The 576716-nt window shown below is 40.8% G+C and overlaps 2 protein-coding genes and 3 pseudogenes across 2 annotated transcripts; 4 read left to right on the forward strand and 1 right to left on the reverse strand.

The window, feature by feature from the left end:
• Nucleotides 1-94546: 94546 nt before the first annotated feature.
• TMEM232 (transmembrane protein 232) lies at nt 94547-343644 on the reverse strand. The gene is made up of 13 exons (XM_061149508.1): nt 343562-343644; nt 314770-314881; nt 306044-306149; nt 303986-304143; nt 299007-299106; nt 296616-296770; nt 287983-288116; nt 271692-271815; nt 270174-270426; nt 232600-232778; nt 206897-207141; nt 97073-97166; nt 94547-95068 (listed from the first exon to the last, which is right to left on the reverse strand). The coding sequence occupies exons 1-13, from the start codon at nt 343624-343626 to the stop codon at nt 94790-94792; spliced, it is 2004 nt and encodes a 667-aa protein (XP_061005491.1). The 5' UTR covers nt 343627-343644; the 3' UTR covers nt 94547-94789.
• Nucleotides 306386-310667, forward strand: LOC133061544 (solute carrier family 38 member 6-like; annotated as a pseudogene).
• A 32175-nt stretch (nt 343645-375819) lies between the features above and the next one.
• Nucleotides 375820-402192, forward strand: SLC25A46 (solute carrier family 25 member 46). Its single transcript, XM_061152131.1, has 8 exons — nt 375820-376189; nt 379192-379234; nt 380149-380206; nt 382379-382456; nt 382836-382936; nt 393028-393084; nt 394307-394364; nt 398268-402192. The coding sequence occupies exons 1-8, from the start codon at nt 375922-375924 to the stop codon at nt 398844-398846; spliced, it is 1242 nt and encodes a 413-aa protein (XP_061008114.1). The 5' UTR covers nt 375820-375921; the 3' UTR covers nt 398847-402192.
• A 128037-nt stretch (nt 402193-530229) lies between these two features.
• On the forward strand, nt 530230-532329 carry LOC133062731 (cyclin-Y-like protein 1; annotated as a pseudogene).
• Nucleotides 532330-540658: 8329 nt separating this feature from the next.
• On the forward strand, nt 540659-541558 carry LOC133062927 (probable ATP-dependent RNA helicase DDX4; annotated as a pseudogene).
• The last annotated feature ends 35158 nt before the right edge of the window (nt 541559-576716 follow it).

Raw genomic sequence — 576716 nt, forward strand, 5'->3', positions numbered from 1 at the left:
ATTTTTAGCCATAAAGTTCCTAATAAGAATTTATGTGCTTCAATGCATTATTAATAGAGATCACGCTTTATGTCACTAAATTATTTGCTATCTATTTAGAGTTCAAAGTTATCATAGCTTTTGAGTTTTACTTTTTTGCTGCACCATGCAAGTTGCAGGATCATAGTTCTCCGACCAGGGACCAAACCTGGGCTCTGGCATTGGAAATGAAGAATCCTCCCTCCTGGACCACCAGGGAATTCCCTCCAAGTTCTCACAGCTTTTCACCACCTCTTTCTTGTTTTTCTCTAAAAAAATTATTTGATCTTTAAGAGTTAAAATGTTAATGGTGCTTTCCTTTAAGGTAGTGAATGATTTTTATTTGCTTTTGTGTGCTCTTGTGTACTTTCTAAATATTATACAAAGAACCTCCATCACTGTAGTAATCAGAAAATGCTATTAAAGTCATAATGGGATTGCAAAAGAAAAGCTCACAATGCTTCCCGTGAGGCCATCTCTGGCTTTCTTCCATGAAAACATTCTCTCTCTGCGTGTGAGTCACCAGAAATGGCTCAGTGCTTTGTTGTCTTATTTCATCACATCTCTTCTCCATGGCCTCACCTCATCCATCACCTCTGCTTACTCTTAAAATAAGACAGTTCATGGAGGGACAGAGAAAGATGCTATTTGTCAGTGAAGAAGTACGAAATACGTCTTCCAACTTTGTGGCCTTGATTGCTACTCTAGACACTCTAATGCACTGTTTACCCTCCCCCATCTGCTCAATTAACATTTTGTGGCTGGGCCTGAGCTGAAAGAGGAGAGCCAGGTACCTTCCCATGTCCTCCCTGCCCCCACCGTCGTCTCTAGACTGGGTGTCAGTGATGCTGTTTCTTCCTCCCATCTCCAAAATACATCGGAAATGCTGCTTGAGCTACCATAGCAAGTTCGACCTGGCCTAGCCATTAGCTCATGGCAACCAGTTTCCTGTCTCTTATGTTTACTTCTTAACAATTTAGAAGACAGCAAAGATGCCTTTTCTCTCCTCCTTACCTTTTCTGTTTCCACTGCTGACTCAACATCTGGGCTATGAGTTGCTTGGGGAGTGTTGCTGGCCTAGTAAGCAACTTGTTTGCCTTCTCCACCCTTGAATCTCCCTTTGGGAATTGATCCTTGGCTTTACTGAACCTGGTCCCCCACTATATAGAGCATCTGGGTGTGGCTGGGGCTTCACCAGACCTAATTCTTCTCCCATCCTTTCTTCCTCTTCACCTTTTGGAAAGAGAACCTTGCGACATCCTTTCTCATTGAAGAACATTCACAGTGAGACTGCTGGAAAGAGATTTCACAGTCAGTCTCCTAGGAAGGATATGGACAACAGCTGCCCATTAAGACAGGGAAAAGTTATATGCATTAGAGACTCAGATATTCCACACCCCCAGCTTCTGGAAACCCCACTGAGAGAAAACTGTCCTGACTCTGTTTAATCACTGCCTTTTCCCCTATTAGACGTGGTGTGATCAATGAAGAGGCATCCAGAATTCTCTCTGCTGGAACACCTTCCCCTTGTACAACTACCTGGCTGGACTCTACCCATCCTTCAAGATCCAGTTCAAACACCTATCTTCTTGAGAATTACTTTTTCCTGCCTTAACTCCAGTAACTACTTTTCTCCATGGCCCACTCCTCTTTAGCTCCAAACATGTACAACACCTTCTTTGTCACAGTCCTCACTAGAATGTAAGCACATTCAGGAAAAGTGTTGTGTCTTCCTTGTCTTCTTATCCTTGATATCTAGCATGAGCTTGGAGCACCTAGCTGTTTACAGCAGTAGAATCAGCAAGTGTGGGATGGATGGAGAAAGTTTTCTGACTCTGCTCACTCTGTTGAAGTGTCAAAGACAGAACCCAGGACAGGGGAGAAGGCCACACCGTCTCACAAAAATTCCTCATTGTGATTCATGTTCCCAGTTACCCAGTTACATCTCTTCCTTACTGGACATATGAGCTGCCAACAGGAACAAGTTTTCCTGAAAATGAAGTCCCTGCCCAGGCTCGGCGCTCCAGAGTAAGGTCCTCATCCTGGAAAGGGCTGAACTGTGCCCTGTTCTTCATGCCGATGGTCAGCCCTGAGCCTTCTGATGCAACTTTCATTTTGGTCGCCGTTCTGATTCTCCTAGTCTTGGCAGGAGAAGAGTGGGTAAGAGAAAAGTCTCTCATGTTCCACGGCAGCTTGGCAGTCACTCCCAGCTCGGGGAATCCGGAGACCATCCCAGCTCTGTCTGTGCCGTGGCCTAGCTCCAAGTGTTTTAGTCTAAAAACTGAGCTCCGTCCCTGTGTGAGTCAAGCAGGCGCTTTGCACACACTCTCTTGCCGGCTTTGTTCCCAGAATAGGAACACCAGCTCTCTACGGGCTCCCTGAGAGCATCATTGTGTTTTTCAAAGGAAGAAGGTAACAGCCAGCAAAGGGCAGTGATTACCCAAGGACACACAGCATTTAGTAGTAAAAACGGGAGCAAAACAAGAGGCCAGCTCTCCTGACCCCCATCTAGTGCTTGATCTGAACATCCTGGGCTGAACGTTCTAGCCTGGAGGAGTATTCACGGCTGAGCATGGAGTGGGAAGGAAAAGAGCAAGCTTCCCCACTACCCAAATGGAGGTGGAGACAGGGAGAATTCCACAAACACCAGCATCTGACCTTAGGCAGCTATGGAGTCTCTCTGGACCTTAGTTTTCTTATCTTTCAAGTGCGGATGATAACAGCCACCCTACCGACTGTTTGGAAGGTGAGGTGACATCATGTCAAACAGTGCCTGACGCGGAGCCGGCTCGGGGCCGACGCTCAGTGAACAGGGCCTGCCATCATCAAGGGGCAGGCTGTCCAGCTCTGCTCCCCTTCCAGCTCCAGAGAGCTTCCCCCGGGGGCGATTGAGGCCGCAGCCCACAGGCTTCCAAGCAGCGGCTCAGGACACGTGTGTGAGGGTTGGAGAAAAATCCAGTGTGTGTGAAAACAGCCAAATTCCCTGGAAGCCCAATTGTTTGCGCTGTTTATTCATAGCCCTCTCCTCCTCCTCCCCCTCCCCCCGCCTCAGCAAAAAACTAGGATCTGACTTGAGGTATCGCCCTGGGCAGGCGGGGCCCTGCGTGTTTCAGCAGGGGGTGGCTCGTGCATAAAGCATCCTGGCCTCCAAAGGGGGCCTGGCCGGCTGCCCGCTCTCCGCTTCCCTCTGTATCTCCCATCATTATCCATAAAAGCCTTCATTATGGTTTGGGTCCCCTTTATTGCACCTATAAATAAAATCTGACAAAATTGTAAGTAAATCCTTTAGTGGTAAAAGCTGAGAGGAGCGGGCAAAAATTAATTTTATGCATGAAGAAGTTCATTAAGCAGCTTCACGGAAATAAAAGGAACGGGCATCGGAGACTGGCGGGGTGCGGGCTTCTCCAGAGCACGGGTCCCACGGCCTTGGCGGGGAGGTGCGGGGGGCGGGCGGGGTGGGGAGAGGGCAGCAACATGCTCCCGCAGCCCTGGTGGCACCAAGGATCACGCTTGGCACCAGAGACAGGCCTTCGGGAAAGGCGCTGGTTTGGGTTTCAGAGGCAGGCAAAGCCGAGCCCCAGGGCTCCGGAGAAAAGACGGCCGCGGCCAGCGCGCGCTCCTTGGAGCCTCTCTGGGCTGCCTCGTCGCTCAGTCGCTCAACGTGTGCAACTCCTTGCAACCCCAGGCTCTGCAGCACGCAGACTTCCCTGTCTTCACCATCTTCCGGAATGTCCCCAAACGCATGTGCGTTGAGTCAGTGATGCCATCCAACCACCTCATCCTTTGCCCAGGGCCAATCTTAACTCCTGTAGGATAAAGGATGGGGCGCAGGAGATCCAGAATTCATCTGCTAGGGATAAGAAATACACGGTAGGTTCCAGTGCTCTGCCGGTGAGGCCCAAGCATCACTGACTAATTCCAGATTCATTCTCAATTGAGGGATATTATGCATTTTTTTTCACTATGATATTTCTGATTTTGATGCATATAGTATGGAATCAATAATCCATTTAAAAGGGTCTGTTTCCCCTCCTGAAAAAGGAGCTGTTGACATAGAGGCAAAAGTAATGTCTTGAGTTCATCTCCTCCCACCAGCTTTCTGCTTTGAGCCATTGTATGTTCTAGTCTATGCCGTTCATCAACACACGATGAGTTTGCTTTCGATGGAAAATAACTCTGTCAGCTATTTGTGATTTCAGTGAATTAAGACCATTTCAGGCACAAGTTGCTTATCGCTGACAGTTTTGATTGGTTGACTATGTGTGTAAATACAATAGATTTTAACACATAATACAGCCTCAAAAACAAGCTGGAATCAAAACTGCCAGGAGAAATATCAATAACCTCAGATGTGCAGATGACACCCCTCTTATGGCAGAAAGTGAAGAGGAACTAAAGAACCTCTTGATGAAAGAGAAGAATTTAAAAAGTGGCTTAAAATTTTGTTAAGGATTTTTGCATCTATGTTCATCAGTAATATTGGCCTGTAGTTTTCTTTTTTTGTGGCATCCTTGTCTGGTTTTGGTATTAGGATGATGGTGGCCTCATAGAATGAGTTTGGAAGTTTGCCTTCTTCTGCAATTTTCTGGAAGAGTTTGAGTAAGATAGGTGTTAGCTCTTCTCTATATTTTTGCTAGAATTCAGCTGTGAAGCCATCTGGTCCTGGGCTTTTGTTTGCTGGAAGATTTCTGATTACAGTTTTGATTTCTGTGCTTGTGATGGGTCTGTTAAGATCTTCTATTTCTTCCTGGTTCAGTTTTGGAAAGTTATAAATTTCTAAGAATTTGTCCATTTCTTCCAAGTTGTCCATTTTATTGGCATAGAGCTGCTGGTAGTAGTCTCTTATGATCCTTTGTATTTCAGAGTTGTCTATTGTGATCTCTCCATTTTCATTTCTAATTTTGTTGATTTGGTTCTTCTCCCTTTGTTTCTTGATGAGTCTGGCTAACGGCTTGTCAATTTTATTTACCTTTTCAAAAAAACAACTTTTAGCTTTGTTGATTTTTGCTATGGTCTCTTTTGTTTCTTTTGCATTTATTTCTGCCCTAATTTTTAAGATTTCTTTCCCTCTACTAACCCTGGGGTTCTTCATTCCTTCCTTCTCTAGTTGCTTTAGGTGTAGAGTTAGGTTATTTATTTGACTTTTTTCTTGTTTCTTGAGGTAAGCCTATATTGCTATGAACCTTCCCCTTAGCACTGCTCTTACAGTGTCCCATAGGTTTTGGGTTGCTGTGTTTTCATTTTCATTTGTTTCTATGCATATTTTGATTTCTTTTTTGGTTTCTTCTATGATTTGTTGGTTATTCAGAAGCGTGTTATTTAGCCTCCATATGTTTGAATTTTTAATACTTTTTTTCCTGTAATTGAGATCTAATCTTACTGCATTGTGGTCAGAAAAGATGACTGGAATGATTTCAATTTTTTTGAATTTCCCAAGGCTAGATTTATGGCCCAGGATGTGATCTATTCTGGAGAAGGTTCCATGTGCACTTGAGAAAAAGGTGAAATCCCACTTCTGGGCATACACACTGAGGAAACCAGATCTGAAAGAGACACGTGTACCCCAGTGTTCATCGCAGCACTGTTTATAATAGCCAGGACATGGAAGCAACCTAGATGCCCATCAGCAGACGAATGGATAAGGAAGCTGTGGTACATATACACAATGGAATATTACTCAGCCATTAAAAAGAATTCATTTGAATCAGTTCTAATGAAATGGATGAAACTGGAGCCCATTATACAGAGTGAAGTAAGCCAGAAAGATAAACACCAATACAGTATACTAATGCATATATATGGGATTTAAAAAGATGGTAACAATAACCCAATATGCAAAACAGAAAAAGAGACACAGATGTACAGAACAGACTTTTGGACTCTGTGGGAGAAGGCGAGGGTGGGATGTTCTGAGAGAATAGCATTAAAACAAGTATACTATTAAGGGTGAAATAGACCACCAGCCCAGGTTGGATGCATGAGACAAGTGCTCAGGGCTGGTGCACTGGGAAGACCCAGAGGGATGGGATAGGGAGGGAGGCAGGAGGGGGGATTGGGATGGGGAACACATGTAAATCCATGGCTGATTCATGTCAATGTATGGCAAAATCCACTACAATATTGTAAAGTAATTAGCCTCCAACTAATAAAAATAAATTAAAAATAAATAAATAAATAAAAAGTGGCTTAACACTCAACATTCAAAAAATGAAGATCATGGCATCCGGTCCTATCACTTCATGTCAAATCGATGGGGAAACAGTGGAAACAGTGACAGACTTTATTTTCTTGGGTGCCAAAATCACTACAGATGGTGATTGCAGCCATGAAATTAAAAGATGCTTATTCTTTGGAAGAAAAGCTATGACCAACCTAGACAGCATATTAAAAAGCAGACACATTACTTTGCCGACAAAGGTCCTTCTAGTCTAGGCTATGGTTTTTCCAGTGGTCAAGTATCAGATCAGTTCAGCTCAGTCGTGTCAGACTCCCTGCAACCCCAAGGACTACAGCACGCCAGGCCTCCCTGTCGATCACCAACTCCCGGAGTTGACTCAAACTCATGTCCATAGAGTTGGTGATGCCATCCAACCATCTCATCCTCTGTTGTCCCCTTCACCCCGTCTTTAATCTTTCCCAGTATCAGGGTCTTTTCAAATGAGTCAACTCAGCGTGAGGTGGCCAAAGTATTGGAGTTTCAGTCACAACATCAGTCCTTTCAATGAACACTCAGGACTGACTTCCTTTAGGATGGACTGGTTGGATCTCCTTGCAGTCCAAGGGACTCTCAAGAGTCTTCCCCAATATCACAGTTCAAAAGCATCAATTTTTCAGTGCTCAGCTTTCTTCACAATCCAACACTCACATCCATACATGACTACTGTAAAATCCATTGCCTTGACTAGACAGACCTTTGTTGGCAAAGTAATGTCTCTGCTTTTTAATATGCTGTCTAGGTTGGCCATAACTTTCCTTCCAAGGAGTAAGCGTCTTTTAATTTCATGGCTGCAGTCACTATCTGCAGTGATGTTGGAGCCCAGAAAAATAAAGTCATCCACTGTTTCCATTGTTTCCTCATCTATTTGCCATGAAGTAATGGGACCAGATGCCATGATCTTAGTTTTCTGAATGTTGAGCTTTAAGCCAACTTTTTCACTCTCTTCTTTTACTTTCATCAAGAGACCCATTAGTTCTTTACTTTCTGCCATAAGGGTTGTGATGTCTGCATAGCTGAGGTTATTGATATTTCTCCCGGCAGTCTTGATTCCAGCTTGTGCTTCATCCAGCCCAACATTTCTCATGATGTACTCTGCATATAAGTTAAATAAGCAGGGTGACAATATACAGCCTTGACGTACTCATTTTCCTATTTGGAACCAGTCTGTTGTTCCATGTCCAGTTCTAACTCTTGCTTCCTGACCTGCATACAGGGTTCTCAAGAGGCATGTCAGGTGGTCTGATATTCCCATCTGTTTCAGAAATTTCCAGAATTTGTTGTGATCCACACAGTCAAAGGCTTTGGCATAGTCAATAAAGCAGAAAGAGATGCTTTTCTGGAACTCTCTTGCTTTTTTGATGATCCAGAAGATATTGGCAATTTGATCTCTGGTTCCTCTGCCTTTTCTAAAAATAGCTTGAACATCTTGAAGTTCCTGGTTCACGTATTGCTGAAGCCTGGCTTGGAGAATTTTGAGCATTACTTTACTAGCGTGTGAGATGAGTACAATTGTGCAATAGTTTGAGCATTCTTTGGCATTGCCTTTCTTTGGGACTGAAATGAAAACTGACTTTTCCAATCCTGTGGCCCCTGCTGAGTTTTCCAAATTTGCTGGCATATGGAATGCAGCCCTTTCACACATCATCTTTTAGGATCTGAAATATCTCAACTGTAATTCCATCACCTCCACTAGCTTTGTTCGTAGCGATGCTTTCTAAGGCCCACTTGACTTTAAGTATAGATGTGAGAATTGGACCATAAAGAAAGCTGAGCATGAAAGAATTGATGCTTTTGAACTGTGGTGTTGGAGAAGACTCTTGAGTGTCCCTTGGACTGCAAGGAGATCAAACCAGTCAATCCTAGAGGAAATCAACCTTGAATATCCATTCAAGGACTGATGTTGAGGCTGAAACCCCAATAGTTTGGCCACCTTATGTGAAGAGCCAACTCATTAGTAAAGACCCTGATGCTGGGAAAGACTGAAGGTGGGAGGAGAAGGGGACGACAGAGGATGAGATGGTTGGATGGCATCACCGACTCGATGGACATGAGTTTGAGCAGGCTCTGGGAGATGGTGAAGGACAGGGAAGCCTAGCGTGCTGCAGTCCACGGGGCTGCAAAGAGTCAGACATGACTGAGCGACTAAACAGCAACAGCCTGAAGAAAAGATCCGGTTTTAAGAAAATACTGTCTTTTATTTCCCAGCGTGGTGTTCATCTCATAAAGAGTAGGCAATCAGAAATAATGGGAGTTATATTGGGTATCAGAGAAAACAAGCAATAGCCACAATAATAAAGACAGAAGGAGAGAGCAGTCCTTCAACAACAGTCCTTATTGATGCTAAACTGTTTCAGAGAAATTCCATCTGTAAATATCTGAAACATACTAGGGAGACACTCAACATTCTGCCACTTGCCCCTCTGACTTCGACAGGACAGAAATAGTATTTGAATGATGTCAGTGGGGAATTGAATTCAGAAGCAGGAGGAAGTTCAGACTGAGTTCGATTCCCAGTTCCATCTCTTAGCCAGTCTGAGACCTTGTGTGAAACAGGTAATCTTTCTGGGCATCAGTCTCCCCCATGTTCCTTTGAGGATTGTGGAAAGCCAGGCAGCCTGTTCTACCAGAGGCTCTCCATAAATGACAGCTCTTCCGAGTCTTCAGGGAGCTGAGATTGGATGTGTAAGGTGAACCAGATTGTAATCTCTGGGTCTTTTCCAACCACTTGCATCTGACTACTCCTTCATCTCACTGCATATCTTCTGTTCCATATGTCATGCCTTCGCTTTCATGAAAGTACCACAGTGATCACAGTGATTAGAATAAAGAGCAAATACATTTTTGAAATGTCAGCCCCAGAGCATTGTTTGGATATGGCTTCCAAGTTCCTTTCCAGATTGTTTTCAAAGAATTCAATTTTCTTTCTTAACTATGCTTGCTGATCAAGGCACCAGCTTCATTGGTTGGGGATGCCTTTGGCTTTATAAAACTCTTTCTTCATCATAAGCCCCCACGTAATTACCTTGTTCTCCATTGCTGGGTTTGCCTTTTGTTTTGTCTGTGAGCAAAAAAAGGTATTATTTTAGCTATTAATACCTCATAAAATGAAAAAACAAACAAAATAAACCTTCTAAAATCTAACTAACTCTCATGCCTACAACTTATTAGAGAAATATCCATGACATTCTGTGTAAGTTGTTTGCTGCTTTTTATGCTTGAAAACAGACTTAACGCTTTGAAAAATGCTTTCTTCTTGGTCCTTTTTCATTCTTGTCTACCTCATTGAAACATTGCTTGACAAAGGTGAAAGAAACTTCAGGGTTTTCCGAACCAGCTGTACATCCTACCTTTTGTAGGGAGTTAGGGGAAAAAAACAGCATCTTGGAATTCACCCCCAAGCACCCAGTATAGCTTGGGAATTTCTTAAATTACCCATGTGCAACTGTTTCATGAATTTGTATTTGGAGAACATTGAGCTGGTCCAAACCCTACATTTCATAGTTAAGGGAATTAAGAGACAAAAGGGTGAAAACAACTGTCAAAGTGGCTCAGCTGGATAATGGCAGAACAGGCTTCTGACTCCCAGGGCCATTCTGAATCCCACTTACATACAGCTCCTTCAAACAATTGGTGTTGATACTCTTTGGGAATTTTAAAATGATTTCTTTAACATGTGACTGAAAATGTAGACTCTAATGCTTATTCTAAATCATAGAAAAGAACACTGCAATATCATAATGGCAAAAAAAAAAAAAAAAAGAAATACCCAGATCACTGGGTAATATGCTTCCAAAAGAACCCAAGAGATTCTCAAGAGAAAATGGACAAGACTGAGGAAATTCCTTGAATGCACCTCACTTATCTCACTGACTCAATGGGCCTTGAGATGACCAACCAAGCTATCTTTGCTCATTTAACCACCACTGGTCCACATACTGTGGAACCTGTGTAGTAAGTGGTCACCCTTTGACATGACTGGTTGAGCTGAGGTGGAACAAAGATGTCCTCTCACAAATCTTTAAGAAACCAGGTTATGGCAGCTGTGGAATCTGGCTGCTCCTTCCCCTTCATTTTCCATTTCTGCCTTCTCCTCTTCAGACTGGGCCTGGCAGAGCAGCTGGCCTTAGGGCCGATGGTGGCTCCTGAGTCTGTCCTCAGACTGTTCTCACGCTCTCTGGGTGGGCGGCAGCCCTCTCTGCTCCTCTCTGGCTTGGCTTTTTCATGACCGTTTCAGAAATTAATCCTTTTGTACATTTTTAAAGTTTGAATGTCTTGAGTTCCCCTGAAGAAATTTAATGTAAAGACAATTTATTTATAAGGCCTTATTAAATTCTCAGCCTCAACTTCCTCTTGGGCAAAATGGAGAACTTAACCATGAGCAAGGTATTTGGTCACCAATGCAAGTCAATAATAATAACCTGACAACTACTGAGGGCTCCATTTTATTCCTAATTATTAATAATATCTCCTAATTATATTAACAATTTTGATACAGAAGTGTTTTTCTTATGAAAGTTTCCAAATCCCTCTACCATATTAAAAAACAAATATGCTCAGCTTGCAGAATTTGCAGCTTTTTAATCTATGTTCCAAAAGAATCCCGTGTTGGGAAGTATATTTCTTCAGTGTGTTCATCACAATGTGTTGTAATTAGTTGTTTTTAGGTCCTTCTTTTTACCAGATTTTGAACTCCTCAAGGCCAAATGCCATGATATATTAATTTCTGCATCCTTGAGAGCCTAATGCAATGCCTGGCCCATGGTAGCTGTTCAGAAAATGCTTGTTGAATGAAAGAAGAAAAGGTCTCAGGCTTAAGAAGACAATGGTAGTCATGACAGCCCACACAAAACTCCCAGTTTAAAAATCATTATTCTGTCTTTGAGTTTCAGTTTTCCAAGTTACAAAGGAATGATAATCAGTTTTGTCCTCTTCCTGTCTGCCTTGTAACTCACACTGCTGTGGGTTATAAACCTTGGCAGGGATAAGGCAAGAAGCCATTCTGTCAAACTTGGCAACTTGCTATAAATTTGAAAAACAGGTCTATTCAGTTTAAAAAAAATTAAAAAATAAAAAAAGAGGCAATCTGGGCTTCCTCTTCTCTTCACTGGAGTCAGGGAGTTACAACATTTTTTTCAGGCTTCATCTTACTCCCCTCTGTTATCAGAGAATAGGGAAATCAGCTTCGATGGGGATTTATTTTAAGCTGGTGCTCTACAGCAGTGTGGCCATTTGCTGCAGAGGAAATTGTTTACCAAAAAAAAAAGAACCTCTGTAGAATTTAGACGCACTTCATGGACTTTTTGGTTTAATGGTGGCTCCTATGAAGGCACAAATGATCTACACATTCATCCAATAAATAATTGTTAAGGATCCAGTAAATGAAGCCAAGATTTTTCTTTACAGTTAGTTCTGGAGATAAAGCATGGGGTAAGCAGAAGAGACATCCTGGTCTTTGGAGCTTTAACAGATAGATATTTAATTCTCCTTTGCCATTGTAGAGTCAGCAGCTGTTGCAGATTAGCTCCTAGAAGCCCTCAGGGGTCTTGTCTTCAGGCCCTGGCAGGTAGGCGTGGGCCACCTCGAAGCTTCCTGGGGAGAAAAAGCAGAGGTCGCCTGCTGTACCTCACAAGCTCCACCCTAAATGCACTCCTGTTCATCTTGCTGACTGTGAAACTGAACTCAAATAGAGCCTGCCCTCTGTGATTTGCTCCTTTCTCTTAATGATTTCCAAAAGGTAACAGGAGAACAGAAAATAGAGGAACAAAAGAAGAAAAGAAGATACACCCTAAGTAGTTTTTAAACGATTCATCTGGAAAGCTTATGCACAGCTGCCTGTGTGTCTGAAGGCCATTACCAGTTCCTGGAAGGATAATATCCCCACTTCCTATTTGCTGCATTTATCTTCTCTGCTTGGCAGGAAAAAACCATTCTGCTTTGCCTTGCAGGAGATCAGGGACCAATTTTCATCTCACCTGCTTTCATTCGAGCTCATACCACCACCTAGTAGGGCGCTGGGCATGTAGGGCTCAGTAAATATTTATATACTTTACTCAGTGGTGCTATTTTCCTGGGTACCAATCAAAACAAGACAAAGTCGCTTGAGTCAGAGAGATCTGCAGGAGTGGTTAGGGGGATTCTAGGCATCTTTAGGGGAGCAGCACACCGTACCAGGTCAGAGTCACCTTTTCACAGTAAGTGTGACTCTTTCTAACCCAAATCAATACTCTCGCTCTAATGTTTACCATTCCCAGATGACTTCTTGTGGAGCTTTGTAAAGAGTAGAATGACTTACTGGGTTCTGTCCTGACACTGTGTGACCTCAGGAAAATTACTTAACTTGGTTGGACATTTATTTCTTTATCTGTGCAGCTTGGAACAGATCATCTCCAAGAGTAGAAAGGCTGAGGATTTCTCTTGGTACCAATACTGCTCCGTTGACAGGTCCTGCCTGGAGCACGGTACTTTTAAAAGTTGGGAGGCCACATTTTGGCTCAGAAAATGAATATGATGTCTATTGTCTGGGTGGAAGGATGAGTTTGCAAATTGAGGGTTGTGCATACACTGGTTGTGTTCTTACTAGGTGTGTGGCCATGGACAAATTACTAAATTGATTTTCTCATCTGTAAATGAGTGTAACAATATCTACTTTGCAAAGTTGACATGAGAATTAAATATGATGATCCATGTAAAGCACTTAGTGCAGTGACTGGATCATGGTGTACACCCAGTAAATGTTACCTACTGTTATTTTCGTTGTTGTTAACATCACATTTCAAGTATGTATACCTAAGATCTCTTTCTCAAGTAGCTCAGTGGTAAAGAGTCCACCTTCCAAGCAGAAGATGTGGGCTCGATCCCTGGGTTGGGAAGATCCTCTGCAGAAGGAAATGGCAAACAACTCCCATATTCTTGTCTGGGAAATCCCAAGGACAGAAGAGCCTGGTGGGCTATAGTCCATGTGTCGCAAAAGACATGACTGGACATGATTAGCAACTAAAACAAACAACAAACAAAAGACCTCTTTCAGCTCTGATATTTAATTACAATAAGCCAGTATTTGCACTTGATGAAAAGTAGTGGGTCAGCCTGGGCTTCGCTAGTGGTTAAGACTGTAAGGAATCCACCTGCAATGTATGAAACACAGGTTCAATCTCTGGGTTGGGAAAATCTCCTGGATAAAGGGATGGCTACCCATTCCTGTATTCTTACCTGGAGAATCCCATGGACAGAGGAGTCTAGTGGGCTACAGTCCATGGGGTCTCAAAGAGTTGAACATGACTGAAGTGACTTAGCACATGTTAGATCAGCCTAAGGGCATGCACTGAAATATTTGATTTTGGATAATCTGTTAAGTGTCATTAGTGATTTGACACTGGATGTCAGGAGCAATCATTCTGCATAGGAGGCTGCAAAGAAGTAAATGCTATTCCTATATCAAGTGGACTTCAAGTGCTAATGATTAATGCAGCTGGGATTCAGTCTTCTTTGTGCTCTTCATTTATTTATGAATTCTGTAGTTTGTCCATCCTAAAGGAGATCAGTCCTGAGTGTTCACTGGAAGGACTGATGTTGAAGATGAAACTCCAATACTTTGGCCACCTGATGCGAAGAACTGACTCATTTGAAAAGACCCTGATGCTGGGAAAGATTGAAGGCAGGAGGAGAAGGGTACAACAGAGGATGACATGGTTGGATGGCATCACCGACTCAATGGACATGAGTCTGAGTCAACTCCGGGAGTTGGTGATGGACAGGGAGGCCTGGCGTGCTGCAGTCCATGGGGTCAAGAGTCAGACACGAATGAGCGACTGAACTGAACTGATAGTGAATTACAGACACTGTTGTAGATGCTGGAGATGCAGTGATAATTGAAGTAGACAAGATTCCTGCTCTCAAACAGTTTAATTCTGGTAAGGGCAACAGGCAAAAAATAAGTAAACAAATAAAGGTCAGTCTCAGATCGTGATGCGCGCTGTGAAGACAGTTACACAGTCATGTGACCATGTGTACTAGACAGTGCGTGTTCAGCAAAGGCTTCTGCAAGAGCAAATACTTGAGCTGAATGCTGATTCATAAGTAGGAATCAGCTACTTGAGGATATGAGGAAAATTGTTTCTTGGGGACAGCGGGCCCTCATGTAGGAACTTGTTGTAATCAAGGAACAGATAGAAGCCCAGTGTGGTTGGGGTAGAGTTAGCTCAGAGAAGAATGATAAGGGCTGAGATGGAGAGTAATGTTGGGTCTGATGGTTTGGGGCATCAGAAGTCCTGATTAGAAGTCTAGATTTCATTCCAAATGTATTGAGAAGCCATTTGAATGCTGTCAGCAGGGAAGCGCTCTCTGGTTTCTTTGTGGCAAATGGATGCTAGTGGACAAAAGTGGAATCAGTTGAATTAGTTGCCACTAATCCAGCTAAAAGCTGAAGGGGGTTGGAAGGTAAAGAGAATGGATAGATCTGAGATATGTAGCAGACTGAAGTCGCTCAGTCATGTCCAACTCTTTGCAACTCCAAGGACTGTAGCCTACCAGGTTTCTCTGTCCCTTGGATTTCCCAGGCAAGAGTACTGGAGTCGGTTGCCATTTCCTTCTCCAGGAGATCTTCCCAACCCAGGGATTGAACCTAGGTCTCCCGCATTGTAGGCAGATGCTTTACCATCTGAGCCATGGTGGAGGTGAAAAGATCAGCTTTCAAAACTGCTTATTGTCTTATCTAGTGTGACATTTGCCCCATATCTGAAAACTTCTTTAAGGTCCCAAGTCCACTATTTCCACAAGTATTTTCCTTCATCTGTAACTATTCTGCTTGGTGTTCTGGAAGCCTGAATCAATCAGTACAGCTTTTCTGAGCATTTGTCTTGGAAAGAAGTTTCTCCCATGCAGCTCACATACTGAGAGACCAAATCAATGGGCAGCACCAAAATAAATGTCCATGCTTGCTCTCTTGGAGGTGTTAGTATGATTGTTGTTGTTCTTCTACAAGAAATTACTTCAAGTTCATAGCAAGGGATTGAATGCCCATTAAGACACTCACTTGTTAGCGAAGGAACATGAAGGAAGCTAGATTTTTAAGCCAAAGTGAAAGCAAAGTGAAACAAAGACGTCTCAAAACTTGCGACATCCCCCCTGCTTGACTGGCCCTGAGTGTGTGGGCTCCCTGCTTCCTACCTTCCTTTAGAGTGCTAGAGATTGCATTTGTCAATTTGCAGGGACTAACTTGCTCAGAAGAAACTTTAATCCTAATACTAATACATTGGTCTCTGCTACAATGCTTTTGAGATATCGGGTATTCCTGCCATTCTCCAGGAATGGTTGAGAGATCCAGTCCCTCCACATCTCATGGAGATGGATGGTGCAGCCCTCCTGTTACTGGCCTCCCTTATCTGTCACTGGCAGAACTATCTATGGACCTGCTTCTCCAGCCTAGTTTGACTTTCATCACGGGCAGTTTGGCTGTTTATTAGTATAGAATGTATAATTGGAATTTTCTAGAATTGGTGGAAATGTCATACAATGACTGTTTTATATCTAACTTCTTTTACTGAGCATAAATACTTCAGATTCATCCATTTGTGTATTAATAGGTCTTTCGATGGCTGAGTAGTAAGTAATTCAGTGTGTTTCTGTGTGTCTCTCTCTGTGTCTATGTATCACAATTCATCCATTCACCATTTTGTGGGCATTTGGATTGTTTCTAGTTTTAGGCTATTACCAATGAAGATATTATGAATATTTGTGTACAAGTTTTTATGTGCACACATGCTTTTATTTCTCTTGAATAAATACCCAGGAATGAAATGTCAGTGTCACATTGTAGGGATATGTTTCATTTTTTAAGAAACAAAAATATTTTCCAAAGAAGTTTTACCATTTATCATCAGCCATGCATAAAAGGTCCAGCTGCTCCATGTCATCCCAAACACTCGATGTGGCCAAAAACCAGTATAGTCAGGCCGCCCCAGCTCTGGTAACACACATTTACAGTTCATGATCCAGTGGAAAAGACAAATCAAACATCTCCTTTCTAATAGCATATATAAAACATTGGGAGATAATTCTATCATGTGCCAATCATCGTCCTGTGATATTCTTTACCAAGAGAGGAGAGATATAATCATGGGAATTTCCATCATGGCCACAGAAAATAGGGGAGAAAAAGTTCCCTAAAGCTTGGAAGGGTTATTACCAGTGTAAGAGAGAGAAGGGATCTAGACAAGCAGAACACTTGATGTTACAGTATTTCCTTGAGTCTAAGGAGTTTGAGGGAGAGAGTAGTAGCAATATCCAATAAAGTTCATGAGTGATCCACAACGTTGACAATATAAACCTGGCTTTCTCTGTCTGTAAAAACTAACATAAGAAGGGGAAGGGTGGTTCTCAAGTTGAAAGACTGAAGTAAGGACCCCGCGTGATCACCCAGAAGTGCTAAGTAGGCTGTAATAAATGTTCCCGGGAATAATTCTCTGAATAATTTTCTGAGCCAAGGGGTTAACCAAGACAGTGGCTTTTTAGTATGTCCTGAAAGCTTGAGAGTGCCTGCTGGGAATTCATGCTTTAACACTTAACTGATGACTTTTAGTTATGATTATAAGATTCTATCAGTGGATTATTTACATTCTGTTCAGTTCAGTTCAGTCGCTCAGTCGTGTCCAACTCTTCATGACCCCATGAGCCGCAGCATGCCAGGCCTTCCTGTCCATCACCAACTCCCGGAGTTTACTCAAACTCATGTCCACTGAGTTGGTGATGCCATCCAACCATCTCATCCTCTGTCGTCCCCTTCTCCTCCCACCTTCAATCTTTCCCAGCATCAGGGTCTTTTCAAATGAGTCAGTTCTCTGCATCAGGTGGTCAAAGAATTGGAGCTTCAGCTTCAACATCAGTCCTTCCAATGAACACTCAGGACTGATTTCCTTTAGGATGGACCGGTTGGATCTTCTTGCAGTCCAAGGGACTCTCAAGAGTCTTCTCCAACACCACAGTTCAGAAGCATCAATTCTTCAATGCTCAGCTTTCTTTATAGTTCAACTTTCACATCCATACATGACCACTGGAAAAACCATAGCCTTGACTAGACGGACCTTTGTTGGCAAAGTGATGCCTCTGCTTTTTAATATGCTGTCTAGGTTGGTCATAGCTTTTCTTCCAAGGAGTAAGTGTCTTTTAATTTCATTTAATTGTGTCACCAATTGCAGTGATGTTGGAGCCCCCCAAAATAAAGTCTGCCACTCTTTCCATTGTTTCCCCATCTATTTGCCATGAAGTAATGGGACCAGATGCCATGATCTTAGTTTTTTGAATGTTGAATTTTAAGCCAACTTTCTCACTCTTCTCTTTCACTTTCATCAAGAGTCTCTTTAGTTCCTCTTCACTTTCTGCCTTAAGGGTGGTGTCATCTGCATATCTGAGGTTATTGATATTTCTCCTGGCAATCTTGATTCCAGCTTGTGCTTCTTCCAGCCCAGCGTTTCTCACGATGTATTCTGCATATAAGTTAAATAAGCAGGGTGACAATATACAGCCTTGATGTACTCCTTTTCCTATTTAGAATCAGTCTGTTTTTCCATGTCCAGTTCTAACTGTTGCTTCCTGACCTGCATATAGGTTTCTCAAGAGGCAGGTCAGGTGGTCTGGTATTCCCATCTCTTTGAGAATTTTCCAGCTTATTATGATCCACACAGTCAAAGGCTTTGGCATAAATAGCATTTACATAGCATGGAAATTAATAAGTTCAAGAACTATTTCATTACCCTCCAATTGAAGCTAGCCCTAGCCCTGACATTCAGAGGGATTCTGTGTGTCATGTCTGTCTACGCCAATTTTTTTTTTTTTTTTTTTTTTTACTGTTTTTAAGTCTGAAGCTCCTTCAAGAATGTGCTCAGTTCATGATGATATATGAAATGTTTCATCTTCTCTGTACAGTTGATGACTACAGTGACTGAGTTAGTATGCAGATGGAAGTATGAATTGCTAGCCTGAGGTACTGATTTGTCTTCTGCTTCTATAAGCCTGATCTTTCTTTGTATTTTTGTCTTTAGTGTGAGATGACATTTTTAATGTTGATATTAATGATATTATACAATTACAGATCAGGGGCGCTTTACAGCAACAAAGAAATTGCATGATTGGTATGGGATATTGGTATCTCTCAGGTGTTTCTGAACTTAAACCAGTTACATTGTTTCCAACACTTATGAGATTTGAGTAATTATCTCATGAAACATATGAAATCATTACTGTTATTAGGGAGTATTTCAGTGAAAGATAATGCGGGTGTTTGAATTCTGAATCAAAAATAGGAAGATGACTTGAATTGCAGGGTTTCAAATGTGCTGCCTTGGCACCGAAGTGTTGACTCTTTAGCTATCCTTGACCCACCAGATTCCTCTCTCACTAAACTGCTGCACTAGACCTCCGAGCTGGGACAAGTTTCATCTGCGAATGTAGGTCGTTCTCCTAGCGCATCTTCCCTGCAAAGCCAGGGTCCTGGGCCTTGGCTTGCATTGCTTGTTCTTTCTTTTCAAAAAACTCCAAGCCCGGTTCTCTGTCACTTGACAGAAACACTCTTCAGTTCCAGGTGCCATGTTGTGTGGCTCTACCAAGACCACAGGGACCGTAAAGATGAAGGCATGTTATTTTACGTAGGCTGGCTTGCCTGAGTGATTCACTCACATCCATTCTTTCCCAAAGCAGAGTGGCTTCTTTGCTCTGAAGTTGAGGCTGCCCTGAATAAGAACAGCAAGTTAGTTCAGAAACAGAAGATGCTCTGCAAATGGATCTCTCCAACTGTGATTATCAGGAGACTTCTAGGGCTCTGAACAATACCTAATATCCCGCGGACTTGAATTTTCTCAGTGAACACCATCCAGTAGATCATGGCAACTTTCCATATAAAAATTGAAAATAGCTATTATACCTTTCAAACATTTCATGAACTCATTGAGGGTCCTTGCTATCTTTATAATACAATGACTCAGCTAAATCCTTGCTAAGGGTATTTGTGCTCAAAACTGTGGCTACAACTAGGGCAGTCTACAAAAGGTAGAAAAAGTCATTCCCTTATTTAGGAGTGAAAACCAGGACGAAAACAGTCAGAGATTAACGAGGAACAGTGATTGTACTGTGGGAGTGAGACCCTCAGACTGGGATTGCAGACACCGGGGTGGGTCTCCGGGCTGTGCTAGGCTTTGTGGGTGGTACCCGCCCCAGTGTTCTTTCCTAGAGAATCCCCATGGAGAAAGGGGCTGGCGGGCTGTAGTCCACGGGGCTGCAAAGAGTCAGACACGACTGAGCCATGAACATATCACTTTCACTTCTGGTAAATTATGTCCCTCTCTGGACTGCACATGCCTCATATACAAAATTAAAGTGTTATGCTAATACTGGGGCATTGGTTTCCAATGTAATCATGTTTCTGAAGACAGAGGTGATACAAAAGGAGGGTCTTCCTATTTCATTTCTTACCTGAATTACCGATAGCATCCCATACCCTGGGAGCTGGTCCTCGTCCAGTTAGCACCTCTTCTGACAGTCTCCAAGTGACAGAGGTGCTAGTCCGTGTCTATTGCCTGGGCTGACACATTCTGAATCTTCTGCTCCGTTTCCATCTTCATCATAGCCTGGGAAACCACATCCTCGTCCTCTGCCTCCTCTGTAGCCAGAGGTGGCTAAGTCACCCGAATCTGGTTAATGAAACGTAATGGAAAGTTTAGTGGACTAAGCTGGGGAAGTTTTCCTTTCCTTCTGTGCTTCTGTCCCCCCTTGTATTTCTCTTTTAAACATTCGCGTGGTGGGCTGGGAGCTGAGACAAGAGCCTCATCTGTTTTCATGCTGAGCCCCTGAACCTGCTAGCCATCCTCCTCCAGACTTCCTGTTGTATGAAACAAACCAACAAAAAAGGCCCATTTCATCTTACAGTGCTGAAAATTGGGTTTTATGTTACTTGTATTTTAAATTATTCCTAACGGGTACAGCACACTATGAAGTAATAAGTGCATATTAAACTTCTTCATTGTTTGAGGATAATTGGTGTGAAAAAGGCCACTTGATGTGAAACTATATATAGCATGGGCATCAACATCACAGTGAATAAGGACAAAATGTCTAATTGGGATTTAATCTTGGAAAATGCAACTAAAATTGATGAAAATAATTTAATTAATACTTAACATTTATGTTATAATTATAACTTCAGGCAATAAAACCATTGTGATTTTTTTAAACAGCTTCATAGAGGTAAAATTGGCATGTCACAGAATTTGCCCATTATGAATGTACACTTAGACAAATTCGAGTAAATTTACATAGCAGTATAATTATGAACGTAATCCTGTTTTAAAACATTTTTCTCACCTCAGAATTTCCCTCATGCATGTTTTTAGTCAATTTATGCTCATACCTTCAGCCCCAGACAATCGCTAGTCAACTTTCTATATCTATACTGTACTGTGAAAGTTGCTCAGTCATGTCTGACTCTTTGCGACTTCTTAGACTATAGCCCCCCCAGGCTCCTCTGTCCATGGGATTCTCCAGGCAAGAATACTGGAGTGGGTTGCCATGCCCTCCTGGAGGGGATCTTCCCAACCCAGGGATCAAACCCAGGTCTCCCACACTGCGGCAGATTCTTTACCTACTGAGCGACCAGGGCAGCCAAAAGGTGCTTGTCTGCCAAAACCCAGGACAATCTGCATCTATAGATTGGCCTTTAACAGGTATACGTAATCTTAAAATATTTGGTCTTCCTATTCTCTAACATGCTATGCCTCTCAATTTCTAGAAATCTTCAAAATTTTCCTTCAGAAATATTTTATAGCTTTCGATGCACAGGTTTTACACTTTTTTGTTAAAAATTTTCAGAAGCACTTAAATCCTTTTGATGTGATTTTGAACATAATTTTCTTAATTGAACATTTGGGTTTTTTTCTAGTATACAGAAATGTAATATCTGCTCATTTTGTACTCTGATATCTTCTTGAGTTTGGTTATGGACTCTAGTGGGTTTAGGGTGAATGCTTTAGAGTATTTTGCATACAGAATCACACAGTTTGTAAGTAAAGACAGTTTTATTTCTTCCCTTTCTAAATATATGCCTACAATGCATTGTATGATCTGACCTCTGAAAATTCCCCGCTGTCATCTCTGTCTACTCTGCTCTTCATTCATCTCTTCCTGAGTTACTGACCGTTCTTTCTGTAAAGCTCCTCTCCTCTCAGTTCTGTCTTAGGACATTTGCACATGTTATCTCTTTTTCCTGCAACACTCGTCACCCAAATATTTCGTGGCTGCCTCCTTCCACCATTTTCATCCTTCACATCTCAAATCAAAAACCATCACTTCAAAGTAAACTTCCCTTGCCATCCTGGGAAAGTCTGTCATCACTATAACTACTCTATATCTGTATAGATATATTCTGTAAACTATTTTATTCAGAACACTTACAACCGCAAAACAATCTTCTCTTTCTACTTATTTATATTGTTTCCCAGCTCTCAATTTGAGTGTAATTTCCTTCAAGGCAGTGGCCTTGTCTATGTTTTCCACCGCTCAATCCCAGTGCCTGCCTCATGTTAGGTGTATTTCTTTTTCTTTTTGCTGTGTGATTGACAGAAGAAAAAGAGAAAAATTAAAAGCATGCAAACAAAAACTATTAAAGAGAGTGACCTTCATACATTAGTTATTGCTGTAAAATGGACTGGAAATTATCACAGGGATTAACTATTCCAAAGGGAAGAAAGGGCATTAAGCAAAAGTAAGCTGACACATTTTGATTATGTGTTGGAGCTTTGAAACAGTACAGGATATAGTAATTTTGTGCACTCATGCATGGGCCTGGGACTGTGTGTTACACCTTGGAGTTTGAGGGAGGGCTCTTCAATTGCCTCTGTGCAGATTCTTTTTGTGAGGTAGAGAATTAAGAGTGCAAGCTCTCCATCTGGAAGTTTCTGTGATGCTCAGACCAGCTCGTGGCGTACGGGCCTGTGGCTGGACCTTCGTTTTTCCCCTCTTGCCCTGTCATCTCCTGTCTGCTCAGCCTAACCTTCGTGGGATGAGATGCTGCGGAGTTCGTGGTGCGGACTCAGCGCCGCGGGGCCCACTCTGGTGCAGGGCAGCGCTCACCGCTGGGCCAGATCGTTCACTGGTGTCTGCGGTGTCATTGTCTTGACAAGAAGCTCTGGGAATTCAACACATTTTTCCCCTTCAGCTAGATGCCGCCAGAGCATCTGACTCTCTGGATGTGTCAGGCAGGCTCTGTAATTAAATGGCTCAGCATTTCTGTTTGTCAGGGTGATATAAAATAAGGGGTAAAAATGTTTGCTTTGTGAAGCCCTGCCATAAAACCTTCAGGAAGGATTATACATCATCACAAAGGAAAATGCTCTGAAAGACAAAACATCTTTAAGTGTCAATTTTCAACTAGGAGAAAATTGAATGAAATGAAGTTTGACATATGGAACAGTTTTCATAAGTTGTTTCAAATATAAGTCACAAGAAAGGTCACTTTGAGGATATGGCAGAAGATCAGATGAGATGCTTCTAATAGCTTAAGTAGAGCCCAGAGCTGACTTACCTCTCTGGGCTGGTGGGCCATGCCGTGGACTATGCTCAGTCAAGGAAGAACTGGGCTCATTAATCATTCGTGATTGCAGAGGGCTTCTAGAGAAAGGGAGGCTAAAACTGACTTGGAAAACACAAAGGAAGACTGTCTCTACCTTCATTTACCGAAGCCCGTCACTTGAAAACAGTCCTGTCACCAAATCCTCCCTACCAGCAACTATCATACGGCTAACAGCATGATGAAATATGACCACAATTTCACTTCAAATCATATTAGAAATTCAGCCTATACAATTAACACTGCCATGCTATGATGAAACACAGATTCACACAAAGCCAAACACTGTAGGAGTATATTTCTCAGAAACTTTGGTCATATGTACATTTTTGGGTGTTGATAAATAAATATGATTAAGATACAATCTCATCAAGTAGTCATAATTAGCTAGTCTTGGTCCTAGATTCAGTACACAGCATGGGAAGTTCATTTCAGATTCATTCCTTTTTTTTTTTTTTCTTTTTCAGATTCATTCTTTAAAGGAGTTAGGATTTTCCAAGCCACAGTTTCCAAACTGTGTGCTTCTTTGTGCAGTTATAGATTAAACTAAATCACCTTCTTCCTCATCGCCTCCTCCGGGATTCATAATCTCCACCTTCCTGACACACACAATAATACGTATATTTGTTTCTGTTGTCTGACAGTTGATGGAACATTAAATACAAAGAGATGACAAAGTCAGAATAGTAGCTCTCACTCCTGACTCACAACCTCAGCAAAAGCAAAAAAAATGAGTAAATCAGTCTTCCCTTGGAGAGGGATGACTAGGAGCTAGAAAGGCAAAACTCCTCCCCGTATGCTGGACATAAGAAAATGAAAGGGAGCTTTCCATTTTCTATTCGTCAGCACGCGCCACCGTCCTCTCCCCTAGGCCTGACCCATTATAGTAGGTGCAGTAGTGACTGTGCTTCCTTTTGGACTGATAGCATGCCAAGCTGAGAGTCACCGAGGATAACTGGTCCTCCGGGTGAGAGCTCCTATCACCACGAGGAGCAGCAAGAAACGCCGACGGATTCAGAAGTGGACTGGACTCGTATCTGTGATCCCATTTCCTGGGGCTTTGCCTGTAGTACCTAGGTCACTCCTGCCTGGGAGATTCTTTGATAGCGTTTCCATCTCCCACGTGACCCAGATGCTCAACCTCCGTGGATTGAAAGCGCCAGGCCCTTTAGTACAAGTCACGCTGATCGATTCTAATCGAAAAAGAGAAAGTACACATTTTGCGCCACATGGCACGAGGCACATCCGTTAACAGCGCTGCTGGTGGGGAGGCCAGAGCAGTTCCCGCGTGTTTCTCTTCCAGGAAGCTTTCCCTCTGTTGGCGGAGTCTACACGCTGCGAGGAATTCGCATGGAGTGGAAAGGGAGGAGGCGGCCACTTGTCTGCTGGCCATCCTGGTGGCTAAGGCGGAGAGGACGTCACACCCACATCACACTGCCCGGTGCGCGCCTTGAGGGCAGTCAGGTTGTCGGACAGCAGCTCTCTTGCGTCTGTAAGGACTAAATGGCGGTTGTAGGACTTGAAGCCACGTTTGCTTAGCTTGACACAAGTGCACATGCCCGCTCCCACGCTTGGCTTAGTTCTAGCCGTGTAGGATGACTGCAGGGCTAGGATCCTCTTTCCCTTTGGACTTACTTTGAAGTCTCTGCAGGAAATTTAATCTACTCATATAGCTTCTCTCATTAAAAAAAAAAAAATGATCAGCTGCTAATTATTTATCTAGACAATTTCTTTCCAAATTCTCAGAGCTCTATCTCAACAATATTTTTCCTCTTATGAACTTGCCATGTTAAAAAATAAACCAATGAATTTAAAAAAAAATAACAGAAAAAACCCCATCTTAAATTTTGCCCAAGCTACGTCTTTTGTTTTTTATTTTTTAATAACTTTGTTGATATATTTTTAATATATATCTTTTTTATTTATTTTTTATAATAAATAAATTTTTTAATAATAACTTTGTTGATATATGAGTCACACACAATGAAGTCTCCCCTTTAAAACTGTACAGTTCAGTGGTTTTGAGTCTATTGACAGAGTCTATGCAGAGTGCAGCCATACCACTATCTAATTCCAAAACATCTTCTTCTCCCCCCAAAGAAATCCCATTAGCAGTCTCTCCCATTTGCCTTACCCTTGGTCCCTGACAACTGCTAATGTGCTTTCTGACTCAATCCTGCACATTTCATATAAGTCAAATCATAAAATATGTATATTTTGTGTCCAAATTCTTTCATGTACTGTGTTTCAAAGTTTATCCATATCATGGCAGATATCAGTACTTTATTCCTTTCATATAACCAAATAATATTCCCTATATCACATTTTGTTTACCTACTTATCAGTTGATAGACATGTAGGTTTTTATTTTTCTAATATTATGGATAACGGTTCTATTTACCATTTGTGTACACTTGTGTGCAGGCTTTTGCGTGGACATACATTTACAATTTTCTTAGGTAGATACCTAAAAATGGAATTCTTGGGTCATATAACTCTGTTTCAATTTGGTGGAAAATGACAAGCCATTTTACATTTCTACAAACAATGAATAGGGGTTTAATTTCTCCACTCCTCACCAACATACTTATTGTTCATCTTCTTAATTTTAGCCATACTATTGAGTTTGAAGAGGTGTCTCATTGTTGTTTTGATTTGCAGTTACCTAGTGACTAATGATTTGGGGATTATTTTATTGAGATACAGTTGGTGTACAGTATTATGTTTCAGATAATACATAATACATGTACATAGTGATTCATAATTTTTAAAAGTTATACTCCATTTATAGTTATAAAATGTTGGCTATATTCCTTGTGTTATACAGTATATCCTTGTAGCTTATTTATTTTATACAGTAGTTTATACATCTTAATCCTCTAGCACTATCTTTCCTGTCCTGCTTTCCCGCTCCCCACTAATAACCACTATTTAGTTCTTTGTATCTATGGGTGCCTTTTTTTTGTTGTATTCACTGATTTGTTTTAGTTTTAGATTCCACATATAAGTGGTATCATACAGTATTTGTCTTTCTCTGTCTGACTCATTTCACTTAGCATAATATCTTTTTTGCAAATGGCAAAATTTCATTATTTTTTATGGTTGAGTGGTATTCCTCTGTGTGTGTGTGTATCACATCTTCTTTATCCACTCAACTATTGATGGACAGTTAGATTGTTTCCATATCTTGACAATTGTTAATAATGCTGCCTTGAACATTGGTTGCAATTTTGAGCATCTTTTCATATGCTTATTGGACATTTGTACATAGTTTTGGAGAAATAGCTGTGAAATATTTTGCCCATTTTTAAGCAGAGTTTATTTATCTTCTTATTGGGGGTTGAAAAATTATTTATAAACTCTGAATAAAAGTTTATCAGATATACAATGAGCAAATATTTTCTCCCATTCTGTAGACTGTCTTTTCACTTTTTTGAAGATGTTCTTTAAAGCACAAAAGTTTCTTTTTTAAAAATTTTGATTAAGTCTAATTTATCTATTTTTAATTTTATTGTTTATGATGTTAGTGCTATATTTAAGAAATCAATTCTTAACCTGAAATCTCAAAGATTTACAATTTTGTTCCCTCCTAAAAGTTTTTATAGTTTTCATTCTCCCACATACATCTATGACCCGTGTTGAATAAATTTCTATATGTGGTAGGAAGACAATTTATTTTCTTTTCTTCTCTCCTTCCTCAATATAGCTATCTAGTAGATCGAGTATCACTTATTAGAAAGATCATTCTTTTAACCAAATTGTCTTGATATTCTTTGTCAAATATCATTTGGCCATAGGAATAAGGGCTTACTTCTGATATAAAACAATTTCTTGTCCCTTTATCTTCTGAAAATACCTTGATTATGGAGTATAAGTTCAAGTGTGTCTATCTTGAGAAACTCAAAACACATTCTCTGGACTAGAAATTATTTATCTCTGGTATTCAAGTCTTGTTTTAGGTTGTATTCTTCTAGAAGTAAATTCTAAGATCAGAACCCAAGTGTGCACTGCTTATTTAGGAATTGTAGGAAACATTGGTTAAGAGTGGAACAGAGACACACAGAAAGAAAACAGGACAGTAAAGATCAGGTGCTTCAAATCCAAAAAGATGATGCTGTGAAAGTGCTGCACTCAATATGCCAGCAAATTTGGAAAACTCAGCAGTGGCCACAGGACTGGAGAAGGTCAGTTTTCATTCCAATCCCAAATGCCAAAAAAATATTCAAACTACCGCACAATAGCACTCATCTGACAAACTAGCAAAGTAATGCTCAAAATTCTCCAAGCAAGCTTTCAACAGCATGTGAATTGTGAACTTTCACATGTTCATCTGGATTTAGAAAAGACAGGAACCAAATTGCCAACATACGCTGGACCATTAAAAAAGCACAAGAGTTCCAGAAAAACATTTACTTCTGCTTTATTGACGACGCCAAAGCCTATGACTGTGTAGATCACAATAAACTAGAAAATTCTTAAAGAGATGGGAATACCAGACCACCTGAGATGCCTCCTGAGAAATCTGTGTGCAGGTCAAGAAGCAACAGTTAGAACTGGACGTGTAACAACAGACTGGTTACAAACTGGGAAAGGACTATGTCAAGGTTATATATTGTCACCCTGCTTATTTAACTTATATGCAGAGTACATGATGCAAAATTCTGGGCTGGGTGAAGCACAAGCTGGAATCAAGATTGCTGGGAGAAATATCAATAACCTCAGATATGCAGATGATACCACCCTTATGGCAGAAAGTGAAGAAGAACTAAAGAGCCTCTTGATGAAAGTGAAAGAGGAGAGTGAAAAAGTTTGCATAAACTCAACATTCAGAAACCTAAGATCATGGCATCCAGTCCCGTTACTTCATGGCAAATAGATAGGGAAACAATAGAAACCATGACAGATTTCTTTGGCTCCAAAATCACTGCAGATGGTGACTGCAGCCATGAAATTAAAAGATGCTTGCTCCTTGGAAGAAAAGCTATGACCAACCTAGACAACATATTACAAAGCAGAGACATTACTTTGCCAAAAAGGGTCTGTCTAGTCAAAGCTATGGTTTTTCTAGTAGTCATGTATGTATGTGAGAGTTGGACTATAAAGAATGCTGAGCACCAAAGAATTGATGCTTTTGAACTGTGGTGTTGGAGAAGACTCTTGAAGCCCCTTGGACAGCAAGGTGATCAAACCAGTCCATCCTAAAGGAAATTAATCCTGAATGTTCACTGGAAGGACGGATGAAGCTGAAGCTCCAATACTTTGGTCACCTTTTGCGAAGAGCTGAGTCATTAGAAAAGACCCTGATGCTGGGAAAGATTGAAGGCAGGAGAGGGGGATAACAGAGGATGAGATGGCTGAATGGCATCACCAACTCAATGGACATGAGCTTAAGCAAGCTCCGGGAATTGGTGATGGACAGGGAAGCCTGGCTTGCTGCAGTCTATGGAGTCACAAAAAGTCAGACATGACTGAGCGACTGAACTGAACTGAACTGAACTGAAGTTTGGTTGCAAGTGGCAAAAACTAACTTCTTAAACAAAGGAGAACTGTACTGACTCATAGAACTGGACTGTGGAAAGAGGAGGGGGCAGCTGACCTTTGAAACAACTGAAATTGGGACCTCAGTTACAATTATGATTTTTTTCTCTACTTTGTGGCTTTTTTAATCTTCAGCTCATCTAAGCAGAAGGAACATAGTTTTCTGCTATTCTTGGCTCACTTTCTTTTAACTGCACATTTGGAAAGAAATGAGCACTTCTCTGGCAACTGCAATTTAAAACATTCCCAGGGAGCACCACAATTTGGCTTACTTTGATAACATATCCTAAGTTGACCATTCTCTCCTGAAGGATGTTGCTCTGACCTGGTTCATGGTCACTCCCTATTTCCAGAGGGTAGAGGCTGTTATCATATGAGAAGGAGTAATGCCTGGAAGGGGGACTTGCCAGGTGGTGCTAGTGGTAAAGAACCCACTTGCCAATGCAGGAGACAAGAGACACAGGTTCAATCCCTGGATGGGAAAATCACCCGGAGGAGAAAATAGCAGCCTACTCCAGTATTCTTGCCTGGAGAGTCCCAGGGACAGAGAGCCTGGTGGGCTACAGTCCATAGGGTCACACAGAGTTGAACACAACTTAGCACAATGATGGGAATAAGTAGAGAAGCATTTCCCCCACAGTCTCCCTCACAGTTTCCCCCACAGTCTCCCCCACAGTCTCCCCCACAGTCTCTCTCACAGTCTCCCCCACAGTCTCCCTCACAGTTTCCCCCACAGTCAATCTTTCCCATCAGGATGCTTCCATTTTATCCTTATCCTTCAGAGGGCAGACAGAATGAAAACCACAATCACAGAAAACTAATCAAATTGATCACATGGGCTACATCTTTGTCTAACTCAATGAAACTATGAGCCATGCCATATAGGGCCACCCAAGATGGGTCATGGTGGAGAGTTCTGACAAAACGTGGTCCACTGGAGAAGGGAATGACAAACCACTCAGTATTCTTGGCTTGAGAACCCCATGAACAGCATGAAAAGGCAAAAAGATATGACACAGAAAGAAGAACTCCCCGGGTCTGTAGATTCCTAATATGCTACTTGAGAAGAGTGGAGAAATAACTCCAGAAAGAATGAAGAGATGGTGCGAAAGCAAAAACAACACCCAGTTGTGGATGTGACTGGTGATGGAAGGAAAGTCCGATGCTGTAAAGAGCAATATTGCATAGGAACCTGGAATGTTGGGTCCATGAATCAAGGCAAATTGGAAGTGGCCAAACAGGAGATGGCAAGAGTGAACATCAACATTTTAGAAATCAGTGAACTAAAATGGACTGGAAAGGGTGAATTTAACTCAGATGCACATTATATCTACTACTGTGGGCAAGAATCCCTTAGAAGAAATGGAATAGCCATCATAGTCAACAAGAGTCTGAAATGCAGTACTTCGATGCAATCTCAAAAATGATAGAAAGATCTCTGTTTGTTTCCAAGGCAAGCCATTCAATGTCACAGTAATACAAGTCTGTGCTCCAACCACTAATGCTGAAGAAGCTGAAGTTGAGTGGTTCTATGAAGACCTACAAAATCTTCTAGAACTAACACCCAAAAAAGATGTCCTCCACTCTAGTATTCTTGCCTGAAGAATCCCACGGAGGGAGGAGCCTGGTAGGCTACAGTCCATGGGGTCACAAAGAGTCAGACACGACTGAGCAATTTCACTTTCATCATAGGAGACTGGAATGCAAAAGTAGGAAGTCAAAAGACACTTGGAGTAACAGGTAAATGTGACCTTGGAGTACAGAATGAAGCAGGGCAAAGGCTAACAGAGTTTTGCCATGAGAAAGCACTGGTCGTAAAAAACACCCTCTTCCAATAGCACAATAGATGATTCTATATATAGATATCACCAGACGGTCAATCCTGAAATCAGATTGATTATATTCTTTGGAGCTAAAGTTGGAGAACCTCTATACAGTCAGCAAAAACAAGACTGGGAATTGACTGTGGATCAGATCATGAATTCCTTATTGCCAAACTCAGACTGAAATTGAAGAAAGTAGGGAAAACCACTAGATAATTCAGGTATGACCTAAATCAAATCTCTTACAATTATATAGTGGAAGTGACAAATAGATTCAAAGGGTTAGATCTGATAGACAGAATGCCTGAATAACTATGGATGGAGGTTTGTGACACTGTACAGGAGGCAGTGATCAAGAAAATCCCTAAGAAAAAGAAATGCAAAAAGGCAAAATGGTTGTCTGAGGGCCTTACAAATAGCTGAGAAAAGAAGAAAAGCTAAAGGTGAAGGAGAAAAGGAAATGCAGAGTGCCAAATAATATCAAGGAGAGATTAGAAAGCCTTCCACAGTGATCAATGCAAAGAAATAGAGGAAAACAATAGAATGGGAAAGACTAGAGATCTCTTCAAGAAAATTAGAGATACCAAGGAAATATTTCATGCAAAAATGGGCATAATAAAGGACAGAAATGGTACGGACCTAACAGAAGTAGAAGATATTAAGAAGAGGTGGCAAGAACACAGAAGAACTATACAAAAAAAGATTTTCATCTCCCAGATAACCACAGATTGTGTGATCACTTGATTAGAGCTGGACATCCTGCAATGTAAAGTCAAGTGGGCCTCAGAAACATCACTATAAACAAAGGTATTGGAGATGATGGAATTCCAGTTGAGCTAGTTCAAATCCTAAAGGACAATGTTGTGCAAGTGCTGCACTCAATATGCCAGCAAATTTGGAAAACTCAGCAGTGCCCATGGGGCTGGAAAAGGTCATTTTCACTCCATTCCCAAAGAAAGGCAATGCCAAAGAACGCTCAAACTACTGTACAATTGCACTCATCTCACACGCTAGTAAAGTAATGCTCAAAATCCTCCAAGCCAGGCTTCAACAGTATGTGAACTGTGAAATTCCAGATGTTCAAGCTGGATTTACAAAAAGGAGAGGAACCAGAGATCAAATTGCCAACATCCATTGGGTCATTAAAAAGCAAGAGAGTTCCAGAAAAACATCTACTTCTGTTTTACTGACTATGTCAAAGCCTTTGACTGTGTTGATCACAGCAAACTGTGGAAAATTCTTAAAGAGATGGGAATACCAGACCACCTAACCTGCTTCCTGTGAAATCCATATGCAGGTTAAGAAGCAACAGTTAGAACCGGACATGGAACAACAGACTGGTTCCAAATAGGAAAAGGAGTACACCAAGGCTGTATATTGTCACCCTGCTTAGTTAACTTACATGCAGAGTACATCATGAGAAACGCTGGGCTGGATGAAGCACAAGCTGGAATCAAGATTGCTGGGAGAAATATCAATAACCTCAGATATGCAGATGATACCACATTAATGGCAGAAAGTGAAGAGGAACTAAAGAGCTTCTTGATGAACGTGAAAGAGGAGTGAAAAAGTTTGCATAAACTCAACATTCAGAAAACTAAGATCATGACATCCAGTCCCATCACTTAATGGCAAATAGAGGAGGAAACAGTGGAAATAGTGACAGACTTTATTTTGGGGGGCTCCAAAATCACTGCAGACAGTGACTGCAACCATGAAATTAAAAGACGCTTGCTTCTTGGAAGGAAAGCTATGACCAACCTAGACATCATATTAGAACGCAGAGACGTTACTTTGCCGACAGCAGTCTGTATAGTCACACCTGTGGTCTCCTCTGCAGTCATGCATGGTCGTGAGAGTTGGACCACAGGGAGAGCTGGGCGCTCCTTGCAGCAGGTGAGCTCAGGGCTCAGTCACAGAGTCTGTCGGCCCTAAGATTCCACACAGGAGACCCGAGGAGACAGGGGGGTCAGGCCCTGAGCCTTTGGACTCCAAGACCCTAGACTGCCAGAGAACTAACACTAGGGAGTATCAGATTGTGAGAACTCACACAAAGGAAACCACTTGAAGACCCAGCATCACCCAGTCACTAGTACAAACAAACCACCTCACTCAGTCTTGCCTGTCAGAGGAAAAACAAACAAACAAACAAACAAAAACTCAGCACAAATCTCACCCTGTATGAAGCTTACACAAACCACTGGATCTACCTTAGGAGGGCAGAAATCAAAAGGAAGAAAGAATTCAATCTTGAAGGCTGGGAAAAGGAGACCTCAAACACAATAAGTTAAAAAAAAATAATGAAAAGGCAGAGAAATACTACACAAATGAAGGAACAAATTAGAAACACAGAAGACCAAATAAATGAAGAGGAAATAGGCAAACTACATGAAAAAGAATTCAGAATAATGATAGTTCAGTTCAGTTCAGTCACTCAGTCCTGTCTGACTCTTTCTGATCCCATGAACCGCAGCATGCCAGGCCTCCCTGTCCATCACCAACTCCCAGAGTTCACCCAAACCCATGTCCATTGACTCGGTGATGCCATCCAGCCATCTCATCTTCTGTCATTCCCTTCTCCTCCTGCCCTCAATCTTCCCCAGCATCAGGGTCTTTTCCAATGAGTCAGCTCTTCGCATCAGGTGGCCAAAGTATTGGAGTTTCAGTTTCAACATCAGTCCTTCCAATGAACACCCAGGACTGATTTCCTTTAGGATGGACTGGTTGGATCTCCTTGCAGCCCAAGAGACTCTCAAGAGTCTTCTCCAACACCACAGTTCAAAAGCATCAATTCTTCAGCACTCAGCTTTCTTTATAGTCCAACTCTCACATCCATAATGATAGTAAAGATGATTAAAAAACCTTGAAAAAAAAATGGATAAAATGCAAGAATCAATTAACAAAGACCTAGAAGAATTAAATAATAAACACACAGAGACAAACAACACAATTACTGAATTTAAAAATACTCTGGAAAAAAAATAATCTGGAAGGAATCAATAGCAGAATATCTGAAGCAGAAGAACAAATCAGTGAGCTGGAAGATAAAATGGTGGAAATAACTTCTCAAGAGCAGGATAAATTAAAGAGTGAAAAGAACTGAGGATAGTCTCAGAGACTATCAAACACACCAATATTTGAATTATACGGGTCCCAGAAGAAGAAGAGAAAAAGAAAGGGTATGAGAAAATTTGTGAAGAGATTATAGTTCAAAATTTCTCCAACATGGAAAAGGAAATTGTCAATCAAGTCCAAGAGGCACAAACAGTTGCATACAGGATAAACCCAAGGAGAAACACAGCAAGACACATACTAATCAAGCTAACAAAGACTAAACACAAAGAAAAAACATAAAAAGCAGCAAGGGAGAAGCAACAAGTAACATACATGGGCAACCCCACTCACTTAACAGCTGATCTTTCAGTAGAAACTCTGCAGGTCAGAAGGGAATGGCAGGATATATTTAAGGTACTGAAAGGGAAAAATATACAACCAATTTTACTGTACCTGGCAAGGATCTCATTCAAAATTGATGGAGAAATAAAAAGCTTTTCATACAAGCAATAGTTAAGAGAATTCAGTACCACCAAACCAGCTTTACACAATCATTAAAGGGACTTATATCATCAAGAAATGCAAGAGAAGAAAAAAGATCTACAAAATCAACCCCCAAAAATTAAGAAAATGGCAATTGGAGCATATATATCAATGATGACTTTAAATGTAAATCGATTAAATGCTCCAACCAAAAGACACAGACTGGTTGAATGTATCCAAAAACAAGACCCATATAATATACTGTCTACAAGAAACCCACTTCAGACCTAAAGACACTTATAGACTGAAAGTGAGAGGATGGAAAAATATATTCCATGCAAGTGGGAAGCAAAAGAAAGCTGGAGTAGCAATCCTCATGTCAGATGAAAGAGACCTTAAAATAAAGAAGATTGCAAGAGATAAGGAAGGACACCTTATAATGATCAAGGGATCAATCCAAGAGGAAGACATAACAATTATAAATATTGATGCACCCAACATAGGAGCACCTCAATACATAAGACAAACACTAACAGACTTAAAAGGAGAAATTGACAGTAACACCGTAATAGTAGGAGACTTTAACACCCCACTCACACTAATGCACAGATCATCAAAACAGAAAATTAATAAGGAAACACAAGTCTTAAATGATATATTAGATGAGATGGATCTCATTGAAATCTTCAGGACATTCCATCTAAATGCAGAAGAATATACCTTCATTTCAAGTGCACACGAACATTCTCCAGGATAGACCACATCTTGGATCACACATCAAGCCTCAGTGAATTTAAAAAAATTGAAATCATATCAAGCATCTTCTCTGACTGCAACACTATGAGACTAGGTATCAGTTACAAGAGAAAAACTGTAAGAAACACAAATAATGGAGGTTAGACAATATGTTTCTAAATAACCTACAGGTTACTGAAGAAATCAAAAGGGAAGTCAAAAAATTTCTAGAAACAAGTGACAATGAAAACATAACTCAAAGCCTATGGGATGCAGCAAAAGCAGTTCTAAGAGGGAAGTTTATAGCAATATAATCCTACCTCAAGAAACAAGAAAAACACCAAATTGACAACCTAACTTTATACCTAAAACAACTGGAAAAGGAACAACAACAACAAAACCAAAATTGGTAGAAGGAAAGAAGTCATAAAGATCAGAGAAGAAATAAGTAAAAAAGAAATGAAAGGAACAATAGTAAAGATTAAAAAACTAAAAGCTGGTTCTTTGAGAAGATAAACAAAATTGACAAGCCTTTAGCCAGACTCACCAAGAAAAAAAGAGAGAAGAATCAAGACAACAGAATTAAAAATGAAATAGGAGACGTTACAACAGACAATGCAGAAATGCAGAGGATAATAAGAGACTATTATAAACAATTATATGGCAATAAAACCCTAACCCTAACCCTTTGACTGTGTGGATCACAATAAACTGTGGGAAATTCTGAAAGAGATGGGAATACCAGACCACCTAAGCTGCCTCTTGAGAAACCTGTATGCAGGTCAGGAAGCAACAGTTAGAACTGGACATGGAACAACAGACTGGTTCCATATAGGAAAAACAGAACATCAAGGCTGTGTAATGTCACCCTGCTTATTTAACGTATATGCAGAGTATATCATGAGAAACGTTGGGCTGGAGGAAGCACAAGCTGGAATCAAGATTGCCAGGAGAAATATCAATAACCTCAGATATGCAGATGACACCACCCTTATGGCAGAAAGTGAAGAGGAACTGAAAAGCCTCTTGATGCAAGTGAAAGAGGAGAGTGAAAAAGTTGGCTTAAAGCTCAACATTGAGAAAACTAAGATCATGGTCCCATCACTTCATGGCAAATAGATGGGCAAACAGTGGAAACAGTAGCTGACTTTATTTTTGGGGGCTCCAAAATCACTGCAAATGGTGATTGAGGCCATGAAATTAAAAGACGCTTACTCCTTTGAAGGAAAGTTATGACCAATCTAGATAGCATATTAAAAAGCAGAGACAATACTTTGCCAACAAAGGTCCATCTGGTCAAGGCTATAGTTTTTCCAGTGGTCATGTATGGATGTGAGAGTTGGACTCTAAAGAAAGCTGAACACCGAAGAATTGATGCTTTTGAACTGTGGTGTTGGAGAAGACTCTTGAGAGTCCCTTGGACTGCAAGGAGATCCAACCAGTCCATCCTAAAGGAAATCAGTCCTGGGTGTTCATTGGAAGGACTGATGCTGAAGCTGAAACTCCAATACTTTGGCCACCTGATGCAAAGAGCTGACTCATTGGAAAAGACCCTGATGCTGGGAAGGATTGGAGTTGGGAGGAGAAGGGGATGACAGAGGATGAGATGGTTGTATGGCATCACTGATGGCATGGAGTTTGGACGTGAGTTTGAGTAAACTCCGGGAGTTGGTGATGGACAGGGAGGCCTGGTGTGCTGCGGTTCATGGGGTTGCAAAGAGTCAGACACGACTGAGTGACTGAACTGAACGGAACTGAAAATGGACAGCCTGGAAGAAATTGACAGATTCTTAGACAAGTTCAATCTCCCATGACTGAATCAAGAAGAAATAGAAATCACGAACAACCCAAGTACAAGCACTGAAATTGAAGCTGTAATAAAAAATCCTATCCCCCCCCCCCCCAAAAAAAAGGTCCTGGATCACATAGCTTCACAGGAGAATTCTATCAAATATTTAGAGAAGAGCTAATGCCTATTCTTCTAAAACTCTTTTTAAAAACTTCAGAGGAAAGAACCCTTTCAAACTCATTCTATGAGGCCACCATCACCCTGATGCCAAAACCAGGCAGAGACAACACAAAAAAGGAAAACTACAGGCCAATATCACTGATGAACATAGATGCAAAATTCCTTAACAAAATTTTAGCAAACAGAACTAAGCAACGTATCAAAAAGGTCATACAGCATGATCAAGTTGGGTTTATTCCAGGGGTGCAAGGATTCTTCAATATATGCAAACCAATGTGATACACCATATTAACAAATTGAAAGATAAAAACCATATGATAATCTCAATAGATTCAACAAAGCCTTTGACAGAATTCAGCACCCATTTATGATTAAAACTCTTCAAAGAATGAGCATAGAAGGAATGTACCTCAACACAATAAAGGCCATATATGATAAGCCTACAGCAAACATTATTCTCAGTGGTGAAAAACTGAAAGCATTCCCCCTAAGATCAGGAACAAGACAAAGGTGTCCACTTTCCCTACTATTATTCAACATCATTCTGGAAGTCCTAGCTACTGCAATCAGAAAAGAAAAAGAAGTAAAAGGAATCCAGATCAGAAAAGAAGAAGTAAAGCTCTCACTGCTTGCAGATGACATGATACTGTACAAAGAAAACCCTAAAGATAGTATCAGAAAATTACTAGAGCTAATCAGTGAATTTAGCAAAGTTGCAGGATACAAAATCAATACAAAGAAATTGTTTGTGTTTCTATATACTAACAATGAAAAATCAGAAAGAGCAATTAAGAAATCAATGCCATTCACCACTGCAACAAAAAGAATAAAATATCTAGGAATAAACTTACCTAAGGAGACAAAAGAACTGTACACGAAAATTATAAGACACTAATGAAAGAAATCAAAGACGACATAAACAGATGGAGCAATATTCCATGTTCATGAGTAGGAAGAATCAATATTGTGAAAATGACTATACTACCAAAGGCAATCTACAGATTCAATGTGCGCCCTATCAAATTACCAATGGCATTTTTCACAGAACCAGAACAAAAAATTTCACAATTCATTTGGAAGCACAAAAGGCCCTGAATAGCAAAAGCAATCTTGAGAAAGAAGAATGGAGCTGGAGGAATCAACCTTCCTGACTTCAGGTTATACTATAAAGCTACAGTCATCAAGACAGTACAATACTGGCACAAAAAGAGAAATATAGACCAATGGAACAAGATAGAAAGCCCAGAAATAAACCCATGCACATATGGGTACCTTATTTTTGACAAAGGAGGAAAGAATATACAATGGGGCAAAGACAGCCTCCTCAATAAATGGTGCTGGGAAAACTGGACAGCTACATGTAAAAGAATGAAATTAGAACACTTTCTAACACCATCCACAAAGATAAACTCAAAATGGATTAAAGACCTAAATGTAAGACCAGAAACTATGAAACTCTTAGAGGACAATAGGCAGAACACTCAATGACATAAATCAAAGCAAGATCCTCTATTTCCTACCTCCTAGAGTAAGGGAAATAAAAACAAAAAGTAAACAAGTGGGACCTGTTTAAATTTCAAAGCTTTTGCACAGCAAAGGAAACTATAAGCAAAGTGAAAAGATGACCCTCAGAATGGGAGAAAATAATAGCAAATGAAACAACTGACAAAGGATTGATTTCCAAAATATGCAAGCAGCTTACATAACTCAATATCAGAAAAACAAACAACCCAATCAAAAAGTGGGAAAAAGACGTAAACAGACATTTCTCCAAAGAAGACATACAGATGGCTAATAACCACAGGAAAAGATGCTCAACATCGCTCATTATTAGAGAAATGCAAATCAAAACCATAATGAGATATCACCTCACACCTGTCAGAATGGCCATCATCAAAAAGTCTACAAACAATAACTGTTGGAGAGGGTATGGAGAAATGGGAAAGTTCCTGCACTGTTGGTGGAAATGTAAATTGATACAGCCACTATGGAAGATGGTATGGAGATTCCTTTAAAAACTAGGAATAAAACCACCATATGACCCAGCAATCCCACTCCTAAGCATATACCCTGAGGAAACCAAAATTGAAAAAGGCACATATATCCCATTGTTCATTGCAGCACTATTTACAATAGCTAGAACATGGAAGCAACCTACATGTCCATTGACAGATGAATGAATAAAGAAGTTGTGGTACATATACACAATGGAATACTAATCAGCCATAAAAAGGAACACCTTTGAGATAGTTCTGATGAGGTGGATGAACCTAGAACCTATTATACAGAGTGAAGTAAGTCAGAAAGAGAAAGATAAATATCGTATACTAATGCATATATACAGAATCTGGAAAAATGGTACTGAAGAATTTACTTACAGGCAGCAGTGGAGAAACAGACATAGAAAATAGACTTATGGACATGGGGAGAGGGGAGGAGAGGGTGAGATGTATGGAAAGAGTAGCATGGAAACTTATATTATTGTATGTAAAATAGATAGCCAAGGGGAATTTGCTATATGGCTCAAGAAACTCAAATAGGGGCTCTGTATCAACCTCCAGGGTGGGGAGGGAGATGAGAGGGAGAAAAGGGAGGGGTTATTAGGTATACCTATAGCTGATTTATGTTGAAGTTTACAGAAAACAACAAAATTCTGTAAAACAATTATTCTTCAATAAAAAAATAAATAAACTTAAAAATAAAAGAAAACAAACAAGCAACAACAAAAGAAGTTGAGTGCTAAAGAATTAATGCTTGTGAAATGTGGTGTTGAAGAAGACTCTTGAGAGTCCCTTGGACTGCAAGGAGATCAAACTAGTCAATCCTAAATGAAATCAATCCTGAATATTCATTGAAAGTACTGATGCTGAAGCTGAAACTCCAATACTTTGGCCACCTGATTTGAAGAACTGACTCATTTGAAAAGACCCTGATGCTGGGAAAGATTGAGGGCAGGAGGAGAAGGGGACGACAGAGGATGAGATGGTTGGATGGCATCACCAACTCGATGGACATGAGTTTCAGCAAGCTCTGGGAGTTGGTGATGGACAGGGAGGCCTGGCATGCTGCAGTCCATGGGGTTGCAAAGAGTCAGACACGACTGAGCAACTGAACTGAAAGAACTATTGATCTCTAGGTTCAGAGGTGGGTGTTGTGTGTGTCTGTGGAAGGTCAAGGCCAAACAAAAGCATACAAAGGAGACAAAAACTTCTTGTTCTCTGAGTCCTTTGCATAATTCAGTAATATCTCGGGAACTTTGACTCACCATGGGATTCTATTTCAAGAGCTTCTAGAGAAACCCCTGCTTCTCACAACTGTCATCTCCCCTTGGATATACCCTATCAAATCACAGTCCCCATGAGGTTACATCATGCTGTGGGATAGCTGATCCTTGTTTGTAATTGTAAGGGAGTCATAAAAAAATCTGAATCAGTCTTAACTATTTTTCTCTTTTTAAATCCTCAAATAATGATTCATTAGGATTTACCTCAGATTGGGACTTGAACCCATGTCCCAGGATTCAAACCCATGCAAAATCTAGTTTGGGACTCTAACATAGCTGGGACTCGAACCCAGCCAAAACCCACAGTACCTGGTTTATGGACCTAATGAAACTCAGCTTCTTGATGTCTTAATCACAGAAAGAATTCAGTGAGAGACAAATTGAAAGGTAAGAAGAGGATTTATTCAGATTCAGAGAGGAGCACCCTCCACAGACAGAGTGTGGGCCATTGCAGAGGACAAGTGGGGCTGTGAAATGTGGCGTGGTTAGCTTTTTTTTTTTTTTTTTGCTGTTTGTTGCCTTTTATTTTTTTAATATGTTTTTAAATAATTTATTTATTTTAATTGGAGGCTAATTACTTTACAATATTGTAGTGGTTTTTGCCATACATTGCCATGAATGTTGTTGTTGTTCATCAGTCACTCAGCTGTGTCTGACTCTCTGCAGCCCCATGGACTGCAGCACGTCAGGCTTCCCTGTTCTTCACCATCTCCCAGAGCTCACTCAAACTCATGTCCATTAAGTCAGTGCTGCCATCCAACCATCTTGTCCTCTGTTGTCTCCTTTCCCTCCTGCCTTCAATCTTTTGAAGTTTTTTTGGGTTGGGTAATTTTGTTGGCTAATGAGTGGAAGGGTTATTCCAACTATTTTGGGGAAGGGGTGCAGATTTCCAGGAATTGGGCCACTGCCTACTTTTTGGTCTTTTGACAGTGCCTCAGAACCGTCATGGCACCTCTGAGTGTTTCATTTAGCTTGCTGACTAAGGATCAAGGTCTAGTGAAATTGACTTGTCTGCCATCTTGGACCCATTTGATTCTAATTGGCTTATGTTGTGTCTTTGAGGTATGTCATTCTTTCAAAAGTTGTGTCCCGCCCACTTACCTGCTGTTTCAGAAAGAAGTTACAAATTTCAGTGGTGTCTAGATAGCAAGAAAGGAACCAGAGATCAAATTGCCAACATTTTTTGGATCATAGAGAAAGCAAGAGAATTCTAGAAAAAAAAAAGATATCTACTTCTGCTTCATACTGTTCATTGGGGTTCACTGGAGTGATCTGCCATTCCCTTTTCCAGGGGAGATTAAGAAGAGGTGGCTAGAATACACAGAAGAAGTATATAGAAAAGGTAGTAATGACCTGATAACCATGATGGTGTGGTCACTCACCTAGAGCCAGACATCCTGGAGTGGGAAGTCAAATGGGCCTTGGAAAGCATTAATATGAACAAAGCTAGTGGAGGTGATGGGATTCCAGATGAGCTATTTAAAACCTGAAAAGATGATCCTCTTAAAGTGCTTCATTCAATATGCCAGCAAATTTGGAAGATTCAACAGTGGCCACAGGACTGGAAAAGGTCAATTTCATTCCAATCCCAAAGAAGGGCAATACCAAAGAATGCTCAAATTCAGTTCAGTCGCTCAGTTATAGCTGACTCTCTGCAACCCCATGGACTATAGCACTTCAGGCTTCCCTGTCCATCACCAACTCCCAGAGCTTGCTGAAACTCATGGCCATTGAGTTGGTGATACCATCAAACCATCTCATCCTCTGTCCTGCCCTTTACCTCCTGCCTTCAATCTTTCCCAGCACTTCCGTACAGTTGTGCTAATTTCACAAGCTAACAAGTTCTTGCTCAAAATCCTTCAAGCTCCTTCAACAGTGTGTGAACCTAGAACTTCCAGATGTACCAGCTGGATTTAAAAAAGGCAGAGGAACCAGAGACCAAGTTGCCGATATCCATTGGATCATAGATAAAACAAGGAAATTCCAGAAAAACAGCTACTTCTGCTTCATTAACTATGTGAAAGCCTTTGACTGCATGGATCACAAAAAACTGGAAAATTCTTTGAGATGGGAATACCAGACTACCTTATCTGTCTCCTGAGAGACCTGTATGCAGATCAAGAAACAACAGTTAGAACTGGACATGGAACAACAGATTGGTTCAAAATTGGGAAAGGAGTACATCAAGGCTGTATATTGTCACCCTGCTTATTTAACTCATATGCAGAGTACATCATGAGAAACACTGGCCTGGAGGAAGCACAAGCTGGAATCAAGATTGCAGGGGAAAATATCAACAACATCAGATAAGCAGATGATACCACACTAATGGCAGAAAGCAAAGAGGAATTCAAGAGCTTCCTGATGAGGGTGATAGAGGAGAGTGAAAAAGCTGGCTTAAAACTCAACATTCAAAAAACTAAGATCATGGCTTGCTATCCCATCACTTCATGGCAAATAAAAGGGGAAATAGTAAAAACACTGGCAGATTTTCTTTTCTTGGGCTCCAAAATCACTGCAGATGGTGACTGCAGTCACAAAATTAAAGACACTTGCTCCTTAGAATGAAAGCTATGGCAAAACTAGATAGCATATTCAAAACAGAGACATCACTTTGCCAACAAAGATCTGTATAGTCAAAGCTATAGTTTTTCTAGTACTCATGTATGGATGTAAGAGTTGAATCATAAAGAAGGCTGAGTGTTGAAGAATTGATGCTTTCAAACTGTGGTGCTGGTGAAGACTCTTGAGAGTCCCTTGGACTGCAAGGAGATCAAATCAGTCCACCCGAAAGGAAATCAAACCTGAATATTCATTGGAAGGACTGATGCTGAAGCTGGAATACTTTAGCCACCTGATGTGAAGATCCAATTCATTTGAAAAGAACTTGGTAATGGGAAAGATTGAGGGCAGGATGAGAAGGGGGTGGAGAGGATGAGATGGTTGGATGGCATCACGGACTCAATGGATACGAGTTCAAGCAAACTCAGGGAGTTAGTGAAGGAGAGGGAAGCCCGGAGTGTTGCAGTCCATGGGGTCACAAAGGGCTGGACGTGACTTAGCAACTGAACAACAATAATAAAACTAGCAAGAGGCATACAGCTGTTTTAGAAATTAGTGGGTGACATCAAATTTCAAATAATCAGTCTTTAGCAAAGACTAGAATGAGAAAGAGTTTTAAAATGCTTGGGAAATTCTGAAGTGGTTTCTATATTGTTTCTAAATAGTTATCGCCATTTGTATGCCTCAGGAATCCTCCAGACTGCAACAAGATCCACTAGCCTTTTCTGGGAAGGGAGAGATGGGTTTGCTTGTGTGGGAGCAATCTCTTTAAGCAAGAAAAATAAGAGCAATGAAACTACTTTTACTAGTGATGCGACAAACATAGCAAGTAGTTACATGCTAATGCAAGCTATCACCTTTAATTAGGACTTGGGGAAGCTGAGTTCTGCTGTCTTCAGTCTTTGGAAATAAGCACTCATGATCAAAGAGCTACCTTCTTTAAATAATTTAGATAGATATACATTTTAATTAAAGTAGATGTGGAATATTGGATATGAAAATGACTGCTGCTTCTTTTTTTTCACTTTTAGATTAAGGTGACTGGCAAACAGAAGGAAAGGGCATCGGCTTAATGCCTCTTTAGGGCTGCAAATCAAGCACACAGCCGGCTGGAGGCCTTCTGTGATCCCAGCACTTCCCTGGGATGGAGCAGGTGGGAGGGAGCCTCTTCCAGCATCGCCTGGTGGGTTACCATACAGGTGTCAACAGCTGCCAGAGGACAAACCAATCTGGTTCTGCTTTTCAGAGAATGAGATATATGCCTCCCTGCCCCCAAACCAGAGTGGTTTGGAATGCAGCAAAGCATCTGAGGAATCATTAGACGTATCCTCAGGATGTCCTGAAAAGGTCCTGCTGAAAAGATACTCAGTCTATTCAGAGATCGGAAGGTAGCCCATGTACACCATCATAAGTTATAACGCTGCCCTGCTCTGCCTTTGGAGAGTGAGTAAGGATGCTCAAAAGAAAAGTCTTGCAAAGAGCCATTCGGTTGAAGATTTCAGCTGTCTCAGAATTCTTCAGTAGTTTCCTCTTTCTGCTTCATTTTCTCTTTTCTCTCAGCTGTCTCATACCTTTTCCTTTTCTCCTAGATCCCCATGCCAGTGGAATAGAGATGTCACCAGCAAATCAATGAACAATCGTGTTCAAAACAAAGAGAGAGACAGAAAAGAATCCTGAGAGACTGGATAGCTTAGAGCAACGTTCCTTTAACTATGCTTCTTGTTCCACATGCCTGTAGGATTCCTCCTAAGCCTGGGGGTGGGCGTGGGGGGCAAGGCAGGGAAAGCCATGCTCTTTTTCTTCGTCCTCCTCCTCCTTAAATATTTACAGATCCTGATTAAACTCACCAGTCCAAAGTGATTTCACTTGTCTCACATTCTATTAAAGTGGCAAGAGTAGGTTAAATGCCACCGCCCGTATTTTACAGATGGTCTTCATCAATCAAGGAAAATATCCATAAGAATTAGGCAGTCATCCTTCTATATGCTTATGAAAACCCTGCCGCACCCTGTGGCCCAGCCCGTCTGCTCATTCTCCTTGGCTTCCCATTTATTGGATCAGATTTTCAGCTTACCCCTTTTATACTCTGACTGCTCAGCATCTTCTTGGACCTATAGGTCAGATTCCCTTGCTCTGAAGGACTTTTGCCCCGCCCATCACAAATTTAACTTTTGGAACCCTGAGATGGGCTTTGACAATTGTCTTCTGGCTCCGTGCACTAAACACATGGGCAAGCGTCACTACATCTTTCGATCACGAGTTGCAAATCCAGGAAGCCTTCTTCACTTCCCTACTTGGCTTTTACTTCCATAGAAGGAGGACCGTACACAAAGTGGGGGAAGACCATGTACACCATAGTTTTGTTAAGAGAAAATGAAAACAAGAGCCAGGACTTCCAGGCAGTAGTAGTCGAAGTAGTGCGTGGAGAGTATGGATGGGGCAGGCAAAAGCAGAGGATGGCCTATGCAGTGAAGATGAGCAAGGGATTTAACGATGGCAGTGATTTGGGGTGGCTGTGGCCGGACTGAATGATACAAAGTATAGTGTGAGCTTAATTTTGATGGAGAGAACTGTAAAGGAGATGATGGGAAAAAAATCTCAAAGCAGAAAAGTGTTTAACATCAAAAACATTAAAAAAAAAAAAAAAGGTTTTCAAGACATGCAGGAGGTTGAGATCCAGTTTGATTAGTCATGTGTTTTTCTTAATACCAACAAAGACCAGACCAATATATGACTGAGCAAAGAACTCTTAGAGTCCCTGGTCGCAGGATAATGAATTTGAAAACACTCTCTTTGGAAACAAACTCAAGGCATTTGATAACTCTGGATGCAAAGTTTGTGCTGAAATAAAAGTGAAGTTTGTTTTAACAATGGCAGTGGATTCTGATATGAAGCTCAGCTGCCATAAAAAATTCAACATCAATTGCACACGAACATACTGCATGACCTTGCATTAAAATAAGTCTTTCAGAGGACTGGATGTACTATAAACTGGGCAAGAATCAGGCTCTTTTTGAAATGCTAATATCTGTCAGGGATCAAGATTACCCTGTTTCTCCTGGAGGTCAGGAAGAGTGACACTAGGAATGAATGGGCCATTGGCTGCCATTGCTGAAAAGTTCAGCTTCATCCTTTCCATTGCCACAGTGAAATTCATAATAAAATGCCAATAGGATAAAGAGCAGGTCAGGCCTGTCCAAATCAGTACGGAGTAAGTGTCTGCTAAGATGATCCTACCCCCAAAACCACTGACAACTCTGGTACATTTGTATATCTCTCAGAGAGAGATTCACCCTGTGAGAGAGGACTGATGTGCAGAATCTCATCTGCTGTCCTTGGGGAAACATTAAGAAATAAAAGATGATTGTTCTTCCCTGACTGTTCCCATAGACAATTGAGCTTTTTATGTCTTAAACTGCTTAGTCTCTTCCTTACTTTCCTGGCTACTTCCCACATTTCACGACCCTTGTATCTCTGTTAAACATTACTAGGTAAGAATGGAAAGTGTAGGGTTTAAATGATGTCATCCTTCTCCAGGAGAAACTGAAAGTGAAAGTTGCTCTGCTGCTGCTGCTGCTGCTAAGTCACTTCAGTCGTGTCTGACTCTGTGCGACCCCATAGACGGCAGCCCACCAGGCTCCCCCGTCCCTGGGACTCTCCAGACAAGAACACTGGAGTGGGCTGCCACTTCCTTCTCCAGTCGTGTTCAAATCTTTGCGATGCCATGGACTGCAGCCCACCAGGCTCCTCTGTCCATGGAATTCTTCAGGCAAGAGTGCTGGAGTGGATTGCTATTTCTGCAGGAGAGGACTGCCTAATAGAAGAAATGGTCGGTTTTTTGGCTAAAAGTGTTTTCTCTGAGCCCTGCTCTTGAGAAGGTTTGGAGGACATCATAGCCTGCCACCTCGTACGCTTTGCAGAGTGACCCTTCATTCCTGCTCTCTGGGGATGGGTCAGTCTTGACTTAGTGTTGCAGTCCTGCCCCAGATCAGGTATCTTGCACAGAGATCCTGAGCTGAATTCAACATGTCAGATGTTATCTCTCTTGCATTCTTTTTATACCCCAGCATGTCTTTGGTTTGGTTTTTTTTTGTTTTGTTTTGTTTTTTTGGCCTCTAAGGAAAATGTTGAAGTGGACAAGACCAAATAATTGGTAATAAGTAGCCCAGGAAGAATTGAGACCTTCCCTGTGAGTGCCTTGCCCCTACACCATGGGGCAGCCAAAGTGACTCTGTGGATACAAAAAGCTGGTTATGAGGAAACTTCCATCTAATCTGCTAGACCCTGAATTCCTCCTAAAGTCCAATGTTTTGATCTTGTGATATTTTAGGAATAATGTTCTTTGGTGATAATAATGTGATAGCACACAGGCCATGACCTTGACAAGAGCAGAGATTTTGAATACTGGCCATGCTCACCTTCAGGAAGATTCAGCAGTTATTTGCATGGTAGGAGTTTTAAAGAACTGGCCACAGTTCTGCCCAGCTGTGTCACTGCAACGCACACCGTGGGCATTCACTGCCTCTGACGTGAGTTAGAGCCGGTGGAATATCTTCAGGAGACTGCTGTCACAGTGATGCACAGAACTTTAGACTCTGGTTTGTTTATTAGCTTGTGTATATGTAGCACTAGATGCTTCTATTTTTTTATCCCTCTGTTTTGCCATAAATTATCATGGCAGGAATGGCTTTTTTTTTTCTTCTCCTTGCTGCATTGCTTGTAAGTATGTTATTGTTGCTCAGTCACTCTGTCATGTCTGACTCTGCAGCCTCATGGACTGCAGCACGCCAGGCTCCCTGTCTTTCACCATGTCCTGGAGTTTGCTCAGACTCACGTCCATCGAGTCGGTGATGTCATCCAACTATCTGTCCTCTGTTGTCCCCTTCTCCTCCTGCCTTCAGTCTTTCCAACGTCAGGGTCTTTTCAAATGAGTCAGTTCAAATCAGGTGACCAAAATATTGGAGCTTCAGCTTCAGCATCAGTCCTTCCAATGAATATTCAGGTCTGATTTCCTTTAGGATTCACTGGTTTGAACTCCTGGATGTCCAAGGGACTCTCAAGAGTCCTCTCCAACACCACAGTTCAAAAGCTTTCAAATATGCCTCAAACTAATAAGCATGGGCGTATCTGATGAATATGATGAGATAACCATGATAACTGCATCAAATCCTGCTAGAGAAAGCCTAGGGCATGTCTGTTAGCAAAGAAGTCTGAGATTCCCATATGATTAAGAGTGTGTGTGTGTGTGTGTGTGTGTGTGTGTGTGTGAAGAGAAACATCCGTGGGATGGATCCTGCATTCATTCATTCATGAAACCAATATTTACTGCACCAATGTGGGAATACTGAGAATTATACTGGGAATAATTGAGTATATTGAGATGCTGGGAATAAAATGAGAAGAAAAAATGTGACTATCCATGCCTTTATAGAGCTTATCATCCAACTGGAACAAAAGATATTACTCAGTAACAAATAAGTGATAGCATCAGTTGGAAAAAAGATGTGGTGTGCTGGAGAATGTTCAGATCTTAGGCTAAATAATAATAATGAAATGCTTTTGGTTAGAGGTTTTGGAAAAAAATTAAAACTATGTGCTCAAGCATATTTAAGAATATTGTACATATTGTATTTTCCTGGTAAAAGTAGAATCTATTGACTTGGTGGAATTAGAAGGAGTTGTTTTTTTCTGAGGAAGAACATGTCTTGATCAAGACATTTAAACATTAAGTCAAAATAAAAGTGTGCAAATGATACTGCACTTATCACAAAAGCATGGGAATTTTTGAGGTGGACTTTGCAGGACCTGGGCAGGGGCAGAGTAAGAAATCAAATGTTGAAGGGTTGGTGGATGGAGGAAAGAAACACGAGGAGCTGGCATGCTTAACACTCACTTGTTGATGGGCACTTAGGTTGCCTCCATGTCTTGCTGTTGTAAACAGTGCTGCAATGAACATTGGGGTGCATGTACGTTTTCAAGTTATCATTTTCTTCAGATAATATGCCCCAAAGTGGGATTGCTGGATCATATGATAGTTCTATTTTTAGTTTTTAAAGGAACCTCCATACCATTCTCCATTGTGGCTGTACCCATTTATATTCCCACAAACAGGGTAAGAGGGTTCCCTTTTCTCCACATCCTCTCAAGCAATTATTACTTGTAGACCTTTTGATGATGGCCTTTCTGACCAGTGAGAAGTGATCTCTCATTGTTCTGATTTGTATTTATTTGGTAAGTAGTGATGTTGAGCATCTCTCTATATGCCTTTTGGCCTGTATTTGGAGAAATGTCTGTTTACATCTTCTGCCCATTTTTTGACTGAGTAGTTTGGGGTTTTTTTTGACATAGAACTGCAAGAGCTGTTTGTATATTTTGGAGATTAATACCTTTTTTATCACTTTATTTGCAAATATTTTCTCCCGTACTGTGGCTTGTCTTTCCGTTTGCTTATGGTGGTGCACACATTAAGGAGCCACAATCTTGATAACTGAGCCAATGAGCAGGGAGAGCAAGACAAGCACCTTTTCCAAAGAATACACGTACATGATGAGATGGGCTGAATAAAACTGAAGGGGCTTTCTCTCCATCTCAGTCATATGAACTTCCATCTTGGTTAATGCAGGCTGCTTTAACAAAGTACCGTAGACCTGGGGGCTTAAACAACAGACATTTATTTCTCCCAGTTCTGGAGGCTGGGAAGTCCAAGAGTAAAGCACCAGCAGGCTCAGTTCTCAGTGAGAACCTGCTTCCTGACTTGCTGGCTTCCAACTGCCTTTTCTCAGTGACCTCATACAGTGGGGAGAGAGCTCAGGTCTTTCTCCCCCTTTTTTAAGCCCAGCCTGTGGGCCCCACACTCATGACCTCATCCAAACCCAGTTGCCTCCCAAAGACCCCATCTCCAAATTAGGTGACTTCAACATATGAATTTGTGAGACACAAATTCAGTCCATAACAATTGCATTAAATACTTTTATTTCAGTGATCTAACATGGAGTCACTCTGTCAATTACTGCGTTTCTATGACTATCTAGAAAAGGTTGTTTGTTGCCCCTGATATCACATTTTCTCTCTTTCAATGACAGTGGGATATCTAATATTCAAAGGTGAGTTGTTAAGTTTCCACATATCTTGTGATTTTCTGGATAGTTTTCTCATTGATTTCTAGTTAATTCTGTTTTGAAGTTAAGAACATACTTTGACTAATTTCACTTTTTAAAATTTGTTTGCAGTGCAGAACATGGTCTATTTTGAGGAATGTTCCATGTGTGCTTGCAGAAAAATGTGTATTCTGCTATAATTGGGTAGAATGCTCTAGAAATATCAGTTAGGTGAAGTTGGTTAGTAGTGTTCTTCAAATCTCCTATATCCTTACTGACTTCCTGTCTACTTGTTCTAGCAACTTCAAAAAGAAAAGTGCTGAAGTATTCAACTGTAGCCTTGGATTTGTCTTTTTCTCCTTTCAACTTCATCAGATTTTGCCTCATATATTTTGTAGCTTTGTTATTAGGCATATAAATATTCAGTTCTTCTTGAAGTATTAACCTCTTTGTCATTATATTATGTATCTCTTTGTTCTGGGTAATAGTTCTTTTTCAGCTGTTTTTAAAATTTTTAAAATATTCTTTATTTTTAAATTATGAAAAATTATAATTTTTAAAATATTCTTTATTTTTAAATTATGAAAATATTATAATTTTTCCAAGTCTCTTCCAAGGAGACTTGGAAAATACAGAACAAAGTTACATATAGTTCCACTATATATGGCAATTGTTTGTTTTAAGTAGATAAATTAAAATTTTTAGTTGGAGTTTCAATATCAAACTCTCAGAAATTAATAGAATGAGTGTACAGAGAAGTGGAAGAATATAGTAGATCTGAAAAGCATTATGAACTAATTGGACATGATTAAGATTTATACAATTTTCACACAACAGTAGGATACAAATTCCATTCAAGTTCCCATAGACTATAAGAGACACTAGGGCATCTCCAGAGACATAAGACCAGGTGCTTCTTCTGCTATTAATATAGCTACTCTAGCTTTCTTTTGATTAATTACATGGCAATATCTTTTCTCCATTTTTGCTTTTATTTTTAACCTATGTTTTTATAACTAAAATTTATTTACCATTGATGGCATATAATTGTAACTTGCTTTTTTAATCAGTTGTAATAATTTTTTAACTTTTAATTGGTGTTTTTAGACAGTTTACATTTAATGTAATTAGTGATATGTTTGGATTAAAAACTACTATTCATTTAGCTGTTTTTTGTTACATCTATTCTTTGTTCTTTTTCCTTCCTTTTCTGCCTTGCTTTAAATTTTTAAAATTTTCCTATTTTATCACCATAGTTAGCTAATTTTTATACCCCTTTTTAATATTTTGGTGGTTGCCCTAGAATTTGCAATATACATCAAATAATTTATCACCACTCCACAATATTAAAGAGCTTTTATAACAGTGTATTGTCAATCCCTTCCTTTCATTTTCTGTGCTGTTATTGTCACATATTTTACTTTTACATATGCTATAAACACACAATGCATTGTTATTATTTTTGCTTTAGACAGTCATTTCTCTGTTATGAGCAATTAAAAAATAAGACAAGGCAACCTTTGTCTTCTTGTGGAGGACAGTAGAGTCTGAGGTTAAAGAAATAGAAACGTTTAGGGCTGGAAACAGACATATCTCTTCTGCTAAGCTTCGTGTGGTGTGTGTCTATGTCTGTGTGGAAGGAGTGGTAGGGTCCTTATTGTTAGAATTTAACTGGGTTTTGGAGTGGTTGCTATGATCACTCGGTGTAAGATAGACTTGAAATCATCTAGTATTACTGTTTAGCATGTGGCCTGGTTTACCAGAAGGCTTTTCTTCCATGTCAGCTCCATCTTCAACCTTGTCTTCCCTCTCTGCTCCGTCTCATGAAGGATCTCTCTGCAGGTTCTGGCCCCTTGCAAGCAGTCAAGCGCTGTTGCTTGTTACTCGATGCTTATGGGAGAAGGGGTGACGTTTTCTGTTGTCCTCTGTATGTCTCCGTCTTGGTCACTGTGTTCCTGAGTCACGGGCATAGGTTTTTCTTGTTGATTCTACCCCACTCCCAGCTATAGATCTGGACTCAGTATTTCCATTCCTTATTTTGATGGAAAAGGTTTTGTTCCTTTCTCTCAGAATCAGTGAGTTTTCATCAGTGTACTAAGGGCATCAAAGTCTTCCTTGGTGGCTCAGAAGGTGAAGAATTTGCCTGCAATGTGGGAGACCTGAGTTTGATCCTCGAGTCAGGAAGATCCCCTGGAGAAGGGAATTGCAACCCACTGCAGTATTCTGGCCTGGAGAATCTCATGGACAGAGGAGCCTGGCGGGCTACAGTCCATGGGGTCGCAGAGAATCAGATAGGACTGAGTGACTAACACTTTCACTTTCAGGGCATCAGGTTTTGCTTCCCTCCCTCCAAGGATTTAAACCTTCTCTTTCACAGAAGACGAGGGGAGAATGGTTTACGCTCCCCTCCGGTGCCGCTGCTCCTCCAGGCCTGCAGCACAAGGAAGGCATTTTTAGGATTGTTGCTGATTTGTGTCAGTACCTGCTTCTTTGCAGATGAACCTGAGATGGCTGCAAGTTCTCCTGGTCTTGTGTCCCGGGGTTCACATGCTTTTGTCAGCCCAAAGCTGGTCTTCAGTGGTTTATTAAAATATTAAGTTGAATTCTTACCTGTGATAGCATCTCTCCCAGGAAAGCAAGTTCTCATGTCCTAACTCTTCTTAAATGTGCTTTTGTCAGGTTCTAGGCTAATGGGTATGGAGAAAGCAATGGCATCCCACTCCAGTCCTCTTGCTGGAGAGTCCAATGGACGGAGGCGCCTGATAGGCTGCAGTCCGTGGAGTCGCTACGAGTCAGACATGACTGAGTGACTTCACTTTCACTTTTCACTTTCACACATTGGAGAAGGAACTGGCAACCCACTCCAGTGTTCTTGCCTAGAGAATCCCAGGGACAGGGGATCCTGGTGGGCTGCCGTCTATGGGGTCACATGGGGTCGGACACGACTAAAGTGACTTAGCAGCAGCAGGCTAATGGGTAATGATCAGTTCTCTGCTGGGCTCAAGGAAAGTTACGGGTTTTTGGATTGTTTGGCATTTCTGCCATTGCTGCTGTTATTATTAAGTGCAGGAGTGATGCTGTTTATGACATTCTACTGCTACATCCTGAGCAGTACCAGAACACACAGTTGTTAGCTGGGCATGTCGGCAGTTGGAATCAAAGCTCCACTTTCTGGCCTCTCCTACGGCTAACCCTTCCAGCAAATATTTCTAAAGTGCGAGGAGGCCCGCCCTTCTGTATCCTGTTCCTTGTTCTGCTGACTCAGATACAGGCATGAAATCTGCAAGCTGATGCAACCACCTTGCACCATGAAGTGAATTTAGGAGAAGAGGCCACACACCTGGTAGCGAAGCAATAGAGGAGAGAACTCACACACGCACGGCAGCCCATACAGATGTGCGCCCGAGAGAGAAGCAATCAAACAAAATAACTTCAGATGTGTTTACTTTGCGGGATATCCTCTCTCACTGCTGAGACTAGTGCTAACTTGCAAATTTTACAAGCATTCACATCAATTTTGAATGAGTGGCTTCACGATGCGGCGAGTTTCAGGTGCCAGCCCGCCGATTACTGCGTCTGCTACCGTAGACTTTCTCCCTCTCGCCCCCTCAGCCTTTAGCACCCAGCTTGGGGGCTCACATGTGTATTCAATACGGCGCTCACCATATGCCCAAAAATGAAAAATGCAGGCATACCAACTGACTGTGACTTCTCCAGACTATGAATCTGCCTGCCTGTTTTTGTTATACCTTTTTATATAATCATGCCTTATAAGCACCTCTTTATTTGCACCACTGAACCCCACCTTCAATCTTCAGTCAGAGAAACGTAGTTAGCAGAATGAATTATTTTTCTTTCCTTCTGGCTTTTCCTCTCTTAGGAATGTGAGAAGGGCTGAAAAGGCAAGAACATGTCTACAGGGGAGAGGAAAAAGATAATCAGGGAACTGAAAAAGCTCATAACTGAAAAAGACGGCCTCTGACTTTGAAAATGTGGCTCCAGGTCATTGCTGGGGTAACTCTTTAGCTCTTTGCTCCTGTTTTTGTTGCATGTTGGGCCATAAAAGAGATCTTGGAAGAAATAGCTTCTTTTCTTTCTGAGAAGGTTACTATCTCCCAGTTATTTATATATCCCAGGCTGAAGAGGAAAGCAGTAAGACAGCTCTGCGTCTGTCACTGGACCACAGAGCGAATGCTCCGAGCTCTCCCATGTAACCAAATGTGGCCTGAGAGCACTGGTGCCGTCGTGGAGGAGCTCTAAGTTCCTTAAGACCAGAATCTACGCCATCTGCTGAAATCTCAAATGCCACACCATAAAGAACAGAATATGTAAGATATGTCTTACAGCTAAGCTGCTGTTACTGCAAAAATATCAGAAGCTAACAACTTGAGGGATTTCACTAGAGCCGAAGAAAACTGCACTGAGAAAAATGCCTCTCGTGTAAGAAGCAAAGACAAGACATGTTTCTCTTGTCTGTGCATTATTAGAATTTGTCTGCCCTCCTCAGTACATCGGCACTAATGACGCTGAAGTCCATGAAAGATAATTGCCTTGAGTCATTCTCTAGCCACAGAGAAGGTAAGATTAATAAAGAACATTTGTTATAATTTTGAAACCAATCTATGTAATGGAACTCATAATAAATAACCACATTTAACACAGGCATTCATCAAAGCCAATTTATACATCAGTTTGTTCACTATGTGTTAAACCAACCATTTATAAGAATAAGTTGGTTTTCCTTTTGTGTCCCCTTTTCTCTCTATTAAAGTAAAAATTATTGTTGGATATGGTGATTTTTTTTGCTTTTATAGAAGCAGCATTGATAGTGATATATGTTGACTTCTCAGCTGTTTCCACATGATATATAATTTTGCACAGCATGTTGCTTCTGTCTGAACTAAGAGGAAATTATTGTTTTAAAAATGTAAAACTATTATTGATAGTCTCTTCTCTTCTCAGTAACTTGCCACCTCAGGTAAACATAGTTCACCGTAGGAGAGGCTGGGGATTTCCACAGACTGTCAATTTTTTACAGAAAAGGGAACAGGTGCAGTCTAGTAAATGAAATTCACAAATTATCTCCAAGCATCTTATTAAAACCATTTTCAAGTTACCTTATTCCCAAGCTTCAGCTGACATCAGTACCTATTCCTGTATTTTTTTTTTAAGTGTAGTTGGTATACAATGTGGTTTTAGTTTCAGGTATATAACATAGTGATTCGGTTTTTTTTCAGGTTATATTCCATTATAGGATAAGATACTGGGTGTAATTCCTGTGCTGCACAATAAATCCTTGTTGCTTATCTGTTTATGTATGGATACAGATTCAACCGTAGATAGTTATTTCTGTTTTTCCCAAACCCTTAATGTGGCCCGCCTCCCCTCCCTCACCCTTTGGTAGCCACATGTTTGGGTTCTATCTCTGTGAGTCAGTTTCTCTTTTGTGTTAGGTTCATGTGTATTATTTTTAAGATTCTGTATGTCAGATCTTACAGTATTTGTCCTTCTCTGACTTATTTCACTAACCATGCTACTCTCTAGGTCCATCCACATTGCTGAAAATGGCTAGATAATATTCCATTGTGTGTATATATATACACACACAATCATATCTATATATACAGCCATATCTATATGTGTACATATATATACTACATCCATATTTTTGTATATGTATATACACACACACACACACACAACATCTACATATACATATATATACTACACATGTACATATGCATATACTACATCTCTATATATACTACATATACGTATATACACACACAGGTACATATATGTACACATCTACATATACATATATATATACTACATCTACATCTACACATGCATATGCACACCACGTCTACATATATGTACACATATACTACACATATACATATATATACTGCAACTATATATATACACTGTATCTATATATACATGTACATGTGTGAATACATACGTGCGCACACCACACCCACACCACACCTTCTTAAGCCAGTTGTCTGTCGACCGGCACCTGGATGGTTTCCACATTTTAGTTATTATAAATAATGCCACCATAAGCATTGGGGTGTGTGTATCTTTTTGAATTAGTGTTTTTGTATTTTCTGGATATATACCTAGAAGTAGAACTGCGGGATAATATGGTGATTCTTTTTAGTTTAGTAAGAAAACTCCATAGTGATTTCTGCAGTGATTGCATGAATTTACATTCCCACCAGCAATGCAGGAGGGGTCCCTTTTCCCCAGATCCTCCCCAGCATTTACTATTTGTAAACTTTTTGATATTCTGATATATGTATGAAGTGATACCTCATTGTGGTTTTGATTCACATTCTCTAGTAATTAGCAATATTGAGCATCTTTCTTGAGCCTGTTGGCCAATCTGTCTTGTGTGGAAAAAAGTTCAACTCTTCTGCCTGATTTTTGATTGAATAACTTGTTTTTTTAATATTGAGTTGTATGAACCATTTGTGAGTTTTGGATATCAACCACTTGTCAGTTACATCATTTGCAAATATTGTCTACTGTTCTGTAGTTTATCTTTTTGTTTTCTTGACAGTTTCCTTTGCTGTGGAAAGCTTTTAAGTTTAATTAGACCCCATTTCTTCATTTGCTTTTGTTTCACCTTTCCCTTTTTTCCTACCCATGACTACTGCTAGAATAGGGGCTTCGCAAGTGGCGCTCGTGGTAAAGAATCTGTGTACAGTGCAGCAGACGTAAGAGATGCAGGTTTGATCCCTGCTTTGGGATGATCCCCTGGGGTGGGAAATATCAATACTTCCCCAGTGTTCTTGTCTGGAAGACTCCATGGACAGAGAAGCCTGGCGGGCTACAGTCCATGGGGTTGCAAAGAGTTGGACACTACTTAGCAACTAAACAACTTAGGCTGACACTAAAAAACGAACATTAAAATTGTTACTAAGGTATGTAACAAACTTCTGTAAGAAAAAGACCCAGTTCATAAATGATTGGTGGTTCCCATTGTGGTAGGCTGAATACCACCCCCACCCCCCCCACCCCCCCCACCCCCCCTCCGCTTAAGATATCTATATTCTAATTCAGTGATTCTAACTCCTTGAGACTGATTTTGGTCCTCTGACTTCCAGAAGTGTAGCATAATAAATTTGTGTTGTTTCAAACCACTACATTTGTGTAATTGGTTATAGTAGCAGTAAGACACTAGAGTATCTGTGGAACCAGAATGAGCACTTATGAAAATGTCCTTTTAGAACAGAGAGACATCTCTTTAAGAAAATTGACAAAAATAGAAATAAAAAGACACTTAAATCAGTGGAAAGTTATTTGAAAATGCAAAGACTTTGCATAATCAAGAGGTCATGTCAGTTTTTCTTTAGTATAATTCATGTTCTTTACTAGACAAAATTTGCAACATGAATATAACACAAAAGAATGCCCATCTGCAAAAGCAACCATATTTATACCTACATTGCTCTTTTATGTCTTTGAACAAGGACCATGTATCTTTCTTTAGAGATACAAAACACTCCTATGATGTCAGTACATCAGGTAGAGACTTCTCACTTATAAATGATACTTGGGATCAAAGTCCCTGTTTGAAGAACATATTTGCTGAGGTTTCTGGGAGTTGCTGATGTCATTATGAAGGTGGCAGGCATAGTGAGGGTAACAAATGAGTGGTCTCTCTTTCCTTCTACCCCCCTTTTTTTCAACCTTGGAAATTTATTTGTATCATGAGTGTAATGCCTAAATATTCGACAAGTCTTCTCTGAATGACTCTGCTTTATGACCATGCTTTCCTAAGAGATAAAATGCTAGTCTTTGAGAAACTGAATGCAGTACATTGCAATCTGATTTCCAACCTAAATAATGTCAAGTTTTGCCTGTTGCTTATCACTCCGGCTCTCACAGTAATTGAACGACAATCACTTCTTCTTTGCTAAGATTTTCTTTTTTGTTAGTCTTATTTCCCTCCAAAGAGATAAAGTTCTTTAAAGATACAGACCATATGTTCTTAAGAAGTACTCTATAAATGTATAATCAGTTAAAAATAGACTCTGTTTTATTTGAACCAAAGTTATAACTGTGATTTGTTTGGGATAGGTCATTAATCGTTCATTTAGCCTAATGACATGGAGGTTAAGTGGCTGAAACAAGAAACACCTTCTGGGTTAAGTTTCATGACACTGTTTTTCTTCCGGATTTATGTTAATTATTTTGACTTTTATCCCTCAGGAAATGGATTTTACTGTAGTAAACAATAATGTGTTCTAAAAATAGGTCTTATTCTCCCTTGAAAAGGAATGGCTGTGTATTGTTCTCCTTAATCCTTATTTCAATGTTACTGTGACATAAAGCTGCTTTGCCGCCTTCTAACACGGTGACTTCTGACCATGAGTCACGGACTCCAGAAGGTCCGGGAAAGGTTGCCTGCAGGTCCCGTGGAGTCCACGGCCTCCCCGCTTCTCGCTCCAGACGAGACGGGACGGGTCACTTACATCCCTGAGCCCCGATGCCACATACCAGTTACCGTGGTTAAGTTTGGTTGTGAGCTGCATGCTTACTGAGGTTGTAAAAAATATAAGACATGACAGTCTCAGAATGTGTCCACATAATGGAAAGGCCATATCTATGTACCCACGTGGCTCTGTGGCCCATGAATAAATAAGTGTGCAAACGAATGATAAAAAACAGCAACAGAAGCTGTGTGATTCAGGTGTTGGCGGTCACAGTGGTGGCTTTGGTGTAGCAGAAGCAGCAGCATCTCTGTGTCCACCATGCAGTTTGGACCATAAAGAAAGCTGAGCTCCGTAGAATTGATGCTTTTGAACTGGAGTGTTGGGAAGACTCTTCAGCGTCCCTTGGGCTGTCAACCTTAAAGGAATTCAGTCCTGAATATTCATTGGAAGGACCGATGCTGAAGCTGAAACTCCAATCCTTTGACCACCTGATACGAAGAACTGACTCATTGGAAAAGACCTTCTTTTTAATTAACTGTATTTTTAAAAATTAACTAATTTCTTTTTAATTGAAGGCTAATTCCTTAATAGTGCTGTCTTGGTTTCTACAAACACCAGCATGACTCAGCCATAGGTGTATCCATGTCTCCCCCGACTGGAACCTCCCTCCCGCCTCCCTCCCTATCCCACCCGTCTAGGTTGTGACCGGGCCCCAGTTTGAGTTCCCTCAGTCATACGGCAAAGTCAACATGGGGTGTATTTCTGCAGACTCAGATGAAAGACTGTTTTTTCAGCCCTCCAAAAATTCTGTGAGCTACCTACATCCGTTTAATCAATCCCATTCTGCTTAATCTAGCAGCTTCTGTGGTCTGCCATGAAGAACCCTGAATAATACATCATTTAATCCAGAAAAGAAAAAAAAAAAGCTTACACAGCACAAAGAAAGGGAAGACAATTACTATAAGAATTAAACTTTTTTGACAGTTGATTTTCTTCTGAGCACAGCCATTAATTCTACTGTCAGCAGGAATAAAGATACTTCCTGAGGAAGGTGTGGAGCTGAACCCTTGTAAACTGAGCAGCGGCGACATGCAAATGAGAATAACCCTTCGGAGCACCTCACCTCCTGTTTGTTAACTTTGCTCCAAACTTGCTTCAAAACTTCAGTAAAATAAGCTTTTTTGTTTGTTTGCTTTTGAGTTACAGAAAACATCTTTAATCTTTTGGGGAGATAATGAGTTCACAGAAAATCCAAAATAGTTGTACTGATTGATTTAAACACTGTTTTGGGCGGGGTAGGATAAATTTTCTTAAGAAAATAATGGGGCATAAAGAAGACAAAAGGTTAAGTTCTTTCTGTCTCAGTCCCATTGACAACAATAGTAGTAGTTCAGTCGCTCAGTCGTGTCTGACTCTTTGTGACCCCATGGACCCCAGCACGCCAGGCCTCCCTGTCCATCACCAACTCCTGGAGCCCACCCAAACTCATGTCCATGGAGTCGGTGATGCCATCCAGCCATCTCATCCTCTGTGTCCCCTTCTCCTCTTGCCTTCAATCTTTCCCAGCATCAGGGTCTTTTCAAATGAGTTAAGTTCTTCTCGTCAGGTGGCCAAAGTATTGGAGTTTCAGTCACAGCATCAGTCCTTCCAATGAATATTCAGGACTGATTTCCTTTAGGATGGACTGGTTGGATCTCCTTGCAATCCAAGGGACTCTCAAGAGTCTTCTCCAACACCACAGTTCAAAAGCATCAATTCTTTGGCGCTCAGCTTTCTTTATAGTCCAACTCTCACATCCATACATGACTACTGGAAAAGCCATAGCTTTGACTAGACAGACCTTTGTTGGCAAAGTAATGTCTCTGCTTTTTAATATGCTGTCTAAGTTGGTCTAGCTTTTCTTCCAAATAGCAAGTGTCTTTTAATTTCATAGGTGAAGTCACCATCTGCAGTGATTTCAGAGTCCCGCAAAATAAAGTCTCTCACTGTTTCCATTGTTTCCCAATCTATTTGCCATGAAGTGATGGGACTGGATGCCATGATATTGGTTTTTTGAGTGTTGAGTTTTAAGCCAGCTTTTTTACTCTCCTCTTTCACTTTCATCAAGAAGCTCTTTAATTCTTCTTTGCTTTCTGCCATAAGGGTGATGTCATCTGTATATCTGAGATTATTGATATTTCTCCCAGCTATCTTGATTCCAGCTTGTGCTTCATCCAGCCTGGCATTTTGCATGATGTACTCTGGATAGAAGTTAAATAAGCAGGGTGACAATATTCAGCCTTGACTTAGTCCTTTCCCAAGTTGGAACCAGTCTGTTTTTCCATGGTTGGTTCTAACTATTACTTCCTGACTTGCATACAGATTTCTTATGAGGCAGATCAGGTGGTCTGGTATTTCCATGTCTTTAAGAATTTTCCAATTTGTTCTGATCTACACAGTCAAATGCTTTGACACAGCCAATAAAGCAAAAGTAGATGTTTGTCTGGAATTCTCTTGTCTTTCCGATGATCCAACAGATGTTGGCAATTTGATCTCTGGTTCCTCTGCCTTTTCTAAATCCAGGTTGAACATCTGAAAGTTCACGGTTCACTTACTGTTAAAGCCTGGCTTGGAGAATTTTAAGCATTTCTTTGCTAGCATGTGAAATGAGTGCAATTGTGTGGTAGTTTGAACATTCTTTGGCATTGCCTTTCTTTGGGACTGGAATGAAAACTGACCTTTTCCAGTCCTGTGACCACTGCTGAGTTTTCCAAATTTGCTGGCATATTGAGTGCAGCACTTTCACAGCATCATCTTTTAGGATTTGAAATAGCTCAGCTGGAATTCCATCACCTCCACTAGCTTTGTTCACAGTGATGCTTTCTAAGGCCCACTTGACTTCACATTCTAGGATGTCTGGCTCTAGGTGAGTGACAACACCATCGTGGTCATCTGGGTCCTGAAGATCTTTTTTGTACAGTTCTTCTGTGTATTCTTGCCACCTCTTCTTAAAATGCTCTGCTTCTTTTAGGTCCATACCATTTTTGTCCTTTATTGAGCCCATCTTTGCATGAAATGTTCCCTTGGTATCTCTAATTTTCTTGAAGATATCTCTAGTCTTTCCCATTCTAATGTTTTCCTCTATTTCTTTGCACTGATCACTGAGGAAGGCTTTCCTATCTCTCCTTGCTATTCTTTGGAACTCTGCATTCAAATGGGAATATCTTTGAAAAAGTAGGACCACACATTTCCCACAGGTACTGCTTTACCCACTCAGGACCAATGTATGCTTTGCCAAAATTCCCTTTAGCTGCATCTTGACCCCCGCACTTCTCAGATCTCTGTGCTGTGCAGGGCCGCCATCCATCTCTGTGAGAGTGCTTGTCAGACTCAGTAACCCAGGCCAGTTCCAGCGGCGTGATCCTCACTGCCCACCAACCACGGCTTCCTCTGCTTTCTCCTTCACCCCATCCCCAAAGGTAATAGCAGTGGTCTGTCCAGACCCCGTCATGCCTGTCATCTCCCTCACAATGTCCACTTTCCCCCTCTTCCAGCATCAGCCTGCACTCCCTCATGCTTATCTGAAAGCTGTCTGCACACTGCCGTGTCCACCCTGCCCCCTCACGCCCTGTACTTCTCCCATCGCTCTTCCTTCTCGGCCAGTAGGGAGGGATGATGGGCTCGGGACACGTGCGCCCTTCCTGATTCCCAGCAGCCCCTGTGTCAGTCCAGGTCAGTGTGTCAACCGTGTTCTTTCCAAGCAAGTGCAGGTTCGAAACAGATTCCTCTCTCTGACCAGAGGGCTACCCCGGACCTGTCTCTCTAGATACTCTAAAGCCACTGACGAATTATGTGTGCACTCCCAACCAAGTGTCAGCCTCTTCTTCCCACACTCCCACATCCAGCGACACTGATGTTTGATCGCTGCGTATTTACCAGACAGCCTTTTGTAAAAACCACTAAGTTGTGAACTGGTGGGAGTGGAAGCAGGAACACACACACACACTCACACACTAGCCCTGACCTCCGGTCCCTGGCATGCATCTCTACAAAGGAGAATTGCTTTATGTGCCTGTGACCTGCCTTCCTTAACCCTCTGCTGTGATCTATATTTAAATACTGACTACCTATTTAGAACTATTCTCCTCTCATCTGTCATCTCTGTCATTCTGCTTCAGGTCAGATATACAATTTGGAATCGGGCAGACTTAAGATCAAGTCTAGACTGTTCTACTTACAAAATGTGCAATATTGAGCCAATAATTTAATTTCTCAAATGCAAAAATAGAAGTAACATACCATGATTCAGCTGACATTTTGATGTGAGAATTAAAATTTAAATGAGACAGTGAGCATATTACTTGCCATATTACCATTATATGCTCACATATACAACATTATTTTTCTGTATTAATAAGAAATCAGATCTATTCTCCTAGAGCTGGTATATTTTACCTAAGTAATAGAAGCCTTCCCTGGTCACCTATTTACCTAGCAGTAAAGAATCCCTAAAATCACTGCAGATGGTGATTGCAGCCATGAAATTAAAAGATGCTTACTCCTTGGAAGGAAAGTTATGACCAACCCAGACAGCATATTAAAAAGCAGAGACATTACTTTATCAACAAAGGTCCATCTAGTCAAGGCTATGGTTTTTCCAGTGGTCATGTATGGATGTGAGAGTTGGACTATAAAGAAAGCTGAGCATTGAAGAATTGATGCTTTTGAACTGTGGTATTGGAGAAGACTCTTGAGTCCCTTGGACTGCAAGGAGATCCAACCAGTCCATCCTAAAGGAGATCAGTCCTGGGTGTTCATTGGAAGGACTGATGTTGAAGCTGAAACTCCAATACTTTGGCCAACTGATGCGAAGAACGGACTCATTGGAAAAGACCCTGATGCTGGGAAAGATTGAGGGCAGGAGGAGAAGGGGATGACAGAAGATGAGATGGTTGGATGGTATCACCGACTCGATGGATGTGGGTTTGGGTGAATTCTGGGAGTTGGTGATGGACAGGGAGGCCTGGCGTGCTGCGGTTCATGGGGTCACAGTCAGACACTGCTGGGCGACTGAACTGAACTGAAGGACTCCACCTGCAATGCAGGAGATGCAGGAGACGCAGGTTTGATCCCTCAGTCAGGAAGATCCCCTGGAATAAGAAAATGGCAACCTACCTCAGTATTCTTGCCTGGAAAATCCAAGTCCATGGAGTCACAAAAGAGTCAGCCAGAGCTGGGTGAATAACTAACAGTAGAAGCCTGAGAACTCAGGGTCAATCATGATGAGAAACAGACAAAATACACATACTGCCCAGTGCATCAGTGAGCAGAAAAGTCAAATTAGCAAATTCTTCCACTTTCAGTTTGCATATTTCTGAAATCCAAATCAATTAGGTTTATTTTAAATGTAGGCATGCAGGATGCCTGGGGTACAAGAAACGAACCACTTAAAACCAGTAAATACTGCAGTGGTATTTATCAGAATAAAAATTTCCAAGAATTAGCAGAATCTATTTTCGTAGACATACTTAAACCTATGTGATATATCTTTTGAGAAGGTCACTATGTATCATACTGGTTGATTTCCTGCTGTATTATTTTGTTTTCTCAGTTATTTTAATCTAGGGGCTAAGTAAAATTGGATTGCTTCTCTGTCCTTTATAATCATCAGGATACAGAAATCCACTCTGTCATTTCACTTCCCACTTACAATCCTTTCCCTCAAACCAGTGTATGTCAAAAACCATTTACTGTCTTAGCATCTGGGAGCCCCACGTCACAGTAGAAAAATATCTGCTGTCTCTTGCTGCTGTTGGGTGTAAATGAGGCTGATGTATTCTGGAAACTACCCGTCCAAAGCCACTGTAGTTTAGCTAACATCTGAACAGTGATGTTAATCTTATTCGCTCCTTTGAAGAGTCTCACTGGCAAAACTGTGGTTCATTTTTCTAGGCAACCCATGTAGTAAAATGCAGTCATCTAAAAGCAACTTGACATGGACACAACATCCTTTTTTAACTTTTGGAAATTTCAAGATTTGGGATGAGTAACTTCATAAATTTAGAGTGTCAATATATTTTTTTGGAGTTATTTCTAGGATATATAATGAGATGATCAAACTACATACTGATTCAGATATGGCTCACCAGCCTGGCCTCTAGAAAGGCATCAAAATGCGCCCCCAGAGCTGCCAGCAGAAAAATTTCCTCTCATCTTATTCGCCATCACTTGCTGGGCCCACAGGATCCTTCAGGACACCCACAAGGATGTATTCCATGACTGAGGTGGCTTGCTCTAGTTTATGAACTTAATTTCTCAAAATATTTTGTTCACTTAAGTATTGTGTTCAGTAAGTGTTTTGCTGTTGTTGTTTAGTCGCTAAGACATGTCCAGCTCTTTGCGACCCCGTGGACTGCAGTCCACCAGGTTCCTCTGTCCATAGGAATCCCCAGGCTAAGATACTGGTGTAGTAGCCATGTCCTTCCTCAGAGGATCTGCCCCCAACTCGGGGATAGAACCCAGGTCTCCTGCATTGGCAGGTGGATTCTTTACCACTGAGCCACCTGGGAAGCCCCAATTGGTGTTTTACTTGCCTTAAATCTATATGGATTACCGCAGCCCTAGTATAGCCCAGCGGAGAAGGAAATGGCAACCCACTGCAGTGTTCTTGCCTGGAGAACCCCAGGGACGGCGGAGCCTGGTGGGTGCCGTCTATGGGGTCGCACAGTCGGACAGGACTGAAGCGCCTTAGCAGCAGCAGCAGCAGGATAGCCAGGAATAGAATGCAGACTTGTCTTCCTGGCCTGACTCAATTTTTTTTTTTTAAATCAAGTTAGTTACCAATATATAATAAGCAGGTGATTGTACATTAAAGAAAAATACTGATAATTCTCCCTACTTAAAAAATCCAGGAATGCTGCCCCGTGTGAAGGGCGTATGTTCACCACTTCCTGAGTCTTTATGACCCTATTATTCCTCTGAGAAGGAAAGCGAGCTTCAGTTGCCATTCGTCACTACACTGGCATTGGTGTTCTCTTTAGAATGCAGCAGCACGTCTCTGGACACATGTCTGTATTCGAGGTGGAAACCAGAAAGAAAGACAGGAGAAGCCAAAGTAACACGGGCGAGATTGTGTGTTCCCGGAAGTGAGTGCATATAAGATGACTCATTTGCATCATTGCTCGTTCTCTATAGGTGTTTCAGCTGGTAATCCCTCATCTAAACCCTTCTGGATTTAAGAACACTGGACTTGCGTTAGTGATCCATCACTTTCTCCACATCTGTTACAGGTGCTTGAAATTGCTTCCTAAGTCTTTTAGATCTTGTTGCAGTGTTACAAAGAATCAGCTTCTACTTAAACAGCTCTTTCAGAGCTTAATAAAATAAAATAATGTTTGTACTCTTGGGAAAATGGAGGAATATTTGGGACAGCTAGCTTCCCTTAAAATCACCTACCACCTCACTAGCTTGTGTGAGTTGGTTTTCTTTGGTTGCAAACCATAAAAACAAAGTGAGCTTATTAGAAGGGTATGTGATGGGACTGTAATTATTAAGAGGACTGAAGAGAACCGAGTCTGGCAGGGTGGGAACAGTTTTACAGCTCAGGGGAGTTGGATGGCAGGAGTGAGTGACAGTTTTATCAACATTCTGCTGATGACAAGAAACATCTCTAAAAGACTGTGATTTTTATTCTTCTATCCATTAACTCAAGACTCAAAGTTCAGATGGCCAGATGGCCTGAAGTGAATGAAACGTGTGCCTGAGGGAGGTCAGGGTACCTTGATTGACAGTTGCACCACAATCACTAACAGTAGAGTAAAGATAATTTTGCAAAAGAAAATCCAAATGCCTGTGAGCAGAAGAAAAAGAGAATGGTTTCCCAAATATGGGGAAACACACTGTAGGCTCTGTTCACTGTAAGCTAGCAGGTAACTTGGAATGTCTTTAAAATTTGCAATGTTTTGCTGTAAAGAAAAAAAATTAGATGACTCACTTTAGGCTTTGACACATTCTGTACTTGATTTGTATTTCCAGTCTTATATTTTTCTTCATAAAAATCTCCCCAATTGAATAAGCTTTATGGCTCACATCCCTAGATCCCTCTTGAAAGAATTAAAACACTTCAGAGGGCAATTCTTTTAGATGAAGGAATCATTTAGACAGACACAAGGTCAATCCTACATGGAATCTGTATCAGACATGTTTTCTTACTCATCGCTCACCTTGTCTGCTCTCTTCCATTCCCCCTTTTTCACTCAAGAAAAAGAAACAGCGAGAAGGGGGAGAGATCATATAAAAAGCAGAGCAGAGTCAGAAAGCAAGGAAGTGTGTTGGGGGTAAAGATCTGGGGAGGATAGTAGAGAAAGAGAAACAATTGCGAGGTGTAAGTTAAGCCTCTAGCAGATGTAGATGTTGAAATTAAAGTCATCTATTACAGTTCGCTGTGTTCCTTGCTGGAAATTTAAAGATGGCAAGGTGGCAGAGGGGTGGGGAGGGAGGCAGCCCTCAGGGAGTGCCGGAGAGAGGCCTGGAGAGAGGAAGGTGAGGCTGGGGTGAAGGTGCAAAGCCAGATGGAGACTGGATTGAGAAGCGCTCTCCCCAGCCCACAGCCCGCAGCCCACTCACTGTTCCCTCTTGTAACTGAATCTTCCTTGCCCTCCTAGCTCCCAGGCAGAGGACTTGCTTAAAGGGATAGCCCTGGCCCCGATCAACACACTCCCCACCGCTCACACTTCTTTCCTTCACCACCACCCTGCCACACACACAATGGAAGTCTGTTTAGAGATCTCTTCAGCTCCTCCAAGCTGCTCATGGAGTATTTCCCACCCACCAGGGGATCTGTTCATTGCAATCTAGCAGATGACATCCACTGTCTTTAAATTCTGCAACCTTTTGATAAAGAAACATAAGATGACTCACCTTTTGCTTTTGACACTGTCTCCACAGACTGCCTTTGTGGATATAAAGACATGTACTGACTGCCTGACTTCTTACATAGGTTCTGAGACCCCCCGTGTGAATAGAAAAGGACCTGTCTCGGTATTTCAGTACCGGAGAACATTGTAAGTAATAAATCTCTTAGATTGTGAGCAGAATTAGAAAGCCTACTTAAACTACTGTAAGGTATAGAAATAAATCTAAGCGTTAAAATATTTTTGACAGTTTTGCCTCAATATGAATGGCCCTCTTTACCATAACCCTCAGCTAGATAAAACCTACTAATCTATGGTGGCCTTGGGACAGAACACTCATTTTCCCCACAGGATTTTCTGGGATAACTAGGATGCCCCACATTCTTGTTTTGATCGGTAGCTTCAGCTATCCACAGATTGTCAGAAGCTAAAACGATTGCTTGGCAGAGAGCTGCCAGGGACCATTCACAGCTCAGGAGATTTAAAACTGATATCAGAGGATATCTAAAGCTTGTGAGCTGCAGACTTGCTACAAAGACTTGTTAAAAGCAGAGGAATTATTTATGCCGCAGGGAAGAATTACAATAGGAACACATAGGGATTTGAGCTAATGAATTCAAAACTGAGCTGAATTTTGTATATTCTAGGAACCTCTATTTCTTAATATAATCCAAAAGCCTTTGAAAACAGTAAACTGGAAATATTCCAAGTGCAGCTTGGGCCTGTCAAGGGGAGCTGACAGGATCTCTAAACTGATTCTCAGTGGTGTGTGGAGCAGGAAGGGAGTGAGGGGTAGGTGGGGGGAGGGAGTGTGTGATCAGAATGGACCTTTACACAGGGCCTCAAGGATTCACCTTATGTCTGTCTTCCATGGGGTGTTAGTTCCCGAACCAGAGATCAAACCCACAGCCCCTGCTTTGGAAACGAGGAATCGAGACAAATGAAAGTATGAGGCAGAAAACATGTTTTATGGCCAAAAATTCAAAAAAATTAACAAAAAATATCCATCCATAGATCACAAAGTTTAACAAATGCCAAGTATCAGGCTCCAAGTAGAATAAAGAAAGTGATACCTAGGCATATCAGAGTCAAGTTGCTGAAAGCCTAAAAGAAAGAGACAATCTTAAATCAAGGGGAGAAAGATGCAGTCTATACCAAGGAGTAACCGTAAAAACGAAGGCTGCCTGCTCATCAAAAACGCTGCAGGGCAAACAACGGTGGTTGATTCATCCAAACATCGGTGAGGATATGTAGCAAATGGAGCCTTTATACACTACTGGGGTCTGTGTGAAATGACACACCAACTGTGAAAAACTTCAAGTTTCTCATACATAGTTCAACTTCTATTTATCTATGACCTAGACAATACCCTAGGGCTTCCCCGGTGGCTCTGTGGGTAAAGAACCCGCCTCCATTGCAGGAGACGCCAGAGATAGGGGTTCGATTCCTGGGTCGGGAAGACCCCCTGGAGGAGGACGTGGCAACCCACTCCAGGGTTCTTGCCTGGTGAATCCCACAGAGGAGGCTGGCGGGCTACAGTCAATGGGTTGCACAGAGCTGGATGCAACTGAAGCGGCTGAGCACAAAGATGATATACTACTAGTTACCTAGCTGGAGAAATGAAAATATTTGTCCATGAAATATCTTGTACGATAATGTCTATTGTCAAAACTAGAAGCAATGACCAATAGGGGAATGGATAAATAAACTCTTGTTATAATCTCATAACAAGTAGAGCAGAAACTTGAGAAACTGAGACATCTAAGTAAGTCCCTCCAGGCCAGCTGAACCCTAGATGACCTTCGGCTGCCAGCACATGACAAATGAGTTGTTTTAAACCACTGAGTTTTGAGAAGATGTCAAGCAACCTTATTGTTGCAGCAGCTAACCAATAAACTCACTAACAAAATGTTACCCTTGCTTCTACTCATGCAGAGCTTCCTGTTAAGATCTATAATTCACTTTGTTGTCACTTTGCAAACAAACACAAAGTTGTAGAGATTCCTCCAATAATGAGCATTTGTTTCCCTAACATCCAATTTACAGCCTGCTGTTCTGTTTCTATGTCTTCCTGCACACAGTGCTAACTTGTTCCAGTGCCCGATCAGAGTGGGATCTTTTTGAAGAGATTTTTTAACTAGCACTGAACGCCAGTTTACACAGAGCCGACAGCGCACACAGTGAACAGTCGGTGTGAGCAGCTATGACACGTGTGTGTGTGCACAGGCGTGGACGGCCGGGCCACGACTGCTGCTTGGCTGGTGGCCCCTGTGACGTGCCATTGGTGAGAGGAGACAGTCTGATTTCAGGATGCTAGAACGGAAGGTGTGCTCCTTAGGATCCCTGGCAGATGACACCTCTCCTGTCACGACACTCACAGTCTGAGGTGCTGATGCCGGAGTGAGGTTTCTTTTTCTGGAAGAGGTCCATTCTTCTCAAAGGGCCTGATTTTAAGAAAGGTTTGAGAGATAATCTTCTCTGTCACTTCTCATTCCTCTGTCTGTTGAATATCTTTCGACCCGTACTGTACACTTTCTCTTTCAGGCTTCTGCTCTCTGGTTGTAACCGAAGGATTTGGAATCAATTTCTGGTGCACGCTGCCATTTATAAATGAGGCAAGAAGGCCCCGCACTTTAGGCCGCACGAGAAAACGCTGCCATGGTCCTCAGGCCAAGGTCTTCTCTGCAGGGCAAGGAGTTGATTGGACTAAAGGGGTGTGGCCCCCTGGAGCCCAGACCCCTTCCCCAATTATATCATGCTTCAAGCCTGGGGTGGGTGGCCCGTGTCTGCAACTGTTGGCCTGAGCGGTAACCAAGGGGGGTCAGTTTGCAAGGGTGCATACACATGGAGCTTGATGATGTGAATGACAAAATGTATGTGCACTAGGCTTCTGGCAGCGCAAGTCAGTGCAAGTGCAAACCAAAAGAGCAAGAGAGTTCCAGAAAAATATCTGCTTCTGCTCTATTGACCATGCCAAAGGCTTTGACTATGTGGACCACCACAAACTCTGGAAAATTCTTAAAGTGATGGGAATACCAGACCACCTGACCTGCCTCTTCAGAAACCTGTATGCGGGCCAGGAAGCAACAGTTGGAACTGTCCATGGAACAACAGATTGGTTCCAAATAAGAAAAGGAATACGTCAAGATTGTATATTGTCACCCTGTTTATTTAACTTACATGCAGAGTACATCATGAGAAACGCTGGGCTGGATGAAGCACAAGCTAGAATCAAGATTACCGGGAGAAATATCGATAACCTCAGATATGCAGATGACACCACTCTTATGGCAGAAAGTGAAGAACTAACGAGCCTCTTGATGAAAATGAAAGAGGAGAGTGAAAAAGTTGGCTTAAAGCTCAACATTCAGAAAACTAAGATCATGGCATCTGGTCCCATCACTTCATGGGAAATAGATGGGGAGACAGTGGAAACAGTGACAGACTTATTTCATTGGGCTTCAAAATCATTGCAGATGGTGACTGAAGCCATGAAATTAAAAGACGCTTACTCCTTGGAAGGAAAGTTATGACCAACCTAGACAGCATATTAAATTAATATTACTTTGCCAAGAAAGGTCCATCTAGTCAAGGCTATGGTTTTTCCAGTAGTCATGTATGGATGTGAGAGCTGGACTATGAAGAAAGCTGAGTGCCAAAGAATGATGCTTTTGAACTGTGGTGTTGGAGAAGACTCTTGAGAGTCCCTTGGACTGCAAGGAGATCCAACCAGTCCATCCTAAAGGAGATCAGTCCTGGGTGTTCACTGGAAGGACTGATGTTGACACTGAAACTCCAATACTGTGGCCACCTGATGCGAAAAACTGACTCATTGGAAAAGACCCTGATGCTGGGCAAGATTGAGGGCAAGAGAAGAACGGATGAGAGGATGGGAAGAACTGACTCATCTGAAAAGACCCTGCTGCTGGGAGGGACTGGGGGCAGGAGGAGAAGGGGCCGACAGAGGATGAGATGGCTGGATGGCATCACCGACTCGATGGACATGGGTTTGGGTGGACTCCGGGAGTTGGTGATGGACAGGGAGGCCTGGCGTGCTGCGATTCATGGGGTCGCAAAGAGCCGGACACGACTGAGCGACTGATCTGCACTGAACGGGTGCAGGTCACAGACAGATGGGGAGGAGGAGGGCGGTGAGAGCGAGGAGCACAGCTTTCCCTGCCCTGCCTCCCACCCCACCCCAGGCTCTAGCACAGGGCTTTCTGCTAATTCTAAAGTCGAGCCTGTCCTTCCAGTTCACTGTAAAGGTTCAATGAACCTATTCATTGTGTTGGTTTCGAACCAAAGGTATAACAAATATTAAAAAATCTTTTAAGTTATTAGCTTTACTTGCATCATTTAGATATTTATGCAGGTGGCATATGGGCCTCTGGTTGTATCTTTCTTTCAAATCCCACAAATATTAGATGCAGGACTCAGACAAGGAACACTCGAGGCCTCTAAAAATGATGGAATCAAAAATTTATTCACACTACACTCAATGTACAAAAAAAATTAACTTTTTATTTTTTTTATAACTAATCTTGTTTTCCCTAGCCTATATTCACTTAGGTGGCAAAAGATGGAAGCTTTAGAATTTCCATGTGAAGGTGAGTGACTTAGTTTCTTTAGGCAGTTTTGACAAATACATGTTTGAGCCCTCTCTTCCCAATCCCTTTTCAATAGTAATAATCACTGACAAGTTTGAGGGCTGTGTGTCAAGTGCTGTGTTAGGATTTTCATGAGTTCAAAACCATGTAATCCTCAGTGTGAGGTGGGCATTATTATTGTTACAGCTTAAGAACAGAGCAGTTAATTAACTTGTTCAGATTTCCATAGCTAGAAAATAGAGAAACCAAAAGTAAAAACCAAGGTAGCCTGACTTCAGAATTCAGTCTTTCTTTATCCTGGTGCTGTTCTGCTTCTCAGGTGACATCTGCAGATATGGTTTCCTGGGACACCACGTTAGCATCCTTTCTGAAAGCCTCTCAGCCTATGGGAACCCTTCCACCCCTCGCCAGCCCCACACAGGAAAGAGGAAGGAGGTGTCCACCCAGCCCCTTCCTTGCAGAAGCTGCAATGGCATCCCTGGGCCATGCTGGATAAAGAGGATGAGGCATCTTCCTGAGGGCCTGCATCCTTCCTGTCCACCCCAGGGCAGCTCGCCCTGGTGCTCAGGGCGCTTTCCATTCTCCTCCTACACGTTCATGTCAGGACACAACCCCACAGAAGAAACAAGGACACCTGGACTGACCTCTTTTCATATCAATGCTTCTCCTTCTTTTCCAACTTATCCAGGGGTCGGTGATGTAATGTCTACTTTCTTCCTTTTTCTATCAATAAGAGGCATCCCCTTTCTTTCTCCTTCTTGATTTGCTATTCAGCACGTTGCATATAGTGGTAGAAATTTGGAATCCAGAGGGACTTCCTGGGTGGCTAAAAGAGTAAAGAATCTGCCTGCAATGCAGGAGACCTGGGTTTAATCCCTGGGTAGGGAAGATCCCCTGGAGAAGGAGATGGCAACCCACTCCAGTATTTTTGCCTGGAGAATCCCATGGACAGAGGAGCCTGGTGGGCTGCAGTCATTTATACATATAGCCCAGAATTTACCGTCTTCATCATTTTAAGCATACAGTACAGGAATGTTAAGTATATCCACACTGTTGTTCAACAAATCTCAGGGATTTTTTTCATCTTACAAAACGAAATCTCTGTAGACAGGAAACAACTCCCTATCTTTCCCTCCCCTCCGGCCTCGGCAAACACCATTCTGCTGTTTCTACGAATCTACCTGCATTTTTTTGGTCTCATATATGTGAGGTCATACAGCGTTTGTCTTCTGGGTCTGACTTACTCACTTAGCATAGCATCTTCAAGGTTCAGCCATGCTGTAGCATCTGACAGAATTCCTTTCCTTTTCAATCCTGAATGCTCTTCCTTCATGTGCATCAGCCTCAGTTATTCATTCATCATCAATAGACAGCTGGGCTGCTTTCACCTTTCGGCCGTTGTGAATAACGCTGGTATAAGCCAGAGCGTTCCCTCTTCTCTTTGAGCGCCACACTACTTAAATGATGACAAAGGAGCATGGTATGTAGGGGAGAATAAAATCCACAATCTCTATTAGTTGAAAACGCTCAAAATACTATTCTTGTTACATCTTGTGTCCCACCTCCTTAGTGCTTTGATCTCAGAGCTCTTCAGAGCTTTGATCTCAGAGACACAGAAAGAAGTTGTCAAAAACATACACTCAGTTTTCAAGGATATTCGTGCATACATGAGAAAGAATGGTATCTGTCAATTCCTCCCACAGAGGAATGTAATTTTAACATTAAAAACACAAGTCGATAGAAGAACTAATTGCATTTGATGCTGGAGACATTGTTTTGTACTTCTTTTTACAGTGGGAAATAATTGGGAATTCAACCCTGAACAATCCCATCTCTTGAAAATATTATAAGAGGAAAGCTGCTGCCAAATCTAATCAAACCTATTTTCCTTGCCATTGATACGGCAGCTACGAATGAATGGAAACTGCTGCAACACCTACATGGACACTCTGTAAAGGCTCCACTGGACCCTTATTTCAATTTCCACATCTCTGCTCGGGTGGAAGCAATCATGGCCATTGACATGTCGATGCTTTTTTATTGAGAAGAAAAAAAAAAATCAAGGCTGCTGTATCAGATTCAAAATAAAAATAAAGTGGCCAAACTTTTTTGTGAACAGAACAAAAGGAGCATCTTTCTGTAGCAGAAAGCTATGCATATTTTTATTTATAATGCACCCTTTTCTAACAAAATTTTAACACAGCTGAGTAAATTTTGATAAGTTTTTATTTTTTAAATTTTACTTTTAAGAAGTTAGTTTCATACTTTCGTGTATTCCTGAATGTTTCCAATGGAAAGATACTTAGATCCATTCTCATTTTATGTTATAAATTATTCAAAATATAAAGTTGAAATCCTTTCAGCTCCTCAATCTCAGTTCTATAATTTGTTAAGTTCTAATCAAAGCATATTAAACTTCTGGTACAAAGAGTATCAATTCAAAAGAAAGACATCATCACGTTTTTAACATAAGTTTCAAAGCATCACAGATTAGACTAAGAGTGTCTGCTTCTTTCATCACCCCCTGGTTTTCTATCACACCCATAAAAAGTCCAAATCTGGAACCTTAGCTCACGTACTTCTCCCTGATCTGGTCCCCATTCACCTAATTTTATCTCCTTATCCCTCTGGGATCCACTCTTTTCCAGCCCCATGGATGACTAAACTCACTTCCCTCACACCAGGACATGCTATTATTCTGTAGTAACAAATACCTCCAAGTCTCAAATTCTCAAAACCCAAAGGCTTTGTCTTCTTGGTTCCATCATTTTTATTGAGAAAATGGGAGACACTTTTATTGAGAGCAAGGGAGACAGAGGACTCGATAATTTTTTCTTTTTGTTTTTAAATTTTTGTTTATTTGTTTTAGGCTGAGGGCGTTCTTAAGGTTGGACTTTTCTTTATAGCTACCTTTTGATTTGGTCTTCCCAAAGGGACCAGTAAAACAGCTGTTTATAAAGGGAGTTCTCTAAAATTTGCCAGTTTGGTTCTTTCCAATTTAAAGGATCCCTCATTTGGCCGCTGATGACTAGCATCTTTTCTTCAAATTTTTATTTTATATTGAGGTATCATTGATTGAATTGTTGTATTCATTTATTCTATTCCAAATTCTTTTCCCATTTAGGTTATTAGCATATTGAGCAGAGTTCCCTGTTCTATACAGTAGGTCCCTGCTGGTTATCTACTAAAAAAAAATTATTCAAGTATAGTTGATAAGGCGAGGGTGGGATGTTTTGAGAGAACAGCATTGAAACATGTATATTATCAACAGTGAAACAGATCACCAGCCCAGGTTGGATGCATGAGACAAGTGCTCGGGCCTGGTGCACTGGGAAGACCCAGAGGAATCAGGTGGAGAGGGAGGTGGGAGGGGGATCAGGATGGGGAACACATGTAAATCCATGGCTGATTCATGTCAATGTATGACAAAAATCACTACAATATTGTAAAGTAATTAGCCTGCAACTAATAAAAATAAATGAAAAAAAAGTTGCTTTAATTTGGCTATTTACTTTAATTATAGTAGTGTATGCAGGTCAATCCCAAACTCCCAATTTATCCGTCACTCTACCTTTCCCTTCTGGTAACCATGATTTTGTTTTCTAAGCACGTAAGCCATTCTGTTTGTAAATAAGCTCATTTGTATAATTTGTTTAGATTCCTCTTATAAGTGATTTCACATTATATTTGTCTCTCTCTGTATTATATATATTTTCTTATAGACTGAGGTGCTCCTATGTTGGGTCCATAAACACTTACAAATGTCATGTCTTCTTGGATTGGCCCCTGGTCATTGTATGGCATCCTTCTGTGTCTTATGTAACAGTCTTTCCTTTAAAGTCTGTTTCCTCTAGCAGTGTTGCTACCCCAGCTTTCTTGTGATTTCCATTTGCATGAGACACTTTTTCCATCCTTTCACTTTAAGAGTGTATGTGTCCCTGGATCTGAAGGTGATCTCTTGCAGACGGCATGTATACGGGTCTTTTGTTTCTGTATCCATTCAGTCAGTATATATCTTTTGGTTGGAGCATTTAGTCCATTTACGTTTAACATAATTATTGATATGTATGTTCTTATTGACATCTTCTTAATTGTTTTGAATTTGTTTTTGTAGGCATTTTTATCTTCCCTTTTTCTTTTGTTCTCTTGTGGTTTGATGACTAAATTGACTGTTGTGTTTGGATTCCTTTTTCTCTTTGTGTGTATATCTATTGTAGATTTTCAGTTTGTGGTTCCCATGATGTTTTGGTTTCCCATGTGTTTCCCATGGGAAACACATATAAACAAGATTGTTTTAAGTTGCTGGTCTTTTCATTTCAAATGCATTTCCAATATCTTGCATTTGTCCTCATCTCTTTTTGGAGAGGACCCTGATGCTGAGGAAGATTGAAGGCAGGAGGAGAATGGGACGACAGAGGATGAGATAGTTGGATGGCATCACCGACTTGATGGACATGAGTTTGGGTAAGCTCCGGGAGTTGGTGATGGACAGGCAGGGCTGGCGTGCGGTGGTCCATGGGGTCGCAAAGAGTCGGACATGACGGAGCAAGCAACTGGACTGAATTGAACTTCTTATATTTGCTGGTTTCGATATCATATTTGTATGTGGATGGTTTCCTCTCATTTCTGCACATCTACCTTTACTGGTGAGTTTTTCCATTCATAATTTTCTTGTTTTGCCTGTGCTTAGTCGCTTCATTGTGTCTGACTCTCTGCAACCCCATGGACTGTAGCCTGCGAGGCTCCTCTGCCCATGGAATTCTCCAGGCCAGAATAGTGGAGCAGGTTGCCATTCCCTTTTCCAGGGGCTCTCCCCATCCCAGGGATCAAACCCAGGTCTCCCGCATTGCAGGCAGATTCTCTGTGGTCTGAGCCATGAGGGAAGACTTTTCCTTCGAGAACTCCTATAATATAGATGTTGGTTCATTGAATGTTTCCCCAGAGGTCTCTGAAACTGTCCTTATTTCTTTTCATCCTTTTTTCTTTATTCTGTTCCATGGCAGTGACCTCCGCCATTCTGTCTTCCAGCTCACTTATTCGTCCTTCCGCCTCCGTTATTCTATTATCGACGTTTTCCAGTGTATGTTTCATTTCAATTATTGTATTGTTCGTCCTTGTTTGTACTTCATTCCAATTTTGCTGAAATCCCTAGAAGGATCATCCCTATTAACTCTTCCTAAAACAGTCCTTTTCTCCTTACTCCTGCTTTATTTTTATCCTTCACTCACCCCTATCTGAAATTATATTTTGTTACTGATTTTATGCACACAGACACACATATTATTATTATTTTTTTAATGTGTAGAATGCTATATTTTCTGTCATGTTCATTGTTTCATTGATATATCCCCGGTGCCTAATAGAGTATCTGGAACTCAGCAGGAAGTCAATAAATGTTAGTTCAATGAGTGAATAAATGAAGGCATATATCAGAATGATGAAGAGCTATTTAGACTATCTCTCCATCAATATCTGTGTGTTGAAGTGTCTGTTTCATGTCAGTGCTGCAGGATATAAATTTTGTTTTATACAACATTTTAATTTAAAAGGTTAGTTTTTGAGGCTGTATAAATTCACTTGGATCTTCTTCATGAAGCCTCCTATACTGGTTATCTTGGGACAGGGCAAAGGAAAAGCTCGTGGTTGTTCAGTTGCTCAGTCATGTCCAACTCTTTGCGACCCCATGGACTGCAGTCTGTCAGGCCTCCCTGTCCATCACCAACTCCTGGAGCTTACCCAAACTCATGTCCATTGGGTCAATGACACCATCCAACCATCTCATCCTCTGCTGTCCCCTTCTCCTTCCACCTTCAGTCTTTCCCAGCATCAGGGTCTTTTCTAATGAGTCAGCTCTTTGCATGAGGTGGCCAAAGTATTGAAGCTTCAGCTTTAGCATCAGTCCTTCCAATGAACACCCAGGATTGATCTGGCTGGGTCTCCCTGAAGTCCAAGGGACTCTCAAGAGTCTCCTCCAACACCACAATTGTGTGTTAGTCTCTCAGTCATATCCGACTCTGTGTGACCCCATGGACTGTAGCCCGCCAGGCTTCTCTGTCCATAGAATTCTCCAGGCAAGAACACTAGAGTGGATTGCCATTCCCTTCTCCAGAGGAACTTTCCAACCCACGGATCAAACGCTGGTCTCCTGCCTTGCAGGCAGATTCTTTACAGTTTGAGCTACAGGGAAGTCTAGTTCAAAAGCATCAGTTCTTCGGTGCTCAGCCTTCTTTATGGTCCAATTCTCACATCCATACATGACAGATGGAGTGGTATTATTTGCATATCTGAGGTTGTTGATATTTCTCCCAGCAATCTTGATTAAAGCTTGTGAATCATTCAGGTCAGCACTTCACATGATGTACTCTGCATAGAAGTTAAATAAGCAGGGTGACAACGTACATCCTTGATATACTTCTTACCCAATTTTGAACCAGTCTGTTGTTTCATGTCTAATTCTAACTGTTGCTTCTTGACCTGCATACAGGTTTCTCAGGAGGCAGGTAAGGTGATCTGGTATTCCCATCTAAGAATTTTCCAGTTTGTTGTGATTCAAACAGTCAAAGGCTTTAGCATAGCCAATGATGCAGAATTAGATGTTTCTCTGGAATTATTTTTCTTTTTCTATGATCCAAGGAATGTTGGCAATTTGATCTCTGGTTTTACCACCTTTTCTAAATTCAGCTTGAACATCTGGAAGTTCTCAGTTCCTGTACTATTGAAGCCTATCTTAAAGGATTTTGAGCATTACCTTGCTAGAATGTAATGAGCTAGCAATTGTATGGTAATTTGAGCATTCTCTGGCACTGCCTTTCTTTGGGATTGGAATGAAAACTGACCTTTTCCAGTCCTGTGGCCACTGCTGAGTTTTCCTAATTTGCTGGCATATTGAGTGCAGCATTTTCACAGCATCATCTTTCAGGATTTGAAATAGCTCAACTGGAATTCCGTCACCTCCACTAGCTTTGTTTGTAGTGATGCTTCCTAAGGCCCACTTGACTTCATACTCTAGGATGTCTGGCTCTAGGTGAGTGACCACACCATCATCATTATCCAGGTCATTAAGACCTTTTTTGTACAGTTCTTCTGTGTATTCCTGCCACCTCTTCTTAATCTCTTCTGCTTCTGTTAGGTCCACACCATTTTGGTCCTTTATTGAACCCATCTTTGCACGAAATGTTCCCTTGGCACCTCTAATTTTCTTTGAAGAGATTTCTCAGTTCAGTTCAGTCGCTCAGTCGTGTCTGACTCTTTGCGACCCCATGAACTGCAGCACGCCAGGCCTCCCTGTCCATCACCAACTCCCGGAGTTTACTCAAACTCATGTCCATTGAGTCAGTGATGCCATCCAGCCATCTCATCCTCCGTTGTCCCCTTCTCCTCCTGCCCTCAATCTTTCCCAGCAACAGGGCCTTTTCCAGGGTCAGCTCTTTGCATCAGGGGGCCAGAGTTTGCATCTTCAGCTTCACCACGATCCTGCCTTATTGAAAAAGACCCTGATGCTGGGAAAGATTGAAGGCAGGAGGAGAATATAATGAATCTGATTTCACTATTGACCATCTGGTGATGTCCATGTGTAGTCATCTTTTGTGTTGTTGGTGTTTGCTATGACCAGTGAGTTCTCTTGGCAAAACTCTGTTAGCCTTTGCCATGCTTCCTTTTGTACTCCAAGGACACACTTGCCTCTTATCCCAGGTATTTCTTGACTTCCTACTTTATTTTAACTTAATTTAAAAATTCTCCAAATCTTGGAAATCAAAAGAGTATTAAATGTTAATTGGTTTCTTTTGGATAATTGCTCTGAATTGCAGTCTCTCCCATCTCCAATTCTCTTTTCCAAGATGCTATTTGATGTGGAGGATAGGGAGGTATGACCTATGTAAAGCCACACCCCTCAGTATAGGAGTGAGTGTATCAAGCACCCTTAACTTTGCCCCTTTTCACTCTCTTGGGAGCCAAACAGTCTCTGCCTGAAATAGGGCTGGGCCTTCTCTTTCTCGAGACCCTCCTTTCCTCTTCTCTAGGGATGCAAGTCTCAAGACCAAGGGATCATGTTGGAGTGTGTGATTAATATACATGTCTTCTAGACTTTGCTTTTGATTAGGAAGCTTTTGGCTGGAAAGTCAAATGACAAATGAGAACTAGAGATGGATGGGATTCAGTATATCTATATAATGCCCAAAATATGCCATTACTTATAATCCCTATAAAAATTCACTTTCTAAAGGTTTTAGTATGCTCACAAAGTAATTTACATGTAAAGAAAAAGCATAGCAGACTCTGTTAATGAAGCTGAAATCAGGTAACCTGTAAATTTCGTTATATTTTCTAGATAACCCAGATGATTCTTCTTTCTCATAACATTTTCCCCACCCCTGCCCTGACTCCAGTATTATAAATACTGACTTTTATGCCAGTTACAATGAGGCTAAAATACCTTTATTTTGCATATGTTATGTATGATGTCGAGTCTTTTGAACTCGTAGCAGCTATTAAAGCAGTGAGCAGATGGTAATCCCCATGAGAGTAGGCTCATCATTACAACCACAGCACAACAAAAGGAACACGCTCCTTTAAAACTGAGCTTTCTATTTTTATACAAATATCTTAAGTACTTTCTAAGGTCATTCATTCATCCGTTCATTCCATTATTTCAGAAACATAATACTGAGAACTTGCTATGGACTGGACACTGTTTTAAATTCTGAGCAATACATAATTGAGTAACACAAATTCTTTGCTCTTAGGAAGTTTATTCTGTTCATCATCCTTATGACTGTTAGCATTTTCAATCTTAACTAACCTACTGATATCATTGCATACTCACTGTAGTACAGTGCTTAGGAAGGCACGACTGGAAGTTAGATAAGGGAGCTTCAAAAAGGCCTCCTTACGAGCTGTTTAACTTGAACAAGTTCATTGGCCTCTCTAAGCACTGGCTCATCTGTACAGCCCATGGAATTCTCCAGGCCAGAACACTGGAGTGGGTAGCTGTTCTCTTCTCCAGGGGATCTTACCAACCCAGGGATCAAACCCAGGTCTCCCGCATTGCAGGATTCTTTACTAGCTGAGCCACAAGAGAGGTAAGGTGGTGTTAAAAATTATGAGTTATATTCATGTAGAATGGTTACAGACATGAGAGTAGGAGTTTGGAAAGATGAGTTGAAATCCTAGACTTGCCTTTTAAATCTGGAGGGCCTCATATCTAACTGCAACTGTTACCAAAACCCTTTTTAAAAACTGATTTTCTCCAAGGTTCAAATGCTGTCTAGTTGACAAATACAATGTGTCAATGACACAGACTCAAGGAACAGGGGAATAGCCCCCATTTGCCTGAACTGGATGACCCTGCAAGACACAGAAATGGCACAACCAAAACTTTTCTCCCTGGCTACACCTCTGCTTCCCAGGCATAATTTACTCTTACCAAGCCATCAGAATCCTCGCTGTGCAGTGGAATGAACAGAGAGGAGCATCTTATTATGTACTCCCGAATGATCAGTACAATCAATCATGATTTCACATTCCATGAATTGTCAGACTTGTTAAGAACTTTTCAATTCTTTTGAGTGCTCATCTAAAACTGCACTATCAATTCAACTTTATATACTGCCATTTTTACTTCTGTTTTGTTGAAAGTGAAAATGTTAAGTCGCTCAGTTGTGTCTGACTCTTTGTGGCCCCATGGACTGTCCATGGAATTCTCCAGGCCAGAATACTGGAGTGGGTAGCTGTCCCCTTCTCCAGGGGATCTTCCCAACCCAGGGATTGAACCCAGGTCTCCTGGAGTGCAGGTGGATTCTTTACCAGCTGAGCCACCAGGGAAGCCCCCTGTGTTCACAGTGTATGTTCATAAATGGCATTACGTGTTTGGACAGAGAGCGCCTCAGAATGGCATCATGGTATTGTTATCAGAATGCCAAGCCAGGGCCCTGAGTACCATTCCTGATTGCTACTATTTTGCCAAATCCCTGAGGGACTGTAGTGTGTGCTTGAGACCCACAGACCGGCATCATTTCCTTAAGTGACATTTTAACACATTGTGCATGCTCAGTTGCTTGATCACATCCTACTCTTTGCGACCCCGACCCCATGGACTGCAGCCCATCAGTCTCCTCTGCCCATGGGATTTTCCAGGCAAGAATAATGGAATGGGTTGCCATTTCCTACTCCAGGGGATCTGCTCAACCCAGGGATTGAATCCATGTCTCCTGCATTGGCAGGCGGATTCTTTACCACTGCACCACCTGGGTAGCCCTAGTTTACTTAGCTTCTAGAAGTCTCTATTTCCTCATGATTCAGCAGAAATAACTATGCCTAAGTCACAGTTTAGCTGTACTGAATAAACTAATGACTATTTCATGTTTAGCTTGGTGAATTGGAAGTGCTCAATTTTCTCATCTGTAAAATGAAAGCATCAGATGATTAATTCTAAGAACTCTTCTAGGACTGACATCTAAGGAGCTATTTTTTTCCTCTTGTCATCTCCCTTTTCTCATAAGAAAGGGCTCCCCAGGGGTTGTATTAAATGATTGGCTTTCAAGTTCTTCTTCAAGGGACTTCAAACATTTATTATTTGGTAATTAAGAAAAATTAGGTTTTAGTTTTCTTTTCACCCTCCTCCCACAGCCAGTTCGGGGGAATGATTGATAGTTGTTTAACTTAATTGAAAGACTATTTCTGAGAGCTGTATTCTTCTTTCTTTGACTTTTGACTGAAGTGAGTCTACCAGGAGCTATCTATGGTCAGTCTTCCTGAGAACTTAGCATTTATTCAAATTCAGTTTTCCAATGAAATAAAGTTATGAATGTCCTGAAAAAGAAACTTGAAAGTAGATAGTCGAAGTGTCACTGGATTTCTAATAGGATGACTGTATTTTAAAAGTTGCATTTGTGATTCTAAAATTTTTAGCATCTATCTTGTTCATTGATTCATAAAAGAGAATCTGCCTTTTCCAAAACAGAGTCAACTTGGGAAAATTCATTGGAAAGGTGGATACCACAATGATCTTCCAACTAAAAAATGCTTTGGAAATTCATTTCTTTTTGTTTATTTTTGCCTTTGCAAAGAAGCAGGAATTAAAAAAAAAAAAAAAATAACAAGGCACTAGGTATTATGTAAACAGCTCCCTTAGCTAGAATGATTGGAGGAAAAAGTGAGATTTTAAGTCAAATTATCCTTGAAATCTGTGTCACTGTGAAAAATGCATGTAGCTCAAAAGTAACCAAATCATCAACAAAATTCACAAAACTGTGTAAGTATATGGATTTATGTTATAGAAGATGATAATTCAAAATGAGTTTTACTTTAAGTTTCCAAATACATATGCATGTCAGAGAAAATGGCTAGAATTGGTGTAAGGAGCCTTACAAACACTTTAAGTCTCAAGTGGCCAGCCTAAGGCTGAAAATACAGTGTGGGTTGAATTTATTACTAGACATGTCTTTTCTACACAGGCACTGGTAGAGCAGATTTTCATAACTTCCTGTCATTGTTTATACTTAGCTCGCGGGGAAGATGGTAGATATCGTTGATTAATCACATAGAAAACAAACAGGGATGCTCTTTTCCATGTTGCCACTTCAGCAAATGGAGAAGTAAGGAGGGATAAAGAGGCTTCATGAGACCCATGGTGATTCTGAGAGTCACCGGCTGACCAAAAGCAAGGGCTCAATGTGTGAGGAGTGGGATGAAATCTGGAAGCAACCTGGAAACAGTCACTAAGAAATTAAGCTGGAAATAGGGAAGTCAAGCTTAATGAAAGGACAGAGCCTTCAGTCTCAACCAAGAGCAATGTTGCCCCTTGAGGCACTCTTGGTTGTCAAGACTCACAGTGGATGAGGGATGGGGCTGCTGTTGGTATCTAGAGCTTGCAGACCAGGGGTGCTACCAAACAGGTTTCAAACGCACAAAATGCCCCCATATTAAATAGTTCTCCAGCCCCCAGTATTAAAAGTCTGACTGTGGTAGAAACCCTGCTGTAGACCGTTGTGATGTGAACTCAGTGAGATGGAGACCATGGTATATGGGAAGAAGGGACTGTATTTACTAATTAAGGCATTTGAGCAATTCAAGAATTTATAGATGATACACTGTTACTTTCTCTGGACTTTTTTGAAGTATAATTGATTTACAATATTGTGTTAATTTCAGGTTCACATCCAAGTGTTTCAATTACATGTATATATATATGTGTATATGTGTGCGTATTTGTATATATATTTAATTATTTTTCATTATAGATTATTACTTTAAGATACTGACCACAGTTCCCTGTGCTAAACAGTAAATCCTTGTTGCTTATGTATTTTATATATAGTAGTTTCTGTCTGCTACACCCATATTCCTAATATATCCCTCCCCCGTCCCTTTCCCTTTTGGTGACCGTAAGTTTCTTTTCTATGTCTGTGAGTCTATTTCTGTTTTGTATATAGACACATTTGTATTTTTTTAAGTATAGTTCATTTGCAATGCTGGGTTAGTTTCAAGTGTACAGTGAAGTGAATCAGTTACACACACACATACATGCACTCGTTTTTAAGGCTCCTTTCCCAAATAGGTCAGTACAGAGTATCGAGTAACGTTCCTTGTTCCATACAGTAGGTCCTTATCCCTTGGCGGCACTCGTGGTAAAGAACCTGGCCACCAATGCAGGAGACACAAGAGACAGGGTTCCATCCCTGGCCTGGGAAGACCCCCTGGACCAGGGCATGGCAATCCACTCCAGTATTCTTGCCTGGAGAATCGGCAGGGTGGCGATATACAGCCTTGACGTACTTCTTTCACAGTTTGGAGCCAGTCCATTGTTCCATGTGCAGTTCTAAGTGCTGCTTCTTGATCTGCACACAGATTTCTCAAGAGGCAAGTCAGGTGGTCTGGTATTCCCATCTCTTGAAGAATTTTCCACAGTTTGTTGTGATCCATACAGTCAAAGGCTTTGGCAATAAAGCAGTCATAGATGTTTTTTTCTGGGATTCTCTTGCTTTTTCTATGATCCAACAGATGTTGGCAATTTGATCTTTGGTTCCTCTGCCTTTTCTAAATTCAGCTTGAACATCTGGAAGTTCTCAGTTCACATACTGTTGAAGCCTGGTTTGGAAAATTTTGAGCATTACTTTGCTAGCATGCGATATGAGTGCAATTGTGTGGTAGTTTGAACATTCTTTGGCATTTCCTTTCTTTGGGATTAGAATGAAAACTGATCTTTTCCAGTTCTGTGGCCACTGTTGAGTTTTCCAAATTTGCTGGCATATTCAGTGCAGCACTTTCACAGCATCATCTTTTAGGATTTGAAATAGCTCAACTGGAATTCCATCACCTCCACTAGCTTTGTTCATAGTGATGCTTCATTTCAGCATATAAGTTTTTTACCTCCTTGGTTAAGTTTATTCCTAGGTATTTTTTAAATGTGATTTTTAATGTGAGATTTTTTTTTTAAATTTATCTTTCTGACATTTCATTCCTAATATAAATAAATACAACAGATTTCTGTATATTGATCATGTCTCTTGATGCCTTACTGACATGATCTATTAGTTCTAATAACATCTGTGTGGAGACTTCAGGGTTCTCTCTATACAGTATCAGGTCATCTGCAGATAGGATAATTTTACCTCATTCCTTTTAATTTGGATGTTTTCTTCCCTATTTGTCTGGTTGCTGTGGCTGGGACTTCCAATGCTATGCTGAATAGACATGGTGAGAGTGGGCATCTTTGTATGGTTCCTGAACTTAGCAGGAAGGCTTTCAGCTTTTCACCTTTGAGTTACCATGTTGGCTGTGAGTTTGTCATAAATGGTTTTTGTTATGTTGAGATGTGTTCCTTCTATTCCCATTTTGGTGAGAGTTTTTATCATGAGTAGATACTGAATTTTGTCAAATGCTTTTTCTTCATCTTAAGATGACTATGCGGTTTTGGTCTTTTCTTTTGTTAATGTATTGCATGAATTGATTTGTGTACATAGAACCATCCTTGTGACCTTAGAATGGATTTAACTTAATCATGGTTAATGATGCGTTTTTATGAATTGTTGGATTCAGTTTGCTTATTTTTATTGAAAATTTTGCATCTTATATTCATCAAAGATATTGGCCTACAGTTTTCTTCTTTGTAGTATGTCTGGCTTTGGTATCAGGGCGATGGTGGCTTCAAAGAATGCCTTTGAGAGTGTTCCTTTTTCTTCAGTCTTTTGGAATAGTTGAGAAGATGAGGCATAAATTCTTCTTTGTATGTTTGGTAGAATTCTCTGGCAAAGCCATTCAGTACTGGATTTTGTTTGCAAAAAAAAAAAGATTTTTTACAGATTCTATTTCAATTCTCGTGATCAGTCTGTTCAAATTATCTATTTTTTTCTTCAATTTTGGCAGTCAGTATGTTTCTTGAAACTTGTCCATTTATTTTAGTTTTTCCAATATGTTGGTTGTAACTGTTCATAGTATTCTCTTAGGATTTAAAATTTTCTCTGATATTCGTTGTTATTTCTGCTCTTTCATTTCTTATTTTGTTTATTTGGATTCTCTCTTTCCTTCTTGGTGAACCTGGATAGTGCTCTGTATAATTATTCTGTATAAATTTATTTATAAAATAAATGCTTATATTTAATAATTAATAAATAAATTTATTTATATTATAAATCTATCTATATTATAATATATTTATATTTATTTATGTTATACTTTATATTATAAATTAATAAATATATTTTATAATTAATAAATAGAAATATTTAATTTATAAATAATAACATAATATACCATTTATTATTATATAAATATTATTTATATTAAATTTAATTTCTTTATTTTATAAATAAAGTATAAATTTTGTTTATACTTATAAAAATCAGCTCTTGGTTTTATTGATCTTTCTTATTGCTTTCTATCTCTATTTTATTTTCTTTCTAATCCTTATTATTTTCTTCTTTCTGCTGAATCTGAGTTTTGGTTGTTCTCATTCTTTTAGGTGATAGGTTAGATTGTTAATCTGAGATTTTTCTTTTTCTCTTTAAATTCATATTAAGCACTTATTTTTACTTGAACTATAGTTGATTTACAATGTTGTGTTAATTTCAGGTGTATAGCAAAGTGCTTATACATATATCTGATTATAGGTGTATATATATATATATATATTTTATTGTAGTTCTTCATGCTTATTCTTTTATTGTATCTATTAATTGTACTTGTAATTGCTTTTACAATTTTTGATGGTTTTTAAAGATTTTTATTTTTTTTTAAGTGATCTTCAATCCTTTTATATGTTTGCCTTTCCTATTCTGATTTTTCCTTTTCTATAGATTCTTGTTTCTTTTCTGTATAGAGAAGAACTTTATTTCTTTTAGGGTGGGATTAGTATTGCTGAATTACTTTGATTTTTGATGGGAAAATCCCTGTGTAGACAGTGTGAGTCCAGTATTTTTGGCTTTTTCTAATTAATTATTTATCCCTCATTCTATTCTAAATGGTAATCTTTCTGAGTAGTGTATCTTAGGTTGCAAGTTTTTCTCCTTCAAGAATTTTAATATATTTTGCCACTCCCTTCTGGCCTGCAAATTTTCTTTAGAGAAATCAGAAGATAGCTTTATGGAGGTTTGCTTATAAGTCTTTTTTTTCTTGCTGCATTTGTATCCCCCTTTTAACTTTTTCATTTTAATTATGGTATGTCTTGGTTTGGGTTCACCTTGTTTGGGATCCTCTGTGCTTCCTGTACCTAGATATCTGCTTCCATCTTTATGTTTCTGATACTTATAGCCATAATTTCTTTAAATATATTTTCAGTTCTCCTTTGTCTCTCTTCTCCTTCTGAAAATGCTGTTGTGTGTAGGTTGGCATGCTTTGTGTTACCCCATAGAACTCTTATGCTATCTTCCTTTTCATCTGTCTGTCTGCTGTTCTGATTGGGTAATTTCCATTACTCTGCTTCCAGATCACTTATCCTTCTGTGTCATTTATTCTGCTATCCATTGCTTCGGAATTGGTTTTTATCTCAACAACTGAACTACCTCATTTTGATTGGTTCCTTCACAGTTCTACTTCTGTTATAGTTATCTGCATTTCTATCAATAATCTTCCTTTATTCATTAAGTATTTTTAGTACCTTCATTTTGAACTAAGGATCTAATAGACTGATGAGGTAAGTTTCATTATTTGTTCTTTCAGGGGATTTCTCTTATTCTTTTCATCTGGCGTAGTTCCTCTGCTTTTTAATTTTACTTCAGTTCCTCTGCCTCTATCAATTAGGAGCAGCATTTATCTACTGTGGTCTTGAATGGAACATCCCTGTGGCGATTGTGTGAGCCCAGTATTTTTGGCTCAAGGGCTAGTTTTTTTTTTTTTTTTTTCATTTATTTTTATTAGTTGGAGGCTAATTACTTTACAATATTGTAGTGGGTTTTGTCACACAGACATGAATCAGCCATGGATTTACAGCTATTCCCCATCCCGATCCCACCTCCCACCTCCCTCTCTACCTAATCAAGGGCCAGTTTTTGTATGGATACCAGCAACATCTTTCCTCAGAGCGCCCTGGCCGCTATCTCCTTGCTAGGGGATGGGGTTGGGTGTCTAGATCTGACACCAGAAGCGGGGTACGGCTTCTACCCCGCGGCTGTTACTGCTCTGGTGCGGGGGCGTCTGCTCCCCAGCTGTTGAAGCAGAAGCTGAGGGTGGGGTTTGCTCAGGCTCTGTTGCGCATGAGAGCACGGCCTGCCCCACAGGAGGTGACCACTGAAGCCCGCGAGGCCCCCGTGCTCAGCGAATATCCGTGCCGCCCGTGTGGGGTCCCAGCAGACAGCCCGAGGCTGCATCTTCTCCGGCGTGCTCGTCCCGGACCTCGCGCTGGGCTGTGGCCACGGGAACCGCAGGGGCTGTGCGGCTGTCGGGAGCTGGACTGCGCTGGGGCGGACCTTCCCCAGCACCGGTCCATCCCCATCAGCGCGCAGCGCGCGGAGCTCCAGGGCTCCGACCCGGGAGTGAAATGCTGCACCCTCCTGCCCAGGGCGGGTCCGGCCGAGACTTGGCACGCAGAGGTTGTTTCTGTGGCACCCCGGGTGCTGACATTGTCTGCTGCAGCTGCCCGCCCCCGCCCCCCACGCCTGCTGCTGTGTGTACGCTGCAGTGGTCTCCACGCCTCCCCGAGGACCACGCCCCGCGCCCTCTGGGCTGGCCTCTCGCTCCTAGATTGGGTCCTCTTCCCGGGTCTACCTGCCCGAGACGCAGAGCTTAGCTGCTGCGTGTCCTTTTGACGCCACTGGTGTGCAGGCTGACAAGCCCACCCCGGTCACTCAGTCACTCCCCTGTGTGAGCTGACTACGGTCTCCAGGTCTGGCCAGGATCGTACTCACGGGTTCTGGTCTGTCTGCAAGTAGGCAGCTTCTCTGCCCTGATTCCGTGCCAAGCTGCAGTCTGGAGCAGGCGGGGCTGCATTTCCCAGTCCAAGGGTTTCACCTCTTGGAATCTGGGATATGTGTCAAGGCGCCAGTCTCCCTCTGCCCTGCGAGGGCACACTCCTAAGAACAGAGTCTAGGCGTCCCCAGCCCCTCCATCTGCCCAGCGGATGGCTCAGCAGGATAGGGTACGTCCCAGGTCGAGGGTCTGCCCACGTCGACCTTCTCTCCCTTACACATCCTTCCCAGAGGACACCAGTCCCATCCTGACCCTTTTTGATTTTTTATTTTCTGTTCTACCCGGATTCATGGAGACCCATCTTGCATTTTGGTTGTATAGGAGATCTTCTGCCAGTTTCTGGACAGTGTTCTGTGAGAACGCTTCCACCTGCAGATGCATATTTGACGCGCTTGTGGGGGGAGGTGAGCCCCACATCCTCCAAGTCCGTGGTCCTTCTGGACTCCGTCCCCTTTGAATTTTTTTATATGATAACTATTTCAATTAAGAAGGTCATTCAAAATCAACTAGTGGGCAAATACAGTCATATGTCCCAGAGAGGATTTTTTTCTGGTAAAAGCAGAAGAATCAATTACTTAAATTGTAATTGTAAACATACTACAGAGTTTCCCAAATTGTTGCTGTGAATTTCCTTTTACATTATTATTAAATTACCTCTACATACCACTCTCTCCCAAACAACCACTCACTAATGTCAAAATTAGTGACATTAGTGAAATTAGTGACATCAGTGAAATTGAGTATTTGTTCTGCATATTTTCTTCCTTAAACTTTTTGTCATGCCCTACAAGCCTTGTAAATCTTATTATTTTCCTTTTTTAAATGCACTAAAAGAAGTGCTTATTTTTATGTTTCTGTTACTGAGAATTTACTATTCCTCTTTTCTCTCTCCTCCCCAATATATGTCTTTTAATTTCACACACCCTGGTGAAACTAGCTAACATTCCTATAAATATTTCATTCTCTATAAGGTAAAAGGCCTATGAGGTAGTTTGTGTGATAAAGAAGTTGCTTTAGTAGTTGCTAACAGAAATCCTTTAGAGAATTTATAATAAATGAATGCAGGAAGACTTAAGTTTGTTGTTTCAAAATTAAAGTCTGCAAAGAGTATGGAGTAGCATAGAAAAGTGGCTAAGATGGAAATGCTGAGCTAAGATAGGTTAACACTTCCAGATAGTAGACTCAAAGATAAATGAGAGTTGTGAGAGATGTAAAGGGAAGTAGCCGTGGAGTACCTTTCTTGTTCTCCTCCTCTTTCTCCAAGTGGGAAGACTAGGAAAATGAACCAATAAGACCGAACAACACAAGAGGAGCCAGAATAATCCACCTGGTATACAGCCCATCCTGAAACTCACAGAGCCCGTTGTGAATGCTGAGGCAGAGTCAATATGGAGCAAACTACAAAGAGCCAGTTAAATTTGCTTAAATGAAGTACTTATTGAAAGAACTAAGGGTTTATAATGAAGACGATATTGTTCAGTCACTAAGTCATGTCTGATTCTTTGCCAAACCATGAGCTGCAGGATGCCAGGCTTCCCTGTCCTTCACTACCTCCCAGAGCCTGCTCAAACCCATGTCCATTGTGTCAATGATGCCATCCAACGATCGCATCCTCTGTCGCCCCCTTCTCCTTCTGCCCTCAGTCTTTCCCAGCACCAGGGTCTTTTGTAATGAGTTGGGTCTTTGCATCAGGTGGCCAAACTATTGGAGCTTCAGCTTCAGCATCAGTCCTTCCAATGAGTATTCAGGGTTGATTTCCTTTAGGATTGATTGGTTTGATCTCTTTGCAGTCCAAGGGACTCTTAAGAGTCTTCTCCAACACCACCATTCAAAAGCATCAATTCTTCAGTGCTCAACCTTCTTTACGGTGCAACTCTCACACCCATACATGACTACTGGAAAAAACCATAGCTTTGACTATATGGACCTTTGTTGGCAAAAAGATGTCTCTGCTTTTTAATATGCTATCTAGGTTTGTCATCAAGATTGCTGGGAGAAATGTCAATAACCTCAGATACGCAGATGACACCACCCTTATGGAAGAAAGTGAAGAAGAACTAAAGAGCTTCTTGATGAAAGTGAAAGAGGAGAGTGAAAAAGTTGGCTTAAAGCTCAACATTCAGAAAACTAAGATCATGGCATCTGGTCCCATCACTCCATGGCAAATAGATGGGGAAGCAATGGAAACAGTGAGAGACTTTTATTTTGTGGGGCTCCAAAATCACTGCAGATGGTGACCGCAGTCATGAAACTAAAAGACAGTTGCTCCTTGGAAGAAAAGTTATGACCAACCTAGACAGCATATTAAAAAGCAGAGACATTACTTTGCCAACAAAGGTCCGTCTAGTCAAAGCTATGGCTTTTCCAGTTGTCATATATGGATGTGCGAGTTGGACTGTAAAGAAAGCTGAGTGCTGAAGAATTGATGCTTTTGAACTGTGGTGTTGGAGAAGACTCTTGAGAGTCCCTTGGACTGCAAGGAGATCCAACCAGTCCATCCTAAAGGAGATTAGTCCTGGGTGTTCACTGGAAGGACTGATGCTGAAGCTGAAACTCCAATACTTTGGCCACCTGATGAGAAGAGCTGACTCATTTGAAAAGACCCTGATGCTGGGAAAGATTGAAGGTGGGAGGAGAAGGGGACGACAGGATGAGATGGTTGGATGGCATCACCAACTCAATAGACATGGGTTTGAGTAAACTCCGGGAGTGGGTGATGGACAGGGAGGCCTGGAGTGCTGCGGTTCATGGGGTCACAAAGAGTCAGACACAACTGGGCGACGAAGCACACAGCATCAGCAATCTGGTCAAGAATAAGTGTAGCAAAAGTTTCTTTTTAAGTAACTTACATTAACTTAAAAGGGAAAGCTAGAAGAGAAAAAAAAAAAAAAAACAAAAAAAACAAACAAATAGAAAAGAGGACCGAACATGCATAAGAAAAGCCAGGCATAATTTCACCGTGGGCCCAGCCGGCTCTCGGCGTTGGGTACACGCGTTCTCCCCGCCTCGCCCTTCCCCCGCTCTGTGATGCTGGAGACGGCGCTAGGGCAGAGCTCCAGGGAGGGGACGGGGGCTCACTCCCGCCCTGCTCCTCCCGGCGGCCCGGGTCAGCGGCCAGCAGTCAGTCCAGTGGCCTTTTCACCCCCTGTGCCCCGGGACTGCTTTCCTGTGCCCTCAGAGGGAGCGGCAAGAGAGGGCCGGGCTCTCCTCCGAGGGCTGAGCCCCGCCGTGTGGGCCCCACTCACGCTTCCAGAGCCGGTCATCCAGCCGTCTCCCCGATCCTCTGGCTCTAGAGCTGGTAGAAGTCTCCTATTTCGTTATCACGTTTATGTTGCCTTTTCACTTTCTTAGTTCTGTAACACCTTTTAAAACAACTCCTTACGTTAAATTCTGTTAAAAATGACTAACAGGTCTCTGTTTTCCTCATTAGCTTCTGCATGAATTAAGTTGTAGATTAATCTTTTTTATGAATAACTGATGCTCAACTAGGGTCAGTCATGTGGTAAGTGTTTCACAGCTGCCAGGAGGCGCAGCCCCGAAGGTGGAGCCAGAGCAACACGCCCGGACTCTCCTCACATTCCAGGAGCAGGAGGAAACCCATGAGAGGTGTGTGCTGCTGAATTTTAAAGAATAACAAGCATAAAAAACTTAGAGAATAATTTAAGAATAAAGGTATTTACCCATCTAGCTAGGTGATTAATCACCATCCTTATACCTTTATTTATATATGTATTCTTAAATGTATATATTCTTCATTTATTTATGTGAGTGTATATGTATATTCTTTTTAAGTTTCTTTCCAAATTTCCACCACCGTGATAGAAAAAGGATTTCCTTAAAAGATATGAGTCCAGGTAAAAAGCACGCTGGAACACTAAGAGAATCGTGGACACCAGAAAGCAGCAGAACCAGGGGGAAGAGATGAAGCAGAACAGGAAAGAAGCACCCAGGCCTGCAGATCAGAAGCCTGAAGGCAGGTTAGCCCTGGCCTCAGAGCGAAGAATGGCTCAGAAATTGCTGGCACTAGGCTTCTCAAAGGTGACTGTGATACGGCAGGATCTTATACAATTCTTACAAGTAGCCATCAGATCTCCAGAATCCTTTCCCCACAACTTCCAGCCCAGTGATTCCATCTCTACAACCCAGAAGAAGGCTATTACTTTAACCAGCACTGAGGGTTTGGTGACGCTGAGCATAGTGTGGAGGAAGGACGGTGGAAATCTGAGACCTTCATCCATAGCAGTGCACGACTTCACTGAGTGTGCATTCTTAGCCGCTCAGTCGTGTCCGAGTCTTTGCAACCCCGGGGGCTGTAGCCCGCCAGGCTCCTCTGTCCATGGGATTCTCCAGGCAAGAATGCTGGAGTGGGTTGCCATCTCCTCCAGGGGATCGTCCCGACCCAGGGACTGAACGTGTCTCAGGTACTGGCAGACAGACTTTATTTCCAGTGCCACCTGGGAAGCCTGAGAGACTTCTGGGGAGAGGGTAAACAATTGGTGGAGGAAGAGTTTCGATGGGACAGGATTCTGAGAAGAGGGCTGGCTGGCCTTCAGGGAAGGGACTGAAGAGACTTCTTCCTCACACGTGAGAAAAGCAAAGCTTGATGGAAGTATTTGGAAAGGTGCCTTGGGAGGTATTATTTCTGAGAACTTACATATTCTCTGTGTGAGGAGACAAGGATGAGGAGCAACATAAGTTTAAATCAACTTTGAAGGAAATCAAAAGAACACCCTTCCCTGCATCCATTTCTACTGCACGTTATTGTTACCTTAAAGAATGATTTTATAAATTCACGTAGTGCAGGTCACAGACTTATGGCCCACGTGTCAAATTTACCCCAAAAGGATGTGATTTTTTTTTTTAATTGGCTGCCAACATTTTGAAATTCAGTAACGTATTTTAAAAAAGACTGAGGGCATTTTTTTAAAGACTAGATGATCCTACAAAATGTTTCACAGTGGAGTGAGGTGGTGGCAAGTTTCTTAGATGGAGTAGATCTTCTATAGTCGATCACTAAATACGTGACCTTTCTGACCCAGAAGCCATTTGAGTTTGACATCCTGAAAACATCTGTCTTTTGAGCATGACTAAGTCACTTGTGCAAAACTGTGGTGGGGTTATTTATCATTTTTAGAAAAGTAGTGTAAAGTATCACAAGAGCTCCACTCTGTTACTCTACCCATAGACTGGGAGTGTCAGAAGAAGTGAAACAACATTTAAAAATGTCTCCTGACAGGATGAGTCCCTCCAGTTAGGGCTTCTAAGATCATGCAAGTCCATTCTCATAACCTCACCTGGCAAAGCAAAATCACCATCACACAGAAGGCTCCCATGGTATCTCTTAGAGATTACATCATCCTGAGAGGACTGTCCCGGCCAGGTTTGTCTGTATACAGCAGCTGATTGCATTCAAGCTTCCGAGGTGGCACTAGTGGTAAAGAACCTGCCTGCCAACGCAGGAGACATAAGATACGTGGGTTCGATCCCTGGGTCGGGAAGATCCCCTAGAGGAGGGCCTGGCAACCCACTCCGGTATTCTTGTCTGGAGGATCCCATAGACAGAGTGGGCTGGCGGGCTATGGTCCATAGGGTTGCAGAGTCTGACACAACTGAAGCGACTTAATATGCACATATGCAAGCTTCTGACATGCGGTTTGACTTGGCATAGACTGACTATGAAACACAAACCCAAGCAGGGGCCTTACATGTTTTATTAGTGTAACAGTTATTATAGGAATACTGATTGATGTCCATCCCATTTTAAGAAATAGTTCTTATTTGTGACTCATTAATAATTTGCATAATCATTATATGCAATATATGATTGTATGCAATAATCATGTCTATGTAACTCTTCAGTGAATTTCAACACTCTGAGAATCATTATGTGTATGATCACGAGATAAGAGTCACTCAGCTCTAGCCACATTCTTGAAAACATTTAACTAGTAGTACAGGTCACACAAATGTGATTAAGTGCTAACTGTTCTTTTAGGACTAAGCTATGACTATTAAAGAACCTGCACCAAGATAAACTCCTTTCTAAGAAATTACATTTAATTACGAATTTTTTCCTGACCTGTAGCTTTCCTGGCCTCTTTCATGTAACGAATTTCTGGCATATGGACCTCAGTTGTAGGGGTCATTTTCTTTTCTAAGGAAACTTCTTCAGCCCTAGGGGGAAGCTCATAAGGTTTGGTTTGCTTGTGTAGCTTCTCTTCTCTTCTCTTCATTATTTCTCTGAAGCGATTTTGCTCCTGTAACTCCTTATCTTTCCGTTCTTCAGCCTCACATATCGCGTCTTCCTTCTGCCGCATCTTTTGCTCTTCCTGCCACTGTTACAGAGAGAAGGTATCGTTTACATGTGATGTCCCATGAAAAAAGCCTATCGGTTCACTCAGGGCTTCAGTCATCACACTGCGGAGCAGCAGTGGTGTGCAAGGCACCTTGGCGTCTGTCAGCAGTTTGGTGTCTGCCCTGATCCTTGCACGTCAGGGACACGTGATAAAACTCAGCCGGCTTGGCAGGGCAGTTAACCCGGCAGCTGTGTGTTTGGCTTTACTGTCAATTCTACAGACTCCACCTTCCCTCCCCCATTCAGGTTTGTAATTTTAAGCCCAGAAATTGAGCAATTATGAAAGATCGACCAGAAAAGTAGATTTACAGTCCAGAGATCTGGATTTGTATGTAGACTCGGTCATTTACTATCTTTAAAACCTTGAACAATTAACTGAATCATAAAGCTACATTCTTCTTATTGGTATATGTTTTACAGACTTGTTGTAAGGATTAAATTAACCACTGTAAGAGCATTTGTAAAGTGTGCGATATTAGTACAAAGCACTATAGTTATAGTTATTTCAAAGGAAATGTATATAGATGAATACTTTTTAAAAATATGATATTCAGAGAAGCTTCGATAAACCTCTACAAGTTAGTACTACCAGACTACTCTTTGATTAGGCCAGCCATAGATCAAACAGTTTGGACCCTATCTGTTCTCAAACATATTTTCCAGAAAGGATGGCTTTGCCTGTCTATAGAAAGACTGATGGTAGTGAATGCTTGCTGCTGCTGCTGCTGCTAAGTCACTGCTTATACCCTTGGAAGGGAGAAAAGATGATGGCCCTTAGGAGGCATTTCCTAGCCTCCTCTCTATCACTCAAAGCAGTGTCCTCTGCCTCTTCAGGCCAATGTGTTTAATCACAGAGTGATTAAAGTCTTTTGACTCTTTCAAGGGTACAGAATGATAAGGCAAAAGATTTTTATTCTGTTACTAAAATGACACTATGTATGTGTGTATATATACACATTGGCAACTTGCTATCTTCTATAGTATAGTCCAGATAATTTAGTTGAAGTGAGTGGTAAAATTATAGTTGCTGCAACTTTTTGATAATGCTTGTACATGTGATATATTGGTTAAGCATAAATGTTGTTAGCGAATAAAATAGCAATACTATAGCTCTCATTTTGTAGTTCTAGGATATCATTAAGTTTCCAAACCACAATACTTGTGGCTATTGCTACAGTGGCTTAAGTATTGGCTGTGTGAATAAATAACTATTTAGTGGGATCAGTAAATGAAATAATCACTTATTCTTTCTCAAAATATCACTAATAAAAGGAAAGTAAAAAAATCAACCATGGGAATATAAACACAATCTGAGAAATAATACACAACTGGTGATAAAATTAATTTAAACACATTCTACATAGTATTGAATCCCTATTATATTAAAAGAAAAAACAAAATATAATGATTCTACTTATATAAGTAACTCTATATAAGTAACTTATAAGTATGTAAGTAACTCTACTCCTAAAAAGAAGCAGTCATAAATGATTTGGGAAGAAATCACTGATTATATGGAGCTCAGCAGATTAAAACCTGTTCAGTAGCCTTGTTACTGCTTGTTTAACTGACACCAAAAACAGAATATTAAAGTCGTTCTAATACTTCAGGGGCAAAGAGTGGTCACTGAAAAACTGAGTCAGAATATTTTTGTTCTTTTATTAAAAATACAGAAGAAATCAGTGTTCAGTGTCCGACATTAGATTCCTATCACACACTCACAAAAATTGGTACTAATTCAGGAAACAGAATAAGGCTAGTATTTTATAAATGAAAGAAAAGCCAAAATTTCTGTAACCCAATGAAGGCACTGAGGTATACAGATAGTACAGTGAGATATAATTCAATTTGGCAAATCTCAATGAAAACTCAATCTACTTTTGAGTTCCATGATTAGTGTTTCCATCTCAGAACTACACTTTCTGATTAAAAATGCCCTTACAGAGCAAGGCTTTTGCGGCTAGTTTAAGAAAATCAAACTTACGTGATGGTCGATGATTCTTGCCAACTCTCTGTCCGCCCTGGTGAAGAAATCTGGATATGGAAACAAAGGAGCCTCTGCCACAGAAGAATATTCCCTTCAAAAGAGCAAAGAACAGATCCAGTATCAGGTACAGATACTCCTCCCCAGGATACACAGATTTGCAAATCACCATTGTTAAGCATTTTGATTCTCTATTGCTAACATGGGAGACTTACTCTGTATAGAAAATTAAATATTAGTTTTTAGTTTCTATAAACCATTTGGGTTATTCAAACTGACAATTTTGAGGGTAAGGTATGGCATACAGAATGAGTACAAGAAGATAATAAAAAGGCAACCTCTCCTAGGAGATATAAATACTTTAGCTGGTTGGTAGTGAATGAGATGCTATGAAAGGCTTCAGGAAGTCTGAAATAGACTGTGCCCACTGGGGAGATGAACATGCCCATCTCCGTACACAGCCCCATGACCCTGAAAGCTCTGGTGGAATTCTAAGCCTAAGAATTTGATCTTAGATCTACCAAAAAAAATGCTATAACGTCAATATTTCTTTCAAGCCTTTGTATGACTAAGGGTGGAACTGTAGGAGACTTTAGCAACAGTTCAGTGGAAGTGCAGGCAGTACAAAGCTGGGCCCTCGACTGGTGGAGATTTAGCATTAAACATTCCACATCATAATTATATTATTGAATTTATTATCAAGAGACTATTGTGAGTGCAGAAATATGTTATGCAACAAAATGGTGGTGAGAATATGGTTTTGAAGGAGAGAAAGTAGGTTTAAAGGAGAAGCTCTTGGGAAAGTGTCTATGAAGAGATATAGCTGGTGAAAATTTCCATATTCAAAAAGCCTGATCAGTTTTTAAGACTATAATGTCTAGTAAGCACTTTTTCAAGTTGCTGCCTCTAACCTTTGTGGCATCCTTCTCTCCTATCACTGGGTTGCTTGATGCCACACTAGACATTTCTCAAATCCTTCCACTTATCTTCATCTCCACTATTATTTTCCTTATCTAAACAATTATCTCTTACCTGGACTAAGGCCTCCTTGTTTATAATCTCTGCATCCATCATGCCTTACTCTTTTTATTCTTGTCTTGATAGAGTAGCCAGAATTTTTTTTCAAAATACAAAATGGATCACGTCAATCCCTGGCTTCAAACTCTTCGGTAAATCCCCAGTAGCTTTAGAATGAAGATTACATCTCTTGGGACTTCCTGGTGGCCCAGTGGCTAAGACTCCATGCTCCCAATGCAGGGGACCTGGGTTCAATCCCTGGCTGGGGAACTAGATCCCACATGCTGCAACGAAAAATAAGATCCTGCATGCTGCAACTAAGACCTGGCACAGCCAAATAAATAAAACTAGTTATATATTTTTTTAAAGATTGTATTTCTTGTTGAAGAAGGCTGAAATAGACTGTGCATTTGTTGCATGGCTTCTCCAGACTTACTTCTCTCCCATATTGGCCAAGGCCCATGCATTTGTAACACACGGGCTTTCTTGCAGTCACTGTGATGTGTTCTGCTCCACGCTGCCTACTGTTGTTTATTTGTGCATGCTGTCGCCCCTTTCTGCAACGTCCTTTCCCTCCTCTTCCTCTCTGCTGCAGTGCTCAGTTCAGTTCAGTCGCTCAGTCGTGTCCGACTCTTTGTGACCCCATGAACCGCAGCACATCAGGCCTCCCCAGCCATCACCAACTCCCAGAGTCCACCCAAACTCATGTCCATCGAGTCGGTGATGCCATCCAACCATCTCATCCTCTGTCGTCCCCTTCTCCTCTCACCTTCAATCTTTCCCAGCATCAGGATCTTTTCCAATGAGTCAGCTCTTCACATCAGGTGGCCAAAGTATTGGAGTTTCAGCTTCAGCATCAGTCCTCCCAGTGAACACTCAGGACTGATTTCCTTTAGGATGGACTAGTTGGATCTCCTTGCAGTGCAAGAGACTCTCAAGAGTCTTTTCCAACACCACAGTTCAAAAGCATCAATTCTTCAACACTCAGCTTTCTTTATAGTCCAACTCTCACATCCATACATGACGACTGAAAAAACAAGTGCCTTGACTAGACGGATCTTTGTTGGCAAAGTAATGTCTCTGCTTTATAATATGCTGTCCAGGTTGGCCAAAATTTTCCTTCCAATGAATGAGCGTCTTTTAATTTCATGGCTGCAGTCACTATCTGCAGTGATTTTGGAGCCCAAGAAAATAAAGTCAGCCAATCTTTCCACTGTTTCCCCATCTATTTGCCATGAAGTGATGGGACCAGATGCCATGATCTTAGTTTTCTGAATGTTGAGCTTTAAGCCAACTTTTTCACTCTCCTCTTTCACTTTCATCAAGAGGCTCTTTAGTTCTTCTTCACTTTCTGCCATAAGGGTGGTGTCGTCTGCATATCTGAGGTTGTTGATATTTCTTCCAGCAATCTTGATTCCAGCTTGTGCTTCATCCAGCCCAACATTTCTCATGATGTACTCTGCATATAAGTTAAATAAGCAGGGTGACAATATACAGCCTTGATGTTCTCCTTTTCCTATTTGGAACCAGTCTGTTGTTCCATGTCCATTTCTAACTGTTGCTTCCTGACCTGCATACAGATTTCTTAGGAGGCAGGTCAGGTGGTCTGGTATTACCATCTCTTTCAGAATTTTCCACAGTATATTGTGATCCACACAGTCAAAGGCTTTGGCATAGTCAATAAAGTAGAAACAGATGTTTTTCTGGAACTCTCTTGCTTTTTCAATGATTCAGCGGATGTTGGCAATTTGATCTCTGGATCCTCTGCCTTTTCTAAAACCAGCTTAAACGCCTGGAAGTTCACGGTTGACATATTGCTGAAGCCTGGCTTGGAGAATTTTGAGCCTTACTTTGCTAGCATGTGAGATGAGTGCATTAACTATCTGCAGTGCTAGTTAATGCTCACTTATCCTTCCTCTTCTCAGTTCAAGCCCAGTAGCCACAGCTATCAACCCATCATGGCCTTTCCTTCATCAAACTTATCTCAGTTGTAACTTCACATTTATCTGTGTGCCTGTATGAGTTTTATTTTCTTGACTAAATATGAGCTGCGTGATTGTGGACACTGTTGTTTGCTAATCACTGTCTCCACAGTGCCCAACTCAGGCCATAAAGATGAGTCTACCACACAACGCTCTGTGTCAGCAGAGCGGTGCCCAGTACAGCGAGAAGACGGCAGTCTCAGGAGGTAAGTCATCAGGGTAGAGCTAATAACAGGGATTCATAGGAAAACAACTCATGTGACAGGTGAGCAGGGAAAATATATGCACATAGATGGTTTGGGAATATTTAATCCCATTCCATAGGTTGCCTTTTCATGTTTGTTTCTTTTGCTGTGTAGAAAGAAGCTTTTTAGTTTCTTGTACTCCTGCTTGTTGATTTTAGTGTCAACTTCATAAAATCATTGCTGAGACCAATGTGAAGATGTTTTCCCCTATGCTTTCCACTAGGAATTTTACAGTTTCAGTTCTTACATCTAAGACTTAAGTCCATTTCAGATTAGCTTTTGTGAGTGGTATGAGATAGGGGACAGATTGCATTTTTTTGCAAGTGAATATTCAGTTTTCCTAGCACCAGTTATTGAAGACACTGTCTTTTCCCCAGTGAGTATTCCTGGCCCCCTTGTCAAACATTAGTTACCCATATACCAGTGAATTTATCTCTGGGCTCTTCCTTCTGTTCCATTGGTCTCTGGGTCTGTTTACGCCAGCACCATACAGTTTTGATTCCTTTGATTACTGTGTGTTAGTCGCTCAGTCGTGTCTGACTCTTTCCAACCCAGCTGACTGTAGCCCACAAGGCTCTTCTATCCATGGAATTCTCCAAGTGAGAATACTTGAGTGGGTTGTCATTTCCTTCTCCAGGGGAACTTCCCAACCCAGGGATTGAACCCAGGTCTCCTACATTATAGGCAGATTCTTTACTATGTGAGCTACCAGGGAAGCTTGATTACTACAGCTTTATTATACATTTTGATATCGGGAAGTGTGAGGCCTCCAATTTCATTCTTTCTTGGGACTGCTTGAACTAATTGAGGTCTTTTGGGGTTTTATACAAATTTTGGAATTGTTTTTTCTATTTCTGTGAAAAATGTTATTGAAATTTTGATAGAGATTACACTGAATGTATAGATCATTTAGCTTGTAGGAACATTTTAACAATATTAAAATCTTCTGATTTATGAGCATAGGATATCTTTCAGTTTATGTCTTCAATTTCTTTCATCACTAAATTCAAGTGATGACAGCACAGAACTGTCATCTCCTTAGTTAAATTTATTCCTAAGTATTTTATTCTTTTTGACAGTATTATTGAAAGATTGCATTCTTTATTTCTTTTAAGTTACATCATTGTCAGTGTCTAGAAAAGCAGCTGATTTTTGTATGTTGATTTTTTTTTTTAATCCTACAACTGTACTGAATTCATTTAACAGTTTTAACTCGGTGGGCTCTTTTGGGTTCTCTATATGTAAAATCACATCATTTGCAAAACTATTAAATTCTTTCTACTACCTAACTGCTATCACTAGGAATTTCAGTACTGTTTTTAAGTATAAACAGTGAGGGGGGCATCTTTCTCTTATTTCTAATATCAAAGGGAAAACTTTCAGCTTTTCACCACTGAGTAAAATGTTAGCTGTGGGAATATTGTTTATGTCCTTTGTTATGTTGAAGCATGTCCCTTCCATACCTAATTTGTTGAGAGTTTCTAATCATGAAGATGTAATATAATCACATTTACTGAAATAATCGTATGGTTTTAATCTTTCATTCTATTAATGTGGTGTACCACATTTATTGATTTATGTGTTTTGAATCACTCTTGCATTCAAGGGGTAAATCCCACATGATCATGGTTTATGAGCCTTCTGAAGTGTCCATTTTTTGGAAAATTTGTATTTATTTTTAAATTAAAAAAAATCATTGATATATTTGATGCACAATATTATATAATAGGTTATAATAGATTTATAATTTTAAAGGTTATACTCCATTTATAAATACTGATAGTTCCTTTATTAGATAATATATCCTTGTTGCTTATTTTATACAAATTAGTTTATACCTCCTTATCCCCTATTCCTATCCTGCCCCGCCCCCTTCCCTCTTCCTATTGGTAACCACTAGTTGATCCTCTATATCTGTAAGTCTCTTTCTGTTTTGTTATATACACTAGTTTATTGTATTTTTTAGATTCCACATATAAGTGACATCATAAAGTATTTGTCCTCCTCCGTCTGACTTGTTTCACTTAGGATAAGCTCCTCCAAGTCAGTCCATGTCGCACATGGAAAAGCTTCATTCTTTTATGGCTGAGTAGTGTTCCACTGTGCATCTATACCACACTTCCTTCATCCCTTCCCCTGTTGATGGATGTTTAGGTCGCTTCCATATCTTGGCAATCGTCAATAACGCTGCAGTGAACATTGAGGTGATGCTTTTTATTAGTGTTTTCCCCGTTTGGATATGGACCTGTGGGTGGAACTGCTAGGGCACATGGCAGTTCCCTTTTTAGTTTTTTGAGAAATGCCCATACTGTTTTCCACAGTGGCCACGCCAGTGCACATTCTCAATAAAGGTGAAAACAGCGTCTGAGGGGCCCCCTTTCTCCACATCCCTGTTAACATTTGGTATCTGTGTTCTTTTTGGAGAAAGCCATTCTGGCAAGGGTGAGGTGATATCTCATTGTGATTTCAATCTGCATTTTCCATATGATTAGTGATGTTGAGCATCTTCTCATGTGCCTGTTGGCCATCTGTGTGTCCTCTTTGGGAAAAAAACAACAACAACAAGAACAACATCTATTCAGATCTTCTGCCCTTTTTAGAAACAGAGCTGTTTATTGTTTTTGATGTTGAGTTGTATGAGCTGTTTATAGATTCTGGGTGTTAACCCGTTATTGGTCATGCCATTTATATATATATATTTCCCCATTTAGCAGGGTTTTTTTGTTTTGTTTTGTTGATGGTTGCCTTTTTTTGTGCAAAAGCTATTAAATAGGTCACAGTTGTTTATTTCTTTTGCTATAGCAGAAAGATCCTCCCAAAATGTCAGAACAGGTCAGCCTATGTATTGCTCTAAGAATTTTTGGTCCTACATTTAGAACTTCAATTTTTACACTTAGGTGTTTAATCCATTTTGAGTTTATTTTTGTATATAGTGTTAGAGAATGTCCTACTTTCATTCTTTTACATGTAGCTATCCATCTATCCCAGCACTACTTTTTTAAAGATACTTTATCCTCCATTGTATATCCATAACAGTTTGTCATAGATTAATCTCCTATAAGTGTGTGAACATTTCTGGACTCTCTTCTGTTCCATTTATCTGTGTGTCTGTTTTTGGGCCAGTAACATACTGGTTTGCTTATGAGGCAAAACTTCTTCTTTTCTCAAGATTGTTTTACCTTTTTGGGGTCTTTCGTGTTTCTGCATACATTTTTAAATTATTCGTTCTAGTTATGTGAAAAATGCCCCTAGTATTTTGATAGGGATTGCCCTGAATCTGTGGACTGCCTTGGGTAATTTGGCCATTGTAACAAAATTAATTCTTACAATCCAAGAGCATGGTTTATCTTCCCATCTTTTTATGCTGTCTTCAATTTCTATCATCATTGCCTTAAACAGTTTTCTGGCTATAGGTCTTTTAACCTCCTTATGTAGGTTTCTGTCTTGGTATTTTATTACTCTGATGTGATAGTAAATGGGATGGTTTCCTTAATTTCTCTGATAGTTCACTGTTAGTGTATAGCAATGCATCACATTTCTGTGTATTAATTTTGTATTCTGCAATGTTTATTGAATTCATTGATGAGCTGTGGTGACTTTAGGATTTTCTATGTATAGTATCATGTCATCTGCAAACAATGATGGTTTTGCTTTCCAATGTGGATTCCTTTTATATCTTTTTTACTTCTGATTACTGTGGCTAGGGCTTATCTTTTGTGTATCTACTGTAGGTTTTTGTTTTGTGGTTACCATGGGACTTGTATAAAGTATATCATTATTATAATAATATAGGTTGATAACCTTATCTCAGTTGCTTACAAAAATTGGCTCTTAAAATTGGCTCCATTAATACTCCAGGAGCATTTTTCCCAATTCCATTTTAACCCATTCTTAGGAAGCATAAATCATTTTTTAGGAAACATGAATGTATCATATCCTCAGAGCCACACTTAAACATAATTTTCTTTTTTTAAAATTTTTTATTTTTTTTAAACATAATTTTCATACTCACAACCCAACTTAATCATATTAAATCTGTCATACATCTTTAAAGCAGGAGGTTTAAAAGTAATTTTCTTGGCACATGAATGAAAACTTTTTTAACTTAATGTTAATTTTTCATATTGGAAGAGTGATTGCTTCAAGTAGCAAATTGCATCTAAGTGTGCTTGGACCATTATTTTTATTTTTTTTCACCATAATTAGCTTGCCCAAATAACAGAGCCTCAAGATCACAGCTTCCTATAAGGGACAGGATTTAAAGCACAGATATTTACAAGAAAGTTTCCAAAATTAAAAGAAAAACAAAACAACTAACATCAAATAAATCTCCTTGGCTACTTTTAAAAAGTAGGTTACTAAAGAGAGAGTTTGTTCTCAACTTGACTATAACCATCACTTGGGCCCATGTTAAAAATATGTGGAACCTATTGAATTGCTATTGCTTTGTAGTTCCTGCATTTTTAAATACCCTGTGGATATTGTCTGCTAAGTGAGAGTTAAAAAATTGTTCTGCTCTCACCCATCCAACACCTTCATCCTGGGTAGTGATCCCATTTCTTCCAGGCATGAAGAACTGCCAGTCAAGGAAGGCTCCAGGGTCCTTAGGCTTCTGCCATTCCCAATGATGTCGTCTGTCTCAGACATCAGATTCTACCATTTCAGTCTCATTTTCCCTTGTCAGCCAGACTATCGATCTAGTAGTTCCCATACACACTGCATGCTGGAAAGTTTTAGGTGTCACTTTCACATTGAATAGAGCTTACAGTGCAACTAAGGAACTCAAAGCCATGGATTTTTAATTTCTTTTCAGTTCATTGAGTTAAAATGGACATGTTCACTAAAACAATTCTTCCTGCATTTCCAAATAAAATATTTTGCAGGATAGTGAGCCATGGATGGCCCTCTGCTACCCCAGCATTGTGGAATCATCTTCTATTTCAACTTGTCCACAATCTCCTAAATCAATTTAGTCACTAGAGTCTGGAGTCTTGCCATTAATCTAATTTTGGACACTTAATCTGTGTGATTATCACAACAGGACTGTGATGTGATTGACTGAAAGTTTCCAAAAGACAGCAAAACAAGATAAAAAATCTTTAAGGACAGCCTATAGAAACTTATGGAGATGATTTCACAAAGCAGGGGAAAACACAGCATGCCCCAAGGCAGAGAGAGATTCCAGAAAACCTTTAAAACCAATCTGGAAGGATGAGTATGAGTTAGTGTAGTGTGATTTAGAATAAAGTTTCCTAAAACTTAACTGAGTCTCAAAGAGCCCTTTCAGGGACATAGGTTGGATGGAGAATAGGTGATGACTTCAGTTCTGAACATGTTACATTTAAGTGTCTTCTTACACCAGCTGGAACCTGCTGGGCTCCCATCACAGTCATCCTGGGAATACTCCTGACCACTGTCCTCTGTCAGGGCCAGTGTTTTCTGAACTCACTGTTCTCTGTTTCTTACCCCTGATTGATCCCTTCATTTGGGAGGAGACTCTTAAGAAGGTGATGAATAGAAGGTAACTAATATGAAAATGCATTTATTCTACCCTTATATTTAATAACGTAACTTCATGGACTGTAGCCTGCCAGGCTCCTCTGTCCAGGAAATTCTTGCCAGAATACTGGAGTGGGTAGCCTTTCCCTCCTCCAGGGGATCTTCCCAACCCAGGGATTGAACCCAGGTCTCCCACATTGCAGGCAGACTCTTTACCGTCTGAGCCACCGGGGAAGCCCAAATATTTAATACATTGTGGCAGGGATAAATTCATATGTCATTTGTTATTTGAACTCTACCCAAACTAACTAATAGCATACAGTTTGATAAAGTTTTACATGAAATCTTATCTATTTCCAAACATTATAAACCAAATATATTTAAACATCAACAGATACTTCTTATCCCAGAGGAGGTATTCTGTCCCTCAGTGCACTGGGGAGCTGATCCACTGCCTTCTAGGCTCTGAGGCTGGCTTTTATGGCATCTGAGGCCATCCAGATTCCCAAGCATTTGTGTAGCCTGTTTATTCTTTCTGAAACTGTATGATTTATTTATTGCTAATTTTCTTAATAGACAAATGCTGAAATCACAATTAACAAATGTTTACTTCTTGCTTCCGTAAACTCTGATATAATTCATTAGGAGTCCTCCATCTGGTGATCCGGGAACTCAGGGTCTTTTCATCGTGTAATGCCACCATCTCAATATATAGCTTTCAAGTTCACTTTGACAGAGAAAGACTTGAGAGGAAAGAGGCTAGTTTTTAATTGCTTTGGCAATTAAATTGAATTGTGTCACTTCTGCTCATGGTACTTGGCAAAAAACAAGTGATTCAAACCCAGGGTTTCTAAATTTTGACCATACTGACATTCGGACTAGATACATTATTTTGCTGGGCTGGGGCGGGGGGGCGTGGCTGTCCTATACATTGTAGGATATTTAGCAACACGTCTGGCTTTGTCCACTAGATAGCACTGACACTCTCGACTTGTGACAAGTTGAGTGTTAACACTGCCAGGGTCTCCTGGGAGGCAAAATCACTCCTGGTTAAGAATCACTACTCATCTAACTGCAAGAAAGTCTTCTGGGAAAAATAAAGAAACACATGAAATGTTTTATGATTGCTAATGGTTCTCTCTTATCACAGGAAGTTTTAAGCTTCCTTTTTCCTTAGTTTTTCAATTTTCACAAAGAAGAGTGTGACAGATTTCAAAGGTCCCCAGTAGTCCCCGCCTCCTAGTACTCATGCCCCATGTGTCTCTCTCTTGAGTATGCGACTGACACAATGACTTGTTTCTAACCAACAGAATATGACAAAGGTAATGAGATATCACTCCTATGATTAGATGCGATTTTTGTCTTACTGGAAAATTCTCCTTTGCCTTCTTGGCATTTATGCTTTGGCAAATGATGTTGCCATATTGGAGAGGTCTACAAGACAAGAGCTAAGGATGGTCTGTGTCCAGAAGGCTGCAAGTTGTTGAGATGCTAATCTAGTAACCCACAAGGAACTAAATCCTGCCTAATTTGTGAGTAATCTTGGAAGTTGAGTCTTCCCTGCTTTGCCTGCAGATGAAACCCTAGTCTTGACCAACACTCTGATTGCAGCCTTGTGAGAGATTCTGAAACAGTAAACCCAGCTAAGTTATTAATATGTCTGGATTCCTGACCCAATGAAACTGTGAGATAATGTAGTTTTGTTTTGTTTTCTTCATAGTCATTTATTATAGAGCAATGATAACTAACGGGCTTCCCAGGTGGCACTAGTGGTAAGGAATCTCCCTGCCAATGCAGGGGACATAAGAGACACTGGTATGATCCCTGGGTCAGGAAGATCCCTTGGAGGAGGAAATGACAACCCACTCAGGTATTCTTGCTGGAAAACTCCATGAACAGAAGCCTGGGGGCTACAGTCCATGGGGTCACAGAGTCAGACACGACTGAGCATCTGAGCACCAATGATAACTAATATGGGCTTCCCAGCTGGCACTAGTGGTAAAGAACCCACCTGCCAATGCAGGACACATAAGAGGAGCAGGTTCTATCCCTGGGTCGGGAGGATCCCCTGGGAGGACATGACAATCCACACCACTGTTCTTGCCTGGAGAATCCCATGGATGGAGGAGCCTGGTGGGCTACACTGCATAGGGTTGCAAAGAGTTGGACATGACTGAAGCGACTTAGCAGACAAGCAATGATAACTAATACAAAATGCCTTATGGCAAGTCTTTGCAAATTTATTTTTTGAGCACTATTTGGGCCACTTAAATGTATAAATGTGGGTTTAATTTTTCAAATTTTATTGATAAATAAGTCCCCTGTGTCTTCTTTATATCTCCTCCATGCTCAAGACTCCCTTTATTCAAATGTTAGACCTCCAGAATTGTGTTTTTAATTTTATCTTTTTGTTCCCATTTTTCCTCTTTGTCTTTATTATACTTTCTAGAGATTCCATAAACTTTATCTTCCAAACCTTCTGTTGAATTTTAGCTTCCATTATTACATTTTTAATTTCTGAGAATAGTTTCTTTCTCATAGTGCTCTTTTTCTATAGCCTCCCTTTTTCATGGATGAAAACATTTTCATTTATTTCTCAGAAGATAATTATTATAGATTTCTAAAAAAATTTCCTTCTATCATTTTGCACTGTTTCAGTATTCTTTGAGTGACTTTACATTTTATTTATTTCAGTCCCTGTCTATTATACTGGAGTTTGTTTTTCAAATATTTGGGTTATCTTATATATCTATCATATTTTAACAGCTTTACTGAGGTAAAAATAGCAAATAATAAGGTGTGTGTGCTGTGTGTGTTCTAAGTCATTTCAGTTGTGTCTGACTTTTTGCAACCCCATGGACTCTAGCCCGCCAGGCTCCTCTGTCCACAGTAATTCTCTAGGAAAGAATACTGGGGTGGGTTGCCATTTCCTTCTCCAAAATAATTTGATACACTATGATATATATATATTATGCCCATGGAACCATCACTATTTTTGAGAAAATTAACCATCATTCCCCAAATATTCCTCATGCCCTTTCTCTCAATTATTCATGACAAAAGGCAAAATAGTAAAAAGGCAAGGGGAAGCTATGGATGGGTTGTTGAGGTTTATTAATTAATGGACCTCATCATGCAGGAATTGGGAAGTGATTATATTAATGATCTTTTACTGAATAACAAATTACCCCTAAATAAGCAGCTTAAAGCAACAAACACCCATCATTTCCGTTTTTCTAGGTCAGGGATTTGGGCCTGGCCTTTGGATCAGGGTCTCTCAACAGGTCGCTGATCAAGATGCTGGCAGAGGCTGCAGAAAGCTCCTGCAGGGGTAGGGTCCGCCTCCAAGCAGATTCCTAAGGGCTGGTGAGCCTCAGTCCTCAATGCTGCTGGCTTCTTGACACTTAAGAAGCTCGCTGGGTAACAGTTGACTAAGTTGACTATTTTTTTTTTTTTTTTTTTTTTTTTTATTAGTTGGAGGCTAATTACTTCACAACTTTTCAGTGGGTTTTGTCATACATTGATATGAATCAGCCATAGATTTACACGTATTCCCCATCCCGATCCCCCCTCCCACCTCCCTCTCCACCCGATTCCTCTGGGTCTTCCCAGTGCAACCAGGCCCGAGCACTTGTCTCATGCATCCCACCTGGGCTGGTGATCTGTTTCACCATAGATAATATATGCTGTTCTTTCGAAACATCCCACCCTCACCTTCTCCCACAGAGTTCAAAAGTCTGTTCTGTTCAAAAAAAAAAAAAAAAAGAAGCTCGCTGGGACGACATGGTAGTTCATTCCCCTCAGGGTTAGCGAGCGTGACATAGAGAGTCTCTAAGACAGAAGCCCCTGTCTTTTGTAACCTAATCTTGGACATGACATCTCCTTGCTTCTGCCGTACTCTGTTCATTGCAAATGAATCACCAAGTCCAGCCCATACTCTAGAAAAAAGAAGCACGCACACTCCCCGGCTCTGACGGCGGCCGCTGCGTCTGTGAGTGGGGTCTGGCCGCCACTGCGGCTAGGTGGGACTGCGCCATATGCTTCCGCCCCTCGGCCGGGCCGGAAGCCGAAGGTCAGTTTGCGACTTCCGGGCACGTGAACCGGAAGCCTCTGGAGGGCTGCTGTTCTGCCTGACGTGCTAGGTGACCCTGGATTAAAGTTATCATGAGGGAAAATAGTAGGAGGCAGGAGACAAGAAGCGTAGAAGGACTCGAGTGAACCTCCTCTCAGGAAAACGTCAACCTCACTACTAACTTCTGAGGAACCACTGACAAAGACTCAGAACTACCTAAAAAGGCATTCTGCGCCCAAGGAGAAGCCCTGATGAGTCAGAGATGCGTTCGCAGCCCCACATCAGGCCCCTCAGCCTGCCATCTGACGTCAGAAGGTGGAGGAGCCCCCCGAGCGTCTGGCTTTGAAGGCCTCGGGGCTCCAGTGGGAGCTCCAGGGACCGGGGGACAGACTCCGCCATAGGGGAGCACATAGATGTTACATACGCCGAGATAGATGCAGGGCGAAGCACTGGGACTCCTCAGGAGCCACGGCTGAACCGACCGCAGGGCTTGGGGGTTTCTCCAGGGTAGGCAGACGTCCGCGGTGGCTGACTGTGGAGGCAAGGAAAACAGTGACGGAGGCCCCCAGAACATTCATCTTCGTGAGCTCTCCTGAGGTCACCACTTGGGCCCCATCCAAAGCCTGCAAGCTCCACTGCTGGGATACCTCAGGCTGAACAACGAACAGGGTGAAACCACAGCCCCATCTATCAGGAGGCATGAAGCTGTCCTGATCCCATAGCCGTCTATAAACACACGGCTTGACATGACCCTGCCAACAAAGGAATGCTTTCGTGCCTCTGCACGTCCATCAGCCAGTGGACAGCCACTAGTCCCTCCTGCCAAGGAAGCCTGCACCAGCCTCTGGACCAGCTTCACACACCAGCGGGGCAGACACTGAAAACAAGAACTGCAGTTCTGCAGCCTGTGGAGCGGAGACCACAAACAAACAAAGTTAGACAAAAGGATGGCAGAAAAATATGTTCCAGATGAAGAGTGAAGATAAAACCCCCAAAGAACAGCTAAGTGAAGTGGAGATGGACAATCTACCTGAAGAAGAATTCAGAGTAATGATACTGAAGATGATCCAAGATCTTGGAAAAATAATAAAGGAACAGACTAAGAGTATATAAGAAATGTCAAAGTCTCTGGTTCAAGCCCAGGTTTCAGCAGCTATGTTTGACCATCCCTGGTGGCTCAGATAGTAAAGAAACTACCTGCAATGCAGGAGACCAGGGGATCTTCTGCAGATAGTAAAGAAACTACCTGCAATGCAGGATCCCTGGAGAAGGGAATGGCTACCCACTCCAGTATTCTTGGCTAGGCAGTCTCATGCATGGAGGAGCCTGGAGGGCTATAGTCTGTGGAGTCACAAAGAGTTGGACACGACTGAGTGACTAACACACACCAAAGCTTTAAAGAACAAACAGATAAACAATAACTGAAATGAAAAATACACTAGAAGAAATCAAAAGCAGAATAAATGAAGCAGAAGAACGAATAAGTGAGCTGAAAACAGATTGGTGGAAATCACTGCTGCAGGACAGAATGAAGAATGAAAAGCAATGAGGACAGACTAAGAGACCTCTGGGACAACATTAAACTCACCAACATCTGCATTATAAGGGTCCCAGAAAGAGGCAAGAGAGAGAGAGAGAACCTAAGAAAATATTTGAAGAGCTACTAGAGGAAAAGCTGGAGAAGGCAATGGCAACCCACTCCAGTACTCTTGCCTGGAAAATCCCATGGACGAAGGAGCCTGGTAGGCTGCAGTCCATGGGGTCATGAAGAGTCAGACATGACTGAGCGACTTCACTTTCACTTTTCACGTTCCTGCATTGGAGAGGAAATGGCAACCCACTCCAGTGTTCTTGCCTGGAGAATCCCAGAGACAGGGGAGCCTTGTGGGCTGCCTTCTATGAGGTCGCACAGAGTCGGACATGACTGAAGTGACTTAGCAGCAGCAGCAGCAAAGGAAAAGCTTCCTAACATGGGAAAGGAAACACATGCAAGTCTGGGATGCATGAGAGTTCCATACTGGATAAACCCAACACACCTGTTAATCAAACAGACACATGTTATCAAATTGACAAAAATTAAAAACAAAGACAAAGCATTAAGTAACTTAAAGGGAATCTCCATAAGGTTATCAACTGATTTTCAACAGGAACTCTGCAGGCCAGAAGGGAGTGGCACAATATATATTTCAGGTGATGAAAGGGGAAAACCTATAACCATGAATACACCTACCCAGCAAGGTTCTCATTCATATTTGATGGAGAAACCAAAAGCTTTACAGACAAGCAAAAGCTAAGAAAATTCAGCAGCACCCAACCAGCTCTATAAGAAATCTTAAAGGAACTTCTCTAGGTGGAAAAGAAAAGGCCACAACTAGAAACAAGAGAATTAAGAGTGATAAACAGAAAGTAAAGTTAGGAAATCATTCACAAACAAATATGATATCATATTTAGCATATGTGAAGTAAGACAGGGAAGAACAAATACATGGTATTACTTATATGTGGAATTAAAAAAATGACATGAACTTATTTACAAAACAGAAACAGACTTACAGGTTTCAAAAGCAACCTTATGGTCACGAAAGGGGAAAGATGGTGGAGAGGGAAAAATTAGGAGGTTGGGATTAACATAGACACATTACTATATAAAGTAGATAATCAACAAAGATCTACTGTATAGCTCAGGGAACTCTACATAATACTCTGTAATAACATAAATGGGAAAAGAATCTGAAAAAGAATGGATATGTATATATGCATAACAGAATCATTTTGCTGTACACAGAAAACTAACACAACAGTGTAAATCAACTACAACATAAAAATTAAATTTAAAAAAAAACAACAGTTAAAAAAGGGAGTATACAAGGGCATAAATATCAAGAAGCAGGGACCACTGGAGGCTTATTTTAGGCTCTGTCTAGCACAAGAGTAAAGTAATTTCCTTGGGGAACCCCCAGATATCTATAGGCCTTTTCCTTAATATCAGACAGGGACATAGCCCAAACTCCTACCTGAGGTGTCATTCTGGATCCTAGAGAGAGGAAAGAAATAATAGATGGGAAATAAGGGCTCTGAATTTCACCGTTCTGTGTGAAGACATTACCTTCATTCATTACAACATCCTTGCAGTCTTTGAAGGCTTTTAAGCAGTGAAATAGTATGATCAAAATTCTGTTTCAAAGGTATTACTCTGACAATTGTGCAGACTGAACAAGAAATACTTAATGATGTGGGACTATTTCAATAGGTATTGAAACAGAATAGTCAGAGAATAGAAAGACTGGAACAGGTGTCTTACCAGAGGAGCAATTGATTTCCATAGCAACATACAGATGTGGGGATGCGCTAATGGGGAAATATAAGATAACATATTTTTTCCCTCTGTTTTCTGCCTCTGAATGACTCAACCATTGCTGGTTAGAAAAGATAACAGGATAGGACTTTAGGCTTGATGCTAAACTATTGAGAATTCCTAAATATCAAGATTCCACCAGTGTTTTATTCTAGAAAAAGTGAAAGTGAAGTCACTCAGTTGTGTCTGAGGTTTTGTGACCCTATGGACTGTAGCCCACCAGGCTCATTCGTCCATGGGATTTTCCAGGCAAGAATACTGGAGTAGGTTGTCATTTCCTTCTCCAAGGGGATCTTCCTGACCCAGGGATCAAACAAGGGTCTCCTGCATTGCAGGCAGATGCTTTACCCTCTGAGCCACCAGGGAAGTCCTGTTTTATTCTAGAAGTTCTCAACTATGGTTTCTTAACAGGCTGGCATGTTTACATAATTGTGAGGTATATTACAAATAATTTGTTCTTCAGTCAATTCAGTTGCTGAGTCATGTCCAACACTTTGCAACCCCATGGACCACAGCATGCCATGCCTCCTTGTCCATCATCAACTCCCAGAGTTTACTCAAACTCATGTTCATTGAGTCTGTGATGCCATCCAACCATCTCATCCTCTGTCGTCCCCTTCTCCTCCCACCTTCAATCTTTCCCAGCATCAGGGTATTTTCAAGTGAGTCAGCTCGTCGAATCAGGTGGCCAAAGCATTGGTGTTTCAGCTTCAACATCACTCCTTCCAATGAATATTCAGGGCTGATTTCCTTTAGGGTGGACTGGTTGGGTCTCCTTGCTGTTCAAGGGACTCTCAAGTCTCCAACACCACAGTTCAAAAGCATTAATTATTTGGCATTCAGCTTTCTTTATAGTCCAACTCTCACATCCATAAATGACTACTGGAAAAACTATAGCCTTGACTAGATGGGCCCTTGTTGGCAAAATAATATCTCTGCTTTTTAATATGCTGTCTAGGTTGGTCATAACGTTTCTTCCAAGAAGTAAGTGTCTTTTAATTTCATGGTTGCAGTCACCATCTGCAGTGATTTTGGAGCCCAGAAAAATAAAGTCAGCAACCAGTTCCCCCTCTATTTGCAATGAAGTGAGGGGACCGGATGCCATGATCTTAGTTTTCTGAATGTTGAGTTTTAAGCCAACTTTTTCACTCTCCTCTTTCACTTTCATCAAGAGGCTCTTTAAGTCTTCTTTACTTTCTGCCATAAGGGTGGTGTCATCTGCATATCTGAGGTTGTTGATATTTCTCCTGGCAATCTTGATTCCTGCTTGTGGTTCATCCAGCCCAGTGTGTCTCATGATGTACTCTCCATACAAGTTAAATAAGCAGGGTGACAATATATAGCCTTGATGTTCTCCTTTTCATATTTGGAACCCATCTGTTGTTCCATGTCCAGTTCTAACTGTTGCTTCCTGACCTGCATACAGATTTCTCAAGAGGCAGGTAAGATGGTCTGGTATTCCCATCTCTTTCAGAATTTTGTACAGTTTATTGTGATCCACACAGTCAAAGGCTTTGGCATAGTCAATAAAACAGAAATAGATATTTTTCTGGAACTCTCTTGCTTTTTTGATGATCCAATGGATGTTGGCAATTTGATCTCTGGTTCCTCTGCCTTTTCTAAAACCAGCTTAAACATCTGGAAGTTCACAGTTCATGTATCATTGAAGCCTGGCTTGGAAAATTTTGAGCATTACTTTACTAGTGTGTGAGATGAGTGCAATTGTGTGGTAGTTTGAGCATTTTTTGGCCTTGCCTTTCTTTGGAATTTGTTATTAATGGTAGCTAAAAGGACCAAATTCTGGAAATGATTCACATCTTTAAAATACACTAATGCTAGGCTTGCAGTATCCCTAAGTATGAAAGAATTGATGCTTTCAAATTGTGATGCTGGTGAAGATTCTTGACAATACCTTAGACTTCAAGGAGACCAAGTCAGTCAAGAAATCAGCCCTAAACTTTCATTGGAAGGACTGATGCTAAAGCTCCAATTACTTTGGTCATCTGATGCAAAGAGTCAGCTCATTGGAAAAGACCCTGATGCTGGGAAAGGTTGAAAGCAGGAAGACAAGGGGAGGACAGAGAATGAGATGGTTGGAAGGCATCACCGACTCAATGGATGTTAGTTTGAGCAAACTTCAGGTGATAGTGAAGGACAGGGAAGCCTGGTGTGCTGCAATCATGGGGTCACAGAGTTGGACACGACTGATTGACTGAATAGCAACAGTCAAACTCTAATCAATTATAATATATTTTTGATTGGGATATGATTGGGGAGGATACAGAAAAGTGGAGCATAACCCAGAATCTATATTATTATGAGGCAAGCTTTGGTGACATACGAGTCATTGGAACTGGATTTCAAAATGGAAATGAGGACCCACCAGTACTCTTCAAATGGAAATAGAGGGAAATGCTCACATGGAAGTAGACAGTCCTCATTCTATAACGATTTGCTCCCAAGGTCTTTACCAGCCATCAATACAATTACTGATTTTTGCAGCACTTAGAGAAAGGCACTTTCCCTCTCCAATTATCATCTCTCCCATACATACAGTTAGCTCCTGGAGATCACAAAAAAATAATTTAAAAATTTATCGGCAGGATTATATCATATCCTACAAAGGTTACTTACCACAAATGAAATTCTAGTGGGGACAAGGGGAGAAGAATCTTGAAGATTTGGGAAGGACCCTGCTTCCCAAACAGACTGAGGATAATGTGACGCAAGCAGAAGTAATGCCATGGCAGGCAGCTTAGATTAGGAGCAAGCCTTCCTACTTCTGGGTGGTAAGATTATCAGGCCACCTGGATACAACCAATCAGCTTTCGCTTAAACACTGACCACTGTTTGCCAATTAGGAAATTAGGAATGGGGCGGAAGCCCCCAGGAAAGTCCCGCGTGTGTGAAAGTTTTGACTAATGAAATTGCTTTGCAAACTTGTAACCAATCCGTTTAAACCAACTACCAACAGCGTGTGCTCACCCTATAAATTTGTGTAACAGCTTGGGCTCGGGGCTCTCTGACCCGCACCACTGTGTTGGATGCGGCAGGAGCCCTGACTCGAGTCAGCAATAAACTTCCCTTTTTGTGAGTTGCATTGTCTTGGAAGCCTTCTCTCTTCCCGCTCGGGGATTCGGACATCGGGCATAACATTTGGGGGATCGTCTGGGATCCCTTGACTGGGGGAAGAGAACACTTCCAGGACAGAGGGGAAGGATAGATAATATCACCAGTGCTCAGGAAAACTCAGGGGGCCCGAAAGCCCAGTGCTGTGTTGTCAGCCGACGTTTGTCTGTCCGTGTGTTTGTCTTTGGCTCTCTGTGTTTGTGTGTGTGCCAGCATTGTCTCAGGCAGGACAGAAAAGTCCAGTGTAAATCCGAGGCCCTGCTGTGAAGCAGGAAGGTATCTGGCACAGGAGAAAGCTTTCTATAAAGGGGGGAGTGGATTAAACATTCCAGCCGGCATAAGGCCGAGGTCAGCGAGCACGCTGGAAGGCCGCCGGCTCTGCGGGAAGGAGAGTTCCTCTCCTGATCCTGAGTCTGGTGAGAAAACTCAGGGGGCCCGAAAACCCAGTGCTGTGTTGTCGGCCGACGTTTGTCTGTCCGTGTGTTTGTCTTCGGCTCTCCATGTTTGTGTGTGTGCCGGCATTGTTTCTGGTCTCGTTCTGACTTATTCTCCTTCTCCCCTTCTTCTCTGATCTGCCCTCAACTCCTACTCTCTTCAGGAGTTTCAGTGAACAGGCGAACGGTTGTGGGGGCAATTGATGAGTCCTGGCCAGGGCTACACTCTGGCGGACTCTGAAGGCCCTACAATAAGTGAGCCCCAGTAACTAGAGCCCGACCAGGTGAAACTCTCCTTTCACTCACAACCCCACCTGGGACGATTGTCAGCAGCTGTTGCAGGTGCTCTTCACCACAGAAGAACGGGAGCGAATTCTGGCAAAAGCACGGAAACGGGTCCCAGGGGCCGACGGGAGGCCAACTGCCCAGCCTCATCTCGTGGATGAGGGGTTTCCTCTGTTGCGACCTAACTGGGATTTTGAGCAAGTGGAAGGTAGGGAGCGTCTCCGAGTGTACCACCAGACTCTGATGGCAGGCCTGCGGGCTGCAGCAAGAAAGCCGACAAATCTGGCAAAGGTAAATTTAGTAAGGCAACAGCCCACTGAGAGCCCAGCAGCCTTCCTAGAGAGGCTGATGGAAGCTTTCAGGCAATATACACCTGTGGACCCCCAGGCTGAGGAGTCACGCGCTGCAGTCCTGTTAGCGTTTGTAAATCAGGCAGCCCCAGATATTAGGAAGAAATTACAAAAGATAGAGAGATTGGGAGAACAGACGATACAGGATTTACTGGAAGCAGCTGAAAAGGTATTTAATAATAGGGAGACCCCAGAAGAAAGGTAAGAACGAATTCGACGGGAGGAAAGGGAATTAGCTGAGAGGATCAGGAAGGAAGACAGAGAACATAGAGTGAGGGAAAACCGGAAGAACCAGAGGGAGCTAGCCCAGATTCTTTTTGCGGGGATAAAGGCCAGAACAGAATTGAGGGAACTTCGAGACCCCCGGACGAGAGAAAAAGAGAAACCAAAAAGGCAGGCCCTAAAGAAAGATCAGTGCGCCTACTGCAAAGAACAGGGGCACTGGAAAAACGAGTGCCCTAAGAGGGACCCGAGGAGAGGAACGACCCAGAGAGAGAAAATCTCCCCTAGAACTCGAGTTCTATATGCAGGGGAAAACAGTGACTAGGGGAGTCAAGACTCGGCACCCCTCCCCAAGTCCTGGGTAAGCATACATGTGGAGAGGAAACCCGTTGGCTTCATGGTAGATACTGGTGCCCAGCACTCTGTTTTAAATCAAAAACTGGGACCAATGTCTAAGAAAACCAGCTTGGTGCAAGGAGCCATGGGGACAAAAAGATATTATTGGACCACAGAACGAAAAGTAGATCTAGGGACCCACTAGGTGTCCCATTCGTTTTTTGGTGATACCAGAATGCCCAGCCCCTCTACTTGGAAGAGACTTGTTGTAATGAGGCTCTGAGTAAGGACCTCTACGAATATCAGACTTGCCACCCAGAGGTCATTCTGCTACAGTATGTAGACCTTATGCTGGCTGGAACCACCGAGGAGGCATGCAGCCATGCCACCAGGGACCTCTTACAGACCCTAGGCACCTTGGGGTATCACGCTAGCGCAAAGAAGGCGCAAATAGCCTGGCAAGAGGTCACCTATTTGGGTATAAGATCAGGCAGGGGCAAAGGTGGCTAACCCAGGCCATGAAGGAAACAATACTGCAGATACCAGAGCCCAAGACCCCCTGCCAGGTGACAGAGTTTCTGGGGACTGTTGGATATTGCAGACTGTGGATCATGGGATTTGCTGAGAAGGCCCGGCCCTTGTATGAGGGAAGTAAAGAGACCGCAAACTGGACTTGGACTGAGCCAATGAAACAGGCTTTCCAGACACTCAGACGGGCCCTACTAGAAGCCCCAGCCCTTGCCCTGCCTAAGCCATTCCAGCTGTTTGTAGATGAAAAGCAAGGAATAGGAAAGGGGGTCTTGACACAACAATGGGGACCGTGGAAGTGGCTGGAGGCATACCTTTCGAAGCGATTAGACCCGTCGGCTGCTGGGTGGCCCCCTTGCCTTTGCATCATCGCAGCCACTGCCCTCCTTGTCCAACAAGTTGACGTATGGACAGCAACTCTTGGTTTACACCCCCCACGCCATTGAAGGGGTTTTGAAGCAGCCACCGGGTAAGTGGATCTCCAATGCCCACTTGACACATTATCAGGCCTTGCTGCTCGAGGCCCCATGGGTGCGTTTTCAGACCCCTTGCTTCCTGAATCCGGCCACGCTCCTACCCAACCCAGAGAAAGACCGCCCTCTCCATGATTGCAGCGAGATACTGGCTGAGGCCCTGGTGGCACAAAAAGACTTAACTGATGTACCCCTAGACAACAATGAGCTAGTATGGTTCACCGATGGGAGCAGCTATGTAAAAGATGGGCAAAGGAAAGCGGGAGCCACCATAGTTGATGATTCAGGACAGACGATATGGGCTGAGACACTTCCCCCAAGCACTTCTGTGCAAAAAGCAGAACTGATTGCCCTAATACAGGCTCTGGAGCTAGCCAAAGGGAAGAGGGTTACCATTTTTACTGACAGCTGATCAAAAATTTGCCTGAGATTCGCAGGCTCCTGGAAGCTGTCCAGCTGCCCCAGGCAGTAGCAATAGTACATGTCCCCAGTCACCAGAAGGGAGAAGACCCTAAGGCGCGGGGCAATTGTGCTGCTGATGCGGCCGCTCGAGAAGCGGCTACCCGGGACTATGCTGCCCCCATATTAGCCCTGGGACTTCCACCTCCTGGTATGGGGGCCTTGCCACCAGTTCCTGAATATTCCCTCCCTGATCTCACCTGGATCAACGAGGATACCACCCTCCAGAAGGATGACAAAGATGGATGGTACCGAGATCAAAACAACAACCTGATATTGCCTGCCATCCTGGGTCATCACCTATGTGAACACCTGCACACAACTACACACTTGGGAGAGAAAAAGACCTAACACTTCTCCAGACGGCCTGCCTGAGGTTCCCTCAACAAAATGCAACTGGACGAGAGATAATCCAGGCTTGCAAAGCATGCCAGCTGATGAGGACAGGGAAAAAGCAGCACACAGGAACGATGTTTTGATGGGAAGAGCCAGGGCAACACTGGGAGATAGATTTCACTGAGGTAAGGCCAGGCAAGTACGGGTATCACTATCTGTTGGTTCCGGTAGATACCTTCTCGGGGTGGGTGGAAGCCTTCCCCGCTAAGGGAGAGACAGCAATAGCGGTTGCTAAAAAGATCTTAGAGGATATAGTGCCTAGGTACGGGCTGCCAGTGACTATGGGCTCTGATAACGGACCTGCCTTTGTGAACCAGATTGTACAAGGGCTGGCCCAAGCTCTGGGGACAAAATGGAAGTTACATTGTGAATATAATCCCCAGAGCTCAGGACAGGTTGAGAGGATGAATCGGACCCTCAAAGAAACTTTGACAAAGTTGGCAATAGAGACTGGCGGGGACTGGGTGACCCTCCTTCCCTTCGCACTCTTTTGGGCGCATAACACCCCTTATAAGCTGAATCTTATCCCTTTTGAGATTCTGTATGGAAGACCCCCTCCTGTGTGTCCTATTTTCGAAGGAAAATGCCTGCCACCCCTTCTGTGTCTTGGTTGCTGTAATGCCAAAAATCTTATACCACTCTGAAGAGGTTATATACTCACATTGGGACCGGGAAATGCTAAGACAAAAGAGAGAGCCAATCAGTGCAATCACCATAGCAACCTTGTTCAGTCTTGGGCTGGCAGGAGCAGGACTTTGGGACAATTCCAGCAAACTCTGATGGCATTAAGTAAGGTGCATAACCATGTTTGGAAATTGATTCGAAAGATACACGAGGGTCAAAATAAGGGGGCCATATATTGGCCCAGGTGATTGGGTTTGGGTAAAACGGCACCAATCTGAAGTATTAGAACCTAGATGGAAAGGCCCTTATGTTATTCTCAATCAGTCACTTAGAGAAGTCTTTGACTTCCTTGTCTGAGGTGGTCTTGCAGAATAAGAGAGGATTAGACTTGATTTTTCTCCAACAGGGTGGGGTCTGCGCGGCTCTGGGAAAAGAATGTTGTTTCTATGCAAACCATACAAGAGTGGTAAGAGAATCTATGGCAAAAGTGAGAGAGGGACTGGTGCAATGAAAGAGAGAACGGGAAGCCCAGCAGAGATGGTTTGAGTCTTGGTTTCAACGCTCCCCCTGGCTGACTACCTTAATTTCCACCCTCCTGGGTCCACTTAATCAGCCGGTGGCCCAAGATGGAGAAGAGGAAGATTCCTCTACTTGAACAACAGACAGGGGGGAATGTGAGGCAAGCAGAAGTAACGCCATGGCAGACAGCTTAGATTAGGAGCAAGCCTTCCTACTTCTGGGTGGTAAGATTATCAGGCCACCTGGATACAACCAATCAGCTTTCGCTTAAACACTGACCACTGTTTGCCAATTAGGAAATTAGGAACGGGGCGGAAACCCCCAGGAAAGTCCCGTGCGTGTGAAAGTTTTGACCAATGAAATTGCTTTGCAAACTTGTAACCAATCCGCTTAAACCAACTACCAACGGCATGTGCTCACCCTATAAATTTGTGTAACAGCTTGGGCTCGGGGCTCTCTGACCTGCACCACTGCGCTGGATGCGGCAGGAGCCCTGACTTGAGTCAGCAATAAACTTCCCTTTTTGTGAGTTGCATTGTCTTGGAAGCCTTCTCTCTTCCCGCTCGGAGATTTGGACATCGGGCATAACAGACAACAGCACTGTTTAGAGTTTAGAGATTTGAGATCCAGCTGGAATGGATAGGGAAATAAACTCCTCACATTGCAATACAGCCACGTTAGAAAAAAGCCTCTTGGAGAATGGAAACCATGCTGGCACTCTGGCTATTAGTGTGCCGCCAAGCTGTAGATCTCAGTCAGGGCTTCCACTAGCATGCAGATGTATAAAGAGGGACACCAGGATCATCTGTAAATCCGGTCTGTTGGGAAACACCAGTCGTATATAGAACTCTCTTTAATACATGGCAAGTGGAAGAGAACTTCCAAAAGAATCTCTAAACTATTGGGAGGAAAGAAGAATGATACATTATCCCATATATGCAGAAGAAACAAAAATTATTTACTGCAGGAATCTGAAAGAAGATACAGAAAACTGCATGACACTCAATGGGATATAAGATCGTGCTAGTGGTAAAGAAACCACCTGTCAATGCAGGAGATATAAGAGACACAGGTTTGATTCCTGGGTCAAGAAGATCCCCTGGAGGCAGGCATGGCAACCCTTCAAGTATTCTTGCCTGGAGAATCCCATGGACAGAGGAACCTGGCAGACTACAGTTCATGGGGTTGCACAGAGTTGGGCATGACTGAAGTGACTTAGCATGCACACACATCTATAAAATAGGAGTTGAAAGTCATAAAGGAGGTTAGAAAAAAATGTGAATGAGGAAGAGTGGTATGAAAACAAAGATGTAAAAGATTGGTAACCATTGTAAACCATTGTAAAAGATCAATACATAGTAAAAGCAGTTTAAAAAATGGAACATGTTATAAAAAAATTAAGTGTTATGTGATTAATATTAATTGTGCTGTGCTGTCCCTAGTCGCTCAGTCACGTCCCACTCTTTGGGACCCTGTGGACTGTAGCTCCTCTGTCCATGGGGATTCTACAAAGGACACTGGAATGTATAGCCATGCCCTACTCCAGAGGATCTTTCTGACCCAGGGATCTAATCCAGGTCTCTTAGATCATCCTGACCCAGGGACCGAACCCAGGTCTCCCACATTGTGGGTGGATTCTTTACGAGTTGAGCCATCAGGGAAGTCCAAGAATACTGGAGTAGGTAGCCTATCCCTTCTTCAGGGGAACTTCCCAACCCAGGAATGGAATGGGGCTCTCCTGCATTGCAGGCGGATTCTTGACCAGCTGAGCTATCCAGGAAGGCCAATCAGTTAATTGGTTATTATCAACTCAAGAAGATTTCCAAAGCTAAAAGGAAAAGATAAAGTGAAAATAAAGAGAGAAGAGATAACTAAAAAGGAATAAATAAAATGTCATTCAACCCAAGAATTATTAACTTAAAAAAAACACAGAAAACTATTATAAAGCTGATAAATGAATTAAGTATATGTACTGAAATAACTTTATAAAATATTAAAAAAAAAGAAAATGGAGACTCAAGAAAAAAAAAAATAAACTACAAGGATAAAAGCAGAATTCTACAAATGCTGAGACAGAAAAACAAGTAAACATAAGTAAAGCTAGTCTTAGATTTCAATATACAATTTCAGTATACAATATACAATATACAATTAGATTTACAATATAAAAATGATAAAAGAGTTAATTTTGCTTTCAAGAATTTTTAGATTTTTAAGAATAAATTCCTCCTTTATACAAGTAAACATAAGTAAAGCTAGTCTTAGATTTCAATATACAATTTCAATATACAATATACAATTAGATTTACAATATAAAAATGATAAAAGAATTAATTTTGCTTTCAAGAATTTTTAGATTTTTAAGAATAAATTCCTCCTTTATACTTTCTATACTAAGGACAAGTTACAATGGACACTACAGAAACACACAAAAAATCTCAAGATACCACTACAAGCAACTATATGCCAATAAAATGGACAATATAGCGGAAATGAACAAATCCTTAGATAGGTACAACCTTTCAAGACTGAATTAGGAAGAAATAAAAAATATGAATAGATAAATCACAAATACTGAAACAGATTTTAAAACTTCCAACAGATGAAAGAGCAGGACCAGACGGCTTCACAGGTGAGTTCTATCAAACATTTAGAATGAGTTAGCACCAACCTTTTGAACTCTTCCAAGCACCTGCAGAGGAAGGAACCCTCCCAAACTCATTCTACCAGGCTACCATCACCCTGATACCAAAACCAGACAAAGATATCACAAAAAAAGAAAATTATAGGCAAATATCACTGATGATGGAGTCCATCAAGGCTGTATATCATCACCCTGCTTATTTAACTTATATGCAGAGTACATCATGAGAAACGCTGGGCTGGAGGAACGACAAGCTGGAATCAAGATTACCAGGAGAAATATCAATAACACCACCCTTATGGCAGAAAGTGAAGAAGAACTAAAGAGCTTGTTGATGAAAGTGGAAGAGGAGAGTGAAAAAGCTGACTTAAAACAACAATCAGAAAACTAAGATCATGGCATCTGGTCCCATCACTTCATGGCAAATAGATGGGGAAACAATGGAAACAGTGACAAACTTTATTATTTTAGGCTCCAAAATCACTGCAGATGATGACTGCAGCTGTGAAATTAAAAGATGCTTACTCCTTGGAAGAAAAGTTATGACCAACCTAGACAGCATATTAAAAAGCAGAGACATTACTTTGCCAACAATGGTCCATCTAGTCAAAGCTATGGGTTTTCCAGTGATCATGTATGGATGTGAGAGTTGCACTATAAAGAAAGCTGAGTGCCAAAGAATTGATGCTTTTGAACTGTGGTGTTACAGAAGACTCTTGAGAGTCCCTTGGATTGCAAGGAGATCCAACCAGTCCATCCTAAAGGAAATCAGTCCTGAATATTCGTTGGAAGGACTGATGCTGAAGCTGAAACTTCAATCTTTTGGCCACCTGATGCAAAGAACTGACTCATTTGAAAAGACCCTGATGCTAGGAAAGATTGAAAGTGGGAGGAGAAGGGGACGAGAGAGGATGAGATGGTTGGATAGCATCACTGACTCAATGGACAAGAGTTTGAGTAAACTCTGGGAAGTTGGTGATGGACAGGGAGGCCTATTGTGCTGCAGTCCATGGAGTCATAAAAAGTCAGACACGACTGAGTGACTGAACTGACTGATCACTGATGAACATAGATGCAAAAAAATACTCAATAAAATACTACAAACCAAATCCAATAATACATTAAAAATCATATGATCAAGTGGGATTTATCTCAGGGATGCAATTATTCTTCGATATCCACAAATCAATCAGTGTGATAGGAAGTGTTAGCAAACTAAAGAATAAAAAAACATATGATCATCTGAACAGATCCATAAAATGCTTTTGATAAAATTCAAGAGCCATATTATAAAATAAACTCTCCAGAAAGTAGATTTAGAGGGAACATAACAAAATAAAGCTCATATATGACAAACCCACAGATAGCATCATTCTCAATGGTGAAAAGCTGAAAGCTTTCCCTCTAAGATCAGGAACAGACAAGGATGTCGACTCTTGTCACTTTTATGCAACATAATTTTGGAAGTTCCAGCCATGGCAATCAGAGAAGAAAAGGAAATAAAAGGAATTCAAACTGGAAAAGAAGTCAAACAGTCACTGTTTGCAGATGACATGATACTATACTTCCTTGGTGGCTCAGACGGTAAAGCGTCTGCCTACAATGCAGGAAACCTGGGTTTGATTCCTGGGTCAGGAGGATCTCCTGGAGAAGAAAATGGCAACCCACTCCAGTACTCTTGCCTGGAAAATCCCATAGACGGGGGACCCTGGGGATCCTGGGGATCCTACAGTCCATGGGGTTGCAAAGAGTTGGACACGACTGAGTGATATAATTTTTTTTTGATCCTATACATAGACGATTGTAAAGAAGCTACCAGAAAACTACTAGAGCTAATCCATGAATATGGTAAAATTACAGGGTATGAAATTTATACACAAAAATCTCTTGCATTCCTATACACGAATGATGAAAAATCAGAAAGAGAAATTAGAGAAACAATTCCATTCACCATTGCAACAAAAAGAATAAAATACCTAGGAATAAACCTACCTAAGGAGGCAGAAGACCTGTACTTTGAAAACTATAAGACACTGATGAAAGAAATCAAAGATGCCTCAAACTGATGGAGAGACACAGCATGATCATGGATCAAAAGAATCAATACTGTCAAAATGACTATACTTCCCAAGGCAATCTACACATTCAGTGCAATCCCTATCAGATTACCAATAGCATTTTTTAACAGAACTAGAACAAAATTTTTTTTTTTTAATTTGTATGGAAACACAAATGACCCCAAAGAGCTAAAGCAATCCTGATAATGAAAAGCAGAGCTGGAAGAATCTCACTCTCTGACTTCAAAAACTGGCACAACACTGTAAATCAACTATACGCATATAAATTTTTTCTTAAAGTTAAATAGGGACGTCTCTGGTGGTCCAGAGGTTAAAGATCTGCCTGGCAATGCAGGGAACACAGGTTCAGTCCCTAGCTGGGAATCCAGGATCCTGTGTGCTGAGTAGCAGCTGAGCCCGCCACCACCATCAGCATCTATGTGCTGTGGTGAGAGACCCCACGTGACACAACGCAGATCCCGTGTACCACAGCAAGGCCCACTGCAGCTAAACAAATGAATGCTAATTAGTTTTAAAAGTTGGATAAAATTAGAATGCTGCTTAAAGAGAAAATAGTAAATTTAAATAGTATTATGAAAGTGAGAGTTGCTCAGTTGTGTCCAAATCTTTGTGACCCCATGGACTATATGGTCCATGGAATCCTCCAGAATGCTGGAGTGGGTAGCTGTTCTCTTCTCCAGGGGATCTTCTGAACCCAGGGATCGAATCCAGATCTCCTGCATTGCAGGTGGATTCTTTACCAGCTGAGCCACCAGGGAAGTACCATATGGATCTCAAAATACACATTATAGTTTTAAAATGTGAGAAAGCTGGGTAAAAAGAAGTAAAAGTGTGTTACATTCTCCCTTTCATATAGAGTGGGGAAATGATCAAAAGGAAGATATGATGCAAAACATATATTTTATTATTGCCTTTGGTAACCTTTGACATGTAGCATTTCTTGAGAACTGTGAATATACTCATGAGAATAATTAAAGCTAGAATACATGCCTTCCTAATAATTGAGGCAAATCAAAAGAGAAATAACAAACTCTAACTAGTATATAAAACAAAAAGAAGACAAGACACCCAAACTGTAACAATAAAAGTAAAGGTCACTAGTTCTATAGAAGCCAAAGAAAAAATTAAATGTAGCTCACAAGAGACTATTGAAACAAAATATTAAAATTAAAAGGAATAAGAATGATTTTAGGAAAACCCAAACATTAAAATATCAGGAGTTTCAGTCCTATTTTCAGACAAAGTGGAATTTAAGGCAAAAATCATTACACAGCTTAACAAAGGTAATTTTATATTGCCAAACAGTGCATTTGACAACTGATGCATTTTCCATTGACTAGTTCCATATATTTAAAGTAACCTTAAGGAAATATGCCAAACTTAGCAGCATTTATTTCAAGGATATATGATCATAGACAATTTGTACTTTCATGATATATACTGTTTTATTTTCATGTCCCTAAAATTTCATAAAGAAAAAATGTAAAAGAAAACCATTTACAAAATCGTTAAAAATACAACCAGTTTTTAATATCTAATTGTGAAGTAAAATGATTATTTTTTGTTCTTAACAAGTCCATGTCACAGAATGTGCCTAACTAGCCCCTTTTAAAAATTCTTTATTTGGAGACTTTTTTTCCTCTGTTCTGAGACTTTTTTTTTTTCCTTTCCATTTTCCCTCTTCCATCTGTGTTGATGCTTTCTCTGAATTTTCTTTCCCTCTAACTATAGGGATTGTTCCCGAGTTTTCTCTGCTTGCTGTCACTCCGTTCACTGTAATCACGGAGATTTAATGATACTTCTTCCTAAGAGGATTTGCAACTAATAGGTGGACATCTCTACTTGCATATTTTAGTGACACCAAAAGCTCGGTATATCTAAAACTGAAGTAATTTTTAAAATTTGTCGTTAATTAAATGAATATTTCTGGAGCACTTACCAGGTACTCAGCTCTGTATCAGATTCTGGAACTAAAAAGCAGATTCTTGCTTTCGAGAGGCTAATGAGCCTTCTAAAATGTATCCCTTTTCCTTGTTCCCTATTTTCATAAAAGTGCCATCAACGTCTGAACCATCTAGACTCAGCATCCCTGGCTTGCTCTAGTTACTTTTCTCTGTCTCTCGCTCTTCACGTCCAAATAGCTTTCTGAAGCTGCGTTTCCAGTTTTTTGCTTGGTTTTCGTCTCTACTGTCTACGCTCTAATCACGTTTCACACACTCACCTGTACTTTTTATTACCGCCAAACCTCTGAACTTTTGGTCCATCTTATAACCTGTCGCTTGTTCAATCTCGCTAAAGTAGATCTCCCGGATTCACCCTCACGGTTTACCCTCACAAGTGCAGATGGAAACTAATCAAAAGATTTAACAACAATTTAACACGAGCCCTAGCCAATGAGAACAGGAGTCAGACAGGTTCTAACTGATGAGACGCACAACGCAACTCGACTCTACCAGGGCTCTCCCGCCTTCCCGGGGCTCCGCACCCCCGCCCCGAGCCAGGCTGGTTCTCCCGCAGAGGCTCCGCCGTGTCCAGCAGAGCTCTCTGCGTGTTCTCGGACAGACGGCCAGCCAGCCCACGGTCTCATCTGACTACGGGGTGTGGGAGCCGAGTCCTGAGACCCTGCCTCCCGGGACCACCACACCAGGACAGTGAGCTGCAGGGCCTGGGGCAGAGTGCATGCGCGGGTTCACACCACAGGTGGCTCTGATGGAACAGGAGAGAAAGGCCACTGATAATTCTAGACCTTCTTGTTTCTGGAGCTAAAAGTGTCCTCTGACATCATTTTCTCCTCTGCTTCCCTCCTACCCTGCTCTGTCAACCTTCATAGGCTTTGTATTTGCACATCGAAGGGCACGCCACTCCAGGGCTCTTGCCTGGAGAATCCCATGGACGGAGCAGCCTGGTAGGCTACGGTCCACCAGGTTGCAAAGAGTCAGACACGACTGAGTGACTTCACTTTCTTTTCTTTCTGTCTCTTCCTTTAAACTCAAAATCCCTTGAGAGCAAAGATACTCCCCTTTATCTCCAGAACATAGCATATTTTCCTGAAGCTAAGGACACCCTGAAAATATGCCTTTTAGATAACACTTTTATGGTTAAATCCTATTATTGTATGTGTTTCAATAGCCCTAAAACAAAGCCTCCTCATAGCTTAAAAAGCAAAGTTTGGGGTTGAGGTGATCCACAAGGGTCACCATTATCTGACCATAGCACTCCTGTTCTACCTCATCTTTCATTTTTTCCTCATGCAGTGAGTGCCTAAATTTTCTAGTCACTGTTTTCAAAAATTCCTGTAATCCTCTGCTTCAATGAATTTGTTTATACTGCTCTTTTTGCATATAAGTTTTTCCCATGTTCAAAATCCATTTCCTCCTTAAGCCCTAAGTTATGTGACTTACTATCAATTAAACACTTCCTAATTTCTTCCAGCATAAATTTTTCTTTCCCTTCTAGGAACTCAATCCCTTTACCTTGCTGACAGTATTACTATATTAATACTTAATATTATAAGCATTTATGAACAGCATTTACTACACATTTTGTATTTTAAAAACTCAATAACATAATATACTTCCAAGTATGAGATCTTTTTCTAGATACAATGAGAAATATACCTTTTTATAGTTCAGCAATTTACTTAAGGGAAAGTTTGTTTACAAGCAAGTGCTGAAATACTGAGAGAAGTTCCAACTGCTATTTTTGTTGAATCTGGCTAAATAGCACAGCATGTTCTAGCAAAGTAAACTACTATAAACCCCTATTCAATTTAGATTTATTTTTTTCACCTCTTACTTCTAAAGTAAAGCTGGCTACAGAATTTTGGCTCTAAGAAATCATCTGGTACAACCTTTACAACTCTAGTAGAATAACAACTGTCCCTCTTGCCACAGAAAGACAACATATACTTGAAAGAAATGTAATGTTACTTGATTTGATTTTTTGGCAATCACTGCAGATGGTAAAAAGTAATAATTAGACATTAGCTGGGGCAAAATGCATCTTGCATCTCAGACAACTGATGCAACTTTTGACCAGTTGGTGGGTTGAGCTCTTCCAGCTTCTTAGTTTCACCTCAGTGCTCCTCTCAATTTTGAACAGTACAATCCAGGGTACACTTTTGTTTGAAGAATCCATCCAGGATGCTTAAATTTCCTCGGGATTGATTTTGCAGAATCTGAGGCACAGGTAGTAGTCGGTTCTGTGTGCACACAGAAAAAAGTCTTGAATTGATTTAAAACAAACCAGGTCAGTGTAGATCAATTTAGGCCATGACAACCCATGAGGAGATGTAAATTAGGATTCTCCTACCGAGACGGAAAATAGATTCCATCAAATCTTCTCTGAGAAGATTCTGAAAATGTATCTTAAAAGGGACAGCTATAAAAATCTCAAGATTCATGTAGCATTTTGAATAAGAGGAAATGAAAGAAGGGGTAGGGGATAAAAAAACATTTCAACAACAGATTTCCCAATATGTAGCCTATTGTCTTCATTTTCTGTATTGATCTGTTTCGGAGGAAAAACAACATTGGAAGAGCAAATTTAAAAAGCAATGTACTAATGACTTTATGACAACTGCATTTGACAATCATAATTTCTCCTGCAAAAGTGATAAAGGACAATGTTCATTTCCAAAAAGAATGGAAAGCACTGTACTTGAATTCATGCATATACTCTTTTCGAGGTGTGACATGCTTAATAGACAGCTTGTGAGTCAAACCTGGAAAACCAAAAAGTAACAGCAAATCCATGAAGCCGGTGTGCCAAAGCCTGGAACTGACTTTGAGGGCCCCGCTGCTCCTGCAAAGTGACTGCTTCACTGATGTCATAAGAAATCCCTGTGCCTTGCCAACAATTTCATCTTAGAAAGGGAATGTGGACAATGACTTTACAGCTTCTTTTGATCCATTTCCTTGCAGCTCTGAGCTGTTCCCTATAATTTCTCTTAACAAACAAAAGTGAATTCCCCATTCTGAGGGCCTCAGGAATAAGCGACCTGACTTTATAATTCTACTGTGTAACTTTAGGACCATTAGATTGTAAGAAGCTCATTGAGGGCAGGTCCATTGGCAGACTGCTTTTCAGCTTGCGTGGAACTAGCCTGGCTCTGCCACTGACCAGCTGGGTGTCATACGGCCTCTCGGGCCTCAGTTTCCTCATCTCAGCCTCGCATTTGAGCCTCTGTTTCCTTGTCTGAACTCACGAAGCCCTGGTTTCCTTACCTGAATTATTCATCATAGTCAGCCTGCTCAGTTCTTTCACTGTTTCACTTCATAACAACCAAAGCTCAGTTTTAATTCCATAAGCCAAGAAATAAAGGCCAATGTTATAAAACACAAATACCTCAGGCAATGTGACATAGACTTCAGAACAAGGAATATTACCAGGGCTAAAAATAACATTACAAAATAATGGAAAAAATCAATTCACGAAGAATAAAAAACAATCCTAAATGTCTGTGGACCTAAAAGCTGTACTTGAGAATACATGAAGCAAAAAATAATGGAACTGAAAAGTGAAAAAAGATAAATCCATAATTTGGAGTTGAAGTATCCATAATACCTAGGCATTTCAGCAATTCTTTTTCAGTAATTATTATAACAAATAGACAGAAAATCAATAAGGATATCAGAGCCTGAAATAGCACTATCAACCAACTTTATATAATTAACACATTATTTGCAGATGATACCACTCTAATGGAAAGTAAACAGGAATTAAAGAGTCTCTTGATGAAGGTGAAAGAGAAGAGTGAAAAAGTTGGCTTAAAACTCAACATTCAAAACACTAAAATCATGGCATCCTATTCCATCACTTCATGACAAACAGATGGTGAAAAAGTGGAAACAGTGACAGATTTTATTTTCTTGGGCTCCAAAATCATTGCAGACAGTGACTGTAACCATGAAATTAAAAGACACTTGCTCCTTAGAAGAAAAGCTATGACCAACCTAGACAGCATATTAAAAAGCAGAGACATCACTTTGCCAAGAAAGGTCTGTATAGTCAAAGCTATAGTTTTTCCAGTAGCCATGTATGGATGTGAGAGCTAGTTCATAAAAAAGGCTGAGCACTGAAGAATTGATGCTTTTGAACTGTGGTGTTGGAGAAGACTCTTGAGCGTCCCTTGGGCTGCAAGGGGATCAAGCCAGTCAATCCTAAAGAAAATCAACCATGAACATTCATTGGAAGGACTGATGCTAAAGCTCAATACTTTGACCAAGTGATGCAAAGAACTGACTCATTTGAAAAGACCCTGATGCTGGGAAAGATTGAAGGCAGGAGGACAAGGAGGTGACTGAGGATGAGATGGTTGGATGGATGGTTCACGCAATGAACATGAGTTTGAGCAAACTTCCGGAGATAGTGTAGGGCAGGGAGGCCTGGAGCACTGCAATCCATGGAATTGCAAAGAATCAGACACGACAGTGACTGAACAAGAAGATCATAAAAATCATAAAAAGCTTATTTTAAGTTATATTGCTCAGTCGTGTCTGACTCTTTACATCCCCCATGGGTTGTAGCCTACCAGGATCCTCCATCTAAGACTACCAAAGTAACCCTTAAATTAGAAAGCAACAGCAAGGATATCTGAAAAATCTCCAAATACTTAGAATTAAACTATATACTTCTAAAGAACCCATAAGTCAAAAGAGGCAGTCACATGGGTAATTTCAACTGAAAACAAATAAAATGTGTAGAATGCAGTTAAAGCAGTGCTTAGAGGGAAATGTGTAACATTAAGTGCTTATAACAGAAAGCAAAATGTCTCAAATTGATGAGCTAAGCTTCCACTTTAAGAAACAGATAAAACAAAGGAAAAATTAAACCCTAACAGGTAAAAGAAAGTATAAGTATATGCACAATAACCAATGAAATTGAAAGTGGAAATAACATAAGAATAAATGGAAACCAAATGTCTTGTGTTCTTTGCAAAGATCAATAAAAATGATGAACCTCTAGCCAGACTCACTCAACAAAAATTAAAACAAAAAATGGAAGATACAAATTGGTAATATCAGAATGAAAATAGAAACATCACAAATTCTACAGCAATAAAAAGGTAACAATAAAGTATTACAAAAAAATTAAAGCTTATAAATTCAACAGCTTAGATGCAAAAGGCAAATTCCTTGAAGTCAAAAACCATAAATATCAAAGTTCATCCAAGAAGAAATGAGTATAATATGACTACTCAAATAAATGCAAAGGAATGGAATTTCATAGTTAAATTTCTTCCAAGAAAGGAAACACCCAATGAATTCATCAATTAATTCTCCCCAACCTTTAAGGAAGAAATAATGCCAGTGCTACAGAAATTCTTCATGAAATTATCACTTCCCCATTTATATTACAATGCTACAGCAGTGAGCCTGGATACGACGCCCCAGCTTATGTAGGCTGCTTTTATTCCTTGATATCCCCAGTGTAACTAAACCCATGGGAGTCTCTGCCATGCTGAGCTCCACTCACTTCTTTTCATTTCTTTTGTGGCTTTGATTTATGAGCATGCTTTCTTGTTTTTTTTTTTTTTTTTGGTATGAGTATAATTTTTTTTATTTTAAAAACTATTTTTATATCCTTCCTATGTGTTTGGAGCAGTTAGAAGAGATGACATGCTCTGGATCTCAAAACATGACCTTACTGTACTGGCTTGGTTAGAAGTCTTGTATATAAAGAACTCTAAATAAACATTTGCTAGACTGACTTGCATAAAGTCACATCTGATGTGAAACACTATAGTTATTCTACTGAGTTCTTTTTTCCCCACTTACTTTCAGCTTTATGTTTTGCATCGAATCAAAATGCATCTCTCTGTGAGAGTAATAATTTCGAGGCAGGATCTTCAGGCATCTTTGAGTAGACAAAATTTCATGGCATTTGTGGAAATTGATCTCGGCACATTTCTTTTCCAGTCTTGTTATTTTGTTTACATATGTCCCTGTATGTAATATTACATACAGATATTAAAGACCACAATTTATGCCATGGCCTTGTAAATATCAACTTTCTCCTGTTCTCAACTGGATCAGTTGCATTGTTTGCCTCCTGCTGCTAGGCAAGGTAAAACTCTCTTTAGACTACATGAGCCAACTCTTATTTGCACTAAATAAAGCTTTTATTCTCTGATCCTTTAGAAGGTTGATATCTTTTAAGGTCGAAAGGTGCAAAAAGCTTTGAAATACATAGCACTGAATTTGATCTTAAAAATATAAAATCAAAGTATTTTTAAATCTTAGGAATAAGTCCTACTTTTTATCTAATATTAGTAACTTAAAATATTACCAGCTCATGCCTCCTGGCCACTGATACTAAAAATAAGTAGTTATGAAGGAGGACTCCCAAACGTCTTTCAAAGTACTTGTCTTGATAAGACCCCATGAGTCCTTGATTTCTTAATGGTTTCTAAAGATAATTTTCCACTAAAAGAAGACAGGGTTCCTTGAATAAATAGTTAACTTCAGAAATGGGGCTGGAAAGATATAAGATGAGAGTATTTTGTTCCAGAAAGTATGGAAACACTTTTTAAGAATTGGGATGTATAAAAATGACATAGAAGCCTAACTGAAGGAGCTCCTGTTGGCAATACATGGGACTGGGTTACTAGTTACTAATTACTAGTTACATACATTACTAGTGAGGATATTATTAATAGATTAAAACTGAAAAAAAAAAACCTTAAGAGAAATTAGAATCAATGAAACCATAGTGATACAAATAAATGAATAAGTAAATCATTAAACAAGGGAAGGAAGAGTTTTTTTTGGAAGAATGCTGACTCATAAATATGGTAGAAATGATAGAGGTAGAAAATCACAATTTTGCAGCCAAGTAGCTAGGCAAATAATATCAATGGATACTTAAACTAGTGGGTAAAGTTTTAAAAGGGAACAAGACATTTGGATAGTATCAAAATGTTTTCCCATAACTTAAAGAATTGTTAACAGAATGTAGAGTAACTCTATGGTGGAGAAATCCATTAGACACTCCCTTCACCAGGAGATGAAAATTAAAATCACCAATAATGGAATAAACTAATATCATCCTTAACGTGACAGATTGAGAAGCACACATCATGTCTGTGCTCTTCTTGCTAAAGAATAAACAGCCTGAAGCTAATCATGAGGAAAAAGTGAACTCAAGTTGAGTTTGGTTTTTCCACAATGTAATTTCCTGGAGTCTGTAAAAATGTTAAGATAAAGAAACAAAGAATGGTTCCAGACTAAGTGAGACAGAAGAGTCTCACTCTTTAGACAGTCAAATGGAATGTGTGAACCTGGACTGGATCTTGGATCTAGGGGGAAAATAGCTATAAAATCAGGACAACTGGAGAAATTTGACTATGAATCGGGAATTATAAAATAGTATTGTATCACTTTCAACTTCCTGATTTTGATCATTGTTCTATGTTTATATAAGAGAATGTTCTTATTTGGGGAAATACACTGAAGTGTTTAGGGATAAAGGAGCATGATGTCTGAAGTGGTCTCTCAAATGGTTTAGTAAAAATATATATGTTTGGGTAACATACATACATCATATGAATGTTCATTTGTGTGAGTAGACAGATGGATGGATGGATGAATGGATAGATAATGGTAGGGACTGAATGATCTGTGATCTAGAAAAAGGATATATACTTTGTACTACCCTTGAAAATTTTCTTATATTTTATTTTATTTTTTTGAAAATTTTCTTATATTTTAAATTGTATGAAAACAAAAAGTTAACCCCCAAAGTACCTGCATTCGGAGGATAAACATTTATTCCAAAATAATACCAAAAAAATCATTACTTTTTCTCTAATCATTTTTTAAATATTTTAAAATTTTACCTTTAAGGTTATTTTTGCCATTTCTTATGCACACACAAATGCTACTCTGCATATCATAACTGAATGTTCAGTAGATACCTTAAATTTTGTATGTCTCAAGCATATAATTTTTGCCCATTTAGCTCCATCTTTTCCCTGATCTCATTCCAAACCAGTCTTATTTTGGTTAAATAACAGAATTCTTCCTGTTGCCGAGGTCAGACACGTGGGACTCATTCCTAAGACCTCTTTCCTCCTCCTATTCTGGGTCGCCGATTCATGGGTGGACACTGTCAGTCCTGCCTTCAGAACACGCCCCGCTGGTTCCTCCCGACTCCTGTTTCCTCCCGGCCTCTGTCGCGCTCCACCAGCCCCGCGGTTCCTTCCCTCCGCCCGCCTTGCCCGCATCTCCTCTTGCCTCGAGTTCTCCAGTCACCCAGCCTTCCTCACACGGGCCAGGCCGCCCAGGCCCCACTCAGGGCCTGGGCGCTTGCGCTCCGAAGCAGGCATCCTCCAGGCCTTAGCTGCAGTGTTACCTCTCCTGACCACGCTACATAATGAGGGAAGCCCCAGTCTGACTGATCTTCCAGGGCAGTATTTGAACTCTCTTCATGAAACTTAGGACTGCCCTGGTGGCTCAGACGGTTAAAGCGTCTGTTTGCAATGCCAGAGACCTGGGTTTGATCCCTGGGTTGGGAAGATGCTCTGGAGAAGGAAAAGGCAACCCACCCCAGTACTCTTGCCTGGAAAATCCCATGGACAGAAGGAGACTGGTAGGCTCCTATAGTCCATGGGGTCGCAAAAAGTCGGACATGACTGAGCGACTTCACTCATTCACTCATGGAAGTTAACTCAGTTCAGTTCAGTCGCTCAGTTGTGTCCGAATCTTTGCGACCCCATGAACCGCAGCACGCCAGGCCTACCTGTCCATCACCAACTCCCAGAGTTTACTCAAACTCATGTCCATAGAGTCGGTGATGCCATCCAACCATCTCATTCTCTGTCATCCCCTTCTCCTCCTGCCCCCAATCCCTCCCAGCATCAGGGTCTTTTCCAATGAGTCAGCTCTTCGCATCAGGTGGCCAAAGTATTGAAGTTTCAGCTTCAGCATCAGTTTCCAATGAACACCCAGGACTGATCTCCTTTAGGATGGACTGGTTGCTTCTCCTTGCAGTCCAAGGGACTCTCAAGAGTCTTTTCCAACACCACAGTTCAAAAGCATCAATTCTTCAGCACTCAGCTTTCTTTATAGTCCAACTCTCACATCCATATCTGACCACTGGAAAAACCATAGCCTTGACTAGATGGACCTTTGTTGGCAAAGTAATGTCTCTGCTTTGTAATATGCTATCTAGGTTGGTCATAACTTTTCTTCCAAGAAGTAAGTGTCTTTTAATTTCATGGCTGCAATCACCATATGCAGTGATTTTGGAGCCCGAAAATATAAAGTCTTTCACTGTTTCCACTGTTTCCCCATCTATTTACCATAAAGTGATGGGCCAGATGCCATGATCTTAGTTTTCTGAATGTTGAGCTTTAAGCCAATTTTTTCACTCTCCACTTTCACTTTCATCAAGAGGCTTTTTACTTCTTCACTTTCTGCCGTAAGTGTGGTGTCATCTGCATATCTGAGGTTATTGATATTTCTCCCATAAGGGTCATGTCATCTGCATATCTGAGGTTACTGATATTTCTCCCGGCAATCTTGATTCCAGCTTGTGCTTCTTCCAGCCCAGCGTTTCTCATGATGTACTCTGCATATAAGTTAAATAAGAAGGGTGACAATATACAGCCTTGATGTTCTCCTTTTCCTATTTGGAACCAACTACACATTGACCTATGATAATATAGATACTTTTATCCCCCCATTAAAAGAGCCATAGAGGAGACACTCACCTCTTTAATCCCTCTCAGCAGAGTACAGTGCCTGCGGAACTGTATATGCTCAGTAAGAATTTATTAAACAAGTGACAAATGAACAAAAACTACACCGGAAATACAGTCTTGTAATGTTTCTACTAAACAGTGCTATCTTACTTCTCAGTGCGTGTGATGACGTTGATGCTGACTGAACTGGGAAAGAGCCCGGGAGAGGAGTGCAAGGGAAAACCCGCAAGGCCAGGCGAGCCGTCAAGCGAGCAGACTGAGGCTGGGGTCCGGACTTCCCCTTCAGGTTTGCTCCCAGTGCCTTTCACCGATTGGCGGCTGCAAACGAAAGCCTGCGGCAAATGACTTTAAATGGATGCCTGGGGGTCCAGCCCTCCCAGCAGCCGGGATGACCCTTAAGCTCAGTGTATGCAGGGGCACCTCAAGCAGCAGTCAGGATATACAGGTCTCACATTTAGAGACATCATCTTTATACAAGAGAAATCATTTCATATGAAAATAATTGAACAAAAGAATTAACAGATCATATGAATCACCATAGCATTTCAAAACACCTGGGAGTTGAACCTGTGTATGACAGGAACTAACCAAATGTTATATACCATGAACCTACTCTAAAATCCCTTGCTTCCAAGATAACTAAACTGCAAGTGTTTGCCAAGGACCTTGGGATGATATAGCAAAAGCGGAGCCCGCTGGTGCCTGTCCGGGTAATGTTCACGCAGGAAGCCAGCAAAAGCCTGGGACTAGCTGACCCAAGTCAGTACATCCTTACAAACAGAGAGCTGCCCTGAAGAAAAGCGAGGCCATCTAACAGATCACACCAAGGAAAGCAGTACCAATGTAGATGCAGAGTGAAAAGCTGTCTATTTTTTCTGTGACTGCATTAGCACACTGTCAAATGAATATACTAATAGACAAAGACGGGGAAATCCAGGTCAAGAAGACTGGCCTGCCTGGGAAGCTGTCTTGATAAAATGCTATATCAGTGAGGCATCAAACTGGGAGTTCCTTGGAGCCGTGGTCTTGTCCAGCTTTCTGTTTGTCACTGGGACCTCCACCTGAGAGCTGTCCCATTCAGCTTCTTAAACCACTCGGTCAGTGTCGCCTGTGATGGGTGGTTAGTGTCATATGACGAAGCAGAGTCCATGAAAGGGCAGTCTGGGGCCCAGTCCCTTTACCAGCCCTGAAGTCAGCCTGCCACGCATTTTAGATGGGTCCAGTTTCATCTAAATGTACCAGAATGTACCAGAATATCATGTTCTAATCCTCCCTAGTACATTGTTTATTTAATGAAATAGAGGTGATGGTTGTGATTTAGTCGCTAAGTTGTGTCCGACTCTTGTGACCCCATGGACTGTAGCCTGCCAGGCTCCTCTGTCCATGGGATTTTCCAGGCAAGAATTTAATGAAGACTTCCATATTATTCATTTATTATTGACTAGCATCTCAGTATTCTGGCATATAAATAAACATATAAATAAACTTCTGCTTCAGCAGTCTGACAATTCCAAAAATTTAACACATATACACAACCATTAATTTAATAACTTGAACTAAATAAAAAAAAAAATGTGCCCAATCATGTATCTACAAGTTCATTCATTATTGCACTATTAATGAAAGTAAAACATTTGGAAATTAACTAATGACCAATGGTAGAGAATTAATTAAATGAGCCATGATTCCTATACGCTATATGATACTCAATACATTCATTTATTACAAAAAGAGTAGTTCACTTATTGACATATTTACCCAATATTTACTGCATCAGCTTTTGCTCTAGTAGCGCAATAAGCCAAAGAACAGAAAGAAAAATCCCTGCTCTCATGACGTTTTCATTCTAGAGGGGTTTGATAAGTTGGGAAAAAACTACATTATATAAATAACTGAAAAGAGAAGATCACAAAATATATATACAAAATAATCTCAGTTATGTAGAATAAAAATCTACTTAGTAAGTGAATACTGCTATTTGAATAGAAAGCATTTGTGGAGAGATTGGGTGTTCCCTGAGACAAGACAACAGTCCCTGACAGATCGCCACAATTTTGTTACCTCAAGGCTTCCCTCATAGCTCTGTTGGTAAAGAATCTGCCTGCAATGCAGGACACCCCCGTTTGATTCCTGGATCAGGAAGATCCACTGGAGAAGGGATAGGCTACCCACTGCAGTATTCTGGGGCTTCCCTGATTGCTCGGCTGGTAAAGAATCCGCCTGCAATGCAGGAGACCTGGTTTCGATCCCTGGGCTGGGAAGGTCCCCTGGAGACGGGAAAGGCTATCCACTCCAGTATTCTGGTCTGGAGAATTCCATGGACTGTAGAGTCCATGGAGTCGCAAAGAGTCTGACACAACTGAGCAACTTTCACTTTCACTTTCTTTCACTTTCAGTATGTCTGAGACACAGCAGGTCACATCTATGCAGGAAAGTTGTTCACTCTCTCATATAAACTCATACAAGCCAAATTTTTAAAAAATAGATGTACAGAACAGAGTGCCAAGATATTGATTTAAAAAGAAAACTAATTTAGCAACATAATCTCTCTTTTCTGGCAAATCCACACATAAAATCAGTTTTTTTAAGTGTGTACATCAGCAAAAGATCAGAGCAAAGGAAAATAGAAGACAGTTGATTTCTTTAGTGCTAATTTTTATCTACTTCCACTGATGATTGGCCTCCTAAATTTATCTTTTTTTTAGTTGAAGTATAGTTGATGTAAACAAGTGTACAATATAGTGATTCACAATTTTTAAATGTTATACTCCATTTATAGCTGTAAAATATGGGCTGTAATCCCATGTTGTATAATATATCCTTGTAGCTTATTTTATACCTAATAGTTTGTACCTCTCAGTTAGGGATAGGGGATTAAGAGGTACACATTTTTTCTTTGGATGAGTTTATTCAATCAGAATTAGATAACTTGATTGAATGACGATCTTTTGGTATGTTTAATGTCTCTCTGTATTCATTAAGGTATACTTATTTCTAGGCTTTGAAGCTTGTAGGACAATGGTGACATCTTAGTGTTGGTTAAGGTATGGTGTATGTGTCTCTACTGGATAAACTACCCCACCAAAAAAGTAGATCTGAAGGGAACATACTAAAGCAGTGATAATGATTGACGCTTTTGAACTGTAGTGTTGGAGAAGACTCTTGAGAGTCCCTTGGACTGCAAGGAGATCCAACCAGTTCATCCTAAAGGAAATCAGTCCTAGGTGTTCATTGGAAGGACTGATGTTGAAGCTGAAACTCCAATATTTTGGCCACCTGATGCAAAGAGCTGACTCATTTGAAAAGACCCTGATGCTGGGAAAGATTGAAGGCAGGAGGAGAAGGGGGCAACAGAGGATGAGATGGTTAGATGGCATCACCGACTCAATAGACATGAGTTTGGGTAAACTCTGGGAGTTGGTGATGGACAGGGAGGCCTGGCATGATGCGGTTCTTGGGGTCACAAAGAGTCAGACATGACTGAGTGACTGAACTGAAGGTTGATAGGAAAAGCAGTAATTGAGGGCATGCTTCTTTTTCCCAATTTCTATGAAAAATATATATTATGTTTATAACTAGGGTGACAGAACAATATTCTCAGCATGAAGGTGGGGAAAACAAGCTTAAATCATTCACCTAGTGCTGCTAAAACAATGAAGACTGGATAAGAAAGAATAGGACTATAGGGAGGTGGGCTTACACTATGTATATACTATTTTTCCAGGTAATTTGTCAATTCTGAGCACAGATGTAGAGACTAAAAATCTAGGTTTTGCCTGGGTAGAAGCCTACTGGTTGAGGGGAAGGGGTAGGCAGGGGCAGAAAAACAAGGAGAACTTTTGGTGGTCTTCTAAGACTGGAGAGAGAAAATAGAGTAACTGATGGGCTTCGAAATCCAGCCAGTGTTTCTCTAGAGGTATTGCTAAATCCCCGAGCTATGCAGCAGGCGAAGCTCATACACTAGCAGAAAGCCCAGAAAGTTGGAGCAGCATTTGCAGCCTGGTTTCAACTATGAAAGCCCTCAGTTCTACACCTCATGAAATATTTCAAAAAGCTTGCAAACAAAAAGTAAGGTAAATACAAAGAAATAATACACAGGCATATCATGTTAAAACTGGTAAAAAAAAAGATAAAAATCTTCAAATAAGATCTGCATTCATTTGCTGGGGTTGCTATAAAAACATCATTGCCTCTAAGTGGCTTGAACAATCTAAGTTTATCGTTGCATGGTTTGGGAGGTTGAAGACAAATCAAGTTGTCAGGGGGACTGTTTACTTCTGAGAGCCATGAGGGAGAAATGAGTTCCCTGATTCTTTCCAAGCTTCTAGTGGTGTTCTGGCCATCTTCGGCATTCCTTGGATTTGTCTGCATCACATGATAGCTGTCTTTATCTTCACATGGGATCCTCCCTGTGTGCATGTATGTGTCCAAATTATCCCTTTTTATAAAACCATTAGCTATACTGGATTACAAGCCCACTCTACTTCAGTATGAACTTATCCTAACTAATTCTGTCTGCAACATCCCCATTTTTAAATAAAATACTTAGTACTCACATTCTGAGCACCAAGGGATAGGGCTTTACCGTATTAATTTGGGGAGAAAGAAGTATGCTTGTACTTCACAGCTGGTACAAGTGGTAAAGAATCCATCTGCCAATGCAGGAACCGTAGAAGCATGAGAGACTTGGGTTCAATCCCTAGATTGGGAAGATTTCCCGGAAGAGGACACAGCAACCCATTTCAGTATCCTTGCCTGGAGAATCCCATGGACAGAGGAGTCTAGTGGGCTATAGAACTCATAACAAATAATGCCTTGAATAAATGTATATCTTTAAACATTAATGTAGGAAACAAAGACTAATAATAACAATATTCCTGATGAACAAGGATATAACAATGCTAGTGAAACATTAGCAAATCTATTTGAGTGATATGTAAGAACCAAAATATATCATGGTCATATGGGTATAATATCAGAAATATATAAGTTTGATTGATCAGAAGTCAAAAGTCAATTTAACATAATTTAATGGAAAAAAGAAAACTATGATTCTTTTGACACATGCATTACATGTTTGAGAAAGCCCAAGATCTTTTCATAATAAAAAAAGAAGCCATAATAAAAAAAGAAATTAGGAATAAGAGTTGCTTCTTAACTTGATAAAGATGATTTTCTAAAACCTGCAGCGAGTCCTATACTTAATGGTGATTTACTGAAACCTTTATCCATGGAACTGGGAAAGATTCAGGGAATGCATACTATCATCACTTCTATTCAACTATAAATTGGAGGTTCTAGCCAATGTAATGAGAAGAGACAGTGCATAAAAACCGTAAGAGCTGGGATGGAGGAAAGAAGAAAAGCAGTATTATCCTTAGTAACATTTTTTTTGGCTGCACCTCATGACTTGCTTAGTTGTCTGACCAGGGATTGAACCCAGGCCCACAGCAATGCAAGTACCAAGTCTAACTGAGAGAGTCAATTCCTAGGCAGGTTGATAAGGAGTCTATGGGTCCCCTGGAGAGAGCGGTTTGGAATTCTCAAGGAGGAAGAAAGGACAAACTTTTTCTCCCCCTCTACATTCCTTAGGATTATATAACAATAATGTATCCTGCTTGAGAACACCTTCTGGCTAATTCTGTTATCTCAAAATGTAAACCATGGGAGTAGGTCTGGTGAGGTTTCTAGATATTCTTTTGATTCACTGTAATAAATAGTTTGAGAGTAAAATATTCCACTAGCAAGGGGGGTACTCTTTCTACCCCCTTCTGATGTCTATGTCAGAAGCTTTCTCTATCTCCTTTATACTTTAGTAAAACTTTATTACACAAAAGCTCTGAGCGATCCAGCCTCGTCTCTGGCCCCAGATTGAATTCTTCTCCTCCAGAGGCCAAGAACCCTGGCGTCTTTGCGTGATTCAGCAACAACCTTTCATAACCACTGGACCCCCAGGGAACTCCCTCTCGGTGACTTTTATACAGGGAAGATAAAGATATCCACAGATAAGTTGTATACTTAATATCTATATTTAACTAGCCAGCTGTATACACAGCCCATGTATAAAAGCGTTGTCATTTATTTATAACAAATAAACAGCAAATGAAATTTTGAAAAGATAACATTTACAGATATAAAAAAATCAAATGTCTAGACATAATGCTAACAAAAAATATTTCAGACTTCTATACGGAATATTATCAGAAATTAGGGAACATCTCAATAAATTCAGGAACATACTATGCTCATTCTCTAGTTAATTCCTATATTCAGCATTCATAAACTGATGCTAAGACTTGTGCGGAAATTAAAAGGGCCTGAAGAGCGTTCAGGCAATCTTGAAGTAGAAGAATAAATCTTTTAATCAAGATGTATTATACAGTTACAGAAATTAAAAAGATATTAGTTAAAGATATTGAGGTAGGCCAATGGAATGAAACACAGCATAGAAGATGCCCACCTATCCACAGTTATTTGATTTAGGACAAAAGTGACCCCACAGGGCAATGAGGAAAGGCTTATCATTTTTCTCCTTTTTTCAATAAATGGTTGGATTCATTCACATACAAAGAAAAGTTTTGATACCTATGACACCATTCACAAAATTCCTCTCCTTATAGACTGTAGTTTTTAATAAGAATGACAGCTTCCAGGCAAGATGAAGTAATAGGCCTTTATACTCTTATCTAAAAATTAGTTTTTTAAAGCAGGAGAAAAGTATACCTACAGCTATAGGTAGATAGATATTTTAAAAACATGAACATCAAGCGATGCTGGCGAGTCATACCCAAAGACGGGAAGCAGATGAGGCCAAGTGATCTAACTTGCTTCCCAGCGAAAGTCAGCAACCGTGGTGTGGGAAAGGAGAATCCAGACGGGACTCGGCGGTTTGCCGAACTGAGGCGACGGAGCGGCGTGTTCCTGAAGACCAAACCTGTTCGAGGTGGCAGGGCGAGACAGCAGAGGGGAGAGAGCTACCAGCCAGAACCCTGGAGCCCTCCCGAGGACCCCCGGCGAGTGCTGGTCAGCACATGCCTCTGAGGCCACCATCAGGGGCTGGAAAAGAATTAGAGAAGGCAACCCTTGGTGCTCACACTGGATCCGAAATAGACAAAGACCCGAATTTCATGAGCTTCACATCATGTCCTTTTCCCTCAGTAGGGGGAAAAAATTAGCCCCAGTTTAAAAGCAGGTTACACGTCTTCCCTGACAAGGCTTAAACGGAGACACAAGAGCTTCCGGGGGGCTCAGCGGTCAAGACCCCGCCTGCCAGTGCGGGAGGCCCGCGTTCTCTGCCTGGCCGTGGGCGGCCGCACGCGCCGCGGAAGGGCCGAGCCGCGTCACAGCCGAGCCCGCGCCCTAGCGCCGGAGCCCGACCCGGAGGCCGCACGCCCCGGGCCGGCCCGCGACGAGGGAGCCGCCCCAGCGAGAAGTGCGTGCGCCAGGGCACGGACAGCCTCCACCGCCGCGCCTGGAGAGGAGTCTGTGCCCGAAGGCCCAGCCCCAGAGAAATAAAGTAAGTGAGAAAGAAAACAGGCTGAGACCCCAGAGGATCAAACTCCAGTAACTTAACTATGTACCAGAATAAAACCGAACAATAAGACAAAATTTACAATTTCAGGCAGCAAATAAAAAAGGATTATGAGGCATGTGAACAAGCAGGAAAATATATCCCTTTATAAGGAGAAAAATCAATCAAAACTGATCCAATAATGACATAGGTTGATGAATTAATAGACAAGGACATTAAACGTTATTGTAACTACATTCTATATATTCAAGCTGCTGTAGGAAAGAATGGACATACTACAAAGAAACCTGGAAGATAAAAAAAGACCGAAATCAAGCTTCTAGAAATAAAAAGTCAAGTGATTTGAAAAGCCATTTTCTGGGATTAATGGGACAATAAACACTCCAAAAGAGAAGATTTAGTAAATTTAAAGATTTATCAATAGGAACTTAACACAGAAACACAAAGGGGAAAAAAGACAAAATGAAAATAGCTTCATTTCAGTACACTGTGGAAAATTTTCAAATGGCTGAACATGGAGAAAAGGAGAAATAGAGGGGAAATAAAAATAAATAAAGAAGGGCCAGATTTTTCCCCAAATTGTTGAAAACTACTAATCCAGAAATCCAATAATCTCAAGAAATCCTAAGCAAGGAAATATAAAATTCACCAAGGCATAACAAAATTATGCTAAGACGTCACACCTTTGCAAATCACCTTGCAAATACGATACGCGCGACACGCAAATACGTAACGCATCTTGCGATATGCCTCGCAAGTCACCAAGGCGTAACAAAATCACTGAGAAGCAGTGATAAAGAGAAAGATATGAAAAGCAAAGAAAAAAGCATACAGTATGTACAGAGAAACAAAGATAATGACGACAGCGGGTTTTACCTATAGTTACAGAGCACTAAGCAAAACAGAAAATAATGGAAGACAGAAGTCAGTGGAACATTTTTAAAGTCCTGAAACAAAAAACCAAAACAAAACAAAGCCCTATCAGCAGAGACTTCTCTACCCACAGAAAATATCTTGCAAAGTTTAAGGCAAAATAAATACTTTTCCAAACTTAAGAAACTTTAAAGAATTCATCACCAGCAGGCTTGCCTAATTTGCATCACAAGAAATAAAAAAAGAAGTTCTTCAGGTAAAAAGAAAAGGATGCCAGACAGAACCCTGGATTTCACAAAGGAATTTAGAGCACCAGAAACTGCAGCAGCATGGGCAAATGCAAAATCTGGCTCTCCTGGGGGAGAAACCACGAGCTTGTGGCCGGCACCAGGATCATAAGGAATCCCAACATCTAGACAAAGGTCAGTGTGAGCAGGGCGCCAGGTGTGAGCGCATCACCCACGTTCTTCCTCTCCTCCTTTTCATTACTCCGCCTTCATGGTTGGAACTGCAGCAAGCAGTGATCGTGTTTTCATCTTTTGTTATAACCTACATTATATTTCGGCTATTGTGCAGAAAGAGTCTTCACCACTGATGGGGCAGGATGCTCAGAACCGAGGTTCAAGAGGCCACTGTCTCCACAGTAGCATCTAGTCTGGCCGCACCCAACCCACTCTATGTCAAACGATGATCCAAATATAACAAGACGCTGACATTTTACCAGGTTAGTACCTGTCTATAAACTATAACCTGCACTCTTTCAGGTAAAGAGCCTGCCTGCCAATGCAGGAGCCTCAGGAGACCCGGGTTCCATCCCTGGGTCAGTAAGATCCCCTGGAGGAGGAAATGGCAACCCACTCCAGTATTCTTGCCGGGAGAACAGAGGAGCCTGGCGGGCTACAGTCCCTGGGGCTGCAGATAGTTGAAGACAACTGAAGCTACTGCGCGTGCATGCAGGCAAGCATTCTTTCAACAGGCTTACCTGGGAGCAGAGAAAGAGGCTATCCTTACAGTTTTTGTTGTAATTAATTCCTTTATCTTGATGATTGTCAGAAGGCCTAGTTAGCACATCAAAGGATGCTTGAAAGCAAGTTTCTTAGTTAGGAGAAAGGTGCTTTTATTTAGAAAATACATTTCAGGACTTGACCTTTTATTTTCAAATAAGAGTTTGAAATTATTAAAATGAAATTGGCTCTTGAGATAAAGAATTATTTTTCTCTAGAAATGCTATTGAGTGTATAAATGCCTTAATGATAGGCACTATTTCATTAAACTCTTATGTGGAACACATATGGCAGACAGGATTATTCTGATTTCATATTAAGAAACTGAGGCTCTGAGGTAACAGATCCGCTGCTTAAACATACATAGCTAATAAGTGGTTGAACTAAAACTGGAACTAAAGTTGTTCAATAATAATTAAAGTAGCATTAATGCTATATTGCAGCTACTCCATGACATATATTGTTAATGAATTTAACCTGAACAATTGACCCTTATGTGAAAATCATTTTAAAAATTATAATCCCTTAAATTTAAAGGGGAATAACAGAGAAAAATGTTGGCTTATTTGGTATTGATTTTAATGTCAGAATCAGGGTCTCTATTCAACTATCAAACTATTTCAGTTTTCCAGACATGTTAACCTAATTGAGTTGCCATCCATTAAATTTAATCAAAAGCACTGGAGAAAACATTTTTCATTCTTGTAAAGACTGAAATCATGATTCAATGGCTCACTCTTTCAAACAAATTTGCTCCAGTATGATATGTCTCCTACTTTTTCAAAATAATATAAAGTACTTCAAGTTATAATTTCTTGTATCCTTAAAGGAATCATTTTTCCCAGGAGTCCCAATTTAGCCCTATTAATAAATAAATTAGAATGCTTGTTGAACATTTATTTCCAGAGTAATGCATAAAACATAGGAATAAAATATATTATCCTAGGTCTCAACAGACTGACAATCTAAAGTTGGATATAACACAAGGGGAAATGTTGGCTTAAATGGGTAAGGCGATAATAAAGAAAAATTAACTTTGAACAATAAGGAGTAATAATAAATAAAAGGTAATAAAATTATCAGCATACAAGCCATATTAAAACATTCTATGTCTAAACTATAGAACATGAACGGACATGAATTTGAGTAAACTCCTGGAGATCATGGAGGCCAGAGGAGGCTGGCATGCTGCAGTCCACGGGATCACAGAGTCGGAGACGACATAGCAACTGAACAATAACAACAAAACTGTAGAACTATAGTTAAAAGTAAGTGCTATAAGGTTTCTGAGTTGGGAAAGTTATGGGGGCTAGGATATCCAGCAACCATCATGAACTCCAGGAACTGCTACTGAAATGGACATTACCCGGGTGACAGATAAATTAGGGTTTTTTTAACCCTTGGATGGAGATATTCTTATTATCATTGTTAAGATTCATAATATGTCAAGATCCCCTCTACTTCTCTACTCAGGAAGAAAGGGTGTCCTCGCTGGTAAATCACTCATTCAGTGAGGTAAAATGTTAGTTTAACAGTAAAGCACAGTCTGGTTTGATTACCAAGATGAAAGATGATGATGACTTGGACTTGGGAATAAGAGTAGGGATGGACATATGTGGATATACACGAGTGTATTTTGTATAGAAGTCTGCTACTGAATTGAATATATTACTAAGGAGAAAACTGGAAGAGGAAAATCAACATATATTATTTAGCTGTATTGTTCATTTGAGTAATTCAAGTTTCATAGCTTCAAATAGCAAAGACCTTCCTTTGTATATTTCTTCATTTTTACCCTTCCGTTTGATTTATAAGTAAAGAAGACTGTTAATTAGTAGCAGTTTGGACCAGAGACAAAGTTTTAAATATCCCATAGTTAAGGAAGCTACAGAATACCAAAGTCAGGATTTGGAATATACTCAAAAAGAGGAGAATAAAAAAGGAGGAAAGACTTAGGATCAGCAATACATCAAATTCATAAAACCTAAAGTTAATTTTAAATAATTTTAAAGTACTTATTGGAGAAGGAAATGGCAATCCACTCTAGTATTCTTGCCTGGAAAATCCCCTGGACAGAGGAGCCTGGCAGGCTACAGTTCATGGGGTCGCAAGAGTTGGACACCACTTAGCGACTAAACCACCACCAAGGTACTTATAAAAATCAATATAGAAACGTTAAAGTAATTATTTCAGCTCAGTTCAGTCACTCAGTTGTGTCCGACTCTTTGTGACCCCATGGACTGTAGCACACAGGCCTCCCCATCCATCACCAACTCCTGGAGTTTACTCAAACTCATGTCCATTGAGTCAGTGATGCCATCCAATCATCTCATCCTCTGTGGCCCCCTTCTCCTCTTGCCCTCAATCTTTCCCAGCATCAGGGTAGTTTCAAATGAATCAGCTCTTTGCATCAGGTGGCCGAAGTATTGAAGTTTCAGCTTCAACATCCGTCCTTCCAATGAATATTCAGGACTGATTTCCTTTAGGATAGACTGGTTGTATCTCCCTGTGGTCCAAGGGACTCTCAAGAGTCTTCTCCAACACCACAGTTCAAAAACATCCATTCTTAGGTGTCCAGCTTTCTTAATAGTTCAACTCTCATATCCATACATGACTACTGGAAAAACCATAGCTTTTTCTAGACGGACCTTTGTTGGCCAAGTAATGTCTCTGCTTTGTAATATGCTGTCTAAGTTGGTCATAGCTTTTCTTCCAAGCAGCAAGCATCTTTTAATTTCATGACTGCTGTCACCATCTGCAGTGATTTTGAAGCCCAAGAAAAAAAAGTCTGTCGTCATTTCCATTGTTTCCCTATCTATTTGTCATGAAATGATAGAACTGGATGACATGATCTTAGTTTTCTCAATGTTGAGTTTTAAGCCAACTTTTTCACTCTCCAAGTGTTTCACTTTCAGCAAGAGTCTCTTTAGTTCTTCTTCGCTTTCTGCCATAAGTGTGGTGTCATCTGCATATCTGAGGTTATTCTAAAATAATTATTTAGAAAAACTAAAATTATGTGAAAATTATACAATCTCTGATAAAGTTTGCTGTGAATCTGAAACTTCTCTAAAAATGTATTATGAAAAAAATTAATAGCATGACCCAGAATCTACACAATCAGTTTACTCCTAACAAAAATATGGAAGGAGTGTTTGGAGAGGAAAAAAATTAAAATAATTTAATTTTTAAATTATATTAAGTTACAAATAGGATAGGTAATAAGTATTTAAAACAGCTATCATTTCTTGAGCATTTATTATATGGCAGGAACTATTTTAAATACTTAAACTTCTTAAGTAGTAACATGTTTTAAATGTTCTTCAAAAAATTAAAGAAAAAGGTTTTAAATACAATAAAACTAAAAAATCACTTAAACAATTTGGCTTTAAAAATTAAGAAAATAATAAGAAAAAGATCATATTTAATTCTCCTAAAGAAGAAAAAATATGCTGGTTACTAAGTTTTTCTGTCTCTCTCATGTGTAAATATTATTATATTTTTTGTGTTATTGTCTCCTATTAATCTGTCTCGTGTCATTTAATTCTTCAGTCAGACAGAAGAACCTGGAAAGGAAGAGGAAAATTTCTTTCTTTCTCCAACTTGGTGATGAGGATGGGGTCAAGTTTACTGGTTGGACACTACCCGCCCCCAAGCCTGCTGCTATTAAAAGATCCTGGGACATTTGACAAAAGCAGAAGGTGAGAATTCATGTCAAATCCATCTCCAGGATGTCTGCCTGCAGGCTATATTGGAAACAAGATGGTAAGAGTTCTTTTTCCCTTTTCTCAGTTTAGGTTGGCAAGAGAAAAGATTTGTAGGGCTAGCTCCTAGAGTAAGCAACTCTTGGGAAATTTGGTGGCGCACTCTTGGTCTGTTGCTCTTTTACTTCTCAGAAATGGTTCTTATTTTTCTTTGTCTCTGCCTATTGTATCATTTCAGTCCTGGGTGTTCATTGGAAGGACTGATGCTGAAGCTGAAACTCCAATACTTTGGCCACCTGATGTGAAGAGCTGACTCATTTGAAAAGACCCTAATGCTGGGAGGGATTGGGGGCAGGAGGAGAAGGGGACGACAGAGGATGAGATGGCTGGATGGCATCACCGACTCGATGGACATGGATTTGGGTGGACTCCGGGAGTTGGTGATGGACAGGGAGGCCTGGCGTGCTGCGATTCATGGGGTCGCAAAGAGTCGGACACGACTGAGCGACTGAACTGAACTGAACTGATTGTATCATTTGTCACAGAAGGAAATTCCACAGGGTAAGATGCAGGCACAGGTTTAAAAGCCTGTTGTCTGCACCAACCCCACAGACTGGTGAGTTTGTGGGGGTCAGCATACCAGTTTGCTGTGGTTAACATAGCATGAGGTAACAAGTTGTTCCTTAGGGATATGTTGGAAGCCACAGTTGCACAATTGGTGGGCACAGATGAAGGATTTAACAGTCACTGTAGCACTTGCCACCTTAAAAAGGCACCCATGAAAGGACAGAGTGGTCACAGAACATGTTAGATCATCCTAGGTCACTCACCAACCTCAGAATGTCCATGCAGTGAGGTACTCTATAAAGCAACACACAAGCTTCAAGCCCACAGCACAACCCTCTGAGGTATTCATTCAGCTGAGAGGGGCCCAGACTCAGGGTATTTTGTCATAAGGGAATAAATCCTCACGGGGACTTTTTTCTCTCAGTCTTCATTGCTTCTGCCCATTCAGTGATGGCCTTTCTTTCTCAGACTCACTGGGAGTGAACTTTCTGGATCTTGTGAGGGCTACAACCTTTGCCCTCTCTTGCAGGGATGCCTTTGGCATCTTATTCATTAGAGTGCTATTAAGGTCCTAGTTGTCGATACCCAGATGGTGGATCCTTTGAAGTGGAAAAACTTCTAACTTATTGAGGCAAATTTTGAGAGAACTCTCATCCTAAACAATTGTAACCACTTTAACTGGTAGACAGAAGCCCCAGACAGTTTTAAATTCCAAAACAGCTTCATTGAAGAATATGTCAGGAAAGCTCATGAAAAATTAAAAATATGAAATGCACCTAATACAACAACATAAGACTAATGTATCTCCTGTTGCTCTACTCTGTCCTCCTTCATTTGGGTGCTCATTCTAGTAACCTGTTTGGATTTCCTTTAAATTCTGAAGTGACAAACTATTGACTTTGGAAATGGGATCACCTGAGGTTATGTCCTATTTTCAAGCTGAAGGCCCAACCAAGGTGATAACCTAAAAATTTCCTGGATTTAGTTGGCCAGATGATGTAGTAGAAGGATGTGAGCTTACCTCTTCTTACAAAAACACCAATAACACACAACTGAAAGTGAAAGTCTTTCAGTCGTGTTCGACTCTTTGCAACCCCATGGGCAGTCCATGGAATTCTCCAGGCCAGAATACTGGAGTGGGTAGCCTTTCCCTTCTCCAGAGGATCTGCCCAACCCAGGGATTGAACCCAAGTCTCCTGCATTGCAGGTGGATTCTTTCCCAGCTGAGCCACCAGGGAAGCCCAAGAATACTGGCGTGGGTAGCCTGTCCCTTCTCCAGGGGATTTCCCAACCCAGGAATTGAATTGGGGTCTCCTGCATTGCAGGAGGATTCTTTACCAACTGAGCTATCAGGGAAGCCCTCCAAAAACACTACTTACTGCTAAACAACTATCAAGAGCAGGAGCAGAAACAAACCATGCCGGAACCCACCTGAAAGATACCCGACATCCAAAGACAAAGAAGCAGCCAAGTGAGGCAGTCAGAAGGGCATAATCATGGTAAGATCAAATCCCGTACATGCCGGGTGGGCAATGCACAGACTGGAAAACAATTACACCACAGAAGTCCTCCCAGTCTTGAGCCCCACATCAGGCTTCCCAGATCAGGGTTTGGAAACGGAGGAGGAGCCCCCAGAGAATGCGGCTTTAGAGACCAGCAGTGCGTGACTGCGGGAATTCCGCAGGACTGGGGGAGACTGAAGCTCTACCCGCTGGAGGGTGCACACAAGGTCTGTGCACACCAGAGCCCAGGGAAAAAGCAGGGACCTCATAGGAGCCTCGGGCGGCATCAGAGGGTCTCCTGTGGAGGCAACGCGCAGCCGGGCTCACTGCAGGAGCAGACTCTGACAGCAGCAGTTCTGGCGACTAGTCATTGGTGTGAGCCCTGCTGGAGATCGGTCTTTCCTCACCGAGACCTAGGCCCGTCCAACAGCCTGTAGGCTCCATGCTAGGACACCTCAGACGAAACATCCCACAGGGCAGGAACACAGCGCCCGCCATCAGCAGGCAGACTACGTAAAGTCCTCCTGAGCATGACCCTGCCCACAAGGGACAAGACCCACCGGTGGGCAGAAACGCACAGGCCTCTTAGATAGCCTCATCCACCAGACGGCAGAGAGCGGAAACAAGAACTACAACTTGGCAGCCTGTAGAATAGAAAACATGCTTTCAGGAAGTTAAGAGAAAATAAGATGGCAGAGGAGTATGTCTGAGATAGAGGAACAAGATAAAACCCCAGAAGAAAAACTAAGTGAAGTGGAGACTGGCAATCTACTGGAAAATGAGTTCAGAGTAATGATAGCAAAGGTGATCCTGAGTCTTGGAAAAGAGAGGCAAGGAACAAGAAGAGGCAAGAAATGTTTAACAAAGGACTGGAAGAAATAAAGAACAGAGATGAAAAATACAGTAACTGAAATGAAAAATACATCAGAAGGAATCAGTAGCATACTAACTGAGGCAGAAAAACAGATAAGTGAACCAGAAGACAGAACAGTGAAAAATCACTGCTGTCGAACAGAATAAAGAATAAAAAGAAATGAAGACAGTCTCAGAGACTTCTGGGAGAACATTAAGTATGCCAACATTCCAATAACAGGAGTCCTGGAAGAGAGAGAGAGAGAGAGAGAAGGACCTGAAAAAATGCTTGTAAAGGTAATAGCTAGAAACTTCCCTAACATGAGAAAGGACATGGTCACTCAGCTCCTGCAAGTGCTGGATATATCTAAGGCCAGCGAGGAACACATCCAAATACACAGGAACCAAACTGACGAAAATTAAAGACAAAGAACAATACTAAAAGCAACAAGGGAAAAGAAACAAATAATATACAAGGGAACCCCCATAAGGTTATCAGTTGATTTTTTCAGCATAAATTCTGCAGGCCAGAAGGGAGTGGCACAATATACTTCAAGTGATGAAAGGGAAGAACCTATAGCCAGCAATATTCTATCCAGCAAGATTCACATTGAAATTTGACAGAAAATCAAAAGCTAACAGAATTCAGCATCACCAGACCAGCTTTACAACAAATGCTAAAGGAACGTCTCTAGGCAGAAAAGACCACTACTAGGAACAAAAGAAAATTATGAGTGGAAAAGCTTACCTATAAAGACAAACATAAAGGAAAGGTAGGAAATCACCTGCATACAAATATGATATCAAAACCAGCAATTGTGAGGAAAGCACAAATGCAGGATATTGGAGATGCATTTGAAATTAAAGGGCCAGAAATTAAAACTATTATTTTATATAGACTAATACAGCACTTGTTCTTTAACTCAGGAAACCATCGGTCCAAAATGGCATCAAAAAATTAACATAATAGTGAGACTTTAAAAGAAATCTCCTTCTGCTTTTGAGAAAAAGGTAAGATCTCATTATCCTAACTTTTTTCCAAGATAACCTAGACATCCTAGCCTAGACATGGGTAAAGAAATAAGTATATATATAACATTGTTATTTACAGGTTATATGATGTATACCTAGACATAACAAGAGAATCCACAATCTATCAAGATTATTAAGAGAGTTTAAATATTTTTTGTGAAACAATATTAATACAGAGGGATCAATAGTTCAATGCAGTATCTAGCAATAGGTGCTTTAAGAAATTTATATAATTTCATTGAAGAATGAAAGATCTAAATAAAGTGGAGACTTATCATGGAGATCAAAAATATTCTTAATTGATTGACAAACCCATTACAAGTCAAATAAAATTTCCAACAGGACTATTTGTAACCTAAACAGATATTTCTCCAAAGAAGTCATACAGATACCCAACAAACACATAAAAAGATGCTCAACATCACTCAATATTAGAGAAATGCAAATCAAAACAACAATGAGGTATCATCTCACACTGGTCAGAATGGCCATCATCAAAAAGTTTACAAATAATAAATGCTGGAGAGGATGTGGAGAAAAGGGAACCCTCTTATACTGTTGGTGGAAACGTAAATTAACACAGCCACTATGGAGAACAATATGGAGTTTCCTTAAAAAACTAGGAATAAAACTACCATATGACCCAGCAATCCTACTACCAGACATATACCATAAGAAAGCCATAATTCAAAAAGACACATGTACCTCATTGTTCATTGCAGCACTATTTACAATAGCCAGGACATGGAAGCAACCTGAATGTCCATCAACAGATGAATGGATAAAGAAGATGTCATGTGTATATGCAATGGGATATCACTCAGCCATAAAAAGGAACAAATTTGAGTGACTTGAACTGAGGTGGGTGAACTAGAGCCTGTGATACAGAGTGAAGTAAGTCAGAAAGAGAAAAATAAATATTGCATATTAACACATATATATGGAATCTAGCAAAGTGCTGCTGATGAATGTATTTGCAGGGCAGAAATAGAGATGGAAGTACAGAGCACGGACCTGTAGACACAGTGGGGAAGGAGAAGGTAGGAGGAATGGAGAGAGTGGCGTCGACAAACCTACACTGCCATGTATAAAGCAGTAGCTAGTGGGAAGCTTCTCAATAGCACAGGGAGCCCAGCCTGACGCTCGGTGCTGACAGGAGGGGGTGGGGAGGGGCTGGGAGGGAGGCCCAGGAGGGAGGGGATGTATGCACACTTACGGCTGATCGTGCTTTTGTGCAGCAGAGACCAACACAATATTGTAAAGCAGTCATCCTCCCATTTAAAAATAGACTACTTGTAGGACTGGACAAATTGATCCTAAGATCCACAAAAGAAGTGAAGAATCAAGAAAAGATAAAATGTTCTACAAGAAAAACTAGAGAAGAGGATTTGTCCTATATACTCAAAGACTCATTACTAAGCTATTAATATGATCATTAAAGCCGTGAGTATTTTGGAAAGAAACAGAAAAACAAAGCACTAAATAGATAAACAAACTATATGTGTATGGTATATGACAGACACAAATCTGTTGCAAAAGAATAGACTATTCAATAAAATGAAGCCAAGACGATTTGCATTCCATAAGGAAAAATGATGAAAATAGATCCCTTATACTGTGCACAAAAATAAAATATTCCAGATGGGTTAAAGACCAAAATGTGAAAAACAAAACTGTGAAAATTTCTCAAGAAGATATGGGAGAATATTCTTAGGATATCAAGATAGGGATTTTTTGAATAAGATACAAAAATGCAGAATTATAAATTGAATTGAATTATAAATTATAAATTGAATACACTAAACTTAGAAAATTTAATACATGAAAAGATATTCTAAAAACATTACAAAAAAACGCATATTCTTATGAAATATCCAAGCAACATTTAAATTTAAATTTAAAAATTGCATTAATGAAAAAAATTCAAACAACAGGAGAAAATGGCACAGGCTATGGTCATGTTTTTCACTGAAGAGGATTCAAAGTAGCTAATCAAACTATGAAGGCATAGTGGGAGAATGCAAAGCAGAGCAACACTGGGCACCATTTACCACACTGGTAAAGAAATTTAAGTCTCTTTCACTTAAGTTTTGGCAAAAATTTGGATTAGCATGAATTCTTACACACCGTTCTGTAAATTATACAATCACTTTGGAGAATAATTTGGCAATAGCTGGTAAAGCCTAATAGAGCACACTTGTGAAAGTGTTGGTCGCTTGGTCATGCCCAACTCTTTGTGACCCCATGGACTGTAGCCCACCAGGCTACCGAATCCATGGAATTCTCCAGGCATGAATACGGGAGTGGGCAGCCATTCCCTTCTCCAGGGGACCTTCCCAACCCAGCGATCGAACCCCGGTCCCTTGCATTGCGGGCAGATTCTTTACCCTCTGAGCCACCAGGGAAGCTTCCTGACCCTGGTGGGCAGAGGACGAAGGAGGCTGGTGGGCTCTAGTCCACGGGGCCACAAAGAGTCAGACATGGCAGAAAAATGCACACTTGTATGACTCAACAATTCCTTTCCTACCTATGCTCTTACTCAGGGAAGCTCTGACTCATGTTCCCAAGAAAACATGAGCTAGAAAATTCATCCTAACATTAGTTGGAATTGAAAAATTAAAAAAGTTGGAATTACCTAAGTATTCATTTTTAACAGATGAGATGATCTAAGGTTTAGTCACACATTTGTATACTAGGCAGCAATTAAAATGAATGAACTAGATCTATGAACAACAACATAGGTAGTTCTAAAGTTTATAACATTAGGGGAAAAATTTCCCACGTTATTGAATTTCAAAAACACAATATTGAGTAAAAAAGCATATTGAAAATATAGACATATTAGAAAAATTTTTTAAAAATTTAAAACCCTACAGAAAGGAAGTAGATTGCTTATTGATATCTAGAATAAGTAATAGACACTTGGACATGAATAATGCCCTGAAATAGAATAATGATTAGTTCTGAAGAAAGAGGGAAGGTAAATAGATGGAGAATGTACTTGCAACTATAAATTTTTTGTTGTTAAAAGAAAGAGACAGAGAAATAAATAATATGAACAGGGAATAAAATACAGAAAGATCTCACTTGTCTTCAAGCTGGGTACATTCATGTGCATGTTTTAGTATCTTTGATACTTAGTTCATGTTTGGCAATTTTTTATACATAATATATTTTTTACTCTTTCAATAGGCTAGTTTATTTCATTAAATCAATTTTACTTTCCTTCTTTTAAACTGAAGTTGGTTTATAATGTCAATTTCTGTTATACAGCAAAATGATTCAGTTATACATATAAATACTTTTTAATATTCTTTTCCATTCTGGTTTATCTCAGGATATTGACTATAGTTCCCTGTGCTATACAGTAGGGCCTTGTTGCAATACTTTAATTACATTTAGATTTAATATTTAAATATATTAATAAATATAATCGTATGAAGGTCAAAAGAGCCTTCTAATTTTGATACCAAAGACAGAAAAAAACACAAGATAATGATGACTTGTTTGACTAGAAAAAATTGAAAATTAAATGTCTGTATGGCTAATACAACAAGAAAGTCATTTAAATATACAGTTGATCCTTGAACAACCCAGGTTTGAACTGCATGCATTCACTTGTACATAGATTTTTTTCAATAGTAAATACTACAATACTACATGGTGGCACAGTTAGTTGAATCCTTGAATGTGGAACCAGGCTTATGGAGAAACCACATACAGGGAAGGCTGACTATAAGCTACACAGAATTTTTGACTTCAAGGAAGGTCAGTGTTCCTACCCACCTCATTGTTCAAGGGCCAGATGTAAATGATTATCAGAGGAATATAGTATCAACATATGGGACAGTTTAAAATTTTTAACATATCAAAAGAATTGTGAATCAATTAGAAAAAGATACATAAATAGACTATCTTTTAAAAAAATGACCAAAAGACAGGAGGCCATGGCCAGTAGAATTAGAAAAAGAAAATATCATCATGCAAATCAATTAGCAAAAACTTGCAGCTCCATAGTAATCAGAAATACACAAATTTTAACAATCATTATGCCATACTTTGTACTTTAATTTTGGAAAATAAGCTAATAATGCTGTGCATTAAAAGTTAATAATGCAGAGAGTGTGGGGAATGGCATATGATTTACTACTGGTGGGAAGGACAAACTGGTTAAAGATTTCTGAATGGTGGTTTGGAAGTACTTAACAGCTATTAAAATACATGCCCCTCTGGGAACCCTCCTACACTGTTGGCGGGAATGTACACTGATGCAACTACTATGGAGGTTCCTTAAAAAAATAAAAATAGAGTTACCATATAATCCAGCAATCCCACTCCTGGGCATATATTGGAAAAAGACAAAAACTCTAGTTTGAAAAGATACATACACCCCAGTGTTCATAGCAGCACCGTCTGCAATAGCTGAGACATGAAAGCAACCTAAATGTCTATCGATGGATGAATGGATAAAAAGATTCGGCATATATATACAATCATACAATATGCATATGTTATCCAGACATAAGGTGGAAGGAAATAATGCCATTTGCAGCAACATGGATGGGCCTAGAGACTGTCATACTAAGTGAAGGAAGTCAGAGAAAGAGAGACAAATATCATATAATCTATATGTGGAATCTAAAATATGATACAAATGAACTTATTTACAAGACAGAGAAAGACTCACAGGCAGAGAAAACAAGATTATGGTTACCAAAGGAGAAAGGAGGGAGGAGGGAGAATTGGGAGCTTGACATGAACAGATGCACACCACTGATAAACAACAAGAATCTGACTCTACAGCACAGAGCTCTATATTCAGTATCTTGTAATAACCTGTGATGGGAAAGAATCTGAAAAAGAATATATATGAAATGTACTCACTTTGCAATAAACCTGAAACACTGTAAGTCAACTGTACTTCATTAAATTCTTCTTAACTGTGCATCTCTCTGACCACATGCTTATTACACTCTTGTTCTAATAAGGAAAGATGTTTGCTACTTATGCATTATAAGGATATTACCTTCAGCAAACACTAATTTAAACATGTGTGAATTTAACAAAATATAAATGGCCAGCAACAGGGAAATAGTTAAATGAAATGAGTAACCAATCAAGGGTTTTTTGAAGCAATTACAAATAATGCTGCAGAAAAAAGTACTTGAGTATGATAGTTTGATAAGTGAAAAATGCATATATACCTGCTCAGTCATGTCTGACTCTGTGACCCCATGGACTGTATGTAGCCCACCAGGCTCCTCTGCCCATGGTATTTTCCAGGCAAGAATACTGGAATAGGTTGCCACTTCCTACTCCAGGGGATCTTCCCCACTCAGGGGTTGAACCTGCATCTCTTGCATCTCCTTCACTGACAGGCTGAGTCTTTACCACTGCACGACCAATTAGGCAAGTTGTAAAACTCTGAAACATGTGTCAAATACAGCCCCATTTTACATATGCACAGACTTATGGTGAGTGTAATTCATTGTGTATATTTAATAGTGTGTTATATTTGGTTTGTGCGTGGGTATTTGTATACATAATGTTGAAAGAACAGAATTCTGCACCGTGTATAAAAAAGATAGCACTTTAATTCCCTCCAGGCTCTCCTTTCCAACTGGTTTTTAGTTGGCTCTAGATCTTTCCAATATCTTAGATGAAATCTCGGTCAGGCCAGATCCACTTCATTATGATCACTTTTCTTTAGTCACTTTATGAAACATTTCTTCAGTCACTTTAGTTTCAGCTTCAATTATTTAAATAGTCAAATGTAATGGGCAAACTCTGTTAGATTACTGTTGCTTAGCTTGGAAACAGTGCTAAGGATGGTGGACACAAATGACTTCTTTTCTCTCCAGAAGCCCTTCGCTTGCTGACCCTGGCTCCCTCCCAGGGTGGGCAGGAAGGAAGTAGCTGAAGTGGGGGGATGAGGGGAAGGTCAGAATGATTGCTGCTGCCCCTCACTACCCTGACGCGGCACAGCTGCCCTGGGAGCCTGTCCAATTCTTTGTGACCCCCGGGACTGTAGCCCACCAGGCTGCTCTGTCCACGGGATTCTCCAGGCAAGAACCCTGGAGTGGGTAGCCTTGCCCTCCTCCAGGGGATCTTCCTGGGCCAGGGATCGAACCCCGGTCTCCTGCGCTGCAGGCGGACGTCTTTACTGCCTGGGCCACCAGGGAAGCTCGCGCGGAGCCGGCCACAGGCCTTGAACGTGTTTCCTGGGGATCCTCAGAGGGCAGGGCCTCCATGTGAAGCATGGCTCCTCCAGCTCCCCTAGACCATCGCGGCGCCCCTCACCTGCTGCCTTCCTGCAGTCCTCCATGCTGAAAGCCTCAGTCCTGGACGCCCCTTCTCTTGACCCTGAAAAACACCACGTGCTCTTCCGGCCCTTCACAAAGTGCCCAGAACGCTAAATGAGCCGGCTCCCCTCCCCTCGCGGTGACAGCAGAGCCGACGGCGGACACAGACCGCTGCCTCCTCCAGAGGCGTCACGGCCCCCAAAGCCTTCAGGAGGAGCCTCAGTAACGCCTCAGTCACTGCGTCCCGTCCGACTCTGGGCGACCCGCGACTGCAGCCGACCGGCTCCTCTGTCCGTGGGATTTCGCAGGGAAGAACGCTGAGTGGGTTGCCATGCCCTCCTCCCGGGGACCTTCCAGACCCCCAGGCACTGCAGCGCGTCTCCTGCACTGACAGGCAGATTCTTCACCACTGAGCCCCCGGCGGGCCCCAGTGACTGTTGGCTGCGTGTGCTGTGCGCATGTCTGACTGGTCCTAACCCCACCGACTGTAGCCTGCCAGGCTCCTCTGTCCACGGGGATTCTCCAGGCAAAAATACTGGAGTGCGTTGCCATGCCCTCCCCCAGGGGATCTTGCAGACCCAGGAGCTGAACCAGGGTCTCCTGCACTGCAGGCAGATTCTTGACCAGCTGAGCTACCAGGGAAGTGCAGCTGTTGCCCAGGAGTAATCAGACCTTCCCTTTAGCTGCTTCTCAAGAAGTCCTGCAGAGTGGTTCATTTCAGCATGGACATCCTTGTGGAGCCTTGCTGAATCTGAGATAGACTTCAGTCAGTTCAGTCACTCAGTCGTGTCCGACTCTTTGCGATCCCATGAACCGCAGCACGCCAGGCCTCCCTGTCCATCACCAACTCCTGGAGTTGGCCCAAACCCATGTCCATTGAGTTGGTGATGCCATTCAACCATCTCATCCTCTGTCATCCCCTTCTCCTCCTGCCCTCAATCTTTCCCAGCATCAGGGTCTTTTCAAATGAGTCAGTTCTTTGAATCAGGTGGCCAAAGTACTGGAGTTTCAACTTCAACATCAGCCCTTCCAATGAACACCCAGGACTGGTTTCCTTTAGGATGGACTGGTCAGATCTCCTTGCAGGCCAAAGGACTCTAGAGTTCAGAAGTATCAATTCTTCAGCGCTCAGCTTTCTTTATAGTCCAACTCTCACTTACATTCACATTTATATGGATTTAATATACACACATATTTAAATATACCTACATGTTTGGAGGCTTATTTTACAAATGTTGTTGGCAGTTTTCACCAGGAAGCAAAATTATGACTGTTGCTTGGATATTTTAAATTTTTCTTGTTAAGCTGAAGATATAGGTATTTCTTGGTGATGGGTAAAACAATTGTAAAGACTGAGGACAGATTTACGTTCAGAGAACTATGGTGCAGAAAGTGAATAATATAAACACACCTCCTAGCTTGCACACCCAAACTACTGAGTATTTACAGTCTATTTGGAACTAAGTATACGTCAAATGTTCATAGCTCTTCGTTTGCCTCTGAAACTCAGAGAGGAAACAAGATAGATGTTTAATGAGAAAGAATGTACAAAACTCCACCTGGATTTCAAGACGGTATAATTTTATTTCCTTTCTATTTTCTGCTCAATGGTTTTGGCTGGTAGCCATGTAATAAAATCTTTCTTAAATCTGTTTGGCAGTCATATTTTAAGATCTAGTTTTATGTACACTAAAGAATAATATTTCTAAGGTGTCTCTTGTCATAATCGAGAGTATTTCTCATTAGCAATAATCTCAGGTATAAAATATCTAAATCACAGCTCTAAATGTACAAGTGAATTGCAAATTATTTCATCCGTCCATCCATCCAACTATCATTTCCTTAATAATTATCGAGTGCCTAGGCCCTGTGGTAGGTTTGAGGTATAATACAAACTTATATGAAACATGGCATCTTTTCTCAAGAAACTTATTCCTCGTAGGAAAGGTAAGAACTAGCATAGAAGGCATTTAATACACACAGAAATACTTTATCAATGTAATATTATACCACAATGATACACTTGGGGTTTTGGACAAAGCTTTAGAAGAATAAAAATGACAGAGTCCTTTCAAAACAAAATCTTGTTTTTTTTTCTATGCTTTTTAAAAGATAATATATTATCACAGCTTTTCTAGCTTCAGTTTTCTTTTTATGTGTAATACTAAAATTCAAAAGAAATCTTATTAGTATGTGTTATGAACCAAATTGTGTCCCCCACATTCATATACTGCAGCCCTAAGCCACAGCAACTCACAATGTGACTATATTTGGAGATAGAGCCTTGAAGAGGTAAATAAGATGAAAATGAGGTCACATAAAGTGAAAGCCACTCAGTCATGTCTGACTCTGCGACCCCACGGACTATACAGCCCATGGAATTCTCCAGGCCAGAATACTGGAGTGGGTAGCTTTTCCCTTCTCTAGGGAATCTTCCCAACCCAGGGCTCAAACCCAGGTCTTCTGCATTGTAGGCAGATTCTTTACCAGCTGAGCCACAAGGGAAGCACAAAAATACTGGAGTGGGTAGCCTATCCCTTCTCCAGTGGATCTGCCCGACCCAGGAATCAGAGCAGGGTCTCCTGCATTCCAGATGGATTCTTTATCAGCTGAGCTACCAGGGAAGCCCAAAGGTCACATGGGTGAGCCCTAATACAATCTGAAAGACTTCCAACACACTGAGAGACATCAGACACAGAAGCCCACGTGCAGTCATGGTGAGAAGGCAGCGCCTGCAAGCCGTGGAGAGGACGTGACTTGCTGACCTCTTCATCGTGGGCCTGCAGCCTCTGGAGCTGCCCCCGGCCTGTGGTCTTCTGTGATAGCAGCCCTGTGCAGCATGTGATCATGAAAAACAGACTTCATAATAAAACGACCATAAAAAAACGGACTTGTGATTAACATAGGAGAAATACGGTTGTAATGATTCCAGATCTTTTCACACAAAGAACTGATGGTGGGTGGCCTGTGATGCAGTGAACTGCCTCAAGACGAGGGTATGACAAGGGTCATGAAAGAGTATCTTGGGCTTCCCTGGGGCTCAGTGGGAAAGAAGCCGCCTGCCAACGCAGGAGACACAGGTTCGATCCCCGATCTGGGAAGATCCCGCAGGCCGCAGAGCAGCTAAGCCTGTGCGCACAACTGCTGAGCCGGGCTCCAGCGCCCAGGAGCTCAGCTACTGAAGCCCCCATGGCTGGAACCCGCGCTCTGCAAAACAGAAGCCACAAAGTGAGAGTAGTGAGCACCAGCTAGAGAGGAGCCCTGCTCACTGCAGCTGGAGAAAGCCCGCCCACAAAACTGAAGATCCGGGGCAACCAAATGTAAATAAGTAAATAAATGCATAAACATTTGAAATGCTAAAAAAAAGAGGCTATCTCAACTCCGCAAGCATTTTCCAGATGTTACTCTTACTGCACTTTGGCCATGTTGACATTTTTCCGTAATGGCCTTTCCTTCTATGGGCTAGATGATTTGCATTTTTATGACAAAGAATAGCTTTTAGCTTTTTAAGTTACCTTGCTTGCTGTATTTTGAAGATGAAGCGTTTAATTTCCAGCTTTGTGGGCCTTATAGCACCAAGAGACAGACAATGGTAACACAGATGGCCTTCAGTACAGTTTCAGTTCAGTCGCTCAGTCATGTCCGACTCATTGCAACCCCATGGACCATAGCACGCCAAGCCTCCTTATCCATCACCAACTCCCGGAGTTTACTCAAACTCATGTCCATCGAGTCAGTGATGCCATCTAACCATCTCATCCTCTGTTGTCCCCTTCTCCTCCCACCTTCAATCTTTCCCAGCATCAGGGTCTTTTCAAATGAGTCGGTTCTTCGCATCAGGTGGCCAAAGTATTGGAGTTTCAGCTTCAGCATCAGTCCTTCCAATGAATACCCAGGACTGATCTCCTTTAGGATGGACTGATTGGATCTCCTTGCAGTCCAAGGGACTCTCAAGAGTCTTCTCCAACACCACAGTTCAAAAGCATCAATTCTTCGACACTCAGCTTTCTTTATAGTCCAACTCTCACATCCATACATGACCACTGGAAAAGCCATAGCCTTGACTAGATGGGCCTTTGTTGGCAAAGTAATGTCTCTGCTTTATAATATGCTGTCTAGGTCTTTTCTTCTAAGAAGCAAGCGTCTGTTAATTTCATGGCTGCATTCATCATCTGCAGTGATTTTGGAGCCCAAAAAACTAAAGTCTCTCACACTGTTTCCCATCTTTTTGCCACAGTCCTGTCCAACTCTGTTCTACCCTAAGGACTGCAGTCTTGCCAGGCTCCTCTGTCCATTCTCCAGCCAAAAATACTAGAGTGGGTTGCCATGCCTTCCTCCACGGGCTCTTCCTGGCCCAGGGACTGAACCTGGGTCTCCTGCATGGCAGGCAGAGTCTTTACCACTGAACCACCAGCGAAGTCCCATAGATGGCCTTAGAAATGCAAAATGGACTTATTTCAAGATAGTCAATAAACAGTAAAAGATAAGTGAAATCAGATCTACCTTTGAGAATAGTAAATTAACTGCAGTGATTGGGATGGGATGCGGAGGGAAGTGGGAGGGGGGCTCAGGATGGGGAACACATGTAAGCCCATGGCTGCTTCATGTCAATGTAGGGCAAAAACCACTACAGTATTGTAAAGTAATTAGCCTCCAACTAATAAAAATAATTGGGAAAATAAACAAATAAATAAATAAAAATAAAATCCTCATAAACAAAAATAAAAAATTGGAAAAGGTTCTCAAAGCAAACTTGAGGCCTCTTTCAGATATAAGGAACAAGTATTTCTATATGGAATATAATATTCTAAACACAGTCAATGAAATATATCCAACTATTTTGTCATTATGTATTTTCAAAGAGAAGAAAACAAGAAATTAGTTTTCATTTTCCATTGGGAATAATGCTTGGTTTGGCTTAGATGGTTAAGCTTCCATAAGAACCTTTAACCTATCCTGCACAATGGGCCTTTGGGTATTATATAGCAGTACTTAGAAATATGGAATGGTGCTGTTATCTAAAGACGTCAGCTGTTTTGCAGTAATCATTATTCAAAGTAACAAAGCTAGTTTTGTAAATGACTTAGTAAAGCATTCTGAGAAGAAATTCAACTTTTGATGTGTCATTGTGATTTTTTTCTCAAATAATTATATTTAATTACTATGTTTTACTTGTCAGCAAATTGAAATGTGGAACTATACTATTAACATGACTATTACACAAACCTTTTTTGAGTATGTCAATCATACTGTCCCTCTTTTGTTATACTAACTATTACTTTTTCAGGAAAACCAATCTCCAGCTAGTCAGAAATTTCTATTACCCCTCAACCTGAAAGTTGTCTCCTAAAACATTTATATTTTCTTTGATAAATTGCCTTCAAGAATATAACAATTTCATAATGATGATAAACCACTGTCAATTTACTACATCAACATACATCAAGTGAATTGATTAAATCTACATGCTCATTTTATATAATAAAAATACAATCACTGCAATAAAACACTGTCATGGGATTAATGTCTTCTACTCCAAAAATGTAAGTCTTGCCTTTGGCTTGGTATTTTATGAAGCAGCAGGAGACCATTATCCTGTGACAACATTTTATTTCATTGACATCTCAAATATATTCTTAATATCCTTTATATTTATGTTCAGTTTAAAATGAGAGGATTAGACTAGGTATTATTATACTGGAAAGGCATTCATTATTATATTCTGAATAGTATTACCATGTGACAAGTCTCAGCCATAAGAATCTCTTGCAAGCATTGCAACTTTTATCCTTACGTATTCAAAGCAAAGCTGACTGTATTCCATGCTATGAATTTTTCCTATGTTAATCATCAGTATTGACCCACCTTTGCTGCTATATGGTACTCACATTATGGAAATCAATCTGATCACTAAAATGTTAAGTTCAGTCGCTCACTCACATTCAACTCCTTGCGACCCCATGGACTGCAGCACGCCAGGCCTCCCTGTACATCACCAACTACCAGAGTTTACTCAAAATTCATGCCCATTGAATTGGTGATGCCATTCAACCACCTCATCCTCTGTCATCCCCTTCTGCTCCCACCTTCAATCTTTCCCAGCATCAGGGTCTTTTCCAATGAGTCAGCTCTTCCCATCAGGTGGCCAAAGAATTGGAGTTTCAGCCTCAACATCAGTCCTTCCAATGAACACTCAGGACTGATTTCCTTTAGGGTGGACTGGTTGGACTCCTTGAAGTCCAAGGGACTCTCAAGAGTCTTCTCCAACCACAGTTCAAAAGCATCACTCTCAAGAGTCTTCTCCAACCACAGTTCAAAAGCATCAATTCTTTGGCGCTCAGCTTTCTTTATAGTCCAACTCTCACATCCATATATGACTTCTGGGTAAACCATAGCCTTGACTACGGACCTTTGTTGGCAAAGTAATGTCTCTGCTTTTTAATATGCTATCTAGGTTGGTCATAACGTTCCTTCCAAGGAGTAAGCGTCTTTTAATTTCATGGCTGCAGTCACCATCTGCAGTGATTCTGGAGCTCCCCAAAATAAAGTCTGTCACTGTTTCCATTGTTTCCTCATCTATTTGCCATGAAGTGATGGGACCAGATGCCATGATCTTAGTTTTCTGAATATTGAGTTTTAAGCCAACTTTTTCATTCTCCTCTTTCACTTTCATCAAGAGGCTCTTTAGTTCTTCTTCACTTTCTGCCATAAGGGTGGTGTCAACTGCATATCTGAGGTTATTGATATTTCTCCCAGCAATCTAGATTCCAGCTTGCGCTTCATCCAGCCTGGAATTTTGCACGATATACTCTGCAAATAAGTTAAATAAGCAAGGTGACAATATACAGCCTCAATGTACTCCTTTCCTGATTTGTAACCAGTCTGTTGTTCCATGCTGCTTCTTGACCTGCATACAGATTTATCAGGAAGCAGCTAAGGTGGTCTGGTATTCCCATCTCTAGAAGAATTTTCCAGTTTGTTGTGATCTACACAGTCAAAGGCTTTGGCATAGTCAGTAAAGCAGAAGTAAATATTTCTCTGGAACTCTCTTGCTTTTTCAATGATCCAATAGATGCTGGCAATTTGGTCTCTGGTTTCCTTGCCTTTTCTAAAACAAGCTTGGACATCTGGAAGTTCATGGTTCATGTATTGCTGAAGCCTGGCTTGGAGAATTTTGAGCATTACTTTACTAGCATGTGAGATGAGTGCAATTGTGCAGTAGTTTGAGCATTCTTTCGGATTGCCTTTCCTTGGGCTTAGAATGAAAACTGACCTTTTCCAGTCCTGTGACAACTGCTGAGTTTTCCAAATTTGCTGGCATATTGAGTGCAGCACTTTCACAGCATCATCTTTTAGGATTTGAAATAGCTCAACTGGAATTCCATCACCTCCACTATCTTTGTTCGTAGTGATGCTTCCTAAGGCCCACTTGACTTCACGTTCCAGGATGTCTGGCTCTAGGTGAGTGATCATACCATCGTGATTATCTGGGACATGAAGATCTTTTTTGTATAGTTCTGTGTATTCTTGCCACCTCTTCTTAATATCTTCTGCTTCTGTTAGGTCCGTACCATTTCTTTGCTTTATTGTGCCCATCTTTAGATGAAAAAAATCTGAGTTAAATTCACCCATTCCAGTCCATTTCAGTTTGCTGATTCTTAAAATGTCAACCTTGACTCTTGCCATCTCCTGTCTGAACACTTCCAATTTGCCTTGATTCATGGACCTAACATTCCAGGTTCCTATGCAGTATTGCTCCTTACAGCATTGGACCTTGCTTCCATCCCCAGTCACATCCACAACTGGGTGTTGTTTTGGCTTCGTCTCTTCATTCTTTCTGGAGTTATTTCTCCACTGATCTCCAGTAGCATATTGGGCACCTACTGATCTGGGGAGTTCATATTTCACTGTCCTATCTTTTTGCCTTTTCATACTGTTCATGGGGTTCTCAAGGCAAGAATACTGAAGTGGTTTGCCATTTCCTTCTCCATTGAACCATGTTTTGTCAGAACTCTCCACCATGAGCCGTCCGTCTTGGATTCCAAATAGGAAAAGGAGTATGTCATAGCTGTATATTGTCACCCTACTTATTTAACTTATATGCAGAGTACATCATGAGAAACACTGGGCTGGATGAAGCACAAGCTGGAATTGAGATTACTGGGAGAAATATCAATAACCTCACATATGCAGATGACACCACCCTTATGGCAGAAAGTGAAGAAGGACTAAAGAGCCTCTTGATGAAAGTGAAAGAGGAGAGTGAAGAAGTTGGCTTAAAACTCAACATTCAGAAAACTAAGATCATGACATCCAGTCCCATCACTTCATGGCAAATAGATGGGGAAACAGTGGAAACAGTGGCTGACTTTATTTTTTTGGGCTCCAAAATCACTGTAGATGGTGATTGCAGCCATGAAATTAAAAGACACTTACTCCTTGGAAGGAAAGTTATGATCAACCTAGACAGCATATTAAAAAGCAGAGACATTACTTTGCCAAAAAGATCCATCTAGTCAAGGCTATGGTTTTTCCAGTATTCATGTATGGATGTGAGAGTTGGACTATAAAGAAAGCTGAGTGCCAAAGAATTGATGCTTTTGAACTGTGGTGTTGGAGAAGACTCTTGAGAGTCCCTTGGACTGCAAGGAGATCCAATCAGTCCATCCTAAAGGACATCAGTCCTGAATGTTCACTGGAAGGACTGATGCTGAAGCTGAAACTCCAATACTTTGGCCACCTGATGCGGAAAGCTGACTCACTTGAAAAGACCCTGATGCTGGGAAAGATTGAAGGTGGGAGGAGAAGGGGATGACAGAGGATGAGATGGTTGGATGGCATCACCAACTCAATGGACGTGAGTTTGGGTGGACTCTGGGAGTTGTGAAGGACAGGTAGGCCTGGCGTACTGTAGTTCGTGGGATCACCAAGAGTTGGACACGACTGAGCAACTGAACTGAACTGAATTTAAATGAAATGTTCCCTTGGTATCACTAATTTTCTTGAAGAGATCTTTAGATCTCTAGATCACTAAAATGTTAATTAAATATTAAAAAGAGAAAGTTTTCTGACTTAAAGCCAAAATTATAACCATAAATTCAAATTCTTACTGTACTTTAAAATAGATTCCTTCCTTTCATTTTGAAATCACTGCCCTCAGCACTTTTCCACACTCTAAATTCAAAGGATTTGCCTATGCACATCAAATACAGAACTGTAATAATTACCCTAAAACTCAAACTAAGAGAAATACAACTTTATCTGAATTATTTAGGAACTGAGGCCACTAATTTGGTTTGGATTATGCAGAAAAATGACTTCAATTCTCTACCATGTTTTGCAAGTGTAAATAATTCAGTAATAATATTCAGAGCATTAAATGCAAAGTGCAAGACAGATAAGACCTGTTGAAAATTCATTTGGGGGCCTCAGTGTTGAAAGCCTGTATGCAGAACACAGCAAGTTAACACAATTTTCAAGATGTAAATATCACAAGACAATGTTTTGAATTTATTGAGCTTTAAAGGTGCCAAATTTGCCTTGTTTGTGTTAGACCACTCCTGTAACTATATTTCATCTAGCTAATGATATTCTAAACCCTGTTTTGTCCATGTATTTTATAGACATAGAAGTGTTTTGATTAAGAGAAGATGAAGACATTGATTTTGTTTTCTCTTCACAGTTTAAGAATAAGATAGTAAAAAGTCATAGATGATATCCTTAGTTCAGACTATAACTGCCAATAAGTCTATGATTAGGTCTATAAAGCTGTGCTAGAACTAGAAATTCTGAAAAATATTAACTGACTGTAATACACCATGGCCAATCTGCATGGCTCTGTAACTTCCCTTTTCCCCTAAAATATACAAGAATTCATGAGTCAAAGCAATTTCTTTAAAGCTTAAGGTATTAATTTAACTGATTTATTTTTAATTAAAAATTGTCATTTTCTTTAGTTCAACATTATTTTGCATGCAATAATATTCCTTTCATTTTTTCATTATATAACATTTGATTATTAATGACTATACCACAGCTTACTTGTCTGATATACTAGCAATGAGTATTTTGGATTTTTTATATTCAATTCTTATTGAAATAGTCTACCAGTATATTTTGTCATCCTTTATTTAGATCCAAATGCAAGCCTCTGAGCAACTCACCCTACTAGTGTGAATAATTTAGAGATATTTCTGCTCCAAAGAAAGTAGAGTGAGATAATGAAAATGAAAAGTTACAGAATTCATATTAAGCTACTGACCACACCTAAGTAGAAGATTTGAGCTATGTTTTGTTCACTTGTTTTTTAAGGGAGTACATGGGAAGCGCTTCTCCCAGTTCCCACATTTTCCTAAGGAGTATAATGCTTTTACGCAATGGGAGTTGTCTCTCACTCATTTGGTTTGGTATTTATGAACTCACCTTTAACTGGTTCTCTGGAGTCTGGTGCGACATGGAAAAAAAAAAAATCAACCTATTTCACAGTAGCATATGCACTGTGAGTGAAGAGAAAGTCACTCAGCCATGTCCTATTCTTTGAGATCCCCTGAACCGTAGCCCACCAGGCTCCTCTGTCCATGGAACTCTCCAGGCAAGAATACTGGAGAGGGTAGCCTTTCACTTCTGCAGCAGATCTTCCCAACCCAGGGAATGAACCCCGTCTCCCCCACTGCAAGTGGACTCTTCACCATCTGAGCCACCATGGAAGCCTCTGTACTTGCGGCAAAGTCCCTTCAGTCCAGTCTGACTCTGCAAGCCTGTGGGCTGCAGCCCGCCAGGCTCCTCTCTCCAGGGAATTCTGCAGGCAAGAACACTGGAATGGTTACCATGCCTTCCTCCAGGGGATCTTTTTCTGAGCAGGGATCAAACCCAGGTCTCTTAGGTCTCCAGCACTGGCAGGCAGGTTCTTTACCACTAGCACCACCTGGGAAGCCCAGCATATACACTAAGAAGTGTCTTTTCTCTAGCACTGAAGATTGGCCAGTATGGCAAGTTAATTAACAGCTTATTTTTCATTCAAATACCTGCTACTTTGATTTATACTTGTTTTATACTTGAAATTGAAAGGTTACTATATGTCATTTTGTCTTATGTAACTAATTAATATGTATTTGATAGCTGTTATCTTTTAATTACTAATAAATAACTCATAATTATTTGGTGAATACATACATCTGTTCTAAGTTGGCACATGGGACTTAATTAATAGTGAATCTTAGACCTTGTATTTGTATGCAAAATTATATCCTTCCTGTGATTTCAACTGTGGATTTAAAGTGTTTTTAGAAATTCATTAGAACTTCCTATTTTGCTTATAATATAAGCGTTCCAATGTTAAATTTCATCATTTTATATATGAATGGAAAAAAAAACCTTTTCAGATTATTGTTTCATTGGAAAGACCAATATATACCTGTGGGAAAGCAGCAGAAGTCAAGAAAGAATCCCCTGCAATGCAGGCGACTCAGGAGACACAGATTCAATCCCTGGGCCGGGAAGATCCCCTGGAGGAGGAAATGGCAACCCACTCCAGCATTCTCACCTGGAGAATTCCATGGATAGAGGAGCCTGGCCAGCTACAGTCCACAGGGTCGCAAAGAGACAGATAAGACTGATCATAGCACAGAACACAGAAGTCAGAAAAATCAAATTTCCATTCTTAGACCTTTTACCAAAAAGCTAAATATTCTTATATAAAAAACTTTTCTTTTAGCTATAGATTTTATGTTTATAATGAAGACATTGACCACTGGCTTATGGTGATAAGATAAGGTATAGTCTTTCTCCTCCCTCTTTCTTGCCAAATCCATGAAAATATGTAATACCCGCCCCCCCCCCACTACACACACATGTAGACAATCAATATGTAATTTTAAGACTCTGAAAACAAAACGGGATGCATTTTGATCAGTCTGTGAACTGTGAAAAGGAGACATTAACAGACTGAAGGAGAAAGCCAGCCGAAGGCCTACGTTACTGGAGTGAACCTTCTTCAGAAGATAGAAGTGGCACCTGGCGCTACTGCCTGTGAAGAGTGAGCTGAGGAGCGATCCTCTGAATATCACCTTCCTCTTCTTTACTCAGGAATGTGACAAGCAGCACAAAATGGAGGGAGAATGGAGCTACAGAAGAGCGGTTTTGTTTACTATTGAAAACAAGCTGCGAACTAAATGTGAACTGCAGTTTTGTAAGTTATGATATTAATTATAACCTCCATGGCAACCTTGGAGAAAATAATTTTAACAAAAAACTAAAAGAGATTCAAAGCAAATTAAAAGGTACAATAGAAAAATATCTACTTAACACAAAAGAAGACAGTAATAGATGAAATGAAGAATAAAAAACAAGACATATATAAAAAGTTTAAAAATGGCAGATAAAAGTCCTGCCTTATCATTAATTGTACTAAATATAAATGGATCAAACATTCCAGCCAAAGCAGAGATTGGACAAATACTTTTAAAAACATTTATCTGCTGTCCATAAGAAACACAATTTAGATGCAAAGTGTTATAAACATTTAAAGTAAAAAGATGAAAAAAATATATCATGCATACAGTAGTCAAAATATACTAATATGAAACTAATAGATTTCAAAGGTATTTTCAAAAATGCTACTAGAGGACAAAAGGATATTTAATAATCATAAAAAGGTCAATCCATCAAGAAATAATTACAAGTATGTGTACACCAAATATGAGACCCTAAAATAGATGAAGCAAAAACGGATAAAATTGAAGGGAATAATAGATGATTCAACAATAACAGAGGAGACTTCAATATCCCACTTTCCATAACGTATAAAACAGCTAGACAGGAATAGAAGACTTTGATAATATTACAAACCACATAGGCATAATAATGTCAAGACTACATGTTTACATGGAATGTTCTTCAAGATAAATCACATGCCTGGACATAAAACAGGTCTCAACACACTAAAAAGGGCTAAAATTGTACAAAACTTTTTAATACACAATGGAATGAAATGAGAAATCAGAAAGGAGAAAATCTGGAAAATTCACATGTATGTAGAATTAAACAATACATTCATAAATAAGCAACTGAGACATGAACAAATAACAAAGGAAATGGGGAAATATTTTGCAATTGATTAAAAATAAAATACAACATGCAAAAAGTTTTTTTAAAGAAGAAAAGTCTCAAATCAATAATCTAACCTCCACCTGATATGAAACTAAAAAACTAGCACAAACTAAACCTAAGGCCAGCAGAAAGAAGGAAACAAAATTAGAACAGAAATAAATGAAATATTTAGTAGAAAAACAATAGGGAAATTTAGCAGATCCAAAAGTTGATTCTTCGAAAGATCAACAAAAATGAAAAACTTTAGTTATACTGACTGAGCAAAAAGAAGATGCAAAGTTCCAAAATCAAGATGAAAGAGGAGACGTTGCTATGACCTTACAGAAATAAAAAAATTTACAAGGGAATGCTTTGAACAACTGCTTGCTGATGAAACAGATAACCTGGTTGAAATGTACCTAGAAACTACAAACTTCTGAAAATGTCTCAAGAAGGAAAAAAAAACCTGAATAGACCTCTATAACAAGATAAAAAGTAGAGCCTGAATTAGTAAAAGCAACACCAAAGTCTTACAAACAAAAGTCTGACATTAGATGGTTTTACTGTATTCTATGAAGTCTTTAAACAAGATTTAGCATTAGTATTTCATAAACTCTTCCAAAAAATAGAAGAGGACACTATTCTATGAGGTTGATATTATCATGATGCCAAAACCAGACAAAGAAATTATAAGAGAAGAACATGACAGAACAAGACCTCCAGATAACACAGACAAGAAAACCCCAAGCAGACCAAATTCAGCAAAACACACCTAAATTGAGTATGGATGCATTAGGAAAATAAAGCCTAATGACAAGTTTGGAGTTATCTCAGTAATGTTACTATCAACACCATTTAATATTATATAACAAATGAAAAGAGAAAAAAGATGACTTCTCAATACTGGAGAATAGAGCTTGATAAGATTAAATAATTATTCATGATAAGTCATAGTTAACTATGAATTAAAGATTTCTTTGTACTCTGATAAATCATGTTTAACAAAACCTACAGTAAATATCATTCTAATGGTGAAAGTTTCAAAACAATTCCATGCAACTTGGAAACAAAATGCTAATACTGCTTCTATTCAAAATTTAATGTAACACCAAAAAGTGCAGTGAGTCAAGAGAAACAAATTAAAGCTTTAAGAATCTGAAAGGAAAATTAAAAAACCTCATTATTCACAAATTTCATAGAAAACACTCTAGAGTTTTATTGAGAGATTTTAGAAAATTGGCTATGTATAAGATAATTACTGTAAAACATATTTACTCCTATACATTTATGACCATGAGATATACTTTTCCTTAAAATACTTTAAAGTCATTACTAATTAATTATAAATGAAATAATACAATGTTAGGATTTTGCCTCAAAATAGTCTGGGGTTGCTGGGAGAGAAGGGGAAGTAGGATACATAAAACAAAATTACCATAATTAACAGCCACTGAGGCTAGCGGTTGTGTAAAAGGGTATTAATTATGCTTTTCTCTCTACTTTTCTATATGTTTTAAATTTTTCATAATGAAAGTTTGTAAAAGAACACCCATAATATTAAAAAACAATAATTCTAGAATTAAATCCAACAAAAGAAGAAGTAATATTTATGATAACAACTTCAAAACTTTTTGAAAATTATTTTGAAATCCCTGATTAAATGAAAATCTATACTATATTCATAAAGGGTATACTTAGTATCATAAAGGAGTAAAATTCCCCAAACTGATTGATAGACAATACAGTTTAAAGCAAAATCCCCAGAAACTTTTCTAAGAAACTCACCAACCCAACTCTAAAATTTACACAGAAGACTACGAAAAAGCAAAAACACTGCTGAAGAAGAAAGTAGGAGGAATTGGCTCAAAAAATGTAAACACTGACTGAGTTTGTAGTAAATAACTAAAATGACACATTAACAAAGGAATAAATTCACAAATAGAATAGATCAAAAGGCCCACATAAATGTATTGTCTACATGGAAAACTGATATCTGTTTAACATACAGCAGAGCTGATAGTCTGAACAGAACAGAGTTTTTTATAAATGGTGTGTGAATATTGGCTCTCCAAATGGGAAAATAATCTCTAGATTCCTATCCCACACCATAACCACAAATTCTTTAATTACTTAAATACAAGACTTTTTAAACCTTTGGTAGAAATATAGCAGCATAATTTTTATGATATAGGTATGGGGAAGGATGCTTTATTATAAGGAATAAATTCAAACTCATTAAAAAAAGAAATTATGTTAATCACTAAATAACATAACAAGCATGAAATAGCAAACTACAATTCAGCCAACAAAATGTATACACCAAAAGAAAAATGGGCAAATGATAAGAACAGCCATTTCAGAAGTTACCCAATAGATAAATACACAAAAATGAGTTAAAATTAGACCCATTAAAAATGACTATAGTGAATTGTGTTCATCTATCGATGGTGGTGCTAGTTTAGTTGCTAAGTCGTGTTCAACTCGTGGACTGCAGCCCATCAGGCTCCTCTGTCCACAGGACTTCCCAGGCAAGAATAATGGAGTGGGTTGCCGTTTCCTTATCCAGGGGCTCTTCCAGATCCAGAGACTGAACCCAGGCCTCCTGCATTGCCGGCGGATTCTTTACCTACTGAGTCGCCAGGGAAGTTCATCTAGTAGACGGCCCAAAACAAAGAAGTCTGAGAGTAGTAAGTGCTGGGGAGGATGCAAAGCAGTGGGGAGTCTTACAACTGAGTTCAAATCGACACCACCACTGGGGAGCAGGGAGGGAAACAGCATTATCTTTAAAATTAGACATGCACATTGTCCCATGACCTACTCCTAGGCACATCCGAGAAAAACAGGCCCATGTGCACTCAGGGAGACAACACAAAAATGTTCATGGCAGCTTTGTTTGCAATAAGAAAAATAAAAAGAAGGAATCCTGAATGTCTGTTGACAGAGGCACTGAAAAATACACAGTCATATTCTATCATTCCATGAAATACACTTCTGTGAGCTCCAGGAAATCGGTACAGACACTGTTGAGCTACTCTGGGAACAAACAACATGAACATCATCCATTTACTGCCAGATTTGCAACCATTACATTTACTTTGTGGTTGTTCAGTCGCTCAGTCAGGTCCGACTCTTTCATGACCCCATGAACTGTAGCTCACCAGGCTCCTCTGTCTATGGGATTTCCCAAGCAAGAAATATTACAGTGGGTTGCCATTTCCTTCTCCAGGGGACCTTCCCGACCCAGGGATCAAACCCGCGTCTCCTGAATTGCAGGCAGATTCTTTACAATCCGAGCCACCAGGAAGCCCATCATATTTATTAGCACCAAAATAAAAGTGGGCTGGTCTTCTTGAAAGAGTGATGACTCTATTAGTGAGTATAAATTGAATGAAATAAATATTTTGTCGATTTTTTAAAAGGACAAACATATGTTCTCTTTGCTAGTAAAGAAACAGCGAATTATAATGCCAACAGAGATATGAAGGAATTAAACATTTCAAGCACAGAGGGAGCTATCCTTTTGGCATTATTTTTGAAGTTAGATATAATTATTTGCAATTTAATTCTGTGATTTCTTAATAATACTGCATTGAAAACACAAAGATACAACAAAATACTTTTATTTACCAATTGCTATTGGAAACTTGAGGGTTTTTTTTAAAAAAAAAAAAACATTTAATCACCTTGACAATTTTGTTTTGTAGTTCATTTTCACTCTTTTCTTTTTTCTGGCTGTGATATGTGGCTTGTGGGGGTCTCAGGTCCCCCACCAAGGGTCAAATCCAGGCCCCAGCAATGAGAGGGCAGAGTCCTAACCACTGGACAACCAGGGAATTCTCCAAGATTTTCATTTTTAATGTGCTAAAAATTAGGTGAATACATTTCATTTACTTGCAGTGTAAATACTTAAGGTCTCTGACCATTTAAATTGACAGTGAGTGTAGTTTTACTTCATAAAAACAATTGCTGCCTTTTTCATAACAGGTACTGAAGAAAGAAGGTACAAATAATTTTCCTGAATTGAAGCTTATCATAATGTAATTCATCTAGGTCTTTGGATTAGACAAGCTTAGGCTTTTATATATGCAAAGCCTTACATTTTTACTTCAGCACAGAGTCACAGAAATTGATTTAGGATGCCATCCTGTGGTATAATGACTATGTTCAAAAGGCAACCACATACTAGAGTGCAATATTTATCTATTATAGCATTGCTACAGGTTTCTTAATAAAATTCAATTCTGCTTAAGAATTTAAGACAGAACAGATAGCTCAGATTATAGGAAAATTCTGTTCTTCTACAACCAGGATACTTCCTTGTCTTTCAGGCTCATAAGGGGAAATCAAATCCTTATAAAATCGAAGCCTTGTAAACAACAGAGTTAAGCTGACTAATAATACTCCTCTTTTCCAAATTTAAGTAATTGGATGAGGCTATCAGATTCTCCCAATCTCAGGGGAAAGATATTTTTACCTCTTTTGGAGTTAAAGAATCTGATTCTATGTCACTCTGCCAGTCTAACAAGAAGAACATAGAGGAAGAAACAGAAAAAAAAAAAAAAGAAAATCCATCTTTGAGAGTGAATGCGAAAGTACCTTTTCCTAAATCTATTGAATGTAGTGTCTTTGGCGGAAAGAGAAATATACAGGTGGCTTAGACTCCTGAGACTTGTCCATGAGCTTACACACTCGATCACTTTTAACTAACTAAGCTTTAGTTTCCTCATCTGTCGACTAAAGGGCTTAGATTGAATATATCTATGATCTCCTCCAAATCAATATCCTCCTAAGTTTTACCTTCCCCCACAGGTTTTTTAAATGAATTTATTTATTTGGCCACAGGGCATGTGGGGTCTTAGTCCTCAACCAGGGATCAAACCCACGACCTGCTCCTATACTGGAAGCACAGAGTCCCAACCACTGGACAAACGGGGAAGTCCCGCCCTCACACTTTAAAAAATCCTATGGATCACTGTTAATCAACTATGAAAGTGAAAGTGTTAGTTACTCAGTCGTGTCTGACTCTTTGTGACCCCATGGACTGTAGCCCGCCAGGCTCCTCTGTCCATGGGATTCTCCAGGCAAGAATACTGGAGTGGGTTGCCATTCCCTTCTCCAGGGGATCTTCCTGACCCAGGGATCAAATCCAGGTCTCCTGTATTGGAAGCAGATTCTTTACCATCTGAGACACCAATCAACTATGCTATGCTATGTGCTATGCTTAGTCACTCAGTTGTGTCCAACTCTTTGCAACCCCGTGGACTATAGCCTGCCAGGCTCCTCTGTCCATGGGGATTCTCCAGGCAAAAAGAATACTGGAGTGGGTTGCTCTGCCTTCCTCCAGAGGATCTACCCAATCCAGGGATCAAACCCAGGTCTCCCGAATTGCAGGCAGATTCTTTACTGTTTGAGCTCCCAGGGAAGCCCAAGAATACTAGAGTTGGCAGCCTATCCCTTCTCCAGGGGATCTTCCCAACAGAGGAGTAGAACCAGGGTCTCCTGCATTGCAGGCAGATTCTTTACCAGCCGAGCTACCAGGGAAGCCCTGGTAAACTGGCATCAGGGAAGCCCAATAAACTATGAAGTGAAGTCACTCAGTCGTGTTCGACTCTTTGCGACCCCATGGACTGTAGCCGACCAGGCTCCTCAGTCCGTGGGATTTTCCAGGCATGAATACTGGAGTGGGTTGCCGTTTCCTTCTCCAGGGGATCTTCCCCACCCAGGGATCAAACCCGGGTCTCCCACATTGAAGGCAGACACTTTACCATCTGAGCTACCAGGGAAGCAGCCCCAATAAACTATACGCCAATATAAAATAAAAAGTTAAACAATGTCTAAGATCATCACCAAGATATGGAAATAACCTATATGTCCATCAACAGATGAATGGATAAAGATGTGGTTGTATAGTGTATAAATAATGGAATACTACTCAGCCATAAAAATAACAACATTTTGCTATTTTCAGCAACATGGATGGACTTGGAGGATATTATGCTAAGTGAAATAAGTCAGATAAAGAAAATTAATGTATGATATCGCTTGTATATGAAGTCTAAAAAATACAACAAATTTGTTAATATAACAAAAAAGAAGCAGACCCACAGATATAGAGAACAAACTTGTGGTTACCTGTGTGGAGGGGGCAATTTAGGGCTTGGGGAGTGGGAGATACAAACTGCTGGGTTTAAGATAGGTTCAGGATGTACTGTACCAACAGTGAATAGAGCCAATGTTTTGTAATGCCTATAAATGGAAGGTAACCTTTAAAAAGTGTACAAATAAAAAAAAAGAACAAGAGAAAAGCTTACACATCAATACCAACCATAAATTATAAAATTAAATTGAAACACTATGGGAGAAATAAAAGACATTGGGAATTGAAGCACAACTCCTAGGGTACAAAGACAGCAAAATTAAGTCATAAAATGTTTTCTAAGACTATAAATACATAGATTTCTCATTAGGGGAAGATGAACAACAAAGACTAGAAGACTCTCAGCAGCTTTACGAGGAGAGGAAACGTGAAGTGAGCATAGACGGACGGATCTGGGCAGGTGTGCCTGGGGCAGCATCCCGAGGGGGTGAGGGGGAACGTGCCAACGCAAGCAGAGCCAGCAGTGGCAACAAACGAGCAGGTGGGAGACACGGGCTCTGCGCCCCCACCGCTGTGAGCGGGATGTCTGCGCCCCCCAATCCACACGGGGCATCCCAGGGGGTACCATTCGGGGAGGGCACCTATGGGGGCCGTTAGGTCATAAGGCCAGAGCCCCCGTGAGTCGGATCTGTCCTCTTACAAGACGCCACACAGGGAACCTTGTCCTTTCTGCCACGTAAAGACACAACGAGGACCTCGCTGGCTATGAACCAGGAAGCAGGCCCTCCCTCGACTCTGAATTTGCCGGCATCTTGATCCTGGACATCTTAGCTTCCAGAATTACAAGAAATAAGTGTTTGTTTTTTCAGCCACTCAGTCTCTATGGCACTACTAGAGCAGTCCAAACTAAGACACCAATCAAACGTGTTTGATTTGACCTGACAGGTATATTAATAATCAGAAAGTTTCACACAGAAATTCATATTTACAGTTTCTCTTAAAAGTGGAAGTTCTGGCAATGCTGCTCCATAGACTTCCTACATCACCAAAGCTGGTAATCCTGACCTTAAAGATAATGCATACCTTCTCCAATTTGCCTCATTCTCTAGAATTCCCTAATGTTTCCCCATGTTGGCCTAATTTACACATCTATTTTATTTTTCTAGGCCTTCAGGCATTAATTTGTTGACAATGCAACTCCTGGATATAGAGTCCTATAAGCCACCATGGAGGGAAAAAGAACAAAGGATAATCAGGAAATAAGTGAAGAGTGGGTACTTTTGGTGTTTAATAACAATTTAAATGTAACTATTTTATGAAACCTAAGTTAAAGACTCTTGAAATGAGCATGGGAAATTATGTAGAGTAGATATAAAATAAGATATCCCCAAATCTGGAAGCTTTTAAACTCCCTAATCTTATAAAATAGATTTCATATTAAAGCAAGAAGAAAACAATCATGTCTGCTTTACCCAATAAGCTATGTCTCTATAGCCACCTCATTTGATTCAACATAAGAATAAGGAAGCTAAGGTGGAAGTAATTTAAAAAGACAGGCTGATCATCTCACTGCATAGAATTTGTGTATATCTAAATCATATGACTTGCCAAACTATGTGTGGCTCAGAATCTACCTGGACTGTTTTTATAAGGAAGCCAAAAAAGAATCACTTTTCCAATTCCAGTTCTGGGAATAATGGAGTAGTTTAATCTGAATTCCTCTCCCAAGATGACAATCATAATAAATTCTGGATAAAATTTAAAATCCTATTTAAAGCCCTAGAGACCAATCAAAAGTAGGCAACTGAAGGAGTTCAACTTTCAAAGGAAAGGGAATAAAACTGGATGATAGAAACACTATAAGACTTCTCTTGAGGGCACATTCCAGTTTTCCCAGAGTCAGAATGACTAACCCTCAAGCAGAAACCTTTACTAGCATTGCTGTGGGTGTCAGAGGATGGTGTCTGAGGCTCCAGAGTGGCTGGAAGGTAACAGAGGAAATCTCAGGAAGCAGGGGGCCATGAAGGACAAAGCCAGAAAAATCTGTGCACAGACCTCCCTGCACTCCTTGGGCTTCCCTGGCTCAACTGGTAAAGAATCCGCCTGCAATGCAGGAGACCTGGGTTCGATCCCCGGGTTGGGAGGGATTGATCCCTGGAGGAGGGAACGACTACCCACTTCAGTATTCTGGCCTGGAGAATTCCATGGACTGTATAATCCATGGGGTTGCAAAGAGTCGGACATGACTGAACGACTTCCACTTTCACTTTGGATGACCTGTATGCACGTGGAAGAGATTCTGTAGAACAAACAGGATGAGAAGCAGCAGCTGGAGAGCTAAGCAGAAAGGCATGCTGGTGAGCACTGCAGGAAAGAGAGTCTGGGATTTACATCCTGCTAAAGCTGAGGAACTTGGTGCAAAATGCTAAACGCCATTGAACTCCAAAAATCACACTTTAGAAGTGAAGAATACATCCCAGGACTAAAGAATTTTTCTTAAGACCAAGGTCAAAATGAAACAGTCCCTCCTAGTAGTAAAACCAAACCTTCTCAAGTTCAACGTGATCAGGCAACAACTAAATTGCTAACAATAACAAAAATAAAAACTCTTTGCAGCAAGTTTCCAGAATGCTCTTCCATTTTACACTAAGTGAAACAATACTAAGGAGATTTTGATATATTGAAAAAGCATATTAAAGTACCTTAAACAACCACCAAATCATATAAAATAAAACTGTGACCCCCAAAATGGCCAATAGATCATATAAAATGCAATAATAAAACACATTTCGCTAACCCAAAATAAGACAGGAAAGGGCAAACAGGGGGAGAACAGTATGCAACATGTGGAAAAAAAAAAAACAAATAGAAAATTAGTAGGTCTAAATGCAACAATAAAATTTTTACATTAAATTAAAGTGGATGAAAGATTTCAATTAAAAGACAAAGAATGCTGAACTAGAAGTTTTTAAATGATCTAACTATGTGCTATATGCAAAAGATATATTTAAATGAAAGAACAGGAAGATGAATAGAGTAGGAAAAATACAGAAATATATATATATGAAAAAGCATATTAGACAAAATTTACCAGACAAGGATGATTAACCAGAAGTAAAGAGGAATATTTCATAATATTAAAAGGGTCAATCCCTCAGGAAAACTTTAAAATGATAAATGTATGTGTGCTTAATGGGAGAAAGTCTATCAAAATAAAGCAAAATTTGGCAATGGAAAGGTGATACAGTCACACCTACAAGTATACTTGGAGACTTTTACACCCCTCTCTCACTATGGGTAGAAAAAAAAAAAAACCAGTGAAAAAAATTTGTAAGGATGAAAAAGATTTTAATTATATCAACTATGTTGAGCTAATTTTTCATTTACAGAACACAGCATTACAACTCCAGAATTCATACTATTTGCAAGTGCCCTGGAGTGTTTAATAATATAGACCAAGTCCTCAATCAAGTCTTAGTAATTTTTAAAAATTCAAAATTTAAATTACCTTCTGTAAAACAGACAGTCAGTGAGAACTTGCCGTAGGACACAGGGAGGTCAAACCCGGTGCTCTGTGACAACCTACAGGGGCAAAATGTGGTGGGAGACAGGAGGGAGGTTCAAGACCGGGGAGGCGGGCATATGTATGCCCATGGCTGGTTCATGCTGGTGTGTGGCAGAAACCAGAACAGCACTGTAAAGCAATTATCCTCCAGCTAAAAATATAATCGAAAAAATTTTGAAAAAAATCAAATTTTACAAAGTATGACCTCTGTTAATAGAGTTAAATTCTATAGGAATAAAATGATAGTTATAAATTCTCCCACATATTTGGAAATTAAAATCATAGTTCTACCTAACCATGATTCAAAGAAGAGATTACAAAAACAAGAAGAAAATATTCTATATTGAGTCGTAATAAAAACACAACTTGTCATCTCAATGCACTGTATAAAGGAAATTTGTAGTTTTTAAGACATATCTTGGAAAAGAAGAAGAGTTTTAAAATCAATGATTGAAGTTTCCACCTAAAAAAAGCTTTTAAAAAAGGAGACAAAGTAAATACAGAGAGAAAAAATAAAATAGACAATAATCTAAGAAAAACAAACCAAAAAACCCAACAGTAAAAGGATTATGACACCAAATCATCATAGTAAGTACTTTGAAAGATAAAGGACAGGCTAGAGTAGAATCTATATTTAATTTGAGCATAGCAGTTTCACTGCCCCATCCTGGTGCTGAAAAAGCCACTTGGGGAGTGGAAACCTCCAGATAAATGGTGTTGTAAAAATGCAAGGATTTCTAGACATAAAAGTAGTTCTTCCACTGTGCAAATAACTTTTGAACACTTTACTAAATCCTCATGAACTGGTCAAAACACAAGATATGGAGTGGTGTCGTTTATTTACAAATCTTCCTCACCTGTTTTATAGGAATATGCATTTTATTTCTGAAATAAATCTACTTATTATGCACAAATTGGTGTAATAAGTGATTCCAAACAGCTTTTACTTGGTTACTGTGGAACAGAAGAGAAAAATATCTGCCTTATGTTGTACTCTGCTGTCTCAAATTAAAATGCTAAGGAAGCACTAGAGCTAAAAATAAATCACAATCTAAAGCATTAAACTCTTTGAAGACAAAATATTGACATCTAATCTATTAATTAGCTTCTGTTTGTAAAGGCATTGTGAGACAAAAGTGGAATGTAAATACCAATTTGTCTTATAATTAATCATCATACTGCTTTATCCTTGTGATAATGTTACATAACCCTTAAGAGGGAATTATGATGACATTTGAAGGATATCAAGGATAAAAACTTCTGAGTGCCTACATTACAAAGTTATAGGATAACTTTTCATGAGAGAAATTTATTTCAGGCAGGTGTAGCCTTAGGATGGATGCAGCATAAGAGTTCTCATGGTGGGTGTAATTTAAGGAAAGAAAGACCTTCCAGATCCCAAGTAGCCCCACATGACTTGGCTACGTTCCTGGAATTTCCCCCATTAAAAATTCATTCTGTAGGGTCAATAGCTTTGGGGCCTAAAGGGACCTCCATGAAATTTTCAGCAACTCTTGGAAGAAAACCCCATAAGACATTGTAAACTAACACCTCAAAAATCGCTGGTTAGAACCAGCCAAGTATACAAGAGGTAGTTGTGAAAAATGAGCACCATTGGAAGTGGAGAAGAGCATGACCGATTTGTAGAGGTCTAATACGCACGGAGACTGCCGCAGGGAAGTTCTCTCTTTTGTTTCTAAAGGAGCTCAGCTGAGACTTAGAGAAAAAACTTGTGGTTGCCTGTACACGCTGATGTATTTAAAATGCATAACCAAAAAAAACAAAATGCATAACCAACATGGGCCTACCGCCCAGCACACGGAACTCCGCTCAGTGTTACGCGGCAGCCTGGACGGGAGGGGGCTTTGGGGAGAACGGATACAGGGATACAGGTATATGCGTGACTGAGTCCCTTTGCTATTCACCTGAAATGATCACAACACAGCTAACTGGGTACACCCTAACACAAAATTAAAAGTTAAAAAACCAAACAAAGAAAAGTAAACAACAGCAGCAAAAAAAAGCTGTACTGAATTATTCTACAGCCAGTAGAAGAATTTGAGAGCCTGAAGTGTAACAAGTATATGTAATATAAAGTGAAAGCTAGCACAGAAATCATTATCGAAATGGGAATTTTCCTTGCTTATTGCTTGAAACTTTGTTGTAATAGAAAAGATATGAGTACCATACAAATGCACAATGCTATCATCATTGTTGGGATGGCAACCATCATAGGTATAAACATATATGAGTGCCAGGATGTAAATTATTTCCTGTATTTTGTGTGTGTATGTGTCTTTTATTTTGTTTATGCTATAAACTCCCTATGGAGTGTGTACATGTGTGATTTTTAAACAAATTAAATACCTGCAAATATCTACATTAAAGCAATATACCTAAAATTAAGACCAATTTAAAGAGTCTGACCTTTTAGGATCATAATAATTCAAAAATATCAAATTGTTGCATAAATACTATTCTATTCTTACTGTTATGCCAGTCCCTCTGAATGAATTGTTCAAATGTTGCCCTCATCAGGCCAGAAACGGTTTACCAGTGAATTTCTACAATTGCCACGGGCTGAACTATGACCAAAGAATACAGTTGCAGATGCAAACTCAAATTCCAGTAAGTGATTGGGAAGGGTCAGTCCCAACAATGAAATTTTCAACAGGCATTGGGTATAAACCTACCTACCTATTATTTTCAAGACCAGTTTTAAATCTCGAAAAGGAGATAAAAGGAGTAGGAGAAATGTCAGTTCAACTCAGTTTTCACCTTCAGATCATATTTTGTTCTCTTTAAAAAGTAAATTGGCTTTATTATCCCTCTGGTTAAAACCTCCTGATGACTTCCTTTTCTGATAGAATAAAACCGGAATCCCGGATCAGGACATTGAGCCCAGCGAAGGCCGGCCTAAGAGACAGCTTCACCTCCTCTCAGTGTGCCCTAACAGCGCAGCCACACGGACCACCCTGAGTCACCGCACCGAGTCATTCCTTCCCCTGGTTTGTCTCCCTGTGGCCCCCACACACGCTCTCTCCAGGCAGGCTTCTTCCCCAGCAGGTCTCCACCCAAAGTCACTCCCTCAAAGGGATCCTTCCTGCCTATCTAAAGTGGAACCCTCCAATTCCTTTCCGTTTTATCACCCAGTTAATTTCACTCAGGGGATTAAAAGCAATCTGCAATTACCTCCTTCGTTCCTGATTTATCTATTCTCTATTTTGGATTTATCTGTTCTCTATGTTGGATGATACCGTCTATGAAGGTGAGCAGCATATTTGTCTGGTTCCCTACTAAGTCGCCAGGATTTAGCAGAGAGCTTGGCCTACAAAGAGATTTCACCTGTCTAGCTTCCTACTGTTTTCACCATTATTACAGAGCTTTACAAAAGCTGCTTCCATAGCTAGACTGTCCTTGCCCCTAAAGCCAATTTGTTTTCTTCTCTTTTGAATCAGGTGGAAACAGCAGTGAAAGATTTTGGAAATATTTTGAAGGTAAAGATGTTCTTGTCTTATAGACTAAGCATGGAATGTGAGTGAAATAGAGACAAAGATGATTTCAAGGTCTGATTCAATGGAAGGATGAATTTTCTATTTACTGAGAAAATAATGGAAAGGGTAGTTTGAGGTCAGAGATAGATTAGTTCAATTTTGGGTATGCTAAATTTGAGGTGATTTTGAGACTATCTAAATGAAAACACAATGGGGGTAGTTGTTTACTTGAGTACAGAATTCAAGGGAAAAATCAGGCTCCAAAGGGGCCAAGGGACATGGAACAATGGATTGGTTTCAAATTGGGAAAGGAGTAGGCCAAGACTGTATATTGCCATCCTGCTTATTTAACTTCTATGCAGAGTACATCATGTGAAATGTGGACTGGATGAAGCACAAGCTGGAATCAAGATTGCCGTGAGAAATATCAATAATCTCAGATATGAAGATGACACCACACTTACGGAAGAAAGTGAAGAGAAATTAAAGAGCCTCTTGATGAAGGTGAAATAGGAGACTCAAAAAAGCTGGCCTAAAACTCAACATTCAAAAAACTAAGATCATGGCATCTGGTCCCATCACTTTATGGCAAATAGATGGGGAAACAATAAAAACAGTGACAGACTTTATTTTCTTGGGCTCCAAAATCACTGTGGACATTGACTGCAGCCATGAACTTAAAAGACGTTGCTCCTTGGAAGAAAAGCAATGACAAACCTAGACAGTGTATTAAAAAGCAGAGACATTACTTTGCCAGTATAGTCAAAGCTATGGTTTTTCCAGTAGTCATGTATGGATGTGAGAGCAGGACAATAAAAAAGACTGAGTGCCAAAGAATTTATGCCTTTGAACTGTGGTGTTAGAGAAGACTCTTGAGAGTCCCGTGTAATGCAAGGAGATCAAACCAGTCAGTCCTAAAAGACATCAACCCTGAATATTCATTCTGGAGAAGGAAATGGCAACCCACTCCAGTATTCTTGCCTGAAGAATCCCATGGACAGAGGAGCCTGGCGGGCTACAGCCCATGGGGTCTCAAAGAGTCAGTCATGACTGAAGTGACTTAGCACTGAGTATTCACTGGAAGGACTGTCACTGAAGCTGAAACTCCAATCTTTTGTCCACCTGATGTGAAGAGCTGACTCATTTGAAAAGACCCTGATGCTGGGAAAGGTTGAAGGTGGGAGGAGAAGGGGATGACAGAGGATGAGATGGTTGGATGGCATCACCGACTCAATGGACATGAGTTTGGGTAAACTCCAGGAGTTGGTGATGGACAGGGAGGCCTGGTGTGCTGCAGTCCATGGGGTCACAGAGTTGGACACGACTGAGCGACTGAACAACAAAGGAACCAAGTCAGTCAGTTCAGTCGCTCAGTCTTGTCTGACTCTGCAACCCCATGAACTGCAGCACACCAGGCCACCATGTCCATCACCAACTCCTGGAGTTTACCCAAACGCATGTCCATTGAGTGGGTGATGCCAGCCAGCCATCTCATCCTCTGTTATCCCCTTCTCCTCCCACCCTCAATCTTTCCCAGCATTAGGGTCTTTTCAAATGAGTCAGTTCTTCTCATCAGGTGGCCAAAGTATTGGAGTTTCAGCTTCAACATCAGTCCCTCCAATCAACACTCAGGACTGATTTCCTTTAGGATGGACTGGTTGGATCTCCTTGCAGTCCAAGGGACTCTCAAGAGTCTTCTCTAACATCACAGTTCAAAAGTATCAAGGGACCAAGAGACCAACATAAAAATGGCTATAAGTTACAAACCTCACTAACAAATTAATTGTATGAGTTATTTCACTTTTCACCCAGCTGCTCCAGCTATATGCCTAAATTGCTCCAGTTTGCCTAGGTTGAAAATCTACAGGATAAATTCAGTCAAGACATTTGTTCTTTTCCATAAGCCCATTATTCTAGCCCTGCAATTCGAAACTACACAGCAGGACCCAATCTTTCCTGCTGAATGCACAGCAAATGTTTCTCTTTCACCTTATCTTCTGCTTTAAAAATACTAATCTTTGTAGCTGTCAAATTAAGTATTGAGTATTAAATGGAGCCATGCCACTTTTTAAAGAGGAAAATGATACTAAGATTTAAGGATTCAAGTATGCAAGGGATCAACTCTTAAATAAGAGTCATGTTCTTATACTCTTGTATAAGAACGTGGGATAATCAATCCTTTATGTGTGTCTATTTTTTCCTTCCTTCTCCCTATTTCTTATTTCCAAGTCATACACTGCATTCCTTAGACTATCTTGGCAGTTTATAAGCTTAAATCAATCAAGCAATTTGTAAGCATGAAACACGGTGCATGTATTCAGCTATAAATGAAAATAGCTATTTATCTATCTTTAGATATAATGGTTATTTTAGATAGGACCATTTCAATTATGTAGTGTAGATTTTTGCACTAGTTTTAATCTCATAATGTGGACATTTTATTGTCTGTGCTGTGCATGCTCAGTCCTGTCCGACTCTTTGCGATCCGACGGACCGTAGCCCACCAGGTTCCTCTGTCCGTGGGATTCTCCAGGAAAGGACACTAGCGTGCAATTCCATGCCCTTCTCCAGGGGATCCTCCCGACCCAGGGATCGAACCTGCATCTCTTGCATCTCCTACACTGGGAGGTGGGTTGTTCACCACTGTGCCACATGGAACATTTTACTATCCTCTATTAAAATTCTCCTTTGAGATGCAAAGCTATAGAAGACCAATCAGAAAAAATAAGTACAGAGGACACATTTTAATACAGCTTCTTGAGCAGAGGTAAGCAGTTACTTCTAAACTTAAAATGCTGGACTTTCAAAGAGAGATGCTGGTACTGGGGTAGGGGAAAGCCTAGCTGTACCATCACAGATCATTGAAAAATTGCCACATAAATATGATGAGGCATTTATTTTCATTCAAGAATTCCTAAAGATTTTAGTTCCGGAAATTTAACAAATTTTAGTCAAATCCTGTTCATGTACCCTTAAAAGAGTCTATTTCAACTATTAGAGTGTTGCCACCTCAACATGAAGGACTTTTCCCTAGTGGCTCAAAGGTAAAAGAACCCGCCTGCCAAGCAGGAGACGCGGGTTCCTTCCCTGGGTCGGCAAAGTTCCCTGGGGAAGGAAATGGAAACCCACTCCAGTATTCTTGCCTGGGAAATCCCATGGACAAAGGTGCCCGGTGGACTACAGTCCAGGGGGTCGCAAAAGAGTTGTACACAACTTAAGTGAATAACAACGACACAATTACCTCTCTATGAAAACTACGGGAGTTTTTCACGTATGGATGAAACAAGAGGCCTGCAATACCCCCAGAGGTTCTCAAACAGGTATTCTGAGATTCACATAATTACAGAAAATAAAACCATTCTCCTTTTGTTATTCTGTTCAAATGCCTACCAGAATTTAAGCAGGGGGACGGGAATGGTGAAGACTAAAGGAAATACGAGAGGCGGAGGGATCTGGTTGGTACGACGTTGCTACCTACTTGTGTGACCAAATCAGATTGAATTTCTTGATCATTAAAACATAGAAAACATTCATTTTTCTGGGCTAGTTTCACCCTCAATGACTGTTACTAACATAACTTGTTTTCTACCAAGGCAGTGCCAACCACAGTCATCTTTTGTGGTCCCAGCCACACAAAATGAGAAGCGCACCTTCTCTCACTCCTACAGGCTCCAGTTCCTGTTAAACTGACCTGCTTTCTCTACCAACCTTACCTTGTTGCTGTGGTGGTGATGAAGATCTTTTGTTTTCTGTTTGGTGCCTGCTTGCTTTTCCTGAGATTGTTGTCTAGTTATTTTGAAAATCTACTTGAACTTGAAAATAGTGATATGTTTTATCCTCAATTTTACCTCTCATCATTTTAGTCCCCACAGAATCTAAATGCAACTGGGCTGAGAAAAGTATTGGAGGTGGCTGCCCACACACTGGAGGGAAAAGAACCTACGATCCCATTGCTGTGAGTCACTGAGACAGCCCCATAGGATCATTCAGGTCCTAAAGGGAATTTCAAGGGTCTGAACTGCCACCTTCGAATGTCTACATCAATCAAGTGAACTGTCCACTTCCCATTCACGCGGTATGATAGAGCCACAATTGAAGTGGAACGGCTTTCTGACAGTGAGGCTTGCTCAGCAACACAGCATATGAGTGGGAATAATTTCCGTTTCTGATGACTGGAAATCCCACTGAGTCATGGTTAGATTAGATGCATCCCTGCCTATGCAAAGGGAAGAAAGAAAACGCCTTCTTGAGAACTCTCTTAGAGTTTCTGCTTCAGTATCTTCTTTCCCAGACTGTCCTGTCTGTAGATTCTCCCCACAAACGATTATATGCTTCTTTTTCATATCTTCTAGCCAAATCACCATGACTTGGGGCTTATCACTTTATCATACTCCTGAACGTATCTGAATGTATCTGACCTCGTGGCAACACAACTCTGAAATACAAGGCTAAAGTGACTGCTTCTTGAGCCAGGAGTGAAAAGAATTTATAGTAGTAGTACTTATTCACCAGTTGTATCTGGGACCATGTATAAAATTGATGGACTTTCTAACATCAAGAATTTAGAGATTTTCATACACTGGGACCACTAATAGAGTCGTACATAGACTGGAACAAGAGAAGCGGCAAAGGAAACTTGTGAATTGTTTTACCTGACATCTCCTGTTACATGCACGCACTTGTCACCTCCCCTGTCTCTGACATCAGGATGCTCACCGTGTGCGCGATTCTTGGCCAGCTGTGTTTAGAACTCTGTGCGACAGCGAAGTGCTCGACGATGACTGAGGACAGCCAGATGAACACAGGAACGTTGGCAGCTTTTCTGAACGAAGCAGAGGGTCTTGCTGATTTAAGAAGCCTGGGCCTGTCCAGTTGGTTTTGGTTTTACGCTGCTTGTGCCGCCACTTCTGCTGGCCCCTTGGCTCCTCCCCCACCACTGCTGTGACATGCTGATATGCCGGGGAAGACGCTAGAGACGCCCTTGGACTGCAAGGAGATCCAACCAGTCCATCCTAAAGGAGATCAGTCCTGGGTGTTCATTGGAAGGACTGATGCTGCAGCTGAAGCTCCAATACTTTGGCCACCTGATGGGAAGAGCTGACTCTTGGGAAAGACCCTGATGCTGGGAAAGACTGAGGGCAGGAGGAGAAGGGGACGACAGAGGATGAGTGATTGGATGGCATCACCAAGTCAATGGACATGGGTTTGGGTGGACTCCAGGTGTTGGTGAGGGACAGGGAGGCCTGGCGTGCTGCAGTTCATGGGGTTGCAAAGAGCTGGACACAACTGAGCGACTGAGCAATGGTAACAACTTGACTAAAACTCCTCAGAAGTCAACAGGCAGATGTTAACAGACAGGCGCTGCCCAGACCCCCAGCTAATGATCTGCCCAAGGCCATGGGCCGGGTCACTCCCCAGGCTCCTCTCCCAACCAGACACGGTTCTGTTGGGGAAGTTGTCTGAGTGCCAGGTGGAATTCACTGTTCGTTGTCCTTCTTCCTATATTTTATCCATGGACATAAGGTGAACATTACAGGAATAAAACCCATAGGTTTTTGGGAATTTGTGAGGATGAGTATGTCATTTTTTTTTTTAATTTAATGCTTGTCCTTTAGACAGGGACTCCTGAACAATCCTACTAGCTGTAACATATGCTATTTATAGCCCAGCAAGAAAAGACACTACAGAAAGCATTACATGTGGCTTTTTTTTTTTTTTTTTGCTATAATTCACTTATCACAAGGTTTCCCTGCTAGATATCAGTATGCTAATCGGTGATTGATTTGTCAGCCAGCTGTGCTTAGACCTCTGTGTGGCAGTGTTGGTTTGCTTGTATAAATGGTTTAGTAAAATTATAATTAAAGATAGGCATTTTCCTCTGAATAGCTTGATGCAGGAAAAGATAAAACAGAAAGGGGACCAATCGCCATTAGTTCTAACTTGACAAGACTCGGGCTAGTGAACTATTGTGAATAGCCAAGAATTTAGTGACATATCACTTCAGATATGATAGATGCTCAGCAATTACTGATCTTAGATTGCAGTGACAGAGCTGGCGTTGAAGTTGGAAGTTGTTCAGAATGATAAATGGATATGACAATTTATTAAAGACATAAAGCATGATTAGTATTGGATATAGATGCACTCTTTTAAGAAGGAGGCAGAAGATGAAAGAAAAAATAAATAAAGAGGAATTCACAATGTGAAAATTAAGTTTTGGTAAGAAAAACACATGCAGCATGCACCAAATGTATGAACAAATGCAGAAACTCTAGAAATGTGGCAGCACTGTAGTTTCGAGATAATGAAGACACACATGAAACAGATGTGTTACACACTTTTCATGCATCCGCAGCACTGTCCCTCACTCTCCTGACTGGTACCTTCCATCAGGTCCTCTTCCTAGTCCCTGCTCTCCCCACTGGGTTCCATGCTACAGAACGTCCAGGGCCTGTTTGGAGGACCTTCTGAATCTGCTCTGAGACCTCTGATTTCCCTGCAGTCCTTGGCATGAACTTCACCTAGTCTGTTTAACTCGTCTGGTCTGAGTTTTACTTCCCCAATTGAAAATGGAGAACCTGAAGTCCTGGACCTAAAAGCATGATAAGGAGAAATTAATCTCTTAAATATATCTCTTGGTCTTTGGTTGTTGGATAAACCGATAGAAGAGACACACTGCACCATTGCTCATGATATAAATATAGCATTAACGAATCTAATTTTTTTTTAAATGGAAAGAGTGGGAAAACGTTTAAAAGGCCTTATAAGCCCATGAAATAACTAGAAAGACCATTAAGATTTGTTTCTAAGTGATAATCTAACTTTGTTATTTCTTCGAATTTTGATACATGCAAGTATTTCTTTAGAGGTTAGAAATCCATTTCTGTCAAAGATATACATATATACAGTTGATGGTATTACTGCCCTCCCTGACCAACGGATCTTGTCTACAAACTTCAAAAGTTTCATGCGTTGGTTTGGCACTTAACTCTTTTCCTCATTAGGTGGATACTGCAAGGTCTTTGGAAATATGAGTCATCAGCTATTTGCAATTCTTTTGTCATCGACCTGGATTTATATTTTTTGTGTAGTGAGCAGAAAGCGATGCTCAGGAATACTCAGAGAGAGATTCTATTGCTGTCACGGTAGATTATTTTGAAAATTCTCCTCTATCTTTGAAATCAACATCTCCATACACTTAAATTATTAAAGCATTATTACATACTAATTGGGTTTCCCAGGTGGCTTAATGGTAAAGAATCCATCTGCCAATGCAGCAGCCACAGGAGACATGGATTCTGTCCCTAGATCGGGAAGATCCCCGGAGGAGGAAATGGCCACCCATTCCAGTATTCTTGCCAGGATAATCCCAAGGGCAGAGGAGCCTGGTGGGCTACAGTCCAAGGGTCACAAAGAACTGGACATGACTAAGTGACTGTGCACGCACACATATACTAGTTAGTTATCAGAACCTTCCATAAATTTTTCTCAAGTTGTTATAAATCACCCACCCTTTCTGGCTATACCTAAGGTTCGGTTTGCTCTGCATTTTGCTATCACCCTCTTCCTTTCAGATGTTAACTGGTGGCATTCCTCAAAATTCCACCCCAGGTCCTCCTCTCCCTTCATGATGCACTTTACCACGTGCATGGTCGCTTGTGCCCGTGACCTTAGTCTTCACCTTCACTCAATGACTCAGCCCAGACTTCGTCCCTGAATCACACACAGAACTGTGAGACTCACTGCCTGTGTGACTTCTCCACTTAAAGAAGTCAAAAGCATGGCTTCTACTTCAGTATCTTCCCTTACCCCCAAGCACAACTTTACCTTACCCATCGCTTCTCACTTCTTGAACCGCACCACTAGCAGACTTGGTGCTCAGGCTGGAAAAGACACTTTCCTCCCCACACCTCCTGCCACTCTTCTTTCTAATCATCATCAAATTCTAATGCTTTTTGTACCAAATCCCATGCAATCCATTTTCCTCCTTTCCATTTAATTGCCACCAACTTAGTGTGTTAGGTTAGTTAAGTCACTCATTCGTGTCCAACTTTGTGACCCCATGGCCTGTAGCCCACCAGGCTCCTCCGTCCATGGCCTTCTCCAGGCAAGAATACTGGAGTGGGTTGCCATTTCCTCCTCCAGGGGATCTTCCTGACCCAGGGACTGAACCCAGGTCTCCCGCATTGCAGGCAGACGCTTTAACCTCTGCCACCAGGGAAGACCTAGTGTGTGCTATATTGCAAAAGTGACATGTGCACTTTTCCAATGTAACAGAGCCAACAATGGAAACAGTGAAAATGGTTACAATACATGATCAAATTAATACACTTAGGGGCTTCCCTGGTGGCCCCGTGGGTAAGTGCATGCTCACAATGCAAGGGGCCCAGGTTAAACCCCGGGTCAGGAAACTAGATCCAGCATGCATGCCACAATTATCAATAAGAAGCCCTCCTGCTACTGTGAAGATCCCATGAGCTACAGCTAAGACTCAGCACAGGCAAAATAAATACTTTTGAAAAATTAATATATTGATCAATATATCAGCAAATTTGGTATATTTATAATTATGCCATTATATATTTATTAATATACTAATAATGAACATTTTGTGGTCAAGTACTATAGGAAACACTTTTAGTTGACTATCTCATTCATTTCTCATCAGCACCAACAAGAAAGGTGCTACAATTACCCTCATTTTCTAGACAAAGACACTCAGATTCAGAGAAGTCAAGCAACTTGCCCAGGGCACATCACACCTATGATCATGTCACAACCTCAAACACATGCGCGCACAAACTCCACCCCTCACTCCCTACTCTGCCACATAACACACATCCAGTGCCTTCTTGTGCCTCCTAAGCCAAAGCTGAAAACACTGAGCAGCTCTCCAGCTTCATCCCCCTCGGTCTCAGTGACCCAGCCGCACCACTGTTCAAGTTCCTCAAACGCTCCTTGATGTGTTTCACCCGTGGAGGCTCGGCACATGCTGTGCCCTTCTGCTGGCATTGGTTAGTCAATAATTATTTATTAAAGTCTAATATAAGTCAGGTATACTGAATTGTACTGAATAACTGAAGACACAGAAAATAGAAAACTGTGGGCGCAAAGTTCCACATGTCTTTATGGTGGAAATCCAATATGCTGGAAACACAGTCGTCATTCTGAACAGGAACCGTCAATTACACTTTTAAGCAGAGTTTGTCTCTGTCTTCCTAGGGCCTAACAGTGCCTGCACACAGAGATGCCCAGTTAATGCTCACTGAAGGAATATACCACCTGTGTTAGGAGCTCTGTATTCTCCCTACCATTTAAATTCATACCTAGAGACAGCCTAGGGAAAACTGGGCTAGTTGGGAGGAACATTTGCTCTGACAGGTGGTCAGAAAGCGCCTGTCCAGACTCATTACGCACATTCCCTCCTTCTCTCCTAAGGACAAGCCTGAGAAGAACGCACAGCTTTTACATTTTTAAAGATTAGCAGCCTCAGGCTCAAAGAAGTTAAGTAACTTACTCTAAATCAATCAGGGGGAGAAAAGGCTATAAGACAAACATACTTGATATTCTATAAAGGAGGCACAGGCATTTTTCCCCTGCATGAAGCAGAACTAGACAGATGTGTTTAAGGCATTTCATTTAAGAATCCTTTGGAGCTATCCTTTCTAAAATATCTCCCTCTCTTCAAATATATATATATATATTATATATTTATTTATATAATAATATATTTAATTATATTTATATAATATATAAACATATAAATCCATAAAATAAATTAATATATAAAATAAATTAACATGTATTTATTTAATAAAATAATATATAATATATTGATAATATATTTTATAATATATTTATATATATACTTTTTTCCTCCATTGGCTTTAGCCAAAAATCGTACTACTTAATAGAAAACGCCTCCTCTTTGACACAGATTTCCTAATATTAACCTAGAGAGATGCTGCTGCTTAGTCGCTTCAGTCGTGTCCGACTCTGTGCGACCCCGTAGACAGCAGCCCACCAGGCTCCCCGGTCCCTGGGATTCTGCAGGCAAGAACTCTGGAGTGGGTTGCCATTTCCTTTTCCAAAGCGGGAAAGTGAAAAGTGAAAGAAAGTGAGGTCGCTCAGTCGTGTCTGACTCGTAGGGACCCCATGGACTGCAGCCCACCAGACTGCCCCGTTCCTGGGATTCTCCGGGCAAGAGCACTGGAGTGGGGTGCCGTCGCCTTCTCCATAGAGAGATGCAGGACACAGGAAAAACAAATGTTCCTTAGGGCCTCCCCGGCGGCCCAGTGGTTAAGAATCTGCCTTGCCATGCAGGGCACACAGGTGTGATCCCTCATCTTGCAAAGCTCCACAAGTGGCAGGGCAGCGAAGCTCAGCACAGCTACTGAGCCAGCACACTGGAGCCGCCAGCCGCAGCTGCAGAAGCCCGCGGCCGCGAGCCGGCTCTGCAGCGGGAGAAGCCCCCGCAGAGAGGCGCGCGCACCCAGGAGGCGCGCACCCAGAGAGGAGCCCGCACCCGGAGAGGCGCGCGCACCCAGGAGGCGCACGCACCCGGAGAGGCGCGCGCACCCGGAGAGGAGCCCGCACCCAGAGAGGAGCCCGCACCCAGAGAGGAGCGCGCACCCAGAGAGGAGCCCGCACCCAGAGAGGCGCGCGCACCCAGAGAGGAGCGCGCACCCAGAGAGGAGCCCGCACCCAGAGAGGCGCGCGCCCCCAGAGAGGAGCGCGCACCCAGAGAGGAGCCCGCACCCAGAGAGGCGCGCGCACCCAGAGAGGCGCGCGCACCCAGAGAGGAGCCCTCACCCAGAGAGGAGCCCTCACCCAGAGAGGCGCGCGCACCCAGAGAGGAGCCCTCACCCAGAGAGGCGCGCGCACCCAGAGAGGAGCCCGCACCCAGAGAGGAGCCCGCACCCAGAGAGGCGCGCACCCAGAGAGGAGCCCGCACCCAGAGAGGAGCGCGCACCCAGAGAGGAGCCCGCACCCAGAGAGGAGCCCGCACCCAGAGAGGCGCGCACCCAGAGAGGAGCCCGCACCCAGAGAGGAGCCCGCACCCAGAGAGGAGCCCGCACCCAGAGAGGAGCCCGCACCCAGAGAGGCGCGCGCACCCAGAGAGGAGCGCGCACCCAGAGAGGAGCCCGCACCCAGAGAGGCGCGCGCACCCAGAGAGGAGCCCGCACCCAGAGAGGAGCCCGCACCCAGAGAGGAGCGCGCACCCAGAGAGGAGCCCGCACCCAGAGAGGAGCCCGCACCCAGAGAGGAGCCCGCACCCAGAGAGGAGCCCGCACCCAGAGAGGCGCGCGCACCCAGAGAGGAGCCCTCACCCAGAGAGGAGCCCGCACCCAGAGAGGAGCCCGCACCCAGAGAGGAGCCCGCACCCAGAGAGGCGCGCGCACCCAGAGAGGAGCCCGCACCCAGAGAGGCGCCCGCACCCAGAGAGGCGCGCGCACCCAGAGAGGAGCCCGCACCCAGAGAGGCGCGCGCACCCAGAGAGGAGCCCGCACCCAGAGAGGAGCCCGCACCCAGAGAGGAGCCCGCACCCAGAGAGGAGCCCGCACCCAGAGAGGCGCGCGCACCCAGAGAGGAGCCCGCACCCAGAGAGGCGCGCGCACCCAGAGAGGCGCGCGCACCCAGAGAGGAGCCCGCACCCAGAGAGGCGCGCGCACCCAGAGAGGAGCCCGCACCCAGAGAGGAGCCCGCACCCAGAGAGGCACGCGCCCCCAGAGAGGAGCCCGCACCCAGAGAGGAGCCCGCACCCAGAGAGGAGCCCGCACCCAGAGAGGAGCCCGCACCCAGAGAGGCGCGCGCACCCAGAGAGGAGCGCGCACCCAGAGAGGAGCCCGCACCCAGAGAGGCGCGCGCACCCAGAGAGGAGCCCGCACCCAGAGAGGAGCCCGCACCCAGAGAGGAGCCCGCACCCAGAGAGGCGCGCGCACCCAGAGAGGAGCCCGCACCCAGAGAGGCGCGCGCACCCAGAGAGGAGCCCGCACCCAGAGAGGAGCCCGCACCCAGAGAGGAGCCCGCACCCAGAGAGGCGCGCGCACCCAGAGAGGAGCCCGCACCCAGAGAGGCGCGCGCACCCAGAGAGGAGCCCGCACCCAGAGAGGAGCCCGCACCCAGAGAGGAGCCCGCACCCAGAGAGGCGCGCGCACCCAGAGAGGAGCCCGCACCCAGAGAGGCGCGCGCACCCAGAGAGGCGCCCGCACCCAGAGAGGAGCCCGCACCCAGAGAGGAGCCCGCACCCAGAGAGGCGCGCGCACCCAGAGAGGAGCCCGCACCCAGAGAGGCGCGCGCACCCAGAGAGGAGCCCGCACCCAGAGAGGAGCCCGCACCCAGAGAGGCGCGCGCACCCAGAGAGGAGCCCGCACCCAGAGAGGCGCGCGCACCCAGAGAGGAGCCCGCACCCAGAGAGGAGCCCGCACCCAGAGAGGAGCCCGCACCCAGAGAGGCGCGCGCCCCCAGAGAGGAGCCCGCACCCAGAGAGGAGCCCGCACCCAGAGAGGAGCCCGCACCCAGAGAGGCGCGCGCACCCAGAGAGGAGCGCGCACCCAGAGAGGAGCCCGCACCCAGAGAGGCGCGCGCCCCCAGAGAGGAGCCCGCACCCAGAGAGGAGCCCGCACCCAGAGAGGAGCCCGCACCCAGAGAGGCGCGCGCCCCCAGAGAGGAGCCCGCACCCAGAGAGGAGCCCGCACCCAGAGAGGAGCCCGCACCCAGAGAGGCGCGCGCACCCAGAGAGGAGCGCGCACCCAGAGAGGAGCCCGCACCCAGAGAGGCGTGCGCCCCCAGAGAGGAGCCCGCACCCAGAGAGGCGCGCGCCCCCAGAGAGGAGCCCGCACCCAGAGAGGCGCGCGCCCCCAGAGAGGAGCCCGCACCCAGAGAGGAGCCCGCACCCAGAGAGGAGCCCGCACCCAGAGAGGCGCGCGCACCCAGAGAGGAGCCCGCACCCAGAGAGGCGCGCGCACCCAGAGAGGCGCGCGCCCCCAGAGAGGAGCCCGCCCCCAGAGAGGCGCGCGCCCCCAGAGAGGAGCCCGCACCCAGAGAGGAGCCCGCACCCAGAGAGGAGCCCGCACCCAGAGAGGCGCGCGCCCCCAGAGAGGAGCCCGCACCCAGAGAGGCGCCCGCACCCAGAGAGGAGCCCGCACCCAGAGAGGAGCCCGCACCCAGAGAGGAGCCCGCACCCAGAGAGGCGCGCGCCCCCAGAGAGGAGCCCGCACCCAGAGAGGCGCCCGCACCCAGAGAGGAGCCCGCACCCAGAGAGGAGCCCGCACCCAGAGAGGAGCGCGCACCCAGAGAGGAGCCCGCACCCAGAGAGGCGCGCGCCCCCAGAGAGGAGCCCGCACCCAGAGAGGAGCCCGCACCCAGAGAGGAGCGCGCACCCAGAGAGGAGCCCGCACCCAGAGAGGAGCCCGCACCCAGAGAGGCGCGCGCCCCCAGAGAGGAGCCCGCACCCAGAGAGGCGCCCGCACCCAGAGAGGAGCCCGCCCCCAGAGAGGAGCCCGCACCCAGAGAGGCGCCCGCACCCAGAGAGGCGCGCGCCCCCAGAGAGGAGCCCGCACCCAGAGAGGCGCGCGCACCCAGAGAGGAGCCCGCACCCAGAGAGGCACGCGCACCCAGAGAGGAGCCCGCACCCAGAGAGGCGCGCGCACCCAGAGAGGAGCCCGCACCCAGAGAGGAGCCCGCACCCAGAGAGGAGCCCGCACCCAGAGAGGCGCGCGCCCCCAGAGAGGAGCCCGCACCCAGAGAGGAGCCCGCACCCAGAGAGGCGCCCACACCCAGAGAGGAGCCTGCACCCAGAGAGGCGCGCACCCAGAGAGGAGCCCGCACCCAGAGAGGAGCCCGCACCCAGAGAGGAGCCCGCACCCAGAGAGGCGCGCGCCCCCAGAGAGGAGCCCGCACCCAGAGAGGCGCGCGCACCCAGAGAGGAGCCCGCACCCAGAGAGGCACGCGCACCCAGAGAGGAGCCCGCACCCAGAGAGGAGCCCGCACCCAGAGAGGAGTGCGCACCCAGGAGGCGCACGCACCCGGAGAGGCGCGCGCACCCAGAGAGGAGCCCGCACCCAGAGAGGAGCCCGCACCCAGAGAGGCGCGAGCACCCAGAGAGGCGCGCGCACCCAGAGAGGAGCCAGCACCCAGAGAGGCACGCGCACCCAGGAGGCGCACGCACCCGGAGAGGCGCGCGCACCCAGAGAGGAGCCCGCACCCAGAGAGGAGCCCGCACCCAGAGAGGCGCGCGCACCCAGAGAGGCGCGCGCACCCAGAGAGGAGCCCGCACCCAGAGAGGCACGCGCACCCAGAGAGGAGCCCGCACCCAGAGAGGAGCCCGCACCCAGAGAGGCACGCGCACCCAGAGAGGCACGCGCACCCAGAGAGGAGCCCGCACCCAGAGAGGAGCCCGCACCCAGAGAGGAGCCCGCACCCAGAGAGGCGCGCACCCAGAGAGGAGCCCGCACCCAGAGAGGAGCCCGCACCCAGAGAGGCGCCCGCACCCAGAGAGGAGCCCGCACCCAGAGAGGCGCGCGCCCCCAGAGAGGAGCCCGCACCCAGAGAGGAGCCCGCACCCAGAGAGGCGCGCGCACCCAGAGAGGAGCCCGCACCCAGAGAGGCGCGCGCACCCAGAGAGGAGCCCGCACCCAGAGAGGAGCCCGCACCCAGAGAGGCGCGCGCACCCAGAGAGGAGCCCGCACCCAGAGAGGAGCCCGCACCCAGAGAGGAGCCCGCACCCAGAGAGGAGCCCGCACCCAGAGAGGAGCGCGCACCCAGAGAGGAGCCCGCACCCAGAGAGGAGCCCGCACCCAGAGAGGAGCCCGCACCCAGAGAGGAGCCCGCACCCAGAGAGGAGCCCGCACCCAGAGAGGCGCGCACCCAGAGAGGCGCGCACCCAGAGAGGAGCCCGCACCCAGAGAGGAGCCCGCACCCAGAGAGGAGCCCGCACCCAGAGAGGCGCGCGCCCCCAGAGAGGAGCCCGCACCCAGAGAGGAGCGCGCACCCAGAGAGGAGCCCGCACCCAGAGAGGAGCCCGCACCCAGAGAGGCGCGCGCCCCCAGAGAGGAGCCCGCACCCAGAGAGGAGCCCGCACCCAGAGAGGAGCGCGCACCCAGAGAGGCGCGCGCACCCAGAGAGGAGCCCGCACCCAGAGAGGCGCGCGCACCCAGAGAGGAGCCCGCACCCAGAGAGGAGCCCGCACCCAGAGAGGCGCGCGCCCCCAGAGAGGAGCCCGCACCCAGAGAGGAGCGCGCACCCAGAGAGGAGCCCGCACCCAGAGAGGAGCCCGCACCCAGAGAGGCGCGCGCCCCCAGAGAGGAGCCCGCACCCAGAGAGGAGCCCGCACCCAGAGAGGAGCGCGCACCCAGAGAGGCGCGCGCACCCAGAGAGGAGCCCGCACCCAGAGAGGAGCCCGCACCCAGAGAGGCGCGCGCCCCCAGAGAGGAGCGCGCACCCAGAGAGGAGCGCGCCCCGCCCGCCACCGCTGAGGACGGCCCAGTGCAGCAGTGACCCCACACAGCTAAGGAGATGATAATTTTAAAACGCTCCTCAATCAAAATCAAGTGCTGAAAACCAAGTACAGAAATTGCAAAAGCTATTTATAAGAAAGTCTTTTCTTATGACTTATGACTTTTCTTATGACTTACAAGTCTTTTCTCGTGACAAGATAAGTGTTTTGTTTGTTTCTGTTGCTGTTTTAACACCAGCTCAAGCATTTGCCATCAGATGACGTCCACACGAGGGGAAGAAATCCGCACAGTCGACTCAGAAGTCCGAATGCATTCGTTTAAGTTCAGACTTGAGCACTTAACAGTTACACGTGTGTGGGCAAATTCCTTAATCTCTCTGTATTCATGTCTCCAAAATGGAGATTTTAACGATATATAAAATGGATAAAATAATGTCTGCATCTAAGGGTAGTGCTTAGCATGGCGCCTTGTTTATAAAATGCACTCAGGTAGGGAGGCAAACAGAACTGCCTAACTTTCACACTGGAGATTCATCTTGAATACTCTGGCAACTTGTCTACTAGAACTAGGATTCTAAGAGTCTCCTACCTTGTACATCCAACTTCTGAGGAGCCAAATGGCCTCCTATCACAACCACTAAGAGCACTTCCCAAGGGCCCAAGTCCTGAGCATCTGACATTTCCAGCTGATGCCCATCTCAGGGGCTTCCCAGGCGATGCTAGTGGTAAAGACTCTGCCTGCCAGTCAGGTGATATAAGAGACCCAGGTTCAGTCCCTGAGTCAGGAAAATCCCCTGGAGGAGGGCATGGTAATCCACTCCAGTATTCTTGCCTGGAGAATCCCATGGACAGAGGAGCCTGGGGGGCTACAGTCCATGGGGTCACACAGATTCAAACACAACTGAAGTGACTTAGCATGCATGCCCACCTCAGATGACTTGGTAACCGAACCCAAATATTAATCTCTTCCATGAGAAGGCAATTTTCACTCATATTAAAAGGTAGAGTAGCATTCAGACAGTGTCTCTCCCCTCAAAATGCAAATCCAGTGGAACACCCAATTGCTTCCCCAGACTCAGCATCCCTCCCGGGGACAGTGAGAGGTGGGGACCGGTTGCCCCTTCACCGCTGGTCTCTCCAGTTCAGGCAAGTCCAGTTGCTCAGTCGTGTCCGACTCTTTGTGACCCCATGAACCGCAGCATGCCAGGCCTCCCTGCCCATCACCAGCTCCCGGAGTTTACTTAAACTCATGTCCATTGAGTTGGTGGTACCATCCAACCAGCTCATCCTCTGTCATCCCCTTCTCCTCCCACCTTCAATCTTTCCCAGCATCAGGGTCTTTTCAAATGAGTCAGTTCTTTCCGTCAGGTGGCCTAAGTATTGGGGTTTCAGCTTCAACATCAGTCCTTCCAATGAACACTCAGGACTGATCTCCTTTAGGATGGACTGGTTGGATCTCCTTGCAGTCCAAGGGACTCTCAAGACTCTTTACTGGTCTCTCCAGTAAAGCCTCCCCAATGCAACATTGCAGTAACCTTCTTTTCCCACCTTGTCTCCATTCAGTAAATGTTAGCTAATCTGAGTTCCTCTACCTTGGAACTGGCTCCTTTTATAAAGGAGGCTGCATAGGAAATGCAGTAGCCTTTGGAAGGACTGCTCTGTTCAGGAAGTCAGCTATGTCAAACGTCCTGCCTGTACACCTACGGATGTTCTCGGCCCATTCTTGTGAGTTTCATCTGGGCTCTCTTCCAGGTGCCGGTCTTACGAATGAAGTCTTGTGATATAAAATTGGTGAGCAAACTAAGCCTAATCAGAGATAAAGTTCTAAGTCAATATTCTCCTAGTCTTTACATGAGTGCAAATAACTACGTTTGTGAATTTTTAGGGATTCAAGGCATAAGCCTAGAAAACACACCTCCAATAAACCTCAGAAGCCAAAAAGTATAAATGTAGAGACTGGTTTTTGAAAATTTGATCTTCAGAGTTCTGAATTCTCAGCCTTAAGGTAGATTGAAGATAGTTTTACTGACAAAGAGGGAAAAGGAAAAAACAACAACTATGTTTTGAAGTGAAAGCATTCTATGTCTCGGTTTAGGGCTGCTGTTCCATAGTAAAGAAACAATGATTTTCTCATTTTTTAAAAAATGCTGAGGGGAAAACGAGCGTGCATCCAACAGCATGTACCATGAAAAGCAACGCCCCCCCCCCCCCAAATTTAATGTACAGAGCAAAACAATGAACCCCTAATAGACAGTAAAGACTGTTCAGCCAGGCCTGACTGAGCCTCGTCTTGAAGGCCCTGTTCCGCTCACATCCGCTGCACCCCGGGGTGAGTTCACCCCTAACTGGAGCTGGTAACACGCACAACTCCAGGGGGCGCTGTGCCCTGCTCTATGGCAAGAAGGGCGCGATGTGAGAGGCGCCCTGTGCCACGCTGAGGGGCCTCTGCCGGAGGGCAGCTCGGCTCTCGTTCGACTCAGAGACTCTGATTTTTAGAGGCTGTAATGAGCTGTGGAAAAGTAAAAATGCGTAAAGGAGATCGTTTTTTCACAGATGGGTGACGAATGAGTCCCCCTTATGCAACGAAGCGTGGGCCCTGAGAAGACACTGCCCCAAGCCTGCGGCGCCGCGGGCTCTGTGGTCCCGGCCCGGCCCGGGCTCTCGCTTCTCTCCGACCCGGCGGAGCCTCCTCCCGGTCCCAGGCCCCTCCCCAGGTCTATCCCCGCTGTGCTTTCCACCCTCAGCGCAGCTCGCCACTGCTTGTATCTTCTCCCCCTCCTTTCCACCTCTTTCACCTTCCTTCCTGCTCCTACTTTTCATTTCTCTGTTCTGCCCTTTAAAGCATTCCCGACCTGTGTCCTTGTCTCTCTCTAGCCCCTTACTTATGTGTCCCAGCAGGCGCATCTCCATCCTCCTTTTCACTGTCTCTTTACCTTTCCCCTCACTGTTCTTTACTATCCTTTAAAGTAATTGTAAAATTACTTTAGAACATAGAAAAAGAAAATAAATGGGCATTTCGTATTTGATAGACATTTAACATCAGCAAAAATGTTGACAGCAGATAGATTACTCAATAAACATTGTTGGAACATCGAATAATCACACAGATCAACATTTCACATCACATACCAAAAAAAAAAAAAAAAAAAATCCACATCATTAAAGTGTCCAAAACAAATCCTTAAAAGTACTAGAAGATTCCATACCCCACTCCTAAAATTGAGAGGAAGAAACTCCATGAGTTCAATTTCTATTAAAGTATTGAAAAGATATGCTATTTTAATATCATCTCTGCTACAAAACCACCACTTTGACTTACCTTCGCATCATTAAAACACGTCTGAAAATATAGAAAATATAGACCAGTGGAAGGAAACTAAAGCTGTTAATAAAAATGTGAGAGCCTAAATGAGGGAGTACAAACCATAATCCATGTTTAAATGTCAGAGCACTCTCAAACACCATTTGTAAGTGTAGCTTAACTGGAATTAATATCAAGACATCAATTTTCTTAAAATGATAACACTAGGAACTCCAGTGTCACACAAAGTGCCAACATCACCCAGTCCATTTTTACTCATATACCGATTTGTCAAAATAAGTCAGGGCCTCCTGCATTGTTTACACAAGCTTATCTGCAGTTGAAACCATGATTAGGACATGGTGACAACAAGGAACGTCACTTGAAATGTTAGAAAAAGGTTTTCTTAAAACAAAAATTTCTAACTAAAATTCAAATGCACCTTGAAAATAATTATTTTTAAGAATAATAACAAAATAGAAGAAAATTTTTGAGGCGATGAATAGACTTATGGCATAAGTGCTATAATGGTTTCCCAACTGCATACTTATCAGTTTGTAAGCATTAAATATGTACAGTTTTGCACATCAGTCGTACCTCAGTAAGGCAATTTTTAAAAAGGAAAAATAAACACTAGGAGAAATATGACAATATTTTAATCTCAAAATGAAAAGAATTTTCCTAAACAGACTTAAGAAATCCATAAACCACAATCAAAAATGGAGAGAAAATTTAAAATGTACTCATCATTTCTTATATTAATATTTTATAGACCTTGGAAGGATACACAGTGATTAATAATAGGGAGAAATAGGGGTGAACTAGGCAAATGTAGGTCACTATGGAAGAGAAGCTTTCACTTTAATAAAACAGTGATTTATATTACACAATAATACCTATTTTAAGCACGAGGAAACACTTTCTGAGAAAGGAATACTTGCTCATGATAAAATATCTAGATAAAATATCTAGAAGGTGATGAAGCCAAGATTTGAATCAAAAAAGGAAAACTGAGTTACATAAAGTGGCACATGATTATGGGTAATTCACAGGATTCCAAAATGCTATGTTAGAATAACAGAAATATTTTGAATAGTGCATCACCTTACCTTACAGTAAAACGTAGGACTGTCTTCTTCATGGAATCCTGCGTTTTGTTCATATCTTTCCTTTGATACCGTTTCAGTGGTTTTTTCAGAGGAAGAAGACAGGCATCCACAGAAGGGAAGAACAGTTTGGAAAGCACGCTGGCAATTCTCCAGCCTATATATTTGGAGAAACTTTCATCCCCTGTATTTGATGACACTTTTGTACTATAACTTGTGAAAGGATCAGTTGGGTCATTTATCTCCGCCTGTTTAAATAAAAAAAAAAAAAGTAAAAACATAGAATTAAATGAGAGAAAAATAATGCATTATTAAATAAAAGGTAAAATATATATTTATTTTCTTTGACTAGGAAAGAAATATTCTTCCTATTAAATAAAAATAAGCTTTAAAGGAGAAAAATGCATTTTCTCAAAAGATTTTAAAAATCATAGCAAGAATTTTCAACAACAACAAAAAACTATTAAGCATGACGGAAATTAGCCTTGAAATTTTTTAAATGTAATGATATAATTTCTATTTTAAATCTGTATACTTCCCATACAATAATTTCATAAGCATTTATAATACTAACTTAGTAAGAAAGTAAGCAATCAGTTGAAGCATTGATAATATAGATGTTTTATTAGGTCAGAATTTCATTTCTCTCTGTGTAATCTAAACTTTCCCTGAAGTCAACAGAAAATTTCTATAGCATGAAATCTGAGTTAAGTAAAAAACAAAAAGGGCTTTATAGTTAGCTTGTATTGGAAATGTTACAGGATTTAGATTTATATTGAATTATGTCCTAATACAGAAACACACACACACACACACACACAAAACCTTCACAATATCTAAGCAATTTTTATTCATGTAAGAGCAATTTTCTGAATTTTCTTATTTGTGTCCAATAATATCCATGACTGATTTTTAATTATATCTTCTTCTGTAACAGCTAAAGGTACATTTTCTTCAGCTGGAATCAGTAAAAATAAATGAAGATGTAAGTTTCACAATGTCATTTATTATGTTTTTTAGTGTTCACAATATGTTAATATTAAAAATTCTTTCTCATAACTAAGTTAGGTACTGCCTCCTTTTATTTGTTTTTACAGTTTTATTTAATATTATCCATCTTCAAGCAGCTCATTACTAGTCACTCAGGATTCATTTTAAATATCTGTAGATCCTACAGTAGAAAATGAAGAATGAAAAATGTTTTCTTCATATGAACATCTACCTAACCTCTTTAGGATTCCAAGATCAGGGCTAGCACAGTGAAATTACTATTTAAAGACTTAACTATTGCATTATCTCAGCTTCCTTGATGGCTCAGCGGGTAAAGAATCTGCCTGCAATGCAGGAGACACAGGAGACACAGGTTCAGTCCCTGGGTCAGGAAGATCCCCTGGAGGAGGAAGCGACAACCCACTCCAGTATTTCTTGCCTGAATAATCCCATGGACAGAGAAGCCGGGTGGGTTACAGTCCAAAGGGTCGCAAAGAGTCAGACATGACTGACTGAATGATTTCATTATCTAGACAAAATTACAGTGGAAAAAATGAAAACAATCTTAAGATTAAGACTGAACAAGTAAAGGTTTAAAGCAATAAGGAAAACAGAAAAAGGCAGAGTAAATAATGCAGAAGACTGAAAGGATAAGAAAGAATAACAGGCAAAACATATGTAAAAAGGATGTGGTGAAAATCATGCAAGTAGGTAAGCATCAAAATAATGAAATGAAGACTCAAAGTAGCCTCTAAGTGCTAGAAAATTAATACTGACCTTTAAAAAAAGAGGGCTATATTTTCACTATTTCAGAAAAAGAACATTATCACCAGCCTTTTTTGATATATACCTACTCTTAAATATCTTTGATTTCCATTATCTCTGGATATTGAAATCAGTATACAATTCCGTTTATACTATTCCCAGTGTGTATCTTGCTTATTAACCAGGTCAAGATCATGGAAAGAGCATTCAATTTGAAACAAGAAATTAAATGTGCCTAGGACACTCAGTAGCTGTGGTGATTTTTAGGACATTATTTAAGGTCTCAAAGTCTGCATGTCCCATTGATAAAATAGTTATCACAATACCTGGGCTATTTATTCTGCTCCATTTCTGTGGATTAACTTTTTCATAAGAAAAGGTAGTTCAAAATCAATAACACCATATAGTACAAATATATTACTAAGAGCTCTTCCATTGCTAAGAGAATATGAATGAATGAGTGTCTGAGTAAATGAATAAACCAACAAAAGTAGTGTCTTCTCATCACATAATTTCGGGTAACTACATCGTTTCCAGGAGAGCACTGCTGAGTATCACAGAATCTTCACGCCCTTCTCACTCCGTCTCACTTGGCTGCGCTTTGCCTTCTGCCCTCCTGGACGGGTTATAGACCCAGAGGCCAGCTCTCTCCCAGAGCAGCATGAAGACTGCCACAGCCTCCACCATGGTTCCCTACTTGAAATCTCAGGTTAGTTTTCCTCCCTCAGTGATTTCCAAGGCATTCAACTTATGGAAATGTAATTTCAAATACTGGTCAAATGCATATTGGCCTTATCTATAAAAGGTTTTGTTTGCTTTCCTGCAGGAAGAAGCCAGAAAAGAAGATGGACTTTGCCGTTAGAAAGATCTGAAATCAGGTCTAGCTATTCCACTTACTAATTAAGGATGCAACTTGCAGAATTTAGTTAATCTCTCCAAGTCTATGTTTTGGGTTCAGTTTGGTTCCACCGTGTTTTTCATTTGTGACGTAGAGATAATAATAACCACCCCTTAGAGTTTTGTGAGGGTTCACTTAGATAACAAAGGGTGATCTGTCTAGCCAACAGTGAGATGCTCAACAGGCATCATGCTTTCAGGGGTACCCCAAGATGGACACTGATGCTCTGCTTTTATGAGGTGCTCCCACCACTGACCTTGAGAAGCCTCATCCACCCTCTTCAGCCAAAGACAAGTTTATTACAGAGTCACTTTCATATTAGCAAATTTATCAAATAGGATTATAATTATACTTCCAGAGTAATCTCTATTCTAAAGAATCTTCTTTCTTCTTGAGCTATTATCCTGCTTTGTTTTTTTTTGTTTTTTTGTTTTTTTGTTTTTTTTTTACCACAATGCAAGGCATGTGGGATCTTAGTTCCCAGACCAGGGATTGAACACATAACCCTAGCATTGGAAGCACAGAGTCTTAACCACAGGGCCACCAGGGAAGACCTATTATTCTCATTTTAAAACTCAGAGACTATGAATTTATTTATGCCAATGATGAATAAGTATGAATCTATACATCTTAGAAGTTAAAGTCGCTCAGTTGTGTCCCACTCTTTGCGACCCTGTGGACTGTAGCCCACCGGGCTCCTCCGTCTATGGGATTCTCCAGGCAAGAATACTGGAATGGGTTGCCATTTCCTTCTCCAGGGGATCTTCACGACCCAGGGATCGAACCCAGGTCTCCTGCATTGCAGGCAGACACTTTAACCTCTGAGCCACCAGGGATACATCTTAGAAGTAAATTTACCCAAAATATTAATGACCACTTTTTAAGTAGACTCCAAAATCACGAAATTACTATTTAGTCTGCCAGTGAGTATTATCCCAAATTCCATCTTTATACATTAATATTCTTATCATGTGTCCCTATTTTTTAACAACGCCATGTAGGCTTTAAAATTCAGGATTCTTCTTATTGCATTGTTGAAACTTGATACTTTTTATTAAGAAACATGGCAATTTTTGATTACCTATGCTAATTTTACTGATTTAGTATTAAAATTGGGAAAGTGGTACTCCTGAAGAGTATTTCTCTCACACACAGATTGTAGCCACATGCAAGGTCAGATTTTTATCCTTCTGTCTTTATTTTGGGCATAATGATGGTAAAAATCATGATTCATTTAGGCTGGCAAGAAGATGGATAACTCAGAGCAGGTGAAATTACCCAAAGAATTGTGATGTAGTAGTAACACAAAAGAAAACAAAATCCTGTCCAGAGTTCTGCATTTCCATCAGTGTTTAGGGAACTGTACTAAACACACTAAAACTGTACTAATTCACACTGCCCTTGACATGAGAGAATAAAAGAGAAAGAAATAGGGTGTTAGGCACTGCAGCATAGTCTGCGTCAAATATTGTCTCCATCCCTGTGTCTCTGTTTTTGGTCTCCACTTGGCCTTAAGTAGACTCAGAGCTGAGAACATTTAATTTATTTGTGAAAATATATATAATTTTTCTTCAAAGTTCAAAATGTAAATGAAAGTGACTCACTGGTGGTCTCAAAAGATTATTGCCTCCAGGAGTTATAAAATCTCACAAAGGAGGACAGCAGTTACTAAAATTGTGGTCCTCAGACCATTATTATTGTCATCGCCTAGGGGCATGTTATAAATAGAGAATTTCAGGCCAAGCTCCTAAATGTATTAAAGTTTAAAAACCACCATTACAGTAGATTAAGAAAAGGACTAGATGGGAATATCCACTTTCCCACTTTAGAGATTGAGTGACCCTGCGCAAGTTACTTCACCTCTCTGAGCATGTTTCTTCGTTCCTAAAATGGGATGATAATACTACTCCCCTTCCTAGGCGCCTGTAAAAGTTAAACACAAGAATTGAATATATTTTCTAGCATAGTGTCTGACACACAAAAGTTCTTCAATAAATACTAGTTCCTTGTTTGTATCTAACTTTAGAGGCAGGATGACACGGAAACGGCAGAACCCTTGGGTTCAGCTCACTCATAGGTGCATCCACACTACTCACTTATTTTAACCTTGTTTGGACTCAGGCTCTCACCTGTATGAGTGGTGACGGTGGTGGAATTATGAGGTTTGGATGAGTTACCTTAGGTAATGTACTTAGTACAGCAGTTGGCGCATTGTAAAAATGCTACAAATATTTTTGTTTTCTTAAGACAATGTGTCTGTTATACTGAAATTCTATCGATAAGTATGTAAAGAAACTGTACACTTCCAAAAATGCATCTCCCTTTCCCCACTCAAGAGTTTCCATTTATGCCTGAAGAAGAACCATACGTGGGGGAAGGGAGAGAGATACTGAGAGAATAGAGACAAATACTGCTGTTGGTTCTGTTTTGCGCTTTACAGAGTGCATTAGGAGTATGGAAATGTCATTAAGAATAAAAACAAATTTTATTTTAAAGACCTCACCATGAAATGTTAACCACCAAGTGCTTACCTAATGAGTCAAAGGTACTCTGAATAAAGTCGCATATTCATTTTAGCTGTACATATTTCCTTTTGATATTTTAGGTCATGTAACAGATGGCAGAGAGCATTTATACATGATGACTTTTCCTAGACGTGCCAACATATGCTGCCGAATTGCCTATACAGTGGAGCCTTGCTCATTGCAAGTCTCCCTGGAAGTATTTCAAACAAAGCACATCAATTAACATTTGTTTATTATGCCACTGTGAGTATATGACAGTTTTTGATTTCTTTCCCAAAAACTCAGGCAACAGTTGGGTTTATATTGAATTTGTTAGATAAAGGGCTCATGTTTAGGGATCTATTTAGAAATGTTTTTCACTTCAAATATGCTATTAAATATCTCACTTCTCATCTAACCTCCATTAAGCATCAAATTTTGTGAACAGATATAAAAAGAATTATAGATGATGGAATGTTATTATGGATTTAAAAAAAAATACAAGACATAAAAGTACACAACACTGTAAAGGATTTACTAGTGATGTAGATAAACTCAGGTATTAAATGTAAACCTTAAATTATTAAATTCAGTAGATTATCATGTGAATTGCATATATATTTTTTTTTTCCTTATTTCTTTTTTTTTTATTATTATTATTTTTTTTTTCCAGTGGGTTTTGTCATACATTGATATGAATCAGCCATGGATTTACATGTATTCCCAATCCCGATCCCCCCTCCCACCTCCCTCTCCACCCGATTCCTCTGGGTCTTCCCAGTGCACCAGGCCGGAGCACTTGTCTCATGCATCCCACCTGGGCTGGTGATCTGTTTCACCATAGATAGTATACATGCTGTTCTTTTGAAATATCCCACCCTCACATTCTCCCACAAAGTTCAAAAGTCTGTTCTGTACTTCTGTGTCTCTTTTTCTGTTTTGCATATAGGGTTATCGTTACCATCTTTCTAAATTCCATATATATGTGTTAGTATGCTGTAATGTTCTTTATCTTTCTGGCTTACTTCACTCTGTATAATGGGCTCCAGCTTCATCCATCTCATTAGGACTGGTTCAAATGAATTCTTTTTAATGGCTGAGTAATATTCCATGGTGTATATGTACCACAGCTTCCTTATCCATTCGTCTGCTGATGGGCATCTAGGTTGCTTCCATGTCCTGACTATTATAAACAGTGCTGTGATGAACATTGGGGTGCACGTGTCTCTTTCAGATCTGGTTTCCTCAGTGTGTATGCCCAGAAGTGGGATTGCTGGGTCATATGGCAGTTCTATTTCCAGTTTCTTAAGAAATCTCCACACTGTTTTCCATAGCAGCTGTACTAGTTTGCATTCCCACCAACAGTGTAAGAGGGTTCCCTTTTCTCCACACCCTCTCCAGCATTTATTGCTTGTAGACTTTTGGATAGCAGCCATCCTGACTGGCGTGTAATGGTACCTCATTGTGGTTTTGATTTGCATTTCTCTAATAATGAGTGATGTTGAGCATCTTTTCATGTGTTTGTTAGCCATCTGTATGTCTTCTTTGGAGAAATGTCTGTTTAGTTCTTTGGCCCATTTTTTGATTGGGTCATTTATTTTTCTGGAATTGAGCTTCAGGAGTTGCTTGTATATTTTTGAGATTAATCCTTTGTCTGTTTCTTCATTTGCTATGATTTTCTCCCAATCTGAGGGCTGTCTTTTCACCTTACTTACAGTTTCCTTTGTAGTGCAAAAGCTTTTAAGTTTCATTAGGTCCCATTTGTTTAGTTTTGCTTTTATTTCCAATATTCTGGGAATATTGGTGGGTCATAGAGGATCTTGCTGTGATTTAAGTCAGAGAGTGTTTTGCCTATGTTCTCCTCTAGGAGTTTTATAGTTTCTGGTCTTACATTTAGATCTTTAATCCATTTTGAGTTTATTTTTGTGTATGGTGTTAGAAAGTGTTCTAGTTTCATTCTTTTACAAGTGGTTGACCAGTTTTCCCAGCACCACTTGTTAAAGAGGTTGTCTTTTTTCCATTGTATATCCTTGCCTCCTTTGTCAAAGATAAGGTGTCCATAGGTTCGTGGATTTATCTCTGGGCTTTCTATTCTGTTCCATTGATCTATATTTCTGTCTTTGTGCCAGTACCATACTGTCTTGATGACTGTGGCTTTGTAGTAGAGTCTGAAGTCAGGCAGGTTGATTCCTCCAGTTCCATTCTTCTTTCTCAAGATTACTTTGGCTATTCGAGGTTTTTTGTATTTCCATACAAATTGTGAAATTCTTTGGTCTAGTTCTGTGAAAAATACCGTTGGTAGCTTGATAGGGATTGCATTGAATCTATAGACTGCTTTGGGTAGAATAGCCATTTTGACAATATTGATTCTTCCAATCCATGAACACGGTATGTTTCTCCATCTGTTTGTGTCCTCTTTGATTTCTTTCATCAGTGTTTTATAGTTTTCTATGTATAGGTCCTTTGTTTCTTTAGGTAGATATACTCCTAAGTATTTTATTCTTTTTGTTGCAATGGTGAATGGTATTGTTTCCTTAATTTCTCTGTCTGTTTTTTCATTGTTAGTATATAGGAATGCAAGGGATTTCTGTGTGTTAATTTTATATCCTGCAACTTTACTATATTCATTGATTAGCTCTAGTAATTTTCTGGTAGAATCTTTAGGGTTTTCTATGTAGAGGATCATGTCATCTGCAAACAGTGAGAGTTTCACTTCTTCTTTTCCTATCTGGATTCATTTTACTTCTTTTTCTGCTCTGATTGCTGTGGCCAGAACTTCCAACACTATGTTGAATAGTAGTGGTGAGAGTGGGCACCCTTGTCTTGTTCCTGATTTCAGGGGAAATGCCTTCAATTTTTCACCATTGAGGGTGATGCTTGCTGTGGGTTTGTCATATAGCATATATATTTTTAAAGTATAAAAAGAGAAAATCTCTCTTAATTCCATAAATATACAAGTATCATCAATCCTTCTGAAATAAATCCTTCCCACTCTAATGTGGCCTATAATTAATGCTGTGATTCACCCTGTGTAGGTAATATGATGATTACCTTACATGAAGCAAGTATCTGGGAGTAAGGTATTAGGAAGGAAAGAATAAACAAAGGTTTTCTATAATCACACTTATTTGCATTAACTGAAATAAGAGTAGAATAAATATTGTAGATCAAAGTATCTGAGGCACAAAGCTTCACTGTATAGTTTTTTTTTTTTTTTTTAATATGCTCTCTGTTCACATTGAACAGTGAGGAAAGATCTGAAGACTAACAGAGGTTTTACCACTTGTATAAGTAAGTTTCTATTTTATGCTACAGCATTTGTTTCCCCAAAGAGATGTGAAGGTGAAGTGCAGGTGATAGTGTTAGTCACCCCGTCGTGTCCAGCACTTTGTGACCTGTGGACTGTCCACTCTTTGGGACCCCATGGACAGTAGCCCGCCAGGCTCCTCTGTCCACGGGAGTCTCCAGGCAAGGATACGGGAGTGAGGAGCCATTCCATTCTACGGGGGATCATCACGACCCAGAGATCGAACCAGGGTCTCCCTCATTACAGGCAGATTCTTCACTGTCTCATTCACCAGGGAGGCCCCAAGAATACTGGAGTGTGTAGCCATCCCTTTCCCAGGGATCAAACGGAGGTCTCCTACACTGCAGGCAGACACTTGACCATATGAGCTACCAGGGGAGCACCAGACAGTAGTGTAAGTGGTTCAGTGGGATGTGGGAATTAGTGGCTAATTTCTCAAAACTAAGGATATTTAGGAATAAGTAACCTTTTTATTTTATTACTGTAAATGTGTTGCCATTATAGGGCCAAAGAAAAGGAAAGAAAACCTTGATTATATCATGCTTATGTTCTACTGTAAAATTAAACCTATAAAGATAAATTGTATAGAAAGTATTCAGACAAGACAGTACAGTTTTAATAAATTCAAAATATTTGCTCTAACATATTATACCTATAGACCAAATGTGCTCATTCTTTTGAAATCATCTTGCTTTGTTTTATTCATATATGTGATTTCGTTGTTTAAGTTATTCCACAGTACCATTATTAATTCACTTAAGAATAGGCAGACTTAAAATATAAGATAAATGAGTATCATTTTCCCCAGGAAAATTAAGCATGAAAGGGAGCTTCCGCTGTAGAATTTAAGGAAGTCAGAAGATCACACGGGAATAATGTAAGAACAGAGTGTTGCCCACGGATGGCAGAGAGAAAACCTGAAAACTGCATAGATACTGATCACTTTGGGCTCCAAAATCACTACAGACGGTGACTGCAGCCATGGAATTAAAAGACGCCTGCTCCTTGGAAGAAAAGCAATGACCTAGACAGTGTATTAAAGAGCAGAGACATTACTTTGCCTGGAAAGGTCCGTCTATTCAAAGCTGTGGCTTTTCTAGTAGTCATGTAAGGATGTGAGAATTGGACAATAAAAAAGGCTGAGCACTGAAGAACTGATACTTTTGAACTGTGGTGTTGGAGAAGACTCTTGAGAGTCCCTTGGACTGCAAGGAGATCCAACCAGTCCATCCTAAAGGAAATCAACCCTGAATATTCACTGGAAGGACTGATGCTGAAACTGAAGCTCTAATACTTTGGCCACCTGATGTGAAGAGCTGGCTCGTTGGAAAGACCCTGATGCTGGGTCTTGAAGATTGAAGGGGATGGCAGAGGATGAGATGGTCGGATGGCATCACTGACTTGATGGACATGAGTTTGAGCAAACCCTGGGAGATGGTGAAAGATGGGGAAACGTGGGGTGCTACAGTCCATGGGGTCGCAAAGAGTCAGACATGACTGAGCAACTGAACTGAACAGCACTTTGACTTTTTGAATAATTAGCTTTGTAGAATTTAAAGGAGTTAGTTTAGACATTGTTAGTACTGAACCTAGTATAGACATGTTAATATGTAACTTGACATTAAAATTATATTACCTTGAGACTTCCCTAGTGGTTCAGTGGTTAAGGCTCCACACTTCTATTGCAGGGGGCCTGGGTACAATCCCTGGTCAGGGAACCAGATACCACATGCTGCAACTAAAGAGTCTGCATGCTGCTGCTGCTGCTGCTGCTGCTAAGTCACTTCAGTCGTGTCCGACCCTGTGTGACCCCACAGACAGCAGCCCACCAGGCTTCCCGGTCCCTGGGAATCTCCAGGCAAGAACACCGGAGTGGGTTGCCATTTCCTGAAACTAAAAAAAAAAAAAAAAAAAACTCACGTGCCACAATGAAGACTGAAGATCCCACATGTGGCATAGCCAAACAAATAAATATTTTTAAAATTTATGTATTAGCTAAAAATAAGTTGGAAAAATTTGATGAGTAAAGTCATAAAAATGATGCAAGGAAAAACATTATATAGGAAAAGAATAAACAGCAATTGATTAGACACTTTCTCCTATCCATACCAAAATAGAATTCTTGGCCAACAAACCTACCCTTTAGAATCAAATTGAATACAACCCTTCTGTCAGCAAAAACTGACAGAATTAGCCACCAGCCAATGCTCGTGAAAAGAATACGAAAGGATTTTCTTTGAGCAAAAGAAGAATAATCCCGTATAGAAGGCCAGCAATTCAAAAAGAAAAAGTAAGGAAAGAAACAAGTAAATATATCAGTAAAGCAAAAGTATATTGAGTGTATAAAACAACATTAATATGTTGGTATCTGTAAACACACACAGGTGCACATAGCATACACAAATAGAAACACATCCAGAGAAACACAATTTAAATGCTCAACAGGAAAAGTGTATAAAAGAAATAAAAGTTGTTAAAATAGTTTAAGACCATCTTATGGCCCAGGAAAACATAAATTCCCCTACATTAGAATGAAATAATGAAGGATTCATTTTGAAACATTGGAGTAACAAATAAAAGACTGCATGACTACATAATAAACAAGCAGAAAAGCTAAGATGAAATGGTATAATGAAAAATCTTCCTGAAAGGGCACAAAACTAATTTTAAAAAAGGATTAGAGGACAACCAGAAAATAAGTAACAAAATGGTAACAAGTACATAGCTATCAATAATCACTTTAAATGTCTGTTGATTAAATAGCTGATTGGATTAAAAAAAAACAAGTCCTATCTACATGTTGCCTACAAGAGACTCTACAGCTAAAGACAAATGCAGACTGAAAGTGGGGATAGAAAAATATGGTCCATGCAAACAGATGTGAAGAGAAAGCTAGGATAGCAATAATCATATCAGAAAAGTAAACTTTAAAGTCAAACTCTATAATAAAAGACTAAAAAGGACATTATATAATGACAAAGGGATCAATACAAGAGGATATAACAGTCGTAGCCATGCATGCACCTAATATAGGGGCTCCTAAATATATAAAGCAAATGTTTACAGACATAAAGGGAGAAATTAACAATAAAGTAGTAGTAAGAAACCTTGACATCCCACTTACATCAATGGACAGAGATCCAGAGAGAAAATCAGTAAGAAAACACTGGTCCTAAATGACATATTAGACCTGTTGATCTTAATATAGATATTTCAGGACATTTCATCCGAAAGAGTCAAATACATACTGGATTCAAGTGCATATGGAAAGTTCTCCCAGACAGATCATGTGCTAGGATATCTTTGTGTTTTGAACCAAGAAGTTTTTCAGTTGGTTTTGTTTATTCTGAATCCTAGGATATTTTTGGCACCTGTAAGCCCCTTGTTTCATGGCCTCCTAATTCCTGATGTGTGCGTATTTTACAAGCATGTGTGTTTTTTTAAATCGTGTGTGACCAAGTGGCAATAAAGCTGGGACTGTGAACTTGGAAAAAAAATAAATAAATAAAATAAAAACAAGTCTCAACAAATTTTAGGGGACAAAAGTTATATCAAGTATCACTGTTGATCATAACAATATGAAACTAGAAAACAATTATAAGAAGAAAAATGGGAAAAGTACAAACACATGGAGAGTGGGCCGCATTCTAAACGCTCACACAAAACAGTAACTCAACAAGAAATCAGAGACAGTCGGACTACACCTTCAGACAAATGAAAATCAAGACAGAACTTTCCTACATCTATAGGACATAGCAAAAGCACTTCTGAGAGAAATTTTTAGCAATAAGGCCTACTTCATGAAGCAACACAAACCTCAAATAATCTAAATGAGCATCTAAGCAGAATTAGAAAAAGAACAAAGCCCAAAGGAAGCAGAAGAAATAAAATAATAAAGGTAATAAGAAAATAAATAAAATATAGACCAATAAAACAATAGGAAAGATCAATGAAACCAAGAGTTGATTTTCTTTTGAAAAATAAACAAATTTGATAAGCCTGTAGCTAGGCTCATTAAAAAAAAAAAAAGACAGGATACAAATAAATAAGAAATGAAAGAGGAGAAATTACAAATAATATGAGAAAAAATCATAGGAGAATAGTATAAATAGTTAAATGTCAACAAATTGCATAACCAAGAACAAAGGGATAAACCTTTAGAAACATATAACCTATAATCTATCAAGATTAAATCAGGAGGAAATAGACAATCTGAACAGATTGATTACTATAAATTAAATTGAATCAAGAATCAAAAATCTTCCAAAAAATTCCAGGAACAGATGTATTCACAGGAGAATTCTACCAAATATAAAAAGGAGAGTTAATACGTATCCTCAAACTATTCCAAAAAACTAAAGTGGAAGGAACACTTCCAAATTCATTCAACAAGGCCACCATTACCTCATATCAAAACCAGACACTACAAAAAACAAAAGTACAGGTCACTGTCTTTGATGAATATGGATGTAAGAATCCACAACAAAATATTGGCAGACTTAATTCAACAAACATAAAAAAGACCATACACCGTGAACAAGTGAGATTTTATTCCAGGAAAGCAAGTATAGTTCAACTTAAGAAACTCAAATCAACTTGATTCCCCACAGTCACAAGATAAAGGATAAAAATCACGTGATCATCTCAGTAGACACAGGGAAAGCATCTGACACAATTCAATACTCATCCATGATAAACATTCTCAACAAAGTTTGTATAGAGGGAAAATATCTCAATAAAATAATGGCCATTTATGAAAACCCATACCTAACATCATCAGTTCAGTTCAGTTCAGTTGTTAAGTCGTGTCCGACTCTGCGACCCCATGGACTGCAGCATGCCAGGCCTCCCTGTCCATCACCAACTCCTGGAGTTTATCCAAAGCCATGTCCATTGAGTCAGTGATGCCATCCAGCCATCTTATCCTCTGTCATCCCCTTCTCCTCCTGCCCCCAATCTTTCCCAGCATCAGGGTCTTTTCCAATGAGTCAACCCTTTGCATCAGGTGGCCAAAGTATTGGGGTTTCAGCTTCAGCATCAGTTCCTCCAATGAACACCCAGGACTGAGCTCCTTTAGGATGGACAGGTTGGATCTCCTTGCACTCCAAGGGACTCTCAAGAGTCTTCTCCAGCACCACAGTTCAAAAGCATCAATTCTTCGGTGCTCAGCTTTCTTTATAGTCCAACTCTCACATCCATACATGACCACGGGAAAAACCATAGCCTTGACTAGACGGACCTTTGTTGGCAAAGTAATGTCTCTGCTTTTTAACATGCTGTCTATGTTGGTCATAACTTTCCTTCCAAGGAGTAAGGTCATACTCAATGGCTAAAAAAAGAAAGCCTTTCCTCTAATATCAGTATCAAGGATGCCCACTCTCACCATTTCTCTTTAACATAGAACTGGAAGTCTTAGCCAGAGCAATCAGACAAAATAAATAAAAGGCATCCACATTGGAAGGGAAGAAGTGAAACTGTCATTATTTTCAGGTGTTGTTTAGTTGCTTAGTTGTGTCTGACTCATTTGCAGGTGATACAATACTTTATATTGAAAAACCTAAAAGTACACATTCCAAAGACCCTGATGCTGGGAAAGACTAAGGGCAGGAGGAGAAGGGGACGACAGAGGATGAGATGATTGGATGGTATCACCAACTCGATGGACATGAGTTTGGGTAAATTCCAGGAACTGGTGATGGACAGGGAGGCCTGGTGTGCAGTGGTTCATGGGGTCGCAAAGAGTCGGACACGATGGAGCAACTGAGCTGAACTGAACTGAAAAGTACACACACACAATTAAAACTAATAATTAAATTCGGTAAAGTTGCAGGCTACAAGATTAATATGCACAAATCTGTTGCTTTTCTATAGACTAATAATGTACTATGTGAAAGAGAAATAAAAAAAATAATCCCACTGAAAACTACATCAAAAAGAATGAAATATACATGAATAAACTTAACCAAAGAGGTGAAAGAACTATACTCTAAAAACTATAAGACACTGGTGAAGGAACTTAAATTTGATATGAATACATGGAAAGATAGCCTGTGCTAATGGATTGGAAGAATACTGTGAAAATTTCCATCCTACCTACTCAAAGCAATCTACAAATTTAATCCAATACCTATCAAAATATCAGTGATATTTTTCATAGAATTAGAACAAATAATTCCAAAATTTGGATAGAACCATGGAAGACCCCAAATGGCCACAGCAATCTTAAGAAAAAGGGACAAACCTGGAGGTATCATGATTCCTGACTTCAGACTATACTACAAAAATGTTAGTCGCTCAGTCATGTCAGGTTCTGCGGCCCCATGGACTGTAGCCCACCAGGCTCCTCTGTCCATGGGATTTCCCAGGCAAGAATACTGGAGTGGGTTGCCATGCCTTTCTCCAGGAGATCTTCCTAACACAGGGATTGAACTGGGGTCAGTAATCAAAACAATATGGTAATGGAAAAAAAAAAAAAAACAAAACAGACATACTGATCAATAGCTAAGAATAGAGAGTCCAGAAGGAAACCTACACACAGATAGGTAATTAATTGATAACAAAGCAAGCAAAAACATGCAATGGAGAAAAGGCAATCTCTGAAAGAAGTGGTGTTGGAAAAACTGGACAGGTACATTAAATGAATGAAATTCAAACAGTTTCTTATACCTTATTCAAAATAAACTCAAAATGAACTCTAGACCTAAAATGTAAAGACTAGAAACCATAAATCTCCTATAAAAAATATAAGCAGTACACTCTTTGATGTAAATCTTGGCAATATTACTTTGGATCTGTCTCTTCAAACAAGAGAAACAAAAGCGAAATAAACAAACTGACCAAATTACACTTACATCCTTTGCAGAGTGAAGAAAGACAACAACAAAACAAAAAGACAACCTACTGAATGGGAGAAGATATCAGTAAGTGATGTGTCTGATAGGAGTTAATTTCCAAAATATGCGAAGGGTTCATGCCACTCAGTGTCAGAAAACAACTCAGGTAAAAATGGGGTGTTCTGAGAGAGCAGCATTGAAACATGTATACTATCAAGGGTGAAGCAGATCGCCAGCCCAGGTTGGATGCATGAGACAAGTGCTCGGGGCTGGTGCACTGGGAAGACCCAGAGGGATGGGATGGGGAGGGAGGCAGGAGGGGGGATCGGGATGGGGAACACATGTAAATCCATGGCTGATTCATGTCAATGTATGGCAAAAACCACTGCAATATTATAAAGTAATTAGCCTCCAACTAATAAAAATAAATGAAAAAAAAGGGCAATAGATCTCATTAGACATTTATCCAAAAAAAAATATATATATATATATATATATATATGTGTGTGTGTGTGTGTGTGTGTGTGTGTGTGTATACAGAGAGAAAGAGATGGCCAGTAGGCACACGAAAAGATGTTAAACATCACTAATCACTAGGAAAATGCAAACCGAGACCACAATGAGGTATACCTCACACAGGTCAGAATGCCTATCTTCAAAAACGCAACACATTATGAACATTGGTAAAGTTGTGGAAAAAAGGGAACCCAGTACACAGTTGGTAGGAATTTAAATTGATAGGCACTGTGGAAAACAGTATGAAGGTTCTTCAAAATATTAAAAGAACCACTACCTAGAGTCAAACAATTCCACTCTTAGGTATATATCCCAAGAAAACAAAAACACTCATTCAAAAAGATACAAGTATTCCAATGTTCATGGCAATATTATTTACAATAGATAAGAACTGGAAGCAACCTAAGTGTCCATCAACAGATGAATGGATAAAGATTGTATATATATTATATATATTTTTCAGAGTGAAGAAAGACAACAACAAAGCAAAAAGACAGCCTACTGAATGGGAGAAGATATCGGCAAATGATGTGCCTGATAGGAGTTAATGTCCAAAATATACAAAGAGTTCACACAACTCAGTATCAAGAAAACAACTCAATTAAATATATATATATATATATATTATATAATACATAGATATGTATATATGTATTACTTAGTTATAGAAAAGAATGAAATTTTGCCATTTGCCACAACATAGATGGACCTGAAGGGTATTATGCTTAGTGAAGTAAGTCAGAGAAAAACGAATGCTGTATATTTTCACTTACATATGAAATCTAAAAATTAAAACAAATGAATGCATATGAGAAAGCAAACAGACCCATAGAGGATAAATTAGTGATTACTAGTAAGCGGGAGGGTGGGGCAGAGGCAAGAGAGGGGAAGCTGCATAAGAGGTACAAACTACCAGGGATAAAATAAGACACAAGGATAAAATGCAAAGCACAAGGAATATGACCAATATTTCAAAATAACTTTAATGGAATATAATTTATAAAACTATCGATCTCTACGCTGCATACCTGAAGTTAATATAGCACTATAAATCAAATAAACTTCAATAAAAAAGAATGGAATTGAAAAGGGGGGAAAAAGGAGAGCCAGGAAGAGGAAGTAAAAATAGAATAGTAAATAACAAGATGTAGCAATAAACACAAATACATTCTAATGGCATTAAGTGCAAATAGAATAAGGGTTAAAATGCAAGGTCAATAATTTTCAGGTTAAAAAATACTGCTTCTCTAAAGATATATACATATAAGGATTCAAAGAGCTTGAAATTTAAAAAAAAGGAAATAGGTACTCCATGCAAATACTAACCAGAAGGACCCTAATAAAAAGAAAGGTACAGTGGTTATATTTATAATAGAAAATATACAGTTTTTATAAAGAATAACATTTCATTATGATGAGACTATTGTCCTTGAGCACATAATTAAACTGGAAATCAAAAATCATAAACATAACAACAAATCTCCACATATGTAGTCATTACAAAATCTTCAATAACCAATGGTTCAAAACAAAAGTAATAAGTATCAGTATCAAGAGAATCAAAACTTGTTTTTCATAAACTCTTGGCATAATAGACTAAAAGGAGAACAGCAGAGATAACATCGTGACAGGTTCTAAATATGCTAAACATCACAGAAGGATATCGTGAGGGATATTATAACGTATCTTTAAAATGGAGATGGCATAGATTAATTCTTAGGGAGGAAAACAACAACCAAAGCTGAAGCAAAGAAAAATAAAGTCTAGGAAGGCATACAACTGAAAGTTAATTCTACAAATTAAAACCTTTTCTATAAGTATTCATGATCAAATGTCCTCACTTGGAAATTCTACAAAATTATTAAGGAAGAAATCATGACAATAAGACAAAATTCTTCCGAAGAACAGAAAAAAATAAAAAGGATAACCACTTCCAAATACATTGTATTACTTCAGCATAACTTTGATATAAAACCTTATAAGAAAACATTATAAGAGAAACATTATGGGTGCAATATCTTGAGCAAAATAATATCAAAGCAGATACAGCCATATTAAAACATTACTACAGCATGAACAAGTGTTTTTCATGCAGGAATGCAGTGACTATTCAACATAAGAAAATCAAACAATGTAATCTGCACCAATATCCACAGTCAAATTACTTTACCTTTTAGGAACCTCAACTGTCCTTATTTAATATAACAATTTCCTCATCAGTAAATCAAGATTTATCTCAGTTCAGTCACTCAGACATGTCCAACTCTTTGCAACCCCATGGACTGCAGCGCACCAGACTTCCCTGTCCATCACTGTCTCCCAGAATTTGCTCAAACTCATGTCTATTGAGTCAATGATGCCATCCAACCATCTCATCCTCTGTTGTCCCCTTCTCCTCCCACCTTCAGTCTTTCCCAGCATCAGAGTCTTTTTCAGAGTCAGTTCTTCACATCAGGTGGCCTAATACTGGACTTTCAACGTCAGCATCAGTCCTTCCAATGGACACCCCGGAATGATCTCCTTTAGGATGGACTGGTTGGATCTCCTTGCAGTCCAAGGGACTCTCAAGAGTCTTCTCCAACACCACGTTTCAAAAGCATCAATTCTTCAGTGAAGGCTTTCTGTATGGTCTAACTCTTACATCCATACATGACCACTGGAAAAACCATAGCCTTGACTAGATGGACCTTTGTTGGCAAAGTAATGTCTCTGCTTTTTAATATGCTATCTAGGTTGGTCATAACTTTCCTTCCAAGGAGTAAGTGTCTTTTAATTTCATGGCTGCAATAACCATCTGCAGTGATTTTGGAGCCCAGAAAAATAAAGTCAGCCACTGTTTCCACTGGTTCCCCATCTCCTTACCATAAAGTGATGAGACCAGATACCATGATCTTTATTTTTTGAATGTTGAGTTTTAAGCCAGCTTTTTCACTCTCCTCTTTCACTTTCATCAGGAGGCTCTCCAGTTCTTCTTCACTTTCTGCCATAAGCATGGTGTCATCTGCATATCTGAGGTTATTGATATTTCTCCCAGCTATCTTGATTCCAGCTTGTGCCTCATCCAGCTCAGTCTTTCTCCATGATGTACTCTGCATATAAGTTAAATAAGCAGGGTGACAATACACAACCTTGATGTACTCCTTTCCTGATTTGGTACCAGTCTGTTGTTCCATCTCTGGTTCTAACTGTTGCTTCTTGACCTGCATACAGATTTCTCAGGAGGCAGGTCAGGTGGTCTGGTATTCTCATCTCTTGAAGAGTTTTCCAGTTTATTGTGATCCACACAGTCAAAGGCTTTGGTATTGTCAATAAAGAAGTTGATGTTTTTCTGGAACTCTCTTGCATTATCAATGATCCATCAGATGTTGGCAATTTTCTCTCTGGTTCCTCTGCCTTTTCTAAATCCAGTTGGAGCATCTGGAAGTTCTCATTTCATGTACTGTTGAAGCCTGGCTTGGATAACTTTGAGCATTACTTTGCTAGCGTGTGAGATGAGTGCAATTGTGTGGCAGTTTGAACAACCTTTGGGATTGCCTTTCTTTGGGATTGGAATGAAAACCGACCTTTTCCAGTCCTGTGGCCACTGCTGAGTTTTCCAAGTTTTCTGGCATGTTAAGTGCAGCACTTTCACAGCATCATTTTTCAGGATTTGAAATAGCTCAACTGGAATCCCATCACCTCCACTAGCTTTGTTTGTAGTGATGCTTCCTAAGGCCCACTTGACTTCACATTCCAGGATGTCTGGCTCTAGGGGAGTGATCACACCATTGTGATTATCTGGGTCATGAAGATCTTTTTTGTACAGTTCTTCTGTGTATTCTTGTCACCTCTTCTTAATATCTTCTGCTTCTGTTAGGTCCATACCATTTCTGTCCTTTATTGTGCTCATCTTTGCATGAAATGTTTCCTTGGTATCTCTAATTTTCTTGAAGAGATCGCTAGTCTTTCCCATTCTTTTGTTTTCCTCTATTTGTTTGCATTGATCACTGAAGAAGGCTTTCTTATCTCTCCTTGCTATTCTTTGGAACTCTGCATTCAGATGGTTATATCTTTCCTTTTCTCCTTTGCCTTTCACTTCTCTTTTTTTCTAATGAACTCCCCAGGTCTCCTTTTTTCTCATAAACCCCCCTTTTCCCCCACTTCTTTTCTCATTCTTTTCAAATCTGCTCTTTTCTCATGAACTTCTTTTATCATGAATTCCCCAGGTTGGTAGGTGCCCAATATGCTACTGGAGAAGAGTGGAGAAATAGCTCCAGAAAGAATGAAGAGGCTGAGTCAAAGTGAAAACAACACCCAGTTGTGGATGTGACTGGTGATGGAAGTAAAGTCTGATGATGTAAAGGGAACAATATTGCATAGCAACCTGGAACGTTAGGTCCATGAATCAAGGTAAATTGGAAGAGGTCAAACAGGAGATGGCAAGAGTGAATGTCGATATTTTAGGAATCAGTGAACTAAAATGGACTGGAAAGGGTGAATTGAACTCAGATGACCATTATATCTACTACTGTGGGCAAGAATCCCTTAGAAGAAGTGGAGTAGCCCTAATAGTCAACAAAAGAGTCTGAATTGCAGTACTTGGGTGCAATCTCAAAAATGACAGAATAATCTCTGTTTGTTTCCAAAGCAAACCATTCAATATCACAGTAATACAAGCCTATGCTCCAACCAGTAATGCTGAAGAACCTGAAGTTGAATGGTTCTATGATGACCTACAAGATCATCTAGAATTAACACCAAAAAAAGATGCCCTTTTCATTTTAGGGGACTGGAATGAAAAAGTAGGAAGTCAAGAAATACCTGGAGTAACAGGCAAATTTGGCCTTGGAGTACAGAATGAAGCAGGGCAAAGGCTAACAGAGTTTAGCCAAGAGAACACAGTGGTCATAGCAATCACCCTCTTCCAACAACACAAGAGAAGACTACACATGGACATCACCAAATGGTCAACACCAAAATCAGATTGATTATATTCTTTGCAGCTGAAGATAGAGAAGCTCTATATAGTCAGCAAAAAGAAGACTGGGAGCTGACTGTGGCTCAGATCATGAACTCCTTATTGCCAGATTCTAGACCACTCAGGTATGACCTAAATCAAATCCCTTATGATATACAGTGGAAGTGACGAATAGATTCAAGTAACTAGATCTGATAGACAGAGTGCCTGATGAACTATGGATGGAGGTTTGCAACTTTGTAATGCAGGTGCCTATCAGAAGCATCCCCAAGAAAATCAATATTATAACAACTTATACATCATATGAGGCTTTTTTGAGGATTAAATAATGAATGCATGTAAAGTGTTTAGCACATGGTACACAGTAAATGCCCAACAAATCTTAGTTATCACTACTAGTGTGTTTTCAGAAATAATTATGAAAGGAGAATTCCCTGGGGGTCCAATATCAAGAATCTGTCTGGCAATGCTGGGGAAGCAGGTTCCATCCCGGGTCGGGGAAATAAAATTCCATGTACTGTGGAACAACCAAGCCTCCATGTCACAACTACTGAGCTCACAAGTCCTGGAGCCCAAGCAAAACAACTAGAGAGTCTGGACGCTGCAATGACTGAACCTGCGTGCCACAGCCCGAGAGTCCGTGTGCTGCGGTGAAAGCGCCACTGAACACAATTAGATCCCGCATGCCCCAACTAAGACCCAGTGCAGCCAAATAAAACAATTAAAAACTAAAAAATAAGTATGAAAGAAATAACATTTTCACTGAACATTGTAGGAGATTAAAATCTCATTTATTTAGTGCTCAACTAGAAAACTCCTACAACATTAAAAAAAAAAAAAAAAAAAGAAACTCCAAAATTTAAAGGCTTAACGCAAACATTTGCTTAGCTCCATGGCGCCAAGGTCAACAATTAGAGCTGGGCATGGCAGAATGTGTCTTCTGCTCTCATTTATGTGTCTGTGATCCATTGTTAGATCAGGTTGTTGTTCAGTTGCTCAGTCGTGTCCAATTCTTTGCAACCCCATGGACAGCAGCATGTCAGGTTTCCCCTCATTCACCGTCTCCCAGAGTTTGCTCAAACTCATGTCCATTGAGTCTATGATGCCATCCAACCATCTCATGCTCTGTCATCCCCTTCTCCTCCCACCTTCGGTCTTTCCCAGCATCAGGGTCTTTTCCAATGAGTCAGTTCTTCACATCAGGTGGCCCAAAGGATTGGAGCTTCAGCTTTAGCATCAGTCTTTCCAATGAATACTCAGGACTGATTTCCTTTAGGATTCATTGGTTTGATCTCCTTGCAGTCCAAGTGACTCTTAAGCGTCTTCATCAACACCATAGTTTGAAAGCATCAATACTTTGGTGCTCAGTCTTCTTTATGGTCCAACTCTCACATCCATACATGACCACTGGAAAAATCAGCTGGCCAGGGACCAGCCAGTTTTGAGATGGGGACGTTGAAAAACTAGGATGGCTCATCTCTGCCACATTGTCTCTCATCCACCTGGTTAACTCTGACTTATTTACAGATCAGTTACAGGGTCCCAGAGAAGAAGAAAGGGCAAGCACCAATATATACGCATTTTCAAATCTGTACTTATTAGTATTGTTTAAGTTAGGTCACCTGGTCAAGCCAAGAATTTGAGTGTAGAAAGAAAAGATATGATATAGGGACCCTTGAATAAATTGGGGACAATTACTCTAACAGTGTACCACAAGTTCCAAAGCAAAATTACCAAACCATTAAAATCCAGTAAGAACAACCTATTTTCTCCTGAAACTGTTTTCTTAAGATCTCCAGTTTTATAAAATCATCCTTTAGTCCCTAAGACCTTACCTTGGTAACCCAAACATACCTTTCAAATTTAATGCCTAGTATTGCCCAATCCAAACTTTCTTCCTCAACTAGAGAAAGCAAACCAATGACTTTCTCTTAACAGGTCCTTATTTATTCTTGGCTCCTACCATTTCCTTATCTTAAAGATGTTCTTTGACCCTCCCCCTTTCGATCATTTCATGTAACTCATCATTTATGTTTCCAGCTCAAATACTGCTAAAACAATAATTCAGTTCAGTCAGTTCAGTCACTCAGTCGTGTCCGACTCTTTGCGACCCCATGGACTGCAGCACGCCAGGCCTCCCTATCCATCACCAACTCCCAGAGTTTACTCAAACTCATGCCCATCGAGTCAGTGATGCCATCCAGCCATCTCATCCTCTGTCGTCCCCTTCTCCTCCTGCCTTCAATCTTTCCCAGCATCAGGGTATTTTCCAATAAGTCAACTCTTTGCATGAGGTGGCCAAAGTATTGGAGTTTCAGCTTCAGCATCAGTCCTTCCAATGAACACCCAGGACTGCTCTCCTTTAGGATGGGCTGGTTGGATCTCCTTGCAGTCCAAGGGACTCTCAAGAGTCTTCTCCAACACCACAGTTCAGAAGCATCAATTCTTCGGTGCTCAGCTTTCTTCACAGTCCAACTCTCACATCCATACATGACTACTGGAAAAATGTTTGGTCTCTTTTTTCTTATATTAAAGAGGAAAAAAGAGACCAAACATTTATGTGAACTTCCATTTATGCCATGAACTTTAATGAAGCCAGTCACATATAGAATATTCTTTTCGTACTAATCCTTCTTTCTAAAAAATAGGTCTTCTGGATGAAACAGTAAAATGTACTGTGTAAAGGTTATTTACTGGACATCCTTGCTTCTTCCATAGAACTGAGTATGATAAAATAAATTTAGTAAGTACTCATATTTGCTTCATATTTTTTACTGTTCTTGGTGAGAACTTTTATATAATTTCTCACTTTATATACTCATATATCTCAATATTAAGTAAGAGAATCAAACTAAACTAAGTGATATTTAATCAACTAGATATTTTCTAATTTATCATTTATATCATTATTTATATTGCTTAGTAATTCAAATATGTCTAGCTCTCTCTAGTTAACCTATATATGAAACAGACCTATAGTAAATTATACCTTTTGTTAGTCTACCTAATACAAATTAAGTTTGCTTTATATTAAATATTTATTACACATAAATTGATATAACTGCTTTTACAAATTTCTAATCTAGATTTTTCTGTAAGGAAAACTTGCCTTCCTCACACACTGACTATTTAAAATGAATGAAAGCATCCTTTGGAAGTCTCACTAAGCACCAAAAACTAATTAGCACATCTAGTGGTTAAGCTTTTGTTTATTCCTTCATTCTCAGAACTGACTGCTTGAGTAATAAGGTCTTCACTTGGATCTAGCATCTAAAAAATATTTGCCATGTCTGATTAACTGACTTATGAATTTCAAATGTAATTATCTATAGAAATTTAGTAAAATTTTGAAGAAAGAAGCTATCTTACACCAAGTGATTGGCTTTGAAAACAGGCATATAAATAGAATTCTAATTACTGAAATGACAAATTTGAGTTAGCTTATTTATGTAGTTACAATATAAACCACTTGAGATATGAAGTGGCATATGAAAATAGGTACAAAACCAGATAATAACATAAATAATTGAAAGAATCATGGAAGCAGGAAAAAAAGAATATAATAAGACTGAATAAGATGAATTAATCATCCTCTATTTCTCTTAGAAAATGGCTAAAAATTTGACTATTTTTTTAAGCTTCAGCAAGTAGCTTATACGAAATCAATAATAAGGTTCAGAAAGCACACGGAGGATTTATTTCCTATAACCCAGTAAAGAGAATACTGGGTGATATAGTGGTCATGACTTTAATAGGCACAATAATTTTCTTTGTTTTTCTTCTCTTTTTTCTGTGTTCCTCACTCCAAAACCAAGGAAAAGCTGAAGCATACTGCATAAAAGCAAGTCCATGAAATCCAAAACAATGTAGTTTAAAAGGGCAGCAATTTGACGGTCTTTTTCTATGAAAAAAAGATACTAGAAATCTAGGGAAAAGAATTGACTACGTGTTTTCATATTGTCCTCCATAAAGATCATTACTCCAAATCAGATGTGTAATTCAAAAACAAAGAGTTTAAGGTTCTGTTTTCTGCTAAGGATCTGAAGTGTAAGTATTCCGTATAGCAATAATGGCCTACCCATACACTTGGACAATCAATTCAGCAGAGTGAATCATTATTTGCTCTTCTTGTTAACATCAACTCACACCCTCAATTATTAGAAAACAGGATATTAACAGTTTTAGGATAATTGCATCTGTGAAAGCTAGAAAAAACCAGAAACTTTCAGGGACAGAAAAACTGTATACTTTAGGATAACAAATTAACCTGTTTCAAAATAAGACATGAAGGGGGGAGAGAAATGGTGGAGTTTTGAAATATCATAGGTATCACATGGATAAAAGAAAAATCAATGGAAAATCATATTTGTATTTTATGAAGAATGGATAGCTAGTTTCAAAATGATTTTACATATATATTCAAACAGAATGGAAAAACCAAGAATTTGTAAAATGTATTTTTAACTTTAAAGAAAAAGACATTAGATGTAGTGAGTCCAAATTTGTGACTTATATTGTCTGATGCTGGAAAGGTAAACTTATAAATTAAGATAACTAAATAATTTATTATCCAAATTGAAACACTTTTAAGAATGAATTAATCCACTACTAATAAGAAAGCTGGAAAATTAGGCATAGACCCAGGCTAACCTCGACAAATTAGAATGTGCAGGAGCCTAGTTAGAGATGTGTTGTGAAGTCACAAGCCCAAAGCAGAACAATTACTCTTCCCCAAAATTAACTCCTTTCTTGAAGCTGCTTAATCAGAAGACTGCCAACTCTCTTCTTTAACTAAAATTAGGTCAGTGTTATATGTTAAAAATTGTGTTCTCAATTGTGAATCACTGATACACACTGATTATGGATATTCAGAGATAAAGGACAAATGCTTCCTGGTGATAAAATTTCCTATTGATTACCCAGAGTATTATCTTACCTGAGCAATATTAACTGCATTACAGATCCGCCTATCTTTCTCACGGTCCTTGGTTTTCTGTAACATTTGCCATATTTTGTTCCTAAGACCATCCTGCTCTTTATCTCCCTGGAGTTCCCACGACATTTTCACCAGGTTGTACACTAGGCCATAGCGTCCAGTCCATTTCACCTGATCATCTGTTTAAAAAGAAATATTTTGGGGGGAAGGCATTTTATTCATCTTACTAATGTATGTTATTGTGAAAAAGGAAGACACTTGACTTTATTAATATTTCAAAATTTTAAATTCTGAGCTTTGGATTTTTTTTTTACCTATGATTACTTTTACTCCTTTAATTTTAAAACATCTCCCAGATGATTTAAAAACTTCTAACCATATGAAAAGTTACTTACACCTAACTGATATTATACCTCATAAATTAAAAAGTTAAAAGATAAACTCTTAACTATGTACTGTAAACACACTTTTGAAATTCAAATAAAGAGGAATTTGTTTAAGGCAGTATAAACACAGACCACCACGGTGAATTTTCATAATAAATCAGAGAAATTGGAGAAAAATCCTGCCTGTTATAAAAATGATCAAACTCTATGAAATATGGCATCTGAACCAAGAAAAAAGCTTTAAAAATAATGTGAAAAGCACACAAAAACTACTGATATAATTATAAGCTGGGAGATTTTTTTAAATAATAGATACATAAATCAAATGAAATAGGGGAAGGGAGTAATTAATTCAGAAGAGGTTTTTTAAAAGTCTAATACACTTCTCCTTCTAAAAATTATATACCAATTAGCAATTTAAATAAGTTACCAAGTTCTACTTTTAAAATATTCATTTCTCTTACAGAAAAAAGGACAAAGTTTCTCTTTATCTTAATTATATCTTACCTAGATGATATATTGCTATGCAATACTATTCAAGAAAAGAAAACTCTAATTTAGACAGGGATGGGATAAATAAATTTAGAGAATAATGCATGTCTCAAATGGTATATGAGCTTAACTTAGCCAAAGAGCACCATGAGGATATTGACTATACGTGAAGCAAGAAAGAGGACTAAGAGGAAGAAAAGGTTCAGAAAGAGAGATGGAAGGTATTCTGGTGAGAGCTAGTCTGACTCTGAAAATCATCGATGCCCTTCTTGAATAAAGAGATAAACACACTCTGAAAAGTCATGATCTTCAACTTTTCCTAATTTAATCTGGATTTCATAGCCAGGTTAATAACAATTATTATTGTTATGATAAATAGAATACCTGGGAATATGTGTCCATATTCCAGTTACTCATTACAATTCTGTTATGAAGACTATATCATACTTAGAATAATAGAAGGGAATGTTAACATATGAGCCTCAACTTGGATAAAAATTCCTCTAGCATCACACACAGGGTGTATATTGTCACCCTGCTGACTTAACTTATACAGAGTACATCATATGAAATACTGGGCTGGATGAATCACAAGCTGGAATCAAGACTGATGGGAGAAATATCAATAACCTCAGATATGCAGATGACACCACCCTTATGGCAGAAAGTGAAGAGGAACTAAGGAGCCTTTTGATGAAAGTGAAAGAGGAGAGTGAAAAAACTTAAAACTCAACATTCAGAAAACTAAGATATGGCATCTGGTCCCATCATCTCGTGGCAAATAGATAGGGAAACAATGGAAACAGTGAGAGACTTTACTTTTGGGGGCTCCAAAATCACTGCAGATGGTGACTACAGTCATGAAATTAAAAGATGCTTGCTCCTTGAAGAAAAGCTATGACCAACCTAGACAACATATTAAAAGGCAGAGACATTATTTTGCCAACAAAGGTCCATCTAGTCAAAGATATGGTTTTTCCAGTGGTCATGTATGGATGTGAGAGTTGGACTATAAAGAAAGATGGACGCTGAAGAATTGATGCTTTTGAACTGTGGTGTTGGAGAAGACCCTTGAGAGTCCCTTGGACTGCAAGGAGATCCAACCAGTCCATTCTAAGGGAAATCAGCCTTAATATTCATTGGAAGGACTGAGCTGAGGCTGAAACTTCAATACTTTGGCCACCTGATGCGAAGAACTGACTCTGGAAAAGACCCTGATGCTAGGAAAGATTGAAGACAGGAGGAGAAGGGGACGGCAGCGGATGAGATGGTTGGATGGCATCACAGACTCAATGGACATGAGTTTGAGCAAGCTCTGGGGGTTGGTGATGGACAGGGAGGCCTGGCGTGCTGCAGTCCATGGGGTTGCAAAGAGTTGGACATGATTGAGTGACTGAACTGAAACATAACACCTCATTGAGCAGATACATTAGTCTTTTGCTCAAATATCTACCGTTTAATCTGACCTCATTTATCTTTCGTTATTTTACCTTACCCATTTCTCTTATGAACTCTCTATGGTAGCTCCATTTAAGGTCCTCTCTGTCCTCCTCTCTTTCTACAGCTGCCTCTCCGCTTGGGGTCAGCTGACTTGTTACTGGGGGACCTGACTGGGCCTGGTTCCTGCGGGTCCCTGAATGGGTGGGAGCATCTTCAGGATCGCGTGGAATAGAGCTGGAGCTGGTCATGGGACCATAGCTGGGTCCACAGGTCTCAGGCCTGTTATCTGGAGTAGGGATGGATTTAGCTCCTCTAGGTCTGTGTGCATGCTCCTGCTAGGTCCCTGGGTGGGTTACTGGGTGCACAGAACTGCTTCTGGACCATGGTAGAGTGAGGCTAGAACCAGGTCTCAGAGATGCTTCAGGATTCACAGGCAGGCCTCAGTCAGTGGGCCCGGGACTCAGGGCATGGCAAGCATGGGTCCTCCCAAGCCCTCTGGTGGGTTGGGCTAGCGGCAGGACTGCAGGCAAGCAAGGAGGAGCTGAGTTCACAGGAAGAGAGCAGAGATTCTAGGTCCACAGTTAGACCAGTGTTGACAGGCCAGCCACCTAAGTCCAGCCTGCCTTCTTGAAGAGGCTCTCCTGAGTCTTGGGTTGCATTTGTGTTTTACAACCTATTACTTGGGTTTCAAGGTCGTGCTAAAGGAGCTTTTGTTCACGGATGTTTGCCCAAGTTATTTTTGTCTGTGGGAGGATGAAGGCCAAGGGACTCCTGTTCCACCATCTTATAGACATGACTTCCCATATATAATTTCAACTATGGCAGTACACTGATTTTTAACTGGCAAAATTCTTATGAGGAGAAAAATCTATTTTCAGAAGAATTTGCTGCTTAACTTAGCCTCTTAATTGCAACTTACACTTTCTGTTCTCAAATATCAATTTTAGATAGAAGCCTTCCTCCTCTCATTTCTAAACTCATTTCTTTTCTGTGTTCTCTTACCTTCTACTCCACCTTCCTTTCCTGTGAATGGAATAGAAGGTGAGATTGTAAAGAAAAGTACTTTCCTGAATTGGAGAGGCCATGCTTTATGGAATAAGATTATTCCAGTCTCCACCTGGCTCTCATCAGCAGTGCGATGCGACTGTTCAGTTTACGTCACTTCTGACTCTTTGCAACCCCATGGACTGCAGCATGCCTAGGCTTCCCTGACCTTCACTGTCTCCCAGTTTGTGCAAACTCATGTCCATTGAGTTGATGGTGCCATCCAACCATCCAATCTTTTTCACTCTCCTCTTTTACTTTCATCAGAAGGCTCCTTAGTTCCTCTTCAGTTTCTATCATAAGGGCGGTGTCATCAGTATATCTGAGGTTATTGCTATTTCTCCCAGTAATCTTGACTCCAGCTTGTGCTTCCTCCAGCCCAGCATTTTGCATGATGTACTCTGCATATAAGTTAAATAAGCAGGGTGACAATAGACAGCCTTGATGTACTCCTTTCCCAATTGGAACCACTCTGTTGTTCCATGTCCAGTTCTAACTGTTGCTTCTTGACCTGCACGCAGATTTCTCAGTAGGCAGGTCAGGTGGTCTAGTATTCCCATCTCTTGAAGAATTTTCCACAGTTTGTTGTGATCCACACAGTCAAAGGCTTTGGCGTAGACAATAAAGCAGAAGTAGATGTTTTTCTGGAAATCTCTTGCTCTTTCAGTGATCCAATGGATGTTGGCAATTTTATCTCTGGTTCCTCTGCCTTTTCCAAAACCAGCTTGAACATCTGGAAGTTCATGGTTCACCTACTGTTGAAGCCTAGCATGGTGAATTTTGAGCATTACTTTACTAGCGTGTGAGATGGGTATAATTATGCAGTAGCTTGAACATTCTTTGGTGTTGCCTTTCTTTGGGATTGGAATGAAAACTGACCTTTTCCAGTCCTGTGGCCACTGCTGAGTTTTCCAAGTTTTCTGGCATATTGAGTGCAGCACTTTCACAGCATCATCTTTTAGGATTTGAAATAGCTCATCTGGAATTCCATCACCTCCACTAGCTTTGTTTATAGTGATGCTTCTTAAGGCCCACTTAACTTTGCATTCCAGGACATCTGACTCTAGGTGAATGATCACACCATCATGGTTATCTGGGTCATGAAGTTCTTTTTGGTATAGTTCTTCTGTGTATTCTTGCCACCTCTTCTTAATATCTTCTGCTTCTGTTAGGTCCATACCGTTTCGGTCCTTTATTTATTATACCAAAGAACTTCTCACACTGTTAAGAAATGTTATGTCTATTCAAGCAATAAACTGGGAAACCAATATGGGAGTTTAATGAGGTCATCTAGGGCTTTGCTGTCACGAGCAGTAGGAGACTGGAGAGTAAAGGGCAGAGCTAAGACGTCGTGGAATAGATCTCATCAGACTTCTATGCTACAGAGGAGAAGGACATGTAGATGTTCACACTCAGGAAGCAAACGATCATGAAACTACTTGCAGAAATTAGATTATAGAGAAAAGCCAGTTTGTAGAGAAAGGAGATAAATTAATGTGGCATGATGATGGGTGAGGGGAATCTGATATTCAGTGTTCTGTAGCTTGGTGTAAAAAGAGAGCTATAATTCAAGTAAAAGAACAGAACTGAAATTATGGATTTGTGAGTCATTAGCATAAAAATAAGGCCTGAACTCAATATAAGTAGAGAAACAATTATGTGCTTTTAATGAATAATTCTAGAAGTGTAAACCTCAGAAATAAAAAAGCAGTTTTTTTAGCAAGATGATAAAGTATACTGTAGATTTTAACCCATTTATAAATTTATTTCTAAACTCCTAGATTCTTTACATTAAGCACAATGATCAACAGAAACACATGCAGATTACCTTCCTTCATACATTTTAAATTATTATTTTTTGAGAAACAATGTTTTAGAACCTTAAAATCACTGAACTGAATATGGTGTGTTTCAACAGTGACAAACCATGAAATACATTCTGATAACTGTGTTCTCAAAACTCAATTTTCAAATGCCAGTGATGACTTTAAAAGTAAGCTGTTCACCTGTAGATTTAAACAACAGTGAAGTTTTGCTTATAGGTATTGGTCGGGAGAATCTGTGACATCCAACTGACAGTTAATGAAGAAAAAAGTTCTTATCAAGACAGATGGGATGTGCTACAGTGTTATGAAAAGCAGAATGCACTCTCACACGGACATTTAGACACTGGCTGAGAAGCACGCCTGCTCTGAAACTTCTCATCCAAGGACAAGACTGCAGCACAAAGCGCTTTTCTGTTCTGCTTTGAGTGGCCCTGTGGCAGCTATCAAAGATGTTACCTTAAATGTACTGAGAGAAAATGTGTCTCTGTCTGCAGCTAAGCAGACACTATGCTTGGAAACCAAACTGAAGCAAAACAAAATTCTTAATAAACCTTGAAAAACTGAGAAATTATACCATTTGAAAACCAATATTTTCTGAACCTTTCTTTGTAACAGTGCTTTATTTCAGTGTTTGAACTCTTTGGAAGCCTTTAACTGCAGTCTAGATATTTATATGTTACATATTCAATGAATATGAAATATGAATATTTCTACTCATATGAATGACTATAAAAGAATACAGCCTTTGAAGTTTTGACAAATATAACTTGGCACCACAGAATCAAATGTATCACTGTAGGGTAAACTGAATGCAAGATGTAGTTTAAAACATTGTCTTTATAAAATGCCACATAGCGTGGAAGGAGCTAGATCAATGCCAAGGAACAATGGAAGAACCAGTGAGTAAGCCAGCCATTTGTTTAATATGTATTTACTGAGTCAGTGCTATGTGTTAACACTGCTCTCTATACCAAAGATAAAGAGAATATTACTGCTCTAGGGACACTTAATTCTAATGGAGAAAGACAGATACTAGGAAAATAAACAGAACAATATTATTGTAAAAATAACAGATGCTAATGAGACCAACAATGACTAGGAAGAGAGAACTACTGCTGTCAGAGTGAGAGAAAGACCTCCACGAGGACACAATGTTCAAGCTAAAATGTGATGGAATAAATAAAGAAGAGCCATCCATCCAAGCAGCTGGGGGAAAGTGTTCCCAGCAGAAGAGACAGAAAGTGCAAAAGCTACAGACTTAGAACAGCATGGAAGTTTAGAGAAACAGGAGAAAGGACAGAATGGAGGAGGACGAAATACCAGAGGTTCCATCAGACAACACCAGGTCAGCGTGCCTTTGCAGAGGCACACTCTCAATGACCACGGACAATTTGTAAGCCATGGAAAGGAGCTTGCACTTAATTCTTAGTGTAAGAAAAAGCTAATAAAGAATTTAAGGGCAAAAAGGGAACTGACCCACTTTATGTTTTAAAAAATCTTTTTGACTTCTTGGTGAAAAGAAGGAGTATAAGGAAGGCAGGAAGATTTTTACCTTTTTGCAGTTAATCTATGGGCTTCCCTCATGGCTCAGTAGTAAAGAATTTGTCTGAAATGCAAGAGACCCAGGTTCGATCCCTGGGTAGGGATGATCCTCTGGAGAAGGAAATAGCAACCCATTCCAGTATTATTGCCTGGCAAATCCCACAGAGAGAGAAGCCTGGCATGTTATAGTCCATGGGGTCACAAGTGAGTCGAACGTGACTCAGAGACTAAACAACAACAAAGTTAATCTATAAGCAAAGTGACAACTGCACAGACTTGAGATTTGTAAAGTTGTACAATGATCTCTCCCCTTGGCTTCTGGGAGGTCACCTCTAATACCTTGGAATGTCCTGTCAGATAAGAACGTTAACCTGGGAGCTTTAGGCCATTGTTATCAACTTGGCCTTTGGAAGGGTCAGAGACTGAGAACAGCCAGGTGCATGTAACTGAGTTTCAATAAAAATTGTGGAAACCAAAGCTTGGTGACCTTCCACGGGTGACAATACTCTATGCACATGGTCATACACTGTTTCTAGGAGAAGTAAGTGCTATCCACACAACCCCCTGGGAAAGGACAATGGCTAGCTCTGTGCTTGGAACTCTCCTGAGCTCTGCCCTGCGCATCACTTCCCTAGCCGATTTTAATCCTTTCGCTATTTTAAACCATAACATAAGTAAAATGGCTGTGCTGAGTTCGGTGAGTTCTTCCACAAATCATGAAACCTGAGGGTTGTCTTGGGGACCTCCCAACTCTCTGGTAGTTTCAGAAGTGAGGGTAGTCTTGGCAACTCCTGAACTTCAAAGGAGTTAAAAATAGAGATAGAGATGAGGAGAAAATTTAAGATATATTTTGGATGTGTGGTAGAATAAATAGAAATTATAGGTTAACTCTTTCTTTTCAGGATGCTTTACTATAATAATAATGACAATGATGTGTCTATCACTTTAAACACACACGCACATTAAATATGCTTGTATGTGTGATCATAAGTGAGGACAGAGATAAGATGTTGCAGCAGAAGGATGTGAACTCATCTCTTCTTACAAAAACACCAAAATCACAACTAAATGCTGAACATCCATCAACAGCAACAACAAAAGCTGGAATAGCTGGAACCTACCAAAAAAGATATTCCAGATCCAAAGACAAAGAAACCATGAGATGGTTTTATAGCACAACTGCAATATAACCAAATCCCATACATGCCAGGTGGACAACCCACAAACTGGAAAATATTTATACCAGGAGAATTCTCCCACAGAAGTGAAAGTTCTGAGCCCCTGGGGGTCTGGCATGGGAGGAGAAGGAGATTCCAGAAATCTGGCTTTGAAGGCCAGCAGGGTTTAATCGCAGGAATTCCACAGGATTGGAGGAAACAGAAAATCCACACTTGGAGGGCATACAAAGGTCTCACAAGCATCTAGATGCAGGTAAAAAAGCAGTGACCTCCTAATAATCTGGGATAGACCTAACAGCTAACAACGGAGGGCTTCCCAAGGAGGCAGGGGCATCTGTGGCTCTCCATGAGGATGAAGACACTGGTAGCAGAAGTTCTTGGGAGTAAGCATGACAGTGAGTCCTTCTAGAGGCCACATTTTCTCATCAAGACCTGGCCCCACCCAATAACTGTAGGCTCCAGTGCTGGGATACCTCCGGCCAGACAACTGACAGGACAGGAACACAGCCCTACTCATCAGCAAACAGGCTGGTTAAAATCTTCCTGAGCACACAGCTGCCCAGTAAACACAACATTTGACATGGCCCTGCCCATCAGAGGGACAAGGACCAACTCCACTCACCAGTAGGCAGAAACCAGTCCCTCCTAAGTGGGCACAAGCCTCTTAGACAGCTTCATCCACCAGGGAGTAGACAGCAAAAGCAAGAAAAACTACAATCTTATAGCCTGCAGAATGGAAATCACAATCAAAGAAAATCAGACAAAAAGAGGCAGCAAAAAATATGTCCCAGATGAATGAACAAGATATAATGCTGGTAGAACAACTAAGTGAGATAGACAATCTACTTGAAAAAGAAATCAGAGTAATGATAGTGAAGATGACCCAGGATCTTGGGAAAAAAACAGTGGCAAGGATCAAAAACATGCAAGAAATGCATAACAAAGATCTAGAGGAAGTAAAGAGCAAACAAACAGAGATGAACAATACAATAACTGAAATGAAAAATACACTAGAAGGAATCAATAGCAGAATAATTGAGACAGAAATGTGGATATGAGAGCTGAAGACAGAATGGTGGAAACCACTGTTGCAGAACAGAAGGAAAAAAAGTAAAAGATATGAGGACAGCCTAAGAGACCACTGGAACATTAAATGAACCAACATTTGCATAATAAGGGTCCCAGAAGGAGAATAAAGAGAAAAATAACCTGAGAAAATATTTTAGGAGATACTAGTCAAAAACTTCCCTATTGTGGGAAAGGAGTGAGTGAGTGAGTGAGTGAAGTTGCTCAGTCATGTCCAACTCTTTGTGACCCCATGGACTATAGCCTACCATGCTCTTCCGTCCATGGGATTCTCCAGGCAAGAATACTGGAGTGGGTTGCCATTTCCTTCTCCAGAGGATCTTCCCGACCCAGGGATTGAACCCGGGGTCTCCCATATTGTAGGCAGACACTTTACTGTCTGAGCCACCAGGGAAGTAGGAAATGGTCGCCAAACTCCAGGAAGCAGAGTCCCAGGCAGGGTAAATCTAAAGGAGGAACACACCAAGCCTCAGTAATCAAACTGACAAAAATTAAAGACAAAGAAAAAATATTAAAAGCAACAAGAGAAAGGCAACAAATTACATACTAATGAATTCCAATAAGGTCACTATCAGGTTTCTCAACAGAAACTTTGCAGGTTAGAAGGGAGTGGCATGATATATTTAAAGTGATGAAAGAAAAAAAGCTACAACCAAGACAATTTACTTAGCAAGGCTCTCATTCAGATTCAGTGGAGAAGTCATAAGCTTTATGAACAAGCAAAAGCTGAGAAAATTCAGCACCACCAGATCAATTTTACAACAAATGCCACCAAAGGAATGCCCCCAACTCTGCAACAAAGGAATCTTTCTAGGTAGAAAAGAAAGGCCTCAACCTGAAACAAGCAAATTATGAATGGAAAAGTTCACTGGTAGAGTCAAACATAGCAAAGGTAGGAAATAATCCACACACAAATACATCATCAAAACCAGGAATGGGAGAAGAGCGTATAAATGCAGCATATTGGAAATGCAATGGAAATTAAGAGATCAGCAACTTAAAGCAATTTTGTTTATATACAGACTGCTATATCAAAACCCCAAGGGAACTAAAAATCTTCAATAGAAAATACACAAACAGAAAAGAAAAAGGAATATAAGCACTAAAGTTAAGTCATCAAATAAAAAGAGAACAAAAGAGTAAGGGAAGAAAAAAGGCCTTCAAAAGCAAATCCAGAACAATTAGCAAAATGGCAATGAGAGTATACATAGTGATAATTACCTTAAATGTAAATGGATTAAATTCTCCAACCAAAAGACACAGACTGGCTGAATGGAGACAAAAACAGGACCCATATACATGATGACTACAAGAGACCCACTTCACATCTAGGGACACATACAAATTGAAAGTGAGGGGATTAAAAAAAGGCATGCTTTACAAATGTAAATCAAAAGAAAGCTGGAGTAGCATACTCATATCAGACAAAATAGACTTTCAAATAAAGACTGTTACAAGAACCAAAGAGGACACTATGTCATGATTAATGGATCAATCCAGGAAGAGGATGTAACAACTGTAAATATATATGTACCCAACACAGGAGCACCTCAGTACATAAGGTAAATGCTAACAGCCATAGAAGGAGAAATATACAGCAACACAATAATAGTGAGGGACTTTAACATTCCACTTTCAACAATGGACAGATCTTCCAGACAGAAAATCAATAAGTAAACACAGGCTTTAAAGGACACCTCAGTGTTAGTGTACAGGAATGCAAGGGATTTCTGTGTGTTAATTTTATATCCTGCAACTTTACTATATTCGTTAATTAGCTCTAGTAATTTTCTGGTAGAGTCTTTAGGGTTTTCTATGTAGAGGATCATGTCATCTGCAAACAGCGAGAGTTTCACTTCTTCTTTTCCTATCTGGATTCCTTTTACTTCTTTTTCTGCTCTGATTGCTGTGGCCAAAACTTCCAAACTATGTTGAATAGTAGTGGTGAGAGTGGGCACACTTGTCTTGTTCCTAATTTTAGGGGAAATAACACACAGAAATCCCTTGCATTCCTATACACTAACAATGAGAAAACAGAAACAGAAATTAAGGAAACAATACCATTCACCACTGCAACAAAAAGAATAAAATACCTAGGAGTATATCTACCTAAAGAAACAAAAGACCTATACATAGAAAACTATAAAACACTGATGAAAGAAATCAAAGAGGACACAAACAGATGGAGAAACATACCGTGTTCATGGATTGGAAGAATCAATATTGTCAAAATGACTATACTACCCAAAGCAATCTATAGAGTCAATGCAACCCCTATTAAGCTACCAATGGTATTTTTCACAGAACTAGAACAAATAATTTCACAATTTGTATGGAAATACAAAAAACCTTGAATAGCCAAAGTAATCTTGAGAAAGAAGAATGGAACTGGAGGAATCAACCTGCCTGACTTCAGACTCTACTACAAAGCCACAGTGATCAAGACAGTATGGTACTGGCACAAAGACAGAAATATAGATCAATGGAACAGAATAGAAAGCCCAGAGATAAATCTATGAACCTATGGACACGTTATCCTTGACAAAGGAGGCAAGGATATACAATGGAAAAAAGACAACCTCTTTAACAAGTGGTGCTGAGAAAACTGGTCAACCACTTGTAAAAGAATGAAACTAGAACACTTTCTAACACCATACACAAAAATAAACTCAAAATGGATTAAAGATCTAAATGTAAGACCAGAAACTATATAACTCCTAGAGGAGAACATAGGCAAAACACTCTCCGACATAAATCACAGCAGGATCCTCTATGACCCACCTCCCAGAATAATGGAAATAAAAGCAAAAATAAACAAATGGGACCTAATGAAACTTAAAAGCTTTTGCACTACAAAGGAAACTATAAGCAAGGTGAAAATACAGCCTTCAGATTGGGAGAAAATAATAGCAAATGAAGCAACAGACAAAGGATTAATCTCAAAAATATACAAGCAACTCCTGCAGCTCAATTCCAGAAAAATAAATGACCCAATCAAAAAATGGGCCAAAGAACTAAACAGACATTTCTCCAAAGAAGACATACAGATGGCTAACAAACACATGAAAAGATGCTCAACATCACTCATTATCAGAGAAATGCAAATCAAAACCACAATGAGGTACCATTACACGCCAGTCAGGATGGCTGCTATCCAAAAGTCTACAAGCAATAAATGCTGGAGAGGGTGTGGAGAAAAGGGAACCCTCTTACACTCTTGGTGGCAATGCAAACTAGTACAGCTGCTATGGAGAACAGTGTGGAGACTTCTTTAAAAACTGGAAATAGAACTGCCATATGACCCAGCAATCCCACTCCTGGGCATACACACTGAGGAAACTAGATCTGAGAGAGACAAGTGCAACCCAATGTTCATCGCAGCACTGTTTATAATAGCCAGGACATGGAAGCAACCTAGATGCCCATCAGCAGACGAATGGATAAGGAAGCTGTGGTACATATACACCATGGAATATTACTCAGACATTAAAAAGAATTCATTTGAATCAGTTCTAATGAGATGGATGAAACTGGAGCCCATTACACAGAGTGAAGTAAGCCAGAAAGATAAAGAACATTACGGCATACTAACACATATATATGGAATTTAGAAAGATGGTAATGATAACCCTATATGCAAAACAAAAAGAGACACAGATGTACAGAACAGACTTTTGGACTCTGTGGGAGAAGGTGAGGGTGGGATGTTTCAAGAGAACAGCATCGAAACATGTATATTATCTAGGGTGAAACAGATCACCAGCCCTGGTTGGATGCATGAGACAAGTGCTTGGGCCTGGTGCACTGGGAAGACCCAGAGGGATCGGGTAGAGAGGGAGGTGAGAGGGGGGATCGGGATGGGGAATACATGTAAATCCATGGCTGATTCATGTCAATGTATGACAAAGACCACTACAATATTGTAAAGTAATTAGCCTCCAACTAATACAAATAAATGAAAGAAAAAAAAAAAAAGAATCTGATTACAAAAAAAATAAATAAATAAAGGACACCTCAGACCAGATGGATGTAATTGATATGTGTAGAGAATTTCAAAAAGGAGACGACACATTCTTCAAGCACATATAAACATTCTCCAGGACTGATCACATGCTTGGCCACAAAGCAAGCCTCAGTAAATTTAAGAAAATCTAAATCTTTTTCAACCACAACACTGTAAGATTAAAATCAACTACAAGGGCTTCCTTGGTGGCTCAGTGGTAAAAGAATCTGCCTGTAATGCAGGAGAAATCAACTACAAGAAAAAAACCTGTAAAAACCACAGACATAAGAAGGCTAAACACTACGGTATGAAACAACCAATGGGTCAGTGAAGAAATCAAAGAGGGAACAAAGGCACCTAGAAACAAGGGAAAACAAAAAATGTGATAATGCAAAATCGATGAATGCAGCATAAGCATTTCAAATAGGGAAGTTTAGAAAATACGATCTTACCTCAAGAAATAAAAATCTCAAATGAACAACCTAAACTTACACACAAAGCAACTAGAGAAAGAAGAACAAATAAAACCCAGTTAGTAGAAGGAAAGAAATCATAAAGTTCAGAGCAGAAATAGAGATGAAGAAAACAATAGAAAAAGCAAATGAACTAAAAGCTGATTTTTAAAAAAGAGACAAAATTGATAAACATTTAGCCAGACTCATCAAGAAAAGAAGGAGAGGACTCAAATCAATAAAATTAGCAATGAAGAAATCACAATGAACACTGCAGAAATACAAAGGATCATGAAAGACTACAAGCAACTATACGCCAATAAAATAGACAACATAGAAGAAATAAACAAATTCTTAGAAAAGTACACTCTGGATCAGGAAGAAACAGAAAACTTGAACAGACCAGTCATGAGCACTGAAATGGAAACTCTGACTAAAAGTTCAAAAAAAGAAAAAAAAAAATCTCCCAACAAAAAATAAAAGTCCAGGACCAGGTGGCTTCAAAGGCGAATTTTATCAAACATTTAGAGAAGAGTTAACCCTGATTCTTCTGAAACTATTCCAAAAAATTGCAGAGGAAGGAACAATCCGAAACTCATTCTATGAGGCCACCATTAACTTGATATCAAAGTCAGACAAAGATACCACAAAAAACAAAATTACTGGTCAATATCACAGATGAACATAAGACACAAAAATTCTCAACAAAATACAAGCAAACTGAATCCAAAATGAAAGTGAAAGACATTCAGTTGTGTCCAACTCTTTGCAAACTCATGGACTGTAGCCCAATAGACTCCTCTATACTTGGAATTCTCCAGGCAAGAACACTGCAGTGGGTAGCCTTTCCCTTCTCTAGGGAACCTTCCCAACCAAGGGATCAAACCCAGGTCTCCTGCACTGCAGACAGATTCTTTACCATCTGAGCCACAAGGGAAGAACTGAATCCAACAATACATTAAAACATGAAAAGGATCGCACATCATGCTCAAGCAGGATATATCCCAGGAATGCAAGGATTTTTTCAATAGTCACAAATCAATCAATGTGATACACCACATCAACAAATTGAATAATAAAAACCATATGATCATCTCAATAGATGCAGAAAAAGCTTCTGACAAAATTCAAACCCATTTATGATTAAAAAAAAAAAAAAAAAAAAACACCTCTCCAGAAAGTGGGCATAGAAGGAACCTACCTCAATATAATAAGGGCCATATATGACAAACCGACATCACAGTCAATGGGAAAAAGCTGAAAGCATTTCCTCTAAGATAAGGAACAAGACAGGCATGTCCCCTCTTTTTACATTAATTCAACATAGCTTTGGAAGTCCTAGTCATGGCAATCAGAGAAGAAAAAGAAATAAAAAGAATCCAACTTTTAATCCAACAGGTCAAACTGTCACTGTTTGCAGATGACATGATACTGTACATAGAAAATCCTAAAAATGCTCCCAGAAATCTACTAGAGCTCATCCATGAACTTGGTAAAATTACATGATACAAAATTAATACACAGAAATTTCTTGCATTCCTATACTCTAACAATGACAAATCAGAAAGAAAAATTCAAAAAATAATCCAACTTAACACTGCATCAAAAAGAATAAAATACCTAGGAATAAACCTGTCTAAATAGGCAGAAGACTTGTACTTCAAAAACTGTAAGAGTTGATAAAAGAAATCAAAGATGACACAGATAGATATATCACATTCTTGCATTAGAAGAATCAATATTCTCCAAATAACTATACGACCCAAGACAATCTACAGATTCAATACAATTCCTATTCAAATACCAATGGAATTTTTCATAGAAGTGGAACAAAATTTTTTTTTAATTTGTATGGAGACAGAAAAGATCCCAAAGAGCCAAAGCAATCTTGAGAAAAAAAAATGGAGCTGAAAAATCAGGCTCCTTGACTTCACACTGTACAGCAAAGCTATAGTCATCAAAACAGTATGATACTGGCACAAAAACAGAAATAATTAGATCAGCGGAACAGGACACAAAGCTCAGAAATAAACCCATATACCTATGGTCAATCAATCTATAGCAAAGGAGGCAAGACTATACGGTGGAGAAAAGACAGTCTCTTCAATAAATGGTGCTGGGAAAACTGGGCAGGTACATATGAAAGAATAAAATTTAAACATTCTTTAATATCATACACAAAAATAAACTCAAAATGGATTAAAGATCTAAATGTAAGACTAGATACTATAAAACTCTTAGAGGAAAATACAAGCAGAACACTCTGACATAAATGACTGCAAGATCTTTTTTGATTCATCTCCTACAGTAATAGAAATAAAAACCAAAAAAAAAAAAAAATGGCAATTAAACTCAAAAACTTTTGCACAAAGGAAACCATAAACTTAATGAGAAAACAATCCACAGAATGGGATAAAATATCTGCAAATGATGCAAGCAAGGGATTAATCTCCAAAATATAGAAACAGCTCATGTGACTCAACAACAACAAAAAACAACCTAATCCAAAAATGGGCAAAAGACCTATATAGACACTTCTCCAAAGAGATATAAAGATTACCAAAAGGCACGTGAAAAGGTACTCAACACTGTTAATTATTAGAGAAATGCAAATCAAAACTACAAAGAGATATCACCTCATACCAGTCAGAATGGCCATCATTAAAAAAGGCTATAAACAATAAATGCTGGAGAGGTTGTGGAGAAAAAGGAATCCTCCTACACTATTGATAGGAATATAAATTAGTACAGTCTTTATGGAGAACAGTATGGAAGTTCTTTAAAAAAAATACAATAGAATTACCATGCGATCTACTCCTGGGCATAAACCCAGACAAAACTATAATTAAAAAAAAAAAAATACATGCACCCCTAAGTTCACAATAGCTGAGATATGGAAACAATCTAAACACCCATCAACATTTGAATGTATAAAGATGTGCTACATATATACAATAGGATATCACTAAGCCATTAAAAGAAATGAAATAATGCCATTTTCAGTAATATGAATGGATCTAGAGATTACTTAGTGAAGTAATTCAGACAGACAAATATATGATACCACTTGTATCTGTAATCTAAAAAAATGATACAAATGAACTTATTTACAAAAGAGAAACAGACTTAGAGAATGCACTTATTGTCACCAGAGGGGAGAGGGACAGATTGGGAGTTTAGGATAGACACACACCCACTGATACATTTAAAATCAATAGCCAATTAGGACCTACTATGTAGCCCAGGGAACTCTACTCAACATATGGTAATAATCTACATAGGAAAAGAACTTGAAAAATAAATATATGTATAACTGAATCACTTTGTGCTACACCTTAAACTAACACAACATTTTTAATCAACTACACTCCAAAATAAAATATTTTTTTAAAAAGTATGTGACCTATAAGCACAGAGGCTAATACAAAATATAATAATAGAAACTTAGAATATATTTGATTATGCAAGTCCTTCAGCACATCTTCCACAAGTCCCTCCAGCAACAAATGGCGATCAGTTCAGTTCAGTCACTCAGTCGTGTCCAGCTCTCTGCGACCCCATGAACCGCCACACGCCAGGCCTCCCTGTCCATCACCAACTCCCAGAGTCCACCCAAACCCATGTCCATTGTGTCGGTGAGGCCATCCAACCAACGCATCCCTCAACAAATGGCAATACCAGTTTATAAATAAGGTAAATATTGGTGGTGGAGGTGGTTTAGTTGCTAAGTCGTGTCCAACTCTTATGTCCCCATGGACTGTAGCCCCCCAGGCTCCTCTGTCCATGGGATTTCCCAGACAAGAATACTGGAGTGGGTTGCCACTTCCTTATGCAGGAGACCTTCCCTACCCAGGGATGAAACCCACATCTCCTGCACTGCAAGCAGATTCTTTACTGCTGAGCCACCAGTTCAGTTCAGTTCAGTCATTCAGTCATGTCCGACTCATTGCGACCCCATGAATCGCAGCACGCCAGGCCTCCCTGTCCATCACCAACTCCCGGAGTTTACTCAAACTCATGCCCATCGAGACGGTGATGGCATCCAGCCATCTCATCTTCTGTCGTCCCCTTCTCCTCCTGCCCCCAATCCCTCCCAGCATCAGGGTCTTGTCCAATGAATCAACTCTTCCCATGAGGCGGCCAAAGTACTGGAGTTTCAGCTTCAGCAGCAGTCCTTCCAATGAACACCCAGGACTGATCTCCTTTAGGATGGACAGGTTGGATCTCCTTGCAGTCCAAGGGACTCTCAAGAGTCTTCTCCAGCACCACAGTTCAAAAGCATCAATTCTCCAATGCTCAGCTTTCTTCACAGTCCAACTCTCTCATCCATACACGACCACTGGAAAAACCATAGCCTTGACCAGACGGACCTTTGTTGGCAAAGTAATGTCTCTGCTTTTTAATGTGCTGTCTCGGATGGTCATAACTTTCCTTCCAAGGAGTAAGCGTCTTTTAATTTCATGGCTACAGTCACCATCCACAGTGATTTTGGAGCCCCAAAAAATAAAGTCTGTCAAAAAAATAAATAAATAAATAAAGTCTGTCACTGTTTCCACTGTCTCCCCATCTATTTCTCATGAGGTGATGGGACCAGATGCCATGATCTTAGTTTTCTGAATGTTAAGCTTTAAGCCAACTTTTCCACTCTCCTCTTTCACTTTCATCAAGAGGCTTTTTAGTTCCTCTTCACTTTCTGCCATAAGGGTGGTGTCATTTGCATATCTGAGGTTATTGATATTTCTCCCAGCAATCTTGATTCCAGCTTGTGCTTCCTCCAGCCCAGCGTTTCTCATGATGTACACCACATATAAGTTAAATAAGCAGGGTGACAATATACAGCCTTGATGTACTCCTTTTCCTATTTGGAACCAGTCTGTTGTTCCATGTCCAGTTCTAACTGTTGCTTCCTGACCTGCATACAGGTTTCTCAAGAGGCAGGTCAGGTGGTCTGGTATTCCCATCTCTTTCAGAATTTTCCACAGTTTATTGAGATCCACACAGTCAAAGGCTTTCATGTAGTCAATAAAGCAGAAATAGATGTTTTTTTGGAACTCTCTTGCTTTTTTGATGATCCAGAGGATATTGGCAATTTTCTCTCTGGTTCCTCTGCCTTTTCTAAAACCAGCTTGAACATCTGGAAGTTCTCGGTTCACGTATTGCTAAAGCCTGGTTTGGAGAATTTTGAGCATTACTTTACTAGCATGTGAGATGAGTGCAATTGTGCAGTAGTTTGAGCATTCTTTGGGATTGCCTTTCTTAGGGATTGGAATGAAAACTGACCTTTTCCAGTCCTGTGGCCACTGCTGAGTTTTCCAAATTTGCTGGCATATTGAGTGCAGCACTTTCACAGCATCATCTTTCAGGATTTGAAATAGCTCAACTGGAATTCCATCATATCCACGAGCTTTGTTCATAGTGATGCTTTCTAAGGCCCACTTGACTTCACATTCCAGGATGTCTGGCTCTAGGTGAATGATCACACCATTGTGATTATCTGGGTCGTGAAGATCTTTTTTGTACAGTTCTTCTGTGTATCCTTGCCACCTCTTCTTAATATCTTCTGCTTCTGTTAGGTCCATACCATGTCTGTCCTTTATCGAACCCATGTTTGCATGAAATGTTCCCTTGATATCTCTAATTTTCTTGAAGAGATCTCTAGTCTTTCCCAGGGAAGCCCAAATAAATTTAGATCAAAGAGTTATTTTATATCATTACACTTTTTAAGCAAGTATCCGACAGAATAAACCAAAGAGAAGCAGAGTATTACTAATATGCCCTCTTTTGTTGTAAGTATGATAAAAAGCACAAAGCAAAAGTTAGCTTTTGCTTTTATTAGCCTATGATAGTTAATTGAAATGTAATGACAAGTAGGATGCCAAAATGTTGACAAATATTTAAGGAACTGATTAGAACCTATCTTCCTTAAATTTCATGATCTCTTCCCACAGTCAATTATAGAAATTTTCATGAAAAATAACTATCTTCTGGAGTTACAATTGGGAACCAAAGAAGAAAGTAGTTCATTTGTTTATCAAGAACATTCATGATTCATATAATTAAAGAAGTATCAGACTTCTCATTCTTGGATTCATTTTCAATTGCATTCAATTAAATGGACTATCTCAATAGAAGGAATTAATCCTCATAGGTTTTTGTATCTGAAAGGCAACAACAATAAAAGAATGAAACAGCAAAGATCTTTTTTGGAAATTAAAAAAAAATTAATGACGATGTTTATGAGTATATTACATGCAAACATTCTTAATCTGTAATCTTAAGGAAACTAAGATTCTGAGAAATAAATCAAGGTACCTAATGTCATCTAGAACTTGACAGCTGAGCTGAGAGTAACCCCAAATATCTGACACCAAGTCCAGACCAGTGAACTTTTATTCACTGCAGCTGAACAGTTTTCATGCTGTTTTCTCTCATCTTCTAAATCTCTCACACTTCTCTCCACATGGGGACCTTTTATAATTCTTTCCAATAAGCAGCTACTTGAGATATCTTGAATGAAATAACTACTCACTCAAAACCTTTAAGAAATACCTGGATCTCATACAGAATTAATGTGTTAGATTAAATCAGGGATTTCTGTATCCTTGAACATACTACCAGGCTATTCTTGATAGATGGGAGAGCTGGGTGAAGAAGACAGTGACTCTAGAGTATTAGTATTTCTGGACAAGATTAAACGATAGAAAAAAATGTTCTGAAGCACTCTGGAAGAGCTTAATATAATTCTAACTGCTACAACCATGGAAGTTAAAAGTACCTAGTGGGTTTTTTTTTTTTTAATTTTCATTAAGGTATACACATTGCTTCCTAATTAAATTTGGATGGGGAGCCAAAATGTATCTTATTTTTTTGTCTTCTGCTAAGATATATTATTACAAAATTGATTTTTAAGATGGTACATTAGAGTATATTTTAGCACCATGAACATTTTTGAAAATATTGCATGATTTTTAGTTCACGGGCCTTTTGCTGTTATGTTCAGCTACAGATGGATCTTAAACCACTGGATCAAATGGATCGTCTTTGTATTTATGATTTAAAAACATGGGAGATATTTCCATGAGAGTCTCAGCACCTTTATTTGGATAGCTAACGATTTTTACATGGGCAAGGTTTTTGACTAAAAACTCCAGCTCATGTTTTAGCCTGTCCCAACCAAAAGAAACAGTAGCAACCATACTAGGGAATAAAGAGAATGAGACAGTAGGAATCTTTTAGTTACATGTACAAAACTAAATGAAGATACATTTGTAGAAATGAGAGCAAAACTTCCTGAGAAGAGCAATAACACTTTCAAAAATTACAATAACGCTTTATTATATTCAGGACTTCATGAAGATCCTCATGCAAATTTAGAGGAGGAGGTCTCACTTCCACAATGCATTATTTTCTACAGTCCCTACAGACTAAGCCTTGATTGCTAGAAGCAGTGTTGACAAGGAAGAAAATGGTTAGCTTTCTCCATTTTTATCGGGTATTATTTTAAATTACAAGGACTTCCCCGTGGCTCAGACGGTAAAGCGTCTGCCTACAATGCAGGAGGCCCCGGGTTCGATCCCTGGGTTGGGAAGATCCTCTGGCGAAGGAAATGGCAACCCACTCCAGTACTCTTGCCTGGAAAATCCCATGGACGGAGGAGCCTGTTGGGCTACAGTCCACGGGATCACAAAGAGTCGGACACGACTGAGCGACTTCAATAGCTCATATCTGAAGTTTGTGTTTGTTTGTGGAAACACAAGAGGAAGTACAAGCCTCAGAATACTGGATTACAGGGACCCTTCGTCTTGTACCTCAGACCTGAAATTTCCACTTCTCCCACGTTCCAAACAGAAGCCACCTGCTCCCCGGCAGCGGCTTGGCCGGAGGCAGCAGACGGAGGAGGCGGGACGCCACCGCGCTTCTCACCGCTCCGGGCGGATCTGGGGCTCCGTCTCAGCGCCAGGTCGGGGAACAAGTCCGCTGGTAGTCTGCTCATCCCCGCCTGGAAGCGCTAACGTGAGAAAATGGAAAACCTCCCGCTGCACGCGACAGCTCTGGTTTCACACTGGATGTGCAGACATTTCCTCTAAGAACATTTGTAGCTTTAGGAGACTGTGTTTGAAGTTCCAAACTATGGATTTACGTGATAATCACAAGGGAAGGCAGCCAGGGAAGAAATACAAGTTCAGACTTAGTCTTGGTCCAGTTGTGGCCATCTAACAAGTTCTGAAACCACTGAAAACTGAAGTTGGCAATAGCGATGACAAATGATATTTCTTTTTATTATTATCTCTATCTCATATGGGCTTCCCTGATGGCTTAGTGGTAAAGAATCCGCCTGCAATGCAGGAGACCTGGGTTCGATCCCTGGGTTGGGAAGATCCCCTGGAAAAGGGAATGGCAACCCACTCCAGTACACTTGCCTGGAGAATCCCATGGACAGAGGAGGCTGGTGGGCTGTACAAATATCATATATATATATATATGCATATTATATTATATAAGTATTATGGATTATATATTATATAAATATTATATAGTTTATGTAGTTATCTTCCTATCATGACTTTTATGATTTATGACTTCCGTGTTGTTCACAAAATGCTTTCCTGCTTGAAAGTTACAAAACGACTACACTGTATTTTCTTCCAGTTATTCTAAAGGCTTTAATTCCTGTGGAAATTACTTTTTGAACTTATGATGTGAGATTATGGTATGCAGTACTTAAACTTTTAAGAAGTGAAGTGTGTAAGTATTTATCAAAACATAATTTGTTGATAGTTCATTCCTAACCCACCTTACCACATGTCACCTAGTCACTGTACTTATACAAACACACACACACACACACACACATGTAAACACACACTTATACAAATGTATAACAAGTGCTTCTTTTTACATCAGAAACATCCTTGACATGAATCGGACACGGGAGCCGAAAGCCAGAGATGCTTAGCGACGATTTCATCTAAAGACGGGGCACAGCAACACACAGCGGCCCAGACTCTCACATCCTATTCACAGATTTAACAAAGATAATAAGAACTTAAACCACATAAGCAGAGGTAGAATTCGTGTTACTCCTCATAAATGTTTATATTTAGGTTTATCACTACTATTGCCCAAGGCTCAGAAGCATTGGGATCAAGTCTAACATTATAACATTCCCCAAAGAACACAGTTATTGAGCTTCTGAGTGATACTTCTTTTCTAAAAACCAACCAAGAAAATATGAACTTGGAGCAAATGAAAAAGCAAAACAATTTCATTGGTAAAATTGTAAAGTTATCATAAAAAGAGAAATTGAAAATATAGTATTAGACAAATAGAACTGAAGTTGTTCAGTATTCCAAAAAGGGACAACTCATGAGTTTTCAATAATAAGGACAGAAATTTTCAATTAATTTATAGGATCAACATAAAGAAAGGAGTTTCATATTTATTAAGAATATATGTACAACATATTTAGGTGAAAACAAAAATAGCACAAAATATACAAGCAAATGTAAAAGCAATATACTTTACAAGTTTTTTACTAATGTGACACAAACTAATTTTCAACTTCTATAAATATCAAACAAATACAAAGCCCTTCTGACATTGGATATGTAACCAAACAAGACAGTAAACTCAAAATAGTAGATACGATGACTATTCAAATTGCTAACACTATGACTATTAAAACTTACAGATGATAAAATAATAAGTTGTGTTGGTATGTTGTGCTGACTGCACAAACTTGCCATCTTTTCTACTTCCTAAGAAAGTCATTAGATAGTTGCCTGCCTCCATACGTGCTATACCTGGCAACACTTCCTTAAAAACAGAATCCTATTTTGTAGCCAGATCTTGGGAATGAATTCTCATGAGCCATTATAAGTGTCTCTCTCCCTACCAGACATTTACTTTTCCAACCTTCCTTGTAGCTAGTGGTGACAAGGGTGCCCAGGCCTGACAATTTCACACACGGGCTAGTCTTTTGATGTCCTTTTGGAAATCTTTCAGTTTATAATAAGATAGACGAACTCTAGAAGAAGTCAGCATCATTCCATTTCTTTCCTTTTGCTTTGCAATTCTCTGTAGATCTGTGATGTCTACAGCCCAAATGTTACCTTTTAATAATGAGGTAACAAGCATAGGAATGAAAATCCAACATCCTGAGCTGTCAGAATACAAAGATGTCAAGAGGCAGAATCTTGATGACATCTTTGAGCAATAAAAGCTTCCCTTTTCTTAATTAAGATAATAAATCCATAAAAATTTTACTTTTTTTTTTTTTTGCAGCACCATATGGGATCTTAAGCTCCCTGACCAAGGATCAAACCTGTGTGGCCTGCAGTGAAAGTGCAAAATCTTAAACACTAGACCACCAGGGAATTTCTAATAGTTTGCATCTTGATAAGTGATATCTGTTTACCCCAGTCTAATGCAAACATTGAATGAAAGAGAAAGGAATGAAATTACAGTTGTACAAGTAGTGCCCAAGTATTGGGCTATTAAAGAAACCTGGCTTCAAAACAGAAATTGTTGAGAAGAGAATTACTATGCACCAAACTAACCAGCAAATTTCTACCCTTAGATGTGTTGATCAATAATGCAATTAAAGGAGAGATGAGTGAGACAAATAAATGCTGTGAGAGTTGGACCATAAAGAAAGCCCAGCGCCAAAGAACTGATGCTTTTGAACTGTGGTGTTGGAGAAGATTCTTGAGAGTCACTTGGACTGCAAGGAGATCCAACCAGTCCATCCTAAAGGAGATCAGTCCTGGGTGTTCATTGGAAAGACTGATGCTGAAGCTGAAACTCCAATACTTTGGCCACCTGATGTGAAGAGCTGACTCATTGGAAAATACCCTGATGCTGAGAAAGATTGAGGGCAGGAGGAGAAGGGGACGACAGAGGATGAGATGGTTGGATGGCATCACCGACTTGATGGACATGGGTTTGAGTAAAGTCTGGGAGTTGGTGATGGACAGGGAGGCCTGGTGTGCTGCGGTTCATGGGGTCGCAGAGAGTCAGACATGACTGAGCAACTGAACTGAACTGATAAAGGAAGATACCTACAATGCTACTAAAATTAGAGTGTGTTAAATGTCACAGAGGGGAGTAAAACAAAATTGTGTTTTTTTTTAAACTGAATTGTTCTTAAATGGAATTGGAGATGCCCTTAATAGTAACATCCTCTTCATGGATCACAGCCTTATCATGGTGAGAAGGCTTGTGTAACTCAATGAAGCTTTGAGCTATGTCATTCAGGGCCACCCAGGATGGACGGGTCATAGTGAAGAGTGCTGACAAACCGTGCTCTGTCCACTGGAGGAGGGAATGGCAACCCACTCCAGTACTCGTGCCTGGAGACCCCCATGGACAGTGTGAAAAGGCAGAAAGATATGACACCCGGAAAATGAGCCCCCCGTTTTGGAAGGTGTCCAACATGCTACTAGGGAAGAACAGAGAGCGATTATTAACATAACTCCACAAACAATGTAGTGGCTGGGCCACAGGGGAAATCACGCTTCGTTATGAACGTGTCTGGTGGTGAAAGCAAAGTCCGATGCTGCAAAGAACAATACAGCATAGGAACCTGGGATGATAGGTCCATGAATCAAAGTAAATTGGATGTAGTCAAGCAGGAGATGGCAAGAGTAAACACCAACATCTTAGGAATCAGTGAACTAAAACACACAGGAATGGGCAAATTTGATTAAGATGACCATTATATCTACTACTGTGGGCAAGAGTCCCTTAGAAGAAATGGAGTAGCCATCATGGTTAACAAAAGAGCCTGAAATAAAGTACTTGGGTACAATCACAAAAAAGACAGAATGATCTCACTTGATTTCTAAGGCAAACCATTCAATATCACAGTAATCCAAGTCTCTGCCCCACCCACTGATGCTGAAGAAGCTGAGGCTGACCAGTTATATGAAGACCTATTAATACAACACCTTCTAGAACTAACATAAAAAAGGTGTCCTTTTCATCATAGGGGATTAGAATCCAAAAAAAAAAAAAAAAAAAAACAGAGAGAGAGAGATAACCAGAAAAACAAGCAAGTTTGGCCTTGGAGTACAAAATGAAACAGGGCAAAGGCTAACAGTTTTGTCAAGAAAACATGCTGCTTATAGACAACACCCTTTTCCAACCACACAAATGACACCTCTACACATGGACGTCACCAGATGGTCAATACCCAAATCAGATAGGTTATGTTCTTTGCAGCCAAAGATGTAGAAGCTCTATACAGTCAGCAAAAGCAAGCCTGGAGCTGACTGTGGTTCAGATCATGAACTCCTTATTGCCAAATTCAGGGTTAGAAATGGAGATTGTAGGGAAAACCACTAGGCCATTCAGGTATGATGTAAATCAAACCGCTTATGATTATACAGTGGAAGTGACAAATAGATTCAAGACATCAGATCTGGTAGAGAGAGTGCCTGAAGAACTATGGACGAAGGTTTGTAACATTGTATGGGAGGTGGTGACCAAAACCATCCCAAAGAAAATGAGATTAAAGGAGGCAAAGTGGTTGGCTGAGGAGGCCTTACAAATAGCTGAGAGAAGCAGAAAGGGAAAGATATACTTAACTGAATGCAGAGTTCCGGAGAACAGCAAGGAGAGATAAAAAGGCCTTCTTAAATGAACAATGCAAAGAAACAGAGGAAAATAATAGGCTTGGAAAGACTAGAGATCTCTTCAAGAAAACTGGAGCTATCAAGGGAACATTTCATGCAAGGACAGGCATGATAAAGGACAGAAATGGTAAGGACCTAACAGAAGCAGAAGAGATGAAGAAAACGTGGCAAGAATACACAGAAGAGCTGTACAAAAAAAAGGTCTTAATGACGGGTAATCACAATGGTGTGGTCACTCACCTAGAGTTGGACATTCTGGAGTGTGAAGTCATGTGGGCCTTAGGAAGCTTTAGTACTAAAAAAAAAAAAAAAAAAAAAAAAGCTAGTGGAAATTATAGAATTCCAGCTGAGCTATTTCAAATCCTAAAAGATTAAAGTGTTGCTAAAGTGCTGCACTTAATAGTCAGCAAATTTGGAAAACATAGGACTGGAAAAGGTCAGTTTTCATTCCAATCCCAAAGAAGGGCAAGGCCAAAGAATGTTCCAACTACCATACAAATATCCTCATTTCACATGCTACCAAGGATATGCTCAAAACCCTTCAAACTATATGATTCAGCAGTATGTGAACCAAGAACTTCCAGATATACAAGCTGGATTTAGGAAGGGGCAGAGGAACCAGAGATCAAATAGCCAATATTTGTTGCATCATGGAGAAAGCAAGGGAATTCTGGAAAAACTTCTATTTCTGCTTCATTGACTACATGAATGTCTTTGACTTTGAGGATCACAACAGACTATAGAAAATTCTTAAAGAGGTGGAAAAATTCTTATCTGTCTCCTGAGAAACCTGGATGCAAGAAACCTCAGGAACCAAGTGTTAGAACGGGACATGCAACAATGGACTGGTTCAATTTTGGAAAGGAGTACGCCACAGCTGCGTATTATCACCCTGCTTATTTAACTTATATGCAAAGTGCATCATGCAAAATGCTGAACGGGATTAATCTCAAGCTGGAATCAAGATTGCTGGGAGAAATAGCAACAATTTCAGCTATTCAGATGACAACACTCTCATTGCAAAGATGGAGAGGAACTAAAGAGGGTCTAGATGAGGGTGAGAGAGGAGAGTGACAAAGAGTCAAAGAGCTATGATCACGGCACCTAAACAGGCACAGCTAGAGAAGCCACGTGCCTCCGTGAAGAGCCCCGTGCCCCACAAGTAGTACCCAGTGCTGCCAAAAATACACAAAAACAGTCAAAGCTGAAGTCACAGTCGCAGGAAAACCCTGATCTGGTAATATATCTCTTCACTGAACAACTGAGCAAAGAATTCCAAAAAAAAGAAAAGAAAAATCTCCAGGAACAAATCTCAGTGAGACAGCACTATATGATTTACCTGACATAGACTGAAAATAACTTTCATAAAGGTGGATCACCATGAACAAAGGACTTCAACAGATATACAAATGGTCAATAGGTAAACAAACAAAAAAACAAAAGCTCAATATTAGGAGTCATCAGGGAAATGCAAATTAAAACCACAGTGAGATACCACCACACACATGTCAGGATGGCCATTATCCACAAAAAGCAAATACAACATGTGTTCACTCAAATGGGAAAAAAAATTATTGCTGGTGGGAATGCAACATGGTAACTCTTCAGTTCAGTTCAGTTGCTCAGTTCTGTCTGACTCTTTGGAACCCCATGGACCGCAGCACGCCAGGCCTCCCTGTCCATCACCAACTCCCGGAGTTTACCCAAACTCATGTCCATCGAGTTGGTGATGCCATCCAGCCATCTCATTCTCTGTCGTCCCCTTCTCCTCCTGCCCCCAATCTTTCCCAGCATCAGGATCTTTTCAAATGAGTCAGCTCTTTGCATCAGGTGGCCAAAGTATTGGGGTTTCAGCTTCAGCATCAGTCCTTCCAATGAACACCCAGGACTGCTCTCCTTTAGGATGGGCTGGTTGGATCTCCTTGCAGTCCAAGGGACTCTCAAGAGTCTTCTCCAACACCACAGTTCAAAACCATCAATTCTTTGGTGCTCAGCTTTCTTTATAGTCCAACTCTCACATCCATACATGACTACTGGAAAAACAATAGCCTTGACTAGACAGACCATTGTTGACAAAGTAATGTCTCTGCTTTTTAATATGCTGCAAGGTTGGTCATTGCTTTTCTTCCAAGGAGCAAGCATCTTTTAATTTCATGGCAACCCACTCCAGTATTCTTGCCTAGAGAATCCTGTGGATGGAGGAGCCTGGTGGGCTGCTGTCCATAGGATCACACAGTCAGACACAACTGAAGTGACTTAGCGGCGGCAGCAGTCACCATCTGCAGTGATTTGCCATAAAGTGATGGGACTGGATGTCATGATCTTTGTTTTCTGAATGTTGAGGTTTAAGCCAATTTTTTCACTCTCCTCTTTCACTTTCCTCAAGAGGCTCTTTAGTTCTTCTTCCCTTTCTGCCATAAGGGTGGTGTCATCTGCATATCTGAGGTTATTGATATTCCTCCCCACAATCTTGACTCCAGCTTGTGCTTCATCCAGCCCAGCATTTCTCATGATGTACTCTGCATATAAGTTAAATAAGCAGGGTGACAATATACAGCCTTGATGTACTCCTTTCCCTATTTGGAACCAGTCTGTTGTTCCATGTCCAGTTCTAATTGTTGCTTCTTGACCTGCATATAGATTTCTCCAGAGGCAGCTCAGGTGGTCTGGTATTCCCATCTCTTGAAGAATTTTATACAGTTTGTTGTGATCCACACAGTCAAAGGCTTTGGCATAGTCAATAAAGCAGAAGTAGATGTTTCTCTGGAACTCTCTTGCTTTTTTGATGATCCAGCAGATGTTGGCAATTTGATCTCTGGTTCCTCTGCCTTTTCTAAATCCAGCTTGAGAATCTGGAATTTCTTGGTTCATGTGCTGTTGAAGCCTGGCTTGGAGAATTTTGAGCATTACTTTATCAGCATGTGAGATGAGTGCAATTGTGCAGTAGTTTGAACATTCTTTGGCATTGCCTTTATTTAGAATTAGAATGAAAACTGACCTTTTCCAGTCCTGTGGCCACTGCTGAGTTTTCCAAATTTTCTGGCATACTGAGTGCAGCACTTTCACAGCATCGTCTTTTAGGATCTAAAATAGCTCAACTGGAATTCCATCACCACCACTAACTTTGTTCGTAGTGATGCTTCCTAAGGCCCACTTGATTTCCCATTCAAGGATGTATGGTTCTAGGTGAGTGATCACATCAGTAGTTATCTGGTCATGAGGATCTTTTTTGTATGGTTCTTCTGTGTATTCTTGCCACCTGTCCTTAATATCTTCTGCTTCTGTTAGGTCCATACCATTTCTTTCCTTTATTGTGCCCATCTTTTCATGAAATATACCCTTGCTACCTCTAACTTTCTTGAAGAAACATTGTAACAGGTGCTATGTAAAAGTTTGAATGTTCCTCAAAAAGATAAAGATAGAATTACCATGGGATCCAGCAATCCCACTTCCAGCTATATATCCAAAGGAAAGGATATATAGTTCTTATATTTAGTACAGAGATATTCACTCTTATCTTTAGTAAAGCACTGCTCACAATAACCAAGAGATAGGAACAACTTTAATGTCCATCAGGAAATGAGTGGACAAGGAAAGTGTGGTGCATTTCTGCAGTGGAATACTATCCAGCTTTAAAAATGAAGGAAGTTTTGCCATATGTAACAACACATATGAATCTTGGGGACATTATGTGAAACAAAGTAGGTCATTCACAGAAAGACAAAATACTGCATGATTTCATTTATAGGAGGAATATAAAATAGTCATATTCATAAAATCAAAGAGTGAAATTGTGGTTTCCAGGAGACAAGGGAAAGTAGAAACGAGGAGTTACTAACCAAGAGACATAGTTTCAGTCAAACAAAGTGAATAAGCTCTAGAGAACTGGTTTACCACACTCTACCTATAATCAACAATGACGCATTGTATATGTAAAATTCTAAGAAGGTAGGTATCATGTTAAGTGCTTTTCCCACAATAAAATAAAATTAAAAATTAAAAATACAAACGGATACATTTGTCTAACTGCCTTACATGTATATTAATATAACCAGTACTATAATTATCATTTTATATTTGTCTGAATTTGATGGCTAACCTGTATTTGGGTTATTAAAGGAGTTAAATACTTTCCATGTATAAAAACACAACCGTATTACTGAGTATTTTTGTGGATAACCTTCACCAAGGTAAGAGGTATATTGAAGATTTAATAGAGTATCATTAAAAGTTTCAATTGGTTCTAAGATTCCAATTAACTTTCATTTACTTTTTAAAAAGGAAATATTACTCTGTGCTAATGTTTTTCCCTAAGTTAAAATGAATCAAAATGAAGCATACAAGGTTATTTTACAACTGTGACATGTATTTCATTCACTATCATTACTGTAAAACCAGATTAAGAAAATAGTTCTCAACAAAGGAATGAAAGGCAAAAATGTCATATTTACTTTTCTCTGTTCTGAGACAACATAGAATGGAAAAATACTTGGGACCTACCCTTCTTCACCTCATACTTTAAACTAGGATAAATTACTACAAATTCAGACAAAATTAACAACACTACCACCTTCCAGCAAATGTATGTTAATTATAAACCATATTTAAAATATGCTTTTCATTCATTACAAAAAGTTGCCATAGGAACTTGGCAGTAAGCAAAGACATAGGATTTGATGAGAGCGTGGAGATGGAGAAAGAGAACCAAAGCAATTATCTTCAAATATCTGAAGGACTTGAATGTGAGAAATGAGGTAGACTATTTTTGGTTGCCTCTGGAAAGCAAAATTTAAGCAAAAGTTTGGAAAACATGGAAAGGTAGATTTCACTATAATATAAGGAAGAATCCTTCGCAGGGTTCAAAAGTGGAATGACCCATTTTGGGAGACAGGGGATTCAAACCTCAGCTGACTTCTGAGCAGAAGTTGGCCATACACTGTTTGCAAATGGTCCGGATGTGCCCTAGATGAGGACTGATGAGGCTTCTACTCCTCTGTGACACTTTTGATTCTATCACTCACTGTCTGTTTCTTCTATGAGACACACCAAACCCGGGTCTGCTGCCTGTTTCCCACCAGATAGATCATTTTCAAGTTTTACTTTCACAGAACAGATTTCAGATAATCAAGGCTTATTAAAAGCTATTCTTTTATCCGGAGAAGGCAATGGCACCCCACTCCAGTACTCTTGCCTGGAAAATCCCATGGACGGAGGAGCCTGGTAGGCTGCAGGATTCTTTTATCACTCTAAAAACCAAAGTAGGGACATAGAAGATGGCATATGTAGTGTAAACGCTAGACACCATATTCAAACACAGTGTATAACACAGAGCTGGGCTTCCCTCTGTGTATGTCGTATATAAAGCATCAGCTATAAGGACACACGGGCTGGATGCATAAAGGTCTGTAACAAGTAGGAAAAGTATTTTCCTCTGATGAGGACATTTTACCCCCTTGTCAAGGACCAACAGACTAGTTCCAAATAGGGAAAGGAGTACATCAAAGCTGTATATTGTCACCCTGCTTATTTAACTTCTATGCAGAGTACATCATGAGAAACGCTGGGCTGGATGAAGCACAAGCTGGAATCAAGATTGCCGGGAGAAATATCAATAATCTCAGACATGCAGATGACACCACCCTTATGGTAGAAAGTGAAGAACTAAAGAGCCTCTTGATGAAAGTGAAAGAGGGGAGTGAAAAAGTTGGCTTAAAGTTCAACATTCAGAACACTAAGATCATGGCATCTGGTCCCATCACTTCATGGGAAATAGATGGGGAAACAGTGGAAACAGTGTCAGACTTTATTTTTTGGGCTCCAAAATCACTGCAGATGGTGATTACGTCCTTGAAATTAAAAGACGCTTACTCCTTGGAAGGAAAGTTATGACCAACCTAGACAGCATATTAAAAAGCAGAGACATTACTTTGCCAACAAAGATCTGTTTAGTCAAGGCTATGGTTTTTCCAGTGGTCATGTATGGATGTGAGAGTTGGACTATAAAGAAAGCTGAGCATCAAAGAATTGATGGTTTTGAACTGTGGTGTTGGAGAAGACTCTTGAGAGTCCCTTGGACTGCAAGGAGATCCAACCAGTCTATTCTAAAGGAGATCAGTCCTGGGTGTTCATTGGAAGGACTGATGTTGAAGCTGAAACTCCAATACTTTGGCCACCTGATGGAAAGAGCGGACTCATTGGAAAAGACCCTGATGCTGGTAAAGATTGAAGTTGGGAGGAGAAGGGGACGACAGAGGATGAGATGGTTGGATGGCATCACCAGCTCAATGGACATGAGTCTGAGTAAACTCCAGGGGTTGGTGACGGATAGGGAGGCCTGGCGTGCTGCGATTCATGGGGTCGCAAAGAGTCAGACACGATTGAGCGACTGAACTGAACTGAACTTAGAGCAAAATACATAGGCTATGTTTTCTCAAAATACAGTGTCAGAAGTGGTTTAATAATACAGATTATTCCTGGATTCTACTTTTAGTATTTTCAATCCAAATTTCTGAAACAAGGTCCAGGAATTTATCTTGGCAATAAGGACTCACACAATAGAAAGTCTGAAAATGCTTTTATAAGCATTGTTGTAGGACAAGGACTGTCAGACAGAAGTTCTCAGTCATCTTTTTCATATTGGTCAACATGAAAATGGATTGTTTTTTTTTTTTTTCCACGTCATTCAAAAGGTCAAATAGCATAGTTAGCATAGCACAGTGGGGTAGTTATTAGCACAGGTTCTGAAGACAGACTGCCTAGATTAAGTCTCACATGTACCGTTTACTGACTAAATTTCCTTGGAAAAATAAACACTTAGTGCCTCAGTTTTCTAATCCACCAGAAGGGGATACTACGAATATCTACAATCCAGTCTTGTTATAATGGTTAATATGTTAGGTGATGCATGCTACATGCCTAGAACAATGCCTGACACATAGTAAGAGTTTTGCAAATATCCATTATGATTATTATTACTCTGTTACCCATTAGGACAAAGTGTTTTTCAAAGTCATAAATTCAGTAGGCAAAATTCTGTGTGTTTAAATAAATTAACATTTTTTAACTTCCCTCATAGCTTTCTAGTTCAAAACTGTCTTTTCTAGGTATATGCTACAAAACCTTTTTCCCAATAGTGACCTTCAAACTTGCCAGCAGCTGAACACCACTGGGAAGTGTACTAGTCTGCTTGGGCTGCCTTAACAAAGTGCCATAGACCAGAGGTCTTAAACAATAGAAGCTCATTTTCTCATGGTTTTGAAGGCTGAGATGTCTGAGATCAAGGTGCCGTCTGGCTGTGTTTACGGTGAGGGCCTTCTTCCTGGCTGGGGGACAGTTTGCTTTCTCACTGTGTCCGACCCAGTGGAGAGTGAGCACTCCGGTGTCTTCCCTATAAGGACACTGGTTCTATCACATCAGGGCCGCACCAGCATGACCTTATTTAGTTACCCCTTGTAGGCCCTATCTCCAAATACAGTCATGTTGCGGGTTATGATTTCAGCATATGAATTGTGAGGCTTGAGGAGCACAGTTCAGTCCATAGAAGAAGGTGTAGAGGATGGTCCTCCATGAAGGGAATCCTACAAGTCAGACACCTGGAGTTTCAACCAGATATTAAATTCAGAGGTGGTATTTATAACCATATATAGAAATTTCTATTCAACCCAAATCGTGAAAGCTCAGCACTTCTGTCACTGGCCAGAGACCTCAGTCTAGAATTAATAGATATCTGACTCTATGATAAGGGTGTCTGACATAAAACGTTAGAATAAAAAACGTACATGCTAAGTAGCCATCCATTCCTCCACATTTTTCAGGTTCTGCACCTGCTCCAGGTAAGATCGACAGGAAATTAACTTAATGGAAGTTGTTTCCTATAAGATCGTCTTCACAAAACCATGATCTGAAGAGTTTCTTTATATTAAGGGCTATACACAAAAATGGCCCATAAAAATATTGCCTGATTCATTCATAAAAAGGCATAATATTCTTAATGTTCATAATATTCTTAAATGTTTTCCAGTGTCATTTATATCTTTTAAGTAAATAAAACAGAATTCCCAGATAGAAAGTGTACAAAGGAGTAAGTATTAGGAAAAAACCCTTCCTCACTGACTTCTATCTTGTGATAATATCATTAAATACATTAGCAACTAAAAAACTTATTAATATCCATTGGACCTTTACTATCCATGAGTTACCATGCCAACTATGTATATGTTTCCATAGTTTTTTTCTTACAAAAAGTCTCATGATAACAATAGTATTTTTATCTTAATTATGGAGCAAAGAAATCCAATCAAAAGATTAGATAAGTTGACCTGGAATTTTGAGATAAAAGTGACAGAATTAAAATACAAATATGCATGACTCCAGAATTGATTCTTTACCTCTAAGCAAAAAATATACTTACTTGAAGGGAAAATTATGAGGAAAAAAAAAGGTTATTTTCAATTAAATAAAGAAGAGCTCCTTGCTCTCTGTGTCACTTTCCAAAAAGACAGTCTTATCCGCTCCAGTAATCATGTTGACAAGGTCTGCACAGATGACATTACTTTCGGAGGCACCTACTTTCAGTGGTCTGATAAAGTGGTGATCATTATCAACGATCATGCACACAGGACAAGCCAGACAGAATCATTTTCCCTCTGTGGGAAAATCAATCAGCGACACTGCAAAGAATCAAGTCATAATGAAACACATCAACAAAAATAGTAAGCCCTCTCCTTTGGTGATATATTTGACCATGCATGTGAACAGTCATGTAAAGCAATGACTTTTCACCATGCTGACTGATGCAGGAAGACCAGATATTCAGTACAAGCACAAGGAAGAGACCTAAACCTTACGTCCAGTAGAAGTGCATTCTCTGATTCTGATAGAGATGGAAAAAATTGCAGAATTTTCTGACACTCTTGAGACATCTTTAGCAAAACAATCATCATCAACTTATTTAAACACTCCCCACAAGAAACCACAAAGATGCTTTAAGTATTCATGATTTCAAAATACTCAGAATCGTTAATGAGGCAAACACCACTAGTATTATTTATGGCTTGTACAACTTTGAGGCCTAAGAAAATGTATTGAGTTTTGACTGCAGAGGAAGCAACTTTGGTATGTCTCTCCTCTTTACTGCAGATAGAATCTTTAAAGGTATTCCACAGCTCGAAACATCTGTTTTCCCACTTGGGTTGAGAAAATATTGATAAAATGTTGTTTAATGATTTCAATGCTAAGTTCAAGTATAAGCATAAGAAAAACATCAACGAAAGCAAAAGAGTCAACCACAGCCTCAGGGTACCACCTTCAGACCGCAGTTTGTTAGAAACTGCCTTCTCTCTCTCTATTTTATTGCCATTTAAGAATAAAATGCTGACACCATGTGATCTGTAGAGAAGGCTCCTTGATCCATAACACTATAGATGGATAGAACCACATTGTACATTATACCAACAGTGAAATTTACAAATTCCTACAGGAGTTATTCAGGACGCAATTAAAGTATATACCTTCATGAGACTATCAGTTACAGGACAAGTATCTAGGCAGCGATGTCACCTAGGGACACACATCAGAATCTGCTGTTTCTTGGATCTCATACTTTTCCACTGGTTTGAGTTCATACCAACCAGAAACAAGTGTGCTTATTCAGATTTATAAAGAAGAGAAAGCAATGACCAAGGATGACTGGATCTCAGCAAGTCCAAGCTCACAGATCGTTCTCTATAGGCACTGCTCAGAAGAGAAAAAGCACAAATAACTGCCAAAAAAAGTTCTCAATAGGTCTGCTCTCCGTAGAGAAACAATTATAGGGGACATGGCCAATATTTGAACTAGGAAGATTTGGGGTGTATTGCTCAGGGGAATGAGGAATATGAAGCTGTAAATAATAAATGGAAAAGCAAAAATCTCTTCCAAGAAGTCACCCATGTTCTATTCCCATACTATCAAAGTCATCGGGGAGACGATAAGAAGCATCAAAGAAAGATCAACAATGAACAAATAAATGCACTGAAATCATCAATCTGCTGAAAAAAAAAATCAGATTGCTAAAAAGAAGAAAAATTGTAGGATCCACAGAAACATGCAATCCTACTGTTGTGAGGTTTTACCAGAGCTCAGGGCTCATGGTCAGAGGGAGGCCGAGAAGCTTCCAGGAATACAGATCCTACACACACAGGATCTTCTATACCCATCACTGAACAGAGCAGGAAAAGAGCAGAAAGAACTAATTCTACACAGCTGGGAAAAAACTGAAGGCCCCAAAGTTTCACATGAATCTGTGCAGTGGCAAGTTAAAAAGCATTTGTTGAGCTGCCACTATATAGGAAGACTTCTGACCATTCTAAATACATTTAAAAAAAAAAAAATGTGAACTGCGAGAGAAGTGAATACCTGTTCACTTGATCAATACTATAAACAAGGGAGAAGTATAATTTATCTGTTAACTAAAAGTCTATTTAAAATTGGCACTGGTAGAAAATTAGCATCATCTTCTTAAAAAGTGGGCAAAAGTCAAGTAAATTATACTTCAAAGTAAGTTTCAATCTACTATTTAAACCAGAACTATATTGAAAGTACTTTTAAAATAGCAAGCAAGTTCTTGAGAAAGAAACTATCTGTGACTAAGATCTTACTGTTTAAAATTATATTCACACATGTTCAAAATCAATGAATTTGCCTCCTTATCTTGCAATTATCTTTGAAATTCAGTGATTTATTTAATTACACAATAAACTCACTATCATTATTGCCCACCTACTATGTTCTAAACACCATGGTGAACACTGGGTTAATACAAATATAATTCAGACACGAATCTCCAATCTCAATTATCTTAAAAGCGAGAAACATATACCTAAGAGATTATAGTAACATATAGATTACAGACTACACGATATCCATAAAGAAGAGTTCCAGCTAACCTGAAAGGACGCTTTTGAATTATATTGTCCCTGGCGTGCCCTTTTAAAAACAGAAGTATCTTATTCTAATAATATGCATAGGCAACAGTAGAAAAATAAACTTTAGTACTGAGACACAAGTCAGGCACATTTTGAGCATAAAATGCGAGATGTGAAGAATGTACTATAATATCTGAATGATTAAAGAGAAACGCTCTGGGGTCTGGGAAGAACAAGAGAAACAGTAAATGAAAATGGAGAAGATGGATGAGATGGCCTAATGGAACAAGAGTAAAACAAACTTTACACACATTTTATAAGTTTTCCTAAGGTCATCTCCTGTTTCCAAGGAATGTAACTTGAATCATAAATCAACAAACTCTAGGGTACATTTCAGCTGTTTTAAAATTACTGATGAAAAATTTCCATCTTATAAAATAGACTTCCTAAATTTGTAGACAGTTCTAGTGAATTTGAAATTACCTTCCCACTTCAAAATGTTAACATTTTGTACATAAAAAGCTTATTATTATATATAGAGAGATATCTTAAAAATATTTCTCAAGTTGGAAAACAATTTACTTACAACAATCTGATGTTTCTGAAGAGAAATATTCCAAAAGACCCGAAATACTCGTTTCCCTCAATTCTGGCTCTTCTTGTGATTTGTCCACAAGTAAAATATCTTTCTGTGAGTTTTTACAGTCACAGAAACCAATTAAAGCAGTCTTTCTCAAAACAGAATTGGTTGCATATAAGCAGATTTCTGCAAGAATTTTTATGTATATGGAGACTACATTCTGGGCCCAGGAAAAGTCATCTACCTCGCAGCTTTTATCCTAAAATGAGAAAATAGCTATTAGAGAATCAAAGTGTGTTCTGTCATAATGAGAACTACATACCACACTTATAAGAAATATCTTCAGTTTGTATAGAGTTGTTAAAAGACCATAATCAACTAATATTTCTAAAATGCACTCATTAAAAGCACGTTTTCCATGGGTAGATTGCATGAGACAAGGTTCAAAAAATAAAAAATTACTAAAAAGTATATAAAGTACAACATTTCAATTTCCTTAGTAATCAATGGATTGTCAATTAATCCAATGAGATACTATTCTCCATTTCATATTGTAAAAGAATTTGTTTTGTATATAGCTCAATTTGTATGTACACTTTTATATATTTTTTCATAGGAAAGCAAGAAAGTTATATATTCTGGAGAGGAATTTGAACAGCTGTTTTAAGAGTATTAAAGTAAAGTATATAGTCTATCATTTGGTAATAAATCTAAAGAAATATTCATAAATGCAGGTAAAGATTTTTTTGTATGAGAGTATCAGTTCAATATTATTTGTAATTAACTGTGAATTGGTGTTGGTGATGGACAGGAAAGCCTGGCATGCTGCAGTCCATGGGGTCACAAAGAGTTGGACACAACTAAGCAACTGAACTGAACTAAACTGTGAATAACGCAATTAACTGAATTAGAAATAAGCTCAAAGTTCAACAACAGAGAAACAGTTACCTCATCCTCACTAAAATGTGTTAATAAATCTTAATAATATGTAATGACAAAATTTTTTTAACTAGGAAACTAAACCATGACTATCTGATGCCATGTTTGCTAATAAAATTTAAAATTCCTTTTGTGTTCATGCATGTGTGTGAGTACAATATACTATCGCTGTATCTCTATCTATTTATGTCGGGATGTATAGTAAACATGCTTTACTTCCACCTTTAACTAAAATTATTATTACAAAGTCAGGCTCATTACAGGGGCTTCCCTTGTGCCTCAGACAGTAAAAAATCTGCCTGCAGTGCTGGAGACCAGGGTCTGATCCCGGGTTGGAGAGACCCCTGGAGAAAGGAGTGGCTACCTACTCCAGTGTTCTTGCCTGGAGAATCCCATGGACAGAGGAGTCGGCGGGCCACAGTCTTTGGGTCCCAAAAGGTCAAACAGGGCTGAGCGACTAACACTTTCACTTTCTTTCATGATCATTATAAGTCCTAATATAATGTACAACTAAAATAGGGTCAGAAGTAAAAGTTGTTTCAATGTAGGTCTTTTTGTGCACCTTCATTAATAATATACTCTTACCCGATTTTGAACAGGCGTAATGCTTAACAGAAAATCTCTCATTAGGTCCATGAAAGCTTTCAAACAATCTATGTTTAATCTGGCAGCCTCCCCAAGGACCAACAAAGCCAAGGCTAAATCCAACCTGGAAATTTCATGAAGAAAACAATAAAGACTTCAGATTAAAATAATACTAAATAATAATCTTTTAATGAAAAAGGTAATAGGCCAGAAGAAATGACTACTGTGGATGACTAGATACATTTATTTTCAATAAAGACTAGTGCTGTTTGTCATTGGCAAATGCTTACAGAAAAGGGCCACCTTGGGACAGATGCTGAGTTCACAATAGTGCACTGACAAAACTGAGAGCAAAAAATGTTACCAATGATCACTTCTCTTTATAGATCCTGCAGTGCGAGCAATCTAAAGCACTGGTCACAGAGTGTCCCCAAGATCTCACAATAAGTTTTGATTTTTAACCTCTTGCAACTGATTCCAACAGGTGAATTTCAGAAGAGAGCTTTCTTCTCAAAAGAGAGAGTTAAAAATGGTCTTTTGAAATACTCTGAAAGCTCAGTATTTTTATAAAAAGTGCAATTTATCCAAATAAATTTGTATTTCACATTAAATGGAAGACTGCCAAGATTTGAAATAATTATACAACTAGGAGGGCTTCCCTGGTGACTCAGATGGTAAAGAATCCACCTGCAATGCAGGAGACCTGGATTTGATCCCTGGGTTGGGAAGATCCCCTGAAGCACCCACTCTGGTATTTTTGCCTGGAGAATCCCATGGACAAAGGAGCCTGGGGGTCTATGGTTCATGGTATCACAAAGAATCGGACATGACTGAGTAACTAACTAAGCACACGTGTGTGCGCGCGCGCACACACACACACACACACACACACACACACATATACATACAACTGGGAAATCATATAAGAATTTACTAACTGTTCAGTTCAGTTCAGTCGTTCAGTCGTGTCTGACTCTTTGTGACCCCATGAACCGTAGCACGCCAGGCCTCCCTGACCATTACCAACTCCCAGAGTCCACCCAAACCCATGTCCATCAAGTTGGTGATGCCATCCAAAAATCTCATCCTCTGTCGTCCCCTTCTCCTCCTGCCCTCAATCTTTCCCAGCATCAGGGTCTTTCCCAAGAGTCAGTTCTTCGCATGAGGTGGCCAAAGGATTGGAGTTTCAGCTTCAGCATCAGTCCTTCCAATGAACACCCAGGACTGATCTCCTTTAGGATGGACTGGTTGGATCTCCTTGCAGTCCAAGGGACTCTCAAGAGTCTTCTCCAACACCACAGTTCAAAAGCATAAATTCTTCGGTGCTCAGCTTTCTTTATAGTCCAACTCTCACATTCATACATGACCACTGGAAAAACCATAGCCTTGACCAGACGCACCTTTGTTGATAAACTAATGTCTCTCCTTTTTAATATGCTGTCTCGGATGGTCATAACTTTCCTTCCAGGGAGTAAGCATCTTTTAATTTCATGACTGCAATCACCATCTGCAGTGATTTTGGAGCCCCAAAAAATAAAGTCTGACACTGTTTCCACTGTTTCCCCATCTGTTTCCCATGAAGTGATGGGACCAGATGCCATGATCTTAGTTTTCTGAATGTTGAGCTTTAAGCCAACTTTTGCACTCTCTTTCACTTTCATCAAGAGGCTCTTTAGTTCCTCTTCACTTCTGCCATAAGGGTGGTGTCATCTGCATATCTGAGGTTATTGATATTTCTCCCGCAATCTTGATTCCAGCTTGTGCTTCATCCAGCCCAGCATTTCACATGATGTACTCTGCATATAAGTTAAATAAGCAGGGTGACGATATACAGCCTTGACGTACTCCTTTTCCTATTTGGAACCAGTCTGTTGTTCCATGTCCAGTTCTAACTGTTGCTTCCTGACCTGCATACAGGTTTCTCAAGAGGCAGGTCAGGTGGTCTCGTACTCCCATCTCTTTCAGAATTTTCCACAGTTTATTGTGGTCCACACAGTCAAAGGCTTTGGCATAGTCAATAAAGCAGAAGTAGATGTTTTTCTGGAACTCTCTTGCTTTTTCAATGATCCATCAGATGTTGGCAATTTTCTCTCTGGCTCCTCTGCCTTTTCTAAAACCAGCTTGAACATCTGGAAGTTCATGGTTCACGTATTGCTGAAGCCTGGCTTGGAGAATTTTAAGCATTACTTTCCTAGCATGTGAGATGAGTGCAATTGTCTGGTAGTTTGAGCATTCTTTGGCATTGCCTTTCTTTGAGATTGGAATGAAAACTGACCTTTTCCAGTCCTGTGGCCACTGCTGAGTTTTCCAAATTTGCTGGCATATTATTAACCATAAGTGTACATATATTCTAACAGTTTCAGGAAATTATACATTTAATGTTATTGTTATTCAAATTTCAAAGAGCTGATAATAGTGTAAATGTAAAATTATCTCTGCCTAGGGCTACATACTGCCTTGATTCATAGGCCATTAGTCAGTTAAATCAGCCCACACAGTCAACAAAAGAGTCCAAAATGCACTGCTTCGGTGCAGTCTCAAAAACAATAGAATGATCTCAGTTTGTCCTTCTCCAGGGGGTCTTTCTGACCCAGGGACTGAGCCCAGGTCTCCTGCATTGCAGGCATATTCTTTACTATTTGGGCCACCAGGGAAGCCCCTACAGTGATCCAAGTCTATAACCCAACCGCTACTGCCAAAGAAGCTGAGACTGACTGGTTTTACGAAGACATTCTAGAACCAACACCATAAAAAGGTCCTTTTTATCACAGGGCATTGAATGTAAAGTAGGAAGTCAATAAATACCTGGAGTAACAGGCAAATTTGGCCTTGGAGTACAAAATGAAACAGGGCAAAGGCTAACAGAGTTTTGCCAAGAGAACATAGCAAACACCCTCTTCCAACAACACAAGAGTGGACTCTACACATGGACATCATGAGACGGTCAATACCAAAATCAGATTGATTATATTATTTGCAGCCAAAGATGGAGAAGCTCTACACAGTCAGCAAAAACCAGACCAGGAGCTGATTGCAGCTCAGATCATAAACTCCTTATTGCAAAATGCAGGCTTAAATTGAAGAAAATAGGGAAAACCACTAGACGTAGTGGTCTGACCTAAATCAAATCCCTTTTTCTTACACTGCAGAGGTGACAAATAGATTCAAGGGATTAGATCTGTTAGACAGTGTCTGAAGAACTATGGACGGAGGTTGGTAACATTGCATGGGAGATGGTGACCAAACCATCCCAAAGAGAAAGACACGAAAGAAGGCAAAGTGGGTGTCTGAGGAGGCCTTACAAATAGCTGAGAAAAGGAGAGAAGTAAAAGTGAATGATATACCCAACTGAATGCTGTGTTTTCAAAGAACAGCAAGGAGACATAAAGTCTTATGTAAACAATGCAAGGGAAAAGAGGGAAACAATAGAATGGGAAAGACTAGAGATCTCTTCAGGAAAATTGTAGATATCAAGGGAACACTTTATGCAAAGATGAACACAATAAAGGACGAAAATGGTAAAGACCTAACAGAAGCTAAGGAGATTAAGAAGACGTGGTAAGAATACACAGAAAAGTGTTAAAGTGTTAATCCCTCAGTCATGCCCAACTCTTTGTGACCACATGGACCTTAGCCCACCAGGCTCCTCTGTCCATGGGATTTTCCAGGCAAGGACACTGGAGTGGTTTGCCATTTCCTTCTCCAGAGAATACACAGAAGAACAAAAAAAAAAAAAAAAATGTCTTAATGACCTGGATAACTACAATGAATGTGGTCACTCAGTTAGAGCCAAACATCCTGGAGTGTGAAGTCAAGTGGGCCTTAGAAAACATCACTACGAACAAAGTTAGTGGAGGTGATGGAATTCCAGTTGAGCTATTTCAGATCCTAAAAGATGATGCTGTGAAAGTGCTGCACTCAATATGCCAGCAAATTAGGAAAACTCAGCAGTGGCCACAGGACTGGAAAAGGTCAGTTTTCATTCCAATCCCAAAGAAAGGCAATGCCAAAGAATGCTCAAACTATCAAACACTTGCACTCATTTCACATGCTAGCAGGGTAATGCTCAAAATCCTTCAAGCCAGGATTCAACAGTACAAGAACCAAGAACTTCCAGATGTACAAGCTGGATTTAGAAAAGGCAGAGGAACCAGAGATCAAATTGTCAACATCCATGAGATCATAGAAATGGTAAGGGAATTAAAAAAAAAAAAAAACTACTTCTGCTTTATTGAATACACTAAAGAGTTCATTGGAAGGACTGATGCTAAAGCTCAAACTCCAATACTGTGGCTATCTCATACGAAGAGTTGACTCATTGGAAAAGACCCTGATGCTGGGAGGGATTGGGGGCAGGAGGAGAAGGGAACGACAGAGGATGAGATGGCTGGATGGCATCACCGACTCGATGGACACGAGTTTGAGTAAACTCCGGGTGTTGGTGATGGACAGGGAGGCCTGGCACGCTGTGGTCCTTGGGGTCACAAAGAGTCAGACACTACTGAGTGAACTGAACTGAACTGAAAGAGTCTGACTGTGTGGATCACAAAAAACTATGGAAAATGCTTAAAGTGATGGGAATACCAGACCACCTCACCTGTCTTCTGAGAAATGTGTATGCAGGACAAGAAGCAACAGTTAGAACTGGACATGGAACAATGGTCTGGTTCAAGATTGAGAAAGGAGTACGTCAAGGCTATATGTTGTCACCTTGCTTGTTTAACTTCTATGGACAGTACGTCATGCGAAGTGCTGGGCTGGATAACTCACAAGCTGGAATCAAGATTTCTGGGAGAACTATCAATAACCTCAGGTATGCAGATGACACCACTCTAATGGCAGAAAGCAAAGAGGACATAAAGAGCCTCTTGATGAGGGTGAAAGAGGAGAGTGAAAAAGCTGGCTTAAAACTCACCATTCAAAAAATTAAGACCATGGCATTCAGTCCCATCACTTAATGGCATATAGAAGGGGAAAGAGTGACAGACTTTATTTTCTTGGGCCCCAAAATCACTGCAGATGGTGACTGCAGCCATGAAATTAAAAGATGCTTGCTCCTGGAAGAAAAGTTATAACAAAACAAGACAGTGTATTAAAAAAGCAAAGACATCACTTTGCTGACAAAGATCCATAGAGTTAAAGCTACGGTTTTTCCAGTTGTCATATGCAGATGTGAGAACTAGACTGTAAAGAAGGCTGGGGGAATAAAAATTGATGCTTTTGAACTGTGGTGTTGGAGAAGAACCTTGAGAGTCCCTTGGACAGCAAGGAGATCCAACCAGTCAATCCTAAAGGAAATTAACCCTGAATATTCATTGGAAGGACTGATGCTAAAGTTGAAACTCCAATGCTTTGGCCATCTGATGTGAAAAGCTGACTCACTGGAAAAGACCTTGATGCTGGGAAAGGCTGAAGGCAGTAGGAGAAGGGGACAACAGAGGATGAGATGGTTGGATGGCATCACTGACTCAATGGACACGAGTTTGAACAAACTCTGGGAAATAGTGAAGGACAGGGAAGCCTGGAGTTCTGCAAGTTCATGGGGTTGTAGAGTCAGACACAACTTAGAAACTGAACAACAAAAATAAATCAGTTTAAAAAGTCAATATATTTTAAAATTATATTTGAATTTCACAACTGTGATACTTTAGGTCAGCAAGTCAAGTTCATCATGATTTTCAAAAGGAAACGCCTCTAACTATGGAAAAAAGATAATTCTTTGCATTTCAATGATGCTTTACAGATCTCGAAGTTTTTCACAATTTACCTCCTTAATCCGAACCACAATTTTTGACACATTGAAGAACTTTTTAAAATACTTTAAAAATATTTTAAAAATTGAGTCAAACAGATCTGGGAAACCTGTCCCAGTTCATGTTTTAAGCTAGGTTAACTGATAATTTAAGTCTTCTCCCACCTATGTGTTTTTCCTATTTTTTTCAATTTTGCTTTTCTAAGCCATTATTTAAATACATTAATATTTAACCTTAGCATTACAATGCTGCCTATTGCACACCTAGTTTCACTTGTCTCCTTCTTCCTTTCAGAAGTAAATGTCAATTTTGTTCAAAATGGCAAAGTGATCAATGAATTATTGCTTCCACAAGATGGAAACCTTTTACATCTTGACTGGGGTAGTGATTACACAGGTGTATCCATCTGTCAAAAGTCATAGATCAGTATACACAAATTGTTTTAATTTTGTTATATATGAATTATACCAAATACATCTAATTTTTAACAAGTGACTCCCCAGACTCCTTTGGAATGGTGTTAAGTATGGGTTTGGTCAGTGAGATATAAGAGGAAGCATATTATGAAAGCCTTCCATAAAATCTAATACTGATTTTAAATTCAGATAACAGATGCTCTTTCCTCCCTTGCTCATCCTTTTCCTGGGCATTCACACCTGACACCAGAAGGCAGAGCAGCTGTCTTGCAACAATGAGGATAAAAGTCATTCACTAAGGATGGAATAAAAGGAAGCTAGGAGAGGCGTGGCTCCTGGGGATTCCTTGAAGTATTTGTCTCAGTAGCACTTTACTTGTTATGTGTAATAAATAAAGCCCTATCTGGTAATGCAATTGTAGTCAGGTTACTATTACATGTAGGAGGACTAAAGCCTAACTGATACATTTAAACAATATTTATAAGCTTGAAATTTAGAGTAGAAAAATTAGAGATGTAATCTTAGCTCTATCACTAACTAGATATATGGCATAGGGCAATAGTCATATCTCAGCTAAACGTTAATCTACTCATCTATAAAGTAAATGTAGCAAAACCTACTTTTCAGAGACTATTATGAAATTTAAAGGAAATACTCTACATAAAATGTCTGGATTCAAAAGCCTGAGCTGAACTGAATTACTGCAATACTGTTATTTCAAAGTCAATAGATATGAGTTCAGTAACATTTTTTTATTTATGATGACTGAAGGAAAAGGTCTAGATGCTCTCCAAGATGAACAAAGACTGAGTCCTTCCCCAGAGTACTCATGGCCCCTGCTTCAAAATAAGGTCAAGTGAAGGAGGGGATAGTCTCAGACTTCACAAAACTTTACCCCTGAATACACCTCAGAGTCAAATGTTTTGTTTCTCCTGTTCCCTTTTAAGTCTGGAAAACTGTAACTAACCTTGGGCGGTTTCATTAAAATACAAATTGAAAAAAGATTCATCAGTGTCAGCCACCTATGGTTTAAAAAAATGCTTTACCAGAAACACACTATTTTCAATCAATGTTGTTGATCACAAAATTTTCAATATGGGAAAATGCCTTTGACAAAAATAGAATAAAAGCAGCAAAACTTATAAATTGAAGTTTGGTAAAAAATCAAAACTGAAAATTGATGCACATTGAAAATTTCGAAATTGATCTAGGTTAGACATTTAAATACAGCACTAGCTTTTTGTGAACTCATTGCAGCACACCAAGTCTCAATAACCAATACACTGACTTACTTCCACATGCCAAGAAAGTAAACATGTATAAAGTAATCTATGAATATTATAAATGTCCATCTAAACATGTAAATAAAGAAATGGAGGCAGAAGCTTACTGGCTTGTCTAAAATAGCATAGTCATTTGATTCAATTTACTTTCTAGCTTTTCTTCTTCAGCTTTTTTTCTTCTCTTTTTAAATTTTTTATTGGAATGTAGTTGATTTACAATGTTGTGCTAGCTTTTAAAATTCACGTGAATCACTACACGGAGTTAAACGTGACCAGACTGGGGCTGGACTTCAGCAAGTCTGACCCCAGTCCAGGTCTCCTTCTAGACTAATATAAACCAACTAACATATAAAACCCAGAGACTTCATAAAAAGATACCCGTTTGAATACCAGCTTATAGAAAGGTTAGAAACATCAGCATTCGAATTTTTGCCTAGGTTCTCCTTATTCTCCTATGACCAAATTATTATTTTAAAGGAAAGAAGTAAATTGTCTCCCTGTTGCAGCCCTTACAAAGAGTTACTTTAAACTTTCAATAGACATTTCAAAAAGCACTGACAACCCCAACAACCCACACCTCTGAAGATGGAGAATGAAGAAGATGTCACTATTTTACAGGGAACTTCCTGCAAGATAAAAAAACCATAACATTGATGGAACTGGAATAAGAAGAGCAAGAAGGTGGAGCCACACACCACTTCACGAAACTCAGCAGTCCTGATTCCCAAAAGTGAGTTAAAAGAAAAAAAATTAAGGAAAAACATTATCTCTACTGTCGATCATGTTTTTCATGGAAATAGGAAAAGCGCAGCCAATCCTATATTTGGAGATACTGAATTTTAAAGGAGTCGATATTTCTATGCTTCTTTATCCTTATCTCTCCATATTTATGCAGAGATAGCAACCTTCGGAAGACAAAAAGTATAGAAAACCATGCCCAGGGAAAGCGTGTGTAGGACGGGGGGACGGAGCGTGCTGTGAGCGCGTCCTCCTCAAAGGCTAAGTGGAGGGAGTAGGGGAATGCAGGGGTCCCTGGCGACGTTTGCCTTTGACCTCTGTAACCTGTATTGTGAACACAAACCTCTCGTTTTAAAAATAACACATGTGTATGATTTTGTCCTAGTTCTGAGATAAGTAAAACGGAAAATGGAAGAGGAGGCCCTACCTGAGACCAACGGAAAAAACAAAACAAAGCATTACAGCAAGAGCGAAAGAAAAGATCAGTCTGGATATTAAGGGATGATCACGCTCCTGAAGACGATTTCTTACAGAAGCCAGAAGACGCTTTTACAAGACTCTTTGGGCATCTTTAATAAAGCCTAGGAAGACACAACAATGAAAAGCCTTGATGCTGAGGTGAAAGACGAAATAGTTAAAAAAAAGAGAGAGAGAGAGGGGGGGTGCCAAAAATTAAATTTATAAAAATATAACTCAAATTCCTAATGAAGGCTGTTAAGCACCAAAAAAAAAAAAAAAAAAAAAAGGCACTTAAAAGGGAGCAAACTTGAAAAATTATTCAATAATTTAGAGGAAGACAACCCCTGGCAAATTGAGATCCATTAATATTGAATTCCTATTGAAACGACCAGACATAAAAAAACAAAAATCTGTAGTATCACACAAAAAAGAGAAACTTTAAGGATTTTAAAGCTATAAAGAAAATGTGACCCAAATGAAGGAAAATGTCTCCAGTGCCAAGAGGCCCAAAAATTGATTTAAAATGTAACAGTAGGCATATATGTGTGAAAGAAAAACCTTAGGCAGAGAGAGGCAGGCGTTAGGAACACATGTGAAGATGAGTAATCAGTGGAAACCCTCCTGAAATGCAGACCAGTAGCCACAGCCTCACACAGCGCGGGGGCGTCTCTCCAAGGAAAGCAGAGAATGCGCCCCAACAGCTTCCTAAGGCGCTCAATGAGACGTCAGAGGAGGCATCCACCTCCTTGCTGCAAACCACAAAGATATTCCAAAAAGGTTCTGGATTGAAAATAAAACAGACAAAACAAAGGGAGGCAGACTGGCTTTGACCTTCTCATAACAACGATAAGATAGGAAACAACATAGCAACATTTAGACATTTCAAGAGGGGAATTAAAAAAAAAACAACAAAACTATGAGCATAGTAATCTATTTCCACACAAAATGTACTTACACTTCTTAGGGGGAAAAATAGTGGCAAACGTTGTACTCAGCCAAGGGCTGCATGTAATCAGGGGCTCTCCTAATGAAATAGGTCACCTATATCCACACTTAGAACTTTACTCAAGCCAGCCAAGAAAGGAATAGCATTTAACAGCTTAAGAATGGAAAATCCTAGTGTTAAATGACTGAGAGTGAGTGGGAAGGACACGTTTTAGTAAGTCAACATTATTTTAAAAATAGGATCTAAAAATTAAATACATACACCATTCTTTGAGAAAAACAAACATTTTAAGAAATGATTTAACCATAATGTTGTTGGACACTAAAGACCACATTTACGGGCTAAGACGGTGAACATTAGCATAAACAAACCAGTCTCATCTTCACCGCACAGGGAAAAGAGAGCAGCAAGAATTTCCCTCCTGATTTTGACCACTTAGGAAAACTTGTTTAAAGAACAAGATACTCAGAAGAGATGAGCTACAGAAAGATCTGGTCTTTAGCCTGTCTGCTAAAAGGGTTCTTTCTTCTGGGCACAGAGCTTCAGTCCTGGCACGCCGGGGAAGGAAGTCAGGGGGAATGAAGGGACGGGATGTCGACAGACCACGACGGCCGTTTCATCTGAGCACCTAGGTGCTCCCTAATTGCCTGCTTCCATTGTCAGTAGACACCTGGTCTGCCTGTGTGGCCGGCCGGGGGTAATTAATCCCAGTAGCAAGATCTTTCTTATAGTCTTTGCACTTGCTCTTGTTTTCTTTCATTTCCTTTTTTTATTAATCATTGCAAATTAAGAGATCCTGTTTGGAGCGGCAACCCCTGTGCCAGGTAAAAACAGTCCTTATTAAATAATGTGAAGCTGGAAAATGGTATAATCATATTTATGCTGTAACCCTAGCAGCAGAGCATGATAGATTAATGAACAGGAAACACAGGCGAAGAGACCAGTTAATCAGCGAGCAGAGTCATGACAGCAAGGGCCTGAAGCCCGGTTTGACAGCGGCGGGGCAGAGCACGGAAACGGCCCTGAAAGGGGTCCGGGTGTCCAATTTGGTTAACTTGAGGAGAGGACACGTGTCAGGCCTGGAGACAGCAATTCAGTAGGTAGGCGTCTGGGAAAAAATTAATTCAGATCTGAACCAGCAGGAAATGAAGTATTATGGGGAAACGGTATAAAAAGTGTTTTCACGTTACTTACCTTTCTTTGTGATGGTTATTACCTCTGTTTAACATAAACAGACGCTGTTCATGGGGGTTATGTGAGTCAATCAATACTAGATAGGTAGCCAGAGATTAAAACTCAAGCCTTACGATTTGAAGCTGAATGTTTCTCTCACTGTGCCATTAGGGAGCAAAGCATAAATTGTATATTTATCTTTGATAGAGATAAATGTTTATATTTAGCTCAGAGGATTAAAGAATCAATAAGAAACCCAGGAAATGAATCAGAAGACTGAGGACCTACCCTGACATCTCAGTTCATGAAGAATGAAGAGGATTAGTGGTGAAAACTTGCGTCTGGATGGCTTTGGTTGGACGGTCACATGACATCATAATTACCAGGGATCAGGGAGACAGACATTGTGGAGGTCAGCACCGAGGCCAGAAGGAAAGGCCTCGCTGGGCAGGGCTTTCTTCGCTCAATTTATTTTGATACAAACACGAATACTCCGCGTCTGGAAAACGCTTGCCATGTCGGTGTAATTTTAAATTGTCAAGCATTTTCGGTATACGTTCACTGTGCGACTAGATGGGCTATTTTGCTTTGGGAGATATAATTTTACAGGTTAGTCGCTCTTTTGAAATGCCATGGTGCATTTCTCAGCAGTCCTTATTGGCTAATAATGCAATTATAAACACAATTCATTATTTTCGTGTTGGATGAGAAAGCCTTTTGTGCCGGCTTGAGCTATCTCCCCAGAGCAAGTGGTGCAGTTTGTAAAAGGCCAGACCACAGGGTGGAGCGTTCGGAGCAAGAAGCGTCACGTGAAGTTTAACCATATTACATGGAACGCTGCCTTACAGCAGCTGATCTGCGGCACAGGGCAGCCAAAATTCCAGCGTGAAGGCTGGTGTGGGACACGGGAGGGGCTCACGCATTCCTGTTTTCTCCACTTCTTCACCCTGCTTTATAACTGACTGTTCTTCGGGCATTTCCTTTCCTCAGTTTTTCCCTGTCTGCCACTGATCAGAGGTTGCTCTAATGCTGTGAGTCTCTCCTGGGGCCTTTTCACGCATCTTGGGACTGCCCTTTTCCAGCCTCTGCTGAAACCACTCGTTTCTGTTTCTTTCCTTTTGTGTGGTATGATCTTTATAAAGGGGGTTATAAGAAGTCAGGTGGGAACATATGTGATGAATTATCTCTTGACGGACAGCATCAGAAATCGACAGATGAGAACCACTCACCCGTATTGGCCCGAGCATTTTTGCCACTATTAATTAAGAAATTTCTTTTGATCCATCAGTTAAATGGTTTCCCTCTGCATGTTAAATCTCTGATCATTTTTCTATTGTGTGATACTGTACAGACATGCATGGAAAATGAAATCACTTGTGTTACTCCTTTTAATAGTCACTTGCCTTTGAATTTCAGCCCCTTACCAAACATTTCCTCTACCAAGTGTCACAGTTCTAAGGTCAAGCAAATCCTCAGTTCAACTAAGTCACGTCCGACTCTTTGTGACCCATGGACCGCAGCACGCCAGGCCTCCCTGTCCATCACCAACTCCCAGAGTTTACTCAAACTCATGTCCATCAAGTCAGTGATGTCATTCAACCATCTCATCCTCTGTCGTCCCCTTCCTAACAGAGTCTTAATTTACTATCAGGGTCTGAAGCCTCAGTATCTTGCACAATCCTAAAGATGTTTAGTCCATTTTTAAAATTTTTCACACGTACCTAAACTTTGGAGTACACAAAATTAATAAAGTTTCTCCAGAAATGCAAAAGCATTTCTGGCTTGATTTTGGTGATTAGATTACAGTTTGTTTGGTTTTCTGGAATTATAACTTCTTGAAAACTACATAGGTGGTCCCATAAATAACTTAAATACTTTTAAAAAGAAAGGTTTTTTTTTTTAATATGTGGTATAATGTTATCATTATAATTAACAGAAAACTTGCTAGTAGTCAAATTGCTAAATGTCAATGGGTTATTTTTGTTTACTAGAGACATGATTTAAAAAGAAAGATTAAATTTTTTTCTTAAAAAAACAGTACATAGGGCTTTCCTTGTCACGCAGTAGATAAGAACCCACCTGCCCACACAGGGAGCACAGGTCAGGTCCCTGGTCTGGGAGGATAACACAGGCCACGGAGCGACTGAGCATGGGTACCACAACTACTGAGTCCACTTGCCGCAGCTGCTAGAGCCTCAGAATCCTCCAGGCCAGGCTCCAACCACAAGCACACCAAGAACTTAAAGATGTTCAAGCTGGTTTTAGACAAGGCAGAGGAACCAGAGATCAAGTTGCCAACATCCACTGGATCATAGAAAAAGCAAGAGAGTTCCAGAAAAACATTTCTTCTGCTTTATTGACTATGTCAAAGCCTTTGACTGTGTGGATCACAGCAAACTGTGGAAAATTCATCAAGAGATGGGAATACTAGACCACCTGACCTGCCTCCTAAGAAATCTGTATGCAGGTCAAGAAGCAACAGTTAGAACCGTACATGGAACAACAGACTGGTTCCAAATTGGGAAAGGAGTACGTCAAGGCTGCATATTGTCACCCTGCTTATTTAACTTATATGCAGAGTACATCACATGAAATGCCGGGCTGGATGAAGCACAAGCTGGAATCAAGATTGCCGGGAGAAATATCAATAACCTCAGATATGCAGATGACACCACCTTTATAGCAGAAAGCAAAGAGAAACTGAAGAGTCTCTTGATGAAAGAGGAGAGTTAAAAAAGCTGACTTAAAACTCAACATTCAAAAAACTAAAATCATGGCATCCAGTCCCATCACTTCATGGCAAATAGATGGAGAAACAATGGAAAAAGTGAGACTTTATTTTTCTGGGCTCCAAAATCACTGCAGATGGTGACTGCAGCCATGAAATTAAAAGACATTTGCTCCTTGGAACCTAGACAGCATATTAAAAAGCTGAAACATAACTCTGCTATCAAAGGTCCATCTAGTCAAAGCTATGGTTTTTCTAATAGTCGTGTATGGATGTGAGAGTTGGACCCTAAAGAAAGCTGAGCACCAAAGAATTGATGCTTTTGAACTGTGGTGCTGGAGAAGACTCTTGAGAGTACTGTGGACTGCAAGGAACTCATACTAGTCCATCCTAAAGGAAATCAACCCTGAATATTCATTGGAAGGACTGATGCTGAGGTTGACGCTCCAGTAGTTTGGCCACCTGATGCAAAGAGCTGACTCACTTGAAACGACCCTGATGCTGGGGAAAGATTGAGGGCAGGAGAAGGGGACGACAGAGGATGAGATGGCTGGATGGCATCACAGACTCAATGGACGTGAGTTTGGGTAAACTCCAGGAGCTGGTAATGGACAGGGAGGCCTGGCGTGCTGTGGTTCATGGGGTCGCGAAGAGTTGGACACAACTGAGGGCTGAACTGACTGAAGCTTGTGGCTCAGAGCCCAGGGACCACAAGAGAAGCAGTGGCCATCACGGTGAGAAGCCCCAGCACGGCTGGAGAGTGGTCCCCATCCTGCAACTAGAGAAAAGCCCCCATCTCAACGAAGGCCCAGTGCAACCAAAAATAAAATTAACAACTAAATTAATTTTTTTAAAACGGTAAATTTGAAAAACACAAAACTATTTGGCAGTGCTCTTTTAAACAACTACCTTTTCCCTTCCATTACAGTCACTGTATCTCACTATTTTTTTCAATGTACTCTTCTGCTCATTCAGCACTGTCTCATGGTTGCCTTTCCCTCCCACACTTGATTTCCACAATGTCCTCCCAGAAAAAGAAAAGTCAGGATTCAGTGACATGATGCCGCAAAACAGTCTCCCAAGGCAGCCAGAATGAAAGCAGGATGATACACTGAAAAGAATGCTATGCTGGGCCCTGAAATCTGGTTCCAGTCACCACGAAGCCTATGAACTTGGCCTTGGTTTCTTCATCTGTAAAGTAAGAATAATCGTGTTTAATCCCCCAAGCCCCTAAATTTATAAAATTCTAAGTTTAAAAAAAATCTTAGAGAAATCCCTGAGGGTTTCCCTGACAGCTCAGTTAGTAAAGAATCCAACTGCAATGCAGGAGACCCTGATTCTATTCCTGGGTCAGAAAGATTTGCCGGAGAAGGGACAGGCTACCCACTGCAGCCTTCTTGGGCTTCCCTTGTGGCTCAGCTGGTAAAGAATCTGCCTGCAATGTGGGAGACCTGGCTTAGATCCCTGGGTTGGGAAGATCCCCCTGGAGAAGGGATAGGCTACCCACTGCAGCATTCTTGGGCTTCTCTTGTGGCTCAGATGGTAAAGAATCTGCATGCAATGTGGGAGACCTGGCTTAGATCCCTGGGTTGGGAAGATCCCCCTGGAGAAGGGAAAGGCTACCCACTCCAGTATTCTGGCCTAGAGAATTCCATGGACTGTTTAGTCCCTGTGGTCACAAAGAGTTGGACACAGCTAAGCTACTTTCACTTTCACAGAGAAATCACTGAAAAATTAAATTAATCAATATTGATATAGTATAGTGAAAATGAAAATTGGTAAAAGAAATAATTTCTTGACTTTCAAAATTAGATTCTTAAGCAGCCACTGCACTTATCTAAACATGTTTATTTGGTAGTTATTACAATATTTTGAAAATAAACTTGACAACGTTATGCAATATTTACTTTTATATTGAAATATAATTTATTTTTATATCAAGTTAGAGTCTTCCAAGACTCTAAAATAGGCTATTTCAAGGAAATTAGACAAGCTCTAAGCTATTCTCCAGAAATCTTTACTTGATCTAGAATTGCCAAAAACATCCAAATGAAACTGGGAAAATAGTTTTTGTCCATAAGAAATGGACAAAATTTGTACAAATTGGTTGATGCAGAGTGGGCTTGCCAGAGGCTTAAAAACTGTAATTAATTTTAAGAAAAATATATGAATTTGCAACTTGCTACAGGGTGACATATTATTATTAGCAGTGGAAAAATAATTCAAATTCTCTGATCATCCTCACCTACTGAAAGAGATATCCTCTGATCAATTTCCTCAGAAATACTCCTTTAAAATTCTTCTTTCCTCAGTTGAACTCATGCCCTCATTCATAGTAATTTAACTTTTTTTCCCCTTTTCAAATGACCATATGTATAGGAGGAAATTAACACAACAGTCATTTCTGTTACACTTTACAAATAAGGCATAAGGAAACAAACAGAATCATAGTACTTTCCTCCACGGATAATAATCTGTACTTCACTATTGTTAAATAACTTGAAAAGTAAAAGATGCTTAAAAATGTGGGAATGGAGTTATCAATAACAAATTTCCTTCAGTAAAGACAAAAGGCAATACGAGAATGCTCATCTAGCCAAAAAAAGGTGAGAACAATTTATTGATGAAACGAACTAATACAAAATATAGAAACTGCCCTTGTCTTTGGAACTGAGATAATAAATTTTTTTCATAGTCAACTAAGGTGTGATTAACATTTAAGTACAAAGGTTATTTAACATTTAAACACAGAGGTTTCTCCATGAGTTACTCTGGATTTATAGGATCCCACTTACCAGGATTTCTTTCGAAACTGTGTTTTATGAGAGATGAGATGTTCAAGCACCTTATTTAACTGGGGACTGTTCTTCTGAACACAAGTCCAGGCAGAAACACAGTGCCAGAGCAGGTGGCTAATTTCATATCTTTTCTGATTAAGTTGCAAATCTTCCTGGAAGTGAAATATTAAAGTATGTTTGAGAAAGAGTTCTTTGACTTGAATAAACATGGAAATAAACTTTAAATGCTTTTTTCTACATCATGTTACACCAAGTGGAACAATTTACTCGAACACATTTTTATAAGAATATATAGTTGATCTGAGCTTTATATGTTTATTTTCACATGGATTCCTCACGTACAATGTTATTCAATCGCTCAGTCATATCCGACTGTGACCCCAAGGACTGCAGCATGCCAGGCCTCCCTGTCCTTCACCATCTCCCGGAGCTTGCTGAAACTCATGTCCATCAAGTCAGTGATGCCATCCAACCATCTCATCCTCTATCATCCCCTTCTCCTCCCGCCTTCAGTCTTTCCCAGCATCAGGGTCTTTTTCAATGAGTCATCTCTTCACATCAGGCAGCCAAAGTACTGGAGTTTCAGCTTCAACATCAGTCCTTCCAATGAATATTCAGGACTGATTTCCTTATTCACTGATTGGATCTCCTTGCAGTCGAAGTGACTCTCAAGAGTCCTCTCCAACACCATAGTTCAAAAGCATCAATTCTTCAGTGCTCAACTTTCTTTATAGTCCAACTATGGATGTGAGAATCCATACATGACCACTGGAAAAACCATAGCTTTGAGTAGACAGACCTCTGTCAGCAAAGTAATGTCTCTGCTTTTTAATATGCTGTCTAGTTTGGTCATAGACTTTCTTCCAAGGAGCAAGTGTCTTTTAATTTCATGGCTGCAGTCACCATCAGCAGTGATTTTGGAGCCCAAGAAAATGAAGTCTGTCACTGCCTCCATTGTTGCCCCATCTATTTCCCACGAAGTGATGGACCAGATGCCATGATCTTAGTTTTGTGAATGTTGAGTTTTAAGCCAGTTCTTTAACTCTCCTCTTTCACTTTCATCATGAGGCTCTTTTTGCCATAAGGGTGCTTTCTGCCATAAGGGTGGTGTCATCTACATATCTGAGGTTATTGATATTTCTCCTGGCACTCTTGATTCCAGCTTGTGCCTCACCCAGCCCCACATTTCACATGATGTGCTCTGCATATAAGTTAAATAAGTGCTCTGTGACAGGCTGAAGGGTGGGATGGGGAGGGATGGGAGAGAGGTCCGGGAGGGAGGGGACTTGGGTGTACCTAAGGCTGATTCTTGTTGATGTATGAAAGAAAACCACAAAATTCTGTAAAGCAATTACCCTTCAATTAAAAAGGTGTGCCACATTGGAGAGTCTCTGTGCCCCAACAGAAAGAAGATCACAAGGGCCACAACTAAGACCAGACTCAGCCAAATAAACAAATAAATAAATATTTTTTAATGTTTATTTTCACTCTAAGGACCAAAGTATTGCCTAACTGAACATGTCAATGCCTGCTAAGAAACTGTTTTAAAAGCCTACAAAACCAGAACTCAAATGAACTGTTTTTTTCTTAAAATGCTTCCTAACAGTTTCAAAGATTTAATTGATTCTACTAAAGTAATTGGTACAAAGAAACAGTTTTTATTTTTTGTCCATTTATTTTTATTTATTGTTTAAAATATAAATTTATTTATTTTAATTGGAGGCTAATTACCTTACAATATTGTAGTGGTTTTTGCCATACATTGACATGAATCCACCATGGGTGTACATGTGTTCCCCATCCTGAAGCCCCCTCCCACCTCCCTCCCCATCCCATCCCTCTGGGTCATCCCAGTGCACCAGCCCTGAGCACCCTGTCTCATGCATTGAGCCTGGACTGGCGATTCCTTTCACACATGAAAAGAAACAGTTATTAGACGTACACTCCTATTGAATTTTTGTCAACAGTAAAGATTCAAATACACGTCCTGTAATATGTACTCAAATCACTAATTTAGCCAGTATTTTATTCTTTTATGCACCAAAAAAAAATACTTAAAGAGATTCCAAACAGTTTTATAATTCTCATTTATTCTTTGAAATAACATCAAGACTACAACTTCATATTGTGCACTCATAATAGAAAAGGCCAGACGTTCATACATAAATTTTAAACGAAGACGTTTTAGTCAACTGTTTAGTTAAGTCTCACAGATGTGCATTAATCTACATTATGCCTGGGACTCAGGTGCTGGCAATAAAGGCAGGAGCAGGTTCAAGTCTCTGCACGCGGTTACTGACTCAGGGAACCATCATCCACAAGAGCAAATGGAGACCAGTCAGGGTTTAGAATGTTAGAATGCTCCCCAAAAAGCCTGTTCTAAAATAATGTGAGGCATCAGACTAAGATGTGTGGACTTCAGTTAATACACGTATTTCATCCAAATAACTCGATGTTCTGCTTTGTGGTAGAGTCTCCCCGGACACGTGGAGCCCACATAACTGAAATTCTTTTCTCAAATTGCTCTAGAAGTCTCAGCCTGGACGCCCGACAACCCTCACATGGCAAACACCCTGAATACGTGTGTGGGCAGATACATTTTGAAACTTGTGGATGGTTTGAGGAATAAAAACAATCAATACTTTTTGGTTTTTGTTTTTTTTCAAATCATGTACATTGTGTGGCTACACAGACTATTCAATTAGGTCAAAAATTCTCTTTAACAAACTTACGTACCATCACCAGAGGACATTTGCAAAAGCTTTTGGTAAAGAAATGATCAAGATTTAGATCCTGAAGAAGATTTCAGCTTGATTTTCAATTTTGTATGACACCGTTTTTACTTATCACTAAAAACAAAAAAAGCAGCCTCTGCCTCCTGGAACTGAGCTGACATCAATATGACTGCAGACTGGTCTGCGGCTCACAGGCAGGTCATTTTATTCCGCTGGATATAAACTCAGAGTATCAACCTCAGACAACATTACTCTGATAAATAAACAAAGCCACTTGATTATTTTTTCTAAGCACACACAGAAAGTCACTGTGCCCCCTACAAAAAACCCAAGCAGAACTGCCCCTGTTTCTGGCAGCATCAAATCTAAAGGGAACTCCCGTTTCTTGTGCCTCCCCCAACCTGCCATACCTGGGAATTTTCCAGATAAGGGAGGCTTATCTCTCATCCTTATGTGTTAGATCCTTCTATAATTCAAGCATTTACATGGAAATCGTGCTAAGATTTCTTCCCTGCTTTTTACTTTCTGCAAAAGAAAAAATGTATTTGCCAAACTAGGATGAATTAATATAATAATGATGATGATGTGATTTAACACCATCATCATGTATATCAACAATGTAGTAGATGAAGAGGGAGCAATACTCTGAGAGCCGTAGGTGGTGTAGAGCTCTTTGCTTTTACACCAAATCAGTCCCACCCAAGGTGCAATTCGCAGATAACTCCCATCTGCAAACAAACTGCTAACTAGAGTACATAAATTAAAATATGTATTTTAAAACATAAAATTTGGCTGTTAATTTTATTTTCAGTCCAATAAAAAAGTAATGCCTATACATTTATTTCTTTTTAGTTTTTGTAATTCATATTATTGTAGTTTTAAAAAGTATCAAGCACGGAGCACTACATTAAATGACTCCCAGAGAACTGGAACTTATTCTCTTTCCGGGTCAGCGTGGCTTTACAATCACTTCCTGTAGTTCTTTCATTTCCCCCTGCCCTGCTGCCCAGCTCTGGGCTACGCTGGTTTGCAAACTCGCCCCCATACCCAAGGACAAGGGGAGAAATACTTGAGAGGGAGGCCGGCCTCTCCAGGTGGGCCGGTGGCAGTTTTAATAAGTAGGAAAGCTCATATATGAGGCTTCCCTTAGGAGGCTGCGTAGATCTCCACACCTGCCCTCAGAACCTTACGGTGAGGACTTCCCTGGGGGTTAAGAATCCACCCGGCAATGTAGGGAAGGCAGGTTCGATCCCTGGGCGGGGAACTAAGATCCCACATGCCTTGGAGCAATGAAGTCACGCGCTGCAAATACTGAGCCCGCATCCCACAGCTAGAGCGCCCCTGTGCGCTAGCTCGCCAAGCCTGTTCACCCCAGAGCCCCCGCCACGGCCAGAGTCTGCGCCCTGCAGGGAAAGCTCTCACACGCCACAACGCGGACCCAGCTCACACAGGTGTAAGCCCGCCTACCAAAATGCTGCCGCTATGCTGTTGGCTGAGAATTCACATAACCACATCAGCTTGAATTTTGTGCAAACTTGAGAAGCTCTGAGGGTCTGACCAGACTCTTTGATAACAAAAATGAGCTCTGAAGCACAGGCTCTATACCGTGACTGCTCAAAGACAGCATCTGGAATTTCATCACTGTTTTCAGGCATTTGGGAGACGGTTGTCATTGCCATGAAAGGACCTCTTGAAACAAATGTGTTACCCGAACAACAGGACGTGAATCACAGGGTAATGCTCCTAATTTTAAAGATCCTGTGTTTCAGTCTAACCCAATTCCTAGTAACCGTTTATAATTACAGTACCACACAGAATGTTCCAGATTGAGATAATGCTTTTGGCTTACTGGATACTTAGAGCACTGAGGATGAGACTGCTAATACATCTGAACGTAAATCCTGTATGTTTCCAAGGTTTCAGAAAACTATTTGTGCTTTCGGGTGGGTGCACCTAGCTAGTAAATGGTCTACTGCGTTTCAGCTGAATCTGAATCTACCTTCTCCAAAGAACCATGTTACTACTATTGTGTGACAACTGTGCTTAACAAATCCAGCTTTGCTGGCGAGCAAAGGACAGAGTGGGAAACTCAACCCCGTGTTCTGGCTCCTCAATCCCAGAGCCAATTAAAGTGCACCGTTTGTCAAAGTCAGTGGAAACCCTGTGTCTGGGCCAGCCTGAAAGAACATTAAAAGGAGAAACAGGTTCCAGCAGCAGGGGAAAGGAAATTTCCTACTTTTATAAAGAACCAGCACCTATATCGTGTGTATCCTAACACTTGTATCCCGCAGAATTCCTTTTTTAAGTGGTTTTATAATAGCACTTTGAAAACAGTGTCGACTCCAATGCTTACAAACATTAAAAACAGAGTATTTTAGAGTGGCCAAAAGATGCTGTCATGGGCCCTGTAGCATTATTGGGGGTTAAGAGCTGTAGAAATAACTCCACAAATCCTCTTCTATAGCATATGAATGATAAAGAAGAGAGACAGGATGAATACAGATGTATCTTTTATATTCCCAGTTTTCTCCCTTCTTCCCCACTTGTGTTCCCCAGAAGTTGAGATAGGTAGGTATCGAATGGGTAAATACTCAGCTGAAGTGGGGAGGCAGAGTTAAACTTACACTAGAGAAATTGGGCTGAAACTGGGCAAAACGTTGAAGTATACCATCAACCACCGAATCCGCTGAACCAGCAACTCTCAGCAGCGCTGTGGCTACACTAGCTTCTATATTCTTTACATTAGGAGGAAATGGGAGCAGGAAAAGGAGGGCAATAAGTCTGATAGGCTAAAATCTGTTATACTCTCTCCATAGAATCTCATGCATGGAGCTGAAATAGTATTTAAAAAGACTGAAACTATGCCCTCTGTTCTAAAAGGTGGAAGAGCGCAGAGGTTTAGAGGCTTGTCCCATTGTAAGTAGATACATTCTTTTCATGCGCTGACATTCTTGCCCCTTTCAGTTCACCTAAAGCTGGATCTGAACTTTCTGAAAACAGTACGCCTCCATTTCCCTGTTGTGTGTGCCTGCCGAGACCGACAAAAACAGCCTTGTTTAAGGAAAAGCAGCATCGACCCTGAAAGTGATGTACCTCACGGCTGTAACATGCAGGCTCTCAAGGTTTCAGTCTCTTATTTGATTAAAGGAAAAACACTCAAATCACCACCACATTAAGTTAAGCACTATTAACTACATAATTAAGCATAATTATTGTCAGCATAATCATGCCCTTAGATGAGAATTATTATATTTAACTGCCTAAGTGAGTTACTAAGTATATTTTTCAATAACTAGTCTTTACATTTGCATGTCCCTTCCTGATTTATGAGCACATGCTTTTTCGCAGTCTTCACAACAGCACTGTAGATTAGTTAGGGCAAATATGATGACGAAGATAGCTTCTCTTTAAAAGGTAAGCAGACAGGGATTTAGAGAGTTTAATGGAACAACAGACTGGTTCCAAATGGGAAAAGGAGTACGTCAAGGCTGTATATTGTCACCCTGCTTATTTAACTTATATGCAGAGTACATCATGAGAAACGCTGGGCTGGAGGAAGCATAAGCTGTAATCAAGATTGCCGGGAGAAATATCAATAACCTCAGATATGCAGATGACACCACCCTTATGGCAGAAAGTCAAGAAGAACTAAAGAGTCTCTTGATGAAAGTGAAAGAGGAGAGTGAAAAAGTTGGCTTAAAGCTCAACATTCAGAAAACTAAGATCATGGCATCCGGTCCCCTCACTTCATGGCAAACAGATGGGGAAACAGTGGAAACAGTGGCTGACTTTATTTTGGGGGCTCCAAAATCACTGCAGATGGTGACTGCAGCCATGAAATTAAAAGACGCTTACTCCTTGGAAGGAATGTTATGGCTAACCTAGACAGCATATTAAAAAGCAGAGACATTACTTTGCCAACAAAGGTCCGTCTGGTCAAGGCTATGGTTTTTCCAGTAGTCATGTATGGATGTGAGAGTTGGACCATAAAGAAAGCTGAGCACCGAAGAATTGATGCTTTTGAACTGTGGTGTTGGAGAAGACTCTTGAGAGTCCCTTGGACTGCAAGGAGATCCAGCCAGTCCATCCTAAAGGAGATCAGTCCTGGGTGTTCATTGGAAGGACTGATGCTGAAGCTGAAACTCCAATCCTTTGGCCACCTCATGCGAAGAGCTGACTCATCTGAAAAGACCCTGATGCTGGGAAAGATTGAGGGAAGGAGGAGAAGGGATGAGAGCATGAGATGGTTGGATGGCATCACCAACACAACGGACATGGGTTTGGGTGAACTCAGGGAGTTGGTGATGGACAGGGAGGCCAGGCGTGCTACAGTTCATGGGGCCGCAGAGTCGGACACGACTGAGCGACTGAACTGACCTGAATGGACCTGCTCTGGACCACACAGTCAATTGGTGAGTAGGCCCTTCCTTTTCATAGTCAGTACTTTCTCTGTTGCTCAATATCTTAGGTTATATATTTAAATTATTAAAATACATTTTAAACTGTAAAACAAGCTCCTTTTATGCATGAAGCAAACTGTGTTCATTAGTAAGAATAACCAAATGGTTCAAAGGGCTTAGTGTATATGTCACTGTTTATATAAATGGTCGTCCACCAAGTTATGAGCCAAGGAGAAAACACTAACTCCTAGAAAAATCACACATAGATGTGGTTGAATGTTCTTCCTTATACACTTAAATTTTAGGTAGTTTTATAAAGGAACCAAAGGAGGCATGGGGAAACCATGAGGCAACTCACAAGCAAAACTATTTAAAAACATTTTTTTTTAATTTCCTTTGTTGTTCCAACTAGCATTATGTTAAATGTATTTTTCTCCTTTTTAAGAATTAGAGAAACAGAATTTCTACTTATAAATTATAAAATAGTAGGTATATATGGCAGAAAAAAATAATGATTAAAGAATCAAGGTCTGAAGTGTTCGCTGCTTTCTTTCAGAATACATGCGAGAAAGGGAAATAGAGGCATTGCAGGTCACAAAGACTGAAATCTGTCTTTTGAAGTACATCAGTCTATACGGGACAAGAACACTGGAGTTCCGTTTGCATAATACATAACTTGTCACATACCAAGAAATTATATACAATTGGGACGGATAGTTTTTCCTAATGTTGATCACTAATTTCTGAGTTGGAAAGTAAAAGTTTTGTCATATACCAAGGATTATTTTAATTCCTCAATTTTGAACCATTAAAAAAATTTCAGTTGGTTTTAATAGCATATTAAATGTTATTACACATGAATTATGGAGCATAAAAGTGTTACACTTGCTTTCATTAATAGCCTGCACTTTACACACTGTCCCTTTAATAAAAATGTAATATCATAAAACGTTCATTTAAAAGTCAATCTAAATTAAGTTGCACTTTTTAATTAATCCGCTGAGAAGGACTCTATAAGGAAGAAGGTAGGAGGGCGTTGCTCCGCTAACGCAGCAGTGGTGGACACTGACGTTCCCCCGCTGTCCTACTAAGAGCTGTCTAGGAAACACGCCTCGGGTTGCACGGCCTCAGCGTCAGCACTGTTCATTCCTCTCCCCAGCTAAGCGCATCTTCAGCCGTGTTACTGAACTGTGAAGCAGTGACTTTTAATCACAGCTATGTGACCTGATTTGCCATGCACTGGGATAAACTTGGGCTTGCCGGGTAGCGCCAGTGGTAGGGAACCCGCCTGCCAGGGCAGGAGACGCAGGCACCCTGGGTCCGATCCCGGGTTTGGGAAGATCGCCCGGAGGCGGGCACGGCAACCCACTGCAGGCTCCTTGCCTGGGGAATCCCGCGGAGAGAGGGGCCTGGTGGGCTACACGGCCCGGAGGGTTGCAGAAAGTTGGGCACGGCTGAAGCTACTTAGCAGTTAGCACGCACGGGATGTACTCACCATTCCAGAATCTGTATTCTTGCCTTTCACAGGGCTAAAAATTGATTCAGAAGGGAGTTCTCTGTTACATATAATTTCCATGATTTTCAGAATGCACTGCACATTCAAAGAGATGTTTGGATACTTGCAATATAATTCTTTGGAGCAAGAAAGTGCTAGCATAAGAAAAATAATTTGTGAGAAATATTTCATTAACATCTCGCACTGCATTTCGTTTGTCTTTTAGCTATTAAAATATAATTAAATTCAGTACTAAGAGGCTGAAACTGCTGTTTATCTCCCCAACTACTGAAGATTAACAATGTTATGTATGACCCCTAGTGGTATAATAGAAAACTACAAGGTAAATAATTCATACATAAGCGTTCATATAATTCAAAACATCAACTACATAATGGTTGAATGCCCAATTAAGTATAGTTACTATACAACAATGCCTGGAAACTTCCAGCTGAAAATGAATCAAATCAGAATATATACTCTTCATAATGGGTATTTTGAAATTGCAATCGATGTCATTGCTTTTAAACCAATATTCCAGGTTAATTCAAGATGTTGTTGTTATTGATTTTTCAAGTACATAGTTTAATAACAGCAATGATTATACCATTTCACATAATACAATGTGGCATTTAACAGAAATATCTTTGTGTCATTCTTTTTACGAACTTTTAAACTACCTTTAAGTTTCAGTCCATCAATACAGTGGAAAAATTAGTAATAACCACTCTTCCATTGGATGGCGATATGGGCAGAGAGCAGAGTGACTCACAGCCTCGGCAGGAACCCACCTGCTGCTGACGATGAACACATAGGCTAAGCAGGTCTCTACCAAACAGCACGTGATAAGAGGGCGGATAGGGGGTTCTATCCTCATATGAAGCAAAGATGGTGGTGGTCTTCAGGTAGGTCAACAGTAACAGGCTAACGTCAGAACTTGAGGTTTCATGTAAATAATTTTTCAAAATGTATTTGCCACAAATATCTGAATAGCTGATGAATCACTACGCTGACCACTGTGAGGAGTTGAGAGATTATAGTGTAACGAAGAAAAGAAAGCAAGGGATGTGAGGGACAGATCGCCGTACTGCCAGCCTTCAGCTGCGGTGTCTGTATCCAGACACTCCCCTGTTACTTCCTACTCCCCCCTCCACGGCCTTTCCCATCAAACTGTTCTCCCTTTCTTGTGTCCTGAGTCTCTTGACCTCTTATCCTATAATACATTAATCTCCTCTATTGACCTTGTTTTTCATTCGAACTACTGACACATTTCTTCTTCTTTCACAGCTCAGCTTTTCAGAACAGCTCACGGTTTTGTCATTACACTTGAACTTTCCCTTCAGTCTGAACTGTGCTTCCACTGGGGACAGCTCCCGAGAACAATGACTTTCTGACTGTAGAAATGCATCACCACTTTCAGACCTCCTATTAATACTTTTGTAGCCCTCGATAATGGTGGCCTTGAATCTCTCCTGTTTTAATTTCTATGTCACTCCCTCCTGTTTCTCTTAATTCTCCTCTCCTAGTTGGTATCTGTTACTCCAATGATCCATTAACGTTTACATTCCCCAAGATTTTATTCCTAGAATAAATGTCTCCCCACCACCACCTCCCATTCCTGGTTTATCTCATCCATATTAACAGTGATGACTGTTAATTGATCCATGTTAATACCTCTGAAATAAGTGATTCCCAGGCTAGACTTATTTCAAGTTTTACATATTGACTACTAAGGTCAAGATAATGGTACTCTGAACTGAAATGATTCCGGAGAAACACTGGACATATTGAATTTGGAGGTCACTCAGGTGTATATACCCAGTTGGGAGAATCTTTTAAGTTCAGAGTACCATTATCTTGACCTTACTAGTCAATATGTAAAACTCGAGATTCATGCTAAATTGCTCACTTTCCCTTATACAGCTTAGATCCAAGTGATCGCCAAGTCCAATTTTTCTTTATCTTCTAAATACTTTTCAAAATTATTTTACTCTATCCATCCCCATTGTAGAAGTTTATAGCTTTAATTTCTTGCCTGTTCTAACATCGTAGCTAACAGACCCCTGCGTCCACCCTCTCCTTTCCCAGTCCGGCATCTACATCACCACTATGGTTACCTGACTAAAATACAAATTTAACTTTTGAAATCCAGTAAGCAACATACTATTACAGATGAAAAAATTGAGTCACAGACAAGGTCAGATGCCTAGTTAAGTAGGAAATTTAAACATAAAACCCATGCAGTCTTGCCCAGAAGCTGTGCTCTCAAAACTGCACCTGTCATCTTTCACAAAAAATAAAATACAGCTTATACTTTTTAGAGTGACAGTCTGAGCTTCTCAAAATATAACATAAAACATTTATAAGTATAGAAAATAAAAGACAGCCTACCGTATAAATATGGTTGAAGCCTAAGTAAATGTTGTTTAAAATTTTCCAGGTGACCATGAAGGAAATGTATAAAAAGTCGTAAGAAGACCAAATAGCCGATCTGTCAAAGAGAAAGAAAAATGATTTTTGTGTTGCATCAATAAATGTTTAAAAACCATAAGGAAAATAAACCATTTTACTATTACCATTGTTTTTGATGAAACAGTTTCAAATTCACTTGAGATTATGTGCTTTTGAAATAACTTTAAAACATTTATATCAAGGTTGAAATACTGGCTCAGCAAAAAATTTTTTAAAAGTTTATAAATCATTTCTCCATTATATATAATGACCAATACTGAATGCTATTTTGTTCTATATCCTTTAGAACAATATCTTTCACATTGTAAGGCATGCCCCTTAAGTGAGTCATGAAATCAATGAAAGGGGATTTTAAAATAAAAGAGAAAATACCATAGTACACCACACAGTGCCTTGTTTCAGTTTATATATGAATGTGTATTATGTGTCTGCTGGACTGTAACAGTTTTGAGAAATATTCTGCCTGTGCATAGTGTGATTCCCTCATAAAATTACACACAAACATACACACACACACACAATGTCACTACTAAATGAACAGTTTAGTATCTTACTTCTGAGAAGTTTAAAATACATGTATAGCTAAAACTGTTTTACATAGACAACAGAATTAAAATATCTACAAAAAAAAGTAAGATTCATGAAAAGTAAGAAAAAAAACACAGACTATGGTAATAAATGGAATATAAATGCCTAAATTGTTAAATCATAAGATTACAGGAAAGGACCAATAATAACAATAACTACCCCTATATCACTATCAAGGTCAGATATCAAAATCTTCTTTGTAATGATCCAGGGCATTGTTAGATTTATATGTAAAAAAATAAAATTAAACTCAAAAGATGATTCTAACAAGTCTCAGTGCTTCACACAAGATTATTAAGCAAATGAGTAGCATCATTGGGTTTTGAACCCAGGACTGTGTGTATTGCATCAAAACACATAAACTTTCAATTACAGCTGCTGCTGCTAAGTCGCTTCAGTCATGTCCGACTCTGTGTGACCCCACAGACGGCAGCCCACCAGGCTCCCCTGTCCCTGGGATTCTCCAGGCAACAACACTGGAGTGGGTTGCCATTTCCTTCTCCAATGCGTGAAAGTGAAAAGTGAAAGGGAAGTCGCTCAGTCCTGTCTGAGTCTCAGCGACCCCATGGACTGCAGCATACCAGGCTCCATCATCCATGGGATTTTTGACAGCAGTGATTTCCAAATATTTTTATCAAAAATTTCAATCATTAAAATACATTTTGAGAATGCACCATGAATGTTTATAAATGTATCCATAACTTATAAACATGCACGATTTACTGTACATGTTCATAAATAAATAAAATATTTATGTCATGCCAAGGGATCTCTTCATATAAACCACTCTGATATAGTACTATGCTTCTCCAAAAGACTGAAGTTAGATACAAAGGAAGTGGAAATCAACAGACCATTCAAAAGAATACTGCAATAGTCTAGGTGAGAATATTAAAGTCAGAAATAATAAATTCACCAGAAGAAGAATAATCTAAGATTTTGAAGGGACCAGAGAAGGATACTGAAAACAACACTTTAAAAATTTAACATGGGTCAAAAGAGAAAAATATGTGATTAACAAACATATGAGTTTGCATAACTGCTGTATTATATAGCAATTTGATCATGAGTTTCCCCTGATCTCAAAGCAAAACTTTATATAACTACACTTGGAAAATGGTTTTTAAAAGCTTTCACCTGCAATATTCTGAAAAGCTAGGCTTTTATTGAAAAACCTGCTATTTCTTTATCTCTGAAGAATTCTGAACTCTCTGTACATTTGTCCTCATGTTTCATTGGTGTACACACTTTCTCTGCAGCTTGACAACTTAAGCTTTGCCTCCTAGAGTAAATTTCCACCTGTCAATTTCTCTTTCTGTCTACCCATCTCTTCTTCCTTTACTCTTTAACCCCCTTTCCTTCTCTTTTCATCCCTTATCTTCATTTCTCTGACTGTTAGCTTACTGTGAAAGAGAAATGGTGAATAATATTTATTATGAATTACATTTTAATAGTTGGTTATGTGTTTCATGTTCTTTATAGAAGCTTGAAGAACTCTGTTCATATTCCTATCTGAAACATTTAAACTGGACGTTCCTGGTGGCCAGTGGTTAAGCATCCACTTGCCAATGCAGGAGACATGGATTCAATCCCTGGCCTGAGAAGATTCTGTGTGCTGCGGGGGCAACTAAGCCCAGGTACTGCAACTACTGAGCCCGCATGCCACAAGTACTGAGGCCAACGCGCCAGAGAGCTCACGCTCTGCAACGAGAGCAGCCACCACGATGAGAAGCCCGCACACCCCAACTAGACAGCAGCCCCCACTCAGCACAGCTAGAGAAAGTCCGTGCAGCGCTGAAGACCCAGCGCCAAGGCGGGAGGGTTAGTTGCTCAGCTGTGTCGACTCCTTGCAACTCCATGGACTGAAGCCCCTGCCAGCCTCCTCTGTTCATGGATTCTCCAGACAAGAATACTAGAGCTGGCTTCCATTCCCTACTCCAGAGGATCTTCCCAACCCAGGGATTGAACCTGTGTCTCCTGAATTGGCAGGCAGACTCTTTACCGCCTGAGCCACAAAGAAGCCCAGAACCAACGTACCCAAAAATAGATAGATAAATAGCAATTATCTTTTAAAAAGTACATTAAACTATAGTTTATATATGGCTTATATACACGTATATAGCTTGCGTATATATTAAACTAACGGTACTTTAATAAGTAGACTTTAGTAGTTAAGATTCTACACTCAGATGAGGGAAGAATATGCACAAAATGTGAAAATAAGTAACATTAGAAATCAGGTATTTCTGTCTTTTCCCAAGCCTGAGCTATATATTTCTTTGTCAGAAGCGAAACAAAATGCTATGTATGAAGGTGAGCAATGCTTCCATGGCAATACTCATAAATATACAGTTCTGTCAACAAGGAAAAAATAAAAAAGGAAGCATCCAACTGACTAGTAGATATATAATGAAATTCCTGCAAATAAAAGGTGGATAACTGAAATGGCTTCTTGCCTGAAATAAAAGGCACTTATAAAGTATGCTGATTTCTACTAGCTAATCCATACTATCTAGAACAATAAAAAGTAAGCATTCAAATCAGTAAATGTGATAGGTAGGTAGCTTTAGTTGCTCAGTCATGTCTGACTCTTTGGGACCCCATGGACTGTAGCCCGCCAGGCTCCTCTGTCCATGGAATTCTCCAGGCAGGAATACTGAGGTGGGTTGCCATTCCCTTCTCCAGGGGATCTTCCCAAGTCAGGGGTAGAACACAGGTCTCCCACATTGCAGGCAGATTCTTTACCAGCTGAGCCACCAGGGAAGCCCTAGTAAATCTGGGAGCCAAGGTAAATGAGTAGAATCATCGCTGAGAGTCCATGGGATCCTGGGTTTCAAAATCTTCTCTGCTGAGATCTTGGGTAATCAATTTAGAGTCTCTTTGCCTAGTCTGTGGAATGGTGGACAATAATAGCACCTACCTTTTAGGATTATTGTGAAGATTAAACAAGCTACTTTGTCTAATACATCTAAAGCACCAATTATTGTGTAATGCAAATAATCTAACCACTCAGATGAGAGGATATAGGAATCTTTTTAAATTATATGAATCCATGGTATATGTAAGTTATAAGCAATATACACAATGACTAAAACTTTATTTTATAGTCATTTTTATTGCTAGCAGAAATATAAAAGGCAAGAAATGGGAAAAGGTCACCAAAGAGGATGAGAAGGAAAGGAGAAAAAAGTGACACACGATCTATGTTTTTCCACTCCACTCTCTTTCCGTCATGAACTAGCCTGAGTGCTAACCCTTTTTATACAAGTAACACATAAATTATATTTTGAAATCCCAAAATAATCATGTAAATAGAAGCTCTTAAATATCCTTATAATGAAGAGTTTGGGAAATAAAGAAAGAAGAAAAGGACTTTGTAATTTTACTTGTCTATTTGCCCCCAGCTGTTCTATGCAAGGCCTCAGTTCTTTGCATGTTCAATTTCTATTATGTGTTCTGTTTCTTGTCTGATGTCCATAAATCTTTTACCCCCAAACATATCACAGAGGATCTAGACTTAATTTATAAGGTCTGAAATACAGTGTCTTCCAAAATGCCCTGGATGACTCATGAATATCTTCATGCCCACTTTCTAACATAATCAAAATTTCATAATCAAAATTAAAGAAGGGAAAATATATTTTTTGCAAATAATACCATGCTTAATTTCAAATTATATGTATATACATATATGTCAACTAAAATATATACATACAGATATATTTTCTTTATTCATAAAGAAATTATTGTTCTGGTTTTTCCTTGCAATAAAACCACCAGTTAAGCTAAATTTCTTTGACTAATAATAAATTTTTCAGCAGGCAACGTGATCATCACAGGAAGTAGAACGTTCTGTCTTCCAGGACCTTATGAAACATGAGCTACATGAATATAGTTTCCATCTTATGGTTCTAAAATGACATAGAATACTGAGATAACAATCCATCTTCTCAAATCGGGCAACAATTTAAGAGTATATCAGTCAGCATTTTTCAATGGAAAACTGGCATTCAGCAATCCTTAAAATAGATAGGAGAAAGCTATATACACTCAGAAATAAGTACAAACTTGATTCTTAATTAAATGTAATTTTCTTACATAGTTGGCAAAACTGTATTTTCTCCAACTATCTCCATTTGCATATCAAGTAATAATGTAGTATCCACATTTAGAGATTAAAATAAACTACCAAACAAGAGAATATTCTGTAATAAAACCAAATGGCCTATTTAGATCCTGAAGCAGGTATCATGTGACCAGACGTAGTGCATGTAGCAATTAAAACACATTAGAATCACCTTTAAACGTACCTTTGCCAGCTGGATTTCAATTGAGTATAAGTATGCCTTTCGGAATGCATCACAGCAGAGTCTGTACAAAACTGATTCCGCAACAAAAAATAAGGCAGGCAGATGATCGCAATCAAAGGAAGCATGGTCCAGGGAAGCATAGAGCATATTTAAAGCTTCTGAAATATTAACAAGTAGAAACATAATTTATAAATCTTGCTGTTTTTCTACATGCTACAATTAAGTCACCAAAACCACACTGTGGCTTTAAAATATTCACTGTCTTGGACATCCCTCCCATCAAGAGGTGAGGTCTATGCCCCTTCTCTTCGAACCTGAGCAGGCCTTGTGACTGCTTCAACCAATACTAAGGGACATTCAATGACGCTGTGTGACTTTCAAGGCTAGATCAGAAAAAGCAATCAGGTCACCCCCTTGAGACTACAGAGGAGGGGGAGGGTGGGAGAGAGTTGAGGAAAGAGAGAGAAACGCCCTAGGAAGGTGTTCCAGCTCTTCCAGCCAACAAAAATAGATCAGGGCACATATGCGTGTGTGTGCTGTGTTCAGTCGATTAGCCCTGTCCATTGTTTGCAACCCCATGGGCCACTGCCCACCAGGCTCCTCTGCCCACGGGACTTTCCAGGCCAGAACACTGGAGTGGGCTGCCATGTCCTCCTCCAGGGGATCTTCTCGATCCAGGGATCAAACTCGCATCTCCTACCTCTCCTGCGTTGGCAGGCAGGTTCTTTACCGCCAGTATCATTATATAATAGTGGGGAAATCAGACAGAACTGGATGACAAAGAAGTGTCAACAGAAGTGCTATAAACAGAAAAGCAGAGGGAATAAGGCTAATGGAGCTGAAAGATGAAGAATGTAAAGTTAAGGCCCTACAGAAAACTGCACTTCACATCATTACAGGCATACTTCATTTTATTTATTGTGCTTTGCAGATATTGCAGGTTTTTTTCATTTTTAAAAAAAAATTGAAGGTTTTTAGTAATCCAACATCTAGCAAGTGCCACTTTTCCAAAAGCATTATTTTTTAATTAAGGTATGTGCATTTTTCAGACAAGCTATTGCACAGTTGATAGACTGTAATACAGTATAAATATAGCTCTTACAAGCACCATGAAACAAAGAGCTTCATGTGACTTGCTTCATTGAAATATTTTCTTTATTATGGGGATCTTGAACCAAACTCACAATCTCTCCAAGAATGTCCCCGTGCAAAGGTTTTGAGCAACTGTTACGGACAAAGCCGAGGTTAAGTGACGAGGAAGAGCCAGTGGTTGCTGGTGAGCCAACACTGCTGACCTCAGGATCATTTAAAATATTTAACAGGGCCAGGCTGTGGACAGCACTGTGATGAAGGGCCATACAGGCAAGTTAGACACAGAATCATTCTTATTCTCCCTGCTGCTTGAAAGCTCCCAGATACAAACCCCAATTCACATGGGGAAATACTCCCTGACCTCATCTGGATACCATTCTAAACTCACTTTAAAAGGCATACACATAAAATTTAGGTTAATGATAGAAGGAACTTTATTTCCTGAAAAATAATGTTTCTTAATTTCTCTTTTAGATTGGTTGGAGGGGGGTTTAAAAGGCAACACAGAAATAAGAAGTGATAAATGAAAAGGTAATGAGTAAAATGGCTGTTTAAAACAAGTGAAGAAAGAAATGGCCATTTGGTTAATGTTTTATGAGTAAGGGTTATAAAATGCCAAAACAAGTTTCTCTAAAGTATAATGCCTGTTGTAATTGAAAATCACTAAATGACATTTTATATTACTTTTTAATTAGTTACTAATTTTAGAAAAAAAGCAATAACCACTCTGCTGAGCAAAAGTTTTTAAAACAATTTCATAATTAAAAAGTTGAGCAGCCAAATTCATAAATTCAAAATTACAAAAGGAACTTTCATAATGAAACACTGTCAGATATTTCAATACAAGAAAAGCAAATCTTCCTTGGCTCCTGCACAGTTTCTAAATATTACAGCTACCAAATTATACCTTCACTGCTAATCCATACCACTTAGAGTGACTGAGAAGAGCTAGGTCAGTGGACATACCATCCTGGACTTCTCCTCTGCACTGAGCCAGGTACACCACTTCGGTCCATGCAGCAGGAAGGTGCACATGCCTCCCCATCCCCAAGGTCCTGAGACCCAGTTTTCTCTGTTATTGGGAAGATAAAAGAAGCAAACAAAAATGCACGGCTTTTAAATTTTAGTATAGGTTTATTTTCATTGTCTACATTTACTAACTTATTCATCCTCTATCATTTATTTTTTTTTGTATAGATAACTTACAATATTGTTTTACTTTCAGATATGCAGCCAAGTGGCTCAGTTACACATATATACATCTCTCTATATTTTTTCAGACTCTTTTCTATTACAGGTTATAATAGGATGTTGAGTAAAGTTTCCTGCACTCTTCAGTAAGTCCTTGTTGCTCATCTATTTTATGTATGGTAACGTGTATCTGCGAATACCATACTCTTTATCTCTCCACACCACTTTTCCCTTTGATAATCTCAAATTTGTTTTCTATGTCTGTGTGTCTGACTCTGTTTTGTAACAGAGTTAATTTGTATATATTTTTTAAGATTCCACACATAAATGTTATTGTAAGATATTTGTCTTTCTCTGCATGACTTAGGTGATAATCTCCAGGTCCTCCCATATTGCTAAAAACGGTATTGCTTCATTCCTTTTTATGGCTGAGTAATGCTCATAATCAAAGCAACGGAGTTCACATGCAGAGGTCCCCTGGTGCTCCATATGGCCTCTCAGTGTTTAATGTGATCATGCCATCACGGGAAGTGGCGCCCTTGGCTTGGCTCTTGTTCTGGCTCACTCTGGTATCCTTGCATTTAGTTTCTTGCTGCTGACAGTCACTTTCCCAGCTTCTCACTCAGTTCATCTCCTGATTAGTTTGTGTATTCAGACCACGGTGACATCTTACGAAGATCCTGGACTCTTTGCATTTGGACTACCTGAAAAGGTGGTGGTGGCAAGCACCACAGTAATTCAGAACATTTTGGAGCTATGTCATCTTCTCTTTTCATCATTAAAACGGCTTCCTGGTGCTATTTCAGAATTTTTATCTGGAGACTATGGTGGGTCTTGGTATCTTCATGGAGACACACCGATGATCATTTGTGTTGGCATGGTGTTCCCTCTTGCACTTCCTCCTAAAACAGGCCTTCTTGGCTACACAAGGAGTTTGTCGTTTTTCTTTATGCTGACCTTTGCTCTTGTGGTAATAAAAAATGCTCCACCTCGTGTCCCTTAACATTGAATTATACAGAACAGTACGTCCAGATTTCAAATACTATAGATGATTGTAAACCAAAGCACTTTCATTTCTCCAAAGAGAATGCCTGTGCCATACCAATCACAACTTTTTCATTCCTCTGCACACCTCAATCCTGCCCATAAACTGTGAACTTCAATGCCACCAAAAAAGAAAACTACAGGCCAATATCGCTGATGAACATAGATGTAAAAATCCTTAACAAAATTCTAGCAAACAGAATCCAACAACTTATTAAAAAGATCATACATCATGACCAAGTGGGCTTTATCCCAGGGATGCAATGATTCTTCAATATTTGCAAATCAATCAACGTAATACACCACATTAACAAATTGAAAGATAAAAACCATATGGTTATTTCACTAGATGCAGAAAAAGCCTTTGACAAAATTCAAATCCATTTATGATTAAAAAAAAAAAAAAAAAAACCCTCCAGAAAGCAGGCATAGAAAGAACATACCTCAACATAAGAAAAAGCCATATATGATAAACCCACAGCAAACATTATCCTCAATGGTGAAAAATTGAAAGCATTTCCCCTAAAGTCAGGAACAAGACAAGGGTGCCCAGTCTCACAACTACTATTCAACATAGTTTTGGAAGTTTTAGCCACAGCAATCAGAGAAGAAAAAGAAATAAAAGGAATCAAGATTGGAAAAAAAGAAAAAGAAATAAAACTTTCACTGTTTGCAGATGACATGATCCTCTACATAGAAAACCCTAAAGACTGTACCAGAAAATTACTAGAGTTAATCAATGAATATAGTAAAGTTGCATGATATAAAATTAACACACAGAAATCCCTTGTTACTATACACTAACAATGAGAAAACAGAAAATGAAATTAAGGAAATAATTCCATTCACCATTGCAACGAAAAGAATAAAATACTTAGGAATAAATATACCTAAAGAAACAAAAAACCTATATATAGAAAACTATAAAACATTGATGAAAGAAATCAAAGTTAACACAAATAGATGGAGAAATATACCATGTTCATGGATCAGAAGAATCAATATAGCAAAAATGAGTATACTACTCAAAGCAATCTATAGATTCAATGCAATCCCTATCAAGCTACCAACGGTATTTTTCAGAGAACTAGAACAAATAATTTCACAATTTGTATGGAAATACAAAAACCTCGAATAGCCAAAGCAACATTGAGAAAGAAGAATGGAACTGGAGGAATCAACCTGCCTGACTTCATGTTCTACTACAAAGCCACAGTCATCAAGACAGTATACTATTAGCACAAAGACAGAAATATAGATCAATGGAACAGAATAGAAAGCCCAGAGATAAATCCACGTACCTACGGACACCTTATCATCGACAAAGGAGGCAAGAATATACAATAGACAAAAAACAACCTCTTTAACAAGTGGTGCTGGGAAAACTGGTCAACCGCTTGTAAAAGAATGAAACTAGAACACTTTCTAACACCATACACAAAAATAAACTCAAAATGGATTAAATATCTAAATGTAAGACCAGAAACTATAAAACTCCTAGAGGAGAACATAGGCAAAACACTCTCTGACATAAATCACAGCAGGATCTTCTATGACCCACCTCCCAGAGTAATGGAAATAAAAGCAAAAATAAACAAATAGGACCTAATTAAACTTAAAAGCTTTTGCACAATGAAGGAAACTATAAGCAAGGTGAAAAGGCAGCCTTCAGAATGGGAGAAAATAATAGCAAATGAAGTAACTGACAAAGAATTAATCTCAAAAATATACAAGCGGCTCCTGTAGCTCAATTCCATAAAAATAAATGACCCAATCAAAAAATTGGCCAAAGTACTAACAGACATTTCTCCAAAGAAGACATACAGATGGCTAACAAACACATGAAAAGATGCTCAACATCATTCATTATCAGAGAAATGCAAATCAAAACCACAATAAGGTACCATCTCATGCTGGTCAGAATGGCTGCTATCAAAAAGTTACTTTTGTTATACTTTTATACTTTTGTTATATAGTTTGTTATTACAAACAATAAATTCTGGAAAGGGTGTGGAGAAAAGGGAACCCTCTTACACTGTTAGTGGGAATGCAGACTAGTACAGCCACTATGGAGAACAGAGTGGAGATTCCTTAAAAAACTGGAAATAGAACCGCCATATGACCCAGCAATCCCACTGCTGGGCATACACACCAAGGAAATCAGAATTGAAAGAGACGTGTACCCCAATATTCATCGCAGCACTGTTTACAATAGCTTGGACATGGAAGCAACCTAGATGCCCATCGGCAGACAAATGGATAAGAAAAGTGTGGTACATATATGCAATGGAATATTACTCAGCTATTAAAAAGAATGCATTTGAATCAGTTCTAATGATGTGGATGAAACCAGAGCCTATTATACTGAGTGAAGTAAGTTAGGAAGAAAAACACCAATACAGTATATTAACACACATGTATGGATTTTAGAAAGATGGTAACGATAACCCTGTATGCAAGACAGCAAAAGAGACACAGATGTATTGAACAGTCTTTTGGACTCTGTGGGAGAGGGCGAGGGTGGGATGATTTGGGAAAATGGCATTGAAACATGTATATTATCATATGTGAAATGAATCGCCAGTCCAGGTTCAATGCATGAGACAGGGCGCTCAGGGCTGGTGCACTGGGATGACCCAGAGGGATGGGATAGGGAGGGAGGTGGGAGGGAGGGTCAAGATGGGAAACACATGTGCACCCATGGTGGATTCATGTCAATGTATGGCAAAAACCACCACAATATTGTAAAGTAATTAGCCTCCAATTAAAATAAATAAATTAATTTTAAAAAATAACAGTGGATTTCAAAGCCCTTCTAAGAAAGGGATGCAGGATGTAACCAGTACAGCGATTCCTTTAAGTTTTCTCACTTACTTTATACCTGCACTCTTTGGGTACCTCACTTTTTATGACAATGTAGCATCAGAATTACTACAAGGTTACAGTAAATACTTGCAACATGATGTTGTCCTTATGACTGTGAAGTTATACATACTATTTTCTGTGCTTTTGATGGTCCCTCTAATCCACTTCCCTGCAAGGAAAGCTTTAATGATGTTTTTCCCCAATCTTCCATTCTCAAGGATTCACAATTCTTCAGTCACCCTAGTTCTCAATATTATCACTGTTTTACTTGCAATATATGTCCCTGACATTAGGAACACATCTGGTATTGTTGGTTCCAGTACATCAATGTGTTTGATTTTTGTGTTCCCAGGACTCTTTTTCTCTTAAAATGAGCAGAGAGGACTTCTTCTCATGGAAAAAGTTGGGGATGTTTGTCTTGCTCATCTTTGGTATTTTGGTTGGTAATTTTAGTTTAGCACTCATTATTTTTAATTGGATTAATAACTGAAGGAAGTATTTTCCCACTTTCTATGAGGAATACTTTACCTTCATATGCAAAAAGGAATTACTCTGGAAGGCACCTTGGATTACTCCTCTTTATATAGGTTATCTTTTTGGTAAACATTAACAGAAAAGTAGGACAAAAAAGGAGTGGGCAGGGGAAAGTAGGTGAAGTAGTTTTAATCAAAATAAGAAACAAACTCAAAATGCCCCTAAATGTGTTGAGCACCTGTTGTTTGTGAGTTTATTTTTTGGAATTAGCAGGGTAGTTTTAATGCTTACAGAGATACCTGAACAGAAAGTACAGAGTTCTCATGTATCCCCTCATTCCAGCACAACGACAGTTTCCCATATTACTAAGAGCTTGTTTTAGTAAGGTGCATTTGCTATACTTGATGGGCCAATATTTGATACCTTATCATTAACTTTACATTAGGTCTCTCTTCTGATGCAAGCATTGGCAACCTATGATCTTTTACTGTCTCCATAAAAACCATGAGCCTTTCCCCACGAGCCTTTTATAAAGCACTGTTTGGTGGAATTAGGCAGCATTGAACCTTTCAGCCTGGCTTCTATCACCTAGCAATATGTGTCTAAATTTCCTCCATGACTCTTCATGGAGGAAGATAGCTTGCTAGCTCTTTTTTAAATCACTGGTAATATTCCATTGTATGGATGTACCACAGTTTGGGGCTTCCCAGATAGCACTAGTGGTAAAGAATCTGCCTGCCAATGTAGGAGATGTAAGAGATAGGTTTAATCCCTGTGTCTAGAAGATCCCCTGAAGGAGGGCACGGCAACCCTCTCCAGTTGGAGAATCCCTTAGACGGAGGAGCCTGGCAGGCTACAGTCTACAGTGTCACAAAGAGTTGGACATGACTGAAGCAACTTAGCAATATATATATGTATATGTATATGCACATAAATACACACACACACACATACACACATATATATATATATATATATATATATATATATATATATATATATACACACACAAATATATCACATCTTCTTTATCCATTCATCTGTCAATGGACACTTAGGTTGCTTCCATGTTTTGGCTATTGTAAACAGAGCTGCTATGAACACTGCGGTGCATATATCTTTTTGAATTAGACTTTTCATCTTTTCCAGATACATGCCCACGAGTGGAATTGCTGGGTCATATGGTAACTCTATTTTAAGTTTCTAAGGAAACTCCAAACCATTTTTCACAGTGGCTGCACCAATTTACATTCCTCCCAACAGTGTAGGAGGGTTCATTTTCTTCTGCTTTCTTTCCTGCATTTGTAGACTTTTTGATGAAGATCATTCTGACCAGCATGAAGTGATACCTCATCACAGTATGGATTTACATTTCTCTAATAATTAGTGATGTTGAGCATCTTGTCATGTGCCTGTTGGTCATTTGTATGTCTTCTTTGAAGAAAAGCCTAGTTCAATCCCTGCCCATTTTTTGATTGGGTTGTTTGGGGTTTTTTTTGTTTGTTTGTTTGTTCATTTTTTAATATTGAGCTTCATGAGCTGTTCGTATATTTTGGAAATTAATCCTTTGTCAGTTACATCACTTGCAAATATTTTCTCCCAGTCTGTAAGTTATCTTTTCACTTTATGAATGGTTGCCTTTGCTGTGCAAAAGTTTTTAGGTTTGATTAGGTCCCATTTGTTTATTTTTGTTTTTCTGTCTATTGTCTTGGGAGACTAACCTAAGAAAACACTGGTACAGTTTATTTCAGAGAATGTTTTGTCTGTGTTCTCTCCTACGGGTTTTGTGGTGTCATGTCTTATAGTTAAGTCTTTCATGGCTTATATTTAAGTCTTTAAGTCATTTTGAGTTTACTTTTGTTTATGGTGTGAGGGTATGTTCTAACTTTGTTAATTAACATGTGGCTGCCCAGTATTTCCAACACACTTGCTGAAAAGACCGTCCATTGTATATCATTGCCTCCTTTGCCGAAGATTAACTATAGGTGTGTGTATTTACTTCTGGGTTCTCTCTTCTGTTCCACTGATCTATATGTCTGTTTTTCAAATAACTCACTGTTTTGATTTCTGTAGCTTTGTAGTATTGTCTAAAGTCTGCAAGGGTTATACCTCTAGCTTTGTTCTTTTTTCCTCAGGATTACTTTGGCAATTCTGGGTCTTTTGTGGTTCAGGATTTAGTTCTAACTCTGTGAAAAATATCATGAGTAATTTGATAGGGATTGCATTGTATCTCGGAGAAGGTAATGGCACCCCACTCCAGTACTCTTGCCGGAAAATCCCATGGATGGAGGGGCCTGGTAGGCTGTGGTCCATGGGGTTGCTAAGAGTCGGACACGACTGAGTGACTTCACTTTCACTTTTATGCATTGGAGAAGGAAATGGCAACCCACTCCAGTGTTCTTGCCTGGAGAGTCCCAGGGACAGGGGAGCCTGGTGGGCTGCCGTCTATGGGGTCGCACAGAGTCAGACACGACTGAAGTGACTTAGCAGCAGCAGCAGCAGCATTGTATCTGTATATTGCTTTGGGTAGTATGGCTAGTTTACCAATACTAATTCTTCTAATCCAAAGCATTGGATACTTTTCCATTTCTTTGAATCATCTTCAATTTCCTTTACCAATGTTTTATAGTTTTCAGCATGCAAGTCTTTCATCACCTAGGTCATGTTTATTTCTAGGGTATTTTTTTTAAACACAATTTTAAATGGCTTTGCTTTTTTTCCATTGCTTTCTCTTTCTGATATCTCCTTGTCAGTGTAAAGAAAGGGAACAGATTTCTATATATTAATCTTGTATCCTACTACCTTGCTGAATTCATTTATCCATTCTAATAGTTTTTGTGTGGCAGCTTTAAGGTTTTCTGTATAGAGTATCAGGTAATCTGCACACAATGACAATATTATCTCTTCTCTTCCAGTTTGGATACCTTTTATTTCCTTTTCTTGTCTGACTGCAATGGCTAGAACTTCCAACACTATGCTACATAGGAGAGGTGAGAGTGGACAACCTTGTTGTGTTTCAGGATTTAGCAGTAAGGCTTTCAGTTTTTCACCACTGAGTATTACACTGACTGTGAAAGTGAAAAGTAAAAGTCGCTCAGTCCTGTCTGACTCTTAGCAACCACATGGACTGTTGCCTGCCAGGCTCCTCTGTTCATGGGGATTCTCCAGGCCAGAATACTGAAGTGGGTAGCTGTTCCTGTCTCCAGGGGAATCTTCCCAACCCAGGGATCAAACCAAGGTCTCCCACATTGCAGGCAGACTCTTTACTGTCTGAACCACCAGTGGATTATCATAAATGGCTTTTTAATATGTTAAGATATGCTCCCTCCATACCCACTTTGGTAAGAGTTTTAATCATGAATGGATGTTGAATTGTTTTTTCTAATCAACATTTATCATGGATTTTTTTTTAAAATTTAAATATATGGTCAACCATGAGTAAAATACTGGGAAATAACTGCCACAGAAAAAGATGGCTTGATTTATCCATTTGTTTTGTGCAGTTTTTATTTCACCAGTCATTTAGTATTATAGCAAAATCATGTGCCTATTATTTCTCTGTCAAGACTTAAATGGTGTCTAATTAAGAAAAGGTAAAACAAAGATTTATTTTACATTCTATTCTGTTTTTATATTGTTTGAAAATTTGTGAATTAATGATATATCCTTAAAGAACGTATTTAACATGTTAGGTGAATGGTTTGTTACAGAGAAAGAACAGAATACTTTGTGCATGTATAGCGAATGTTTAGAAGGCCTTTCTGTCCTTTAAAAAAAAAAAAACAAGATGTGTTTGTTAACATTTTTTCAGTAAAATGTAGAATTTTCATAAATAAATATTTACTTATCAGCCTTTGATATTTTGATGTGGACTCTTGGACTAGTGTCAACAGCTGTATTCCCCAAAAATTTTATGAGTAATTTTCATCCAAAGCCATTTGACATTGAATAATTTGGTCATAAACTTTAACTTTAATTTGCATTTAGTATTTTTAACTATGTTTACTTATAACTAAAGAAATATGTATCCTTATTTTTTCTTTCAATATTTTAGAACATATAATCATCCACCAACTGGAAGAGAAAGTTCACATACTAAGTAACCAAACAGTCATTACCTTACATTTGATAATGTTTTTTCTAGCTATGTCCAATAGTTCTTCCTCCTCTTTTGGATTTTTTGTTTGATTGAATCTCAAGATGAATTCTTTTGTGATTGAAAATGGTGACCTAAGCCAAAAAAAGAAAAAAACAGTAATTACAGCTATGACTTCCAAATTTCAATTAATCAAACTTCCAGTGCTAAGTGTTATCTATTTCCTTAAAAATTACCTTAATGAGAAAGTTTCACACATACAAAAATCAGTAAAATAATATATATATGTAGATATATGTAACATATTATATATATACATATATATACATGTATATATATATATGTACCTCCATGCCTCCTAGATTAATCTTATCATACTCTTGGTTGAGAAACATAATTCTCATGATATCAAAGAAATTTTAGCCCCTTGAAAAAGAAAAACCTGTGTCATAGTTGGCAGGAGTCATATTGGTATATGTCTTCTTTATAGGTAAAATCCAGCATCACTTCATTATGCTGAAAATTGATTTATCTCCTCACGTATTTCAGTGCTGGTTCAATTTAAGCTAAAACATTATTTCCTCCAAGAAAGTGGAATCAGACTAACTATGGCTGAAGAAATGTAGGCAGGAGAGAAAAGATGCATGTAGTAAGGTCAGAGAGGTGACAATGAGCCAAATTAACTCTGGATGAGACAGGAAGCTACAGTAGGGTTTTGACAAGAGGAGTGGCGTAATCCAACGTATATCTTAACTGGCTCATCCTGATGCTGTGCTGAGAGCTGGCGTTTGGGCAGGTAGCAAGGGTAAGAGCACACACAAACTTAGGTGAAAGGCAATTTGGCTTGGATCAGAATTATAGAAAATAATTAAAGGGAAGAGTCCAGATAATAGGTGTGTTTTGACATTAACTCCAACCAGACTGCCCAATGAGAAATAGACATAAGAGGAAAAGCAAAAGGAGTCATGACTGAATTGAATAACTGAAAGGATGGAACTGCTATTTACCAAGATGGGAAAGGTTGCTAGAGGAACAGATTTGGGTAAGGGTAGAGAATAAGTTCAGCACTGAATATGTTTTTTTTCTTTTTTTTCCATTTATTTTTATTAGTTGGAGGCTAATTACTTTATAATATTGTAGTGGTTTTTGTCATACATTGACATGAATCAGCCATGGATTTACATGTATTCCCCATCCGGATCCCCGCTCCCACCTCCCTCTCCACCCGATTCCTCTGGGTCTTCCCAGTGCACCAGGCCCAAGCACTTGTCTCATGCATCCAACCTGGGCTGGTGATCTGTTTCACCCTAGATAATATACATGTTTCGATGCTGATCTCTCGAAACATCCCACCCTCGCCTTCTCCCACAGAGTCCAAAAGTCTGTTCTGTACATCTGTGTCTCTTTTTCTGTTTTGCATATAGGGTTATCATTACCATCTTTCTAAATTCCATATATATGTATTAGTACACTGTAATGGTCTTTATCTTTCTGGCTTACTTCACTCTGTATAATGGGCTCCAGTTTCATCCATCTCTTTAGAACTAATTCAAATGAATTCTTTTTAATGGCTGAGTAAGATTCCATGGTGTATATATACCACAGCTTCCTTATCCATTCGTCTGCTGATGGGCATCTAGGTTGCTTCCATGTCCTGGCTATTATAAACAGTGCTGTGATGAACATTGGGGTGCACGTGTCTCTTTCAGATCTGGTTTCCTCGGTGTGTATGCCCAGGAGTGGGATTGCTGGGTCATATGAACATGTTTTGAGATGACCACGGCCATCCAAACAAAGATGCAGAGTAAGCAGTTAGATGTAGGAGTCTGAACTTTGGAGGAAAGATTCAGGCTAAATATATAAATTTTGAGTCATTAGCACACATAAGGTATTTAAAGTCTTTTAAATGGGAAGCATCCCACAGGTAAAGTGTAGAGAGAGTAGACAAGTATTTTAAAGAGAAGTGAGAAAAGTTGAGGCTGTATGCAAGAGAATGAATAAAGTGATTATAATGACATATCACAGAGTTTAAAACAGCATGGGATCAAAGTGATATCAGAGAAATACAAAATTGATAGTAGAGTCAATGAGTTGCTTGTGTGATAAAATAATTGTTGGAGTCATACTATTAAAAGCACTGATCTGAGAGAATAAAACACATTTTTCAACAACTTATTGTATTTATAATTTTACTGAATTAATTGCTCCATGGGATATAGAAAAGAACATGAATAAAAATCAGATTTTGCCCCTGAGTGACTCACAGTCCTATTGGGAAGATAGGTGCATGTAAAAGTAATCACAGTGTTGCACAATCACAGGATAAGCAGAGATAAAAGCATGGTGCTCTATAAACTAGAACCAAATAGATAACCCACTGAAGAACAATTAAAGAAATGAAAAACTCTTTAACTACCACCCTAAAGTATGCATCAATCAGTAAGCATTTACTATCTCTAGTGCCTAGTTTCAGGCACTAACCTTGGAACTAGGGTACATGATGAAACTAATAAACAACCTTGCCCTGAAGGAGCATATAATAAAATAGTGGACGAGTTGAGGCGTTAGAAATCACAGTCTGCTAGAATTGGGCATTTGAAATGAATAACTTCATTCTTGACCTCTTGTTCTCCTGCTCTTGGAAATATGTGCTTAGATGGATATGGTACAGGTTAGCTGAAAACTCTCAACAGTCATCTGGGATGACATGTCTTTGATCAACATGGACCTACTGTGCACAAAGAGTCCAAAATAGATTTAATCTTCCCCTTTATACAGAGGGGTATGGGAATAAAAATAAGATAGTCCCTTTATACATTTAAATTTTTCTAAATTTCATTAGAAATTAGATTTTTTTAAAGTATTGATGCAGTAATGCTATTTGTAACAAACCGAACATTCACGGGGGCCTCCCAACAGTACTGTCTCCAACTCTACCCATCAGAAACAGCCAAGATCAATGCTCACAAACCAACCAAGCTACGTGAACTCTTTTTAACAAATAGAACCATGTAAGCAGCACTGTAGCATGCTTTCTTCATTAAATTTTTCAGACATTACTCAAGTTCAACTGATCCTAATATGCAGTAGTATGGATGTACACAACAAATAACAATGTCTTTGACAAATTCCCATTCCTTCCATGATAACTGATGCTGTAATTTCTTAAAATTCTTGTACATAAACCTGGTATTTAGTAGTTGCATACTATTCTGAGTTATCAATCTCCACACTATTCTCAATAGTTAAATATTTGATTACCACCTCTACTTGTAAGCATATCTATATAGACATCATAAGAGAATTAAAAGGCAAAACTTCAAATGGTAGAACATAGTTTCAAGACATGTAACTGACAAAGGGCTCATATCCATAATACAACCAGAATACAAAAGGAACTCCCAAGCAATAGAAACAGAAGTCTTAAACAGGTAACTGACAAGAGAAGAAATCCATAACTATGTGAAACCACAGTTAACATCATAAAATAGGGAAACTCAAATTAAACCATTTCATTTGAGCAGATTTCCCTACCAACAACCATAGAACCACACACACACACACACACATGGACAGCATCCTAGGGTTTCAAATACAAGTTAAAGACATATTTTTTGAAATTAGATATTTATCTCACCTTATATATAGGTTCTGAGGAAAATGCATTTTTGTAATTTTATTTCTAAAGCAGAGTAAAGCCTCAGGATGAAAATATCCAATTCAATTTCTATGCTTAGATTATACTTTTAAATAATTTTAGTTTTATCAATTATTTTTCAATATGGCTGTGGCCTGTAATGAATCATTAAAAATATGGAAAGCTAATGCTTCCCAGCTTTCTATACAGATACTGAGTACTTTAATTGGTCTCCAGCAGCTCATGTCAATAAATATTTAATGGGAAATAAATACAACTGTTTTAACTATTTCTTTTCCCATTACAAATAGAGGTTGTTATACAAATGAATGTTTATTTAATGATAAGAACAACCCATGATAAGAAGCAAAAGAAAACTTGATAAAATAAATAGGGGCATTTTAAAAGAAAATAGATCTTAGTTTCATACATTCCAATTTCTTCAAAACATCAAAAGATTTCACAAAGACAAATGTAATTGACTGTAAGTGTGTAGACACAGTCCTGTGGAACAGGTTGTGAGTAAGGTCATCATGCCAATTTCCATATAAAAGAAACATACTGATGTCTTCACACTGCATCATATCCAATCCAAATGATTCTTCATTTACATTATCTGTGAATTTAGAACTTTTTTTAAGCTGACAATTCATTTGTTCAGTAAACATTTAATGAAAGCCTCTCACATACAAGATATTTTGCTAGACACAATGAGGGCTAAGAGAAGAATCAGGCCTGGCCTCAAGAGCTCACAGTCCAGGAAGGAATTGAGACAAATCACAAGTGATGCACCATGAAGCAGATGCCCAGGACTCCACTCAGGAGATACAATTCTGAGTGGAGCTCAGAAGTACAGATCATGATTCCAATACCCACTGTTGACATAATCTTTGCTTAATCATTTAATCTGTGTGAGCTATAATTTTCCATCTGTGAAAATGAGGACAAAACTGGTAGAATTTTGAAAAGTGTTAAAGTGGAACACATTCTCTAGTTCCTGGCATAGAATCAGCTCTGGATAACTATTAGTTATAAGAATTATGGTTTTGGGTTCAATGTTCAGAATAAGCTTCTTTGCAGAAATGTCACTTGAACTACCTTGACGTGCAGACAGGTACTGGAATGTGACAGAATGGAAGCTGTCTTTTCAAAATCTGTCTATGCTTCCTCCTGGTCAGATGACCATCCAGCCAACACCTATATTCCCAGTCTTTCTGGAAGCTGGGAATGGCCACAGGACCAAACCAGTAGGCGGTGAGCAGATACAACATATGCAAATTTCAGGTCACCTCTAACTTAAAGACAGGCCACCTTCCCTAGAATTAACCATTTCCCCCTTCCAGTGGACTAGAAGACAAAAATGGTACTGACTGGCTTTGATTAGGAAGATGAATACAACTATAAGATAATGAGGGTCCTGAGTTTCTCATTGACCCTAAAAGCAGAGTTATCCAGTCAGCCTAGACCCACTGGTTCATACGTCAGATAAATACACTTCTATCAGACTTGAGCCTCTGAAACTAGAGACTTCTTTTTATAGTTACTTCAAATTTACCCTAAAACAAGTAGAAACAAAAAAGAATGATTTGAACCTAGCATAGAGAGACAGAATGCTTAAAATCAAGATAGGTAATGAAGATGGAAATGTTCAGTTCAGTTCAGTCACTCAGTCGTGTCTGACTCTTTGCAACCCCAAGAATTGCAGCATGCCAGGCCTCCCTGTCCATCACGAACTCCCGGAGTTTACTCAAACTCATGCCCATCGAGTTGGTGATACCATCCAACCATCCCATTCTCTGTTGTCCCCTTCTCCTCCTGCCCCCAATCCCTCCCAGCATCAGGGTCTTTTCCAATGAGTCAACTCTTCGCATGAGGTGGCCAAAGTACTGGAGTTTCAGCTTCAGTATCAGTCCTTCCAATGAACACCCAGGACTGATCTCCTTCAGGATGGACTGGTTGGATCTCCTTGCTGTCCAAGGGACTCTCAAGAGTCTTCTCCAACACCACAGTTCAAAAGCATCAGTTCTTCAGCGCTCAGCTTTCTTCACAGTCCAACTCTCACATCCATACATGACCACTGGAAAAACCATAGCCTTGACTAGACGGACCTTTGTTGGCAAAGTAATGTCTCTGCTTTTTAATATGCTATCTAGATAGGTCATAACTTTCCTTCCAAGGAGTAAGTGTCTTTTAATTTCATGACTGCAATCACCATCTGCAGTGATTTTGGAGCCCAAAAAAATAAATTCTGACACCGTTTCCACTGTCTCCCCATTTATTTCCCATGAAGTGATGGGACCAGATGCCATGATCTTAGTTTTCTGAATGTTGAGCTTTAAGCCAACTTTTTCACTCTCTGTTAGGTTGAGACAAATATAAATGACATTGAATGGGAGTCTGTGGTAGACTTATAGCTACCTACATCAATGTCTGTTCTCTTTCATGCAGTTTGACATACACAGATGTCTAGGTTTCAGCCAGTAAAAATCAGTTCTGGGAAGCCTCTTGAAAATGCATGCAAACCTTTCTTCTGCCTTTCATCTATTCTGGCCACATGAAGCACAACTGTGATCACTGGAGTCTCAGCAGCCATGATAGAACATGAAAGGCCCCTAAGAGTAAGTCATATGCATCAGACCAGCTGGTTACAAGGAATCTAATTTCTAGATCACCATACCAGCTCTAGACTGACAACATTCAGACAAATAAACTTCTGTCATTGTTATTTTAGATTCTCTTAGTTGCAGTGGGTACCAATCCTAGTACCAATTCTATATTTTACAGAGACTTCTGAGTCTTATCTGATAAATAAGAGAAATATCCAGCAGAAGGATGACGAGATTACAGCAAGGCTTTAGGATGACTAAACTGAAAGTTGAACCTTGTATGGTCTGGAGTGAGGAGTGGCTACTAGTAGACAATTGGGCAATTATTTCAACAATTTAAAGAAGTAATAAAGGTCTCAACTTCAGCCTGGGAAACAATAATGAGGAAAAATAAATGAATGTGAGATATGAGTTGGAAGCTAAATGAAAAGGGCTCAATGAATAATGAGACGCGAGAAAAGAAATTTTGAGGGTGGACACAGAGATAATCTTAAGGCTCTGAGTCAACACGATTAGTAGTAGAGAGTTGGCATCAAGACAATTAGATGGAAACATTTGGGCAAATAACCTGTGCCATTCTGGACATATATTCTCTCCCCTGTGGGATACCAAGTGGAGAGGTCTATAGTACAAATGAACTTGTGAGGCAGGCTTTAGGAAGTGGATAAGATCTGGAAATAAAGACTTTGGATTAACCTATGTATTCAAAGCCATGACATTCCAAGAGGAAGAGTACTGGGGAAAAAAAAGAATCAAGGGAGATCTTTGGACAAATCCCACGGGTGGGAGGCAAGAGGGGAAGAATGGTAAATATGACAGGAGATTCAGGGAAACAGTACAGTGGAATTCAAACACGTATACAACTTGGGGTGTAAACTCTATGAGAATTGTTCATGACTCACAGTCCCTGCTCAGCCAGTGGGTCCAACTTCTGTATCAGCACCATGGCTCCATCCTCCCCTGCCCTGGCCTTAGCTCACAGAGTCACAATCGATATTTGACTCTCACTAGGCCAACCGAAGGGCTTCCCTGGTGGCTCAGTCAGTAAAGAATCCGCCCACAGTGCAGGAGACCGGGGTTCCATCTTTGGGCTGGGAAGATCCCCTGGAGGAGGGCATGGGAACCCACTCCAGTGTTCTTGCCTGGAGAAGCCCATGGACAGAGGAGCCTGGTGGGCTACAGTCCATGGGGTCGCAAAGAGTCGGACACGACTGAGCGACTAAGCACAGCACAGGCCAATTAAACCCTCTCTCCAGGGATTTGACAATTAGTAATTATCAGTAATTAGATAATACCTTAATTAGGTGATGTCAGAGCTGAAAGTTTATGTACAGCCACTAGGCAGCTTTCTTGTCATTCAAGACAACAAAATACCGCAAAGCACAGAGCTACTTGTTTGCCATTGTAAACCTGATCCATGTTTGTTGGATTATTTGCTCATATACAGCCTGAGTTTATAGCCTAGTATAGACAGAGACTGTATCTGCTGGCCATTTTATCTCCAATGTCTCCTGGAGAAACATACTAATTAGTGAATGAATAAATGAGGTCTGGCTATGGCTTCCACTCTCACGTTCCACAAAACAGCCCGACATTCTTTCACTGCATTTTTCTTTTGCTTAAGTTGAACATGTGCCTGTTCCTTGCAAACAAACAATATTAGACTGAGATACCAAAGAAGAATAGACTGAAGATGAAAAGCATGGTCAAAAATGTACATCTTGCAGAGATGAAGACTAAGGGCAAATGAAAATGTCACTAGAGATAATGTTCACGAAGTCAGTGGAGATTTTGTAAAACAGTAGTTTGACTAGCTGAAACAGTATGCTGGAACTTCCCCAGTGGCCCAATGGTTAAGACTTCACACTTCGAGTGCAGGGGTGTGGGAATGACTCCTGCCCTTGTAACTAGACCCCACATGCCACAGCTAAGAGTGCACGTGCTGCAGCCAAAGATCCCACATGATGCAATTCAGACCCAGCACAGCCAAATAGATAAACATGTAAAAATAAATTAAAAAAAAAAACACAGAATCTAGAACTAATAAACACGACATGCTTTAAACATAGTGCTAATAAAATCAACAAACAATCTGGCTATACTTTTGGTAAGTTTGGTATTTTGGGAAGGTGAAGAAAATGGAACTGAAATTTTAAATAATAATTAACCTGGCTGATGCTTCCTAAAACCCATAAGTACCAGCATAATTAAAGAATTGTCTGGCCCTTTCAGGTATGTATATGATATAACTAAATGTATACGGAATTCAGGGACATATTTAGTAACCTGAGGGGCATAAAGAGAGAGTTGGTGATATGCGCATATATTTAGATTTATTCTATAAATATCTTCTGCAAATTTATCAGCCCTGATGCACTGATCTTGAATCTGGACTTTTGAAATGAGACACTGAAAATACACTTGGTCATTTCTGATGCCTGTGTAATTGGTTGCAGCACCTTCACAGTATGGATATACAAGAGGCTTTATGGTATGAGGCCGGAAATATAGGCCTCAGATTCAGTTCTAAAAATATCTATGGTTTGACATGTTTGTATTAAGTCCTTGTTTTTCTTTACGTCTTAAAGTTTGATTCAGTCTCAGCAAATGGAATACTGTCTAAGCCTTGAAAATGCAAACCTTCCTCCTTAGTAATTACTAATAAAGAAAATGCCAAACACATGAGGGGCAAGGAGGCTGTTAACACAGACTGAGCGCTGAGTAGAAAGCCTTTTAGGAGAAACTGAAGGCTGAAAAATATTCACAAGAATAAAAACCGAGTTCCTTCCCTAAATGAATGGTCCTCTATTTATAACCATTATATTCTGCATTTGCTAACACTCAATGGTCCTTTCAAGGTTGTCTGTAAGAAACATCTAGATTTCTAAAGTTTAATGTCATCTCTCTTTAAATGTAATTATTGATACCAAAAAGGATTAATTAGCTGGCTTTGGAGACCCAGGAGATACTGGTTCGATCCCTGGGTTGGGAAGATCCGCTGGAGGAGGAAATGGCAACCCACTCCAGTGTTCTTGCCTGGAGAATCCCATGGACAGAGGAGCCTGGCGGGCTACAGTCCATAAGGGTCGCAAAGAGTCAGACACGACTGAGCACACACACACAGATTCACACAGGTAACAGTACTCAAGTTGACATATTTAACTACTACAGATAGACAAATTCTGCCTACATTCCTTTGCTTGGAAGAGAACTTCAAACTTTATCTCTGTCTTTTCTCCCATTAGCCAAAGAAAAGCAAAAATCAATGACTGATATATGCATGGTTTAAGATGAATCTGACTTTTCCTTTGAAAATGGGTTAATCTTCCTCTGATGCCACAAATAATGGTTTAATGAAATCAAGGACACTCCTTCAGGAAGATCTCACCAAAATTGTAAGGGTAAAAGAATTTCCAAGAAGGAAATGGAGTAGAACCATGGTAACACTTGTTCATCTTCTATAACTTGGATGCATGTCTGCCAGAGAACCCTAAGAACCAGATGATTCAAGTGGAGACAGAGATGCTAGGGCCTGGGATCAGCAAGTCTGAGTGAACAAAGTGGGGGTCAGTGAAGGAATATTAATGACAATATTTCAGTACTGTACATGAGCAATGAAATGATTCACTATGTTTTACAGTGATCTCCCAGGATGCTGGCATTATAGCCAACTCTTCTGTACTTATCTAACTGAATCAAGGCCTAAAAACAAATTAATTCTTGTTGAGTTGCACAATAAATGAGTCATCTGGCAATAGAAAAAAGCTGACATGGTAACCAAAGCTATGGAGCACTGCTTGGAGGCTTTATTCTAGAAAATTCAACTGAGAAAACACCTAAAAATATTTATTTCAAGGGTAAGGAAACCAGTTTAACTGTTAGAGAAGTGCAAAATAATGCTAAATTTATCAAGATAGAACCTCATTTCTCTTTCATGTGGCAGAGTACGATAAGGAATCCAGGCTTGATATGGCAGCTCCAAGGAATCAGAAGTTCTGACTTTTTACCCCTGGCTACTCTGCTGTTCTCAACATACACCTTTTATTTCATGGCCTAAGATGTCTGTTCCAACTGCTACAATCACATCCTCATTCCAACTAAAAAAATAAAGGGAGACATGGTGAGGAACAGGAAAATATACTACTCTTTTGAGAAAGGCACATAAGACCCTGAATAGCCAAAGCAATCTTGAGAAGGAAAAGTGGATTTAGAGGAATCTGGTCCCTGACTTCAGACTATAGTACAAAGCTACGGTAATCAAGACAGTACAGCACTGGCACAAAACATAAATATATACCAATGGTGCTGGATTAAAGGGCTCAGAGATAAGTCCACACACTTATGGTCACCTAATCTATGGCAAAGGAGGCAAGCATATACAATGGAGAAAGGACAGCCTCTTCAATAAGTGGTGCTGGGAAAACCAGACAGATACATGTAAAAGAATGAAATTAAAACACTTCTAACACCATACACAAAAATAAACTCAAAATGGATTAAAGACCTAAATGTAAGTCTGGATAATATAAAACTCTTAAGAGGAAAACATAGGCAGAACAGTTTTTGACATAAATCACAGCAAATCCTTTTTTGACCCAACTTCTACAGTAATGAAAATAAACAAATGATAGCTAATTAAACTTAAGGTTTTGCATAGCAAAGGAAACCTTATAAACAAGATGAAAAGACAATCCCAAGAGTGGGACAAAATATTTGCAAACTAAGCAACTGACAGGCTTCCCCAGTGGCTCAGTTGGTAAAGAATCTGCCTGCAATGCAGGAGACCTAGGTGTGATGCCTGGGTCAGGAAGATCCCTGGAGAAGGAAATGGCAACCCACTCCAGTACTCTTGCCTGGAAAATCCCATGGACAGAGGAGCTGGGCAGAGAGGAAGGGCTTAATCTCCAAAATATAAAACAGCTCATGCAGCTCAATATAAAAAGAACAAACACCCCAATAAAAAATGGTCAGAAGGACTTCCCTGGTGGTGCACTGGCTAAGAATCTGCCTGCTAATGCAGGAGACATGGGTTCAATCCCTGGTCTGGGAAGATTCCACACACCATGGAGCAACTAGGCCCCTGAGCCAGAGATACTGAGCTCACACTCCAAAGGCCATGTGTCACAACTATGGAAGCTGACTCACGCTTAGGGCCTGTGGGCCACAGTTACTAAGGCTGAGTGCCTAGAGCCCATGTTCCACAGCAAGAGAAGCCACAGCAACGAGAAGCCTGCCCACTGTAACACATAGGAGTCCCCGCTCACTGTGACTCAAGAAAACCTGTGCAAAAAGCAAGGAAGACCCAGTGGAGCCAAAAAATAAATAAATTTTTTTAATGGGCAGAAAACCTACATAGACATTTCTCCAAAGATATCCAAGAGGCACATGAAAAGATGCTCAACATCATTAACTATTAGAGAAGTGCAAATCAAAACCATAATGAGGTAGCATCTCACACCAGTCAGAATGGCCACCATAAAAAATCGCTACAAACAATAAATGCTGGAGAGGGTGTAGAGAAAAGGGAACCCTCTTACACTGTTGGTGAGAATAGAAATTAATACAGCCACATGGTAAACAGTATGGAGGTTTCTTTAAAAACTAAAAATAGAAATACCATGTGACCCAGCAATCCCACTCCTGCGTATATACCCGAATAAAACCATAATCCAAAGAGATACCTGCCTTCCAATGTTTGTTACAGCACTATTTACAATAGCCAGCATATGGAAGGAACCTAAACAGCCACCAACAGAGGAATGGATAAAGAAGATATGGTGTATATATATACGTATACACACACACACATACACAAATGAAATATTACTCAGTCATAAAAAGAAATAATGCATCTGTAGCAACATGGATAGACCTAGAAATTATACTGGGTTAAGTGGCAGAGAAAGACAAATACCATATGTAGAATCTTAAAAAATGATACAAAAGAACTTACCTATAAAACAGAAACAAAGTTACAGATGTAGAGAACAAATTTATGCTTGCCAGGGGTTGTGGCAGTGGAGGGGTCAATCGGAAGATGGGGATTGACATATATATACTACTTTATATAAAACAGATAACTATTAAAAACCTACTGTACAGTACAGGAGATAAAAAATAAAGAAGGAACAATCTATTTGTAAGACATATATTAAGTTAACCTTAAAAATGCATTCCAACATGCATTCAGTTCAGTTCAGTTCGGTCACTCAGTCGTGTCTCTTTGCAACCCCATGAATCACAGCACACCAGGCCTCCCTGTCCATCACCAGCTCCCGGAGTTTACTCAAACTCATATCCATTGAGTCGGTGATGCCATCCAGCCATCTCATCCTCTGTGGTCCCCTTCTCCTCCTGCCCTCAATCTTTCCCAGCATTAGTGTCTTCTCCAATGAGTCAACTCTTTGCATGAGAGTTGACTTTGCATGGCCAAAGTATTGGAGTTTCAGCTTCAGCATCAGTCCTTCCAATGAACACTCAGGACTAATCTCCTTTAGGATGGACTGGTTGGATCTCCTTGCAGTCCAAGGCATTAGATGCAGACAAATATTGTTTGATTCCACTATTTATACAAGATACCTCAGGCAGCCAAATTACAGAGTCAGAGAATACACGGGGAGATGCCAAGGGCTGAGGGTGGGGGTAAGTAATGAGGGGGAGTGTTTAATGGGTAGAGTTTCAGTTTAGGAAAGCAAAAAGTTCAGGAGGTGGATGACGGAGGAGTTGCACAACAATGCGAATGTGTGTAGAACCACTGAACTGTGCAGTGAAATACGGTGAAAATAGTAAGCTTTATATTATGTGACTTTTTCCAAAATAAACACGTTAAAAAGGCACCAAATGCCAGTGGTACATATCACTTCTGCTGAGACATCACTGGCCAGGATTACCCCCGTGACCACACCCAGCAGCAAGAGGAGAAGCTGAGAACTGTCTTCAAGGATGGCTCATGCCTCCAGCTAGAAGTCCTATCACTGCAGAAGAAAACATGAATGGGAGGAGGAACTATCAGCAGTCCTTGCATTGGAGATCATAGTTTATCATAAAGAGACAAATACTAGCACAGGCTGCCACCCACTGAAGCACTGACTGGCAGTTCCTTGGACCATTTTCATTGCTGCTACCCTACTAAATTTCAATGATATCCTTTCTGAAGCAAATGCCAGGTTGTGGAAGAAAGATTCATATTTCATTAGCCCATCACTTTTTTGTGATTCTTGACAACAGCTCAACAGCTTTCTGTGAGCCTAAAGGGGGTAAAGGACAGCATTTGGGATGCGATGTGCTTCCTTCCACGGTGAAAGAAAAGTTTGGTACTTTGGTGACTGTGTTGAGGGAACAGTATCATGAGAAAAAGACTCGAGAACCTGCCCAAATGTAGGGAGATTTAAAACAAAGGGAGAACTGTAGAAAAACTTGCTTCCCAGGACTTTGGAAGACTCAAGACCAAATAACCACCACAGGATACCTGGGAATGGCTTCACTTTTTCCTCTATATTAAGCTATGAATGACTGACAGTTGAGTTGAGGGCTAGGAAAAATCCGATCTCTGAAAACATTTCCCAAGACGAAGGTCTTCGTGATTAGTGCCTGCACTGGACACAGAAATCATGCAGAATCTCGGATCACTTGATGCCTGCATGACCTCACACCCCCAGACGCTGAGCCTGCCCTCCCCTCTCACATGTGGAATAGGAAGGCTGGGTAGCACAACTGGGAAGTAGGAATGAGTCAGCATCTCTGGGTAAATCTTCACCAAGCGAAATGCTGGACAGGAGTGGATGGAAGAGATGAATTCCCCTCCTGAGTATCCACATTACGGTCTATTTTGAGATGTGTTTTTTCCTTAAAATCTCTCTTGATTAATCCCAAATGTCAAGTATAGACAAGGTTCTTTGCTGTGTCTCTTTAAGGAAAGTTGTGATTGAATGATCGGAGTGGTTGGTGATATATCAAGATTTCTTGTCTCATTTTCCTTTTTTTCTCCAACGTCACTGAATTGAACTTGTATGCTTCATATCAATATTAAGATCTGAATCCTCTTCTTTTATTATGCTGTCTAGAAATTTGAACCAAGAAATGATGTACACCCAAGTATAAGAGGATTGTTGTCTCTAAGCTCTTGCAAGACCCTATATACTTCATGCAGATAATCTCATAAGTACCTGCTGATCTCTTTTGGGGCAACACAGCCTAAAGGAAATTATATTGAACGTGTCCACACTGTTTATGGACAACCAGCTCTTAAATTACCATGGTGGTGGTTTAGTCACTAAGTCATGGTTGACTCTTTGTGACCCCATGGACTATAGCCCACCAGGCTCCTCTGCCCATGGGATTCTCCAGGCAGGAATACTGGAGTGGGTTGCCATGCCCTCCTCCAGGGGACCTTCCCCACCCAGCGATAGAACCTGGGTCTCCTGCATTGCAGGCAGATTCATATTTCTGCCTAAATCATTTGCAGCCAACCCAAATGCTACAAGCATAGATGTTTTAGGTTAAAAGTAATAGACCTAATTTCAAGGTCTTAACCATTAGAATTTCACTTAAAGGATTACAGCAATTCAGACAAGTGAAAAATAAGGACTATAGATCAAATAAACAGTGACCAGTATATAAAGATGAGTATAGAAAAGTTTCTTCCTACTGCTGACAGCACAAAATTAGAGCCCACACTACAGAGGTATATTGTATTAATTATACAATAGTATATTGGTATATATTATTAAATAGTATTTATATATTTGTATTGATTTATATATATATAACAGTATTTGATATCAAAATCATTATAAATATATACTATAAATATATAAAATTTTTAAATATTTATAGTATCAAAAACATTACTAAAAGAGAAAATTTTCAGGCTTATTAACATTTCAGAAAGCTTTGAAGACTATAGGAATATAACTCCCAGGTATAGAAAAAAAAAGTCAAGCAGCTTCTGTGAAACAGATGTAAAATAATCTAATAATTTGACTAAATCTTCCTAATGTAAGATTTATATTCTTTTTAATTTTTTTCTGGTCAGCTAATAAATGTGTATAGTTGATACAAGTCTTCAAAATCTTTTGGTCTTTTCCATCTCTAAAATGAAGGAGAAAACGCAAAAGACCATAGTCCACCTTGATAAAACATCTCTTAGTTATAAAAGAAAACAGTAACAAAACAGTATGTTCTGAACAAATAATCCACTGCAAGATTGATGCTTCTCTCTGGTCCAGAAATGTGTGGACTTCAGCACCTCACTTAAAGAATTTACATGGAGCCCTACATGCATTTTTTAACAGATGCCACACTAAGCCTGCCAAGCTCTCGTTTCTAGGAAAAATGAGTGAAGCAAATCCAGTATGAGGTCTGACAATTCGTGCAACATATTTAAAAAAAAAGGTAACATCCCTTCACGCAACATAGGTCTCCACCTCATCTCAAAGAGCTGATCCCAGGGGGAGACTCTGGTTTACTTTGATGCAAGAGGCCGCTGATACAGGACAAACTGTGTTTTCTAAATGACTGTATGGTTAAAAAAAAAAATCCAGGATTTTCAAGGTGCTGAAAAGTTACAGGAGACTCTCTACACATTGTCTGGCTAAATATCTGAGGTAAGAGCAATCAGGATGAATCCTAATCTCTTCTTCCAACCTCAGGGAGCCGTAGAGAAAGCCACCTTGCTGCTCAGCAGAGAAGGAAAGAGAAAGAAAAGAAAAAGAAAATATATATATATATATATACATGATCAATCTCAACATAGATTTATACCTCAGTCTTTAGACTTATCAACAAATTATAAAACCACCATACTTACCTCCACAATATGCTCAAAAATATGTGCTGGAACCCTGAAACTATAAATCTACATAGAAGATTTGAATAAAGATAAAAGAATGGCTAGAAGTTTAAGATACATTTTTGAAAACTGAGTGGGTAAACTGGTAACAAGAGAGAATTAGTCATGTGGAAAACAGAGCATGTATCAGAATAATTTATTCAAAATACAGTAGAAGAAACCAAAAAGATGGAAAATGAGGACAGGAGTAAAAGACATGAAATATAAAATGAGATGGTCTAATATGCACTCCATCAAGTGTCTCACAAAAAGAGAAAGGTAATATCTGAAAGAACGATATCTAATATGTTTCAGGAATGATGAAAGAGACACAGTCCACAGATACAAAGGGTATAAGAAATCCAGTAGAATAATTTTTTAAATAATGTATCACATCAGAGTAAAACTGCAGAATACAAGGGAAAAAGACATTTTTTAAGGCACCCAAAGTTGGGGGAAACAGATTAACCTTTAAAGAAATAGCATCAAAATTTCAACTAACTTCCCAATAGCACAAATGGAAGCTGGTAAGGGAATGATATCAATGTGCTGGGGGATAAAACAATGAAAGTGATAACAGACCAAGGATAATTCCATACTCAGTTTTAAATTTCTTTCAAAAATAACATTTCTTTCAAGAATAAAATAAAGATACATTCAGACTAACAACAACAAAAAAAATCTCACTAAGGAAAACTCAAAAAGTTATACATCTGGCAAAAGAAAAACCAGTCTGAGAAGTAACAAATAATGAAAAGGAAAGTAATGAACCATAAATAAAATATAAAGGGAAATTAACTGTTCAAAATAGTAATGAAGCCTAGTGAGATTTTAAAAACACACACACACACAAAATACAACTTAAGTGTTAAAGTTTGAAACAAATCATGCTTAATTGCAAAATGTTTATAGCATTCCTTTTAAATCAAGACTGTGATAAATATGCTTAGAATTAATGAGAGAATTTAGCAGTATCTCTATGTAAAATCAATATACAAAAATCAATTATCCTTCTAATGGCAATAGCTAGATATGTATTTTAAAATGTGCATAAAACTTATAACAGGATCAAAAATACCAAATACAAAGGAATAAATCTAAGAATAGACAGACAGTACTTCTATAAAAATAACATCTATCTAAGAACGTAAAACACCTGTATTGGGAATATATAAGACACTGATGGAATAAATTAAAGACAACACAAACATAAACACATACTGTGTTTATAGATTAGAAGAATTAATATTGTGAAAATGACCATAGTACCCAAAACAATCTACAGATTCAATGCAACCCATAACAAAATACCAATGGCAATTTTCACAATATTAGAACAGATGATTTTATAATTTGCATGCAGACACAAGAGACCTTGAATGGCCAACCACATCTTGAAAAGGAATAGAGCTGGAACTGCCACATGATCTGATTTAGATAAAAGCCACAAAGCTACAGTAATCAAAACTGCATGGTGTTGGCACAAAAACAGATACACAGATCAACGGAAAATAATAGAAAGCCCAGAAATAACCCTATACATTTATGGCCAACTAATCTACGACTAAGGAGACAAGGCGAAAAGGCAGTCTTCTCAGTAAATGGTGCTAGGAAAACTCGACAGCCACAAAGAATTAAAATTAGATGTTTTCTCACGCTATAAACAAAATTAACTCAAAATGGATTAAAGACCTAAATGTCATACTGGAAATAAATAAATAAAACTCCTAGAAGAGCACTTCTCTGGTGGTACAGTGGATATTAATTCACCTGCCAATGCAGGGCACACGGGTTCAATCCCTGGTCTAGGAAGATTTCACACACCTTGGGCCAACTAAGCCCATGTGCCTCAGCTACTGAAGCCTGTGTTCTAAAGCCCATGATCTAGAGCTACTGCAAGAGGAGTCAGCACGAGAGAAGCCACTGTGATGAGAAGCCCACACAATGCAGCGAAGGACAGCCCTGCTCGCATCACTAAAGAAAGCCTGTGCACAGCGAAGAAGACCCAGCACAGACAAAAGTAAATAAATAAAAAAAAATTAAAAAGCAAACCTCCTAGAAGGAATCATAGAAAACTCTTCAATGTAAATTACTGCAAATGTCTGTTGGATATGTCTCCTAAGGCAAAGGAAACAGAAGTGAAAATAAACACATGGAACCTAATTAAATGTAAAAGCTTCACTTAAGAAAGGAAACCACCAACCAAGTGAAAAATAATCTTCTGAACAGGAGAAACTATTTGCAACTGACATGACTGATAAAGGATTAATCACCCAAACTCACAAACAGCTCATATAACTCAATATCAAAAATAAACAAACATCTTGATTAAAAAACAGGCGGAAGACCTGAGTAGACACTATTCCAAAAAAAGATATACAGGCCAACAGGCACATGAAAAGATGCTTAACACCTCTCATCAGAGAAATGCAAATCAAAACCACAATGAAATGTCACTTCACATCTGTCAGAACGTCTGTCATCAAAAAGACCACAAATAATGAACATTGATGAGGATGTGGAGAAAAGGGAATTCTTGCACAATGTCAATGAGGATGTGGGGAAAAGGGAATTCTTGTACAATGTTGATGAGGATGTGGGGAAAAGGGAATTCTTGTACAACGTTGATGAGGATGTAGGGAAAAGGGAATTCTTGTACAATGTTGATGAGGATGTGGAGAAAAGGGAATTCTTGTACAGTGTTGCTGGGAATGAAACTGGTGCAGCCATGGTGCAAAACAATGTGGAAGTTCCTCAAAAACTGGAAAAGAATTACCATATGATCCAGCAATTGCACTTCTAGGTACACATCTGAAGAAAATGAAAACACTAATTTGAAAAGATTAAGTACCTCAACGTTCACTGACAGCATTTACAAAAACCAAGATATGAAAGGAATCTAAGTGTTAATCAACAGATGAATGGATAAAAAATGTGATATAAACATTAAATGGAATAATATTCAGCCATAAAAGTGAATGAAACTTTCCTATTTGCAACATGGACCTGGAGGTTATTAGGCTTATTGAAATAAATCAGATAGAGAAAGACAAATATTTTATGTTACCACTTATATTTTGAGTACAAAAAATAGAGCAAAAAATATAAATGTAACAAAACAGAAAGAGACTCACAGGTAGAGAGAATAAACTAGCAATTACCACAGGGGAGAGGGAAGGGGGTGGGGACAAGGTCGAGGTAGGTTATTAAGAGGTACACACTACTATGTATAAAATAAATAAGCTACAAAGATATATTGTACATCACAGGGAATATAGCCAATATTAGAATAACTTTATTTTTTTATTTATTTATTTTTTATTATCTTATTTTTTTTTTTATTAGTTGGAGGCTAATTACTTCACAACATTTCAGTGGGTTTTGTCATACATTGATATGAATCAGCCATAGATTTACACGTATTCCCCATCCCGATCCCCCCTCCCACCTCCCTCTCCACCCGATTCCTCTGGGTCTTCCCAGTGCACCAGGCCCAAGCACTTGTCTCGTGCATCCCACCTGGGCTGGTGATCTGTTTCACCATAGATAGTACACATGCTGTTCTTTTGAAATATCCCACCCTCACCTTCTCCCACAGAGTTCAAAAGTCTGTTCTGTATTTCTGTGTCTCTTTTTCTGTTTTGCATATAGGGTTATCATTACCATCTTTCTAAATTCCATATATATGTATTAGTACACTGTAATGGTCTTTATCTTTCTGGCTTACTTCACTCTGTATAATGGGCTCCAGTTTCATCCATCTCATTAGAACTGATTCAAATGAATTCTTTTTAACGGCTGAGTAATATTCCATGGTGTATATGTACCACAGCTTCCTTATCCATTCATCTGCTGATGGGCATCTAGGTTGCTTCCATGTCCTGGCTATTATAAACAGTGCTGCGATGAACATTGGGGTGCACGTGTCTCTTTCAGATCTGGTTTCCTCAGTGTGTATGCCCAGAAGTGGGATTGCTGGGTCATATGGCAGTTCTATTTCCAGTTTCTTAAGAAATCTCCACACTGTTTTCCATAGTGGCTGTACTAGTTTGCATTCCCACCAACAGTGTAAGAGGGTTCCCTTTTCTCCACACCCTCTCCAGCATTTATTGCTTGTAGACTTTTGGATAGCAGCCATCCTGACTGGCGTGTAATGGTACCTCATTGTGGTTTTGATTTGCATTTCTCTAATAATGAGTGATGTTGAGCATCTTTTCATGTGTTTGTTAGCCATCTGTATGTCTTCTTTGGAGAAATGTCTGTTTAGTTACAATTTGTATGGAAATACAAAAAACCTCGAATAGCCAAAGTAATCTTGAGAAAGAAGAATGGAACTGGAGGAATCAACCTGCCTGACTTCAGACTCTACTACAAAGCCACAGTCATCAGGACAGTATGGTACTGGCACAAAGACAGAAATATAGATCAATGGAACAGAATAGAAAGCCCAGAGATAAATCCACGAACCTATGGACACCTTATCTTTGACAAAGGAGGCAAGGATATACAATGGAAAAAAGACAACCTCTTTAACAAGTGGTGCTGGGAAAACTGGTCAACCACTTGTAAAAGAATGAAACTAGAACACTTTCTAACACCATACACAAAAATAAACTCAAAATGGATTAAAGATCTAAATGTAAGACCAGAAACTATAAAACTCCTAGAGGAGAACATAGGCAAAACACTCTCCCACATAAATCACAGCAGGATCCTCTATGACCCACCTCCCAGAATATTGGAAATAAAAGCAAAACTAAACAAATGGGACCTAATGAAACTTAAAAGCTTTTGCACTACAAAGGAAACTATAAGTAAGGTGAAAAGACAGCCCTCAGACTGGGAGAAAATAATAGCAAATGAAGCAACAGACAAAGGATTAATCTCAAAAATATACAAGCAACTCCTGCAGCTCAATTCCAGAAAAATAAATGACCCAATCAAAAAATGGGCCAAAGAACTAAATAGAATAACTTTAAATGCAGTATCGTTTCCAAAAATTTTAAATCACTATATTCTATGCCAGCAACTATTATTTTTAACTACACCTTGATAAAATAAAAATTTTAAGTAGAAATAACATGCAGGATTATTACTGAAGAAGAAACTTGGAAAATGTTTCATATTGACTATTATCACTAAATGACAGTGGTTAAAGCAGCTTGGTATTAATACAAAAAGGGACAGGAAGTCCCCAACAGTCCAGTGCTTTGGACTGGTGCTTTCACTAAAAGGTCCCAGGTTCAATCCCTGTCCAGGGAACTAAGAATCCACAAACTGCACAGTGTGGCCAAAATAATAATAATAAGGGACAAATAGACCAGTGAAATAGAAAAGAGAGCCCAGAAACATACCCACTATATGTGGACTCGATTTATGTAACAGTTGTGCTAGAAAAATAGTGAAGAAAGATATTCTTTTTGACACATGGTACTAATCAATTTGGTATGCTAACAAAAATTAGGAATTGGACCTTCACTTAACAGCATTAGCAAAAGTCATTTCCATATATGTTAAAAGAAAAAACAATAAGATTTTTAAAAAAATATTTTATAACAATATCCACCTGATCTTGTGGTATAGACAGATATTTTTAACCAAATTACAAAAATGACTAATCATTAAAGACAGAATTAATGATACAAATGAACTTACTTACAAAACAGAAAGAGACTCACAGACTTAGAAAACGAACTCTTGGTTGCCAAGGGGATGCGATAGCTAAGGACTTTGGGAAGGTCATGTGCATGTTGCTATATTTCAAATGGATAACCAACAGAAATGTATCATTTGGCACAGGAAATCCTCAATGTGACGTGCCAGCCTAGATGAGAGGGGGCTTGGAGAATGGGTACATGTATATGTGTGGCCGAGACCCTTCACTGTTCATCTGAAACTATCACTCCATTGTTAACTGACTATTCAGCTCAGTCGTGTCCAACTCTTTGCGACCCCATGGACTGCAGCAAGCCAGGCCTCCCTGTCCATCACCAACTCCCGGAGTTTACTCAAACTCATGTCCCTTGAGCCGGTGATGCCATCCAATCATCTCATCCTCTGTCCTCCCCTTCTCCTCCCGCTTTCAATCTTTCCCAACCTCAGGGTCTTCTCAAATAAGTCCGTTCTTCACATCAGGGGCCCAACTACTGGAGTTTCAGCTTCAGCATCAGTCCTTCCAATGAATACCCAGGGCTGATTTCCTTTAAGATGGACTGGCTGGATCTCCTTGCAGTCTAAGGGACTCTCAAGAGTCTTCTCCAACACCACAATTCAAAAGCATCAATTCTTCTGTGCTCAGCTTTCCTTATAGTCCAACTCTCGCATCCATACATGACCACTGGAAAAACCATAGCTTTGACAAGACAGACATTTGTTGGCAAAGTAATGTCTCTGCTTTTTAATATGCTGTCTATGTTGGTCATAACTTTCCTTCCAAGGAGCAAGCAACTTTTAATTTCATGGCTGCAATCACCATCTGCAGTGATTTTGGAGCCCAACAAATAAAGTCTCTCACTGTTTTCATTATTTCCCCATATATTTGCCATGAAGTGATGGGACCGGATGCCATGATCTTAGTTTTCTGAATGTTGAGTTTTAAACCAACTTTTTCACTCTCCTCTTTCACTTTCATCAAGAGGCTCTTTAGTTCTTCTTCACTTTCTGCCATAAGGGTGGTGTCATCTGCATATCTGAGGTTATTGATATTTGTCCCGGCAATCTTGATTCCAGCTTGTGCTTCCTCCAGCCCAGCGTTTCTCATGATGTATTCTGCATATAAGTTAAATAAGCAGGGTGACAATATACAGCCTTGATGTACTCCTTTCCCTATTTGGAACCAGTCTGTTGTTCCATGTCCAGTTCTAACTATTGCTTCTTAACCTGCACACAGATTTCTAAGGAGGCAGGTCAGGTGGTCTGGTATTCCTATCTCTTGAAGAATTTTCCACAGTTTGTTGTGATCCACACAGTCAAAGGCTTTGGCATAGTCAATAAAGCAGATGTTTTTCTGGAGCTCTCTTGCTCTCACAATGATCCAATGGATATTGGCATTTTGATCTCTGGTTCCTCTGCCTTTTCTAAATCCAGCTTGAACATCTGGAAGTTCACGGTTCATGTACTGTTGAAGCCTGGCTTGGAGAATTTTGAGCATTACTTTACTAGTGTGTACTTTGCAATTGTGTGGTAGTTTGAGCATTCTTTGGCATTGCCTTTCTTTGGGACTGAAATGAAAACTGACCTTTACCAGTCCTGTGACCACTGCTGCATTTTCCAAATTTGCTAACATATTGAGTACAGCACTTTCACATTATCATCTTTTAGGATTTGAACTAGCTCAACTGGAATTCCAACACCTCCACTAGCTTTGTTCGTAGTCATGCTTCCTAAGGTCCACTTGACTTCACATTCCAGGATGTCTGGCTCTAGGGGAGTGATCACACCATCGTGATTATCTGGGTTGTGAAGATCATTTTTGTATAGTTCTTCTGTGTATTCTTGCAACCTCTTCTTAATATCTTCTGCTTCTGTTAGGTCCCTACCATTTCTGTACTTTATTGAGCCCATCTTTGCATGAAATGCTCCCTTGATATCTAATTTTCTTGAAGAGATCTCTACTCTTTTCCCTTCTATTGTTTTCCTCTATTTCTTTGCATTGATCACTGAGGAAGGCTTTCTTATCTCTCCTTGCTATTCTTTGGAACTCTGTATTCAAATGGGTATATCTTTCCTTTTCTCCTTTGCCTTTAGCTTCTCTTCTTTTCTCAGTTACTTGTAAGGCCTCCTCAGACAATCAGTTTTGCCTTTTTGAATTTCTTTTTCTTGGGGATTGTCTTGATCATGGGGCTCCCCTCATAGCTTAGTTGGTAAAGAATCTGCCTGCAATGCAGGAGACCCGGGTTCAGTTCTTGAGTTGGGAAGATCCCCTGGAGTAGGAAATGGCAACGCACTCCAGTGTTCTTACCTGGAGAATCCCATGGACAGAGGAGCCTGGAGGGCTACAGTCCATGGAGTCACAAGAGTCAGACATGACTTAACAAAGAGAGAGGGATCACTTGATCAGTGCCTCCTGTACAATGTCATGAACTTCCGGCCATAGTTCTTCAGGCACTCTATCAGATCTAATCCCTTGAATCTATTTCTCACTTCCACTGTATAATCATATGGAGAATGAAATGGCAACCCACTCCAGTACTCTTGCCTGGAAAATCCCATGGATGGAGAATCTTGGTAGGCTACAATCCATGGGGTCGCAAAGAGTCGGACATGACTGAGCAACTTCTCTTTCACTTCCACTGTATAATCATAAGGGATTTGATTTAGGTATACCTGAATGATCTAGTGGTTTTCCTACTTTCAACTTTACCCCAGTACAAAATGGTTTTGGCATTAAAAAAAAAGAAAGAAAGAAAGAAAAAAGACAGGATTAACATGTTCTGTTTGATATAGTCAATAATTCCATCCCTAGGTATGTACTTTAGGAAAAGGAATGGAAAATATAATTTTACATATCTTCTTATATATTAAAGTGAAAAAGTGAATGGAAATAATATATGCCACAATTATAATTGGAAGGACATGTGGTCTAAGTGGTTTATCTGCTATCTATTCTTTATTAATTAATTGGGGCTTCCCAGGTGCCACAAGTGGTAAAGAACCCACCTGCCAATGCAGGACATGTAAGAGATATGGGTTCCATCCCCGGGTCAGGAAGATCCCCTGGAGAAGGAAATGGCAACCCATCCAGTATTCCTGCCTGGAGAATCCGATGGACAGAGGAGCATGGTGGGTCCATAGTGTCACACATAGTTGGACACGACTAATGTGAGTTAGCACACATGCACGCATTCTTCATTAAAGAAAAATATTTGAAACAAACAGAAATATGTCAACACATAAGTTTTATTATAAACTCTGTTGTGCTCCTTAAGTTCTTACAAACTTCTTGGACTTCCTTGGTGCTACAGGGGCCAGGAGTCCCCCTGCCAGCGCAGGGACAGAGGTTCAATACCCGGTCCAGGAGGACTCCACAAGGTGCAGAGCGACTGAGCACACGTGCCACAGCTACTGAGCCTGTGCTCCAAGTCCACGAGCTGGAAGGACTGAGCCCACAGTCCACAGTAACTGAAGCCCACGCACTCCAGGGCCTCTGCTCCACATCGACAGAAACCCCTGCGGCAGAAAGAAGCCACGCACTGCAGTGAAGAGGGGCCCAGCCGCCGCAAACACACTCACTGCAGTGAAGAGGGGCCCGCCCGCCACAACCACACTCACTGCAGTGAAGACGGGCCCGCCCGCCACAAACACACTCACTGCAGTGAAGAGGCCCCGCCCGCCACAACCACACTCACTGCAGTGAAGAGGGGCCCGCCCACCGCAACCACACTCACTGCAGTGAAGAGGCCCCGCCCACAACAACCACACTCACTGCAGTGAAGAGGCCAGGTCCACCACAACCACACTCACTGCAGTGAAGAGGGGCCCGCCCACCACAAACACACTCACTGCAGTGAAGAGGCCCCGCCCACAACAACCACACTCACTGCAGTGAAGAGGGGCCCGCCCGCCGCATCCACACTCACTGCAGTGAAGAGGCCCTGCCCGCCACAACCACAGGCACTGCAGTGAAGATGGGCCCGCCCGCCGCATCCACACTCACTGCAGTGAAGATGCGCCCGCCCGCCGCATCCACACTCACTGCAGTGAAGAGGGGCCCGCCCACCACAACCACACTCACTGCAGTGAAGAGGGGCCCGCCCGCCGCATCCACACTCACTGCAGTGAAGAGGCCCCGCCCGCCACATCCACAGGCACTGCAGTGAAGACGGGCCCGCCCGCCGCATCCACACTCACTGCAGTGAAGAGGCCCCGCCCGCCACAACCACAGGCACTGCAGTGAAGACGGGCCCGCCCGCAGCATCCACACTCACTGCAGTGAAGAGGGGTCCGCCCACCACAACCACACTCACTGCAGTGAAGAGGGGCCCGCCCACCACAACCACACTCACTGCAGTGAAGAGGAGCCCGCCCGCCACAACCACAGGCACTGCAGTGAAGACGGGCCCGCCCACCACAACCACACTCACTGCAGTGAAGAGGAGCCCGCCCGCCACAACCACAGGCACTGCAGTGAAGACGGGCCCGCCCGCCGCATCCACACTCACTGCAGTGAAGAGGCCCCGCCCGCCACAACCACAGGCACTGCAGTGAAGAGGGGCCCGCCCGCCGCATCCACACTCACTGCAGTGAAGAGGGGTCCGCCCACCACAACCACACTCACTGCAGTGAAGAGGGGCCCGCCCGCCGCATCCACACTCACTGCAGTGAAGAGGCCCCGCCCGCCACAACCACAGGCACTGCAGTGAAGAGGCCCCGCCCGCCGCATCCACACTCACTGCAGTGAAGAGGGGCCCGCCCACCACAACCACACTCACTGCAGTGAAGAGGGGCCCGCCCACCACAACCACACTCACTGCAGTGAAGAGGGGCCCGCCCGCCGCATCCACACTCACTGCAGTGAAGAGGGGCCCGCCCACCACAACCACACTCACTGCAGTGAAGAGGCCCCGCCCGCCACAACCACAGGCACTGCAGTGAAGACGGGCCCGCCCGCCGCATCCACACTCACTGCAGTGAAGAGGCCCCGCCTGCCACAACCACAGGCACTGCAGTGAAGACGGGCCCGCCCGCCGCATCCACATTCACTGCAGTGAAGAGGGGCCCGCCCACCACAACCACACTCACTGCAGTGAAGAGGAGCCCGCCCGCCGCAACCACACTCACTGCAGTGAAGAGGGGCCCGCCCACCACAACCACACTCACTGCGGTGAAGAGGGGCCCGCCCGCCGCATCCACACTCACTGCAGTGAAGAGGCCCCGCCCGCCACAACCACAGGCACTGCAGTGAAGACCGGCCCGCCCGCCGCATCCGCACTCACTGCAGTGAAGAGGCCCCGCCTGTCACAACCACAGGCACTGCAGTGAAGACGGGCCCGCCCGCCGCATCCACATTCACTGCAGTGAAGAGGGGCCCGCCCACCACAACCACACTCACTGCAGTGAAGAGGAGCCCGCCCGCCGCAACCACACTCACTGCAGTGAGGAGGGGCCCGCCCACCACAACCACACTCACTGCGGTGAAGAGGGGCCCGCCCACCACAACCACACTCACTGCGGTGAAGAGGGGCCCGCCCGCCGCATCCACACTCACTGCAGTGAAGAGGGGCCCGCCCACCGCAACCACACTCACTGCAGTGAAGAGGGGCCCGCCCGCCACAACCACACTCACTGCAGTAAAGAGGCCCCGCCCACCACAACCACACTCACTGCAGTGAAGAGGGGCCCACCCGCCGCATCCACACTCACTGCAGTGAAGAGGCCCCGCCCACCACAACCACACTCACTGCAGTGAAGAGGCCCTGCTCACCACAACCACACTCACTGCAGTGAAGAGGAGCCGCCCACCACAACCACACTCACTGCAGTGAAGAGGGGCCCGCCCACCACAACCACACTCACTGCAGTGAAGAGGCCCCGCCCGCCACAACCACACTCACTGCAGTGAAGAGGGGCCCGCCCGCCGCATCCACACTCACTGCAGTGAAGAAGGGCCCGCCCACCGCAACCACACTCACTGCAGTGAAGACGGGCCCGCCCGCCACAACCACACTCACTGCAGTGAAGAGGGGCCCGCCCACCGCAACCACACTCACTGCAGTGAAGACGGGCCCGCCCGCAATAACCACACTCACTGCAGTGAAGAGGCCCCGCCCACCGCAACCACACGCACTGCAGTGAAGAGGGGCCCGCCCGCTGCATCCACACTCACTGCAGTGAAGAGGCCCCGCCCACCGCATCCACACTCACTTTCAGTGAAGAGGGGCCCGCCCGCTGCAACCACACTCACTGCAGTGAAGAGGCCCCGCCTGCCACAACCACACTCACTGCAGTGAAGAGGCCCCGCCCACCACAACCACACTCACTGCAGTGAAGAGGGGCCCGCCCTCGGCAACCGGAGAAAGCCTGAGCACGGCAATGAGGACCCGGCATAACTAAGGAAGCTCTTAAATTTCTCAGAATCCCAAACCATTTTTAAATTAACAAACTTTGGTCTAGCAACTTACTTCACTTCAGAAATCTATCCCAAAGAAATACTTTGATTTGTGGAAAATATTCTACTGTGGCTTACTTTGAAACAGCAAAGGGCTTAGAAATAACTAAGATGCTTCATCATTCAGTAGTTATTGAATACTTTCTCTTATGCATTTCATGGTACCGCAACTTAAAAGACTATGATTATAGAACAAGGCTTAGTTTAAGAAATATAGAATTCAAAATTTTTGAAATATATGATCTTACAGAAAATCATTACAAAGCTATTAATTTATAGAATAGTAAACCTTAACATTTATATTCTTTGTTACTTAACTATGAGGGATTCCCTGGTGGCTCAGTGCTAAAGAATCTGTCTGCTGATGCAGGTTTGATTACTAGGTCAGGAATATACCCTGCAGAAGGTAATGGCAACCCACTCCAGTATTCTTGCCTGGGAAATACAATGGACAGAGGAGCCTGGTGGGCTACAGTCCAAGGGGTCACAAAACAGTTGGACACAACTTAAGGACTAAACAACAACACTGAATTATGAGTAATTATATTTTACTGTTCACAGTTTCCTGTAACTTTCTAAATTCTACAATATATGGGTCTACTACTTTAATAATATGAAACTTTCTTTCAAACTTACTTTGAGTTTTCATAAGAGGAAGATACTACTCCAGATTTACCAATCACAGGTGATTTGTTAGGCATGTTGACAGATCATAAACCTAAAGAGAAATATTAAATTTTATATTAGAATACAAATGCACTCACAGCACCCAGTAATACATTTCATGCAAATTCATGATTTAATGGGAAAAGAGTGGCAAGGAGAAAAATCAGGCTTAAGAGTAAAACTATATTAAGGAAGAACTTAAATTTAAAATTCAGACCTAGGAGTCAAACTCAGCTTTGAAGTCCATGTTATTTACATTGTGTCACCATCATAAACTGACCCTTTCATATAATGCTCAGTCTTTGTTATACTTTAGCAGTTTAATCGGCAAAACCATTTAAAGAGCAGTGCAGCATAGTAAAGAGAATACAACCAGACTGATTTACTGAATTATATCTGTCTTCTCACTTGTACAATGGGAATAGTACCTCCTTATAGAGTTTCTGGTAGAAATAAACAAGTCAAAATACTTAGATTGGTTAGAAAAGAGCCTGGCATACAATAAGCTTTATCTAAGTGCTTGTGATAATCATTAGATTACTATGCTTTCTGTTTTTTTTTTAAATCACTTGTAAAGTTCTTTTTATGTCTGTTTTTCTGCCATTTAGATTATGCTTTCTCTGCTGACTCTCACATCTACATTTATTACCCTTGTGAAATATTTCTGAGCACATTTTATTAGTCTATGACCAAAACTAGGTCATACTATTTTGTGTTTACTGGCATAGTCAGACACATAATGAAGTAATGAAATGGATAGTCTTATATTGAATTATTTTGCATTTCATTTTTTAAGATAGCTAATTTTTTAAACTGGGTCATTAGTCAAGGTTCTAGAAGGAAGTGGACAGCACCCTTAAATGGGGGTAACTAAATAAAGAGATATTTCCAAATGTGTGAGCAGAGTTATTCAAGTAAAAAATAAAGTTTAGAAAAGTCCAAGATGTGCCATTCTCAGGGGCTGGCAAGAAGAGAGGGAACCATTACTACTCTCAGGACTGATGGGCAGAAGGACCCAGGATGAATAGCTGTAAGAGGACAGTGCTCAAGGAACATTTTTGGCCTTTGATGGAGAGATGCATCTGACCTGAGCCTGCCAAGAGGGAGCCCCCAGCACTGCACTCCAAGCATCTACCCGTGCTTTCATCTGCTAAACCAAAGTAGATGCTGGAAGGCTCAGGGCAAAGAGGAGAAAGGGTAATGGAGGGGTAATGGGGAAATACATAGCAATAAATAGGCATCAGTTCAGTTCAGTTCAGTTCAGTCACTCAGCCATGTCCGACTCTTTCCGACCCCATGGACTGCAGCAAGCCAGGCCTCCCTGTCCATCACCAACTCCTGGAGTCTACCCAAACCCATGTCCATTGAGTCGGTGATGCCATCCTACCATCTCATCCTCTGTTGTCCCCTTCTCCTGCCCCCAATCCCTCCCAGTATCAGGGTCTTTTCAGATGAGACAGCTCTTCGCATCAGGTGGCCAAAGTATTGGAATTTCAGCTTCAACACCAGTCCTTCCAATGAACACCCAGGACTGATCTCCTTTAGGATAGATTGGTTGGATCTCCTTGCAGTCCAAGGGACTCTCAAGAGTCTTCTCCAACACCACAGTTCAAAAGCATCAATTCTTCGATGCTCAGCTTTCTTTATAGTCCAATTCTCACATCCGTACATGACTACTGGAAAAACCATAGCCTTGGCTAGATGGGCCCTTGCTGGCAAAGTAATGTCTCTGCTTTTTAACATGCTGTCTAGGTTGGTCACAACTTTCCTTCCCAGGAGTAAGCATCTTTTAATTTCATGGCTGCAATCACCATCTGCAGTGATTTTGGAGCCCCAAAAAATAAAGTCTGACACTGTTGCCACTGTTTCCCCATCTATTTGCCACAAAGCGATGGGACCGGATGCCATGATCTTAGTTTTCTGAATGTTGAGCTTTAAGCCAACTTTTTCTCTCTCCTCTTTCACTTTCATCAAGAGGCTCTTTAGTTCTTCTTCACTTTCTGCCATAAGGGTGGTGTCATCTGCATATCTGAGGTTATTGATATTTCTCCCAGCAATCTTGATTCCAGCTTGTGCTTCCTCCAGCCCAGTGTTTCTCATGATGTACTCTGCATATAAGTTAAACAAACAGGGTGACAATATACAGCCTTGACGTACTCCTTTCCCAATTTGGAACCAGTCTGTTGTTCTATGTCCAGTTCTAACTGTTGCTTCCTGACCTGCATATAGGTTTCTCAAGAGGCAGGTCAGGTGGTCTGGTATTCCAATCTCTTTCAGAATTTTCCACAGGTTATTGTGATCCACACAGTCAAAGGCTTTGGCATAGTCAATAAAGCAGAAATAGATGTTTTTCTGGAACTCTCTTGCTTTTTCTATGATCCAGTGGATGTTGGCAATTTGATCTCTGGTTCCTCTGTCTTTTCTAAACCCAGCTTGAACATCTGGCAGTTCACAGTTCACATATTGTTGAAGCCTGGCTTGGAGAATTTTGAGCATCACTTTACTAGCGTGTGAGATGAGTGCAACTGTGCAGTAGTTTGAGCATTCTTTGGCATTGCCTTTATTTGGGATTGGAATGAAAACTGACCTTTTCCAGTCCTGTGGCCACTTCTGGGTTTTCCAAATTTGCTGGCATATTGAGTGCATCATAAACAGAAAATATCATTGTCTATTACTGCTTCTAATTAATTCATGTCCATTAGAACATAGAGCAGATGTATTTTTAAGTCAGCAACTATCCTGAGCTATTACAGGGATGGCATTCAGAATTGGCCTAACTTTAATATAAAATGTAAGTTACTTCCAAGTAGGATTGATATATTCAGGAATTTTTTTTAAAACAGTTAACATCTCATTGAATATTTCCACCTTAAAAGGCACTTAGAGAAAAAATAATAATTTAAGAGAAAGTGAACTGAAGACAAATGGACCTTAATCTGCTTGTGTTGGGCATACTGCTCTCTAGTCACCAAGGCGTGTCTGACTCTGCGACCCCATGCGCTCAGCTCACCAGGCTCCCCTGTCCTCTACTGTCCCCGAGTTTGCTCCAACTGATGTCCACTGAGTCAGTGATGATACTAGCTAACTGTCTCATCCTCTGCTGCCCTTTTCTCCTTTTGCCTTCAGTCTTTCCCAGCATCAGGGTCTTTCCAATGAGTCGGCTCTTGGCATCAGGTGGCCAAAGTTTTGGAGCTTCAGCATCAGTCCTTCCAATGGCATATTGACCTAGAGCTTTTAGCTGTTTCCTGATACATTTCACAGGACCAACTAGTATTAGTCATAATTTTTGAAACTGCAAAATTTAGAGAGTTTTAGAATTATTTTAGAAATTCTCCCTTGATGGCTGAACCTATTGTCCAAAGAGTCCTCACATCTGTGGGTAAAAGTGGTGGGTATCCGCGCCATCTACTCAGCACACAAGTTCCATAACACCCTGTTGATGAGACCTCCCCAGACTGGATGGGTAGAAAACACCAAATTGCTGTAAAAGACATACTTACTCTTAGAAGAGCATACCTTGGTAGTGAAAGTCCTTAACCAGCACTAGTTTATGAGCCACTATTTTAATAGGACTGTGATATATGACAGAGATAAGACTCTCTATTTTATTGTTACTCTTGCTTTTGGCCAAAAAAAGAAACAGTAACCAAATAACCTCAAAGCTCCAAAAAGAAAAGAGGAATATCTTCAGAAATGTCTGCCATAGAGATGGTGGAATTACACCCTCAGGCAGGTAAATAAACAAAGAAAATAAGATTTAAAATGACTTCCCTTCTGGACCCCACAAAAAACTTAAAAAAAAAAAAGAATATAAAAATGTCATCAACTTTCACCAAATTTTCCTAAGAATATTCCTCAAATTCTCAGTACCTCCTAAAACCTGAAGTCATCAACAAGGAATTGTTGCTATTTTTATTATTATTATATGTGCAACAGGACATTTTGCACTGTATTACTACAACCAGAGTCACACATATTAACCATTAGTCCAGCCAAAACAGTCAACATCTAATATGCTCTTTGATAAAAAGGATTTTTGAACCATTTATTAAAACCCCCATGGGAGAGCTGTGCCTTTTATGGCCTCCCCAAGACAGCTACATGCAGTGCTGGTGACTCCTGAACTGTATAGAAAGAGACAAACAGCGGCTTCTCTCACGGTCTTCAGTAACCTGGATACCCTTCCTGGAGCGCTTGCACATGGACAAACATGCCCTTCGCAACAGAATACAAAGAAACTATAACGGGCTAAAAATAACCGCGTGGCACACAGCTGGGGCAAATTACGAACCGTTAGATACAAAAAGGCCACAAATCAACCATCATCTGAGGGTCCGAGGGAAAAGCATACCGCGCCTGAGCCCTGCCCCCAGGACAGCCTCAGGGGTGAGCGGGCCCAGCCGCCCTGCAGCCTGCTGCACTTGTCTGCCTTCTCGGTCACCGCTCGGAGGGGACCAGCCCGCCCTCCGCGGGGGTGAGCAAGGGCGCCCGATTCTACTTCGATTTCCTCCTGCTACCTGAGCGCCTCGTCCGGCCTCTTACCTATTTCTACCAATTAGAGAGTCCAAGGACTAGAGTCAGCAACACCCTGCTGCTGCTGCTGAAAACTGAAGTCACTTCAGACGTGTCCGACTCTGTGCGACCCTGTCCCTGGGATTCTCCAGGCAAGAACACTGGAGTGGGCTGCCATTTCCTTCTCCAATGCAGGAAAGTGAAAAGGGAAAGTGAACTCGCTCAGTGTGTCCCACTCTGTGCGACCCCGTCCCTGGGATTCTCCAGGCAAGAACACTGGAGTGGGCTGCCACTTCCTTCTCCAATGCAGGAAAGTGAAAAGGGAAAGTGAAGTCGCTCAGTGTGTCCCACTCTGTGCGACCCCGTCCCTGGGATTCTCCAGGCAAGAACACTGGAGTGGGCTGCCATTTCCTTCTCCAATGCAGGAAAGTGAAAAGGGAAAGTGAAGTCGCTCAGTGTGTCCCACTCTGTGCGACCCCATCCCTGGGATTCTCCAGGCAAGAACACTGGAGTGGGCTGCCATTTCCTTCTCCAATGCAGGAAAGTGAAAAGGGAAAGTGAAGTCGCTCAGTGTGTCCCACTCTGTGCAACCCCGTCCCTGGGATTCTCCAGGCAAGAACACTGGAGTGGGCTGCCATTTCCTTCTCCAATGCAGGAAAGTGAAAAGGGAAAGTGAAGTCGCTCAGTGTGTCCCACTCTGTGCGACCCCATCCCTGGGATTCTCCAGGCAAGAACACTGGAGTGGGCTGCCACTTCCTTCTCCAATGCAGGAAAGTGAAAAGGGAAAGTGAAGTCGCTCAGTGTGTCCCACTCTGTGCAACCCCGTCCCTGGGATTCTCCAGGCAAGAACACTGGAGTGGGCTGCCATTTCCTTCTCCAATGCAGGAAAGTGAAAAGGGAAAGTGAAGTCGCTCAGTCATGTCCGACTCTGTGCGACCCCGTCCCTGGGATTCTCCAGGCAAGAACACTGGAGTGGGCTGCCATTTCCTTCTCCAATGCAGGAAAGTGAAAAGGGAAAGTGAAGTCGCTCAGTCATGTCCGACTCTGTGCGACCCCATCCCTGGGATTCTCCAGGCAAGAACACTGGAGTGGGCTGCCATTTCCTTCTCCAATGCAGGAAAGTGAAAAGGGAAAGTGAAGTCGCTCAGTGTGTCCCACTCTGTGCAACCCCGTCCCTGGGATTCTCCAGGCAAGAACACTGGAGTGGGCTGCCATTTCCTTCTCCAATGCAGGAAAGTGAAAAGGGAAAGTGAAGTCGCTCAGTGTGTCCCACTCTGTGCAACCCCGTCCCTGGGATTCTCCAGGCAAGAACACTGGAGTGGGCTGCCATTTCCTTCTCCAATGCAGGAAAGTGAAAAGGGAAAGTGAAGTCGCTCAGTGTGTCCCACTCTGTGCGACCCCATCCCTGGGATTCTCCAGGCAAGAACACTGGAGTGGGCTGCCATTTCCTTCTCCAATGCAGGAAAGTGAAAAGGGAAAGTGAAGTCGCTCAGTGTGTCCCACTCTGTGCAACCCCGTCCCTGGGATTCTCCAGGCAAGAACACTGGAGTGGGCTGCCATTTCCTTCTCCAATGCAGGAAAGTGAAAAGGGAAAGTGAAGTCGCTCAGTGTGTCCCACTCTGTGCGACCCCATCCCTGGGATTCTCCAGGCAAGAACACTGGAGTGGGCTGCCACTTCCTTCTCCAATGCAGGAAAGTGAAAAGGGAAAGTGAAGTCGCTCAGTGTGTCCCACTCTGTGCAACCCCGTCCCTGGGATTCTCCAGGCAAGAACACTGGAGTGGGCTGCCATTTCCTTCTCCAATGCAGGAAAGTGAAAAGGGAAAGTGAAGTCGCTCAGTCATGTCCGACTCTGTGCGACCCCGTCCCTGGGATTCTCCAGGCAAGAACACTGGAGTGGGCTGCCATTTCCTTCTCCAATGCAGGAAAGTGAAAAGGGAAAGTGAAGTCGCTCAGTCATGTCCGACTCTGTGCGACCCCATCCCTGGGATTCTCCAGGCAAGAACACTGGAGTGGGCTGCCATTTCCTTCTCCAATGCAGGAAAGTGAAAAGGGAAAGTGAAGTCGCTCAGTCATGTCCGACTCTGTGCGACCCCGTCCCTGGGATTCTCCAGGCAAGAACACTGGAGTGGGCTGCCATTTCCTTCTCCAATGCAGGAAAGTGAAAAGGGAAAGTGAAGTCGCTCAGTGTGTCCCACTCTGTGCGACCCCATCCCTGGGATTCTCCAGGCAAGAACACTGGAGTGGGCTGCCACTTCCTTCTCCAATGCAGGAAAGTGAAAAGGGAAAGTGAAGTCGCTCAGTGTGTCCCACTCTGTGCAACCCCGTCCCTGGGATTCTCCAGGCAAGAACACTGGAGTGGGCTGCCATTTCCTTCTCCAATGCAGGAAAGTGAAAAGGGAAAGTGAAGTCGCTCAGTCATGTCCGACTCTGTGCGACCCCATCCCTGGGATTCTCCAGGCAAGAACACTGGAGTGGGCTGCCATTTCCTTCTCCAATGCAGGAAAGTGAAAAGGGAAAGTGAAGTCGCTCAGTCGTGTCCGACTCTGTGCGACCCCATCCCTGGGATTCTCCAGGCAAGAACACTGGAGTGGGCTGCCACTTCCTTCTCCAATGCAGGAAAGTGAAAAGGGAAAGTGAAGTCGCTCAGTCATGTCCGACTCTGTGCGACCCCATCCCTGGGATTCTCCAGGCAAGAACACTGGAGTGGGCTGCCACTTCCTTCTCCAATGCAGGAAAGTGAAAAGGGAAAGTGAAGTCGCTCAGTGTGTCCCACTCTGTGCGACCCCGTCCCTGGGATTCTCCAGGCAAGAACACTGGAGTGGGCTGCCATTTCCTTCTCCAATGCAGGAAAGTGAAAAGGGAAAGTGAAGTCGCTCAGTCATGTCCGACTCTGTGCGACCCCGTCCCTGGGATTCTCCAGGCAAGAACACTGGAGTGGGCTGCCATTTCCTTCTCCAATGCAGGAAAGTGAAAAGGGAAAGTGAAGTCGCTCAGTGTGTCCCACTCTGTGCGACCCCATCCCTGGGATTCTCCAGGCAAGAACACTGGAGTGGGCTGCCACTTCCTTCTCCAATGCAGGAAAGTGAAAAGGGAAAGTGAAGTCGCTCAGTGTGTCCCACTCTGTGCAACCCCGTCCCTGGGATTCTCCAGGCAAGAACACTGGAGTGGGCTGCCATTTCCTTCTCCAATGCAGGAAAGTGAAAAGGGAAAGTGAAGTCGCTCAGTCATGTCCGACTCTGTGCGACCCCGTCCCTGGGATTCTCCAGGCAAGAACACTGGAGTGGGCTGCCATTTCCTTCTCCAATGCAGGAAAGTGAAAAGGGAAAGTGAAGTCGCTCAGTCATGTCCGACTCTGTGCGACCCCATCCCTGGGATTCTCCAGGCAAGAACACTGGAGTGGGCTGCCATTTCCTTCTCCAATGCAGGAAAGTGAAAAGGGAAAGTGAAGTCGCTCAGTGTGTCCCACTCTGTGCGACCCCATCCCTGGGATTCTCCAGGCAAGAACACTGGAGTGGGCTGCCATTTCCTTCTCCAATGCAGGAAAGTGAAAAGGGAAAGTGAAGTCGCTCAGTCATGTCCGACTCTGTGCGACCCCGTCCCTGGGATTCTCCAGGCAAGAACACTGGAGTGGGCTGCCATTTCCTTCTCCAATGCAGGAAAGTGAAAAGGGAAAGTGAAGTCGCTCAGTGTGTCCCACTCTGTGCGACCCCATCCCTGGGATTCTCCAGGCAAGAACACTGGAGTGGGCTGCCATTTCCTTCTCCAATGCAGGAAAGTGAAAAGGGAAAGTGAAGTCGCTCAGTGTGTCCCACTCTGTGCGACCCCATCCCTGGGATTCTCCAGGCAAGAACACTGGAGTGGGCTGCCATTTCCTTCTCCAATGCAGGAAAGTGAAAAGGGAAAGTGAAGTCGCTCAGTGTGTCCCACTCTGTGCGACCCCATCCCTGGGATTCTCCAGGCAAGAACACTGGAGTGGGCTGCCACTTCCTTCTCCAATGCAGGAAAGTGAAAAGGGAAAGTGAAGTCGCTCAGTCATGTCTGACTCTGTGCAACCCCATCCCTGGGATTCTCCAGGCAAGAACACTGGAGTGGGCTGCCACTTCCTTCTCCAATGCAGGAAAGTGAAAAGGGAAAGTGAAGTCGCTCAGTCATGTCCGACTCTGTGCGACCCCATCCCTGGGATTCTCCAGGCAAGAACACTGGAGTGGGCTGCCATTTCCTTCTCCAATGCAGGAAAGTGAAAAGGGAAAGTGAAGTCGCTCAGTGTGTCCCACTCTGTGCGACCCCATCCCTGGGATTCTCCAGGCAAGAACACTGGAGTGGGCTGCCACTTCCTTCTCCAATGCAGGAAAGTGAAAAGGGAAAGTGAAGTCGCTCAGTGTGTCCCACTCTGTGCAACCCCGTCCCTGGGATTCTCCAGGCAAGAACACTGGAGTGGGCTGCCATTTCCTTCTCCAATGCAGGAAAGTGAAAAGGGAAAGTGAAGTCGCTCAGTGTGTCCCACTCTGTGCGACCCCATCCCTGGGATTCTCCAGGCAAGAACACTGGAGTGGGCTGCCATTTCCTTCTCCAATGCAGGAAAGTGAAAAGGGAAAGTGAAGTCGCTCAGTCATGTCTGACTCTTCGCGACCCCATGGACTGCAGCCCACCAGGCTCCTCCTTCCATGGGATTCTCCAGGCAAGAGAACTGGAGTGGGCTGCCATTGCCTTCTCCGCAGCAACACCCGACCACCTTAAAAGAGGAAGAGAAAGTGAAAACGAGGACACATACTTTCGAGTGTGCTGCTATCAAATACAAAAACTCACTTGGTTGACTCTGTCAACTCTCTACAATTAAATGTAGAGATTCAAACGGACTGCTAAATTGGATCATCCCACATTTAGATCATTGTCAAGGAATAGCCATCATTTTTCCTGAATCAGAAAACTGTGATATAAGTGTAAAAATGAACTTTTTTAAAAAATAAGCTAAATAGATCTTTAAGATTTAAATATCCTTTTATTCTCTATGGTACCCCAAAATGCAGAGTACTGACTGAATTTGTGGACTGAAATGGAAACAAAATCTTAGGTGAATAAAACTGAGCTTAAAGGCTAGATCAAAAGACTTTGAAATTGATCTTTTAAAATAAAGTCTATCAATTCTGAAATGAAAGGTTAAAAAAAAATCATTACTGACACCAACTATTTCAAAAACCTACTCCCGCCTCTGCTCTTGATACAATCTCTTGGCGCAGGTATCCAGCACCCACTACATAGTATGGTCTGCAATAAGGCCCGTCTTCTCTACCACATTCCAGAGATGATTTTCAATAATTTAAATAGACTCTGAAAATTTATCTTGCATATTTATCTGAAGTGGGCAAGTAAATAGCTTGTTTTTACTTTCTACTTCAGACATGATTTTTATATTACATGATATCTACCCTTAAACTTTAGTTCACAAAACACATCTGCAATCTAGTTTCTGTTATCCCCACCCTGAGACAATCTTTCCAAGGCTGACAATGATCTCCAGGTGGACAATTCCACTGTCACTATCTCTGTACTGTGACTGATCCTTGCTCTGTAGTTAGTGATTCCACCATTCCTTCTGGAAATAAGTCTTTCTCATTCATCACATTTCTCCCTTGCCTTGTCTCCCTGCCTCTGTGACGTCTCCTCCTCAGACGCTTGTCTGGGGTAGTGGATAGATGTGTAAGTGCAGGAATCAACTTACTTTAAATTCTGTCTCCAGTGCCACAGACTGCATCTGTTACCGTGCAAACTGCTTAACTTGCAGATGCCTCAGTTTCCTCATATATAAAGTATCTTCTGTTAGTGACTCATTGTCAAGTGAAGAGTACAACTCATTAGTGTTTGCTGTTTGTGTAATACTCTAACTGATCACATAAATACAATAAACACCTTAGACATAAAAATTTATATAATTAATACATCACATGGCATGGATAGAATTGATAATCGTTAATTAAATCGGGGGTTATAAGGAAATGAAGATTCATCTACTATGCTCTCAATTCCTCTGTGTGATTAAAGATTTTATAATCATATATGTGCTGTGCTGTGCTTAGTCACTCAGTCATGTCCAACTCCTTGCGACCCTACAGACTGTAGCCCACCAGGCGTCTCTGTCCATGGGATTCTCCAGGCCAGAATACTGGAATGAGTTTGCCATGCCCTTCTCCAGGAGATCTTCCCAACCGAGGGATCGAACCCAGGTCTCCCACATTGCAGGTGGATTCTTTACCATCTGAGCCACCAGGGAAGCCCATGTCATACACACACACACACACACACACACACACACACACACATACACACACATGTATATATATATTTTGGTCATAGCAAGTGTTTTGCAGGATCTTAGTTCCCCTACTAGGGATTGAACCGTGGCCTCAGGCAGTAAAAGTGCCACGTGCTAACCACTGGACCACCAGGGAATTTCCTACAATAAAATTTTTATAAGTACCGATTGACAATCACATAGATTTAATCATTTTTTTTCATAGCATTTAATTAAAAATTACAAAGCAACTATATTTGCATAGATACAGTATATATCTATTTCTTTAAATGTTAATAAACCAAAATAGACATAATATCTAACTATTTCAATATCAAAAGAATAACCCTAACACTTGAACAAAAACTATTTTAAAAAGGTTAATACAATCATTTAGTTTATCACTTTATTTTATTTTTATGCTCCTTCTTTCTCTCCAGAAAACCTTTATAAGGTGTTTTTATAAAACCAATTATAAAGCCAAGAACAATACTAGGATATCCACAATACTGTCACTCTTCAAAATCTTATAGGTAGTCCTAACCAACAAATGGAGAAGGAAGTGGCAACCCGCTCCAGTATTCTTGCCTGGAGAATCCCATGGAGAGGGGAGTCTGGTGGGCTACAGTACAAGGGGTCGCAAAAGAGTCTAGCGCAACTGAGCGACTGATACACAGCCAACAAAAATATAAGAAAAGGAAAAAAAGAGGCATAACATGGGGAAAGAGGACAGTATATTTGAAAAAGAACTACATAAAAATCTCAAGAATACACATACAAAATATAGATTACATTCAATTTTAAAAGATGTATCATAAACAATATAGAAAATTTACTGATATGGGTTTCAGCTTCATAAAAGATGACTACTTAACATAGACTTTGGATTCTGTCTTTTAATGCAACTTTGTAGGACTAAGAAGGAAACTTGAAATCTAAGAAATAAGGGAAAACACTATGAGCTAATCTACAGGGGGAAATAAATTACTAGGAATTAGTTGTATATGGGTAGACAAAGAAGTAGCTAGCCAGCATGGCTCTGAGAAAATAAATTAGCAAAACATTGTGTAAGCTATGCTTTAACTGTTTACAAGTCCAACAGGAAACAAAAAGAAAACCAGCAAAGGTACAGAAGATGTAAACAATATATGATGGACACAAAGGATTCTGCATTTAATCAGAGAATATTATCTTTCCCAAGCACAAATACAATTTTCTAAAAACTCTAGCCTAAAGCAAGTCAAAATTACCAAGAATAGCTAATTTATATGAGTAGATAATCCTGACATCAAAACACAAATTAAAAGTAAAAAAAAAATTAATTAAAACTCTATGTTGTGGAGGCTGCAATTCTAAGTCACCTGTGGAACAAAAATAACGGAATTTCAAGAACACTTAAAACTAAATGATAATAAAAACATCACACATAAAAACTTGTGAAATGCAACAAAAGTAGCACTTATCTCAAACAAAGAAAAGCTAAAAAATTAGCTCACATAAGATATAAGAAAAATAAGAAAATATACTCCCCAAAAGTGGAAAAGAATTCAGAACAAAAATTAATGATATACAGAACAAAATCTGAGAGGGAAAAAAATCAACAAGTATGCTCAAAATCATTCATCTTCAAGAATGTTCAAGTTAGACCCACAACTATATTTTCTGTTCAAATAGAATGGCTAACATTTTTTAAAAATTGACAATATTAGGTTTTGTGATGTGTAGAACTATGGAACTCTCATACATTGCCACAGGAGTGAAAAGAAGCCATAAACATCTTGGAAATCTATTTCCATCTTAGAAAGGTAATCATATACCTGTCCCTTGACACAGAAAGTTCACTCCAAAAGAAATGTTTCAAAAAGATATGTACAAGGATGTTTACAGGATTATTATTCACAATAGCCTCAAACTGGAAACAATTCAAACATGCATCAGTAGGAGAATGGATCAGCTTGTGATCTGTTTATGTGATAGGATTCCTCCCCAGGAATTTAAAAAAAAAACAAAAAACTATTGCAACAGGCAACAGAGATAGATTACGTTGAGTGAAAGAAGCCAAATACAGAAGTGTACATAGTGCATGATGCCATAAACAAAGTTCAACAACAGGCAAAACTATTTCATGGTTTTGATCCAAGAGCGCGTGAGAATGGGGCCAGAGTAGGGACTGAACAGACACGTAAAACACTGGGAGTAAAATGGGTGTACGTACGTATCAAAGCAGAATGCAGTTTTCAGAACGGTACACCACCTCCCATTCTGAACACTGTCCTGCGTGTAACGGGGCTGGTCACTGTCCCAAAAGAGATGGAATCGAATCCACTCTCCCCACGCCTCTGGGCTTAAGTCAGGGACTTGACTGACACAGTAGAGCAGAATAATACTCTGGGATACCCGACCACAAAGCGGTCCTTGCAGCATCCTCCTCGGTCGCCTGGCTGCGCGCTCAGAGCCCAGCAGCCCGTGGAGAGCACGCCCGAGCCCCGCGGGCCCGCCGCTGACCGCACGCAGGAACCGCAGGGAAGGCAGCGAGCCGTCCGTGCTGGTCAAGGCCTCTGAAGACCGGAGCCTCAGCTGACATGCAGGTGAAATCACAGGCGACAGCCCACGGAAGACTCACCCAGCTGCGAACAACCAACTCCAGGACCGAAACTCGGTAAAAATGTCAGCCCCTGAGTGTCGGTGATGGTTGCAGCAACGGGCACCCAGTGCAAGTCGCTGACCTGCACGCTGAGCACTGATGCATTTCACTATCTGCAACTTGTACCGCAATGACCGATGGAAGGAGAATACATTAGGGTTAGGGTTAGTGACGTTTAACAGGAGTAAACTGACAACACCTCAGACAAGACAGAGCTATTGCTCCCCAATGTTAAAAAAAATAAAATTACGTCTAAAGTTACACAATTTAGGGTCCGTCTGTCAGCTTCACAGCCGTAAGAAACCAAGTCATGGCGACTGTCAGGCCTACCTCGCTTCAGCTTGTTCTCCAGTTCAACGCACGTGTCAGTCACCCAGCCGTGTCCCAATCTGTGACCCCATGGATGGTAGCCGGTCAGGCTCCTCTGTCCAGGGGATTTCCCTGGCAAGGATACTGGAGTGGGCAGCCTTTCCCTTCTCCAGGGGATCTTCCCGACCCAGGGATCGAGCCCAGATACCCCGCATTGCAGGCGGATTCTTCACAAGCTGAGACACCAGGGAAGTTCATGCATCAGGTCACTGGGAGGCGCCAACAGTCACCCCACCCCTTTCTTCAGGGGAGCTCTGCTGATCCAGGCTCCTTTGCACTCCTCCTCCTCTTCTCCTAAATCAGGACGAAATTGTCTTTGTCTTAACTGAACACAGTGACTGCTTACCTTCCGGTCTCCTTCGGATCTCTCTTCCTCTAGGCTCACCTTTTACGTGACTGCCAGAGTAACTATTCCAAACATAAATTTCCTGATCGTTTTTTGCTTCTTCTATCCCCACTGCTGTCAAACCCAAGTGTGTGCCCTGCACACAGTGAGGCCAAACTGAGAAGCTTGATTTGGGGCAGAGAAAGGCTGATCGCAGAAAGGCACGGGGAACAAGCCTTCATGCTGGAAAAGCCCGCACTCCCCTAATGAGCACTTCCCTCGGTCTGTGCCTCAGAAGGCAGAGAAGGTCAAGGACGCTAGAAGCCTTTCTCCTGCAAACAAGGAATGGGGGACACAGATGGGCTTTGTACCCAGGAGGGTCCCATAGCATCCTGTCTGGTTTTAGCATGAGGGCAAAGGGAACACATGTAAAATCATGTCCCTTCGAGACTAGTTAAGAGATTAAAGACGTTTAATATGTAACAGAGAATTATGGGTGGTCGGGTCATCCTTCATGCCTCGTAAATGTGAAACCTCTATGTATTTTTTTTCCCATTTATTTTTATTAGTTGGAGACTAATTACTTTACAATATTGTAGTGCTTTTTGCCATACATTAACATGAATCAGCCATGTATTTTTTAAGAACCCCTCTCCCATCTAGTTGGTACTTCTCTATTCTGAGGAAATAAGTAATGTTTTTCCCTTTCTTTCTTATCCAAATTTCTCCAAGGCAGAAAGGTGAAACTGCCTGAAGGCACTGACTTTTTCCTTACTTAAAAATACACACACACACACACGCAAAATTAGTTTCCTGAAGAGCTTGCACGGGGTGCCCTGTAGGAGGAAGAAGGCTCCTAGAGATCGTGGGGACTGTGGCGACGTCACAGAGAAGAGACCTATATGGACACAGAGGCTACACTTCTTTCTTTTTCTACATCACAGTGGGTTCATCAATGCTCACTGACGTGCTTCCTTAACAGAAACTAAAGGAGACGGCTGCATAAACCACAGGGCTAGCCTGGGCCAGAAAAGCCCAAGGCAGCAACAATACACTGACCCAAAGGTTTTCCAGCGGGACCATGAGGGCAGAGCCCGCCCAGATGAGTGCCAAAGGGTGGGCGCGTGGCCTCTGCCTCATGACTGTGTTCAGATCTCTGCCCAGAGGGGCCCCTGCGATGCTGGGCTCTGTTACCACAGCTTTGAAGGAGCTCAAGGGCCGGCGCACGCTCCGGCTGTTTCTTAAACTCACCGCCCCTTTCCCTGAATTATGATGACTACCCACCTCTTCCCAGGTGGGTTTGTTAGTGGTAGAGAACCTGCCTGCCAATTTGGGAGATGTAAGAGACGTGGGTTCGATCCCTGGGTCAGGAAGATCCCCTGGAGGAGGGGATGGCCACCCACTCCAGTGTTCCTGCCTGGAGAATCCCACGGACAGAGGAGCCCGGCGGATGCGCTTCATGGGGTCTCAGAGTCAGACAGGGCTGAAGCGGCTTAGCACTCGACACACACACCTCTCACCTCTCAGAAAGCTTCCAGCTTCCTCCGTAGGGGAGAAGACGTCTTTAGGGCATGATCTCTCCCATTCCCCATTCCTTGATCTATGAACAAATTTTCTGCTCTGCTTTGCCAAACATGGGCTCCTTCAATAGGCCTGTGTGACACCAGGCAAGGGAAGACCCTTGAAAGCTGAAGCTTCAATGCTCTGGCCATGTGATGCAAAGAGCTGACTCATTGGAAAAGACCCTGATGCTGAGAAAGATTGAGGGCAGGAGGAGAAGGGGATGACAGAGGATGAGGTGGTTGGATGGCATCACCAACTCAATGGACATGAGTTTGGGTAAACTCCGGGAGTTGGTGATGGACAGGGAGACCTGGCGTGCTACAGTCCATGGGGTTGCAGAGTCGGACATGACTGAGTGACTGAACTGAACTGAAGGAAAGACCCTAATTGGAGTCTACCTGATCCAAGAGGGCTGGTAACAGAGAGTTGTTTCCTGAGACTGGAATGGAGGTTACAGGTCATTCGAAGCAAACTCCTTTATTGTAGCAGCACCCCAGGAACACAGAAGCAGCACAGAAGCAATGTCCGGGCACTAAGTGTGGATGGATCGGACCCCATAGCACAGAAGGGATAGGAAAATCTTCTGCTGGCCTCACTGTGGTCCAGAAGAGACGACAAAACAGAGGAGACGCTCTGGATGCAACATTTGGCCAGATGTTCCGTGGTGCCCTCCAGTGCTTTGCCGATACATGAGCACCTAGGACTTTTGTATAACCCCAGGGTAGAGACAGGCTTAACAGAAACTAAGACTGAATATTCAGCAGAACAGAGGTTTGGAGGGTATACAATCAATTCAAGTACAGGAATATTTCCCGCACACATAAGTCCCTCAACTATGATTCATAACTACTTCATGTCTTTTTATCTTTGTACCAGTAAATAAAGTACTTGACATTTTCCCAGAAATAACAAATAAATATAATCCATAGTTAACATGAAATAGTAATATACAAAACACTGAAAACTGAAGTGGTTAAAGTACTCACATATGATTTAGAAAGCCTTGGGCAATGAGGAAAATTAAGTGAAAGGTACCATTAAGGTCTAAACATGAACTATTCTCATTCACTTCTCATCAGTCATTTATTCAGGAAACCTGCAATGAGCTGACATTTAAATGACAGTCTTGTTCTGACTTGGTTAAATATCTTAAATCTCATTTATTCACTGAAAGGATTTCGTTCTAAAAATGGAACCAGAGAATCTCACACATGTACCTTCAGGAAAATAAAACTTAAGAACTAAGAGACTGTTTTCCCATAAATGCCCAACTAACAAAAAATCAGAACTTGTCTCCTGAGCAATGAGTATCCACAAAGAATCTTTCCCCCATTTTCAATCCATGAATGTACTGATCAAACTCTGGCTGGACTTCCCCCTCTTTGGACTCTTTCCACAAAAAATACAGCCCATGCCAAACCCTCAGTAGACTCACCTGTAGCTTACTATGGTTGGCATTTTGCGAATTACAATTCCTCTGCTATTCCCAAATAAACTCAATTGCTGGTAATTCCAGCTTGCCTCAGTTTCCCTCTTTATTTAGGATGATACCCAATATAGAAAGCCATTTGGCTTTGATGCAAACTACTCACATGATGAATAGTTTGTGGAAGAATGGCAAAAATGGATATAACTGTCCCTGAATTATTGTATTGGATTTCTGCTGTGTGCCAGTGTTCTATAGTCATTGACACTGGACTAGAGATGAGCAGAGCCTTGAGACCCCAGGCACCAAAGCCCTTTTGGCCCCCATTTCTTGTAGGCAAGACTCCAGCCTTCAGGACCTTCCCTGAGTTTCAAAGGTCAGATTCAACAGTTGCTAGTCAAGGGAGGACCAGCCAAGAAACCACCTGAAGCACGATTAAAGGGACCAGAGAGGTTCATCAAGATCAGGAGACCTGACCTCCTAAGATGAGACCAAGGGCCTGCAAGCCCTGTTGAAGCATCAAACCTTTGCCACCTGATGTGAAGAGCTGACTCACTGGAAAAGACCCTGATGCTGGGAAAGATTGAAGAGAAAAAGAGAAGAGGGTGGCACAGGATGAGATGGTTGGATGGCATCACCAACTCAATGGACATGAATTTGAACAAACTCCAGGAGATAGTGAGGACAGGGAAGCATGGCATGGTGCAGTGCATGGGGTCACAAAGAGTTGGGCATGACTTAGTGACTTAACAACAAAGCCCTACTCAAACCCTAATCTTGTTAGAGACCCCATCTTTGAACCATCATTATAAAACCCTTCATCAAATCCTCCTGGGTTGAAAAACAGTTTTTCAAGGCAAGAGCCGGCTGCGCTCACCCTTTGCCTGGCAAAGTAATAAAACTAGCCTTTCTACTTCACTCAAAACTCTTGTCTCAGATTTGATTCCTCACCCATGTGCAAGAGAGGTTGAGCTTTCAGTAGCAGGATCTAGAGAATAGTCAGACTTAAGTATGAATTAGATATGTTTCATACCTATCTAGCATAGGCTCAGAATTTAAGTTTTTAACATTAATCCCTAGTGTACTTTTTAAGCTCCAGTTGAAACAAACTTGGAAAGGTATATTTTAAAAAACAATTTCCAAGAAGTATACAAAATTATACCAAGCCTTTGGCTTGGTAACGCGCACTAGAAAATACAAGATTTAGACTCTAACCTTAAGAAAGAAACAATGGTTAATTGACCAAAGATAACCTAAAAGATAGAATCCATTCAGATACATTGTGGAGATAAGATTAAAAAGTGGGGGGGAGGGGAGATCCTACTATCACCTTGTGTGTTAGTGGCTCAATCCTGTCCAACTCTTTGCAACCCCATGGACTGTGGCCCACCAGGCTCCTCTGTCCATGGGCTTCTCCAGGCAAGAATACTGGAGTGGGTTGCCATCTTCTTCTCCAACCATCACCTTACCTCTTCCTAGAAATTTTTCCTAAGAGATAACTTGTGCCCTTTTCTCAAGATTAATTGCTTTTTAAAAAATCCTTGCATTTCACATTCTCAAGGATTCTCCCCTGGCCCCCTTACCTGCCAAACTTTTGAAATTTTTAGAAATCTCAAAGAGTCTGCGAGAGGGGCGGGGGGCGCATCTCGTCAAGTCTGTAAGGACTTGGAAACTGCCCAGCGCGGAAGGCAGGATTCAGAGCTAAGGATTCCCGCAGGACAAGGAAGTCCGAGTGCAGAGTAAACTAAAAGAATTCCCCGATTGATTGACAGCAACGGGAAAGCTGCCCAGCATAAAGCCACGTCCCCATCCCCGGCCCCTCCGCACTCCCTGCTGCAAGGATCCCCTTGGTGCCCAGGGGCCCTAATGGTGAGCCTGGGCGGGGAGCGCGGCAGCGAGCGCCTCCAGACAGCCAGGGCCAAGGAACCCGAGGGGGAAGGCTCGGTGCCCCCATCTGTGGACCTCCGGGTGGGCCCGGGGTGGGGACGTGACTGTAACCTCAACTCCCGAGTGACCAGAAGCAACTCACCCAGGGCTCGCGCGCTCCGGACCAGCAGGTTGCTAAGGACGCGGTGGGAGGTGCTCAGAGAGGGAAAGCCAGCTTCTCTAGGGTTAGCTGAACACGGCTAGCCAATCAGCGCCCGCCGGGGAAGGCCAGCCGCTTTAGGGTCAGCTGACCAAGGCTAGCCAATCAGAACCCGGCAAGGAAGTTCGGCTCAATTCAGACGCTCCCTCTTGTCAGAATCTCTGGGACCCCAGGGACTGCACCACGCCAGGGCTCCCTGTCCATCACCAACTCCCGGAGTTTACTCAAACTCAGGTCCATTGCGTCTGTGATGCCATCCAACCATCTCATCCTCTGGCTTCCCCTTCTCCTCCCACCTTCAATCTGTCCCAGCATCAGGGTCTTTTCAAATGAGTCAGTTCTTCGCATCAGGTGGCCAAAGTATTGGAATTTCAGCTTCAACATCAGTCCTTCCAATGAACACCCAGGACTGATCTCCTCTAGAATGAATTGGTTGGATTTTCTTGCAGCCCAAGGGACTCTCAAGAGTCTTCTTCAACAGCACAGTTCAAAAGCATCAATTCTTCGGTGCTCAGCTTTCTTTATAGTCCAACTCTCATATCCGTACATGACCACTGGAAAAGCCATAGCTTTGACTAGATGGTCTTTTGTTGGCAAAGTAATATCTCTGCTTTTTAATATGCTGTCTAAGATGGTCATAACTTTTCTTCCAAGGAGCAAGCGTCTTTTAATTTCATGACTGCAGTCACCATCTGCAGTGATTTTGAAGCCCAAAAATTAAAGTCTGTCCCTGTTTCCACTGTTTCCCCACCTATTTGCCATGAAGTAATGGGACTGGATGCCATGATCTGAGTTTTCTGAATGTTGAGTTTTAAGCCAACTTTTTCACTCTCCTCTTTCACTTTCATCAAGAGGCTCTTTAGTTCTGCTTCGGTTTCTGCTATAAGTGTGGTCATCAGCATATCTGAGGTTATTGATACTCCTCCCAACAATCTTCATTCCAGCTTGTGCTTCATCCAGTCCAGCATTTTGCATGATGTACTCTGCATATGACTTAAATAAGCACAGTGACAATATACAGCCCTAACGTACTCCTTTCCCAATCTGGAACCAGTTTGTTGGTCCATGTCCAGTTCTAACTGTTGCTTCCTGACCTGCACACAGGTTTCTCAAGAGGCAGGTAAGGTGGTCTGGTATTCCCATCTCTTTCAGAATTGTCCACAGTTTGTTGTGATCCACACAGTCAAAGGCTTTGGCATAGTCAATGAAGCGGAAGTAGATGTTTTCCTGGAACTCTCTTGCTTTTTCCATGATCCTACAGATGTTGGCAATTTGATATCTGGTTCCTCTGCCTTTTCTATATCCAGCTTGAACATCTGGAAGTTCACAGTTCACATACTGTTGAAGCCCGGCTTGGAGAATTTTTGAGCATTACTTTACTAGCATGTGAGATGAGTGCAATTGTGCAGTAGCTTGAGCATTCTTTGGCATTGCCTTTCTTTGTGATTGGAATGAAAACTAACCTTTATATATGGAATTTAGAAAGATGGTAACGATAACCCTATATGCAAAACAGAAAAAGAGACACAGATGTACAGAACAGACTTTGGGACTCTGGGAGAAGGCGAGGGTGGGATGTTTCGAGAGAACAGCATCGAAACATGTATATTATCAAGGGTGAAACAGATCACCAGCCCAGGTTGGATGCATGAGACAAGTGCTTGGGGCTGGTGCACTGGGAAGACCCAGAGGGATGGGGTGGAGAGGGAGGGGGGAGGGGGGATCGGGATGGGGAACACATCCATGACTGATTCATGTCAATGTATGGCAAAAACCACTACAATATTGTAAGGTAATTAGCCTCCAACTAATAAAAATAAATGGAAAAAAATAAGAAAACTGACCTTTACCATTCCTGTGGCCACTGCTGACTTTTCCAAATTTGCTGGAATATTGAGTGCAGCACTTTCACAGCATCATCTTTCAGGATTTGAAATAGCTCAACTGGAATTTCATCACCTCCACTAACTTTGTTCGTAGTCATGCTTCCTGAGGCCCACTTGACTTCACATTTCTGCATGTCTGGCTCTAGGTGAGTGATCATACCATCGTGATTATCTGGGTCATGAAGATCTTTTTTGTACAGTTCTTCTGTGTATTCTTGCCACCTCTTCTTAATATCTTCTGCTTCTGTTAGGTCCATTCCATTTCTGTCCTTTATTGTACCCATCTTTGCATGAAATATTCCCTTGGAATCTCTAATTTTCTTGAAGAGATCTCTAGTCTTTCCCATTCTACTCTTTTCCTCTATTTCTTTGCACTGATCACTGAGGAAGGCTTTCTTATCTCTCCTTGCTATTCTTTGGAACTCTGCATTCAAATGGGAATATATTTCCTTTTCTCTTTTGCTTTTCACTACTCTTCTTTTCACAACTATTTGTAAGGCCACCTCAGAGAGCCATTTTGCTTTTTTGCATTTCTTTTTCTTGGGGATGGTCTTGATCCCTGTCTCCTGTACAATATCACAGATGAACATCCATCAATAGTTCATCAGGGACTCTATCAGATCTAATCCCTTGAATCTGTTTATCACTTCCACTGTATAATCAAGGGATTTGATTTAGGTCATACCTGAATGGTCTAGTGGTTTTCCCTACTTTCTTCAATTTAAGTCTGAATTGGCAAGAAGGAGTTTGATTTGATCCACTGTCAACTCCTGGTCTTGTTTTGGCTGACTGTATAGAGCTTCTCCATCTTTGGCTGCAAAGAATATAATCAATCTGATTTCAGTATTGACTATCTGGTGATGTCCACATGTAGAGTCTTCTCTTGTGTTGTTGGAAGAGGGGGTTTGCTATGACCAGTGCGTTCTCTTGGCAAAACTCTATTAGCCTTTGCCCTGCTTCAGTCTGTGCTGCAAAATCAAATTTGCCTGTCACTCCAGGTGTTTCTTGACTTCCTACTTTTGCATTCCAGTCCCCTATAATGAAGATGACATCGTTTTTGGTGTTAGTTCTGGAAAGTCTTGTAGGTCTTCATAGAACCATTCAACTTCAGGTTCTTCAGCATTACTGAAGGGAAGGCTGGCCTCTTTAGAGTCAGCTGACCATGCCTAGCCAATCAGGGCCCGCCAGTGCAGTTCTGCCTTCTGCAACCCACCGTCACCATTGCAAGCGTTCATTTCCTAGTGAATAGCTGCAAGCATGTGTGAGCCCTTTATTAACTGTAAAGCAAATCACAAAACAGTGATAATGAATTATTTTAAATACTGTGCATGTAAGTTGGATATCTAGCCAGCAACTGCAGCAAGAAATGCCTTGCCAATGCTTTAATGCCTCCTCCAAAGCCTCGCCTCTCCTCTGTGGCAAAAATAAATAAAATCAGTGTGCACACTATGCAGATGTGGCTGTGTCTTCTGGTCAAATGCTGCTCCTGAGTTTTACATGGAACTTGAAATTCACCCAAGTCCTTCTCAAGTCAGTTCAGTTACGTCACTAAGTTGTGTCTGACTCTTTGGGACCCCATGGACTGTAGCACACCAGGCTTCCCTGTCCATCACCATCTCTCGGAGTTTATTCAAATTCATGTCCATTGAGTCGATGATGCCATCCAACCATCTCATCCTCTGTTGTCCCCTTCTCCTGCTGCCTTCAATCTTTCCCAGCATCAGGGTTTTTTCCAATGAGTCAGTTCTTTGCATCAGGTGACCAAAGTATTGGAGTTTCAGCTTCAGGATCAGTCCTTCCAATGAACACCCAAGACTGATCTCCTTTAGGATGGACTGGTTGGATCTCCTTGCAGTCCAAGGGACTCTCAAGAGTCTTCTCCAACACCACAGTTCAAAAGCATCAATTCTTCGATGCTCAGCTTTCTTTATAGGCCATCTCTCACTTCCATACATGACTACTGGAAAAACCATAGCTTTCATGAGAGGTACCTTTGTTGACAAAGTAATGTCTCTGCTTTTTAATATGCTGCCTAGGTTGGTCATAATTTTTCTTCCAAGGAGTAAGCGTCTTTTAATTTCATGGCTGCAGTCACCATCTGCAGTCATTTTGGAGTCCAAAATAATAAAGTCTACCACTCTTTCCCCATCTCTTTGCCATAAAGTGATGGGACCGGATGCCATGATCTTAGTTTTCTGAATGCTGAGTTTTTTGGTTTTTTGTTTGTTTGTTTCCATTTATTTTTATTAGTTGGAGGCTAATTACTTTACAATATTGTAGTGGTTTTTGAGTTTTAAACCAACCTTTTCACGCTCCTCTTTCACTTTCATCAAAAGGCTCTTTAGTTCTTCTTCACTTTCTGCCATAAGCGTGGTGTCATCTGCATATCTGAGGTTATTGATATTTCTCCTGGCAATCTTGATTCCAGTGTGTGCTTCATCCAGCCCAGCATTTTGCATGATGTACTCTGCATATAAGGATCCCTCTCGATTAGGATCATGGATTTTAAAGAAAGGCAGGTGGTTCCATACATGCCAACTATAAGGGGGCAAATTTAAACACAAACAAATGCTCAGTTTTAAAGGTAGTGAAAGTGATATTGAAGTTGCTCAGTCGTGTCTGACTCTTTGCGACCCCATGGACTGTAGCCTACCAGGTTCCTCCTTCCATGGGATTTTCCAGGCAAGAATACTGGAGTGGTGAGTATCTCCCCAAAAAAGAAATATATGTTTACAAAAATCTCTGTGTCTAGTAACAGGTGAACACTTTCAAATATTCTACTAAAGTTTGCAAAGCTTTTACTAAGAGCAATTCTGATTCAATTTAAAGCTAAGGAACAGGGATTGTCCTGGTGCAATAAATCACCTTAAAAAATTAAGAACTTCAAAAGAAAATTTAACTAATCCTGATGAAATGCATCCGTCCTGAATTGTTTCTGTTCATAATAGGCACCAAATAAGTCTTTTAATATTTTAAACTACATTTTGATATTTGAAACAAAAATTATTGGTCCAAATCCATAGAATGCCTCAAGAGTGAACTCTAATATAAACTGTCAACTTTGGGTGATTGTGATTATGATGTGTCAATATAGGTTCATCACTTGTAACAAATTACCAATCTGATTAAGGCATTCATGGTGGGGGTGACTATCCATTAGTGGAAATGGTGAGTGTATATAAGAAATCACTCTACCCTCCTCTTAATTTTGCTGTGAACCTAGAAATACTCTAAAAATGGTAATAATACAGACTGCAAAAATAAAGCGTTTGAAAATAATAACTTAAAAAGCAGTTCTGATCCCAGGCTTCTCGGAAACACATCCTCCTAATAAAGCAGTTAGTTGAGGATAAGAACAAAAGTGAAATTGAGAGAGACTGTAAAGGGTATTTCTTAGCAGACCCTAGAGTGCTAACTCATATAGTACATGTTTCCAAAAGAGAGAAAATATAAAAATATTAAAAAATTAGTATGGGGGAAACTTATTCAAGACAAAAGGAAAAAAAAAAACTTGAAATAGCAAATCAAGAGTGCCTACCATATTTCAAATAAGATGAATATGTAAAGACTGTTGCACTTAAAAATAGTTTGGTGAGTTTTTTAAAATTTTATTTCAAGAGATCCAGGAAAAATGTTAAAAGTATAAAAAATACAAAGCATTAAATGGGTTACTTTCAAAGAAATAAAAAGCAGGTTAGTTAAAACATTCTTTAATATAAGAGTCAGTTGATTCTACAAATCACTTACCAAAAAAGCCACTATCCACAGAATTCTACAGGAAAGATAACTAATGAACATGACTGTATAAGAAAGTATTCACAATCTCCCTACTTTTACTCTTTAAGATTAAACCATTCAAAATTAACCAAAGGATAGCTCACTTAGACATTAATCAAAATTAAGAACTAAAAAGGTAGAAGATGGAAAAAATTGATGAGTGAGTGAGTGCGTGAAAGTCTGTCAGTTGTGTCCGACTCTTTGCAAACCCATGGATTATACAGTCCGTGAAATTCTCCAGGCCAGAATACTGGAGCGGGTAGCCATTCTTTTCTCAAGGGTATCTTCCTAGCCGTAGGGGTCAAACCCAGGTCTCACGCATTGCAGACAGATTCTTTACCAGCCAAGCCACAAGTGCAGCCCAGAAAGAATTGATATTGAGCCCTAAAACAAGGTGTACCTAAATAACTTAATTTTTCCTTGGCCACAAAATGAAATGGCCAAAAACATTTTAAACTAGATGATATGTTTATAGTTTTTATAATTCAAGTTAAAATAAAGAAGTGTGAGAAAGTAGTAGGGCCATTTCTCAGTCTTCAAAAAGGAAAGCACTTTTATTTCCAATATTCTGGGTGGCAGGTCATAGAGGATCCTGCTGTGGTTTATGTCGGAGAGTGTTTTGCTATGTTTTCCTCTAGGATTTTAATAGTTTCTGGTCTTATGTTTAGATAAACAAATGGGACCTAATTAAAATTAAAAGCTTCTGCACAACAAAGGAAACTATAAGCAAGGTGAAAAGACAGCCTTCAGAATGGGAGAAAATAATAGCAAATGAAGCAATGGACAAAGAATTAATCTCAAAAATATACAAGCAACTCCTGCAGCTCAATTCCAGAAAAATAAAACCCCAATCAAAAAGTGGGCCAAAGAACTAAACAGACATTTCTCCAAAGAAGACATACAGATGGCTAACAAACACATGAAAAGATGATCAACATTAGTCATTATCAGAGAAATGCAAATCAAAACCACAATGAGGTACCATTTCACGCCAGTCAGAATGGCTGCTATCCAAAAGTCTACAAGCAATAAATGCTGGAGAGGGTGTGGAGAAAAGTGAACCCTTTTACACTGTTGGTGGGAATGCAAACTAGTACAGCCGCTATGGAGAACAGTGTGGAGATTCCTTAAAAACTGGAAATAGAACTGCCATATGACCCAGCAATCCCATTCCTAGAAACACCGAGGAAACCAGAACTGAAAGAGACACGTGTACCCCAATGTTCATCGCAGCACTGTTTATAATAGCCAGGACATGGAAGCAACGTAGATGTCCATCAGCAGATGAATGGATAAGAAAGCTGTGGTACATATACACCATGGAATATTACTCAGCCATTAAAAAGAATACATTTGAATCAGTTCTAATGAGGTGGATGAAACTGGAGCCTATTACACAGAGTGAAGTAATCCAGAAAGAAAAACACCAATACAGTATACTAACGCATATATATGGCATTTAGAAAGATGGTATCAATAACCCTGTATGCGAGATAGCAAAAGAGACACAGGTGTATTGAACAGTCTTTTGGACTCTGTGGGCGAGGCCAAGGGCAGGATGATTTGGGAGAATGGCATTGAAACATGTAAATTATCATATGTGAAGCAGATCACCAGTCCAGGTTCGATGCATGAGACAGGGTGCCCAGGGCTGGTGCACTGGGATGACCCAGAGGGATGGGATGGGGAGGGAGGTGGGAGGGGGGTTCAGGATGGGGACACATGTACACCCATGGTGGATTCAAGTCAATGTGTGGCAAAAACAATACAATATTGTAAAGTAAATAAATAAATAAATAAACAGTAAAAAAAAAAAAAAAAAAAGAAAAGAAAAAGAAATCACTCAAAAAAGGAAAGTAAAATAAAGATGTTCCACTCTTGTGAGCTTGGGGAATCCAGTTAGATCCTCAACTATACATGAAATAATGGATCTCAACAAATAAAAACATGTTTTTGGAAGAGAACACTTAATGGTGTAAAGAAATAAATATTTCATGAAATAAAAAAACCTCTTAGGGTCATCAAATAAATTTTATGCAAGTACACTTCAAAGCTCAAAATGTGTGAATGTGTGTGTGTGTGTGTTTTAGGAGAGAGTGAAAAATGAAGTGATTTTAAAGTTCATTTGGAAAATTAAATGGCAAGTGAGCCAAAAAGATTACAAAAAGGAAGCAAGCACCGGCGGGCTTGGCTTAGTGCATATTAAAACTTACTGTGAGAATTATTTATTAGTCCACATAATACATTAAAAATAAAATATTCTAAACATCTTCAAATTCCATCCTCAAAAATGGTAGCTGCATCACAGTACCTAATTCAGTGACTCAAACATAGTACATGCTTAATAAATAGTGTTGGGTAAATTCCTGAATAGAAATGTAGATGATTTTCATTTCATCTTGTGAGCCAAATTTATTGAGTGTCAGAATTCCTGAGTGAAAATATTAATAGAAATGAATGACCTGCTTGTTGTATACTTCTGTTTAGCAGAATATTTTGCCAGCTCTTGAAAGCTGTCAAAATAGTCTGCTAAGCTTCACTTGCATTTTGACTCACATCTAAGTGAATAATAAAAAAAAAAAAAATTAGTTGCTCAGTCGTGTCTGACTCTTTGTGACCCCATGAACTCTAGCCCACCAGTGTCCTCTATCCATGGAATTCTCCAGGCAAGAATACAGAACTGAGTAGCCATTTCTTTCTCCAGGGGATCTTCCTGACCTAGCGACCAAACCCAGGTCTCCCGCACTGCCAGGAGATCCCTTACTCTTTGAGCCACCAGAGAAGCTCCAGGGGAATGATAAGTGGACTCAAAATATTTATTAAACTATTTCATGGTTATAAATATTTCTATCATGATTCTTTTCCAAAAAACAAATCCTTCACATCTATTTACTAAGGAACAAGGTAAAAATTTTAATCTATACGATTCTATTAATGTTTGTGTGAAATGTTCCTAATTATTAATGTTTAGTGCTTACAGTATCTTCTATCCATTAATTGTTATATGATGGTTTAAATGTAGTGACTTCAAAATGTGAACATGAATTGTTTGATAACCCTCCCTTCTAAAGAGGAAGCCAAACGCCTTCCCCTTGCATTGGATTTAGGGATTCACTTCTGGATAACAGAACATGGCAGGAGTAATGAGGTTGGGATAAGGTCATAAAAGACTGTGGCTTCGTCTCCGTTGTCTCGGATCACTTGCTCTGAGGAGGAGTTAGGAGGTCTTGTTATGAAGACACTCAAGAAGTTCTATGGAGAGATGCACGTGGCAAGGTATTCGGAGCCCTTCTGATATCAAACCAGCAAGAATTCCACAATTAGCCGAGCAAGATACCTTAGAAATGGATCCTCCTGTTCTGATCAAGCCCAGTCAAGTCTAAAATGACTGGACCCCAAGTTGAAGTCTTGACTTCAACTTCACGAGAGACCCTGAGCCAGAACCACTAATCTAAGCCACTTTCAGACTCCCAAACTACAGAAACTACAAGACAATAAATGTTTTAAGCTGCTTCATTTGGGGGTAATTTGTTTTAACAAAACATAGAACCAATACAAATATTACACTGATATTCTCATAAAAGACATATTGGCCATTCTTTTTAAATGCTACAGAGAATTAAGTACATTAATTTCTGAGTGACGTCTTTCTTAAACTAGTTTGAAGCCTTGCATTATGTACCTTTTCAACATTGTTATTTTGGAAAGGTTTTGAAGAAATATATGATGGAAGGGCTTTATTAGTGCTTTGCATGAATCCTGAATCGCCAGTCACGTCTAACTCTTTCGACCCTATGGACTGCAGCCCACCCACCAGGCTCCTCTGTCCACGGCTCCAGGCTAAAATATTGGGAGTGGGTTGCCATTTCCTCCTCAGGGGATCTTCCCAACCCAGGGATGGAACCCGAGTCTCCTGTATCTTCTGCATTGGCAGGTGGGTTCTTTACCACTGAGCCACCTGGGAAGCCTGGTAGTGCTCTAGAGACTGTTAACTGCTATGAATGGATTTAATAATCTAAAAAAAACTTTACTGCCGTGTCCCATAACTAAATCTAGTGTATTTATTTTTTCTAAAATAATTTTTCTTCTTAGCAAAAACAAAAACCATAAAATGCTATCTTAGAACAATTAGAAAGTGGAGAGTAAAAAAATAAAACCTACACCCAGATATAACATATATCCTTTTATTGTGTGTGTCTCTTTGTTTTTATTTTTACAAAAGTGAAATCATATCATGCACAATAGTTTTAATCTAATATGAACACATTCACTTGTCATTTACTATCTACCTCTGATATAATTATTCAATACGATGCCTCAAGCCCTTCTCAGCTCCTTCACCACTATCACTCTAGCTTACCTCAGCAGCTTACAACTTCCTACCAAGTAGAAGAGACTTTCACCTTTGCCCCAAAAGGAAGCCAGGTTTCTTCTTCTAGAACATCATTAAGGTCACCGCCCCCCCTACTCTTAAAAAACCTAAATTCTTGTCTATCACCAACAAGGCCCTGTCCAACTTGGCCCCTGCGATCCTTTCAGCTCTCAGTGAATCCTTGCTCACTGGCTACCTCGTTTGTCATCAGACCTTATACTTAGCTCTGCTTTGAAAAATTTTCTCCAAGATAGTCACACATGGCTTATTCTTTCACTTCATTTACGTATGTTTAAAGATTATTTCAAAGATTATTGGCTTCCTTAACCAGCCAATCTAAAAATTCTGCCTCTATCATTTAAGTTTTAAATTATAATGCACATGTCATTACCTGACAATGTAGATGTTTGTTTCATTATTTCACATGATAAATTTATCTGTTATTTGCTTCCCAATAAGAATGTCAGTTCAACAATGTAGGGACTTCATCTTGTTTATTCATTACTCTATCCACATTGCTTAGAATAGTACCTGGTACAGTTAGGTGTTCAATAAATATATTTTGATTAAAGAACCATGGGGATGCACCATTTTAATTATTAGTAATAATTACTTGCTATTTGAAATCCTAAAAATTTTTTCTATTGTGAGCAATTATATCATGAATACGTCCGTAAGTAAATATTTACACCCTATGTTTATTTCCTAAGATTTAGGAGTCAAAAGCTATGACTTTTTATGTTTTTTTGATACATACTGCCAAACTTCCCTCTATGGAAAAGTTGTTATATTTTAGGACTTCCCTGGTGGTCTAAGGGCTAAGACTCCAAGCTCCTGATGCAAGGGGCCCAGGTTCCACCTCAGGTTAGGAAACTAGCTCCTACATACACAACTAAAAATCCTACATGCCTCAACAAAGATCAAAGATCCTACACCCTGCAAGTAAGACTTAGAACAGCCAAATAAATTAAAGAAATACATAAGTTGTTTTCTTGCCTGGAAAATTCTATGGACAGAGGAGCCTGGTGAGAACAGTTCATGGGGTCACAAGAGTTCGACACAACTGGACAACTGAGCGTGTGCACACACACACACAATCACACATACACATAAAGTTGTTATATTTTATACCACTCCAGAAATGAATAAGAGCTACTTTTTTTTCTCACTTTGTACAATTTTGTGGATTGCTCTTTTAAACATTGTTATTTTTATAGAGGAAAAATGGTTATAACTCAAATTTGCCTTTCTCCTGTTACACAGATACTTGTTCATCTAAGTATTACCCATTTGTATTTCTTTAAAAATAGATTGCCTCTTCATGTCCTTTGCTTGTATTTCTACTGCTTTTCCCTTACTGATAAAGAGTTCGTTTTTACAATAAAGTAACCCACTGTCCAAACCATGTTAAAGTGTCATTTCCCCAGTTTGTGGTTTATCTTTAAATTTTGATTATTGTGTTTTTACTTTTTTACCTCATGTAGAAATTTAAATGTTGTATGGTCAAATCGATTACTCTTTCTCTACACTGCTTTTGACTTTGCTGTCACCTTCACAAAGTTTTCCACTTCACTGTCTGAAAAATATTCACCAAGTATTTTCTTCCAATATTCAACCTTCAAAAACTAAAAAAAAAAGCAATATATTACAGCTGGAATTCATTTAACAGTAGGTCGTGAGGTGAGGCTGTTGTTTCTTCCTCTCAAGTGGCTACCCATTTATCCTCCTTTTAATAAGGCATCCTTTCTCCGGTGACATAGATGTGAAATTGTGAGATGCCCTTGCTTTTATATTAGAAGTGTGTGTGTATATATATATATATTTATATGCACACACAGAGAGGCCTTTTTTTCCTCCTTTTAATAAATAAGTTTTGGACCTGAGCCAATCCCAATCTTGAGCCACCATTCTTAAGCAACACAGATATATTTTTATTACGTCCAGTAACTAACTGGATAGTAGATTTCCAGTAATTAGGTACTAGTGTTGGTGTAATACTGAATACACTTATTAAGGAATACATTTTCCCAGCTACATTACAACTACAGAATGTCAGTCCACTCAAGACGAAGCGGATGATCACTTTGAAAAAAAGGTTCGCTTGTGGAAGCCTGAGAATAGCGCGTCAGAGTTCTCCTCTGAAAGCCCTCAGAATCCTGGGCGGCCAGGGGGGAAGAAGGACCGAGGAAGAACCCATGCTGGGCTCGTTGAGATCTAGGGAGACACATGCTGCCAAAAGAGCCCATGGAGCTAATAAAAACAGGTAGTAGATGACTCTTTCGAAGTCCTCTTAATTGTTCAACTAGGTCTCCATTTTGAACAGTATTGCTCGGGATTGAAATACGCTCCTGACTGATTCAGATGCACAAGGAGAAAAAAAGAAAACTACAGAAAACTATTCGTAGTCGTTTTGTGGTCTTAGCAAAGGAAGATGCTTAATTCCTAAATCCTGGAGAACAGTTTGTATTCTTGGGGTGGAGCCAGGAGGGCAGGAACTAGGAGGGCTTTCTCCCGCGACCTTCTATTCTAAGGCTTGCTCCAGCCGTCCACACACTTCCGGGTTCACTGGGCCGAACCAGGCATCTCAGTAGATTTCACTCAGAGTGCCAAGTAGGGGAGGGAAAGCCAGGTGTGACCTTGTGGGCACCGGCAACTGGAACTTCCAAGAGCTCCTTCGTGGCTGGCGGGGCATTAGCCAGGGCAAAATAGATCTCGGGCCCCGGTGAGGGGCAAGGCACTTCCGGCTGAGACGCCCAGCGCGCGTCGTCTCGCTGCAGGCTCCTCTCGCCGGGTCACAGGTCTCCCTCCAAACCCCTAGCACCTCCCATTTCCTGGCATCCTCCCATCTCCCGGCATCCTCCCCGCGGGCCGCCGCTCTGTGTGCTGCCGCGTTTCCTTAGCAACCGCGCCTCTAGCGGCCGCAGGAAGTGGCAGGGTCACGTGCTCCCTGCACGTCCGGGCTGCCGGCGTGACTTCCGGGTGTCAGGCTGCCGGGGCGCCGCGGCCGCTGAGGAGAGGCTGTGTGGCCCGGGTGGCGGCGGGCTCCGGGGCGGGCTGGCCTCATCCTGCCCCCGTGCGCGATGCATCCGCGGCGCCCGGACGGGTTCGACGGCTTGGGCTACCGGGCTGGGGCCCGAGACGAGCCGGGCTTTGGCGGCGCCTTTCCGGCGAGGTCCTTCAGCTCCGCGTCGGACCTGAGCCGCTGGGTGACCTCTCCCCCAGACATCCCGGGGAGCCGCAACCTGCACTGGGCCGAGGAGAGCCCGCCCCGCGGCGCGCCCGCCCCCTGCACACCGCCCGAGGGCCCGGCGGAGGGGCCCTGCCCTGGCGGCGCGGGGCGCAGCGGCGGTGAGGGCCTGGGGGGCATGAAGGGGGCGAGCGCCTGAGGGAAGGCGGTGAGGGCATGGGGGTCGGGCGCCTGAGGGGCGGGGCGGGAGGCGACGGGGAGAGCCTGGGGGTCTCGGGGGGCTGGAGGGGCGGACAAAGGTGGGGTTCGGGGGGGTGGTCCGCGCGGAGCGGCGGGGAGGGACCCCGGGCATAGGAGGGGCGGGGGTAGTAGTCGGCGGCCGGGGCCCCGCGCGGGGTCGCGCCCACCGGACCCGCCGCGCCGCCTCTCGGCGCTCCTTTCGCCCTCTGCCCCCGGAGCGGGCCTCCGCCCTCTCCCTGCCCCAGGGTTTTCTGGAGAGGCTTGCCTTAGCCTTGCGTGGCAGCGATCACGGAAGGTTTTCGGCATGCTACCTCCTATGCCCAGAATCCACAAAGGAGATTGGCTTGCTGTTTATCGGGACTCACGTGAGAAATAGCTGATTGACCGGCCGCTGTATCACCTTGATTCCATTGATCAGTGGTGGCTTTGCGTTGTGCAAATAACTTTCTCCGAGACCATAGGCAGCCTTCGGCTCAGAGCTTTCTCTACCGCTCTTGAAAGCTGAGACTTTCTTAACCTCTGTGCTCTCTTGCTGTCCTCATCTTTAAAGTGTATAGAAGAATAATAAAGGGTTTTGTGGAAAAAAAAGACCTACAAACAAAATGAGGTGTCAGTAATGCCTAATACAGTGTGGACCACACAGTAGGCTAAAAGTCAACCTTTCTTTTTTCCATGTAATCATAGGAGTTGTGTTCGTGTTCTAGATCCCAAACTACTTCTGTATTTTCCCACCTCCTCCTTTCTTTTTTTTACTTAAAAATTCCACTAAAGAATGAAAAACACTTAAGACATTTTCAAGATAAGAATTTGGAATCAAGACATAATTATTCTTTGCAGTGTCAGAAGATCGGTTCAGTTCAGTTGCTCAGTCGTGTCGGAGTCTGCAACCCCATAGACTGCAGCAAGCCAGGCCTCCTTGTCAGAAGACAAAGATGTTTTAATTGCAACTCTATGTGATCTAGATATTTTCAACATCGTCTGGATTCATAAAATGGAGATAATGGCTGCTGCATGTTCCCGTTCTCCTAAAAGTGTTAGAATAATAGATCATACCCTTAAATATTATGTACATTCTAGACATAAGTTTTAGTCTCATTTCTTTGACTAGGAAGTACAGTAACATTTATTTGGTTTGGGTTACGGGGAGGAACAGACTGTACTATCATCCAGTGAGGATAGATGGAGGATCGGTGACTTACTCAGTGTTATATATACAGTTAGATTTTCACTCTCTAGCACTGTTTTTTTCCCATAGGTCCCAGAAGGAGTACTGGAAAGTTATAAATTACTCAAAATGCATATGTGATTGCCTCACAGTTACCTTCTCAGGCAGTAAAGCTGACGTTTTATCTTTTCATAATTTATGCATTGATGGTTAAAATGAGATCTTTAATATCCAGGGTTTTGTGGGGGGTGTTTTGCAGCAGTTAAGAGGCTGGTGAAAAACTCTGCAAAGAGGATAGACGCCTGGGAGACTTCGTTAATACTAGTAAACCTTCCTGACACCTTCCAGAGAATGTCAGTGGTATTTTTTGTTAGTTTATTGGAGGACCTATACAAACACAAAGGGAAAAGATGAAAGGAGGAGAGTATCTTAATTGGGCAAAAGAAGCCTTTGCCCTTGTACATTTTTCAAGGCAATGGTGGTTTCCCCAGAGATTGTTTACATGGTCATGTTTTGGCTCTCAGGGAATAGTGAGGGCATTACTTCATTCAAAAGAGCAGAGATGAGAGGGAGGGATTGGAGAAGAGGGGAGCGAGAAGAGAATGGGAGAAAAATCCCTTGTGAATATTATAGCTGAAATTTAGTGTCTAGTCTCTCGGGGTTTGATATTTCATCTTTATGATTTTAAGTTTTTCAGTTAGAAAAAAATTTGTTTTCTCTTTTGACACATGGGTAGGAATTTTCCAGCTGTAAACCCTCCTGATCAGACTATAGTTGTGCCATGAGCAGCAGCACGTATGTACACAGTAGTATATCACAGAGACCTGGTTTAGCTGCGTGTTCAGTCATTCAGTCATGTCCGAATCTTAGCAACCCATGGACTGTAGGGTGTCAGGTGGCCTCTGTTCCTGGGACTTTTCAGGCGAGAGTACTGGAGTAGGTTGCCATACCCTTCTCCAGGAATTAAGCAGCTACTATCAAACTATTCTGGAGAAAAATGGAAACCCACTCCAGTATTGCCTGGGAAATCCCATGGACAGAGGAGCCTGGTGGGCTACAGTCACTGGGGTCACAAAAGAGTTGGACACAACTGAGCAACTAAATAACAACACATCAGAGTCTTTAAAACTTGGGAAGAGAGAGAATAGAGCCTCTTTTTCCCATTTTAGCTACCCTAAGTGCTCTTTCAACTTAATTAAGTTCATGAGATGTTTTGCTTGCAACTGTTGGTTTAACACAAATACTTTCCACCAGTCACAGTGAATGACTGATTACAACACGGGAGGTGTGGTTGATGAAAGTTATCAGTCAGAGTCTTCACTAGAAAAAAAAAAAATTAGTCGGAAGTTGAAAACTAGTAGCCCTTAGCATTTACCTGCAAAACATGTTTGATTTGGCCTACATGAAATTAACTAATCCTTTTTAAAATAGTTTCCAATATTTTAAAACTGGAAGATACTATATAAAAATGAGAATATCTGTTTAGGAAAATCACAGCTTTGAAACCCTGGACTCAAGAGTTCCATGTGGCAACAATGATTTGGAGTTGAAAAGCAGTTAGGAGTCTACCCCTTGCAACTTGCCACAAGCTCCAATGGAGCTCTTCACTCGTTCAAATGACCTTCCTGGCCCCTGTCAAAATTCGATTTGGGGACATGGAGTTTAAATGAATATCATGTTAGTAAAAAGATATTTTTTGTTCTTTTTTATGGTAAACCTAAATAATGGTTATAAGTAATCTTATTCTTTCTATTTTAGAGCAGTTGAATAGATTTGCTGGATTTGGTATTGGACTTGCAAGGTAATGTTTTGTCTAAAGATTTTTAATTCAAGTTTTATTTAAAGTTTTTTTCTTTATAATGTTAAATAATTAGTATCACTTCCTTTAGATTGATTTTTGGAGCAGTAGTTAAATATTAAAAAGTTCTGTGCAGAAAAATTATTTAAAACCTATAATTTTCCCCCATAAGGATAGTGAAAATTCATTCAATTTTATAAACACAAAATAATTTAAAGGAACATTGTAAGAACTTTTCATGTGTCTGTCCAAAAAATAAAATGTAATCTTATCTCCCTCCCCAAAACAAGTAATTTTGCATTGAACCTTTTTCCTAAACATCAGAATCATGACAAGATATTTAGCAGCATAGCATCTGTAGAATCAACATTTCCATATACTGTAAAATATTGTGTAAATATAGTTTTTGAGACGCTTTTAGTGTTTATTTTGTGATATCTGATTCAACTAGTGTTGTTGTTAGGAAAAAAGAGCATAGCATCTAGGTATCCCCTAATATGTTCATTAAAATCCCTGTAACTTAAGTGCAAAGTACATCCACGCCAAAATTTACAGGGTGGAGGGCTCTTTTGATAAGAACTTTGTTCACAGCATATCCTCTGAAAAAAAGGGGAGGGGGCATTTAAATTGTCTAGGGAGTAAGTTTTCCATATCAGGCCTACAAGTGTATCGATAATTTCATCTTTATACTGTACATATTATATGTTGTTTCTTTGCTTACCAGTTTGCAAATCTGATTTTAGTTTTTTTTCATATTGAATCTTATTATTGGTACAATGATTTATAAACACACTGAAACATTTGAAAACTCTATTTTTTTTTACTTTTAAGAATAATGTATTACTTAAGTAATACATGATTCCTTAAGAATAAATTCAGTTTTACATGTGTTGTAAATATGAATTGTCCTTTTATAGTCTTTTTACAGAAAACGTACTGGCCCATCCCTGCATCGTTCTGCGCCGCCAGTGTCAGGTAAATGTACTTTATGTAGTTTTCTAAGCAGTGATCCTAACCCTGATTTGACATATAGGCCTCAGATAAATGGCTGAGACCATGTAACCATTATTCCACATGATGTATACCAAAATGTATAATATATCAGTTCTCAGACTTTTTGCTCTTTGAAAGCTAAGTCTTAAAATTTATTGAGATCCCCAAAGAATGATTGTTTATATGGATTATATCTACCAATATTTGCCATTTCAGAATCCCAAACTGGGAAAATTTATATACATATATATAAGTTTAATTCATTAAAATAACAATAAATTGATGAGGTATTAGCATAAATAACATTTTTATAGAACTTTTTTGAAAATATCTTTAATGTCTGGCATAATAGAAGGCAGCCAGATTGTCACATCTGTTTCTGCAGTCAGTCTGTTGCAGCACATGTTTTTGAAAGAAACAAGAAAGCCTAGCCTTATATACATATGTATTTAAAAATGGGAGTTTTATATTTTTTTAGATAATTGGCAGATAAAATTATTTGCATTGTGAAATCTGAAACTACACAGGTTAAATGTTTTTGTACTCTTTTACATTAAAACCTGTTGATCTGTCCTTCATGTTGAATGGGTTTCTTTTTACCCATGTGTGATTCTATTACATCATGCATTGATTAATTGAAAAATATTGATTTACTGATTATATAGATCTTCTAAATGTTATGACATTTGCTTTTACTGTATTAAAAAACCACCACCATTACAATCACTATAAATCTCACCAGAAAAGTGTTGGAGTTTTGGTATGTTCATGGTAGTGGATATAAGGTTTCCAGATTTCTAATTTTTGCTCATAGGCTCAAATTTATCTTTGGCAGCTAATAGTCTTATTTTCTAATCAGTGAGCCACTTTGTTTAGTTTTAAAAATATGTTTGTCCCAAGTAACTATAGTCTTGTTAGTTTTTCCAGAAAAAAAATGGTATTCCATGGAAAAAAGTGACTATTTTCAGACTCACAGCTCCATCAGACAAGTTCTTTTTCTTATGCCAGTATATTCATTATGCAATACACAAAATATTAAATTAGAAAGATGATGTGTACTCAGGAGTCAAGATTCTATAAAATTAGTATATCTTACTGCTTCACCAAGGGCATCTTTTAGGGAAAGTGGCTTTTGCATCTTCACACATGAGTCAGATGAAGAATACAATAAGTACAAAAATACAGTTTGCTGCCACTGCCTTCAGTTATGCCAGAGTTAGCAATTTTACCCACTATTGCTTTGGCACTATTATTGAAAATGTCAACATAATAACAAAGGAAAATGATGCCTTAGTATCAAGAAAATAATTTTGAACATGTCTGTCCCCTGAAAGGATAATAAGGCTTTTGAGGGCTAATGAGCCACACTGGCAAAAGCACCTATAGTATAACATCTTCTTTGAAAATTGAGTTAGAAAAGATAAACCAGTTTTTCAAAATAATTTTTTTATGCTTAGCACCAAAATGTAAGCATATAGAGAGAATTCAGTATTTAAGTAGCATGAACAGTGTATATGCCCTAGAATAGCGAATTTTAGACACATTTTTTACATTGTGACAATATTGCATTGTGATCCAGTGTATACATATATGAGTGATGTTTAAAAATGTTTTATAAAGTAATACTTTCAGAGTGTATAATGCATTCTGATACTTTTTTATTATGTCACTTATTAAGTATTAGTTCTGATCCCCCATACTGATTTCATAATTTACCAATTGTTTATAGCTTGTTACTGCTTGCCATGTAAGACAGAAATCTGTTCCCAGAGTTCTTTATGGTTCCTATGTGTTAAATGGCATGAGCATTTTGCCACAGTGAATTTCATGCTGATGTTTAAGGAAACATAAATATCAAACAACAAAGCCTTCTTTATTATATATTTTATTGCAGGCAGATTCTTTACCAACTGAGCTATAAGGGAAGCCTGGATATATTATACATTGGTTTTTCAGGGTTGTGTGTGTATAAGCGCATGTTCTTTACTTTTAAGTTATTTAAAGCATTTTCTAAAGTAATTTTGCTTCTGTATAATTCATGCTGACTTTACAATTGAACTTTTATTTATGCTATGACTCCACTGTGTATCTTTCATGCTCTTATTTCTTGACAAAACAATAACAGAAAATAATCATAAAATATCTTTTTTACAGGTTAACTACCATGCTCGGCACTATCATCTCACCCCATTTACAGTCATCAATATTATGTACAGCTTCAACAAAACCCAGGTGAGAAATAATCTTTTAATTTAGTTACTGAAGATATTATAACTCTTATACTAAAAGTAACTTAACTGGGTAATGATACCTTTTGATATCACTGAATAATCAGTAACGTCACACTTTTTGCCAAAATTAATTAAATATTAAAGGTATTTAATCCATATTAGAGATAATTAATTTGGAGTGTTTATCTTGGCCTAAATGTAGCTCACACAACAAATATTAAAGAAAGGAGGTAATTTACTTGTCATTCTTTACTAAAATGTTCTTAGAATAATGTCTTACTGGGAAATAACAGAAAACATTTAATGTCAAGTTTTATTAAGAACTTTTGTATTTCCTTTTTAGGCATTAACAGAAATAATAATAATTTTGGTCATTTTAGGGACCAAGGGCCCTTTGGAAAGGAATGGGAAGTACATTTATCGTGCAGGGAATCACACTTGGAGCAGAGGGAATAATCAGTGAATTCACACCTTTACCAAGGTACCTTTTTTGGCATTTTTCATTATTAGCTTCATATTAAAAATATGAAAAAATGATAGTTGCTAAAAATACCTTGAATTTGAAAACTTGCTTAAAGTAGCTAAGAGAAGAAACAGAATAAATAATTATGTCTTACGGAATTGGTATGTGATAGAGAAAACCCTTCCTGGTCTGGTATCTATTGAGATATGTCTTTCAGCTCCTACTGCCATGTATTCAGTTCAGTTCAGTCACTCAGTCGTGTCTGACTCTTTGCGACCCCATGGACTGTAACCCGCCAGGCTCCTCTGTCTGTGGGATTTTCCAGGCAAAGATACTAGAGTGGGTTGCCATTTCCTTCTCCAGTGGCTCCTCCCGACCCAAGGATAGAACCCGGGTCTCCTACATTGCAGGCACATTCTTTACCAACTGAGCTACAAGGAAAGCCCACATCATGATTCATGCTATAATTAAACAAACCCCTTTTGGAGTCCACGGGACAGTTTACATGGATTTATCGGCAAAAATTCTTTTTAAAACCTGAAGTCTGAGCTAGATCTGGAATTATGAGTAGGAAATAACTTGGCAGAGTAGGAGAGCAATTCGAGGTGACAGCGTCCACAATTTTATGGAAATTGGAAGGTCTGAGTGGTGAGAAGTGTCTTGTGCTTAAATATTGAGCATGCGTGGAGTAGGATAAGGTGAAAAGCCGAGGTACTAGACTAAAGCATGGTTCTGCCTTTGATAAGTGACTTAGATTTTATTGTCTATGGAGTTGGAAATCTAAGGTGGGGGATTGTTTGCTTTTTTTTAATATACAGGTTATTCGATCAAGGATATATTCAAGTGGCAATGTTTAGAAAAAGGATTGATGCAGACAGAGACATGGAAAACTGTTATGGTAATATAGGCCAGATTGAGAAGGGTCTCAACTATGGAACAGAATGGAAGCTGGACAGACATTTCTGAAGTATAATTGATAATATTGGGAATGGGGTTGTAGGAGAGTGATTTAGCAGCAGTGACAGATTTCTCGATTGGAACTGAGTTGGAGAATCATAAAGAAGAGTAAGCTGTAGTGGGAAAGATGAGGAAAGCAACTCTCAATAAATGAAGTCTGAGACATCCACGGGACACGCCTGGAAGAGGCTGGAACTATGGGTCAGAGTTCAGGGAAAATTTGAACCTGGAGGCATGGCTTTGAATGTTCAGTTGAAGCTTGAGGATGGGTGAAGTTCCATAAGGAGAAAGTGTAGATTAAATGACAGAGTGAACCAAGGACAGAATCCTGGGCTCTGTATGGGGGTGGGTGGGTGGGTGGATGTGTAGAAAGAGATGCTCACAGAACAAATGTGGCAGTAGCAGTAAGCTCGAGGACAGTGGTGGCCTGGAAGCCAAGAGGGGAATCAGAAGAGTGGATTCTTCTGGAGGGAGGCGGAATGTTTGCTTATGGGTCTCTCTTCTCTTTGAAACAGGATGAGGTAGAAGAAGGATGAGCACGGGGGTCAAAGTAAAAGAGCATAAGACCAGTGACAGATGTTTGGGAGTCACAGCTCTGAGCGACAGAAGGGGAACTTTGCAAGGGATCTATGGAAATAACGTTAAGAGATAATGTTGGAGATCCCATAAATTTGTTTAGGTGTTGTTTAGCAGGACTCTGATTTTCTTTATCAACAGTAAACCCCAGGGATGGAGTTAAAGGCCAAATGGTTTGTTAATCCAGAATTGGCCCCTGGCAGGGTTAATTTTTTGGATTGACAAGGAACTGAGGGAGTTGAAGGTGCAGCCACTAGCATCTCAGACTTGAGATTCAGTCTTTATAGGGAAGGAAATAAAGACAGGAGACTGATACCAGGCTTTTTGCCACTGTGAGTGCTTTCAAAGGACTGCATAGCCTTGAAGTTCCTTTAACATAGCTTTGCTAAATGTTTCAGACAAAAACATTTCATCAGCTAAAAGTTGCTCCTCTCACACTTTAAAAAAATGTGAATTTCTGACCTTTAATTTTACCCCATTGCTTTTTATATCACACATAATGTCAAAATGTAGTCAGTCAGTCAGTTCAGTTGCTCAGTCGTGTCCGACTCTTTGCGACCCCATGAATTGCAGCACGCCAGGCCTCCCTGTCCATCACCAACTCCCGGAGTTTACTCAAACTCATGTCCATCGAGTCAGTGATGCCATCCAACCATCTCATTCTCTGTCATCCCCTTCTCCTCCGGCCCCCAATCCCTCCCAGCATCAGGGTCTTTTCTAATGAGTCAACTCTTCTCATGAGGTGGCCAAAGTACTGGAGTTTCAGCTTCAGCATCAGTCTTTCCAATGAACACCCAGGACTGATCTCCTTTAGGATGGACTGGTCGGATCTCCTTGCAGTCCAAGGGACTCTCAAGAGTCTTCTCCAACACCACAGTTCAAAAGCATCAATTTTTTGGTGCTCAGCTTTCTTCACAGTCCAACTCTCACATCCACACACGACCATTGGAAAAACCATAGCCTTGACCAGACAGACCTTTGTTGGCAAAGTAGTGTCTCTGCTTTTCAATATGCTGTCTAGGTTGGTCATAACTTTCCTTCCAAGGGATAAGCGTCTTTTAATTTCATGGCTGCAGTCACCATCTGCAGTGATTTTGGAGCCCAAAAAATTAAAAGTCTGACACTGTTTCCACTGTCTCCCCATCTGTTTCCCATGAAGTGATGGGACCAGATGCCATGATCTTAGTTTTCTGAATGTTGAACTTTAAGCCAACTTTTTCTCTCTCCTCTTTAACTTTCATCAAGAGGCTTTTTTTCTCTTCATTTTCTGCCATAAGGGCGGTGTCATCTGCATATCTGAGATTATTGATATTTCTCCCGCCAATCTTGATTCCAGCTTGCTTCTTCCAGCCCAGCATTTCTCATGATGTACTCTGCATGTAAGTTAAATAAGCAGGGTGACAGTATACAGCCTTGATGTACTCCTTTTCCTATTTGGAGCCAGTCTGTTGTTCCATGTCCAGTTCTAACTGTTGCTTCCAACCTGCATACAGGTTTCTCAAGAGGCAGGTCAGGTGGTCTGGTATTCCCATCTCTTTCAGAATTTTCCACAGTTTGTTGTGATCCACACAGTCAAAGGCTTTGGCATAGTCAATAAAGCAGAAATAGATGTTTTTCTGGAACTCTTGCTTTTTCCAAGATCCAGCGGATGTTGGCAGTTTGACTCTGGTTCCTCTGCCTTTTCTAAAACCAGCTTGAACATCTGGAAGTTCACAAAATGTAGTACTTGTCATCAAATGTCCTTGACATTGTCCTACAAACACAAAATTCAGCTTGTCATTATTCATTCATTAGTGGGATTATTTTATTTTAACGTATGTCCCTCACACTAGGTCCCAGCCTTTAGGGTCACGGATTCCCTTTGTTTCTTCCCCTTACTGTATACCTGATTTTGAGCACATAGTAGGAATTCAGGAAACACGAGGTAAATAAAAATTTAACAAAATTCAGTGATTTCTGTATTATAAAGTATAAAGAATTCTGTATTTGCAGTCAGAACACTGTTGCTCCTGGCTGTGCTGCTTTTGGGCTTCCCCAGTGGCTCAGTGGTGAAGAATCCGCCTGCATTGCAGGAGCCACAGGGACCATGGGTTTGGTCTGTGGGGCGGGAAGTCCCTGGAGTAGGGAATGGCTACCCACTCCAGAATTCTTTCCCAGAGAATCCCACAGACAGAGGGTTGGGCTACAGTCTGTGGGTTGCAAGGAGTCAGACACGACTGGATCAAGCGACTTAGCATGCACATGCACACACTCATACTACTTTTTAGTTCTGGAACCTTAGGGATGTAACAGCATTTCTCTAAAACAGAGATGAAGTAGTAACTTTAACTTCAGGTTAAGGGAAGGGAAAAGAAAAATGAGAATGAGAAGACAATTTTGTTATCTAACTTTCTCATTCTGTAGTTATGCAGACACATCAGTTGTGTGGGTATATGTTTCTCCTGGTCATTTTGAGTCTTATTAAATAAGACACAAAAGGTTATCTTTGAGATATTCTACTTGGGTTAAGTTTTGGTGGTAAATCTCACTCATTATTTCATTTATTTATTTAGCTCATATTTCCTGAGTCCCTACTATGTACTAGATACTTACTAGAAAGGTATATATACAGTGAGGAGAAGAATCAAAAGGTACCTTTGACCATGACGCTTGGGATCTAGTGTAAGAGACATATGTTATGTAAAATAATCCCCTTAATGAATGAACAATGACAAATTGAGATTTGTTCTCTAAATGAAAAGAGTATGGTTCCATGAGAGTGTTAGAGGGTTAGGAACAATGTTGCTAAGAAAGTGACACTTAAACTGAGATCCGAATGGCAATCAGGAGACACAGACTAATTTGTGCAGAGTGTGGCGGGGGGAATGCGAAGAATTCATGTAACTGAGGGAATGTGTGTTAGTCATTCAGTCCTTTCCGACTCTTTGTGACCGGGTGGACTGTTTCCTGCCAGGCTCCTCTAGCCATGGGATTCTCCAGGCAAGAATACTGGAGTGGGTCGCCATGCCCTTCTCCAGGAGATCTTCCCAACCCAGGGATTGAATGCAAATCTCCTGCATTGCAGGCAGATTCTTTACCACTCGAGCCCCCTGGGCAGCCCTGGTAATTGAGGGAAACGCTCATAGAGTTTGAACTCAGAGTAGGCTGGAGAGCAAGAGCCGGTCTGTGCTTGAACTTGTAGACCACTTTAAGAATACTGGAGAGTTTTAAGTAGGCGTCAGTGACATAATCAGATGTATGTTTTTAAAGGGTCATTGTAAGTGGAGATGAAAAGACCACAGGAGGACCAAAATAGATATAAGGATAGGTGTTGGTAGGCTATCACAGCCTAGGAAAGAAATACAGTAACTAGGACCAGGATGGTATCTTTGAGATGGGTGTAAATGGATGACTTTAAGATATATTTAGGTAAAATTGATTGAACTTGGTGATGGATTAAAGTTGGTCAGTGATAGACAAGGAGGTGTCAAGGGTGACTTCTAGAATTTTGGGTTATGTAACTGGATGTTAGGCTTCTCTGGTGGCTCAGTGGTAAAGAATCCGCCTGCCAGTGCTGGAGATGCGGGTTCGATCCCTGGGTCAGAAAGATCCCCTGGAGAAGGAAAGGCAACCAACTCCAGTCTTCTTACCTGGGAAATCGCATGGACAGAGGAGCCTGGTGGGCAACAGTCCACGGGTTGCAAAAGAGTTGGACACAACTTAGCGACTGAACAACAACAATTAGATGTCAAATAAAGCCATTCTTAGAGTATAAACCTTTTTTCTTTTTTTTTAAATTCTGACTGCCTTGGGCAAGGTTGACTTTTCTTGGGGGAAAACAAAGTCATAGCAGACAAAGTATCAAAGCAGTAAGAAGTAGTAAGCCAAAGCCTTTCACAGAAGTTAGCATTTCAGGATGGGCTCTAGGGTCTTCGAGACTGAGGTTCTTGAATTGCATGGTGATCCCTAGGTGAGACAGTACTGATTCACCAATATTTAGTCTTTTTATACTGATGATGATCACATCTGAGAAAAAGAATAAATCTGTAATGTTTATTAAGTCACCAAGCTTATAGTTTCTCAGTATTTATTGCTTCTAAAAAAAAAAAAAATGACTATAACCCTGGGTCATCATCTGTGATCTTTCTTTGTCTACTGCCCAGATCCATCCCAGGCCTTCCCCAAACCTTCCCTGAGGCAGAGTCAGTCAGACTTGGTGTTGCTCTACCATGAAGTGGCGGTTCCTTTCCTGTGGCATTTCTCAGATCACTAACATAAGGAGCACCCCACCCAAGGCTACCTGTGTAGCTGAGTCTCTCGCAGAATCCGTTTGGCTGACTCCTCACACGTGTGGCTGCACATGTTACTGTTTCCTTCTCCTGTTGTCTGTTTCTCCTAATGACTCCTCTGAGTTCACCGACCTTGAACACATTCCATTTTAAATACAATGAAATCTTTCTCCAGTTCGGTAGATTTCCTTTCTGATTAACAGTTCTCACTTAGGGAACACTGAAAGAGTCTAAGAAAGAAAAATCATAAGTTTGATTTTGGACAAGTTCATTCTGACACAGAGAGAAGTCTAAACTGAAGACAGCAGATTTGGGAGGTCCTGAAGCGTCCTGTTGGATGAGGTTGCCTAGGGAAGGAGTATAACATATAAAGGAAGAAAAGAAGGGCTGAGAACTCGAGCGTAAATCACTGAGTTAAGAAAAATGCCCCTGCACAGGAGTCAAAAGTAGAGACGAGAAGAGAGGAGAAAAACCAGAAGAGTCTGGGGTAGTGAAATATGGGGGGAGGGAGGGCTTCCAGAAGCAGCAGGGAACACAAGTGCATGATGGCTGCTGAAAGGTCAAATAAGGCACAACCTTGAAAATGCCCGTTTGATTTAGTGATGTGGATGGAGGTCACAGAGACCTTGGCAGGAGCTGTAGAATAATAGGACGAAAGCCGGCTTGGAGTGGGTTCAGTGATGAGTACAAAGTTAGGGCATGGAAATAGCAAGTTTAGACAGTCAGCTGGGAAGAGGAGAGAAGAAAAGAAGGAGCTGGAAGATGAGGGGCTTGGGTTAGATGTTTTTTCTTAAAGAGGGTAACTCTTTGACCATGGGAAAGTAAGAAGCAATTGAAAGTGAAGGCTGGGGGCTTCCCTGGTGGCTCAGTGGTAAAGAATCTGCTGCCAGTGCAAGAGACGCAGGTTCAGTCCCTGGCCTGGGAAGATCCCACATGCCATGGAGCAGCTGAGCCTGTGTGCCACAACTACTGAGCCGGTGTTCTAGAGCTGGCGAGCTGCAACTGCTGGGCCGGTGCTCTAGAGCCGGCAAACCGCGACTGCCGAGCCAGTGTTCTAAAGCTGGCGAGCTGCAACTGCCGAGCCCACATGCCCTAGAGTCAGCCAACCACAGCTGCTGAGTTGGTGTTCCAAAGCCGGAGAACCACAACTGCTGGGCCAGTGTTCTAGAGCCAGCGAGCTGCAACTGCTGGGCTGGTGTTCTAGAGCCAGCAAACCACAACTCCCAAGTCAGTGCTCTAGAGCTGGCGAGCCACAACTGCTGAGTTGGTGTTCTAAAGCCAGCAAACCACAACTGCTGGGCCAGTGTTCTAGAGCCGGGGAGCCACAACTGCTGAGCCCATGTTCTGGAGCTGGCAAACCACAACTGCCAAGCTGGTGTTCTAGAGCCCATGAGCCGCAACTGCCGAGCCAGTGCTCTAGAGCCAGCGAACCACAACTGCTGAGCCCACGTGCCCTAGAGCCGGCGAGCCATAACTGCCGAGCCCGTGCCCTAGAGCCGGAGAACTGCAGCTGCCGAGCTCACCTGCTCTAGAGCCTGTGCGCTACCACGAGAGAAGATGCTGCGATCAGAAGCCTGTGCACCACAACTGGAGAAAAACCAGCACAGCAGCCAAGACCCGGCACAGCCATTAAATAAGTAAATAAATTATTTTTTTTTAAAAAGTAAAGGCTGCACAAATACAGTGTTATTTCAAAATTCTGTTGCTTTTGTATATTGATTGTGCATGGGAGTGTGTGTATATCAAATAAAAAGTCTGATAAAAAGCAAGTCACTTCTCTTTAATTTTGTTGCTCATTTCAAGGGCAGTGTTTGCTTGTGAAGATAGTGAATTAAAAATAGCTACATATCCTGGTACTTGGTGATGGACTATAAAAAGGTTTAATCAGAAGTATATTTTTACACTATTCTCTTCATGAAGCATTTAAATGTGCTAGTTTAAATTTCTAGAGTTGTGGCAGTAAGTTTTACACATTTTATAAAGGAATAGATACCAGGAAGAGTGTCTCATTTTTTTTTATACTTGGTTTTAAATTGCTCTTTTTGCTGTTTTTACCTTAATCCTAATGATTTTAAGAATTGGCAGCAGTAATTAGTATTCAGTGAGCCTGAGCAAACTTCAAGAGATGGTGAAGGACAGGGAAGCCTGGCATGCTGCAGCCCATGGGTTACAGAGAGTCAGACAAGACTCAGTGACTGAACAGCAATTAGTGTTCAAGGCAAACGTGTCCCAGTCCTTACAGAAAGGCAGGTTACAGACCCACTTATCCATAATGTTAATGAAATGCTCAAAATTAACATCATAGTAACCTGTGGTAACCCTGTTTGAGGCCATATAAGAGAATGGAGGGCTTCCCAGGTGCCAAGGCCATGTAAGAGAATGGAGGGCTTCCCAGGTGCCAAGGCCATGTAAGAGAATGGAGGGCTTCCCAGGTGCCGTTAGTGGTAAAGAATCCACCTGCCAGTGCAAGAGATGTAGGAGGTGTGGGCTCGACCCCCGAGTCCGGAAGATCCCCTGGAGAAAGGCATGGCAACCCGCTCCAGCATTCTTGTCTGGAGAATCCCATGGACAGGAGCATGGTGGGCTACAGTCCACAGTGTTGCAAAGAGTCGGACAGGACTGAAGCAGCTTGGCACACAGGCAAGAGTAATAGATTTACAAACATTTTAGCATATTTTATTTTATAATCATAAAATCAGTAAGATAAGTAGCCTAGTCTTTTTTAGAATTTTTGTCGTAATCATTAAATGTCATTCCAGCTATTTTTCTACAATTGTTCAGAGCTAGTATTGTATCCTGGTAATAATTTCATCAGAATGTGACCCAGAACACTCTCTAAGGTCTTATAAATCAGAGGTGGTTGTTTTGTTTTCTCAAAGTTTCTCTGCGGACCTTTCAGTCTCTAGGAAAATGTAGAAATATTCATGCATCACACGTGCCGTAAGTGTACTGAGTCTGTTTTTAGAACACTCATATTATTAGTGGTTTCCTTCGCCTTTTTAATATAAAATGTATTTCTTTGTCTCCTTATGTCATATTTATTCATTTCAAGCAGAAAATGTTTTTCTCGGGCTCCTGCTCTGACTGTAGGGTATTGTGTGTGCGCCAGTGTAACCGGGCAAGCTGGTGGCAGCCAGTCTCCACTTGGTTTTACATTTTCCTTTTCTCTGTTATGCCACCTTCCTCACTCCCCTCCCTTCCATCCTCTCTGTCTGCCTTTTCACTTTTTCTGCCTCCTTTTTTGATTTCCCCTTTATTCTCCATGTTTTCTCGTTTTTCACTTTACTCTTGATATAACTTTCTCCCTTTTTCTTCTGCATTCAGCTTGCCTCTCTCCTCTTTTCAGGTTCCCAAAGTAACCTAAATCACAGGATGCACACAGTCCTAGACCTTGGTCCAAGACATGGCATTCTGTCCCTCTCCTTGGAACATATCCCTGTGATCTTTTTGACCTTTCTTTTTCTCATAAGTAAAAGGCAATACCTTATTATAGGTGTTACAAGGCAGTAAGATATACAAGGCAATATCTGTTTATCTCACAGGATTCCTTCTTGTATCAAGTGAGATGAGAGGCAGTACAGGCAGATAGTATAGACTTCAAGTCATATGGACCAGGGTTTAGACCCAGTTCCACCACTAACTTGTTGCATGACTTTGGGTAAGTTACGAACCATCTCAGCCTGTTTCCTCATCTATGAAATGAGGGTTATAGGTTCATTGTGAGGGTTAGAAATAATTTATGCGAAGTGCTTTGCACAATGTCTGGCATACAGCAGGAGCTTAAAAAGATAATAGAATATAATAAAAATCACAAAAGTAATGCCATCTTAATAAGTAGAGGCACTTTGAAAATTAGGTGCTACACAAATGTGTCATTCAGCACTACAGTTAATTAAGCTTTTCTTCCTTTATTCTGTTTTCTTGTCTGCCTTTCCCTTCCCCATCCGTTGTTTTCCTGTCTGCCATTTTTTTTGTGGCCACACTGCATGGCTTCAGGGATTGAACCCAGGCCCTCGGTAGTGGAAGCACAGAGTCCTAACCACTGGACTACCAGGGAGCTCCCCCGTGTCCATTTCTGTCATCAGTTATAACGCTTCCTCCTTTGTCAGCGCATACAGAAAGACCGCCTATGTTTTTTCTCTTTTCAACCCACTGTAATTGTTTGACAGGTCCCAGAAAGAAAATTGTTCACCATTAGAATATATTTCTGCTACAGATTAAAAAAAAAAATTAAAAATTGATTAACTTTTTGAAACTTGGGTTAATTCAGGATGTTTTAAATAGCATGGCTTTTGTTTATTTTTTTAGGGAGATTTCACATAAATGGAATCCTAAACAAATAGGAGAACACCTTCTATTGAAATCGTAAGTATCAAAAGCAGCATTTGTATTGAAATTTAACCAGTTTTCATAGTGTTAGAACTTAAAAAAGCTTATTAAATAAAAGTTAAAGAAAATAAGAGCAAAAGAAATATTTATGGGACTAAAACTTAATAAGAAAATTAACAAAGTTTAGGAATAAAATCCTGAAATGTATGTTATCTTTCAAATCTTTCTAATTTGGAAGGCTGAAATCACAACTTAATTTTTCTTTGTGTTCTTAGGAAGTTAGCAAGGATTGTCAACTTGTTAAACCTGAATTGCCAGGAAAATTATTATTCTTATAATTATTATCATTATTTTATTGGTAAGCAGACATACAAATTTATTTGTATGGTGATGAGCAAACTCAAAACCTTAGTGTCATTAAAATGTAGTCCTAAAGGCACTTAGTGACATTACACCACTGACCATTTTTATAGATTAGAATTTTACTCTTCACTTTTTAATTTTTCTTGAAGATTGTGAATTGGAAACCCCCCAGCTTGCTGGCTCCCTCTGTGGGACATTCCAGCACATTATTACTTAGTGATGTTCCATTCACCTTGAAAACCACTACTTGCCAGGACCTGGCCCATGGGGTTAGGTAAGTCCCACCTTGACATCATTTTAAGTGACTATATTTTGCAGGCTTGCAAAGTTGTATGTCTCAGCAGTCGCAATAGGAAGCAACTTTGCAAAGCTGTACAATATTGTTTTTTAATAATGAAAGGGGACTTCACTCACCATGGAAGACTGGCTTAGCTCTGCTGGGTGGGAAATCTGGGAATTAATAATGATAATAGATAGGACAATAGCAGAACAGTAGCCTTGTTCAGGTGTCACTAAAAAGGCAAGCAATGGAATGGATTCCTCATCCTAAATTTGAAGTATCTGATTCATAGGCTACATTAGCTGTGTGCAGGTAGATGTTCCAATAGTGAATCATAAACAAGCCTACGTTTTACTGGTCCAAAATAAGTTATTTTCTTGCAGGCTGTCTCTGTGTTATTTTAATACATAGATTTTCATCTCTAATTGTTGAGTAAAGCATCTTACGTTATAGGTCTCTGAAGTATCTTTAGGCTATAGGTATTAATAGTTGAAAACCTTGAAGTTGTTATTCAAGCTTGATATAGATTATGTTGATATATTAAAATAGGTATTAAAAAATCTAGTGTAAGCTTCCTGTTTCAGTGTACTGATAAGTTTGTTTTAATTTCTACAGCCTAACTTACATAGTGGCAATGCCTTTTTATTCAGCAAGTCTAATTGAAACAGTACAGGTGAGCTATTTTTTATTGTCACTTTTTTCATTAAAAATGTCTTTTGGAATATTCAGTATATTGTGTATGTCTGATAGTGTAATAAAAATTTAAGACAATATCCTAAACAAAATGTTTCACAGATACCATACATATATTGGAGATTATATGCTAGGTACATTGCCAGTGTGTCAGTTTTCTTTGCAAATTTAATTTATGCCTCTAGTGTTAATTCTTGTTATCCTTTATGATAGGCAGATGTACTCTCGATTCAGATGTCTCAGAACCCAGCCTATGACTTGCTCTAAAAAGAAAAAAATCTATAGAGTGCCCCCCCAACTTTTTAAGATGCTTACGTATAACTCAAATGGTTATGGCCTATCAGATAATAAATGACTGCTTGAACATGAAACAATTAGAAGAGTAGTTCCCATAGCTAGTTTACCAGTAGGTAGCATTCTTTTTCCATACTCCTTTTAGGGAGCATTTGATGCTGTGTACTATAGAAGCTAAAGCAATCTCCTGCTCACATTCTACATTGTTTCACTGTTTCTAACCACGTGGTGGCGCTTCAGGTACACTGAATTGGGGTCCTTTCTCACGTACCATTCCTACACTTAAAACTGGGAGCGAGCCTCCTCTACCCTCTTCACACAGTCCAGCTGTCTGCTCCCTGTCTTCTGTCTCCAGTGGCAGATGCTCTAGAGTATTTCTGTCTTTGGCGTGTATGAGTTTTCTCTGTAAAAGCCTCACTGGATCAGCGTTACCTCTTCAAATTACTCTTTTTCCACTCAGGTGCTTTTCTGGCCACATCGATTTCTTTATGTATTTTGTAGAATTATTGTTTGACATTAATGTCTTGCTACCCAGGTATTTCCTATCCCCTTGCACTTGACAGTGTGAAAATGATATAACCCTTGTATGGGGCTGCAGCTTAAAGAGTTGTCAATATAAGATGACATCATTTCAAAGATAAGGAAAGCAACAGCAGGAAGATAATGAAGGAAAAACAAACAGGGTGACATCTTGGGGAAAGCGAGTGTTAGCTTCAGACAGCCCCGTATCACAGTCATTTCTCTGCTTAAATTAGGTCTGTAACAGAGCTGATGTCTTAACCTTTCTAAATCTTATTTTTCTCATCCATAAAATGGGAACAGTATTTTATTAACTGAATTACAAAGATTAAATGAATTATTTGTGTAGAGTTCCTAGCTCACTAGCTGTTCATTCTGATTTTTTAACCCCGAATCTCCGATGTGTTTCCTGCTCGGGCTCCCACCTGCTGCTTCCTTCCTGCCGCCTGATTTCCCGGTTCTCTCTTGAGCGCCCTCCCCGCCTTTCCCACGTCTTCTCTTGTGCTCCGGAGCGCAGTCAGGGGCGCAGTCCGGGGCGCAGTCAGCGGCCCTCTGCTCTGTATCACACAGTCACGGCCAGGAGAGCTCAGTACTCCCGTGACTCCTTTTAACTCTCCCATCTCTATGAGTTTAAAAAGTAGAAAAGTCTTGATTTTCGTATTTCCTTCATCCTTTGTAACTAATCAGTCATCCTGTCAGTTCTGACTTCAGGGAGTATCTGAGATGGCTCCCACCGATAGGCCCCCATTCCCAGCCCTTCACGTCACATAGCTGCTTTCTTCCTACTTCATAGTGTCGGGGGGGGCGGGGGCAGGATTGCCTGTCTGGGGAGCTCAGATCTCTTTGAGAACAGTCTTTGCCTTGAAAATCACACATTTATGCATAGATCTCCTAAAGGACACTTCCTGAAGCTCTTACATATAAACTTCCTAGTGACTTGTCTTTTACTAAGACGCCTTGTTCTATTTCCTGGATTTAAAGGCCATTCTACATACTCATGCAGGGTTAGTGTTCTTAAGTCACAACGCTCATATCCTTTTGCTGAGTAAGGATCCATCTCATCTCTGAGATGAATTTCAGACTTCTCAGCGGAGTAAACAAGATAAATAAAAGGATACTTCATGGTGCTAAGTGCCAAAGAGGATAAAAATAAAACAAGGAAATTAAGAGGTGTAATGGGTAGAGAGAAGTGATTACTATTTTTTCAAGATCCAGAAAGTTCTCTCTCAGAAGCAAAAGTCCTTTGAGTAAAGGTGTGAACAGAAGAACTACACAGGTGTTTGGGAGCAGAGCGTTCTAAGCAGAGGGAACGCGGGTGCAAAGACCCTGCGAGAGGCTTGCATCCGACTTGTGTTTGCGAAGCAAAGAGAAGGCCGGTACAGCTGAAGCTGACTCAGGACAGGAGAACAGGAGGAGATGAGGTCTGAGATGGAAAAGGGCGAGAGTGCATGCAGGACCCTGAAGACCACTGTGATAGCTTGGCTTTGCTTTGAGGGAGACAGGGAGTCGTTGGTGGGTTTGAGCAGGAGGATGACATAATCTGACTTAGGTCATGAATGGGATCTCTTTGGCTGCTGCATTACAACAGGCTGGAGTGGGAAGGGAGACAGAGGCAGGGAAGTGACTGAGGTTAGGTGGGCTCATCTTGGTCTCGTGGTTTAGCTTTACTGCAAACTTGCACATTTATGTGTCCGGCTCCGACCTTTTCCTTTTAGTCTAGACTGTAAACTGCGCTTGGAACTCACACCCTAGACTCCACATTTCTGAACTCTGGATCTCCCCCCACCCCCCCCACCCGGTTGCTGCCTGGCAGTGCAGCCCAGCTCAGCAAGAGGACTGTTATCCCTCCAGCACCTCTGGCCGGTGGCTCTGAGCTCATCCTTGTCTTCTCTTTCCCATAACCCACATCCCGTCCACCAGGAATTCCTGTTGGCTGTAATTTTATGATAAAAAGCACAGTTGAAGCATTTTATTTCCTTTGCTACCTGCTGTTCCAATCCACCATCACATCTTTAACTGGTTTCTCAGCCTCCGTTCTCATGCTCCTCTGCACGACAGCCAGTATAACACAAATTCCATCTTATCCATCTTATGCTTCAGACCAGCTAGTCGTTTCCCATCTGACTAAAGACCAAAGTCTGCACGGTGGCATGTTGTGGCCCCAGAATACCTTTTTAACTTCACTTTTTCCTCTTCTCTTCAGTCACTGTTGCGGCCAAATTGGCCTCTTTGTTGTTGTTGTTGTTTAGTCGCTAAGTGTCCAACTCTTCTGCAACCCTGTGGACTGTAGCCTGCCAGGCTCCTCTGTCCATGGGATTCTCCAGGCAAGAATACTGGAGTAGGCTGTCATTCCCTTCTCCAGAGAATCTTCCTGATGGAACGATCGAACCTCTTGTCTCCTGCGTTGGCAGGTGGGTTCTTTACCACTGAGCCACCAGGGAATTGCTTTTTTGCCTGTCTGCGCCTCTGTAACCAGTATCACAACTTCTTATACACATCCCATAATTATAAAAAGTAGAGACATTGCAGATGATAGTGACTTAACATCTCCTGAGGCTTTCTGTGCACCAGGCCTTCTTGCATTTAATGCTCCCAGCAGCTCTGTGCATAAAGGTAGCTCGGCCTAATCCCACTTTTGTAGAAGAGTAATTCTCTTAGGAGAAGTAAAGTCACGTGCCCATGATCACAGAGCCAGCAAGTCCTGCTGGAGCTAGGGGTAAGGCCATGCCTTCCACCCAAGCACTGTGCCTCCTCATGTACAGTAGTTGCTTTTCAGGATGAGTCCCAGGGAGCTGCTTGAGGTGGGGACACCTGGTGTGTCCCCTGCCACATCTCTTCCCCTGTCTCCCTTCCCCAATTGGAATAGCTCCCAGTTTCGCTGCTGTTTTGTGAAATTTTATTTGAAAAAAGGATCTAATGCCTAGATAACATTTGTCATTTGCAAACCATTGATGTTTCTCCCCTTTAATCAGTGCATTAATTTAAAAGGGACTTAAACGGACCTGAAAAGAATCCTCTGTGACAGAAGCAACAGCTGATGACTTTTACTGTTTCCTCCTTTTCATCGCAGAGTGAGATAATCCGAGACGGCGCTGGGATTCTGGAGTGTGTCAAGGAGGGGATTGGAAGAGCCATCGGCTTGGGCGTGCCTCACAGCAAGCGCCTGCTTCCGCTCCTGTCCTTGGTCTTCCCCACGGTGCTGCACGGGGTTCTCCATTACGTCATCAGCTCCGTCGTCCAGAAGGTCGTCTTGCTCATCCTGAAGAGAAAGGCTTACGACGGTCACCTCGCCGAGAGCGCCAGCCCGGTGCAGAGCATGCTGGACGCCTACTTTCCGGAGCTCATCGCCAACTTCGTGGCCAGCCTCTGCTCTGACGTCACGCTGTACCCGCTGGAGACGGTTCTGCACCGCCTGCACGTTCAGGGCACCCGCACGATCATCGACAACACAGACCTGGGGTACGAGGTGCTCCCGATTAACACGCAGTACGAGGGCATGAGAGACTGCGTCCGCACCGTGAGGCAGGAGGAGGGCCTGCTCGGCTTCTACAAGGGCTTTGGTGCCGTGGTCATCCAGTACGCGCTGCACGCGGCGGTTCTGCAGATTACCAAAGTCATTTACTCCACGCTTCTTCAAAACAGCGTTTGAGATTCAGAGCCCTGCTTAGTCTGGAAGACATCCTCTGGATACTTTGTTATGAAATTATGAAGGACAAAAGTGAAAAACGGGTTCAAAATGGATATGAGCCGAAACTGGCAGGAACAGCCCATGATGATTATATTGACTCTCCACCTCTTGAAACGGGCATAGATATATATTTGGGATTCAGAGTATTCCAAATTTGAAAACATAGTAAAAACACTCGTATGAATTAAATTCTAGCTAGTATAGTACTAATGCCAAACTAAAAAGAATCTTGGGAAGAAGCAAATATTTGTCAGCAAACTGAAAACCAAATTTCACAGAGCTGAATTTATTTCATCTGACTTTATTACACGTTTATTTCACCTTCTGCATTGATACTGGTATGTCATTCTTAATACAGCATATAGTAGCAGGAGGGCATAGTTTACCTTTAAGCAAATTATGTTGTCAGTAATAAAGACAAGAAGGATTAGGTTTGGCAGTCTGTAAGCAGAAGCTGAGAGTTTTAAATTGCACTGTCCCTGTAGAACTTTAATGGCTGTACATTTATTATTATAAAGCCATTTATATGCATACATATAACTTGGAATTTCCTTCATCCCTACATATTTTCCACTCTTAGATCAGCTTACTGTCTAAAATGAAGTTATGTACTTTCTGCGTGAATATCAGAACAAAGCATTAAAAGCCAAGATGCCCAAAAGATAAAGGCAAACGGCGTGCTTGTCCATATCAAACCCCCCACTTCAGTGCCAGCAGCTTATAATCTGTCATACATTTATCAAGTTTGAGTTGCTTACCTGGGTTTATGAATCATTAGACTGTTTTTAGAGCCACTCATTAACAGAGACAGAAAATAATCATGACAACGATTCCTATTTCCACATTTACAAATTGTGTACTAAAGGGAATGTCACTTGCCTTTCATTTCTGAATGACCTGTCTTAGAGAAGATATGATTAAAATTTACCTGGGAATTTGTGCCTCATGCCTTTCATAGAGTCATCATTAAATAATGGCTTTAATTTTTATTTTTTTCTTGTTTTTGTTCATAGTTGTATTCTCCAAACTAGATATACATAAAGGGAAATGCAGGTTTATCACCCTTTATTGAAATTTGTTTGGATGAATACTGATGAAAAATAGAAACTTCAAAGGAAGTTTATCCTTGCTTTTTATGGGTGAAGAAAAGAATTTCAACAAATAATAAACAAAAATGTTGGTAATCAGTTTAATAAAAATTCTGTCCCTAAATTGAATTTGGTGGGTGAGGCTCTTTGTGTAGTAAAATAATATGCATTTGATTGATCCATTTAGCAAGCTGGAGTATGGTGACTGCACTGATGTTGTCCAACCTAGAATGCATACAAACTGAGGTGTATTTTACTTACTGAATGTCAGTGAAATGGTTACTTTTTGTGATTAATAATGTTGAAACCAAAAGATGATATCCAAAAAGTATCAAACAATATATATGTGGCAACTCTCTCAATTATCTTGTGAATGTGGTTTTTTTTTTGATGACTAAAGCACACAGGTTTTCCATTTTCCCATTCCACCAAGAGGGGGAAAGTAAAATTAAACATAAGTTACACACTTTCAGGTAACGATTTGTCTGATTTGCAGCATATACGTTGTTTTCATTGCCTTTGAATTACTAAGTACATTTTTAGATGTTTATAATATGCCCAACTTCCTAAAAACCTTTCATTTTTATTATAATCAAAGAAGATGGTTTCAGAAAAGAGTAAACTGAAAATTACAAGTTTTAGAAAATTTATAGAACAGAATCTGAATGGAATCAAGTATCTACTAGTGAAAATCTAGGATCCTTTGTCTAGTTAAAAACTAGATATTTCAAGATTATTTTATGGATGTTATCATGAAGATTCAGTTAAATAGTACTGTCTCATTATGGAATCATTTATAAGACTGATAGGCTGAACCACACACAAGTAGGTTGGTTTTATTTTCTCTTTGGAGAAAGAGTACAACTTAAAACTAAAGTTGAAATGCGGCAAGTAAAATACTAATTTTTTATTACCATTCCAAATTAGTTGAAATATAAAAAGAAATCTTTAAAATTGAAGCACTTAAATGTTGGCCAATTATGTTTAACTGAATTTAGAAAGGAATAAGCAAAATAAACATTAGACATACTCTTTCCCTTTTAAAAATTGCTTAGTTTCTTTAGGTGCCAAAGTCAAATACCCATAGGCTATAGTTCTTAATATGATAATACCTTAGAATAACATTTTTAATTCAGTGTGATTAATAGTATCATGAATAATATTCTATTAAAATATTTCACAGTCCCAATGGTCCCCTTATATAAGCTAGGTTTGGCCATGGAGCTGAAGTGTGATACGCTTGCCTTACATTGTTGGGTTTCTTAAGTCCTATAGTCTGAAAGCAATGGAATTAAAAACGGAAACATCTGGTTAATATTACTTAACTGTGTTAAGTGAGTTTATGAACTGGCTTACCAAATCTGTTTATAAATCTCTTTCCTTTGAGGGACTATTTATGGTTTCTTGCAAAATAATCTCTAAGTGTAAATAATATAAGTCTTTAAACTCCAGCACTAGATGTTATGAGTCAAAACAAACTAATTTCAAAATAATTGTGGACTGTGGGGTTTGATAGTGTTTTCAGAAATAAAACTGAGAGACTAGAGGTCTTGCTCATTTTTGCAAGTTACACTTGCCTGTCCACAGCTGTCTTTTCAGCGCTGGGCTTGTTAAAACCGCACACAGCATTTGCTTAACTGACTGGGTGCAAGTACTTCAGTCTTCCCGTGTATTCATACATCTGCCCAGGAAACAAAACACACTGCTTGGATATTTGGTTTTTCAACTGACATTATGCAGGACGTTTGCCCTTAGTTTGCTTCCCAGATGTTATGGGGAAAAAATGAACAATCTGCCAGCTCTTGAAAAGATAGGTTTGAATTAGTTATTTTCAGTAATATATATGGAAATAAAATCCCGTTGGTAACAACTCACATTGCACTAGAATTTAAGTAATACTTAACTTTGGCATTTCTGGTTTCTCTTCTCTTTCAGGTAGTTGTACATTTCTCTCCTTTTCTCTCTCTCTCATATAAACTGGATATATAATGTCTTCCTTTTGAGTGACTGAGTATCATTGATATGCTTCCAAGTTGTATAACTGAGTAACAAAAACTTGTGATTTGACAATGAATCTTATGCAGTATACCTCAGCTAGAAGAGGTATTTGGTCTGTGTGTTTTTTCTTTGTTAAAGTTGTTTTTGTCTCACTGGTATTTTAAATGTTTTCAGCAAATTGTGTAATATGAAAAGGTTAAATAAAACATTGAAATAAAATACTAATTTTCTCTTATTCATGCTGGAAAACTACTAAATCTGGTGGTGAGGAGGTTCAGAATATGTCCCCCCCAAATATGTGATGCTGGCATATGATTTTGAATTAAAGGTACTTGAGAGACAGCTAGTGCAAAAGGACACTCAGACCCTTCTTTGTTCCACTGAAAGCAAATTGCTCGTGGGAAAGTTGCCCCGCCTGTATGGGAAGAGGGCATGTAGGGCTGAGGAAGCTGTGTGAATAAACCTGTTACTTCTTCACCATTCTCCACCCCTACCACAAACTCCTCTGCCTGTCAATTCTTCATAAGTTGTTTTTTCATCTAAAAATTTTAAAAGCTTTTAACGCCAGTTCCCTCCTTTAAGGCTTATTGCATGGCAGCTCCTGCACATATAAAAACTTTTCTCCTGTTAATCTGTCTCATGTCAATTGAGTTATGAGACCAGCCAAAGACCTAGAAGGGAAGGTTGTCCTATACCTACAGACAGTGGTAAAAGAAAAGTTACACTTTTGTAGGTACAAATGAAGATCAAGAAAAGTATCTGTGTAAAGTTAAACATTTTTGCCCATTACTTAAAAAATCATTCTGATGTCTCTGATGTGTGCAAAACAACTATCATATTCCTTACATAAAATTGCCTATGTATTGTCTTTGTTTATTACAGAGACCCATATTTGATCCTTATAGCTGTCCTCAGGCAATTTTCTGAATAGTGCTGTTTAGGGAGGAAATAGATACAGGTGGTGGGCATTGCTTGAAAATACTAAAATAATCAGAAAAACCAGCAGCTACCAAGAGCTAAGAATTCACTGAAACATGTAAGAAACTCCCCTAAGACACGGAGGAACAGTCAGGGAGATGGTTTCTTTGCAAAGTTTGGGCATTTGAAAGTGGTTATGTACACAAGGGAATGTAGAAAGCCACTTACATGCCCAGGAAAGGACATGGGCTCGGAAAAACACTGAGAAGACCCTGAGTTTTCATTCCTGGATGATCTAAAAACTCAGTACAAGCAGGAAGTGAAAGCTGAGGCAAAACTGTAAAGAGCCTAGACGAAGGATTAAAGGGTTACCTCAACACAGAGCCAGCCCACCATATTAAGAAATAAACTAAATACAAAGCCAGAAATCAGACCTAGGTCTGATGGTCTAGTTCAGTGGCCTACCATAACAGGCCCTCTCAGAGTAAGGCAGGAGTAGATGGTCTAATAATATCTGCCCTTTAGTAAAAGAGTAATGACTAACACTTACTGAGCACTCAGTATCACAGCCTGATCATTAACTCAAATGTATTATATATTCCCTATAGTAACCTTAAGAGTGAAGTAGTTACGGATAGTATCTGCACTTTATAAACAAGGAACTGAAGCTGGCAGTTTTAAGCTTTGCCCAAGATCATTTCCTTACTGCAAAATTCAGACTTAAATTGAAGAAAGTGGGGAAAACCACTAGGCCATTCAGGTATGACCTAAATCAAATCCCTTATGACTATACAGTGGAAGTGACAAATAGATTAAAGGGATTAGATCTGATAGAGAGTGCCTGATGAAATATTGATGGAGGTTTGTGACATTGTACAGAAGGCAGGGATGAAGACCATCCCCAAGAAAAAAAAATGCAAAAAGGCAAAATGGCTGTCTGAGGAGGCCTTACAAATAGCTAAGAAAAGAAGAGAAGCAAAAGGCAAAGGAGAAAAAGATATGTCCATCTGCAGAGTTCCAAAGAATAGCAAAGAAAGATAGAAAGCCTTCCTGAGTGATCAATGCAGATTAAATAGAGGAAAACAACAGAATGGGAAAGACTAGAGAACTCTTCAAGAAAATTGGAGATACCAAGGGAACATTTCATGCAAGGATGGGCTCAATAAAGGATAGAAATGGAATGAACCTAACAGAAGCAGAAGGTATTAAGAAGAGGTAGCAAGAATACACAGAAGAACTATACAAAAAAGATCTTCACAACCGAGAAAATTACGATGGTGTGATCACTCATCTAGAGCCAGACATCCTGGAATGTGAAGTCAAGTGGGCCTTAGGAGACATCACTACAAACAAAGCTAGTGGAGGTGATGGAATTCCAGTTGAGCTATTTCAAATCTTAAAAGATGATGCTGTGAAAGTGCTGAACCCAATATGCCAGCAAATTTGGAAAACTCAGCAGTGGCCACAGGACTGGAAAAGTTCCGTTTTCATTCCCTAAGAAGGGAAATGCCGAAGAATGCTCAAACTACTGCACAATTGCACTCATCTCACACACTAGCAAAGTAATATTCAAAATTCCCTGAGCCAGGCTTCAACAGTACATAAACCGAGAACTTCTGGATGTACAAACTGGATTTAGAAAAGGCAGTGGAACCCGAGATCAAATTGCCAACATCCATTGCATCAAAGTAAAAGCAAGAGAGTTCCAGAAAAACATCTACGTCTGCTTTATTGACTATGCCAAAGTCTTTGACTGTGTGGATCACAACACACTGTGGAAAATTATTAAAGAGATGGTAATACCAGACCCCCTTACCTGCTTCTATGGACTTCCCTGGTGGCTCAGATGGTAAAGTGTCTGCCTACAATGCAGGAGACCTGGGTTCAATCCCTGGGCTGGGAAGATCCCCTAGAGAAGGAGATGGCAACCCACTCCAGTATTCTTGCCTGGAAAACCCCATGGACAGAGGAGCCTGGTGGGCTACAGTCCATGGGGTCCTACAGAGTTGGACACGACCGAGTGGCTTCACTTCACTTCACTTACCTGCCTCCCGAGAAAACTGTATGCAGGTCAAGAAGCAACAGCTGGAACTGGACATGGAACAACAGACTGATTCAAAATTGGGAAAAGAGTACGTCAAGGCTATATATTGTCACCCTGCTTATTTAACTTATATACAGAGTACATCATGCAAAACACTGGACTGGATGAAGCACAAGCTGGAATCAAGATTGCCGGGAGAAATATCAATAACCTCAGATATGCAGATGACACCACCGTTATGGCAGAAAACAAAGAGCTAAAGAGCCTCTTAATGAACGTGAAAGAGGAGAGTGAAAAAGTTGGCTTTAAAGCTCAACATTAAAAAAACTAAGATCATGGCATCTGGCCCCATCACTTCATGGCAAATAGATGGGGAAACAGTGGAAACAGTGACAGACTTTATTTTCTTGGGCTCCAAAATCACTGGGGACAGTGACTGAATCCATGAAATTAAAAGATGCTTGCTCCTTGGAAGAAAATCTATGACTAACCTAGACAGCATATTAAAAAGCAGAGACATTACTTTGCCAACAAAGGTCCATCTAGTCAAAGCTATGGTTTTTCCAGTAGTCATGTATGGTTGTGAGAGTTGGACTATAAAGAAAGCTGAGTGCTGAAGGATTGATGCTTTTGAACTGTGGTGTTGGAGAAGACTCCTGAGAGTCCCTTGGACTGCAAAAAGATCCAACCAGACCATCCTAAAGGAGATCAATCCTGGGTATTCATTGGAAGGACTGATGTTGGAGCTGAAACTCCAATACTTTAGCCTCCTAATGCAAGGAGCTGATTCATTTGAAAAGACTCTGATGCTGGGAAAGATTGAAGGCAGCAGGAGAAGGGGACGACAGAGGATGAGATGGTTGGATGGCATCACTGACTCGATGGACATGAGTTTGAGCAAACTCCAGGAGTTGGTGATGGACAGGAAGGCCTGGCATGCTGCAGTCCATTGGGTCAAAAGAGTCGGACATGACTGAGAAAGTGAACAACAGACCATTAGGTTAGTAAGTAGCATAGCTCAGATGTGATTTACACCTCACTCAGTCCTAGGCTGGTCACCAGGCCAAAGTTTGCCTTGCTTTTGAGTAATTCTCAGTTTAATCTGCACTGGAGTCTACACTGGAAGGCTGCTGAGAGCTCTTTGCTGGGTCTTCTACCATCCTCACCATTTCCCTCCCTTCTCCAGGATGAAAATAATTTCTTCCTTTTGTCTGAGCTTTCATAAACACCCTCTTAATTCTTTCTTATACTGTATGAACTTTCTAGATTATAGTTATCTGTGAACATGTCTTAAATTCTCTAATTTTATGCTAGAGATCATACTTTCTCCCCAACCCCACTATATATAGACATAATAAATTACGTAGGCATAATAGACATTGCATGCATTCATGAATGTTGTAAACTTGTATACCTAACCTTGTCTATATATTTTGAAACTTACTCTCTTTTTGCCTAGAATGTCAACACTGACCGTGACCTTTGGAAATCGTCTCAACTAAACCTCTCATTTCACAAATTTACAAACCGAGTCCTGGAGCTGTTTGGTGATTTTCCTTAGGTCACAGGAAAACAGAGCCGGCACTGCAGCCCACATCGCCCTCTCCCAGGCTCTTCAGCTTCTCAGATTACCTTCACCCAGCGCTGACTTGCTCCTTCCCTGCTGTGTCTGTGCAAACAAGCACCTGACCTCCTGGGGCTCCACGGCACTTGGTAGACCCTACTTCTTTTTACTTATACATTCCTTATTTCAATTGTTAACTGTTTTTGCTCCAACTTTTGTCTTCTTCACTGATTCCAATTTCTAATCTTGTCCTTAGGATTTTCCTGACCTTTTTCTACGACTTTATTATTTTCATCACTTCTTTTTTGGCCTGGAGATCTTAGCTCCCCAACCAGGGATCAAACCTGGGCCCCTGTGGTGGCAGCAAGGAGTCCTAACCACTGCAGGGCCAGGGAAGTCCCGAGGCTTTCCCTTTTTGTGCCTAGGACACATAATCCGCCAGCACTGTTTCCACCGACTTCCCCGTGTGTCTATGCGGCCCTCGTCTGTTCTCTGAATTCCAGACCCACATCTCTATTTCATAGGTATTGGCACTTGCATTTCCTACTGTTTCTGCAAATGGAATAAACTGAAAGCTAAATTCAGTATTTTTTGCAAAACTGGCTCTCTGTTTTCAAGAATGTTAACATTTTCCCAGTCATATGGAATCAATCTGAAACCTTTCATTTCTTCCTAGATATTTCATAGTCAATCAATTATTAAAGCCTATCAAAAAGAATAAGCCTTGGAGCCTGAAAAACTGGCTCCAAGCCTGCTTTGAACTATGGTGCCATGGCATATCAATGCACGCTCTGAGCCTCGGTTTCCTTGCGTGTGAAATGAGGAGAGACGTACCTCCCTGAAGGCTAAATGAAACCGTGTCTGTAAATAACCTGAAATTCTGCAAGATTCCCATCTCCAATCTCCTTGCTACCCCTGGAGTTTTCTTCACTGTCTCACATGTGTGTAGCAGGATTTCCTTACAGCCTCCCGTTTTAAGAATTCTACAGAGGACGAGCGGAGAAGGCAAGGGCACCCCACTCCAGTCCTCTTGCCTGGAGAATCCCAGGGACGGAGGAGCCTGGTGGGCTGCGGTACGTGGGGTCGCTCAGAGTCGGACACGACTGAGCGACTTCACTTTCACCTCCCACTTTCATGCATTGGAGAAGGAAATGGCAGCCCACTCCAGTGTTCTTGCCTGGAGAATCCCAGGGACGGGGGTGCCTGGTGGGCTGCCGTCTGTGGGGCCGCACAGAGTCGACACGACTGAGCGACTCAGCAGCAGCAGACGACGACGACGAGAAGTTACCCTTCCTGTGGTTCTATTACTGTTGCTTCCCTGCTCAGCTGCTTCCGTTACCCACCCAAGGCCCATAAAACCAAGTCCCTCCTCCGCATCCAGACGCTCCTGCCTTCCCAAAGGCTTGCTGTCTCTCCGTGGCTCCCCCGACACCACGCCCCGCAGCCTGAGCAGACAGATCGCGGTTCACCCCGCTTGCCTCAGCTCCCTCACCGCTCCGCTCCGCTCCTCGCCGCCTGGCTCACTCTCGGCTCCACTGAGAGTGTATCCTGCCGCTCAGATTCCCGGTGATTCAAGGGCCCAAGGCCTCCGAGCACGTTTTTTCCGGTTAGCCGCTCTGACCCAGGAGCGGAGCGAGGATGAGACGCCGTCCCGCACAAGGGACTTTCAGCCAGGCTCTCTCAGGCTGATCCTGCCCTTCCTTAAGTCTCACGGAAATGTTGAGTCGCTCAGTTCTTTGCAAACCCATGGACTGTAGCGCTCCAGGCCCCTCTGTCCCCCACGGTCTCCCAGAGTTTGTTCAGATTCATGTCCATTGAGGCCGGGACGCCGTCAACATGCCATCTTCTGCCGCCCCTTGCCCCCTTTGCTTCAATCCTTCCCAGCCTCACAGACATGACCACCTCTGGCAGGTATCATGGGTTTCTTATTTAATGACTATGTTTATTGCGGTTTTGACAAGACTGTAATCTCCATTGCAATAATGGCTAATTTTTACTGAGGGTTGGATGTATGCCAAACACTATTAAATGCTTTACAAATCTTACTTATAAATTTTACAAGCTGAGGGTTATCCTCCTCATTTTATTTTCTATATTATTAAATAATTATTATGGTAATATAATTTCATATAATAAAAATTATATCAATATAACTATTCATAATATATTAATATACTATATATTATTATATCATTTTCAGTAGGAGAAAACTGAAGCTTAAAAATACTCATAACTTGACCAGAGTCACACATTGGTCAAGCACTTGAGACGGCAGAAGCTCTGGCTAATTACAGACCCCTTACTCTTTTTACCTCTCAAACATCTCAAGTGAGAAATAGATTCACTGCTCCATCCCACTCCAGCACCGAGCACGTCTCAGTACATAGAACTATTCAAAAATACAAACTGTATTTACTACAACCACGTAGCTTGTTAAGATCATAATTTTACAGGGTAGAAGAGGCCTTTTGATTATCAAATTCTCAAATCCAGAAAGTGAGTTCAGAATTCCTGCAACTGCCCTGAAACCCAGCCCTAGGGCTAAGGTGCATCCCCAGGTCTGCCTTGACGAATGGCTCACAGCCTCAGAACAGGCATAGACTTTTAAGACTACTTGGAGAATCTCTGTACCCCCAGATGGACTCTCCTGGGATCTATTGAAACTATTTTTAAACAGAAGTATAATGTGTGCTAAACGAAGCCCATTTCTGGCTGTTGTAAAATCTTATTCGCCTGATCTAACCTATTGAGAGAGGAAAACTTTCCATGACCCCCTTTGACACCAGTGCTCAGGGAAAATATGTGTTTGAAATAGCAACTTCTTTGATTACTGATTTAGTCATAAGATTCCTGCCTCCAACAATGGAAGCAGAGGGCCCAAGTACATTTTATTTCTTTAAAAAGACTATGATCTGCCGCAGCTACTGAGCAGATACTTCTTTGGACTGGCTGAAGTACTTCTGAGCCAAGCAGAAAAGAAAGATCTGTGGCCTGGGAAAGATAAACTTGGCAGGATCAAGCCTTGAATAAAAAAGGAGGCCCATTCTCTGTTACAACATCTGCCAAAATAGCTACTGAAAAACCCACAACACTGACATCATTCCCAACCTTCTGTAAATCAAGAGGAAGACCTTTTCAGTTCCCTGGGCCCAATTCCACCATGGGTCACCACACCAAACAAATAACTCTTGCATACCAGCAGAGCATCGGAGAATTCAACTTGATTCTGATGGTATTCACCTGGAAATAGCATCAGATGCCACAGGTTAAGGCTGCAGCCCCACAAGCCTGCCCTCCCCACCATACACACCTATACTGTAGATGCCAGTCTGAAAGCCGAGGATGTTACCTGCATTTCTCACCCATCATCTACATGTTGGGGATGCCCGTGACCTTCTCCTTGGGTTGGGTTAATTTGCTGGAGCAGCTCAAAGAGCACAGAGAGCTAGTTTACTTACTGGATCACTGGTTTACCATAAAAGGATGTAGCTCAGCAGCAGGCAGATGGAGAAGGTGCCGAGGGCAAGGTGTGTGGAAGGGGCACAGAGCATCTGTGCTTTCTCTGAGGACCCTGTTCTCCCAGCACCTCCATGTTCACCAGCCTGGACACTCTCTGAATCCTGTCCTTTTGAGTTTTATGGAGGCTTTATATCAAATGAGTCCTGACTGATTAAATCATTGGCCCTTGGTAACTGATTCAACTCAGCCCATCTCCTCTTCCCAGAGGTGAGGGGACAGGACTGCAAGTTCCAATCCCCCCGTTACATGGCAGGGACTCATGGGAACCAGATCCCATTCTTAGGCGGGCTGCAAAAGTCACCTCATTAACAGCACAAGACAACTTAAAGGCTCTCATCCCTTAGGAAATTCCAGGGGTTTTAGGAACTCTGTGCTAGAAAATGGCAACCCACTCCATTGTTCTTGCCTGGAGAATCCCAAGGATGGGGGAGCCTGGTGGGCTGCCATCTATGGGGTCACACTGAGTCGGATACGACTGAAGTGACTTAGCAGCAGCAGCATGCTAGAAACAGTGATAAGGACCAAACACATATTTATTATAAATCACAATATTATAGAAGGTAAGTACAAAAGTTTCTGTTAGGTAACTTTGGATGTAGCATTTTCTTGAATGAGATTCAAGCCAAATTATATTCTTTCCAAAGACAACAAAAAGACTCCATTCATGATGGCTCTGTAAAATATCTAATCCTAATTAATACCGGAATGTTTATAGGGACATATGTCTATGTAGATAGTATGGCCAAAGAGGGCAAATTTTGATAATGCTGCTGATTTCTGCTTTTTTATTGAAATACATACCTTCAAAAGATAAAAGACAAACTAGAGACTGGGAGGAAATGTCTACAAATATGTATCAAATCAAGAACTTAAATTTGAAATATACAGAGAACTGTTGAAAGTCAATAATGAGAAAATACACAACCAAATTAAAAAGTGGGCAAGAGATCTGGAGACACCCAGACATCTCAGAATCAACATAGTAAAAATGATCATACTATCAAGGCAATCTATAGATTCATTGCAATTCTTATCAAAGTACCAATGACCTTTTTCACAAAATTAGAACATAAATTTACAATTTGTGTGGAAAAGATCCTCAATAGCCAAAGTAATATTGAGAAAGAAAAACAGAGCTGGAGGAATCAGACACCCTGATTTCAAGCTATGCTACAAAGCTGCAATAATCAAAATAGTATGGTATTGGCACAAAGACTGGCTCTAGGTGAGTGATCACACCATCATGATTATCTGGGCCATGAAGATCTTTTCTGTACAGTTTTTTTGTGTATTCTTGCCACCTCTTCTTTTTTTTTTTTTTGGCCACGTTATTTTATTTTATTTTTTTCCATTTATTTTTATTAGTTGGAGGCTAATTACCTTACAATATTGTAGTGGTTTTTGCCATACATTGACATGAGTCAGCCATGGATTTACATGTATTCCCCATCTCGATCCCCCCTCCCACCTACCTCTCCACCCGATTCCTCTGGGTCTTCCCAGTGCACCGGCCCTGATCACTTGTCTCATGCATCCAACCTGGGCTAGTGATCTGTTTCACCCTAGATAATATACATATTTCGATGCTGTTCTCTTGAAACATCCCACCCTCGCCTTCTCCCACAGAGTCCAAAAGTCTGTTCTGTACATCTGTGTCTCTTTTTCTGTTTTGCATATAGGGTTATCGTTACCATCTTTCTAAATTCCATAGATATGTGTTAGTATACTGTAATGGTCTTTATCTTTCTGGCTTAATTCACTCTGTATAATGGGCTCCAGTTCAGCCACTTATTCAGACTTTCTTCTTAAGTCTGAATTGGGCAATGAGCAATTTATGATCTAAGCTACAGTCAGCTCCTGGCCTTGTTTTTGCTGACTGTATAGAGCTTCTCTATCTTTGGATGCAAAGAATATAATCAATCTGATTTTGGTATTGACCGTCTGGTGATGTCCATGTGTAGAGTCTTCTCTTGTGTTGTTGGAAAAGGGTGTTTGCTATGACCAGTGTGTTCTCTTGCAAAACATTGTTAGCCTTTGCCCTGCTTCATTCTGTACTCCAAGGCCAAATTTGCCTGCTACTCCAGGTATTTCCTGACTTCCTACTTTTGCAGGAGAACGCCAAGGCTGTACATTGTCACCCTGCTTATTTAACTTATATGCAGAGTACATCATGAGAAATGCTGGGCTGGATGAAGCACGAGCCGGAATCAAGATTGCTGGGAGAAATATCAATAACCTGAGATATGCAGATGACACCACCCTTATGACAGAAAGTGAGGAAGAACTAAAGAGCCTCTTAATGAAAGTGAAAGAGGAGAGTGGAAAAGTTGGCTTAAAACTCAGCATTGAGAAAACTAAGATCATGGCATCCAGTCCCATAACTTCATGGCAAATAGATGGGGAAACAGTGACAGACTTTATTATTTTGGGCTCCAAGATCACTGCATATGGTAATTGCAGCCATGAAATTAAAAGACGCTTGTTCCTTAGAAGAAAAGCTATGACCAACCTAGACAGCATACTAAAAAGCAGAGACATTACTTTGCCAACAAAGGTCCATCTAAAGTGTGGTTTTTCCAGTGGTCGTGTATGGATATGAGAGTTGGTCTATAAAGAAAGCTGAGCACTGAAGAATTGATGCTTTTGAACTGTGGTATTGGAGAAGACTCTTGAGAGTCCCTTGGACCACAGGGAGATCCAACCAGTCCATCCTAAAGGAAATCAGTCCTGAATATTCACTGGAAGGACTGATGCTGGAGCTGAAACTCCAATACTTTGGCCACCTGATGCCAAAAGCTGAGTCACTTGAAGAGACCCTGATGCTGGGAAAGATTGAAGGCGGCAGGAGAAGGGGACGACAGAAGATGAGATGGTTGGATGGAATCACGACTCGATGGACATGAGTTTGAGTGAACTCTGGGAGTTGGTGATGGACAGGGGGGCCTGGTGGGCTGCAGTCCATGGGGTCACAAAGAGTCGGACATGATTGAGTGACTGAACTGACTGACAGACTGAACTGGCACAAAAACAGAAATATAGATGAATGGGGTAAAATATAAGGGCCAGAGATAAACCCATGCCCCTGTGGTCATCTAATCTATGACAAAGGAGGCCAGAATATACAGTGAAGAAAAGAAAGCCTGCTCAGTAAGTGGTCCTAGGAAATGGAAAGCACCATTGCCTTGCATGTGGACAGCTGCACGTAAAAGAATGAAATTAGAACACTTCTAACACCACACACAAAAATCAAGTTAAAATGGATTAAAAACCTAAATGTAACACCAGATACTATCAAACTCTTGGAAGACAATGCAGAAAAATCAGTCGTTGAGATAAACCACAGCAAGATCTTCTTTGACCCACATCCTAGAATAATGAAAACAAAAACAAAAATAAACAAGTGGATCCAAATTAAAGTTAAAAGCTTTTTCACAGTAAAGGAAACCATAAACAAGATGAAAAGACAACCCTCAAAATGAGAGAAAATATTGGCAAATGCAGCAACAGATAAAGGATTAATCTCCAAAATATACAAACAGCTCATGGAGCTTAATATCAGGAAAAACAAACAATCCAATCAAAAAATGAGCAAAAGACCTAAGCAGACATTTCTCCAAAGAAGAAATGCAAATGGCCAAGAAGCACATGAAAAGATGCTCAACATCAGTAATTATCAGAGAAATGCAAACCAAAAGTGCAACAAGGTACTACCTCATGCTACTTCACACACACTACTACTTCACAGACACCACCCTTATGGCAGAAAGTGAACAGGAACTAAAGAGCCTGATGAAACTGAAAGAGCAGAGTGAAAAAGCTACCTTAAAACTCAACATTAAAAAACTAAGATCATGTCATCTGGCCCCATCACTTCATGGCAAATAGATGAGGAAACAATGGAAACTGTGACAGATTTTATTTTCTTGGGCTCCAAAATCACTGCAGAAGGTGACTGCAGCCATGAAATTAAAAGATGCTTGATCCTTGGAGAAAAGCTTTGACCAACCTAAACAGCATATTAAAAAGCCACATTACTTTGCTGACAAAGTTCCAAATAGTCAAAGCTATGGTTTTTCCAGTAGTCATGCATGGATGTGAGAGTTGGACTATAAAGAAAGCTGAGTGCTGAAGAGTTGATCCTCTGGAATGTGGTGTTGGAGAAGACTCTTGAGAATCCCTTGGACTGCAGGGAGATCCAACCAGTCCATCCTAAAGAAAATCAGCCCTGCATACTCATTGGAAGGACTGATGTTGAAACTCCAATACTTTGGCCACCTGATGCAAAGAACTGACTCATTGGAAAAGACCCTGATGCTGGGAAAGATTGAAGGCAGGAGGAGAAGGGGGTGAGAGAGGATGAGATGGTTGGATGGCATCACCGACTCAATGGACATGAGTTTGAGCAAGCTCCAGGAGATGGTGATGGACAGGGAAGCCTGGTGTGCTGCAGTCCATGGGGTCATAAAGAGTCGGACACAATTGAGAGACTGAACTGACTTCATACAAGCCAGAATGGCCATCTTAAAAAATCTACAAACAGGGATCACCAGATTTCCCTGGTGGTTCAGTGGCTAAGACTCTGCACTCTTAAAGCAGGGGGCCCAGGTTCAATCCCTGGTAATAGAACTAGAGTCCACTTTCTGCAACTAAGAGTTCACATGCCAAAACAAAAGATCCTGCATGCTGCAACTAAGACAAATAAATAAAATAAATATTTTAACTAAACACTTAAATAAATATTTTAAAAAAGAATCTATAAACAATAAATGCTGGAAAGGGTGTGGAGAAAAGGGAACCCTCTTAAACTGTTGGTGGGAATGTAAGTTGGTACAGCTACTGTGGAGAACAGAAGTTCCTTAAAAAATGAAACACAGAACTACCATATATATGTATGTATACATACGGCTGATTCACATTGCTGTTCAACAGAGACTCGCACAACATTGTAAAGCAATTATATTCTAATAAATAAATAAACAAATAAATAAACTCTTACTACAAAGAACCTCCAAAAAAAGTTTTTGAAAAATCACACTAAGATACATTCCCCAAAATGGGGAACAGCAATATTAAAAAGGGTGACAACATCTTTTGGCTAAATACTGCAGAAACAGACACTCTCATGCATTTCTGGTGGAAACAAAACTGTTGCAACTCTTTTGGAGAAGAACTTGGCAATACCTAACAAAAAACTAAATATGTGCTTACTATGTAGCTCAGCAATCCCATATCTAGTAATTTCCTGCAAAGATGCTTCTGTCACAAAATGAAAATACATATATTCATGATTGCTTGTTGATAATTATATTAAAAGTCACCAAATGCTTCTACCAAGGAATGTGCTTGAGTAAATAATGGCATGTCTTTATGACCTCTATACAGCTGTAAAAAAAGAATGATAAAGTTCTCCATCTGCTGCGATTTTCACATATATCATTATAACTGCTCAGTTGTGAAAGGAAAGGAGAATGAGCATGCAGAAGTAGAAAAAGAGAAACTGCTTGCTGTTATGATGATTTGAGATATGCCTCTTCAGCTGTTTCACAAAGAGCTCAAGCTCTACTTGCTCTGTGTCTCCAGGCTGGCTGTGGGTGCCCCTAGGTACTGAGCCAATGTCCTATCCTGCCTCCTCCGGGGAGGCTCACATGGGAACAGTCTTGATATTTTCACTGCTTCTGAAGCATGTCCCTGGAAGTAAGAAATTGAAGGGCATTAACTGGTTCTCATTAATGATTAGAGGGAAGGGAATAAGCAACTCAATCTTTGTCGCTTTATCTATAGCTAGCTTCTGCAGAAAGAAGTATCTTTTACGTTTCTCAAGAATAATCTCTAACGTGTTTTATAAAGGAGTCCAACAGAAGGGAGCCCTCTGTGGGCTTAGTTGCTCAGTCGTGTCTGACTCTTTGTGACCCCCTGGACTGTAGCCCACCGGGCTCCTCTCTCCATGGGATTCTCCAGGCAAGAATACTGGAGTGGGTTGCCATGCCCTCCTCCAGGGGATCTTCCCAATGTAGGGATCAAACCCAGGTTTCCTGCATTGCAGGCAGATTCTTTACCAACGGAGACACCAGGGAAGCCCAAGAATACTGGAGTGGGTAGCTTATCTCTTCTCCAGAGCATCTGCCTGACCCAGAAATCGAACCAGGGTCTACTGCATTGCAGGTGGATTCTTTTTTTTTTTTTTTTTCATTTATTTTTATTAGTTGGAGGCTAATTACTTTACAAAGTAATTACTTTACAATATTGCAGTGGTTTTTGTCATACATTGACATGAATCAACCATGGATTTACATGTATTCCCCATCCCGATCCCCCCTCCCACCTCCCTCTCTACCTGATCCCTCTGGCAGATTCTTTACCAGCTGAGCTACCCAGGAAGCCCCCTTACACTGTTAGTGGGAATGTAAATTGGAACAGCCACTGTGGAGTGTAGTATGGAGGTTACTTAAAAAGCTAAAAATAAAAGAGTTACCTACAATATGATCCTCCAATTCCACTCTTGGGCATATATCTGGAGAAAACAATAATTCAAAAAAACACATACAACCCAATTTCATTGCAGCACTACTAACAATAGTCAAGACATGAAAGCAACCTAAATGGCCATCGACACATGCATGGATAAAGAAGTTATGGTACATATATACTATAGAATATTACTCAGCCAGAGAAGAGAATGAAATAATGCCATTTGCAGCAACACGGGTAGAACTAGAGATTATACTGCTAAGTGAAATAAGTCAGACAGAGAAAGACAGATGTCATATGATATCATATGGAATCTAAAATATGATACAAATGAACTTCTTTACAAAATAGAAGCAGACTCACAGACATAGAAAACAAACAGGGTTACCAACGGAGAAGGGGTGGCGAGGGGTAAATCAGGCATTTGGGATTAGCAGATACAAACTCCCATGTATGAAACAAGCAGCAGGATCCTACTACATAGCACAGGGAACTATGTTCAATATCTTGAATTAACCTATAATTAGTCACTTTGGTGTGCACCAGAAACTTACTCATTGTAAATCAACAACACTTCAATTTAAAAAAAAGAGAATTACAACAGAGAATTCCTGAATTCAACGTGTCATATAAATTACATACCAATATTCATATATCTATATATATCAATGATATCTATACCATATATCTATCTATACAGTAATCTTCTTTGATGTACAAGTGACTTATGAGGATATTTTTCCCAAAGATAGTTCTTTCCCCAAGCTGCTGTCAACTCTTAAAATAAAAACTTTGTTTTGTTTCATATAAATACAGAACATACAAACTTGTATCAAATAGAAATTTCAATTTCCTCTTGGTTGCCCTGCTATTTAGAACATGAGATAAGGTCCAACAGAGTTTGGAAGTAATAAACAATGTATCTAAACATATAAATAAAATAAGGTTCTGTATGGGTTATTCAATTTTCAGAGAAATGAGAAGGAAAGTATTTAATCGGAGATACGATCTGTTACGAATCTCCATGTCATCAGCCAGTCCGTCAGTTCAGTCGCTCAGTCGTGTCCGACTCTTTGCGACCCCATGAATCGCAGCACGCCAGGCCTCCCTGTTCATCACCAACTCCCGGAGTTTACCCAAACTCATGTCCATGGAGTCGGTCATAAATATGCCCTAATGAGAGATGACAAAAAAATACCATGCCAGTGGATAGATACTTTTTTTAAATGTTTCTCCCAAAGATAACATTAGTTTCATTGTCAGGGTTTAAGCTGTTGGAACAGACTAAGAATAATCAGATGTTTTTGGTAAGGAAATATATCAGAATCACAGTCAGACCTAATTACACTTTAAAAGCTTTTGCACAGCCAAAGAAACCACCAACGAAGTGAAAACACAACCATGAATAGGAGAAGATATTTGCTAACGATCTAAATGATACAGTGTTAATATCCAAAATATACATACAGCTAGTATAACTCAGCATCAAAAACACAAATAGCCCAATTAAAAACGGACAGAAGAATTGAATATACTTTTTTTTCAAAGAAGACATACAGAGGCCAACAGGTACAGGAAAAAATGCTCAACATGACTAATCATCAGAGAAACGAAAATTAAAACCACAGTGAAATATCACCTCACACCTGTCAGAATGGCTGTTATCAAAAAGAATACGAATAACAAATGTTGGGGAGGACATAGGCAAAAGGGAACTTTGTACTCTGTTGGTTGGAATGCCCATCGAGGCAGCCACTGTGGAAAATCATATAGCAGTTTTTCAAAAATCTGAAAATAGAACTATGTATGACTCAGAAATTTTACTCCTGGGTATATATCTGAAGAAAATGAAAACAATAATTCAAAAATATACATGCACATCAATGTTGACAGCAGCATTATTGACAATTGCCAAGATACAAAAGCAACCTAAGCGGCCATCAACAGATGAGTGGATAAAGAATCTTTAGAAGATATACACAGTGAAATACTACTGAGGCATAGAAAAAGGATGAAAGTTTGCCATTTGCAGCATGGATTGCCTTGGAGGATCTTACGCTTATGAAATAAGTCTCTCGCACTCCAGCTGGGGGAAGCCAGCTGCCGTACCATAAGGCCATGGAGGGGAAAGGGCTTTATACTGAGAAACTGTGTTATCTGGTCAGCAGCTGCTGAGGATCCAGGGCCTACTAACGGCCATATGAGAGAATCTAGAACCAGATCCTTTAACTCTGGCCAAACACTGTCATGCACGCAGCCCTGTCTGAGAGCCAGCCTGTGGCTTCCCGAGACATCCTGAGCCAGAACCGCCAGGTAAGCCAGCCCGTGGCTTCCCGAGACATCGTGAGCCAGAACCGCCAGGTAAGCCAGCCCCCAGTGCCCGACCCTCAGAAACTATGTGAGATAATAACAGGGGTGGTTGTGTCCAACTGCTAAGCTTTGTGATGGTTTGTTACATAGCAATAGGTAACTCATACCTTTAGTTAGTGATTTTGCACTACCTTGATGGAGAATCTGCCCTGATAAAGAAAGAAGGATAAAATGAAGTTATTTATGGCTAATCAAAAAAAGAAAAAAGCTAGTATCTTATAACTGCAGTGTCTTTTCACGTTAAGCACCGAGCTTCAATCTCACCCTTGTTAGAGGTAGAGATGGCAGGGTCACCAGGCCTCCTTTAGATTTGGCCTCCACCAGATTTAGAACCTGGTAGGTCCATCTAGTCAATGCTGTGGTTTTTCCAGTGGTCATGTATGGATGTGAGATTTGGACTATAAAGAAAGCTGAACACCAAAGAATTGATGCTTTTGAAGTGTGGTGTTGGAGAAGACTCTTGAGAGTCCCTTGGACTGCAAGGAGATCCAACCAGTCCATCCTAAAGGAAATCAGTCCTGAATATTCACTGGAAGGACTGATGCTGAAGCTGAAACTCCAATACTTTCGCCACCTGATGGGAAGAGATGACTCATTGGAAAATACCCTGATGCTAGGAAAGGTTGAAGGTGGGAGAAGAGGACGATGGAGGATGAAATGGTTGGATGGCATCACCGACTGGATGGACATGAGTTTGAGCAAGCTCTGGGAGTAGGTGATGGACAGGGAGGCCTGGCATGCTGCAGTCCACGGGGTCACAAAGAGTCGGACATGACTGAGCAACTGAACTGAACTGAACTGAGATACAGAGAGGCCTGCTGTCTGCCCAATGTCGTAGAGCAAGTCCGCCAGACCTGACCTGGACCTCCACTTCTCATAGCTGTCCTCCCAGAGCTCTTGCCATCAGACTCCGCTGACTGTTTACCATTCCTATCCAACACTTGGTGGGTGCTCAACTAAATAAGGAAGTGGGGGAACATTCAAGAGTTTAGCTTCAGGTTGCAACACCCAGTATAAGAGTGGGAGGTGTAATGAGAGCTACCAGCTGTTACCTCACTGGTGCTATTAGTATTTTTATCATGTATCTTATTAAACCAGATAAACCGTCGTATTGTGTATAACCCAGTACCTAATTGGCAGATCTGCCATCAACTCTTTATGTATCAGAGACTTGATAAAAACTGTGTTTAATTTTTTTCCACTGCTCTTAAGATATAATTTATATACAGCACTTTTAAGTTTAAAGTGTATAACACAATGACTGTACTTACATATATTGTGAAATAATTACTGGAATATGTTTAGTTAGCTTCCATCATTTCTTATAGATATAAAAAGGAAGAAAATGTTTTTTCCTTGTGATAAAAACTCTCAGCATCTACTCTCTGAACTTTCAGGTCACCGTGTTCTGCATTCCATCTCTGGTGCTTATAAAGGAGAAGGTTGTGCATTTTACTTTCATGCAGTGCTCCCTCCTTCCACTCCCCATCTCTGGTGTGGACTTAAAAAATATTCACAACCTAAAAGCTGAGAGTTATGTTTTATTCAGTGGGAATTTTTAGGACTTAAAGCCTGGGGGCAGCATCCTGGGTAACCCGAGAGAACTGCTCTGAGGGGGCGAGGGGAGGAGACAGATCACATGGAAGTTTTGCGACAAAAGACAGGTAGTCTGAACATCAAAAGATTATTGTTAATTAAAGAAATTCAGATATCCCAAGTTAAGGAATTTAGCACTTTTCTTTGTGTGGGAACACGCAGGACTCTGGCTCACTGAAACCATTCCTTTGAGATGTGCGTCACCTATCTGAGGCTGGGATCCTGTGTTTTCACATCCTGAGTTTCCTCGGGGCTCACCAGCTCACATGACTGTGATATCCTCTGTTTACTGATGCAGCAGGAAATAGTCCACTTCTCACTGATAACCACAAATCTGATCTTTCAAGAGTTTGGGGCTTTTTAAAGATGCCATATATAAGCAAGTTCATAGGGTGTTTAATCTTACTGCATGTTAATAAAGGTTCTTAGGAATGAGGTGAACTTACGTTTTCTCAATTTCTTTAGTGTTTTAGAAGGATCATTTCGGGCTCATATATACAGATCATTTAGAAGAAATGAATAAGCTATTGAAAAGGCTTATAAACAACCAAGATGCCCTGGCTTCCATATTCAGGAATACACTCGATCTGTGGAAGGGTAGGTCAGTATTTGGTTATCTGGGATCTATGTTGATCTGTGATTCACCAAAAATATTTTTGCATGATATTAGTTTTAGTCATGTCTTTAGATGTTTGGGGAAAATAAGCATGAAAACTTATCATGAAACTGAAGCATCTTATGAACTGGGAAAAACACTTGGGAGAACACACTTATTCTTCTTAAGCTAAGAAAGATTTAAAACAGTCATCTCAAAACAAATGTTCTGTTTTGTTTTGATTCGTTTTGGGGTTTTCAGTTTATTCACGACGAATAGTCCACGTCTGTGACCCTCTCCAGCCAGAAGTTCTTTGAGAGGAGGCCTTCGGATCCTTTGAGAGGAGGCCTCGGCCAGTCTGAGAACGGAGTCGTCCGGCTCAGCCGCCCTGCGGACCGCCCCGCAGACGGCACAGCCCGCCGGCCCTGAGGCTGCCCGTCGCCGCGTCAGCCTCGGCCGGGCCCCCGGAGGTGCGAGGGGCCGGGACTGCACTCCTGAGACCGCGCGGCCCCGAGCGTGCTGAGGGCCCGTCTGGGGGCTCGCAGCGAGCAGAAGCACAGAAAGGCGGAGCAAATCCTCTCAGAGCGCTTGCTCTGCAGCTTCCGACTCCTTGACTCCTAGTGTTTAAACCACCCGAAGTTAGAGAGCCTCGCTAGGGCGATGAGGCCACCCCCCCAGCTATGCGGTCCTTCGTTAAAGTCGATGAACTCTGGTCTCTTTCCTAAAAAATAGGCCGTGAGTGCTACCTTACTCACAGCACTTCTGTCGTTGCTGCTGTTTACTCTCTACGTCCTGTCTGACTCATTTCACTACAGGCCACCGGGCTTCTTGTCCACGGGATTTCCCGGGCAAGAACACTGGAGCGGGTGCCATTTCCTGCTCCGGGGATCTTCCTGACTCAGGCATTGAACTTGGGTTTCATGCATCTCCTGCATTCACAAGCGGATTCTTTACCACCGCACCACCGGGGAGGCATTTAAAGAGAATTAATAATTTAATATCTGTACATTACATAGCATAATGCCTATGACATAATAACTTTCAGCAAATGAGGTGAAAACGTTATTTACTTAGTAACAATTTCTTAAATGATAACAATTAGGCAATGGAACCTTGCTTCTCTGCTTGCCGCAAAGCTCTGGAGAATAAAGCAAGGAAAATAATGGTGACTGAGAAGGAACAGAGGCTACAAAAGTAAGCATAAACTAAGTTATAATCTGCTGATTTTAATTCACATTATCTAGGAAGAGATCGTATCAAACTTTGGGAGAAAACTACGTATTTATGAAGTACATATCAAGCATTTAAAATATTCTTTTAATCCACTAAATGTATTTTCAAAAACATTCATCTGGCATTTAACCTGCACATTTTTAAGACCTGGTAGCCTTATTTCTTCATTTACTTTGTAAAATACACAATCATAATTTCCTAGCTGGTGCTTTGAAATTTGATTTCATATTTCACTTTGAAACATGATTACCATACACAGAAGAACTACACAAAAAAGATCTTCATGACCCAGATAATCATGATGGTGTGATCACTCACCTAGAGCCAGACATCCTGGAATACAGTCAAGTGGACCTTAGGAAGCATCACTACAAACAAAGCTAGTGGAGGTGATGGAATTCCAGTTGAGCTATTTTAAATCCTAAAAGATGATGCTGTGAAAGTGTTGCACTCAATATGCCAGCAAATTTCGAAAACTCAGCAGTAGCCACAGGACTGGAAAAGGTCAGTTTTCATTCTAATCCCTAAGAAAGGCAATGCCAAATAATGCTCAAACTACCGCACAATTACACTCATCTCACACGCTAGCAAAGTAATGCTCAAAATTCTCCAAGCCAGGCTTCAACAGTACATGAACTGTGAACTTCCAGATGTTAAAGCTGGAATTAGAAAAGGCAGAGGAGCCAGAGATCAAATTGCCAACATCCGCTGGATCATGGAAAAAGCAAGAGAGTTCCAGAAAGATATCTACTTCTGCTTTATTGACTATGCCAAAGCCTTTGACTGTGTAGATCACAATAAGCTGGAAAATTCTTCAAGAGATGGGAATACCAGACCACCTGATCTGCCTCTTGAGAAACCTGTATGCAGGTCAGGAAGCAACAGTTAAAACCGGACCTGGAACAACAGACTGGTTCCAAATTGGGAAAGGCGTACGTCAAGGCTATATATTGTCACCCTGCTTATTTAACTTATATGCAGAGTACATCATGAGAAGTACCAGGCTGATTGAAGCACAAGCTGGAATCAAGTTTGCCAGGAGAAATATCAATAACCTCAGATATGCAGATGACACCATACTTATGGCAGAAAGTGAAGAAGAACTAAAGAACCTCTTGATGAAAGTGAAAGAGGGGAGTGAAAAAGTTGTTTTAAAGCTCAACATTCAGAAAACTAAGATCATGGCATCTGGTCCCATTACTTCATGGCAAATAGATGGGGAAATAATGAAAACAGTGACAGACTTTATTGTTTGGGGCTCCAAAATCACGGCAGATGGTGATTGCAGCCATGAAATTAAAAGATGCTTACTCCTGGGAAGAAAAGTTATGACCAGCCTAGACAGCATATTAAAAAGCAGAGACATTACTTTGCCAACAAAGGTCCATCTAGTCAAGGCTATGGTTTTTCCAGTGGTCATGTATGGATGTGAGAGTTGAACTATAAAGAAAGCTGAGCACCAAAGAATTGATGCTTTTGAACTGTGGTGTTGGAGAAGACTCGAGAGTCCCTTGGACTGCAAGGAGATCCAACCAGTCCATCCTAAAGGAAATCAGTCCTGAATATTCATTGGAAGGACTGGTGCTGAAACTGAAACTCCAATACTTTGGCTGCTTGATGCGAAGAGCTGACTCATCTGAAAAGGGGATGACAGAGGATGAGATGGTTGGATGGCATCACCAACTCAATGGACAAGAATTTGAGTAAACTCCAGGAGTTGGTCATGGACAGGGAGGCCTGGTGTGCTGCAGTCCATGAGGTCACAATGAGTTGGACACGACTGAGTAACTTTCACATTTTCTCTTCATTTAGATCAAATAAAATCTTCAGTAAAGCTTTACTCAAATCCTTCTGGCAAAGGCAGCTTTTTCCCTTGGACTTCTCCAGATAATGTTTTGCAACTATTCCTGTTATAATTGCTTTCTAAACATTTATTTACATACTTCTTTTCTCCACTAGATGGCAATCAGATCAGAAATATAAGTTAAAATTTTTCTTTTTATTTTATCTTTTGCTGAGAGAGGATACAGAAATACTAACTGAGTGAGCGATTAATGGAATGAATTTGATTCTTGTGGAGTGCCATACATAGAAATAGTCTTTGAGTTCTGTATCTATATATCAATTAGATATCAATAAAATGCATAGTATTTAAAAATAACCATGGTCTCAGCCTTTGCCAGGCCCTTGCGTTTCCTTATCATGGTATAATGCCAGCTGGCATGCATGCTCAGTTGCCTCAGTCGTGTCCAAGTCTTTGTGACTATGGCCCGCCAGGATCCTCTGTCCGCAGGATTCTCCTGGCAAGAATACTGGAGTGGGTTGCCATGCCTCCCTCCAGGGGATCTTCCTGACCCAGGGATAGAACCTGCATCTCCTGGGGCTCTTGCATTGCAGGCAAATCTTTACCACTGAGCCACCGGGGAAGCCCCATAATGGTATAATAAGGCTAAATAAAAGATGAAGAACTTTAAGAAACTCAACTCTACAAAAGAATGTTCAGCAGTTCTGAGATCAGTTACTAGTATCTCGTATCTTATTATCCAAAAGCAGGTATTAATTCCCCAGGAGCACACCACAGGCTGCCTGTAGGTCACCTGTGAACTGGACTTTCTAGCTGCCAAGAAATGCTCTGTTGTGGTGGTGGGTTTTGCCCCCTGAGTAAAGGATTTAAAACTAAACCCCAGTTTAGACGGGGGGTAGGGAGGAAGGGGACAAAGGTTTTTTCCTTCTGCTCCCAAAGTGGCTTCCGAGCAGCAGCCCTGGCGATCGTCCCTGGCAGGAGCGCCCGCCTCGGGCTCCCACTGCTGCCCCCGCCTGCAGGCCCGTCTCTGACCGGCCCCCTGGCAGGCGGTCCTGCCCTCGGCCGCCCCGAGGGGGACCACCACCCCCGTCCGTCTCGGAACGTGGTCCCTGCTCAGCACCATCTCTGGGGCAGCTCACAGCACCATCCAGAGTGCTCGGGATAGTTTCAGAATGAGGCTTCTCATTTTGAGGGACAAGTTCAAAAGTGTGAAGGTAAAAATCCTGAATTACAGACCGCAGTGCTCTGCTCTCTGTAATTCTCCACAGTCCACCCAGCACCCTGTGAGGTTTGGCATTCCCCCTCTGGAGTCGCAGCTTCTTGAGGACACCACGCTGACCCTCAGGGGCTGGTGGACACAAGCCAGGTGCTCACGTCTCCCTCTTCTTCTGGTGGTTTTTGGAGGATGTTTCCCTTCCCTAGTTTCAGTGTGTGTGGTTGAGGTGAAGATGGATAATATCCACTATCTCCTTCATTCAAGGGGTGGGTTGGTTACGCACCATGTTCTATGTTGCCGAGATTCTATGCTGAGCCAAACAACAAAAGTCCAGGAATGTTATCTATGTAAGAATCTATGTATGAAAAAAGATAAATTGCTTTTCCGATGGCCTTGTGAAAGATGCAGGATTATGTAACCTTTAGCTACTGTTGGCAACTGCGGGGAGATGGGGTACATGGGAAAAGTGTATACGTGTGAAAGGAGACAGAGATGGACAGAGACACAAAGAGAGAGAGCCTCCTGAAAATGATATCTGGATTCCTGAATCTACCCTGACTGACCTGAAACTGCTCATGTTTCTTTAATGCAGTTCAATAAATTACTTCTTTATCATTTGCATTAAATTAAGTTTGAATTAAGTTTCTAAAACATGTTTGAATTAAGGCAATTTGAATTAAGTTTCTAAAACATAACTAAAAATGGCTCAACTAACTGATTAGAAAACTAAGGGACTGATGAAAGGTCCACATCCCACTTGCTCATCTTTCCCTAGGTCGCAGCCACAGAATTGGGTAACCAGAACTCCTAGGACAGTTTTCCTTCAAATGTGTGCTCCTGTTTTCCCTATGAATATATTTTTACATTTAATACTTTATCATTTTTTTTCCAGAAATAAATGGTAATTATGCTCATGGGGCAAAAGGACACCAATGAAAACCAAGTTTCCCCACAGTTAGCTTGTCCCTTGTATTCTTTTATAAACTTTATATTATAAAAGGAGTTGATGATAGCTGCTCTCCACAAAGAAATATTGTGAGATTAGTTCACATTTGCAAAAATAGAAAGGTGTGTACATCAAATAATAGTGTAACAGTTTACATAGCATATAAAATAGGAAGGGTGTACAAATGTGTGGTTCAGCTGTCACTAAACAGCTTTTAGAATTAATTTGATAAAACACCGTGGCGGTAAGCTCCTGACAGCAAGTGGTGGAAAATTCTGAGAGAAAAAATGAAGAGAAATGAAGGTTTATCCAAGGAATTAGCTTCCCCCCTAAACCCCTACCTATGAATTATTATACAGTACCCTACCACATTCACAGAGGACTACCCAGAGGCCGTTCTGTGGTGGGCGGAGCAACAAACACTGGATACTGGAAGCCTGTGCCTCCAGGCCACCTTCCTCGCCACAGGTCTGATGCTGGTGCTTCTGGAGCGAGGGGAATCAGCTTGCAGTCTGCCATTGCAGCTGCCGTGGTGGCTAAAGACAGATGTCCAGGGCAGCAGGCCATCCGTGTGGAAGGAGACAGTGGGTCTGGGATTTCCTGGCGTGAAGTGGAAACCAGCTGCAGGTACCACTTGCTGATTGTACATTTGGTGGTGATTCATGATGCTAGTTTTTCTATGAAAACTTCACACTGCCTGTGACGTGCTTGTGTTTGATCATGTCTCCCCTAACATGCATAAGCCTTGGAAACAGCGTCCTTGTCCAGATAGTATTTAGCAAATTTTCTGATGCATGTGAAATGCTCTTTGTGGGCTTCTTGTTCTGGGTGTGGTCCTCAGGAAAGTTCTAGTTGAGAACACTTTACTAAAATCTGGTCCCTACATGGAAGGAAAAATGAAAGCTATTCATTCAGATAATTCAACTCCCTCAAAAAAAGTATAAGAAAATTTCCAGAGAAATGAGGTATATTATAAGAAGAGTAGCTAATTGCTTTGAATTGTTGTGTCATATGGTAAATGCAGATGTAATTAGTACTTATGTGATATGGTTGGAATTCCATAACAAAGCCCGTGTTTTCTCAGTGTCTAGGACGTAGGGTTGAGAAAAGGTTCTGTAGAGTCATCTACTTACCCATGAGTGAGTTGGGGTACCAGGAAACAAGGTTCGCTTTCCTGAGAAGTCTTTCTAGATCCAGTCATCACTGCTAGAAGGAAGGCTGTGAGAAGGGTAAGCACTTGGAGAGCACCTGTTTTGCCCTCTAATTTTGTAAACAAACAATCTGAGCCTCAGGGAGCGTTGCTGAGGCCCCGGTGCTCACCTGATGCTGTAACCCATCACCATTCTCCATCACTCGTGCCGAACGCCGCTGCGCTGAGGGCACGCGGCAGGGTTTGGGCAGACACAGACAGGCTTCTGTTTCACAGTCACACACTTGGCCTGTTGTATATTTAAAACCTACAGCTAACAATCAAAGTTGTGATTTCAGAAGTATTGGTACTTAGAACAAGGATAAGTTAAAAATCACAGAGAGAGTTGGTTTAAGGTAGGGTTAAAGAAAACTAAATACACTACATATGACAGATATGTGGTTATGACCAAATTTGAATGTAACAGTTCTCTTCATGACATGTAATGTGATCAAATAAGTGCACACATATATTATGTTTCAGGAAAAATTCTTACAAAAATTTAAACATGAAGTAATTTTGTTTTACTTTGAACAATTAATTATTTTAAAAATAAGAAAAGTGCATGAAAATGTAAAACAGAAAATATGCATCAAGTTATTTATTTTTCAAATTTTCTAATATACAAGTTCAATTTTTCAAGAATTTCATTTTCTTAAAAATTCTTAGTTCTCTTTTTCCTACCATGTCTCAGCAAGAATAAATAAGTGATATGGATAGCTGAGAGAAATTAATATTATCCATTAATGAGTGATGCTTTTTCTATTAATTTTTTCGTTTAAAGTAATTAGTGAGGGATCCTCACATGTTGGGAACTATTCTAGACCCTGGTGATACAGCCGTGAAAAGCAAAAGTATTGCTGTTATAGGGTTTACATTAAAATGGATGAAGAAAGCAATAAAGAATGGTTATATGTTAAAAAGTGGTAAGAGCTATCATGAAATGCAAAGCAAGGCAAAGTAATGAAGGCTGACCAGATGGGGATTTCTGTAATAAGGAAGTTGTCTCTGAAGAGATGAATGAGCAGAGATCAGGAGGAAGTAAGAAGGTGAGCTTTATGATTATTTTGGGAAAGAATTCTGGGCAGAAGGAAAGGCAAATATTCAGAAGAGCCAGCTCATTTCCTGAGGCAGGAGCAGGACCCAGAGTCAGACACACGATCAGAACAGACCCGAGAGGACTGCAGGCTCACTGCGCTGACAGACCTGTGTGCTCTGGGCTCTGTTCTCTGCTCGTAGAAGAGGCTCGGGCAGAGGGGAGGCAGTAACCAAGCTCAGAGCTGCCAAGAATGAGACAGTAGTATTTGTCATCATCATCCTGGTTCCAACAAAGAAATCTGCCAGGTTACTGACTGACAGCTGAAATAATGAGCAAACTCTAGTGTCCAAACACGACACCAAATACAGTCTGTGCAAAAGTAGTTTGGAAATGTCACCAAACAATTGGATGCCTGCAGCATTCAGTAATTAACAACAGAGAACACTGGGATAGAGAAAGAATTTGATTTCCAACATTTTCACATGTTAATATTCAAAATGCCTAATTTTAAAGAAAAAAAGAAACTCACAAGACATACAAAGAAACATAAAGTATGACCCATTCAGAGGAAAATGATAAGTTGATAGATCCGGCCCTGAGGAAACCCAACATTCGACTTACTAGATAAAGAGATAAATCAACTGCATTAAATATACTAAAAGTGATGGAGAAAACCACAGACAAAGAACTAAAAGAAATCTTAAAAGTGGTATGTGAGCAAAAGGAGAATATCAATAAATAGAAATCTTACAAAGAGACCAAATAAAACTTGAGATAAACATACAGTAACTAAAATAAAATTTAAAAATTTCCAAGGGATTCAATAATAGGTTTGAGCAGGTACAAAGGCTCTGTGAACTTGAAAATAAGACAACTAAAATTATCCAGTCTTAGGACTAGAAAGAAAAAGAATGAAGAAAAGTGAACAGGATCTGAGGGACTTGCAGGACACCATTAAGCAAATCAGCATATGCTTTGTGGAGGTACTAGATGAAGAGAGATAAAAGTGGAGGAATATATATATATATATATATATATATATATATATATATATATATATATATATATATATATACACATATGAAGAAATAAGACTTTCCTTGTGGCTCAGTGGTAAAGAGCCTGCCTGCCAATGCAGGAGACATAAGAGACATGGATTCAATTCCTGGATCAGGAAGATCCCCTAGAGGAGGGCATGGCAACCCTCTCCAGTATTCAAGGACAGAGGAATCTGGTGGGCAGTTTATGGGGCAAGAGTTGGACATGACTGCAGTGACTTAGCACTGGAACAAACACTGGCTGAAAACATCCCATATTTGAGGAAACATATGAATCTACACATTAAAAAAAAATCTCAACAAACTCCAAGTAGGATAAATGTAGAGATCAACACTAAGACATTTAAATCAAACGAAAGGCAAACAGAACATGTTGAAAGCAGAGAGAAGTAACTGATCATGTATAAGCAATTTTCAATGAAATCAATGCCCAACTTCTCATCAGAAACCATGGAGGCTAACAGGCAGTGAAATGACATGTTTAAAATTGTTTTTATAAAAAGTTGTCAAGCAAGAATTCCATATTTGGCAAAACTATCCTTCAAAAACGGCAAAGAAATTAAGACATCCCCAGATTTTTTAAGTTGAGAGTTCTTTGCTTTTAGACCAGACTTTACAAGAAATGCTAAAGGAAGCTTTACGTCTTGATGAAAGAACACTAGACAACAGCTCAAAGTCACATGAGGAAATAAAGAACATTGGTAAAGGTAAGGATGTAGATAAAATTAAAAGCCATCTGGTTTGCAACACTTTTTAAAATTTTCTACATGATTTAAGAGACAAATCATAAAATTGTAATTACAAGACTATGTTAGAAAACATACTATGCATAAACATATAATTGTGATAAAAGTTAAACAGGGTAGTATAAGGAGATGTCTTATTCCCTGGTTGTCTCCTGAAAACTGGTCAACCTGCAGTTTATTCTGTGTTTTGAATCTCTTTCCCATTGCCTTTCATCATGACCTTCACTGTTCTTCCTTTTAGCTTAAACCTCTGCATGCTCTGTTGTAAATGAAGTCAGTTTTGCAGGGAAGATACTAGGAGTTATCTGTTTTATGACATGCTTCTCCATTCAGGAAAATTTCTGAGCCATGGATCTGGAGCTGGGAGAGTGGGGACAATGGTGAGCTTCTTTCTGAGTGACACGCTCATGCTAGAAGCTAAATACTTGGTGTTGGTGGGGGAAGTGGCCCATCATTTTGGCTTGTCTCTTCTGGTATGTAACCACCACTGCATGAGTTGAAAGGATAATCAGATCCCAATATTCTCAGGCTTCTTTGTCCACGATAGAGTACCATTCTACAAATCAAGGTTTGGGGAAAGGCACTCTAATCTCTCAACTGCACTCACCACAGACTTAACCTCAGGAGCAACAGGTGGCTGTTTTTGAAAGACAAGTGATTATTTAAATAAAATATAATATTATATTGTGGGATTTGCATACATAAAGATAAAATAAATGAAAAGAGAATACAGAATGGGGGAGATTAATGCACTTTTTCTATGATAAGGGTTTTTTTTTTTTTTTTTTTAGTATCATATCAAGTCTAAGCAGACTGTGATAAGATAGTAATGGATACTGGAATTCATAGAACAATTATTTTAAAAAATTGTACAAACAAATATAGCTAATATCACTAGAAAAAATAAAATGGTTTGTAAGTAGGAAAAAGAGAACAAAAAGAATATGAAATAACAGAAAATAAATAACAATATGGTAAATCCAAAAACAACAATACATATGTTAAGTTTAAATGGGTTAATCGCACCAGTAAAAAGACAGAGATTGACAGACTGTATATAAGAATGTTAATAGCCAGGTTTATGCTTTCTACAATCCATATACTTTAATATAATGACATAAACATGAAAAGCAAAAGGATAAAAAAGATATATCACATAAACAGAAGATTAAGTCAGTTGATATGGTGTTATCAATACCAGGCAAAGAAGACTTCTAAACATAAAGAATTACCAGAGATAGAAAAAAAAAAAAAAAAAGAATCATGACAAATGTGAAATTTCTTACAAAGACACAGAAACTCTAAAGAAGTATAGAACTAAAAACAGAGGGTCAAACTGGAAATATAAAAAAGGGTTTTCAATGAAAGAATAAATTTATTTGATGAAGGTTCAAAAGCAACTCAGTGAAGGGATAGTCATCCAGTAAATAGTACTGAAACAATCAAATATCATAGACAAAAAATATGAAATTTGACTTATACTTCATATTATGTATCAACATCAATCCCAAGTGTGTTATGGATTTAAATGTAAAGCAAAACTATGAAACTTTCAGATTAAAAAAAAAGCAGAAGAACATCTCTTGGACTGAGGGCAAAGATTTCTTAGACATGAAATCAAATGCATGATCCATATAAGAAAATAATCATAAGTTGGACCTACTCAAAATAAAAAACTTTTGCTCTAGCTTTTTAGGAGGATGAAAAGATAAACTGCACATCTGGGAGGAAATATTTGCAAACCCCATATTCAACGTATTTTTATATACTAGACTAGATAAATAACTCTCCAAACTCAAGAGTAGAATGAAGACAACAACCCTAAATAATTCTGTTGTAAAATAGGTAAAATACATGAATGGATATTTCATCACAGGGATAATATGGATGGTAAATAGACACATAAAAAATGCTTAACATACTAGTCCACATCACAGAGATGGAGAACACCTTAGTGGTTGCTCAGAGACAGGAACTTGGAGTGGGTGTAGGTAGGTGAGAATACAAAGAGATACTATGAAGGAGCTCTTTGTAGTGCTAGAGCAGCTATATATCTTGATTGTCTGGGTGGTTACATGTGTTACACATGCAATAAAATTGCGCATAACTAAACCCACAGGCACATAAAAATCAAAATTTTAAAAAGCAGTAAAAACGGAATAAAGTCTGTAATCTGGTTTAACAGGAATGTACCAATATTAATTTCTTTCTTTTGATATTGTACTAAATTCTGTTGTATAAGATGTCACCATGTGGGAAAGCTGGGTGAAAGGTGCATAAGACTCTATACTAGCCAGGACATGGAAGCAACCTAGATGCCCATCAGCAGATGAATGGATAAGGAAGCTGTGGTACATATACACCATGGAATATTACTCAGCCATTAAAAAGAATTCATTTGAACCAGTCCTAATGAGATGGATGAAGCTGGAGCCCATTATACAGAGTGAAGTAAGCCAGAAAGATAAAGAACATTACAGCATACTAACGCATATATATGGAATTTAGAAGGGTGATAACGATAACCTTATATGCAAAACAGAAAAAGAGACACAGAAATACAGAACAGACTTTTGAACTTTGTGGGAGAATGTGAGGGTGGGATATTTCAAAAGAACAGCATGTATACTGTCTATGGTGGGGCAGATCACCGGCCCAGGTGGGATGCATGGGACGGGTGCTCCGGCCTGGTGTGCTGGGAGGACCCGGGGGGGTCGGGTGGAAGGGGGAGGTGGGAGGGGGGATCGGGATTGGGAATGCATGTGGATCCATGGCTGATTCATGTCAATGTATGACAAAACCCCCTGGAAAAAAAATAATAATAATAATAAAAATAAATTAAAAAAATAAGTAAATAAAAATTCAAAAAAAAAAAAAAAGACTCTATACTATTTTTGCAGCTCCTATTGAGCCTTAAATTATTTCCAAGTAAAAAGCTCAAAAATATACCAGTCTCCCTATGTAAAAGAATGCAGACCCATTTTCTGTGGTGAAAGATCATGGTAAAAAAGGGGGAAATGATGAACCTACAGGGTACTTAAAGCATAAAGAAATAGATAGTATAAATAGACAAATGGATCAAGGGCAGGAAGTAGTATTGTTTCAATTTTTGATTCTAAAACTAGAACTAGCTAAAGAGTAACCTCAATGAATAATCAAGAAGACAGTGCCTTCTTGCCTTCTACCAAGATATGATTACTCTGTTTCTCACAGGTCTTCCTAATCTGTATAAAACTCTTATGAACTATTTTGAGCCTCTGATATGTGTGAATCACAGTGGCAGAAAAATAATGGCATAATCTCTGAAGACTGCAAGGGATTACTAGTCCCCCAACTGTCTGGATTGAACAAGACTTTTTCCTAATGTTGGGAAGCAGCTGAGTAATACAACTTTGAACACTTGTCACAAGTTTATGTGTGCATTCCTGACTTAGCTGGATAACCAAAGAGAAAAATTTAGTTCCCAGGAAAAGCTGACCATCCTGCTTTCCAAGTGCCCCTTGACTGACGTCGCCTCATTGCTTGAGCCAACAATAGAAACTGAACTTTCACAATTCATTTCCAGATCCTCCTCAGTGCGGTCCTATTGTTCCTGCTTCCACTAACTCATTCCCTTAATACCTCCTTAAATGGAATCGTCTCTCTACTTTCTCATAGTATACACATTTGCTTTAGTTTTCCTTATTATCTCTTCTAGGGTTTTGCTTTATTCTTTTTTTTTTTTTTTTTAAACACAGTCTCAGCATTAAAATAAGAGTTATCTATCAAGTATTTTGTTAATAAGATTCTAACTCTTGAGATGGAGAAGGAAATGGTAACCCCACTCCAGTACTCTTGCCTGGAAAATCCCATGGACGGAGGAGCCTGGTAGTCTGCAGTCCACGGGATCGTTAAGAGTCCGACACGACTGAGCGGCTGACTTCACTTTCACTTTTCACTTTCCTGCATTGGAGAAGGAACCCACTCCAGTGTTCTTGCTTGGAGAATCCCAGGGACGGCGGAGCCTGGTGGGCTGCTGTCTATGGGGTCTCGCAGAGTCGGTCACTACTGAAGCGACTTAGCAACAGCAGCTCTTGAGATGTCTTGAAGTTATACACTGAGAGAAATGAGACAAAGATATCTTTTTAAAAGCTAGAAGGTAGCAGAGGGAAGGCACACACAATCTGATTAAATCCATGGAATATTCTGCTGTTTTATAGATACTGTGATGCTCATTGATCATAAGACACAGGTTATAGGTCTGTCCCACCTAGCTTAAAGACAAACAACTACTAAAAAAAATAGTCAACAGTTTTAGTAATTTTACATAGTTGTAAAGTTTGCAAACATCCTCATAGCATCTTTTAACAAGGCATTAAATGCATTTTAGAAAAATGACATTCAGCATCACCCATGTTATTGAAATTTCAATACTGACTCTAAAAGTTTGATTTGAGTCCTCATCATATTCATGGTCAATAGATGAAGTGGATACCAACATTACATAAGTCATCATCACTAACTTGGGGAAAGCCACTTCAAAGCTGAAGTCCACCACTAATTCAATTAGAAGCATCTAAACACACATATATTTCATAACCTAAATAAAGGCACATTTTGAGGTCAAAGTAGATATAGATGTATGAATGGAAATAGGTCAGATTAAAGAAACTACAGGTATTTGCTAAAGTGCATGGAGTTAGTGTCACTTGTTTTCAGCTTCCCAGGTGGTGCTAGTGGTAAAGAACTCACTTGTTAATGCAGGAGACATGTGAAACGAGGCTTCGATCCCTGGGTCGGGAAGATTCCCTGGAGAAGGAAATGGCAACCCACTACAGCATTGTTGCCTGGAGAATCACGTGGACAGAGAGGCCTGGCAGGCTGCAGTCCATGGGGTCCCAAAGAACTGGACATGACTAAAGTGACTTAGCACGCATACGCCTTATTTAGTAGTTTCATAAACAGCCAACTTACTAATCAATAATTAGTCAGTTATTCCCTAATAAAAGCAGGACGATATTCATTTTACTTCTAAATACTTCTATTTCACTTTGCTTCTCCATCCCCTTGTTTACCGTTGTCTGCATTAATAAAATTCTGATAAGCCTCTCGGTGTATAGCATGGCCCTGAAAACTATATTGCAATGCATTCTTGTTAACTAAACTAGACTAAAACATCGGTTATACACACAGAAGATGGCTTATGCTACAAGCCCTTAAGTGAAAAGAGGAGTAAGCTATGAGAGGTCTGATAAGGAGGTACCCTTTGGTGAAAGTGGAAGTTGTGAAAGTATTTGTGGAAAGAGTGAGAACATGAAAAGCTGAGTAAGTTATGAGTGAAGTGAGCTAGTGGTGTCCTTGAAACTCGGGTTTAAGAGGTGTGTGTTTCTTCTTGAATTATCCAGAGATTATGCAAGTTTACAGATGCATTGTCAAGTGAAGACATGTTTCCTTTTAGTGTTTCTTCTTGTATAAAAGTGTTGGTTCACTTGGTATACTCAGGAATGTATTGTTTCATGTCCCTGTCCACTTTCATGTTTCTTGATGAGGATAATCCAACGTGATGAAACACAGGGATGAAACTGTAATACTAGAATGCCTTCCTTGGAAAGGCAAGCACTGGAGCAAGCCTCAGGTGCACATGGGAAGCCAGATACTGCTTTTCAGTCTCCTCATGTATGTGAACGCTTAAAAATACATAGGAGCTGGTTTGGAGTTTGTGTGGGGAGACCTCCTTAGGACTTGCCAAAAAGTACCAAGGAGACAGCTTTGCAGCCCAGGTCTTTACATTGTTTAGGAATGGCATTTGCTCCTTTTGTTAAATAGTAAATGTTTCATTATCCAAAACAGGGATAACTTCAGAAATAACAAAAGTGATGGTTTGCGGGTCTGTGCTTTCCCCAGTTCATAGCCCTTCATCAGCTATCAGTCTCCTTCCCACTCTCCATCTCCCAGACTTACTTTCTCACAAGCTTTCTGTTCTACCATTGTCTTGATCAGTTTTAATGTACATGTTGATAATGTGCTACATTCCCTGAATTATTCAAGTTTAAGGCACACCTGACCTGCCTCTTAAGAAATCTGTATGCAGGTCAGGAACTGGACATGGAACAACAGACTGGTTCCCAATAGGAAAATGAGTATGTCAAGGCTGTATATTGTCACCCTGCTTATTTAACTTATATGCAGAGTACATCATGAGAAATGCTGGGCTAGAGGAAGCACAAGCTGGAATCAAGATTGCTGGAAGAAATATCAATAATCTCAGATATGCAGACGACACCACCCTTATGGCAGAAAGTGAAGAAGAACTAAAGAGCCTCTTGATGAAAGTGAAAGAGGAGAGTGAAAATGTTGGCTTAAAACTCAGCATTCACAAAACTAAGATCATGGCATCTGGGCCCATCACTTCATGGCAAATAGATGGGAAAACGATGCAAACAGTGGCAGACTTTATTTTTGGGGGGCTCCCAAATCACTGCAGATGGTGATTAAAATGCAGAGACATTACTTTGCCAACAAGGGTCTGTCTAGTCTAGGCTATGGTTTTTCCAGTGGTCATGTATGCATGTGAGAGTTGGACTATAAAGAAAGCTGAGTGCCAAAGAATTGAGGCTTTTGAACTGTGGTGTTAGAGAAGACTCTTGAGAGTCCCTTGGACAGCAAGGAGATCCAACCAGTTCATCCTAAAGGAGATCAGTCCTGAGTGTTCGTTGGAAGGACTGATGCTGAAGCTGAAGCTCCAATACTTTGGCCACTTGATGTGAAGAGCTGACTCATGGGAAATGACCCTGATGCTGGGAAAGATTGAAGGCGGGAGGAGAAGGGGACGACAGAGGATGAGATGGCTGGATGGCATCACTGACTCGATGGACATGGGTTTGGGTGGACTCCAGGAGTTGGTGATGGACAGGGAGGCCTGGCATGCTGCGATTCATGGGGTCGCAAAGAGCCGGACACGACTGAGTGACTGAACTGAACTGAACTGAACTGAAGGCACCCTGTCCCCATTCCACAGCCTGCTCTCATTATTACTGCCTGAATTTTGCCACCGTCTAAAACCATTCCGCCTTTGAAATCTTGTTCTGGAAATTTTCTTTCTCCTTTAAGGAAAGTAACGATTGAACATCACAGAAACTTTGAAAATGCTCATAATCCTATCATCCAAAACTATGTCAGAATTCCTCAGCAACCCCTCCGTCTTCTCGATGAGGGAAGCTGGTAGTGAGACTGGGTTTACCTCTGGCTCACTCTGGCCTCTTTCTTGGGATTTAAGTTTGGCTTTGGCTGGTTCTACTAACTCAATTCTACACTCATTTTTCATCTTCCCAAAGTCTTGACATCTCTTTCTCTGCTGTATCTTCTCCTTTTGATCTTTGTAAGGTCATATTTTATTTCTTTTAGCGGCTCTTGGAAGGAGTAGAGATAAACAAGTGTGTTCTGTCCACCGTGTTAAACTTCCTAGCTACAGTCAGTCTTTTTGCACGCTTACTCAGCCTTGCTCACTCCCTTGCCTAACCACCTCATGCCGTCTCCTTCACTCTCATTTTTCCCAGCCCACATACTAATCCCTAACTGTTTATTCACCTCCAGGCGCATCCTTTGATGCTATACACAGGGCATCAAAAACTTCAGAAAGCCTAAGGAGATCTGTTACTGCTTGCTTCTGGCCTCAGCCACATCATGTGTTGTTGCTGTCCCGTCGCCAGGTCGTGTCGGCCTCACAGCCACCTCCTGGACTGCACCACGCCAGGATCCTCTGTCCTCCTCTGTCTCCTGGAGTTTGCTCAGATTCATGTCCATTGAGTCAGTGACGCCATCTAACTATCTCATTCTCTGTCATCCCCGTCTCCTTTTGCCTTTAATCTTTCCCAGCATCAAGGTCTTTTCTAATGAGTTGGCTCTTCAATTTTCTGAGGCTTTCATCACTTTCCTCTTAGAATTCCACAACAGAAATTCTAAGTCTTTTATCATGCTTTACAGGTACACTTTTGAGGAAGTCTGTTGCCCAGGTTTACAATCTGCAACCCAGATTAATCTTGAACATGGTGTATAAGCCTACTGTATTTAAAATCCCTCATCTATAAAATCAGGATGATGATAAGTTCTTAATAATATAGTTACAGGCATAATAGTATTAATCACAGGATTATTATAATAATTAAATGTAATAATAGACATAAAGCTTCCAGGAGAGTTCCTTGTACATAAAAAAGTACTATGCCTTTTTCCTTAAACAAATGGACTAGCTCCTACTCAGAGGAAACCAAAGCTACTTATTTTTAACTTCATTACCTTGTCACAAACTTCACAAATATTCTTACTGACATACACATTTCTTTTTCCTTCTTTATTTCAGAGGAAAATGAAGACTACTGCCTAAGGACACATGACATGGGCCCAAAAGTATCTGCAGAGAAAAACTGGAAGTGTCTGAACCATCCTATCACCCCCAGAAGGCCTTCAGGAATAAGTGATGTGGTTGGGTTTGAAGGATAAATATGATTAAGATGATGACAGTGAGGGAGGCACTTGAGGCAAGAAGTCTGTTGTATACAAACATATGGGCATGTATGCAGTTTGACATTCTGGGAACTGTATCTGTTTTCAATGGAGCAAGAATTCATGTGTGTGTATACAGAGTATAAGCTGTTACGTGGGGATGGGGATTTTCTCTCATTTATACAGCACTTGTGAATGTTTTATTAGCTGAGTTACATTATTGTTCATTTTCAAGTTTGTATCATCTCCTGAGGTAGCATATGTCATGCAGTTTGGAATGATGTCTTACACTTCTTCTAACTGCTTCTAACATACACCACAGTGCTAAATGTGTCATAGTGAAAGTGAAAGTCGCTCAGTCGTGTCCAACTCTTTGTGACCCCATGGACTATATGGACTATACAGCCCATGGAATTCTCCAGGCCAGAATACTGGAATAGGTAGCCTTTTGCTTCTCCAGGGGATCTTCCCAACCCAGAGATCCAACCCAGGTCTCCCGCATTGCAGGCAGATTCTTGATCATCTGAGCCACAAGGGAAGCCAAAAATGTGTCTTAAGCCCTCAGTAAATATGATTAAATAATTCTTTGGAATACAAAAGGACTTCCACTGTTTGTAGTGAGTAGTTTTTCTAGTAATCAATAAAGCACTCATCTAAATAAGAATGTTTTTAAGGTGACAAGAGACATGTAAACATGAAAGACATTAACACAGCTGGAGCTTTGCATTATGCTTACAGTTAATAGAAAAAGGACAATGAATGTATGTCGGGGACACACTGATTTTATATGCATTTATGCTAAAGTGATAACCCATGCTAAGATGCAACTGAAGGAATACTTTAAGAAAAGAACTTCCTGTATTAGATGCAGCTATGCTTGCAAAATTTTGGTGTTTTTAACAGGCAGTGTTAATCAGTGGTAATGCTTACACTAGACTGAGTTGCGCAATTATTATGGAGAAAAGTCCCTCAGAAGAGCTTTTACACATCCCCCTTGCTAGTGCAGCTCTGTATAAAGCTGGAAAGTCTCCAAAGTATATCTTCTGCACCAAGAGCTTCCTGCTCTGTATTTCTCCTTGCTGCTCCACGGGGGTAGCGTTCCTCTTCCTGCTTTAAGCACCCAGCACCCTTCCACCTCCTGTATCACATCCTGCTATTGAAAGATGGGAATGCACCACTGCAACTTGGGTATGCTTTTATTAATGTTTCCAGCTTCTCACAACATAACATCAGTACTTCTACTACATTTTTTCAGTTGCTCAAAGCCCTCCTCCTGAAAATTTTCTTCATGGCCAAACAGGAAATGATAGTAAAATGAGCCATTTACATGTGCTGAGTTTTGACAAGTTGCAATTTAATATGAAGACATTTGTGTCAACATGTTCCCTCAGACAGGATTTACATATTAATTAATATTTTCCTCTGATAATGATATGGAAGATTTTTGGTTCTATTTAAGGAATTTAAGTTTTCAGTCAGCAAGTGAAGACATTTGTGATTTGTGTTGTTCAGGGATGTTCTGCAAAGAATGGAGCTCATGCAGGCAGAAAAAAGATCTAGTAAGACAAAATCCTGTGAGAAGCTACTCATTTGGTTTTGTCTCAGAGACACCCAAAAAAGCATAATGGTCAAAGATACTACATTCACTTCACATGCTTGACAGCACTTATTTATCTTAGATCTTATGGAAATAGAAAAATAAATATTTATCATATATAATTAACCATTTTTCAGAATACCCTGATAAAACCATAAAAATGCATGGCATTCTGGCCAATCTCTTACTGGTTCAGTTTTCTACTGGACTCTGAATCTCCTTTGAAATCTCCTACTGCACTTTAACCTATGAGCATAATTACTTGCTTCCTTGAATCATTTGTTTTTAAACTAGTTGCAGATTATTCTCAACCTCTGCTAAAGCAATTGTCCAATAACCCTTTAAACATAATGTTTATCAACTGATTTACAGGCAACGCTACTTTAAAACAAACTTCTGAAAATTCTGGTTGCCTATTTAACTTCCCAATGTCATTTGCAAGTAGCTCCACTTTGCAGTCTGAGTGGTCTGTGTTTAGCTCCCCACAGCTGCTTGATACCAATTGCTGTGACAATAAAAGAAGCATGTAAGCCTTGTCAGAGCAGTAAGAGTCTCTTCTTCATGGGGAACTGTGTGGGGAAAAAGTAGATCTTTCATGAATAGGAAGAAGGCCATAATGCCTTATTCATGTTTCCCTCATTCCCCTTTCAACACTTTCCCGTCTCTACTGGGAGAAAATGTTTTTCTTCTACTATTTTAGGTCAGAATAATTGGGTGACTGCAAATTAACAAACAAGAGAGAATAACAGGAAAAAACACAAAGTTCAGTCATGTGCATACAGAAGAGCACATAAGCAGCGGCTTTCTGAACACCTAGAGATTGTTGTTCAGTTGCTAAGTGAAATCTGACTCTTTGTGACCCCATGGACTGCAGCACACCAGCCTTCCCCATCGTTCACTATCTCCCAGAGTTTGCTCAAACTCATGTCCATTGAGTCAGTGATGCCATCCAACCGTTTCATCCCCTGTAGTCCCCCTCTCCTCCTGCCCTCAATCTTTCCCAGCATCAGAGTCTTTGCCAATGAGCCGGCTCATCCCATCAGGTGGCCAAAGTATTAGAACTTCAGCTTCAGGATCAGTCCTTCCAATGGATATTCAGGGTTGATTTCCTTTAGGAAAATTTGACTATTTTGATCTCCTTGCTGTCCAAGGGACTCTTAAGAATCTTCTCCAGCACAACAATTTGAAAGCATCAATTCTTTGACACTCAGCCTTCTTTATGGTCCAACTCACATCCATATATGACTACTGGAAAAACCATAGCTTTGACTATATGGACCTCTGTTGGCAAAGTGATGTCTCTGCTTTTTAATATGCTCTCTGGGTTTGTCATAGCTTTCCTTCCAAGGAGCAAACATCTCTTAATTTCATGGCTGCAGTCACCATCTGCAGTGATTTTGGAGCCCAAGTAAATGAAGTCTGTCACTGTTTCCACCGTTTCCCCATCTATCTGCCATGAAGTGATGGGAGCAGATGCCATGACCTTAGTTTTTTGAATGTTGAGTTTTAAGCCATCTTTTTCACTCTCCTCTTTCACCCATATCAAGAGGCTCTTTAGTTCCTCTTCACTTTTTTCCCTTAAGAGTGGTATCATCTGCATATCTGAGGTTGTTGATATTTCTCCCAGCAGTCTTGATTCCAGGTTGTGACTCATCCAGCCCAGAATTTCACATGATGTACTCTGCATATAGGTTAAATAAGCAAGGTGACAATATATAGCCTTGATGTGTTCCTTTCCTAATTTTGAACCAGTCCATTGTTCATGTCTGGCTCTAACTGTTGCTTCTTGACCCCATACAGGTTTCTCAGGAGAGAGGTAAGGTGGAGTGGTATGCCCACGTCTTAAGAATTTCCCAGTTTGCTGTGATCCGCACATTCAAAGACTTTCACATAGTCAATGAAGCAGAAGTAGAGGTTTTTCTGGAATTCCCTTATGTTTCCCTATGATTCAATGGATGCTGGCAATTTGATTTCTGGTTCCTCTGCTTTTTCTAATCTAACTTGTACATCTGGAATTTCTCTGTCCATGTACTGCTGAAATGTAGCTCAAATGCTTTTGGATTTTGAGCATTATCTCGCCTGCTCAAAATGAGTGCAACTGTGCATTAGTTTGAACATTCTTTGAACTCACTAGGGGAAAGTAAACAAATGGCCTTTTAGGGAAACAAATGGAAGGTATGACACTTTGTGACAATGTTTGCTTATGTATCCTCTCATCCTGGTGCTAATGATTAGCTTCTTTTCTTGCTGGTATATCCCCCAGAGAGGGGATTTATGGCACCTATATTTCTGAGGAGGAACTTTCATGTCAGCAAAAGAAATTTAGATGGGGATTTGTTCAGACTTTTCAACTTAAGATAATATTCATACCATTTCAGAGGATGAAGAATCCCTATATATTTCCACAGCATGTAAATTTTTGCCAACAATCTCAAATACCTATACAGTATCTTTCTGTTGTACCAATGTGGCAATATCCACAGCTCTGGATCAAGCCATGAATCTGCTCATTCCTACATCTAAGTGATTGAATTTTGTGGAATGGTTATATGGCATTGAACTGCACAGGTCCATTTATAGCTATTTTTTTCCCCAATGAATACATACTATAGTTCTTCATGATCTTCGGTTGACTCAATCGGTGGGGTGTAGGACCAAGGACACAAAGAGCTGACTGTAAAGCTATCTATGCATCTGTGAGTCCAGGGGTCAGCACACCTAACCTTCACATTGTTCAAGGGTCAACTGCATTACAGGCTGGGTAGCTCAAGCAACAGAAGTCTATTTTCTCATAGCTCTGGAAGCTAGAGGTAAAGCCCATTTCAAGGTCTGGCTTCTGATGAAAGCTCTCTTGCTGACTTGGAGGCAGCCACCTTCTCATTCCATTCTCACATGGTAGAGAGAGAATGATCTCTTCCTCTTTTGTAAGAATATCATTTAACCGTAATCACGTCTTCTAAGGTCCTAGCTGCTATATAGTCACATGATAGATTAAGGCTTCAACACATGAATTTTGAGCAGAAAACCGATATTTAGTCCATTACACATGACCATACAGTTAGGTAAAACTATAAATTCACGCAATACACTCAGACTTTCCCCACACCCTACCATAAACAATAATTCTTTGATTTTTAACTATTCATTTTTTTTCTCCCATTCTTCACAGTAACTATTGAAAATCTCTATCTTCCTCAATCTTTGACATTCCCCCTCCCACAGGTCCAGGCCAGTGAACTCTTCTATTTAAATTATGTTAGAAATTAAAATACATATATATACATATATATATGTGTGTGTGTGTGTGTGTGTGTGTATATATATATAAAACAATTTATGTTATGTAACCTGAAAAATATTTTCATGGTCATTTAAAACAGTTAAAATGGGGCAGAATTATTTAAGCTTGCTTGAAACTAATTCCTTTATCTTATTTTTGAATGGCATGCTCTCCATTTACTCAGGGATCACTTCTCACTCCTAAAATTCACTGTTTCTCTCTACAGGCACCTTCCAAAGAGGATTTAAATATACTTTGGTGTCCATTTTAAAACTATAAAAAAGAAAACTTCCCTAGATTCCAGCTGCCAGCCTACCTCTCTCCACCCATTTACTCCTTGAGAAGCAAACTTCCAGTGGTCCTCATGTGTACTTTCTTCCTTTTCTTGTTGCTTAATTGCTGAGCTGTGTCTGACTCTTTGCAATCCCAGGCTCCTCTGTCCATGGGACTTCCCAGGCAACAATACAGGAGTGGGTTGCCATTTCCTCCTCCAGGGGATCTTTTCGACTCAAAGACAGAACACATCTCCTACATTGGCAGGCAGATTCTTTACCCCCAAGCCACCAGGGAAGCCCTTTATCCTATAGTTCATTTCAAAATGCAGCAAAATCTGGCTTTAACCTCACAATTCCACCCAAAACTGCTTTTACTATGCTCAGAAAAACTAACTTGATAGTAGAGAGATTTTCAGCATGGTCTTTTTTTACATTTGACATTTTGTTACAAATTCCCTCTTGGAAGACTCTTCTCTTGTCTCTGAAGATACTAATCTCTTCTAGTTTCTAGCTACCATTCTGGCATGTTCTATTCAATTCTATCTTGAAGTCTCTTATTCTGATATTCTGTAAAATGTCTGTTCCTAAGTGTTCTATCCTGGGCACTCTTCTCTTCTTCCTCTACACACTTGTATTTAATAATCTCCTACATTCCTGTATCTTCAGTCCCACCATATAAGCTGATGAATTTAAGCTAGTTTATCTCCCTTTCACTTATGTTTCCTGAGCTTCATTCCTGAGTAAGCAGTTTAATTCAATGGCCCATTCAATATCTCTGGATTTACTACAAGTACATGAAATCAGCAAAATCATAACTACTTGTAGGACAACCACAGATTAAAAAGATTGGAGCCTATCAGAAAAGATCTTCTGCAATTAAAGGTATAATGAAGGAACCACAACAAGATGAGTAGGAGGCATGGGCTCATGATATAGTGAAGTCCCATACTCCTAGTGGGGTGACCCACAAACTGGAGGATATAGTCTACAGCTCCTCCTAAAGCAGAGCTTTGAACTGCACATCCGGGTCCCCAGCCCAGGGGTCTTGCAGTGGGAAGAGATACAGCTAGAGCATTTGGCTTCAAAAGCCAGCAGGTCTCACTTTGGGGAGTCCTAAGAACTGGGGGAAATAGAGGTGTCACTGCTAAAGAATGCACACAAAATCCGACATGCTCTGAGACTCAGGGCAAAAGCAGTAATTTCACAGGCGCCTGAGTCAGACATCTTGGAGCTGGTCTTGGAGCCTCTCCAGGAGACACAGGAGTAAACTGGAACTCACCCTGGGGACACAGACATGGCAGCAGCCATTCTTGGGAGTTCCTTCTACCACAGCCCTTGGTGTCGGCAGGTACCATTGTGAAATCTTCCCTCTAGCTCTTTAAAGCCAAGACCTGACCCCACCCAGAAGCCTGAAAGCACCAGTGCTGAGAGGCCTCAGGCCAAGCAAGTAAATGGACTGCCTACAGAACTCTTGAGCCCAGAGCCACCTTGAGACAGGGTTCTGCCCACCAGAGGACCCAGGACGCAGCACCAACCAGCGGGCAGGCACAGCCCCAGAATTCCCTGGGCCTCGGCCCTACTCCCCAGTAAGCTAGCTGCAGCCTCTGGACCAGCCTCACACATCAGAGGGCAGACATCAGAGGCAAGAAAATCACAATCCCACAGCCTGTGGGTCCAGTCTGCCCACAGCACGGCAGCCCCTGATCTAAGATCAGTTGGACCCTCGCCCTCCACACCACGTCACACCTAACGTGACGCTGCAGATGTCACACCTAACGTGACACCGCAGACGTCACACCTAACTGTGTCTGCAATTGCTTCCTCCCCACCACCACCAGTGGCCTGACCCCAGCTCTGGGACCCCTGGGCCCTGCAACTGGTAGTCTGGGATTAACCCCAAGACCTGGGGGTAGATGGAAATAATTATTAAAGATCAGAGGAGAAATAAATGAAATAGAGACTAAAAGGACAACAGCAATAAGCAATGAAACTAAAAGCTGGTTTTTTGGAAGGGTAAACAATATTAAAAAATCTTTAGCTAGACTCATCAAGAGAAAAAGAGAGACAACCCAAATCAATAACATTATAAATTAAAAAAGAGAAGTTACAGCTGACACCACAGAAATACAAAGGATCATAAGAGACTACTATGAGCAACTACATGTCAATAAAATGGACAACTTAGAGACAATGGAAAAATTCTTAGAAAGGTAAAATCTCCCAAGACTGAACCAAGAAGTAGGAGATATGAACAGATGAATTACCAGTACTAAAATTGAATCAGTAATTTAAAAATTCCCAATACACTGAAGTCCAGGACCAGAAGGATTCATAAGGGAATTCTACCAAACATTTAGGTAAGAGTTAAAACCTATTCTTCTGAAACTATTACAAAACACTGCTGAGGAAGGAACACTTCCAAACTCATTCTATGAGGCCACCATCACCATGATACCAAAACCAGACAAGGATATCACATAAGAGAAAATTACAGGTCAATATCACTGATAAACATAGATGCAAAAATCCTCAACAAAATACTAGGAAACTAATTCCAACAATACATTTAAAAGGATCATATACCTTGATCAAGTGGGATTTGCTCAGTAATGCAAGCATTTTTCAATATCCACAAATCAATCAATGTGATACACCACAATAACAAATTGAATAATAGCTGTAGAAGAAGCTTTTGACAAAATTTAACATCCGTTTATGATTAAAAAAAAAAAAAAAGCTCTCTAGAAAGTAGGCACATAAGGAACATGTGTCAACAAAATGAAAACCATATAAGAAAAACCACAGCTAACATCACACCCAATGATGAAAATTGCAAGCATTTCCTCTAAGATCAGCAACAAGACCAGGAAGTCCACTTCTGCCATTTTTATTCAACACTGTATTGGAAGTCCTAACCACAGCAGACAAGAAAAGGAAACAAAAGGAATTCAAATTAAAAAGGAAGAAGTAAGACGGTCACTTTTTGTAGATGACATGATGATATTATGTAGAAAATCCTAAAGGTGTTACCAGGAAATTACTAGAGTTCATCAATGAATTTAGTAAAATTTCAGGACACAAAATTAATATACAAAAATCTGCTGCATTTCTGTACACTAACAACAAACTACCAGAAAGAGAAATTAAGGAAACAATTTTATTTACCATTGCATCAAAAGGAATATGATACCTAAGAATAAGCTTGCCTAAGCTATAAGACCCTGATGAAAGACACTGAATATGACACGAACTGATTGAAAGATGTACCATGTTCTTAGGAAGAATTGCTAAAATGGCCATACTACCCAAGGCTATCTACAGAGTCAAAGCAGTTCCTATCAAAATAGCAAGGGAATATTTCACAAAATTAGAAAAAATAATTTTATATATGGAAACAAAGGATTCCAAATTACCAAAACAGTCTTGAGAAACAAGAACAGTGGTAAGGGAATCATGTTCACTGACTTCACTTCAGACCCTGATGCTGGGAAAGATTGAAGTCAGGAGGAGAAGGGGACAACAGAGGATGAGAGGATTGGATGGCATCACTGAATCAATGGACATGAGTCTGAGTAAACTCCGGGAGTTGGTGATGGACAGGGAGGCCTGGCGTGCTGCGGTCCATGGGGTCGCAGAGAGTCGGACACGACCGAGCGACTGGACTGAACTGAACTGTGCACTGCAAAGCTACAGTAGTCAAAGTAGTATGGTGCAGCACAGAAACAGACACACAGATCAGCGGAAGAAGATAGAAAACTCAGAAATGAGCCCACACACTTAACGGCCAATTAGCCTACAACGAAGGGATACACAGTGCGGAGAAAACAGACCCTTCAGGGGATTTCTCCTGTGGGCCAGTGGCCAAGACTCCATATTCCCAGTGCAGGGTGCTGGGGTTTGATCCCTAGTCAGGGACCTAGATCCAACATTCTGCAACTAAAGATCCTGCGTGCCGCAACAAAGACCCAGCACAGCAAAATAAGTAAATAAATACTAAAAAAAAAAAAAAAAAGCCTCTTCAATAAGTGGCGCTGGGAAAACTAGAACAGCTGTATGTAAAAGAATGAAATTAGAACATTCTCTGACACTATATACAAAAACAAACTTAAAATGGGTTAAATATCTAAATGTAAGACTGGAAACCATAAAATTCCTAGAAGGGAGCAGATAAATACTCTTTGCCATAAATCATAGCAATGTTTTTTTGGATACAGATCCTAAAGCAAAGGAAATAAAAGCAAAAGTAAACAAATGGGACCTAATCAAATGTAAGAGCTTTTACACCACAAAGAAAACCACCAACAAAACAAAAAGACAACCTACTAAATGGGAGAAAATATTGGCAAATGATTTGACCAACAAGAAGTTACTGTTGAACATTTATAAATGGATCATACGACTCAACAAGAACAAAAACAATTTTAGAATGGGCAGAAGACCAGAATAGACATTTTTCCAAAGCAGACATGCAGATCGGCAACAGGCCCATTGTTAATCATCAGTGAAATGCAGATCAAGAGCACAATGAGACATCACCTCATATCTGTCTGAATGGCTCCCATCAAAAACAACACAAACAACAGATGTTAGTGAGTCTGTGGAGCAAAGGGAGCCCTCACACCCTGTCGACGGGGATGTCAGTCGGTAAAACCGTTGTGGGAAACAGTATGGAAGCTTCTCAAAAAGCTAAAAATAGAGCTGCTACATGATTCGGCAATTCTACTCCTGGGTATAGATCCAAAGAAAATCAAAACTTTAATTCAAAAAGATGCAAGTAACCCAATGTTCACAGAAACACTATTTACAATTGCTAAGATATGGAAGCAATTTAAGTGTCCATCAATAGATGAATGGATAAAGAAGCTATGGAGTATATACACTAGAGAATACTACTCAGCCATAAAAAAAGAATGAAATTTTGCCATTTGCAACAGCATGGATGGACCTGGAGAGCATTATCTTGAGTGAAATAAGTCAGATAGAGAAAGACAAATATTATATCATTCATATGTGGAGCCTCAAATAATACAACAAACTAGTGAATGCAACAAAAAGAAACAGAGTCACATATATAGAGAAAAACTAGTGGTTACCAGTGGGGAAAAAAGGAAGAGAAGAGGGGCAATATAGGGGTAGGGGATTAAGAGGTACAAATTATTATGTCTAAAATAAGCTACAAGGACATATTGTGCAACACAAGTAATATAGCCAATATTTTATAATAACTGTACATGAAATACAACCTTTAAGAACTGTGAATCATAATAGTGTGTATCTTTAAATTATACAGTATTGTACATCAACTGTATTTCAATAAAAATAAATTAAGAAAAACAAGTCTTTATCATCTTATGAAAACTTCTCCTCTTCCAGGGTCATATAAATTCGGTCACTTGCTCATGCTAGAAAACAAGAAATTGCCTTCACTAACTTAGAAGTAATACATTCAGAGACTCCTGTCCATAATATGTCCCCTTTTAAACGTTTCTCAATTCCCTCAGTTAGACCATCATCACTTCTTATTAAATATTTTCCAAAATACAAAAACTGATGTCCTCCCTGCTTATGGTCTTACATTATCTAGTCCATCCTTCATATTCCAGCCAGCATGTCTTTCCTGGAATAGAAATATTAATATAATCATGTGTCTTTCTTCCTCGAATACTTCAATGGCTTCTCACTGACCTTAGGAAAAACTTTAATTTTCTTATCAGTTTATAAAACGCTCTATGATTCATTTCTAGCTTACTTTCATTTTAATCTCTGATCAACATTCAATTATTCACTCCAACTGTATAAAGAACTTCTTAGTTTTTTGAACATACCATCTGTCCCCTAACTATTGTGGATGTCTTTGTCTAGATTTTGTTGGTCATCTCTTCTCAGTTTTACCTTAATAAGCTCAAACCTACACTTTGATATTAAATATCACTGTCTTCAGGAAGTTAAATGTCTCTCCTTTGTGCCGATATTCACCTTATCATAGAACCAATCACATTATTATTATTTTGACCATGACTCAATGCTTATGGGATTTTATTTCCCTGACCAGGAATTTGAACCCAGACTACAGAAGTGAAAATGTAGAGTCCTACCTAACCACTGGATTTCCAGGAAGTTCTCAATAAATGCTTCTTTTTGTATGATCTTTTCTCTTTTAATTTGTGAAGGTGTTTTATAACCCAGAATATGATCTATTTCAGTGAATGTTCTTTCTCTGTGAGTTTGAGAAAAAAGTATATTCTGCTGTTGTTCTGTGAAGTGCTCTATAAATATCAATTAGATCCAGTTGACTGATGGTGCTGCTCAGTTCAACAATGTTCTTACTGATTTTCTGCCTACGGGACTGGAAATTATTAATAAAAGGATGTCTCCCTTATAGTTAAAAGTTTCTAACCATACTAACAGATTCATCTATTTCTTCACCTATTTTGATGCTCTATTATTAGGCATATACACATTGAGAGGGTAACAGGCAGGATGGCCAGCGGTTTCCAAAAGGAGTGTCCGGGGAGCATAATCTCCTCGATTCTGTCTCACCACAACAAAGATTTGAAGTGACAGACGTTAAAACCCTCGGTGCGTCATGGCTCTCGGACAGTCCGTGTTACAGCTCTCAGATCAGTTTTATTTAGAAAATAAAGGAAACTACATCCTTGAGGCGTGAGGGCATGCCAACCCAAAAGACGTGAAGAGAAGAGAGAGGGAGAAAGAGAGACAGGGAGAGAGCTCCCGAGAGAGGGACCCCCGGCCCTTTGGCTCCTCTTTTTATATGGTTTTTCTCCTCCTGGGCCTGCCCTATGTAAACTGGGCTAGCCAGTGCTGTTTGTCCACCTGAGGTCCTCAAGTTTTCCCTTCCTTGTCTTTTAGCCCCTGCCATTCTGGACTCCTGTTTCCTATTCTAAGTACCTAACATTCCCCCCTCAAGAAATGGGAGGCCCAATTCTTTGGGAATAGGGGCACTGAGGTTTCTCTGGCTACTTTCTGCTGAGCTGGGATGGCGGGGGGTATTGGGCCTCCCCCTCTTGCTAGTCTAAGGCCTTAGAGTCCTTATAGCAGTCTCCATCTAAGGGTCAGTGATGTTTTCCATGGTCAGCTGTAGTTTTATACATCCTTATTGAACTGGCACAGCATGTTGTAGCTTGTTGACCTGGGCAGAGACAAAATGGGTGAGACAAGTGATGATACATGGAGCAATTATAAGCAGCATCCATATGGCATAACAAGGACTAGTAAGGGCATTCAGTTCAGTTCAGTTCAGTTGCTCAGTCGTGTCCGACTCTTTGCAACCCCATGAATCGCGGCACGCCAGGCCTCCCTGTCCATCACCAACTCCCAGAGTCCACTCAAACTCAAGCCCATCGAGTCGGTGATGCCATCCAGCCATCTCATCCTCTGTCGTCCCCTTCTCCTCCTGCCCCCAGTCCCTCCCAGCATCAGGGTTTTTTCCAATGAGTCAACTCTTCGCATGAGTTGGCCAAAGTATCGGAGTTTCAGCTTCAGCATCAGTCCTTCCAATGAACACCCAGGACTGATCTCCTTTAGGATGGACTGATTGGATCTCCTTGCTGTCCAAGGGACTCTCAAGAGTCTTCTCCAATACCACAATTCAAAAGCATCAATTTTTTGGCACTCAGCTTTCTTTATAGTCCAACTCTCACATCCATACATGACCACTGGAAAAACCATAGCCTTGACCAGACAGACCTTTGTTGGCAAAGTAATGTCTCTGCTTTTTAATATGTGGTCTAGGTTGGTCATAACTTTCCTTCCAAGGAGTAAGCGTTTTTTAATTTCATGGCTGCAATCACCATCTGCAGTGATTTTGGAGCCCCCAAAACTAAAGTTTGACACTGTTTCCACTGTCTCCCCATCTATTTCCAGCCAACTCCAAATTCCAATCTTGGGGATGGCTCAAGCCCCTCCTTGTTCAGGGATCAGAAGATCTATCTCCTGTCTGTTTTGGAGTACAACCCCTGCCAAGCTGTGTTCGCTCTTTAGAGCTGTCCTGAGAAATCTTATCCCCAGAAATTAGATTTTGCGGGTGTTCATTAGAATGGCACTCATTTGTAGTTCTGAACAGGTATCTGAGATCTCCCAGGGGCTCACAGGTGTATTGAGTGTCCTCTTCTGTTTTCATCCATGGCTTGACTCATGAATAGTGAATCCAAGAGTCATGTCCTGGTATCTTGACCGCTGTGGGAATAGAAAGTATTACAGGGTAGGGGCCCTTCCATGTGGGCTGGAGTTGAGCCTTTGGGGACCCATCTTTCCAGACTTCAATTAGGACTTGAGTCCCTGGATCTCCTTAGAATCTTTTGGGTCCTCGTTCACACCACACAAGCGTATATCCTGTTGGAATTGCCCAATGGCCATAGTATAAGATTGGAGGGTCTGAACCTCTGGATCTAGGAAGAGGTCATTGACATAAACAAAAGGTCTCCCATATAGAATCTCACAAGGACTAAGACCAACCTGTTCCTTAGGGGCAATACAGGTGTGGAGGAGAGCTAGTGGTAAAGCCTCCTTCCATCCCAGGGAGGTCTCTGGGTTATCTTTTTTATCACTGATTTTAGGAATTTGTTGGCTCTTTATACTTTTCTTGAAGACTGAAGCCTCCAGGCACAATGGAGATAACAAGTAATGCCCAATGCTTTAGAGACCCCTTGGGTGACCTTAGAAGTAAATGATGTCCCATTGTCACTTTGTAATGACCTGTGCAGACCAAATCTCAGCATGATTTCATGGAGCAGTTTTTTTTTTTTTTTTTTTAACCACCTCCTCAGCCTTCTCAGTCCGGGTGGGAAAGCCTTCAATCCATCCTGTGAATGTATCTATCATGACTAATAGGTATTTATACCCTTGAGAAACTGGCATCTGGATGAAGTCCATCTGCCAGTCCTCTCCTGGGTAGGCTCCACGTTGTTGGATGGGTTGGGCCAGCTGGGGTCTTAGAGCTCCTTGGGGGTTGTTTAATTGGCAAGTGGGACAAGAGGAGACCACTTGCCTTATAGTTGTTTGAGGCCTGTTCCTCTGAAGGACCTTTCTAGTAATATTTGGAGGGCCTTCTCCCCTAAATGAGTGGTGGCATGTAAGGAGTTAACTAAATTCCACTGCTGGTTGCCAGGGAGAAAAAGGAGTCCCTCCTTTCAGAACCACCCCATCTGATCTTCTTGAAAGCCTTCACTCTTAGCTCTAAGAGTCTCACCTTCAGTATATGAAGGAGTTTCTGGCAAATTAGTCTGTGGAACTAAGATTCGGTTCAGTTCAGTTCACTTACTCAGTCGTGTCTGGCTCTTTGCAACCCCTTTCAGCATGCCAGGCCTCCCTGTCCATCACCAACTCCTGGAGTTTACCCAAACTCATGTCCATTGAGTCGGTGATGCCATCCAAAAATCTCATCCTCTGTCGTCCCCTTCTCCTCCTGCCCCCAATCCCTCCCAGCATCAGAGACTTTACAAATGAGTCAGCTCTTCACATGAGGTGGCCAAAGTATTGGAGTGTCAGCTTTAGCATCAGTCCTTCCAATGAACACCCAGGACTGATCTCCTTTAGAATGGACTGGTTGGACGTCCTTGCAGTCCAGGGACTCTCAAGAGTCTTCTCCAACAACACAGTTCAAAAGCATCAATTCTTCGGTGCTCAGCTTTCTTTATAGTCCAACTCTCACATCCATACATGACCACTGGAAAAAACCATAGCCTTGACTAGACGGACCTTTGTTGGTAAAGTAATGTCACTGCTTTTTAATATGCTGTCTGGGTTGGTCATAACTTTCCTTCCAAGGAGTAAGAGTCTTTTAATTTCATGGCTGCAATCACCATCTGCAGTGATTTGGAGCCACCTCAGAATAAAGTCAGCCACTGTTTCCACTGTTTCCCCATCTATTTGCCATGAAGTGACAGGACTGTATGCCATGATCTTATTTTTCTGAATGTTGAGTTTTAAGCCAACTTTTTCACTCTCCTCTTTCACTTTCATCAAGAGGCTCTTTAGTTCTTCACTTTCTGCCATAAGCGTGGTGTCATATGCATATCTGAGGTTATTGATATTGCTCCTGGGAATCTTGATTCTAGCTTGTGTTTCTTCCAGCCCAGCGTTTCTCATGATGCACTCTACATGTAAGTTAAATAAGCAGGGTGACAATATACAGCCTTGACGTACTCCTTTTCCTATTTGGAACCAGTCTGCTGTTCCATGTCCAGTTCTAACTGATGCTTCCTGACCTGCATATAGGTTTCTCACGAGGCAGATCAGGTGGTCTGGTGTTCCCATCTCTTTCAGAATTTTCTGCAGGAACTAGAGTGGTCACCCCTATTAGGTCATTGTTCTGTAACGCTGCTCTCTTAGCTGCCTGATCAGCTACTTGTTTCCCTCGTGCCACTTCCGTGCTCCCTTTTTGATGTCCTTTTCAATGGGAGAATGAAACCTCAGTGGGCAGAGGGACTGCCTCCAAGAGCCTAAGGATTTGATCATCATATTTGACTGAGGACCCTCGGGTGGTCAAATGGCCCCTTTCTTTCCAAATAGCTGCATGTGCATGTAGCACCAGAAAGGCATACTTGGAGTCAGTGTAAATGGCTATTCTTTTTCCTTTTCCTAGCTCTAAAGCTCGAGTCAGGGCTATGAGCTCAGCTAATTGGGCTGAAGTACCTGGTGACAGAGGCTTAGCCTCTATGGTCTCGAAATTGGAGACTACTGCACATCCAGCTCTTGTTTTTCCTTCCAAGACAAAGCTGCTTCCATCAGTGTACCAGATTTCTTCAGGGTTGGTCAGAGGATCTTCTGACAATCCCTCTCGGGGTGTTGTCCAGTGGTCCAAGGTTTCTAGACAAGAGTGAAAAGGGAGAGAGGCCTCCGGGGTAGGCAGGAGGGTGGCTGGGTTAAGAACCTCACAAGGAGATATAATGAGGCCTGGATTTTCCATCAGCACTACTTGCTATCTGAGGATTCTTTGATCAGACATCCATAAATGGCCTCTCCCATTTAGGAGATGTTTCACTTGGTGGCTGGTAAAAATAGTTAGATTGCCCCCAAAAGAGAGTTTTAAAGCATCACCTATCAGGATTGCAATAGCTGCAAGATTTCGAAGGCAGGGAGGCTAGCCTCAGACGGTTGGGATGAGCCTCTTGGATAAGTAAGCTACAGGCTGGGGTTCAGATCCCAACCTTTGAGCTAACACTCCTAAAGCTATTCCCTCTGTTTCGTGGACATAAAGTTGGAATGCTTTTCCTGGGTCTGGCAACCTCAAGGCAGGTGCCTGAGTTAAGACCCGTTTTAGTGTAGCCTCTGCCTACTTTTGAGGTGTTCCCCCATCAGTGGAATTGAATCATCCTGTCCCTTTAAGCTTTCATATAAGGTTTGGGCAATTAGACCATAGTTGGCGATCCAGACTCTACAGTACCCAGTTAGCCTCAGGAAAGCTCGCAGTTGTTTTTGAGTCGTGGGGGAGGGCAACTGGAGGATTCCTTGTACCTGATCAGAGGACAGCCTCCTGGACCCGTGTGTAATCTGAACAGGTGACCTTTGTCTCGACCATCTGTGCCTTAGCAAGGGAGACTTTATATCCCCTTTCTGCCAAAAAGTTTAGAACCTGAATTGCATGTTGTTGGGCATCTTTCTCATCTGGAGACCAGATTAGTAGGTCATCTATGTATTGTAATATTTTCCCATTAGGTCCCAGGTCCAGATCTAGGAGATCCCAGCTGAGGGCCTGTCCAAACAGGTGGGGGCTATCTCTAAACCCTTGAGGTAATACTGTCCAAGTCACCTGTTGGTGTTTTTCTCCTGGGGCCTCCCACTCAAAGGCAAAAAGATATTGGAATTCTTTAGCCAGTGGTATGCAAAAAAAAAAAAAAAAATGCATCTTTGAGAACCAAGATTGTAAACCTCTTGGCACTGGTTGGGATTTCTCCCAAGATTACATAGGGATTGGGTACTCTTGGATGGAGGGGGACTACAGCTTTAATTATGATCCAGAGATCTTGAACTATTCACCAGGTTCCGCCAATTTTCTTTACCGAGAAGATTGAGGTGTTACATGGCAAATTGGTGGGGACCAATAGCCCACAAGCAAGGAATTTATTTATTAAAGACTGCAGTCCCTCCTGAGCCTCTCTTCTGAGGGGATATTGTTTCCAGTTAAGAAACCAAGTGGGATCTTGGAGGACAATGATGACTGGTTCAGCTTGGTGGGCTCGTCCAGGAATTCCCTGGTCCCACACCTGGGGGTTAATTTTGTCTTCCCATAGTTTTTTGTCCCTCTCTATTGGAGAAGGTGTAATGGGTTCTTCAGTAGTAACCAGAAGCTGTAGGGCTCTAGGGGCTGAAAAGCTTCTGATCACAAGGGTGGTCCCCAGTTTAGTGAGTATATCTCTTCCCAATAAGGGAGTAGGAGACTGAGGGACCACCAGAAACTGGTGGAAAATATTTGTCCATCCCAGCAACAAGGAAGTTCTCCAGTGAATCCTTTAGTAGTTGTTTTTCCTATAGCACCCAAAATGGTACAGGTTTGCGAGGAGAAGGCTCTGGAGTAAGAGGTCAGGACAGAGTAGGTAGCCCCCGTGTCAACCAAGAAATTCTTGGACCTACCTGCCACATCCACGTGTACCCTTGGCTCCAGCCCTGGGATGGTTATTTGTGACAGGCGGGCTGGCTGGAGTGGGCCGCTTAAGTCCTGTTGAACCATCGTGAAGGAAGGTTTGGTGCTTGACCTTGAGGCTCTTGGGTCTGAGGGCAGAGTGCCGCCCAATGTCCCAGTTGATGGCATTTGTGGCAAGCCGTTCTAAGAGACTTGTCACGGTTCAGACACTCTTTGGCCCAATGCCCCGCCTGTCTACAGATTAGGCATTTGCCTCGTGCCTTGTCCTTCAAGGAATCGGAGTGTTCCATAGGTCTTCCCTGGAGGGCGGCCAGCATCTGGGCTTGCCTTGTCTCTTTTCTTCTCTCCCTCTGCTGGGCCTTGGCCTCCTTCTCCTGTTCTCTGTTATAAAAGGTACTGGTGGCTGTCTGGACCATCTCATCTAAAGAGGCAACAGGGTCTTGCTTCTGTAGCTGTTGTAACTTTATCCTGATATCTGATGCACATTGGGACAGGAGTTTGTCCTTTAAAATCACCTGTCCCTCATAAGAGTCTAAGTCCAGATTGGTAAACTTTTGGAGTTCCTCTTTTAGCCTTTCCGGAAAGGCAGTGGGGTTCTCATTGGGCTCAGGAGACACTGGGCACAGTCCCACAAGTAATAGGCTTCCTTCTATTTCCATGGGTGGACTTCCTTAGGGGTGAGTCTTTCTGAAGCTCATCCTGCCCAGTACTGTTGCAACCTGAGAGCCAGGCCTCCCCAGGTCAGGGTGCAGATCCCCAGGCAGGCTGGGGCATGACAGCCTCCTGGAGATCAAATCCCTGGGCAAGTCGAGGCATGATGGCCTCCCAAGAATTGGGTCCCTGGGTAGGTCGAGGCCTGACGACCTCCTAGGGCCCCTGGACTGGCAGGACCCCTCAACCCGAGCAGGTTGAGGCATGACAACACTTCGAAGACCAGATCCCAAGGCAGGTCAAGGCAGGTTGACCTACTGGGGCCTCTGGACTGTAATTGGGCATCCCCAAGGTCTCCAGAGTGACCAGTGCTGGGTAGGATTAAGGGGCTATAACCTTAACTCATTGCGTTTGTTCACCGCAGATGAGAATAGATACCCTGATGTAAAGCAATCCACGTGTGCCCTGAGACTGGAAACCTGGTGAAACAGTCATAAGCCTTATCCTCTTACTACTCTAAGGGATTATAAGTCACTGATTTCCTCCCCTAGTCCTCCGTAAGAGCAGGTTAGGGTGTCTCCAATGATAAACATTTCATTGTCATAGACCCACTTTAGGTAATAACAGAAGTAATGACAAAGGAGTGGGTTATCTGGCCCTGTTAGGGGCATTAAAGTGTTTTAATAATAGGCTGGGTGGAGCAATGTCACCCACAAGCGGACAGAGTCCTGGCTGTAAGAGTTAGCAAGTGGCTTAAGAACAAATTGGTAAGAGACAACAGAACAGATGTTCCATAAAAGCGGAGTGGAGATGTGATCCAGGGGTATGTTTGTAACTTTAGGAGATGGGTGGTAAGGGTTTGGGTCCAAACGGCCTGCGGGGCTAACTTCCAAAGTGGCAAACATTATCCCTGGAAGCCCAGTTGCCCTTGAAGGGATGCCAACAGAGGGACTTCTAGCAGGCACTATGTGCCTGTCGCCCGCCTGAGTGGGTTCACTGAGAGATGCTGGTGTTGCACGTGTTGTAGGCAACACGGAACATGAAGGCCTGAATATCTAGAGGGGTTGGATGTTATACAGTATTTCCCTCCCAAGGGCCAGCTATTTTCTGGTTGTTCCTCCAGAAGACTGTGGAGGCAACATTGTGGGCCTGGACAGGGCTCAGGAAAAAAGCATGAAACAGAAGGGAAGGGGGCAGGGCACAACTTTTGAAAGAATGACATAGCACAAGGGCATAACATAAACTGATTAAAATCAGTTGTGTCCAAGATGACAAGTCAAATTCAAGTAAACCTTAATCTGTAAGCTAAATGACACACCCAGACCTGGCAGGACAGCTCCAAGGCACTCCTCTGTCAGAAGACAGAGGACTGGGTGGTTCCCCAATGGTTGGGATGATCTTCCCACTCATTAGCATATGAATTCACTCAGCTAGCAACACCTAGCCAGACCTTATTCATGGCTAAACCCTTGCCCTCTGCAATGGCCCACACCCTGCAAAGTGTGCTCCTCTCTGAATCTTAACAAATCCACCTGTGACGTATCACTTTTTCTCTCACTGAATTTTTGCAGAGACATCAGAACCTGAGCTTCATTAGGTCCTGAAGCCAGGCATCATGGGTTTTGGCCGTGCTCAAGCCTTGGGAGAGAGAACTGAAGGGAAGGAGGAAAAAGCAGTGGGAAAAACGTGCCAAGGAATCCCCATCATAGCCTGCCAGAAAATCTGCTAAATACCTGACCTGTGCTCACAGTTTTCATTGGCCTGGTCCTCAGCACAAAAAAGATTAGGGACAGAAGAACCCCCACCGTCTTGGGCAACAGCTTCTGGGGCTCAGCAGAGAGTGCCTTTGGGACATATCGAGGAGCAGCCTCTCCAGAGTCCCTCAACGGCGCCCACTGGCACTCACCTGTTTGCCGCGGGTTCAAGGAAACAAGAAATGAGAGATTGTAAAGGAATTAAGATTTCCTTAGGCATATGTCCCTCCAGCCACAGGAGTGAGGACCTCCTACCTTATCCGGAGGTCTTCTCGAATCTGAGACTGAGCCGCGTGAGCTTTCTGCCGAGTTCGTTTTTCACTGTCCCAGTCTCCAGCACGATGGGCTTCTTGTCACTTCCCCTGCGCTGGGTTTTCTTTGCGTTCCGCTTCCACCGTGGGAGATATCGCGAGTTGGGCTCCTGCTGAGTTTGGCCTCCTCCTTGCGGGGCTGCCCCGGGGTTGTTTCAGCCAGGTTAAACCCGAGTCAGGCATCATAGATGTCAGGCAAGTGTATGCCCCTCGGTTCTGTCTCGTCACAACAAAGATTTGAAGCAATGGACGTTAAAGCCCTCTGCGCATCACAGCTCTTGGACAGTCCGTGTTATAGTTCTTGGACAGATCAGTTTTAGAAAATAAAGGAAAATACATCTTTGAGGCGTGAGGTCAAGCCTTCACATCAAAAGACGTGAAGAGAAGAAAGAGAGAGAGAGAAAAAAAAATGAGCCTGCGGGCAGGAGAAGGAGAGACCCCCGGCCCTTTGGCTCCTCTTTTTGTATATTCCCCACCCCACCTGCCCTGGTCCTGGCCTTTGTAAAGTGGGCTAGCCAGGAGTGCTGTTTGTTCTACCTGAGGTCCCCACTCCGGTCCTCGGACCTTCCTTTGTTATCTTTTCGTGGGCTTTTCCCATCCTTGTCTTTAAGACACTGCCACGCTGGACTCCTGTTTCCTAGTCTAATTACCTAACTAGAGGAAATAGGCTGCAAGTGGCAGACATTCTTTATCTCTCTCTCTCTCAAGCTGCAGGAGGAAACAAACTAGTGTTATCTTTTTTCCTCTTCTTGACACAAATTTAAAAAGAGGTTTCTCTTAAAATTCTGTGCTGCCATAATAACACCTGGTTCCACCTGAACTTAATTTTTCTCAAACCTTGAGCTAACCAGTGCATTTTTCTTATGGAAACATTTGTCTTAAGCTGTGTTAATATACTATGCATTTACCCTAGACTCTGTCTCCAAGTTGGTTCCGCCTAAGACTCAAATCCGACTTGACAAGCCAGTATGTTATACTCATACCTTATTCTCCTAATCTATGTTAAGGAAGCCATATATTTGCATGGACATCTGCCTTTCTTCAAGCTTCACGTCAATCGTTTTATGGCCCAGGACGACTCACCTGCTGCCAATGTTATCTCAGCGCATGTTGTGGGTGAGGGGCCTGGTGCCATTCTCTGAGTTTGGAGACATTTCCTTTCTTTAATTAGCAGCCTGCTAGTAGCTGTATAACATCCAGCTAAAGACTAGCAGGGGGCACTCTTCCTGCCCCCTTCTGATGTCTATGTCAGAGGCTTGCTTTTTCTCTTTTATACTTTAATAAAACTTTATCACACAAAAGCTCTGAGCGATCACGCCTCGTCTCTGGCCCCAGATTGAATTATTCTCTGGAGGCCAAGAATCCCAGCATCTTTCATGGTTCAGCAACAATCTTTCAACTTTAAAGTTTTATTGGAAACTTGACTCCTATATCCTTATGTAACACCTCTCTTAATCACTGACAATTTTCCTTACTCTGAACTCTCCTCTGAAATTAATATAGCTACTCCAGCTTTCTTTTTATTAGTGTTATCATGGTATGTCTCTTCTCCATATGGGCTCTCCAGAGAACTCAGATGGTAAAGAATCCTCCTGCAATGCAGGAGACCCCGGTTTGATTCCTGGGTCAGGAAGATCCACTGGAGAAGGGATAGGCTACCCACTCCAGTATTCTTGGGTTTCCCTGATGGCTCAGATGGTAAAGAATCTGCCTGAAATGGGGGAGACCTGGGTTTGATCCCTAGGTCGGAAAGATCCCCTGGAGGAATGTAACCCACTCCAGTATTCTTGCCAGGGGAATCCCCATGGACAGAGGAACCTGGCGGGCTACCGTCCATGGTGTCACAAGAGTCAGACACGACTGAGCAACTAAGCACAGTACAGACCTCTCTGAATGGGCAAAATGTGTGAAGAAATTTGTGTTGTCCATGAATTCTCACCAAAAGTGACCTCTGCAGAGGAATATACTAATAACCAAGTGGACAGGACGACCCATTCTACGAACATCAGCCAGTCTCATTCTGCAGCAACCTCTGTCATCTCTCGATGCGCTGATGAACAAAATGGCCATGGTCGCAGGGATGGAGGTTTTGCACGGGCTCAGCAACGTGGACTCCCATTCTCCAAGGCTGACATGCTATGGCACCTCTGAATGCCCAACCTGGCAGCTGCAGAGGCCTACGCTGATACAGCGCCCTTCCTCCAGGTGATCAGCCAGCTCTCTGGTGGCAGGGTAGTTACATCAGACCACTCCCACCTGGATATGGGTTTGCCTTCCCTGCATGCAGTGTTTCTGCCCAAACTACCTTCCATGAACCTACAAAATGCTTCACCCACCATAACAGGATTTTTATATAGCATTGTTTCTGGTCAAGGAACTCACTTTAGAGCAAAAGGAGTGCAGGTATGAGCCCATGCTCACCAGACTTACATATATGCTAAAACCTTGATTCTGGACTTCCTAGCTGCCAGCACTGTGAGAAAATAAATTTCTGTTATTTAAACCACCCAGTCTGTGGTTTTTCATTATGGCAGCCTGAGGTGACAAAGCCAACCACTAATTTTCATGAGTGTTATAAACTAAATATTAGGTTAAATTATTTTCCTATATTGTATTCAATTGCTGAAAAAATTCTTCCACTGAGTTGGAGTGGCATCTTTGTTATAAATCAGGTCACTGTATATGTATAAATCCTCTTTTTTACCCTTTATTTCCTTTGGTATTATGTTTATTTCTTCATCAATATGTCAATTGCTATGAATTTACATTAAGACTTAAAATCTGTTAGTGTAAATCCTCAGGTTTGTTCTTGTTTTTTCAGATATTTTTGGATTTTAAGTCCTTTGCATTTCCATACTGAATTTAGAATCAGCCTGTCAGTTTCCACCAAGAATAAAAAACTCCTGAGATTTTTAAAAAACGGGGGCTGGATTGCGTTTGTAGGTTATTTGGGGGAAAACTGACATCTTAATATTAATAATCTAATTCATGATCATGACAGAGTTCTCCATTTATTTAAGTCATCTTAAATGACTTTCTCAGCAATGATTTGTAATTTTCTGTACAGAGGTCTTGAACACTTTCATTCCAAAATTAAGTGGGAAATGATGTGTTACTATGTTAAAAGTAACATGAGAAGTCACTTCCTAAAAGCATTACATGTTTGTTGATATATGTTAAGTTTTGAGGCTTCAAGTATCCACAGGTAGTACCAATTAATCATGTCAAATAGTTATTAAAAATCATTAAGCATATGATTTAAAACAAAGGTCAAGGAGAGCCAATTATTTTATTTTCTTCTAAATCTCTTTTGTATAGCTAAGGTAAGAAATTATTAGTGGTAAACAGATGATTGTATCCTATTCAGACATGAAACAAGCATATACACATTCCCAGAGGCCTGTATGTGCATGCACACCACACACAACACAACAATCCTTAGAAATTCAGAAATAATCTCTAGCAAAATTAACACAGGTCTGAATGGATCAGCCCAATTCTGAGAATAAGTACGTCTCAGTCAGTGCAGTAAGGCATATATTATAATCGGCAGAAGGCTGTTTTAGGAGTTACTAGTTTTCAGGACAAGGTGAACAAAAGTTAACCCTATCATAGTAAGACAGAAAATGCAAAGTGAAGGGAAACAACCTAATCATATGCTTTTTTTGTCCCATTAGATTTAGATTATGCAAATAGGATGAGAAAAAACTAATTCTTCCAAGTTAAAATAATAATAATGTTTATTATTACATGGCCAGCCAATAGTCTAAACACTTAATATACATTGACTCATTTAATTTTTGCAACAACGACACTGGTTACTATCAGTTCTACTTTACAGTGCCAGATGTAGCATTAGAACTAGGAAGTGGGCTCCAGAGACTACACTCTGAAATGGGTGTTGTACCCAAAATATAAAATGAGAAACTTCAGACCTTAACTTGAAAAACTAAAATCAACTCAAGAGAAATAATATATGCATATCTCATTCTTTTCTTGCAACCAGATTTTTATAGTTTCTTCCCCTTCCATTCTCAATTTACCCACATCTTTGCACAAATCTTCTGAGGTATTTAATCAAAAATATTATATATTTAAATAAAACACCCTCTCCAAAATTTTGCCTTATATTGATATTCACTGTTAATCTCTCCCCTTCAAAATGTTCTGACGCACTTATAGGCACTGTATTATAGCTCTTACATGATCTTTCAGAACTATCTCCTTAGTTACTAAGAAAAATTCCATTCACTTTTCTACTAAAAATCAACATTATCTTTAGGGATAGTATGGCAGAGTTCAGCTTACTAAACAAGACAGCTTCAGACAAGAGGGAAATCTGTTTACAAAGGAATGGTTTGCATCGCTCTTTTGATGATTACAAGAAGAGAAGACAAAAATTAACTATCAAAAATTAACTTTAGAATGGTCTTGTCAGTGAAATTACTCAAGTCACAGATATATTCCTTCATGCATCCAGGGAGCTATAAAGGTGGGCAAAATATAGAAAGATGAGCAAGTAAGAGGTCTATTTGGTAAATATGTTATGAGGACAAGTAAATCTGGATTTATTGCCAATGAGCCCCAAATCTCAGGCATCTCAGCACCAAAGAATCACAAGATCAAAGATACGAGGAAGTTGTGTCATACAGCGAAAGCATGGGCTGAGATACTCATTAACTGACTCCAACTTGTCATTATCTCCCCCACGGTGCTTGCCACCCCAAACCACAGTGCAAGGAGCAAGAGAAATATCCAGTCGGAGGCTGGGCTTGGCCAGCGTTTCTGTGCTCACACCCTGAGGACCATCAGCACGGCTCACGGGGAGTCAGTCCTCGCCCAGGCCGTAGTAAGAACCAGCATGTAACAGTGCCGGTGAGGTGTGAAGTACTGGTTGTTATGGGCTAAACTGTTTTCCCCCAAAATTCATATGCCCAGGTCCTCAATACCTCAGAATGTGGTTGTATTTGGATATAGGGTCCTGAAAGAGGTAATTAAGTAAGCCAAGGAGAGATGCCTCAGAAGAAACTAACCTCGCTCACAACTTGACCTCAGATTTCTAGACCCCAGAATTGTGAGGGAAAAAAATGACTGTTTCAACGATCCAGTTTGTGATACTTCAATGTGGCAAACCTAGCAAGCTAATATACTGGTGTTGGTGTGAAGAGAGACTGTGCTACATTAAATCTGAGGAGAAGAAGATTTCAAATAAAAAGTGGCCCCAAAATTCAGAAGAAAAATATTAAGCAAAGTAAGTATAAGATCAGCAACACTCCAGTGAAGTAAGAGCATCAGTAAAGCTCCTAGGGCAAGGTCATGTGCTAGAGTGCAAGCAATTGTTTCTTTTTCCTAAGGAAGATGAGGGAACAGAAAAGCAAATCAATAGCCATCTCCCTAGACTTAGCTCACAGAATTGAGTCCCTTTTACCCTTTATTCTTTTAAACTGTATTGAACACAATGGTATATGCTGGTGTATGGCCTGTGATTCAAACTTGCAATTCTAATTCATAATGCTTAATCATTTAACATTTAAAAGCACATATCCTTGACTGGCATTCAACAGATTTGGATGCTGAATCTTAAATCTTCACGCAAAAGCTGGCTGTCCCTGTTTATTCATTTTCACTTCAGTTCAGTTCAGTCGCCCAGTCGTGGACTGCAGCATGCCAGGCCTCCCTGTCCATCACCAACTCCCAGAGCTTGCTCAAACTCATGTTCATCAAGTCAGCGATGCCATCCAACCATTTCATCCTCTGTCAACTCCTTCTCCCACCTTCAATCTTTCCCAGCATCAGGGTCTTTGCAAATGAGTCAGTTCTTCCAATCAGGAGGCCGAAGTATTGGAGTTTCAGCTTCAGCATCAGCTTCATTATTCATCTTAGTTGTTCAAGATTCCCTTGTTGCCCTTTCATACTGTTCACAGGGTTCTCACTGCAAGAACACTGCATCAACAGCTCAATGGACATGAATTTGTGCAAACTCCAAGAGAGAGTGGAAGGCAGAGGAGCCTGGTGTGCTGCAGTCCTTGGGGTCACAGAGATTCAACTGAACAACAACAGCTGCTACTAAGATTCCCTTAGTAGAGATCAACATAGAGTCTCTGCTGCTCTCTCTTCCTAGTAGCTTCTATGTCAGCACTTTTAGATTCCCGTCTCCAGTGGCCACAGGACTGGAAAAGGTCAGTTTTCATTCCAATCCCAAAGAAAGGCAATGCCAAAGAATGTTCAAACTGCCACACAATTGCACTCATTTCACACATTAGCAAAGTAATGCTGAAAATTCTCCAAGCCAGGCTTCAACCATCCATGTACCAAGAACTTCCAGATGTTCAAGCTGGATATAGAAAAGGCAGAGGAACCAGAGACCAGATTGCCAACATCTGCTGGATCATCACAAAAGCAAGAGAATTCCAGAAAAACATCTATTTCTGCTTTATTGACTACACCAAAGCCTTTGACTGTGTGGATCACAACAAACTGTGGAAAATCCTTCAAGAGATGGGAATACCAGACCACCTGACCTGCCGCCTGAGAAACCTGTATGTAGGTCAAGAAGCAAGTTAGAATTGAACATGGAACAATTGACTGATTCCAAATTGGGAAAGGAGTATGTCAAGGCTGTATATTGTCACCCTGCTTATTTAACTTATATGCAGAGTACATCATGAGAAATGCCAGGCTGGATGAAACAGAAGCTGGGATCAAGATTGCCAGGGGAAATATCAATAATCTCAGATACGCAGATGACACCACCCTTATGGAAAAAAGGGAAGAAGAACTAAAGAGCTTCTTGATGAAAGTGAAAGAAGAGAACAAAAAAGCTGGCTTATAATTCAACATTCAGAAAACTAAGATGATGGCATCTAGTCCCATCATTTCATGGCAAATAGATGAGGAAACAATGGAAACAATGACAGACTTTATTTGTTTGGGCTCCAAAATCACTGCAGATGGTGATTGCAGCCATGTAATGAAAAGATGCTTGTTCCTTGGAAGAAAAGCTATGACCAACCTAGACAACATGCTAAAAACCGGAGTCATTATTTTGCCAACAAAGTCCATCTAGTCAAAGCTACAGTTTTTCCAGTAGTCATGTATGGATGTGAGAATTGGACACATCTCTCGCATATAAAGTTGGACACACACATACAAAGAAAACTGAGTGCTGAAGGAATGATGCTTTTGAGCTGTGGTGTTGGAGAAGACTCTTGAGAGTCCCTTGGACTGCAAAGAGATCTAACCAGTCCATCCTAAAGGAAATCAGTCCTGAGTGTTCATTGGAAGGACTGATGCTGAAGCTGGAACTCCAATACTTTGGCCACCTGATGCAAAGAACTGACTCATTTGAAAAGACCCTGATGCTGTGAAAGATGGAAGGTGGGAGGAGAAGGGGATGACAGAGTATGAGATGGTTGGATGACATCACCAACTTGATGTACATGAGTTTGAGCAAGCTCCAGAGTTGGTGATGGACAGGGAAGCCTGGTGTGCTGTGGTCCATGGGGTCGCAAAGAGTCAGACACGACTGAGCAACTGAACTGAACTCCAGTTACAGCTTTTGTTGTTGCTCAGGGCTGTCGTGTCCAGCTCTTTGGGACACAATGGACTGCAGCTTGCCAGGTTTGCTTTTCCTTTACCATCTCCTGGAGCTTGCTCAAACTCATGTCCACTGAGACAGTAATGCCATGCAACTTCTGTTATCCCCTTCTCCTCCTGCTTTCTATCTTTTCCAGCATCAGGGTCCTTTCTAATGAGTCAGCTCTTCCTATCAGGTGTCCAAAGTATTGGAGCTTCAGCTTCAGCATCAGTCGTTCCAGTGATTATTCAGAGTTGATTTCTTTTAAGATTGACTGGTTGGATCTCCTTGCAGTCCAAAGGACTCTCAAGAGTCTTCCCAGACACCACAGTTCAAAAGCATCAATTATTCAGTGCTCAGTCTTCTTTATGGTTCACCTCTCACATCCATACATGACTAGTGGAAAAACCATAGCTTTGACTACATGGATCTTTGTCAGCAAAGTAATATCTCTTCTTTTTAATATAGTTTAGGTTTGTCACAGCTTTTCTTCCATGGAGCGAGCATCTTTTAATTTCATGGCTACAGTCACTATTTGGAGTGATTTTGGTGTTCAAGAAAATAAAGTCTTTCATTGTTTCTATTGTTTCTCCATCTATATGCCATGAAGTGATGGGACCAGATGCCATGATCTTCATTTTTTGAATGTTGAGTTTTAAGCCAGCTTTTTCACTCTCCTTTTTCACTTTCATTAAGAGGCTCTTTAGTTCCTCTTTGCTTTCTGCCATAAGAGTGGTGACATCTGCATATCTGATGATGTTATTTCTCTGGGTAATCTTAATTCCAGCTTGTGTTTCATCCAGCCCAATATTTCCAATGATGTATTCTGCACAGAATTTAAATAAACAGGGTGACAGTACACAACCTTGATGTACTCCTTTCCCAATTTGGAACCAGTCTGTTTTTCCATATCCAGTTCTAACTGTTGCTTATTGACCAGCATACAGGTTTCTCAGGAGGCAGGTAAGGTGGCCTGGTACTCTCATCTCTTGAAGAATTTTACACAGTTTGTTTGGATCCACACAGTCAAAGGTTTAGCGTAGTCAATGAAGCAGAACTAGATGCTTTTCTAGAATTCTCTTGCTTCTTCTATGATCCAACAGATGTTGACAATTTGATCTCTGGTTCCTCTGCCTTTTCTAAATCCAGCTTGTACACCTGGAAGTTCTTGGTTCTCATCCTATTGAAGCCTAGTTTCGAAGATTTTGAGCGTGACCTTGCTACTGTGTGAAATGAGTGCAATTGTGTAGCAGCTTGAACTTTCTTTGACATTGCCCTTCTTTGGGATTGGAATGAAAACTGACCTTTTCCAGTCCTGTGGCCAATGCTGCGTTTTCCAAATTTGCTGGCATATTGAATGCAGCACTTTAACAGTATCAGCTTTTAGGATTTGAAATAGCTCAGCTGGAATTCCATCACCTCCACTAACTTTTGTCATAGTTTTGCTTCCTAAGCACATTTGACTTCACACTTCAGGTTGTCTGGCTGTAGGTAAGTGATCACATGATTGTTAAATTCAACAAATGTTAATTATCTTCACTACTTTGCTAATGCTTTGATAGCGTAGAAGCAGGCATGGATGCACACACATAAGTACACCCACACACACCACACACCTCAGGATTGCAAAGCCCCAGACAAAATCAAATACATTTACAAGTATGTAGAGATTCCTACTGAAGGCACCTGGGTTAAAGACATCACCTGTTTGTCCCTTTGTCACATTTCAGAAGTCACCCTTTTCCTTGTCATTTCTGGCTGAACTACACAAAACAAAGAAATTTCCTTGTTTACCCAAGCTACCCTGTTATTCAAGGATTCCAAATACTTCCCTTTAAAACTGAATTGAGCTGAAATAAATACTTTATCACATTAATGTGACTGGAACTCACTTAAACCATCTATCAATGAAGTTGAAGTTTAGCTTTTATTTAGGTTTAGTAGCTTTTCCTCAGGTTTCTCTGCTTAATCTGTGGTTGTTATTTCATCCTTTTACTTTTTATTATGCAAATAAATTGGTCATATTGAGTTGAGGCTTTCCTTGCAGTAATTTTTTTATACACCTGGCATGTCTTTCCTCAAAGGATTTTCATTTCAGAGTGTTGAAATTAAATGTACTGGACTACCTAGCTAGTCAATGGCTATTTAAGACTTGTAAACAAATAGGTATATGAATACATATCACTCATCTATTATTTATATGGCTATTTAAGACTTGTAAACAAATAAGTATATGAATACATATCACTCATCTATTATTTATATGGCTATTAAAGACTTGTAAACAAATAGGTATATGAATACATATCACTCATCTATTATTCATTCAGCAAACATTTATTTAGCACCCCAACTATTCACCAAGTCCTGGGCTAATAATTAGGGATTCAACAGTTTACTATAGATATGTGTCAGCCTTCAAGGAGTTTAAAGTATTGCTAAAAATATGGAAAGTAAGTAAAAAATTATAGTAAGTGTGGAAATTATAGAAACAAAAGTTAAATCCACAGAACCAAGTATAATGTTCATTGCAAAATTAGCTTTAGTATCAAAAAATAAAACATGCTAACAAGTTCAACAAGCTAAATGAAAGAATTAAATAACATTTGATATATCTAAGCTGTGACATACTCCACATACAATAAAAACAATGGGATTAATCTATATGTCCTGACTAGAAAAAATGTTCTTAGCATGTGCATATGTACAAGTTGAGATCCGATATAATCATATAATAATGGTTGCATTATCTCCATTAAGCTATGTATCATGAGGAATTTGGAGGTAGAGAAAACATATAAATCATTGAGAATAATTCATGATTTGACTGAACTGAGTAGAAGCCGTGAAATACATGGTCTGGTACCTAGAAAAGAATAACTGGAGAAGCCAGCTACCTTATGACAGTATTCCTCCAAGACTGGTGATGTCAGTAAGATTAAGAAGTGTTTCTGTGTATACATACTCTCAAATGCTTAAATTGGGCAATGGCCCCTATGATTATATTTCAGTTGAGAAAGATGTATATAGAGTGAAATGCACAGATGATAATCATACAGTTCAGTGAGTTTTAACAAATATATTCACCTAAGGACTGAACATCACAGACAAGGTATGGAACATTTTCTGCACTCTGGACATTTCTGTGATGCCCTCTTCTAGTCAAGTTCCTCAACTTACGACACTATAATAGCAATCAATGTACTATTCTACCACCAGAGGGCTTGTCCACTAGCATTATGTAAATGAACCACTCAATTTGTCCACTTTTGTGTCTACTTATTTCCCTCAGCATAGCATTTTTGTCATTCATATTGTGTGTATGAGTAATTCAATTCCTTTTATTGCTGAAGAATATTTCATTACAACCAGTATTCTACAATTAGCTTATTCATTCTCCAAGCAAGGGCTATCTGAATAAAGTTGCTATGATATTTTTATAAAAATAATATATATAAATATACATATTTTATTTATAGCCTTTGATGGTGTGGATCACAACAAACTGTGAAATATTCTTAATGAGATGGGAATACCAGTCCACATTACTCTCTTCGTGAGAAACCTTTATGCAGGACAGGAAGCAACAGTTAGAACAAAAGACTGGTTCAAAATTGGGAAAGGAGTGAATCAAGGCTGTGTATTTGACACCCTGCTTATTTAACTTATATGCAGAGTACATCATGAGAAATGCTGGACTGGATGAAGCACAAGCTGGAGTCAAGACTGCTGGCAGAAATATCAACAGTTTCAGATATGCAGATGATAGCACTTTAATGGCAGAAAGTGAAGAGGAACTAAAGAGCCTCTTGATGTAGGTGAAAGAGGAAAGTGAAAAAGTTTGCTTAAAACTCAACATTCAAAAAACAAAGATCATGGCATCCAGTCCTATCACTTCATGGCAAATAGATGGGGCAAAAGTGGAAATAGTGTCAGATTTCATTTTCTTGAGCTCCAAAATGAATGCAGATGGTGACTGCAGTCACAAAACTAAAAGACACTTGCTCCTTGGAAGAATAGCTATGACTAATCTACACAGTGAGACATCACTTTGCTGACAAAGTTCTGTATAGTCAAAGCTATGGTTTTTCCAATAGTCATGTATGAATATGAGAGTTGGAATATAAAGAAGGCTGAGCAATGATGCTTTTGAACTGTGGTGTTGGAGAAGACTCTTGAGAGTCCCTTGGACTGCAAGGAGATCCAACCAGTCCATCCTAAAGGAAATCAACTGTGAATATTCATTGGAAGGACAGGTGGTGCAGTTGAAGTTCCAATACTTTGAGCACCTGATGCAAAGAGTTGACTCATTGGAAAAGAGCCTGGTACTGCGAAAGATTGAGCAGAGGGAGAGAAGGGGGCGACAGAGGATGAGATGGCTGGATGGCATCACTGATTCAATGGACATGAGTTGTAGCAAACGCCGGGAGACAGTGAAGGACAGGGAAGCCTGGTGTGCTGCAATTCATGGGGTTGCAAAGAGCTGGACAGGACTTAACGACTGAAGAGCAACAACAACATATTAGATACCTAGCAAAAACTGCTTGGTTCCAGTAACACAAAAATTCCAGGGATCCATATCCTTAACAACATTCGGTTCAGTCAAATTTTCCGTTTTTTTTTTTTTTTTTAATTAAAGCCATTCTTGTCAATGTGCAGTGACATCTCGTGGTTCTAATTTTCATATCCCCAGTGACTACTGAGGACCCTTTCAAGTATTTATTGGTTTTTCAAATATTATATTTTATGACGTGTCTGCTCAAAACCTCTGCTCATTTTCAAGCTGAGCTGCTGATTATTTTTAAGTTGCAAGAAATGTTTATATAGTTTGGATATAAGACCTTCATCAAATATATGTATTATGAATCCTTTCTGCTGGGATTTTTCATATCCTTAAGAGTGTCTTTTGATATGGAATAGTTTCTCAATTGAAGAAGTCCAATTTTATCCATTTATCTTTTATCTTTACTGTTTTTTGACCACTCCAAAATTGTGAAAACATTTTTTATTTTTCCTAGAACTTCTACACTTTGGTTTTCACATTAAGCCTATGGTGCTACAAAAATAGATTTTCACATATGGTATAAGGTAGAGGTCAAGATTAATTTTAAAAATAATTTTAACAAATTTGACCAGTTTTTTCAGATATCCTTTTCTGGCTAATTCAATTCTAAAAAGATATCCTTTCTGCACTGAACTGCATTGGCATCTCTGCCAAAAGTCAATTAACTCTGTATATTGAGATTCTGAACTCTATTCCATTGATCTCATTTCCTATACACTATCTTGATTACTGAAACTTCACAGTAACTCATGATTTTAGATATTGTGAGTCCTTAAAATTTCTTATTCCTTTGCAAGATCAATTTGACTGGTCTAGTTCTTATGCATATGCTTTACATTTAAAAACTAGCTTGCCAACTTACAAAAAAAAGCGTGATTAATGAGATTTCAATTGGGATTGTGTTCAGTTGATTGCTGAATTTTGAAGAACTGACATCTTAATAAATTTGAGACTTCTTTTCTATGAACATGATATATCTTTCCACTTACTTAGAACCACTTTCATTTATCTCTATAATGTTTTATAATTTTCAGTTTAGTGGAGTTGGATTTTGTTGTCATTGTTCAATTCATCCCTAAGTATTTTAAGTTTTCAGATAGTACAGGGCTGTGATCCTTGAGAGGAGAAGCACACAATCTAGCTTCATGTTTGCTCTAGTTTTCCGTCTAAGGACCCTTTTAAGGCAAGAGTTTAGAGAGATAGAAACCTCTCTAAATGGTACTTTTAAATGGTATTTAAACATTTTTAAAAATTTCTTCTATGACTGCTCTACATAAAATATTTCTTTGTTCTCTGGCTTATTTTAAGATTTTTCTCTTTATCTTTGATTTTCAGTAGTTTGTCTACGATGACCACACGTGTGATTTTCTATGCATTTATTCATATTAAGATTTTCTGAGCTCTTTGGATTTTTAAGTTGGTATTGATCAACCTATTTGAGAACTTTGGGCTTCCCTGATAGCTCAGACAGTACAGAATCTGCTGGCAATGCAGGAGACCTGAGTTCGATCCCTGGATCAGGAAAATCCCTGGAGAAAGGTAGGCAACGCACTCCAGTATTCTTGCCTGTAGAATTCCATGGACTAAAGGATCCTGGCAGACTACAGTCCTGTGGTAGCAAAGAGCGAACATGACTAAGAGACTAACATTTGAGAACTTTGGGCCCATTATTTTGACAGTATTTTTGACCTTATTTTCTGTATCTTCTTCTTATGGAACTAAAATTACACCTCTATAAATTGCTTGATATTGTCTCACAATTCACTAGCGCTCTGTTAATTTCTTTCTCTTTTCTCTTTGGGTTAATTTCTATTGACCTACCCTAAGGTTCACTGATCTTTACTTCTGTAGCACATAATCTTTCTTTAAGTGCATCCAGTGAATTTTTTATTTGTTGGGGTCTTTTAATGGACCGGAACCTTGTGGTACGGAGTTGATGATAAGAAAGTAAAAGAGAGAAAGAGAGAGAGAAAAAGACCCGGAGACCTAAGCTCTGATGGAGCAAAGGTGCTTTAATGATTTTTCTATGAGTATATATAGGCTGTGGTACAAGAAACTTCTTTCGGGAATGATAGAGATCAGAAAACCAAATGTACAGCAACCGTTACCAAGGGAACAAGGGGTAATGTTAGTCACAAGGTCAGGAGACAATCCATATCTCAAGAAAGGGGAACGAGACTAAGCAGTTTTGTCCTAAAGAGAATGTTTACAAAAGGAGACCCAAGCCTGCCTCACACAGTGACCTCAGTCCCTGGGAGCAGCGTGCTGTTCCGCTTGAAGAAGGACAAAGGACTCATGAGAGACAGCACGTAGGAATCCTCCCGTCAAACATTCCCTGACAATTCCCCCTTATTTATTTATAATATTTGCAAGAAGAGTTCTGACCATCAGAGTTTGTTCAGTTTTGACAATCTTTGCATGAAGGCAACAGTAGACAACAAATATAATTGTTAAGACAATCAACAAAATTATAGTTCTAGACCCAATGCTATGAGTAAGGCTTTGAAACCATCTATGTGGGTCTAGCCAAGATAATTGATCAGCCAACTGTATAGCTAAAGTTCCCATACTAGTGGAAGAGAGAAGATTATTAGAAAAGGTTTTACATATTTCTTTTTTGTAATAACTGTACATTCAGAAAGGCATTATCATATATGTTTTTTAAAAATGAAACTTAATTTGTTTCCAGTTGTAGCCACTATTATAGAAATTAACAGGAGTAACAGGAAATTGAGTAGAATTTCAATCACATTTTAGCATCATCTGTTTTTGGACATTTGTTCATTGATCTCCAACCTATTTGATGGCTGTTCTCAGTTCCTGTATTTCTTTTTGAATATCCTTATCTATTTGAGCCTGAGTGGCCCACATAGTATGAGCATCTTTAGTCCAATTTTGGATAAAATTATGTGTTTGAATTGAGGTTTGTAAAGTAACGCTAGTGATGACAGCAATGGTGCAAATAGTTATTAACCCTATAATGTCAAAAATCAGCCATCTAATGAATCGTTTAGATCATTAGAGCAATTTAGTAAATAACTGGGAAGCAAGTCTAGCCTTGGGACCTTCTTCCCAGGGCCATTGGAGATTTATTGGTAACCATAGATTATGTTGAGATCGAAGAATCAAAAGGGAGTCATTTTTTAAGGAAATAGAGGAGTTAAGACAAGTATATAATTTACAATTTATGCAAGTTACAGAATGTAAAGTCTTATTGAATTGTAAATTTCTTATAGCTACAACAAAAGGAAGTGGAACATAGGCTTGTATAAAATATGATTGATTATAGTGAAAGAAATAATTGCTATAGCTATGATTGGTCCCTGTGAAATGTCTGGTCCAAGTCCCAAGTTCTTCAGTGTTTGCAGCAAGTTTTCAGATGTCCCATTGTTTAGGCCCATTCTGTTTATCAAGGATGATTCAAGGACGAGGTGGGGGCCATTCCATCGTCAAGCTAGCCAAGAAGTCCTCTGTCATGGTAATGTTCCATTGTAGTATTAGTAACCTTCCATGTTACTTGAGTAATATAATCATATATAGTATTGTTAATATCATCTGAGCAGTTCAATAACCACATACTATGGGGTCCCCTATTGACAATTGTATGATTAGCTATAAACATTAATTTTCCTGATTTGGCCTGACATTTGTCCCAATGAACAGGAATATATTTAAAGTTCTTATTAGTAAACCCTTGGCATGTTGTTCTTTGTTCTTTCCCTAATTCTTTCCCTAAAGTTTTAGTAGTATAAACATGATTCATGGACAAAGAAAGGGCAGTAAGTAATCCAAGAAGCACCAGAAAGTCCTCTTTTGGAGGCAGGGGAAGGCCTAAGTTTGTCGGCTAATGTTTATGCATAATTCTGTTGTGCCCATACACAAAGGAAGGATTTCATAACCTAGAAAGATATTAATTAGTTTTTCCTTTTCTTCAGGATGAGAGGGCCCCTCCAAGTTCTAAGGAGGAGGCAAATGTGTTGACTCATTAGTGGATATGATTGGTCTTACTTCTGTCCTTTTTACAACCTACAATAAAAAAGGGGGGTTAGGTATATAAGCCCAGCAAGTGTGATCAATCAAGTCAGCCTGAGCAGGGGAAGCAAAAGCAAGCAAAGCAAGCATAGCGAAGAAAAATATTTTTAGGATTCCGAGGCATTCCCTGTTGAGAAATCAGATTTTCAGTTTAATTAGTAAGGGTTTTTATCTGTCCCCAAGTAGGGAGATCATAAGGTCGATGATGTCGAGTGTGGCACTTTTTGGAAATTTTTAATGTCGCCATGGCTTATATTGGAATTCTTTCTTCCTGGGTTTTTTGCTGTTTCATCTCTAGTCTGAATGCTGGGGGCCCCCTTAGGTTGAATCTTCTGAAGAGGAAGTCATGTGAGCTCGTTGGATCCATCTGGAGAAATAGAAGCATATCCTTTCCCTGTAAGATTAGTTTCTTAGATTTCCATTGATTAGTTAACCCATCTTGATATCAAATGGGCAAAGGAAAGGAGGTGTCCTATAATGTTTCAAAACTTCTTTTTTTGTTTGTTTTTTTGTTTTTTGCTTTTGTCAAAACATCTCTTTGTGGTAAGTTTAAAAACTTTAAAACAAATAAGGCTATATTAACAATAGTTATAAAAAGAAAGGAAAGCGATAATGATAACATTCTTAGGAAATATTTCAGTCCAAAAGAAAAAAATCATTCAGAAATCTGTTTGGGACTGGGCTGTGGTTTATGTTATTTGGGGCAAAGGATTAGGAGTAACCATTCAAATATTTTTTCCTAAGTGAAATTATTGAAAAGGTGATGCAGAACAACTTGACAAATGAAATATTGCTCACATCCAAATATATTTGACCTTGTCCTTGAAAAAGAAATGCAGCTTAGCAACTGTTGAATCTCACTGTTCAGTTTGTTAAAGAAGATGACTACACTTTCAAGACAGACCTGAAAAGAAGGCGAACATTCCACATTTCTGATATTCTTAGGAACAAATAATCCATTCAGGAAATGGTGTCTTTATTTATTTTTTTTTTTTAATGCCATTTTCGCCCTGCTTTAAGAATCTTACAGATTGGAAACAGAAATAAAGTCACACCAATAATAGTTATAGGCTTAAAGACTACTTTACATCAGAATCTAGTAAAGTTTTCTCTGGACAAGGAAGACAAAAGTGTTCCTGTGTATTTTCTCTTATTTAATTTTTTATTTGCAGTTACAGTGTGTAATGTGTTTGTCCAATGATGTCTTGTGTTTGTGGACTATAAGGAATGTCTGCAATCTGTTTAATAGAGAATGAATGTAAAAATTGTTTGAACTGCTTAGAAATATAGGCAGAGTCATTGTTTGTTTTTATAGAATTAGGTGTTCTCATTATCGTGAAGTAAGTTGATAGGTGGGTTATAACATGTTGTGTAGTCTTACCTTAGAGAGGTGTTGCCCCAAGAAAAGAAGACTTTGTATTGATCGAGACATGTAAGAAGGAAGAGGAAGAAAGTTCAGGACAATGAGTTACATCTATTTGCCGTAAAATTTTTTTTCATTTGTCATAAGCTCTTCTAAAATTCCAGCACTACACATCCCTAAAAATTAAAAGGCCAAAACAAAATATGATAGCACAATAAATGCAATGTTTATTTCAAATAAACACATCATACTTTGTGGTTTTTATTGTGATCCACCCAAGCATTTCAACTGCATTTTCCAATATATTTGTAGTCTGAATGTATCTGCTGAGCAAAGTTAATTCTGTTAAATGTTGTTTTCTCAGAATTTTTCTTTTGTTTTTAATTTGGCCTAATTTGGAGAAAGAACATTTGCTGTAGCTAGAGCAATAATGAAAAACTAGCCTAGCAAAGCCTATGTAAATACTATTTTATCCTCTAATAAATGTTTCAACAATTAAAAAAAATATTTTTGTATTCATCATTTTATTTGCCATTTCTTATATCTTTCTATTAAAAGCATATATTTTACTCTTCTATAGCAACCATGAAATGTCTTGTATGTTAGCATTTTATAGATCGTTGAACATATTTATCAAATCATATTATATATATATCCATTTTTATACAAATATATATTTATATTTATTAACAGCTCAAAATCTCTTTAGCTCTTCTGCAAGAAAAACCCCTTGTAAGAGTAAGCCAATGTTCAGTAATTAACGCTTTAAAATCCTACTTCATTTGGAAATGACCCAGCCATTCAACAAACTTTCACTACTTAGTTTAGCACAACTCTAGAAACCTAAGTCACTCTAATCCCAAGAGACCGCTCCAGATTATAGATATAGATCATTCTATCAAAAATACAATTATTTCTAATAGAGCTTATCTAAAAGTTTTCATCTCATCTATATATTTGTATATATATATAAAGAGTTACCTTTTCGTTGACAAACTTAGCTCACCCCAAACCAAGGCATAACAAAAGTATTATATAATGTTGATGACTCAAGACATGTCCCAACTAGATTAACAAATAATTATATTTAAATCACATTCACATTTAAATAAACATTATACCCAACATTGAACACCCTTCAGTTTATGTAAAGCTGAATCCAAACAGAGCTCATTAACTCTACACTATCTAAAAACAAAGACATACATTGAGACATAGATAATTTTAGATACATAGGCATAGTTCTCCGTTTGAAATTTAAAATATCTTTTTGTTTTATTTATTTATTTTGAGCTCCACCAATTTGTTAATGGCTGGAGTCCTAGATAGAGTGGGCTGTGTATCCCAAGGACATGATAAGAGTTAACTTAAGGTTTTTTTTTTAGGCCTATTTTTGTTTCCCAGACAGAACTGGAGCTCCAAAAAAATATTTTAACAAGTTAACCTTTTCCTAACTGCAAGTGCAAGAAGAACCGGTTTTGCAATTTCAAAAAAGATTTTATTTTAATCAGTTTTCTCCAGAGTCTGAAGAATATCATAGCCATTCAGTGTCAAAAATATCATTTCTCCTTTTTGTAGCTATAGTATATTATTAATGATATATTCATGAGGGAATTGCTGTCACATAGGAAGTAAAGCCTTGGCTACAAAATTTTGACAAATACTAGGACTGTTATGGAGACGGCAATGGCACCCTATTTCAGGTCTCTTGTCTGGAGAATCCCAGGGATGGGGGAGCCTGGCGGGCTGACATCCATGGGGTCGCATAGAGTAGGACACGACCGAAGTGACTTAGCAGCAGCAGTAGCAGGACTTTTAAGCATACCTTGAGGTGACATAGTCTACTGAAATCTTTTATGAGGCCCGATATGATTAGGATAAGGGAGAGAGAAAGTGAATCTCTCCCGGTCTAAAGGGTGTAAAGGTATATTTAAAAAGCAATCTTGTGAATCAGTAATAATAATGTGCCAATTTTGAGGAATAGTAATAGGTGATGGGAGCTCTGGCTGCAATGCACCCATAGGTTTCATAAAAGAATTAACTTTTTAAAATTCTGTTGAGAGACACCATTTGTTATGTTTCCTTTTTATAACAAAAATAGGAGAGTTCTAAAAAGAGCAAGATTTCTCAATATGTTTCAATTTTAATTGTGTGTTTATAAGTTCTCTAGTAGCTTGTAATTTTTCTTTCATAAGGGGCCGTTGCTTTGTCCAAATAGGCTCATAATTTTTCTCAGTTATTTTAATAATTGTTTTGTTTGTTAAATGAGCAGTGGCCCCTAGGAAAAATGTGGAATGTATATCTGAGTTTGCCATTGCATGAGTAAGTCCCTTCCTATTAGATTAAGGGGTGCATCTATCACATAAGGTCTCAATGTTGTAGGTTGGCCTTTTGGTCTATCATATGGGTAGATTTGAATATTTTGATAAATTTCTTGTACTTTGGTTTGAGAAATTTCTGCAATTTGGCAAGAGACTTTTTGTAAGGTCAGGATTTGGGCCACAAGTGTTTGGAAATAATAATAATATTAGATCCAGTGCCGAGGAGACCAGAAAATCTTTTACCATTAATTTTGATATTTATATTTGGTTGGACATATATAAATACCACTGATGTCCATAAGGATTGTTTTTGATCTGTATTGCCAAATCTGCCTGTGCGTACATTATTAGAAGAGTTAATAGAAATGTAAGGCAAAGGAAGTAATTGAGCAATTTTGTCTCCCCCTTTGGATTACCATAGAATCTGAGCTGACATCATAATTTGAATTTCTCCTTTACAATTTGAATCAATTATTCCAGGGTGAACAGTAATTCTTTTAGAAGCCAAATTAGATCAGCCAAGTAAAAGACTGAAGGTTTGTGGGGGCAGAGGTCCAAAAAGTCCAGTAGGTATTCTAGAAGGGACTGCTTAAGGGTAAAGGAAAAAATCATTTAGGTCTGGTGTATTAATGGCAGCACTGCTGGACATTGAGGGTTTGAGGGAAAAGATAGAATTTGCCCCTGGTTTTTGTTGTAGGGGACCTGGGAGGTCCCCTGTTTGGAGTTTTCTGGAATAGGTTTTCCTTCAATATCAAATTTAAATTTACTATTTTTGGCCCAATGCATTCCTCTATGGCAGCAAGGGCAAATTTTTGGAGGTTTTTTTTATTAGCCTTCTTAGGGCAGTCCCTTTTTAAACGATTTTTATCTCCACATGTAAAGCATCTTTCATTTCCCTTTTTAAAAGGTAGTAGCCATTGTTTCAACTAGTATTTGCATCTTTTAAGTTTTTGATCCTAGATTGTGACAAGCCTTCAAATAATCAATAATAATCCTAGTCTCACAAACTGCAGCTATAGCTCTTTGACATTTCTGATTTGTATTCTCATAAGCAGGTAATTTCTCTAGCTGTTTTTTGGTTTCTTCTCCGATTACAGTACGGGAAATAGCAGCTTCTAATCTAGTTTAAAAATTAGCATAACTTTTCATTAGGTTCCAACAAAGGAGAGACTTTTGGAGTTGCGACTGTTGGCAGAGGAGAAGCATTTGGAGCAGCCGGGGCAGGGCTAGTAAAAAAATTTTGAGATATTTTGTATTGTTTTAATTGGGCCTTTTGTAAACTTTAATCATTTAACTTATATTTATGTAATAAGTGTTTTGTCTGTTGCTGAATATTGGAAGGGCTAGAATGTACCTTTAAATGGCAGAATTACAGCTTTAATAAGAGCCCATGGGGGCTAGAGATCAATTGGAATATTTTTTCCTTGTTTGGCTGCTCATTTAACATTTTCTTTGACCTGGAGCCAAATTTCTAAATCAAAACTGCATTTATCAGGAAACTAAGGATTATGTTCAACTACTGTTTGAAGGCAAGCCTCTATTCATTGGTGTGAAACCAGAAGTCCCTGAAATTTAAACAAACGGTGAAGTAAAGTAGAAAAATAATGGGGCTGGCCAGCCATTTAACCCATGCCTTAGTACTTACCGATCTCAATAGGTCCCTGAGTCACTCTGCCCGATATGCCACATATACCAGTGTCCCTGTTCCTTGGCGACATTTGTTGGGGTCCTTTAATGGACCGGAACCTTGTGGTATGGAATCGACGATAAGAAAGTAAAAGAGAGAAAGAGAGAGAGAGAGAGAGAGAAAAGACCCGGGGACCTAAGCTCTGGTGGAGCAAAGGCGCTTTAATGATTTTCCTATGAGTATATATAGGCTGTGGTACAAGAAACTTCTTTCGGGAATGATAGAGATCAGAAAACCAAACGTACAGCAACCGTTACCAAGGGAACAAGGGGTAATGTTAGTCACAAGGTCAGGAGGAAATCCATATCTCAAGAAAGGGGAACGAGACTAAGCAGTTTTGTCCTAAAAAGAATGTTTACAAAAGGAGACCCAAGCCTGCCTCACACAGTGACCTCAGTCCCTGGGAGCAGTGTGCTGTTCCGCTTGAAGAAGGACAAAGGACTCATGAGAGACAGCACGTAGGCATCCTCCCGTCAAACATTCCCTGACATTTATTTTACATTTATTTTTTATTTCTGTAATTTTTATTCAGTTCTTTTTATTGCTTGAATTTCTGTATTAGAACTCTACAATTTAATGCATTTTTTTCTATACCATCCTTTAAATTCTTGAAAAGGTTAATATACCTGTTTGAAATTTCTGTATGCTAATTCCAACATTAAGGTCATCTTAACTGCACCTACATTTACTGCTTTTAATCTTGGTCATGGGACCCATTTTCCTGATATTTTGCATGTATAGTAATCTTATATATTATTACAGATAATGTGAGGTAGGTAGGGAATCTGGATTGATTTCCTCGATAGACAATATTGGTTTAGATCTGAAAAGTGGTTAAATTAATGGCTGATCATCCTGCTTCCATGAAGATTGGCTTTGGGCATGTGGTCTTTTGTCTTATAGTACAATTATTTGAGGGTCACGTTATGTTTTGAATAGTGCCCTTCCCAAATGTATATGTTGAAGCCCAATCTCTAGCGTGACTGTGTTTGGGGATAGAGACTTTTAAGATGCAAATAAGATTAAATGAGGTCACAAAGGTGAGGTTGTCATCTAATAGTACTAGTGTGGTTATAAGAAATGGAAGAGACAAGGCTTGTGTGCATACAGAGGAATGACTTTGTGAAGACACAAGTCAGCCATCCATAAGTTGGAAAGAGGGTTTCACCAGAAACCAATCCTGCAGGCATATTGAGCTTGGACTTCCAGCCTCCAAAACTGTGAGAAAGCAAATCTGTGTTGTTTAAACCACCCACATGTAGTGTTTTATTATGGTAACCCAAGCAGACTAATATAGGTCTTACGCTTAGTCACTTCAGTTGTGTCTGACTCTTTGCGACCACATAGACTGTAGCCCACCAGGCTCCTCTGTTCATGAGATTTCCCAGGCAAGAATACTGGAGCGTGTTGCCATTTCCTTCTCCAATATAGGTCTTAATGGAATGCTTAATAAACTCAGTGAGGTCTCTCTGCTCCGACTGATTGAAATATCCAACTTTTACCAGCTTTGTGTGACTAGTGGTATTCGCATTCAGCTCTCTGCCCATCATCAACCACTTTCTGCTATACTTTATGGGGTCTTATGTGCATACATAGCTCAGTTCATGACAAAAAGTCTGAAGGAAAAAAATCCACAAAGACTTTTGGAGCTTGTCTCTTCAGAGTTCCCTTTTTGGAGATACCACACTGCTTCAGCTGGACTCAACTCCAGCCTTCACCACCTCATCTCAGTGGCACCATCATCTTCCAGTTTGACTTCTACTGACCTCCTCAAATTCTGGTCTGGGAAGTACCTTCAGGCAAAAAGCTGAAGGAATGTGGGGCTCACCTTCTGCGTTACACCTTTCTTAAGGATCACACTCCTGCATGGTCTAAAAACAGTTACCACATAAACTTCAACCAGTTTTAGAGTTATATATGGTGGGAGGGTTAAGTTCAACAGCAGCTATTCCAACATATTAAGAAACGGTGACTTCTTAGGAATTTTCTGTTTAAAGATCATATCATGTAAAATATAAGACATGGTGTAAACTTTCTTACTATACCTGGCAGTTCATCATCACACCTGGGAGGTTGAGCAATATGTCAGAATTACTTGGCAGTTCTCACTGGCACACACAGAAACATACACATACACACATACACACACACAAACTTTACAAACTAATTTATACAATACTATACATAGAAAACAGTGGAAGTGGTGTCAAACTTTGGTTTTTTTTTTTTTTTTTGGGCTCCAAAATCACTGCAGATAGTGATTGCAGCCATGAAATTAAAAGACACTTACTCCTTGGAAGGAAAGTTATGACCAACCTAGACAGCATATTAAAAAGCAGAGACATTAGTTTGCCAACAAAGGTCCGTCTAGTCAAGGCTATGGTTTTTCCAGTGGTCATGTATGGACGTGAGAGTTGGACTGTGAAGAAATCTGAGTGCTGAAGAATTGATGCTTTTGAACTGTGGTGTTGGAGAAGACTCTTGAGAGTCCCTTGGACTGCAAGGAGATCCAATCAGTCCATCCTAAAGGAGATCAGTCCTGGGTATTCATTGGAAGGACTGATACTGAAGCTGAAACTCCAATACTTTGGCCACCTCATGCAAAGAGTTGACTCACTGGAAAAGACCCTGATGCTGGAAGGTATTGGGGGCAGGAGGAGAAGGGGATGACAGAGGATGAGATGGCTGGATGGCATCACCGACTCGATGGACATGGGTTTGAGTAAACTCCGTGAGTTGGTGATGGACAGGGAGGCCTGGCGTGCTGTGATTCATGGGGTCACAAAGAGTCAGACATGACTGAACAACTGAACTGAACTGAACTGATACATAGGAAAATATATATATAATACCACACAATTTTTCAATTTTAGGCAACTTTCACAATCCTTATAAAAAATAGCAGTCACAACTATCTACAACCATAATTCAACTATAGTAATCCAGTGTTATTAAGATTTTAGATTTTAAGACTTTAGATTTTGTTTTAGAATTTAAATCATTTTTTCTTATCTCATGTGGATAGTAGTAAATATTTAATTTATGAAGGAGAGAGGCACAGTCAAGGTGGTGTAAATCTTGGTGTCAATATACATGAGTTCAAATCCTATGAATTTATACCTTTCTTCTTTAACTTTGTGACCTTGCAAAAGTTCCTTGACCTTACTGAGTTATAATTTTTGCATTTCTGAAATGGGGTAGTAAACCTAAAAGGATTGTTTTGAGGACAAATAAGTATCACCGGTAGAGAAGTTGATAGGTACTCAATCAGTTCAGTTCAGTCACTCAGTCACAACTGACTCTTTGCAATCCCATGGATCACAGCACGCCAGGCCTCCCTGTCCATCACCAACTCCCAGAGTCCACTCAACTCATGTCCATCGAGTCAGTGATGCCATCCACCATCTCATCCTCTGTCATCCCCTTCTCCTCCTGCCCCCAGTCCCTCCCAGAATCAGGGTCTTTTCAAATGAGTGAGCTCTTCGCATCAGGTGGCCAAAGTATTGGAGTTTCAGCTTCAGCATCAGTCCTTTCAATGAACACCCAGGACTGATCTCCTTTAGGATGGACTGATTTGGATCTCCTTGCACTCCAAGGGACTCTCAAGAGTCTTCTCCAACACCACAGTTCAAAAGCATCAATTCTTCGGCACTCAGATTTCTTTATAGTCCAACTCTCACATCCATACATGACCACTGGAAAAACCATAGCCTTGACCAGACGGACCTTTGTTGGCAAAGTAATGTCTCTGCTTTTTAATATGCTGCCAACAGGTCTTAGTTGTGACGTGCGTATCACCACGACTAAGACCTGTTGGAGAGGTACTCGATAAATAAACCTTAAATCTAATAAAGAAAACAAAGAACTGTAATCTTTGAGTATTTAAAAAAAAGTTTAAGTTATGAAGTAAAGCTAACTTGTAAGCCCATCTGTTCATAGTGGAGCCCAAAGAAACATTTAATTAACTAAAATAGTGAAAGTGATGATTCACATCTAAGAAGTGATTCATATCTTCCTCTCTAAAAGGAATTTTAACAACGATGAGGTAAGGAATATATTGAAATGCATACAGAAGTTTCAACAGGTTTGAATTATTCTGATAAAGGTATGTGCTTACTTTCTCAGGGAAGTGGTTGTGGAGAAATACATCAGAGGCTTAATGCCACTAATGTCTGGCTTGTGACATACCACTGTGTCATAATTAGCTTCTTCTTTTGGAAATATCAGATCTAGTACCTTAGAGAGCTTCAGGATTGATGGTTTTACTATTGAGTTCTGAGGAATCCTAGAGCTCTGCAGATGTACTTTAGAGGTTAAGTTTTAGGGTCCTACATATGATTTCAGTTAAAGAAGGAAGACAGGGAGGGCAGGAAAGAGGAAGGGAGGGAGGGAGGTTGATTGAGAGAATTATTGCTCTTGGAAAACTCTGTGATATGATCTGATTTTAATAATAGCAACATCAACATTGTTATAGTTGTCAAGAACTTAAATACATTCTCAAAAAATTCTATGGGGACAATCTTATCCTCTTTTTATATATGAAGATACTAAGACTCTGGCTGTCCAAGTTGTGAAATTAGAGCTGAGCTAGTATTAAAATAAGCATGTCTGATTTTAATATCTGTTCCCTTTCCAACATGCTACACTGCCCCTGGTTATAGTGGCTTTCATGGGAGGTAAACGGCATAATATAAACCAGCAAGGAAGAAGCTTATTAAGGAATGCTCTTGGAGTCACCATTTGTGAAGAATGAAGCAAAACAGGGAAGAGGGGAGAAGCTGGGTTGGAATGAAGTCACAGGAATGCCTCAGATGACCTTGAAACATCAGGTGACGTTGGAATGGCCCATTAGACTTGTCTGGGTTGTAGTAAGAGGGTTCAGCCTCTTACTCATGTGTCAATAAGTCAATGAAAATGCTCTGCCCTGAGAAGGGGACTTGAACTTGGGCAAGGCAACTCTCTTCAGAGAGGCAACTTCCAAAGAGTGCTGAAGGCTGACTGTCATTCAGCAACATTACAAGGAGGCTGGGCAAGAAGTCCTTCCCTGGGAAGGGGCTCTGGGTAGCCCAGCAGAGCAGCACTGCACGCTGTTTCCTCAAGGCACTCGTCTCCAAACGCAAGGTCAGCAAAGAGAAGTCTCTGTCAGGAGTAAAGCAGGCTCTATTCAGAACAAAAAGCATGTGAGATCTAAGAGAATTTAATTGTCTTTATATAGAAAAAGGAAGCTTCAGAGGCCATACCCACATGGGAGGTAACAGTTTGAAAACATAATCGGTTTTTAAAAAATTCCTAGTAGAGAAAGCTTGCTTTAAAAAAACATTATACCTAGGCACTTTTTAAAGTCTTTTAAGTAAGTAAAATAATATAAAACACCTGTGTACTCATCACCTAGCCCTGTTAATTTGAAATATTTTGTTCTTTACACTAAATATTTAAACTAAATATTCAAACAAATAGACAGTTGGATCAACTTGTATATCCCTCCAAGATTGCATGTTGCTCTTTGCTTTAGTATAATTTTTATAAACATTGGAGCCCTCAGCAAAGCTTCTGTGCTTATGGTTTACTGAAAATCGCAATCCTACACTACCCAGAGCAAAGGAAAAAGGGCCATGGGCCTGGCATGGAGGAAAGGCTCTTAGAGAATATTTTCATCTTGCCCCCAGTTATTTTTAGAAATCTTCTGAATCTGTAGTTATATTCCATTTTCATTTCCATTATGATTTGTGCTCTTTTTCTTTTTAAACTTTTCTTCGTTCATAGAGTAGGAAATCTGTCAATTTTATTAGTCCCAATCAAAGAGCACATGGCTGGCTTGACATTCTTTAGCTTATCTTTTTACTCTCATTAATTTATGCTGATTGTTCTTATTCCTTTGAAAAATTTCTGTTTTACTTTGTTTTTCACTTTTTAACTTCTTGAGTTGAATACTACTAATTTTAAGAGTTCTTTTCTACCATGAAATTTAAAGCTATAAATGTTCTTCTATATACAGCTATAGCCTGCACTTCACACTTCTTCATATGTATTATCTTAACTATTACCCAAGACATTTTAAAACGTTTTTGCACTTGCAGAGAGTTCACTTAAACTACCACAATCATTCTGTATAAGGCTTTTCTCTTTATTATTATTTTGCGGCTTTCAAATCTACTCCTCACTCCAGCCACTTCTCCCTTAAGGCATCCACTGTAATGTGTTGATATTTGTCTTTCAATATGAATATATCTTTGGATATAGTGTTTGTAATTATAGTTTTTATTTTACATAGGTGGTTGTCACTCTGTCATGTCTCTTTGTGACTCCAAGGACTGTAGCATGCTAGATTTCCCTGTCCTTTACTATCTCCTGGAGTTTGTTCAAATTCATGTCCATTGAGTCAATGATGCCACCTAACCATCTCATCCTCTGTTGCCTCCTTCTCCTCTTGCCCTCAATTTTCCCCGCATCAGGGTCTTTTCCAATGAGTTGGCTCTTCACATCTGCTGCTTTCTAATATACTGTCTAGGTTTGTCATAGCTTTTCTTCTAAGGAGCAATTGTCTTTTAATTTCCTGCCTGCAGTCACTATCTGAGCCCAAGAAAGTCTCACTGTTCCCATTGTTTCTCCATCTATTTTCCATGAAGTGATGGGACCAGATGCCATAATCTTAGTTTTCTGAATGTTGAGCTTTAAGCCAACTTTTTCACTCTCCTCTTTCACCTTCATCAACAGGTTCTTTAGTTCCTCTTTGCTTTCTGCCATTAGGATGGTGTCATCTGCATATCTGAGTTTGTTGATATTTCTCCCAGCAATCTTGACTCCAACTTGTGTTTTTATCCAGCCCAGCATTTCACATGATGTACTTGGCAAAGAAGTTAAATAAGCAGCGTGACAGTATACAGCCTTGATGTACTCCTTTCCTGATTTGCAACCAGTCTGTTGTTCCATGTTCAGTTCTGACTGTTGCTTCTTGCCCTACATACAGGTTTCTCAGGAGGCAGGTCAGGCGGTCTGGTATTCCCACCTCTGTAAGCATTTTCCAGTTTGCTGTGTGATCCACACAGTCAAAGGCTTTAGTGCAGGCAATGAAACAGGAGTAGAAGTTTTTTCTGGAGTTCTTTTGCTTTTTCTATGATCCAATGGATGTTGGCAATTTGATCTCTGGTTCCTCTGCCTTTTCTAAATCCAGCTTGTACATCTAGAAGTTCTTCGTTCAAATACTATTGAAGTCTAGCTTGAAAGATTTTGAGCATTACCTTGCTAGCTGGCTCAGATGGTAAAGAATGTGCCTGCAATGCAGGAGAACTGGGTTTGAGCCCCGGGTCAGGAAGATCCCCTGGAGAAGGGAATGGCTACCCACTCCAGTATTCTTGCCTGGAGAATTCCATGCACAGAAGGGCCTGTTGAGCTACAGTCCATGGGTCACAAAAGTCCAACAAGACATAGGTGGTACTCTATAAATCCTATTCTCTTTTTTGTTTTTGTTTTTTCTCATATCTTGTTTTTAAGATCTCTGTATGGTGTTTTGTGAGCATCCAGTTAATTTTTTTCTCCTATGGAATGTGTCTACCACATATTATTTAACTATAAAATTATTTAGGCTTAAAATGAAGACAACTAGATTTCTTTCAACTTTCCACTACTCTGGGGGTATAGAAGTAGTGCACTGATAAGATTCGTGCTGATTAGAAGAAATAATAAATGTAAAATGCTTAGAGTTGCCTGCTACCCTGTAAGTGCAAAGTGAATGGCAGCTATTAATATTACTCTTCTTTTAAGCTGAAAAATGTTTTCAACAGACCCTCCAAGCTTTCATGACCAAATGTACCTGTAGTTGAGAAAGAAGTGGAGAGCAACATGAAAAATTAGATCCTGAGCACTCCCCAACCCTGTATTGAAGCTTTTTCTCCTCCAAGATGTCGAGCTTCAGATGGGCCCAGGGCATACCATGCTACATCTTGCAGCCCACATTTGAGTTAATTCCCTGTCAGGAAGTCATGTTCCTTTCTGATTTTAGAGAAGGAACTAGACTCTCTTCAAACAGGTTGCTACAGATCCTCTCCTGGCAGCCAAATTGTAGGCATCCAGGCTGCTGCTGAGCTAACCAAGAGTATACCAGAGAACTAGCAAGAAACAATATGAGGGAAATAAACAATTAGCAAGAGCAGTCAATGTGATAAAGCAAAAGGAATATCGACTCCATATAGGCCACTCTTAGCTTCCAAAATCCTTTAGAAATTCTGCCGCCTACAAACATATTACACAAAATATAATGAAATAAGCAGTGGATTGATAGAGTGAAACTGCTGTGTTCTCTGGGGCTCTGGAACCTCAGTGGTGTGATCTCTGACACTTCACATGCCTCCTTTGGCTCACAGTTTCCATATTAGTGGCATGAAGACTTTAGATAAGATTTTCTCTGTCTTCCTCAGTCTCAGCTTTTCTTTATTCTAAGGAAATATGTTTTATGACCCATACTTATTAAAATTATGTCTTTCTTCTTGCTTTCAATTAGCATTTTTCTATTAAAATTGAAAGAAGAGATGAAAGGATGGTCACAGATGGATGCAGATAAATAATGGTCAGCTAACACATGGTGAAGCCCAAATCAGTCCAAAAACACTTCTTATGCAGGATTTATATCTCAGAATGTGGAGATGGATGAAAAATTTTAGATCATCTAGTCTAACCTCTTTATCTTACAAGTGGAAAGAATATGAGGTGTGAAGCAATGAAAATACTGGCTTTATAATGACTGGTTAATTAGATAAAGGACAGCATGAAACTCCAGGTTATCTGAATGCCTCACTGTAGCATTACTGCACTATCTCTGGGAAGGAGTCAATATCAGATCTGTGTTGAATACCAAGATGACTCAGACTAGCTTACCTTTTAGGGGGAGAATGAATCAGATTAGACAGTACCTTCTCACGTTCCCTGGAGAATATGCAAATTGGTACAAACTTTCTGAAGGGCAATCACGCCTTATCTATTAGAAATCAAAACACCCATACCTTATGACCAAGCACAATGTATCTACCCTACTAGCTACCTACACTACAGAAATACCAGCATATGTCGACAGAGACTTGCATAAGAATGTTTGAGTATAGCTTCATTTCTAAGAGCCAAATTGGAAAGAACATCCTAGCTCTGAGTTTTGGTGATATCAGAGGAGGACAAATCAGTGGAGGATGAATTAAAAATCAGTTCATCTATTTTAATGATCACATTTAACAGGATGTGATGACCGATGAGATAAAGGTGGGGGAATCCCAGATCTCAAGCATCTTTGACCGAACACACTTGGGAGAATGGAGTTGCTATTTACTGAGATGTGGAAATCTGTGGTTAGACCTCATTTGAAATTTGTGGTGGTAGAAGGGAGGAATCAAGAGCTAGCTTTTGGATGAGATAAATCTGTGATGCCTGTTATATATATGCATAGGGGTGTCAAGTGGATGAGTCTGGAGTTCAAAAGAGAAATCTAGGCTAGTGACATAAATTGGGAAATAATCTACAAAAGATTACTTTTTTACACCTGAGTTGGGTGAGTGCATTTAGGAGTAAATGTAGAGTCTCAGAATTTAGAGGACAGAAATATAGAGAAGTCAAACAGGGAGGAAACACAAGGTAGCAGTCAGGAAAAGTGCAAATTCAGGAGAAGTGATTATCTTGGAAGCCAAGTGGAGGATGAGGTATAAAAAGGGAGTGGTCAAGCATGTTAAATCTTAAAAATGTTATTCAATGCTGTGTCAAATTTCAAAAACCACTTTTATGTTGGTTTTAGGTCAAAAAAAATTGTTTTAAGTTCTAGTATGAGAAAAGAATCTGAAAAATCTAAAACATTTAAGTAGGGGAACCACTTCCTGTGGCCCATGGTCTCAGCAATTTGCCTCCTCACAAAGCAAACTCTGTTGCTGGAAGTTATTTGGGCACTTAGAAAATCCAGAACATATTATGAAGACAAGAAAAATGTTCTTTTCATAGGTTTCCATATAATTCTAGTAATCATAGATTAGACTTAAGTTTCCAGTTTAGTTTTTCAGAATGGTTATATGAATGAATTACTGACATGAGTAAACATGCTTCTTAGATACTTGGGTGAAATTTGATTATCAGGAGCTACAGAGACATTTTTGAAAGCCTTCCAATTTACCTGAACTTGACGTGCATTTACACATGTCAGTAGGTAGTCAGTTTGTACTTTTTTTAAGATTATGATCTTATGCCAGCTACTCAGACTCTGGTGCTGGGAAAGAGTGAAGCCAAAGGAGAAATAGGCGGCAGGGGATGAGATGGTTGGATAGCACCACTGACTCAATGAACATGAATTTGAACAAACCAGGGGAGATAATGAAGGACAGGAAAGCATGGCATGCTGCAGTCCATGGGGTCACAGAGTCGGACACGACTTAATGAACAACCAACTACGCATTTGCAATGAAGCTTAATGGCTCTGTAAATTCTTATTCTCCAACTCTAGCTCGATTCTTGATGCTACCTTAGAATCCTTCCCGGTTTCCCAAGTAAGTTATTGCTTCCATTTTCGGTGGTCTCCGTCAAATTCCTTGACACCGGATGTGAGGGCGGTCTGGTTGCGACACCTGTCACCCCACTGATCGCGAGGGTTGATTCGGCTGATCTGGCTGGCTAGGCGGGTGTCACTTCCCTCCCTCGCCGCTCCATGTGTGTCCCTCCCGAAGCTGCGCGCTCGGTCGAAGAGGACGACCATCCCTGATAGAGGAGGAGGACCGGTCTTCAGTCAAGGGTATAACGAGTAGCTGCCTCCCCTGCTAGAACCTCCAAACAAGCTCTCAAATTCCTTGATACCTCCATTACTTCTCAAAATTAATAAAAGTCATCTTATGCAAACTTCTTTCCCTACTGGATCTATGCGATTACTTCCATGCATACCACCCATTCTTCTTTTCCTCCTGCTTATGGAAATTGTCTCCCTCTTCTATATAAGATGTCCTCTGACAACTATATTCTGAATGCCCTCTCACTCAGACACCTCATCTACCAACTGTTGCTTTTCTTTCCTGTGTCTTCAACCTTTTCCTCTTTATTGGTTTGGTTAAGTTTCTATCATCTTAAAACAAAACACAAAACCAAATCTCTCCATGACTCTGCACTCTCCTCTAGCGACTTCCCCATTATTCTCCTTTCTTCTCAGACAAAATTATTATCAACAATGATTCTCCAAACCACCTGCCCCTCAATCATACAGTCTACTTCTGCTCCTGCTACCCTACTGAAATTTGTTTTGTCGAAACACCCATGACTTCTTTATTCCTAAATCCAATGAACATTTTCTCTCAACATAATTGGATCCTTTAGACCACTTTATATTTTTCAATGAAATATTTCCATCCTTTGTCTTCTGTGACATTGCACTCATGTCTCTAGTTTGCTTCCTATTTATTTGGCCATTTCTTCTCCATTTCTATGCTGTCTGCCTTCCCTTTAAATATTGGTCTTCCTGAGAAGCATCACTCAAGCCTGCCTTCCTTTTGTATGTCATACATTCTTCCTGGGAAGTATCATCCATTTTTGTGGTTTCAATTATGATGCCACAGTGCCATTTATCTTTCAGCCAAAACCACACTAAAATCATAACTACTACCACTAGTAATAGAGTACAAACATCGTGGGGAAAGTGCTGAATTAAAAGATAAGAGATCATGATTGGCCATAAAAATAATAACCTGATAGCCTGGACAGTTTGGGGCTCTCTTCAAACTGTGCATCTGTTATTTCCACTCTACTTATTGTCCCAGCTGCCATCTTTTTGTATCGACAAGAATGGGAGCGGTGGACTACATGCAGGACACTGCAGTGTAGTATATAGTTATCATTGTCCCGCAACGCAATCCTAATCTTCACATCTGCTGATTCTCCATGGTCCCTCTCAGATGCAGTTTTTCATTTCTGCTCATATAAGGAATGGCTTCTTCATTTGCTTTATGCCTCCAAACTCTCTAGTCTACTGATGTCTACACTTCCTGTTAATTCTACTGTGGCTTTGTTTCCTCCAGTGCATTTTCATGCCTCTTGCAGTGAGATTCGGTGGGGAGGATCAATAAAAGTGTGTGCTCCATGCGTCGTGAAGAACTAGAATCCAAAGAAATGTCTTTTCAAGGACATAGACACTTAATTGTTTCAGGAAAGCATTTGCTTAGGGTTCCTTATTTCATCATTTGTTATTTAAAGTGGTCTATTAGGAAAACTTTGAAGTGCTACTTAAATTCTAAAAATCAATATCACATGATACTATATTATGATAGTAAGGCAAGTAGGATCATAAAAGACATCTAACCTGGTTCATCATTTTTAGGTTCTGCTCTTTTCTTTACAAGTAAAAAAGAGCATGAGTAGCTCTATGTTATTGATTTTTGTATTTTTAGTTGAAGGTCACATCAAAATGCTATGACATTCTAATTTTTTACTAGATTCCAGTGCAATTTGGGCAAAGAAGTCTAAATCAGAAAATGAAACTACCAAATAACTCACATTAAATAGGTAACATTCCATTCAGTTCCTTACAGGAATGTAGAATGGAGCCAAATTTGAATGTATGAGTGCTTAACAGGAAACGGTATAAAATGCATTCCTTTACCTGATTATGGTAGAGAAGTCATTTGGAATTTTTTTTTATTGAATATCAGTCAGATTTATTTGAGCTTACTGAAACTATCAGTTAATCTTCCAGTTATTTGAACCCTTTCAAAGTGCTATCAGAGACCCATAATTGATCTATAAGAATAATACAGGAATGAAGTAATTTAAATAGATAAACTTTGATGTAGGTTAGGAAATTCAGCCCACATCACTATTGCTGTTGTTCAGTTGCTGAGTCCTGTCTGACTCTCTGCAACTCCATGGACTGCAGCATGCCAGGCTCCTCTGTCCTCCACTATCTCCTAAAATTTCCTCAAATTCATGTTCATTGAGTCAGTGGTGCTATCCAACCATCTCATCCTCTGTTGCCCCCTTCTCCTTTTGCTTTCAATCTTTCCCAGCATGAAGGTTTTTTCCAATGAGTCAACTCTTCGCATCAAGTGGCCAAACCTTCAGCATCAGTCCTTCCAATGAAAATCAGGGTTGATTTCCTTACAGATTGACTGGTTTGATCTCCCTTCAGTCAAAGGGACTCTCAAGCGTCTTCTCCAGCAGCACAATTTGAAAGCATCAGTTCTTTGGTGCTCAGCCTTTGGTGCTCAGCCTTTTTTATGGACCAACTCTCACATCCATACATGACTACTGGAAAAACCATAGCTTTGACTATACAGGCCTTTGTTGGCAAAGTGATATCTTTGCTTTTTAATACACTGTCTCGGTTCATCATAGCCTTCCTTTCAAGGAGTAAGTGTCTTCATTTCATAACTGCACTCTCCATCCACAGTGATTTTGGAGTCTAAGAAAATAAAATCTGTCGCTGCTTCCACCTTTTATTCACCACTTTTTTTTTTTTCATATTACTATAGTCTTAGAAATTTTAACACTTATTTGTCCATTATAACTTAAAAGTTCTAAAAATGATTATTACTTTCCTTCTGCTTTAATCAAGTCAATTTTAGACATTAAATACAGCTTTATCCCCCAACAAAAATATGATATCTTTAAGCAACTTGAGCAACCCAATTTACCATGTAAGAAGTGTCTGGCTTTAACTTTTCTCAAGTAAGACAAAGATCAAAACTGCTATTAAAAGACAAAGACTATGATAAATAATAATTAATATAATAGAATTAAAAACAAATGATAATTTTTACTAAAGAAATAAGCATATTTGTTGTGAATTCTGCCTGAATCCACAGACTAAACTGCCTGGTTCTGAACCTCAACTTTGCCATTACTAGTTGTGTGTCATTAGGCAAAGTTCTTAACGTTTTCCTGCCTCAGTACCCTCATCTTTTAAATGGGGATAATGTAATAAAAATACCTAAGTCCTAGGGCTATTGTGATGACTGCATGAGCTAATAAAGGAAGCAGTTAAAATAAGGCCTGGAATGGTGAGGAGTGCACAGTAAATATTAGCTGATTATCATGACGCTATAGTGATGAAGACATTATTAAATTTTTAAATTTAAATGTTATGAAATTTTACAGTTTTAAATGTTGAGCATATTAATAGAATCTTAAAGATTTAGATATGTTTTGGGGGCCTGATATTGAAGAGTTGAAAATAAAGTTGATCATGACACAAGTACCCATGAATTCAGGTGTGGACTATGGGTATTATGTAGGCAACCACTGACCTTCCGTTACGCTGATCACATCCCAGGCTGGGAAATGCTAGTTTTTTAAATTGATTCAAAATACCTCATTTTCTTTGGCCATTTGGCTGCCATTTTAATTTGGGGAGAATGAGAAAAACTTCTGCAAAGTATATACTGTGTAAAAGCAAACTTGAAGATAAGGTGGGTTTTCTGGACTATTTAAGTTCAAACCTCAATATCTCTATTTCATATAAATAAGTTGAGGCTGTGAATTATACTGATCCCACTTTGAGTATTAGTAGTCTTAGAAATACAGTGATTGCTTAGAAAGTTATCTTTCTAGAAGTGGCCATAAATTTAAATCCAATCTATTTCTGGGAATGATGAAAAGCTGATGCTTTAAAACTTACAGATTATAAAATACTTGTGTTTCGGTGCTGGGTATTACTCATTTAATGAGTATTAAGCGCTCGGTTTGCAGCGCTGGAGCAGCGAGCAGTGGCTGCGCAGCACGGGAGCGAGAAGCGGGGAGAGGAGCCGCCCCCAGTGCAAGGTCAGGAGCGGCGGCTGCGCTGTGCTGGGTCAGCCGTGGAGGGCTACCCCACGCCCAAGGCAAGAGACACCCCAGTAAGACGGCAGGTGCTGAGAGAGGGCACCAGAGGGCAGACAGGCTGAAACCACAATCACAGACAACTAGCCAATCTGACCACATGGACCACAGCCTTGTCTAACTCAATGAAACTATGAGCCATGCCATGAAGGGCCACCCAAGATAGAAGGGTCACGGTGGAGAGTTCAGACAAAACGTGGTCCACTGGAGAAGGGAATGGCAACCCACTTCAGGTTTCTTGCCTTGAGAACCCCATGAACAGTATGAAAAGGCAAAATGATAGGACACTGAAAGGTGAACTCCCCAGGTAGGTAGGTGCCCAATATGCTACTGGAGATCATTGGAGAAATAACTCCACAAAGAGTGAAGGGATGGAGCCAAAGCAAAAACAATACCCAGTTGTGGATGGGACTGGTGATAGAAGCAAGGTCCGATCCTGTAAAGAGCAATATTGCATGGGAACCTGGAATGTTAAGTCCATGAATCAAGGCAAATTGGAAGTGGTCAGACAGGAGATGGCAAGAGTGAACGTTGACATTCTAGGACTCAGCAAACTAAAATGGACTGGAATGGGTGAATTTAACTCAGATGACCACTACATCTACTACTGTGGTCAGGAATCCCTCAGAAGAAATGGAGTAGCCATCACAGTCAACAAAAGAGTCTGAAATGCAGTACTTGGATGCAATCTCAAAAATGACAGAATGATCTCTATTTGTTTCCAAGGCAAACCATTCAATATCATGGTAATCCAAGTCTATGCCCCAACCAGTAATGCTGAAGAAGCTGAAGTTGAACAGTTCTATGAAGACCTAGAAGACCTTCTAGAATTAACACCCAAAACAGATGTCCTTTTCATTATTGGGGGCTAGAATGCAAAAGTAGGAAGTCAAGAAACACCTGGAGTAACAGGCAAATTTGGCCTTGGAGTAGAGAATGAAGCAGGTGAAAAGCTAACAGAGTTCTGCCAAGAGAACGCACTGGTCATAGGAAACACCCTCTTCCAACAACACAAGTGAAAACTCTATGGGCATCACCAGATGGTCAACACCAAAATCAGATTGATTATATTCTTTGCAGCCACAGATGGAGAAGCTCTATACAGTCAGCAAAAACAAGAATGGGAGCTGACTGTGGCTCAGATCACAAACTCCTTCTTGCCAAATTCAGACTTAAATTGAAGAAAGTGGGGAAAGCCACTAGACCATTCAGGTATGACCTCAATCAAATCCCTTATGACTATACAGTGGAAGTGAGACATAGATTTAGAGACTAGATCTGATAGACAGAGTGCCTGATGAACTATGGATGGAGGTTCACGACATTGTACAGGAGACAGGAAGCAAGACCATCCCCAAGAAAAAGAAATTCAAAAAAGCAAAATGGCTGTCTGAGGAGGCTGACAAACAGCTGTGAAAAGAAGAGAACTGAAAAGCAAAGGAGAAAAGGAAAGATATTCCCATTTGAATGCAGAGTTCCAGAGAATATCTAGGAGAGATAAGAAAGCCTTCCTCAGTGATCAGTGCAAAGAAATAGAGGAAAATGATAGAATGGGAAAGACTAGAGAACTCTTCAAGAAAATGAGAAATACCAGGGGAACATTTCATACAAAGATGCCTCAATAAAGGACAGAAATGGTATGGACCTAACAGACGCAGAAGATGTTAAAAAGAGGTGGCAAGAATACACAGAAGAACTGTACAAAAAAAATCTTCACAACCCAGATAATCATGATGGTGTGATCACTCCCTAGAGCCAGACATCCTGGAATGTGAAGTCAAGTGGGCCTTAGGAAGCATCACTACAAACAAAGCTAGTGGGGGTGATGGAATTCCAGTTGAGCTATTTCAAATCCTAAAAGATGATGCTGTGAAAGTGCTGAACCCAATATGCCAGCAAATTTGGAAAACTCAGCAGTGGCCACAGGACTGGAAAAGGTCAGTTTTCATTCCTATCCCTAAGAAAGGCAATGCCAAAGAATGCTCAAACTACCACACATTTGCACTCATCTCACACACTTACAAAGTAGTGCTCAAAATTCTCCAAGCCAGGCTTCAGCAATACATGAACCGTGAACTTCCAGATGTTCAAGCTGGCTTTAGAAAAGACAGAGGAACCAGAAATCAAATTGCCAACATCTGCTGGATCATCGAGAAAGCAAGAGAGTTCCAGAAAAACATCTATTTCTGCTTTATTGACTATGCCAAAGCCTTTGATTGTGTGGATCACAATAAACTGTGGAAAATTCTGAAAGAGATGGAAATACCAGACTAGCTGACCTGCCTCTTGAGAAATCTTTATGCAGTTCAGGAAGCAACAGTTAGAACTGGACATGGAACAACAGACTGGTTCCAAATAGGAATAGGAGTACGTCAAGGCTGTATATTGTCACCCTGCTTATTTAACTTCCATACACAGTACATCATGTGGAATGCCAGGCTGGATAAAGCACAAGCTGGAATCAAGATGCTGGGAGAAATACCAATAATCTCAGATATGCAAATGACACCACCCTTATGGCAGAAAGTGAAGAACTAAAGAGCCTCTTGATGAAAATGAAAGAGGAGAGTGAAAAAGTTGGCTTAAAACTCAACATTCAGAAAACTAAGATCATGGCATCTGGTCCAATCACTTCATGGCACATAGATGGGCAAACAGTGGAAATAGTGGCTGACTTTACTTTTTTGGGCTTCAAAATCGCTGCAGATGGTGACTGCAGCCATGAAATTAAAGGGTGATTTAATTAAAGGCTTCTTGGAAGGAAAGTTATAACCAATCTAGATAGCATTTTTAAAAGCAGAGACATTACTTTGCCAACAAAGGCCTGTCCAGTCAAGGCTATGGTTTTTCAAGTAGTCATGTATGGATGTGAGATTTGGGCCATAAAGAAAGCTGAGTGCTGAGGTAATGATGCTTTTGATCTGTGGTGTTGGAGAAGACTCTTGAAAGTCCCTTGAATTGCAAGGAGATCCAACCAGTCCATCCTAAAGGAAATCAGTCCTTGGTGTTCTTTGGAAGGACTGATGTTGAAGCTGAAGCTCCAATACTTTGGCCACCTGATGTGAAGAGCTGACCCATTTGAAATGACCCTGATGCTGGGAATGATTGAGGGCAGGAGGATAAGGGGATGACAGAGGATAGGATGATTGAATGGCATCACTGACTTAATGGACATGAGTTTGAGTAAGCTCCAGGAATTGGTAATGGATACTGAGGCCTGGCGTGCTGCAGTCCATGGGCTTGGAAAGAGTCGGACATGACTGAGCAACTAAATAGAATGAAACTGAACTGAATTTTGCTTCCATGGTTTTTTAGGCATAGAAAGGTAATCTAAATGATAGAGTCAGAGAAGGGTGAAATCAAGGATTGCCAAGGCCAGAGAGAAGAGGAATGAAGCTTGAGCTATGCTTTAGAGGATGGGTAGGTAGTTGTAGAGATAGTTTACCCAATTGTAGAGACCCGGAGATGAAATATGAGATCTTGAGACCAGAATAAGTAAAAGATCTGAGTAACTGATGACAAGGAACAGTGAGATGCCTAGGGACAGTTTGGTATGGTGTCTAAGTGAGGTGATGTGTAGACACTGAGATTCTGGATCTGACGCTACAGGCAAGTCAGAACCACTCAAGGGATTAGAAAGATGAAATAAAACATTTAAGATATTTCATTTAGTTAACTGAGTAAGCAAGAAACCAAGAATAAGAAGTCCAAGAATGAGAATCCTATAAAAAGGATGAAAGCCTTAAAGTCTTTTTGTGGGCTACAAAGGGAAGGATAAAGAGGCTGCAGGAGGAAATAGAGAAATGTGTCAGTTAACGAACTACTGAAGGAACTGCGGAGATTCGAGCAGGGCTGTCACTGACAGAAGTGGTACCATTTAGGAAGATGTGAGCTCCATTTTAAATTAAATAAATTCTAGGTGATATCGTCTTGTTGAAATATGGATGTGCCGAAGACAAAAGATTTTTTTTCTTATCCCGCTCAGCATGTATTAACAGCTTAAAGCTACAAGTATAAGAAGTACTTAGATAATATTTATTTTTAAAAGCTGATTTGGTAAAGTAATTAGCCTCCAACTAATAAAAATAAATGGAAAAAAAATTTTAAAAAGGAGATAAAAAAAGCTGATTTGAAGATTTTTCTTTGAATTGTGACATTCTGTCATTATGTGTATAACATAATTTGCATCATTTAAATAAATTTCATTTTGCATAAAAACTGAGTAGCTTGTAAATGAGTATACCACAAAGGAATCAAGCATTTAATTCCATATCTTATCAGATGGAGCTTCTTCCATACTCTTCACATGAGATAATTTCCAGGGACATCACAATTTACACCTACATTCAAGATTCTAAGGTTGCATTCTAACTACTTCACTTTTGACCATGAAAGAGTAACCAGTTAAGTGCTGAATTTAACTGTCTCACATAAACAATTATAAATTTGCCAAATAGTTCACTCAATAATTTATGTGAAAGTCGCTCAGTCGTGTCTGACTCTTTGCGACCTGCCAAGTTTCTCAGTCCGTGAAATTCTCCTGGCAAGAATACTGGCATGGGTAGCTGTTCCTTTCTCCAGGGGATCTTCCCAACCCAGGGATCAAACCCAGGTCTTCCACATTGCAGGAGCCTCTGAGCCAGTAGGGAAGCCCACATAGTTATGACATGTCCCAACTGTCTAGACAAAGAACTGTTGCAATGACGGTGTTTGGATTCCAGATTGTTTTCTTGTAATACTTCTTAGGACATGGCTTTTAATAATTATGTCTCAACAAAAATCAGATAAGATAGAAATTGGACTGTGAAGAGATTACAGTGGTAGCAGATTGTCAGACTAGATACAGTAGTAGAACTCTATGTAAAGTTCTCTTAAGAAGAAGCAACCTGTCCTCTTGCCAGCATGCTGATGCTATATATTACTAGTAGTCTAAACTTGTAGTACACAGGTCCTTTGATTTATTTTCTTTTTTGGCTGCACTGCAATTAGCTTAATAATGCTAAAGAATATAAATTATTGTCATACAAAAATGTAAATGAGAATCTAAAACTTGCCACTGTATGTTAGGAAAACTTTCCAATAATTTCATGTCTAGACAACATATATCATAAATTGTCTGGTTAAGTAGACATAAATCTCACAGTGATGCAAAGAGTAAAATGCCATATGAAAAAAGTAAAAGAAAACTTGACAAACCTTTTCCATTATTAACATTAAGGAATTGATGTGTGTGTGCATGCTCAGTTGTGTCCGACTCTTTGCCACCCCACAGACTGAAGCCCACCAGGCTCCTCTGTCCAAGGTATTTCCCAGGCAAAGGAATTCCTTCTCCGGGAAGGAATTAATGACTTATCCTAATATATTTGGAACTAAAGTTTTAAGGACAAAGCCATTAAGCCACTGCTTTAAAACTGTCTAATTAGAACAATTTAATCTGACCTTATGTAAGTGTTTAAGAATATACAAATTAGAATGTGATTTAGACCCATGTACATTCGAATCAAACAATATCTGGCCAATGCTAAGTTCCAGCGCATGGATGCTCTTCCTGATGACAGCTTTTAATGAGGTGTATCTCTGATTCTTTTAAAAGGCTGGCTCCTCCATTTGTAAATTTAGCAAAACATTTTAGTTGATGCAAATAGTTTAGTTTATACTCATCCTTGGATCAATTATTTTCATTTGCTTATTACTTGAGAAAAATATCCCTTTCTTTCATTAGTTAGATTTACCTCACTTCAGTTTCAAATGCTGTTTCTTTGAGTCTGGAACTTTCTGTTCACTTTATCCCCTTATCATCTGAGATGTCTAAGCTTCCAGTTGTGATGCCCTTCTCAGGCTGTGGCTACTGAACTTGTCCATTTACCACCATAACTGGACAGGGTGGTATGAAGAATAAGTCTGCTGATAATTTTGTGGATTATGCGGCCACAGTGCATATTCTTCCTTGCTCCCATTGTGTAAAAGCAGCCCTACTTTAGGGTCAACACTTCAGTGTCAATTACTCTGCCAGCACGGAGTCTCTTTTAACAACCAACATTCTCGGTCAGCATCATGAAGTATCAAGACCCATGAGATCTGCAACTTATTTTGAAAGAATTCAGGAAAAGAAATTTTTTTTTCTATTTCCTCTTCTGTAAAGTTTGTGGTTGTTTCTCTCTATACATCACACACACACATGTACATACACAATTGTACATGTATATACAGTATACATATATATACAATTATATGTATATGTGTATATGTATATATACAGTATATATATATATATGTGTGTGTGTGTGTGTGTATGTATATATACAGTGTATGTATATGTGTGTGTGTGTGTGATGTAGCGAGAGAAACCCATCTTGAACGACATGGGTTTGAACTGAATGGGTCCACTTACACATGAATTTTTCTCAGTAATACATATTGGTAAAATTTTTGAGATTTCCAATAATTTGAAAAAACTCACAAACCACATAGCCTAGAAACAGAAAAAAATTAATAAAAAGTTATGTATGCCATGAAAACATAAACTATATGTCGACACTAGTCTATCATTTATTACCATGAAATATACACAAATCTCTTACAAAACTTAAAATTTATCAAAACTTATGCACACAAACATTTACACACTGTACATGAAGTTTTTCCCAGTAGATACATGTAAACAAATGTAAATGTGTGATATTAAATGATAACTTCATAAAATTAACTGTAATATATACTGTACTACTATAATAATTTCATAGCCACCTCCTGTTGCTATTGCTATGAGCTCGTGTTGTAAGTATCTGCTTAAACCACCATGTGATGCTAATCAACAAAGTGAGAAGTTCATCTCCAGTAAATTACGTGTGGCATTAAAAAGTAATTTCTCACAGTTTTCACATATTTTTCATAGTATTTAGTGCAACACCATAAACCTTAAATAACACTGTGGGATCCATATGAAATGACACTAGTGATGCTGGAAGTGCCCCTAAGAAGCAGAAAAAGTCATGACATTACAAGAAAAGGTTGAACTGCTTATGTGTATGGTAGACTGAGGTCTGCAACTGTGAAATATCATTTTTAATCTATATTGAAAATGTAGCTTTTATGTGAGTGCAGGATTACTAAAAGAATGGCATACCTACAGACTAAAATATGATTCAAGGAAAGGTGAACTCATAAGACAACTTAAAGCAAAAGCAAGGTGAAGGGTCTAAAGCTAGAGAATTTAATACCAGCAAAGGATGGTTTTATAGTTTTAGAAAGAAGTTTGGCTTAAAAAATGTCAAGGTAACAGGAGAACAGTTCCCAGATGTCATTAAAAAAGGCATTGAGGAAAAAGGATATCTGCCTGAATAGGTTTTTAAGGACGATGAATATGCCCTATTTGGGGGAGAGAGTGGGGAGAAAGGTCACAAAAGACATTTGTTAATAAGGAGAGAGCACCAAGATTTAGGGCAGACAGATAAAGTCTGTGTTTTGTGCAACTGCAGTTGGGTGTCTTTTCAGGACTTCCCTAATCTATATGGCTGTGAATCTCCAAGTCTTGAAGAGAAAAGAAAAGCACCAGCTGCCATTTTTTGCTTGTACAATAAGGAGGCCTGGACATTGGGAACCCATTTTCTGAATTGGTCCCATCAGTGCTTTGTCCCTGAAGTCAGGAAGTACTTTGCCAGTCAGGGGACTGCCTTTTGAAGTTTTTTTTTTTTTTTTTTTTTTTATTTTGGACAATGCCACTGGTCATCCAGAACCCTACGAGTTCAACACTGAAGACCCTGAAGTGGTCTTCTTGCCCCCAAACACAATATCTCTAATTACGGCTTCTAGATCGAGGGGTTATAAAGAGCTTTAAGGCTTGGCACGCATGGTCCTCTATGGAAAGACTGTTAATGTATGGAAGAGAACTCTGATAGAACACTGTGAAAGTCCAGGATTATACCACTGAAGAGGTCATATTTGTTACCAAAAAGGCTGTGAAAGCCAGCAAACTCCCAACAATAAAATTATACTGGAGAAAACTGTGTCCACATGTTGTGCATAATTTCACACAATTTACAACAGAGCTATCAAGGGAATTATGAAAGACATTATAGATATGGCGGTGGGGGGGGGAGTGGAGGAGAGGAAGGGTTCAGGACAAAACCTGATGGTTTGGGGCTTCCAAACCAGGACCAGACAAGGAGGAAGAAGTAACAGGTTGATCAAACAAATTGACACTAGAATATCTGGTAGAAGGGTTCAAGACTGCTTTTGGCTTCTTTCACAATGTGGACCCTTCTCTGACATGGGCACTGAGACTAAAGCAAACAGTGGAAGGAGAATTGGTATGATACAGAAACGTTTTTAAAGAAGTGAAAAAGCAGTGAAGTCAGACAGAAATTATGATGCGTTTCCATAAAGCAACACCACCCTTATGGCAGAAAGTGAAAAAGAACTAAAGAGCCTCTTGATGAAAGTGAAAGGGGAGAGTGAAAAATCTGGCTTAAAACTCAACATTCAGAAAACTAAGATCATGGCATTTGGTCCCATCACTTCATGGCAAATAGATGGTGAAACAGTGGAAACAGTGACAGACTATTTTTTTGGGCTCCAAAATCACTGCAGATGGTGACTGCAACCATGAAATTAAAAGACACTTGCTCCTTAGAAGAAAGTTATGACCAACCTAGACAACATATTAAAAAGCAGAGATATTACTTAGCCAACAAAGGTCCATCTAGTCAAAGCTATGGTTTTTCCAGTAGTCATGTATGGATGTGAGAGTTGGACTATAAAGAAATCTGAGTGCTGAAGAATTGATGCTTTTGAACTGTGGTGTTGGAGAAGACTCTTGGGAGTCCCTTGGATTGCAAGGAGATCCAACCAGTCCATCCTAAAGGAGATCAGTCCTGGGTGTTCATTGGAAGGACTGATGCTGAAGCTGAAGCTCCAATACTTTGGCCACCTGATGCGAAGAACTGACTCATTTGAAAAGACCCTGATGCTGGGAAAGATTGAAGGCGGGAGGAGAAGGGGATGACAGAGGATGAGATCGTTGGATGACATCACTGACTCAATGAGCATGTGCTTGAGTAAACTCTGGGAGTTGGTGATGGACAGGGAGGCCTGGCATGCTACAGTCCATGGGGTCGCAAACAATCAGACATGACTGAGCAACTAACCAACAACTTGGTCACAGGTTTATGATGATATGAGTTTGTGTCCTGGTATTAAAAGGGGGAACCCCAAACTGCAATCTTTGAAGTCTCACCCACGGAGCGGATGTGCTGCCTGGGGTGTTGCCCCGACTGGGACTCCAGATGTGCCCTGACATGGGACTTCTCAGCCCTGTTTGAATCTGGATGTAGGTCAAAACCCAATTTGGGGAGGTATTCTCTGCTCTTTCTATTTCTCTTTTCTTTTAATGTTAGTATATTGAAAATACAGTAGATAATTCTCTAACAAATATTGGTATTTATTTGCATATAAAAAGTGAAAGTTGCTCATGTCCAACTCTTTGCAACCCCATGGACTGTATAGTCCTGAATTCTCCAGACCAGAATACTGGAGTGGGTAGCCTTTCCCTTCTCCAGAGGATCTTCCTGACCCAGGAATTGAACCGGGGTCTCCGCATTGCAGGCAGTTTCTTTACCAGCTGAGCCACCAGGGAAGCCCATTTGTATATGCAAGTGGCTAATTTTGTTAACAAAACAATTGAACCTTTGACAAAAGTGAAAACTTTTGGCAAAACACGAGGGTAATTGATCCTGACTACAGAAATGGTGATAGGGTGCTATTACACAACAAGGGCAGGAGAAACTGTGTCTGGAATCCAGAAGTTCGCTGGATCAACTCTTTTCTTAAAAAAAAAAAAAAAAGCTTCTATTTTATTTGTGACTGCGCTGCACCCTAGTCGGGCTGAGTGGACGCCCCGTGGCCGTCTCCTCTCTTGCTGCAGTGGGCAATCTCTGGGGCTGCGGGGTCAGGAGTGCGGCATGCTGGCTTAGTTGCCACACAGCCTGAGGGATCCTCCTGGACCAGGAATCGAACCCATGTCTCCTGCATTGGCAGGCGGATTCTTTACCACTGAGCTACCAGGGAAGGCCTAGATCAACTCAACTCTTAATACTTCCATATTCTGTGATACAAATTAAGGGAAAATTCAAACACCCATTATGGGGACGACGCTAATGGAACAACCCTTCAGAAATGAAAGCTTGGGTCACCTCTCACAAGACAATAAACTGTAACCAATCAAGATTACACTAATGAGGGCTTTAGAAGTTAGAAATATTTCTTATGTGAGGATGAATATAATTGCCTATATATTAATTTTTTTCTTTTTCCTCTCTCCTATTCCTTTAGTAGCTAACATAATATGCTGTATTTGTGATATATATTACATATACCATCTCTAATATACAACATTTTAAAGAGTCCTATCTTTTAAACAGATTAAGAACAATATATAATTTATATTTCTCCACATATTTAATGTGTTTCCCTGGTGGCTCCAACGGTAAAGAATCTGCCTGCAATGCAGGAGACCTGGGTTCAATTCCTGGGACGGGAAGATTCCCCTGGAGAAGGAAGCAGCTACCCATTCCAGTATTCTGGCATATTTAATAGTTCTCTTGTTTTTCATAGCTCTCAAGTTTCTCTCTGGTTTCCCTCAGTCTTTTTTTTTTTTTTTTCATTTATTTTTATTAGTTGGAGGCTAATTACTTTACAATATTATAGTGGTTTTTGCCATACATTGACATGAATCAGCCATGGATTTACATGTGTTCCCCATCCCGATCCTCCCTCCCCCCTCCCTCTCTACCCCATCCCTCTGGGTCTTCCCAGTGCACCAGGCCCGAGCACTTGTCTCATGCACCCAACCTGGGCTGGTGACCTGTTTCACCCTAGATAATATACATGTTTCGATGCTATTCTCTCAAAACATCCCACCCTCGCCTTCTCCCACAGAGTCCAAAAGTCTGTTCTGTACATCTGTGTCTCTTTTTCTGTTTTGCATATAGGGTTATCATTACCATCTTTCTAAATTCCATATATATGTGTTAGTATGCTGTAATGGTCTTTATCTTTCTGGCTTACTTCACTCTGTATAATGGGCTCCAGTTTCATCCATCTCATTAGAACTGATTCAAATGAATTCTTTTTAACGGCTGAGTAATATTCCATGGTGTATATGTACCACAGCTTCCTTATCCATTCGTCTGCTGATGGGCATCTAGGTTGCTTCCTGGCTATTATAAACAGTGCTGTGATGAACATTGGGGTGCACATGTCTCTTTCAGATATGGTTTCCTCAGTGTGTATGCCCAGGAGTGGGATTGCTGGGTCATATGGCAGTTCTATTTCCAGTTTTTTAAGGAATCTCCACACTGTTCTCCATAGTGGCTGTATTAGTTTGCATTCCCACCAACAGTGTAAGAGTGTTCCCTTTTCTCCACACCCTCTCCAGCATTTATTGCTTATAGACTTTTGGATAGCAGCCATCCTGACTGGCGTGTAATGGTACCTCATTGTGGTTTTGATTTGCATTCATCTGATAATGAGTGATGTTGAGCATCTTTTCATGTGTTTGTTAGCCATCTGTATGTCTTCTTTGGAGAAGTGTCTGTTTAGTTCTTTGGCCCATTTTTTGATTGGGTCATTTATTTTTCTGGAATTGAGCTGCAGGAGTTGTTTGTATATTTTTGAGATTAATCCTTTGTCTGTTTCTTCATTTGCTATTATTTTCTCCCAATCTGAGGGCTGTCTTTTCACCTTGCTTATAGTTTCCTTTGTTTAATTAGGAAGTTTCATTAGGTCCCATTTGTTTATTTTTGCTTTTGTTTCCAATATTCTGGGAGGTGGGTCATAGAGGATCCTGCTGTGATTTATGTTGGAGAGTGTTTTGCCTATGTCCTCCTCTAGGAGTTTTATAGTTTCTGGTCTTACATTTAGATCTTTAATCCATTTTGAGTTTATTTTTGTGTATGGTGTTAGAAAGTGTTCTAGTTTCACTCTTTTACAAGTGGTTGACCAGTTTTCCCAGCACTGCTTGTCTTTTGTGTTTTAACAGAATGTGTATTGTGCAATTGTTGGATGAGTTTTCTAATGTGTATTCACTGAAGAAAGTTTGTTAAACATGCTGTTTAAACACTCCTTAACTTTACTGATTTTTTTTTTTTTTTGGTCTGTTTTCCTTTTTTCCCCTCCTATGTACCAAGAGAATTGTGTCAAAATCTCCCATAAAGATGGTGGATTTCAGTATTTCTTTCTGAGTCTCCTTGTCCAACTCTCAGTCTTGGTTTTACATATTTTGAGGTTATGTCACTGACTGCATATATATTTAATGTAGCTTTATCTCCTGGGGAAGGGAAGGGCTACCCACTCCAGTATTCTTGCCTGGAAAATTCCAGGGACAGAGAAGCCTGGTGGGCTACAGTCAGTGGGGTTGCAAAGAGTCAGACATGACTGAGCGACTTTCTCTTTTCATTTTCACTTTCTCGCACTATAAGTTGAATCTTTTAGTATTACAAAGGATTTTTTAATTCTAATACTGATTTTTCTCTTAAAATCTTTATGAACTATTAAGACAGCTATATAGTTTTCTTTTGTCATGATTAGTCTTTTTTCATACTTTTAGGATAGCTGTATTTTTATGAGTTGTATGTATCTCAAGAAAGTAGTATATATATTTTTTGTTTTTTAATCCAGAATGACATGCTTGTCTCATAACTCAAATATTTCACTCATGTACACTAAGTATAATACCTGATATATTTGGGTATGAATTTATCATTTTATTTTTGTTTTCTATATATTCCATCTTTTCTCTTTGCTCTCTTTCACTTTCTTCTCTTGCATTTGTTGTTATTATTGTAAATTATGCATTTGACTTTCTTTCAGAGATTGCTCTACAAAAACATATTTACATGTAATGTTTTACTGTCTGTTTTAATCAGTTACTTTACCTTCCTTCTGGACAGTACAATGACCTAAGAATTCTTAACTTCATTTGTCCCACTCATTCCCTTATATGCTAACAGTAATTCTCTCTGTATCATGGCATTTTAAGCAAAATGATATACTACAACTATAATTTTATACTACCAGCACTATTTATATTTTATTATATCTGTACCACAGGGTTTGATTTTCATTATTTCCTCGTTTCTAATATAATCTGAAATTATTTTCCTTCTGCTTGAAGCATTTGTTTTCCATATTTTGTAATTTCCTATAGGGTGGATCTTCTGTTGGCAATTTCATTTATTATACTGTAGATGACATTACATTAGCTTCTGACTTTCACTGTACTTGTTGAGAAATCATCTTTTAATGTTACCCTTAAGTTTTCCGAAGCTACTTCATCTTATTTCTCTGGCTGATAATGAAAATTTTATGATAATGAAAAGATGTGGATTTCTTTTTATTTGCTTTGCTTTGCTTTAGATGTTTTTGCCTCTGTGTTTGCATATTGGCATCTTCCACCAACTCTAAGAAATTATCAGGCATTATTTCCTTAAATATTGCCTCTTCTCCATATCCTTTCTCCTGCATTCCTTAAAGTTCAATGAATATAAATTCAGTCAGTTCAGTTTAGTCACTCAGTCATGTCCAACTCTTTGTGACCGCATGGACTGCAGCACACCAGACCTCCCTGTCCATCACCAACTCCCGGAGTTTACTCAAACTCATGTCCATTGAGTCGGTGATGCCATCCAACCATCTCAGCCTCTGTCGTCCCCTTCTGCTCCTGCCTTCAATCTTTCCCAGCATCAGGGTCATTTCAAATATATATTTGAATATTTTGAATATGTATTAGATCTTTATATTTTATGGTCTACATTTTGCACTCTCCATCTCCTATTTTTTTCCTCTCATGATTGCATCTTCCATAGTTTCCTCTGACCAATTGTTCTTCATCTTCTGCATGTATTTCTGAAAGTCAACTTAAATTTATTTTAGAAAGATGTAAGGTGAAGATACATAATTCTACACATTTCCATGTTTCACAATGTCTTCCAAAATATCATTAGTTTCCTCTGAATTTCTGTGAATGTTAATTAAAAAGTAAAGCAGGCAAAAAGGACCAAAAAAATTAGCTTAAATGGCAGTGTCAGCTTACTCATACACATAAATATGTGAACAAAACAAAACATCAGAAATAACAAAACGGAAGAAGTGACTTGAGATCTGAAAATGTTGTGTTACTAAAAATATGAGTAGGAAGAAAAGTAAAAATATAAAGGTCAAAAAGTACTAAAAAGGAAGAAATAACTGGAAACAGCAATTTTATCTTACTCAGTGTACAGTGATACCAATTTGGCACATGTTTAGCAGTAATCAAGTCATCAGGAAAATATTAAAATTTTACTCATGATTACAATATCTGGGATGGTTTATGCTGTGTGCGCCCTCGTTTCCCGACAAGCACAGGCTGTCTGAATCATTGAGCGTCTGCTGCTGCCGTCTAACAGCAGGAGTTAGTGACTTATATCACATCGAGTACAGCGCGCAACGAAACAGACATATTCAAATACATGGTAGTGATCTAAGAAAATGTGTTCTTTTAAATCATTAGACTGGATACTTCACCTTAATGATCAACAACACGAATGCGGTATGTTTCCTTGAGTACTGAGGAGATGTTTCTTCCCCACCTTGGCTTTAGCGTTTCCTTCTCATATTGAAGCAAAGTTGTATGGTGGTTAAGTGTTAAACTTCCTAAACTGACTGAAATGGATTAGACATTTTAAAATCTATTGTTTACTCTCCATTTTATTTCACTTCTTTTAGCCATATCTTATTCATTGGTAAAATGAAAATAAAACATTCAACTAGGTTACAGATTTCGTTGTGTTCCCCTAACGAAAGAATGGGCTTCCCCAGTGGCACTCATCATAAAGAACCTGCCTGCCAATGTAGGAGATGTAAAGAGACGTGTGTTTGATCCCTGGGTTGGGAAGATCCCTTGGAGGAGGAAATGGCAGCCCATTCCAGTATTCGTTCCTGGAGAATCCCATGGACAGAGGAGCCTGGTGGGCTCCAGTCCACAGGGTCGCAATGAGTCAGACATGACTGAAGCGACTTACCATGCATGCAGTGAAAGAATGCACTTAAAGCACTCAGCAAGAGTTCTTGACACCTAGGCAGTACCTCAGTCATTGTAATCTACCACGACGTCCTGCTGGAGCTGGCTTCCATGTGAGGATACGCTTACATGAGGAGAAATGTGAATCGAGCTTGTGTGAGAGGAAAAAGTGAATTTCACACAGGCAAAGGAGACTATGTAGCACAAGGAGTTGCGAGGGGAAAAGTGTTAAGAAGCCCTTGAATACCTAAGAATGAGGCCCACTGTGCCAGCAGGACCTAGTACCATCTGATACCACTACCTGAATTTTTTCCCCAACCCAGCAATTTCATTCATGGCTGCATAATCCTTGGACTTCTACTAAAGCAGAAATAGAGGAGAGCAGGATATAGTAGAAATTCTGAAAAAGAGGGCAAGTGGGTAAAATCAAGAATGTTTTCACAGGAAGGATGGAAAACAATACAGTACAAAAACATCTCAAGACTTGGGCTAGTAGAGGGAAATGACAATGAAGCAAGACTGTGTATTAAAACCCATGGGTAGAGGTGAGGGTGGAGTTAGGTTGTATGCATCCATAAGAGAGAGAGAGAGAAATAAGGACATATAACCAGCTCTAGGCTTGTTAATAACTGTTTATTTTTCCTGGGATTGGAAAAACTCTTATAAATGATCATAAGTAGAGTAGCTACACAGATTATTAAACAATATGTCATCTCATGGTGGCCCTCCTATGTATGAATATAGAAGGCTTTATACAGATATAGGGATACTATAGGGATAATAAAAGCACTATCAAAGTTTGTCCACACCATGAAGCAAGTTGTAATAAGGACTCATCTATCATTCTTGACTAGCTAAGTGTAGATGAATTCCCATCTGCCTAAGGGTCAAGATGCCTGTAGGCTAATGATTTTAATCATAAATTTTAAAAAGGAACTAAAGTTTAAGTCCTATAAAAGGCATTAAAATAGATTATTTGCTTAAGCTAGGCATGAAATTGCATTCATAAAAGTTTGAATCTTTTAAAGGCCTTTAAATAGTGTCAGCAAAGAGCAAATACCTCTGGTCACAGAAACTCTCAGCAGACAGAAATTTCTGAAAATGATTACAACTCTCCAGTCAGAGGAATTTTTTTTCTCTTTACTAGATGAACACATTATCCCTAAATGTCTTAATATTTCAAGTACGATGAAAGGTAAGCTGAACATTTTGTGTGGGGGCAAGACTATTATACATTTGTATACATGAGAAATGACCACATAGTTACATTTAACTGCTCAAAACCTCACTATCAAAATAAGGACTTCACTACCTATGGAAAACAAAGCAAATTTTAGAATTTAATTAATATTATAAAAGAAGGTATAGCAACTTATATAAGGCCTGTATACAATATTAAGACCATAATTGCAAAATAATTTCTTAGAAAAAACATTCTTGACATTCAGTTAAAAATTATTTATTAATGAAACAGCCCCTCAATATCCTCACTAAATACTAATAAATAAAAATAGAACAAAAATTAGAAAATAAGATTATAACTTAATGCTAAGAAATTGTCAGTATCAAAGCTATGCAGAAGAATGGCTAATACAGTGAAAATGGGAGAAAAATAAACAACGAAAATTTTATTCAGTTGGGCCAAAAAGCTTGTTCAAGTTTTCCATAAAATGTTACAGAAAAATCCTAACAAACTTTTTGGCCAACCCAATACCTCCACAGGTCTTGAGCAGGCTACAGACACCTCTGGAAATAAGTTAGAATAAGAGGGACTGAACCAATGATCCCTTATTTGAGAAGTCAAGATCTGGGAAGGTAGAAAGACTGTTGAGTGGTCTTGTTGTTCAGTCTCTCAGCCGTGTCTGACTATTTGACTGCAGTATGCCAGGTCTCCCTGTCCCTTACCATCTCCCAGAGTTTGCCCACATTCCTCACGTTCGGTGATGCCATCCAGCCAAATGGCAGAAACTGAAAACATATACAGGGATGCCATCTTTGCAAAAAGTAGACTTTCAGTGTGAAAAGGTGGAGGATTAAAAAGTGCAGTTATCTGGCTAATAATTTGGGGAATAAAAACAAAATTTCTTATGAAGAACTTAACATATAAGATTTTACTACCACTAAGAAAGAATTCCCAAAGAGAGAAAGAAGAAACAAACTAACAAACAATTGCCCAAAGAAAGGCATGGCCAAAGAATGTTCAGACTCTCCTACACAATGGTGCTTATCTCACAGGCTAGCAAGGTCATGCTCAAAATCCTTCAAGCCAGGCTTCAACAGCATGTGACCTGAGATCTTCTAGATGTACAAGCTGGATTTAGAAAAGACAGAAGAACCAGAGATCAAATTGCCAACATCCATTGGATCAAGAAAAAGTAAGGGAATTCCAGGAAAACATGTACTTCTGCTTCATTGACAATGCTAAATAAAGCCTTTGACTGTGTGGATCACAACAAACTGTGGAAAATTCTTAAACAGATGAGAATACCAGACCACTTGACCTGCCTCCTGAGAAATCTGTAATGTAGGTTAAAAAGCAAGAGCCAGAACCAGACATGGAACAACAGACTAGTTCACAGTTGGGAAAGGAGTACATCAAGGCTGTATATTGTCACCCTGCTTACTTAACTTCTATGCAAAGTACATCATGTGAAATGCTGGCTGGACCAATCACAAGCTGGAATCAAGATTGCCAGGAGAAATATCAACAGCCTCAGATACACAGATGATCCCACTCTAATTTGTCAGAAAGTGAAGAGGAACTAAAGAGTCTCTTTATTGAGGGTGAAAGAGGAGAGTGAAAAAGGCGGATTAAAACTCAACGTTAAGAACACTAAGATCATGGCATCCAGTCCCATCACTTTATGGCAAATACGGAAAAAGTGTAAACAGTGACAGATTTTATTTTCTTAGGCTCCAAAATCACTGCAGACTGTGACTGCAGCCATGAAATTAAAAGACATTTGCTCATTGGAAGAAAAGCTATGACAAATCTAGACAGTGCATTAAAAAGCAGAGACATCACTTTGCCAACAAAGGTCCGTCTAGTCAAAGCTATGGTTTCTCAAGTAGTCATGTATGGATGTGAGTGTTGGACCCTAAATAAGGCTGAGCATCAAAGAACTGATGCTTTTGAACTGTGGTGTTGGAGAAGACTCTTGAGAGTTCTTTGGACTGCAAGGAGATCAAATCAGTTAATCCAAAAGGAAATCAACCCTGAATATTTGTTGGAAGGACTGATGCTGAAGCTGAAGCTTCAGTACTTTGGCCACCTGATGAGAAGAGCTGACTCATTAGAAAAGACCCTGATGCTGGGAAAGATTGAAGGCAGGAGGAGAAGGGGACAACAGAGGATGAGATGGTTGGATGGCATCACCGACTCAATGGACATGAGTCTGAGTAAATTCCAGGAGTTGGTGATGGACAGGGAGGCCTGGCGTGCTGCGGTCCACGGGGTCGCAGAGAGTCAGACAGGACGAAGCACAGCAACAGCAGTTCTTTTGCTTTGAATACTACATAATATTTATCAGATTAAATCCTCATTTACAAAGAGTTTTAAATAATGAATGTGTATATTTCAAAGGTTTCCTCTGACACTATAAGCAACTGAACAACAAGCATCGTGAATAGTTAAGGTAATTCTGAGGAAGAAGAGTATAAGAAAATAACCTGTCCCGTTGAATACCAAGGTACAATATAAACTTATATTAATTTAAACAGTGAGTATCAACGCACAGTAGACAAATAAGATGAAAACAAATAGCTGAAAGGAAGATCTCCCTCTCTATATAAGAATTTGTTAAGTGAAATAGCACTGCAATTCAATAAGATATAATACGAAAATATTTTTATGGAAAAGTTTCAGATTCCCACTTGATTCACAGGAATGGATTCATTTAATTTGAAAGAATAGAACATTAAAAACTAACAAAAGAAAAGAAAAAGTGATATTTTTAGGAATTAACAGTAGGAATTTTAAAAATAAAACTTGAAATTTATTGAATTTATTGACTAGTTTCAACATTTTTTTTGGTTGAGTCTCTAGGATTTCCTATAGAAACATAGGAAATTCCTATAGATCACACCGTCTGCAAACAAAGACAATTTTACTTCTTTCTTTCCTACCTGGATGCCCTTTTTCCCACTTGTCTTACCTGATTGCTCCAGTGAGGACTTACAGCACTGCTGAATAAAATTGCTGATACTATCTTAGAGGAAAAGCTTTCAACTTTTCACCATTGAGTAGATGCTAACTATGGGTTTGTCATACGAGGCTTTTACTACATTGAGGTACCTTCATTTTACACGCACTTCGGCTTTTTATTTATTTATTTGCCATGCCTCCTGCAGCATGTGGGATCTTAGTTCTCCCTGACCAGGGATCAAACCCTTGCCCTCTACAGTGTAAGTATGAAGTCTTAACCACTGCACTTCCAGGGAAATCTCCTTTTATACCCAATTTGTTCATGGTTTTTATCATGAAAGAGTGTCATATATTGTCTAATGCTTTTTCTGCATCTATTGAAATGTTATACAATTTTCATTTTTCTTTATGTTAAGAAAGTATATTGCATTTACTGATGTGCGTATGTTAAAGCATTCTTGCACCCTAGAAATAAACCCCACTTGGTCACGGTATATGATCCTTTTAATGTGCTGTTGAATTTGGGGACTGTAAATTGGTCCAGCCACTATGGAAATCAATATGGAGGTTACTCACAAAATGAAAAATAGAATGACCATGTTATTCAGTAGTTCCACTTCCAGGAATACACCCAAAGGAAACAAGGACAGGAGATCAAAAAGGTCCGTGCAGCCCCATGTTTATAGTAGCGTTATTCACAATAGGCAAGCTATTGAAACAGCTGTCCCCCAATGGATGAAAAGATAACACAAACGTGATGTGTCTATGTGTGTGTGTGTGTGTGTGTGTGTGTGTGTAATGGAATGTTATACTGCCATGAGAAAGAAAGTAATCCTTCCATTTGCAACATGAATAGACTTTTAGGGCATTATGCTAAGTGATAGAAGTCAGACAGAGAAAGGCAAATACTGTATAATTTCACATGTAGAACTTAAAAAGTTTGAACTCACAGAAACAGAGACTTGAATGGTGGTTACCAGAGGCTGGGAAATGGGGGTATTAGGAAGATGCTGGTCAAACTTACAGTTAGAAGATGATAAGCTCTGAAGTGCTAATGCACAACTTTGCTATTATAGTTATCAATGCTGTATTATATGCTTCAAAGTTGCTAAGAGACTAGATCTTAAATGCTCTCACCACACAAACACACACACAATAATGTGTGAGATAGTGGAGGTGTTAGCTGACACTACAGCGGTAATCATATTGAAATATAAAAATGTGTCAAATCAACACGTTATGTGCCTTAAACTTACATAATATTGTATGTCAAGTATATCCCAATTAAAAAATAAGACTCAAATATTCCAAATCATGAAAAGATCAATAAATCTGTCTACAATAAAATTTAAAGTTTCTATATGGCAAACAATACCAAGAACAAAATGAAAAATCAAGCCATTGTCTAAATAACATTTTGAAATGTGTAGCTTTCAAAGAATTAGTATCAAAGTAAATTTTTGAAAAAATAAAGTAATAAAAAGCAAGCAATCTAAAGAAAATAGTCTAAGTATATAAAAATATAATTCATAATAAGAAGCCAAATGGCTAATGAAGTTTTATTTTTGGTATTCAAACTCAGTGATAAAAATAGCAACCACATTGAAATTCTATTCACATTAATCAGAATTTTGAAAAATTAATACACTGAATAACAAGTATCAGTAAGAATGTACAGAAAAACAATCTCATATCCTGATGATGGAAATGTAAATTGGTTTCAGTCCTTTGGAGAATTAATAAGTTATAGGTATTAAAGTTGGATATGCATATCCCATGACTCTGCCCTCGGGACTAGGTGGAAATGCGATTTCCAACCATGAAGGAGCCCACTGAAGCCAAGGCTTTTCTCCCCTTGATCTTTCTCATTTTCCTTCATTCCTGTCTCTTTGGACTTGGGTTTCCCTGGTGACTCAGACGGTAAAGAGTCTGCCTGCAGTGCGGGAGACCCAGGTTCAATCCCTGAGTTGGGAAAATCCCCTGGAGAAGGAAATGGTAACCCACTCCAGTATCCCTGCCTGGAAAATCCCACGGACGGAGGAGACTGGTGGGCTGCAGTCCATGGGGTCGCAGAGAGTAGGATACGGCTAAGCGACTTCACTTTCTCTGGACTTGAGACGACCTACTGAGACGACCCCTGACATCCAAATTAAGGCCACACTGCAAGTAACTGGCAACTCCGTCAGGTGACTTTCCCCTCTGTGGCTCCCAAAGCCCAGCCCTCTCTTCCCACTGAAATTGAGCAGGACCCTGTGGGGCTCCTGGGTGCAGAAGCTTTTCAAACAGTTTGCTAATCAGAAAAGGGAGGGAATGCAGAGACAAGGGAGGATCAGCAAGAAATAGTGCAGCCTTGGGGCAAGGTCCTAGTTCCACCTCAAGGGTACACAGAACAGTATCTTTGAGCTCTTCACAGAACTAAAGCACCCAACAGATGGAAGATGTGTTTTTCATTTCAGAGAAGTCCACCTGAGGCCATAAAGGAACAGAAAAGCTCAATAGTAGACTGTTTTGGTCCCTGAGTCCTGTTTGACTCTTCTGCGACCCCATGGGCTGTAGCTGGCCAGGCTCCTCTGTCCATGGGATTTCCCAAGCAAGAACACTGGAGTGGGCAGCCATTTCCTTCTCTAGGGGATCTTCCCGACCCAGGGATTAAGCCCACATCTCCTGCATTAGCCGGTGGATTCTTCACTACTGAGCCACCTGGGAAGCCCTTTTATTAGGAGACTACCTAAGACCAGATTAAAGCAGTGGAGATCCTCAACAGCAACCCCACTCTTGAATCACTGCTGTGTAGTTCAGTCACTCACTCGTGTCTGACTCTTTGCATCCCCATGGACCCCAGCATGCCAGGCCTCCCTGTCCATCACCAACTCCTGGAATCCACCCAAACTCATGTCCACTGAGTGGGTGATGCCATCCAACCGTCTCATCCTCTGTCATCCCCTCCTCCTCCCACCTTCAATCTTTGCCAGCATCAGGGTCTTTTCATTGCTGTAAAGCTCCCACCAAGTTCTCCCAGGGGGCACTGTATCTCCCCTTTGAAAGCAATTAAACCTATTCATTTCTGTTGCACCCAAAACTTGTTCTCCTAGATTTGATCAAATTTTCACTACTCACTCTTACTTCCAGTCTCGTTCCAGGATGCTGGAACTGCACTGAGGGCCCAACCTGGGGGACTCCATGCACCCTCCCCCAGGTTCACCCCCCAGTCCTCAGCGGTCAGACTCAGCAGGCTTGCAGACCTATGGCCCAGGAAGCGTCCTGGCACGGCACACCTCCCTGCTGTCCTGGATTTCCCCCGTGTCTGCCTGCTCGTCTAACCTCTCGGACCGTCGATGGGTCGTGAGCCTCCTTGACAACCCTGCAGCAGGTCAGGGGTTGCCTCTTTTACTTCTTCGAAGAGGCAGCCCTTCTCAATGTCTCAAAAACCATATCCTGAGGCAAGCTTTGCCCTGCTTACCATTGTCTTGGGGCACTCCCGCCCTACCCCTTCAGCTCTGTTTGTTTTTCTTCTTTTTGTTCCCAAGACAACGGTAATCTGTTTCCTTGGCTTAGTGCCTAGGTCCCCTCCCTCCCTCTCTGAAGAATTTAGGCCCTGGGACTCAGGAAGCTTTTTCTCCCACTGGCTCCTACTTCTTTCCTTGACTAATCAAAGCTCACCAACACTTTTGAAGTGAAGAAGTGAAGTCGCTCAGTTGTGTCCGACTCTTTGCAACCCCATGGACTGTAGCCTGACAGGATCCTCCCCGTCCATGGGATTCTCCAGGCAAAACACTTTTACCACTCCTGAAACCTCTCCTACTTATCTAAGAGGTTTGTAAGTATTGCAAAAAACAAACAAACAAACACACAATTTTTCTGGCTTTATGGAAACAAAGACACCTTCCTACAGGGAAGTTGCCTTTCTCCTCCTATGGTTTTGAAATGCAAATGTTCTACCTAGTCATCCAGAAACCTTACCACCCCATCTTTTTAAAATGGAAATTTTGGAAAGGGAGCTCAATTCAGTTCAGTTTAGTTCAGTTGCTCAGTCGTGTCCGGCTGTTTGCGACCCCGTGGACTGCAGCACGCCAGGCCTCCCTGTCCATTACCAACTCCGGGAGTTTACTCAAACCCATGTCCACTGAGTCGGTGATGCCATCCAACCATCTCATCCTCTGTCATCCCCTTCTCCTCCTGCCCTCAATCTTTCCCAGCATCAGGGTCTTTTCAAATGAGTTGGCTCTTCACATCAGATGGCCAAAGTATTGAAGTTTCAGCTTCAGCATCAGTCCTTCCAATGAATATTCAGGACTGATTTCCTTTACGATGGACTGGTTGGATCTCCTTGCAGTCCAACGGACCCTCAAGAATCTTCTCCAACACCACAGTTCAAAAGCATCAATTCTTCAGAAAAAGGGGGGTAGGTAATTTAACACTTGAGTTGTCAAAGACAAATACAAATTTCAAGTATCTTTTCTTAAATTTGCTAATCAGAAAATGCTACTATAATAGTTCAGTTACTTGTTTCTCAGTCTTGTTAAGGTCTTTTAAAGTTTAAAAAATTATAACACATAATTAAAGCTGCTAAATGATAAGTGAAGCATTTCAGTGTTTCAAACAAGTAGGATATGTTGTCCTTGAGAGAAGGTATGTAGACTAGAGATTCTTTTGTTGAGGTAAAAAGGAGAATTTTGTCCTACAGCTGGCTGCCTCCTCCAGGGGATCTTCCTGACCCAGGGGTCCAACCTGCATCTGCTGAGTCTCCTTCATTGCTGGAGGATTCTTTACCATTGAGCTGTCAGCTATTGGGAAACCCTATGCATGGGGAAAAGATAGGACAAATTAATAAGGATCCAGAAAGTAAAGAAGCTTTGTGAAAAAGGAACTTTGAGAAAAAAATCTGTACATTGTCAGGATTAAGACTAGATTGAATTTAATTAGGTAATTGAATTTTGTTATTAATAATGAGGTAATACAGTGCTGGAATTTGACTTCTTTCTCTCTCTGTTAAGAGAAGGCAGTTTTTCTCGACCATTTCTATGAAAAGATTAACCCCTCATTGTCAGACTTTTGCCATCCTGATGTCCTTGTAGCCTGGCAACAGTCTACTCCTAAATCAGAGAATTTAAATGCGTAAACAAGAACTGTAAATCAAATAGTCAGGGGCATGGGAAATCAAGATGGCCACTTGGCTTGTCCCAGCTCCCTGGCAAACTTCATTTATTTATTTGATGAGTTAAAGCCTTCCTTGCCTGTAGGGCTGATAATGAGAGAGTCAATTCCTAGGCAAGTTGATAAGAAGTCTGGGGTCCCTGAGGAGGAGAAAGGGGTCCCGAACTCTCAAGGAGGAGAAAGGGACAAGCTTTTTTTCTACATTGCTTTGTCTTAGTCAATATAACAATGTATCTTTTTAAAAATAATATTTATTATTCATTTCTGTCTTAGTTGCAGCATATGGGATCTAATTCCCTGGCCAGGGATCAAACCCGAGCTCCCTCTCAGAGTCTTAGCCACTGGACCACCAGGGAAGTCCCCAAAAGGTGTCTTGTTCAGGACATGTTTCTCCTTAACAACAACCTTCTGGTGAGACCTTCCTATTGCTAGTTCCAATCTTGTTAATTTAAGATGCATGTTGTGGGAGCGGATCTGGTAAAAGTATATAAGGCCTTGATATGACTAGCAGGGGGGCACTCTCTGTCCCCCTTCTGATGCCTATGTCAGAAACTTCCTCTGTCCATTCTCTTACTTTAATAAAATTCTGCCACACAAAAGCTCTTGAGTGATCAAGCCTGGCCCCTGGTCCCGAAGGTACTTCTTCTCTTTTGGAGATCACAAATCTGACACCATTCACTGGAAACTATCAATGCCCTCACAAAGAAAAAGAAATGGCTAGAAAATGTGTTTTCCACTTGGGGTGTACTTTCTACAATCTCCAGTGATCAAGGTAACCACTTCACTGAGCAAATTACATAAACCTTAACAAAAACTTCACAAACATCTTGAAATCATCACCGTCTCTATCATCCTCAATCATCAGACAAGGTCAACAAAACTAATGGAAAAACTGGACTCAAAGAGAACAAAAATTAACTACATGGGATTAAATGAATGCTAAATATGATTATAATTTTTATGACTTTTGTCTTACATTGCTAGACAAATTTAGGCATCTAACCATGATCTTTGATCTTAGGACCCTTCCTGACATTTGAGCTCAACTTTTTTTTCCAAGATGGATTCCAGCCCAAAGGCCTATGGGATCATGAATTAGCATCACATATTATGAGGTGTGCCCTGTCCTGTCTCCTGAGAAGCCTGTATGCAAGACAGAAGCAACAGTTAGAAGCAGACATGGAACAATGGACTGGTTCAAAATCGGGAAATGAGTATGTCAAGGCTGTATATTGTCACCCTGCTTATTTAACTTCTATGCAGAGCACATCATGCAACACCCTGGGCTAGATTACTTACAAGCTAGAATCAGTATTGCAGGAGAAATAGCAATAACCTCAGATATGCAAATGAAACCACCCTTATGGCAGAAAGTGAGGAAGAACTAAAGAGCCTCATGAGGAGGGTGAAGGAGGAGAGTGAAAAAGCTGGCTTAAAACTCAATATTAAGAAAAAAAAAAACACAACTAAGGTCATGGCATCTGGTCCCATCACTTCATGACAAATAGATGGGGAAAAAATAGAAACAGTGACAGATTTTATTTTCTCTGTCTCCAACATCACTGTGGATGGTGACTGCAGCCACAAAATTAAAAGATGCCTGCTCCTTGGAAGAAAAACTGTGACAAACCTAGACAGCGTGTTAAAAAGCAGAGACATCACTTTGCCAACAAAGATCCATATACTCAAAGCTATGGTTTTTCCAGTAGTTATGTACAGATATGAGAGTTGGACCATTAAGAAGGCTGAGAACCAAAGAATTGATGCTTTCAAACTGTGGTGCTAGAGAAAACTCTTGGGGGTCCCTTGGACTGCAAGGAGATCCCACCAGTCAATCCTAAAGGAAATCAACTCTGAATATTTATTGGAAGGCCTGATGCTGAAGCTCCAGTACTTTGGCCACCTGATGCAAAGAGTTGACTCATGGGAAGAGACCCTGATGCTGGGAAAGTTTGAATGCAGGAGGAGAAGAGGGTGACAGAGGATGAGATGGTTGGATGACATCACCAACTCGATGGACATGAGTTTGAGCTAACTCCGAGAAATAGGGAAGGACAGGGAAGCCTGGTGTGCTGCAGTCCACAGGGTCACAAGGAGTCGGACACGACTTAGGGACTGAACAGCAACCCCTTCTTTCCCTCCCCCAAGGAGCCTTTCTTGTTGTTTAGTCACTAAGTTGTATTGGACTCCTTGGCAACCCACATGTCTCCCTCACCCCTAGCACGGGAAACATATGACCTCTTGATCCTTTACTCAACGAGGTTTAGCCCCTCTTCACACCTGGCATAACTGTTGTCTTAAGGTTTCTACAGGAGACAGAACCTGGCTATTTACTCTGCTTTCATTGTTACTTCTATTTTGGAGAGCAAACAGGAGGCTGGCTGTAAATATCTAACCTGGGGCCCACCTAACTCCCGTTTTAGGAAATGCAAACAGGAGTCTAGTTTTAAGTGTCCAGGCTAAACTCCATCTTTTTCTTGCCCCAAGAAATGCAAACAGGAGACTAGTTGTAAATGCCTAGCCTTGGGTCTACCTGCTGCTTGAAGTTAACCTGGATGGACCACTTTCTCTTCTGCCTGGTTGAGGGCATAAAACAATGTAAACTAAATGCAAACAATGTAAATGTAAACTAAAACCTGTTAATTATAGGCAGCTGGCCACTATAGACCAAGGACCTCAAGAAGATCTCACCACCTTCCACTACTGACTGAGAGCCGTGCCCATAAAGCAGGTTGATTTGGATTATTGACTGCTTCCCCACGCGGGCTGCCCAAGGCCCAGGCGGAAAATGCAAGAGATGACCTTGGGACCAGACATTGCCTCCCCAGAGCTCCTTAGGGCACCCATCTCTGTATTCTACAATGGAGACAGAGAGGAGAAGGAGAGGGAGAAGGAGAAAGAGACACAAAAAGTTAAAAAGCGGGCCCAACTATTGCAACATTACAAGCCTGACGCTCAACTCCTGGGTGCCCCCAGAAGGCACCATCAGCAAGTGCCATCACTGTGGGAAACCGGGACACTGGAAGACAAACCGGCTGGAGACACAGGAGCCCTGTAAGCCATAGCCCCAAAACAACAAGTTCAGCCCTTGGAAGAGGGACTGCTCCTTAGTCTGAAGGGAGCTTGGGTCAGCCACTGACTAAACCCTGGCCTTGAGCTGAAGTGTCCCTCAGCTCTGGCCAGCTTCCCAATCAAGGACCATCATCAAGAGGACAGAGCCCAGAGCAGCTTTGGATGTGGCAGGCAATAAGATTTCAGATGATACTCAGTCGAGGGTATTGGTCTATCAACACCCAAGAGACATCATTCTACGTGGGACTTTTGGATCAGGCCTAGAACAAGTGGACAGGGACCCAATAGTCAGCAAGAGGAGCGACCCTAAACCCCTCTACAATCCTTTTCAGCAGGAAGTAGCCAGAGAGAGACAACATTCACCTTCCCAAAAATATTAGGGTCCCAACTCCTGAGGGGAGAATACTAAGCAGTTAGTCAGACATAAGCCAGTCCTGCCCTTTCTTGGATGGGGTCATCTTTCCCTCCTCCACGTGGACACTGGTGATCAGAACACACCCAGAGACCTCCCTCTTGTTGCCTAGGACCACCACTAAATTTGCAGCCATAAAAGAACCTAGCAAGATAAAATCACCAAGACAGGTTGGTTCAGGTGCATCAAGACTTAAAAGGTGACTCAAACCTGGGGTTCATTATACCATATTTGTAATAAATTAGCCTTATGGTTTTTGCCCCGCATCCAACCATGGGTTTCACTTGGGTGCTTATGGGTAAGCACCTCTACACCAGGAGAAAAGTTATACAGTATAACCTAAAGTTATCAATCAAGTTGTCAGTTAAATGAAACAGGACACAGGAAGGGACTACCACTCTAAAAAACCCAATCTTGCCCCATTGCAAGACTGCTTCTCATGTCCATACAGGCCACTCCCATCTGTTCTCAGGAGCATACCTTTGCTTTGCTTAAAACTCTTGCTACTTAAAATTGTTCTATGTCTTTCAACCCTCAGAATGGGAGAAAATAATAGCAAATGAAGCAACAGACAAAGGATTAATCTCAAAAATATACAGGCAACTCCTGCAGCTCAATTCCAGAAAAATAAATGACCCAATCAAAAAATGGGCCAAAGAACTAAACAGACACTTCTCCAAAGAAGACATACAGATGGCTAACAAACACATGAAAAGATGCTCAACATCACTCATTATCAGATGAATGCAAATCAAAACCACAATGAGGTACCATTACACGCCAGTCAAGATGGCTGCCATTCAAAAGTCTACAAGCAATAAATGCTGGAGAGGGTGTGGAGAAAAGGGAACCCTCTTACACTGTTGGTGGGAATGCAAACTAGTACAGCCGCTATGGAGAACAGTGTGGAGATTTCTTAAAAAACTGGAAATAGAACTGCCATATGACCCAGTAATCCCACTGCTGGGCATACACACCGAGGAAACCAGATCTCAAAGAGACACGTGCACCCCGATGTTCATTGCAGCACTGTTTATAATAGCCAGGACAAAGGAAGCAACCTAGATGCCCATCAGCAGACGAATGGATAAGGAAGCTGTGGTGCATATACACCATGGAATATTACTCAGCCGTTAAAAAGAATTCATTTGAATCAGTTCTAATGAGATGGATGAAACTGGAGCCCATTATACAGAGTGAAGTAAGCCAGAAAGATAAAGGTCAATACAGTATACTAATGCATATATATGGAATTTAGAAAGATGGTAACAATAACCCTATATGCAAGACAGAAAAAGAGACACAGATGTACAGAACAGACTTTTGGACTCTGTGGGAGAAGGCGAGGGTGGGATGTTTTGAGAGAACAGCATTGAAACATGTATATTATCAAGGGTGAAACAGATCACCAGCCCAGGTTGGATGCATGAGACAGGTGCTCGGGGCTGGTGCACTGGGAAGGCCCAGAGGGATCGGGTGGGGAGGGAGGTGGGAGGGAGGATCGGGATGGGGAATACATGTAAATCCATGGCTGATTCATGTCAATGTATGGCAAAATCTACTACAATATTGTAAAGTAATTAGCCTCCAACTAATAAAAATAAATGGGAAAAAAAAATATTCTATGTCTCTCATCTGAATTCTTTCCCTCAAGAGGACAAGAACTGAGGAAATTGCCATTCTACTGATGACATTAGCATTGGTAATTTTAAGCTTGTAGTGTAAAACAGAAATACTCTTACTTTCATATAAAAATATTCAAACCATCATCAAGAATATTTGTGTACAGTAATTTGAGGAGTAAATTGCATTGCAGGGTAATAAAGAAATCACCCTTCAAGTGCTCACTTCTACCACCAGGGCTACCTTGGTGGCCCAGACAGGAAAGAATCTGCTGGCAATGCAGGAGACCTGGGTTCAATTGTTGGTTCAGGAAGATCCCCTGGAGAAGGAAATAGAAACCCACTCCAGTATTCTTGCTTGGAGAATTCCCTGGACAGAGGAGCCTGGCAGGCTACAGTCCATGGGGGTCACAAAGAGTTGGACACGACTGAGTGACTAACACACACACCATGTAATAGTTCCCACTGTGCTATTATTTCTCGCTCTTTCTTGTATTTGTTTGTGGTTTACTCACACAGAGGAAAAAAAAAATACTTGAGAATGAGTCAGTTATTAACAATATATCAGAACGAATGAACTTTGGTTTACATTCAGCCAGTCATCCCTATTAAAAAGTGAGAAATTTTATCCTGGCATTAGTGGCGATAGTGAATCAGCCAGTTACCCGGAGCTCTGATTAAACAGTGATCTAAAACTTGCTGTGTGCATATACAAAATCTTTAGACTTGAGAAAAAGCTTTGTTAAGAAAACTTTTCATTTTCATTTTCAAGAAAAACTACATTTTTTAAAATTATAGGAGAAATGCATTTAAATCCATAGGTGATATAAATCATTCAGGCTTCATTTAAGAAATAAGTCAATCACCCAGGTTACAGAAATGTTTGTCTTTTTCCTCCTCACAAGCAATCCTTGCTTTATTTTCCAGAACTCAACTTTTGGAGCGAGTTTCAGAGAGAAATGATGAGAGGGTATTAAAAAGAAGAAAACCCCTCCATTGTCTTGAATCATAATTGTTTAGTTGAGGAGAGATACTGTTACTTAGGTGAAAAAATGAAATAATATGGGATTCTCCAGGCAAGAATATTGGAGTGGGTTGCCATTTCCTCCTTCAGGGGATCTTCTCAACCAAGGGATCAAACCCGTGTCTCTGCATTACAGGTAGATTCTTTACCACCTGAGCCACAAGCCACGTAATAACATTACTAGTTATAGTTAATGAAATAGAGTAAAAGGTGGAGTGGATAAATTAGCATTCTAATCCTTCTTACAAAGTCTATTTCTTACTAACTCTGTTGCTTTGCAATCATACACCTCCCTCAAATGGAAACCAATTGCTTTTATCTAAGTTTCTAAATTGGAAGAAGCTGCAAAAAGGAAAACAAGAATTAGTTAGAATCATGAAATTAAAAGACACTTGTTCCTTGGAAGAAAAGCTATGACGAACCTAGACAGTATATTAAAAATCAGAGACATTGCTTTGCTGACAAAGCTCCATATGGTTAAAGCTATGGTTTTTCTAGGAGACATGTACAGATGTGAGAGTTGGACCATAAAGAAGACTGAGTGTCAAAGAGTTGATGCTTTTGAACTGTGATGCTGGAGAAGACTCTTGGGGGTCCCTTGGACTGCAAGGAGATCCCACCAGTCAATCCTAAAGGAAATCAACTCTGAATATTTATTGGAAGGCCTGATGCTGAAGCTCCAGTACTTTGGCCACCTGATGCAAAGAGTTGACTCATGGGAAGAGACCCTGATGCTGGGAAAGTTTGAATGCAGGAGGAGAAGAGGGTGACAGAGGATGAGATGGTTGGATGACATCACCAACTCGATGGACATGAGTTTGAGCTAACTCCGAGAAATAGGGAAGGACAGGGAAGCCTGGTGTGCTGCAGTCCACAGGGTCACAAGGAGTCGGACACGACTTAGGGACTGAACAGCAACCCCTTCTTTCCCTCCCCCAAGGAGCCTTTCTTGTTGTTTAGTCACTAAGTTGTACTGGACTCCTTGGCAACCCACATGTCTCCCTCACCCCTAGCATGGGAAACATATGACCTCTTGATCCTTTACTCAACGAGGTTTAGCCCCTCTTCACACCTGGCATAACTGTTGTCTTAAGGTTTCTACAGGAGACAGAACCTGGCTATTTACTCTGCTTTCGTTGTTACTTCTATTTTGGAGAGCAAACAGGAGGCTGGCTGTAAATATCTAACCTGGGGCCCACCTAACTCCCGTTTTAGGAAATGCAAACAGGAGTCTAGTTTTAAGTGTCCAGGCTAAACTCCATCTTTTTCTTGCCCCAAGAAATGCAAACAGGAGACTAGTTGTAAATGCCTAGCCTTGGGTCTACCTGCTGCTTGAAGTTAACCTGGATGGACCACTTTCTCTTCTGCCTGGTTGAGGGCATAAAACAATGTAAACTAAATGCAAACAATGTAAATGTAAACTAAAACCTGTTAATTATAGGCAGCTGGCCACTATAGACCAAGGACCTCAAGAAGATCTCACCACCTTCCACTACTGACTGAGAGCCGTGCCCATAAAGCAGGTTGATTTGGATTATTGACTGCTTCCCCACGCGGGCTGCCCAAGGCCCAGGCGGAAAATGCAAGAGATGACCTTGGGACCAGACATTGCCTCCCCAGAGCTCCTTAGGGCACCCATCCTAAAGGACAGGAGTCCTGGGTGTTCACTGGAAGGACTGATGTTGAAGCTGAAACTCCAATACTTTGGCCACCTGATGTGAAGAGCTGACTCCTTTGAAAAGACCCTGATGCTGGGAGGGGTTGGGGGCAGGAGGAGAAGGGGACGACAGAGGATGAGATGGCTGGATTGCATCACCGACTTGATGGACATGAGTTTGAGTAAACTCCGGGAGTTGCTGATGGACAGGGAGGCCTGGCGTGCCGCGGTCCATGGGGTCGCAAAGAGTCAGACACGACTGAGCGACTGAACTGAACTGAACTGAAGTGAAGTGACTAACACATACACCATGTAACAGTTCTCTTTCTCTCTCTCTTTCTTGTATTTCCTTGTGGTTTGCACACACACAGGAAAAAAAAAAAAAAAGTTAAGAATGAGTTGGTTATTAACAATGTATCAGAATGAACAAACTTTGGTTTACATTCAGCCAGTCATCCCTATTAAAAAGTGAGAAATGTTATCCTGGCATTAGTGGTGATAGTGAATCAGTCAGTTAACTGGAGCTCTGATTAAACAGTGATCTAAAACTTGCTGTGTGCATATACAAAATCTTTAGACTTGAGAAAAAAGTTTTGTTAAGAAAACTTTTCATTTTCATTTTCAAGAAAAGCTACATTTTTTTTTTTAATTATAGGAGAAATACAGTTAAATCCACAGGTGGTATAAATCATTCGAGCTTTATTTAAGAAATAAGTCAAGTCAATTACCCAAGTTACAGAAATGTTTGTCTTTTTCCTCCTCACAAGCAATCCTTGCTTCAGATGTTTTCCAGAACTCAACTTTTGGAGCGAGTTTCAGAGAGAAATGCTGCTGGTGCTGCTGCTGCTGCTAAGTCGCTTCAGTCGTGTCCGACTCTGTGTGACCCCAGAGACCGCAGCCCACCAGGCTCCCCCGTCCCTGCAATTCTCCAGGCAAGAACACTGGGGTGAGTTGCCATTTCCTTCTCCAATGCATGAAAGTGAAAAATGAAAGTGAAATGGCTCAGTCGTGTCCGACTCTTAGCGACCCCATGGACTACAGCCTACCAGGCTCCTCAGTCCATGGGATTTTCCAGGCAAGAGTACTGAAGTGGATTGCCATTGCCTTCTCCAAAGAGAAATGATGAGAGGGTGTTAAAAAGAAGAAAATCCCTTCATTGTCTTGAATCATAATTGTTTAGTTGAGGAGAGATACCGTTATTTAAGTGAAAAACTGCAATAATATGGGATTCTCCAGGCAAGAATATTGGAGTGGGTTGCCATTTCCTCCTCCAGGGGATCTTCCCGACCCAGGGATCAAACCTGTGTCTCTGCATTACTGGTAGATTCTTTACCACCTGAGCCACAAGCCACGTAATAATATTACTAGTTATATTTAATGAAATACAGTAAAAGGTGGAGTGGATAAATTAGCATTCTAATCCTTCTTACAAAGTATATTTGTTACCAACTCTGTTGCTTTGCAATCATACGCCTCCCTCAAATGGAAACCAATTGCTTTTATCTAAGTTTCTAAGTTGGAAGAAGCTGCAAAAAGGAAAACAAGAATTAGTTAGAATCATGAAATTAAAAGACACTTGTTCCTTGGAAGAAAAGCTATGACGAACCTAGACAGTATATTAAAAATCAGAGACATTGCTTTGCTGACAAAGCTCCATATGGTTAAAGCTATGGTTTTTCTAGTAGACATGTACAGATGTGAGAGTTGGACCATAAAGAAGACTGAGTGTCAAAGAGTTGATGCTTTTGAACTGTGATGCTGGAGAAGACTCTTGAGAGTCCCTTGGACCGCAAAGAGATCCAACCCGTCCATCCTAAAGGTAATCAGTCCTAAATATTCATTGGAAGGACTGATATTGAAGCTGAAACTCCAATACTTTGGCCACCTGATGCGAAGAGCCAACTCACTGGAAAAGACCCTGATGCTGGGAAAGATTGAAGGCCGGAGGAGGGGGAAACAGAGGATGAGATGTTTGATGGCATCATTAACTCAATGGAGATGAATTTGAACAAGTTCTGGGAGATAGTGAAGGACAGGAAAGCCTGGCATGCTATAATCCATGGGGTCACAAAGAGTCAGACATGAATGAGCAACTGCACAACAACAAATTAGAACCAACTAGGCCCAAATTTGCAGAAGATCTGATATCCATTAGATTGCATCCTCATTATACACTTGTCATAATAATGTGAGCATGCTGAATGAGGCATCCACCAGTGCCATGATGGTTGGCAGTTAAATCCATGACGATGGGAGGACCTCACACAAAGCCGGAAGAACAGTGCTGCATCAGCTCCATGAAAGTGTGGTCCAGACAGACTAGTTGACTCCGGGCAGGCGGCGGCGGCGAGACAGCGGGGGTGCGGCCGGGGCCGGAGCCCTGCCCCGGGCCCGGCGGCGGGGCGGACAGGTGAGAGGCAGGCGAGGCCGCGTCTACATGCGCGGCACAGACCGGGGCTGCCGGTGCCCGCCGCGCCATTGTTGGGGGAGGGGGCGGCTTCTGAGCCCGGCGGAGTCGGGGGCCGAGCGGAGGCGACGGCGGCGAGGAGCGGAGGCGCCCCATGGGGAACACGCTGACCTGTTGCGTGTCCCCCAGTGCCAGCCCCAAGCTGGGCCGGCGCGCGGGGCCGGCGGAGCCAGACCACGAGTCTGAGGTCTACGAGGCGGCGGCCGGAGACGCGGTGGCCGTAGCACCGGCGCCGGCTGCCGTGGAACCCACCGAGTTGGATTTCCGAGCGGGTGAAGGCCACCACCTGCAGCACATCAGCGACTGGGAGATGCCCGAAGACAGCTTTGGAATCAAACCCTTCTGACCACCCAAGGGCAAGTACAACTTTCCTGAGCAAATCTCAAACGGACGTGCGAGAAAAGAGGAAGAGCAACCATTTAAACCATGTATCTCCAGGGCAGCTTACTAAAAAGTATAGCTCATGCTCAACCATATTTCTAGATGACAGCACAGTCAGCCAGCCTAATCTTAGAACCACAATAAAATGTGTGACCTTAGCAATATATTACCACATAAAGAACAGAGATGCCAATAGGTCCTTGGACATTTTTGATGAGAGATCACATCCACTCACACGAGAAAAGGTTCCGGAGGAGTCCTTTAAGCATGATCCAAATTCATTTACAGATTTGTTCGTACTCTTTTCAGTGCCGCCCAGCTGACTGCTGAATGTGCAATAGTGACTTTGGTTTACTTAGAGAGGCTTTTAACTTATGCTGAGATCGACATTTGCCCCACTAACTGGAAAAGAATTGTTTTGGGAGCCATTCTTCTTGCCTCCAAGGTTTGGGACGATCAGGCTGTTTGGAATGTGGACTACTGCCAGATCCTCATGGACATTACAGCTGAGGACATGAATGAGATGGAAAGGCACTTTCTGGAGCTCCTTCAGTTTAATATTAATGTTCCCGCCAGTGTTTATGCCAAATACTACTTTGACCTTCGCTCCTTAGCACATGACAACAACCTGAGTTTTCTATTTGCTCCTCTTAGCAAAGAAAGAGCACAGAACCTAGAGGCCATCTCCAGACTGTGTGAAGACAAATACAAAGACTTGTGCAGAGTTGCTGTGAGAAGGTCTTTCAGCGCTGATAATTTCATTGGTATTCAGCGCTCCAATGCCATCCTCTCATGAACAGAGAGGTGAGGGGCTGTAACATCATGAACCCCTTGTAACGAGGACTGGAGAAATACCACCTCTCCTGCTCAGAAACCAGCAACGTTAGTATTTTCACCTAGAAGAAAGACACTGAATTCAAGAGACTTACGGACAGCAAAGATTATGGTCATAGGAAAAAACTGGACCTTGTCAAGGCAACACACTCTTCTGTCCTTTTTAATGTAAACAGAGTTACAAAAACCACTCCAAAGCTAAAAGCTCCCAACCCACCCACAGATTATTTGCTTACTATGTAGGCCGATAACTGTGAACTATGTGAGGTTTTTTTTAATAGTTTAAATTTTTAGACTTTAAAGACACTAACTATATAACTTTTACTTTTTCCTATTTTTCTCGCCCATATTGCTGCATATTCCTTTAGAATCACTGCAGTATTGCCATTCAAACACGGGACTCCTGACAACCCATAAAGCCACTTAGGGACAGACTGTTGTAGCATTGTTAGGTTTTGAAGGATTCTTCCTCCCTACTATTTCATTGAAGCTGCTAGTCATTTTTGGCAATCAGTTTAAACCAAAAAGCTGCTGAATAACACTTGTCATTCAGATTTTTTGCAAGCACTACTTATTAGCAGATTAGCATGTTTGGGATCACAAGCAGAGAAAGTATGTTGTTACCTGCTTCTGTTGGGTCCGAGCTGCGTTTCTTGTTAACTCTAATGGTGCTTCTCATTTTCTGATGATTGTCCTCTTTGTTAAGTACTTGTATTAAAGGATATTTTCATAATTCCAGCCAACCTGTTAGTCCAGGAATAAGCAGATAGTGAAAGAGGGTGTCCCAAAAGTCTTGGTGCAATTTTAAGCTTTAATACAGTGTGCTTGGACACTCCAGGACACTGCCGCAGAAGTATGAATGCTACAGACGCAAGATATCGCTTGAGGGTTTGCTTGGGTTTCTTCTAAACTCGTTTAGTTTTGTAAATCTTAGATGTTAAGCTTTTAATTCGGATTTTTTGTTTCAGTCCCTCTTGAAGATGGCAAACAATAGGCTGAAACAAAGGATTAGGATTGGGAGCTTGATGTTTAGGATTTGCAAAGCTGGGTGAGTTTGGAGGAAATTCAAGTGAACTCTCGGGTGGTGTTTTGTAAGTTTGTAGCATTTATATTTCTACAAGTATCAGAGCTTCAAATTGCACAAAGACTTCAGGAGGATATCTTGTATCTTTATACATCTGGCCTCCTCTTTTTAAAATAGTCCTTTGCCAGGCTGGGCTGTTTATCTGCTTGAGCACTGAAGTTTCTTTTTTCTAGATTTGGTAAAGGAATTATGAATAGCATTAGTTCTCCTGTAATAAATTGAAAGGAATTGGACCCTAGTAGTAGTGACAGGAAAGTAAGTGACATGAAACAGCTTTTCTGTTCTGCGTGTTAACCTGGCTATAGGTGTGTCACTTCAAGTTGTTATTTGAGGAAAGATAAATCTTAGGAACCCTTACCTCAGGCTTTTTAAAACACAGGGTACCACTTAGCCACCAGGAAGCCCATTAAAAGACAGGGAGGTCCAGTAATCAGACTTTTAGGAAATCGGTAATGATGTCACCTAAACTTGAAACATTAAAAAAAAAAAAAGTGTTCTCAACTATGTAAAATCTTTCTCCTTCCTTCTCAAATGTAATCCTAGGAATTTTGCCTGTAAACAAAGCATTTCTGGGCCAGAAATACTTTCTCTCTTTATAGCAAGGCTTCACATTATATTGAGTGCCACAGGTTCCATCATTTTTAAAGGACAAAGACATAAATGATAAATAATGGATATAAAATATTACAATCTACCACCTCAAAAAATATTGTTTATGGAGCTTGGAGATTCAAGTATTGATTGCAGTTTTATTTTGAAAAGAATGCTACAACTTATGTGGTTTTTCTTCCTCATGTTTATATTAAAAGAAAAGCTGATAAACTCTATTTTAATTAAAAAAAAAAAAAAAAAGAAAGAAAGTGTGGTCCAAACCACAGTTTTGTTCTCAGATAGGTCACGAATGCTCCTCCACTCTTTCCAGTTCCCTCTCCTTTATTGTGACCCTCATACTCATGTGGTGCCTCTATCCCAACTGAATTGAGAAGTTAATTTGCAAACTAAGTTTCTGCTTCAGCATTCTTTCAACATTGAATAAAACTTGTGCTGTTTCAGTCTCAGCATTCATTTCGTTACTGGCTGTGTGAGCAGAAGAAGAACCTCCAAGGCTGGAACAAGGGGTCTCAAGCCCTGGTTAGGTCCCCAGCACAGGTCCAGGCCACCAACTCAGTAACATTTCACGTGTGTTTTTGTTTCTTGCTGGGAGGTAAACACCTTTGTTAAAGGCTGTCTCTGCAAGATTTTATAATTTTAATTATTAGACTGTAGTTACCAAAGAAAACAATAATTTGCCTACTCAATGAAAAACTGAACGTTTCTTATTCCAAAACTTATACTGTTTGACATTTCTCCAAAGAAGACACACAGATGGCTAACAAACACATGTAAAGATGCTCAACATCACTCATTATCAGAGAAATGCAAATCAAAACCAAAATGAGGTACCATCTCATGCCAGTCAGAATGGCTGCCATTCAAAAGTCTACAAGCAATAAATGCTGGAGAGGGTGTGGAGAAAAGGGAACGCTCTTACCCTGTTGGTGGGAATGAAAACTAGCACAGCCGCTATGGAAAACAGTGTGGAGATTTCTTAAAAAACTGGAAATAGAACTGCCATATGATCCAGCAATCCCACTGCTGGGCATACACACTGAGGAAACCAGAACTGAAAGAGACACGTGTACCCCAGTGTTCATCGCAGCATTGCTTATAATAGCCAGGACATGGAAGGAACCTAGATGCCCATCGGCAGACGAATGGATAAGGAAGCTGTGGTACATATACACCATGGAATATTACTCAGCCATTAAAAGGAATACATTTGAATCAGTTCTAATGAGATGGATGAAACTGGAGCCCATTATACAAAGTGAAGTAAGTCAGAAAGATAAACACCAATACAGTATACTAACGCATATATATGGAACTTAGAAAGATGGTAACAATGACCCTATATGCAAGACAGGAAAAGAGACACAGAGATAAAGAACAAACTTTTGAAGTCTGTGTGAGAAGGCGAGAGTGGGATGACTTGAGAGAATAGCACTGAAACATGTATATGACCATATGTGAAATAGATGATCAGTCCAAGTTCAGTGCATGAAGGAGGGCATGCAAAGCTGGTGCCCTGTGATGACCCAGAGGGATGGGGTGGGGAGGGAGGTGGGAAGGGGTTAGGATGGGGGACACATGTGCACCCGTGGCTGATTCGTGTCAGTGTATGGCAAAAGCACCACAATATTGTAAAGCAATTCACCTCCAATTAAAATAAATTGATTAATTAAAAAATTAAAAAAGAAATGTACTGTTTGTCATCTCACTTGTTTCATGAACTTAATAATGTTGTCCCTCAAGATTCCTTAACTAGAATCATCTATTTCAGTTAACTGAAATTATAGTCATTCCAGCTATAAACTCTGTGCCTTTTTAAAATCATTTCATCTTCATTATATACTACACTTCCAAAGTCCATTAATTAGTCTCTTCTCCACATACCCAGTTCCAGGCCCCTTAAAAATGTTCAGTTCAGTTCAGTCGCTCAGTCGTGTCTGACTCTTTGCGACCCCATGAATCGCAGCACGCCAGGCCTCCCTGTCCATCACCAACTCCTGGAGTTTACTCAAACCCATGTCCATCGAGTCGGTGATGCCATCCAGCCATCTCATCCTCTGTCGTCCCCTTCTCCTCCTGCCCCCAATCCCTCCCAGCATCAGGGTCTTTTCCAATAAGTAAGCTCTTCGCATGAGGTGGTTAAAGTATTGGAGTTTCAGCCTCAGCATCAGTCCTTCCAATGAACACCCAGGACTGATCTCCATTAGGATGGACTGGTTGGATCTCTTTGCAGTCCAAGGGACTCTCAAGAGTCTTCTCCAACACCACAGTTCAAAAGTATCACTTCTTCAGTGCTCAGCTTTCTTTATAGTCCAACTCTCACATCCATTCATGACCACTGGAAAAACCATAGCCTTGACTAGATGGACCTTTGTTGCCAAAGTGATGTCTCTGTTTTTTAATATGCTGTCTAGGTTGGTCACAACTTTCCTTCCAAGGAGTAAGTGTCTTTTAATTTCATCGTTGCAATCACCATCCGCAGTGATTTTGGAGCCCCCAAAAGTAAAGTCTGACACTGTTTCCACTGTCTCCCCACCTATTTCCCATGAGGTGATGGGACCAGATGCCATGATCTTAGTTTTCTGAATGTTGAGTTTTAAGCCAACTTTTTCACTCTCCTCTTTCACTTTCACCAAGAGGCTTTTTTTCTCTTCACTTTCTGCCATAAGGGTGGTATCATCTGCATATCTGAGGTTTTTTATATTTCTCCCTGAAATCTTGATTCCAGCTTGTGCTTCTTCCAGCCCAGTATTTCTCATGATGTACTCTGCATATAAATTAAATAAGCAGGGTGACAATATATAGCCTTAACTTACTCCTTTTCCTATTTGAAATCAGTCTGTTGTTCCATGTCCAGTTCCAACTGTTGCTTCCTGCCCTGCATATAGGTTTCTCAAGAGGCAGGTCAGGTGGTCTGGTATTCCCATGTCTTCCAGAATGTTCAAGCTGGTTTTAGAAAAGGCAAAGGAACCAGAGATCAAATTGCCAACATCCGCTGGATCATCAAAAAATGCTCAAGTGCATCCTTAAAATTATCTTGTAACTACTCACTCTTGCCAGATTACCCCTATTCAAAAACCTCATGCTGCTTCTAAATTGTCCAACTATTAGGGGTGTTCTTAATTAGGACACCCCGACCTGAAAGAAAAAGGAAAATGAACAAACAACAGCAGCGAAAAACAGATGGTTCCTAATGCTACCTACAGAATAAGAATCAAAAGCTCCTCAGAGTGGCTGAAAGAAAGAGCATTGGTTTTATATCATCGTTCTAGTATTTATTAACTGATTATTCTTAGAGAAGTTAAAGTTTCTGAGACTGAATTTCTTCAAATAGGCTGCTGCTGCTGCTGCTGCTAAGTCGTTTCAGTCATGTCCGACCCTGTGTGACCCCATAGACGGTAGCCCACCAGGGTCCCCCATCCCTGGGATTCTCCAGGCAAGAACACTGAAGTGGGTTGCCATTTCCTTCTCCAATAGGCTAGTAACACCTAAAAAAGCTCCTGTACTAGTAAAGTGAGACTGTTCACATGAGACTATTTAGTAGGGCAGAAAATCCAGAGATCAGGCTTTCTTCTTTCTTTACTCAAGAGTAGTCCCAGACTGCTTTTTAGGTTACTTCCTGCCATGCCCACTCCCTTGAATCTGAACTCGAACATTCCAGCTTCTCACAAACATGTGCATACCTGTGTCTCATTTCTTCTTCCTGGTATTCATCCCACTTGGCCAACTTCTCATCTTTCAAGATGTAGTTCAGGTGTTACCTCTCCTGTGAGTTTCCCTAAGCCACCCGTACTTAGTAATCAGAAGAAATTCCTGAGTCCTCTGAGCTGGCAACAGTACATTTCAAAGTTTTCACAAGCTCTGTGTCAAGAACTGTGAAGAAAGTGAATTTTTATCTCCTCTCAAGCTCACAAGTTGGTCTGTCAGCTTCATGATGGCAGAAGACAAGAGAATCGTGGATTAGAGACAACGGGCTTCATTAATCACAGCACAGCAAGCAGCACAAGATTTACATTCAGATTGGTTCTCTTGCTCCTCTGTCCCGTTGTGTGGAGCAGAGAGCCCAAACGGGTACAGAGCAGACAGTGGAATCCCAAGTATAGAGAATTTGAATCTATTGATGGCCTCAGAGCAAACCCGTCAACTTTAGTCCCCGAGGGAAGCGATATCTTTATTACACTGGACAATAAGCAAGCCCATGCTTTGCTCCGTGTGGAGACGCCAACACTGTCTTCCAAGCCTTTCCCTTTATACAGTCTGGGAGAAGACAAATGAGAACGAAAGGGCAGTTAGTTCTGCCTGTGAATTTTGCAGAAACCCAAGAGATCCATGGGGAACTGTCTCCCGACATTTTCATGGGAGTTTTTTTTCCCCTCTGTTTCCAAGTTGAGGGAGAAGGAAAGACATTGGACAGTGTCCCATTCTCAGTAGAATCTCAGTGCCAATAAAAGGGACCCTGAGCTGGATGCATGAGACAAGTGCTCGGGCCTGGTGCACTGGGAAGACCCAGAGGAATCGGGTGGAGAGGGAGGTGGGAGCGGGGATCGGGATGGGGAATACATGTAAATCCATGGCTGATTCATGTCAATGTATGACAAAAACCACTACAGTATTATAAAGTAATTAGCCTTCAACTAATAAAAATAAATGGGGGGGGGGGGGGGGGAAAGGGACATCTGCCAAAGGGAGGCTGATCCAGTCTCATTTTCATGATAGAAAATCTCCAAAGAAGAGCAAATGAAGGTGATAATACAAAGTAGGCAATGTAAGCCCAAGCTGAGATATAGTTCCAAATGTACATATTTTTCATTTTAAACTGGGATGACTATAAATTATCTAAGGATATGCTTTTGACTCTAGTAACATAATAAATCCCTAAATTTTTTCCTTTTATTTTTTTGTTGGAAAAGTATTGGCTTCATTTTGTTGTTGTTCAGTCACCAAGTCATGTCTAACTCTTTGAAACCCCATGGACTGCAGCACACCAGGCTTCCCTGTCCCTCACCAGCTCCCGGAGTTTGCCCAAGTTCATGTCCATTGCATCAGTGATGCCATCCAACCATCTCATCCTCTGTCATCCCCTTCTCCTTCTGCCTTCAGTCTTTCCCAGCATCAGGGTCTTTTCCAATGAGTCAGCTTTCCAAGTCAGGTGGCCAAAGTATTGGAGCTTCAGCTTCAGCATCAGTCCTTCCAAAGAGTATTTAGGATTGATGTCCTTTAAGATTGACTGGTTTGATCTTGCTTTCCAAGGAACTCTCAAGAGTCTTCTCCAGCACCACAGTTTGAAAGCATCAGTTCTTCAGCACTCTCCCTTCTTTATGGGCCAGCTCTCATATTTGTACATGACTACTGGAAAGACCATAGCTTTGACTATATGGACCTTTGTCTGCAAAGTGATTTCTTGGATTTTTAACACACTGTCTAGGTTTGTCATAGCTTTCCTGCCAAGAAGCAATCATCTTTTAACTCCATGGCTGCAGTCACCACCTGCAGTGATTTTAGAGCCCAAGAAGAGGAAATCTGTCACTGCTTCCACATTTTCCCCTTCTATTTGCCATGAACTGATGGGACAGGATCCCATGATTGTATTTTTTTAAATATTGAGTTTTAAGCTGACTTTTTCACTCTCCTCCTTCACCCTCATCAAGAGGCTCTTTAGTTCCTCTTCTCTTTCTGCTATTACAGTGGTATCATCCACCTATCTGAGGTTGTTAATATTTCTCCCAGCAATCTTGATTCCAGCTTGTAACTCACCCAGCCTAGCATTTTGCATGATATGGTCTGCCTATAAATTAAATAAACGGTATGATAATTAACAGGCTTGTCATACTTCTTTCTCAATCCTGAACCAGTCAGTTGTTCCATACAGAGTTCTAACTGTTATTTTGGGACCTGTATACAGCTTTCTCAGGATACAGGTAAGATGGGCTAGTATTCCCATCTCTTTAAGAGTTTCCCACAGTTTGTTGTGATCCACACAGTCAAAAGCTTTAGCATAGTCAATTAAACAGAGGTAGGTGTTTTGCTGGAATTCCCTTCCTTTCTTTATGATCCAACAAATGTTGGCAATTTGATCTCTGGTTCCTCTGCCTTTTATAAACCCAGCTTGAACATCTGGAAGTTCTTGGTTCACATAATGCTGAAACCTAGCTTGGAGAATTTTGAGCATAACCTCACTAGCATGGGAGATGAGTGCAATTGTCTGGTGGTTTGAACATTCTTTAGTACCACCTTTCTTGGGAACTGGGTTGAGGATTGACCTTTTCCAGTCCTATGGCTACTGCTGAGTTTTCCAAATTTGCTGAAAAATTGAGTGCAGCACTTCGGTAGCATCATATTTTAGGATTTTAAATAGCTTTGCTGGAATTCCATCACCTGCACTAGCTTTACTGGCAGCAGCGCTTCCTAAGACCCACTTGACTTCACACTCCAGGATATCTGGCTCTGAGGGAGAGACTACACCATCTTAGTTATCCAGGTCATTAAGATCTTTTTCATCCAGTTCTTCTGTGTATTCTTTCCATCTCTTCTTAATCTCTTTTGCTTCTGTTAGGTCTTTACAATTTCTGCCCTTTATTGTGCCATCTTTAGACAAAATGTTCCTTTGATATTTCCATTTTTCTTGAAGAGGTCTCTGTTGTTTTCCTCTATTTCTTTTCACTGTTCTTAGAGGAAGACCTTCTTGCCTGTCTTTGCTGTTCTCTGGATCTCTGCCTTCCATTTGGTGTTCCTTTCCCTTTCTCCCTTGCTTTTCCCTTCTCTTCTTTCCTTGGTTTCCTATCTACCCAAAATTCTGCTATCAACTGTGAGTAGCAGCTATATCTTAATGGCACCTACTGTGGGCCTCATCACTCATCTACATCATCTCTAATGCTTATACAACAGTGTGACAAACTTTCCATATTCCAAATTTTTGGAATGAGTACTTGCATTATCCAAAGTGACAGAACTAATAAGTGGAGGACCTGTTTTTTGAACCCAGTCTGTTTGTTTCCAAATTCTATGAACTAAACTTCCTCATGACAATGCTCTTCTGCGATTACCTTCCCTCCATGACTAACAGCAAAGACTAAGGGAAGCTGGCCCAGACTCAGGTCCTGGGTGACCACATGGATGGTGCTAAGCAGGGGCCATCAAGTGCAGAGATGGAGAAGGCCCCGAGACTCACTTTGCCTGCCCTTCACCTTAACTAAAGCCATCCTAACTATAGAAACAGGGAAGCACAGTGTTTCTCTTCTCACTTCATAGGAAGGTTGGGGCAGCCTCTCTTGAATGCTTCAAAATGCAGACCAATTTTATAAAGATTCCTGTCAGCATTTCTACTTCTCATATTAGCATTATCCATAAAGTCCCAAATGGTTCCTGCTTCTGCTACTTAGAAGATAAGTTATTGAACCTCTCCAGGCCTATGTTTCATTGTATGTAAAGTGAAAAAGTAATCCCTATCTCTATTTATGTGTAATAAAAGCAAAGAAGTCTGTCAGTTGCCTAACAGAGTGCCTGAATCATGAATGGTGGCCCCTGTCTTTCTCAGACATTACAAGGCTATGATTATTATGTGTTACTTCTAGAAGACTAACAGATATCATAGATAAAAAAAAAAATCATTGGTCTCAGAGAACTTAAATATTTAATTTTAGATGAAGCTGACTGCATGCTGGATATGAATTCTGGACCAGAAATAAAAAAGCTAATTTCCTGCTCAGCAATCGAATGAACATCAAACCCTTATGTTTAGTGCAGTTTTCCCAGAGGAAATTCAAAGCTTAGCTGAGGGGTTTTAGAAGTTAAACTATTTGTTTGTGCCTGTTAGATAAGCAAGTAGAGCAGAAGACCATTCTCCCAGCTGGCTAGTACTCAAAATGAGAAAAACCTGTAGAAATTTTGTAAAGCATAGGTGATAAAAAAAAAAAAAAATAACAACTATGGCTTTTGTTGAGACTGAGAAGAAAGCAGATTTTAATGTAACTTCTTCGCCAGGAAAAAGCAGCAACCATGCATATTCACTGTCATCTGGAACAGAGAGCAAACTCTTGGGGATTTTCTTTGTGGAAAGTGCCCAGTTCTTGCAGCTACTACAGCATCTGCCAAAGGACTGGATACTGAAAGTGTCTGTCTAGTTGTCCACTGTGATGGTCCGTCACTACTGATGAACGTGTCCATTGAATCTGGTGTGCTGGTCAGTGTGGGAACCTTGGCAGAGGTATTTCTTTTTGTGATGCTCAGGAGACCACACAGCACAGCCTCCAACGAAAGCACTTCCAGAAGCTCAGCAGGCTGCTCTGCGCAGCTGGGAGAACATGTCTTCCTGGCTTCAGTGACATTACAAGAGGAAACGTGTTTGCATCTGATGATACAGAAAAGAATTATCAGTGCATAAGCACTCTGACTGTAGCAAGATTTTCTTTTTCACAAACTCCCAATCCAATCCATGATGAGTCATGGCATTACAGCTAAAACACCCAATTCTGTAGTATAGTTTTGCTGCAAAGAAGAAAACAATTTGACTTTTTGATCCAAGTGTGAAGTCTGACATTCTGTATTTCCTGTCTTCCTGTTCCTACTCATACCCTCAAAAAAATAAATCTTTACTGACTAGTTAATGTGAGATCTAAAAATATTGTAGTTACTGATACAAATGATGCTAACTGGAAAAATTAAAGCACTCATCTTGAAAAAAAATTTTTTTGAAATTTGCTTACAGTTTCCACAGACTTCCCTGGTGGCACAGACAGTTAAGCGTCTGCCTACAATGTGGGAGACCCAGGTTCAATCCCTCGGTTGGTAAGATCTCCTGGAGAAGGAAATGGCAACCCACTCTAGTATTCTTGCCTGGAAAATCCCTTGGATGGAGGAACCTGGTAGGCTCCAGTCCATGGGGTCGCTAACAGTCAGACACGACTGAGCGACTTCACTTTCTTTCTACAGTTTTCATAAGGAGAGAAGAGAGAGTAAGAAGAATAGATGACAAAATATTCCTTAGGTCACAGATGGAAGAAAATTTTCGTACAATAGGAGTAGAAAGGTCTTACTTCCAGTCTGTGACACAGAACTCTGCTAGCATGAACTTGCCCCTCCTGAACCCATGATAATGAGCTGTGAGGTGTCCTTCCCTTAGTATGAATGCGCCCTTTCTGAATCCTTAGGAATGAGCTGTGAGGTGTCCTCCCGTCCGTCTAGTTTACTTGACCCCACTTGTCCTGTTCACTGACCTCAGCATGATCACAGAAAGACAAAACATGTGGAAACAGGCACAACTCAAGTGAATCAACTTTCTTTGCCCTTTTCAGAAAGAAAGGTGTTTACATCAGTTTTCCACCCAAACGTCTACCTGTTATTTTGCTTGGCCCATCTGTGGTATTTGTCTAACTTTCCTTAAAGAAAAATTGCACATTGCCTCCCAACTAAGGAATACCAAGATCCCTTAGTAAGGAAAATTGAAACATTGAATGTTGGCTAGACCACCTAGCATATCTGCCAAAATGAATTTTGCTTTTCTCACTTAGTATGCAGCCCTTCCCATGTTAGTGCATATCTCATTATTATAAATGACTTTTTGGTATTCTATTGTATGAATGTCCCACTATTGTTTTTGAACAACTCACCTACTGAGGCACATATCTATGTTTTAACTTTCTGAGCACTGCTAATGTAAGCATCCTTCATTCCTAATTTTATATTTGTAAGCTTGTATTTATTTTCTTATGAAGGGCGCCTCTTTCTGAGGCTTGTGTAAGTTTCAAGCCTCACAATGCCTAGAATTTATTCTTAAATATTTGACAATATCCTTATTTCTACTGCTTTCTAAATTTCTGAGTTGATTTATTTGATATTTTAACTGTTGATACGTCACATTATCCAAAGAGGATATAATGATTATTTTTAATAACTGTTAATACATAAAATTAAGTACTAGGTATTGTTCTACATGTCTTACTGTGTAAATAACAGTCCTCATGAAGATTCCATGGGATAGATACTGTTATTATCTATATTTTACAAATGAAGGAACTTAAATGTGTAATGATTAAGGCATTAAAAAAAAAAAGATCAAGGCATAAGGCCAAAAATTTAGTGGCATAGTCATTTCCTTCAGTTTTTGTTTCCCTAAAATCCTGAGTATATCTCCTTGTCCAATGTAACGGGATGTTAAAAATGTGTTGACAGACATATAGAACAGATCTGTGGTTGCCAAGCGGGCAGGGGATGGGTTGGGAGTTTGGAATTAGCAGATGCGAGCTATTATATACAGAACGGATGCACAGCAAGGCCCTGCTGTATAGCCCAGGGAACTATATTCAATATCCTGTAATAAACCAAAGTAGGAAATATGGGGTAGAATATACATATATACAGAACTAATCAGCAGAAATGTTTTAAAATTAATTTTTATTGGAGTATAATTGCTTCCCAATGTTGTTAGTTTCCACTGTACAGCAGAATGGATCAGCCGTTCACATCACACGTCTCCACCGTGTCGGACTTCCTCCCCGTCAGGTCCCCACAGGGCGCTGGCAGCATTCCCTGGGCTGCAGAGGACGTTATCACTAGTCACCCACTAAACACGCGGTGTTAAACATGTGTGTGTGTGTAACACAGAAGCGCCTGACACAGTACTGTAAATCAACTATACCTGAAAAACACAGGGTTAGGTCTTTTCAAGTAGGGTCATGGTATCAGTCAGGGGCTCTGGTCTCATGATGCCTGTCTCTCTTCTCTTCTGTGGCCCCTGAACCAAGAAATAAGAATACTTAGAATTGTGGCTATCACAGACATCAGAAAGTAGGTGAGTCCATGAGTTTTTCACTGGGCTTTATAGTAATTTGGAGGCAACTATCCCCAAACCTCAGAGGTTGTTTCAGTTAGGTTGGACTGCGATAACAAAGTATCATAGAATAGGTAGTTTAATCAAGGACACGGTCCAGGAGGCTGGAGGTCTGCGCACAGACCCTAACCCTAACCCTGGTCAGAACTCTGGCCAGGGCCCCCTTCCTGGTGTGCAGACGGGCACCTTCATGTTCACCTTTGCCTAGTGACTCACACTTAACCCACACCCCAATTCTTAACCAGATTGTTTATACTCAGATAAAAGTAGAATTGGCAAATTGGTGAATTTGGGGATAGGGCAAACTTATCATAGAACTAAACATGTTCTCCTCCTTTCCACTCATTTTGTTTACTGTCTCTAAGCCTCCATGAGTAAACACCAGGAGCTGGTGATGGACAGGGAGGCCTGGCATGCTGCAGTCCATGGGTCGCAGAGAGTCGGACACGACTGAGCGACTGAACTGAACTGAACTGAAGCCACCCTGGTTTTACATTTGTTAAGGAGGAAAAACAGTATTTCCTTTTCAACATAATTATGAAAATAAAATGAGAAAATGGATATAAAGGTACCTTGTTAACTGCAAAGCATTTCACAATACTTTGTAAACACAGTAAAGTTAATAAGGTAACATTACTATATTCTGTATGGAAATTATCATACTAAGTGAAGTAAGTCAGACAGAGAAAGGCCAGTATCATATGATATTGCTTATATCTGGAATCTTAAAAGATGGTACAAATGAACTTATTTGAAACAGACTCACAGACCGAGAGAAAGAACTAATGATGACCAGAGAGGAAGTGGGGGAAGAGACAGACTGGGAGTTTGGAACTGATGTACATGTTGTTATATTTAAAATAGATAGCCAACAATGATCTACCATATAGCACAGGGAATTCTGCTCAATATTCTGTAATAACCTAAATGGGAAAATAATTTGAAAAGAATAGATACATGTATACGTATAACTGAATTCGTTTGTTGTACATCCAAAACTAATACAGCATTGTTAATTAACTACACACCAATAAAATAAAAATTAAATAAGGGAAAAATACATTCAAGGTTACCAAATATTTTGAGATTTTCCTAAGCAAACCACATTTTCTATATGCACTGTACCTGTGTAACTGTCTCACCAATGTTTACATAGGAAGGATTCCTGATGTTGCAGACATGTTTATCTTGGAAAGTTTGTGCCCAAGAAAGATTGGCACAGAACACGCTTGGAACTCCTGTGGCTGCTACACAAGGTCAGCCAGAGCTGGGCATTAATCACAACAAGAAACTGTGACTCTTAGAAGAAACATTTCAGAAGAAGACAGTAAGGAAAACAAAAATCTGCTACCTCTGTACACGTACATCGTGCCAATGCCAAATGGCTGGTTTTGCTATTGTAATTATGGAAGATGGGACCATTGGGGAGGACTGGGTCAAGGATATATTAGAAACACCTTTGAACCTATAATTATTTCAAAATAAAAGAGTAAAATAAATTCTGCTACCTCAAAAAGGAAAGAAGCTGGATCAGAAAGAACAAGAATTGGGAAACAAACTATTGATATTAACTAATGTAAAAGTAGAGACAAGGAGCTGACTATTACATTCTGGCTGTTACCTGCTGCTGGGACTTGTGCTTCCACTGGGGTAAGATCGGCCCACCTCTCAGGTGCTAAGAGATGACGCAAGCTGTGGTTCGTGAGCTCCGTGGGGTTCCCACTCACACGGTGATTTCCGAGGGGACAAGCCCAAAGAAAGTCATTGCTCTTTGCCCTTTTCCCTCCTTCCATATGGAATGTGGGAAAACACTATGTAGCAGCTATCCTGAAGTCTTGAGGTAAAAAATATGTGGGCAGAAGCTACAAATAAGGATAGAATTAGAAAGACAGAAAAAGCCTGGGTCCCTCACGGCACTGTAGATTTCCTGGCAGTCTTGGACTTTTTACTATTTGATGAAAGCAAATGCTTAAGTGGTTGATTTATTTTTGAACTTATAGCTCAAATTAAATCCTGATTTTAAATATATATATATATATATATATATATATAATGTATAATATATATTAGAATAAAATTACAAAGGAAGATGTAGATGTGTGTATAAAATGGACTGGAGAGATGACCAGCAAACTCAGAAGTGTAGTTACCAGTTAGGAAAGAAGCTGGACATGAGAGGGCAAAGTCTCCGTTGTGTTCAGTATATTTTGGACACTATTCTAATCTTTATTTGAATCTTCTACAGTGGGTGTATTTGTAATTTTAAATCAAGAAATGAGCATTTTCAATTCATTTATTTCCGTGTGTGTGTGTGTGTGTGACGGTGCATTCCGCTTTTCAAGTTGTCGCAGGAAAAGCAGGTGAATGACTTTGGAAATTCAGGCTACGACCTTCATATGATTTTAAAGGTAAGCACTCAAACCAAAAATAGTATCTTACTTTTCCTTACCCTCAAGCCATCACCCCGCTGCCCTGGTCTCTGTGGCTGCACCCAGGGCCATCCAGAAATGACGGCAGCATCTGGGATCAGTCACACACTGGTCTCCTCTCCAATGCTTCTATTGGGAGTAAATGTGTGTAAGTCATTATCAGGAACAGCGCTCAAGGGAAAAGCCAGGCCAGGTCACACGGTGTGAAAAAATCTGTACAGATAAGAGCGCTGAGTTGTAGAGCCAAGCTGGCAGCCTGGGATCTGACTCGGAAAGCCAGGGAGCATTCAGCATCCATGCTATCCAAGGGTAGGTTGCTGCAGCTCTGGGTGAAGCTGCTGACCCTGCAGGCTAACCGCACAGTCAGCTCTGGCTTTAAAAGAAAATGCTCTCTTCCCAAATAATTCTCAAGCATTCAATAAACCAACAGACACAAGCTGAATACCTATGATGTCCCCAGCACTGGACTAGACTTGTTTGTGTTAAGAGCATGGGGTGAAGAGGTGGGGAAATCAGTGTAGTAACCCTCAAGATACATTTCTCCATAGGTCTGTCTAAGCCATGAAAGTGAAAAGTGAAAGTGTTGCTCGGTTGTGTCCGACTCTCTGCGACCCCATGGACTACAGCCTGCCAGGCTTCCCTGTCCATCACCAACTCCCGGAGTTTACTCAAACTCATGTTCATTGAGTCAGTGGTGCCATATAAGGAATAATACAAAAGCACTCAGAACTTTGGGGCCAGATCCTGGAAGGTATTAAATGCCTTTAAGAATGCCTTTTACACAGAGAGCAATGGTGAGGTCTCCAGGGGATTATTAAACCAGAAAATGAACTACCAGAAAGAAACTGAATTGTGAAGTGGCTGTTGGGTGCAGGGTCAGGAAGAAGAAGCTGAGGCACCGGGACTAATCAGGAGGTGGCAGAAGTTCAGGGAAAATACTCAGGGCCCGTGTGAGGGTAGAAAGTGAAGGGACGGGGAAAGGACTGTTATGGGACATTTGCATAAGTAAGTACAGGCAGGCTAATGATTTGGATCTCTTTTGCTTGCTCCTTGGAAGAAAAGCTATGGCCAACCTAGACAGCATATAAAAAAAGTAGAGGCGTTAGTTGGCCAACAAAGGTCCATCTAGTCAAGGCTATGGTTTTTCCAGTAGTCATGTATGGATGTGAGAGTTGGACTGTGAGGAAAGCTGAGTGCCAAAGAATTGATGCTTTTGAACTGTGGTGTTGGAGAAGACTCTTGAGAGTCCCTTGAACTGCAAGGAGATCCAACCAGTCCATCCTAAAGGAGATCAGTCCTGGGTGTTCATTGGAAGGACTGATGTTGAAGCTGAAACTCCAATACTTTGGCCACCTGATGTGAAGAGCTGACATCTTTGGAAAACACTCTGATGCTGGGAAAGATTGAGGGCAGGAGGAGAAGGAGATGACAGAGGATGAGATGGTTGGATGGACTCAATGGACATGAGTTTGAGTAAACTCTGGGAGTTGGTGATGGACAGGGAGGATGCCACATCGAACTGAACTGAACTGAATGAACTGTTTAGTGTTTATATTTACAAGTGGTACACACACACACATCACATTTTAATCGATTATTTTTTAGAACACTTGGAATTACAGAAAAATTACTATTTCGAATATGGTACAGAGAGATCACATATAGCCTGCTTCAGTTTCCCCAACTAACATCTAACATTCAGCTCAGTTCAGTTCAGTCACTCAGTCGTGTCTGACTCTTTGTGACCCCATGAATCGCAGCACGCCAGGCCTCCCTGTCCATCACAAACTCCCGGAGTTTACTCAAACTCATGCCCATCGAGTCAGTGATGCCATCCAGCCATCTCACCCTCTGTCGTCCCCTGCTCCTCCTGCCCCCAATCCCTCCCAGCATCAGGGTCTTTTCCAATGAGTCAACTCTTCGCATGAGGTGGCCAAAGTATTGGAGTTTCAGCTTCAGCATCAGTCCTTCCAATGAACACCCAGGACTTATCTCCTTCAGTATGGACCTGTTGGATCTCCTTGCTGTCCAAGGGACTCTCAAGAGTCTTCTCCAACACATCTAACATTAGTATGGTACATTTGTCACAATTAGTAAATAAATGTAAACCATCTTCCCTTGGAGATGGACTCCTCAAGTCACCTGGCCACGGGACCCAAGTGAAGCCTGACTCCTTCCTGGAAGCCCCACACCCCAGATACCCCAGACACCCCACCTCTGCACTTACACCCCACAAAACCGTCACCTTTCCAGCCCTAGGTCCACATCACAGCTGAAGGGTGTGATCAAGCCCCTGTTGCCGCCATGCCCTGTGACACCCCTATTTTTAGGCCACCACTGAATCAAGAGAGGAGAGATTCAAATTCCTCTCCCCATATCATGGGGATGGTAGGGTTTCTTTTTCCTTGGAACACTTGAAGCAAATTGGGCCCACGTCCATTTTTGCCTTGACGATCATCCAAAATATGAACTCTACTCAAGTTACAATGAAACTCTTTCTGTCTTGGTTTCAAGGTGCCAATTCACATAGGTGCCAATACATTGTATGTCATGGATCAAATGCAGGGTGAGACAAATCCCCACATGCGAAGCTTACAAAGGAAATGTGTCAGAACCATTGCATAACTCCAGGAGCCCTCGGCCAGATTGAGGATATCAGCAGGCTTGAGTGTGGGGAGAGGGGAAGGTGGGCCAGGAGATATCTTTAGAGACAGCTGCCTTCCTGCTGAGTCCCGACCCCCTACCCCACTCCCACCTGGAGGTTTGTGATGCGGACTACCATGGGGTCACATGGAGAGTTTTGAAATATGTTCTACGTAGGGGTCACAGAGTCGGACATGACTGAGCGACTGAACTGAACTGAACTGAGTGGAGTGATGCAGCATACAAGAGCTTGACTTCTGGAAGAGAAAACTAAAAAGTGCTCCAGCAACAAAACAGAAATAGTGCAGGAGTTTGACCTGTACTCAGAGCTTGCAAATGGCTATGGTGGCCAAAGATGATTACAATTTTTTATTTTTTTTTACAGTCCTCCCATGGAGAGATAGAGATAGGTATATGCCTTCTCTTTGCATTCAGGTAAGCTCTGTGACTGTTCTGGGATACAGCAGGAATGACTCAGTGTCAATTTCTGGTCCATTTTATCTCTTCTAGAACATTCCTTGGAAACCCTGCCTGTAATAAATTGTCCACCCTGAGACCACCAGCCTAGAGAAGCCCTGGGCAAACACTCTGGATGAAAGCCAACTTCCCAGTCAAAGCACCCAACATTTAAGGCTTAGACACCCTGCCCATCCTCCAGTTGTAATGAGTGACTTCCACCAATGCCACATAGAACAGAAGAAGCACCCAATGCGCCACTCTTAAAGCCCTCCTGCAAGAAAAGAAAAAGTAAGTTACAATGAAACGGTTGCTGCTTTAAGCCATTAGATCTGGGGTAACTAGTTATGCAGCAGTAGGTAACCAGAGTGGTGGCAAAGGACGGTCTCCAGTAGGTAATTTGGAGGGCTCCCGGAAGAGAGCTGCGGCACGGTGCAAAAGATCAGGGTGTGAGTTATGCCCAGAGCTGAGTCCTGTCCAGGGGCCTTTCTAGAGATGCTGGTAGACCATCAGGAAGTGAGAGATGACACCAGACAACTCAGGGCTATGAAAGAGGTTGAGAACGCCCGCCCAGAGCAGAGATTTGTCTGTCTCAGTCAAGGACACTGGGATGGGCTTAGCAGTGGATTATGAAACAACCATGAAAGCATTTCATGGAGGAAGCTCTGGCTTCTAGACCAGAGAATGTGGCAGAAACAAAACAGGAAAACTCAATGACCCGAAGTGTGAAAAGAGAGATGATTTGCTAAAACATCAACTTCAAAATCGCAAAATTACACACACCTGGAAACTCCAATTAATGACTGGAACTACTGTTTGTGATTAAAGTGACTATCTGTTACTCTGAAATCAGCACAAGTCGATTCTTAACATCTGTTTCTTCACTGTTGCCCTGTAAATGGGGATAGGGGAGGAGAGGGTGAGATGTATGAAAAGAGTGACATGGAAACTTACACTACCATATGTAAAATAGATATTTTGCATATCTATTTGCAACGGGAATTTGCTGTGTGGCTCAACCTCCAGCTGTGGGATGGGGGGAGATGGGACGGAGGCTCAAAAGGGAGGAGTTATATGTATACCTGTGGCTGATTCACGTTGAGGTTTGACAGAAAACAGCAAAATTCTGTAAAGCAATCATCCTTCAATAAAAAATAAATTTAAAAAAGTCAGCAGGGTTCATGAGACTGTCAGCATTTATCTTTAGTGTCAAGAGACTTATACTCCTTTCAGTAAAGTTTAAGAATTTGGAAAGAGATAAAAGTTGTATTCTGTTTGACTAAATTACTGGCTAAGCTTTGCAGTAACTGAGTTATGGACAATTATCTCATGGATGTCATGCAATCTCTTTGGCATACTTGGTATTTCAGAACTAGATTATTAAAGAACATACATTTGTAAGCAGCAATGTTTTAAAGCTAAGTGTCTTTAGGTGCCTTATGGTGACATATGGTCTCAATTTACAGTGTTATGTGGAATAGGATTCAGGGCCCTAAATGTACACATTTACCTCAATTTGTTTAAGGAAAGCTATAGTTTTCCCACAAGTCCTGTGGGTGATAAATCTGATCACATTTCCTTGATTTCGAAGAAAGAGCTAAATTTAGCACTATACTTCCCCCTGACATACTATATTTTATGGTATCCATTTTGAGTAATAACTTTAGTTTTGGTTCCATTTTATCAAAACATGCTTATTTGTGCTTTCTAACATCTTATCTTTTTATCTGCCATATTTCTTTGAAAGCTTCCATATATGCACAGTGGAGTTTAAGTGCCTGGGCTCTACAGCCAGAGAGCCTTCGTTCACACCCGGTTCTACCTCTTACTGTGTAACTTTTAGACCAAGCCTTGTCATCTTTGTTTTCTCATTTGTAAAACAGATTTTAAGAGTATCTTCATAGGGTCATTGTAGGATTACGTTGAAGTGATGCATGTAGAACAAGGACTAGCACTTAGTTAAAAGTATTAGCTACTAATAATAATGATAATTTTATCCTTGTTGGATATCAACAATTAAATGCAAAATAGTAAAAATTAAAATAACAAACAGACTGAGATATTTGGAAATAGGCAAAGCAATAGAATACTGTTAAATGTTTAGGGGTGGGTTTTAAGTGTCATGAGACCTGAAGCTTGTAGAATTTTTATTAAAAAGAAATTATAAATACAAAATCAGAAATAAAAGTAGGTGAAATTTGCTAACTTGTCTGAAAACGAATGACAGGTTATTTTTTTTTTAACAACAACAAAGTAATACTGTCTCAACCTTGCTCAGAGATAATATTATCTGGCTGCAGTGATCTACATTATAATTTATTTCAAAGTTTGAAAATAAAATTACTTTCAGAGATTTTAAAGTAGCACTAGGACTTCTGTTGGTTTGTTCATAAATGTGTAGCTTTTATTTTGACAGGCATAATGACTCCACTCTAGTCAGCCCTGTCGGATGGGAATGAAAATCACTGTCCTCTCTTCCTCACGCCTTTCATTTACTTATTTTCACTGGAGGATAGTTGCTTTACAATGTTGTGTTGGTTTCTGCCTCACAGCAACGTGAATCAGCCATAAGCGCATATATATCCTCTGCCTCAAACCTCCCCCAGCCCACCCCGCCCCCCTCGGCGGTCCCTGACCTCCAGCTGGGCCCCCTGGGGTACCCAGCAGCCCACCCCTGACTGTATCACTTAGGCAACGTGTGTGTTTCAGAGTTACACTGTTGGTCATCCCACCCTCTCCTCCCCCTCCGCGGTGTCCAAAGTCTGTTCTCTATTCTGCATCCTATTCCTGCCCTGAAAATAAGTTCAGCAGCAGCTTTTTCTAGATTCTACATACATGCCTCAATGTATGTACCATGGCCAGTTTGCAGAAGCAACTGCGTCCATGTGCACCATGGAGAGTTGTAAGAAGTCAGTTAGCAACAAGGACTGGCAGCCTGTGTCCTCAACCAAGTGGACTGCGGCAGGCTCCGGCCAGGCTGACTACTGGAATTAGCGAGAAAGGCTCAGTAAGAAATAAAACACAAAAGAATATAGTTTATAATCACTACTATGTGAGAGTTACATAGCTATGCAATTTGGCCCCCCCAAAGAGCTATGAACCCAGATTCCAGATGTTGCATCACATGGCTTAAGTAAAATAAAGTCAAACTTTCTGTGGTACTGATACCAATCCTTGAGGACCACATAGTTCAGTTCAGTTCACTCGCTCAGTCGGGTCCGACTCTGCAACCCCATGAATCGCAGCACACCAGGCCTCCCTGTCTGTCACCAACTCCTGGAGTTTACTCAAACTCATGTCCGACTCGGTGGACATCCAGCCATTTCATCCTCTGTCATCCCCTTTTCCTCCTTCCCCCAACCCCTCCCAGCATCAGGGTCTTTTCCAATGAGTCAACTCTTCACATGAGGTGGCCAAAGTATTGGAGTTTCAGCCTCAGCATCAGTCCTTCCAATGAACACTCAGGACTGATCTCCATTAGGATGGACTGGTTGGATCTCCTTGCAGTCCAAGGGACTCTCAAGAGTCTTCTCCAACACCACAGTTCAAAAGCATCAATTCTTTGGCACTCAGCTTTCTTTACAGTCCAGCTCTCACATCCATACATGACCACTGGAAAAACCATAGCCTTGACTAGACGGACCTTTGTTGGCAAAGTAATGTCTCTGCTTTTTAATATGCTATCTGGGCTGGTCATAACTTTCCTTCCAAGGAGTAAGCGTCTTTTAATTTCACAGCTGCAGTCACCATCTGCAGTGATTTTGGAGCCCCAAAAAATAAAGTCAGCCACTGTTTCCACTGTTTCCCCATCTATTTGCCATGAAGTGATTGGACCAGATGCCATGATCTTAGTTTTCTGAATGTTGAGCTTTAAGCCAACTTGTGCACTCTCCTCTTTCACTTTCATCAAGAGGCTTTTTAGTTCCTCTTCACTTTCTGCCATAAGGGTGGTGTCATATGCATATCTGAGGTTATTGATATTTCTCCCGCCAATCTTGATTCCAGCTTGTGCTTCATCCAGCCCAGCATTTCTCATGATGTACTCTGCATATAAATTAAATAAGCAGGGTGACAATATACAGCCTTGATGTACTCCTTTTCCTATTTGGAACCAGTCTGCTGTTTTCATGTCCAGTTCCAACTGTTGCTTTCTGACCTGCATACAGATTTCTGAAGAGACAGGTCAGATGGTCTGGTATTCCCATTTCTTTCAGAATTTTCCACAGTTTATTGTGATCCACACAGTCAAAGGCTTTAGCATAGTAAATAAAGCAGAAATAGATGTTTTTCTGGAACTCTCTTGCTTTCTTGATAATCCAGCAGATGTTGGCAATTTGATCTCTGGTTCATTTGCTTTTTCTAAAACCAGCTTGAATATCTGGAATTTCACAGTTCATGTATTGCTGAAGCCTGGCTTGGAGAATTTTGAGCATTACTTTACTAGCATGTGAGATGAGTGCAATTGTGTGGTAGTTTGAGCATTCTTTGGCATTGCCTTTCTTTGGGATTGGAATGAAAACTGGCCTTTTCCAGTCCTGTGGCCACTGCTGAGTTTTCCAAATTTGCTGGCATATTGAGTGTAGCACTTTCATAGTATCATCTTTCAGGATTTGAAATAACTCAACTGGAATTCCATCATTTCCACTAGCTTTGTTCATAGTGATGTTTTCTAAGGCCCACTTGACTTCACATTCCAGGATGTCTGGTCCTAGGTGAGTGATCACACCATCGTGATTATCTGGGTTGTGAAGATCTTTTTTGTACAATTCTTCTGTGTATTCTTGCCACCTCTTCTTAATCTCTTCTGCTTCTATTAAGTCCATACCATTTCTGTCCTTTATTGAGCCCATCTTTGCATGAAATGTTCCCTTGGTTTCTCTAATTTTCTTGAAGCGATCTCTGGTCTTTCCCATTCTGTTGTTTTCATCTATTTCTTTGCATTGATCGCTGATGAAGGCTGTCTTATCTCTCCTGGCTATTCTTTGGAACTCTGCATTCAAATGGGAATATCTTTCCTTTTTTCCTTTGCTTTTCGCTGCTCTTCTTTTCACAGCTATTTGTAAGGCCTCCTCAGACAGCCATTTTGCTTTTTTTGAATTTCTTTTCCATGGGGATGGTCTTGATCCCTCTCACCTGTACAATGTCTCGTACCTCCATCCATAGTCCATCAGGCTCTCTGTCTATCAGATCGAGTCCCTTAAATCTATTTCTCACTTCCACTGTATAATCATAAGGGATTTGATTTAGGTCATACCTGAATGGTCTAATGGTTTTCCCTACTTTCTTCAATTTAAGTCTTAATTTTGCCTGAAGGAGTTTATGATCTGAGCCACAGTCAGCTCCCGGTCTTGTTTTTGCTGACTGTGTAGAGTTTCTCCATCTTTGGCTGCAAAGAATATAATCAATCTGATTTTGGTGTTGACCATCTGGTGATGTCCATGTGTAGAGTCTTCTCTTTTGTTGTTGGAAGAGGGTGTTTGCTATGAACAATGTGTTCTCTTGGCAAAACTCTGTTAGCCTTTGCCCTGCTTCATTCCGTACTCCAAGGCCAAATTTGCCTGTTACTACAGGTGTTCAGGTGTTTCTTGACTTCCTACTTCTGCATTTCCAGTCCCCTATAATGCCTCACTATTCCCATCTTACAACCTATAATAAAAGTGTAAAAGTCAGTGACCCCAAATTCTTAGGTGCCTCTAAGTGGATCTCTCACTCTAAGAAGACAGAAAAGCCTGCTGAAGTTTCATATGTGCTTCCACAAGCAATAAAGGAGAAATAGGGAGCTGAACCATGCAATCCATCAAGTATGCTAGGTCTGGTTGTCTTATTTGCATTGCTTCCTTGCTTGATTCCCTGGAGAAGGAAATGGCAACCCACTCCAGTATTCTTGTCTGGAGAATTCCATGGACAGAGGAGCCTGGTGGGCTAAAGTCCATGAGGCTGCAAAGAGTCAGGCATGACTGAGCAACTGTCACTCACTTGCTTGATTTGGTGGCTGAACAAAGCGAATGCTGTGTTGCTCAAAACCAAATCGTCATCCTTAAGAACAGCACTGGTGATCCTGCTTTCCCACCCCTTCGTGGTAAGGAAGCTAGATCTAGAGCTTAGCACTGGATCTAGCATGCAGATGACTGAGAAACCAGTCATCAATGCGCTTAGAGCATGTCCATAAATGCTTGTGTCCAATCTGAACACCTAATTGCCCATTCTGGCAAAGGATCAGGTTTATGACCTATACAGTAACACTGATCTACATAATACACATTGATTTCATCAGTCTTCAACTGTAACCTCCTCAGTAGCAGTTATTGGGCCAAGTACTTCTCTCTTATTACCTTCCTGGGTATTACAGCATAGTTATCAGTTTAATAATGGAAATGGTGTAGAAATCATTAACTTCTGTCAATTACAGACTGAGGGACATCCCATGCAGGAATGCTCCTCCATGGCAGGCTGCCCTCCTTAGAGAATGCATTATTGTGACTACTTGGGAAATTTTTTGACACATTTCTAGGAAGGGCAGGGGTTTTTCACTTTGCTGTAAGAGAGGAAGCAGGTGTGAAAGGCAAGTAGGTCAATGCAAGGGAATACCTCCTTCTGCTTCAGGGGACTCTCCTTAGCTTTTTTATTCTGAAAGATTCTATATGCACCATATGCTTGAGAAGTCCCATAGAAAGTGATCAAAACCCAGAAAAAGACATGATACAAATTTCTTGTTCTAAGGGCCTTAGTAGTGTTTGGAAGTAGCATAGGATCTGACTTGCTTAGCATATTTGTTCCATATTAAGAAAAGCATCTTAGAGGTATATCCAGCATGTTTCTGGGGATTTTTTTTAATAACATGCAAAATTAATAAGGAAGTATTAGTTTTTCACATTTAGGGGTTTAATCATAAACAAGCTTTGGGCTTTATTTTAATGCCAGTTATCACACTATTGGTTCTACCCGTCCATTTAGTCAGAAATTTTTGGAATCCCTTTGTTCACTGTGGAGCATTAGTCAGGTGATATAGTTCCATCCAAAACAGCCAACAATAACAATTCTTATTTTTTCAGTAGGGTTTCCTTGGCCTTGTGAGCAAAACTTACAAATGTACAAAGCTTATAAAACTTATAGACAGAGTTCATTAGTAGGAGAATTAGAAGTATTTATGTCTTACTAAATCATTGAGTAGTAATTAATTTTTCTTCTAGATACTTTATAGGTTTAAAAACATTTTCCTTGAGGTTTTTATGTCAAAGCCTCAGGTAATATTTGAATCATTTCTAAAGAATTTCTTGATAAAAGCCTCTTGATTTATTTTAGAACTCAATGTTTTCTTTGCCTTTTCCTTCAGCACCTCGGAAATTGACATTATTTTACAGTGAAAGAGAAAGTGGTTCGGGACCAATCATCGTTAACAAATTTTATTCTGAAATAATTTTATATTTGCAGAAGAATCACAAGGACAGTTCCCATATACTCTTCACCCAGTTTCTCCTAAGTTAAACAACCATGACACATTCATCAAAACTAAGAAATTAACTTTAGTACAATACTATTAACTAAACTGCAGGCTTTATTCTAATTTTGGTATTTTTTCCCATTAATCTTCTTTTTCTGTCCCAAGATCCAATCCAGGACTGCCCATTGATTTAGTTCCCATGTCTCCTCCTCTGAGGGAGATTCTCGATCGTTCTATGTCTTTCACACCCTTCACAGTTTTGAGTAGTTCTCGTCAGGGAGCTTGTAGACTGTCCTTCAGGTTGTGTTTGTCTGATGTTTTCCAATGACCAAACTCGGGTAATGGATTCGGGGGAAGAACACCACAGAAGTGAAGCACTTTTCCCACTGTACCATTTCAGGGGTGCATGCTATCAATATGACTTATTTCAGGTGATATTAACATTGACCGCTTGATTAACGTAAGTGCCCAGGGCTCTCCACTCTCCAGCTATCTTTCTTTTCCCATAGTCTCTTCCAACCCACCCTCAAGAGGAAGGGAACCAACTCCATTTCCCAGAGTGAACAATATCAAACAATTTGTTTATCATTAATAAAATGATAAACTAATAAATATTTAGAGGAAATATCCTGAGGCTATGCAAATACTCTCTTTCTTCTTAAAGTTGCATCTACTAATATTAGCATTTATCAGTGGATCTTGCCTGCAACAGTTATTACTATGGTGTTCTAATGGTGATTTTCTATTTCCTTCATATCTTCTGCATTTATTAATTGGAATTCATCTGTAAGGGTCCAATATTTAGGTCACCTGAGGCAAAGAGTTGACTCATTGGAAAAGACCCTGATGCTGGGAAAGACTGAGGGCAAAAGGAGAAGGAGGTGGCAGAGGATGAGACAATTGGATGGCATCACCACTCAATGGACATGAGTCTGAGCCAACTCCAGGAGCCAGTTAAGGACAGGGGAGCCTGGCGTGCTGCAGTCCATGGGGTTGCAAAGCATCAAACACAACTTAGTGACTGAACAAAAGCAAAATCTGTAAAGAATATCCCTTCCTCCCCATCTATTTGTTCATTAATTATTCAGTTACTCATTTATTTAAACATGAACTTAGGCACATTCATTTCTCTAGGTTATAACACCATACTATTTATTATGCTGCTCAAATTATTCTGCTTTAGCCATTCCATCTATTTTATATTGGTTCCTGTGTCCTTTTGACATATCCCTACCTTCATTTTTTGACTTTTTCTCTTTTTCTGACCTTACTTTCTGGAACTATATAAGATGCTCCAGAATCTTGCACTTCATTGCCCCAGACAGAGAGTAAGCCATTTCTCTAAGGAGACCTGATCCCTTTTACTGAAGAATAGTATATAGAAGCTGAGGTCTGGGAATTAGATACATCTGTTGAGACTGGAGTATCACTCTTTCTAGGCTCTCTTAGTAGACAGGTCTAAGAAATCTAGGTATGTACACCAGCCCATATACACACATAGCTATATTTATTTCTTTATTTATACTACATAGCATTAAAATAAGTGAGCTCATTATGTTACCAACTCTAATCTAGCACCATAGGGATAATTTTAGGCTTTTCCTTGGACCTCTCTAATGCTTTTGTAACTTCCTTCTCTGGCAGTGAGAAATCTGGCTCTCATCATCTGCATAGTTCATCCCTAGTATGTAAATAGTGTAGTTTCAGAATTGCTGAAATACTGCTGTAAGAAACAAATCTGCCAATCAGAGTACTGCTTGTAAATAGTTCTTTTTTTTTTTTTTTTTTTTTTGGCTTTAGAGTTAGATTATCCAACCAAAACACTACTTTCCAATGTTCTTAGGGTCAGCTCTTATTATCCGCTACCCCTTCAGTGTAGTTAAGTCATACACTCATATACAGCTAAATTAATTTGTCACAGTTTTGGGTTCTCCCAATATCTTGGGCTCTCCTAACTCAAAATTCTATTTGATTTTTTAAAAATTTACATATAGTAAATTTCACTCTTTATAGTTTACAGTTCTATGGGTCTTGACAAATGTATAAAGTAATCTACCTAACACCACAGTACATACAGATCAAATTCATCATTTTAAAAATCACCCTTTGTCAGAGCCAACCATTTTTAAATTCCTCTAATAGCTTCAGTCTTTTACTTGGACATACCTCACAGAGTTCTAGAGTAGCAAGCAAGCATGCCAAGGATAAAGTAGAAAAACAAACCACAAAAATATTTTATAGGAATAATGGCCACATATGCTCAAAAATGAACTTTAGAATATTATATTAGCATTGTTCTCTATAGAGCAGAGAATACAAACTGCTAAATAATGCTATGAATACATTGAGAGAATCACCAAAAATAATGTCAGGAAGGAAAACTTTTCCCTTCCTCCCTTCTAGGTCCTTTGACTGGTCTAAGCATTAAATTGACAAAGATAGATTAACAGCAGAAAAGCAAATTTAATTTTCTAGGTACAGATCTTCTAAAATAGGAGACTCAAAGAAGTGACCAAAGCAGGCAAATTTTATACCATTTAAACAAGGAAACAACACATTTGTGAAGAACTGACAAGAAAAAAGGGTTTGGGCTTGGGGTAGCAAATGAGTGGTTTGCTTACAAACCAAAACATGGTTTGTTTACAGAGCCTTGTCAGCCCTAAATTCTGTTTCCAGCGATAAGCATCTCTGTCTATTTCCTGGTACAGAAAAGGACCTTTAACAAGGGAGATTTAGCTCTTGTTTCTAGAGGGACAAAGGAAGACAGCTGTGTACTTCTTACACCAGCTGTTCATTAAGTAACTTTAATTCAAAATAATCAATATGCCAAAGTGGCATACTCTGGGATGGCATGTTCTGCTTCCCTTCAATAATATTTAGATCGCTATCAGCTTTACCTATTAGTATTTGTCTGAGCTCTAGGGAAGTGACTCACAAAAGCAAGCTCTTTAATTTTCCTGTTTGCCCATTTTTATTGCTTTGATTCAACTCTTTATCATCTCTCATCTAAACTATTAAAAAAAATTCCTACCTGGTCTCCCTCAGGCAAGTGTCTCCTAACTGAAAAACCCCTACCCACAAACTCTCTGAACATATCCTCTTTAAATCCAAATCTGATTATGTTTTCCCCTCAATTAAAAACCCATGCCAATATACCTGGACAAGACTAATTCAAAAAGATACATTCACCCCTATGTTTATAGCAGTACTATTCACAATATCCAAGACATGGAAACAACTCAAATGTCCATCAATAGATAAATGGATGAAGATGTGACACATATATAAAATGGGATATTGCTTAGCCACGAAAAGAGTGAAATGACGCCATTTGCAGAAGCTCATAGTACCACGTGAAGTAAGTCAGAAACAGAAGGACAGACACCCCACACTGTCACTTCCATGTGGGCCCTACAATGCGGCACAAATGGACCCGTCTGCAGACAGAACGGGACTCACAGATGGAGAGAATAGACTTGCGGTTGCAGGGGGTGGGAGGAGGGGCGGGGAGAGGGATGGCCAGGTTGGGGTTAGCAGACGCCAACCGTCCCATTTAGAAGAAAGAAAAAGGTCCTAGTGTAGAGCAAAGGGAACTACATTCCCTCTCCTGGGATAAACCATAATGGAAAAGAATATGCAAAAAGAATGTATATTTGCATATGACTGTGTCACTTTGCAGGACAGTAGAAATTAGCACAACACTGTAAATCAGTTACACTTCAAGTTTCTTTTCTTTTTTTTAATCTGCTAAAGAAAAACAACCTCATTCCAGTTGCCAACAGGAAGATCCCCAGCTCCTTAACATGGCAGTCCTGTGACTCACTGATCTATCTGGCCAAACCACAGCCTCTCACATACACCTCTCTGACTATGGGAAACGCCTCGCTTTCCCCGCACAGACTCCCCAGCTTCCCCACCGCCGGTCCACACTGCTCTCTCCTTGCGAACCCCTCCTTCAAAACCCAATCAGATTTTACTTCCTCTGGTATCTTGCACTGTTTCTCAAGGTGAATTCACTTTTTTTTTTCCTGCTTTTTGTGTTCCCATGGCCCTTGCATAGAATATTGTGCTGCTGATGCTGCTAAGTCGCTTCAGTCCTGTCCGACTCTGTGTGACCCCATAAACAGCAGCCCACCAGGCACCCCCGTCCCTGGGATTCTCCAGGCAAGAACACTGGAGTGGGTTGCCATTTCCTTCTCCAATGCAGGAAAGTGAAAAAAGTGAAGTCACTCAGTCATGTACGGCTCTTTGGGACCCCATGGACTGCAGCCCACCAGGCTCCTCCATCCATGGGATTTTCCAGGCAAGAGGACTGGAGTGGGTGCCAGTGCTTTCTCCAGAATATTGTACTGTGTAGTACTTATTAATATTTCTCTTTTTTGTAAAGTTTGAGTTCCTTAAAGAAAGGATACAGCCTTTCACCTCTGATAACATCCCTAAGACTTAAAATGCCAGACTTGTATGAATTCAGATAATGTGAATGTGAATTTAGACGATCATACCAAAAATAAAATGGCAGAACCCTCTGGAAGGCTCTCCTTGCCTGTCAGTCCCCTCTCTCCCCTCAGATTGCTTGCTGACTCACGGAAGTCAGACCTGGATGATCGGGGATAGAACAGCAAGGTGTCCAGGTACAGTCTGCACGCTCCAAAGGTACACTCTGTCTGTACAATATGTCTGACAGGAAACCGGAAACATGTACACTCACCACCCAGAAAAACTCTCTCATGTGTAATCGTGGAGCTATGTTCTGTCAAATTTACCACTCAGCTAGCTGTGAACATTATTTTAAAAGCCTTTTGGCAATACATACTTTTTCTTTCTGATTAGATGTAAGACACACCTTAGCATCATCGGCCACATACTAAAACCATCTCTTAGGCTATTTTAGGGAAAGTGTCAGCAATGACTCATTTTGTATGTTTCATATTGATCCATGCTAAACAGAAAGTCATATTTTCCAATCTTATCTCTCAGTTATATGAATACATCTATATCAGGGTTCCCCAGAGAAGTGGAATCAATAGAATCAATATCTAACTATACACATATACCTACAGAGAGAGAGAAATAGATTTACCATAAAGAATTGGCTTATGTAATTATGGAGACTGAAAAACACCAAGATATATACTCTGAAGAACCGAGAATCAGACCAGTGGGATAATTTCCAGTCTGAGTCTAAAGGCCTGAGAACTAGGAGACTCAATGGTTTCAGCTTTCAGAGCTCCTAATTTAAGAGAAGAAGAAGTTAAGTTCTAAAGGAGAGGCTTGTCAGACCGCAGACTATAAAGAGAATAGACCACTAGCACAGTAGGAAAATGAAGAGTGCCGTGAGGCAACCAGAGACTGCTGCGTTGGGAAATGGTGTGCTGGACTTCTGGGGCTTCTAAAATGGTTGGGGTTAGTGCAAAATCACCACTGCCTCTGCTGAAGACTATGCACCAGGGGGGCTTTAAATGAGAATGCGGCACTCTCTGAGACCTGAGTTAAAACACAAGCTTCGTGACACACGCTTCCCTGGTGGCTCAGATGGTAAAGAATCCCCCTACAGCGCGGGAGACCTGGGTTCTGTCCCTGGGTCAGGAAGGTCTCCTGAAGAAGGGAAAGGCTGTCCACTCTAGTATTCTTTCTTGAATCGCATGGACAGAGGACCCTGGTGGGCTACAGTCCATGGGGTCACAAAGAGTGGGACACGACTGAGCGACTAAGCCCAACACAGCACTGCTTATGTCATAGACCCTCTTTCTCAGGTTTTGGAGACAGTTTGAAGGCAAGCAACTCACCTTGGTGCTTTCTACCCTGTCTCCATTCTTTCTCATTTGTAGTTACTTAAGAACACTGCTATGTTCAAAATTGCGATCAGTTTTTAAGTAGGGTTTCTTAAAGTGGCACAACTAACAATATGCCCTTCCAATTTTCCACCATTCAATGTTAAAATCACCAATATCATTGGTTTATAACACCTCTTACATTATTGTTGGGCAAAATTTAAACATAAATGTATATTAACTTTGCCTCTAGACAAAATTGGGTTGCAAATTATTTGAATAAAACACAATATAGTATTATACTCATTTTGTAGTCAAAACCATCAAAATGGCATCTAGCAGAGCAATAAAATACAGCAATTTGACAATGATTTTTGAAGGCATGAACCACTTAAGTAATTAATATGATCCACTGGTTTTGTCTGGCACTGTTTCCAAGTCTCTCATGTCTTGTGCATTCACTTTGGGGCAAATAAGAAGATACAGGAAAAAGACTGTCATCTTTACCATCTTCACACTGGGAGTGCCCTCCCTTCTTCGCTATTTCCCTCCCTACAACACAGACTACTATGGGATCACAGTATTGAGGTAGAGTAGAGTGATCCTTAAGGAAGTTCTGAATGGATGTCAAGATTTGACTGTATCTTTTGCCCATTTAATCCTGGATCTTCAGATGAATCTGCCTATCAAATAATCAATTAAGTCACTCAGTCGTGTCTGACTCTTTGGGAACCCATGTACTGCAATACACCAGGCTTCCTTATCCATCACCAACTTCCAGAGTTTACCAAACCCATGTCCATTGAGTCAAGGTGATGGTGATGCCATCCAACCATATCATCCTCTGTCTTCCCCTTCTCCTCCTGCCCTCAATCTTTCCCAGCATCAGGGTCTTTTCCAGTCAGTCAGTTCTTCACATCAGGTGACCAAAGTATTGGAGTTTCAGCTTCAGCATCAGTCCTTCCAATGAGCATTCAGGTCTGATTTCCTTTAGGATGGACTGGTTTGATCTCTTTGCACTCCAAGGGACTCTCAAGGGTCTTCTCCAACACCACAGTTCAAAAGCATTAATTCTTTGGCACTCAGCTTTCTTTATAGTCCAAATCTCACATCCATACATGACTACTGGAAAAACCATAGCTTTGACTAGATGGACCTTTGTTGGCAAAGTAATGTCTCTGCTTTTTAATATGCTGTCTAGGTTGGTCATAGCTTTTCTTCTAAGGGGCAAACATCTTTTAATTTCATGGCGGCAGTCACCATCCATAGTGATTTTGGAGCCCAAAATAATAAAGTCTGTCACTATTTCCATTGTTTCCCCATCTATTTGCCATGAAGTGATGGGAACAGATGCCATGATCTTAGTTTTCTGAATGTTGAGTTTTAAGCCAACTTTTTCACTCTCCTCTTTCACCTTCATCAAGAGGCTCTTTAGTTCTTCCCTTTTTATCATAAGGGTGGTGTCACCTGCATATCTGAGGTTATTAATATTTCTTCCAGCAACCTTGATTCTAGCTTGTGCTTCATCCAGCCCCACATTTCACATGATGTACTCTGTGTATAAGTTAAATAAGCAGGGTGACAATATACAGCCTTGACATACTCCTTTCCAGATTTCAAACCCATCTGTTGTTTCATGTCCAGTCTAACTGTTGCTCCTTGACCTGCATACAGGTTTCTCAAGGGGCAGGTCAGGTGATCTGGTATTCCCATCTCTTGAAGAATTTCCCACAGTTTGTTGTGATCCACACAGTCAAAGACTTTGGCATAGTCAACAAAGCAGAAATAGATGTTTTTCTGGATGCCTTGCTTTCTCGATGATCCAACGGATCTTGGTGATTTGATTCTGGTTCCTCTGCCTTTTCTAAATCCAGTTTGAACATCTGGAAGTTCATGGTTCATGTACTGTTGAAGACTGGCTTGGAGAATTTTGAGCGTTACTTTACAAGCTTGTGAGATGAGTGCAATTGTGCGGTAGTTTGAGCTTTTTTGGCATTGCCTTTCTTTGGGTTTGGAATAAAAATTGAACTTTTCCAGTCCTGTGGCCAATAATGAGTTCTCCAAATTTTCTGACATATCAAGTGCAGCACTTTCACAGCATCACCAGGCCTCCTCAGACAACCATTTTGCCTTTTTGCATTTCTTTTTCTTGGGGATGGTCTTTATCACTGCCTCCTGTACAATGTCACAAACCCTCCATCCATAGTTCTTCAGGCACTCTGTCTATTAGATCTCCTCCCTTGAATCTATTTTTCACTTCCACTGTATAATCATGAGGGATTTGATTCACATCAAACCTGAATGGTCTAGTGGTTTTCCCTAGTGGTTTTCCCTGGTCTAGTGGTGTACATCTTAAATGTATTCATTTTTTATTTGTTAATCACACTGCAACAAAGTTGACAAAAATAAGTTATTTGTATTGTTCTTATTGTTTATTCATTTTCAGTGGGCAGAGTTTCTAGTTGGTGCTTCTTGGTGTCTATTAGCATTGCTTTGTTTTCCCAATTTCTTCTATCAAGTACAGAGAGAACTTAGGAAAATTTTATTGTTTGGAAATCAAAAAAAACATTTTTCCATTTCTGTTTTCCTTCTGGGATTGTTAAAGGGTTTTTAGTAATTTTTCCTGTGAAGGAGGGAGTGGTCCAAATCTGATTTCACAGTTAAATGTTAAAACATGAAACACAGAGACTATGCCATTTGATAAATTAATCATTTTTTGTCTGTGACTTCCACAATCCATATTTATGATGAGAAGCAGCATGCATAAAAGTAAACTTCTGCCAAAATTAGTAATATCTTCACGCTCTCAAAGCTTAATAGTAGATGAAGTAGCCTCCATTCATTGCTGCAGTGTTGACCATCCAGTTCTTTTCTCATCTTGAAAACCACTGCCTCTTGCCCATCCACATGTCTGCAGGAGCAGCCGAGCTTCTGCCTAACCCTTCCTTTAGGTGGTCTCTCTCTGTTGGCCTCAATCTCAGCATCTTACCCAAGCTGAGCAGTAAGTTCCCACCCTGGGACTTAGAATCTGATCATACCATTGCTCCAAATGTCTGTTTCCTTCCCAGATATGTTACCTCTCTCAAGTCCATGTGTGGAGGCATTTTCTTATGTCTTATCCTGTACTGGCCACACACCCTATGTGTGGTTCGTCACAGTCCTCACTGTCGTTCGTTCCAATATTCCCAGTTCCTCCATAAGAAAACCTCACATCACTGCTGGTCACCCTTTGTCTTCTGGGGCATAGAGACCCCAGTAGTATACTGCTCTCTGTGCACTGGCGCTTGAAATAGAGGCTTACGCTGTGTCAGGGTTATGCTGACTTTGATATGTGTCAGCATTTCCAGGACTGTCCATTCTTTAATTCCATAAAGTGTCGTTACATGAAGTTAAACAGCTGATTCAGTCTTTACAGGAGAACTGGGGTAGCCAAAGAAGATAACAAGATAAAAAGGGAGAAAGTTTAACTAAACAGTTAATATAACACCCACCACAGTATTTTATAGGGTGAAGATGTGCAAACCGTGAACCATACAAGCCCATCACCCAAATGGACGGATACCCTGGTGATGTTACAGATTACTTACTTTGCTGCTGCTCTTCAGTCGCTCAGTCATGAAGGACTCTTTGTGACCCCATGGAGTGCAGCACATCAGGCTTCCCTGTCCTTCACAATCTCACAGAGTTTGCTCAAACTCAAGTGCACTGAGTCGGTGAGGCCATCCAACCAGCTCATCCTCTGTCATCTCCTTCTCCTCCTGCCCTCAATCTTTCCCAGCATCAGGGTCTTTTCCAGTGAGTTGGTTCTTCACAGCAAGTGGCCAAAGTATTGGAGCTTCAGTTTCAACATTAGTCCTTCCAATGAATATTCAGGGTTTATATCTTTTAGGATTTGACTAGTTTGATCTCCTTGCAGTCCAAGGGACTCTCAAGAGTCTTCTCCAACACCACGGTTTAAAATTATTAATTCTTCAGCACTCAGCTTTCTTTATAGTCCAACTCTCACATCCATACATGATTACTGAAAAAACACAACTTTGACTGGATGGACCTGTGTTGGCAAAGAAATGTCTCTGCTTTTTAGTATGCTGTCTAGGTTGGTCATAGCTTTTCTTCCAAGAACAAGCATGTTTTAATTTCAAGGCTGTAGTCACCATCCACAGTGATTTTGGAGCGAAGAAAATAAAGTCTGTCACTGTTTCCATTGTTTCCCCATCTATTTGCATGAAGTGATGGAACCAGATGCTATGATCTTAGTTTTCTGAATGTTGAGTTTCAAGCCAACTTTTTCACTCTCTTCTTTCACTTTCCTCAAAAAGCTCCTTAGTTCTTCTTTGCTTTCTGCAATAAGGGTGGTGTCATCTGCATATCTGAGGTTTTGATATTTCTCCAAGCAATCTTGATTCCAGCTTGTGCTTCCTCCAGCCCAGTGTTTCTCATGATGTACTCTGCATAGAAGTTAAATAAGCAGGGTGACAATACACTGCCTTGAGCATTCCCTTCTGGATTTGGAATCAGTCTGTTGTTCTAGTCTGGGTTTCCCTTGTGGCTTAGCTAGTAAAAAAATCCGCCTGCAATGCAGGAGACCTGGGTTTGATCCTTGGGTTGGGAAGATTCCCTGGAGAATGGAAAGGCTACCCACTCCAGTATTGCAGCCTGGAGAATTCCATGGACTATGCAGTCCATGGGGTCGCATAGTGTCGGACATGACTGAGTGACTTTCACTTCATTTTACTTCACTTCTGTTGTTCCAAGTCCAGTTCTAACTGTTGCTTCTTGACCTTCATACACATTTCTCAAGAGGTAGGTCAGGTGGTCTGGTATTCCCATCTCTTTAAGAATTTTCCACAGTTTGTTGTGATCCACACAGTTAAAGGCTTTGGTGTAGTCAATAAAGCAGAAGTAGATAGGAGGGATATAGATAATGCTAAAGGAAGGTGATAAGAAGTTCCTCAAATTAACAAAAATCTGCTCTGGGCAAGTCACTCCCTCCGGGGGATGAAATATGGGTCTGCTGGCTTGTGAGTCTCCGTGGGGCAAGGGAAACATGGAAATCTTCCCTGTGCCTTGTACCCTGCACCCATGATGTTGCTACTTGTCTTATTTCTTCCACAGACAGTATGCTCGATGCTCAGTGGCGTTCGAGGCTGGTACATTTGCTAACTGTCATCTGTCGTGTACAAACGTCTAAAGGAGAAGTGGGCAAGAGGTAACAGTGGATGGAGCAGCCTCTCGCGGGTGGGCCTGCCTGGTCTGTGATCTCGTGCCCTTCTCCTCAGGGGGTCCCTCTCTCTGATGCCCTGGGTCCTTTTGGGAAAGTATGACAGTCAACTATTTTGCTTTAAGATACATCTGATTTTTCCCTGCAATATATTCCTGCAGGTCTGAGTTATTCAGCCTGAAATAACAACCCAAGGGGTCTAGCCTTCTCTGCAACAGTAGCTGTCACAGAACTTGTCTCATTATTCTTTCAGTTTCTAACAGGGAGAGGTAGAAACATACACACACACCCCTCCAAAATAAAAATAGCAATTCTTAGAAAACAGTATAATCTCAACCTACAAGGTAGAAGGTAAATATCTTTCTTACCAGCCACAGACTTTGCCAGACTATTAATAGCAATATCACAATGAAATATTTAATATCCTTATTTTGCAAATCAGTTCTAATTCCTTTCTTTCATCTCCAATTCACTTTCAGTTTTACCCAACCAACCTGTTGGTACTGAAAAATAAACTCCTTGTCAAAATTAGTAGCTACTTATTAGCAGTAGCTGCTTGCTTTTCTATAAAAAGCCCCAATAGAAACTCTGAAACTTGTTTCTGTAAGGTCTAAAATTAATTTTTGGTCAAGAGATGGTCTACTCACATTGTGTTTTTTTCCCCTTCTCTTTCTCGGTGGGGTGGGGGGCAGGGGGAGGGCGGTACAGTTTCTTTCTTCCAACTATAAAGTCATGTTTAAGTTTCAGTAAATGGAGAAAGCCAATCTGTAGACAGAGGGAATTAGAGGACAAAGGAAAAGAGTTCTGTAGGCATTGCTGAGCCTGGGGCTCGCTGTTCTCAAGGCCCTGCTGAATTTCTGCCCTTCTTAAACATAACCGGATTGCTCTCCTCCTTTCATCTCACCGGATACCATCTTATGTCTCTTTCTTGTTCTCAGGCGCTCAGTCGTGTCCAAGTCTTTGCAACCCCATGGACTATAGTCTGCCAGTTTTCTCGGACCCTGGGATTCTCCAGGCAAGAACACTGGACTGGGTTGCCATTTCCTTCTCCAGGGGCTCTTCCTACCCAGGGATCGAATCTGTGTTTCCTGTGTCTCCTGCATTGACAGGCCCATTCTTTACCACTGAGACACCTGGGAAGCCCCAATTTCTTGCTAAATAAGGCTTAATTCAAATTTTCTTTATGTCACTTAATAGCAAAGGAAATCTCACTAGTAGACCAAACTAACCAAAACAGAGAAAAGTCTTGTCCCACATCACCAGGTCCTGTTTAAGAAGAAACAGACATTAGCTCCATCTTTATCATCCGCAGAAGTGTTACAGAACGCTAACTCAGAGTATCCCTTTGGTTGCTTTCTAGGCGTGCCCCTCTCCCTTTCGCTCACTCTTGCTCCCCCTCCAGGGCAGCAGAACAGAAGCGAACAAACTGGGGTCTGAGCTTGTGGCTCCAGCTTTCTCGCATAGAAGAGAGAAACCGGGGAGAGGCAGGCCAGCCAGCCCAGAGCAGGTCCAAGACACAGCGAGGATGGTTGGGAAAGGAGAAAAATGTACTCCTCACAGAGGGAAGAAGAGCACCTTTGGTCAGTTTTTCCCCTGGTCCCTGTGGGTGAAGGGATTCCAACTACTCCTGTTTGGTGTTGCCCGATTCACACTGATTTTTGTTCAAATAAACTCTGAAAAAAAGATTTTTTTTTAATCCATAGAAAATAGAAACACCTTTTGTCTTAAATGCCAGAAAGTAGAATAGAAGGGATGACAGTGACCAAATGGACTCAAGAGTTAGCATAACTCCTTGTCATCACCTAAGGACAACCTACAGTTCAAAACCTGGAAACCTCCTAGTCCCTTGACATGAGGAACGGCGTTTGGACATCTTGGGTGTGGATGGAGGCGTGAAGGGCACACCTTGCCCCTGACCAGTGGTGAAAGAACAGAACCGACAGGGGATGTCTCTATGGGAAACACAGTGAGCACAAAGACCCTGCTAGAGGGGATAGGCGGTGCCCCGGGCAAAGGAAGGACCCAAAATTTCAACCACATCTCTGCGAGGCTAAAACCGCCTCCAAGTGAGACATTTGTTCAATCAAATCTCTGCAAAACGAAAACCTCCTCCAAGTGAGACGTTTGTTCAACCACATCTCTGCAAAACTAAAGCCTCCTCCCAGTGAGACGTCTGGGCTTACCCATGAAAGGTTATAACTCATCTCAGAAGGAGGAGATAGAGAACCAAACAGGAGTTGGTTTCAAAATAGAAAGCTGTAAGTAAAAGCTGGTTTCTGCTTTTCATTTCTCTGCTTGCCCCGCTGTCTTCAACAGCCACCATTCTGTGGGAAGTAGCTCCGATCTCAGTTTGCCAGTCCCAAGTCAAGTGCTGCTTCCTTCCTTCATTCTGCCTTCCCTGGGATTTCCCAAGGGCAATTTCCTCTCCATTGGTCATATCAAGGATGATTAATACAAACACAGGGTTTTGTGAGAACATTCCAATCCTGTCGTCAGATTCACACCCCAAGAACAGCAAAACCACATGGAATCTCCCCATTTAAAGATACAAACTTGCACTTGTCTATGACCTATGTAACATGTATGTACCGTAAACAGGAGCTATGACAGCAAAGGTCAACCTTGCCAACACTACTGAGAGGCTTCTGTTTCAACATCCTAATTCATTAGGGGCAAGTTCCTCGCAGTTCCAGGTTTTATGCTGGACAACCCCTCCTGTTTTCCAAAGAAGACTTCTAACCTCCTTTGTTTACCTCTCTTTTCTTGTCGTGCATTTTTCTCGACCACCTCCCTCTTAGTTTCCTGGAACCCGTCATTCCATATCAGCAGCCTGCAGACCATGTTTCATTTCTTTTCCCAGATTTCTGGGATGTTGGCAAGACGATTGAAAAGAATGGGCCAACTGACTCGATTTTTGTATGAGAAAATAAGAGAAAAGGTGGCAACAAACGGCGTTATTCCCCTGTGGTTAAGTGGGGCTGGTGGGAAAGCATCCTCCTCTCTGAGCTAGGAGGTGTGGGTTCTCTTCCTAAGTCTGCTACTGACTGCTGTGTGGCCTCCAGGAAAGGATGCACTATCCCTAATTATTCACAGAATCATATACAGTTTGAGCTAGAGTAACAACCAACCTCTCATTTCATAAGAGACTCAGAAGTCCGAAGTGACTTACCTGTACTAGACAAAGGGAGAATGAATTCGTGCAGGAACAGTGAAGGACTTAGAGGTAAGAAAGAGTATAACTCATTTGAAAAACAAAATTGTAATCCTTCGGGAAACAGTCCACCACCTGAAGTCAGACTGGATATGAGAGCCAATCCTCCCGTGTATCAAAATGGGGATGACTGCATTGCTGCATGTGGTGACAGAAACGAGGAGCTTAATTCCCTGAGACATTTAATTTCAGGCAGAAGATTGACATTCAGGTAAAATCTCCTGAAGGCAGTGAATAATCCTAGGTTCTAAGTGCTCATGAGAAAACTGAAACACCAATGTAAATATCACAGATTTAGTAATTAGAGTAAACAGCAAACTGAACCATTAAAGAAAAGAGATGAACAAGTCAAAGGTTATACTGAACTTCGATAGGTAGAAAGAGAAACTGTCAGGAAAACTAGAAGCAGTGGTCACGGAAGTAACAGAAAACCCATGCTGGAAGCTCAGAGGTCTGGAGAGAAAGGTGGAATGGCCGCTGGCTGAGCTGTCAAGCCCCATGCTCTGCGTCTTGCCATCTTTCCTCATTTAATTTTCAGAGCAGCCTAGAAGTACATATTGTTCTTCTCATTTTACAAAGGAGAAATCTATAGTTCAGAGAGGCTAAATGATCTGTCTACGGTCAGGGCTAATTTCAATCAGTACATCTTGCTCCAATTCAGATTAATCCAGTTGACCGAAAAACCAGGCGGAGTTTCCTTAACTCTCTCTCCCCTTCCACTTAGCTGTGACATGGTTTAGAGACAGAAAGACTTCCCTGGTGGGCCAGCGTTGAGGACCTGCCTGCCAGAGGACATGGGTCTGATCCCTGCTCCACGAAGGTGCCACGTGCCGCGGGGAACCAAGCCCGGCGCCGCAGCTCCTGAGCCCGAGCGCCAGAGCCCTGAAGCGCCCCCTAGAGGCGCCCCTGCAGGGAGACGCCTGCGCGCCCCCAGCGGAGAGCAGCTCCTCTCGCTGCAACTAGAGAAAGCCCCTGCGAGGCACCGAGGACCCGCACAGCCCAGCCGCAAACCAGGAAATGAATAATAAAATAAAGACACAAAGCCAGAATGAGCAGGCCTGGGAGCAACAAAATGCTGATTTAGCTTCTTGGATTTCTTGCTGATATCCTGAGAATAGAAAAGTCATTCAGTTCGTTTATTTTCCCCCAAAATATGTTTCTATACTTATACAAGCTTGCTTCTTTTCCTCATCTATTCTCCATCTCCCTAGAACTCAACCTGCAGGTCTCCAGCTTTCCTTCTGATTTCTCAACATCTTCCTCTGCAAATCGTTCCTTCTTTCTCCTTCTGTCCGTTCAAGGATCAGTAGCCAGGGCCTCATCCTGAGTGGAGAGGGACTGAAACGTTTTAAGTGAAGGAGATCCTTGAATCAAACTGACGTTTTAGAAAGACCCATAAAGAGAATTATAAAGAGGCATTTCTCCCTGGGCTCGTCCTGAATGGGTTCCTCTCTGAATGACTGTGCTTCGTGTTCACTGGGATAATTCCTGGCCATAGGAGAGTCAAAAATGTCCATAGACCTCCAGTCTGGGTTTTGTTGTTGCTTGCTTTTGTCACTGCCAATCTGGTTCTCTGTCTCCTACATTCTCTGCAGGCCTCCCTGTCTGTCACCAACTCCTGGAGCTTGCTCAGATTCGTGTCCACGAGTCAGTGATGCCATCCAACCCTCTCACCCTCTGTCGGTACTTCCCTCTTTATCTGATTCTTTTCTATTGTAAAAATTCCCACTGCTAAACTCACCCCTCAGTCCTCCTTTGGGATCTCCCATTCCAAGATTGCATCTTCATATGCTGCACTCAGGGTTTTTAAAATGCTTTTTATTTACTGAAATTGCACTCTCCCCAGGGAAAATGGATTTTCTGAACTTACTCAATCATTTTTCTATGTTTCAACTACATCAAGATCCCAGGATGACGCTGGAATCCTTGTGATCTCCATCGTCACTTCTGGACAATTATGCCTCTTGCTCTCATGTTAAACCCTGCCTCCTACCCTTCTCTTCACTGTTATGTCCAAAAGCCATTCTCCCTTCCTTTAACTCAAAACTTCTAGCTTTTATCTCCTCCCTAACTCCTGTCATCACTCTGAGTGAAATAAAGCTGCTGCTGCTGCTGCTGCTAAGTCACTTCAGTCGTGTCCAACTCTGTGCAAACCCATAGACGGCAGCCCACCAGGCTCCCCCGTCCCTGGGATTCTCCAGGTAAGAACACTGGAGTGGGTTGCCATTTCCTTCTCCAATGCATGAAAGTGAAAAGTGAAAGTGAGGTCGCTCAGTCGTGTCTGACTCTTAGCGACCCCACGGACTGCAGCCTACCAGGCTCCTCCTTCCATGGGATTTTCCAGGCAAGAGTACTGGAGTGGGGTGCCATTGCCTTCTCCAGAAACAAAGGTAATTTATCTCAAATTTTTGCTCATTAGATTTCATCACCTCCTTTTCCCTACAGACCTCTCCTCAACTTTTAGGTCATGTACTCATTTCCATGGCTACATCGTGGGGCCTTGTTTTAAAATGCAGTTACTTCCCAACTGAAATGATAAATGCAACTCCTTTAAAACTACACCTTCTTGTTTTTCCAGTTCACTTTGTTTATCACATTCAACCCAACAGATCCTGCCCATCATCAAGATCCTGAGTTGATGAATTCCTCTAGTTGTTTATCAACCATTCGTCTCTTCCCTCACCATTCTCCTTAGATTGAGAAAGTTATGCTGATTCAAAGAAAGAAAAAAATATGCAAATTCAAAATGAATTTATTTCACTGGGAGATTACAAGTAATTTGGCAGCAAGCCCTTCCGTTTCTCCCCACCAAATGCTTAAAGCCGCGAGCTGTGAACTCTGTTAGCTGCTCTCTCTCCTGATCAGTGTAAGCATTGCACAGCTCCATCCCTTCTGACCGTTCCTAGGGCTCCGTGCCTATAATTACCTTTTTTCACTTTTGCGTCATCAATGTCTGCCTCTTCAGTAGATCAATTCCCCCTACAACAACCATGATCTTCTGTTGTTCACCTTCAAAAATTTCATTAACATGTAATGCAGTTGACTTCCTTTATCTTCAATTTCTGCTCATGGCTTATGTGACTATGTGTTAGTTGCTCAGTCGTGTCTGACTTTTAATGATCTCATGGACTATAGCCTACCAGATCCCTCTGTTCATGGGATTTCCCAGGTAAGAACCCTGGAGTGGGTAATCATTCCCTTCTCCAGGGGATCTTCCAGACCAAGGGATCAAACCTTGGTCTCCTGCATTGCAGGAAGATTCTTTACCATCTGAACCAGCCAGGGAAGCCTGATGTAATCTAATTTCCCTTCTATCCTCTTTGCTGGCATATTCTCCTACTCTGTTTTAAAGTGTTTTAAATAAAGGAGAGGCTTATGTCTGTCCTTGGCTCTCTTCTCCTTTTAACCTATAGTCTCTCATTGGATAATCTCTTCCAGCCTCATGATTACTAAAACTCCCTCAGCCGTGCCTCTAACCTCTGACATTTCCTTTTGGACATCAAAGAAGCATCTCAAACTTCAAGCTGCCAAATCAGAACTCTAGTCTTCTCCCTTCCCCTGAGTTAACAGTAAAAGGTTAATTCAGCAGGCCTGAACTGCCTAAACCTGTGTATTCTAAAGGTCTTCAGGGTTGTCTCTTTATTGCTCTTGTAAGACAGTTCATGGGGCTTCCCAGGTGGCTCAGTGGTAAAGAATCCGCTTGCCAATACAGGAGACCTGGGTTTGACCCTGGGTCAGGAAGATTCCCTGGAGAAGGAAATGGCAACCCACTCCATCATTTTTGCCTGAGAAATCCCATGGACAGAGGAGCCTGGTGGGCAACAGTCCACGGAGTCACAAAGAGTTGGACACCACCTAAGGACTAACCAGCAGCGACATCTAAGACAGTACAGGGGTCTATATTCCATGGCACAGAACAGGCAGAACAGGGAAGACAGTGGAGGGAGGAATCAGAACCTTTCATGGCCCTGCCTCATCTCTGCATCCTTAACATTAATGTCTCATCAGGTGCTACATGTAACTGATCTTCCTTTTTAAATGCCCTCTTTAAAAATAAATCCAGTCCTTTCTTTCCAATTCTACTGCCAATACTCTTATATAAGCCCAGATTAATAAGCTTCTAAACTATTGCCACTACTCTTTCCCTGAAAAAATCTTTGCCATTATCAGGTTACTTTCCTTAAACTTCTCTCCATGCATGTCATTCCCTCTCTCAAACACTTTGCTGGTCTCCTCTGCCTGGTCTTCCTGTAACTTACCATCTCACATCAGTGTACTTTTCTAGTCTTAAATCCCACTAGTAATCTACACGAGGGCTTCCCAAGTGGCTCAGTGGTAAAGAATCTGCCTGCCAATTCAGGAGATGTGGGTTCAATCCCTGGGCCAGGAAGATCCCCTAAAGAAGGAATGGAAACCCACTCCAGTGTTCTTGCCTGGGAAATCCCATGGACAGAGGAGCCTGGTGGGCTACAGTCCATGGGGTCACAAAGAGTTGGATACAACTCAGCAACTAGAACAATGTAAATGAACAATAACATATGCTAATTAATCACAATGTCCCAAACACTGTTCTAGGTACTGAAATGCAAAGCATCCTACTTCCATGGAATTTTGTCAAGTAGGAAGAGAAAGACAATAACCAAACACACAAAATAAGTAAATTATGTAGTATATTAGAAAGTAATCAGTGCAAGGGAGGGTTAGGGAAAAAAGATGGGGCGTGTCAAAGAAGTCTCTAGTTATAAATGAGTGATCAGGGCAGGTCTCATCAAGTATGCAACATCTGAGGAAAGACTTGACAAGAATGTTGGAGTACTGTCTAGAAGAATACACAGAATAAATAACTACGAGAAGAATATATGTAATTGAACAGCAACTGCAAAGATCTTTAGGATGAGAAAAAGATAAATGTGGCTGCCATGGGAATGAATGAGTTGGAGACTGAAATGAAATGAGGTCAGAGAGATAATGGAAGGCAGACAATAGGGTCTTCCAGGCCATTATAAAGAACCCTCAACTCCAACCAAACTGGCCACCACTTATTTTTCCTCCATGTACATAGCCGTTCTTATTGCCACAGGTTTGTCTCTCTTGCCTAGGAAGATTTTCCTGCTTATCCAAAGCCTATCAGGCCCAGATTATCTCTCCCTCCCTTTATAACACCTTCCAGGACTCTGGCAGCCTGCAGTGACTTTTCACATTTTATCACACAGTCGATACTCGACATATTTGTCTTTTTTACTGTCTCCCTAACTTGTCAATGTCTTTGTAATAATATTTCATCTTGAGGATGATGATAATGATTATGTTAATTCATAATGATGATCATGACTCTACCTACAGCTTTGAATGACAATAATGTTTTCTGTTGCCCCTCTGCCCCACCAATGAAAGATGAAGCTATCCATATGATTAGAGTTAATATATGCAAAGCATCTAACATCTAAAAGACACTCAATAAAAAGCAAATTTTATTATTCATATCCTAAAATTAATTATTCCCATCAATGTTGTACCTAACTGTCAAGTGAAGAAGGCCAATTATTTCATCACCAAAAGGATGTACTGAACAGGAGCAATTATGGACCAACTCACGGTGATGACTTTCTCCTCCTCCC

This window comes from Dama dama, chromosome 9 (assembly GCF_033118175.1).
Source record: "Dama dama isolate Ldn47 chromosome 9, ASM3311817v1, whole genome shotgun sequence".
NCBI classification, from domain to species: domain Eukaryota; kingdom Metazoa; phylum Chordata; class Mammalia; order Artiodactyla; family Cervidae; genus Dama; species Dama dama.

Coding starts and splice junctions, on each gene's coding strand:
- TMEM232 (XM_061149508.1), bottom strand. CDS start 343,626: ATGCCTAACAAATCACCTGTGATTGGTAAATCTGGAGTAGTATCTTCC. Junction 296,771..299,006: donor GCTTCAACCATATTTATACG/GTAGGCTGTCTT, acceptor TTCTTATGCTAG/CACTTTCTTGCTCCAAAGAA. Junction 270,427..271,691: donor TTACGCCTGTTCAAAATCGG/GTAAGAGTATAT, acceptor TTCTCATTTTAG/GATAAAAGCTGCGAGGTAGA.
- SLC25A46 (XM_061152131.1), top strand. CDS start 375,922: ATGCATCCGCGGCGCCCGGACGGGTTCGACGGCTTGGGCTACCGGGCT. Junction 382,457..382,835: donor ACAGCTTCAACAAAACCCAG/GTGAGAAATAAT, acceptor TGGTCATTTTAG/GGACCAAGGGCCCTTTGGAA. Junction 393,085..394,306: donor GAACACCTTCTATTGAAATC/GTAAGTATCAAA, acceptor TAATTTCTACAG/CCTAACTTACATAGTGGCAA.